A 483,423-nucleotide genomic window follows, 5' to 3' on the forward strand; every position below is an offset into this window, starting at 1 on the left:
AATATAAAAAGGTCGGGGTGCCTGGGTGGCTAAGTCAGTTAAGCATCTGCCTTTGGCTCAGGTCATGATCTCAGGGTCCTGGAATGGAGCCCCACATCAGGCTCCCTGCTCAGCAAGGAGTCTGCTTCTCCCTCTCCCTCTGCTCCTCCCCTACACTCATGCACTCTCTCTCTCTCTCTCTCTCTCTCAAATTAAAAAAAAAAAAATCTTTACAAAATATGAAAAAGTCATTAAAAAGTCAAATGACAGTTCTAAAATGCTATGAAACTATATGGTAAATGGATTTCAATTTTTATCCAACTTTTTCTATTATCTTAAAAGAGTGAAAATAGTGACTTAATATGTGAATTTAAATTAAGACAATCATTCTCAGAAATTAGAAATAATGAAGTTTGTTTCAAATTTACTAAACTTCAATAGGATAAATCTTTAAAATGTAGCTTTCTATTCTCATCACTACAATCGATAAAACAGGAAAACATAACTGGAAAAGGGAACTAATTCAGAACAGATGTCAGGGAGGAATTTTTCCAGTAGTGAACTATAAACATGCAGAATAAATACTGGAAAATGTATTATGGTAAAAAAAAAAAAATCAGAATCAGTTACTAATTACATGATCTAAGCAGGAAACCAGATACCTAAGTATGTAGAACAGGCACTTAAAAAATAGCTCTAAATTAATGGACAAGCCATGTTTTTACTTTCCAAACCTCAGATAATACATAAACCTGCAATGTGTTAAAATGCAGGTATTTCTCAAAGTCTATAAAGTTGGCTCTTATTTATCCATAAAGATGTATCCAACTGCGTATGTAACAAGTTTGCAAACATAATTTATTGTATTCTTCCTGCTTGATGTGCTAATATTTTTTCAACCTAATACCTAGCACCTACTTGGTATTTTTCTTTTGACCAGCCTTCTCAATATTTCACCCTACCTATTTACACTCTGCAAAGAGATATAAAGACTTACAACTCCACCATCACCAGTCATTCTTCAGGAAAAAAACAAAAAGGACAGTTATTCTTTGGTTGCTACATCTAAGAAGAAATGGTTTATGCCTAGCATGCAGTGAGGATCAGAAAGGAATTGAAACAAACAACACTATCCATTCCAATGAAAGTTTATTAATTTGTATGAAGTCAATTTGTTACTCATCCATATTCAAATGAATGTACAAAAACAAACTCCATAGTTAAATATAAAATGACTTTTGGGCTATCCAGGTTTCTGCTTGTTTCTACTTTATGGGTAGAAGGCTGTGATACCAGTAGGAGATTAACTCTCTCAGGCCACCAAGATCCTACTCAATAGCTACAATTAATTATCAAGCAGGCCAAAGCAGTTTAATATTACTACTATAAGCACATGTTACATACAGGCTATTGAGCCTACTGACTACAGCAACCAGGTTGCGACAGGAGACCAGAGCAGAGCTGACTCATGATTCACAATACTTAACTGGCCTAAAAATCCATTCAACTTCAGAACCTGAAAGATCCTGAAAGGTCATAAAGTGAGCCCAACAATGTCATTTTACAGATGATGATATCAAGGCTCCTAAAAAAAGCTTAATAAACTTACCCAGCGTTGGACAGCTTCATGGCAGCAAAGCGAGACCCAGGCCTCTGAGAAGCAATCTAGTGCTCAGTGAAATACAGCATCTAACTCTTGGAAAATATGCTGAAGCAACTGAAGTACATGTGAGGCAATCTTTTTTTTTTTTTTTTCAGAGTTGAGTAATAAGAAAAAGGGTGATGTGGTTATATTTGGAAAGAAATATTAACTTCATCTATCATTTCTAGCTAAAATGAAGATCTTATTTTATAGGTATACATGATATCCTGAAGTGATTGATCACACAGGAGTAGTAACTTTTCTCCCCCAAAACACTGTGGTCTTTCAGAGTTTACCAGCAACTGGGGGCTAACATGACTAAGAAGTAAACACTCTTTTAAAACTCACTGCAAGTCTGTTGTTAACTAACAGGCAAAAAAAAAAGTCAATGATATTTTAAAATATTATCAGCACTTATACTATTAAATAATCTTCCTCAGTTTTTACTCTTTCTAAAATCTTCCATAACTTAGAAAGTCTTCCCTGATCTATTATATTACTTTTTCCTTTTAAATTTTAATATTCTAAGTCACACAGGCCTCTCTCTAAAACTTCCAACAAATATGATTCCAAAATCTCTTTGTCTAATTTACTTCTGCATATATATGATGACACACAAATCTAGTTAAATATATTTTTGAAGAGGTAGGAAATTAACAAATTTTTATATTTAACATTATACACAGATTTTTTTTTACACAGATGTTAAGAGTTCTCAATTTTCTAAACTTTAAGAAATTTTTCCGAAAGACGACATTACATTTCCTAGCCTAGAACATCCAGTTCATCACTGAGAAAAAGCAGTATAAGATAAAGGGCAAACAGAAGAATAGAAAGGGTAGAATAAGAATCAAACCAAAGTCTAGCAGGAAAAAAAAATTCATAGCAAATCTTCCTACACAGATATAACAGGTACAAGCTAAACTGTAGTTTCCTTTTATCACCATGCAACTAACTGTCTGGGCTTGTAGCAGGCACCTTGAAAAGGTATCTTCAATCAGGACAAGTCAAAAGTTGAGGTTAAAAAAAAAAAAACAACTAACATATGATCTCATTTATATCCATTCACGCCAAGAATCTCCTAATCCATATAATTTGTTACCTATATTATGGTTGCTCTCTATTATATTCAAATTTATAAGGGGGAAATATTTTTTGGAGATATATTATCTATGTTAAACTTAGGTGCCACAGAAATTTCAAAGACGTATGAAGCATGTTTCTGAGCTTATAGCTTGACAGGGGAATAAACTATGGACACAAAAGCACAAAAGGAAAGCAGTAAAAATAAGAACTCTATAGAAGACTAAATAAAGCATAATCTGAGTTCATTTCTTGAGCCAGTTTTACAGAAAAGATAAGATTTCAATAAGCAGGGGAAAAGGAAAGACGGGAATGCCATACAAAGGAAAACCATGAACAAACGTGAGAGGGTGAAAAGATGTTTGAAGAACAGTAAAGATACCATAAAACAGGGAAATTCTGTGGAAATAAAGAAGCCAAGATGTGGAGAGCTTGGGGTTTTACTTTGAAGACAATATCCAGCTGCTGAAGACTTCTGAGCAATGACAGACTTGATAGGAAAGACATGGTATGCAGGCAGATTAGACATAGTACTACAGTAGTCCCATGTTCCTGAGCCCAGAACACTTAAGTTTGTAAGTCAATGTCAGCTTGCAGTTACCAAACTTCATGTATATATTTATTTATATATACTTATGTGTTTAAATATATATTTATATTATACATTATATTTATATTATATATGTACATACATGTATACATAACATAGAACTTCTACAGTGATTCTAGAGACTTGGACTTACACAATTCTTTCATTTTTCCTTCCTATTTTCACCTTAGGTAACAACTTCTGGCTTGGAATTTTTATTTCACCTTTCCCTGCCCAATCTTTGCATTAGTAAGACTCATCCTCATTCTTTGTGTATTAGCAAGATCAACAACATTATATATTATTGCTTAATCAGAAGAGCATTTAAAGCAATTTTTTAAATCCCATTTTGTTAAAGCAATTGTTTTCTATCACACACAATAAACTTCCCTCAAATTTCATATTTTATTTTCCAAGAGAAAGAGCACTTTTTCTTTTCTTGCAGACTACACCTAGGAAACCGAAACAAAATGAAAGGTTATTTATTATCCAGTGAATCTGTAATAGTTACTTCATAGAGTTTTTAACAGATTGGCTGCCATAAGTATCATGAAAACAGAAACTAACTGCTTTCTTTGCTTTGTGTGTGTAAACTAGGCCACATGTGAATGCCCCTCTTCTAGAAAAAAGACCAAACCAGGTAAGTTTTCAACATTTCATAGATTAAGGTCGTCTTATTCTGTTTGATTTCCCAAAAGAAGAGCTCTCATTATAAAGTATTAAGTTTCATTTAATACAAAATAGTCATCGGAAAGGTAACTTAGATTGCTGAAAGTCCTATTACATATGCCTTACAGAATATTAATGTGTGATCCCCAGTAGATCAAACTTATGAAAAGGTACAGAACAATAGATGGTAACTAAAAAAAAAAAGAAAAAAAAAGAGAAAGAAAAGAAGAGAAGGATTCATTTTGTTTCAAGAATTGCACAGGTTTAGGGACCCAGGATTAAGGAGAGGATGGTGTCCCAGTTTGCAAGAGAGCCTTGTCTCTGCTTCCATGACTCTCCATTTGAGTGCAAAAATGTTGCCACTTATCAGTGACCACTGGAACCTCTCCAACAGGCAGTCCAGCTTCCTACCCAGAGGAGCACTAAGCCAGCTGATTGGCTCAGGGCAATCAGACAACAGCCCTCAGCCCAGCAGCAGTCAAGGAACAAAGATTGGCGACCCGATACTCAGGAAGGAAAGGATGCAAACGAGGCGAGGGGTGGGGGAAAAGCACAGAATCAACCAATAGAGATGTCCTGAAAGACTCACCCACTCAAATAAAGAAATGCTTATACCTGGAGATATTTGGCCAGGGATGGATTTTTCTTTTTTTCTTTTTTAAAGTTAAACAAGGATAAAGGTTTAAAACCGTCACTGGAGGAGCCTAATTCGTATGAAAACACTTGGTAGCTGCTTCACAACTACCTTGAGTGGGCAAGGGACCTTTTTATATATATAACGTTTGGAAAATGGAGTTTATTCAATAAATCCATCAAAAGATATCCTGTTTCCTACAAACTGTACCTAATTTTAGGGTTCCTGCTTCACAGTGATTCCAGTTCTGCGTGAGATTTCAAACTGAAGAGGTACCGGGAGGGGTGCAGAGCCCATGAAATTTTTACAGCATGGAAATAAAAAGTATTTTTAAACCTTCTAAGGGGTGAAGAATTAGACAAGAAGCAATACGTGGAAACTGTCAAGTGCTTCTCTACACACACACACCCACCCACCCACCAGATACCATCGCAGCCGGGTAGGGGAGTCTCCCTCTCCTTGCCTGACAGCTTCACTTTCTTTGAGGTCTCGAGCTGGTGATCACACTGGCCCGTCATGGTATTTTCAGTTAACAAAGCAGTTACTCAACAGGGGAAAAAGCCACAAAGGAGCAGAGCAGCTGCTGCTGCACCCGTGATGCAAGTGCAGGATGAGCCCCGGGCCGCCACCGCCGCCTCGGCTCCTCCGTGACGTCCGGGAGGGGTATCCCCGGCTCTCAGGAAGCGGTGGCCGCGGGCGGCTCCGCCCCCACGCGACTCGGGCTGGCCGGGCCGCCGCGCGCCAGGGCTGCCCCGCGAGCTGGCAGGCGGCTGCGGCGGCGGCGGCGGCGGCGGCGGCGGCGGCGGCGGCGGCGGCGGCGGCGGCGGCGGCGGCGGCGGCGGCGGCGGCGGCGCGGCGGCCGCGGCCGGCCGGCACCTGCGCGCGCACCCCGCGGGCCGCGCACCCCGCCGCCGCGCCCGCGCCTCGCCCTCTGCGCCCGGCCCGGCCCGGCCCGGCCCGCGCCCCCTCGCTCCCGAGGCTCTCACCCACTCACCCCGACCCCCTGCGCGGAGCCTGGCCCAGCGCCGCCGGTCACCAGACGGGGTCGAGCCGGGTCCAAGATGGCGACTCCGCCCCCGCCCCCGCCCCCTCCGCACCCCCGGCGGGGTCAGGGCGCCCCCTCACGCGGCGCGCTCGCGCCCGGGGCCCGGCTAAAAATACCCGGGCTCCACTATATTTGGTTCGGCCGGATCCCGGCGCGGCCGCGCGCACTCGGCCCCGCCCCCGCGCCGCGCCCCGCCCCCCGCGCCGCGCCCCGCCCCCTGCGCTCCGCCCCGCCCCGCGCAGCACTGAATGGAGAAAGGGGCGGGGGTGACCGAGGGGAACCTACTCCGCTATCTGCGGCGCGCGCCGGCGGCGAGGCCCGGCCAACCGCCCAATTTAGTAACATCGCCTGCGTCAATCACGCGCCTCCTGTGCGTCAGCGCCGCGCGGCTCCAGGTCCTGCTCCCCTCCACCCCCCCACCCCCCCACCCCCCCCCCGCCACCACCAGCCTTTGAATGGATACAATGTAGCAGCGCCCTCCTTCCTTCCGAGACTGGATTGGAACCCGCGGCGGTGCACGGGCTCGGCTCCCCTCCGCGGGGTCAGCTCTCTCAGCATCCTCCCTCCCACGGTCTTCTCTCCACACCACCCTGCCTGAAGTGGAAGTGGGAGTCGAAGAAATATATCCGTGTCGTATATAGAAATAAAATTAGTTTTGTTTTCAAGTTTCTGGTGCTAATAACTCGAACCTTCTTCCATTCTGAACCGCATGCTGTCGACAATAGGATCCTCTCCCACCCACCCCCCACTGCAAAACACACACACACACACACACACATGCAAACACTGGGACGTGTCAAAGAAATAGAATATCACGTGTGATTTAAGCGGACCGCATGGAGACCATGCCTGTCTGCGACGTTGCACTCAACTATTTTATCCCCCTTAAGAATTCATATCTGAGAGAGGTTGCTTTTCACTCAGCTGCACTTTGGAACTAAGAGACAGACTTTAACTTTGATAAATTTTTGTTTCTGTTTGCAGCAAGAAATTCACACTTAAATTCATCATTTCCAGGAAGAAATTGCTCTCCTTCACACAGTCGCCCAAGCTTTCAGCACACCATTTCATGACAAATGTGTCCCAGTAGAAGAGAGCAAATCCCATGGCGAGGAACTGACTAATAAATCCTGTTGATTGATTTCGAAATGTTTAATTTGGGAGATTGGAGGGGGGGGCAACCATGAAAAAGTGAAAGTGCGAGCTGAGATTTCCATTTCTGCGGGGTGGGGGTGGGGGGAATGATTTGCAACAGTCAGACCCGGTCAGCTGTTCAACACGTGTGTGTTTGTTTTACACACATTAAGTAGTTTCTGCGGCAGCGCGCACGTGGATGATGGATGTGCACTCAGTTGGCTTATTGTGGGTCCAGTTAGGAAATCCACACCTTAGCATAAAGAAATAAAACCTTATCTTCCCGGAGGCATCTGCATCCCTGTGCGAAACACGCACTCAGCAAATGATGCGAGGAGGAGCTGGATTAGCCTAGACGCTGCGGGCCAGCGAGACTTAAACAGCCTTGGAACTGTTGCTTGAGGAAAGCGCAGCTGCATGCACCTCGGAGAGTCTTCGGGCCGGTGCCTGACTCCTGCACCGGCTGCCAGGTCACTCGGAGAAGCTGGCTGGCGGAGCCTTCCCTTTCGGAAGAGCTGTCCTCTCCCTTACCCCCTCTCCCTGGCTCCGTGCCTCGGGGCAGCCTCGGAGGCGCGCCAGCCGCACTCCTCCAACACTACTCCACCCGAGCCTGACAGCTGGGCGGTCCCGCCTGACCCGCCGGCGGGCCGCTGCACCCTCCGGCAGACTCGCGCCCTGGCGAGCAGCGCCGCTGCAGAGGGGTTGGCGGCTCGGCTCCCAAAGGCCCCCCTGCCGGGCTTGGCCGCGCGGCGCAGTTTCCATTGTGCAGCCCGGAGAATGGTCCGGGAACGCGCGCGCGCACACACATGCACACACACACGCACACACACACACACACACACCCTCCCTCGCACACGCGGAACCGGCTGGGCCAGGGGAGGGAGGGGGAGGGTGACGTAGCGTCCCATGGCGTCACATTGACGTCTCGCATTCCAGGCACTCTATGGAGAGGCCGCTAGGGCTCCTGTGGCATAAATGACGTGCCGAGAGAGCGAGCGAACGCGCAGCCGGGAGAGCGGAGTCTCCTGCCTCCCGCCCCCCACCCCTCCAGCTCCTGCTCCTCCTCCGCTCCCCACACACAGACAGGCTCACACCCGCTCCCTCACTCGCACACACAGACACGCGCGCACACAAGCTCCGCACACACACTCCACTCTCTCCCGCGCGCTCACACCCCTCTCGCCCTGCGCCCTTGCCGGTGCAGAGCCGCGCGGCAGCCGGACGCCCCTCCCGGACTCACTTTGCAACGCTGACAGCGCCGGCGGCGGCCTCGGAGGTGGGAACTGCGGCGGCATCCTGCCCCCGGGCCGTGGCCGCAGCCAGGACGCCCGCGGAACCCCTCGCCGGCACTCTCCCATGAGTCGGGATCGCAGCATCCCCTGCCAGACGCTCACCGCCTCTGGGAGCCGCTGGGCTGGTTCACGGCAGCCCTTCCGGGACAGCAGCTGTGACTCCCCCCCCAGTGCAGATTTCGGGGCAGCTCTCTAGAAACTCGCTCTAAAGACGGAACCGCCACAGCACTCAAGTACGTATGAGATTCGCCCAGTGAATTGGGGGACTTGCTAAAAAGTTGGCGCGCTGGGAAGCGTCGCTCCTGAATTGACAACTTTGAGTGTGGGTTTTTTTTTTTTTTTCCCCCTCGCCTCCTCGCTCCGGCTTCGCTCGCCGAGCGGCCCGGGGGGTTCTGATCTGAAACTTTTCCCCTGTAGCGGGCCCGCGGGGACCTCTGGAGCTCGTGGGATTCCTCCCCCAACCCGAAGAGGCGAAAAGCCTCTAACAAAGAGGAGGACCGGGATTTGTTCAGTAGCAGCTCCAGCGATGTAATTCAGGGTATTTCGGCTCTAGTTGTCATGGTAATGATGCTCTCGGCGGCGGCGGCGGCGGCGGCGGCGGCGGCAGGGAGTTGCAGCTCCGCTGATGAACGGCAGTAATTTTCCTGCCTTTTAACTAGGATTGAAAACAGGGGCTCCGGTGGGTCCAAGTTAATATACCTAATGGTGACTCCCAGCCGGTTGACTCGGGGGAAGCTGGAGAGGGAAGGGGCCTGGGCAGCGGTGGTTGGAGTTTGCAAAGGCGCTCGGATGATCTCTGGAAAGAGGGCGTAATTGTAGGAATGTGGCTTTATTGTATTGAAATGAGCCTGGGGCTCCACTAGGCACGTCTGCCTGGCGTAGCCTACTTGCCCGTGTGCACTTTTCCCTTCAGAGGTAATAGGCTGTAATTGCTGACTCCCGAGCCCGGCCACGCGTGGGGATCGTGTTCCTTTCCTTCGGGCCTTGGCTTGGTGTGGGAATGTTTTACTCTTAAGTGACGGAACTCGCGCTTTTGGAGAAGTTGCTCCGAGTGTTTTACTCTTAATAAGAATAAATGAAAGTTCTCAGTGCTGCGGGGAGAGCGGTTATGAGAGCGCAGCCTGCGGACAATGACTTCCAAAGGCACCTCCCGAGCCGGTTGGAAGCTTGGGTCAGGACTAAGAGAGAAAGCGTTTGTCCCTTGATTCTAAAGGACGTTCCTGGAGATTGCCTTTTATTTAATGCCTTCGGATTCGTGAGAGGGAAGAGCGGCAAGGAGTTTGGTAATCAGAAATGTCGGGCTGTCATCCCAGAGCCTTAGGGTGCCAGGAGACAGAGGTAAAGGGCAAATCCGTCCTGGATCTCCTATTCCCACGATGGAGAAATATTTTACAGAACTGAGTTGGGGAAGCAAAAAGCTGCCCAACGCGGCTACCGGGCACAATGAATGAAGTCAGAGTTCCCTTGACTTACCTTACCTGTGCGAGGTGCTCCTAGCGTGAATATCAAAGACTCCTCCTCGGGCCAAGCCACCTCCACGCCGGCTCCCTCCCCAGCCCCCACCCCCCGCACCCACCCACTCCCTTCCCCGCGACCGCGCGCGCTCGCAGAAATTCTCCCCCGCGGTTTGTCTCCTCTCCCTCGGTCTTTCTGAGAATCTCTGTCTTTCCCTTTCTGTCGGTCTCTCCTTCACTCCTACGGCCCCCGCCCAACCTCCGCCCCCGCTCCCCAGGGTTGGAAACTCCGCGGAGGAGCCCCGGTCACAATGGTGCGTTTCACGGTTTCCTCCACACACTTCACCACGGGGAGGGGAACATGGGGGTGTTCCTTTCGTCTGCCCACGAGAAAGAAAGGAGCTTTGACAGAGGTGGTTATTTCTACCTAATTTACAACCCCAAGGCTCGGTGCTCCGGCCCCGGCGGCCGCGAGCGGGAGCGGCGGAACGTGTTTCCAGGCGCGGAGGCTTTGCCTAGGTAACCGGCCATGGGAGTGGGCGGGGGGGGGGGGCGTGGGGCTCTTGGCTCGGCTGTAGGAAACGTGGTGTGGCTCTTTCCCGCGAACACCCGGCGCTCGAGGGGAGCCCTTTCCTAGAGGAGACTCAACCCTCACCCGGCGGAGTCAGAGGCCGAACCTCGGAGAAAGGACCCAGGGGAGGGCAGGAGTGAGGGCACCTACTGCAGGAGGTGGTGGCAGGGTGCTGGAGACCTGTATTGAAAATTCGGGGCGGACGGGAAGCTCCTGCCACAGCCGTGGGAAGATCCGCGCGTGCTTGCGCTACAGCGAGCGCAAGATTTCCGTAGGATCATCTGGGGCAGGGCAGGGGCTGGGGGTGACAAGGGAATCCCCCGTTTCCTGGCTTTCGAGGGCTTACCGGACCTGGGGGTTCCGATGTCCCCTCCCTCTCTTCCTTCGGGCAAGCCCCTGGCGCAGGGGCGGAGGGGGACGAAACTTACACGCCCCTCTCGGCCCGCGCACCCCCGCGATTTTGGGGGGTTGTGTTTTGTTTTTTGGGTTGGTTTTGTGTTTTGTTTTGTTTTTGTTTTTTTTTTCGGTTTCATGTTCCCAAGCCTCAAGATATGAACGGGTCCAGGCAAAGAGGGCGCTGTAGGCCAGAGTTTGGGGCAGCGGATCCTTTCCCCCGAGGCCCGCCGAGCTGCGCTTCCAGCTACAAAGTTTCGCTGAGCCTGGGCGCGGAGACGCTCGCCCCGGAGCCGCGCTCGGCGCCCTCCGGAATGTGCCCCCTCGGGGCCGCGGGATGGCCCCGAGCCTCGAAGTCGCCCACCCTCAGGGATACCTCCTGCTGGGTGCAAGGGGCCTCCCTCCGCCCACCCTACCAGCCTGGAACTCCAACTGCCTTGTCCCCTTGTCTCCAGCGCCGGCCTATTTCTACTGTGCCCTTTTGTTTGCTTGACCCCTGGCCCCCGAAACTCGCGGCTAATAGAAGCGAAGCTCCATTAGCATTTAGAATGAAAAGCGCAGACTTTCTTAATTCCTCGGGGCATTCACACATTCGTTCCGGACCTGGTGCATTTCCTATGCAACGTGTAAATTCTGTATTTGGGGAGGAGGGGGGACGGGCAGTGGAGTTGGAAAATGCGCCCTCACTGACCACACGAATTCCGTCGAAACTCTTCCTCAGGTGCCCCTTCTGTGGTTTTCCTGACTTAGCGAGCTCAGAGCCAATTGTGGGGACAGAGATATCAATTGCTGGGCGATGACAGGATGCACGTATTTTTAGCCTAGGTTTGGGTGCCACAAAACGGTGGTGAGCGCAGTGGGTGCCTGACAACCTTTCTGTGGCTCCCCCCAAGGCGGCTGGTCGCTTCTGCCCAGGGACTCCGTTCACCTTAAGAACTGCTTCCTTACCCTTTTAATTCTTTGTAATCAACGTAGCATTCATAGAGACCCCCTACCAAACCACCCTCTCCTGATACGCCCAGCCCAGGCCACGACGACCACCAGCCTGGTCTCACTTTGAGCTCTGTCCTCTCTCCCGGTGCCCGCAGAGCCTACTGCGGAAGAGCGCAGTCCGGCAAGCCCTAGCCCTGAGCCTGGACCCTCCGCGGAGCCAGGCAGCACTGCCACCGCTTCCCCTCGCCGGACGTCTCCGCCTCCTACCCTCTCAGCCTCCGCTGGAGAGACCCACAGCCCCACCATTCAGCGCGCAAGATATCCTCCAGGTAGGTCTAAAGGCGCGACCCCTTATTCCTTCCAGGTTGGGAGAGGTGGGGGTTGGGGGGAGCCACGCACCCAGCAGGCAGGCTGTTCAACTTGCGCAGGGCCAGGACAGTGACTGCTGGCCACGTATTTCACAGCACAGGTGGCTTCTTTGCACGAAGCTCCTCTGGATACCACACCCTGTTGCTACCTAGTGGAGCAGCCAGATTAAATTACGCGTTGCATTTCTCAAAAATAGGTTTCCTAAGAAAAAAAATGTAATACGCCAAGAGATTAGGATCTTTCTATACATTTTAATGTCTTCATTTTTGCTCTCCTTTTATATCCAGTTCATAAATGTAAAAGTTATGGGATCGCTTTGAGCAATACAGGGCATTTATGTTTGTATAGAACCTAAATCATTTGATGCAGAAGTTTGGATTGTTGAAGCTCAGAGGAAAAGAGAAAAAGCATTTAAGCTGAAAACCAAGGAGTAAATTCGAGTTGGGCAAAAAGAGAGGATTGCAGGTTTGGCTTGTAACACCTCTTTATGCATTTCTTAAACAGATACCAAGTGCCTGGACTGTGTAGTCGCCAAAGATATGCATCTAAATAGAACTTAGTACCAAGCAAACTCATATTCTAGCTGGAAACCTAAGAAAGACACAAGGAAGAGTAATACATAGGGATTGGCAAGGAAAGATGACAGAAGACTGATGGAGAAATCCTAGAGGGGCTGAAGGAAGGAGAATAGATGGAACATTGGGCTGGGCCGTGTTCTTTCTTTTAAATATTTAGCCTTTCATTTCACCCCAACAACAGGACAGCAGGATAACTAATCCTTGACCTTCAAACTAGTGTTTTTAAGGCCCTTCTTGGAAAGTGAAGGCTTGAACTGGCCTCTCCTTATCACTGCTTCTTCCAACAGGCCCTCATCACCTTTTTTCAAGTCAAGATTTCATCCCATACACGCATGACTCAATCAGATTTGGAAATGTGGGTAAGAGAAAGATGTCAAAGGAAATGTGAAGTACACACTTTTTTTTTTTTTTATTAGTCACATCTTCTATACCATAGACTCCAAACAGAGGTTAAGCACCTGCTGTTCCTTTGGTTCAGAAAAACCAACCACTAGCAACTGCCCATTTTATCATTTCTAGTTAGCCATAGAGAAAGGGAAATAATTAGATAAAATCAGATCCAATAATTCTCAAAGCCTTCTCATCCAACTCAACCTCTCTGAACAATAATAAGCATCCTGGATACTAGCCCCTTTTGGTGGCTCAACATACAGTCAACTGGAAGAAAAACTAAACCTATTAAGGAACTGCTTTCTTTTGTAGAGGTACTAATTCTTCTGTCATAAGAAAAATTGTAGGCTAACTCACCTATTACAGTAGCTGTAAACTGTTGTCTTAAAACAGCCACTGATATATTTGATTAGTCAGAATTAGAATATATATATATATATATATATATATATATATATATATATATACTGTATATGGCAGAGACCACGTTTGGTGGGTGTTTTGTTGCAGCTGCTGATCTTTTTCTTTGCAGATGGCACAAACTCCCCCGAGTCCATTTCCTGGGCCTGTGTTCCCACCCCTCCACCTAGCTGGCTGAAGTCATCAACAGGGGTCCAGTTTGTGTAGGCTGTTAGCTGTGTTTGGAGAAATGGGGAGGGGGTGGGAGAAAGCGACCACAACGTGTGTGGGTGGGCTCAGTTGGCACTCATAAAATGTTAGAATGTCAGACTCCCTTGGCCGGTTAGTCCCACGTAGGACATCCTTTTCTTTTCTTTTCTTCTTTTTTAACTAACTCATAGATTGCTAAATCAGTGTGTGTGAGTTGGGGCACCAGTGGCCTCTTTCCCCCAAAAAATAAACTAACGGAGCATTCCCTGGCATCTTTTTGTCCTCCCAACTTGTGGCTGAGACCATCCCCAATTAGTTTACAGGGCTCAAAACCGCTCTGTCAAAACATCACCGGGCTCATGAAGGAAGGGATCCAATTTCCCCAGATCTGGTGAAGAACAAGGGCAAGGGAAGGAAGGTGGGCAGAGGCCCCCAGGAAGCCTGCTTTTGGCATCTGTGGCCCCTTTGACAGTCTGTCAGGGATTCTGCTTTCCTCCCAGGGAAGACAAGGAGTATGAAGCTTTTCAATCTAAGCCACCAGGAGGAGGGGAAAGATGTCACTTCCTCTCCCATTTTCCAGATCAGGGAGCAATGAATCCAGTGCTACCTGTCCGCTAGGAGAGAGTGCTGACTTGACTCTGAGAGACCCTGTTCCCTGTCCTGCAGATATGCCCTGCGTGCAAGCCCAGTATAGCCCTTCGCCTCCAGGTTCCAGTTATGCGGTGCAGACCTACGGCTCGGAATACACCACGGAGATCATGAACCCCGACTACGCCAAGCTGACCATGGACCTGGGCAGTACTGAGATCACGGCCACCGCCACCACGTCCCTGCCCAGCTTCAGTACTTTCATGGAGGGCTACTCGAGCAACTACGATCTCAAGCCCTCCTGCTTGTACCAAATGCAGCCGTCGGGGCCGCGGCCCCTGATCAAGATGGAGGAGGGCCGGGCGCACGACTACCACCACCACCACCACCACCACCACCACCATCACCACCACCAGCCGCCGCAGCCGCAGCCGCCGCCGCCGCCGCCGCAGGCGCAGCCGCAGCCGCCGCCGCCGCCGCCGCCGCCGCAGCCGTCCATCCCGCCGCCGTCCGGCCCGGAGGACGACGTGCTGCCCAGCACCTCCATGTACTTCAAGCAGTCCCCGCCGTCCACCCCCAGCACGCCGGGCTTCCCCGCGCAGGCGGGGGCGCTGTGGGACGACGCGCTGCCCGCCGCGCAGGGCTGCATCGCCCCGGGGCCGCTGCTCGACCCGCCCATGAAGGCGGTGCCCGCGGTGCCCGCGGTGGCCGGCGCGCGCTTCCCGCTCTTCCACTTCAAGCCGTCGCCGCCGCACCCGCCCGCGCCCAGCCCGGCCGGCGGCCACCACCTGGGCTACGACCCGACGGCCGCCGCCGCGCTCAGCCTGCCGCTGGGGGCCGCCGCCGCCGCCGCCGCAGCCGCCGCCGCCGCCGCCAGCAGCCAGGCCGCCGCGCTCGAGGGCCACGCGTACGGGCTGCCGCTGCCCAAGAGGGCGGCCGCGCTGGCCTTCCCGCCGCTCGGCCTCACCGCCTCCCCCACCGCGTCCAGCCTGCTGGGCGAGAGCCCCAGCCTGCCGTCGCCGCCCAACAGGAGCTCGTCGTCCGGCGAGGGCACGTGCGCCGTGTGCGGGGACAACGCCGCCTGCCAGCACTACGGCGTGCGCACCTGCGAGGGCTGCAAGGGCTTCTTCAAGGTGAGCGCGCGCCTCCGCCTGGCGCCCCCGCCCCCCGGCCACCGGCCTCCTCCGCCCCGAGGGCGTCCCACCCCTTCCCCTTCCAGGACCAGCAGCCTTGTTTTCCTGTGCGTTCCTGCAGCCCTTCCTAAACACCTTCACATCCACCCTCCCAGGGGCCCGCTAACCAGGCCAGCATGGACTTCAGGGAGCCGTGAACTTCCTGACTTGGCTTCCTTTATTTTGCCAGACAGAGCAGATTCTCAAAAAGGATCCCTGCCCCCCACCCCCACATTGTATTCCTTCCCTGTCCATGCAGGGTATCTGAGGGCATGGGGGTCTGTGTGCCACGTCCTGGATATTTGTATCTCATTCAATCCTCATACAAGAGCTGGGACGCTAGAATCAGATCTGAGATGGAACTCTGGCCACACGTGAGCTCTTCTTAGTAGTAGTATATTGAAGGTAGCTATTAATTATCCTTGTTTCACAGATGAGGAAGTGGAGGCTCAGAGAGGTTATTCAAGTTACACCGAGACGCACTCAGAGTGCGATGGAGGCAGGATGCCAACTCATGTTTGCACGATCCCGAAGTCTAGACCCTCTTCACAGGTCTGCAACTGCAGAATAGACAGGAGCAACTGGCTGGGTGCCGTTTGAGGCGGCTCGCTCTGTAGAAGATAGAAGCTGGGGTCTCACCAGTTTGCTCCAACTCTGTGCCACACACAGTGAGGTGTAGACGCGGTTCCTTATATCATAGACGCAAAGGAGAATTTTACAGTGGGAGGGTCTTCAGCCTCCCCAATATCTTATCCCTCAAGGTGAAGCCTAGGAAGAGAAGCCTTGTGCATTCTAGAAATGGTGATTTAGTGGCATGTTTGGCAGTTCCAGCTGGTTACTTTCAACATTTGAGGTCAGTGCTCCTTCTTTCTACTGTTTTTGCTTTTTTTAAAAAAAAAAAGATTTTATTTATTTATTCATGAGAGACAGAGGGGTGGGGCACAGAAACAGGCAGAGGGAGAAGCAGGCTCCACGCAGGGAGCCCAACATGGGACTCGATCCCGGTTCCCCAGGATCACGCCCTGGGCCGAAGGCGGCGCTAAACCACTGAGCCACCTGGGATGCCCTCTTTCTTTCTACTGTTGAGGTGGAAGAGGCCTTGTTCTCTTGCTGCTCTACTTTTGCTATTGACTTCCAGAATTCTAAAGACACTTAATTCTGTGCCACCCTCCCCACTCCCTTGGCCATTATCTCTGGCATTTGCAAACCCACAAATGTTCTCCCACTAGACTCTAGGGCTGGGCAGGGTGGAGGGAAAGGGGAAGCTAGGTGCTGATTGGGTAACTGGTATTTGGGAGACCAATAGGATACATCTGGGAATGTGCTAAAATTGGACTCAGAACACTCAAACAGGAGTCCTTTGATCTGTCACCTACCAATCTATGAGGTTGAACATGATCTGTCTTTCTAGGCTTCCGTTTTTCAATCCGATGAATAAAATTCAGAGAAGGGCTATGAGTATTAAATTAGACAAGACAGATATGAATGCACTTTATAATCTTTAAAGGGCCATAAAACAGTCGTTCATTATTAAATGAAAACTACAAAGTATTTACTAAAATGCACATGTATGTGGATTGGTATACCTACCAGCAAGCATCAATTATTTTTGATCTGGGATTAGGAATCATGCCATTAATTAACTTCTGCAGATAAAGGAGAAAAATGCTTGTGGAGAGACTTTGCAATATGTCTAGTGCCATATAGGAGTTATGCAGAAGTATGATGTTTTAAATGCAGAACCCTCAGTTTAGCCATTTTTTTTCTGTCTGAACTGCTCAAGCTTTACCAGGGTTCTTTCCAAGTTAACCGCATTCCCGTAGCAGATTTCATTTTCACAGTATTTCAGTGGAAATGCTGAAGGGCAATGAAACAGGCAGCCAAAAAGGGGTAAAAGAAAGAAAAACAATTAAGAGAAGTACGATTAACCCACAAATATAATCACCTCTGAATAATTGAGAGTTAACCAAAATACAGGACTGGTAATACATTCCTAGTCTAGAAATGTCAATTAAGTGTTCCCCAACAGCATCCCTTTTCTGCAGCAATGCCTTGAAAACAAATCTATACTTGAAAGGGTGGGGGTAGGATGGGGGAGAACCACCCCACAGATCTGTTAATTAAAGGAACAGGAGCAGGTTTTACCCAGTGGCTTTCTACCATTAAATTGAATTCTTTAAAAATGTGACATGAGGTGCAGTTAATGATGGGAATTCAGTGATTGAACCATAACGATCTCTCCCTGTCCTTAAACTGTGCAGGCACACACAACTGTGGGGAAGGCTTCAGGTTATTGGGAAAATGTATACCTGAAGCAAAATGCCACCAGCACTCAAATTGGCATATAGCCTTGAGGATGATGGCAAGAAACAGAGTTTTAGAAATTACTGCATGTCCAATGAAAGAAAGCTTCATTCAGGAAACATAAGTTTCCTACCCTTACAGACTGTTGAGAATTTAAATGCTGGAAACTCAGAGATATGTTTGTGTTTGGGAATTTTGCATTTTAAACTAAATGAATCTGGCTTTGGTAGATTTTTAAAGTCATAGAAGCAGTTTAGAAACCGTTTCCTAAAATGAAATTAAAAGGTGATAAGGTGAAAATGAATACATGGGGGTTGAGAATTGCTAAAAGTAAAAGACTAAAAGTAAATCTAGAATTTTGGATACAAAACAGATCACCAACCCAAATTATGTGGATTTCTTTCTTTTCTCTTTCTTTCTTTCTTTCTTTCTTTCTTTCTTTCTTTCTTTCTTTCTTTCTTTCTTTCTTTCTTAATGCAGCCCAGGCTTACCAAATAAATTCCAACTTTCTGCTCTATTTGGAGTTGTATAGATTCAGGTAATTTCTGAATAATTTCACCCTAAGTGGTGAATACACATCCATTTGCACAAATGTCTTTAATTTTTTTTAAAAAATCATTTTTTAAAATCTTGAGCATAAAATATGCTTCATTATTTCTCCATGTGTCATTTTAAAATTATATGTGATTCTGAAGAATAAAACATCAATTTATATCCAAGTCTAAGGTTTATGATGTGTTGTTTACAATATGGCTATTTTGATATCTGTCTCAATAGTCGTTTATGAAATAACCTGTTAATGGGAATTTTTATTGAAAATTTATGGCTCTCATACTTCCTCCTTTCTTTCCTCTTTTTGTTTATTTGTTTTCAGTTGTTATAGCAGCTTTTAGTAACCAATTTTAAGATGTTGCTTTCAAAACTCAGAAATAACCAGTTGACCATACGTATTCTCTTAAGAAAATATTCTCTTAATACATTTTATCTTAATATCTTAAAGATAAAATAAATGATATAGGCAGATTAAGGATAGTGATTTTTTTTTTTTTTGCATAAAGGCATTTCCTATATGCTTTAACTAGTCAAGTCCTGATTTTGCTTTTTATGATTTCATCTCTATTGGGGAACAAAGCCAGTTACTGTGATATTTGACTTATAATAGTGATAGCCAACAAAGTACATCCCAGATAATTTTGATTTTATTTTAATAAGGTCAGCAATAATCAGGGGAGTGGAACAAGTAGAAAATTGTTCCCAAAGGGATATTAAAAGTGGAGATAATCTAATCCTCCAAGGTATGATATGTTGACCTGGTAATTTCAGATATGATTTTATCATTCAGACTTGGGTGTCTCCTGAGACTTGCTTCAGAACAATCCGAGATGATTTTCATTGTCAGCAGCTAACACTAATAAAATTGTTTTTCCTGCAGGCTAGCGTGTTAGGAAATTAAATTTATCTAATTATACGAATTGCACTGTCGCTTTTCACATTGTAATTAAAATACATCTTGTCAGGTCCTACCTCTTTCCAGAAACTATTAGTTGACTATCTCTGTATTGTGTTTTCTCAGAGAACGGTTCAGAAAAATGCAAAATATGTTTGCCTGGCAAATAAAAACTGCCCTGTAGACAAGAGACGTCGAAACCGTTGTCAGTATTGTCGATTTCAGAAGTGTCTCAGTGTTGGCATGGTTAAAGAAGGTATGGATATAATGCTTTTTATTCAGCTTGCTTATATATATATTTTCAGATATCACTGAGAAAAATGTTAATATTGACGTTGGGGTGGTGAATTTTCCTACTTTCCAAGATTTTACTTTTATGGTGTATATTACCACTTAAAAATAGCTGAGGACTACTTATTCTAATTTCTCAAAATCAATAGAGAGCTTGTGTACATACATCTCTGTTCTATTTAAGAAGGAGACTTTTAGGGCTAATTCATTACTAGATGTAAGTACGGGTGACTTTTATGCTGCTTGTTTCAACTCTCATTAAATCATTGTGTGGATATAATTCCAAACTTACTGCCACTTTTAAATGGTTGGTCTTGTTAATGATTGCTCAACTGTAATGTGTTTTGATTGCTTTTTGTGATTTATGGCTCTTCATGAATATCTTTGGAGACATTTTTTTCTTTTTTTCTTTTGGCATCAGTTGTCCGTACAGATAGTCTGAAAGGGAGGAGAGGTCGGCTGCCTTCCAAACCAAAGAGCCCATTACAGCAGGAACCTTCTCAGCCCTCTCCACCTTCTCCTCCGATCTGTATGATGAACGCCCTTGTCCGAGCTTTAACAGACTCAACACCCAGAGATCTTGATTACTCCAGAGTAAGTTTTATGATGTCCTGTTTTCAAATGATGAGGTCTCTGTTCATGATATTAGGAACAAGAGTTGATTGAATGACTTTGCGCCTTTCACTGTACTAAACAGTTTTCATACCTTCTCTATATTTCTCACTTCATTTAGCAATCCCAGTGCATCCATTGCACCAAATCATTTTTGCCTTATTGGATCTCTAAATGCCTTAACAAATTATCCTGACAGTGCTGCACCTGTCATACCATTGTTGCAGGACTCCTGGTGGTTGTGCCAATGAAAATGTGCACAGGTGAATTATAGTGTGTAGATTTCTTTCGTGGTTTAGAGGTAGTAACTACCGTTTTTTTCATATTGTGATCAAACCATCTGGGTGAGCCTCAAGTTATCCTTCAGCAGTTTATCCAGTTGTATCAGCACTGATTGACCTGCTGCTTATTCAGAGGGACTCGACCACTGATGGAGAGGAGGGAGCTCTGGCCTTGACATTGGGAGGTGTCAGGGGGACCAGGATGGAACACTGCCTGTGCTGATTCCTGCCTGTGTCACCTGGCTCCCACTCTTGGCTTTCTCGTCCCTACAGTGGAGATGATTATAATATTTAACCCCGGAGGGATGTTTGGAACATCAGTCACACAGGAATGATTGTTTTGAAAAGCATAAGTGAGTATTGTTATTTAAATGAAACAAAGCATATCAATATTTTTATTTATTGTGAGATAAACTAAAATATCATCAGTCTGAACTCTGAAAAGTCCCCACACAGGAAAACCATAAGAAGGGATTTTCTGAGCAAATGTATAAACAGTACTGGAAGGCAGTTTTGAAAAAGACTTAGAAAAGCAAAATTCTAGTAAGACAGGGTCTTACCAGAGAGAGAAAGAAAGGAAAAGGATTACAATTACTGAGCTATTTCTGCATGCTAGACATTGTTGTCTGTTGTCTCATTTCATCATTTAAAGAACCATGAGGGATGCCTGGATGGCTCAGGGGTTGAGTGTCTGCCTTCAGCCCAGGGCGTGATCCTGGGAGCCCCAGGATCTAGTCCCATGTCAGGCTCCCTGCATGGAGCCTGCTTCTCTCTCTGCCTGTGTCTCTGCCTCCCTCTCTCTCTCTCTCTCTCTCTCTCTCTCTCTGTCTCATGAATAAATAAATAAATAATCTTTTTTAAAAAAGATAAAGAACCATGAACTGTGAGGCTAGTCACCCCCTCTCTGATATAAGAAAACTTAGAAACATAGTGTGCACACCGATGAGAGAGAGAGACCAGTCCAGGGATCTCCGGTTGGTTGATCTGGCTTGGCAGCTACTACCAGATTGCCCTACCCAGGCCTAATCAGTATTTCAGACTTCTGACAGAAGGGGTGATTAATATACCCACTGGGATCCTCCTTCCCTCTGTACCCTCATTATAGGCTGTGAAGCCTCCTCTCCACACCTAATCACAAAACTTCAAATGAGAAGCATGGTAGACCCTTAGCACCAAAGGTTGAGGACTCTTACTCTGATTACAAGTAGCATCTCTTAACTAAAGTCAAGTCTCAAATAATAGTCTAATGAAATAATGCAGTGGTTAAGGGCTTAGGCTTTGGAACCACACCAGCTTAGATGAAAATCCAAATCCATCATTTAGTAGATAGGTGACCTTGAGCAACTGATGAAACCTTGCAACACCTCAGTTTCCTCACCTGTGTTGTGGAGTAATAACAATAATATCTACTTCCTGTGGTGGTTTGTGAAGAAGATTCAGTAAGGTGATAACTTGTCAAAGTTTTGACCCAGTGCCCTGTACGTTATGTCCTTGACCAGCCTTTCTCACTTTACCATTTATTGAAGGTACTGAGAAGTATGAACACTACCTATGTCAGAGGCCATGTAGCAATGCCATTAAGGTAAATGTTATCATGTGTTTCGAAGATGAGGCCATGAAAACCAGGAAACGTTAAAGGAGTGACTTGCCCAAGGTTACATAGCTGATATTTATCAAAGAGAGAATTGGAAGCCAGGTGCACCGGACTCCAAAGTCTGTGTTTCTAAATACCGTGCTTCACTGTGTCTTTGGCTTCAATGATAGTGGGTACTGGAAAAGCATTCGGGAATAAGGGTGTCCCCTTCCTGAAGCAAACTTTGCCTCCCTTTATGCAATTTGTCTGAATTAATGAAGCTGCTCCACATAGCCTCTGCCGAGCCCATAGCACAAGGTTTGACGTTGGTCTGGGGCATTGGAAATCACTACCGATGGTCAGTCCAGAGAACTAAGGCCCCCAAAGTGATTTTTTGGCCCCAAATTATCCAACTATTGGTCTATATGGCCTAATTAGTCATTCAGTGGCAAACCTTCGCCAGCACTTTGAGTTGTCCCAGCTGGGAACTGTGTCCACACTGAAAAATCAATCCAGTGTGTTTGCTTGCCTCTGCACTATTCAGTGTGTTAGACTAGAGTCATCATCCTCATCAACAAACATTTATCCAATTTAATTGTTAGCTTTGTCCAAAATAGCAGATTGACCATACCAGAGTCCGGGTCACATTCATACTACCTTTGGGGCCCCCGCTCAATTTTGTAAAGCACATTTATTTTAATTGCATTGTTTTGGAATCAGGTTGAGCCTCATAGCTTGGATTCTCCTGCTTTTAGATAGCTTTACAAAATTATCTAAACTTGGACCAAAATCAATTAAATTAAAAGACTTTTTAAAAATACAGTGAGTTTTCATCAAAAACTTGGATGAAGGCATAGAAGGCATGCTGATCACATTTGCAGATGACAGAAATCTGGGAGGGATCGCTAATATGATGGATGTCAGTATCAACATTCAGAGTGATTTCGACAGGTTGGAACAGGATGGGCTGAAGCCATCATGAAGAAAGTTAACAAAAATAAATGTTCAGCTCAGCATTTAGAATTTCAAAACATGGGAGAGCCTTGGCCCATCAGTAGTTCCTGTTAAGAAGATCTTGGGACTTTATTCAATACACAGTCAATATGAACCAACAAAGTATACGTGTGGTGGAAGGAAGGGATGCTGAACTACCTTAGGGCTGCGGTAGTAGAAATATAGGACCAGAACCAAGTTGGTGGTGGTCTCACAGGCTCCGTCCTGTGAGACCACACTTCAAGGTGAAGTCCCTTCCCAAACCGGGGTTTAAGGGGGATGTGGACATACTGTTTCTGGAAACTTGTAAGGGATGGTTGGAGGAAATGAAAATATCTAAACAGGAAGGCAGAAGGTTTGGCAGGATTAGGTCACTCTTTTACCCTGTGGAAAGAGGACTGTTGCTCCCAAGAGCAGATCTGAAGGGAGAAGAAGAGGGGGGCCCTTCCAGCTCATTCTGAAGATAAGGATGAGCTCTCTCTTAGCTACAAGAGCTGCTGTGGAAGCGTGAGTTCATCAACACAAGAAGTAACTAAGGAGAACACATAACAGGATTTCTCACAAGCAGAGAAGTTATTTTGAATATTGAATTCCTTCCAATTCTAAGATTTTATGATTCTGGGGTTTGCCTTATTGTTCCTAAATGCAAGTGATTTTATATTTATGTGATATTTTATTTATATATATATATGTGTGTGTGTGTGTGTATACATATATATGTGTGTGTGTGTTAAGTAACTTGTTATTTAACAAGATTGAACCTGCTTTGTTCTCTAAAAAACATTACCATAAAACGAATGAAGCAAACTGAATTTATTGAGTGCCTACTTTGAGCTAGGCACCATCACATATGTTCTTACATAATTTCCCTTAAGCCACAGACTTATGTGCTATAATTTATGGTTTCCGTCATTTTTTTAGGAATGTCATTCGTTAAAACTCAGTTTTCATCATACCTTCTCCTGATATATATGCAAATGTTAGAACTGGAGGGGACCTTGAGATCATCTAATCCACCCCCATACTTTCAGAGGAGTAAATTGAGGCTTCTAGGGGTTAAGTGTCTTGCCTGAGGTCAGGAGCAAAGCTAGGACTAGATCTGAATCTCATCCCTCAAGGTATTAAGTTTCTATTTCACCATACTGCCACTTCCCTGTAATGAAAAGTTACTAGTTTTTTCTAATAGAAGCTTTATGAGGCTTTTAAAAATAATAATAATTATTATTACATATATATATACATATACCCATTCGGTTTTGTTAAAAGGCAAACCATTTAGAAGAGGACAGAGTGAAAAAAATCAAAGTCTCCTCTTTATTGCTGATTAATCCCACTCTTCAGTGGTAACAAATGTCACCATTTCAGTGTGTGTCCATAATTTACTATATTTTAAGTAAGAATTTGTCCTGTTGGATTTGAGTCAGACAGTTGATTTGACCAAGGCAATTTATTGACAATGCCAGTTTCCCCCATGAATCTGGTAAATAGAGAAATGAGATGATGTTTGCCAGATAGGTATGTTCTAACCTTCTTGTACCCGCCTGTATGCCTCTAAGGTCCTAAACGAGTGGTTTTCCTCATTGTGAGAGAGGGAGGAGGAAAGAGTTGCGTTCCAAGTCACAGAGGGAATGCATGCATGTTTTAGAGGCCAGAAAGAGAGCTCCTCGCACTGTGAAGTGTTCCTGGCTCCGGGACCTTCACTTCTCCTTTGGGCCAAACTTCTCTCCTTCAAAAGTGAGCTCAGATCATTGTATATCAGTGCAGTCAAAACATGTCACGTTTGATTTGTTTCTTCTCGAAATGTAGCTATCCTCTGTCCCACAGTTGCTTTTAATTTAGCAATACAAGTATATATAGATACTGGGCTTGGCTTCAGAGCCTGCACAATTACTAATGAGAAAATATATTTAACGTCCTCATTAATTGGTCATTTCTAGTATTTTTCAGCAAACGGGGATGTTTCTTGGTAATTGGTGTCATTCAGTGTAGTAACAGACTCCAAATACCACTCGGAGATGCCACTCGGATAAAACCAGGCACCAGCAAATGGCATTTAAATATGTTAACAAGATAGCCTGAGAAACATCGTGGCGAACACATGTTAGACTAGAGAGTAAACAGCCTAAAGACTCGGCAAAGAGAAAGGTTGACTGAAGCTACTCAGAAGACCCTCTCAAATTGCCATCAATACCCTAGGTGACTTCAAGTCCGTTCCTGGGCCACAGTGGGTCGCAGCTTCCCTGTCTGAATGCTGGGGAGACTGGGCTAAAGGCACCACCATGATCCCTCCCAGCCTTCTCATTCTCTGACCCTCTAACCATTACACCTGCCATAAATCCACTGTGGGGAGAGCTCAGCATCTCCCAGAGTGTGGTACCCAGAAAGACCCAGGGTGTTTGCTTAAAAATTCAGATTCCTGGGCCATACCCAGACCAATTAAATCCGAACTAGGAGAGGGGGAGGAGGCAGACAGGAATCTGCATGTTAACAAATGCCTTGGATGACTTGTTGCCACACGAAGATTTGCGAACCATCAATATAGTTTAATAAGAACAATCCAATTTTACCTCAAATCTCCCGTCTCCCAGCTTTGTTTTTGAGGCCGAGAAGGAATGAATGATAGACATATATATACATTTTCAAAAAGTCACCAAGTCATTTAATAAATATTTATCCAATGGCTGCTGGGCGTCAGGTGCTGTTCTACAGCAGTGGACACGTTGTGGAAGAGCAGCTCCTGCCCTCAGGCAGCTGACATGGTGTGAAGGAGAGAGAAAGTAAGCAAATGTATAATGCAGTGATGCCATTAGTGGGGGCAGGGGAGGGTTTTGTTTTTTAGCAGGGGAGGCAGTTAGAAGAGAATTGGGAGGAAAACATATTTGTTGCCAATTTGTTTTAAAGTGTAAGAACTTAGGAATATGTATACATAGTTTGGCTCATGTCATGATGACATCTAAAATGTATAAAGAAATAGAAAGGCCCAGGGAAAACTAGCATTCTGAGGGGAGACAAAATGTTCTTAGGACATTTTACATACTCAGCCTGGACTGGCAGTGAGGTAGAGTAAATAGCAGGTTCCATTCTTTTATGAAAACATCACATTGCTAATGTGGTAGGGCTGGTAGTCACTGAGGGTCTCACTTAATTCCCAAACAACTTATTTGAGGCCTGGGTTGTTGATGAAGTCTGACCTGCACAGCCATAGTATTGCCATATGCAAAATGGAGCCTCATTTAAGTAACTTCTGTTGATAATTTCAGCTCTAGATTCTCAGTCTAGATTACTCAGAGAAACTTATATCAGGCATTAGCTGTAGCCTCTTCTAACTGGTTAGTAAATGTGGTATTGTCTTTGACTAGACATAAAGCCAGACTTTGGATGAATCAATTTATTCACATAGGCTGGAATAAAAAGCCTAAACAGGAAAAAAGATTCGTTATTTAAAGTCTTCCTCTATTTGGCCTGAATTTGATTAGAATGATCAATAAACATTTCCAGATTTTCTCCAGTGAACCACAAACCTGCTTATCCCAGAGATAGAGTGATATAGGGGACCCTAGAAGCAGAGAATGGGGATTTGATTCTTGCAATTTCAGATGGTTTTATAAAAAGTGCCAGACCAGGTGAGAAAGGATCTAAAATGTTTTGTTTTGTTTCTTTAAATCTTATGTTCAATAGAGGGGACACTTGGTTTGTCTTTTCCCCTAGCATTGGAGGCTAACCCACGAGTCACCCCCGAGTTACTGGTGGCTCACGCTGAATTCATTTTGGCTCCAGAATTTTGGAACGTGGGCCAGAATCAATGCAGGTGAAGCCCAGAGGGGCTGGCTGGAGTCTGGCATGCTGGGCCTGCTGGCTTTTCTCCTTGCTGGACTCCATCAGAGACAACTGCTCATGCAGGGTAGGCAGGGTTTGCATCTCCCTGTGTGCAGGATGCATGAAATGTGAGCCCAGCAGGGACGGAGGCCTGCAGAGGATGCTGGGTGGAAGCTAAGCACTCTGGAGAGTTCTGAGCAAATATTGAAAGCAGAGAGATTATTGAGTTGTGAGCCATGGTTTCAGGGAGGTCAGTGCAGAAGGGAGCTATTAGGTCCCATTCCCAGGAAAAAGTTTATAACCTTTGGTCTTTTTATCTCCATTTACCATCCTATTTTAAGACAAAATAATGCTGAATCAGTGTCAAATTCTAGGCAGTAACATCATACCTGGTATGATTAGCAACATTTAGAATCATTGAGTGCAAGAATCCATCATATGGAACATTCGCCAGGATAGTTGATAGTCTGGGCCATAAAACACACCTTAACAAATTTAAAAGAATAGAAAACACACAATGTCTGCCGCCAAACCACAATGGAATTAAATTAGAAATCAGTAACAGAAAGACAGCTGAGTGCAAAGAGCCAGAAGGAATCTTAAAAATCAGGTAGCCAGTCACTTCCTTCTCCAGAAAAGTTAAGTAACTTGGCTAGGGCTGCATAGCAAGTCCATGCCAGAGCCTGGAGGAGGACCCCATAACCTGCAGCCTGGTCCAACATTCTTTTCTCTACCCCAGGTACCACTCGGGAGTTTCACAAGTAGTGCTGTCAGCTTTTTAAAGGGGGTTCTACTCTAATTTTCCTCCTATCCTTGGAGAGTATTTGGAAAGAGATGCACAGAAGAGAAAGTTTTTTTTTTTTTAAAGTTAAATAAAATCCCTTTCTCCACTCCCTTTCAGTTAGTAGTGTATGTGCTAAAAGGAGGTGGGGGGAATTATCGTGACACCAGGATCATGCCACCATCCTTGACCATCTGTGGGAAGGAGGACTGCTTGCTTCTCCCGGACTTTGCTCCCAAGAAGTCCCATCACATCACAGAAACATCCAGGACTTCATTGAATCCAGGCCCTGGGTGGAATTATTGAGAACAGAAGAGCCAGGACTGAACTGGACCTGATGTTACAGGATCCTAGAAAATCAGGGCTGAGAATTAGAAACCTTCCAATTCAACCCCTTTCCCCATTTTATAAATATGCAAGTGGTGGAACAGTGTTCATTCCATCATCATTATCAGTACCATCGCTGTCATCATTTGTTAAATATCCTTATGTTGGGCCCTTCAAATATATTATCATATATAATCCTTACAACAGAATCTTGAGGAGGGTATTATCCCCATTTTACAGAGGGGAAAACCGAGGTTCAGAAAAGTGAAGTAATATATCCCAGATAACTACAGGCAGAGCTCCATTATTTCACAAATTAGGGGCTAGGATTAGAGCAGCTGGTCTCCTTGTCTGATGGTGTCTTTTGTTATTTCATGATGCCTCGTGGGAAAGCATAAAGGGAGAAAAAAAGAGACCCAATTAAGACAAGTACTTCATTTCCTCGTATCTAAGTAGTTCCTCAGTGAGCACCTGGTGTTTATTGGCTGTCCCTCCTCCAGCCAGATTAGGGCATTGTGACAAACTTAGGCGCTCCCCTGACTACTCTTTCACTAAACAATACTCAACAACAATTTATTGGGGGTCATTTATGCGCTAGTCACTGTGCTGCCGACAAAACATGGGACCAAATGAGTACACACACAGAGACCTCCAATTAGAGCAAAGCAAAATGCTTTAGTTTTAGTTTTAGAAAAAAAACTATTCCACAGGCTACCAACTAGGAACATCAGACATATTACCAGCCAGGAAGTGCAAGAGTGGAAGTCACAGGGCCATGTTTAAGTTTTGGCTGGACCACTGTTAGTTGTGAACCTTGGGAAAGTCCCTTAGCCTTCCTGAGTCCCTCTGAGCTTCCTTTTTCTCATCTGTAAAATAAGGATTAAAATCCATACCCCGGGGGAACTGAGAGAAAGGACACAAACGCACTCAAGGCTGTGTTAGGGCAAAGGAAATGATGCACATATTTACATGAGTATTTCTGCAGATCTCAAATCTCCGTGTTGTTGGTTGTGCCTTGATTATTATCTTGCTATATCAGTCTTTCTGCTGAAACCAAGAGGACTTTTTCCCCCAGTGACTCGAGCAAAACCCTGACTCTACCAAAATATCCAAGAGTAGAACAGGGGCTTTATTCCTACCTGTACCTTTCTTCTCCTGGGATCCTTTAGATCAGAGCCGTCCAATAGAATATTCTGCAGTGAGGGAACTGTTGCCCATCACACGTGGCTTTGGAGCCCTTGAAATACAGCCAGTGCGACTAAGAAACTGGACTTTATGTTTTATTTAATTTTCATTAATTTAAGTACCCACAAGTCCTGAGTCTGAGGGCACACGACTGCCTGGGTCCTGCTTAAGGAAACACCCTCCCGGGATCCCTGGGTGGCGCAGTGGTTTGGCGCCTGCCTTTGGCCCAGGGCGCGATCCTGGAGGAGACCCGGGATCGAATCCCACGTCGGTCTCCCGGTGCATGGAGCCTGCTTCTCCCTCTGCCTGTGTCTCTGCCTCTCTCTCTCTCTCTGTGTGTGTGTGTGTGACTATCATAAAGAAATCAAAATTAAAAAAAAAAAAAAGGAAACACCCCTCCCCTGCCTGGTTTGTTTTTACCTCACAAAAGTCCACCTGCAGGAAGCAAAAATCATTCTCTTCTCCTGTTGATTAATTCTGTGGTTCCCAGACTCCAGTATGCATGAGAATCAGCTGGAGATCTTGATAAAGCAGTTTCTTGGGCCTACCCTCAGAGATTCCACTCCGGTAGGTCTGGGATGGGACCCAAGATGTTCATTCCTGGCACATTCCCAGGTGTTGCTGATGCTGCTGGCCCAAGGACTACACTTTGAGAACTGTGGCTTAATTAACATCTTAGAGACAGCTGTGCTGTAGTGGAACCAGTAGACCCTGGCGGCCTGCTTGGACCCAAACCTCTGGGGTAATGGTTCTTCTCAGCAATAGCTGCTCTTTGGAATCACCTGGGGAGCCTTTGAAATTCTTGGTGACCAGTCCCCACTCCAGACCAGTTAAATTCGAATCTCTGTGTGTATGAGCTAGACACAGTGCTTTTTAAGCTTGATTTCCATCTTGCATCAAGATTAAAAACCACTGCACTAAAGAGACTTAGCCAGATTTCTTTTGTCTGTTAAGAGGTAACAGAATTTGCTGTTTACATCGTGAGAATCAGAAGAGACCAAATGCCAAAAAAAAAAAAAAAAAAAAAAGTTTCGGGCACTGACAGTCTTGCAAGAGCCAATTTGCAAATAATGTTGCCATCCCTGTTGAACTAAGATAATGCTGCTCTCTGTGGTTTGCATTCCAGTACTGTCCCACCGAACAGGCCGCTGCAGGCACCGATGCTGAGCACGTGCAACAGTTCTACAACCTCCTGACAGCCTCCATCGATGTGTCCAGAAGCTGGGCAGAAAAGATTCCCGGATTTACTGATCTCCCCAAAGAAGATCAGACATTACTTATAGAATCAGCCTTTTTGGAGCTGTTTGTTCTCAGACTTTCCATCAGGTAATTACTATGATTTTATCTTTTCTTTAGTTCTCCCCTTACTTCGAAGAAGTTGGAAACCTGCTGTGTTCATAATGGAGTCATCCATGAAGAGTTTGCTCAGGAATGAAATAGGAAATATGGTCAGGCATTAATAAAAATGGGCAGTGGCTAAGAGCACTGGCCTGGAAGCCAGGACTCGTGGGTTCTAGTGTCAGTTCCAACATGAACTTGCTGTGAAACTCTGAGAAGGTCACTGGCTTCACCTGAAATTCACTTTCCTTTGTGCAATGAGGAGGTTAGATCTGTTGATCTCTGAAGCCCATTGCAGTTCCAACATTCTATGATTCTAGGAAGATTCTCTCATGGTGCATAAGGTATTTCCTGGCAGGCGAGTATTTATTTTGAACATTGCATTTACCTCATGGGTTTCTATTTAACAAGTTACTGTTCTAGTACGCCAGATGGGGCTCTAAAGAGTTCCCACAGCTTCTCAACCCCCAGTGTTTACTCCAAGCGAATAGCTTCTGGATCAAAAGATGTGCTTCAACCTATCCTACTCGGTGACACCAAAGACAAAGAGGCAGTGATTTTTCAAAAAGCTGGAACCTCAGATCTAAGCTTCTCTCTAAGCTTTTCATACTGTGTTACCAGAAGCTCTAGTGTAAAGTGCAGATTCCCGTGCCTCATTCCCAGCCATTTTGGTTTAGAACTATCTTGAAAGAAGTCCAGAAATCTGCCTTTTTAACTCATGCTCCAGTGATTCTGATGCCAGTGGCCTGAGGTCCAGGTTTTAAACTCTGAGGCTGAACCATGCTGTGTGTGCCTCTGTGGCAGGATCTGTAGGAGAGACAGAGGTGAAATTACAGCTAAGGAGTCAGTAATTAGCATAATTACAGCCAATCTGCTGTGCACAGGATCCAAGGCAGCAATGGGACTGTCCTCTATTAGGCAGGCAGCAAAGGATTAAGTAAGGAATAAGCTCCATGCAGGCAGGTGCCATCTATACACTTTTCACCAAGTTTTCTCCAGTGCCTGGCTCCAAGAATGGCACATACTTGGTTCTAAGGAAAGACTTGCTAAGTGAATGAATGAATAAAGCTACTCATCCAAGAAGTACAAATAAAGAGATATTAACTTGTTAATGCAGTAGGCCGAAAGAGAGAAATATGTAGCAAGGGACTTGAAAATTAAAGGAAAGGTAAGATTCAAGGAAGGACCATAGAGAATTCAGAACTAGCTACACCTAATACTGGTTGAGCTCCTCTTGTGTCCCAGGTAGTGTGCATGGGCTCTCAGAGCCTTCATTTAATTCCCACAGCAATCTTAGGAGGTAGTAATCAGAATTCCTGTTTTATAGATAAGGAAAAGGAGAGATGAAAGGAGTGCCCTCAGCCCCACAGCTAAGTGGTGATGTCTAGATGTTCCAGGACAGCTTCCATGAGAGAGAAACGAGATGATGATGGACATAATATGAACTATCAGGCAGTTTTAGAAATAGCCCTCCACAGATCCACTGTTGAAAGTACAGAGGGATACAAAAAAATGACTATTTTTTACTTGGGTCACTTTTTATTTTTGTGATTGACTTCTGGCAGTTGCAAGGACCGGGTGTTCTTGGAGTCTGCACAATGGAATTGTAGTGTCTAGTCTCAGGTCTTATCAGTTTTTGACATTTAAGAATAAGAGGGAGAAGTCCTGGCCAAGGAGCCCTGAAGAGAACAGAATCGTGTTCACCACAGAAAGAGGCGCTGCCTGGGGTTTCACTTCCATACTTCCTGAGTGCCTCTCCTCTGTCTCCCATCCTTGGTGAGACAGTAACTGACTCTGGTAATAAGAGAGCAGGTGCTCCATCCCCAGCTCCCCAGAGCTGATGCTCACTGAGAAAGTTAGCACAGACAAGTGGCGGTGGTTGTTGATCCCAGGAGCACAGTCTTTTTTTTTTTTTTTTAAGATTTTATTTATTTATTCATGAGAGACACAGAGAGAGAGAGAGGCAGAGACACAGGCAGAGGGAGAAGCAGGCTCCATGCAGGGAGCCTGACGTGGGACTCGATCCTGGGTCTCCAGGATCACGCCCTGGTCAGAAAGCAGGTACTAAACCACTGAGCTACCCAGGGATCCCCCAGGAGCACAGTCTTGTTCATCAAGACTGATCTGGGTAGAGGGCACCTGGATGGTTCTGTGGTTGAGTGCTGCCTTCGGCTCATGTCGTGATCCCAGGGTCCTGGGATCCAGTTCCACATCGGGCTCCCCACAGGGAGCCTGCTTCTCCCTCTGCCTGTGTCTCTGCCTCTCTCTCTGTTTCTCTCATGAATAAATAAATAAAATCTTTTTTAAAAAAAAGAGTATCTGGGCAAGTTCCATGACACCACACCGGGTTCTGAACACTGCCCAATGGCTGTTTAGGTACCTTTGTGTTCTGATGTTGGACAGATTGAATACACCTAGTTTGATGTGTCTCTGTCTTCCACCCCTGCCCCTCCCCCCCATGACTTTGTCTTGTAGGTCGAACACTGCTGAAGATAAGTTTGTGTTCTGCAATGGACTTGTCCTGCATCGACTTCAGTGCCTTCGTGGATTTGGGGAGTGGCTCGACTCCATTAAAGACTTTTCCTTAAGTTTGCAGAGCCTGAACCTTGATATCCAAGCCTTAGCATGCCTGTCAGCGCTGAGCATGATCACAGGTAAGCACCACCCCGGTCACTGAAGTGACTGTGTCCTCCTCCCTCTCCTCTCCTGTGTTAAAGGTGGATTCTGGCTTTGGCTGTGACACACACACACATCCCAGAAATTAAGGAAAACGACTGCTACTTTTCTAAAATCTGTTAAGTTTAACCTAGTTTAAACAAAGAAACATATTTTTTGCAACTTATTGTCATGAACCTTCAGGAAAAATCTAAATTTCCACAGAAGCTCGTTGCCAATTGGAGCACCTGCTTCAGGGTTATTTTTACATGAGGTTTTTGAAGGAAGTTTACCTTAAGCAGCCTGTTCCTATGAGGCAGAGGGGCGAGTTCTCCCCGCTCCCTAGTCCTTGGCAGGTGACCCAAAGTAAAAGCAAAACACTGCACGTGTATAAAACATACCTTTACTTATTTGTTTAGGACTTGATTTAACAACTTTGGTTGGCAGAGAAGTGAGAAAAATGGATATTTGTAAAAAGCAAAAATGACTCAACAACTGTTTTTAAAAGTTAAGAACCAGAAGCATAAAACATATTCAATTAGTGTATTATGCGTTCCTCCACCTAGATGCCTCTCCCTTTCTATCTTTTGGGAGATAGAGGTTCCCAGGGCAGAATGAGAAAGAGAAAGGCACTCGGTTGAGAGAAACTGTGGCATCTCCCCAGGGCTGCCCTCAGGGCCCCAGGCCCCAGCTTCCTTTGCCCCCTCACACTTGCAGAGTTTCCTGCTCAGTCTCATCCTTCTCATCAGACTGGGACCTGGTGAGCCAGTGACAGCGGATGGAGGCTTCAGGAGAGGCTCATCCCACCTGGGGCTCACCTGCCCAGGGAGGAGGGCTCACTTCCTTTTCATCAGAGCCAAGCATGAGCTAGGCTGTTGGGACTAGGTTCAGATTTGCTACACTCTTAGCTGCAGAAAACATGTTTTTCAGGCAGGTGATGAACTTCTCAGAGGACCAAACAGATCCTTTGAGACCAGTGGGCCCTTTTTTCTCATGCATCAGAAATGGACATTACTTACATGTACCTTCTTGGGACATCTGTTAACTAAAGTGAGATGTATCTGAGGACCTTCAGAGGCTAGCCTGGGTCATCATTTAATGGTTTCCATGCAGGCAAAGAAAATGTATGGTAGGAATCAGACACTAGCATGTTCTTTCAGTATTCCAGGTGGGACCCCACTTCCTCCTGGGCTTTGGTCCTAGATAAGAAATTCCCTTCTTTTGATGGGGCCTGCCAGAGATTTCCACGGGAGCCATTAATAAAGCAAAAACAAGGCTACCTCCCAGAGTATGAATTCCATTGAGAGGGCTCTCCCATGGCTCACGGGAGCACCTGAAGTAAAGAGGCACGGTTCATGCACAAGTGTGACAGTCCCCACCTGGAGATATTGGGCAGCTCAGTGCAGAGAATATGGAAAAGGGATTAGGAGAAGGTGATATGAGTCCCACCTCTGCCTCCAGTCTGCTGTGTGTCCTGCCATTACAGTTGCTAAGCCCACCGTCCTTGATGTGGGGATTGCTCATAGAGAAGGCAGTTGGGCTTAGCAGAAACAGCATGGACTGCAGAATCCTGCACCCCCAGGTTGCAGTCTAGGGTCCTGGATTGAATAAGCGTGTGTTATTCAGCAATGCATCTCATTTCTCTGGACTGCAGTTACCCCATCTTAAAATGGGGATCCACAACACTTAGTCTGTGAGGCAGCAGTAAGGATTATGGGAAAGTAGGTTTGTGATGTAGCCAAAGTGGATTCAGAATAGGCACTCAGTCCGCGTGCATTCCCTCCTGGAATGTTAGTGACAGAGACCCTCTCAAAGTAGGCACATGCCTGTCCCTTCCCCTTGGAAGCCCCAGGGAGTCCAGAATCAAACTTGGTGGCATAAAGACACGGATGGGAGCTTTAGGAGGTATTATGTTTGGTGAATATATTCTTGGATGCTCGAGAAGCTCCAAGGAGGACATGATGTGGAAAAAATGAAGCTGCACTCACCAAGAGCAGGGGCACAGCAAGCCATATCCTTCATGGGGCAGTTCTACGTCCCACCAGCCTGTTGTCCTTGCTAGGGTTAATACCCACAGGAAAAACAAGCTCCTCTTCTCTCATTTCTGGACCTTGCAGTACTTTGTGATTTGCTCTTGGGAGGGGGGGTGGAAATGTGCAAAAGCATCAGGAAATGGCATAAAAAGTGACGTCTGGAAAACAGCAGCATGCCTTGTTGCAGATACTAATTTCCATTTGAATATGGGCTCCCATGAAATCCCAACTTTGGAATAAGCTCCACTGATTATACAGACTGATGGCAAGACTGTGATCAGGTGGGCTAGTGGCATCACAAACCTCATCCCAAAATTGTCTGCTCCTAAACCCACAGGGAAGAACTCATGACAAGGAAATGAGCTGTTAGAAGTTTAACCAGTCTCTTTTCCAGGAAAATTATTAAGAATCTGGGCAGTATTAGAAGTTTCATACACAAGGCTTTTATTTTCTACTTCTTTTTTTCTGCTTCTTCTACTTCTCTCTAGGCCTCCTTGTGAAAAACTAGGTGATTAGGTGGGGCAGGAAATGGTTTCTTTCAGATCACTCTCCTTCTCCACAGTTGTGGTTGTCAAATGTTTTTAAGTCCCCAGTTTATCTGCCCTAACTGTCTTCTTTCACCGGTGCCCCATCCCTGACATGGGAGCAACAGAAATGCTTTGCTTCTGATGGGATACCAGGGAGGTGATGTGTGGTAACTTAATTATGTTTAATACATAAGAAGACCCCCAAACAGAAAGTTAGTGTAGAATTATGGTTTTATAAGTATCCATTCATTAAATAAATATTGAGGACCTAGTATAGGCCAGGCTTGGTGTCAGTCTCTCAAGATGCAAAGATAAGCCATCCATCAATTCTACTGTCAGAAAGGGTATGGCCTTCTAGGAAGTCATATGTGATTATGATACAATGAACTCAATGTGTGGTGGTTAGTGTCCAAGTCCTTAAAAGCAATAGATTCAGGTGCAGGGGACGTCCGGATTACTGCTCACTTGTTTTTTTCAGAGAAAGGTGGAGGTGCTGGTCATGAATGGCTTCCCAAGGAGGTAGCATGTAGCCATGGGAAGATACAGAGGCAGGACATTCCAGATCAAGGAAATAGCATCACAAGGGCTTCAGCACCTGTAGGGAAAAGCAAGTGCAGTGGCATTGCATTGCACATGTGTTAAATCACACATATAATCTCGATAGAAAGAAGAACCAAAAGAGTGCAGGCTAAATACTCCAAGTGTGTCTATCCTGGAGTGAGCATGAGAGAGAAGACCTGAATCCACAGTGGGTCCTGAGCTTGGGCTCTCTGTTTCCAGTGGTTAGAGCTGCACTTTGAGGAAATTTAAAGCATTTCCAGGGAAAAGATTGATTCAATGCGATATTTATCTTATGGCCTGCTTTTATGCTCTAGCCTCAGAGTAAAATACCTCTCCCATATAGTGAAAAGGGAAATAAGATCAGGAAGGACGTTTTAGACCAGATGGTGGAAGGAATCTTGAGTGCCCAAATGCCATTTGGCATTGCTACACTAAAAGAATGTTCTCCATGGCTTTCTTTTCCCTCTCAGGTCTTCTGTCAAGTGATAAAATGACTCCTTTCTCTTATCCCTGTAGTCTTTTTTCCTGATCTTATTGGAACATGAATTCTAAGGTTGAGGAGCAGGAAGGAAGGATGGACCAATGGGCAGAAAGCAATGAACAATGACATAGAAGAACCAGGCAGGTGGTTGGTCCTGCCATGCCCTCTACCACCTGTCTTCCCAGAGCTGCCCTGCTCATTCTAAATGGTTACCTGGTTACCCCTTTTTTATATCATATATAGCCATCAGCTACATTGCAGAAGAAAACTAAGGACAGTATCATTTTTTTTTTAAAGTAGAGATTATCTTGGGATTTGGAGATTGGAGATCTTCACTCTGCTACTGCCTGCCTATGTAGTCTTGGACTAATTCCTTATGCAATCTCTCTCTCTTTTTTTTTTCTTACACTCTCTGAATCTCAGTTTTCTCATTTTTCACAGAGATAATTATGTCTACTTGTAAATTTCCTATAAAGATTAAATGAGCTAATGTGTACTTTGAAGAGAAAAAGATATTAGACAAATCTTCATTATGATTATCCTAAATGTTATTTTCTTACCTCAGGAAGAGCTAACTATTCTCCTGAGAATCCATAACAATTTCCTGTGTCCCTACAATTCCACATACACATTATATTAAGTAATTTATTTGTGTCTCTTCTTTTCTAACTAGACTGTGGGTTTCTTTAAGGCCAGGGAGAGTCTTATTCATCTTTATAATTACTTTGGCATTTAAAAGTGTTTGGCACATGGCAAATATTGGTTAAATGAATGGGTTATAAATTTCGGGAAGTCTCCCAAATTAGGAAAATTAATTATTTTTAGCCTACCACTTTGTTATTAGAAAATAGTCTGAATTCCTGAGGACTACCGTATTTCAATTCAGATTAATTCAATAATATTTATTGAGCATCTGCTATGTGCCAGGCACACAATCCCTTATCCTCAAAGAGTTTGTGGTCTCCTTGGGGAGACAGACACATACTCTAATAAACCAAAGACAGACAGACTGGAAAGCATATTACAGCCTCGGCTCAGAGTGCCGACCAGCTCAGTGTCCCTGGGGACTGTCCAGCAATAAAGGATGTTCCATGTGCAATAAGAGGTAGCAGTGAGATGACTTCCCCAAGAAAGAAATGGAGCCCAGAGCAGAGCAGGAAGGTCCTGTCTGTTGGTTGGTGTTAGCTTTCCTCTTTGGCTGGAACTGTATTACTGTTGTCCTCGTGTTGGCCTGTGCCCTGAGACCTGCTCAAAAAGAGAAAGAATTGCTTTTCCTTATTGGATCTCCTGACAGCTACCCTCACCCTGTCCTCATCTCCGCTACTTGCCAGTGAGAAAGAGAATCTGTTTCTTGTATGTGCCCAAGAGACAGAACTGGGAACTGTAAAATTCAGCTCAACATAAGAAAAACTTTGTAGTAGAAATGATTTGATTCTGGAACAAGCGGCATCGGGGAGTTAGGTGTACAGAGACTGGGTGACTGGTAGGTGCAGACTGGCTCAGGCATCTCGTGGGGACCAGGACTGGCTAGAGCAGAGCTTCCCTAGCTTTCATGTGCATCAACCCACGAAGCATCTTGTTAAATTGCACTTATGATGAGGCAGATCCAGGGCAGGGCCTGAAATTCTGCATTACTACCAAGCTGCCGGGTGATGTTGATGCTGCTGAGGTAGTGACGACGTCTGAACAGAAAGGAACAATGAAAGCTATTGGTAATTAGAATTCCAGGAAGTTAATAATTTTCAAATACCCTGTGCCAGGCACTGTGCCAAGGGCTTTACATGTGCTATTTTGTTTAATGTTGTCTAGTTAGTAGATCTGGAAGGACCTGGCATGGATTACAACAGAGATGGGAAGCAGATGGACAAGCCAAGAGCTATTGAAACAGTGTAGGTAGCAGTTACTGAAGACCTAGGCCAGAGGGATTGCAGGGAGGAGCTAGATGCAAGGAACATCACAGAGATGTTCACCAGTGTTCTTACAATGGATTAACTATGATGGCCAGGGAGGAAGAATTGTTAGACATGGTGTGGGAGCGATGGGGAGGACGGTGAAATCCTTAACAGGCAAATTCAGAGAAGCAGCCGATTTGAAGGGGGTATTAATGAGTTGAGCTGTAGACATAGAGGATACTTGCTAATATTTTTTAAGTAGTTACTATATGCGGGCATTGTCCCAAACACTTCACATGTGTCAACTCATTTACTTCTCCCCACAACCCAGGAGGCAGGTATCCTCATCAGCCCTGTTTTTACAAATGGGGAAACAGACCCAATAAGTGGCAGAGCTAGGTTTTACATCCAGGAAGTCTGACTCCAAAGCTTGTAATGTGGTAGGTTTTAGAGTTTGTGAATGTTGTCTACTGCTCATTAACTACCAACTTCTATATTTATTCTGAGCAGCTTATGTGTTTAGTATTCATTTAATCATATTTTACAGGTCATTGTTCCTCTGTGTACATATTCACTGAACAGATAGTTATTGGTGTCTCCTCTGTACTCAGGAGGTGTAATGATGGGCAAACACAGCCCACGCCCCTGTGGAGCTTACATTTAATGGAGAAGGCAGGCAAGAGTTAGATAGATATCTGATTCTAACCTGTTATATCCTTGAAAGGGAAAAAAAATAGAATGCCATAGGAGAGCATGATCTAACTGGGAGTATTACTCAGCCTTTAGAAATGACAAATACCCACCATTTGCTTCGACGTGGATGGAACTGGAGGGTATTATGCTGAATGAAGTAAGTCAATCGGAGAAGGACAATCATTATATGGTTTCATTCATTTGGGAAATATAAATAATAGTGAAAGGGAATAGAGGGGAAGGGAGAAGAAATGGGTAGGAAATATCAGAAAGGGAGACAGAACGTGGAAGACTCCTAACTCTGGGAAACGAACTAGGGGTGGTGGAAGGGGAGGAGGGCGGAGGGTAGGGGTGACTGGGTGACGGGCACTGAGGGGGGCACTTGACTGGGTGAGCACTGGGTGTTATTCTGTATGTTGGCAAATTGAACACCAATAAAAAACAAATTTATTATTTAAAAAAATAAATAAATAAACTGGGAGTAAAAAGGAAAGTTGCCTTGAAGAAATATTTGATCCGTAATCTAAAGGACAAGTAGCTCTTAACGAGGTGAAAAGGGAAAAACATGAGCACAGATCTTAGTAGCTCTATTATTTCACTGGATCTCTCCCTCTTCCCACCCTCTTTGCTTTCTCCCATTCCTTCCCTTTCCCCCTCCCACTCTCCCTCCCTCCTCTCTCTCCACCTCCCACCTGCTTCCGTTCCTCTCTCAGCAGAGAGGTCTGTGGCATGGATAGCTAAAATTGCATAGGAATTCAGCAGTTTCTTTGGATACTAACACCACACAGGTCAGTGTTGTCCATCTGTTTTGTTCACTGCTCTTCCCCAATGGCTATAATATTGCTAGGCACAGAATGGGCACTTGGTACGTATTTGTTGAAAGAAGTAATTAATCAGTTAGTTAAATAGGTACACAGAAAGTCAGGAGTTATAGGGAGGCTGAAATCATCTCAGGATAAAGAAGAACATCCTAATATGACGTTCAAGGCATCCCAGTATAATAGAAACATGCCTGGACTTTGAGCAAAAGAAATTAGCCATTTGCTAATTTTGACTGTGGGCAAGTCACTTACTTAACTCTCTGAGCCTCTCAGCCTTCTTATCTATTAAGTAAAGATCATCTTTGTCCTACCTGATTCACAAGCATATTGAGAGAGTGTGATAAAATAATCTAAGTAGAAGAGTATAATATAAAGTGCTACTAAGTCTATTGTTATTTTCCAGTGGTCGGGCACTTTCTTTGTGACCTCTCATGGTAGGGATTCTTGTTTTGGGTGGGAGTGTGAACTAAATGATTCAAATCCTTTCCAACACATATGTTCTATGATTGTGACACGTAAATTCATTACTTAACCATTTCTATAAGATACATTTTAAAGTTTTGGATACAGAAAGCTGAGTTAAATACTGACGTATTAGATAAAAATGATGTAGATCAAAGAGCAAGAAATGCCGAAGGGCTTGTTTTGTTTAATGGTGGACAAAGATCATACACTAAAATCTGTGTGTGATTCTCTAGGAAGGGGGAAATCCAAATGTCCAATTTCCCCCAGAATTGATGAGGTCTCTGTATATCAGCATTGCAACCATGTTTACCAGACACCGAAAAGAAAAGAAGTCCTTAAATGAAAACGTCAGTGATTGGGGTTTTAAGGAATTTCAGATTACTAGGAAGGTCCCAGCCACTTAGTGACTCCCTAGTGATTTGGAAATCTTGCTGGCTGCTGGCAGTAGTTTGCATGGAGACTGAATTTTATCTCAGCCCTTTTGAAAAAGTAAAGAAACCACAAATCCAGTAGCTGTTCAAAACAACAAAGAAGGTGCCTTTGGCTTCTAACAGGAGTGTCTCTGAATTCCTCAAGGAATTCCAGGCCTAGGGTTGATCCAGCTGGCAGGGAGGTATCGATCTCCACTTGAATTCACTGAATAAATAATGGTTGCCATAGTTATTGAGCAGTCACAACTGGTTGGAGAGCAGGGAAAACTCTGAGGCACCTTCTGTGAGTTTGGCCATGAGAAAGTCTAGTTATAAGGTTCTGTAATCAACCCCCTCCCCAAATCCAGCCAATACCATTCTCTGTTTCTTTATCCTGAAAACGAATATGGGATCTTGAATGCAACACAAGACATGGGCACTGAAAAGAAGGCACATGTTAAATCAATAGATTGGTTATTTTATTCTGGGAAAAAGCATCCCTCCCTAGGTTCGGAACCTAATTTGCCATAGCTCAGTATTAATAGACATTATTATCAGCAAGATGACTGTTTGAGCATGTTACAGCTACTAGAGAGACCAAATCCCAGGTTGTTTTATGTTAACAGTTTAATATACAAATACTGCTAACTTGGGAATTTTAAAAGAAAGGAAAAGAGTTATCTGACAATCTCATAAATATTCTCACTTTTCTGTTTCTGTTCACCCTTCTTTATATGCAGAAATAAATTTTGCATAGATGTCATCCCAGCTTAGATGCCATTTTATATTCTGTTCTTTCTTTTATGCGATATATGTTTTTCCATGTTGCTTGACAGCCTTCATATCTGTCCTTTCTGATGCCTACATTTATGTGCATATACCATTTTTGACTTAATAGTTCCCTTTTCTTCCACCCCTTATCTTTTTCCCAGTTTTTTAAATAGATACTGCAACCCTAAATGTCTTCATGCATACAGTTTATTCTTCTGCTGAATTTTTCCTTCAGATAAATTCCCAAGAGTGGGATTACTTGGGCAGAGGCTATGAACATTTTACAGTTCTTGAAGTTTACTGCCAAACTTGCAGTCTGCTTTTCTGTTTTGGTGGCAGGGGCAAAGGGGAGAGGGAGGTGGAATAAGAGTTTAGAAGGAACACCGTTGCAGGCAAAATTTCCCTTGAAGGTCACTCCTGGGTGTGTCTTTTGAGACTAAACAGAGAGACTACGTATATAGTAAAGATAAACATAGAGGACAGGTTTGCACCTAGGCTGATTAGCTAATAGTTCCTGGGAAGCAAAATCATGCACTGCAAAGCTTGAGAAGTAGGGGACTTTGTTGCCTTTTGTTTGACCTGTGGTTGCCAACCATTTGCTGTTTGTCAGGCATTGTTGCAGGTGCTGACTGTACCATGCATGGAGCACTCTGCAGTTGGTAGAAAGTTGGTAGCATCATCTTAGTTGAGCCTGTCAATACCCATGGAAGTAGGTTTTATTATAACTATACTTCTTCTTTCAATGTTTTGTGTAGTATGTAGGGCACAAAGAAAAGAGGAACCTGGCAGGCTTAGCCCATAGAGTATGCAACTCTTGATCTCAGGGTTGTGAGTCTGAGCCCTACATTGGGTGTACAGATTCCTTAAAAATAAAATCTTGGGGAGAGGAGCTGGGTGGCTTAGTTGCTTAAATGTCCGACTCTTGATTTCAGCTCAGGTTGTGATCTCAGAGTTGTGAGATGGAGCCCAGAGTCAGACTCAAAGCCAGGCATGGAGCCTACCTAAGATTCTCTCTTCCCCTCTGCCCTTCCCCCACCAGCCTCCCTCCTCACGCGCACTCTCACACACATGTGTACATATACACGTGCATACTCTTCTTTAAAAAAATTAAAAATTAAAATTAAATAAAATATTTTTTAAAAAGAGGTACACAGAAAGGAATAAAGAAGAATACAATAAAGACTTGTGTATCTACCACCCACCCTGTAATCCCCATTTTCCTACAAAGACATGGTCCTAAGAGATTAAGTCACATGGCTAGTAGTAAGTAACAGAACCAAAACTGGAACCCAGCTCCGTCTGACTACACATCCAGTGCCCTTTTCTCCATATTATGGTGCATCAAGATGAGACACCCACAAGTTACAGCCAACTGAGATGCCACTGGCAATTTTCATGGTTGTAATTTAATGTAATTATAACACATCAGAGCTAGAAGGGACCTTAGAGGTCATTAAATCCAACCTCCTCCTTTTAAGATAAGCCTTAAACCTATGGAAGAATGCAGATCTCCTGGTCCCTGGGCCTCCTTTGATTTAGGACAAGAGGGGAAAAAAAATGTCTGGATATTGCTCCATTTTGCTAATTGACTTTTTTTGTTTTAAGGAAACAACTTCCCTAACAAAAATATCCCCAAGAGGATTAAGAGTACACTTATCTTGATGAGCACAGAGTTATGTATAGAATTGTTGAATCACTGAACACTTTTGTACACCTGAAACTAATATAATGCTGCACATTAATTATACTGGAATTTTAAAAAATGAGAAAGCATATATCCCCAACTGAAAAAATAAACGTGGGAAAAATTAGACACTGTTGCTTGATTTCCCTTTGGAAGGATGTCTTCAATCTCATGAGAATTATTGTTTTACGTGTAAATATACTTAGAGATACAAACCCTGACTAACTAGGGCCAAGACCTTCTCTCAGGAAAGAGACTTTGGTATCTAAATGTTGAGGGAGAGCAGAGTGGTTTATACTGGATGTGATGCTCCTTTCTGATTAGAGATGCAACATTGCTCTGTGGCAGGAGGACAAAATGTGCCTCAGGAAACTGAGTTCAGATCAGTTTAGCAGCTTTTAGCAGCCAAAATTTAGACTTTGGGAAAATCACTTAACATTAAAATAAAATGGGAGATCATAATATTTAACATGTGGATCACTTTGTATATTGTTTTATAAAATATCAGATACAGGTGTTCATGTCTTGCTACATTGTAAAGTCCCTGCAGTGCCTCTTTCAGGGCCTCTTCCCTTCTCTTTGACTTTTCCATCTCCACAGCAGGAAGACACGTGTATTTTGTACAGAGTGCCAGGTGTAGGACAATAGGTGTTTCAAGGGGGAGTGAAAAACAGGGAAAAGAAAAGCTGGATTCTTCTCAGTGCTGGTTAGCATGAAAACATAAGAATGTGCTTTGTGCTGGGTCTTGTGGGGCAGCCCCTGCATTAGCAAATGGAACTTACAGATCCCCCTTCCCCATCTTAACAGATGGGGACATTAATTCACTTTCCTCGATGTGTTTCTTTGTCACTCTGAAAAAAGAGTTGATTTCTGATAGGACTTTTATAGGATAATGTATGCAAAGTAATAACCACTCTGTCATTCATTCAATGTGACTATGTGCCAGGAACTGTGTGCTTCACCTAAGTTGGTCCTCCCAGAAACCCTAAATTAGGGACAGTTATTATCTTCACTTTATAAGGAACCTGGGGCGCAGAAAGTCAGAGGCTAACTCAGGAGCACACAGTGAGGAAGTGGTAGGACTGGGATTCGAACCCTGATGCCATTTGATAACAAAGGCTATGAGTTACCTCTAAGATGGAGGCACTTGGATTCTAAAATGCCATCCCAACTGGTAGAAGACACAGACCTCAATTTGGGATTCGAAGTCTCTTAAGATGAGGCTGTCTACTGGGTGTTATATAAGACCAATGAATCACTGACCTCTACCTCTGAAACCAATAATACATTATATGTTAATTAATAAAATTTAAATTTTAAAAAAATTTGCTAAAATGAGAAATTAAAAAGAAGATGGGGATGCCTAGGGCCCCTGAGTGGCTCAGTCAGCTCAGTGTCTGCCTTTGGTTCAGGTCATGATCTCAGGGTCCTGCGTAAAGCTCCCTCCTCAGCAAGGAGTCTGTTTCTCTCTCTCTCTCTCCTCCTCTCTCTCTCTCTTTCTTTCTCAAATAAATAAATAAAATCTTAAAAAAAAAAAAAAAATAAAAAAAAGATGGGGTACCTGGTTGGCTCAAGCAGTAGAGAGCATCCAACTCTTGATCTCAGGGTCATGAGTTCAAGCCCCATGTTGGGCGTGGAGCCTACTTAAAATTAAAAAAAAAAAAAAAAAGCAAAAATAAAGAAAACTCAAAGTCTCTTAAGATGTAACATCCTCCTAAACTTGCCCTTTTGTATCCCTCTACAGAACGACATGGGTTAAAAGAACCAAAGAGAGTGGAGGAGCTATGCAACAAGATCACAAGCAGCTTGAAAGACCACCAGAGTAAGGGACAGGCTTTGGAGCCCAGCGAGCCCAAGGTCCTGGGCGCCTTGGTAGAACTGCGCAAGATCTGCACCCTGGGCCTCCAGCGCATCTTCTACCTGAAGCTGGAAGACTTGGTGTCTCCACCTTCCATCATCGACAAGCTCTTCCTGGACACCCTGCCTTTCTGAACGGGAGCCGCCTGGCACCTACTTGCTAAGCAGCAAAGGAATGGGTCTGGACACCTATCGTTTTCTGTCCTTCCTTAAGAGAAAAAGCAGCTCCTGTAGAAAAGACTTTTTTTTTTTTTTCTGGCACTTTTCCTTACAACCTAAAGCCAGAAAACTTGCAGAGTATTGTGTTGGGGTTGTGTTTTATATTTAGGCTTTGGGGTTGGTGTGGGAGGGGAGGGTAGAGTTCATGAGGGTTTTCTAAGAAATTGCTAACAAAGCACTTTTGGACAATGCTATCCGAGCAGGAAAAAAAAAAAGGATAATATAACTGTTTTAAAACTCTTTCTGGGGAATACAATTATAGTTGCTTTGTATTTAAAAACAAGAACAGCCAACGGTTGTTCGCCAGGGTAGGATGTGTCTTGAGGTTGATCTTTAGAATACACTTCCTGTATCAAGGGTATGTATGTGGTGCAAAGAAGGCAGAAATTCTCTCTTTTAATTTCTTTCTTCCTTTATTTTATTTTAACAAATGGTGAAAGATGAGGATTACCTATAAATCAGACATAGCAAAATGATAATGGCTGTTCGCTTCCATATACAAGTGCAATTTTTAAAGTGCTGTCTTACTAAGTCTTGTTTATGAACTCTCCTTTCTTTTATATGGAAATAAAAAGGAGGCAGTCATATTGGCAAATGACACGTGTTCATTTTCCTAGCAGAGGCTTTGTCCACCTGCCCTGTAGAGCGCTTCTGAGGAATGGTCCATCCAAGATTTTAGGCCACTCTTAGTGGATCCAGAGCTCTGCCCTGATGCCCAGCTGTCCTGAAAGGGGCTCAGATTATAAAATGGATTGCATACAGCTGTGTTGGTTGTGTTCCATCAACTGAGACAGAGTTCCCTAAAGTTGCTTCAGTTAATAGCAACTGACTGGCACATTCATTCAGAAGCCCCAGGAGCATCCAGTGAGTCTCAAGGGTTTGATTCCTAAATAAGAACATACAAATAAGTAGGAACTGATCATACAGGGTAAACACCAGAGGTAATAAGATTTTTGAAATATATATAATTTAATTTTTGTTATTGGTGACAAGGACAATTTTGGAGAGCAAGCGAGTCTTATTTTAAAAAATAATAGTATGAATGTGACTACTAGACAGGATTAGTGGGCTGCGTTTCAACATTCCGTGTTCGTACTCCCTTTTGTATGTTTATACTGTCGATGCCATATTACTATGAGATAATTTGTTGCATAGTGTCCTTATTTGTATAAACATTTGTATGCACGTTATATTGTAATAGCTTTGCCTGTATTTATTGCAAGACCACCAGCTCCTGGAAGCTGAGTTACAAAGTACTTAAATGGGGTGTTCACAGTAACTTGGATACACCAATTAGAAATTAAATAAACAAATATATATATATAAATATAGCAGGTTACATATATATATTTATAATGTGTCTTTTTATTAACCATTTGTACAATAAATGTTACTTCCCATGCAGTTATTTTATGATTCATTTGCAGTGACTTTTAAGGCAGTACTGTTTAGCACTTTGATATTAAAATTTTGCTTATGTTTTGCTAAATTCGAATAATGTTTGAAGATTTTTAGGTCTAAAAGTCTTTATATTATATACTCTGTATCAATCAAAATATCTTTGGCCATTTTGCTAAGAAACAAACTTTGAATGTCAAAATGATGTCACAGTAGTTTTTGTTAGCTTTAAATCATTTTTGCTTTAGTGTTTTTAAAGAAAAAAATAACAAAACTATGCTGTTTATATTGTCATTAAATTATACAATCAAACAAATGCCAAATGAATTGCCTAATTGCTGCAAAGGATAACCCAGATAGCAAAGCATATATGGTTTGGTTCCCCCCTGCCCCAAGAGTCATTCTGATATTTGATCATGTATTATGTTTGTGTGAGCTTTTATGGAAGATTATTATTTTTATATCCAGGTGATAGGGTCTGCAATGTTAGGCCCTTGGAACATTAGACTTTGCAGGGGCCTGACTTGTCAACTGGTCCCCCATACCTCTGAAACTCATAGAGGAGACAACCGGGACCCAGCGATAAGTAAAAATTGCCCAAGGTCCAACAGGCCAATACCAGAATCAAGACTAGGACCTACTTCTCCTTTCTATAGTGTTTTTACTCAACTTATTGCATCTATAGGAAAACAGGCTTTTAAAAATAACCACTAATATTTACATTTTACCTGATAACCGTGAGTAAAGTAGTACTTTTGCATTAATTTTTTGAGCTTATATGCAAACATAATAAACATTATTAAATATCAGGAAAGCTAACATTTCATACAAGGTAGCTTCAGACCAAATTCAAATTGAATTTGAATAAATTAGAAATACTGTGCATACATAACCCTTTGGTGCACCATTAGTATTGGAAAGTTAATCCTTGTTTTTTGTCATGTCCATAAAAGAAAAACAAAACAAACAGAAAAACCAGAGCCCTGGAGAAATGCTGTTACTTTTTATTTTTACACCCATCAGATTTAAGGAAAAGACTTTTTAGCTGTGATATTGATTGGTTGGTTGGAAAGAATGAAGGTTTTTAGTTTTAGGTCCAGACACTAGTGTTGAAAATAAAGGTGATAGCCAGTGTTCTTCTGTCTTCCATAGTTGTAAGAACTATGAGAGCCTCCCACGTAATCCATCAACTCAACTCTCTTTTTTTGTCTTGATGTTGACACACAAGTTTATACAGAGTGGATGACCAAACTAGCTCAGAAGAGGACAGCAAGAATTAAAGCAGGTGATTCTTCCCTTGTGGGAGAGCTCTCTCAGTGCGAACATGCCTTCTGTGGGCGGAAATCAGGAATCCACCAGCTGTTAATGGAGAGTGCCTTGCTTTCATTTCAGACAGCAGAGTTTTCCAAAGTTTCTCTGCTCTTCTAACAGCATTGCTCTTTAGTGTGTGTTAACCTGTGGTTTGAAAGAAATGCTCTTGTACATTAACAATGTAAATTTAAATGATTAAATTAAATTACATTTTATCAATGGCTACCGGTGTGTTAAATAAGCATGCTTCATTTTAACAGTATTCTCTTCATCATGTATATGATAGTATTTGCTGTGATCTCTTAAACACATCCCCAAATGGATTTTTTCTGAAGGCTTACTAATGCTGAAAAATTAATAGGCATTCTGAATTGGAAATATATTAAACCTCACTGATTGGGAAGAAGGACATTCTAAATTCGATAACCATGTATTGACTACTTCCTGTGGACAAAGCACTGCTGCGTGCTTTGAGGAGATGCAAACATGCACAGTGTTGAAGCTATTTTTCTTTCAATCATAAATTATTAAATATAGTATATATTTATATGTTTTACACATATATATTAAATTAAGCTAATAATTGATTGCCTAAAAGTATTCTTTAAGGGCTTTAAGGACTTACCTTTATTAAGATAATGGGATATCAGTTGTTTATGAACCAGAATTTACAAGAATCAGGATTAGAGTTCTCCAAGATTGATCAGTACTCTCTGCCTTTTTGCTGACACCACTACTCTATATTGCCTAGAAACCTCTCTCCGTGGGCAGTGCAAATGCAACTTTCATTCAACTCTACCCCAAATATCATTTATTCTGGATTAGGGCAAATCTATTTTGTGTGTGTGTATATTGAAGGCTCAAAACAATGTGGAGCTCTCCCAATTTAATTCAACAGTTCATGTACAAAGAATTTTCTATGCCATCTAAGTGCTGTGTTTAGTCTAGGGGACAAACCTTCTTCCTGCTTCTCAGCAGTGCCTCCATTTCCTCGACCATACAGTGTGATTAGTAAGAAAAGAATGAGAGAGAGGGTGGAATGAATTTAAACATAGGTACTTGGGCAAAGGAGGAAAAAACAGAGGGTTAATAAGCTTCTTCTCTGGGGACTCCAGAGGCAAAAGTCTGGTTTGAACAAGGAGAGAGGCAGGAAGTTCAAGACTGCATAAGGGGCAGGTGCTTATAGTTGAAATTTCCATAAGTTAAATGCACAAAGACAACAAAGGAAGCTAACTGTTGACTTTTTTTTTTTTTAACTGGGGTAAAATCCACATAAAACTTACATTCTTAACCATTTTTAGTGCACAGTTCAGTGATGTTAAGTACATCCACATTGTTGTTTTACCAATGGCCTTTCATCTTACACAACTCAAACTCTATAGCCTTTAAAAAGTAACTCCCCATTCACTCCTCCTGCAGGTCTGGTAACCACCATTCTTTTTGTGTCTACAAATTTGACTACTATAGAAACCTCATATAAGGGAAATCATACAGTATTTGTCCTTTTGTGTCTGGCTTATTTCACTTAGTCCCATGCCCCCAAGATTCATCCATGTTGTAGTATGTCTCCTTTTTAAGGCTGAATACTATACCATTGTAGGTACATACTACACTTTCCTTATCCATGTGTTGGTGGACCCTTGCGTTTCTTCCTCCTTTACACTATTGTGAATAATGCTGCTATGAACATGTGTGTACAAATATCTTTGCAGGACTCTGCTTTCAATTCTCTGAGCTACCTGTTACTGACGTTTGAGCTTAAAGTATGGTATACATGCTTTTCAAGTACAAGTCATTTTTTTTCTCAGGCACCAATATCAGACCATCCCCATTTCTCTCTCTCAGAAGGCACCTGAGGTGATTTCGTGAGCAAGCTGTTTGTAAACCTTTGTTCTAAGACTTTGCTACAAATGGAAAGGACTAAAATCTAAGAGTATCAAATGGTCTATCATCTCACCCAAATACATTTTGAAAAATGCCATCTTTTGCCCAACAGGTTGAAAATTCCATCAAATTTCAAAGAAGATTTTTGCACCTTTTGTTATCTGACACCTTTTACCACGAACAAAATTTCTTCAAAAAATGCCTCAGAAATTTCTTCCTCAGGGCTATCTCTGAGTTGCACTGTGGCACTAACAGATGATATTTCTTGCTTGGGTGTTCTGTTTTGCTAGTGTTGCAAGGACAGTATCATTCTTGCTTTATTTTTATTTTGTCTCTGCCCATCTCATGGTTCCATCAATGAGCCCAATGATCATGGCCCCTTCTCCATTTACCTGCTATGATGCTGGCCGTCCTTCAGGCTGGGGTTCTAAGGGCATTTGATTTGAGGGGAAGAGAAGAGAGGTCTAATATTTATTAGACATCCACTGTGTGTATCAGACATTCTGGTAAATACTTTCATACATGATCTCATTTAATATTTACTACTTCTGAGATGGTGGTGTTATCCCAGCCTGAAAATGGGGAGAGGCTGGGAAGGGTTAAGTACCTTGTCCAAGATCCTATTAGATTTGAACACATGTCAATATATCTCTACAACCCCTGGCGACCTTTCTTTAGCTTCATCTTTTAGAGTCCTGCTCCTCTCTGAAGCACAGGGATCATTTACCCTCATCATTTACTGCTCATCAACAAGTGCTGAGGAATTCTTCACAGATACCAGAGCTAATACCCTAGACTCAGACTCAACCTAATTTCCCTTCCTGTCAAATTTGTCACCTGTCCTACTCATCCCTCAGAATTTTTGACTCAAGGCCTCTACCATTTGTCTCTAGGTCTCTAACTTTGGCCTATACCAGGCCTATACCCAAAAAGTCTTTTTTTTTTTTTTAAGATTTTATTTATTTATTCTTGAGAGACCCAGAGAGAGAGACAGAGACATAGGCAGAGGGAGAAGCAGGCTCCCTGCAGGGAGCCCTAGGTGAGACTCAATCCCAGAACCCAGGGGTCACAACTTGAGTCAAAGGCAGACCAGACATTCAACTAGTGAACCAACCAGGTGCCCCCCAAAGAATCCTATAGTAATGAAACCCTACTCCCCTTCTGGGATCATTTCTCTTTATGCTCTTTACATTTGTAAAGAGCTCTTTATACTCAGAGCAAACTTCAATCATTTGAACCCTCCCAACTCTTTCTTCTTCCTTTTTAAGTATATAGAAAAAACACATATGTTAGTATACTACCTAACAAAGCTGCTTGCATATGTTTCATTGTCCATTTATCCATACTTAGGGTTTTTATTTAAAAAATTAAAAAGTACATCCTTTATATTTGTGATTTTACTTTTTATATTGCCAAGATTCTATGGAAAATTAAAATAATATAAAATTGGAAAAATAAAGCTGATTAAAAAGAATAAAGTACAATATATACACAAAAATGGAAATGATTTAAAGCCAAAAAATAATTATAAAAATTATTTTTAAAGTGACTTTTTTATTTTATTGCCTCTTTTTTTTTTTTAAATCATTTTGTTAATTTTTTTTCAACGTGATAAGTTGCATTTCTAGCAAGTTCCCAAGTAATGCTTATGCCACAGTCCTGGGACCACACTTTGAAAACCACTAGTCTAGAGAGATTCTTGCCTATGTTTATCAGGAAATGTGTACAAAAATGTTCATCTCCTATTGTCACCCCCGCACCCACTCCCCTCTGGTAACCATCAGTTCGTTCTCTGTTGTTAAGAGTCTATTTCTTGGTTTGTCCTTCTCTCTCCCCCCACCTTTACTCATTTTCTTTGTTTGTTAAATTCCACATATGAGTGAAATCATATGGCATTTGTCTTTCTCTGACTGACTTATTTTGCTTAGTATTATAAATCATAAAATTGTTTAAACATATAAATTAATATTATAAAAAACTATGAACATACCATTTGGCAAAAGAACAGTTGGAGTCTCTGTGCTCCTCCAGTTGTATTTCTCTCTTCTCCCCATCAGCCTGAATTTTGGTTGATTGTTTCATATGTATACATTCCTGATCAACTTACTGTTTAGAATTACATTTTTAAAAATTTCTATTAGTGGTATCATGAAGTATATATTCTTCTGCGACTTGTTAGTTACTTTGCTCAAAATTGTATTTGCAGTTTATCTATGCTGTCATATAGCTCTAATTTATTTTCACTGCTCTATAGTACTTCTTCTAGTACATTATAATTTGGTTCATTTTCTTGTCAATGGATATCTAAGTTGTTTCCACGTTCTTGATATTAAAAGCTATAAAAATAAAAATAAATAAAAAAAATAAATAAAAGCTATAAAACTATGAACATTGTCTGTACACATCTCCTGATAAACATAGGCAAGAATCTCTCTAGACTAATGATTTTCAAAGTGTGGTCCCAGGACCAACCGCATCAGCATCACCTGGGAACCTGCTAGAAATACAAATTTTCAGGGGTGCCTGGGTGGTTGAGTCAGTTAAGCATCTGCTTCAGCTCAGGTCATGATCCCAGGGTCCTGGGATGGAGCTCCACATCAGGTTCCCTGCTCAGTGGGGAGTCTGCTTCTCCCTCTCCCTCTATGATCTCTCTTATTCTTACTCTCTCTCAAACAAATAAATATAATTCAAAAAAAGAAAGAGAAAGAAAAAGACAAAGAAAGAGAGAGAGAGAAAGAAAGAAAGAGAAAGAAAGAAAGAAAGAAAAGAGAAAGAAGAAAGAAAGAAAGAAAGAAAGAGAAAGAAAGAAAGAAGAAAGAAAGAAAGAAAGAAAGAAAGAAAGAAAGAAAGAAAGAAAGAAAGAAAGAAAGAAAGAAAGAAAGAAAGAAATGTGGGACGCCTGGGTGGCTCAGTGGTTGAATGCCTGCCTTCGGCCCAGGGTGTGATCCTGGGGTCCAGGGATCGAGTCCCACATCTGGCTCCCTGCATGGAGCCTGCTTCTCTCACTGCCTATGTCTCTGCCTCTTTCTGTGTGTGTCTTTCATGAATAAAGAAATAAAATCTTTTAAAAAAATGCGTATTTTCAGGCCTCACCCCAAACCTACTGAATCAGAAATTCTAGGGGTAGGGCTCAGCAATCTGTTTCAACAAGCCCTCCACATGATTGTGATGTATATGAAAGTTTGAATCACTGCTTTGGGCTTACCAAGAAGTAGAGCTGCAAGGCTATGGGGTATACAGATCTCTTTTACTATATATACCATTTTGCTTCAAAAGCGTTGTACCAGTTTACACTCTCAACGATGTATGAGAATTCCTACTGTTCTAGATCTTCCCCGATGCTTGTATTCATCAGAATTTTTCATTTTAGCTAATCTAGTGGTTATAAAATGGCATCTTGTTGTGCTTTATACAATTATGGATGGAATTCCCATAAGCATTTATCTATAGGTCTTTGTGTGAACCATGTCTTATTTCTCTCGAGAGAAAACTAGGAGTGGAATTACTGGGTAGGTTTAAGCTTATAAGAAGCTGCCAAACCTTTCTATGTAGAAATAGAATATCTAACCAGGTTCATAGTTGCTCAGGATAAACACACTTCTCAGACTTCCTTGTAGCGAGACATGGTCTTGGCCCATGTAGGTGGATGTAAGTCAATTGATGTAAGTAAAAGTGTCATCTGGTTACTATCTCTATATGTCACTCTCTCCTTCCAGATGGCATTTGACAATGGCCTTCTGAGACATTATTATTGTCTGGCCCCAGAACATGGCCCTATAGGGTGGAAATTTCAAGTTGGAGAAGAATCAAGAGTAGTATCTTGATAGGTAATATTTTAGGATAGCTTATACATACTACCAGTCTTAGAATATATCTGATATGTATTGTAACCCACATATTAGCTGGGGCCTCTTCTGCTTAGGATCTAGAAGAGATTGTTTCAAACTCACTAATCTATGAATAGAAAAAGCCAAATACTTCAGATACCTGCAAATTCTGACAATTTTTACATTAGTTCCAGCTTCAGAGTTCCATTTCTGTTTATTTAGCTCTTTTAATGGACTGTCTTGCTGTACTTCTGGTGTCATCTCTATATCTTGTGTCACTCCAGAAGCGGAACTTAGATGTTTTTCTTACTTTCCACCACAAATCACATAGAGGACTTTCCCGGGTTCTAGAAAACTGTCTTAAGCAACAACTGGTATCTTTTGCCCTTTGTTTATTCCCCTTTCTATCTTCCATCTGGAACATGGATGCTACCTTAGATTATGGAGATAAGGGTACCTCCTAGGGATTGGAGAAAAGTAAGTTGGAAGGAGAAAGGCTCTCAGAGGGTTTTTGTTTTTTGGGTTTTTGTTTTGTTTTGTTTTTTAGGGTTTTTTTTGTTGTTGTTGTTTGGTTGGTTGGTTTGGGTTTTGTTTTGTTTTACTTTGTTTGAGAAAAGATACCCTCTTAGCCCTGGGTTGCTTGTGTCTAAACTTGGCATAAAGGAAATAAATTCCCCATTTAAACCATTGTTTTTTTGAGTTTTTTCATTACTCAAAGCTGAACTATCTCCCAAATAAGACATATAAGATGCAAGAAACATAGTCCATCTGCAGTATAGTTTAAGAAAAAAAAAAGTCAAGAATAATAAGAATAGTGACTCAGTATGAATCATTCATATTTTGAGGCTACCGAATAAGCCAAATATATCTTAAGTCACAAGTATTTGTTTATTTATTAATTCTTTGATTCATTAAGCTTTGAACTAGGTCCTGTATTTCTAGTTCTTCATAACTTTGTAGAACTAATGCTGCCTGCCCCCTCATGGTCTTAATTCTTTTCTTATGGTTTCTCTCTTATCACCTATTAATTTCACTTTTGCTGCTAACCAATCTTATTCAGCATTTTCCAATTCCTAGTCCTGAAAGAGAAAATCTAATAGGTTTAGCTCAACTTTTCTTCCTAGGCCAACTGTAGGTCCCTGAACAATCTGTGAATAAAGTGACCTTGAGACATCTCTGGTCCAATCAACTGTGGTTGAAGAAGAATATGCATTGACCCTTCAAAAATATTGTGACTTGGGGTGTCTGGGTAGCTCAGTCAGTTAAGCATTCGACTCTTGATTTCAGCTCAGGTCATGATCTCAGGGTCATGGGATTGAGCCCCACAATGGGCTCCTTACTCAGTAGGGAGTCTGTCAGAGATTCTCTCTCCCTCTGCCCCTCCCCCTCCTGCTCTCTCTCTCTCTCTCTCTCTAAAATAAATAAGTCTTTAAAAAAAAAGAAGATACTGTCTTGAATAGTCTCACTCTAAAGGGGCTGTAAATAGAGTGAACTGTGACTGTCATATCTAGTATAGTAGGATGCTTGACTTGGCTCATGGGGCCATTTGTGGAGAGCAGCTCTGATAGAATTATTCCTTATCTCCTTAGTGCCTAGCACAATGTCTGCTTCCCTAGAAACCCTTAAAAAATGCTTCTTGAGTGAATTCAAGGTAGATATTCATTCAGTAAGAGATGGAAAACATATCAAATTCCCAATTCCATATGTCATTTCAAAGTTGGTATCTAGAGCCAAAGGTCTAGTTTCATATTTTTCTGAACTTCATTGTAAAAAAAAAAAAAAGAAAGAAAGAAAAGAAAAGAAAGAGAGAGAGAAAATTAACACAATCCCAGGGAAGGTTTGTTTTTTCCTTCCCTTTAGAAAGCAGCTGTCAGTTTAACTTATCCCAAAATACTGTCAGTGATGAGCATGACTGAAAATGCATTTTATCTGTAATTAGAGAGATTACATTAAACACTATTATTTGCAGACACACATTGAATTAACCCTAATCGAGGCTAGCAAATAGTAGAGCCTGCCTTTTTTTTGCCCCAAAATTTTTAGAAAATTGTGACAGTTGACACACGAGGGACAATGCTGACTAGATTTCTTTCCATCAAATACCAGACAGTAATTGTAATTGCCTTTAAAAATGTTTTAAGCAGTTTTGTTAGTAAATCAGAAGTTGCCACAAATCACGCTGAATAGTTTCTAAACATGGGGGTTGTTGACTGTGCATTCCAATATGAGTTTAATGAATTGATTTTCTAAGGAATTTAACTTTGCATCTGTTTTCAGGTGTAATTAATTCACTCTGATTAATGTGATTAGCATGGATATCAGTGGATTACGCATGATGCCCTTTATTTATTCACTTATTTTTAATCTGCCACACTGTCCATCGGGAAATTATATAAGAGTTTTTTGGGAAACATCTTGCTGGTGACCCTGATCACATTGGATTACTGCAAAGCAGAGCTCTGGTAGGAATTTACTAATTATTCACAGGCTGTGCAGCAATGTACTTTTGTTTGAGGGACCTATTAAAGTTTACACAGTCCTTGCTTTTAAAGAGCTTATAATTCAAAGGGGAAGATTAGATGAATGGTCCAATGCAAGTCACTCAAAAGGAAGAATGTCCTCAGATTTTCCTTTGTCTGAGCACCTCTTCCCTACTCTCCCTAAATAATGCTATTCCTTAGGGTATGTCAATGGCCCCCCTCTTCTCTAAGGCCTCCTATCTTGAGCAGTCTTATTCATACCTCAACTACAACTCCCATATTTATTTACCTAGCTCAGTCCTTCCCTATAAGCTCCAGACCTAGAGGATCCAAATGTCTCCAGATATCTTCACTTGGGTATCCCATAGGTACTTCAAATTTAACAAACCCAGATTCATGATTTCCAACCAAACTTGTCCCTCCTGTCTTCCCAATTCTATAAATGGCTTCTCCATCCATGCAATCATCCAACCTAAACTATTAGTGTGAGAACAGGGAGGAATTCATTTATTCTCTGAGTTTCTCAAAATTTAATGTTCATCTTTAGCGCTTATTGGAATCATCTGGAAAGCTTATCAAAACACAGTTTCCTGAGACTCATGCCCAGAAATTCTGATTTAGCCGTCTGGAGTGGGGGTCTGTGAGTTTGCATTTGTAACAAGCCATGGGTGACATCAACGCTGTTGGTCTAGGGACTACATTTTGAGAACAATTGCCCTAGAGAATGAAAAGAATGCAGGCACATTTCCATGATCCATCACCACTATGAAGGACTCATTGTTGGAGAATAGAAGCTCAGAATGAAAATCTCTTCTTTTACCCAAGGGATACAAAAATGCTGATTTGAAGGGACAGGTGCACCCCAATGTTTATAGCAGCATTATTGACAATAACCCAATTATGGAAGGAGCCCAAATAAATAAAGAAGATGCAGTATATATACAATGGAATATTACTCAGCCATAAAAAGAGCAAAATCTTGCCATTTGCAATGATATGGATGGAGCTAAAGAGTATTTATGCTAAGCAAAATAAGTCAGTGAGAGAATGACAAATACCGTATGATTTCACTCATATATGAAATTTAAGAAACAAAACATTGAGCAGAGGGGGGAAAAGAAAGGCAAAACACAAGACAGATTCTTAACTATAGGGAACAAACAGGATTGCTGAAGGAGAGGTAGGGGGGATGGGTTAAATGCATGATGGATATTAAGGAGGGCACTTGTGATGAGCGCTGGTTATTGTATGTAAGTGATCAATCACTAAATCCTACACCTGAAACTAATACTATACTGTATGTTAACTAACTGGAATTTAAATAAAAACTTGGAAGAAAAAATAGAAGAAAGAAAATCTCCTCTGAGGAGGACATTTCTGCATTAGTCAGAGGCAGTATGAATTAATGAAACGACATGTGATTTAATATTCCTCCATCCACCAACTAAGTACTGACTGCCTTCTCTCTAGTAGGCAGAGTGCAAGGCACTGAGATAGGCTCTGAGATATAATGCTGAGTAAAACCATGATATGATGATTTTTTACTTCTTTTTTAAAATATTTTATTTATTTATTCATTACAGAGAGTGTGTGTGTGTGTGTGTGTGTGTGTGTGTGCACAAGCAGAGGGAGTAGCTGACAGAGGGAGAAGGAGAAGTAGGCTCCTGATGCAGGACTCAATCCCAGGACCCTAGGATCACGACTCAAGCAAAGGTAGACACCTAACTAACTGAGCCACCCAGGCACCCTTTGTTTCTTATATAAACACCGCATCTTCTTCATCCATTCATCAGTTGATACACAGTTGAGTTGCTTGGCTATCATAGATAATGCTGCTATAAACATCAGAGTCCATGTATCCCTTTGAATTAGTATTTTTGTGCCCTTTGGTAAATACCTGCTGGATTGCAGGGCAGTTTTATTTTTAACTTTTTGAGGAACCTCCATACTGTTTTCCACAGTGACTGCACCAGTTTGCATTCCCACTAACAGTGCCAGAGAGCTCCCCTTTCTCCATATCCTCACCAATACCTGTTGTTACCAGTGTTGTTAATTTTAGCCGTTCTAACTGGTATGAGGTGATATCTCAGATACAGGGAAGTTTTAAAATGTGAATTCAGGCAATCCATTGAGATTTAGGATGTCTCATCTGTAAAACGGAGATAGTGATGCCATTGTATAGACCTCACAAAAGATATCAAATAGTACACTATATATACTGTCTAGTTCAGTGCCTGACACATTGATTCTCAAAAGGCATATTTAACAAATGGTAAATTAGTTTTTATTTTTATGTTAGAATTAGCTACTCTAAAGTGCTATGCAAATGCTAGTTGTAATTATTTTTAGCATTATTTCACAGATTCCTCATTGAACTTACCCAAGTAGTTGGCTAGGCTTTCACAATTTGAGAAAAGACCCCAAACAATTGAAGACGTGATAGAACTTCTGGGGTTGTAGAGCACAAAGTTTCTTTAAGATATTGGGGTTTAAGTGTTAATAATCATTTCCAAATTTCTCTCCAAAAAAACTTTTCCATTATGGCATACTATTTGATTAATTATAATTCTTCCAGACAAATTGGAATTGGCTCAGAAACCAAAAGACACAAGAAAATTTTTTTCATTCTTATGATATTCTAAGATTTCAAGTGTCACATTATCTGAAAGGAAGGGGACATGGAGATAAAAAGAAAAGTTCTGTTTGTTCTTAAAGTCTAAATGAGACACCACAAAACAATAGAATGCTGTAAGTCCTATGGCAATGGTATAAATTTGAATTTATTGATATGAAGAAATGACAAAGACAATAGTATGTATATAATTTTGATTTTTAAAAAGCTTATTTATGTGTCTCCACACAGATAAAAGTCTGAAAAGATACACAACAAATTGTTAACAGTATGTATTCCTCTGTGAAATAATTATGATACTAATCCAAAGATTAGTCTGCAGTTTCTAGATTTTTATCTGATGACTATATATGATTAGCATAATAAGCATTTAGAAGTGAGAAAGAGAGAATGCATCCACAAATCTTAAATCTGTGGAAGCCCTCAGGCAATATTTCTCAATATTGGCTGCGTATTAGTATTACCTGGAGACTTTTTAAACACCTCAGTTGCCAGGCAGCCCCCAAGACCAATTAAATAAAAGTCTCAGGGGGTAAAACCCAGGTTTCAGTATTTTGTTAAAGCTCCCCAGGTGTAGCCAAGGTTGAGGAGCCCTCAGGTGACTTTCTCCTGCATCTCCTTGCTCTTAGTGGGCTCTGGCTTGGGGAGAAGGGGGATGAAGCTAGTCTCCAGGAGGGACCTCAGTGCTCCTTGGCTCCCAATATCAACACAGTTTTACTGAAACTTCAGAATAATTTTGGAATGGGGCAGAACTAGAAATGACTTCGGCCACTGGATGGATGCAGAGAGCAGCAGTGGAAAGAGGATGTGAGTTACAATAGGATATCTGGGTTACTGGTGAGGTGGGCTGTCTAACAGCTGTGTGAACTTTGCCAAGTGGCTTCTCTTAGCCTCAGATTCCTCATAGCTCTGCCTCTCTTGGTTGCTACTAGGATTTTTTTTTAAAGATTTTATTTATTTATTCATGGAAGACACAGAGAGAGAGAGAGAGAGAGGCAGAGACACAGGCAGAGGGAGAAGCAGGCTCCCTGCAAGGAGCCTGACGTGGGACTCGATCCTGGGTTTCCAGGATCACATCCTGGGCTGAAGGCGGTGCTAAACCGCTGAGCCACCCAGGCTGCCCTGCTACTAGGATTAAGTGAACTAAAACCCATTAAAAGTTTTGCAAAGTGTAAAATACTCTAAAAGTATTATTCTTTTTTATAATTTTATAGCTAATACTATGAAGAACATACCCAGGGAAAGATGATATTGGAGAAAGACACGAGAAAGGTTGACTTCCTCTTCCATGGAAGACCGGGGCCCCTGGATGGACAGGGAAACCTAAATTCAAAGACAATTAAATAGGGGGCAAATCCATGAACTGAAATTAAAAGCATTTGACAGGCCAAACATGAAACATTTCTTTCTGAGAAATCCAGAGTAGAGACTCTGAGAAAGATCTTTGCTTTGCTTTTCTGATGACTTCCAGGAATTTTTCCCAAAGTGGTGATGTCCCAGAATAAATAGGTTTTCTTCTCATAATTAAGCCAGAGGTTCTGGGAATAGGCTGAGCACAAGACTGAATTCATTACTGAGATTGCTCACAATTTAATTCAGGTCCCAAGGAGGTGGTCCCTATGTGTCACCAGAAAAGAGTCCTCGCATCTAGACAACAGTCTACATGTCTTGATACTTTCTTTTTCTCTGCACTTAAGTTATTCTCTGAAAACTAATAGGCCCTAGAAAGAACTTTACTACTGCAACACTGTCTGTGAGAGGAGCTCAGCAGTGGATGGGGCCATTTGAGATATCATTCGACATCATGAGTAACTTGAGAAAGTTGAGAGTCCCTTAAGAATAGGGAAGATGACTTTTTCATCCTTGTATTCCCTGCAAGTCACATAGTGCAGGGCCTAGGATAAAGCATACAGTGAATCAATGCCTTGCAAACTTCTCCTGTGTCTTCCTAGCAGTTTCCTCCACAGTTCCTATGATAGAAAGTTAGTAAATATTTATGGAATGAACAATATTTCCAACACATCTGACACGCTGAAAATGCCCACTGTTACGTAAGCATGTTTCCTTTTGCCCATCTTAGCTCACTATTGGCTGCAACCTCTCATAAATGAATTTATTGCCCCACATCTTCAGGGTTAATATGGATCTATACTGAAGATAACCCTAGCATGTATAATGGTACATTCTAGTTGTGTAATTTACTTAGATCTTCACAACTTTGAGAAGCGTGACTGTTGTAGTAATCCAGGCAAAAGATAAAGGAAACCCAAACAAGGAGGAAGAAAAGTGGGAAGCTTTCTGGCTTGAACACCTGAGTGTATGATGGTGCTCTTTAGAGATATGAAGGAGGTATAGTTTTGAGGGAAAATACTATTAAGATTAGTTATGTAAAAAAAAAACATGATTAGTTAGTTATGTACATGCTGATTTGTCTGTACCTGTCTATCATCCAGGTGGCACTCTTGAATAGACCATTGGATATGCAGAGGAATCATCTAGATAGATCTATTCTTGAGCACAATCAGCATATAATAGTAATAGAAACCCGCAAGAATGAGTAATGGAAGAAGAACAGTGAAAGCAGTTTTAAGGAGAAGGATGTGCCAGACCAGTAGCAGAGAATTGAAGAGAAGGTAAAAATGGATACAGCCAGCAGTAAAGAAGACGGGGTAGATTGGAAGGGGGCATGAGGTCAAGGGAGAGATTTTTAAAGATGGCAAAGACACATTTAAATGCCAATGGGAAAGCATAAGATGGGCCCACTAAGCACCTCTGTAACTGTCCATCACCACACCTGGCCACAGTAACCCTCAGAGACTATTGGTCACTGCTTCACTTCTGACTTTGAAACCTACCACAGATTCTTCATTTAGCCAATTCTAACTCAGAATACCAAAAAATGGAAATCTAGGAAATACAGTTCTCAGTTTATCCAAGTTGGCATATCACAATCCAGCACAGTCCTGTCAACTTGGTATCCACAGACACTTCTTTAACCATATTTAATTTCCTAATAAAAACATCAACAAGACCATGCTTCTGTATAACATGATTGAATTATCCTTCTAATAAAAGGGTACACAAAAATCTACTTCATCTTTCCTTTTTTAAATTTTTTAAAAAGATTTTTATTTATTTATTCATGAGAGACAGAGAGAGAGGCACAGACATAGGCAGAGGGAGAAGCAGGAGCCCAATGTGGGACTCGATCCTGGACCCTGGGATCAGGTCCTGAGTCAAAGGCGGAATTGAATTGAGTAGACACTCAACTGCTGAGCCACCCAGGTATCCTCCAAAGTAAGTATTCTAGTAAGAACAATACATTTCTCTTCTATGGTGGAAATGGTCCAATGTAATCAGCCTGATGGCAGGTGACCCGAGAAATAGTGGCATATCTCCAGTTGGTGTTGGTCTTTGCTGTTGGCAGATGGGTACTCCGGAATGGAAATAACCATACTGGCTTTGGTGAGAGAAAGTCCATGTTGCTGAATGACCTCTATCCCTGCAGCTACCGCCACTTTACTTATTAGTGCATTGGGCAAGGACAGAATTGACTGGGAAAAGACGCTTACTGACATCCATAAAATAGATCTTCTTGTCTACCTGATTATTAAGATCCTTCTCTGGTAAGATTGGTCTTTGGTGAGCATTCACCTGGGACACATGTATCATACTCTGAGTTCACTCAAAGAGGTCTATCTTCATATCTCTTCTCCAAAACTCATTGCCTCTGATTCTTCAATCATCTTCCTTCCATGTCCATAACCAATCAATCAAACTGATAGCCATTGCTCATGAATTAATGCAGATCCATACCTCTGGTCATTTTTTTTCCTTCCTGGAAAATGAATTGATCAAGTGCACTGTTTGGAGTTTTGCCCACTGAGAGAAGGTCTCTTCAACACTGTCCTCCATGGCCACACTTAAGTGGGGCTGTAGTGCTGCAGGCATAGAACTTCAACGTCAGCTTGCATTTTTGATAGAAACATCTATAAGTCCAACCCATTATTTTCCTTCCTTAATCCACTGATCATAAAAAACACCCCATGAAGCCATAGATGCACACTGAGGGAGAAAAGGTAATGTAACAAAAGTGGGTTTCTCAGGTATCTGTGCCACTACTGATGCAATTACTTATGTCTTCAGGACCTGATCTCTTACATAGTACTCCCACTTGTTGATGACATGATGCTGTGCACACCCAACATTATAGCATATTGGGTCAGATACCACTCATTTTGTGATGAGCAGCTCAGGCAGCCTGGTGTCCCATAGGCAAGTATAGTCCCTAGTAGGGCCTGGTATTACACCAGAAGATGTTTCTCAAAAGAATAGTAATTGGGAGAGGATGACATAATTTCATTTCAAAACCTCAGGAAATCTGTTCTATGATTCACCCACAAAGACTTGACAAATTCTCTACGACGCATCTCTATCTGTAAAGACACTTCAAGAACCTTTGGATCTGCTGTCAGGCAACTGCTTCTGATGGTCTTACTAATGGGCATTGAGAAAAAAGCATTAGCTATACCAATAGCTGCCAGAGTGTATGTTGTTTTGCTTCAGTGAAGAAACCACATCTGGAATGGTAGCCGGGCAAGCAGTTAGAAAGAAGAGCTATCGGCAGAGTGAATGAGAGGAAGGGCAAGCTAGAACTCGCTGGGAACCGTCTGTTACCACATCTGACTACAATCACCTCCAGAGAATAATGGCTGCACCTCTACTTCCACCTTCCATATTTGTGCAAGTTTCCCTTTACGCCAACTCTAACTATGAGTCACAGAGAAAAGAGAATATTGGGACACAGCTCCCAGTTTAAGCAAGTTGACCCAGCATAATCCAGTACACTGGATTTTATCATTGTTATTATTTTTTATTCTTTAGCATGCATATATACTTCATGTTTATTTGTTCGCATCTATGGTTTAGTTCATAATTTTAAAAAGATGTTAAAATCCATTTAAAAATTGATGTGTAGAAGCTCTTGATATGGAGATATTTGTAAAGAAAATCATTTGTGAATGAGAAAAATTACATTTTTTTGTACATCACACTCTTCCCTTTCCTACAGAACAGAGTCCTTTTTCTGAGCATTGAAATTAATCTAAGGGTGCAAATTGGAGAGGGAACTATGAGATGGGGGTAAGGTGACAGTTTGGGATGAGAGGCCGAAGGATTTGGAGAACAATTCTGAAGGGAGAGGGAAGCTTTTTGAAGAGTAAAGAAAATTGCTATCCACTATGGAAACCTAGGAAAAGAGCAGAGATCTTGAAAGAGGATTTAATTGAGGTTTAAAACATGATTTTGCAATACAAAACCTCTCCCTTTAATCCCACGGAACTCTCAGCAAAATATCCATTCTCATCCATGTATGGAAGGGGTAGATCTATACTGGGAATATGTCAAAATGCAATCTTAGTAGCAGATCTACAGCCAAAGCTATGATTGCTCCCAGGAAGCCTGCTATGTTCCTGTTATAGTGGTAAAAAAAAAAAAAAGCAAAACACTGTTATAGAATTGCCGTAAGCAGTTTCTGCCCTGCACGAAGACACTTTGAGGCAGATATAAAACAAGTTTCTACATATTTTCTTGGGAAGATCTGTGATATAACCTGGAGGCAGATATTTTAGCCAAAAAAGCCAAGTGACTATGGTATAAGTTGTCCTGGCTATCTTTTAGTAGCCAAAAGTATGCATCTGCAGACTTTGTTGCTTCTTTGGGAGAAATGTGTGTTTTCTCTGTATAGAATTAAACTAGGTGTTCTTCACTTAGAAGCAGTTGCTTATTCTTGTAGAGGTATGTGTGCCTTTATGTGCAGGAAGAGGCAGCTGTGAGGAAGTGAAAAGTAGGAGGGACCTGTAAACAAGATCTTCACCTCATCCTGGAATAGTCTTTTAAAAAGTTGGGCTCAGGGATCCCTTGGTGGCGCAGCGGTTTAGTGCCTGCCTTTGGCCCGGGGCGCAATCCTGGAGACCCGGGATCGAATCCCACATCAGGCTCCCGGTGCATGGAGCCTGCTTCTCCCTCTGCCTATGTTTCTGCCTCTCTCTCTCTGTGTATGTGACTATCATAAATAATAAAAATTAAAAAAAAAAACAAAAACAAAATAAAAAAAAAAGTTGGGCTCAGTTTGGTGCATTCCAGTTGTTTAATGTCTCTGCATGGGACGTGGTTAAGAGCATGGGCTCTGCAGTTAGACTACCTTCTTTTGAATCCCCCTCTACCATTTATAAGCTGTGTTGCCTTGAGCAAATTACCTAACTGCTCTATTCTTCATTTTCTTTATTTTAAAATGGGAGAAATGGGATGTCTGGGTGGCTCAGCATTTGAGCATCTGCCTTTGGCTCACAACGTGATCCCAAATTCCCGGGTTCGAGTCCCACATCAGGCTCCTTGCATGGAGCCTGCTTCTCCCTCTGGCTGTGTCTCTGCCTCTCTCTGTGTGTGTCTCTCATGAATAAATAAAAATCTTTAATAAAATAAATAAAATAAAATAAAATAAAATAAAATAAAATAAAATAAAATAAAATAAAATAAAAAAGTAAGGGAATCCCTGAGTGGCTCAGCGGTTTGGTGCCTGCCTTCAGCCCAGGGTGTGATCCTGGAGTCCCAGGATCGAGTCCTGCATCGGGCTCCCTCATGGGGTCTGCTTCTCCCTCTGCCTGTGTCTCTGCCCTCCTCCTTGTGTGTCTTTCATGAATAAATAAAATAAAATAAAATAAAATAAAATAAATAAATAAAATAAATAAAATAAAATAAAGTAAGGGAATCCCTGGGTGGCTCAGCGGTTTGGTGCCTGCCTTTGGACCAGGGTGTGATCCTGGAGTCCCAGGATCGAATCCCACATCGGGCTCCCTGCATGGAGCCTGCTTCTCCCTCTGCCTGTGTCTCTGCCTCTCTCTCTCTCTCTCTCTCTCTCTCTCTCTGTGACTATCATGAATAAATAAATAAATAAATCTTTAAAAAAAAAAAGAAAGAATTGTATAGAGAGTTAGGCACAATTTGTGGCATATAGTAATAACACAATAAATTTTAGAACAATCAAGGAAATGCTGATATTGGGCTGTCAATGATATAATTGCCAAGTAGGAACCAGCAGGTGAAGTCATACTCCTATGAGTAGGTTGGAGTCTCCTTGGAAGTATAATTCCCATTGGTACTCAACCCAAGAAGCTGTGGATCACAGGAGTGGATGATGGAACAAGAAACCAAGAATAGACAATGTGAGAAATGAGCCAGAAATGAGTGAGACAGAAATATTTACAATGAAGTCCCAGATCTCCTAGAAGAAATAAAGAAAGTGTCTCTGAAATTAAGGGGGAGGCATCTGAGATGCCAGAAGCAAGACTCTGAAACCTAGATGAGATAAAGGCTGCTCCAGGTCTGGTTAAGGGAGACATTGCAGGATGACAAGCAACTTATGCATCTACCCTCATCTCAGGGGACTTGCTCACCATTTGTGAGGAACACATTGAATAGGATACTGCTTCTATCAGGATCGCTGTGTAACAACTCCCCCCAGTCTCACACACAAACTCAGTGGCAACAAACAGCAATTTTCTCATACTCATGGCATCTGTGGGTCAGGAATTTGGACAAAGCATAGCAGGGAGGGCTTGTTTCTGCTCTCTGATGTCTGGGGTCTCATCTAGGAGTTTGGAATCATCTATAGGGATCTTCACAGTTGATGCTGGATGTGACTTCGACCTCTGTACGGCTGGCAGCTGGAAAAAGTACGAGTGACCTCCCCATGTGGTTATCTCTGTGGGAGATAGCTTGCACTTCCTCATCTTGGTGGCGGAGTTCCAAAAAGTGAGTATCCCAAGAGGGCCAGGCAGAGACTTAATCACTTTCTTTAATCTAATCTTAGAAGTCACACTGTGTCACTTCTTCCAAAGTCACAAAACCACTCAGCTTCTAGTGAAAGGCACATAGATTCCACTTCTCCATGGAAGGAGTGTCAAAGTCCCATCGCGAAGAGGAACACGCAGGACGGAAGTTATTCTTATGGTCATCTTTGGAAAATAAAATCTGCCACATGTGGATGACACTACTGAACCACTCTTCTTGCCTAGGTTTGGGGGAGTTCTTTTTACATCCCTCTACACCTGGGACTCTAAAGCTAAAAGAGCAAAGTATTGCTCTATGGGGGGAAGGGGGGCATCCACTAGCACAGAATTTCTTTCAAACTCAGATGAGGAAAGATGGCTGCATAATGTGTTATCACCTGGAAGGCAAAATCTCTTCCAACACAGTGAGTGGAAGAATGTAGACAAAACATGATTTTGGAAAAGCCAGAAGCAATAGGGAAGCCAGTGGTGATTAGTGGCGGGATAAAGAACAGGGAGAAGGCCATAAAAGGAAAAATATTTTCTGTGAAATAGAAATAAATCTTGGATGGGGCATTTGGCCGGCTCAGCTGGTAGAGCATGAGAGTCTTGATCTTGGAGTTGTGAGTTCAAGCCCCACGTTGGGTGTAGAGATTGCTTAAAAATAAAATACCGAAAGAAAGAAAGAAAGAAAGAAAGAAAGAAAGAAAGAAAGAAAGAAAGAAAGAAAGAAAGAAAGAAACCTTGGACAGAATTAGCCAACCTTAACTTATAAGGAGTAGGTGGCAAACTGTTTTTAATTGGGAGCCAGGGGACATTAACTGAGAGAAATTATTGACTGTTAATGAGCATCAGGACCATACTTCTAAGAGGTGGTGATATCTTAGAATTACATAGTACTTTACTATTATTATTTCTTATAAATTTGTTGCAACAGGTATACCACATTTATTTCCTACTATATTGTTGTTTTGTAATGTTATATCTTTTATTTATTACATGAAGTATCTAGCATCCTAATTTGTGTTATCTCTGAATCTAGGTTATCCTTTCTGGAGTCTGTCAAACTATTTAGTCATCACTACCTGGAACATTTTAGCACCAGGTGGCAGCAAAATCTGAGAGCTGAGATAAAATTCTTGGCAGGAAAGTGAACACCTAATTAAGAATTTACGTCAAACCTCGGGATAGTTAATGAGGAGTAGCAAATCCATTACCTTCCAACTTCCCTTGTTTCTATTTAGATTAACTTAGAGAGTGATTATCCGAATTGCATATATACCCTATCCCTGGCCCCCATACACTCACATATAGTCTTGCAGACACAGAGAACAGCCAGCCAGCCAGCCAAGTGTTCTGTGCTGCAGGTTTGCTTCAGAAGGGCGAGCATTGGCATAGCCCAGAGCATAGATAGCCAGCGGAATAAACCCAGTTGGAATCTGTTAGGGAAATCCAGGGTCTAAAAAACCAAAAGACTTGGTCTAAAAGACCAAGTTCAAATACCAGTTCCAAAGCGCCAGCAGCAGACCCAACGTCAGGTACCTGAATGAGGCGAAAAAGAAATATAGAGCAAAAGCAAGTATGAAACATAAGAATAACTCATCTTTAGAGGTCAGTGAGGGCAGGTACTTGGTTATTTTGAGCTGGCCTAAAGAGACAGAGAAGAAACTAGAGAGCCATGTGCTCTTCCTCAGGGTATCCAAGTGTTGACCACATCGCCTTGATAAGATTCTCCTAGTATATGGGCTAGCCAAAGAGCAGAGTTCTGGGACCCTTTTCTGGTTTTATCCTGTACTTGATGGGTGATTCAAACTGGTTGTTTCCAAGTTTGAGATGACTCCCTCAGAATTGGTACATATCTAATCTTGCCAGGAGGGATGGTAGTGATTTGGGATGGCAGTTCCAATTTGCTCTTATTTAAGAAGCATTGCCTTTGTCACTTAAGATTTTATCTGACTGGGGCCTGGTACTTAAGCTGTCAAACTGGATAGAGGTGCATACTTTTGAAACACAAATACAAAATCATCTTAAAGTCCATTAAACAGATTTTTTTGGTGGGAGAGTAATTCAAAACTGCCATGCAACTTTATTTTCAGAGGCCTCCTTAATCATGATAAAGTTCCAGGTAGTACTTTTTCAATAATTATATTTTGCAAACATTTTTAAAAAGAAGGTGTTAGAGCTTTTAGGCAGTTTCGATCCTTTTTCCTCCTTGTTGTAAAGGTTCACAGTCAATCCTTGGAACATGTATCAAGCTCTCAAATTAGACACCATCATTTGATGAATCTCTATAAGATTTGAAAGTGAATATTTTATAATTTTTCTTTATTCCTGAAGATTTCCATATAACTCCATGTTTCACTATATGTCTGTAAAGATGGATTTTTTCACATCATATGTCTAAAGGAAAAACAACAGTGTTTGTTCCATAGAGCATTTTGGAAGATGCTTTAACAGGTGGTAGGATAGCAGCTTTTGCTCTTAGGAAGAAAAGATCTAATATAGTCAATAACTGGCTCCTGAGAAGTCGCTATGTTTATTTCTGTTCTTACAAACTAAGAGGTGGACTGTCTTCACAGAGCAGGTGTTTGTGGACAGCCAGCAGCGAGATGAAATCAAAGTATCTCTCAGTGTATAGTTGCCAGGTGCCCAGAGAGGCCTCAAAAGGGCCATATCCCTAGTGTGATCTCCATGTTTCAGAAGCTACACACCTCAGGAATCTGATTTAGCAGCATGGTGAGAGTGTATCTTTCTCTCTCTCTCTTAGATGGACCCCAAATAACAAGGTCTGATGTGTAAACCAGAAAGCTCATTTATTTTTATTTATTGTTTGTTTTTGGAACCTCACTTATTAACTTATAGCTAGGAAATAGTATATTCCCTATAGACAGGTCTATACAGAAAAACAAATTATTATTAAAAGTCTGCTGCACATAAGCATAGATTCAAAACGAGGGGACTTAGCCCATGATTGAAGTGGTCAATAGCATTAGCTTTGATGTAGCCCAATGTACTTATCTCCATAAGGAAAAAGACAGATTAAATCCCGCACTTGTTCCTTTATCTGGACTTGATCTAATAGCTTTTCTAGTTCTGACATTTTATATTCAATTTCAACTTGATTTACATTTTCTTCTGGTGTAAATGGAAGCATAATATGAGCTCAAAAGGGTCAGACAAAGCACAACAGTAGAGAACTGTGGCTCAAGACATATGAGGAAGAAAGAGTGCTCTTAACCACTCCATATGACTTCGAATCTCTAGACCCAGATAAATTCTATCCCATAATGTACAAGAAACAGACACTGTTTGTCATCCTATGAGACATTTTGAGCCATCACAGAAGTGAGAAGAGGTGCTTATGCACTAGAAACAAGTACATGTTTTGCATTTCTAAAGAGAGAAATGATTTGAGCCTGAAGAGAAAGAGCAAGTAAGTCTACTGTAAAGCTCTGGAAAAGTTTAGGCGGATTATTGAGCATTGAAAAGAATGAAGTGATGACTAGGAAGCAACATGAATTCACTACACATGAATCACCATTCATCCAGTTCATCCTTTATATTCTAGCCTGGGTTATTAGCAAACATATTTGTTTATTGGTGTATCAGATTTAAATGTAAATCATATTTAAATCAACCAAAACAAATCTAAATTTAAATCATAGAAGCACCTGGGTGGCTCAGTCAGTTAAGCCTCTATCTTCAGCTCAGGTCATGATCCCAGAGTCCTGGGATCAAGCCCCGCATCATCACATTGGGCTCCCTGCTCAGCAGGGAGTCTGCTTCTCCCTCTCCTGTTGCCCTCCCCCCCCCCAACTTGTGCTCTCTTATTTAAATAAAATTTTTAAAAATTAAATTTAAACCATAAAATCAACTGGATGGCATTTAATTTTCTGTCTATGTTCCAAATGTAGCAGCAATTATTTGTTCATGAGAAGTCCTTTTTTTCTTTTAAGATTTTGTATTTATTTATTTATGAGAGAGAGAGAGAGAGAGAGAGAGTACAGAGGGGGGGAACAGAGGGAGAGGTTCAAGTAGACACCATGCAAAGTGCAAAGCCTCATGTAGGGCTCAATCTCCGGACCCCAAGATCATGACCTGAGCAGAAATTAGAGTCTGATGTCCAACCAACTGAGCCACCATTAAAAACAAAACAAAACAAAACAAAAACCACCTCATTTATTGCAAGGAAAAGTTTAACACATGATCCATGTACAGAACCCAAAACAAATTCTTCTAAGAGCTCCTGCATGATCTATATCTCTACACATGCCATGTGAGAAAAAGACATCCATGTAGGCACATACACAGTATAACATACATGGTACTATCTGGTTACCAAGACCTGGGAATGGTAGTTTCTCATATTCATCTTATTCTCACATTCATTGACATGGTTTACATTCGATATGGTTTATATTAAAATGAAACAGCTTCTGGGTCACCTGGGTGGTTCAGAGGCTGAGCATCTGCCTTTGGCTCAGGTCATGATCCTGGGGTCCTGGGATTAAGTCCTGCATCAGGCTCCCTAGGGGGAGCCTGCTTCTCCCCCTGCCTATGTCTCTGCCTCTCTCTGTGTGCATCAATCAATAAATAAATTCTTTAAAAAAATAAAAAACCAGCTTCCCCAGCATCAACTTTGTTTAAACAAAAGAACACGGCTTAAAACAGGCACCCTTTGCCCTCATCCCCCACCTGCCCTCTGGCACCCCTCAAGAGAAGTCTTAGTAAAAAAAAAAAAAAAAAAAAAGAGAGAGAGAGAGAGAGAGAGAGAAGTCTTAGTAAAACTGTGTAGTGAGTCCATCCTGACCATGTGCTCATTCTACCTCCTGTAGTCACCCCAGAGGCAACATTTGAGTTCTAACACTATTGCCTCTATTTAAAACATCTCTAAATTCCTCTTTCAGAATTCCCTTCTGAAGTTTACTTTCTGTCTTCCCAGGTAGAAAGTCATTGCTCTTTAGAGAATTTTTTTTTTTTTAGCTTTTTCAGAAATGGTCAAGTCTATTAGAAACAAAGAAGGATGAACTTTGATCACCTAGGTAGTCACTTAGATGAGGGGGCAGGGAAGTGAAGAAGGTAAAGAGGAAGAGTATATGCAGTAACCAAGGGAATTGATTTAGTTGGGGGTCTTATAAATTAGTCCAGAAAGCAATCTTTAGACAGGAATTTTTTAATGGAAGAAAATGTCCTTAACACTTTCAAATTCTTAAAGATCATCTTGCTTTCAAATGTTTAAAAAATGTATGCTTAAAATGATAAGGGAGATTGAATATAGGAAGACTATACTTTCCTTTTTTCTGATACAGCATTGTAACCTGAGCATTACAAATATCTTCTAGTAACAGAACAGATTTCATTCCACTTCAAATGCATTTTTATATGTACAGTTTTAAAAACTGGATAACAGATGTTATCTTCTGAGGCTCTCATAGGCTATAAATCTTAGTTCCTTTATTTAGACTTAAATAGAATTTTTAAAACACATAGGAACAAAAATTTAGGTAGCTTTAAGTTTGTATCTCTGCTTAAATTCTTTTCAAAACAAAATTCAAAGTTTAACTCTAAATGCAAAAATTTTCAGTTACCAATAGACTCACTTTATATTTATAACAATGTTTTACATGACTTTAACCAATTTTTAAAAGCTAGGAGCTCAGCAGTAGTGTCAGAAAGTAACTCCTGTAATCTTACTTTCCCAATATGCTTCATCCATGCAAAGTCCCCCAGTGGACATTTCAAATAATTGCCACCAGAAGTTAATTGAATAAGAAATGTTTTAAAATAAGAAATTTATTTATGACTTAACCTTATCCAGGAGGATTAAAGACTTGCAAAACTATATATACTTCAACAGGATTTTTTTTAAAGCAAGGGAAGGATTAAAAATAAAATCAATGTGGAGAAAGTAAGCCAGGACTAAAGTGAATTTTCATGGAGTGCCTAGCTGGCTCAGTTGGTAGAACATGTGACTCTTGATCTCAAGGTTGTGAGTTCAAGCCTCATATTGGGTGCAAAGTCTATTTTTAAAAAAATAAAAATAAAGTGAGTTTTCACACTCATGCTTTGAAGTTCTGTATACTTGCTAAATTTGACTTAGGCTTTCTAACCGCCACTACAAAGAAAGAAACAATCAGTTCTAAGATTCATAAAGTTTTTTTTAAAAAAGTCTATTTAGAGAGGGGCAACATTCTAGGTCCTAATCCCTGAGGGTGGAAAAGCTTAATCATCAGTTAACCTAAAATATTTCCTGGTGGTAAACTGAGCTGGTTACAAGTAGAATTACATAATTTCTCAGGAGTACTTGAAATGTAATTCAGACCATGTCACTCCTCTGCTCTGAAAAGTTCAGGAGCTCTCCATTACCTATAAATTAACTACTAACTTCTTAGATCTGATATTTTGAGGCCAACCCCCAAACCAAATCAAGGTGAATTCCCTGAAGGCAGACAGTATATCTTACTCAATACTGGTGTTATTGACATTGTCACAGGCTTTTGTGACAGAGTAAGTGTCAATAGAGGCTCAACGATATTATGTAGAGGAACTCACAATCAGCCAAAAAGTTGGTGGAAATCTCTCCAGCCCTCATCTCCATTCTTGAAAAGCCTTCCCTGCCAGCTCTACCTATTGAAAGCTGACCAACATCTTCAGAGTCAATAATAATGATAATCATATTTCCATCACCCACAATAGCCATATTACTATACACTTACTACATCATATATAATCATCATATATATACTTATTATATTCTTATTATTAGACACTATACTAATATCACTTTGATTTGTATAGTGCCCTACTAAGTGCAGACACAACAATTTTAAACTGTTCTCACAACCAGCTTGCTTTGTGGTCTGGGTAGGGATCACAGTCCCTCCTCTACAATGCAGGAAACAAATCTTATAGAAGTGCCTCCTTATTAATACATGCCATTAATGTACATGCCATTTCCACCTGATTTCCACAATAGGATGTGGTCTCTTTCTCTCCTTCAGACCCTGGGGGAATTTTTGTTTGCACATCTCCTGTGACACTTAATAGTAACTCCATACATTGTATATATAGTGTATTACAGTTTACCAAACACTTTCTCATGCTAAATTCCTGTTTCTTTTTCATTCTCACTTCACTTACAAAATGTAATTGTCTCCTTATCTTAAAGCCCCTGCTGCTCTGCCCACACTCAGGCAAAAAGTAAAATCTGTTCAGTAGATTTTACCAACCATCATCACCACCACACTCACTTTACCATCCCCCAAGAACAATGGAAACTGACATTTTAGATCCTTACTCTTTGCCAGGTGCTGGGATACTTTTTTATAGCAGATAATACTGCTTCAATTTACCTCTCCCTTGCCTTTAGATTGTTAAATTTGATTCCCCTCCTCCCTGCCCCCCACCAAAAACAAAAACAAAAACAAAAAACAGCCAAAATCTAGAAATAAAATACACACTTTCCTTCTCTGTGGATACTTTGACTAATGAGGAAAAAGAGAAAGACTGGGGAAGCTGAGAAGGAATTGAAACTCTGCTGTACTGAATGATTTGGGGACCAATTTTGGCTGGAGTTCAGCAGGTATGACACATAGGGTAGATCAAGGATGTGTTGACAAGAGCTGCCAGTTAAAGGAATCTCTGATGAAGGCTTTATCAGGTAGGAAAAGACTCCAGGAAAGGTATTTTGGCAAGGAGGCTCTTCATTTCTCACGTTGGCTCAAAATGACAGTTTTAACATAGAAGATGTCTGGGAAACAGAACCAAGATGAAGGCTATCACCAGAAATCTCCTGGTCTGAGCACAGGAAAATCCCTGTACCAGGATGTGCCAGTACACAATTCCAAGAGACACTCTTCACATGGAATACAATGGGCATAGTGACCTTAGCGTTGTGCAACCTGGGGTCTGTCCTTTGGTGTCTGGCTCTTTCCTCCATTCCACTGAGTGCCAGACAAGACACCCATGTTGGAGACCCTCATGACTCATTTAATGGTTTGGTGCTTGGTGTTTTGATTTCAGTTCATTTCATAGCTTCCTATAACTTCCTCTTAAAGATGGCAGGGGAGGGAGGTACAGGGAACATAATGGGATTTTCTAGATATGCTGAGTAGGAACATGAAGGCCAGCATCATCCCCAATGTGTGATTCCTCCCACAGCATAACTCAGACTCCTTGTGGCAGATTTCCCTGGAAAAAGGCCCATTTTACCCAGACTGTGTGGCCTCCATTGTTTTAGCTGTGTTTTCCTAGGCAAGAGCATCACCTTTCAAGAAAGTGAATTTGAAATTATTCCTATTCATATATAGGGCCTGGTGACTATTTCTACCCCTTTAGGTCTGTGGCTCTCAAAACTGACTGTACTTTAGAATTAAATGTTTGGTTTCCACTTAGGAACAATTAAATCAGGATCTCTTAAGGTGGAGCCCAGATAACTATTTTTTTAAAGGTTTCCATGTGGCTTTGTCGTGCCATCAGGGTTGGGAATCTATACATCAGGTTGTTTTCTTCTTCTTTTTCTTTTTAAAAAGATTTTATTTATTTGAGACAGAGAAAGATAGCTCATGCACAAGTGTGTGATGTGTTGAGGGATGGGGTGGTAGAGGGGAGGGAGAGGGACAAGCAGACTCCATGCTGAACATGGAACCAGATGTAGGGCTTGATTTCACAATACTGAGATTACCACGTGAGCTGAAGTGAAGAGTTGGATGCTCCACTGATGGAGCCACCCAGGCGCCCATGTCAGGTAGTTTTCTTCTTATTCCTCTGATCTCACCCTCACTGACAAACTGAGCTTCAGACGGTACACTGGAGAAACTCAGTTGTAAAACTGGAGGGAAAAAAAAAAAAGAAACAATGAGATTGCAAAGGCAATGAGACAAACAACATCATCTAAAACAAATATTTATCCAGTGCTACATTCCAGGCCACCAGCTGTTAGCACACAATAAATAACACAAGGCACCTGCCCTCTGTACGTTGTGCTCTACTTGGAAAGAGAGACATGTGAACAACTCTACTGCAGAGCAAAATTAAACTTAAGCAAGTACTGTAGGAGCACAGGCTGGGGAAATAAGGGAAAGATTTTGGGGAGAGAAAGGATTTGAGATGGATCTTCAGGGAGGAGTAAAATTTTGATCAACAGAAAAGAGGCAGAAAGCATTCCAAAGCAAGAACAGCTTCCACAAAGACACGGAAGCAAGAAAATAGATGGAATATTAGGGAATTACAGGAAAGGGAGAGCTTCAGAAAATAGTGGGCTAGGTGGCTAGAAATTTAAATTAAAATTTGGAGGGCCTTGGAAGCCCCCACAAGGAATCAGTAGGTGTGTGTGAATCTGTTATATGTGTCTTAGATGGAGGGGGCCACGACGCAGATTTAAAATTAAATAGTGCCATGACCAGATCTGAAACAGACAGGAACATGATCAACATGAATTTTGATAAATACATCTGAGATAGTTACTCATCCTGCCCTTTGGCAACCTTCTGTCTGCTTATCTGACCCCACTCCTCCGGAAACCTGAATATACCTCTGTTGCACTCTTTGTGTCTTTTACTTTGTCCTTTCTGTTCAGAATGCACATTCCTCCCTTTGTTGTTCATTCTTATGTATTGACCAAATTCTGAAGTCATGTTCTCTGTGCTTCTTCCTATAGCACTTTTTAGGAATAGCTAATAATAGTGCTTGTCAATTGTGTTGTATTTATTGACATGTCTGTCTTTCCCTCCAGACTATGAGCCCCTAGAAGACAAGAATGGAATCTTTAAACCTTTGATCACCAGGACTAAGCATAGTACCTGGCTTGTTGGCCATATAGACTGACTGAATAAATGAATGGGAAACACCAGATGTTGGAAAAAGATTTAAACTTAGCAATCATGGGGGTGCCTAAGTGGCTCAGTTAGTTAAGCATTCGACTCATGATCTCAGGGTTGTAAGATAGAGCCCCTGTCCAGCCTCACACTGGCTCACGCTCCATGGAGATTCTGCTTGAGATTCTCTACCCCCCTCTCACCACCCCTCTGGCCTTCCCCTTCCTCAAGTATAAAGCTTTCCCTTCCTCTCCTTAAAATAATAAATAAATAAATAAATAAATAAATAAATAAATAAATAAATAAAATCTTAAACTTAGCAATCATGTCTTTTAACATTTAAGTACAGGGATTCAGGAAATTTTTTCCATATTAAAAAAAAAAACATACACTCAGGTTTTAAACATTTCTCTTCTGAAGTGTTCACTTATGCAAGCAAAATGAGTTGCTGAACCTGTCAATTTATTTCCATGGGGGAAGCAATATTTCTTTCTTTGGTTATAATCTGCCAAAGAAATATTAAAGTTAGTGTGTTTTTGGCTAGAGGAAATATAAATACCACTCAAAAGCCCCTGCAAGCCATCGAGGTCTTCAGAAGGGAAAAAATCCCCTAAGGGTTGTGACAATGGTATTTGGGGGCTTGCTGGGCAGAGAAGAGGGAGGGTGGGACTCTTTGTGAATTTTGTTGATTTCCAATTCCTTAAATGTATTTCACTAGTTGGAGGATTAAAAGGTTTACTGGTGAGAGTGTCAGTTGTCAAAGGATTGAAGACAGATTCTATAATCCTGTAAAAGAGAGCTCCGGCAGCTTCTCCAACAGGAATCTAGAAATATTTGGTATCTTGGAAATCACTTTGACCTATTGTTAAATTCTCTTAGTTCTTCTATGACAATCCTGCTGCGCCTGGAAGAAATGGCAACTTTCATAAACTTAACTCATGTTGCTCTCATATTCTATTTGCAAGGCACTTTTTCCTTGCAGTCTATCAGTTTTTGCCTCATGTACTTTGACACTGTGTTGTTAGGTGCACACATTAAGGGTTGTTATGTCTTCTCAGAAAATTAACCTCTATCCTTATGTAACGTGCTCCCTCTTTATTGCTGCTAATTTTCCCTGTTCTGAAATGTTTTGTCCTAGATTAATATAGCTACTCCTGCTTTCTTTGGATAGTATTAGCATGATGTATCTTTCTCCATCACTTAACTTTTAACCTTTCTGTGTCTTTACTTTTAAGATGGGTTTTATGTAGAAAACAGATAGTTGGGTCTTGTTTTTTGTTCACATTGACAATCACGCTGACCAAAAAAATAGTGTAGTCAGGGCATTCATATTAAAGTGATACAGTTAGTTTAATACATACCATGTTTGTAGCTATTTTCTATTTATTACATTTATTTCTCTCATATCCTTTTTCTGCCTTCTCTAAGATATCACTTCTACTTATTTTTAAACTTTTTTTTTTTTAGTGATTGTGCTAGAGTTTATAATATATATTTACAACTAATCTAAGGTAATCTCTAAGGCCCCAAAAGGGGCTTGAACTCACCACCCCGAGATCAAGAGGCACATGCTTTTCTGACTGAGCCAGCCAGGCACCCCTAAGTATATCTTCAAATAACATCATACCACTTTATGGATAGTGCAAGTACCTTCCAACAAGAGTATTCCCAATTTCTCTCTCCTATCCTTTAAAATATTGCTACCATTTATTTTACTCAAAATATTGTTACTATTACTTTGAGCTATTAGCTCAATAGTTAGCTAAATAAAATGAAAGATTTTATTTTAACTTCACTTATTCCTTCTCCTGGACCCTTTTTTCTTTATGTAGATCCAGATTTATGATATACATCATTTTCCTTCTCCCTGAAAAAATTCTTTTAACATTTCTTGCAGAGCAGATCTAATGGAACTGAATTCTCTCTCTCTCTCTCTCTTTTTGTCTGAGAAAGTACTTTTCCTTCACTTGTAAAGGGTAATTTTGTTGAATATCAAATTCTAGGTTTGTGTTTTATTGGATTTTTTTTCCCTTTCTGACACTTTAAATATTTCACTCCATTCTCTTCTTGCTTACATAGTTTTTTATGAGAATTCTGATGTAACTTATCCTTAGTCCTTCTATGAACCAGACTAATACCATCTTGCACAAATCCTTCATGATACCTGTCCTGTGACCTGAAAACTTCTTGAGCACAACCACTCCCCCTCAACATTCTTTTTGTTTAACCACAGCCTTAGGCACACCTTGCAGACATAATGTCCTTAACCTCCCCTGGAGATAGGACTTTGACACACACATGTGCTTCTTTTTTTTTTTTTTTTTTTTTTTAAGATTTTATTTGTTTAGAACAATTGGAGAGAGGGGCAGAGGGAGAGAGAGAGAGAGAGAAAATCTCAAGCAGACTCTGCATTGAGCATGAAGCCCAACATATGGCTTAGTCCCATGACCCTGAGATCACAACCTGAGCCAAAATCAACAGTCAGATGTTCAACTGCCTGAGCCATCCAGGCACCCCAACACACCTATTCTTGTACATTCTCCCCTTAGGTGATCCCCTAGCAGTATTCCCAGGCCTCTAGGGCCATACAAGGTTTTAAGGGAGATGGAGTTGCAGAGATATACTTCTTATGGGCACCCAAGACAGGCTTCTGTTGTTAGTCCCCTTAATGAGGCATTTTTCTAAAGCTGGACTTGGTTTTTTTTCTTCTGTCTTAGGCCCTCTGCCTTTGGAAGTCATTTTGCATATACTCCCTTTCACAGAAGAGCTTTCTACAGGTAAGATGTTTTCTTCCCTCTGTGGCTTCTTTCAAGATTTTTTCAGTATCTTTTTCTTTTCTTTTTTTGAGTTTGAATATGATACACCTAGGTGTGGATTTTTTGGCATTTATTTTGCTTGGTTTTCTCTGAGCTTCCTGCATCTGTGGTTTGGTGTCTGTCATTAATTTTGGAAAAAGCTATCATCACTTCAAATATTTCTTCTGCTTCATTCTCTTTCTCTTTTCCTTCTAGTAGTCCAACTATGTGATATTACATCTTTTGAACTTGTCCCTCAGATTTATCATATCTTTTTTTCTTTTCATCCTGCTTTTTCTTCACATTTCAGTTTGGGAAGTTTCTATTGATGTATCTTCATATTCACTGATTCTTTCCTTGGGACCATGTCCAGTCTACTGACAAGCGCATCAAAGGCATTCGTCATCTTCATTGCAGTGTTTTTTATTCCTGGCATTTTCTTTTGATTCTTTCTTAGAGTTTCCATCTCTCTGGTTATATAACCCATCTGTTCTTGCATGTTGTCAGCTTTTTCCATTAAGCCCCTTGCCGTATTAATCATACTTATTTTAAATTCCTCATCTGATCATTACAAAATCTATGTCCTATCTGAGTCTGGTTCTGATCCTTACTTTGTCTCTTCTTTCTTGCCTATTAATAGGCCTTGTGATGTTTTGTTGAAAGCCAGACATGATGTATCAGGTAGTAAGAACTGAGGTGAATAGGCTTTTACTGTGAAGTGTGTGTGTCTTAATTTGTCTAGGACTAAGCTATGTTTAATGTCTGCTATACCAGCAGGTGTCAGATGCTTCAATTTCTTTGATTTTTGTTTTTAAAATTTTCCTAAAAATTTCTCATACAGAGATTGTACCTCTTTAAACTATAATCCAGGGATCCCTGGGTGGCGCAGCGGTTTGGCGCCTGCCTTTGGCCCAGGGCGCGATCCTGGAGACCTGGGATCGAATCCCACGTCGGGCTCCCGGTGCATGGAGCCTGCTTCTCCCTCTACCTGTGTCTCTGCCTCTCTCTCTCTCTCTCTCTCTCTGTGACTATCATAAAAAAAAAATTAAAAAAAAAAAAAACTATAATCCACTGTTACTATATTGGAGTGGTAGGTGGGAGTCAGGTATGGGGGGAAGGGAACATCCTATAATCCTATGATTAAGTTTCAGTCTTTTAGTTGACCTATGTCCTTGGGCTATGACTTTCACAAGTGTTTCCCAACCTTTCCCTCACCCCTCTCTTAGCAGAGACAGGAAGGCTAAGAGGGGCAGAGTTAGGTAGCTTCCCATCTTCCCCAACCCCTCACCCCCACCCCATAAGTCTGGCTAAATCATTTCCTTTGCAGAGTAGGCCTTTGCTATGGAGAAGGCCCTGGGTATGTTTCAAAATGGTTTATTTTCCCCTCCTCTGCTAAAAAAACATGAGGAGCTTTTTCTTGGCTCTTCCTCTTCAGAACTTGGTGAGGCTCCTGTAGGTAAAACCCATGGAAGTGTGGGGATCCTCCCAAAGACTGTAGCCCCCCAGAAATTTCTCACTGTCACACAAGTCCACACTTAACTACTAACAATTTGTCAAAGCTGCCATTTAGATGTTCCTACAAGCTTCAGATGTTCCAGAGGTTTCTGTTTCAGGTAAGCTGATATTGTCTGTGCTTCTCTGTATTTACCTGTCTCTCCAGATTTTGGAGGGCAGTTTGCCCTGCAACCTCAGTTCTCTGATGAGTCCAAGAAAAGTCACTGATGCTTACGTTTATTCAGCTTTGTTCTTGTTGTAAGGATGGGAGTGATGACTTTCAAGTTCTTTACATGGCAGAGCTGAAACTGGAAGCCCTCAGAAGTCTGTAAAAGCAAACTTAAATAGCATTGTCACTTATTCAATTATTCACTTATTATAAGTACAAGGCATTGAACTAGACTCTATGGGTAGATACAGAGATAAGCGAACATGGATCCTGCCCTCAGGGAGCTTTTACTCATTGAGAAAAAAAATTTAATATGAATATAGTTGACACACAATCTTACATTAGTTTCACTACAACATAGTGATTCAATGTCTCTGTAGATTATGCTCTGCTCACCACAGTGTAGCTACCATCTATCACCATACCACATTGTTACAATATCATGGACTATATTCCCTATGCTGTGATTTTTTTTTTAATTTTTTTTTTTTTTTATGATAGTCACAGAGAGAGAAAGAGAGGCAGAGACACAGGCAGAGAGAAGCAGGCTCCATGCACCGGGAGCCCGACGTGGGAATCGATCCTGGGTCTCCAGGATCGCGCCCTAGGCCAAAGGCAGGCACCAAACCGCTGCGCCACCCAGGGATCCCTATGCTGTGATTTTTATTCCCGTGACCTAGTCATTCCACAACTTGAAGCTGCATCTCTCCCTCTTTTTCATCCATTATGCCCATTCCTCCACCCTCCCCTTCCCTCTGGGAAATGTCAGGTTGTTGTTTGTATTTATAGGTCTGTTTGTTTATTCATTTGTTTTGGACCTAGAGGCTATTGTGCTAAGTGAAATAAGTCCAATGGAGAAAGACAAATACCAAAAGATTTCACCCAGATGAGGAATCACGGAATTTATATTCTAACAAGGGATGACACAAGATAACGTCTCAATTCCTGTGTTTCAATGTGTTAGAGGCATGTAGAGGCATTAACTTCCCTAGCTGCTAGTAAACTGGGCCAGGGGCAGAAGGTTACAGCCACTTTCCTAGTTTTGCTTTATAAATATCATTTTCTATTTGTGCCATGACAAGGAAAAGGTTGAAAAGCATTGAAAGTGATAACAAGACATATACTAAATTAATGTAATATAATGTAGACAAATGATGTGTCAAAAAAAAAGATCTGATTATAAGGTATGTATTTGGAGGAAGCAGGCATTAAATTTAAAAATTCTAGAAATATTAGGAGAAGTCATGTTTGGGGTGAACATGGAAAGATGAGTAGGATTTGGATGTGCAAAGAGGGAGGGGCAATTGGTGGAGAATCTTTCACATAAAGACACCATGTAGGATTGGGGGAAGGATTGGGATGAAGAATCTCAAGGAGTTTAATTTGGTTAGAGCACAGGATGTGTGAAGGGGAGTAATGGGAAATAGAAAGCAAGGTTGGGTTCATGCAGAATAACTACCAATTTGTTGGTCTTTCTTTCTTTCTTTCTTTCTTTCTTTCTTTCTTTCTTTCTTTCTTTCATTTGAGAGAGAGAGGGATGTGGAGTGGGGCAGAGGGAGAGAGAGAGAGAATCTTAAGCAGCCTCTACCTCCAATGCAGAGCCAATGTGGGGCTTAGCTTCATTACCCTGAGATTGTTGACCTGAGCTGAAATCAAGAGCTAGACACTTATTGAGCCACTCAGGTCCTCCATCTACCATGTGATATTAACTGACATTCATGATAAAAGTAACTAAGGTACTATAAAATTCAAGGTGCCTTGCAAATTGCTGAAGTTTAAATGACATTTAATATGATTCATTTACATTTTATTACAAAGAGAAACTTGCATATTTGGAGGGTGAGTTGGATAGTGAGAGGTGTGGCTATAGGAATTAAAGTCAGTGAAAAAAGCAAAATTAGAGTCAGGATTACCCTTGAAAATTGTTTAAATTGCCTATAAGGTCCATCAAGCATGATAAGTTTTATAAATACTACCTTATGCAATAATTCTTGGGCACACCAAGTTTTGAAGATAATTAAAGTAATTAAAAGAGCAAAAAATGGGGTGGGTAGGAGAGTTTCTAGGTAGATGTCTGGGCATTGAAGATATCTACATGTAAAATGATTATCAAATTCCTAAATGGTGGATGGGTGATGAGTAGAGGATTACAGCGTTACTGTATGCCCACAGAGTTTACTCCTTTTGGTTTGATACAAGATCTCTATAATGGTAATATACATGACAGGCTGATGACAGGTGTGTGTGTGTGTGTGTGTGTGTGTGTGTGTGTGTGGTGGGAGGGGACGGTAAGCAGAAAGTAGAGACATTTAAGTACTAAAGTCAATTGGTGGAACCAGGGATTTAAATGTTTTCCAAACTCTATTTCTTTTTCCTATATCTAAATATTTTCACCTCCCTTCCCTATCTCCTTCATGGTTTTTTATTTTATTTTCAAAGGGAATAAAGGGCTTTAACAAGGGTAGGGATTACTGTTGCTAATTCACCACTATCTCAGAGAGAGGTAATAGAAATAATATTAAGGAAGTATCTATTTCCTTGTTTACTAAGAGGCTTTGTTTGTTTTAAAACAAGAATTGCTAGCTCTTTATTTACTTTCCTTTTTTATTGTGGGATAACTTACATAAAGTACATAGATCTTAAGTGTACGGCTTGATGAATTTTCACGTACGTAATCACACCATGTCAATATATAAAACATTTCCAGCACCCTAGAAAGCTCCCTTATGCCCTCTCCCAGTTAATGCCATCCCAAAGGTAACCATTATTACCACTGTATTTTCAATCTTTCTTCATCTCAGTTCTCAGGATGGTTGTAATGACAGAATGCACCAAAAAATAGAATGCATTTAGAACTGCAACAGATATTTTAATAATTCATAGCTCAAGAAAGAACCTGGTGGGAGTAGTGGCTTTTAAATGTTTTTTGAAGGCCTCCTGGGTGGCTCGGTTGATTAAGCACCTGCCTTTGGCTCAGGTCACAATCCCAGGGTCCTGGGATCAAGCCCTATGCTGGGCTCCCTGCTCAGTGGGGAGTCTGCTTCTTTCTCTCACTCTGCCCCTCCTCCACTCATGCTCATTTTTTTTCTCTCTCTCTCTCTCTGAAATAAATAAATAAAATCTTTAAATGTCTTTCAAATATGACCTGGAGTAAAAAAAAATAAATAAATAAAACAAGCCAAAAACCAAAACAAAAAAACGCTTTTAACATCATGAAGTAGGAGACATACCTATACTCATCTCTCCACAATTACAAATGGGATCTAAGAGCAGCATGGCTTCCTCTGATTTAGAAGACTTTGGAGTGAAAAAAGACAGCCACTAAGCGCTCTGCTGTAAGCACCTTCTCCTTTCAAGAAACCAGTGAGCCTGAGGCTGTAATCCTAGCCCCAATCCCAAATTCCTGGGGAAGGTATCTTATTGTCCCAGCTTGAGTCAGGTGTCTGCTCCTGGACCAGTTCTCTGTGGTCAGGTGCATGGGTTCAGGTTTGTACAAAATGGCTGCCAGAGGCTCATACCTGAAGCATGTGGACCTGGCGGGAGAGTCAGTTCCCAAAGAAGGACTGGGCTGGGAAGCTAACCTCAGAAGTGTATATTACTGTGCCAAATCTAAATTTGATTGTCAGGTTCTCCACATACTTGCTCGGTGATACTAAAAAAAATATTTCTTAATTCATATAGTGAGTGTATATTATTTTCTTAGTTTTTAAAATGTTTTCATGTTCCAAGAACTGTGCTAGGTTCTAAGCAAATAATAATATATATGTTTTCTCAAGAAACAGCTTTATTCGATAGGACTGATTCAATCAACGCATATACTGTGATTTAAAGTGTATAATTTGGGGGCTCCTGGGTGACTCAGTTGGTTAAGTGACCAACTCTTGGTTTCAGCTCAGGTTTTGATCTCAGAGTCATGGGATTGAGCTCCACACTCAGCAGGGAGTCCTGAGATTCTCTCCCTCTCCCTCTGTTCCTCCCCTGCTTGTGTGAGCACTCTTTCTTTCAAATAAATCTTGTAAAAAATGTATTAAAAATAAGTGTACAATTTGGTAATATGTACAATTTGATATATGTATAAACCCAAGCAACTAGTACCACAATAAAGATAATGAATATATCTATCACCCCCAAAGTTTCCACATGCCCCTTTATAATCCTTCCCTCTGCCCTCACCCCATAGAGGTATTATTCTTAATTCTTCAAATAGGTCCTGTAATTCCTTATAAACACAAACTTGATTCTACTATTTTTGAATGTGGTCTTTTCTCCTGCTACATTTTAAAATTGGAAATTTAGGAAAGCTATTTCTCTAGCTACCTTATTAAGCTTTGTTTCAATTCAATTCATTCCTGTGGATGTTCCAAGTAAGCAATTCTAATATCTCAAAAGATTTTTTTTACCTTTTTCTTTCATATAAATGTATATATATTTACTGTTTTATTTTGTTTTTCTTTCCTGTGTCAGTTAGGACTTGGGGAAAATGTTGGCTGGTAGCAGTAGGCCTGCCCTGACAACTTCAGGGCTCCCAGGCATGAACACAAAGAGTTCCACACACTGTATGTTTAAATATTTAGAGATTATAAATCAAGCTAACAAACTCTTAGATTAAAAAGCTTTATCCTGCTACCTTGACACACCTCAGTTATAGCAAACATACATATAACAGTCCAGAAGGCTAGGTTCAAATTTAGAGTCCTTGAGTGCCACGTCTCCCTACAGTGGTTGAGGCAGGTTTTTAGAACTTATTTTGAATGACCTTCATTTCAAAAGATCTTGCTTAAGTGACCCTTGCATGGAAAACATTTTCCCATGGCATGGCTTAATACTTTAATATTTCTCTTATTAAAATTCAAAATTCCAAATCCTTTTATTCCCAGAATAAAACAAACAAACAGAACAACCTTCATTACACCCACAAAGAATCTCCAAGTTGCTTAGATTTGTTTTGTTTTTCTTTAGGTTAGAAATTGCCTATCAAGGCTTTCTCAGAGGCCCCTAATTTTGTCTATAATCTCCACCTCTTCTCCCACTCACTTGGGAAACCTTAAGACCTGAGTTTCCTGAGCTGTGGCCTGAACATCCTGATGACTGTCTGAGGATAATATTGTCAGGGGTCACATTCTAGACAGGTCATCTGAACATTCACAAACACTTAAGAAAGGCTGGGTCTGGAAGTTAGGTCATGGGACCCGGACAGAGCTTCAAAGCCAACCATCTGCTTGGTCATTGGTAGCAGCTGGTAACTGGAAGAGCTTGAGAGGGAAATTAGGAAACCCAGTGGAGTTCCCAGCTCTGTCACTAAGTAGCTGAACTGAGTGAGTCACTTAAAACTCTTTGTTTAACCTCAGCGTCATGATCTATAAAATTGGGATAAGGACAGTAGCATGGTCTCCCCCGGCTTTGATGGGAAGGAAAATCACAACTCATCCGAGCTTCAATTTCTGCACCTGTTACCAGTTGTTAAGATTTGCGTCCTGTCCATCTCACGAGGTTGGGGGGGGGGGGGGTGCGGTGGTGAATGAGAGAAGGCACAACCTTTCGGAGTTTCAGTTTCTGCATGTGTAAAAAGCTCAGAATGCACGGCCAGCCTGCCCATAAAATTCCTGTTTAAACAGGAAAACAGGGCAGCCCGGGTGGCTCAGTGGTTTACCACCGCCTTCAGCCCAGGGCCTGATCCTGGAGACCCGGGATCGAGTCCCACGTCGGGCTCCCTGCATGGAGCCTGCTTCTCCCTCTGCCTGTGTCTCTGCCTCCTTTTGTCTCTGTGTCTCTCATGAATAAATAAATAAAATCTTAAAAAATAAAAAAAAGTAAACAGGAAAACAGACAGCAAACTTTGCAAAAATGTAGAAAGCTATGCGTGTGTGAATTACGTCCTACTGAAAAGACAACAAGCAGACCTAAGAGGTGATTGTAGGTCTCTTTCCTCCTGGCTCCAGGGCTGCAACCCCGCAAACAGACGCCAAGCCCACTTTCTTCAATCCTCCCCGCGGCCGGCAGCCGTCACGGCGTCGGCGGCCCCACCCGGCAGGGCTCCTGCGGGCCGGGAGGGGGCGTGGCCCGGGACCGCCCCGCCCCTCGCGACGCCCCGCCCCCTGGCGACGCCCCGCCCCGCCGCGCCCGCGCTTGCGCCGTGCACAGCCAGCGGCCTCGAGCGCCCCGGCGGGAGGTAAGGGGTTTGCGGGAGGCCGCCTCGGGGGCGTCAGGCCCGGACGGGCTTTGAGGGCCGGGCGCTGAGCCCGCGCGCCGCAGAGGCGCCCCCTGGGGAAGCCCGGCCTCAGGTCCCGCGTGCCCGCGCTTGGGAGGCTCCTCCCGGCTCCCCGAAGCGCCGGTTTCGTTTCTGGAAGCTCTTTGCGAAGCCGGTGTGGGGAGGCGGCCTCCCGGGGTCGCGGGGTGCGAAAGTTCCCTGCAGCTGCCGTGCCCGCGGCGCAGGCTGGGCCCGGGGCCGTCGGGGTCGCCCGGGTCGCCCGGGGGCGTGGTCCCAGGCCGCCCGCGCATCCGTTCTCTGGTTGGGGCGGCGGGGGTGGGGGGGGGGCGCCGTGGGGCTCGGGAGCCCGCGAGGGGCGGAGGACCCGGACCCGGAGCCGGAGCCGGTGCTTCTGGAAGCTCCCGCAGCTGCGCCCTCGATAAGCCCGGCCTGGGAGGGCTCAGGCGGGAGACCCAGGGAGCAGCAGGGGCCGTGACCTTGCCTTCCAGAGTCCCCGGGTCAGGAGCTCGGGGAGGCCTGCCTGGGGCCCGTGTGGATCCCTGCCCTGGGAGGCGGCCGCTCGTCGCTCTGGGGGACGCCGAAGGTCGCTGGCACTTGGGGACTTTTTCTGAGAAATGGGGCTTTTTAACTTATACAGTAAATAGTCTAAATCATGTAGTAACCCCCCCCTCCCCCCCAGTACTTTTTTCTCACGGGAAACAGGAGTAGTCATGGTACCCAGGTGATGATAGTAGTCGTAAGCCCCGAAAAGGGTCAGGGTCGTTTGTAGAGCACCTGCCCCGCAGGCCCCCGCCAGTGTTAGTCTAAGTGACCCGTTTCCGGTGAAACATCAGACCTTCCTAGAGAGTCTTTTTATTCTTGAAATGATTTTCCAGTTACAGAGAGGTGGCAAAAGTAACAAAGGTCTCTGCAGCCCCCTTTAATGTTAACACCTTATATAACCATAAGTACAGTCATAAAAAATTATAAAGTATCATTGGTACGTTTTTTTGTTTTAAGATTTTATTTATTCATGAGAGACACACAGACATAGGCAGAGGGAAATAGCAAGGCTCCCGCCGGATTTGATCCCAGGACACCAGGACCACAACCTGAGTCAAAGGCAGACTCTGAGCCACCCAGGCGCCCCTCGTTGGTACAATTCTAGTGACCAAATTGCTACCTTTTTCTCGGATTTCCTGACTTTTTTATACTAATGTCCTTTTTTCCCCCCTATTTCAGGATCCAGTATAACATCCCACATTGCATTTAATTGGCATGGCTCTTTAGTCTTAAGTCTTTCCTAACCTTAACGCTTTTGAAGAATCCTGGTTAATTATTTAGCAGAGTGTCCCTCAGTTATGTTTTGTCTGGTATTTTCTTTTTCTTTTAAGATTTTATTTACTTATTCATGAGACATACAGGGAGAGAGAGAGAGACAGGCAGAGGGAGAAGCAGGCTCCATGCAGGGAGCCCAACGTGGGACTTGATTCCGGGTCTCCAGGATCAGGCCCTGGGCTGAAGGCGGCGCTAAACCACTGAGCCCCCCGGGCTGCCCCTTGTCTGGTATTTTCTTACAATTAAAGTTAGGCATTTTTAAAGTTATGCATTTTTGTTGATACCACAGAAGTGGATGTACCCTTCTCAGTCCATCCCACGAAGGGTTCATGTTATGACACACTGCTTTTGGTATTACTGTTGATCACTTGGTTGAGGTGTCTGCCAGGATTCTCTAATGTAAATTAACTGCTTTCCCCTTGAAATGAATGGATATCTTGAGTTTCTAAACTATGCAAATATGTTGTTCTCCTCAAACTTTCAGTTGCTGATTTTACCATCCATTGGTGGATCTTGCCTTCAGCAATGATTACTATTATGTTCTAATGGTGATTTTTTGTTTCCCCTCATTCCTTCTTTTATTTTTTTATTTAAGATTTTATGTATTTATTAACGAGAGACACAGAAAGAGAGAAGCAGAGACACAGGCAGAGGGAGAAGCAGGCTCCAGGCAGGGAGCCTGATGTGGGACTCGATCCCAGATCCCGGGATCACACCCTGAGCCAAAGGCAGGCACTCAACCGCTGAGCCACCCAGGCGTCCCCATTCCTTCTTTTATTAATTGGAGTTCTGTAAGGAAGACTTGCCCCTTTCCATTTGTTTAGTCAGTTATTTTTTTATATAAGTATGAACTCATTTATTTTACTTTTTGGTTATTTTTGTTATTTATTTATGTCTCAGGTTGTTCCAGCCTTGGCCCTTGGGAGTTTTTTCAGGTTGCTTCCTTTTGACAGGCTTCCATCTCTCTTTGAGAACTTCCTTACTTTCTAGCACCATAAGATGTTCCACGTTTATCTTGCGTTTTCTCTGCCCCAGTCCTGGATCACCCACTTCTCCAAGGATCCGTGATTTCCTTTTTTGGAGAGTGGTATTTAAACACCAAGATCAGGGCACTTGGTGTGCTCATTGCTACTAGAATATTATTGTTTGTGGTTCTTTGCAGAAAACAGCTAGGACTATATGTAAATATATATTTTATTTTTATAAGTATTTTTCCTTTATATATAAATAAAATATATCATTCTATTACTTATGTAATTATGAAAAATTAAGTATTATATTTTATTTATATCGTTTGTTATGTTTATTTGTAAATATATGTTTCTTAGCTATATACATATATATCCACATATTTCATGGATACACAAAGATTTGTTTTGTATTTAAGTGTGTCTATGTACTCACATCTGAGTATATATATTTTTAAAAAAACAAAAATTCATTCTGAGAGTTCCATTTGTAAACCTAAACCACAGGGTTCAGTCTACCCATGCCTCTTAATTGTTACTTCTTTCTTTGACAGAAATCTGATTTTCATGCTCTATAAAATATTCTCTTATTTCTTCAGTCCTGGTATACACATAAAGGATTTTCAGGATTTCTAACACATATTCCTATAAAAAATAAATTTTCTAATTAGAACATAGTAGAATCGTATATAGTTCTTATGGTCTTTAACCTTGTAGTATCCAGTTAGAATAGTGTTTTCCAGAGTTACTTAGGTTATTTTCTTCCTCTACTTTTAGTGCGGTTATGCTATTCATTGATAATATAGTTTCCTTTCTTATGGTTTGTGTTCCATTTTGTGTTCCTCCACATTTTTTGTTTTTTAATTTTCAAAAATTCATTCTTTGTAATGTGCAATTCCATGAGTTTTGACAAATGCATATAATTGTGTATCTACCACCACTGTCATGATATAAAACAACTATCACCCCAAATATTTCATTACACTTAAAAAAATATTGCAAAGAAATCAACTCTACAAAAGTTTGGAAAATTAGGCATTTTTCTATGTTTTGTCTTTTTCATAAGCATATTTTACACAGTTGTGAAGTTAATGTAAATGTATTTTTTTATTTTTGTCATTTAATTATCAGAAGTATGTTCCAGTTTTTTGAAAAATCGAGATGGTGAAATACATTTACTTGTTGTTCAATTTTATTTTATTTTATTTTTTATTTTTTCAATTTTATTTTGAAACTATGTCTTGAATGTTGGATTATACTTTAACAACTTACAAACCATATTTGTGCTATTTTATGATTGGAGCCACTGCTGGACAACTTTCCATTTCAGTAACATCATGACTTTTTTTTAAAGATGTGATTTATTTATTCATGAGAGATACAGAGAGAGAGAGACAGAGAAGCAGGCTCCATGCAGGGAGCCCGATGTGGGACTTGATCCTGGGTCTCCAGGATCACGCTCTGGGCTGAAGGCAGGCACCAAACCGCTGAGCCACCCAGGTATCCCAGTAACATCATGACTTAAGCAATTATTTGAACAATATGTTCTCATTTTAGTTTCTGTAGACATTTTGTTGTAATTTATAAAAAATGGAAATGATGGAGAAGAGAAAAAAAATACCGGCCAAAAGGAGAACAAGAATTGGAAATGTATGTTGGGAGGTTCCTGGGGTGGAATGTCTTCCCTGATAGATGGTCTTTATGAGGCGGTTGGTTTTCCTTGGATAGAAAGCTGAAGAGCAGAATCATGCGTAACTCTGACCTAGAAATATCACTTCTGGAACTGGAAAAAATCTGTCATTGTAGCATAAGGAAACAGTGTCAAGTCAAACATCCAATAATCGGGGTTTTTTACATATACTATAAACTGATTAGTGGAGGAGAAAGGAGAATCATTAGAGTTGTATATAAAATGATACATAAATTTTAGAGGCAGATGGGATATAAAAGGGCATCTAAACAGAGGGAGCATCATAGCAAAGCCCAAAGTAGAAATTGGGTGATAATACTTAGATTGAACATTGTATTTTCTTGTTCAAATAATAGGGAATTCTTGGAAGTTTTTGTTCAGAGGAGAACGTTGCAATTGGTGTTCTAGAAATATTAATTGGTGGTAATCTGTGAGGAACAATTGGAGAGGGGAAAGAGTTTAAAGGGAAGCCAATTAAGACACTTGTAAGGTGCTGTGCATTGCACTGTTGGAGTGATGGGATTAGTAATAGTGAAGAAGGGACATGTGAAGAAATATTTTAGTTCCATCAGCACCTTTTGAGAACCAGTATTGTTAAAAAAAAAAAAAAAAAGGAATGGTGGTGGATAAAAACGTATCTTCATATAGTATATAATCTGCATGACAGAAAAAAAATACAAGCAATGTGATAAACTGGGAACATTGTGAGACAATCGGTAATTTATGAGTCTATTATATGTTGAATATAATAAGAAAAAGACATCCCCTGTAGTAAAATAGATATAGCACCAGCAGGCAATTCGTAAGAAGAAAGCAAATGGCTAATAAATCAATGCCACCAGTAATTTAAGGAATGTAAAATAAAACAATGAGACACCATTTTTGAAAGTTTAAGGAGAATATAGTACTATGTGTTGGTGGGAATATGGATATTTGGATATTTTGATATGTTGCTAGTGAATATAAACAGGAATGTAAACAGGGAATGTAAACAGGTACAACCTTTTGGGACACTTGGTCTCGAAAGCCATAAAAAATGTGTGTACCTATTCAATTTCTAATTATTTATTTTGAAGAAACATCATAGATGGTTATATGGATTTATGTATAAAAATTACACTTTAGCGTAGTTTATAATAGTGAAAAATTGGGAACAACCTAAGCAGTCAACAATAGATGATTAGTTAAATTATGGAGCATCTATGTAAAATACCACTATGCTGCTATAAAAATGTATTATAGAACAATAATAATTTACATGTAAAGATTTTTATTATACTTAATCAGAATATTCAAAATAAATCCTTTCATTCATTTATCCACCCAGTAACAGTATATTATATTATATTCATAGCTCCTTGGCATTCATCTCCTTTAGATTTTGCTAAAGTGTGCCTTTTAGTAGTTCTTTTAATGAGGGGCCTTGGTTATAAACTCTGTATGTCTAAAAATTATTTTGCGTTCACTTCTGAATAATAATTTACTGGGGCATATACCAACTCCCTCAGCACTTTGAGGATATTCCTGTCTTTTGATATCTGTGATGAAAAGTTTGCTGCTTTTGTTGCTTTAGTTTATCTCTGGTTTTCTTTTTTAAAAGATTTTTTTTGTTTGCCCTTCACATTCTGCAGTTTCGCTTCCATGTGTCGGTAATTTTTTTTTTTTTTTTAATTTATGCTACTTGAGGCTTATGTGCATTTTCAGTTTGAGGTCTTGCATCTTAATTCTCAGCATGTTCACTTTGAATAATGCCTTTTCACCACTTTCTTTATTCTTCCCTTATGGGACTCCTATTTGTTATTGAGCTTCTCACTTTATCTTTTATGTTTTCCATCTCTTTATTCCTCTGTGTTCTGACTGATATCTTCCAATCAATAATTCTCCCTTCAGTTACAGTTTATTGTTTAACCTATTTTTGAGGTTTTTCTCGAATTTGTACTCGATTTTTCAGATTAGCCTGCTACTATTTCATAGTACTATCTAATTTTTAAAAGGATTCTATTCCTTCCTTTATATCTTTGAATGTTTTTAACTTACCTATTTTAATTTTCTTTTTAGATTTTTATCTCTAGTCCATTAGCTATGAATTTTCCTGTTTTGCTGGGCTTGTGGACTCTTGGCAATGAACTTCTCCATGTGTATCCAGTTCCTACTCAATAGTGTAGCTGTTGAACTCTTTTTATTTTTGGTGTGTGGAGATTACCCCTTTTTGCTTTAAAGCTTAAACATAAAGACCAAGTTACTAAGTTGATGAGATATGTATAACCAACACTTAAAGATTTTCAATTGAAAGAAAGAAACATTAGAGTTACAGTTCCTCATAGTTCTGCAATGATCTCTTTTCTGTTTTTCATATCATAAAAGCAATGGACTGTCCTCTGAAATAACTCAAGAATACATTCACAATTACTCATAAAGATTCAGGGACTCCATAAAGTATATTTGCAAACCTCTGAATGGATCCTGGTTTAAGACACCATAACCTATTGGATTGACATAGTCAAAAAAATTGTTTAAATATAGGAGAGGTTGTGGGCTAACGAGATGGCGTGAAAGCAAGGTTGCATAATAGTGGTTTTCAAGCTTAGGCAGTGAAGCCCTTTATTGATGTAAAATCTAACAAGTTCAAATTTATGACGAAATAGATAGAAGTAAATTTTCTCCAACTGAAACAGGCATGGGGTCCTGGAGACTGCTTCACCTCTCCTGGCCCCAGAGGCATACCCTTGGACATTCTGGAACACTGCTAGAAAACTGTTGGTGAATTCGAAAGCGCATTTGATTGCACTCCCAGGAACCCTGAGTTCTTATTCCAGCTCTGTCACTGGTTATTTGTATTGGTTGTTGACGATGCAAATAATCACTTTGTAAGACAGGGAAGAGGCAGTTTAAAGGATGTCAGTGAGAAGAGTTGCATATGATGTTATATTTGAAGTATATAATTATGAAGTATTACATTATGAGGTTAGAAATGGAGTTTACACAAGCAGAAATGTTAAGAATGAAATGTTTTATTTTGCTATTTGCTGTCATTTTAAAAAAGTTTAGTCATTGTCCAAGATACATTGGGAAATGAAAACCTGGACAGTAAACTCATCATTTAAAAATTTTAAAAAGGTATTTAAATGTATGCATTCTTATTTTGAGAAAAACCTGGAAAGACATACATCAGAATGGAAAGAATAATTAGCTACAGGTGAGGAGGTGATTGATTTTATTTTATCCTTTTTCATGTTTTCTAAACATTTTATTTTTTATTTTTTTAAACATTTTAGATTGTGTATACATCTGTAGAAAGAAGGTTTCAAAATGTTTCTTAAGTCATTCAAGTCCAGAATTAAGTTGAAATATATATATTTAGAATAAGTTGTAAATAAAATTACCTAATTGTTGGTTTTTAAAAATAACAGCAACTGATTAAAAACATTCTTAAATATTTCCCTTAGGTTTTTCTATCTGAGTATAGAAGACAGTTGCTGACAGTAGAAGTGACCCAACATTTTTTTAGGATGTCTGAAGATGAAGAAAAAGTGAAATTACGCCGTCTTGAACCAGCTATCCAGAAATTCATTAAGATAGTAATACCAACAGACTTGGAGAGGCTAAGAAAACACCAGATAAATATTGAGAAGGTGAGTTTTTTCATTTTCTACCACAAGAAACAGTTACAAATTCTGATTTATACTTATGTATTTCAGTTAAACTTAGAATATTAAATAAGAGGCTTTGCTAAGACATCCATCTCCTATTGATTTAGCAACATTCATTCTTTTCTACTGGGTTTTATTTTACAAATATACTTCATATTATTCCTTTTTTTAGGGAGGGATGTAAGAATAGAAACTATACCTTTTAGATTGTACATACTGACATATTAAGCAGTTAATAATTAGCATACAGATTGTTTGATAATGCACCATAATGTGAAGGCAGTGAACTTTGGCAAAGGGACCTGCCTTCATTTCATTCACCCCATGGCAAGGCTTTTGAACTTTGGTGTCCATCAGTAACTCCTGTCTTCTTCAAGTGCACTTGGAGTAAAAAGATAAATCATCATGCGATATGAGGGAATTTCCCAAATTGACTTCTTCCCTTTGAGGAAACCCCAAAATTGGGAAATAACCACCTAGGGGTCCATTTAGAAAACAGGTAGAGGGAAGAGTCTTTTGGACCATGGTAAAGGTTGCATAGAACCTGGACTCCCAGCATCTGGTGGAACAGGTGCGGCATTCACGGGAACATCAGGTTTACTGGGTACTGAGCATTGATGCAGCAGATTATATTTTTTATTTGCTGTAGGACAGGTCAGTGGGATTTGCTCCTTCAGAGAGAAGGTATAAATTTTAAGCTGTATGGCCTTCCATTATTTTTTTGTGGTGGGGGTGGGGTGGAAATGCTCATTAAGCCTTTAGTATAAACAGTATTTATCACCCTCACTTGAGTGAGGTGATATACAACTAAGAATGTCAGCTGCTTTTTCCCCGGTACATACCATCTGTCTTCCTAATATTTAAGTCTTTTAAAAAATATATAGAAAATAGGGCACCTGGGTGGCTTAGTTGGTTAAGCGTCTGCATTTGGCTCAGGTCATGATCTCAGGGTCCTAGGATTGAGCCCCACATTGGGCTCCCTGCTTTGGCAGGGAGTCTGCTTCTCCCTCTATCCCTCCCTGCTGCCTGTGTGCTCTCTTGCTGTCTCTCAAATAAATAAAATCTTTTTTTAAAAGTACAGAAAATAAGTGCCAAGAGTATTAAGATGAAAATTTTAATGCAAATATAGAATTTAAGATCGCTATTTTGTCATCTCTTAAGTTTTTATTTATTTGTAAACAATAAGTACTGTGACTTTTTAGGGTGGAGGAGTTTTCTGTTAAACTGGTTATTCTTGTCATGAGCAGAAACAAATTACAGGGCTCTGTGCTTTGATTATTAATGAGGAGGGCTTGTTCTTTTAGCACTATAATGATACAGAAATTGAGTTGTTTACTTGGTTGATCATATCTGGGTGGTAGATTGATAAGGTGTGTTTTAAAGACTGAGCTCGTATCAAAGCGCTCAGTTACAAAGAAGACTAGAATTTGGCAGTTGAATTGATTCTGAAAGCCAGACATAGGTGGACTATAATCTATTAAGACCATTTCTTTCCTTTATTGCCTTATATTACCTTTGAGGTTCAGCATGTCTTAGATTTCCTTTTTCTTATACTTCTTCTGTATGAAAGTGCCTGCAGTCATACCTTCAGATCATAGCCACATGTACCACCTGGTCAGTCATCAGTGGAAAAGTCAGAACCCTGGGAACAAGGCAGGTGGAGTAGGAAAGGATTTATTATTGATTGGATTAGTTGTGCCATAAGAAAATCATTCCAGTTATGTTGATCTTTCACTGCCATAACATTTTCTTTGAGCATTTTATGAAATATTTACTTAATGTGAAATTTTTAGACAAAGTCAGAATAATTATAATTTACAATATAGATGATATCTGAAGCTAATGTGCTCATGTTGATCTATGTTTTATTCCATATTCTTGGTTGTTATACTTTCTCTAGGATTTCTAGTTTTACCATGAAAGTGACTTTTTATGTATATAAGATTGAATAGCATATTTTAGTAGTTTGTGGCAATGTAAGCATATTTAAAAGTTGCTGTGTTCACTGTGGACAAAAGAGTTAAGAACTTAGGTTTGGACTCCAGGTGTTTGACAGTGCCTCACTTTTAAAAAAAGCCATATTCTTCCTGAGGGAAGGGTGTAGAAAGATAAAATATTTATTATGTTAGCCGTCAGTCATCCAATGTGAATTTAAAAGAAGAAAGTCATGCTGAAGGGAAATTGAAGGTAAGCCTTAGGGGAGTGATTCTGCAACATCTGAAAACAATGAGAGTAGTGTGCTATGGACACCTGGAACTGTATTCCATAGGTCCTTCAGCATTACATTTTATTATACATGATAGACTTGATTAGAATGCAGTGCTGAAATTTGAAGTGTTAGCATTCAGTTTTCTGGGCTAACGGAAGGTAGGCTTAAGCGTAGTTAATAGAAACAAGATCATATGCTTGGAGCATAATTTTCTTTGTTATTGTAGGGTTAGGAGAAAACCTACTGTGTTGCATGTACTGTGTTAGTATATCGCTACAAGTCACAGAAAACCCCAAAATAGTGTATTATATCAGATAGACTTTTTTTGTTTTTGCTTTTATTTTTAATCTCTCATAGTTACAGAGGCACTCCCGGGCTGCAGTGGCAGCTCAGCAGTCATTAAAGACCCAGGCTCTTTTTATCTTGCTCTCTGATCCTCAACTTGTTTCTATCTTGCATGTAAAATAGCAGCTCCAACTTCAGCTATTACATCCACATTCCAGCTAAGATAAAATAATGGAGATCATATTTTTGTTCTTTTTTCTTTCTGTTCTTTTCTCTCTCTCTCTCTTTTTTTTTTTTTTTTTCTCTTAAAGAGAATCCTCCTGTTCTTGTTTCATGGATGCAGTATCATAGCATCTCTCTGGTGGTTTTATTGTTATTTTTAAGGTTTTTATCTACTTCTTTGTCTCTTTTCCCTGTCTTTATTCTTTCTTCCCTTTCAAATTTATTTCTTTCTCTCTGCCCCCGCACTCCCCTTTTTCCCTCCTTTTCTTCTTTGTGTCAGCCTGCAGTATTATGGGCATTCCTTGGCTAGCTGTTGATATTTAAGAGTGCTAATTGGAAGGTATTTGTGTGTGTAGCAGGAGGTAGGTGGGGTCTTGTTACCTGCAGGGGTGAGCAGTAAAAGGTCTGTTTTAATGGGGAACCACCAGATACTCTTCTGGAATGTGGTCTTCTGTGTTGGTAGGGGCAGTGTAGTTGCTCAGGCCTACAGAGATAGAGCGTTTGGTAGACTACCTCTTTTTTACCTAAACTTTAAACCAGTCCTTCTGCCCCACCCTACACATCCTCCTGAGTAGCTGGTAGTTCTGGTTACTTGAGTCTTTCAGGAGTGGTGGTGTGCCTGTTGGCTTGTTACTCACTGCCTCTTCCATGCCACTCACCCCTTCTGCAACCTCATGGTGCAGCTTTCTCAGATATAAGTCAGTTGCAACATGTCTGTAATCTTTCCAGCTTCTAAAATTTTGTTAAAATTTATTGTCAGCTGATATCTACTGTTATATTTTCATGAGTCTTGTGAATGTATACCTTTTAAAGTTCTTTATTGCCATTTTAGTTGGGTTTTAGAAAAGAGCAGAGATAAATGCTTGTGTTCAAACTTCCCAGGCATAATGAGAAGTCATTAATTACAAGTAATAAATGTATGTTAGCTTTTCCTAAGTGTTTGTTAATGTTTGGTGTTTCTTTTATTGTTAGCACTGAAAAGCTCATAAAAAGTTAGATTTCTAATCCTCAAGAAGTATACAGTTCAGTTAAGGAAATAAATTATGAAATATTCTGAGAATAATAGGTGATATATAATTAAGTATGAAAATGAGTGGCATGGACTGTTCAGCTTAGGTATGAAGCACAAAACTATATGATACAAAATCAAATCTAATCAGTCTCATTGGTATATATATATATATATGTATATATATATACACACACACACACATATATATGATTATAAGGTTCTTACACATGAAGTGTAGCATACATTTATGCATAAGCTGTATAACCTTATAAAAATATACAATATACTTCCATTTTCTCTCTCAAGGTCTTTATAGTATTATTGTCATATAATTTGCTTTCATGTATGTTATTAGCCCAACAATACATTGTTGTTAGTTTTTTTATTTATTTGAGAGAGATATATAGAGAGAGGGTACGATTTGGAGGTGGTGGTGGAACAGGCAGACAGAGAAGGAGGAGCAGGCTTCTTGCTGAGCAGAGAGCCTGACATGGGGCTCAATCCCAGGACCTCGGGATCATGACCTGAGCCAAAGGCAGAGGCTGAACCAACTGAGCCACTCAGGTGCCCCTGAACAGAGTTTTCTTTCTTTTTTTTTTCTTTCAGATTTTATTTATTTATTCATGAGAGACAGAGAGAGAGACATAGACAAGGGAGAAGCAGGCTCCCTGTGGGGAGCCTGATGGGGGACTCAATCCCAGGATCATGACCTAAGCCAAAGGCAGATACTCAACCACTGAGCCACCCAGGGGGCCCCAGAATTTCTTTCAAAGAGATTTTAAAAATAAGAAAAAAAATTTTTTTGAAAAGATTTGATTTATTTTGGGGGGGAAGGGCAGAGGGAGAGAGTCTTAAGCAGACTCCACTCTCAGTGTGGAGCCTGATGTGGGGCTTGATCCAATGACCCTGATATCATGGCTGAAATCAAGAGTTGGATACTTAACCAACTGAGCCACCCAGGTGCCCCTGTATGGCACATTTTCATGTATCTGTCCTTTCACAGTATTTCTAGGTTGATTTTTTAAAATATATAATATGTGATGTTTGATGTTGATGTTTATATTCTGTTTAAGTGTTGTGCTGTGATGTTACCACATTTTGCTATAGTTCCTGTCAAATGAATTTTCCATTATCATGCTTATAAAGTTTCTTGGTTGAAACTCTGAAAGCTAAACAGTGCTTTGGTAAAAACTGAAACATGTATATTAGATGTTCATTCTCATTTTTTGTACTTTCTAGTCTACAGTATCAATGTTACTTTTTCTCAAAGTCAGATTTAGTTTTTAATACTTGACATTCTCATTGACAAACTTAAATTTCTTCATATATAGTAAGAATACCTCATGATATACTGAATTTTTAAATTTTTCATATTTGTTTACATTCTCATTTTTTTCATCTCCAAAGAATTTGCAAGACAAAGTATACCATCTTTTTTCAGTAAAATAAATTATTTTTATTTCCTTTACCATTTGCCAGAATTTTGTCTGTAATGTTTTTTAAAATTTCCTACTTGTCGTTGGACAGTTAATTGTCACTATTAAGTCAATAACTTTTATCTGGTATATTTAAGTTTGGTTAGGTGAGTGGAGATTTTTGTGGTAACTAGAAGTAATAAGTTTAGTAATTTAAAAAAAACTGTAATTTTGTCTTTTTGATATAGTATCAAAGGTGCAGAATATGGGACAAGTTGCATGAAGAACATATCAATGCAGGGCGTACAGTTCAGGTAAGACTATTACATTGTTATGCCACTGGCTTTCTGTTTATTTGTAGTTAATTTTTTCCTAAATGCTCCACATCTCTGCTCCATGCTATCAGTAATAATTTTCATATGCTCAAATATACTACTATCCATTCTTTATCCTGAAGACTCCTTCCTGGAGCCCTCTTCCCAATCCCAATCTGGACTTGCTTTCTAGGCTTCTTGCACAGCTGCTGTTCTCGGACTTCCTTAGCTACTCTTCTTTGTTGGGTCCCTGTTTTCCTGGATATCGTGCCCTTAATTATTTTTGGTTCACTTCATTGTTTTGTTGGAGTACATCTTTTAGTAGATCTCTAAATAAGGGAACCTGGGAGGTAAATATTTAAGTTATTATGAATCTGAAAAATACCTTTTTTCTCCCCTCATACATGATTGCTAAAACAGTAGGTATAGAATTCTAGTTGGAATTCTTTCAAATTTGAAAGTTCTCTAGTTTAGTGTTGCCCTTAATAAATCTGATGTCTGCTATCCCAAATTTTGTATGAGATCCTTTTTTTTTTCTCTTTGGGAGCTTTTGTAATCTGTTTAATCCTGGTGTTCTCAAATTTGATGATATGCTTTGTGTTGGACTCTTTCAATCTAAAAACTTAAGTTCTGTACTAGTTCTGGGAAATTTTGTTTATTTAGTTAGTAAAGATGTAGTTATTTATTTTAGAGAGATTGCACATGTGCTAGCAAGGGGACGGGCAGGAGGGGAAGAGAGAATCCGTAAGCAGACCACTGCTGAATATGGAGCCTGATGCGGGGCTCGATCCCAGGACTCTGAGATCATGACCTGAGCTGAAATCAAGAATCAGATTTTTAACCAACCGAGCCACTCAGTGGGAGGTTTAAATTATTTGATAATTGATTCCTCTGTTTTCTTTTTGCTCTATTTTTTTTTTTAATCTTTAATTGCAAGAATCAGCAAATGATGGCATTTTCCTTGAAGGAGGTTCATTCTGGTTTAGTTTTCTAAAGAAGAATCCTCATTCTCCTAGGGCGAGTGGATACTTATTTTTCAGTTATAAAAGCAGACTAAGTGAAGGCTGTTCAGTAGAGGCTTTCACATAAATCTCTTTTAGCCCTGTGCCTGGTTTCTGAATCTATGGTTTGTTTCTCCAAAGAATGCATCTCTGGTCTTCTTGCATTTCAAAAAGGCTTCTATAGCTGCGGTATAGTGAATAGATTAGGATAGAGTGAAATGAATGCAAGAGATTGTTCAGGAGAGATTACAAAGATATTGGAGATGGAAAAAAACAGATTGACTTGAGGTCTGGTAGAAATTAGACTTGCCTCTCCATATATGTATTTTACTGCTTGCTAACTAGATTATAGACCTGAAGATCAGGGATTGTGTCTTTGCTATTTGTGTATCCCACAGTACCTGTTGTTCAGCAAGATTGTTTATTGAATGTTATTAAGCATGTAAATGTCAATGAGATTATTATAACTAGGATTTCTTACTTCTTCACTGTTCAATATGTCAGTAAAAATCACTTACTTTCTTGAGACAGTGCTTATGGTCAAAGTGTTTGTTTACTGATTAAAGTATATATATATTTACATTATTGATCTCCATCTGGCACAAAAGATTTATGTATACTAGTAGAAGAGATTGAAACTGTTTTTAGGTGTTTACTTAGTTTTATTCATATATTCCCTGAATTATGTGTGTAGGCTAGGTCTTTGCTAATTTGTGTAAAACTTAGTTTTGAACAGTTTCGTGAACAGTTACAATAGGTTTTCTAGATTTATTATTAGAGATATGTAATAAGAACTATCTTATAAAGGGCTAATATCAGGGGCAGCCCCAGTGGCTTAGCGGTTTAGCACCACCTTCAGCCCAGGGCCTGATCCTGGAGAACTGGGATTGAGTCCCACGTCAGGCTCCCTGCATGGAGCCTGCTTCTCTCTCTGCCTCTCTCTCTCTCTCTGTCTCTAATAAATAAATAAAATCTTTCTAAAAAATAAAATAAAGGGCTAATATCCAAGATCTATAAAGAACTTAGTAAACTCAACATCCAAGAAACAAACAATTCAATCATGAAATGGGCAAAAAACATGAACAGAAATTTCATCAAAGAAGACATACAAAAAAAAAAAAAAAAGAAGACATACATCATATATATGGCCAACAAGCACATGAGAAAATGGTCTGCATTGCTTGCTATCAGGGAAAGACAAATCAAAACACAATGAGATACCACCTCACACCAGTGAGAATGGTGAAAATTAACAAGACGGGAAATAACTAATGTTGGAGAGGATGTGGAGAAAGGGGAACCAACCCTCTTGCACTGTTGGTGGGAATGTGAACTGGTACAGCCACTCTGGAAAACTGTGTGGAGGGTTACTCAAAGAGTTAAAAATAGAGCCACCCTATGACCCAGCAATTCACTACTGGGTATTTATACCAAAGATACAGATACAGTGAAAAGCTGGGACATCTGCATCCCAATGTTTATAGCAAGTGTCCACAATAGCCAAACTGTGGAAGGAGCCTTGATGGCCATCGACAGATGAACGGATAAAGAAGATGTGTGTATATATGTATACACACACACACACACACACACACACAATGGAATATTACTAAGCCATTAGAAACAACGGATACCCACCATTTGCTTCAACATGGATGGAACTGGAGGGTATTATGCTGAGTGAAGTAAGTCAGTCGGAGAAGTATAATCATTATATGCTTTCACTCATACGGGGTATAAGAAATAGTGAAAGGGATTATGGGGGAAAGGAGGGAAAATGAGTGGGAAAAATTAGAGAGGGTGACAAAACATGAGTCTCCTAACTCTGGGAAATGAACAAGGGGTAGTGAGTGGAAGAGGGGGTGGAAAGGGGGATGGGATGACTGGGTGACGGGCACTGAAGGGGGCACTTGACGGGATGAGCACTGGGTGTTATATGTTGGCAAATCAAACTTCAATAAAAAAATATATAGAAGAAAAAAACTATCTTTTCACTTTATAGCATCTTTGTTGAAAGGAGTTTTTAATTTAAACATAGTCTAATTTGTCAATCTTTTGTTTTATGGTCATGCTTTGGATGTCATATTCAAGGAATGCTCCCTATCCTAAGATCAAGAAGATATTTTCCTATATTTTTTATTGAATGTTTTAAATGTTTTGTTTTAAACAGTTAAGTCTTTAGTCCATCTGAAATTGATTAGATTTCAGATGAAGCAGATACAAATAAAATTTCCTTTATTCCATTCAGAAAACCAGTTGTCTCTTACTATTAACTGATTTCTACAATGCTATTTACATATCACAATTCCATATCTCTGAGGCTGTCTCTGGTCTTTCTATTCCACTAGTCAGTTTGTCTATTTCTCCATCAAGTTCCACGCTATCTTAAGACAGCCTTATGATAAAGCTTGATATCTGGTAGCACAGTGCTTCCATCTTATTCTTCCTTTCCAGAAGTGTTTTGGCTATACTTGGCTCTTTACTCTTCCATATGAAATTTGGATCTGCTTGTCAAAGTCCATATAGTCTTGTTGGGAATTGTATTGGATTTATACATGTATTTAGAGAAAATCGACATGTTTACATTGTCCAGTTTTCCTACCTATGAATATGGAATATTCTTTTGTCTTTTTTAATATTCTTAATACCGATTGTGGTAGATTTTTAAAGATACCTACAAAGTATTTCCATCCTAATTGGTATTCTACAGTATGACCTTACTACTTCCCCACCAACAGGTAGAGCATGATTCCCTTCCTGTTGAATCTGGGTTGAAGCAGAAATAATACTGCCTGATTTCTGAGGCCAAGTCAGAAAGGTCAGATAGCCACTGGTTTTCTGAGCATGCTTGATCTGGGGGAACTTTGCCATCATGTGAAATGTCCAACTATTCTGAGACCCCTTTGTGGAAAATAGCCACAGCCACAACTGAGATCTCAGGAACTTGCAGCCTCAAGTGCTAGCCACATGAGTGAGTCATCTCAGACATCTAGTGTAGGTGAGCTTTCAGATGACTGTAGCCTCAGTGGGTGCCTGACTCAACCACATGGGAGACCCCAAGTGAGGATGTCTTTAGTACATGAACTACACAATCATTAGCAAAATCAAATGGTTTTAGTCCCTTCAGTTGTGGAGGAATTTGTTATGCAGCAACAAATGACTGTATGTAATGATTACTGTTATTTTATTCATCTATTTTATTTATCTGGTGTTAAGTACTTTACAGTTTTATGGGGTGTGTGTGTTTGGTAGAGGTGCTAAATGTTTTTTAAATTATGCTTTCTAACTTGATGGTGTATATAGAAATACAGCTAATATTTATGCATAGACCTGTGACTGATTAAATTCTCTTGTTATTTTGGATAATTGGTCTAAATCCCTTTGGACTTTTTATTTATAGTTTTTTAAAAAGATTTTATTTATTCATGAGAGATAGAAGCAGAGTCATAGGCAGAGGGAAAAGCAGGCTCCCCACAGGGAGGCCAGTGTGGGATTCCAGGACCCTGGGATCACGACCTGAGCCAAAAGATGATCAACCATTGAGCCACCTAGGTGCCCCTATTTGTAGGTTTTTTTGAGTAATATGTTTCTTCTCTTATAAGATCATCCATTTTTCCTGATTTCTTTCTTGTTTTGATTGTTTGTAGGTTTTTTTTTTTTTTTTTTTTCCAATCTGGCTTTTTAGTTTTTGGAAGAAACGATTATAAACAAGCTTGTTCAAATTTATCCTTTTTAAAAAAAAAAAAATTATTTCTTTAAAGAGTGAGTGTGTGTGCATTTGTGAAGAGGGGGGCAGACAGAGGGAGACAGAGAAAGAATCCTCAAGCAGACTCACCACTAACCCCAGATGTGGGACTATATCCCAGGACCCTGAGATCATGATCTGAGCCAAAATCGAGTCGGACGCTTAACCAGCTGAGTCATGCAGGTACCCCATTGTTCAAGTTTGTCTTTTAAAAAAAGATCTCAGGGGCGCCTGGGGTGGCTCAATGGTTGAGCATCTACCTTCGGCTCAGGTCGTGATCCTGGGGTCCCGGAATCGAGTCCCAAATCGGGCTCCCTGCATGGATCCTGCTTCTCCCTCTGCCTGTGTCTCTGCCTCTCTCTCTCTGTGTCTCTCATGAATAAATAAATAAAATCTTTGATTAAAAAAAAATCTCATAAATGGCAACTGCTCCCTCTGCAAAAATATTTTAGATACTATTTATATATAATCTTTTCTCAGAAAGTAAAGTCTTATTCTACTGTATTCCAGGATGATTGTAAGGATTGTTAATCATGTGTGCAAAGTGCTTACACAGCCTTGTCATGCAGTAGGTATCCAGTAAATAAGAGGAATTGGAATAAGCTTGATTTCATACTTTTCACTTTCAACTACTAGATCAAGCTAAGCAAAAGTGTTGGGTTTTTGATAGTTTAACCTAAAACACATTGTAATCACATCACTTTTGCCTATTTTGGTTGGCTTATCATACAAAAGTACAAAGTGTACATTTAGAAAAGCTTAGTTTTCCCTGCCCTTCTTCCCAGGTACTTAACATATAATAATAATAATAGCTGATGATAGAGGATTATACAAAATATATTACAATTTTTTCTTTGAAGAAACTTATCTATATGGGAATTCATAAAAAGTTAAATAAAATATTTAAATAATAGTTTAAGGCTTTAGTAAAAGAAGTAAGTCAATATGTGATTGTCAAATATAGAGACCAGTAGGTGATATAGTACTAGCTAGCTAGATACTGGATAAGGGAAAGTGTTACCTTCATTTTATATTTAAAAGAAAGCTGAAAAACAGAGAAACTTAATGGACTAACTGCACAAGACCTTAATAAGTGATAGTACAGGAATCTAATCTGGAATTATTATTAACTTAGGTGAATAGAAAGGGAGCACTGCACTTAATACCTATATATTAGATCCTCATTAGATACATGTTGAGTAAATTAATGGAGACCTTTTTTTCCTTTGAGTTTTACTGCTTTTGGTAGTTCAGTTAATATTTTTTAAGAATATGTATGTTCTTTTGGGTGCCTTTAGATATTGAAATTAGTGTAAAGTTGTTATACTACTAACAATACCTTAGTGTAGTTAGGTAATATAAGAACAGTCCAGATATATTGTAATTAAGCAGTTATGACTCTGGAGCCTTTAATAATAAATGACATGTCTAGAATGTGTTTACTCTAAGTTGTTTAAATGTTTACCGTGGACTTGTGCTCTGTATTTGTAAGGAAATCAGATTATTATGATACCAAATGTTTTTAGCTGTACACAATTTGCTCACAAAATTACATGTTGTAAAAACACATTAGGAATCCTTAAATCAATATTTAACAAAAGCAAATATATGCATAGCCATTCTTTTAATCATTAAATACATAATTAGCCATTTTTCAGAATTTCAATTAACTCAGAATAATTACTTTCTGCAATCATCAGTATAGATAAGTATATGTTTAAACATATCTTTTAATCTTTAGACAGAAACTTCAGAATATTTCTGAAAGGAGGGGGGAAAGCTATAGCTAGTTATTAAATTTAGTTATAGAACTAAAGAGAGAGATATGTGACCTTCATTTTACTGAAAGTTTGGCCATAGTTTGCAGTTTACTGCTTGCATACTGCAAGCTTGTTAATTGCTGAGTTAGTATACTTTCTTGTTTTTAAATTTACTTCAATAACTGTAGACCCATTTATCTAACTTGTGGATATTGCTGTATATTTTTAAAACTTGGCATATTAGCCTCTCTGACCTGATTATTAAAAGAACAGAAACAGTTGCGCATTTGCTGTGTTCTAGATACTATTTTAGACCCTGGAAATATAGCTGTGAGCAAAACAAGAAAATTCTTGTTGTCATTGAACTTATATTCTGGGGATGGTAAGTGGAAAAAGCAGAAAAGATAATTTTTTAATATTTAGATGGTTATAAGTGCCATGAAATAGAATTTAAAGAGATTAAAGGGAACAAAAAAAAAATCACAGAAAGTGATGAATATTCTTATATCCGTGGTGGTTGTGAAAGGTTTCTGATGACATTTGAGTGGAGACTTAAAGGAAGTTAAGGCATAAAGTTTGGATACTAGGGAATCAAGTGGGAAGACAGGTGAGAGGATGCAGTGGCATATTCAAGAGGTAGAAAGGATGTCAGCAAGGAGAAGAATATAGGAGATAAGGTAAGGGAGATCGCCTGGGTCTGATGATGGAAGGCTTTGCAGGATGTGGTCATTTGAAGTTGGGTAGAGAGCCTTTGGAAGGACCTGAGCAGATGATGACCTGATACAACTTTAAAAGATCATCTTGAGGGAGGCAAGATGGCAGAAGAGACCTCATATCATCTGGTTCCTTGAATTTAGATAACTATCAAATCATTCTGAACACATAATGAATTCAATCTGAGGTATATAAGGAAGAATTGATAGAATTCTACAAATGGAAAAACTACTTTTTGCAGAGTAAGAGGTGCAGAGAAATGAGTCTGAGGGGATATATTGGAAGATAATCGGCAGGGGGAGGGAGCCTCTGTAAGCAGGTTACTGGAAAGTGATATAGCCCCAGAGCGTAGTATTGGAACCTTTAGAAATCTCCTACAGGGAGAGCCATCCCTGCCTGAAAAGTGCTCAGGTGGTGAATCAGGGCAGAATCCTAGGTAGGACAGTGTGGCCTCAGGATCCCCAGGGTCACAGGAAGACTGTGGGTGTCTAAGCTGACAGAGTTCCCAAGCATTGGAGCAGGGAAACCACTGAGGGTCAGCAAGCCCAGGGGGAGGCTCTTAGGTCACCAGAAACTGCAGACTGCAGCATGATTGGGCAACAGCTCTCTGCAGGGGCCCTGGGAAGAGCAGAACTGTGGTGACCCTCTGCCTTCCACCAGGAGGATCCAGGCAGGCACGTACCACAGGAGTCTGCAGAGTTTGGCACACAAAAGTGAAGACCTCTTATCCTTGAGGGTTTACTGAAGAGAGGAGACTGGTATCTCTCAGTTCTGTGACTAGAGATCAGGGCATGACCATTTTTATTTTGATCCTCTAAAGAGATGGGGAACAAAAGCCACATAAAGCACCCCGTAGCTGCTCACAATGAGCCTGGCCCTCTAGCAAGGGGCCATGCAACTCTGCCCAGGCAAAGACACCTGAGAATCAGTGTAGCAGGGCCCTCCCCCAGAAGACCAGCTGAAACAACAGGCAAACACCAAGTTTACAGAGCACACAGGATGTAAAACTCCAGGACTAGGGGAAAATAATATATAGAATTCGAGGTTTTTTTTTTTCTCATGATTCATTTCTCTTTCAGTTTAAAATTTTCCTTTTTTTCTCCCTTTTCAACTAGTTTCTTATTTTATCAGCTCTTTGTTTTTAAGTCTTTAAATTTCCATTAAATCTTTACATTTACATTTTATAGATATATTCTTCATTTTGGGCTTCTTTTCACTGTATTCAATTTAATTTTTGTATGTATATAAGTTTTGCTTTCTTTACAATTTTAGGATTTAGTGTCTTTTAATAAACAGACCAAAATACCCAGGACCAAGTGGATCACCCTGTTTTGTCCACTTGGGAGATTATATTCTTTCCCTCCTTTTATTCTTTCTTTTTCTTTCCTTTTTGATTTCTGACCTCTTTGGATTTGTCTAGTGTATATTTCATTTGGGTTGTGGTTGATATTTTTCATCTTGTTCCCTCATTCATTCTTTGAGCAAAATGACTAGAAGAAGGAATTCACAACAGAAGAAAGAACTAGAGGTAATACTTTCTGCTATAGAGGTAATACTTTCTGCTAATCAATATGGATATAAGTAAGATATCAGAGCTGGAATTCAGGATAACAATGGTAAAGTTACTAGCTGGGCTTGAAAAAACCTTAAAAGACACTAGAGAATTTCTTAGTGCAGATATGAAATCTAATCAGGCCAATATTAAAAATTCTCTAATTGCAAAAATAAATTCTCTAATTGCGATGCAGTCTATATTGGATGCTCTAACAGCTAGGGTAAATGAGACAGAAGAGAGAGTAAGTGACATAGAGGACAAGTTGATGGAAAGGAAGGAAGCTGAGGAAAAAAAGAAACAACTAATGGGCAATGAGGGGAGATTTCAAGAAATCAGCAATGTCATAAAATGAAACAATATTAGAATTATTGGTGTCTCCAAGGATAAATAAAGAGAGGGGGTGCTTAGGAGATATATTTGAGTAAATCATAGCTGAGAACTTCCGTAGTCTGGGAAAGAAACCAGCATTCAAGTCTAAGAAATCAGAAAGGACCCCTCCCAAAATCAATAAAAATAGATCAACACCTTGACAATAGTGAAGTTTGCAAGTTACAGAGAGATAAAATCCTGAAAGCAGCTCGATACAAGAGGTTCTTAACCTACAGTGGTTGAAACATTAGGCTTGCAACAGATCTATCCATAGAAGATCTGGCAGGCCAGAAAGGGCTGGTGTGATACATTCAGGGTACTAAATGAGAAAAACATACAGATAAGAATACTTTATCCAGTAAGGCTGTCATTCAGAATGGAAGGAGAGATAAAGAGCTTCCAGGACAGACAGCAACTGAAAGAATTTGTGACTACTAAACCAACCCTGCAAGAAATATTAAGGGGGGGGGGGCGGTCCTGTAAGCAAAGAGAGAGCCCAAAAGTAACATAGACTAGAAAGAAACAATCTTTAGAAACAGGGACTTTACAAGTAATACAGTGGCACTAAATTCTTATCTTTCAGGAGTTACTCTGAATATAAATGGGCTAAATGCTCCAATCAAAGACATAGGGATCAGATTGGATAAAAAAGCAAGACCCATCCATATGCTGTCTATATGAGACTAATTTTAGACTTAAACATACTTCCAGATTGAAGGTCAGGGTAGATATCAATTTATCATGCTAATGGATCTCAAAAGAAAGCTGGGGTAAGGATGCCTGGGTGGCTCAGCAGTTGAGCATCTGCTTTTGGCTCAGGGAGTGATCCCAGTCCAAAGATTGAGTCTTCCATCAGACTCCCTGTGAGGAGGCTTCTTCTCTCTCTGCCTATGTCTCTGCCTCTCTGTGTCTTTAATGAATACATTTTTTAAAAAATCTTTAAAAAAGAAAGAAAGCTGGGGTAGGAGTCCTCATATCAGAAGAATTGGATTTTAAACCAAAGACTGTAGAAAGGGATAAAGAGGGACACTATCATATTTAAAGGGTCTATCCAACAAGAAGATCTAACAATTATAAATATTTATGCTCCTAACTTGGGAGCAGCCAATTAATAACCAAATTAACAAAACACATTGATAAAAATACAGTAATAGTAGAGGACTTCAACACCCCACTAACAGCTATGGATAGATTATCCAAGCAGATCAACAAGGAAACAGGGCTTTGAATGACACATTGGACCGGATGGACTTCACAGATTTATACAGAGCTCACATCCTAAAGCAACAGAATACACATTCTTCTTGATTGCACAAGGAAAATTCTCCAGAACAGATCACATACTTGGTCACAAATCAGGTCTCAACTAATAGCAAAATATTGGGATTATTCCATGTGTATTTTCAGCCCACGAGGCTTTGAAACTTTAACTCAATCACAAGAGGAAGTTTGGAAGGAACTCAAACACTTGGAGGTTAAAAAGCATGCTGAAGAGTGAATGGGGTTGGAGCACCTGGGTGGTTTTCATTTGGTTGAGTGTCTGCCTCATGGCTCAGGTCATGATCACAGAGTCCCAGGATTGAACCCCACATTAGGCTCCCTGCTCAGCTGGGAGTCTGCTGCTCCCTCTTCCTCTTTTTCTTCCCTGGCTTATGTGCTTGCTTTCTCTAATAAATAAATAAATAAATAAAGAATTAAAGAATTAAAGAATTAATGAATCAAATGGGAAATTAAAGAATTTTTTAAATGCATGGAAACAAATGAAAATGAAAATACAACTCTTCAAAACCTTTGTGACACAGCAAAGGCAGTCCTAAGAGAGAAGTACGTAGCAATAAGTCTCTCTCAAAAAATTAGAAGTCTCAAATACACAAACGAACCTTACACTTGAAGGAGCTGGAGAACGAACAACAAAGCCTAAACTAAGTAGAAGAAGAGAAATAATGATTAAAGCAGAACTCAATGAAATAGAAACCAGAAGAACAGTAGAACAGATCAAAGAAACTAGAAGCTGGTTCTTTGAAAGAATTAGTAAGATAGACCTCTTGCCAGACTTATCAAAAAGGAAAAAGAGAAAGGACCCAAATTAATAAAATCATGAATGAAAGAGGAGAGATAATGACCAACACCAAGGAAAACAATTTTAAGAACATATTGTGAACAATTATATACCAGCAAATTAAGCAATCTGAAAGAAATGGATGCATTCCTGGAAACTTATATAAACTACCAAAACTGAAATAGGAAGAAATAGAAAACCTGAACAGACCCATCCATAACCAGTGATGAAATAGAAACAATAATCAAAAATATCCCCAACAAACAAGAGTCCAGGGCCAGATGGCTTCCCAGGGGAATTCTACCAAACATTTAAGAAAGAACTAGTACCTATTTTCCTGAAGCTGTTTCAAAGAGTAGAAATGGAAGGAAAGCTTCCATCCTTGTTCTATGAGGCTAGCATTACCTCGATCCCAAAACCAGACAAAGACCTCATCAAAAAAAGGAGAATTACAGACCAACATCCCTGATGAACATGAATGCCAAAATTGTCACCAAGATACTAGCCAATAGGATCCAAGAGCATATTAAAAGGATTATTCACCAGGACCAAGTGGGATTTATTCCTAGGCTTCAAGATTGGTTCAACATTGCAAATCAATCACTGTGATACATCACATTAATAAAAGAAAGGACAAGAGCTATATGATCCCCTCAATTGATACAGAAAAAGCATTTGACAAAATATAGCATCCTTTCTGAATGAAAACTTTCCACAGTGTAGTGGGATAGAGGGAACATACCTCAACATCATCATAGCTATCTACAAAAAGCCCACAGCAAACATCATTCTCAATGGGGAAAAACTGAGAGCTTTTCCCCTAAGGTCAGGAACACAAAAGGGATGCCCACTGTCGTTCAACATGATACTAGAAATCCTAGCAATCAGACAACAAAAAAATAAAAGAAATAAAAAGCATTCAAATTGGCAAAGAAGTCATCAAACTCTTACTCTTCACAGATGACATGGTAGTTTATATGGAAAACCCAAAAGGCTCTACCCCGAAATTGCTAGAACTCATACAGGAATTCAGCAATGTGGTAGGATACAAAATCAATGCACAGAAATCAATTGCATTTCTATACACTGAGACTGAAGAAAGAGAAATTAAAGAATCAATCTCATTTGTGGTTGCACCCAAACCATAAGATACCTAGAAATAAATCTGACCAAAGAAGTAAAGGATCTAAAGGATCTGTACTCTAAAATTACAGAAGAACACTTAATGAAAGAAATTGAAGGAAGACACAAAGAAATGGAAAAAACATTCTGTGCTTATGGATTAGAAGAATAAATATTGTCAAAATGTCTATGTTATCCAGAGCAATCTACACATTCAGTGCAATCCCTATCAAAATAGCATCTACATTTTTCACAGGGCTGGAACAAATAATCCTAAAATTTGTATGGAACCAGGGAAGACCCCAAATAGCTAGACAAATGTTGAAAAAGAAAACCAAAGCTGGTGACATCACAATGCTTGACTTCAAGCTCTGTTACAAAGCTGTGATCATCAAGACAGTATGGTACTGACAAAAAACAGACATATAGATCAATAGATCAGACTAGAGAACCCAGAAATGGACCCTGAACTCTATGTTCAACTAATCCTTGACAAAGCAGGAAAGAATATCCAATGGAAAAAGGACAGTCTCTTCAATGAATGGTGCTGGTAAAATTGGACAGCCATATGCAGAAGAATGAAGCTGGACCATTTTTTCTCACCATACACAAAGATAAACTCAAAATGGGTGAAAGACCTAAATGTGAGACATGAATCCATCAAAATCCTTGAGGAGAACCTGTTCGACCTCAGCCACAGCAACTTCTTGCTGAACACATCTCCAAAAGCAAGGGAAACAAAAGCAAAAATGAACTATTGGGACTTCATCAAGATAAAATGCTTCTACACAGCCAAGGAAACGGTCAACAAAACTAAAGGTCAATCTATGGAATGGGAGAATATGTTAGCAAATGACATATAAGATAAAGGGCCAGTATCCAAGACCTATAAAGAACATACCAACTTGGGATGCTTGGGTGGCTCAGCAGTTGGGCACCTACATTCAGCTCAGGTTGTGATCCCAGAATCTGGGATCGAGTCCCACATGGGGCTCCCTGTGAGGAGCCTGCTTCTCCTTCTGCCTATGTCTCTGCCTCTCTCTGTCTCTCATAAATAAATAAATCTTTTTTTTTTTTAAAAGAACGTACTGACTGAACACCCCCAGAAACAAACAGCCCAGTCAGTAAATGGGCAAAAGATATGAACAGACATTATTTTAAAGAATGCATACAAATGGCCAACAGACACATGAAAAGAAAAAATGCTGAACATCACTTGGCATCAGGAAAATACAAATAAAAACCACAATGAGGTACCACCTTATGCCAGTCAAAATGGCTAAAATTAACAAGACAGGAAACAATAAATGTTGGTAAGGATGTGGAGAACGGGGACTCTCCTTACACTGTAGGTGGGAATACAAACTGTTGCAGGTACTCTGGAAAACAGTATGGAAGTTCCTCAAAAAGTTGAAAATAGAACTACCCTGTGACCCAGCAAGTGTACTACTGGGTGTTTACCCCAAAGATTCAAATGTAGTTTGAAGGGGCACCTGCACCCCAGTGTTTATAGTAGCAATGTTCACCATAGCCAAACTGTGGAATGAGCCAAAATGTCCATTGACAGATGAATGGATAAAGATGTGGTATGTATGTATACACACACACACACACACACACACACAGACACACACAGTGGACTATTACTCAGCCATCAGAAAGGGTGAATACCTACCATTTATATCGACCTGGTTGGAACTGGGGGGTATTATGCTGAGTGAAATAAGTCAATCAGAAAGACAATTATCATACGGTTTCACTCATATGTGGAATAGAAGAAACAGCACAGAGGATCATAGAAGAAGGGAGGGAAAACTGAATGGGAAGTCATCAGAGAGGGAGAAAAACCATGAGAAACTCAACTATAGGAAACAAATTGAGGGTTGCTGGAGTTTAGCTGGGTAGGGGGATGGGGTAACTGGGTGATGGGCTTTAAGGAAGGCATGTGATATGAGCACTGGGTGTTATATGCAACTGATAAATTGTTGAACACTACATCTGAGACTAATGTACTATATGTTGACTAATTGAATTTAAATTAAAAAATTATCTTGACAATTATTCAGAAAAGTACAAATTCTAAGGGAACAAAGATGGAAATAAGAATATAGTTAGATGGCTAATGTAATAATCAGGATAGTATGGGTTTACTTTTTAAAGGTTTTTTGTTTTGTTTTTTGGAGAAAGAGCACATTTGAGCAAGGGGAAGGGCAGAGAGAAGAACAAGCAGACTCTGCACTAAGCACAGATCCCCACTCCAGACTCCATCTCATGACCCTGAGATTATAACCTGAGCTGAAATCAAGAGTTGGGTGCTCAACTGACTGAGCCATCCAGGTGCCCTTGGGTTTACTTTTTAGAAAAATGCAGACCTGCACATGTGTAAACAATTTTGTTTAGGATCTCAGAGACCTAATATGTTAAGATTTTTATCTATTCTCTTTATAGCCCTGGTAAATGAGGGTTCTGAACTTAAAAGCTTGACAGGAATAAGGACCTACCCTGATATCAACCTAACCAATGAAGTAACTTTTTGACAAATTATGCACATACACACTTCAAACATACAAGATATGGAAAATATAAAAATAATGTAACACTTATGTACTCCTCACCCAACTTTGTTAAATATTAACATTTTGTCACAGCTTTTCCTTTTAAAAAAAATTTTAATATAATTAGTATTAAAATAATTTTGAAATTTTAAGAAATTTTTATTTAAAAAATTTTATTATAATTATTATTTTTTAGAGGAGGAAGGGGCAAAGAGGGAGGGAGAGAGAGTGAGAGAGTCTTAAGCAGACTCCATGCTCTGTCTTACAACCCTGAGATCATTGACCTGAGCTGAAATTAAGAGTCTGATGCTTAACTGACTGAGCCACCCAGGTGCTCCTTCCCCCCCCCCCCCCTTTTTTTTAAAGGCACTTTAGAAATACCACTGGGGAAAAAAAAAGAAATACCACTGAAATCCCTTGTGTACCTTTCCTTGATTCCATTTACTTTGTTCTTATCTTGATCTGAAGAAAATATTTTCTCTTGATTTAAGTATTTATCATCTTTTTTTAAAAATTACTTTTATTGTTTAAAGTAAGCTCTGTTCCCAATGTGGAGCTGGAATGCACAACCCCAGGATCAAGACTTGCACACTCTACTAACTGAGCCAGCCAGCAACAACTATTATTTCTATGCATTTAACTGTTCATAAATAATAAATGATACTGTTTTGTATTTTTCTTTTTTCCAATTTTATTGAGATGTAATTGACATATAATTACACAATTTGATAACTTTGACATGTGTACCATGAGACTGTCACTACAGTCTAGATAATTAATATATGCATTGCCTCAAAAAGTTCCTTCATACCCCATTGAAACTCTTCTGGCTTCTCCCTCCCACATCCTTCTGCACTCCTTTTCATTCTGTACTCTGTCCATGCATGTGCATGCATGCACACACACACAGACACACACACACTGAGTACCCAAGCAATCACTGTACAGCGTTTGGATTTCCTAGAATTTTATATAAATAGAATCATGAAATAAGCACTTATTTTGTCTGGCTTCTTTCACTCTGTATAAATATTTTGAGGTTCATTCGTATTACAATGTGTATCGTTATTTCATTCCTTTCCATTGTTGAGTAGGTATTCTGTTGTATGAGTATACCACAGCTTGTTTATCTGTGATAAAAATTTGGATTGTTTCCAGTTTAGAGTTATTAAAAATAAAGCTGCTACGAACATTTTGAGTACAGGACCTTGTATGAACAAAGGATTTCATTTCTCTTGAATAAATACTTATGGGAATGGCTGGATCATATTATTGTTACTCCTTAACTATTTAAGAAAGTGCCAAGCTGTTTTATGAAATTGTAATTTTAATTTGTGATTGATGTTTCAGTTTTATTTTGAATTGAGTATTTTTTATTCTGTTGTATCTCCTTATCCTGCTACCTATGAAACTTACTATTTTCATTGTGTAATATGTCTTTATTCTCTGGTTGCTTTTATAGTTTTCCCTTTATCCCTGGCTTTGAGTACTTCAATTATGATGAACTTTGGTGACATTTTCTTCACAATTCTTGTGCTTTCAAGTTGTAGAACATCATGGATCTTTAGGTTTATAGTTTACATCAAATTTGAAAAATTTTGGCTATTATTTTTTAAATATTTTTCTGTCCCTTCCTATTTCTCCTCTTCTTCAGAGACTCCAATTACACATGTGTTAGACTGCTTGAGGTTATCTTACAACTTACTGAAGCTTTTAACTTTTTTTTTTGGATTCTTCTTTCTCCGTGTGTTTCATTTTGATTGGTGTTATTTCTGTGCCTTCATGTTTATTAGTCTTAGCAGCAGCATCCAATCTGCTGTTAATATATTCAGTGCATTTTTAATCACACATCTTACATTTTTAAATTCTAGAACCTTGATTTTGGGGGAGGTCTCTCTCTCTCTTTCTCTCTCTCTCTCTCTCTCTCTCTTTTTACTAAGTAGGCTCTACCCCTAGCATGGGGCTTGAACTCAGGATCCTGAGATCAAGAGTTGCATGCTCTACTGACTGAGTCAGCCAGGTGCCCTGATTTGGGTCTCTTTATATCTTCTGTGTCTCTACTTAACTTTTTAAACATGTGGAATACATTTATAATAACTGTTTTACTATCCTTTTCTGCTTATTCTAATATATCTGCTTATTCTGGGTCAGTTTCAATCAAGTGATTATTCTCATTATGGGTCATATTTTCCTATTTCTCTGTGTTTCCAATGATCTTTGATTGGGAGGCCCTTGCCTGGCTGAATGCTAGATTTTTTTTTTTTTTTTTTTTTGAGTGCTAGGTATTTTCATGTTCCTATAAATCTTCTTGAGTTTCATTATGAAATATAGTTAAGATACTTGAAAATACTTTGATTCTTTCGGATCTTACTTTTATGATTTATTAGGCTTGATTGGAGCAGTCCCCCGCATTGCCATAAAACCTTTCTGAATGCTCTTGATCAGCCTAGTTTCCATAACAATGGTGATACAGAACTTCTTGAGAACACAGATTTCTAGGATGTACCTTAGAGATTCTGAGATAGTAGATTTCAGAAAACATTTAGAAAGATACTGCTCCTGGGGCTCCTGAGTGGCTCTGTTTTGGCTCCATGGTCATGGAGTGCTATTAGAAGATAAATTATTTTAGATTATTATGAGCTTCAATTGAATTTAAATTTTAATTTTGCCTTGAGGTACTTAAAAGCTGATTAATCAGGATTTAGGTTTTTGACCTCTACTCTGATTGGCATAGGTACTATAGAACCTCAGGGAGGAAATGAAATCTTAGGTACCATCTATTGTAAGATACACCATTGTTTTGTGTACCTCCAAGGAAGAAAAGTGCTGCCAGTTAAGAATGGCCCATTGCTTTTTTTTTTTTGACATCTATTTTAAGATGCATTCCAATTTCAGAGATGTTAGAATGTGGGAAAGATGTGTCTTAAAATTGACAAAATATAGTATTTAGAAGACTTCTACCCTTCTACTACACCTCTGTCCTTCCCCAGTTTGGCCTATTTAATATCTTCTGCTTTCCTAATACATTCTTTAGGGACAGCTCAAATTGCACTTCCTTCATGAAGCCTGTCTAGATTCTTACAATAAGATATTTCAGATTTCCTTTGAGTATGTTTCTTATGCTCCTTTCCATTTTGAATATTTGTCCTTAATAGAGAGTCAAAAGCAATATAGGAATTTGGTAGTTGTGCTTTCTCTGCATCATCTGTTAACATTATACCATCTGCCCCAAGCAGTAGACCTAATCCTCCTTTCTTGTTCTTGCTCTACATGTATTTTTTAAATCCTTTTTATTGTTCTTAACATTTTTCTTCAGCCTCCGCTCATTCTGGGCTCTTACTTTACTTACATGAATCTCCTTGTTTCACACCACTCTTTTGTATTCATCCTTGTTCACATGGCTTGCTTTCTTTTTTTTTAACAAGTCTCTTAAAATTCTGAACTTATAGCACACCATACACAACCATAGTGGATTCTTTAGATGCCACTTTCTTTTCTTACCAGATTAATTTTTTTTTTTATTTATAGTGTCAGCATTTCACCTTTTAGAAACTATCTTTCTCTTTCAAAAAAGTTCTTCCTATTACATATAATTTCTATGGTATCACAGAGGTATTTTCTCCAGAAAAAACTTAATTCACTTCTCTAAAGTATCAGTGTTTCCATTATTCCTTTTTTAACGATTAAGAACTCCAAGGTGGTATGGTTGCTTTTTCTCATGGGTTTCATTTCCACGTCACTATTTTATGCTTGTATGTCAGAAAAAAATCCAAAAAAATGGTTCATTATTTCTTCCAGCTAATGAAAGATGAAATGTTTCATATGCTTAGTGGCTTATATTATGCATTCTTAGGAAACAGATCTAGTTGCATTCTTGAGAGTTGGAGATCTCTTTTGTTGTTGAAGTACTGTTTTGCCACTTTGTGGAAAATATTAAGAAAGCATTCATTCATTTACGTATTTATTGAATTGAACCATGTATCAGGGATCAAATATGGCATTAAGGACACTATGGTATAGTGTCAGAGACAAGCATAGTCTCTGTCCTTACAACTGCACAATCTAGTCAAATGAATGAATTAATCTTTTATCCAACAAGGTGATAGGTAATATACTTCCATACTTAGGTTGATACTCATTTTTACCCCTACCCAAATGCTTTCAAACTTGTTTCTATCCTTGGGACGCCTGGGTGGCTCAGCAGTTGATCGTCTGCCTTTGACTCAGGGTGTGATCCTGGGATCCAGGATTGAGTCCCGCATTGGCCTCCCTGATGGAGCCTGCTTCTCCCTCTGCCTGTGTCTCTGCCCCCTCTCTGTATCTCTCATGAATAAATAAATAAAGTCTTAGTCTTAAACTCCTTTAAGAAAAACACTTGTTTCTATCCTTAATTGGCCATACAGGTTAATATAATGCTCTTTTCTAAAAATGTTATTAAAACTTTTTATTGTGAAATATAACATATGTGCTGTAAATATATACAACATAAATATACACCTAACCAAATTGTAGTGGGAATACTCACATAACTACTATTCAGATCAAGAAGTAGAAAATTGCCAGCATCCTAGAAACCCTTTATAGCCTCTTTCCTATAACAACTGCTTTTCTTCCACCAAAAGTAATTACTATCTTGATTTATGTGGTCATTGCTTGTTAATATTTCTGTATAGTTTTAAAACCAAAATGTCTCATTAAGCTATAGATTAATTTAGTCTGTTTTTGAACATTATATAAATTTAAATAAACAGAATATATCCTTTGTGTCTGGCTTGAGATTTATCTGTGTTGTTGCCTATAGCAGTATTCATTCATTTTCTTTACTGTATACAGTCCATTGTATGAGTTTACCATAGTGTTTGGTAAGCATATACTATGATATGTTGATGGTCACTTGGGTTATTTTTAGGTTTCTTTGTTTTGTTTTCATTTTCTATTATAGATGCCATTAACATTCTTGTATATTTTTACTTGTATATGCATGCATACATTCCTGTTAAATGTATTCCTAGGACAGGAATTGTTGGTTCATTAGGCATCCTTATTTTAACTGTAGTATAATGACAAACTTTTCCAAAATAATTGTACTAATTTTATACTCCTTCCAGCAATGAATGTGAATTCCTGTGGTCTCCACATCCTCACCAATATTTGGGAAAGTCAAACTTTATTCTGGTGGGTAGCTAACTATGGTTTAATTTAATTTTACCTATTAGTCAGATTGAGTAACTCTGGGTTTGTTTGGGTGTTTTTTTATTTTTTTGAAGATTTATTTATTTACTTAAGAGAGAGAGAAAGCACAAACAGGGAGAGGGAGAGAGACAGAGAAGCAGACTCCCTGTTGAGCTGGGAACCCGACAGGGCCTCATGACTCTGAGATCAAGACCTGAGGCAAAATCAAGTCAGACACTCAACTGACTGAGCCACCCAGGTGCTGTGTGTAACTCTTTGTTTATGAGCAGTGCCCATTTAGAGTTCTTGCCCACATTTGTACAGGTTTTTTGTCTTTTTCTTAGCTATGAGTTCTTTATTCTGTCTGTGACCACTTTATCAGCGTATGTGTTGCAGTTTTCTTCCACTTAGTGGTTAATCTTTTACTGTCTTTATTGTATTCCTTGATGACTAGAAGTTCATTTAGTTTAATATAGTCAAGACTATCAGTTTTTTCTAGGTGCTTTTTGTGCCACATATAAGAGGTATTTCCTATCCTAATGTCATAAAGATGTTCTGTTGTGGTGCCTTTCACATTTAGGTCTATAATCCATCTAGTTGATTATTGTGTATCATGTAAAGTGGTGTGTTCAGTTTTATTTTTTTCCCATGTGGATACCCAAATGGCCAAGCACTGTGTTTTGGAAAGATCATGCTTCTCTGCAGTGCCACCTTTGTTGTAAATTCAGTGCATATAAGTTTGGGTGGTTTCTTGGCTGTCTGTCTCATTGGTGTATTTGTCTATTCTTGCACTAATACCACACTGTATTAATTATTGTGGCTTTATAATCAATTGATATCTAATAGAGGAAGTTTTCTTAATCTTCTTCAAAGCTAGTATCAGCCTATATATGCAGTTCCATGTACATTTTGGATTCAGCATGTCAAGTTCCACCAAAACAATGAACCTTTTTTCAAATTTAGTCTAATTTATTGAATCTGCAGATCCAAACCCATGTTGTTCAAGGGTCAGCTGTACATGGTTTGTTATTTTACCCTTTTTTTTAACTGTCTTTGTATTTTAGATGTATTTCTTGAGTTTCATATATTTTCCTGTCTGAAAATTTTTCTGTTAACTGGAATATTCCACTTATGTTTAATGTAATTGTTGATGTATTTAGGTTTAGATCTTACAGCCTCTTATGTGCTTTCTACTTCCTTCACATAATCTGTGTTCTTTTTCATATCCCATCTTCACTTGTATTTTTTTTTTACTGACCCAACTGTTCTCTTGTTAGTTTTGGAATTATATACTCTTAGAAATTACAATATACATCATAAACAATATAGATTGTATAGGTAGCTTGAAATATTTTAGTTGTATATATGCCCCCCCCCCAAGATTAAATGCTATTTTAATCTTACACATGTATTTAAAAGATATTATTGTTTTAGTATAGTTACTGGTCATGTAGATTTATACTTTTACTGTTTTTTTTTCTTCTTATTACTATTTTTTAAATATACTTCATTTCTTTCTGCATCTCCAACTTAATATCTGGATTGATTATTATTCTTTCTGAAGGACATCTTTATATTTACTGTGTATTTCCTGGAGATAGATTCCTTCAGTTTTTATATTCATTTTACCTGAAAGATATATTTGCTGGGTATAAAATTTTAGCTTGATAGCAGTTTTTTCTCCATAGTTTGAATGTATCATTCTGCTCTCTTCTGGCTTTTGTTGCTTTGAGAAGTCATATTATAGTCTTACTGTTTCTTTTTCTGATCTTTATTATTGCCTACTGGGTGTGACACTGCTTTTTTTTTTTTTTTTGTCATTGTTCAAGATTTATTGTTTTTGTTGGTATAACCCATGGATAGTTGGTTTCATTATTTATATATAGATTTTGTTTTTACATTATATGGCAGTGTATGCTATTCTAATACATAGAGTACACAGAAAATAAGAATCTTTAGAACAGTTATACATAATACATGTAATGTTGGATTTATATATTGGATCCCAGAATGTGACTGATAGAAGAAAAAAAGTTGGACTAGTTATGTTGGATGAAGGAACCAGATGTTACATAACAGAGTAGACACACATCTGGTTTGAAGGTTAACTGCAGCATGTGCAACATTGGCAGTAGTGCCTCTGAAGTGGTAAGACTATTTTGCAAGAATTTGTATTGCCTCTAGCTCCTTTTGAGCTCCTTCTGAGCTCCTTCTGAGAGGTCCTACCCTCTCTCTTTTCTTTTTTCCCTATTTGGCTATATGTTTTTCTTTTTATTTATGCTTATTGAGATTTGTTGACCTTCTTGAATCTGTGGCTTGATATCTTAGTCATTATCTATTCAAATTTATTTTGTGTACTTTTCTAGGATTCTAAGTAGATGTATTTTGTATTCTTCTCTAACTATATCCTATGTCTTTTATCTCTCCTCTATATTTTTTACATAGTTTCTTTTTTACATAGTTTTACATTGTTTCTTCATATCTAGTTTTCAGTTTACTAAGTCTTGAGTTGGTCTAATATGCAGCTATTTAAAAAAATTATTTATGTATTTATTTGACAGGATGAGAACACAAGCCAGGGGGAGTGACAGGCAGAGGGAGATGGAGAGCAGGTGGGGCTCGATCCCAGGACCCTAGGATCAGGACCTGAGCTGAAGGCAGATGCTTAACTGACTGAGCCACCCAGGTGCTCCACAGCTAAACTCTTATTAAATTTTTTCTTTTGTATACTTTATTTTTAAAGATTTATTTATTTATTTTAGAAAGAGAGAAAGAGCACATGGGGGGAGAGGCAGAGGGAGAGAATCTTCAAGCAGACTCCCCACTGAACATAGAGCCCAACACAGTGCTTGATTTACCCATGAGATCATGACCTGAGCCAAAATCAAGACTCAGACATTTAACTGAGACACCCAGGTACCCCTCTATACTCTATTTTTAAACTATAGAATATTCATTCTTTTTAAAAACCTGTATTTTGCTTTTTATAATTCCATTGTTTGCTGAATTTCCAAGCTTGGTTTTTATATCTTTGGACAAAGTAACCATAGTTTTTTAGGCTACATTTGCTTTTATGCATATCAAATGTCCCTTTGGATGCTCCTATTGTCTATTGTTTCTGCTATTCTTTCTCCATGTTGTGTTTGTCCTTCTGTGCTTAATTATCTTTGGTGGGCATTATATTTGAAAACTTATTTATAGAAATTATTTGAGGATAGGGATAATATTATCTTCCCCTAGAGAGGATTTCATTTACTGCCTCTAAGCCCCTGGGGTACTGATTTTCTACAATTACCTTTTTTTTTTTTAAAGATTTTATTTATTTATTCAGGAGAGACACAGAGAGACAGCAAGAGAGGCTGAGACACAGAGGGAGAAGCAGGCCCTGTGCAGGGAGCCTGACGTGGGACTCGATCCTGGGTCTCCAGGATCACACCCTGGGCTGAAGGCAGCACAAGCCGCTGACCCACCCATGCTGCCCCACGATTATCTTTATATAGTTTCAAGGATTAAAATTTTTATACACTACCCAAAAGACTGGAAGCCAAACTATAGTTCATGTGAGGGCTGATTTATTTCAGGATCACCTGTGCTCTCTGGGTACAGCTCTTTCAGATCCCAGCTCAAAGCACCATAGTGGTTATATTTAGCAGGCCCCCGCATTGAGTATTTTACCCAGAAATTTGTGAGGCTGTCAAACACTCTGGTAAATAAATACCTCCAAGCAGATGTGGCTTTGAGTTCAGGACTCACCTGTGGTTTTCCACCTTTGTCTAGTTCATGGCCTACAAACTTTTTACTATTTTATTTGCTTTTTGATGCCTTTGAATTTTGTTTCTTTGTCATTTGTTTCATTGCCAATGCTTTAACTAGTCATTGGTGAGAGGGTTAGTTTGAATTATCTATCTTGCTACACCCAGAGGCAGAAATACCTACTTTATATTTTTCACATATGGCCTTACTATCCTGTTCCTTTTATTTGATTTTGGAGCGATTCTGTTGCTGTGCTAATACGGTAGCTCCTAGCCACATTTAATTGTTGAGCACTTACAGTGTGGTTAATTTGGGGGTACCTGGGTGGCTTAGTCTATTAAATGTCTGACTCTTGATCTCAGGTCAGGTCTTGATCTCAGGGTCATGACTTCAAGTCCCCTTTGAAAAAAATGTGGCTAGTTTGAATTGAGATGTGCTATGAATGTAAAATATTTCATTAATAAGTTTTATATTGATCACATGTTGAAATGGTAATATTTTGAATGTATTTGGTTAAATAAAACATTAAACTTAACTTGTTTCTTTTTACTTTTTAATGTGACTATTATAAAGTTTAAATATTATATATATATATATATATATATATATATATATATATATACCTTATATTTATGGCTTGCATTATATTTCTGTTGGATAGTATAGCTATGTACAAAAGTTGTTGAGAACATATGCTCTGTAGCCTGGATTTAATTCCTGGCTGTACTTTTTACTAGAAGTGTAATCCTGGGCTTTTTAAAAAAAAATGTCTTGTGGGGGACGCCTTGGTGGCTCAGCGGTTGAGCATCTGCCTTTGGATCCTGGGGTCTGGGATCAAGTCCTGCATTGGGCTCCCTCTGGGGAGCCTGCTTTTCCCTCTGCCTGTATCTCTGCCTCCCCCCCCCCAATGAATAAATAGGTAAAATATTTAAAAAAAAAACTTAAAAATGTCTTTAATTTTCTGCCAAATGAGCATAGTAGTAATATCTGCTTAAAGGTAAGCTGTGGAGGTAAAAAAGATGAAGGTAAATACATAGTACAATGGACAGCTTATAGTAAGTGTTAATAGAAATTTAGCCATTATTTTTGTTTTTGTTACTTTAGTGTCAGATTTTATAGTTCAGTGGATGTTTTCTTTCTTTTAACATTTTCCTCTCTACCCTTAGCAATAGAATTCCAGACACTATAATTTGGGGACATAAACATGTACAAATTCTATAAGAGAGGAAGAATGTCATAAGCAAATGGTCGTTAGCTGCAGAAACTTTAATGCTTCTCCAAGATAATACTGCCTAAAATATTTTGTGGACTATGTGGCAACTACGTAACCAAGCTTTACAACTGTAGTTCAGAAAGGAATTGCACAGCCAAGAATTGGTGGTATGTTAGAAATAGTATTGTTCCAGGACTTGAAAACTGGACACTAGACCTAATTCTGCCACTGTGTTCCATCTGGAGTCCAGTTTCCCTCTTGTAAAATCATAAGATTGTATTAGATGATCACATATGCCTCTATGTTCTATGATTTTTCCGTAGTAATGCTTGCATATCACATATTTTATTTTATTTTATTATTTTATTTTTTTAAAGATTTATTTATTTATTTATGATAGAGAGAGAGAGAGAGAGAGAGAGAGGCAGAGACACAGGCAGAGAGAGAAGCAGGCTCCGTGCCGGGAGCCCGACGTGGGACTCTATCCCGTGACTCCAGGATCGTGCCCTGGGCCAAAGGCAGGTGCTAAACCGCTGAGCCACCCAAGGATCCCCTATATCACATATTTTAAACTTACAGTACAGTTATCCTTAGGTTTTCTAGTTCACATAAGAGTGACAGAAGGTTAAAGAAAATATAGAGTCATGGCAAGATGGAAACACAACTTTTTTTATTCACCCAGAATATCTCACAAGATACATTAGGTTGTAGCTAAACTATTTTTTCCAGAATTGTTTTTAATTTTGCTAGAATAAAATAAATACCTTAGATTATATTAAGGTACCATATATATGAATTATGGTTATAGTTTAATGGGAAGATTGCTGGACTTTTAAGAATACGTAGGTTTTCTTTCTTTTTTTTTTAATTTTTATTTATTTATGATAGTCACACACAGAGAGAGAGAGAGAGAGAGAGAGGCAGAGACATAGGCAGAGGGAGAAGCAGGCTCCATGCACCGGGAGCCCGACGTGGGATTTGATCCCAGGTCTCCAGGATTGCGCCCTGGGCCAAAGGCAGGCGCTAAACCGCTGCGCCACCCAGGGATCCCAATACGTAGGTTTTCATAAAAATCCTAGAAGGAAAAAAAAAATCCTAGAAGAGAGCACAGGCAGTAATTTTTCTAATATTGGCCATAGCAACATTTTTCTAGATAGATATCCTAAGGCAAGGGAAATAAAAAAATAAACTATTGGGACTACATCAAAATAAAAAGCTTCTGCACAGCAAAGGAAACAATCAACAAAGCTAAAAGGCAACCTACTGAATGCAAGAAGATATTTGCAAATGACATATCCAATAAAGAGTTGGTATCCAAAAGATAAAGAACTGATACAATTCAACACCCCGAAAACAAACAATCCAATTAAAAGTTGACAGAAAACATGAACAGACATTTCTTCAAAGAAGACATCCAGATGGCCAACAGACACATGAAGTAATACACAACATCACTCATTATCAGGGAAATGTAAAACAAAACTACAATGAGATGTCACCTTACACTTGTCAGAGAAATCAATTATCTTGTCAGAATGCTAAAATCAAAAACACAAGAAATAAGCACTGGTGAGGATATGGAAAAAAAATGAATCCTCATGCACTGTTGATGGGAATGCAAACTGGTGCAGCCACTGCGGAAACAGTAAGGAGGCTCCTCAGAAAGTTAAAAATAAAACTACCCTACAATCCAGTATTGCAATACTGGTTATTTACCCCCAAAATACAAAAGCCCTAATTCAAAGAGATACACGCACCCCTATGTTTATAGTAGTAGTATTTACAATAGCTAAATTATGGAAGCAGGCCAGGTGCCCATGGATAGATGAATGGATAAAGAAGATGTGATACACACATACCAGAATATTATTCACCCATTACCAAAAAAAGAATGAAATCTTACCGTTTGGAACAACATGGATGGAGCTAGAGAGTACAATGCTAAATAGAATAAGAGAAAGACAAAACCATATGATTTCACTCATATGTGGAATTTAAGGAACAAAACCGGCAAAGGAGAAAAGAGAAACCTAGAAACAAACTATAAACTGAGAACAAACTGATGGTTACTAGAAGGGAGGGAGGTGGGAGAATGGGTTAAATATGTGATGGGGATTAAGGAGTGTACTTGGGATGAGCACTGGGTATTGTATGGAATTGTTGTATTGCTGTCTTGTACACAGGAAACTAATATAATTCTACATGTTAACTATGCTGGAATTAAAATGAAAACTTAATAAAAAAATACCCGGGTTTTAATTTAACTAAGCTTTGCTACTAGATAAAATTAAGTAAATTCTAAGCAAGTTTTCTTTGATCTGATTTTTCTATAAGTTAATAATGTGGAATGTAAGAATATAGGATGTAATACTTCACCCAGAGTAGGTACTTGAGAAATTAAAGAAGTTAATACATTCTGTCCTATTATACAGAACTTGCATTAGAATATGTGGAAGTGCAATAGGGGAGAAGAATTTAAGATATTACACAAATATTAAAGTATATTCTAAAATATATGGTCAATACTATAGAGATCTATAATTTTTCAGAAGCATCATACTCAGATCGTTCATGCAAGTAAGTTCTATTTAATTGTCAAACAATATTTTTGGTTTTTATGTTTTCAAAGTATAGGCCATTGGAAAAGATGGAAAATTCCCCATGTCGTTCTGTGAAGCTAGCACAACCCCAAACCTCTTATAGTGAGTTTAAATCTAGTAAAGATAATATAGACGCACGCACATATAGACAGACATGTGTTAAAGTCCAAGTAATTTATTAGCTAATAGAGTCCAAAAAATTATATATGTGATCAGGAAGAGTTTTTCTCAGGAACGTAAAGATGGCTCTATATTATGAAACCTACCCATAACTCGTATCAGCATATTAGAGGAAAATTTATGATTATGTCAGTAGATGATTCTAAAAAGAGGAGGAAATAATTTGATATAAATCCAGTAACTTCACTCAGAAATGCAATTAAAGCAACAGTGAGATAACCATGTAGTACTGGCAGTATGTGGGAAAACTCATACTTTGGTGGTAATATAAATTCTTACTTAGGTAACTATTTACTTTAGCTACTGATAATAGCTATTGAAATAAAGCACATGATCCTTTGAGTACTCTCACTTTTGGGAATCATTTCTACAAAATACAGTACAATGTATATACTATAATACTAATATATACTGTTATGGTATATTAGGATATATTCAAGGACTCCTGTTTTGGAAACAACATGCATGACTGTTGATCACTTGGAAGGGTCACTGCATAAATTATTATTTAATAAATAATATTATTTAATAAATTATTATTTATGCAGTGACCCTTTATGTAATTATACATCCATACCATGGAGTACAGTATACCCATGATGGTATTGTTACATCACTGGGGTGAGGAATAACAAATTATAGATTATCCTGCACATGTTATCCATTTCATTGTAAAAGGAAAGTCTATATATGTTAATGTTTGCATGAGCATTGGGAAATGTGTAGGAGGACTGGGTTAAAAGAGGTGGTTGGATTGGTGAAGAGGGAAATCATTAAGTTTTTCTTGATATGTTCTACACTGTTTGGTTTATTATGAAGAGTGTTTGTTACCTTTGTAATAATCACATTTAATGAAGGAAAAAATGCTAAATAAATTCAAAACATGAGAATATGAGTTCTTAAGCTCAATTTGATTAAAGACATGAAAAATAGAAAAATGTTATAGGTAGCTTTTGTTGTAGAGGACACTGGAAATCATTTCCATTCGTGATCATTATCACAGATTACCTCTGAAAATAAAGGTATTTTAACAGATGGTGGCTTTAATGATTTTTTTTTCTTTTATAGCAACTCCGTTCCAATATTCGAGAAATGGAGAAACTTTGTTTGAAAGTCCGAAAGGATGACCTAGTACTTCTAAAGAGAATGATAGATCCTGTTAAAGAAGAAGCATCAGCAGCAACAGCAGAATTTCTTCAACTCCATCTGGAATCTGTAGAAGAACTTAAGAAACAATTTAATGATGAAGAAACTTTACTACAGCCTTCTTTGACCAGATCCATGACTGTTGGTGGTAACGTACTAAGTCTTACTCTTGTTCATAGTAATGCAGTTCACCATCTTGTATAACTATTGCAGATACATAAGTTTCCAGGGATCACGTCCTATTTCAGTATGTTGAATTCTTGGACCCTGGGCATGCCTAGAAATTCATGTAGAGGGGATCCCTGGGTGGCTCAGTGGTTTAGAGCCTGCCTTCCGCCCGGGGCGTGATCCTGGAGTCCCGGGATCGAGTCCTGCATTGGGCTCCCCGCATGGAGCCTGCTTCTCCCTCTGCCTGTCTCTCTCTCTCTCTCTCTCTCTCTGTCTGTCTCTCATGAATAAATAAATAAAAATCTTAAAAAAAAAAAAAGAAATGCATGTAGATAAAGTTTCATGGGATAAAAATTTTGAAGCTATGCTATATAGAGTGGAACTTCTAAGTACCTATTTGTCTATATATTGAAAATTTCATCCTAATTTGCAGAGGATACCCCCTTCATGTCCGGGTGCAAGAGTAGCCTAACCAGGCATACCTCTTTCTTTGGCATTCTGATTTTCTTTCATAGGGACTTTAGATCTATCAGCTCAGTTTTCTGAATTTAACAGACAACATTAAAAAAAAAACAAAAAACAAACCTGCATTGAGGGTCATGCTATCAGCTTTTGTGAAATGGTACTCTAAGAAACGGTCCAGCAGAACTTTTCATCATATCTTTTTTAAGAATGTAACTGATAATTGAACCCTGAAAAAAAATTCTTGGTTTAATACATAATAGTACTTGAAAGCAGTTGGTCTTTTTAAAATCTCATTAAAAGGATATTGGCTAGAATAACTGATAAGGTTTCTCTACTTCAGTTATTTACTGGAATGCTTACGTCTGAATTTTTTTTAACTACCAAAAGCCAAAGTTTTTAACTGTCCTGGCTTTATTTTATAATTGCTCCCTTCATTTTTCCTTTTTTGTTTCCCTTTTAATTTATGCTATCTTGTTATATTTTGTATGTTCTAAGATGCTTTTAAATCTTAATAAATTATAAATTAGAATCTAAGAGATGTTATACCTGTCCAGTTTTCACCATTTCATGTATGTAGGAGGCTCTTATACCATTCCCTGTCTCCAAAACCAGATTATTTTTGACGTTTTATTTTCAGTGCTAATGATCCAGTAATTCATAGGGAAGTCAAAATTGAAAAATTAGAGGAAACATTTAGGCCATCATCCAGAGTTTCTTTGCAATCTTGCTTTTACTATATCCTGAGTACCTAGCACATAGTACATAGTGCTTGGCACATAGTAGACCATTAATAAATGTTTCATAAATGTGAGAGAATAAGTACTTTTTTAGAGGCAGTTTTGTAATTTCAGATGTACTATACTCACTACACTCTGTGGATAACCAGTACCTAAAGTGTCATTTAGGATAGAAGGAGATGTTACCACTCAGCCCCTTGGTTGAAGAATATTTAGGAATAATGCCTTTTGATAGTTTGTAGCTACTGTTTATGTTATTCTGTGTGTATTAATCACCACCATAATGATGCAGCTAAATGCTGTTCATATCATTTAGTGTGAACCTGATACTTTATGTGCATGTATAGAGAAACTGGGCTTCCATGTGATTAAGCAGCTCTCTTATCTACCTAAACACTGTGACAGTTGTGAGGACAGTAACAACAATGAAGATATGTTGGTTTTTCTGGAAAGAGTCGTTGATATCAGTCTCTTGCTATTTAGTTTTGAATTGCCCATCACCAGCAATTCCTTCAAAAACAAAAGGTTTGAGTTCTGAGGTTTCTCACATATGATACTATTCTAATACTTGGTCTTATTTGCATTTTATTACTGCATTATTTGAGTTTCTGCCAGTGGGACTCAACAAACTTGGGTTTGGGCTCAACAAACTTAGGTTTATATATCATCAGAGGAACTGGGTGATTATGAGAAGAAGGCAGTTTACATAGTTTGCTGGCAATTAAATTTCTCTGTAGGAAAGCTGACAGGTATTAATATATATATATATATTTATGCAACATTTGAGGAAGCACATGTACAGAGAAGATGAAAAAGATTGAAGCAGAGCCAGAGGATGAGGAAGAAGAAATGACAAAATTCATTTTCCAACTCTTTTGATTCTTAGATTTCTCAATTCATGGAACATCAAATCAACTAAAGACCTAATCACTTGCCACTGGGAAAAACTACATGATTAAATTTCTATAACTAGTGCTGATTTGATTGAGACGGTCATCTTATTTATAAAATACCTAATTTATACCTAAAACAATGTGTAGAATTTCAAATTCCAAATGGTCTACTGGTGAGATAGTACTTTGACTTTGAATTCATTGCCAACATTAAGCAGTTAAAATGACCTGTCTCACCAAGTGCCTGAGAATTTCACCAAATGAGAAGTTCTACTAGGTTGCCTTAAATCCAGAATTATTATTAACAAATAATTGAGAGGATGGGAAAGAAGAAGAATAAAAACAAAGCAACTGATTTACATAAGACCTTAAGAGTAGGATAGGAATTGGGTTTGTTCCATGTGTGGTCTTCTAGTTATGGACTCTTTTCTGCAATTCTACATGTTTTTATCCTGTGCTTTCTGGTTTTTCTTTGTTTTTGCTTTCAATACTCATTTAGTAGTGACAGCCTATACAGAAAAAATGTGTTTGATTTGCATAGAAGTTAAATGCCTTAAAATACTTCTTCCTTTAAAAATTCAATCTGATTCTAAATAAATTGGTTGGAAATATCAGCAGAGATTCAGGAGCAATGTTGCCACATTTCCATGAGTGAGATCAAAATACAAAAATAGTTTTTCATTTACAGATAGAAATAACAAGTAGAATAGGGTGTTTTATGTTCTCTGGAGAGTAAAAGAAGCTTATTAAGTTTAGGGGGAAGCTGTGATGATTTTGCTGCTTCTTTTGTCCAGATTCTGAGAGTTCCTAAAGCAAATCTTCTCTGCCAATCTTGCTTGATCTGAGAAACTCCCTTCTGTCTCACTTGTGTGTCTAGTTTCATTTTTAGCATATTGCTTCCCACCAAGAGAAGTGATGAACCTACAAATTTGATTTGTATTTAGAAAGATATATCAAGTCATATAGAGTGAATCAGGGCTTCTCTCCATCTTTGTCTTTCTTACTCCCCTTCCAGCACATACAGTTCACCAGTGCAATAGGAATAGAATCTTATTACATTTTAAACAAATACTCAGAAAAGAAAAGAATCCAATCTTAAAACTGCTGGGAACTTCAGACCGCATATTGAATTTGATGAAATATCAGATTTTATCACAGGTATATATACATGTAGTGAACAGTTTTGTGAAGCACGTGGATAGTTTTGTATATTATTAAGAAGATATGTTTTCTGTTGGTTTTAATTTTCTTAAAAATACTCCTTAAGCCATGACTTAGAAGTCATTTTATTTGGCTAGATAGGTTGGTATTCATGATCAATAGATTAATTTCACTATTTTTAAACAGTCAGAACACGAAGAATTCAGGAAATGCCTTTGAATTAATTTAGATTTATAATGAAACTTTTCCTCACATATTGAAGTTTAGTGGAAATTTCTTCTGTGTTGTATTATAATTCTTTGAAGAATCATTGCCTTTCATGAAATACAGAGAGAAAGAGAATGTTTGGTTGTATAGAGAGAAGGGAAAAGTCTTATGTCTGTGTTATTAGCTTCAAATAAGAATATCTTCATGTTTATTTGAGTTTGAAGTCAATAATAAGATTTTAAAACTGGAGTTTGAAAAACTGGGGAGTGATATATGTATTCTACATGTGTTCTACATTCTTTACACTTGCAGTTGTTTGCGTGTGGATGGAACTATCTTAGATTATTTCATCATATAAAACAATAGCAATTTGAGTTCTGTGCACAGGGTGAGTACTTCATCCTTCTTTCCTGCAGCTATAATCTGTCTCACTGTTTTCCCTCATCACGTCTGTAGCAGTTTCTAAAAGTTCAAAGTCAATAGATGTTCACTGAGGTAGTGATTTCTAAAATAAGCTGGAATAAATGAATTATGGAAGTTGTAGAAATTAAAGGATTTCTTTCTTAATTGTTAGTTATGCCTCAGATTGATTAGTGATGTTCAGAGTTGTAAGTTTACAGCAGGATTTTCCATGGAATAGAACAGATTTCTTTGTTCTAAGACTCCATTTGAACTAAGATGCATACGCAATTTGGTTTCAAGTGAGACGTAAATGACTTAAACACTTCTTATTTTTTACCAGAGGAAATCTGTTAGGTTTACTTAAAATGCCAAACATTTCCCACTCCTTCATTTTTTAGATCAAGAATTTATGTATGACAGTCTCCCCTCATTTTGTTATATACCCTGGTATACTCCATTTAAATCCTCTATAATAGCATAAAGGTTATGGCTTATAAAAATCCTTAGAGTGGATGTTGTAATTATAAAATTCTGCTTTACATTTGGTCTGTTAATGATAACAAAGTTATCATTATTCATCATCCTATTAAAGAAGTTGGAGTTCTTATTACAATAGAAATATTAAGTGGAAGAGCGGTCTTAGAGGAATTCATTTATCTTGATTGATGGGAAAATGAAAGTGTCTTTATGTGATAAGTTAGGACATAGGATAAATAACTCTTTTAAACATTTGTAAAAATCAGAGAGCTTTTAAAATATTGGATACTTGCCATAATGTTGTAATGTAAAACTTTATCTGATGTTTTTGCTCTTCAAGATAAGGAAATGTATTCAGATAAGCTAAAATTCAAAATTAAAAGAACACTGTCAATTCTGATAAGCCTACGAAATATTTTTTAGTCAACTGACTATGCCCTTCCTAAACAATTCAAACAGATTCTTTTCCTCGAGAGGTAAAACATTCATAAATTTCAAAAGTAAAATAGTAATGCAGTTTTATAAAATGCCATTCAGTTATAGACTAGGATGAAAAAGAAATTGAGAAGATGAACTTAGAGTAATGACTTTTAGGAGTAGATAAGGTGTCATATGTCATTATGTCAAGTCTTTGCATGTAACACTTTAGTAGCTCTCTACTGTCTGCCAGATAAGGTACAAAGTCTTTAACTGGTCTATGGTTAAACCCCTCCTAACCATCTATATAATATTCTATGTTTGTAACTCTGTGTCTTTTATTTCATTCTTTGGCAAGACCAACCTGCTGATTTTATGTTAAGGTTTATCTTTTCTTCTTTGAGGGCCTTTTTTGTGCTGGTCTCTCTATGTAGAATTTATATTCCTATTTTCTTTGTCTTGTAAGATCACCTATTTTGGGACGTTGTCTCATAAACTGCACACCACACCAAGCTGGGTCAGATGCCATCCCAAACTTAGAATACCCACAGAATATTGTATGTACCTATATATGATTATCTAAATACCATTGCAATCTCTTACTGTTTTAGGATTTATCTCTTTGTATGTCTAACTCTTCTAGAATATAAGTTCCTTGAGAACATCTACTTTGTATTACTCATTTTCTCATCTTTGGTACCTAACACAATACATAACAGTTGTCAGGTAATATTAAAGTGGTAGATATTTTGAATTTGAAGTAAGGAGGACAAAAGGAATTAGACCTTCACATCTCTTCTTTCCATTTCCACTGCCACTGTCCTCAAACAGGCCATCATCATTTTGCACTGGACATACTGCAAAGTCTCCCAACTGGGTTTTCACTCTCTAATTTTTTTTTACCTTTCAACTTTATCCTTAATCTATTCTTTACACTACAGCTATGGTTCTCTTTCTAAATCTGAAATCTGATTATGGCACCCTCCAGCTTCCCAGTAGTTTCCAGCTCCTTTTAATAGTTCCATATTGATCTTATGAGAAAAACAGAATTCTTTAACATAGTTTACAATGCCATGAATAATGTCACGTTAGATTTCTAAAAGAGCTCAACATTTGCTTTTCTCTTTCATAGTCTGTATTTCAGTTCCCAAACCTATGCATGTATCATTCTCCCTGACCTGAATACTATGCTTTCCCCTCCACCTTTGCCCCAGTTCACCTATGTAATTTCTGTTCATTCTCAGGTTTCAGCTTCAAAACCTCCAGCTACTCTCCCCTCCCCACATCTAGGTTAAATACCTCTCTTCTGTGCTCACCAGCATTACATATTTATTCATATCATAGTTCTTATCAGACTATACTGGCCTTGCCTGTTAATATAGTGTATTGTACATAATATGGTAAGTTCCATTAATAATAGTAACAGTAGCAATGCCTATTTATTGTAGTAGTAACTACTAAGCCACTTATACTCAATATTTAAGCCAGGCACAGTGCAAAATAAATACCTATCACCTTATTTTATTTTATTTTAAGTTTTTATTTATTCATTTAAGTGATGTCTACACCCAGTATGGGTCTTGAACTCACGACCCCAAGATAGAGAATCACATGCTCTTCCAACTGAGCCAGATATCATCCCTTTCACCTTATTTTAAAAATGAGGACAGGGCAGAAGTTTAGCGCCACTTTCAGCCCAGGGCATGATCCTGGAGACCCAGGATCGAGTCCCACATTGGGCTCCCTGCATGGAGCCTGCTTCTCCCTCTGCCTGTGTCTCTGCTTCTCTCTCTCTCTCCCTGTGTGTCTCCCATGAATAAATAAATAAAATCTTTTTAAAAAATAAATAAAAATGAGGACAATGATTCAAAGAGCTAGTAATTAGCCAAACCAGAATCTAACCCAGGTCTTTCTGACTAGGCCCATGCTCCTAACCATTGTACTATGTTGACTTCTGGAGCTGTTTATATGGTTTACCACTGTGTCTATAGTACCTTAGCATACCGATTAGCATTTACTAGGCATTCTGTACATATCAGTTTAATGAATGAATGATAGGGAAAACCAATACAAGGAAATAAAAACTTGAAGGTGGAGTTTGGAGTGTAAATTAATTCATCATCCTAGCAGTTTTACTGAGGAAGGCTTTAGTGGATTGACGACTTTTCAAAACTCAGAAAAGAAATAGAAGCAATGGAGACATGGGCTAGAAAAATGAGTCTGAGAAGGAGGATGACAATATGTATGAAAAGATCTTCATGGTAAGAGTTGTTCATTTGATAACAAATTTATTGTTACCCCAAATGGCTGATTTTCATTGTTAAAAAAAAAAAAAAACAAACATGATGTCCCTACTTGTAACACCTTCTGAATCTGATATTTATTACTAAAATATCCAAAGGAAAGGTTAATGATTTACATTGAAAGTGTGAAACCTGTTTCTAGTGGGTCTCTTCATGGAATGTTGGCCAAATAGAATAGTTCTCCTTCTGTGCTTCTTCCACACTGAGCTCTAGTTATTCAGATTGGGTAGATGGCATTTGTAGCTATCTTCTTGAGATTTTTTGTAGAATATTTGTTACCCTTGGAATAATCTGCCCATAGATACATCTATTTTTATAGAATAATCAATTTACTTTTAGCCTGAATTCAGTTAGTTAGCATTTTACATGGGAATTGTTTTACAAAATTGATTTATGCTATCTGCTTTCTAACAAAAGCCCATAAACTAAACACGAGGCTGTGTTCATCCAGGAACATTTCACACTGCTGAGGCTGAAGCTGATCCTCAGACTATGACTCAGGTATATGCGTTGCCTGAAATTCCTCGAGATCAAAATGCTGCAGAATCATGGGAAACCTTAGAAGCGGTATGTTAAAAATTCTTTTTGTTTTGGTAGCTGTTAGGCAAAAAAGTAAGTAACTTTCTTCTCTCTCTTTTTAAGGATTTAATTGAACTTAGCCAACTGGTTACTGATTTCTCTCTCCTAGTGAATGTAAGTATTTAATTGTTTTTGGCTCAGAGATGTTAGATTAATAAGATAAGAAGCTTTTATTAATTCCTAGGCTTTTGATTATAATTTCAATAGAAATTAGAATTTTTTTTTTTTAAATTATTTATGATAGTCACAGAGAGAGAGAGAGAGAGAGGGGCAGAGACACAGGCAGAGGGAGAAGCAGGCTCCATGCACCGGGAGCCCGATGTGGGATTCGATCCCGGGTCTCCAGGATCGCGCCCTGGGCCAAAGGCAGGCGCCAAACCGCTGCGCCACCCAGGGATCCCAGAAATTAGAATTTTTAAGACTGATGTTGAACCATGGATTGAAGTCCAATGGTCCTCAACTTCCAGATAAATTTAATAAACATTTATCAAATGTTTGTTATTTAAAAGGTACTGTGTTAGATCCTTGGCACCTGGGGTCCGACAGGGTTAGCTATAGAAGTAAATGAAGCCTATTCTTTGCCTTCAAGGACTTAATAGTGGCTGTTGATAAGGTTGGACCCCTAAAACTGAAATTTCAAGCATGATTATTAAGTGCAAAAATGAGGTATGAAGGGAGGTATTATCAGCTTTAAGAGAAGCATTTTATTCCAAGGGAGAGAGGCAAGGGTTGTGAGATAGAAGCATTAGGATAGCTTCACGAGATAGGTAGCATTTGCTTGAGCCTTGAAAATTGAGTACAATGTCCACAGATGGGAAGTGGGGAAGGGTGCGTTTGAAAACAGCTGAATAAAGACATGGAGTACACAAGTGTATGGCCTTTGAAGAACGACAAGTATTGCAGTAATAACCAAAGCATGAACTACTATAGGCAGGCAAAGCAAGGAGTGTGCAGGCCAGAATGAGGTGGCATTGAAGGCCATACCAAAGAATTTGAACCTAAATTTGTAGATATTAGGGAGCCAGTATAGATTTTTGAGCAGATTAGAGTGATATGATCCATTCTGCTTGAGAAAGATTACTGTTAGCAGTGTGAATTATGGCTCTGGGAAGGAGGAGATAGTAGGCAGGAGGACTAGTTAGAAATCAATAGCAAGAGTTTCACCAAGAGCAATGGCAATACAAGTATGAAGGTAAAGGACAGCTAAGAGGTATTTCTGGGGTAGACTTAGTAGAAATTAGAGGAAGATGGAAGAGTAAAATATTAAAGCTTATTCTGCATAATTGCGTGGCCAGTGATATCAACATAGATGAAGGAACATAAAGTAGATTTGGTGGGAAAGACAGAACAGGTTTTCTGTCATTGTTTTTTCTAAATTATTCTTATGTTTCCTTCCCAGGAGGTATAGGAAGGTTGGATGTAAGTGTGTGTATATCTGTATGCACATACAGGAACAAACCTGTGTCTGCTCATGCTTATGTCTAGGTTTAGTCCTTTGTTCTCAATCAAACTGTGATTTGGGGTTTTATATATATATGAATTATGGTTTCCCTGACATCTGGCTTTCAAGTATAAGAAATCCCTAGATTACACAATATTGGAACTAGCACTGCAAAGGACTTAATGAGGCCAGCTAATCTAATTCTTCTGTTCTTGCCCCAGCTTCTCATATAGATGGTTTTTCACCTCTTTTTGAACAATTATAGTACAGGAATACTCTATACTTTAGCCATTCCATTTGGAGACTCTACCTCTTAGAAGTTCTTCCTGATATAAACTCTGCCCTGTAATAACTTCCCATTGGTACTTTTGCCCTCTTGGAACCATATACTGAACAAGTTTTGTCATTTTCTCATATAATATTTTTCAACTTTTTGAGGCCAACATTATCCTTCCTCACCCTGTCCAACGTCATCATATTTTTTTTTCTTTTAAGAGCTCTTAATTCTCAAATGTGTTCTTTCTAGAATGTGTGATTCCTAGGCTTTTCAGTGCTAATCCCTTCATCTGCTTGTTTTCTAGTTTTTATATTTTTTCTTAAAATCTAATGCCTAAAATTGAACATCAGTAAATTGTTTAAAGCATTTTCCTTTTTTGATGCTTCTAAATCAGAAGAAGCAAAATGCTTGAAGTTTCTGGATTAGGTAGCTATACAATCTGTCAATATACTTGCATATAAAAGGGAACGATACAAGAATCCCCAAATATTTGTTGTTTCAGAATCAAGTTTTATTCAGTTATTTTAACTCTCTGATTTAATGCTGTTTGTAAAATCTGTACATGTATGGTTCTGCAAGTATATACATTTGTCAAAAATCATTGATATCTACACATAAAAATTTGTGAATTATAATGTATATAAGTTATACCTCAATAAAGTTGATTTAAGAAACAAACTAAACATGTCCAAAGTTCTCATTCCAGACAAATACATTTCCCTTCTAAAGGGATAGGCACATGAAAGGAAAATTGAGGGCTTGTGGCCATTTAACAATTATATATCCAATTAGGTTACGTAAGCAGCTCCCAACCCCTAATCTTAGGAAGATTTGTGTAGGAACACTTTGGCTATAGCCATGGTTCTATACAAATGTCCTATTTATTATAATCTGTGTGAGGCCATGGGACAGAAAGCTATTAGGCAGAAGCTCAAAGGAGAACCCCTGATTACTATTCCCAGGGTAATTGAGTTCTCATGACCAAATGGTCAGGACTCACAGAAGCTCCATTTAGGCACCAAATGACTTGGGAACATAAGCAGAGTGACCACATCCTCTAATTATCATCACATGGATGTGATAGATTCTAGACAAATTAGCCATGTATTTTTGGAGCCCTTTCTATGTGCATAGTACTGTGCTAAGTAGGCTCAATGAAAAGTACAAAATAGTTTAAAAAAAAATCAGGGGGCCTGGGTGGCTCAGTGATTGAGCATTTGTCTTTGACTCAAGTCATGATCTGGGATCCTGGGATCGAGTTCCACATCGGGCTCCCCGCAGGGAGCTTGCTTCTCCCTCTGCTTATGTATCTGCCTCTTTCTATGTTCTCTCGTGACTAAATAAATCTTAAAAAAAAAAAACAACAACCTTATAGGATAGTCTTGATAATGGCATAACATTGTGAATGTACTTAATGCCACTGAATTGCACACTAAGAATGGTTAAAATAGTAATTTTTATATTATGTATTTTTTTTACCATAATGAAAAATGAACCTGCAAAGCCATTGAGAGATCCAGGTGTGATCCAATAATAAACTAATATCTACTAAGCACCCTGCTTCAGTTTTCTTCAATCTTTATTGCTCAAGTGCCCTCTTCTCTTCCTGTAACTGTGGAACTAGCCTTTTTTCTTGTCAAGGGGAATTTAAAGAACTCTGGGCCTGTAGCCCAGTGGCATGTCACCCTTGCTGCTGGTCCAGTTTTGTTTCTCCCTTCTACCTTATTCCCTATGGTTTTTACTCTGGATACCTAAAAACTGGATTGTAAAGGATTAGATCAGATCAATCAGATTTATTACCTATTTGACCTTAAGAATGTTGTTTGACAACAATGTGCTTTATAAAATTGTGGGACGACTAAATGAGATAATGTCTTTTACTTCCCATCTCGTTTCCTTTCACTGACCCCCAACTGCACTCCTGCCTTTGTCCTTCCCTTATAGGATTCCCTCTTTGGCTTTTCTTTTTTTTAAAGGTTTTATTTTTTCATTCATGAGAGACAGAGAGAGAGGCAGAGACATAGAGGGAGAAGCAGGCTCCTTGCAGGGACTCTGATGCGGGACTCGATTCCCAGGCCTGGGTTCACGACCTGAGCTGAAGGCAGATGCTCAACCAGGGTTACCTGAGCCACCCAGTCATCTCCCTCTTTGGCTTCTTGCTTAGAGTTTTACTTCTGCCACCACTGTTACCTTTAGACATTTTAGTACTATAGTCTCTAGAGTCCCTCTCCTATTGTTGAATCCCATGATATCAACATCCTACTTTCCTACTCTGTTTATCACCTACTCTAGGTCAATATAATCCTGGACTCTGTCTGTATATAGTAGTCTTTGTATGTTTCTGAGCTTTTCTGTGTGTATTATTTATTGGCTATGATTAAGAATTATAGATTACATACTTTTGGACTTAAAAACCAGGATAGCTCAGTGTTACCTGGATTGACCAAGATCCAAGATTAGAGCTAGCCTTAAAAGATAGCTAGAATTGCGAGAGTCAGGAATATAATAAAGGAAAATAACTGCAGTTTTGGCAATAACTTCTTAAAGAAACCCATAGCTTTTTTGGCACATTAATAAAACCATACAACGACTAGCAAGACTCTCCAAAGGAGAGCATTTTTATTGATGTAAATAGATTTGCATGGATTTTTTCAATGTATTATGTTGCTTGATAAAGAGGATGCTGGTTATACAAGTGTCCACAATAAGCATTCAAGGGAAAACTGCATTCTACTTGACCAACATTAACTTAATAAATTACTTTTTTTTTTTTTTTTTTTTTTTTTCAGAATCTTAGATGCTCCTACAACTGCTCATTAAGATTCAATTATTTTTTCAGGAAGATAAAGGGCCCTAACTCAGTATTTTTAAAAATGAAATTCATAGGCATATTCTTAGTCTTTTGAGAATTCTTTTCCTTTAAAAAAGGGAAGAGTCTTTATATTACTTTACAGAAACACTAGTGTCTTTCCTGTATGGTTTAACTCTTTGATAAAGGGATGCTGAGAATATATAGGAGGGGCCAAAGTATAAAATGTCAAGAAGGGAGTTTGAAGATTGTCAAATGTGGGAGACCCAGACAGAGGAAAGCAACATAAGCAAATCAGAAGCACAAAGGGGAGGTTGGTAGGTATATGGGAGGAGACTTCTGAGCCACTATCATCAGGAAGTTGGTTTCCTGTACTCTGCAGTAAGGTGGTAGTTAGATGGTTTGGCCCAGCATAAAGAACCAAAGACACGGTGAACAAGTCTGAATGGAATCTAGTTTGGCATTCTTAGACAGTGACTGACAACTGGCACTGGTTTGCTGCTTAATTATAATTGTGTCATTGATCTTCTTTAAATTCGATATTTATGAAGCAGAATTTGAAGATATGGGCAAAGTTTGGGCTTCACACCAAGAAAAATAGGGGAAGAAAAGGCAAGTCTGTATAACTGAGGGACGGTTGTGGATCCCAGGAGAGGGACTGGTCTACCCTCTGCCTTATCTCCATGTCCACATTTAAGCAAGCTTCCACATGTCGGTGATTAAGTATTCAAGTGTGGGCTACTCCTCAGGGTGAGACAGACCTCATCAAGTATTGGTGATATCAGTGATAAGGGAGCATCAGTGATCTCAGGCTTCATTTTGTCTTGTGGTCCTTTCTCAATTATACCAAAAGATTTTTGTGAAAAAATATTTAAATTATTTTTAAATTTTTATTTATTTAAAAAGAAGAGGGAAGCCTGGGTGGCTCAGTGGTTGAGCGTCTGCCTTTGACTCAGGGCGTGATCCCAGAGTCCAGGATCGAGTTCTGCATCGGGCTCTCTGCAAGGAGCCTGCTTCTCCCTCTGCCCATGGCTCTGTCTCTCTCTGTGTCTCTCATGAGTAAATAAATAAAATCTTTAAAAAATAAGAAAAAGAGTCATAGAACTGAATATCCAACCTTTTTAAGAAGGAGTATCAAAAATATTTCTCTGAGGCGATGAGATGAAACAGGGTATAGAAATGACAATAAGTCTAGCAGGCTCCATCATCTTGATGGAATTACTTGGGGACTGAGAGAGAGGAGGAGACATGTTGGGTTTTTTTCCGTCTACCCCTCAGCTCATCAAGAAGTGGAGGCTGATGGTAACACCTGTGATTTATCTGCTAGCACAAACTTTCAGGCAAAAATGGAAAGTGTTGGGGGTGTCCCAAATGGAAACAGTGATAGAAATTCAGTGTCATGGGGCACCTGGGTAGATCAGTAGTTGAGCGTCTGCCTTTGGCTCAGGTCGTGATCCCAAGATCCTGGGCTCGAGTCCCACATTGGGCTCCCTATAGGGAGCCTGCTTCTCTATGTCTCTGCCTCTCTCTGTGTCACTCATGAATAAATAATTTTTTTAAAAAATCTTAAAATTCAGTGTCAAATCCCGGTAGGCTGGAACTGGAGAGTACTATGCTAAGCAAAATAAGTCAATCAGAAAGAAAATTACCATATGGTTTCACTCATGTGGAATATAAGAAACAGCTCAGAGGTTCATAGGGGAAGGGAGGGAAAACTGGGAAAAAATCAGAGGGAGACAAAACATGGGAGACTCTTAACTACAGGAGATTGAGGGTTGCTGGAAGGAAGGTGCTGGGGGTGATTGGGTAATGGGCATTAAGGAGGACACTTTAATGAACACTGGGTGTTATATGCAACTGATGAATTACTGAACTCTATATCTGAAGCTAATATAACTATATATTGGCTAATTGAATTTAAATTTAAAAAAAGAAATCCCAACAGGTTGGGTATTATTAGTGTTGGCACTTATGCTTCTGTGGGTTGGAAAAAGAAAGCTAACATTAAAAAGTTTATTATATGAGGAAAAGAAAAACAATGAATGACTAGGAGAGATCTAATGTTTTAATGCCCAAGAATTTTCAAGCGTCATAGGAAAAGGTTTAATATGCTTTTTAGAAAAGAAAGATGGGAGCTAAGCTTTCTTGAGAAGATCATGACTTGTTCTATTTTTCTCCTCACACTCTACAGACCCTATCTCATTTTAGCCTCACTTCAACTCCCTGAGGTATATTATCCTTATTTGAGAGATGAGAATATTGACACCTGGAGAATTTGAGTAATTTGTCCAAGGGCACACAGTGCTGGGATTTAAACACAGGACATCTGTCCAAAGGTTGTGCCCTTAATCCCATTGTGTGGACTTGCAGTATCACTTGGGAACTCATTAGACATGCAAATTCTCAGGCTTCACCTAAAGTCTACTGAATCAGAAACTCTGGGTGTGGGACCCAGCGGTCCATGCTTTAATAAGTCCTCTGGGTGATTCTGGTGTGCACTCACATGCAGGAATCACTGTTGTACTTGTCTCTGACAGAAATGTTCAGAAGAAAACTGATAAAGGACTTGTTTAGGGGTTGTGTTAGAGATTGCAAGATAGCAGGGGAGAATACAGGAATGAAGCGATACCATGAAAGGTCTACCAGTGAAAAGGTACATACTTGGTGTATGAGAAGGGAAGGAATGTCAGTAAGGCTGATAGGAAGCAACTGTGGGGAAAAAATCAGCTGTGTTGTTACATGTTCTTTAAGATGGTTGGAGTTAAGTGTAATATCTAATGCAGTGTAAGTTAAGAGGGAATCAAGTGCTTGAGGATTAAACTTGAATTATTTCACAGTCATTGTAAGAGTGGGATTTAGCTGGGATCAAAGAGGGATTCTCTTCCTTTTTTCTATGAATTAAAACAACAACAACAAAAAAAAAAAAACCTAGGAGTGCCTCGGTGGCTCAGTTGGTTAAACATCCAGCTCTTGTTTTTGGCTAAGGTCCTAATCTCAGCATCGTGGGATCAAGCCTCATGTTGGGCTCTGCACTCAGCATGTAGTCTGCATAAGGCTCTCTGTCTCTCTCTCTCCACCCCCTTCCCCATATGCACATGCTCTCTCTCAAATGAATTAATCTTCAAAAACAAATAAAAACCCTGGCCTATATATTGATGTGATGGTGGTCACTTGGGTTTTATACGTTTATTAGAATTTATCATACTGTACCCTTAAAATGGGTGCATATTATTGTATGTAAATTCTGTCTACATTTTATTTAAAAATTCCCATTGTTCCTGTGGCAAGTAATTGAGTTCCCATCCCTGGTGGTGTTTGAGCTGAGGTTCAGTAACCACTTGTGAGAAATGTAGTGGGGCTTCACCTCTGAGAGGAAAATCATTCCTTCTACCCAGAGGTTCTATGTGTCACAAGTGCTATTGTGTCAGCACAGGTGTTGCCTTTTTTTGTAGATTGCTTTATTAATATCTTTGATCTGGAACATCTTAACTTGTCATGATTTTAAAATGTATTAAAGTGTACAGGTGTGAAGCTCAGGACAGTAAATTCATTCAGTGCTCCCTACTGCATATCACAAGTAGAAAGTTTTAATGACAGATCAAACCAAATTGTGTTCTCATTTTTAAAATGTAATCATTTGTATTTATTGGATCCAGGGCATTTTATTCCTAAGGCAAATTTGCCTGTTTTAAATCTTTGACTCTTCAAAGAAGATAAGGAGGTTTTTTGTTTGGTTTTGTTTTTTTTATCATCAACTTCTACATGTAAATGCTTATTTGGATTTTTCTTCTCTTACAAAGTAGATTCATTTGGAGAATAATATGTATGTTTGAATTTTAGTGTGAAATGCTTTCTCCTTTAAAGGTGCCACCCTTTTATTATCTAATAAGTCCCCCTCTTTTTTTATGTATACAAGTGAATTTGTACTTTCAACATAGTTTATCAGACGCTATTAATGAAGCACTATTCAGACTGCAAGGCTACAGTACACGGGATCCTGATTACAGGAATTAAAATAGTGTGTATTGGCTGACTGCTGCTCCCCAGCAGGAACGCTCACTCATAATTCCTTTGCATCTAGTCTCAGCAGGAGAAGATTGACAGCATTGAAGACCATGTCAACAGAGCTGCTGTGAATGTTGAAGAGGGAACCAAAAACTTGGGGAAGGTAAGATTCTGCTCCTGCTGACAAATCAATGGTACTCTGGCTCCCAGGAATCTCTAGTATTAACCCAATTGATCTGCTCTCTTTAATGTGGAGGGAACCAGCAATTAAGGAAATAAGGAACAAATGACACATAGGTAGTGCAAGAAATCAATGACTGTTGTAATATTCTACTCTAAGATCCACTCTGTTGGGAGAGAAATTTTTTAGGGAATAAACCAAAGCCCTGCTATAAGGCATTTTGGTGTTATAAGGGAGCATTTGTAGAGGTTCAGATAGTGAAGTAGAGAGTGTTGGCGGAATCCAGTTGGGGCAAAAGTGTAAGGATGTGACGGCATGTGTGGAGTGCGACCGTCTATTTTCCATAGAATATTGCTTTTAGCCCCAGGTATACAGCACAGAATAATCTCTATGCAATGTAAAAGCTTTGGGGTATCTATAGTAGCTGAAACTGTTTAAATAAGCTTGCTAGATAGTTAGTAGATTGATTGTTTTGCAAGTAAAATCAATTGGCAGTAGTCTGCTTTTTATAGCTCATTTCTCTAAGTTCTGAGACCAGAAGCAATTGTAGTACCTGTGGAATACACCACTCCCCCCACTCCCCAATCTCTAAGGTTAATTATGTACCAAGAGTTAAAGAGGCATTGCCAGGAGTAATGAGAGGAAAATGCACATCACCACAGGCAGATATTCTCAACTCAATTTCTAAATTGAATTTTTTATTTTTTTTATTTTTTTTTTTTTACAGGCTGCAAAATACAAGCTGGCAGCTCTGCCTGTGGCAGGTGCACTCATCGGAGGAGTGGTGGGGGGTCCGATTGGCCTCCTTGCAGGCTTCAAAGTGGCAGGAATTGCAGCTGCACTTGGTGGTGGGGTGTTGGGCTTCACAGGTGGAAAATTGATACAAAGAAAGAAACAGAAAATGATGGAGAAGCTCACTTCCAGCTGTCCAGACCTTCCCAGCCAAACTGACAAAAAATGCAGTTAAAAACCAAACTTTAGTATTATTGGCGCCAACATGTCTATTCTAATGAGGACTTTTGCTGCTGTTGGACACTCAGCTTTTGGAACATGATTCTATCAAGATAGTGGCTGTAGATGCTCAAGTGGGATTGAACTGTGATGAGTGGATGTATTTTGTTGTTTGCTGGAGTGTTAACAGAGATGTTAGAGATTGAGGAGCCTGGACTGAGGGTGAGCTACGTTGTCAGGTAAAGTTTAAAGACTGCCAAGGAGCAGATTTTCTGCCTGGAAATGTGAAAAATGAATTTATAATATTGATAAGGACTCGAAATGTGTGGACATGATGTTTATTCCATAACCCTGACTTGGAGACCCAAAGGCTGAGTGTATTATAAGCATGCTTATTTATCTCCTAAATATAGGAGGTTATTTAGGCCTGTTAACAAAGAAAAGAATGGGGAGTTCAGGAGCCTTTCTTATCAAATAAGGAAATCAGGATCTGGTGAGGGGCAGGGGTGAACTACATAGTGGAATCCATTTGGTGAACCCTCTTGTGGCTTGGTCCACCTGTATTTTCTGATGAGGGACACTAATCATGTAAGAAAATGTAAGAAGTGTAAGAAGGTGCACTTCTCTTTGAGATATCTTAGTTTGTGACACAAGCTTCTCCTCTGAACTCTTCCTTCTGTCTCTTTAAATAAAGAACACAGACTCTCGAGTGATAGGAGACTATTGAGCCAGTCACTAAACTTGCTCTGTCAGCCTGTCTCTTTAACACCTCAAAGATCTAGTGCCCTCTGCCTTCCCTCCCTTGTAATTCTGACTCAGGGGGTGATTCTACCCATATGTACTGAGGACTTGTCTCATAATCTGCTTTCTTGTATTGTCTCCCATCTCTGTTCATCCTTTCCTGTAACCTCTAGGTTAAAGAGAGAAAGAAAAGAAGAGAAATCTCCAAATATTTCCAACACTGTTAGAGTTTGAGATAAAGAATAAGCAGAGGGTAAGGGCGATACCAGACCATTTCTTGGGACGTCTTACAATTTCAAGAGACTGATGTGCCTGCCACACAGGGAATCTCTGACCCTAAGACTTTTCAGCTGGCCCTTGGGGGAGCTAAGAACTAGCTTTCTACCTCACTTCTGTTACTACCATCTTTTTCCCCAGGCTTTGCTGTCTCCTGTGCTTTATTTTACTTTTCACAGCTGTTACTTCTTCCTAAGAATGGCATTCTTGCTCGGCTTTTCTCACACTCAAGATGATAGACAAAGCCTGTTGCCAAGATTGGTCCTGATGAAGGATTTGTGGTGCTAATCCCAACACTTGACATTGACAGCAAGCATGGCTCAGCCCAATGCAGTGTGTATCTCAAATAGCAAAAAGGTTTTAATTTTTTGAAAAAGAATTGAAAATAATAGGTAGCCTCATCCTGTACCCCCCAATTCATTTGAAATAGGAGGGAACCACCTTTTGCCTTAATCATTACTATTTTCTGGGGGCAGAAGAATGGATACCTATACCACAAAATGTGTGAGCTCAGGAGCCCCAATAGTCCTCAGGTGGCTGAGTGGTTTATTACTTCTCTCTTGCTGAGTTTACTCTTGATAATTTTTATTGTTTGTTTGCTACCTTTTACTTCTTTCTCTAATCTAGACAGACCTCTCTCACACTTTTTTCTTTTGACTCATCAATGAATTCTAATGAAGAGAAAGCACCATTTTTTACTGCCATCAAATAACTGGAAAATATCAAGTATTGCTATCTGCTGACTTGTATCTTCAGTAGAATGCCAAGAAGGAAGTGCTTTGAATAAGCGTTAGATTCTGATCCAGTATTTGATACTGGGTATCCGTAAGGTTGGGATAATTGCTTTGGAGCTCCACCTCTTTAAATATTTTCTGATTCTTGCTGTCCCTTTAACACAGGGTATTCAGACCAGAGTGAGGACCAGACTCACCCAGGTTGCTTAACTTCAGCCCCATAGGTAACTCTAACAATAGCCAATCTGGCCTGGTCAAAAAATTGATAAAATTTTTAAATTTTATGCCATATAAATTTAAATTTTAAATTTATAAAATTATAAATTTAAGGTATTAGTTACATCAGGATTCAGCTGTATCATTGAATTCTATAATTTCTAAGTGTTTTGGCTTTCAGCGTGGCCCAGTCTTCATGGCTCCATATCATTCCCACTCTGCCAGCCCACAATTGGCTACACTTTTTAGCCCATCATCTTTTTTTTTTTTTAAAGATTTATTTATTTTAGAGAGAAAGAGCATGAGTGGAAGGGGCAGAAGGAGAGGGAGAGAGTCTTAAGCAGACTCTGAGCTGAGCATGGAGCCTGATGTGGGGCTCAATCCTGAAATCATGACAGCCAAACCAAGAGTTGGACACTTAACTGCCTATGCCAGCCAGGTGCCTCTTAGTCCATCCACCATCTTATTGGCACTAGGGACTCATTATCCTGTCAGGCTAGTTTTACACTGAGAACTAGAGAAGAGAATAGGCCTATAATTGAAGCTTATATTTTGTTTGGGGATTTATTTTCTACCAGCCAGTTTGGGACACCACTGTATGTGCTCATATAAGCCTTTGATTTTTACTAATCAGGATTGGAATATCAGGAGCAGTCTTTATTTATGCTCAGGTAAACCACAGTCCTTTTACAAAGTCTTATCATTTAAAATTATTTAGAAATTGTATCTAATTTCCCCATAATAGAACATAATAGCTAACTTTTTGTAGAAATTTCTTGAAGTGTTTAATCAACTATAAATGATATACCTATAAAGTGTTTAGAGGTATGAATTAGTTAATATGATGCAGAAGCCAATCTTAAACTGAATTTAATGCCCTAGGTATCAGATTAAATTCATCTTTTCTGTGATTCATGTCTTATTTTTACTAGATTCAGATTAGAAGATAAGGGTCACTTTGATTAAGTTCTTAAAAATTATAGTGGTATAAACTTCCAGTTATAAAATGAAGTCACAGAGGTGGAAAATACAGATTAGGGGGAGAAAATATATAGAAGTTCATTTGAATAAATGCAATGCTCCTAAAGACTTTTTTTTTGTTTTTCTAAAGACTTTATGATCTAATAATACGAGAATTTCTCCCTAGAGACCTTGAAACTTTGTGGTTGTAACCCACGGTAAAAAATGCATTTACATCAGAACTCAGCATATGAATAATGGAACAATACCATTATGTGTAGTGTTCTCTGATGTTTTTTATTTCAGTTTTTAAAATATGGCTGGTTGCAACCTACCTATTGATTTCATAATCTACCAATGGGTTGTGACTCTTAGTTTGAAAAGAAGAAAACACCCTATGGAGGAACTGGTATTTATTGAATATCTTCTCTTTTCCAGGCACTTCACTAGGCATTATATAGGTACGGAAACTGAGTCTCAAAGAAGTTAAGTGACTTGAAAAGGGTTATTCAGCTGTAAAAGGTTGAAACCAGAGGAATGTTAACCAAGTCTCTTGAACTACAAAAATTTCAGTTACTCTCATACTTCTGTGTATAAAACTGATTCATTCATCCTGCTTCACCTAAACACCAGTATATTCTATAAGGCAGGCTTGCTGTGAAATTTCATGTGCCAACAATTTGTGGATTTTTTGTTTGTTTTTTGTTTTATCTTTTGTCATGAAGTGTCCTGCAGCCTCAAAGTTTTTAATAGTGGCTGATGCACAGTTACCTAGCTGAATTTGGTCCTTAGACTGTAAAATTAAAAATGTTTCTATCCCATCTACGCATCCTACAAATTTCCTTGTATTCCGTGAGTTATAGCCATCTTTTCAGTGTTTTTTTTATATATTAAAAATGAACTCTACTGTTTTAAAAATCTATCATAACTCATAGAATCAAATGATTACTGTCTTTTAAAATGGTACCCTTGGGAAGCCATGTACTTACTGCAGTGATGCTATATTACTTAGAACATGTTTGAAACTTTTCTTTTGGAATTGGCTCCAAAGACATTTTGCAAACCACATAGAAAAGCCATCTCAGCATTTTATTAGTCACGGATTACACTCCCTTGTCCTTATGACCTCTCCTCTCTTCCTTTCTCAGTTTTGCTTTTCTTCTGCTGGCTTAGTTCTCCTACCCACCTTTGCTGGAGCCAATAACCCAGAAAGCGGGTATGCTGGCCAGAGTTCCTGGAGCAAGAACTTTTAGTTTATATTGAAGCTGAATGTTATAAAGGGAGAATCCTACAAGTCCCAAAACCTTTGTCTGTGGGCTGCTTGTAAATGTCATAAGTAGTTTGCACAGGAGTAAGGACTGAAATGTTGATAATATCAATCACAAGAAGGTGAGGAATCTGGAAATAGAAGTATGTAATGTGCAGCATTTCTCTCCAGTGAAGAACAGAAACCAAACCAAGCCATGCTTTTTGTTAACTTAAAACTGAAAGGTGTTTCTCAGGGTCCCCTTTGCCCTTCATTGCTGCCACATAACATCTGGGAGGAAGGATGATGAAAAGCCTGGGGAAAAGGTTCTCTTGTGAAATGGACAAGTTCTTCTCTTGTGTTAAAGTACAATGTAGCTTTGCTCTCAGATACTTAGGAATATTAGACAATGTTCTTAGAATCAGAAGACTAATAAAAGGTAGGACATCTTCCCCATGAGCCTAAATTAATGTAAACAATTCAGGTTCTGTTTGTGTTTTTAACATTTCATTTTGTTTGTAACAGGTGGTTCTTGGTATTTATATTCGTTAATTTGACACCATTTTACAGAGAAACTTCTTTGGTATTATAAACAGTCAGTGGAAAAAGATGCATATTATTTTTCACATTACTACCCTCAAAGAAATTATTTATTTCCAGAGATAAGAAATATATCTGTGTAAATTCAAAAAAGAAATAAATTGAATAAAAAAAAATAAATTGAATAAAAATGATTTGCCCAAGATCAAAGCTAGTTAGCACAACAGCTAGAATTATACCAAGGTCTAAGAAAAAAAAAAAAAAAGCCAAAACCCTCAAAGTAATTTAACTGAGGTTTTGTTATGCTATATCAAGTTGCATGCTGAGGCTTATGGTCTTTCAGACCAGCTTAAATTCCAGATCAGGCAATAGCTATAGTGAAAAGAAAATAGGATGGGGGATCAGGAGATCAGAGTGCTAATTTTGGCTTTGTCTCTCCCATGCTAAGCTTTTTCTTAGTGTGGCTGCCTTCCTTCCCCTGTTCCAGCCAGGGATTCGCTAACTGTAAAGCCCAGCAGTTAGCAGCTTGACACTCTCCATTCTTCATATCTAGTCTCTCACTGGGTCCTGTCAATTGTACTTTGAATGTTAGTTGTATCCACTTCTAAATATATTCATGGTCATCACTCTAGTAAATGAGTATTACCTCATTCCCCCTACCTCATTTTCCCCAACTTTAAGCCATTCCTCACTTCACTGCCACGGGAATGAGAACCAGGTCCCTCTTCCATTTTTCTGCTGAAATAATTTCCAGTGGTTCTCCCTTGAATACTCAATAACGTTCAAACCCCTTAGGTTGGCCTTCACAGCTTTCCTTATTCTGGCCTTAGCTTTCTCTCTTCAAACTCAACTACTCACCATCTGACAGTGCCACTGAGAATCAGACATTCCATAAAAATGATTTTAAGGTTTTTAAAAGTTACAAACTGGTAATAAAATGTTTACATTTGTTCAGATGAAAATTCTGTAATACTGCATTTTACACAACTAGTCAGCCTGAAAGTTAAGGAAAATCTTTTGTCCCCCCAGAAGAAATTATATCCAATTTAACCTCCGAAACAATGTCAGTCTTGTCACCTGTGCATCCGATAGCCAGAGCATGGGGACTTTTCTTCAGCAGCATAGATACTCCAGCCTTGAATGGACCATTGTCTAGCTCCTGTGAGAAACTTGACTAATAAATATTTGAGAAGAACAACTCAAGATACATGTTATTCATACATTTCTCAAGTACTTGAGATTTTCTTGTATTATGGTTAATCATGAAAAAAAAATGTTTACCTGGACTTCATTAATTAAACACCCTAAGATATTTTCCATTTTATTGTTAAACCCTTGTTGTTAGCAAGGGTCAGCACAAGAAAAGGCCCAATGGTGAGAATTTCTACAAATTCTGTAAAGCTTACTGAATTCATTATGTTGTTGAGTGGTGCTTGTATAAGGAAACACGCAATAAATTCATTCAACAAACAGTGAATTGAATGCCTGTTGTGTGTTTAGTGCCAGGGCCATACATAGAAAAATGTTAGACCCAGAGAATCTACCCTCGTAAACCATTCAAGCTAATGAATTCTGATACATAAAGCAAATAAATCACGGTAACATGTGGTAAGTACCTTATAAGAGGAATGAACAAAGTAAGATAAGGCACCGAAGATGAAGTGGTTTGCTGCCTGGAATAAAAGGGGAAGGCTTGGTGGGACCTGTGCTATTGGAGCAGTACCTGAAAGAAGGTTTTGCCTGACTGAAGACAGAGTTGTGGGCTCTGGGGTGGCAGAGGAATTGCACGTACAAAGGGTTGAAAACATGAAAGAGGATAGCGTGCTCAGAGAAAAACCAAGGAATTAGATGTTGAGAGTGGTGAAGCCGGTAGTTTGGAAATAGAGACTAAGGTGGTTATGTATGTTTTTAATCTAATAATTCTTTGTTCAAAGGAATCAATGTGTTGCTTTGCATCAGATAAGACTTAGAATCCTCAGAGTTCTTCCTTTTAAGGCCTTCCTTGCCTGGGAAGTTAGTAAACCTCACCTTTGCCGGAGTTCTTGGTATGTTTGGCATATTTGCTTTCCTTTCCCACATGCAAGAAGTGATTTGTGCTTTCTTGTCTCTCTGCTGTGAGATCCTCTGCTTCATACTGAATGCCTGCTTTCTTCCTGTCCTGCTATTTATTCCATAAATATTTATTGAAAGCCCACTGAGAAAATAGTCATGAAATTTACCTGTTGGTGGCCAAGACTTTCATGGTCCAGTTTTCCATTTCTACAGGAGTATTTCTTAACCACTGCAATTCATTGGCTTCATTCACTTGTGGCAAATTCTGCAGTTTTATAAATTCATAGCTATAAACTTCTCATTTGTAGTGGTATGATCTCCCCAACTAGACTGTAAGCTTCTTTCAGGGCAGGGACTATATCATCTACTTGGAATATTTTTTGGAATGAAATACACTGATGAGAAAGGGAAAATAAATACACCTCCCAAGAGTGACTTCTAGGTAATGAATGATGGGGTCCTAGCTTGGGTGTTGTACCATCTTTCAGGGATATATATGGATATGTGAAAAAGCCTTCCAAGACATTTCAAACCTTTGCTCAATACTCACTTTTATATATTAACATAGGACTGAATGATGCAACAGAAGAAATCTGGAAAATACCTCCAGGACTTGGGAGCCATGAATTGAAAATTTCAGAATTTGGAGGTAAAGCTATTTCTATTTTTCCAACTAAGAGTCATGACTTAAAGAGGATATAGGATCTGAATCACTGAAGAAATTGTTTGGAAAAGTTGGGTTTATCTTCAATCTTCCATAGGATTGATGGGGTCAGTATAGTAGGGACCCAAGAAGGATTTAGAATCTGATGGCCTAGTATTAAAACGGAAGTAGCAGCAGGAATTTAATTGCTCTGTGAGGCAGGCAGGGAGACTAGAATTAAGAAAGTGCAGGGCTGAAGTGAAGGGGTAGGCATGTGACGGGATTTTGACCCAAGGTCTCCAGTACCCAAGTTCACGTACTTTTCCCACCAAACAGCTTTTCAGCGAGTTGACAAGAATGAAAAGGAATAAAGTGCTTGGCACTTACTAAGTTTATTCATGGACGTTAGTTCCCTTTCTTTCCTTACTAGGTTTAAGTGTTCATTACAAATTGCTACCTGTTATTTGCGTTGGGGTGAGGGTGAACAACTCAAGACTTCTTAGCCTTCACGTACTTGAATTTCCCCTTCCCTGTTGATACCTTGGCCTGTCTTACAGGGGTGTCATGAAGATGAAAACAATTAGTACATGTTAAGTGTCCAGGATGGAGGCTGGTTCATATTAAATGTACAAATGTTAGGAGGCTACTGTTATGGTAATTGTTACTATTTTTTCCTAAAGTTTAAAGGAACAGCACATTAATGAGAAAGCATCATGGACCTATGAGAATCTTGTTAGGAAGACCTCTAAAATGAGTGGAGACTTGATAGAAACACCAAGAATTCTGAAAATAACTTTTTCAAAAAAGGCTTGTTATTAAGAATATGGTATAATGATGACAGGTGACTGGGGGGGGGCGGGGGGAGAGTAAATCTTTTTTTTTTCTCTGATAAGAAGATACCCAAACATGAAAATGTATTAACAGGTCCAGGTAGGAATAGGGTGATGATACATCCCAGCTAGTCTGGGACGATCTTGATTTACATCTTTTGTCCTGGTGCAGTTATTACTAATGCTTCCTTTCACTCTCAAATATCTTAGTTTGGATGAAAAAAATTACATGGTCACCCTAGTTATAAGAGCAACGAAAATAAGTGCAGAGTTTGTTCTCTCCCTCCCCCTCAAAAAAAGCATCTGTGTTAAAAGAATTTGTTTCTAGGCTTGGGCAAATATCATCCTCCTAAGGTTAGTGGGAACTTGTAAATGTGATTGTAAAGCACTACCACTAATTTCTGAGGGACCAGAAAATAAAAAAGTGCCAGAATACTGAGCGTGGGCAGAAGGCTAAAATTTAAGGGGTAAAGTTCTATTTCAAAAGCATGGACCAGGGAATTTACCTTGTAATCTAGAAAAATTCTGAAATAGACTGTCAAACAATATGTTAAATCAGAAAGCCATGTTCTTTATGAAGATATGAAGAATGGGTCTGTCAGGATAGATGCTCTATCCTATTTCCCTCTGTGTGTAGCCAGGGAGGATGCATTTGGGGCAGTGGTGAGGGCAGGAAAACATAGTATCAGGCTTCCCAGACTGATCGAATCCTGTGTCATGTGCAAATTTACATATGACATCAGAGGAGTTGCCATGCAGCTTTCTCCCTGTCACCCATCCCAGTAAGTAAAATGAAGCACAGCACAGACAGGGCAATTACACGATCTACTGGAGTGGCCCAGAGCTGGAAACAACAGGGCAGCAATTCCTAGCAGTGCTTTGCTACTACAGTCAGACTTTCTTATGATTTATTTCTTTGAGAGAGAGAGAGAGGGCAGGAGGGGCAGAGCGAGAGAAGCCTCAAGCAGCCTCCCCACTGAGCATGGAGCCCCAGGCGGGACTCGATCCCACCACCTGAGCCAAAAACCAAGAGACGTTTAACTGAGCCACCCATGCGTCCCTGCAGTAACATGTTAATAGAGAAAAATGACAGCCTCTACTAATTCTCCTGGAGCAGAGTCCATTCTAGGGACAGTGATATTTTCCTATCCTTTCTTCATTTATGATGTAATTTGCCCCCCCCCCATAAGAATTATTGATCTTACAGTGCTCTCAATTGCTGGGAATACAAAGGTAGAGGAGTTCCTGCATCTGTGGCATTCACGTGGTGTAAGAAAAACAGATACATGTTCCCAACTGTGTATTAGACTGAGTCCTCTAAAATACATCAATAAAGGGCTGTGGGACCACAAAGGGTGATAACTGTCCTGGGCACTGAACGATGAATAGACAGAATTTGTTAGGCAAGGGAAGAAGGAAGGGGGCATTTTAGAAAAGCAGTTTCTAGGCTGCACTTTTCTTCCTCCTCTCCAAAACCCACTGTCTAAGGGCAGGTCAGTCCTTCCCCGGCGTGCTCTGAGGGCGAGCCTGGACACAAACTAAAGGCCAGGTTTGAGCTATCAGCATCTGGATTCATATAGCTTCCCATTCTGATTCAAGTACGATTAAATCTAAAAAATAAAAACTGGAAAAGCTTGTAACTGGTCATCTGGGTTCAGAGTAAAAGGTTCACATTATATTTATGACATATGACAAATTGAATTAGTAAAAAGTCTAAAATATAGAATATTTTATAAATATAGTTTTATTACTTGTAAATACATACAAAAATTCAAACACAGCTAAAAAACAGTTGCCAAGCAGAGGTCCTATCCAACCTGTTTTAATGAACACATAAACGGTTATAATCAGCATAAAACCATTTAAGTCCTGAAACAACTGTCTTCAGGGTCTTTAAATATTGGGCTTAAAAATTGATAACTGTTTTATTCTTACCACCTATTTAAATCTTTTCCCCAAGTATAGATTACTAACATTTCAGTTTGGTTTGTGAGATGTTTTATCTAGAAAAATAGCTAAAGCCATTAACTCTAGTTATTTTGAAAACTGGAATATTGAGAGTTCCCTTCCAGTCTTCCTCAGGATTTCCAGTGCTAACAGCACTTAAAACTTCCAGCAGCTCTTTGGGATACCGCAGTTTGGTCCAAAGAGCCCTAAAATTATTTAATGTGGCAAGATTGTTTTTACTTCTCACTTTTGCTTTTTTGTTTAATGTTAACTTCATTTTAGCCCCGCTAGATTAGGTCTTCTTGTCAGGGAAAAAAATAAAAGTTGAGTTCTGCTTTTCTTAATTGTTTATGTGTGTGTGTTTTTCTAGAAGAGAAAGGGATGACCAGGGGTTTTCTTAATTGTTAATCCATTACACTCCTTCATCTATTCTTTTTACCCTCAGGTTTTTCTATTTTTTTAATGCCTTCTTGGCAACTTTAGCACTTTCTGCAAGGTTAAGCTCCTTGAGCTTTAGTATTTCAACAGTTTTATATTTCACTCTCTTTTTTGGCCCTTATCTTGCCAGTTTTTCCTTCGTCTGTACATGATCTTTGACAACTTCATCATGGAGCTTGACGAGATGCTTTAGATGCCTATTCTCTAGCTTCTTCTCCAGGTTCACTTAACTGTTTAAAACTTGTTTAGAATTTCATCTAAAGAAGTTTTCATCCTTTTATGGTCCCCCTCACTACTAGACCAATTTTTGAAAAACTTGAAAAGGCTGGCAAGCAGAGGGACTGCTTCTAGGTTGGGTTTTGCAGCTCAACTGTTCTTCAGTCTTGCATTCTCTCTCTCTTCACAGCTGAGGAGCCTGAAGCCCAAAGTAGACTGGATAAATGAGAAGACTTACACCTGTGACATTCTCTGGTGCATGGTTCAGAGGGAAGAAGTCTGAATTGTGAGTCCTAGGTTCCTGGACATTCTCTCTGTACGTCCAGCTGGTGACAAATCCCTATGGAATCTGCAGCTTTGTTATGTTGTATCTGTTCCTCTCCATTTCTTAGTTCTGACCGTTCTCTCTCGGGTGCTGGACCTATTTTATCATATCTAGACCTGCTGCCAGAGTATTCTTTCTCAAACTTAAATATGAACATACTTCCTGGCTTAAAAATCTGTAAGTGGATCTCTGCTGCCCCTAAGACACAGTACAGACCTATTAGCTTGGCATTCAAGGCCTGCAGTCAGCTCCCATTCTTTCTCTAACTTCCTTTCTCATTTTCTTAGCCACAGGCCTCCTGCTCACTCCACCCTCACTAGCCCTATAGCAAAAACTTATTTTCTCTAATACATTTTGGTGTTTTGCACTTGAGCTTTTTTTTTTTTTTCTTTTATAAAACTGGGCACCCAGTCCTGCTGAGCACATAGCCCTTGAGGGGTACAGAAATTACCCACAATATCACTTTGCATCTCACTCATTCAGTAAACATTTGAGTCCCACTATGCATAAAAGCTAAATAATGCAGCCTCAAATCTATTTTAGCAGCCATTCAGTTATCTTCGATCACATTGAACATGTGTTCCTTGAGGCCTTTTTCATAATAACTACTCTCAAGTCAGCTCTCTGCAATCCAATATTTGAATGTTATCTTTTGTTTATAATATTTTAAAAGCCAATTACAGGATTATAAATTTATTCCAGTTAATTGCAAATGCTGCTTTTGCTGTTGTGTGCTGCCTTGTTGAAGGTTTATGAATTTTCATTCTAACTGCCTCAGATTTGGTCCATCCTCTGACCTGAAGACTACAACTTGGATTTCAGAGTTATTGATTAAAAGCAATGAATTAAACAGAACTAAAACCCAACCTTGAGGAAGCTCTGTCCTGCTTTTCTAATTAACAGTCTAGTAAGATATATTAAACATGCCCCTTATCACCTTATTAACATTTATTATTCTGAATGAAATGATGGGTAAGTCATGCATAACTAAGAACTCTAGGCTGATTTTTTAAAAATAACAATCATTAAATATGCATTATAAATATTCACTTTATTTTAAAAGAAATGGAAGATGTTACATATATTACACACTACATATAATGGCACATGTCAGCCTTTTAAGCTTAAAAATAATCTTTCCCCAAACTGGGATTGACTTAGACTCCAAGTATAAAATGACTCTTGGCCTATAGCACCAACCCAGGCCCAGAGGAAAGCCAATTTTGAACCTGTCTGTCCTCTGGCATTGGGCTTCCTGATATGACACTGAGGGTCCTCTCCCTCTGGTTTTGTTCCCTGGCAGTATTGAGGCCTGGCACAGGGACCCATTGGACTATACACTGCAGGCCTGGGAAATCAGGGAATCTAGAGGGGGTAGGGTCCTCTAACAATTTTACAATGGAAAAAAATTAAGAACGTTATGTGCCTTACTGTCGTTGATCTATACAACTATAACAAGACTCTACAAGATAGAAGAAGATTAGAATTAATGAAATACAATTTCTCTGCTGGTTTTTGTCTTTGGAAATTAATGTGTCATGATAGGAGGAGCCTTAAAAGTCATCTGGTTCAATACTGGTAACCTCCACTAGTATCTCAAATTTAGGTTTAATTCAAAGTTTTAAATGCCATCCATATGCCATTTTGTTAGACAAACACATAGAAATTTAATAACACTTTTCATTTTCTTTTTCTTAATTCATAAGGACAATTCCTGCCAAATGTTCTGGCTTATGGCTCTCCTCCTCTTCATAGTATGTTTAAGTTACATATTAAGAATCCAAAAAATACCACTATGGAATTTTCATAAGCAATATCCGACCAATCAGTAAAACACAGTACGCAGTGTGAAAATTTTAATTTATTCCCCTCCCAAGTATCCAGAATATATACCCTCTTAACTTTGAGAAATGTGACAATGAAAATACCAACAAGATTGATTGGTTGTATATAAAGAAAAGCACATACTACACAGGAGACACCCCTAAGTCCTCCCTAACCTAGTAGTGCAAGTTAATGGTATGTTTCTGGCAATGTCACCTTTCATTTGATTTATAAAAATTTTACAGGACAGATTTAAAGCAAAGATAGGCCTCTGATTTTTATTTTTATTTTTTTTATCCCTAACAGGTTTTTAAAAAGAGGCTATATTAAATGACAATGCATTTTGAGTCAGGGGGAGGAAAAACAAATTAAAAACCCAAAACTTCTTTCAGTTTATTCAAAATAAAAATACACATAGAATTATGAAAATATAGGTTTACTATTTCCACCACGTAAGTTGATGCTGCTGTTTGAAAGGCTTGCAAATTGTTTTTCAAGTTTTTAAAGCTCATCTCGATCCCTCAATAAAGTATACCTATATTCGCTGGGTGCTAATTTCTGGAAGGAGCTCTCAGGTGGACTGCTTGCTACATCTTGGACTTGCTACAAAAGAAAGAATAAAACATTTTATATCAATATATTTTATGGAGTTACACTGTTTTAATAAGTATCAGATGAATGGTAGTTTTGTAATTATTTGCTTAATAAAGATGTTGTGACAAACACCAGAGTTAAGTTTGAAATCTTGCTTTCCCCATTCAGTTGCTCTTACTAAATATTCTCCAGGGCAAGGTTGCCACAAAGCCCTTACCTATGGACCTGTGGACAGCTCCTGAGGTGTAGTGGAAGGCAACAAAATACCTGACACCTAAGTGCTTTCCTAGACTCTTTTGTAGAGGTAGCACAACTGTGATTAATTTGGTCCAAACTCTTAAAAACTGACTACAAAGAGGATTAAAGGCACCAACTCTGTAAATAGAGCTTTCATTTAGCAATTACCTGGATACCAGAAATTGGTTGACATAAGGAGGAAAATAAACATTTCCATACTGCAAGAAATTAATTTCTGTAGTATTTTACTTGTGCACCAACGGTAGACAAAAATACACAGCAGAACTCTGAGAGTGACTTCTAAGAATTTCAAAGAAAAGTTGTAAGTAGTCAGTCTCTCCTTTATCTCCACACTGTGAGCAACTCAAGAACAAACATGTTGTCATTGTTTTAATATCCCCCAGTTAACATAGGCACATAGTACCTGTGGTACATACCACGGACACTGGCTCATTCCCATTATAATGAAAAAGCAGAGTCTGCACATTTCCCATTTTATTTTTTCATGTTCCCCTTCCCCAATACATTTTTTATTTGTATTTTTACTGAGATATATGTTTGGTTTAAGCCATAATTATTTTGCTATAAAATATAAGAAACTCATTGTCTAATGGAGTAGTTGAAGTAAATTAGGATAATAATGGTAAGTAACATCTTTTCCTAACCTGATAAAATATTAAGCAGGCCTACTTTCCTAAAGGAAATAATCGCCTCTAGGTGACTGCCAACAAACTGCTTCTATAGCTGCCTAATTATCAAAGAAAAACCTGACCTCAAACTTCAGGAAAAGCATGTCACTGGATTCTAAAAGGGAACTCTCAACAATGAACTTAATTGGACTCTTCAGAAAAAACTGACTTAGCTTTTCTTTTAATATGTGGAGGTTCTTGGGCAAAACAGTGAAGTTCTGGGCATATGGGCATAAGTTTTGTTACACATCATCTTTCCTCTTAGTATATACTGGTAATAGACATGATCTAACTCAATAATGCATCAAAATGCAACATTTAGGGGTGTTTAACAAAGCAGGAACATAGAAATTATTTGTAACAAGTTACAAAGTAGAACTAGTCAAATTTTTAGGCTAAAATTTACATAAAAAGCAAGAACAAAAATTTCATATAAATAGTTGTGAGGCATTCTACATCTCAAATGAAAAGCTGCATTAAACCTTTTTTTATATTTAAAACATTTATTTTTATTATTTTTTAATAATAAATTTATTTTTTATTGGTGTTCAATTTGCCAACATAAAAAAAAAAAAACAAGTTTTGAGCACCAGTGAAGGTGCTTAGGATGGTTTAGCAAGAATAACGAATCATTATTTTCTTTATAATATGGTCAATCTGGCCCTAAGGAAGACTTGACCAGTTAATGGAATCCATTGACTTCTTCACTGATCTATGTGCTTCTAGTTCTTACCTCTTGCTTCTGTATTTGGAGCCAACTGTATTTAATCCTTTTACCCAAATTCCACAGAGGATATATACCACATCAGTTTATGTGATCAAGAAATTATACTGTATCATTCTTGCAACTTTTCTGAAGTTACATAATTTTAAAAATTAATTTTAAAAGGAATAGAATTTATTATCTTGAGTATGTTCAGAATTTCATTATAAAGATCTTTAGAAGCAGAAACTCAACCTTGTATAAGAGCTTTAGATCCTCTTCAAAGCTAACTGAAAAAGAGTTCCCACTGAAAAACAAGAGTCCTACCTGTCCTGGGGCTATATCAGTTGGGTCAGGACCATGATGGAATTCTCTGTGCAGTTTCCCAGAATGTAAGTCAAATACGAATTGCTTTAGCTTTCCAGGAATTCTGAAATTAAAAGTAAAATAAAAATTTAGCTTAAACTGTTAAAATGGACTTACCTCTATTTTATCAGGTTCACACATTAAAATTTTTTTCTTTAAATTTTACCTACAATCCTACCATACCGATGCAAACATTTTAAACAGTTATAATCATGAAATATAGATGTTCAGTTTTGTGTTCTAATTCTTGCACTTGTTTCAGAAATTTTTCTATGCTTATTTTCTATGCTTATTTAATATTTAAGATGCATTAGAATCTATCAAGATGTTGTCCTAAAACTTAACCATTCCTAATTGTTGGGCATTTATATTTTTTCCTTAAAAAAAAAAAATATATATATATATAAATATATATATAACTTAAATATATATAACTTAAAATAACAATACTTAAATAACATATATATGAAATATGTATAAAATTATATTTTTTCCTTAAAATATATATAACTTAAAAATACATACATAACATATATATAATATATATATTATATATATATATAAAACTTAAAAACCTCATGTTCTGCACAATCACACTAAAAATAACAGGGCTCAAGAGAAAAATAGCATTAGGGGCTAACCACTTGAAACTATGTAACTTTACAACCAGAGTACTTACTATGAAGAGCCTAGAACAAAACTACTAGTACTGTTTAGCCTACCACTGTGTCAGCCAGGTGATCCTCTGTAGCCTTAATCTGGAGCAAATAGGTCCTTTCTCAAGATATAAACTGAGGTCCTTGAGGGCATTCACTGCCAATGGAACCAATTTTACCAAAATAGTTTAAACCAGGGTGTAGTTTTTCTATGGTTTTGGGTTTTTTTTTTTTTTTTTAGCAAAAGGCAAAATCTCACAACTTCTTCAACTATATGGGTAGCTCCACTGGATAGCTTAACATTGTGAAAAGCAAAGTATTTCTCAAGGCCATGAAACTGTCCCTCCTTTTTAGGTTGGAAGAGGTCTTCATACACCACTAAAGCATTTTCTTTTTTAAAAAAATATTTTAGAGAAAGGATGCACACACGTGAGTAGAGGATGTGGCAGAGGGAGAGAAGCAGCCTCCTCACTGAGCACAGAGCACCAGTGTGGAGCTTGATCTCAGGGCCCCAAGATCATGACCCAAAGCCGAAAACAAGTCACTGAACCAACTGAACCACCCAAGCGCCCCTAAATTCTGTTTAGTGGTGAAAAAACTTTTCTTTGATAGTTTCAAAACATTCTGAGGAAAATAATATGAACACCATTCATTTATATTAACATTATTCCTCTAATTACCAGTCACACTATGAGCAAACTTGCAGCACAGAGACATGCCTTACAGCAAAAAAGACTAAAGCATATCCACCTATCAGCCTTTTTTTCTTTGTAATTATTTCCTTGAGTTGTATCCAATAAAGAATATAGATCTTTCTCAACTTACAAGGGGGATACAGCCCAATAACCCTATCCTACATTGAAAAATCCTAAATGGAAAATACATTTAATATATCCAGCCTACCCTAAAATGTGTTCAGAACACTTAAAATACCCTACTTGAGCAAAATCATCTAACACAAAGCCCATTTTATAATAAAGTATTTAATATCATGTAATTTGTTTAATTCTGTACTGAAAGTGATAAACAATGGTTGCATGGGTATATTAAGTGTGTCAGTTGTTGATGCCTGGGACCATGAGGCTTACTGGGAGCTGTGGCTCACTGCTCACCACCAGCAAAGAGAGTATCTTAGTGCACATCACTAGCCTGGGAAAGAACAAAATTCAAAGTACTAACTGTGTATTGCTTTTGCACCACCATCAAGCAAAAACATTTTAAATCAAACTATCATAAGTTGAGGAGAAATCTGTTGAGTAAATAACTTTTCTAAGTGTGGGCAAGTTACACCTACAAAACATTAGTTCTTGTTGCTACTTGTCTACCTGTTCTTTGAAGTCTTGCCAACATGTTTCTTTTGTATTAAAGTTTGTTTTACTATGACAAATAAAAAGACACCTGCATTTTAATTTCCATTTCTTCAGAAATTAAGCATTTTTCCACAATTTTTATATTTCTGCTTATATGAATTCTCAGTCTTCTACTGAAATCTTGAAATTTTTAAAATGCATTATAGATTTTAATTAGAAACCTTTCCTCGTATCTCTTAACAAGAATTAAAATGCAGGTCCATAAACACTTGACTTTGGTAGAACTGCCTCACTTTTTAAATCATCCTTTTTTGGGAGCAAAGAATAGCTGGCTTGTGTTAATACTCCTAGTTTCTTTTTATCCTCTCCTGAGGTCCTGCAAGTGCTGTTTCTTCCCTTCAATAATTCCCACTGAGATGTACCAACCAATAACTTCATTGTACACCCATTTTGGCTCCCCACTAGCTCCAATGCAAGAGACCAGCAGGTGCCAAATGCACAGTTTACAAATACAAATGACTGTCAGGTAGCTGTATTGACAGAATGCCTCTGAAAGGTTCTCTGGTGCTGAAGAAATTGCACATGCACTAAAGATAAACACTCAGAGGAGATCAATTTAAATTTAATATGACATCATCTACTGTCACCCAAGCAAAGTGCTACAATATTTCCATTCAAATCAAAGAATGGTCTCTAATATTTAAGATAAAGGCTCTGTTAAGTTTATTATTTTATAAAATCCAAAGACAATCCCAATCAACAGTGTAACTTGCGTTTGCTAGTCAAAAAATAATTTATGATTAAATCTTAAATGTAACAAATTCATAGAGAACACTGAAAACAGATTTTTTCCTAACTTGATTCTTTCCCCTTGTCAACAGATGAGAGAATTGTAGCAAAAGGCAAAGGGAGATACAATGAATCGGAATTGATGGGTAGAAAAACAGATTACAAAAGAGCTCTTATGTAGCTTGTGGCCAGAAACTATCCATCATTATTAAGTAGCAATCAGTGAATCACAGTATATTGTCAAGAAAACAGACAACATGGTTATGTGTTAAAAAGGAAAATAAATGGATCCTTGCCATTATAAATTCTATTGTATTTTCATACTTTAGGGTACAGTTCTTCTAATTAGAACACCTAAGTGTTTCTTTCCTACCTTCCAAACACTTTTCTGTTTGTTTTCAATTTTTATTTTCAGGTGATGCAAAATTTAGGGACAATGAAATGCACAGAGGTTAAGTATCATTAAATGAACTTTGACATATGTATCACAGTGAGAAGCATTTTTATTTTTAAAAATTAACACACAGTGGAATTTACTCTTCCAGGCTTATAGTTCTGAGTTTTAACATATGCATATAACATCTAGTTACTATCTCCACAAATAGGATACATAACTATTCCAACACCCTTTTTTTTGGTAAGACCCTCTACTTCCCCCTAACTCCTGCCAACCACTGATCTGTTCTCTGTTCCTATAATCTGCCTTTTCCAAAATGACTTGTACTTGGAATCATACAGCATGTAACCATGAGACTCACTGGCTTCTTTTATTTAGCATACTGCTTTTGAGATTCATCCATTCTGTTGCATGTGTAACTCTTTTCCTTTATTTATTGAATAAGCATTCCACTGAGTGGATATACCACAATTAGTTTATCCTTTCACCCGCTGAAGAGTATTTGGGTTCTTTCAAGATTTTGGTAATTCTGAACAATGCTACCACAAACTTTTGTACACAAGTTTTTGTGTGAACGTTAAGTTCATTTCTCTAGGAAAAATACTAGCTTATATGGAAGGTATATGTTTAACTTTTTAAAAAACCTGCCAAATTGTTTAGAGTAGCTGTATCATTTTGCAACCCCACCAGCAATGTATAAGAGATCCAGCTGCTCCATAGTCTCACTTGGTATTTTAAGTACTTAAATTTAGCCATTCTAAAAAATATATAATAGGATCTCACTGTGGTTTTAATTTGCATTTCTCTAATGTCTAATGATGTTGAGTACCTCTTCATGTACTTATTTGCCATTTGTATATCTTCTTTGCATTCTAACAGTATCTTTAATGGAGCAAAAGTTTTTAATTTGTAGAAAGCCAATTATCAATTTTTTCTTTTATGGATAGTCCTTTGGGCATACCAAGAGCTCAGGTCAGAAAGAGTTTCTAATTTACTTCTAAGAATTTTACAGTTTTACCTTTCACATTTAGGTCTACAATCAATTCAGAATTAATTTTTTATAGGAGTTGTTTCTTTTATGGTATGAAGATGTTAAGGTGGTACAGCGTCATTTATTGAAAAGATTGTCTCCCTCCATTGAATTGTCTTTACATCTTTAAAAAAAATCACTATTGTGTGCCATTTCTAGACTCTCTATTCTTTTCCACAGCAACTTGTACCTATTTTTTTCACTGATACTACACTATCATAAATATTTTAGCTTGTATTGTAGGTCTTAAAATCGGGTATTATGAGTCTTTTGTTTCTTTTTCAATTGTTTTGTTTCTATTATTCTAGTTTTACCTCTCCATATAAATTTTAGAATCAGTTATATCTACAAAAAAATCTTAGATTTTGACTGAAATTGCATTAAATCTATAAACTTGAGTGACATCAACATTAACAGTATCAAGTCTTCTAATCCATGAACACAGTATGTTTCTCCATTTATTTTTGTCATCTTTGATTTCTTTCATTGGTGTTTTGCAGTTTTCTGTTAGATGTATACATAGTTCTTTTTTCTTTTTTCTTTTGGAGCCTATTATGAATGGCAGTTTAAACGTTTTTGGGTTTCCAAATGTTCGTTGTTAATATATAGAAATAAAAGTGACTTTTTAAAAGATGACCTTCTATCTTGCTGAAATCACTAATTAGCTGTAGGAGCTTTCTTGCAAATTTATTAGGCATTTCTACATACACAACCATGTTGTCTACAAAGAAAGTTTCTTTCTAGTCCAGACACTTTTTTTGGTTACTTTTTTGTCCTATGATACTTGCTTGGACTTCGAGTATTGTACTAAAATACAACTGGTGAGAGTGGTCATCTTTTTTTTTTAATTCAATAAACATATACTGTATTATTAGTTTCAGAGGTAGAGTTCAGTGGTTCATCAGTCTTGTACCCAGTGCTTATTACATCACGTGCCTTCCTTAATACCCATCACCCAGTTACAGAATTTCCCCTTCTCCCCAGCAACCCTCAGTTTGTTTCTGAGAGGACATCTTTATCAAAAACAATAAAATACTTAGGAATAAATTTAGCCAAGGAGGTGAAAGAGCTATATATTGAAAACTGTAAAACACTGATGGAAGAAGACACAAATAAATGGACAGATATCCTGAGTTCATCGATTGGAAGAATTAATATTGTTAAAATGTCCATACTGCCTAAAGCATAAAGCCCTCTACAGATTCAGTCCAATCCCTATCAAAGCTCCAATGGCATTTATCACAGAAACAGAAAAAATCCTGCAATCCGTATGGAACCACAAAAGACCCTAAATATAGCCAAAGCAAAAGAAGTCTCAGGCAAGAAGAACAAAGACGAGGAGGGTATCATACTGTATGATTTCAAAATATACTATAAAGCTATAGTTATCAAGACAGTATAGTACTGGTATAAAAAGACATAAGCCAATGGAACATAATGGAAAGCCCAGAAATGAATCCACACATTCATAGTCAACTGATCTTTGACAAAGGTGCCGAGAATACACAATGTGGAAAGGATGGTATTTTAAAGAGAAAGAGGATGAGCAGAGGGGAGGGGCAGAGGGAGATATATATTTTTTAATATTTATTTCAGAGAGACTGTGTGTGGGAGAGGGACAGAGGGGCTAGGAGAGGGATAAACAGACTCCATGCTGATCCCATGACCCTGAGGTCATGACCTGAGCCAAAACCAAGAGTCAGCCACTTAACTAAATAAGTGACTACTAGAGAGAGAATCTTAAGCAGGGCCCACACTCAGCATGGAGCCTGATGCAGGGCTCGTTCTCATGATCCAAGCTGAAATCAATAGTCGGACGCTTAACTGATTGAGCCACCCAGGCACCCCAAGGATGGTCTTTTAAATAAATGGTGTTGGCAAAATTGGATAGCCACCAGCAGAAAAATTAAATTGAACCATTATTTCACGCCATACATAAAAATCAACTCAAAATGGATTTAAGATTTAAATGTGAGACCTGACAAACTATGGCCCTAAAAGAAAACAGGGGAAAAGCTTCTTGATACTGGTCTGGACAATTATTTTTTGGATAGGACCCCAAAAGCACAGGCAACGAAAAGCAAAAACCAACAAATGTGGTGGCATCAAACTAAAAAGCTTCTGCACAGCAAAGGAAACAACAGAATGAAGAGATAACCTACAAAATGGGAGAAAATATTTGCAAACCATCTACCAGATAAGGGATTAATATCCAAAAAAACAAAAGGAACTAAAGCAACTCAAGAACAAGAAAACAACCTGATTTAAAAATGGGCAAAGGACCTGAAAAGACATTTCTCAAAAGAAAACATACAAAAAGCCAACAAGTACATGTACTGTTGTGCTCAATATCACTAATCAGGAAAATGGAAATCAAAACCAGAATGAGCTATCACCTCACACCTGTTAGAATGGCTTTTATCAAGAAGACAAAAGGTAAGTGTTGGCCAGGATATGGAGAAGAGGGAACCCTTGTACACTGTTCGTGGGAATGTAAACTGATACGCCCACTATGGAGGTATGGAGGTTACTCAAAAAATTAAAAATAGAACTACGATTTGGCCCCCAAATCCCACTTTTGGATATATACCCAAAGGAGATCAAGGCACTGTGTTAAAGAGTTACCTTCACTCCCATGTTCACTGCAGCATTACTCTTAATAGCCAAGATTGAGAAACAACCCAATATCCATCTACTGATGAATAGATAAGGAAAATATGGCATGCACACACATATTGTTTAGCCTTAATAAAGAAGCAAATCCTATCATTTACAACAACATGGATGAACCTGGAGGACATTATGCTAAGTGAGATAAGCCAGACACAGAAAGACAAACACCGCATGATTTTACTTATATGTGGAATCTAAAAGAGCAGAACTTACAGAAGCAGAGAGTAGACTAATAGTTACAAGGGACTAGAGTGAGAGAAAATGGGAAAATGTTGGTTAAAGGGTACAAAGTTTCAGCTACAGGAAGAATATATTCTAGAGGATCTAATGTACAGCATGGTGACTACAGTTATTAATACTGTATAGTGTATTTGTTAAGAGAGTATGTAGATTTTAACTTCTCACCAAAAAAAAAAAAAAAAAAAAAAAAAAGGTAAGTGAGGTAATGGATACATTAATTTGCTTGATTTTGGTAATTATTTCAGTGTATACATATAACAAAGTAATCACATTATACACCTTAAATATCAGCAGTTTTTGTCAACTCTACCTCAATAAAGCTGAAAAAAAGAGGGGGAAGACAAATAACTTGGGGTAGAGAAGGATTTGAGCCAGATGTCTGGAGAATATGAACTAAGAGATATAGGAGATATAGGAAGCACAGTGAGATGATTAGAGTTACAAGGCCATATGGAGTTCAGGCTACATCCTGTCGTGGTGAATCAAAACCACATCCATGCAGAAGTTTTGGCAGGGCAGAGGAAGAAGCTGGTATCCGGAGAGGGGATGGAGCAGATGTGAAGTGAGGAGCCAAGAGAAGAGCTCTGGACCCCAGAAGGAAGGGAAGGGAGTAGCTGCCCCAGCACTCTCCAGCAGTGCAGGCCAGCTGCACCTGGTTATGTTCCTATAGTTTCCAGCACAAACGCTTCACTTTTGAGCTCCTTGGAGTGAGTTTCTGTTCTTTACAACTGCATACCCTCTGACAGCAATAGAGCTACCCAACAGAACTTACAGTGAAGACAGAAAATATTATCTACGCTGTCATATTCAGTAGCCACTTCCTACATGTGGCCACTGAGCCCTTCAGCACCTGAGAAACTGACTTTAAAATTTTACATCATTTTAATTAAAACTTCACTATTCATACAGGGCTAGCAGCTAGCTATCCTACTGGACAGCACAACTCTATGATTATTACTACAAGGGCTCAAAGAAAGACAAAGACAAGACAAGAAACAATCAGTAAAAAAACAATGAAAGAGCCAAAAAAAGAAAGGAAAACTAGGGTGGTGTGTCACAGAACTCAACCAGGGGGTGCTCCACTGCACCAAAAACTACAAGAGTCTTAATGAGGACAAGTTTGGTAAAGTTCCATTAGTAGCAGTATGTTATTTGCTCACGGGAAAACCTGGATTCAAACAACAAGTCAAATCCTGAAACAAACCCATTAGGAGGAAAACTAGCCAATAAAAGTAAAAGAAAAAATTTAAATCACATGGGAAGATGTTTATGTGTGGATAAATTAAAAAGATAATTCATAAAATAGCATGACCCTGATTATAACACGCACGTGTGTCTAGATCTCTGGTTTGTGGATTTATGGGTGATTTTTAATTTATTCTTTGGCATTTTATTAACTTTCAGAATTATCCACAAAGAACATAAATTTTTTATACTCAGAAATAAAGGAACAAATGATATGTTTAATGCACACATACACTAAAACAGTAAACATCTTTGCCTGGTTCCTGATCTTAATGGGAAACTATTCAGTCTTTCACCATTAGATATATTAGCTGCAGGTTTTTACAAATATCTCTTATTAGACTGAGAAGTTTCCATAAACTCCTAGTTTGTTAAGCATTTTTGTTATGAACGGATGTTGAATTTTGTTAAATGCTTCAACATGTATTAATGTGATCGGTTGTTTTTTGGTTATTCATTAATATGCTGAATTACACTGACTGGTTTCTGAATGTTGGACTAGCCTTGCATATTTAGGATAAAGCTCACTTAATTTTACATTGTTTTTTCTTTTTTTTTTTTTTAATTTTTATTTATTTATGATAGAGAGAGAGAGAGAGAGAGGCAGAGACACAGGCAGAGGGAGAAGCAGGCTCCATGCACCGGGAGCCCGACGTGGGATTCGATCCCGGGTCTCCAGGATCGCGCCCTGGGCCAAAGGCAGGCGCCAAACCGCTGCGCCACCCAGGGATCCCTACATTGTTTTTTCTATATTGCTGGATTCAATTTCCTTTTTTTTTTTTTTTGAAGATTTTATTTATTTATTCATGAGAAACAGAGAGAGAGAGTTAGAGACAGGCAGAGGGAGAAGCAGGCTCCATGCAGGGAGCCCAGTGTGGGACTCAACCCCAGGACCCTGGGATCACAACCTGAGCCGAAGGCAGATGCTTAACCACTGAGCCACCCAGGCGTCCCTGGATTCAATTTCCTAATATTGTTTACTCGACTTTTTAACTTAACTTATATAACAATGTAGTACAAACTCATTTAATGTAATGTATTTACATTTAATGTATTGTATAACAGTATTTTGCCACTTAAATTACCTAACCTCTTTGAGCATCAGCTTTCTGATGTATAAAATGAAAACGATGCCTGCTTACTTAATTGTATTGTTTTTATAGTCTAATGACTTGGATTTAAATCTGATTATTTCCTGTAATACAGGCAATAGAGCCTTATCACAATACTTAACCATGTATCAGACACTAAGAGCTACAGATCTACACATTCATTTAATGACCACAACAGCCTTATGAAGTAGATACTATTAGTATTCCCATTCTATAGATGTGGAAACTAAGGTATAGAGGTACTAAGAAATCGCCCAGAGTGATAATAACTAGACTGGCAGTTAGACTGGTAAGACTGGTAAGAGATTGGGATTAGAATCTAAGCAGTCTGGATCTAGAGTCTGAGCACCTAATTGTGAGCTATATTTGCCTCTTTACTGACTTGGCTTTAGTAAAGTTACTAAATCTCTGAGCTTAAGTCCTTCATTGTAAAAGTAGAAATAATACCCATTTTATATTCTTCTTCCAGAAACTGAGAATACACATAACGTATAAAGTGGAGCTGCTACAGGGTCTGCCTCTGTCAGAGTTTCAAGTCTATTTTGCTGGCAGGGCCAAATAAGGTAAAATGTAGTGTAACGACTTATAAACAGTACTTATAAGAAGGTAATGAATGTAAGTTTTATGATAAGCATATCACATGAGAGTAAAAATGGTGTTTAGGGACCCAGCTCACTGTATATACTGCCCAGTGGCTGACAGGAGAGACACATTCAGAGAAATCACAACTACAGAGGTGAAGAGGAGAGGAGGAAAACCGGGAGAATGGCCAGCTGATAAATACTAGGATGTATTCCAGATGTGCAGATATATATCCAAGTAGTCAAACACTTAAACATAAAATAAGCAGATTAAACTAACAGCAAATTAATCAAAACATTTACTGAACATCTAATGCTGTCATAAAGCAGTTGGTATAGCAAGAGATAATAAAAACTAAATAAAATTTGCCTTTTAAGAAGCTCTCTTCAGTACCTGTTTTTTCCACTTAAAAAAAGCCTCATGGGGTGGGAAGGGGAAAGGAACCTCTAGATCCTGAAGAACAAAACTAAATTTTCAGAGTTAAAAGAGACCTAATGGTGACCTGGTTTAAAAGTTTTCTTCTAAGGGACACCTGGGTGGCTCAGCAGTTGAGCGTCTGCCTTCAGCTCAGGGCGTGATCCCGGGGTCCTGGGATGAGTCCTACGTCGGGCTCCCTGCATGAAGCCTGCTTCTCCCTCTGCCTGTTTCTCTCTCTCTCTCTCTCTCTCATGAATAAATCAATAAAATCTTCAAAAAAAAAAAAAAGGTTTTCTTCTACCTATCTCTCCAAGTGTTCATCGTTCCGCCCAATTCCTGTTTTGCTCCCTCCAAATTCAAGAAGGCAGGCTAATTTGTCATAGCAGATGAATTTGTGAGATACGCACCCCCATCTTTAGTTTTGCCCTGCCCCTCTCATCTCACCACAGCCGCCCCTCACCCTGCCACTAATGCAGCCAATCAGCTGCTACCAAGTTTCCCAGACCAAGTAGTTTAAGGAACTATGATAATTTTCAGTGATTTCGTGACCGGGGATAAATGACCTAGATCCCAGAGCTAGGGGACGCGGCATTATGGAGCCTGTTCCATTTTCCCAGGAATGACCTGAAGCCTGTTCTGCTTTTTCCCATCACCGGGGCTCCAGCGGTAGGTAGTATCTATGTAAATTTTACCAAAGGTGCAGATGGGAAGGTATTTGCTGGTCACAATTTTTTAGAAGGGGAGTTTCTCCTGAAAGTCCTTCAACAGCTTCTACCACACCCCATGATCTAGTTTCTTCTCCTGGGACCGTTTCCTAGACCTGCCCTTAGGTGCTCTTAGCTCCCTAAATTACCCTCCATTCCTTTTCCTCTACCTGTAAAACCTTTCCCTTTACATTTGGCAAGGAATCAATCTGGTCCATCTACAGGGCAAACAACCGAAGATTCACAGATCCAAGATTTAGTTTCAGGTACAAGTACTATTTCTTCAAACATCTTTCACATTCACACACCACTTTTCGTATGCACTGAAATGTAACTGCTTTGACATGATACATCAGAGCTTGGGACTCTGGATTCAGTATGCTGGGACACAAATCCCAGGCCTCCCGCTAGTTAGCTGTGTGGCCTTGATGGTTATGTTACCTCCCTAAGGCTCAGGTTTCTCTGAAATAAGGGAGAGGGGAACAGAACACTGGTAGCACATCCCCCTCCCTCAACCCCATGCCTACCTGCCATGGGAGGGCCCTGTGTGCCATAAATCTGCTTTCTTGCTCCTTATCACAACCACACTTCCTCCAACTGACCCCAGAAATGCTGAGTTACTAAAATAAGAGTAATTACAGTAATTTATGGAAACTGGTTATCATTTAAGCTTTAATTACCATGCAGCACAATAACAATTATGCAAGCTATTAAATGTGTCAGATTCACTTTGCTACATATTTTGATTTTTAACAACAACATCTATTCACATAGGCTCAGTTTGTAGCTCACGCAGCATGTGCCTCCTTACAATTAAAAAAATATTAGAGTGAACAGTGCCTAGGAGGGAAAATCAGGCACCTAAGGGAGAAATTAAGTAATTTGTTTCGAAGAGCTTCAAGTATAGTCACTTCTATCTCCCTCCCTACTCACAGGATTAAACACTTGCAGAATGAGAGAGAACTACTTCTCATTTCCAGATTTCTTTTGAGAATCTTACTGGCACAGTTTCTTTTTATACCAGGGCATAAGTAGAATGCTACCAGCTGACATACGAGTTTTTCTTGGCCACGTGCCCACCTCTTGGTCCAGTAAACTATAGTTGGAGAATAGGGGGACTGGGTCAGATAAAGAATACACCTACTTGGGTTCTCTGACCAAAAGACACCAAGATGGAATTAGAAGTGCCAAAGTAGCACTGGAGAAGAACTGGAGAAGAAACTGGAGAAGAAAACTTAACAAAGCCAAGATGGAAATCCTCACAGATGTCCCTTGAGGTGTTACACAGGGTTCCTAGGAACAAAAGCCAAAGTTGGGCAAGGTCTGGTTGCTGACTGGTAGTAAAGTCAGTATCCTGTTGACTTCCACTAATATGAGACTTTATAACTGGGGCTAGAAGTCTGCAATGAAAACAAAGAGGTAAACAACCAGAGATTTATCCACTATGAGAGGTAGGGAAATGTGCTGATAACAACTTCATATAAACAATCCATGCATAAGGTAGCATTTTTAATGCCAAGCACAGTCTCTCTGCCTGGAAGCACCTGCAGAGAGCCCAGACACTACAATTACCCTTTCTTAAAAAGCTCATTCTTTCAGCCTGAGCTTATAGCTTCAGGAAGCAAGCCTAAGAAATGAGAAGAAGACACCCAACCAAACATTTCCATCTAGCCCAAGAGTCAATGCTCACAGGCTTGCTAAGGGGACTGTAGGAGTCCCACCAGGATGCTAGGAAGATCCAGACCTTTCAGGTGGATTTCTGGGTATAAGTACTCTTCCTCGTAAAATCCAGCATGGTCTTGCCTCTCATTATCCTCTTGCCTTGTCACTCTCAGTAAAAGATCTTGTTTCCTTAGCCACAGTTAAAAACGAGTTGGACAGGAACCTCTGCAGTCTTCTGCCGCTGTCACTAACACCAGAATCCCCAAATACCCCCAAAGAAATGCACCTTTCCTTTCCTCTTTTTCTCATGGGAAAGAAAGAAGGTTCTTTCCTTTGCATTTCATTCCCTCTGTGCCCCTTACAGCTCTGCTTGATCAATTAGCCCCTCTTTTTTCTATCTTTTCAATAACTCTTCATTCAATCCATCTGATTCTTTCCCACAAGCATTTTATCATGGTTAGTTTCCTGGACCCCAAGGGGGTAAAAAAAGAAAAGTGAAAACCTCCCATCATCCTATGTCTCTCTCTCTCGAGCTATCCCCCTATTTTTCTTTCCCTTTAGAGGTTAGCTTCTTGCGACAATTTTAATTGTCAAATTTTCATTTCCTCATCAAATAGTACTCTGATTCACTGCAATACAGCCTTTTTTGGGAGGCAAATCTAATCCTTCATCCTCCTGATTAAGCATTCCTTCCTGCTAAAAGTGCTCCTTCCTCAATTACCATATTACTCTTTTCTGGTTTTCTTTCATTTCTTTGATACCTTCTCCTCCTTAGTCTTTTACATATTTCCATCTTCTGTCTTCCCTTTAAATATGGGTATTCATCAGGGTTCCATGCTCAGCTTTGTGCTAAGTAATCTCATCTGTTTCAGTAACTACAGCTACATCCTTATGTGTTCAAGACCCCACGCCCTTATCTCCTTGTTGAATCCTGGAGCATGTAAACTCCCTGCTAGAAACTCCTCCTTTGTAGCCCACAGGCACCTCAAATTCAATATGCCAAGAAAGAAAACTCATTACCTTTCCCACAAAGCTGCTCCTCTACTGAGTTCTCTAGCTCAGTTAATGGCTAACCCACTTAGCTGTGCCAGTCAGATTCCTGGCCATCACTCATAGCTCTCTTCTCCCATTTATTAAGATACCAAGTCCTCCTATTCCACCTACAAAGTATCTCAAGATTCCTGCTTCTCTCTAGCTTTAGTGCTACTGCCAGAATTTATTTAGGTAATTTGTTTATTCAAGAATCATCGCCTTGTTATCTAGCATCAGCTCTTGTTTGGATTACTCATCAGTCTCCTCGATTCTGTTTTCATTCCCTCTCCTCTATTCTCCAGTTTACAACCTGAGTGATTTTTTAAAATAACCTCCGGATTCAAACCTTTCACTGACTCTACAGGGTTTTCAGGATAATGTCAAACTTCCCTACACATCACAGGGCTTTCATGAGCTAGCTACTGCTTGCTTCTCATAGCCTCATCACTCAGTACCCCCCCTCCCGTCCATGCATATTCAGCCACCAACTCCTACTTGTTTCTGCCAACATCCCCCTTCTCCAAGCCCTGTCTCCTTCTCCATCCATGATGAACCTGTACAGAACTTTAGGACCCACATTAGGCATTTACATCCCCAGAGCTTGGATCAAGTATCTCCCTGTTGAGCTCTGTTAGAGCCCTTCTCATATAATAAAATACAACTGCCTGTTACTCTATTTGTCCCCTTTTCGTACTTGGTTGTGAGTTTGTTGATGGCAAGGACTCAATCTTAGTAAACTTTAAACCACTGGTTTATATGACTTGGTTTATGTTATACAATGACTGTCATACAGAAGACCTGGATCTCACCCATATGTGGAATTTAAGAAACAAAACAGGATCCTAGGGGAAGAGAGGGAAAAAATAAAACAAGATGAAATCAGAGAGGGAGACGAATCCACAAGAATCTCTTAATCATAGGACACAAACAGGGTCGCTGGGGCAGAGGAGGCTGGGGAACGGGGTAACTGGGTGATGAACATTAAGGATGGCACATGATGTAATGACCTCTACCTCTGAAACTAATAATATATGTTAATTAATTGAATTTAAACAAAAAAATTTTTAATTTACTAACTGACAAATAGAAGAAATGTGGTATTCCTATTTAACAAAGTATTATTTACCAATAAAAAGGAATGAACCTCCGGTATTTGCTAAATATTGATGAACTTTGAAAAAGTTATGCTAAGTTAAAGAAGCCAGACACAAAGAATCACAAATTATATGATGCCACTTATATGAAATATCCATTACAGACAAATCCACAAGAATAGAAAGTGGATTAGTGGCTGCCATGGACTGTAGGAAGGTGGAATACAAAGTGACTGTTTAATGGGTTATGGGATTTCTATTTAAGATAATGAAAAAGTTCTGGAACTAGTACTAGTGATGATTGTATAATATTGTGAACATAATTTATACCACCAAATTTTACTCTTTAAAATGGTTAAAATGGTAAATTTTATGTTATGTGTATTTATTTTACAATAAAAATTTACAGAAGACCTGCACAAATATTTAATGAATTAATAGGCCAAACGGTATTATTCTGAGTATAGACAAAGTAAAACAAACAATTTTTTACTACTGTATGGGTCATGACACAACCTTCCTCTCTCATTAATTTTCATAATAATCCCATCAGGTAAGTTGTACTACCAACCATATTTTAAGTGTAAAGAAACAATAATAGAGAAGCTAAGTGACTTGACCAAGGTAGGACTCAAATGTAGGTCTGCTATACGGTAAGACTGAGAATCTTCTATCAAACAACTACATCTCTATAATGAAATACTGAATAGTGAGTGAGGTAACTCATTCTGCCATAGGATTTCAAATCATCCTCTGTGCAATTTAATCTGTGGACATAAAACAGGGTACTTATATAAATTTAAAAGAAAAGGTCTAATTTGAATTAATCTTGTTGCTTAAAATTTTCATACATGAAGAAACATCTCCATTTTTAACCACCAAATTTAACATTTCAGCTGATAAAAATCTAATATCTGTTGCAGTTACAAGGGTTACATATTCATTAATACAAAGAAGAGCTGAGAATGGATAATTGAGAATGGAATCAGAACACTTACCTGTTCTTGGAAAGGTCTGTAGCTGTATACCCACAGAAACCCGTAGTCATGGCCATCTTCTGGCTCTTAAATCCCACAAATGAGCAGCAATATTACCAGTAACCTTTAATCTGATATAGGACTATAACCTACTTTCCCTGACATGCGGACAAACACCAAATTTCAGAACTAATTTCTGGAAGGGCAAAATTTTCTTTTAGCGGTTTACTCCAAAGCATTAGGATCACTTAATGCTGGCATTTCTATAGGAATATATTATAATTCTCACACTCAATTATACCACACTTTAGAGTGAAAAATAAAACCTTATCCATCCAAATAACAAACTATTACTAGTTTAACACAGGACTATTTAAAACATTCAAACAATGGTTTTAAGTTCATTTTTGAGACACATATCAGTAAGTAAAAAAGAAGGAAAAAAAAAAAGAATACTTACAATACATCCCTGAAGTCTCCAAAAACATACATATGCCTAAAGCTGTCAATAGCTATGACAGGACAATCTGCTGGAGTTTTCTGTATGTGCAGAAGAGGATGTCTAAATTTGTCACAGTCAGCATGTAAAAAGTTTATTGTACCTTTACAGGAAATAGAATTTGGAGAGATAGATTAGAATTTTCTTGACTATAGTCTCATAGGATTATAAGTTCATGAAAAGTGACATACTAATTTAATTAATTTTAAAAACCAACATGCTTTAGAGTAATATAGGTCACAAAAACTACAACCTAAATATTATAACATTTAAAAGAGGTAGAATTTCAGTACTTAGGGCAGAGTATAATTTCCTTAGAAATTATATGAACTCAACCTGAATTCAAATGCTATAGTGAATTTTTTTAATTTTCTTTAAATGGGCAATTACCTATCCAGGTCTCAGTTGTGAGCAGTTCATGAAACTGACATATGAGCTGTTCTCAAGGGACCATCTTCACAGAGCTCCTTCCAGTTCCTACTGGTTGACATTTAATATAATTCAACCCCAAAATACTTATTCAGTGATTAAAGAAAAAAAAAAAAAAAAGCATTGCTCTATACAATGCCCTCACTTTATTTTGTTTGACTTGCTTCTCTAACTACAGAGGAAAAGTGGGTGAAAACTCAAATTCCTTTCTGACAGTCTAGAGAACTCCACAGAGAACTACTCAACATTCTTTCATTTAGAAGTAAATGTTAGACTGTGTGAGTTCGTTTGGTGATATCTCTGGGACGATCCATCATTAGAAAGGGACTGCTCAAGTATCAAAAGTGCTGGAAGGAAAAACTAACATTGTCCACTCATGACCCCCCTTTCCATGCTATTTGATTTCAGGAGCTATTAATAGTTTGTTTGTTTTTTAAAAACCCAGTGCTTCATATTATCTCTACTAATGCCTCCCACCCCCATGTTGATGTGTACATTCAGGGGTTGAGTAGAGTTAACATTACTTATAAAATTTTTTAACCCAAATATGTTTACATTGATATGAATGTAATGGGGGAGGGGAGGGACAGAAGAAAGGCTGAAAATAAACACCTTCATCTGTCTACCTTTTTCACTTATTAATTGTCGGGCTACTTCATTCTGGAATATTTCTAAACTTTCCGTATCTTCTTTCATGTGGAAGAGTATGAGAAAAGGCAGTCCTTCTTCTGTCAATTCCTGTATGCAAAAGTATTCAATAAGAATTATCAGGCCTTGCCATTGTTCTTGGTATGAACAATCTGACCCCAACCCATGTCACATGCATAATGACTGCAACATGCCAGAAAAAAAGGTCCAAACATTAGCCTTAATGGAAGAAGGAACCCAAGCCATCTACCTGAAGTACCGAGGTACTCAGAGGATCCACATGTCCTACTCTACTGCTGGAACTGATCTGTCTTAAAGTAACCACTTGGGCTGGTCTATCAGCTCCTTCTAGATGAAACCATGACATTTAAAAACTGACCAAAGGAGGAACTATGCTGGTTCTTGATCAAGATGCTGATTTTGGGGTGGGATAAACATGATTAGTATTTTCATTCTTCACAAATAACACTGAAAAACTGAGTGACTGCAGCAGCAACAAATAAATCTAACTGACTGGGAAACATGATTCCTCTAAAGTTTATTACAAAAACCACTCCATTTACATGACAACTACTTAAAGCTGCAAAGTGTTTGATTCAGAACAAAAGACAAAAACCCCACAAGATTTTACCTATACACAATGCATTGACGTCAAATTATTAACAAGGACCTGCTACTATATATGTGTATATGTCTATACAAGGTATGGACACGAAAGTACCTCAAAAATTATTGAATGCCTTAAAAACTTGTATTATTGTTACTGGAGAAAATCAAGAGAAACATGATGTATATAGATAGCCAACTTATTTATTATCTGACAAATGCTAAGTTCTGACTCATAAGAAAGAGCCCAGAAAGGGCTTCATAATAAAATTATTATAATAAAATTATTTCCATCAACTATCCTTTTGCGTGTCTCTCTGTAATTTAAGAATTGTAGCAGCAAAAAACACAAACATCCTTTATGCTAAAAAAACTGAAACTAGAACCTATCTTCTTCTAGGACATGAATTTGCTTAATGGTTTCCGTCTCCGTGTTGCAGCCTGTTACACTCATATACAGAATAAATTATTAAGCTTCTTGTCACATTTACCTTTTTCAATTGAAATATAACTCACATACCATAAAATTCATCATTTTTAATACAATTTGGCGGGTTTTATTACAGTCACAAGGTTTTCAAACATCAACACTATCCAATTCCAGAATGTTTGCATCACTTCAAGAAGAAAACCCGTACTCACTTGTGAGCAATTGCTCTCTGTCTCTCTTCCCCCGCGGCCCCAGCATCACACTGATCTTTTAGCAAGCGAACTTACAATTTCTTCCTCCTTTCTTTTGATCTCTTCAGCTCACAATTTTTTTCTTTTCCCAACACATTCATTGCTTCCACTCCCATGGTTCTGTCTTTGGACTCATCTGCTCTAGCCTGGCAACTTCAACTAGAGTCCAGCAATCTCCAGCACTACTAACTGGTTCCTTCTCTATATCCAAGCCCAGTTCCAGTCCTCAATCTAAGTCTGGATTCCCAACTTCCTGTTCAATATCTCCATTTCGGTGGTGGGGCGGGGGGGATCTTCATTTCGCAGCCCAACCAGTGCCTTCAACATTCAACATTAAGGCACAAGCCCCTCCTCTTACTTCCCTATTTCCATGAGTACTTCCACTTCTTCTTTGTCCTTTTTTTATAGGATCCAAACGCCTCTTCTAGGAAGTCATCCCTGATTCCTACCCATTTCCACCCAAGGTAGAAATGAAGTCTCTCCTCTATTTTAAGAGAGAAGTAATGAAGAGATGAGTAGTTTGAATACATCCATGTCAATTAGCCTGCTGTACCAACTTATATACATTAATATAGTAGCTGGTAGTTTATGCTGCCTGGGCTTTCATGTTTACCTGTCATATTCTTTATGAAATCAGTATTAAAAGATTCAGGAGAGGGTTATCAAGACAATCAACATTAGAGGTTAACAAACCTTTCCTGGTAGTTTAAATGATTTTGGGTTACAACATGAAATAAAAATCTAAAGAATTTTAAATGTGACTACTATGGGGGTAGGCAGGGGAACCATTCTTAATTGTTTAAGATTTTCCAGGTCTATACCTTTCAACTCTGTTTTAGAAACGATTCCTGTAAGAACTGCCAACGTAAAAACAGTATGGATATTCTTTAAAAATTAAAAATAGAATAGCCATATGATCCAATAATTCCACTACTGGGTATTTACCCAGAGAAAACAAAAACACTAATTTGAAAAGATATATACACCCTATATTTACTGCAGCTACTTACAATAGCCAGACTATGGAAGCAACCCAAGTGTCCATCTACAGGTAAACAGAGAAAGAAGAGGTGGTCCATACACACACACACACACACACACACACACACACACGTACACATAATGGAGTACTGCTCAGCCATAAAAAGAATAACATCTTGCCATCTGTAACAACATGGATGGATCTAGAGGGTGTAAGGCTACATGAAATAAGTCAGTCAGAGAAAGACAAATACCATATGATTTCATTCATATGTGGAATTTAACAAACAAAACAAATGAGCAAAGGAAAAAATAGACAAATCAAGAAACAGACTCCTAACTATAGAGGACACACTGATGGTTAGCAAAAGAAAGGGGGTGGGTAATGGGTGAAACAAGAGATAGAGGGATCCCTGGGAGGCGCAGCGGTTTAGCGCCTGCCTTTGGCCCAGGGCGCAATCCTGGAGACCCGGGATCGAATCCAACGTCGGGCTCCCGGTGCATGGAGCCTGCTTCTCCCTCTGCCTGTGTCTCTGCCTCTCTCTCTCCCTCTCTGTGTGTGTGACTATCATAAATAAATAAAAATAAAAAATTTTTAAAAATTAAAAAAAAACAAAAAAGAGATGGAGACTAGGGAGTACACTTGTCATGATGAGCCCTTGGTGACATATGGAATTATTCAATCACTATACTGTACACCTAAAACTAATATAATGCTATGTTAGTTATACCATAATTTTAAAAATTAATTACAAATTACAAATAAAATTAATCAGATTTTATTACAAAATAAAGAAAAGAATGTGTTTTTGGGGAAAAAAAATGAACATGAACTGCCAAGGAAGGTAAATAATTGGTGATAAGTTCCTAAATCTTTCTAAGCCTCTGAGGACTAAATAAGCTAATGTAATCAACAAATGTATTCAGCTAAACATACCCAAAGCCCAGAGAACGAGGAAAGGAGCAGGATGTTCATCTGACAAACCAGGAGAGTGTGCAAGTGAGCAGGCTTTACTGGAGCATAACCGCACTGGTCTAGGTGTTGCACAAGTGCAGAGCCATAGTACTCAGGACAAGACACCAAACAAATCACAGAGCCTAAAGTAGCACCTGACCCTTCACAGGACTGTCCACCCCTGACCAAGTAGGTGGTGGCTATACAGGTATGTGATAATTGGAACTACATACTTAAAGTCTGAACTACACACCTGCAATTCTTTAACGTGTAATACATCACTCTCTTATGTACCTCATAGACACAGCCCTTGGTACTTGTTCCTCCAATATCAGACTCTTGGTGTTTTGTTTTTGTGGGAGGGGTAAGAGTTTGGATGGACTGCATTTCAGGAGCATGGGATCACTGAGGTCAATTACATGGTAATATCTGATACTGCTTTCATTATTATAATGAAAGAGAACACAATTTCATTCTCTGAAGATAGGAATTGGAAAAACCTTTTCCTGGCAAAAGATTATTCACTGTATATAATTAATTATAACTAAAATCTGCAGAGCACTGCTTCTACAGGGCGCCCCCTTAACCACTAGATAGTATCAGCATCACCTGAGAAGCATGGTCAAACTCATCTTCAAGGCTACTGCAAGAAGTGCAACAGAGGCGTTCTGGGACAGCAAAGGCAAAGAGCCAGTGGCCTCCATTATGGAAATGGCTATGACAAGTTCTGTTCACTGTGTGATTCGTACAGCTGGTAAAAGTGTAGTAAAATAGTAACATGGCTGGAGGAAGCTTGCTTTTTCAGAAATCTGAATTAAAGATAACACATGTCAGAAAGCCATACCTCTCCATTTTCAAATGTTATTTCTCGAACAAGAGGAACACATTTATCTTGAATCCAATTGTAAGTCCCATCGAAATTTGTCATAGATCCCAGGTATACCATATCTGGAGCAGAATGCTGTTACAAAAGCAGAGGGAAAAAATTAAACAACAAATCTAACTTGTGCTAGCAAAAATGCATTCTCAAAGCCATCTATGAACCCAGAAAATCTACAGAGTATACAAAAACAAAAACAAAAAAACAAAAACCCCAAAAGACAAAAAACATGGAACTTCCGAGAAAGAGAGCCATACAATTCTGTATCCAACCTGTGATGTCTAAGCCTTCTGCTTTTCCTCAGATCTGAGTCAATTAATTGTTTATCAGTATCTTCACCAATGGCAGGCAGGCATTGTGAAAAAGAATGATCCAGATTAATTACTTTAGCTATCCCTTAGAGTTGAAAATGTTGGAAGAAAGTTTGGAAACTTCCAGGAAAAAGGCTTTGAGACATACAAGATACTATATAAATCCAAAGCATTGCTATCTCTAATATTACTTATAGTATCTCTTTCTACATTTACTCAAAATCAGTATTTAGGAAGTGCTTAAAATGAGGACAAAAATAATAGCTACTATTAACTGAGTAAACTTACCGTGTCCAAGCACTGTTTGTTGTAACCATCTTATATATGTTCACTCATTGAATCCTTGAAACATCCCCATAAGACAAGGACTCTTATAATCACAGCTATTTTTATTAATGAACAAACTGAAGGATAAAGAAGCTTAGAGGCTTTCCTGAGTCACACACCTAGGAAGGTGGCAGTTTTGACATTAACGCGGAGTCTCATTCCAGAGTCCGTGCACTTAACAACCAACTGTACTGGATTTGGTAATCTAGAGACAGTCACACTATGAACCTATTAATGAAATGCACTTGCAGAAAATAGGCAAATACCTATCTGAACTCAGAATAGGAAATGAGCATTCTAAGCAAAAAATTCACTCACAAGACTACATAAAAATTAAAAACTTCAGTGTACCAAGACACTGCAAACAACACTAAAATGAAAACTATGAATCGTAAAAATATCAATACACTTCTATTTGGAATTGTGAAAAACTGCAATGACAGAGCAGTAGGTCAACTGAGATGACAAATATTGTGATTTCTGCCTCTTGGTTGTGGCTACCATCATCTGGGTCAGAGCAACTACTTCTAAGTTCAGATACACTTAACTTCTTAGCCAAGGGTTAAAAGCAACTTAGTTGCTCCCTATTGTCTGGCAAGTATCAGGTTAATTTATACACCAGAGACCTTGGAAGCCTGGCTAGTCTGACCCAGGCAGGAGTGATGATCACAAAACACTGAAGCCTTTTTTGGAATTTAGGTCACATAATGAACGCAAAACAGAGAGGTGGGTAAGGCCTGGGGATCAGGAGATCTCTAGTCCCAGCTTGACCACTAAATTCCTATGTGATTTTAGGCCTATGTGTCCCCATCTTTACCTTGAAAGGTTTGAATTAGTACAAGACGATGACTTAAAATTCCTTTCTGTACTAAAATTCTATGATTCTGTGAATTAACAAGTATAAAACCACAGATTATACTATACATGTATTTAAATTATATTTAAAATTATATACACTATGAAATAGCAACTTACCCCCGGTGGTTTGTAGATTATGTTGTCTCCACTGTATCTTTCTGGTTTTGAAACAGCTCTAATAGGAAGAGAGAAGAAGTAGTAATACCTTTTAGACTAATAATAGCAGTGATATACTTGAATGAAACAGAGCTGGCTGTTTTGCAATGTATGTATTGCAATGATTTGAAATAACATGCTTGTCCATCATCTTTCCTACTCATATAGACTATCCAATACCAACAAAAGCATGTATTTGAAGGGAAACTTTAATATGAGGCAGATTTTTTTAAGGGAAAATTTTAGTTAGCTGTTTTTGTGACTCAATGTTTTATAAGTTTGGGTTGGCAGTTTGAGCACCAAAAGGCTATTTTTGACCCCGACTGTTTCCAGTAACTGGGGATCAAGGTCATTGATGTGGTCACATAGATCAATCACAAAAACACATTACTTGCTTCTAAACATAATCACAGATTCTCTACTTTTTATTTTTTAAAACTGGACTTGTTAAAAAAAAAAAGAAAGAAAGAAAAAGTGGATGAGCTGAAATAACCTATATCATTAGAATATAATTCTACAATAACCAATTATTTTGTTCTATTTGTTCACTGTTATTTCCTATGCCCTAGTACAGTATCTGGCACATAATAGATGTCTGACAAATGTTTGGTGAGTGGATTCTACAACAAATTCTAAGTCAAATAGGTAACTTTTTTCTCTTTTTAAATTATATTTGGATTAATTGAACACTGATTTATCTCCAGTTTCTGACTAGAGTTGTACAGGATGGAGGTACAAGGGATGCTGAGACTGACTGATGCCAGTGGAACGAAAAGGGAGAACATGCTCCATCCATCCATTCGTTCACTCACTAACTATTCACTAGGTGCTTCCTTCGTACCAGGTATGGCCTTAGCACTAAGTACACAGCAGTGAACAAAACTGACAGCATCTGTGTTCTCGCAAAGCTGACATTTTGGTGGAAAGAAAGACAAGCAAACAGATATATTTATTTATTTGGGTGATCAAAAACCAAAAAAAAAAAAAAAAAAAGTGCTCTGAAGAAAACTAAATGGCTAAAGAATGGCAAGTGGGATGATGGCAATGCTATTTTATAAAAAGTCATCAGGAAAGCTCTTCCCAAGGAGGCAATACCAAGGAGATGCACTTCAGAACCCGAGAACAATAAGGGCATGGGCCGTGGCAGAAGTGCCTACAGTGTGTGAGGAGCAAGCATGTGGCTTGTGGCCCGAGAGCAGTCACGCAGTCATGCAGAGAGCATGGGGGGGTCAGGGGAGACAGTCTTCGCTTATTTACTCCGACACTGATCTCCCAATATCACTGATAATGTTTCCAATAAAACACATCCACAAAATCTACAGAAGCATTAAAATAAGGACAAAGGTCACACAATGGAAAAGGACATACTATGCCAGAAACCCAGGCTCTACTCAAGATCATCACTAAAATGGAGTCTAACAGTTACAGGCCCAAGAAAAGAGAGAAATAATACTGCATCAAGTCAAAGGATGGTGGAGAAAACCCCCAGTGTAAAGAAAGGGAAAGAACCATAGAACGATTCCATTTTGAGAGGGAAAGAGAAAGACAGGAAGAAAGTCAGAGAAGTCAGAAAAATAAGAAGCAAACCAGGGGGATTCAAGGTAGCCTAAGTATAGACACAGCAGAAAAGGACAAGGTAGTTGACTGTCCCAGCCTTTAGAGAAACTGAAGAGCATTAGAGAATGAAGAAAGGCCACTGGACTTGGTAATTAAGAAGTACTTTGGGACTGTGCAGAGAGAAGTCTCACGAGAGTAATGAAGGCAAAAGTTGGATAAAAGGGTACGGATTTTTCACTGGTTAGAGTTTAAGAAATTCAGGGTGGCCAAGCATAAATAATCTTTGAAAAAATTAGAAATGAAAAGAAAAGGACAAGATTTTAGCTCAAGAGACAGAACAGAAAGGTCAGGAAAGAGAGAATCATGTTTTTGGCAAAGGAAAAGTAGGTCATGAAAAGGGTCAGGGTGAAAACACAGGGAAGTGAGGACAATTGATGGGTGAATGCCACAGAGGATCCTGGAAGGATGGTAATAAAGACACAAGAAAAGATGCTAGCCGTGGAAAAGAGTTCTGTTTCTCTGGGTCAGGGAAGACAGAAGAAAAGGTGGTGGAGAGCCAGAGATTAATCAAGACAACTAAGCCCATGCTGCTTCATGAGAAAGACCAGGAGTTGTTTCAGTTTGGAAACCCACACATTAGCACTTCGTGTGAACACAGAATAGTGTTAGTAAATGAACTGAATAAAAGCATGAGAAGTGGTTGTTAACTTGTCCATTCTTTTTCACTTACCCATATTCTGAAATAAGAGATAGTACCAAAAGAAGAATTAACAGACTTTTAAACTCTTAAAAAGAGGTCAGAAATATGTGTAAAGAAGGCTGGTTAGTGACTTTAAGGAACTGAGATCATTTCTGGAGAGATCAATTTCAGAAAATGACCACACCTAACAAGAACGTAACATGGCAGTCAAGCCGACCCACTAACACACTCTCAATTAGGATACTTACCCAAATGCAGAAAGGAAGGCACAATCATCATGCAAAATATTTGCTACTCTTTCAAAAACTCTATAGTTTTCTGAGTCCTTTTGCTCAAAATATCCAATGATATTTCTTTTGCTGCGCTGTAAAATAAAGTATGTAATTATTTTACAAACATATACAGACATGCAAAACATGTTATCTCATTCACCCAACTGGTTCAACTATCTACAAATGGGGAAGCACTATAAAAGCATATTTGGATTTTAACACCTAGTCCAAAAGACTGCATTAGATTGAAAATAATCTTACCTCCCATCTAATGTAATCATAAACATTTCCTTCTAGCATTTTAACTAATCAGTGATAATCTGTTACTCAATAAGGTGATGAATTCCTAAGTAAGGTGACTATTCTTAAAACTATACATGGATTCATAACGTACGACCTTTGGTAGAGACTCCTTCCTGGGTCTCTCACACATCCTACACAGTTAGGTATAGCCAAAACCAAGCCCTTGACCACTCATGATCCAGGCCATTCCTCAGGGTTGTGCTTGTAGCAAGCCACACGGCAGTGTGATGTAATCTCCACCTGGGCTGAAGCACAGGCATACCGCTGGCTCAGAAACAGGACTTCTCTGAGGCCACAGTTCTCCCTCGACAGAACCTCCAGAGTATACAGGCATCCACCTCCAGAGGACTTGGGGCGGGGGGAGGGTGACAAACGCTAACGTGGTCTCCTTGTTTGCTAGGATATGAGCAACAAAGTCTTTTATCTCTGACCCAGGAGCCTTATGCCTTCTGACAGCATCCATGAAAGGCTAACTTCATAGCTGGTGAGCAGGATAAAAGTCAAATCTCAAACTTGAAATGACAACCTACAGCCCAAACTCAATACCTTTAAAAAAAAAAAACAAAAAACACAAAAAAAAAAAACTACTTAGTATACAACGGAAAGGGTTTTTATTAAGGAGGGCTATTTTAGAAGACACTAGAAGTTATACAAAGAGCTGATATGGAAGTAATTAGAGCAGATATCCTGAGGGTCTCCACTAAGGCAAATATGGAGACCCTTGTGGCAGATGCCTGACATTAACTTCTGTCTTCACAACTCAGGCTACTCTTTTGCCCTTAATCAATTTAAATCAGTGCAGCTCTACTGTATGCTACATATTTTATCCAAAGGCTCAATAAAACATGAGCATTTCCCTGGAGAATTAATTCAAGAAAAATTTAACTCTCTAAGTATGTAGATGTCAGATCCACTGCAATGAACTCTAAGAAAATGTCCAGATTATTAGATCACATAAGACTTTGTTTATATTAAACAGGCAATGTTCATTGGATCCAGTAAAACTTAACAACTTACATCAAGAGTGGTGATTTCTGCTAAGTCATGAAGTTCTTGAACAGGGTCGCTTTTCTGTTGCCTGATGTAATCTGCAAGAGCTTTCACTGAGCGCTGGCCCCTATATTCTCTCTTCATCATCATCCCATTACGAAATAATTTGAGGGTTGGGTATTTGCTTATCCTGTACCTCTGGGCTATATCAGCTAAAAGAATAAAAAACAAAATTAACTTCACTCTCGTACTTGCTCTGAGTGAGCACATTAGCCCAACAGTCAAAATTCTTACAATTATTTAGAGAGAATATTTTGGCTCATATCAGTGTTAGAAAAAAAATTAATCGTGACAAGTTTATATTAAGTTTATACTGATTAAGAGGCCAGGCTTTGGACATATATATTGCCTGGTTTAAATATCAAATTTGCTATTTACTTGCTATGTGAACTTGTAAGTTGTATCAACTCTGTTAGGTTCTCATCTGTTATGTAAAGGATAACCACACAGGGTTGTTTTAAGGACTAAATGAGATAACACAAATGCATGACTCAGTAAGTTTAGTGTTTGTAAATATTATTATATATATATGCCAGAAAATAATTAGAATGTGCAAAATTCCCATTTTAAAAATAGTTCAACTCAAAAAAAAAAATAGTTCAACTCACTCTATACTTGTGAGAATCTCTTAGAGCATTTAATAAAAGAAAATTAAATTTAAAACTATGCTCAAAGGCTAAAAATATTAGATTCTTTGGCTGGTAGAAATAATTCATAATCCCAAATATACAAATTTTGTGTAAGCTAATACAATAAAGCCCAAAAGTCAGCAGTATACACTTAAAAAAAAAAAAAAAAGTCCCTTATGACCTATGGGTATATTCTCAGGCAGTGTAGATTTTAAAAAGAACACACACACAAATCCTTGAAATTAGCGTGTATGTTCTCAAAATAAGAATCTAAATCAAACTGTATGCTGATCTCATTTGTAGAAATCACAATTACTAAGATACAGACTTAATCAGAATAGAAAAGCCTTTAAATATTTCAGCTGTTATTTCCAAGAGGTGGCAAATAACAAGAAATCAGCATCTTGTAGGCACTAGAAAAGCTCAAAGGCCATGCTACTCACATAGATGAAAATAATAAAAGATACACTGAAGTTTTAAACTGAAGGAGGCCTGAGAGGGCACTGAAGTGACCTAAAACAGGTAGCAGGTTGTTTTCTTAACTGAGTTGTAAATGAGGGCAGAATTCTAAAGTGTTGGCACAAGAAACCAAGAAAATTCTCTTCCCCCACCTCCCATTTCTAGTGGCTACAAAACCAAACCAAACCTATAAAACCACAATAAGGCTCTGCTGACCACCTTCATCTTCTTCACCTCCCCACCTTCATTTTCTAAGAGAGTCTATGGTAGAAACATACACATGTGTGCTGACAGCTTCATGGGTGTATTCTGACGTCAAATTTATCAATCTGTACCTTTTAAATATGTACCGTTTACTGGATGTCAATTCTACCTCAATAAAGGAGTTTTTAAAAATCTAAGTGAATACTGACTATACAAAACAATGACAGTTAGGCCTCGTGGGAGTTCAACACAAACTAAAATACATGATGACATCAACAGCATATAAGCTAGGGCAGGAGACTGACGAGGAGGTTAAGGATTCTAAGTATTCTGAGGTCTCTCTGCACTACTCAGGAAGAGGGAAAAGTACTTACAGTATTTGGTAAGTCAAGATGTATTTTGTTTTCTCTAGGATAAACAATTAGGGAGAGCTAAACTGATGTATTAGGGGCTAAGTATGCACATGGGTTCTCAGAAGGAGGTTGAGAGAAAAGGCTATGTAATTAAGATCACGTAACACTTTGATAAACTCCAAAGAAGATTTATAAAGGAGGAATAGTGCTTGACTACTAAAGTCCCCTGAAGAGACAAAAAAGGTTCCCTTTTTTTGCTTATATTTGTTTAATATAAAGGGGAACCATTGGTTACATATGAGGCCAAGGAGAGTATTTTATTCACCAAATCACAGAAATCTGAAATAATATTAAGATATCTTAATATAGACACTAATCTATTTGGTTTAGCAGCTGGGACTTCTTGAAACAGAAGACTAGTAGATATAGCACTACATACCCTCTTCTCCCTGATACATTATAATGAGAAATCACGTCTTTGAGGAGTTGTAAGACTAGTGGGTTCTATCACCTGAGCAAGGAATTAATGAGATTAAATTGGTGCTACAAAGTGAGGGGTAAGAGTGCTTCCAGAAGCAAGTAGAGAAGTCTTTTAAGAGAAACAGAGGCACTTGCTGTAAGGCAAAGGCCATGAAGGCTTTGCCTTACCCTACTTTTCAAAAAACTAGCACAAAAGAAAGAATAAAAAGTAAAGTTAAAGGAACTTTAACTTCCTTTTTTTTTTTAAAAGATTTTATTTATTTATTCATGAGAGATGGAGAGAGAGGGGGAGGGAGGGAGGGAGGGAGAGAGAGAGAGAGAGAGAGAGAGAGAGGCAGAGACACAGGGTGAGGGAGAAGCAGGTTCCATGCTGGGAGCCCGATGTGGGACTTGATCCTGGGACTCCAGGATCACGCCGTGGGCCAAAGGCAGGGACTAAACCGCTGAGCCACCCAGGGATTCCCGAACTTTAACTTCCTAATGAAAAACCCCTTTGGCCCCCAGCATATGACACAGTGAAACCTTGCATATTATAAAATGAATATTTGCAGTGATGTAGAAATGAAAATTATTTTAATAAAAAAGCTGTTACAATTAGGTTAAGAAGTTTTACAGGCCAATGCCACAGTGCTGTGGTCTGTAATATGGAAAATGTCTTTTTATACCATCAATAAAAGACTGTAAATACAGGAAAGTACATCCATACAATGAAGTACTAGACTGTTACATAAGGAAATGAAAAAGATCTCCTTATGCTGCTAAGGAGCAATCTCCAAGATATACTGTTAAGTCAAAAAATCCAGGAACAGAAAGATGTGCGTAGATATGTTATTTTGCATAATAAATATGGGGAAGAATAAATAAAATTAATTTTAAAGAAATTTTAACACCAGCATTGTTATTCTGAAATAAAGACACATAGATAAAGCACATAGTAATTATGCTAAAGCCATTGAAAGTCAAGATTCTCAGCATTAGAGAAAAAAGAATACGAACAGAAAATTGAGAAAATTAAGTAAAAGCCCTGTAAATGTTTAATTTCAATTGGAACTACCAGCAAAAACTGGTATGAGGAGAACTGGCCAATCCTACCAAATATTTAAGGAAGAGATAATTCTATTTCCACACAAAGTTTTCCCGAAAATTGAAGAGAAGTTGTTTACTTTCCAACTCTTTCTATGATGCCAGCATTACTCTTATTCCAAAACTAGAGAAGACATTATAAGAAAATTACCAATATCCCTGATAAACAAAACTAGAGGGCTTAAACAAGCAACCTACAGGAATCCAAACTGTGTGTTACTGGCATACAGATAGACAAACGGATCAATGGGACAGGGTCCAGAAACAGACCTACATATACATATAGATGTGATCTTTGACAAAGGTGCAAAAGTAAAATCTAACTATTTACTACTTATAAAATACATATCTAAATACAAAGATGCTCAAAGCTTGAAAGAAAGGCTAAGGGAAGATATACTGTGCAAAAACTAATCAAAAGAAATCTTGTATAGGGATGCTTGGGTAGCTTAGTGGTTGAGCGTCTGCTTTCGGCTCAGGGCGTGGTCCTGGTCCAGGAACCAAGTCCCATATCAGGCTCTCTGCAGGGAGTCTGCTTCTCCCTCTGCCTATGTCTCTACCTCTCTCTGTGTGTCATGAATAAATAAATAAATAAAATCTTTTTTAAAAAGAAATCTTGTATAGCTATATTAATAGTAAGTATACATCAAGGCAAAAAAACACTGCTAGAAACCAAGAGGGACCTTTCATAATAAAAAGTTCAATTTTCCAGGCAGATACAATTCTGAATTTGTTTACATCAAATAATAGCCTAAAAATATACAAAGTAAAAACTTACAGAACTACAAAGACGAATGTATGATCATGGTGGGAAATTATTAACACACTTCCTTCAGTAAGCAACATAAATAAAATCAATAAAGTAAAGAGAATTTGAACAAAGCATCCAAGAAACTTGATTAAATTGACACACATAGAACACACTATTCCAAAGCTGTGGACCACACATTCTTTGCAGGTCATATATACCATATAAAAAACAAACATGATGAGTCACAAAAAAAAAAACCTCTCAACAACTTTCAAATGATTCAACTCATAATGAGAATTAAAAAATTATACTGACATGGATCAGAGATGAAACCACAAAGAGAAACTGGAAAATACTGTGACATGAATGATAATGAAAATACTGATGAGAACTTGCAGCATGCAGCCATAATGATACTCGCAATGAATTTGTGACATTAAAATGGACATGTCAGAGGGGAAAGGCTGAAAAGCAAAGAGCTAAGCATTCATCTTAAAAAAGTATAAAAAGAACAAATTAAAAACAAAGAATAAAGAAGTGAATGAGAAAGATAAAAGCAAAAATCAATGAAGCAGAAAACAAATTACAACAGAGAAGATCAAAAAGCTAAAATTTGGTTCTTTGCAAAGACAATAAAATTGATAAACCACCAGAAAGACTATCAAGTAAAAAATGAAAGAGAAAACAATTTAAGGAATGTAACAGGGGATATTTAACTTGTATAATAAGAGATTACCAATAACATAATGACAGTAAGTTTGGAGATTTAGATAAACTTTTCTTTTTAAAGATTTATTTATTTTGAAAGAGGACAGGGCAGTCCCGGTGGCTCAGTGGTTTAGCGCTGCCTTGGGTCCAGGCCCTGATCCTGAAGAGAGAGGACAGAGAGAGAATGAGAGACGGGAGGGGTAGAGAGAGAATCTCAAGCAGACTCCACACTGAGTGTGGAGCCCAACGTGGGGCTCTATGTCACAACCCTGAGATCATGACCTGAGCCCTAAACCAAGTCAGACACATAATTGACTGTGCCACCCAGGCACCCGTAGATAAAGTTTTAAAATTTCCATTATTTCTCCAAAGAGGACATTCAGCTGACCAACAGACACATGAAAAGATGCTCAACATCCCTCATCCTCAGGGAAATGCAAATCGAAACCACCATGAAGTATCAGTCACACCTGTCAGGATGGCTAAAATCAACAACACAAGAAACAAGTGTTGGGGAGGATGTGGTGAGAAAGGTAAACCCTCTTGCACTGTTGGTGGGAAAGCAAACTGGTACAGCCACTGTTGAAGACAACATGGAGGTTCCTCAAAAATTTAAAAATAGAACTATTCCACCATTACTGGGTATTTATCCAAAGAATACAAAAACACTAATTCAAAAGGATATATGCACCCCTATGTTTATTGCAGCATTATTTACAACAGCCAAATTATGGAAGCAGCCCAAGTGTCCATCAATAGATGAATGGATAGAGAAGTAATATGTGTGTGTGTATGTGTATACACACACAATGGAATATCATTCAGCCACTGAAAAAGAATGAAATCCTGCCATTTGCAACAACATGGATGCAGCTAGAGAGTATAATGCTAAGCGAAGTCAGAGAAAGACAAATACCATATGATTTTGCTCATATGTAGAATTTAAGAAACAAAACAAACAAGGAAAGGAAAAAAGACAGAGAGAGAGAGAGAGAGACAAGAAACAGACTCCTAACTATAGAGAACAAACTGATGGTAAGTTACCAGAGTTACTATGTTAACTACACTGGGATTAAAAATTAATTTTTAAAAATCCCCATTAAGGCATAACTTACCAAGCTGCACCAGAATAAAGAGAAAGCATAAAAGGTCCTAAAATTAAGTAAACTGAATCCATAATCCATAGCTGTCTCACAAGGAAAACTCCATTTCTAGAAAGCTTCACTATCAAGTTCTACCAAACATTTAAGCAGCCTATAATGCTGTTTACAAAAACATTCCAGAGAATACAAGAGAATAAAGGTTTCCCAACTGATTTTATGAGGTCAGCATAATCTTTCTGCCAAATCAGACAAGGAAATGATGAGAAAAGAAACGTGTATGTTAGTCTTACTAAAGAACACAGATGAAAATTTCAATAATTGAAAATATTAAACCAAATTTGACATTGTGTACAAAGGATAATACATCACAAGCCAGATTTTAGCCTAGAACTTAAGTTTAATGTTTGAAAATCAATAAATGTAATTTATGATATTAACAGAATAAAAGAGAAAGATTCCACTATAGTAGGCATCTCCACCCCCCCCCACCCACCCCAAAGGATATGTTCTAAAACCTCCAGTGGGTGCCTGAAACTGTGAATAGTACTAAACCCTCTATGTACCATGCTTTTTCCTTTACATACATATATGATAAAGTTTAATTTATAATTGGGCACAGTAAGAGACTAACAGTAGCTAATAATAAAATAGAACAATTATAATACACTGTAATAAAAGTTATGCAAATGAGGTCTCTCCCTTTCTCAAAGTATCTTCTTGTCCTGTACTCTCACCCTTCTTGTGGTGATATGTTAAAATCTCCACATAAAGAGATGAAGTGAAGGGAATGACATAACGTGAAGCTACTACTAACTTTATGACAATTCATCTGCTTGAGAACTCTAGGTGATTGTGGGTAATGGAAACCACAGAAAGCCAAACCTCAGGTAAGGGGGACTGCTGTACCTCTCAAAATAAGCAGAAAAACATTTGATAAAATTCAAAATCCATTCACACTTAAAAAATTTGGCAAATCCCAAATGAAAGGTAATCTCCTTAATCAGATAAGGGGTATCTAAATAAACAAATACCAAACAGCTTGATGGTAAAACACTGAAAGCTATCCTGCTGATACCAGGAGAGAAACACAGACACTTGCTATGGGTTCTGTATAACACTGTATTGGAGTTCTCAGTCAGTGGAATAAGAAAGAGTATATATGCTGAAAAGAAGTAAAAATGTTGTTATTCACAGAAAAAGTTAAAAGGGAATCTACTAAAGAATTTCCATTTCCAAGCAGGATGTAGTAGGTAGCAGAAATCAACTGGTTCTGCTGTGACAACCAGGAAAAAAACAGATTTTTTAAAAATCACATTTTAAAAGATATCAGACCACCATGAAACCAATGAAGACTAAGTGAATTGAAATTTTAGAAAGGAAAAGACCATTCCTAAGTGAGCAAAAATCCCCCATTGGCTATTTTCTTTCCTATACATTTCCTATGTAATTCCTCTTTGAAATTAAATCTGCAATTTGTGCAGACTTAGGGCTGAGAACCATGCCTGCATAGACAGAGACAAAGACAATTCAGTAAAACTTTTCATAGTCCCCTGGGCTGGAATGGGGGATTGTAAGGACCCTGAGACACAAACAGCACGTTCTCCCCAGAGGATATTACTAAAGGCATGGGTGGCACAGGAGCTGGGGGTTGGGCCAGAAAAACTGAGTAATGTCCCTCATCAGGCCCTGTGGTGTTCAGGAAGCAATGTCTATGTGCAGAAAGGGCCTGCATTGGCATCAAACACATAACCAAGATATTTGCCAGATTTTGAAGCTGCATAGGCAAGGAAGCATCTAGATGCTGAAAAACACCATGAGTTTTTAAGATATCTATAACATAATACTTGGAATACATAAAAACCATTAACAAAGGACTGCCAGAAAGATAAGTGGGCTAAAGGTATCAGTGGATTTATGAAAGAGGTAGCCAGTAAACGTACAGGTAGCCAGTAAACGTAAAAACATGCTCATCTATAATCAAGAAGTTACAGATTAAAACTACCAGGTAACATTTTGTCCATCCTATTGGCAAAATAATACTTAGAGGCTTTTAAAATTCAGTAATATCAAGCCCTACAAAGGGAAAAAATGCCTACTAAGCCCAATTTAGGTTCACATCCAGTAAGGCTAAACTAGCCTAGCTGGGGCCTTGTTTGCCAGCAGAAGGCCAAGGGATTTTTCTAATCTCCAAAGGATTTGGCAGAAAGTTTATAACACAGACCCATTAAGAAAAGGACCAGTCTAACTGGAAACATCCATTTTCTATTTGTGGCCTAAGGATCAGTATGAAAATGGACAATAAAGAGACACTGATAGAGTAATTAATTTTCTTAAATTAGTGGGCATAATGGGAAAATACTGTCCTGAAAGCAAACATGCATAAATAAATAAGGCTATAGGTGGACTCCAGAGAGTCTTAAATTCTAGGTTAATGGAGTTTGAATTTTACCTGATATGTGATAAGCAGCCAGCCACTGAAGCAGGATGGGGCTTTAAAAATATTTACCTGGCAGTAAATCAGGGAGAATCAGGGAGACTAGTAAGGAAGCTACTGCAACAGTCCTGGCAGAAATAACAAGAGTCTGTTTACAAACTTAAACATTACAACCTTTAGGTTGCCTTAAAATTTTAGTTATGGATAGAAAAAGATTAAATAATACTTGAAGACTATTAGAGGAATAGATACTTGCCTGCTTAATTCTCAACACCACCATGGCAGCAGGTGTGCTGCATAATGAGGTGGCTTTTAATTATTAAGAAGCAAAAACCTTAAAATTACATTGATCAATAATCTCAGACATAAAGGTGACTTTCTACAGGCTTTGGTCAAAAATGATTTTAAGATAATTACAATGTGACATTTTGACAATATAACAAAGAATGATTTAAGGGGTATAATAAATGTTTTTTTTTTAATTAACTGGATGGATCAAATGTTAAAATGCATGTCAAAGGAATGAGAAATTTCAGAAGGTTAACAGCTCGCTGATTAGAAAATTAGCATGTATTTTTGCTTCAATGGTCACTTACTTTCCCTTGATGGGTTCTGGCTGCCTACCCGCCTACCTTCCTCACTCATGCCCAGCAGGGTTCTACGTGGGGAAACTGCCTCCCACTCCAGTCTCCCAATGTGTCTCCCCACTGTGATTACCCACGGCAGATGATTTCAACAGGAAGGTCTTACTATTCTTCTGGTCCAGGGAGGAGGGCCACCACTGTTGCCTCTGTACCTTTTTCCATTCCCAAACCATGCCCTCCCCACAATGAGGGTAAAACGACAACAGCAAAACAACAAAATAAAACCAACCCTAAACAGAAAAATTTTAAACAAAGCCTAGAAGCTTACTCAGGACTCAGGCTAAACCCGGACATCCAAGTTCTGTTTTGTGTACATGAATACTTCAGCATATACTTTCTTCTTCTTTTTTTTCTACCTTTTTAATTGAAATATATTTGACATTTTACATTGTATGGTTTAAGGTATACACAACATGTTGATTTGATACATTTATTTATATATTGCAATGACTGTCAGTGTGGTTCTAGCTAGCACCTTATCACTTCACATAATTATCGCTTTTTATGGTGAGAATAATTAAGATCCAGTCTCTTAGCAAGTTTGTTTTTAAGACAAAATTGTTGCCTATAATTATTTTCTTATTCTTAATGCCTCATTTACATATAGCTCTTATAAAAGCTCTATTTCCACTATGGAAGGTTCAGGCTGTACTGGAAGGAACACAGGTAAGACTAACTCTGGTATCTGGGAGTGTGTGCTGCGTAGTTCAAGGACAGTTACAAAAGTACTTTCATAAAAATGTTAGCAGGAGTGTGAATGTTCTGCACTTCCCAGCAAGTAACATATGAAGTCTCTTGTTGAGTGCCATGCACCCTAGAGCCACTGGAGGTCAGCAGAGATCCTGGTCCCACCTGGGGCAGATTGATGGGACTTCCACATCTAAGGCGGCATGACCACCAGGGAGAGTGATGAATTCAACTTCCAAACTCTCCACACAAAGAGAATGAGAAGGTGAGATAAAGGGAGACCATGATCGACAGCCAAAGAAGAGAGGTCAAGTTTTAATTGTGTGTGTGTACAGAAATTTTGGAAAACAAAGACAATTACAAAGAAGAAAACAAGAACCATTTGTAATCCAACAACCACTGGGGAAAACCACTAGTAACATTTTTTCCCCTTCAAAGATTTATTTATTTATTTGAGAGACAGCTTGAGTACGGTGGGTGGGAGGGTGGGCAAAGGGAGCCAGAATCCTCAAGTAGACTCCCCACTGAGCACGGAGGTCAATGCAGGGCTCAATCCCAGGACCCTGAGATCATGACCTGAGTCAAAATCAAGAGTCAGCCACTCAACTGACAGCTACCCAGGTACCCCAGCATTTTAATTATATCTTGCTGACTTTGAATAAAAGTTGTTTAACAAGCAGTGACATGTTTCAATGGAGAAAAAATGAACTCTGAGGTTAGTCAAATAGTTAAGAGCCAGCATCAATACTTGCAGAATGGGTATCAGCCGCTTGGAAGAAAATCCTAGAAAAAGCAGAATAATGCTCTTTAATCAAGAGCATTACCAACACTCTTAATGGCACAGAAGTCGATATTATGTGGAAAAACACAAAAATCAATTACTCAGAATTGGAAAGTGATGTACAACAGTCAGATTCTGAATGTGAAATTGTTTCAGGATTACTTGAGCAAATTTATTTTCCTTTTGAGATACACACACTAACGATATGATGAAAAAATCCTCAACTCTAAAATACTTATGATAAAAATTCTGATAAGCATTGTGCTGTAGTTCAATTTTTCTTAGTTTTTTTTTCTTAGTTTTTTTCTCAGTTACAGATTATAAGTGTGCCTTATAATCAATGACAAATTAGATTTGATGAAATACTGCAGAAAATACTTAATCATATTGTTGGGAGATGAGAGAGCCCATCTGAAGTACCTACAAAACTAACCGTTCATAAATGCTGGCTACTACTTATTACACCTACCCATCCATCTTTTCAACAACTATAATGGTGCATCTCCTTTGAGCTAGGCACCATTCCAGTGCTGGGGACACAAGGGTAAAAAGACATGGTCCCTGCGATTACAGAGTTTACAATTTATCATTATTGTTGTCATCAGTACTATTACGATTACTGCTGCTACTAATTGTTTCCACAGGCTAGAATCTTAAATGAAATTCATAAGACTCTTAATTTGCAATTTATGTACCAAAAAGATGTACCAGTGTGGATTTCCTAAGTACAGTATAAGAGAAACCCTCCATATGTCAACAATAAATATATCTTCACCAGAGGTGCAGAGATTCCTTTTAGGGATCTCCCAGGTGGGAGAAGATGAAAGGGTGACCGTCAGATGTGTGACATGTCTAAAACTGGGCATCCTAGTCCTGAGCAGGATGAGTGAGGATACCTGTTCTGCCCAGCAGGTGGGGGACAGGTGGTTCCACAACTTTCTGGCTCTTATTTCTCTGTAATCATCCTGACTTACTTTCCCTTTTTCTCTTCCTCCTACTCTCCTCCTCCCACTTTGTTCCCTATATTAAATGCAATAGAGAATTCAGGGGCTCAGAAAGTGAACTAAATTTTAACAAGCGTTACATTGGGGTTTCAAAATATATAGTTAAGCTTAAAACCCTAAGCTTCCTGATGACACTCTAGTGTCAGTCTGAGTTCAAAATTCTCTTTCTATACCACCCCCTCCACCCACCGCTTTGGTGGGGAGAGAGGTCAGGGGACAGGGAGAGGAGACCAAAGCTGCTGCATCTAGTTCATACTCAGATGCAAAAGGGCCAATTGGGTGAAATGCCTGTTATATCTACCTTTACCTTCTTTCTATTATTGGCCTATCTAGCTGAACGTTTGTCAAAGTAAGTCCTAGGAAAGGCATACAAAGAAGTGAGGTCAAGGTGGGACACAAAGCAATCCATGGCATGCTGACAGGTGGAGGAGGGAGAGAGAAGGAAATGCAGGCAGCAAACTGGCCAAGGGTGGTCTGCAGCTGTGCACAGAGACCAGGCTCTCCCCACCAACTAGCAAAGTGGCATAGAGGACAACTCTCAAAGTATTCCCAACACATTCTAAGGAATGAGTACACATATTTCCTCCCTAAGGGACTACTTTGAAAATACTCACTTGGAATGATTTATGAAAAGTAGAGTCATTACATGTTAATATTGTTATATAATTATGTTGTTTGTGTTTTGACCTTATGGTCTCATCGCATCCTTAATTCTTTCTCTTTTTTTTTTTAAGATTAATTTTTTTTTTTTTTGAGAGGGAGAGTTTGAGCAGGGGGAGGGGGAGAGGGAGAATCTTGAGCAAACTCCTTGCCCAGCGCAGAGCCCGACATGGGGCACAATCCTATGACCCTGAGGTCATGACCTGAGCCGAAATCAAGAGTCAGGCCATTAAGCAACTGATCCAGTCAGACACCCTCATCCTTAATTCTTAAACAGGGCTGGTAAAGAAAAAAAAAAACTAACACAGCATTGGCAGAAATTCCCAAATGCAAGACAATATACAAAATTTATGGCTAAGACAGATTTCACAACTAAATTCAGATATAGGTCATACCTCAATTTGAGCTTGCAACGTACTATGAAACAATAAAATAGTCATTAAAGTTCTAAAAAATTCAAGCAAACCAAGGTTGATTCATACATTTTGCCACATTAATTTCTTCCAAAAACCCATGTTGGGTTTTGTCAAGTCTTTCACAGCATGTATTGATAAGATAAGCTGGTTTTCTTTATTTTACCTACTGATGAGGGTTCATTCTATTTCTTAATATTAACCCATCTTTCTATTATGGGCATAAATGCCACCTGGTAATGGGAGGCTATTCACAAAGGCGTATCTACCTTCCATGACACCTGGAAATAAGGCAGACATGCTTATGCCCAGGAGATAGCAACTCATGAAAGAAGACAGTTTCAAGAACAATAAAATGGCCTCAAGAGCCAGACCTGCTCACAGGAGGTTTGCACTGAAAAATTCCCGACAGCCACCAAGAGAACTGGGTCAGTTTCCAGAAGGCATCAAACGGCTCTAAGTAGTATTCAAAATGCCATTAAGTCTATTCAAGAAAATTCTTTTTAAATTCAATGACTCTGCTGAAGGTCATTTATCACAGTAAAAATAAAAAGAAATTACAATTAATAATATCACGCACATCTGTGCAAATTTCGAGCTTCTTCCACAAACAGTTTCTCTCAAGCAACAAGAAGAGCACTCCTTCTTGCTCTTAACCAAAGACAAAGTACAGGCTCAGAGACTTTTTTTTTTTTTTTTTTTTTATTTATGATAGAGAGAGAGAGAGAGAGAGGCAGGAGAAGCAGGCTCCATGCACCGGGAGCCTGATGTGGGATTCGATCCCAGGTCTCCAGGATCACGCCCTGGGCCAAAGGCAGGCGCCAAACCGCTGCGCCACCCAGGGATCCCAGAGACTTTTTTTTTTTAAGGTTTTATTTACTTGAGAGAGAGCACAAGCACGAGCAGGCGGAAGGGCAGAGGGAGAGGAAGAAGCAGACTCCCCTTTGAGCAGGGAGCCCGATGAGGGGCTGTATCAGAGATTCCATGACTGTGGGATCATGACCTGAGCCAAAGGCAGATGCTTAATGGACTGAGCCACCTAGGAGCCCCAGGCTCAGAGACCTTTTATACCAACTTTGTATTTTGAAAAATTCCCAACTTACATAAAATATGAAAAAGTAATATGATGAACACCTGTACACCCTCACCTAGATTTAACACCTTATCACATCTGATTACCAGATTTCTTTCTAGATACACATGCACGCGCGCGCACACACACACACACACACACACACACTGTTTATGACAGGCGCTGACTCAAATTCAGTGATTTTCTTAAGTAACTTGTCCAACTGTATATAACTTTGGTAAGCAGTGGGCTTCTAGTATTAGAACAGAGAATTCTGACTTAGTGGAGTCTGGGCCACATGGTATAGCAATAGTAATACTGCATACATATAGTTTCATTTTTGTTTATACACTGACCCATTAGAAATCATTTAAACAAGGATGCTTGGGTGGCTCAGCAGTTGAGCATGTGCCTTTGGCTCAGGTCATGATCCCAGGGTCTGAGGATCGAGTCCTGCATAGGGCTCCCTGCGAAGAGCCTGCCTCTCCCTCTATGTCTATGTCTCTGCCTCTCTCTCTGTGTCTCTCATGAATAAATAAATAAAAATCTTTAAAAAAAATCATTTAAACAGATTATGATATAATTTGCAACAGACATTTTTAGTCATTTTTATATAGAAATGGGGGAATTCCCAGTTTCTATGAGAAATCCAAATTAAGTTACTTCATTTTGACCTTCAAAATACTAGAGTTACCTGGGACAAGCTGTACACTCCTGGGCTCTAGTCAAGCTCCTTGAACTTACTCCAAAATCCTAGTAAATTACTCAGCCCCTCTAGGTCTTTGAGTATCTTCATCTGTAAAATGATCACATACTCCCACACTCTCAAAGTCTTGGGTTCTTCCCATCTCAGAAACTTCACATCTGCTCCTCCTTCTGTCTGAAATACTCTTTTTCCCCTATTTCCCTTAAAAGTCCTACTCTTCCTTCAGGCCTTGTAGCATTGTCTCACAAGGGACTTCTCTATCCCCCAGACAAACTCAGACCTGATTATCCCAGCATCAACACCTCTCTTCGGCAGTTATCACAACGAGCAATTGTGTATTTACTGCTCTTGTCTTTCTGAGTCTACCTGGTTCATTGCTATATATCTAGAAACTATGCATACCACATGACAAAGGGTACACTGTATATAAAACTTTTTGTTGGATGAAAAGTAACACTGACTCAAGGGGCTGTGGTGAAGATAACTAAAATAATGCGTGTAAGAGCATGCCTAAATCCAAGTGAACACTATATACATAGTTTTTTTCCTGGCAATATGACGAGAAACTTTTTACAGGAACTTTTCCAAGAGATAACACTCTTACTTTGGATAGAAAGTCTGGGTGATGGATATCAGAAGCAAGACAGACAGATTAAAATATCAGACGGTAGGACAGAGTAGGCTGCCACAGTGCCAGAAGGTAATATACATATGTGGGCAGGATGATTATCTTCAGCCCAAAGTCATCTTCTGCCTTTGCTAGAAAGCTTTATATAGGTCCTCTATCTCAGAGAAATTAATCCTAAAGCAACCAGTAGGTCCACTTGCCAAAAAGAATACTGTAAGGATATACAGACCACAAAAAGTAAAACTGTTTTTATTTGCATACAACATAATCATCTACATGGAAAATCCTATTGTATTTATATAAAACCTATTTGAATTAGGTGCCAAGACACAAGATCAATATACAAAAAACAGTTGTATTTCTTACAATTAGGAATTAAAATGTAAAACTCAATGCCACTTATAACAGCACCAAAAAATAATAAATACTTAGGGATAGATTTCACGAAGATGTGAGACAAAAATACAAAACAAAACAAGACAGACAAACCCAAAATGAGGATATTTTACAAAATACTTGACCATTACTCCTCAAAACTATCAACTGTCAAGACTTGATGTCTAAATGAACTATCCTGGATCTTGGAACAGAAAAAGGATGTGGGTAGAATCACTGATAAAATCTGAATAAAGTCTTTAGTTTAAAGTCTACAGTTCAGCTAAGAATAATATACACCAGTGTTAGTTTCTTAGCTGTAACAAATGTATCATGGAAATGTGTCAACATTAGGGTAAACTGAGTAAGGTCTAAAAGGGAACTCTGTACGCAAAGATAATACTTTGCAACTTTCCCCCCTCATTTTGGTTAGAAATCAACAAGCTGATTCTAAAAGTCATACAGAAATCCAAAGCGACTAAAATAGCAAAACCACTCTGAAAAAAAGATCAAAGTAGGAAGATTTTTATACTACTGACTTTAAGGCTTATTATAAAGCTACAGGAATCTAGAAAGTGTGGTACTGGGGTTAACAAAAACAAAGAAGTCATAGACAAATACATCGACACTACAGAATAGACAAATGAGAAATAGATCCATACCTGTATGTTCAGTTGATTTTGAAAAAGATGCAAAGTCAATGAAGAAAGGATAGTCCTTTCAACAAATAATATCAGAACAGCTTGATAATTATATGCAAAAAAAAATGAACACCAACTCCTACATTGTGCACCACATGTAAAAATTAACTCTAAATGGGTCACAGAGCCAAATGTAAAACTTTATACTATGAAATTTATGAAAGCAAACATACCAGAAAATCTTTGTGATCCTGAGGCAAAGATTTCTTAGATACAGCATCAAAAGCATAATCCATTTTTAAAATAAGTAAATTGGACTTCGTCAAATTCAGAATATAAGGCCTTCAAAGGACACTCTCAAACAGAATTGGAGGTCTCACATTTCCTCATATTAGAACTTATTGGGGCAGCCCTGGTGGCGCAGCGGTTTAGCGCCACCAGCAGCCCGGGGAGTGATCATGGGGACTGGGGATCAAGTCCTACAGCGGGTGCCCTGAATGGAGCCTGCTTCTCCCTCTGCCTGTGTCTCTTTCTCTGTGTGTGTGTGTCTCTCATGAATAAATAAATAAAATTAAAAAAAAAAAAAGAACTTATTATAAAGGTACCATCATTAAAAAAAAAAGTACAGTCATCAAAAACGTGTGGTCCTGGCATAAAGAAATATACATAGACCAATGGAATAGAGCAGAGAGCCCAGAAACAAAGCCTCAAACATGTGGTTAAATGTTTTTTGACAAATAGTACCAAGATCACTTAATGGGGAAAGGAAGGTGTCATCAACACCAATCCTGGAAAACTGGATGTCCCCATCTAAGACGGTGCTAGGAAAACTGTATATGCACATGCAAAAGAATGAAATTGGATCCTGACCTTGCACTCTATACAAAAATTAACTCAAAATGATAAAGAAGTAAACATAAAACCTACATTGTAAGCTCTAAGAAGAAAATGTAGAAGAGTTCCAGAACATTGGATCTGCAATGATTTCTTGACTATGACCCCAAAAGCAGAGGCAACAAATGTAAAAACAGATAAACTGGACATCAAAATTTAAAATTTCTGTGCAGAGGATATAATCAACAAAGTGAAAGGCAACCTACAGAATGGGAGAAAACTGCATATTATATATCTGATAAAGGGTTAATATCCAGAATACAAAGAGAACTCCTATGACTTAACAACAAAAAAAAAAATCACCTGATTACAAACAGGGCAAAGGCCTCAGACTATTTCTCTAAAGATACGCAAAAAGCCAAAAGGCACAGGAAAGACTGCTAACTCTGGGAAATAGACTGCTAACTCTGGGAAACGAACTAGGGGTGGTAGAAGGGGAGGAGGGCGGGGGGTGGGAGTGAATGGGTGACGGGCACTGGGGGTTATTCTGTATGTTAGTAAATTGAACACCAACAAAAGGCACAGGAAAAGAGGCTCAACGTTATTACTCAGGGAAATGCAAATCAAAACCAGGATGAAGAAGCATTTTACTCCCTTTAGGACAGCTATGATCACAAAAACAGGAAATAACAAGTGTTGGCAAGGACACGGAGAAAACTGGAATCCTTGTCCACTGCTGGTGGGAATGCAACATTGGGACAGCTACTGTGGAAAATAGTATGATGGTTCCTCGAAAAATTTTAAATTTAGTTACCATGTGATTCAGCAATTCTACTTCCTTTTTTTTAACCTATTCTACTTCTGAGTATATACCCAAAAGAACTAAAGCAAAGCCTTGAAGAGGTATTTCATACCATTATTCAAAATAGCCAAGAGGTGGAAATAACCCAAGTGTCCATCAACAGATGAATGGATATACAAAATGTGGTATACACACACAATGGAATATTACTCAGCCTTAAAATGGAAGGAAATTCTCACACATGCTGCAACATGAATGAACCTTGAGAACATTAACATTACACTAAACAAAATAAGCCAGATAACAAATATTGTTCGATTCCACTTATGTGAGGTATCTAGAGTAGTCAAATTCATAGAAATAAACAGTAAAATGGTAGTTTCTAGAGACTGGAGAGAGGGGGACATGGGGAGTTGTTTAGTAAGTGTAGTGTTTCAATTTTATAAGCTCAAGTTCTGGAGACTGGTTGTACAGCAATGTGAATATACTTAAAGCCACAAAACTGTAAAATTAAAAATGGTAAAGATGCCAAAATTTATGTTCTGTGGATTTTACTACAATTAAAGAAAAAGGCATTCTTACAAGAGTAGAATGAGGGAAAATATTTGCAAATTATACATTTGAAAAAGAACTTATATTCATAATTTGTAAAGGGCTCTCAAAACCCAGTAAGAAATTATAATTTAACAGACATGTTAAATTAAATAGACTGACCACACCAAGTGTTGGTAAGAATATGGAACAACAATATAGAACAACTGGAATGTGTCTATACTGCTAGTAGAACTATAAAAGAGTACAAATACTTTGGAAAGCAGTTTGGCAATGTATTGAAAAGTTGAATATACACTAACTTATGACTCAGGTATTTCACAGCTAAATATTTGTCCAGAAAATATGAAAATATATGTACAATGTACCTAAATGTTTTATAGCAGTTTTATTTGTAATAGCCCCAAACGGCAAACAACCCGACCGTCTGTCAATAAGGGTATAAACTAAAAAAAAATAAATAAAAAAAAAAATAAGGGTATAAACTAAATGTGGTGCAGAGCCATAGAATGGAATGCTACTCAGTAATAAAAATGAATGATATGTGCAACATCTCAAAATAACCAGGCTGAGTAAAAAAAAAAACCACCACACACACACGCACACATATATGTGTATATATGTATGTATACACATATATATACACACACTAACACAACAGAGGATCCCACTTATATAAAATCCTAGAAAATGCAAACTAATCTCTAGTTAACAAAAAGCAGTTCCTTGGTCCCCTGGGACCAAAGGGGAGAGAAAGGGACCACAAAAGGGAACAAGAACAATTTGGGGAATGACCTATATGCTGGTATCTTGATTGTGGCGATGGCTTCACAGGTGCAGACATGTGTCAAACATTAAATTTTATAATTTAAACTTGTGCAGTTTATGCTAATCATATCTCAATAAATCTTCTTTTAAAAAGAAACAAATCCTACCAAAGAACAACATGCCTAACACATTTCTCCCCAGACCACAGGATTATTAATAAGGTCCTTTCAGTTTAAAACCTCTACATTTCAAATGGCACATAAGGAGTGACCCAGGGGGTACTCTTACAATCTCTACAGAGAGTGGAAAATGTGAATAAATCATTAATAAGGATTTCATAATGGCACTTTTAAAAAGTGAAGAATTACACAGAAGGGATAAAATACTTAGAATATACAGTGTCTCATGTATAACTTTCATTAGTAAAAAATTAATTTTGTAGATCTCTCTGGTGATCAAAAAGCATGTGAACTATGGCTATTTACTCCTATAAAAAGAGAGCCTGATTAACAGTAGTAATGTTAGATCTATCTAAAAAGTAAGTTAATCTGTTTAAAATTCAGAATAAATGATATTTATGGTTCAACAAGTTACTTTCTCTTCCCAATGACTGTAAGTTTGAGAGCACAATTTCATATTTTAAAGTCCAAATTCAGTGAAAGTTAGGGACTACTATCTGTACTGTAACATCTAATTAAATACACAAAAAAATTGAAAGATTTGAAATGAGAGCCTACAACAAAACACCATGTCTGTCAGTAAAAAGTGGGAGGAAAGATTCAGAGCGCAGTGTGAAAATGCAGTCCATGCCTGTACTGACAACCTTTTACTGCTCCCTTCATCCTATCTAGTTATGAATCTCGCAGAAATGAGGGCTATGGTTTGTAGAATACTGAAATGTTTTGCTGTTAGCCATTTCTGTACCAATAACTCCCCAAAAATGTTTCTTAACCTAAACAGAAATGAAGCTAATATCTAGTCAGGAGATCTGGATTCTAACTCTGATTTGACTAGATATTAAGCTGTCTGACACTGGTTAAGTCACTTTATTTCCATTTCCATTTCTTCTCATTAAAACGAAAAGCTAGTGTACACATATGTACTAATTCTAATTATCAGGCTAAGAGCAAAGGGTAGGCGATTTGCAGAAAGCTGGGCTGTATTCAGGCCAACTCGCCAATCACTCAATGCAGGAAGTTTTTAATGAGCAGTCTCTGTCTCCCAGAAACTGTCAGATGCATGAGACTCAAAGATTAATAAGTAGTTTGGTCTCCACTAAAAGGGAGTATTAAAAAGATGAAAAGAAAAAAGTTCCTGCCTTTGAAGAACGGACACTGTAACGGGTGAAACCACTAACACACAATGAACTGGAACTCCAAAACACAGCGAGTTGGATACCCTGAGCGAGGAAAGTTCACGCGTGATGGACGCACTAGAGAGGAAACACCACTGTAGGCTCACCAGCCCAATCTGTCATGTATTAGCAAGATCTGTCATGTATACAGAAAACCACCCTCCACTGGGACAAGTAAAATCCAGGAGGCCAGACGATAAGTGAGTCTAACCTAAGTATCTCAATAACTGTAATCCACAACTACAGATAACTATACCTCAAGGACAGTCTATGCCAATTTTAGTGGAATTTTTAAAGAACAGAAACACAAAAATTTGACATAGTTTTATCTCCAATGACTACAAATGGTATTTCTGTAGGACTCTAAAACAGATCTATTTTTCCCTAAAACTTTATTTCAATTTTGTCTTGATTTTGGTATTCGCTTTGGCAGAAAACATTGATAGTTATGATTTACTACCTGTATGCTTATTCTACTATACTTTAATTTAAAAAATTAATTACTTTGCAGGCAAAATGCAGGCAAAAGTATTATAAGTACATAAAGATTAACATTTAACCAAAAGTCACTAGAACCTTCCATCTAAAGCAGGAATTTTTTTTAGCATTAAAAAAGAAAAAAGAGAGGAGAGTGTGTGTGTGTCCGTGTGCGCACGAGTGCACAGAGGAGAGGTGGGATGGGACAATTCCTTCCAGATTTCTTAGTGAGGTACTTACAGTGCTGATCACAATCAACTCTGGCAAACACTACTTGATTTTCATTTGGATATTCTTCCTTAATGACATTTGAAGCTTCCTCAAAAATTGGATGCAACATTTGGCTGAAACGACACCTATACACAAAGAAGGATACCAATTAAACTGAGAAGCGGAAGCAATAAAATCTTATTTCAGTTATCATCGATTGATATGTTGTATATGTACAATAAAGAGCTTCTGAGACAATTGCATAGTTGATGTAGTCATGGCACTGGATGTCATTCATTGAAGATGAAGACAGTTTTGAATTCAAAGACTACTCCAATTCAAAGACTGTACAAGTAAAAGATTTTGGTTTTTTGTACCTTAAGAAAATGGCCAATATTATAAAGCACACAGCTAAGGATCTCTCACAGAGACCAAGAAACAAGTCTGAAATAAGCCCTCTACGATGGATCCACCTGGACTTGCAACTCCTAAGACTTGGGCATTTATAAAAGAAATTAGCTTTCTCTAAATAATGAACATATTTTTAGACTACTATACAGAATCTTTAAGATGGTAAATTTATTGCAAATACTAGTCTGATTCACTTGACTAGGTCAGCCAAATCTCACAGCAAGTTAGCATACTAAGTAAGTTGCATGACAAGAATATATAGTATATAATATAATGTGCCCTGTCAAAATTTACCCCTGGTTAAAATAGGCTTTCATATCTATAAATGTATTAAATATATTAAGTTCAGGAGCAAAAACATTAAATTCCTAAACAAGACTTCCTATTCACATTTCCTTTGTCGTTTCTGATTGTTTGTTTATACTTTTACAAAGGAGCACAAGCCCTACGGTATTCTAGAAACTTGATACTTCTTTTTTTTTGTTTTTGTTTTTGTTTTTGTTTTTGTTTTTGTTTTTTGAAACTTGATACTTCTAATTTTTTTTTTTTTTTAATTCTGATTGTCTCTTAAGCAGGCCAACTACCTCAGAACTATGCTGTAGGTCATTAAAGGGACCTGATAAGAAAGAGAAGAAGAATCAGAATCAGCACACAGCCAGCTGGGTTAGAATAGTCATTCTTATATGAAAAAGGTACTGAGTATTTGCTAACAAACAAAACAAAACTATAATTGCTCCTACTGCTTCCAGAGGCCTTTTCCACCAAGAAATTTACTTCAATGAAGCCTGTGAACTCTTTTATCCGCAGGTGATTAGGTCATACATATTAACTATAATGCAACAAAAGTCTGATAAAGCCTATGAAAGGTTATAAACTCTATGCTTCCTCCCTATTTCTTTTTTTGTAGGTAACTTCCTCTAGCCCACTCACCTGACTTCCTAAGGAGATGTCCTAGAACATATCAAGGAGACACAATCTGTATCTTCAATCTCTTGCTCTCAAGTGGCTCATTCCTCTTTTATCATTCTTAAATCTCTCCCATCTGGGATAGGTGGGTGGGGTCTGTGGACATCAGGGACCGTGTCTTATTTGACTATGTATTCTAATAAGCATTTCAATATATGTCTGTTAAATGATTAAACTGATAGAATGGAGAAACAGGAAAGGCTAGGTCCACAAGGTTTTAGTTTCTTTTTTTCCTTTTTTTTTTGAGAGAGAGAGAGAGAGAAAGGGAGAGAGACAATCCTAAGCAGGTAAGCAGGTTCCATGCCCAGTGCAGAGCCTGACATGGGGCTCAACCTCATGACCCAGAGATCATGACCTGAGCCGAAACCAAGAGTCAGACAACTTAACCAACTGAGTCGCCCAGGCACCCCAAGTCTGTAGGTTTTTAAAGTTTGCTGAAAATAGGGTGCTGGAGGCCAGGGGAGGCAAAGGATAGGAACCGAGGAATGGTTTCTTGAAGAATTAGGATATGGCCTAGTAAAGAATTAGTGGACAGGCTCTGGGCTTAAGGGCAAGGTAAAGACATTACATAAGAGGCACCTTCTTTCTGGATTGTCCAGTTTGCTGCCCAGTAAGCATTTAAGTACAGGTTCATGTTTAAAACAGGATCTATTTTAATACCAGAAGGTGAATGGGAAATATGAAATAAAAGCTCAACCACAATATTATCATACTTTCATACACATGTATCCACACATATGAAAGTTATATTTATAAAAGTAAGATAACAAAAGCAATAAATTAAAAGGAAGGATCATCTGAATCCAATCTCCAATCTAGTGCTTGAATCTACCCTTCACAAATCAACCAAATGGGTAACAGTCTTTGCAGGGACAACTGGGAGTATTTACTAGTGTACTTACTAGTATGACCTAGTAGGGTGGAAAAAAATAAGCTTTGGAGTTAGACATACCTGAGCTTAAATCCCAGTTCCACCACTTACTAGCCGTATGACCTTTCTGAGCCTCAATTTCCTCAACCTAAAATGGAAATTATAATACCTACCTGCAGGGTAGTTCTGAGCATTAAAAACAATGTACATAAAGAGCCTGGTACATAAAAGCATTATTAAGTACCTACTATGGTTCATCACTCTCCAAGCCATATTAGTATTTTTAGGCAGCTCTATTAGAGAATTTTCCCTTAAGCTGTGCCACATTCATAACTTCCAGACACAACTCAGAATCTAGCCTTTGCGGCCACAAGTATAAACCTATGTCTTATGGTCAATTACCTAAGATTTTTTTCAGTTGAATAAAAGAGTACTAATTCACGAACAACTCAAGGTGTTCTTTGGATAATGTTTTCCCAAATAACTACAATTAGTCCACATATCCAATTTAGCTTTTGTGACAAGGTCAGTGGCACATTCTATTTCTCTTTCTTACAACACACAAAATTCCCTCAATCAAGAGAATTGCGTTCTAGTTTTAACTCTGCCACAACTCTGTCAGGTAACCTTGGGAAGCCACTTTACTCCTCTGGGTCTCAGTTTTATTTTTAAAGTGGATTGGACTAGATATCTTAAACCCAATTTTGTGGCTACTGTTACATGTGGACAATCCCAATGTACCTTGGAAAATGCTACCTTGGTTATACATTTTAGAAATGGCATTTTCTCTGTGTATCTTCAACATTTTACTGATATTACTTAAATATCTATACTATACATCATTCATTCAGTATATATCTAATATGTACTTATCTGCCAAGTACTATGCAGAATACCTGGAGATTAATGCTGAAAAAAGATAGATATGGTAACTTTTCATAAAGCTAAGGCTGTAGTAGGTAACAACAAAACTACAGCATACAAGTGTTATGATGTGCTAAGTGAGTAGTGTCATGGGAAGATAGAAAAAAGAGTTGGAATAGGGTGAGAATATTGATGTAGGAGGGTGACTTAGAGAAAACAGCATCTAATCTAAGACTTGAAAGATGTTTAAGACTTAACTATATAAATAAATGGGTGAGAGAAGAGTGACCCAATCAAGCAGAGAAAGTATCATGACTAAAGGCCCAGTGATGAAAGAGTAGAGAATATCGCAGAAACCGAAAGACTTTCAGTACAACTGGAACATAATGTGGGAGTGGAGAGAGGCAAGACATACGGATGTAGAGGTATGGTAACTTTAGGTCTGAAGTCACTAGGGGCTTTCTAGACCAAGGTAAGGGACTTCAGACCTAAAGTTAATGGAACACCATTTAAGGGTTTTAAGAGGAGATATAACCCTATTCAGTATGCACTTTAGGTAGACCACTCTGGCTTACTTTAAAGAGAACAGAATGAGACACATAAGACATGAGGCACAGAAAATTAATTAGGAGACTGTCACAGGAATCTAGGTAAATTGGACTGTGGCCTAAACTAAGGAGGTAACAACTACCAGGCAATAAACCTCAAAGGGTCTACCAGGCAATAAGCCTCAAAGGGTCAAATAAGATACAGATTATCAGGGAATAAGGATTATGTGAGAGTTTCAAAACTTCTCTCCAGCTCAAGTTCCCTTCTACCTATCACCATGTCACATTCTTTAACATCTACTACATGTTACGCAGTGGTTTTAGATGCCAGGAATGTTCAGTAAGACATTTTATCTGCTCTCAATGTTGGTCTGCACAAGTATAAAAGATAAAATAATGTAGTAAGAATAAGAAAGTGGTATCCGGTACTATATGACACAAAAGACAAGAATCTGATTCAGACAGGGGAAGGAGTAAAGGCTTCCTAGAAGTAATAGATGATATATGTTTAAAAAGTATCAATATTATTTTTCCTTCTAAACTTGCCACACCCACATCCTCACCTCCAAACACTGCCCTACTTCCTCAGTCAGGAAAAATACAGAACTGCAATATATACTCCTGTGGGGCGGGGCAGGGGGTGGGAGGCTTAGATTTGAGTTTTTGTAACTGCTTTTAAGATGTGGAATAGTAGAATCAGATACATTTTTCTCTTAAAACACAAATAATCATGAAATTAAGCTGCTCCCTTTGTGACTGAACCTTAATTTTGTATATGAAATATTGTCTCACATAAGAAAAAAAGGCTTTCCCCTTCCCCCTTTCTAGCAAAGAAAAATTCACACATAGCAAGATAAAAGAAAAAAACTAAATGATGCAACTTCATTCTCCCTACCCCAAGAAACAAAAACAAAAATAAGACTCTTACTTACCAGTCAGCATAAAAATTTACTAAAGCAACATCAGCATTATCTGAAATTGAAAAACAAAACCAAACAATCTAAGTTAATTGTGTCCACATAACTGGCATAATCAAAGATATGGTTTTCATCATGGTCTTTTTCCCATTTATGTAAAGGTCCACTAAAAACACACAATAACAATTAAGTTACCTCTCATTCAGAAACCCATATACAGAGTCATGGACAGGTAATATAATTTGTGTGAATCCCTGATCCTTTTCTCTATATCCTCCATTTTTATACCTTCATTGAATGAATATAAAACAAAAGGGGAATCAAATCCAGATCAGGAAAGTAAACTATTAAATAGCCTATTCTCATTAAAAAATATTAAATAGGAGCAGCCCCGGTGGTGCAGCGGTTTAGCGCCGCCTGCAGCCTCGGGTGTGATCCTGGAGACCCGGGATCGAGTCCCACATCGGGCTTCCTGCATGAGCCTGCTTCTCCCTCTGCCTGTGTCTCTGCCTCTCTCTTCGCTCTCTCTGAATGAATAAATAAATAAATCTTTTAAAAAAATATATTAAATAGGGGATCCCTGGGTGGCGCAGCGGTTTGGCGCCTGCCTTTGGCCCAGGGCACGATCCTGGAGATCTGGGATCGAATCCCACGTCAGGCTCCCGGTGCATGGAGCCTGCTTCTCCCTCTGCCTGTGTCTCTGCCTCTCTCTCTCTCTCTCTCTCTCTCTCTGTGTGTGTGACTATAATAAATAAAAATTTTAAAAAAATATTAAATAGCCTACTTTCATTAAAAGTGAAGTGAAATGATCTTGATTTTATCTTTTTTTTTTTTTTTTAAGAGAGAGCATGAGTATGAGTGGGGATGGGGGTGCAGAGGGAGTAGGAGAGAAAGAATCTTAAGCAGGCCCCAAAGCAGGGCTCGGACCCACAATCCCAAGTTGAAATCAAGACTCAGAAGCTAAAATGACTGAGCAACCCAGGCAACCCTTAATAACCCATTTTTTTATCTCCTATGAGTAACTGAGAACTGGCTGTGCAAGAACATTCTATTTCACAAAAAAGACCTGTGTAATTAAGCTATTTCTAAAGTTCAGATGTCTCTCCTAGTTGCAACAAGTAAACTACAACTAATAATGTTGCATAACATGCACATTTTCTGGTTCTTATCCATTAAAGAGCTCTTCTTTGTTATAAAAATAAAGTATCATTTACATATGAGAATGTGAAGTCAAGAGAAAGATACCTTTGTTTCTTTTGCCTAAACTTCATACATAAACTCAAGTACTCATAAAAATAAAGCATAGAGATATTCTAGAATTTGAAAAATGAAAGGAGAATGATTTGTGAGTTTCAGTTCCCTTCTTCTTTTTTTACTCTCGAAGCACTTTTTATACACTTACTTCTTCAATCTGAAGCAGTGGTTCACCAACTGTACTCTCTGGACCAGAAGCAGGAGCAGCAGGTAGAAATTTACAGAAATGCAAATTCTCAGCTGGGGTCTACTGTTTCTGTTAGAAACTTGGAACCAGACTTAGCAGTACAGATATTAATAAGTCCTCCAGGTGACTCATGCATGCTAAAGGTTATATAGAACCATTGCTCTAAAGAGATCCCATAATGTGGGACAGACTTTTTAGCATTTAAAACCAGTTCCAAGAACACAAAACAGTATATGATGCTCAATGAATAACTCCTTTTACTCTTAACATTTTTCATTTTGTTCCGCTCAAACCAGTGGATGAAATGGAGTGCTTTTTAAAAAGCAGCAGCAAGAAATCATTTATGCGTTGTACATTTTCTTAAATCTCCTAAATTAAGATTTTCTATCAACCATGTGTTCACCTTCCTTCTACTACTTTTAAAAACAGAAATGTTTTTCCCAAGTTAGCTTTATCCATATTCGCACTGTCAGCAAAGCATTCAGTAAAATATTTACTTAACTTAATGAGCCAATGACAATAAAAGAGATCAGAGGGGGTGAATTAATTAAAAGTTTAAAAAGACAAAAGATTTCTAGACTATGTCCTAAGATCATTTAGTAACACAGTTCCCACTGTGTGAACATTTATTATTGCACAGTGGGACCTGCTGACCTGTAAGTAAGCTCTTGCAAAAATACTTTATGAATTGTTAACAGTAGTACTTAAGACAAGGCAAAGAAATAAAACAAGACCAAAAGTTTATTTGTAACACAGGAAAGGAGACTTACACATTTTAAGAAATCTTACTAAAAATCAAAACCAAAAGTGCTTTGTTAATTCAGGAAACCATGAAGCTAATCAGAATGCCAGCTCCTCAACTGTTCTCGTAATTGAGATTTAACTTTGTTTTTGTATATAAACCAGCTCTTTTTTAAAAAAAAGTGTTCTTTAAAAATATCGAGGTACTTACTTAAAATGTCATCTATATTCTCTGTATCAAGACTTGTTATTTCGGTTGTTACAGGAGTAAAAACCCAGGTTACCTGGAAATTTTAAAAATGCAAAATTAATAAGTGTTTCCATAAAAGGCAAGTAATACACAAAGGCTAATAAAAAGAAAATTTATTAATTAAGTTGGTTCCACTTGTTATTTACAAAATCATTCATCAACTGGTTTTAATTTTTATTATCTTATTATTCTTACCCTTAGCTAGATCAATAAAATAGAAGTACTAACTTCTGAAGCCTAGAAACTCATCAAATAAGACTTCCTATATTTCCAAATACACAAAAGCGATTGTTTTTAAACAATTAAGAAATTAAGAATTAATTCATTCTTTTAAATTAATATTTCAACAACTTTATAGTGCAACAAGAAAAAATTTACTGGATTATTATCAATTCGGAAAGAATACAAAACCAAAGCTAAGTTTGCTGACTCTATCCCTACCATGTTTCTCAGATAAAACAAAATAATAAAGAGAAGAATTAAAGAAAGATTTTTCAAGTTGTGAACCAAAAGCCTCTCCTGCCTCATCTCACATTTTGGTGATAACGATGTGCTCAGTGAGAGACTATTAAAGAGGCTATTAAAATACAAATTTTCTACTTCCAAAATATTGAACCCAAATTTCATCAAAGAAAATATTAGCTTGCCATCCGCAAAATAAAATAGACTACTTTAGCAACTGTTCACTTAGTTCAAAAAGTAATCCTTGGTGTAGTTTCAGGCACCATCTTTAACACCCTATGTGTTTATGGAAATCTATTCACTGGACCATGGCAATGGAGTGACAATGAACGTCAGGCCCTGATGAGGTAGGGAAGACTACTCCTTGCCCACCCATTTCACAGACACTTTAGTAGTTAAACCCAAAAAGTTTTTACTTTACCAACAATTCAATTTCTGAATGGTATAAAGAGCCATGTTGATGCTGGCAAGTAAACAAGCCCAAATATTTGAAATATTTCTATTAACTTATTATTTTCTTAGGAAAAGCCAAATAGCACTAGTCTTATTTTCAAGTTACCATAATCATGCACCCAAAGGTGGATTACTATTTCTGCTAGCAACCAATAAGTTATAACCTGCTAAAAGCAAATTAAGATGTTAAAAATATCCGAATATTTGACATATATAACTAATCTCATTATTTTTAACACCCTAATCATTAACTGGAAAGATGAGACTTCTCTCACTAGTCCTATTCCCTCACTAATCCATATCACAATCAACAGATCCTTCCCTCATCAGTGTATGACCAGCTCTTGACAACTGTGCAATCTGTTGAAAGATTAACTGAGGCATATTAAAAATCTTAAGAGTTCATCTGAGCAAAAATCAATGTGAATCAGGCAGCATCCAATCTAACAGAGAGAAATGGAGCTCCAAGGACTTGTATAAAATAAAGGCATTAGTGAGCAGGAAAACAGAAGTTTTTATTAGACAAAAAAAAAAAAAAAAAAAAGTGGGTTAATTACTGCAAAGTCACTTTCCTTTTGGGGATGGCAGGGTATCTATGAGGCATTATTACCGAACTATAGCAGATCAGGCATTTCCTGGTTGACTGGTTTGAAATTCCATTTCTGGGAAAGCCAAAACTGTAATTAAGCCTTAGTTTGGTAACATGGGGCTTAAATAAGTAACTATTTGGGCCCTGTTGTTTTGTTTTTAACAAAGCCAATTACACTGATACAAGATTTCAGAGTGAATTGTGCTGAAAAATTCAAGAAGGTGATATAAAAATATTATCATAAAGCAACAAAGTTGGTCATTATCAAAAGTCAAGTCATCAAATAACCTGGCAGTCGTTTATGGAGCATCTACTAGATACTGAGGGCACAAATGCATAAGGCATGGCATGCTCTACCTTGAAGAGCTCTCCAAATAGTGGTGAGAAGGAGTGGAGAAAAATGTCAAATACAGATAACCGTCTTCAGTTATATAATCTAAGGAAGCCCACTTTTGAAGAGTTAGTCATCATCCATCAAAGCATGTTTACAGAGAAGTATATTCTAAATTTAACTGCTTTTGACTCTGAAATATTTACATGGCAAAAATATTTACATGCCAGATGATAACAAAAGCAAGGCAACAATCAAATTTGGCTGCATTAAATACCTGTTAGTACAAAGACATCATGCTGGCCAGCCTGGGTGGCTCAGCGGTTTAGCGCCACCTTCAGCCCAGGGCCTGATCCAGGGGGCCCGGGATCGCATTGGGCTCCCTGCATGGAGCCTGCTACTCCCTCTGCCTGTGTCTCTGCCTCTCTCTCTCTCTCTCTCTCTCTCTCTCTCTCTCTCTCTGTGTCTCTCATGAATAAATAAATAAAATTTAAAAAAAAAAAAAAAACATCATGCTAATAAGCACGCAACTGACAAGCCGCATTCAGCTAACAGTTGTGTTGAAGAGGCCCAAAGCAAGAAAATGGTCTCTGACCCAATCTTCTCTCCACCCTGTAGGGTGTAAAAGAGGTGTTTTACCATTAACATTTTTATTAATATGCAGTATAAAGGGAAAGACAGGTTGTTTATTTAAATTGTTAGCAAGCTCCACTAGTCTGACAAATTGTTTTTTTTTTTTCATGTCAGCCCTAAGCCTAAACAAAATCCTCCCAGGGAAACATCTTTATGTGTCAAATGCTTTAGTGCTTAAGTAAAATAAAGATAAAATAAAGACAAGTAGCTCTAGACCAGGAAGAGAGGGAGCATAATCATTCATTTTTTTAAATTAAGACTTAAAGTAAACTTTTAAATTTATTTTATTTAAAAGAAACAACAAAAACCTACAAAGACATTTGAATAGAAGATGTTAACAGACATGGAGAATTTTAGCCTTTAATGATGGAATATTTAGACAACATATGTAAATATACAGATGTAAACTTATGGTATTTTGTAAGTTGGTCATTCTCTTCAGTTCATTAGCTCTTTTTCTTGCCAAGAAAACTGAAAAGCATCTCTAATCATCTACAAGTCAGTAGATAATTATACCCACATGCATTTTTTTGTACCAAATATTAAACATTTCAGTCTGAGGGGCAGCCCCAGTGGCGCAGCGGTTTGGCGCCGCCTGCAGCCCGGGGTGTGATCCTGGAGACCTGGGATCGAGTCCCACATCGGGCTTCCTGCATGAGCCTGCTTCTCCCTCTGCCTGTGTCTCAGCCTCTCTCTCGCCCTCTCTGAATGAATAAATAAATAAATCTTTAAAAAAAATTTTTCAGTCTGAGATGTGTCAAGTAATGTGATCTTATATAAAATGCACATAAAAAATAAATAAAAAATAAAAAGCACATGAGTGAAATGGCAAATACTGTACCCTAATTCACTAAAAAAATAAAGTGACAGACTAGCTTTAAATAGGAGCTTCTTCAACAAGTAAAGAATATTTTCTTCCATTAGAAGGGTTTTTTTTAATTGAGCTATCTTTGAGCACTAAAAAACTTTATCTCCTTAAACTTCCCTGTATCCTCCATGACCACCTAACTGGATGGTGATGCCATGTGCCAGCTCTTATTTCCACAGCATTTCTGAAGTCACCCAGAAGCCAGTTGCTTTTCCCAAAGCACCACCTACAATTTTTCTGCTTTCCCTTTTCTCTTTTTTATAAAAGATTTACTCATTTTAAAGAGAGAAAGAATAAGCACATGAGGTGGGGGAGGAGCAGAGAACAAGAGACTCTCAAGCAGACTTCCTGCCCTGTACGGAGCCCCAGGAGGGGCTCAGTCTCATGACCCATAAGACCATGATCTGAGCAGAAATCACAAGTCAGAGGCTTAACCCACTGAGCCACCCAGGTGCCCCACCCCTTCTCTTTGCATAAAATGTTTCCTCTACCTGCAGTGTCCTCTTCGCCACTACTACATACTCAATCCTTCAAAGATTGATGTCCTCTTCATGGAGATCTGTCTGGTTCCCCCCATAGAAAATAACTTTCCTCTCTCAAAAGTCCAACCTATTTTATGCATGGGGATAGAAAAAGGGGATATATGCACTAGAGGAATAGGAATTACTGTGAAATTAGCATTCTCTCCAGACAGATATCAAGTTGAAATATTGGTTACATGATAAAAGACAATATTTTAGAAATAAATTTTCTAAAGATTTTTTTTGAGTAAGCACTCTGTTAGGTCAAATTTTAATTGTTACAATATTAACATATATATATGCGCTATAATGCTAACATATACCAAATGCTCTGGCACTCACTGCTAAGCCCCAGCACTGTGCCTCTTTCGAGAAAAATTCACTGAACAAGACACCAATCCAACAGGATCTCCTTCAGAAGTATGAATTAATGTCAGTAATAACACATATTTGAAGTGAATTATTAAAGCTTCTCTATTCATAATTATAAAAATACATTAACAAATTTTCCTTGTACATTAAACCCATAAGTGGCTACTATTCAAATACACCCTTAATGGGAACTAGTAAGACACTCCCTGAATTGAGGATTTCCCTTCAATCTAACCTGCCCACAGAGGTCAAACTAATCTTTCCAAATGCTGCTTTGCATACATCAAATCATCTGCCAAAAGAATACAAAAACCAAACCAAACCAACCAACCAACAAAGCTCCAAGGGTTTTTCTCTGTCTACAGTATAAAAGCCTAAATCCTTAACCTAGCATGTAGGACCATCCACGGACTTGCTTTCCTAAATAACATCCTACTGCCCCAATCCATAAGCTTTCCTCCAACTAACATGAAGTACAGAGTAATCATACATTCTAGTTGGCCAAACAACTTGTTGAGACAAACCCAGCTTATGCCTGTTGCCATGGAATATTATTTATTACAGGTCAGGCAATAAATTATATGGTCATCCCATTTGTAGGAGAGCTTTGGCAACTGAAGGGAATTACAAGCTCCTCACAAATCCTAAATTATTGTTAAGTCTATAATGCTTTCCCACATAATATACAGTAAAAGGAAAAATGGAATGAGAATGAATAGAGAATAAAGATGGACTCTGCTGTGAATACTGCTGAACCAATGACTAGCCTTACTCACTGCCTGAGACACCAAGCTCTTCACAGGGAATAAAATCAGTAATTCACAAAACCCTTCAAGGGTCATTCACAAACGAACAGTCCAAATCCTGAAGTTACAAATCCAAGAATGCATTGAGTCTACAGTCCATACAATTCCTAAACTGCATCTCCTTACTGTCTTGCATCCAGACTTTGCTGGTGCGGTTTTCTCTTGGAACACACTGCTTGGAACAGCCAGGAAAGGTTATCTAGCTTTCAAGACCCAATTCAAAAGCTATCTTTTCTATAAAGGGTCTCCTAGTGATTCCAGACCCCAGTGATTCATTTCTCTCTCCTCTGAACCCACAGAGCACTTTCTAGAGGGTGTCGACAGATTGTGATTCACACAGATTATCTGTGCCATTTTACCTCCTTCAGGAGACCGAGTATCTTGAAAGAGAAACTGCACTTTATTCAATTTTGGATCCCCCAGATCATTTACTACAATAACCTTTTTTTTTTTTTTTTTACAATAACCTATCTGTATACAGTAAGTACTCAAATACATACTCAGTGAATGAAAAAGCAGATGATGTTGATACACTAAGAATTTAGAGGGAGGGTGCTGGAGGTGGGAAGTGGAGGGAAGAGGTTCAGAAATGGGAAGAGCCAACAAACATTTTATTTATTTATTTTTAATGAGACAGAGGAAAAGAATGAGGGAGAGAGAATGAGCAGGGGGGTGGGGAGAGGGAGAGAGAGAGAATCTTAAGCAAGCCCCACATTCAACGTGGAACACAACATAAGGCTCGAGCTCATGACCCTGAGGTAATGACCCAAGCCAAAATCAAGAGTTGGACACTTAATGGACTGTGCTACTTGGCACCCTCCAACAAACGTTTTTAAAATATTTGAGGATAGTAACATTATCAAGTAGGAATAAAGTCTATTAAAACTTGTTTTTAATTTTGTAATGGTGAAGAGCACACCACTAGGTGATTATTTACAGACTCAGATTTAGAGGGAACCTCAAAAGTGATCTTCCTACCTGCTACAGAAAGCCATCTACCTCTAAGAGCTATGCAGAGCTCCCAGTTAAACCTTCTTCTGGTTCCCCCACAGCTGTACTCCAACATATTTCCAGACACTTTGGCACACAGAATATCCTCATTTAAGAATATATAACTATGTTACATCAGTGTATAAAAATCTACTACTTCTTGTATTTTTTTAAGGTGTTAAGCCAGTCATGAAAATAAATAATTGAGGACTTTCAGGACCAGAATCTAATAGAGTACCAAGCAGAAGAGGTTATTAGATATTTCTGTTAGCAAGATTCATTGTCACAAAAGCATTTATTTGCTACGCTTTAAGTGTTTTTAGCATATTTATTCAATGAGTTTAGAAAACAATAATTATTTCTAGTGAATTTGTGTATTTGTTTCTTTTAAGCCTTGCTATTCAAATAATGGCCCCTAAACCAACAGCACTGGCATCACCTGGGACCTTGTGAGAAATGCAGAATATCAGGTCCCAGACCCACTGAATCAGAATCTCCACTTTAATAGGATCCCCAAGTGATTCCTACGTACATTAAAGTTTAAGAAGCACTGCTTTAGAGAGCAAAGCCTATGACTCCACAAGCATGTAAACCCACTTTAAACTCTGTACAATGTTTATAGTCCTCAAATATGAATACAAGAACAAGACTTATTGTGAGAAGTCCGTATTGACGTGCAAAATACTGATTTTAGAAAAATGTGGAGCCTGTAGTCTTATTAGAAATTTACAAAGATGCTAATTTTTTACATATGCTGCCTACTGCCTGAACAGATATTTCTGCATGAAAATTATTGGCATAAAATAAAAAATTTAATAGAGAATGTTTCCTTCCATGTGGCATTACCATTCTCAATCGACATTACATCTGCTAGGCAGTCTGCAGTAATAGCTTAGTGTATTTGTGCTAAATCTTTCATTTCCCTGCCTTTCTGTCAGGAGAGTCTCAAAGCCCTTTACAAACTATGTCTCTCCTATAGCAAGAAATAAGTAATGTACCAGGCCATAGCTCTCTTCCATTCTAATCCAAAGTGACAAACCAGACTACTACCTGAAGTCCCGATGCCATGGGACCCAGGTTGTTTCTCCTCCCTGGGGCCACTTCTCTGACTCTCAGTTTTGCATTAAGCTGGCAGGCAACAGAAGCACAGAGATTTTCAGTTGGCTGCAAGGAGCTAAGAGATATGAAAGGTCCCCAGAGAAAAAAAGCTGAGGCTGACAAGCACTGTAAGAGCCTTGAAGCTGAGTATCAATCGAGGCACATCTCACTGTTCGTATTCCCAGAAGCATTATAATGAACTAGAAGTTCAAAGAGAGGGGAAAAATAGGACTAAGTACAGAATAACACTGGGAAGCTACTTTAACCCTTAAATTGCTCAGTGATACAACTTTTGGGCAAGTGATACAAATTCTGGGCAAGTCAGAACCAATTTGCTTTTATAAAGAAACATTAGAACAATTGTAACATTCCTCATTAAATAAGCCAAATATGGTGGACATGGACATGTTTGGGAAAGTAAATGCTATACCCCCAAAATAATCATTCAAATATAAGTAATATAATCCCTAAACTCAAATTCTCCCAATAGAACAAATATAGAAAATAAAAATAGGGGCGCTTGCGTGGCCCAGTTGGGTGCCTGACTCTTGATTTGGCTCACATCATGATCTCAGGGTTGTGGACTGAGCCCCACGTCAGGCTCCACGTTGCATGTGGGGCTTACTTAAGATTCTCTCCCTCTCTCTACCCTATCCCCCTGCTCGTTCTCTCTCCCTCCTGCTCTTCTTCCACACACTAGGTATGGAGCCGGCTTAAGATTCTCTCTCTCTCTCTGCCCTTCTCTCCACTCTCTTTAAAAAAATGAAAAATAAAAATAAATTGCTGCAATTCGTACTTTTTCTTGCACATTAGTTATTTGATCATGCATGGATTTCCACTAAAACCGATGTCATTTCATGACGTACTACAAAGCTTCACTAATCAAAACAGTGTGGTACTGGCACAAAAATAGATATAGATCAATGGAACAGAATAGAGAGCCCAGAAATAAACCCACAATTACACGGACAATTAATCTATGACTAAGGAGGCAAGAGTATACAATGGGGAAAAGACAGTCTCTTCAATAAACGGTGCTGGGAAAACTGGACAACTAAGTGCTTAATAATAAGTCTCAACCACTTTCTTAAAACATAAGAAATAAAATAAACTCAAAATGCATGAAAGACCCAAATATGAAACCTGAAACCATAAAAATCCTAGACAAGAATATGATTAATTTCTCTAACATTGGCTGTAACAATATTTTTCTAGGTATGCCTCCCCTAAGGCAAGGGAAACATAAAGAAACTATTGGGACTACATCAAAAAAAAAAAAAAAAAAAGCTTTTGCAGAGCGAAGGAAACCTTCAACAAAACAAAAAGGCAACCTATTGAATGGAAGAAGATATTTAAAAATTATATATCTGTAAGGCCTTAATATCCAAAATATATGAAGAATTTATAAAACACACACACACACACACAAATCTGATTAAAAATGGATAGAGGACCTGAACACATATATTTCTAAAGAAGACATACAAATAGCGAACAGACATATGAAAATATGCTATCACTAATAATCGGGGAAATGCAAATCAAAATAACAAGATTCTCCTCCTACTGTCAGAATGGCTAAAATTAAAAAAGACAAAAAATAACAAGTGTTGGTGAGGACGTGGAGAAAATGGAACCCTTTTGCATTGCTGGTGGATATGTACACTGGTGCGGCCACTGCAGAAAACAATATGGAGGTTCCTCAGAAAATTAAAAATAGAAATATATGATGCAAAAATTTCACTATTGGGTATTTACTCATAGAAAACAAAAACACTAATTCAAAAAGACATATGCATCCCTATGTTTATTGCAGCATTATTTACAATAGCCAAGATACTGAAGCAACCCAAGTGTCCATCCATGATGAATGAATAAAGAAGTTATGGTATGTGTGTACACATATGTATGTACACACACACATTGTACTACCACTCAGCCTTTTAAAAAGAAAAAGAAAAGATGCATTCTTACCATTTGTGACAACGTGGGCAGGCCTAAGGGTATTATGCTAAATGAACTAAGTCGGAGAACAAGTATCACGTGATTTCACTTACATGAGGAATCTAAAAAACAAAACGAACAAACAAAAAGCAGAAGCAGACCCATAGAGAACAAACTGATGGTTACTATCAGGGAAAGGGTCAGGAGATGGGCAAAACGGGTGAAGGGGAGAGGGAAATACAGGCTTCCAGTTAGGGACTGAATAAGTCACCAAAGTAAAAGACACAGCACAGGGAATATAGTCAATGTCACTGTAACAGTGTTATATGGTGACAGGTGGTAGCTACACTGTGATGAGCAGAGCATAATGTATAGTGTTGTTGAATCACTATGTTGTACACCTGAAACTAATGCGACATTGTGCCAACTCTATTAAAAAAGGAACTGATGTCCTGTTTTGTTCCCCACGACATTCTAAAAATGGGATGAGAGCCTAATACTGTATGTTAACTGTACTAGAATTAAAATTAAAAACTAAAAAAAAACGGGATGATCTAATTTACCTGTAATAGACAATGTATTTCTCTGACCTTCAAAAAAGGCCCAAAGCTTTTCAGAACTGGAAGTGATCTTCTCAATGTATGGAAAGGATTTTCTCTTAAAATCATCCCATATTCCTCCTCTAAAACTCTAAATTCTAGCAATGGCGGTACTAATAAAGCATGGGAATTGGGAGAAAAATTAAGATGAGAATTGTTTTCTTCTTTTTCTGTACACACTCTAAAAACAGAGGCAGGGGGTGGAGGGTGAGGGCGGTGTGAAACAACATCCCATTCATCCATCTCCAGATTAGTACCTACACTGGATCTTATAAGTAACAGTCGAGAACACATACTTGCAAATATGTACCAAGAGAAAATTATGACTACTCTTCTTATGCTACAATGCAATTCTCATCCAGGACACCTGATGAGAGAAAGTTACTTAAGGGAATCTACATACATGTAGATACATATATTCTTTCGTTAGGTCATTCATTCCATAAATATCTCATTGAATCATCTGTTACATACATGTCAGGCACTATACTAGGCACTAGGGAAAGGGATGTGAATAACACACACACACACATCTGTGTGTGTTTGTGTATAAAACATCCAGCAAGATCATTTAATTTCCCTTTCATGTTAAAAAAGAGAAAAAGAAAAGATTCTCTCAAGTATTCTAATTGAAGAGTCATCCATAGTACTTGGCAAAGTCATTATCTATTCTCAAAAGATAACTGCTAGGCACTGAACAATGAGGATTACACCATATGTTATACTCCCTTTTTGCCCGGGCTTTCAAGAACCTTTGAGTTCATCGTAATGCAGAACAACTACCCTGCCACTGTTATTAAGCAATCTTATCACCAAAAGTGGAACAACCAGATATTAATGCTTCTTGACAGGATGCAATAGGAAATAAAAAGCACCACTTGTGAAGTATTCTTAACCCAAAAAAAAACTGAACCTGACCTCCATCTAATCAAGCCCAACAATGAATGTAAGGAAACAATGGATGAAACTGAAGTGACACCATGGGAATGCAAGCAGCCACGTCAAGAGATAGATAGGAAATTTTATAGGAAAAATGACAGCCTATCTTCATCCCCTGAGAAGTGGATCCTGAGGTAAGTAGTTGAAAATAAGCAGTTCATCTGGAAGAAAAAGGAAGTACCCACAGAGAAACAGGGAAGAAGGAGCAGCCAATATACAACATGACTTATTAAAGGAAATCTGAATTTAGGTTTCCATCTCCCTTGCACACTCCTGTCTCCCTTTGTTTAACTGCCATGAGATACAGGTAAAGAAAGAAGGAACAAAGACCTAGAGGGTATTATGCTAAGTGAAATAAGCCAGATAGAGAAAAACAAATAGCAAATGATTTCACTCTAATGTGGATTCTAAAAGATAAAACAAATAAATAAACAAATGAAAAGTAGAATTAGACCTACAAAGAACAAGTTTAAAATGATGATTGCCAGGGTAAAGGGGGGTAAGAGTGGGCAAAACAGGTGAAGGAGAATGGGAGATGAAGTTCATTCAGTTATGTTCATTCATTCAGTTCATTCAGTTATGTTCCTTCATTCAGTTATGGATGAAACAATCACAGGAATAAAAGGTACAGCACAGGGAATATATCAGTGATACTGTAATAGTGTTGTATGGTGACAGATGGTAGCTATACTTGTGGTGAGCAGAGCGTAATGTGTAGAGATGTTGAATTACCATGTTATACGCTTGAAACTAAAGTAACATTCTGTGTCAACTATACTTGAAAAAAACGCACAATTCTATAAAGTTTAAGGATAAGACAGTAAACATTATGTACATAATAGCATGATTTTTATTTACTTTTCAGCTAAGTAACACTGTAAGATGACCTGAATACATTAAAATATTTTATCTGATTTACCTGATATTCACCAAAGGGGTTACTTCTAGAAAGGGAGAAATTAGGAATGGAAAAGGGCACATAAGTTTTCATTTTTATTCCAATTATACTTATTTTTCTATATTAAATTATTTAATCTAGAATATTTTCCTCTATCATTTGAAAAATTATTAAGTAAACAATATCATTTGCTTCTATTCCTTTGATTTGTGTGGTAAGATTTTGAAACAGAGGGGGATCCCTGGGTGGCTCAGCGGTTTAGTACTTGCCTTTGGCCCAGGGCAGATCCTGGAGTCCTGGGATCGAGTCCCACATCAGGCTCCCTGCACGAAGCCTGCTTCTCCCTCTGCCTGTGTCTCTGCCTCTGTGTGTGTGTGTGTGTGTGTGTGTGTGTCATGAATAAATGAAATCTTAAAAAAAAAAAAAGTTTGAAATAGATTTCCCAACAGTGAATAATCCTTATCTTCTTAGAATAGCTCTATCTGCTAAAGTTGCAGGTTTCAGTCTAATAAAATTCTGCTACTTTGCTAATATTTTACTAGGATAGTGTTAATATGATTGAGATTGTTCTGCATTTCTCTTTTTATATACTGTATTTACTACATATTTAGATATTTTACTAATTAGTCTTTAAAAAATCATTAGACAAGTTTCATCTTTCATTACAATTTGAAATAGTTTAGATAGCACAGGGATGAGTATAGCATAGTGGTTGAGTACAGCCTTTGGAGGAAGATTGCCTGGATTTATATCCCAGATCTGTCACTTCCTAGTGGTTGATACCAGGCAAATTAACCATTTTGTGCCACAGGGTACTTATCTATAAAAAAGGGGTGAGGATGATAATGGTGATAGGACTTCATGTGTTATTTTTAGAATTCATATAAAGCACATAATAAGCTTTCATAAAAGTTCCTTAAGTATTTATAAGCATTCATCCATGAAACTGAGTCAGGTCCTTTTGGGGAGTATATCTCTTTGCAACTTTTTAAATTTTATTTATTTAAGTAATCCCTACACTCAATGTGGGGCTCAAACTTATGACCCCAAGATCAAGAGTTGCATACTCTTCCAACTGAGCCAACCGAGTACCTTTCTTTGTAACTTTTCTATGTAGACATAATGATACATGTGGATTGAAATGCTATGGGACATAGTATGAATATAGCACTACTATTTAGCCATTTCTACTGATAGATATTAAAAATGTTTCTAGATTATACTACTACAAACAATGCTGCATCAACACTCATGTGCTTCCTTACGCATATTAGCAGCATTTTTTGAGGGTCTATAATTAGGAGTTAAATTGCTGGAGCACCTGGGTGGCTCAGTGGTTGAGCATCTGCCTTTGGCTCACATCATGATCCTGGGGTCCTAGGGGACAGAGTTCTGCATCAGGCTCCCCGCATGGAGCCTGCTTCTCCCTTTGCCTATGTCTCTGCCTCTTTCTATGTGTCTCTCATGAATAAATGAACAAAACCTTAAAAAGAAAAAAGAGTTAAAGTGTTATGTCTAAGTACAAGTGGATCAACTTTATCCAAACTCTTCCAAGTTTTCTTATCCAGAAAACCCTGTTTTTCTTTTTATAAGTCACTATACATGTTTTTGCCTTCACTAATTCCTTCCTCCTGTTTTTACTCTGTTATCCTTTATTTTTGACTGCTAGAATTTAGTGTTTTATGATTATACTCCAAAACCCATATTTACTCAACAGTGATTACCTATACTTTACATTTCAGTTGACTGGATTATGTTTATGGGCAGCTTTTCAAAGAAGAAAACATGGGCAGGGTGCGTAGGTGGCTTAGTGAAGCATCCAACTCTTGATTTTGGCTCAGGTCATGATCTCAGGGTCATGAGATTGAGCCCATATCAGGCTCCACACTGAGTATGGGGTCTGTTTGAGATTCTTTCTCCCTTTCCTTCTGCCTCTCCCCTAGCTTGTGTGTACACCCGCTCGCTCATTTTCTCAATAAATACAACCTTTAAAAAAAAAGAAAAAAAAAAAAAAACATGGGCAGTAGACTTCCCTCAACTCTGCAGACCCTTCCTCCATGTTACTCAGGTGAAGTGGTGGCTCATTATGCCCTCCCCAGACTCTGAACACCAGCTCTGTGGATACTCCTTTCAAACTCTTATCTTATGATAATATTCTCTTATTTCCTTCAATCTAGGCATGGGACTACTTCCTAAGGTTATTACTGTCTTTCACTTTTGCTCTTTCATCCCCCAACATCTATTCACTGTATTAAATTCCTTCGGGGGGGGGATGTAGGAACAAGGACTGGCACAATTAAGAACTACTAATATCAGAAATGAAAGAAAGGACATCACAATACAGATCCAATGGACATTAAAAGGATAATCAAGGAATACTATCAACAACTCTATGTCCACAAATTTGATAATGTAGATGAAATAGAATAAGTCCCTGAATGACCCAATCTGCCAAAACTCACACAAGAAATGGACTATCCCTATAGGCCTATATTTATTAAAGAAATTGAATCAATAATCAACAACCTTCCAAGACAGAAAGCACCAGACCCAGACAGGTGCACTAGTGAATTCTACCAAGCACTTAAGGAAGAAATTACACCACTTTTCTTTTTTTTTTTTTAAGATTTATTTATTTATATATGATAGACATAGAGAGAGAAAGAGAGGCAGAGACACAGGAGGAGGGAGAAGCAGGCTCCATGCCGGGAGCCTGACGTGGGACTCGATCCCAGGACTCTCCAGGATCGCGCTCTGGGCCAAAGGCAGGCGCTAAACCGCTGAGCCACCCAGGAATTCCCAATTACACCACTTTTCTATCATTTCTTTTAGAAGACAGAAGCAGAGGAAATACTTCCTAAGTCACTTTATGAAGCCAGTGTTACTCTAATACCAAAACCAGGCAAAGATATTCCAAGAAAACTACAGGCCAATATCTCTCATAAACAGAAATGCAAAAATTCTCAAAAAGATATTAGCAAATTGAATCCAACAGTGGATAAAAGGAATTATATACCATGACCATGTGAGATTTATCCCAGGTATACAAAGTCAATTCAACATTTGCAAATCATTCAGTGTAACCTCTCACATCAACAGGCTACAGAAGAATCATATGATCACATCAATACATGCAGAAAAAGCATTTGACAAAACACAACACTCTTTCATGATAAAACTCTCAGTAACCAGGAATAGATAAAAGGAATTATATACCATGACCATGTGAGATTTATCCCAGGTATACAAAGTCAATTCAACATTTGCAAATCATTCAGTGTAACCTCTCACATCAACAGGCTACAGAAGAATCATATGATCACATCAATACATGCAGAAAAAGCATTTGACAAAACACAACACTCTTTCATGATAAAACTCTCAGTAACCAGGAATAGGGGGGAACTTCCACAACTTGTTAATGAACATCTACAAAGAAACTACAGCCACCATCATATTTAATGGTGAGAAACTTCTTGAAGTTTTCCAACTAAGAAAAGCAAAGCAAAGCAAAGGAGTCTCCTTACATGACTGCTTTTCAAGATCATACTGGATGTCTTAGCTAATGCAATAAGACATATAAAGATTAGGAAGAAACACAACTTTTGTTTGCAGGTGACATGATAATCTATGCAAATCCAAAAGAAATGAACAACAACAACAAAAAACCCTCCTGGAACTTATAAACAATTATAGCAAGATTGAATATACAACACGAATATATAAAAGTCAATCACTTTCCTATATGCCAGCAATGAACAAGTGAAATTTAAAATCTGAAACACAGTATCATTTACATATTAGCAAGCCCCAAAATGAAAAAATTGGTATTAATCTAATAAAATACGTACAAGATCTATATAAAGAAAACTATAGCTGAGTGAAGTAAGTCAATCGGAGAAGGACAAACATATGTTCTCATTCATTTGGGGAATATAAATAATAGTGAAAGGGAATATAAGGGAAGGGAGAAGAAATGTGTGGGAAATATCAGAAAGGGAGACAGAACATAAAGATTCCTAACTCTGGGAAACGAACTAGGGGTGGTGGAAGGGGAGGAGGGCAGGGGGTGGGGGTGAATGGGTGACGGGCACTGAGGGGGGCACTTGACGGGATGAGCACTGGGTGTTATTCTGTATGTTGGTAAACTGAACACCAATAAAAAATAAATTTATTAAAAAAAAAAAGAAAGAAAACTATAAAACTGATGAATGAAAGCAAAGAACTAAATAAATGGAGAGTTATTCCATGTTCATGGATAAGAAAACTCAAACTTATCAAGAAGTGAAGTCTTCCCAACTTGATCTATGGATTCAGGCAAATGCAATGAAAATCCCAGCAACTTATTTTGTGGATACTGAAAAACTGATTCTAAATTTTACATGGAAAGGCAAAAGATCCAGAACAGACAACACAATATGAAGGGCAAGAACAAAACTGGAGGACTGACACCATCTGACTTAAAGACTCACTATAAAGCCATAATAATCAAGAAAGTATAATACTGACAAAAAGAATACACAGAATAATGGAAATGAAGGCCCATAAATAGCCCCATATAAATAGAATCAACTGATCTCTGACAAAGGAGCAAAAGCAATACATTGGAGAAAAGACAGCCTTTTCAACCATGATCCTATAACACCTGGACATCCACATGCAATAAAATGAATCTAGACACAGACCTTTCAGAAAAATTAATTCAAAATGGATCACAGAATTAACCCTAAAACAAAAAAACTATACAACTCCTAGAAGTTTACAAAGGAGAGAATCTATATAGGTTTTGGTGATGACTTTTTTTATGTAATACCAAAGGCATGCTTCATGAAAGAATGAATTGATAAACTGGATTTCATTAAAATTAAAAGCTTCTGGCCTGCAAAAGACACTGTCAAAAGAGTAAGATTACAAGTCATACAGCAAGAAAATATTTACAAAAGACATATTTTATAAAGGCCTATTATTTAAAATAATACAAAGTATTCTTAAAATTCAATAATAAGAAAACAAACAACCTGATTTAAAAAACAGGCCAAAGACCCTACAGACACCTCACCAAAGGCATACAGATGGCAAATAACCATATGAAAACAAGCTTCCCATTCGTCTTCAGGAAAATGCAAATTAAAAGACTGAGATACCACTACACACGTATTAGAATGGCCAAAATCCACAATGCTGACAACACCAAATACTGGCAAAGATGTGGAGCAACAGAAAAGTGGTACAGCCACTTTGGAAGATATTTTGGCTATTTCTTGCAAAACTAAATATCCTCTTACCATGTAATCCAGCAATACATGCTCCTTGATATCTATTCAAAGGAAGTGAGAGCTTAGATCGGCCTAAAACCTGCACATGGATGTTTACAGATGCTTTACTAATAACTGCCAAAATTAGAAGTAACCAAGATGTCCTTCAGTAGGTGAACATCCAGACAATGGAATGTTACTTGGTGCTAAAAGAAGAAATAAGCCATTAAGTCATGACAGGATATATAGGAAACTTAAGTGAATACTATTAAGTGAAAGAAGTCAATCTAAAAAGGCTATGTTATTTTTGTTTCCAACTATATGACATCATATAAGAAACAAGACAAGATTAAAAAAAAAAAAAAAAAAAGAAACAAGACAAGAAAAGGCAAAGCTATCAAGATAGTGAAAATATCAGGAGACAGAGTTTAGTGGAGAGAGATGGATGAATCAGTAGAGCACAGAGGATTTTTAGGGTAATAAAACTACTTTGTGTGATACTATAATGGTATATATATGTCATTACACATTTGTCCAAACCTACAGAATGTACAAAATCAAGAGGAAATCCTAATGTAAACTACAGAAGGTGGGCAATAATGATATGTCAGGGTAGGCTCATCAACTGTAATAAACATAACACTCTGGGTGGGGGACGTTGATAATGAGGAAGGCTATGCACATGTGAGGCAGGGAGTACACAGGAAATCTTTGTATCTACTGCTTAATACAGCTCTGAACCGAAAACCGTTCTTTTAAGAAAGTCTATTCTGTATTCTTTATTTCATTATTAATGCAAAGAAAATTATTTTCCTAAAAATTTTTAATACAACAAAAGTATTTACTCCTTTGGGAGCCTGGGGTGGCTCAGTCGGTTAAGTGTCTGCCTTGGGCTCAAAGGTCATGATCCCAGGTCTTGGGATCTAGTTCTGCATTGGGCTCTCTGCTCTGTGGGGAGCCTGCTTCTCCCTCTTCCTTTGCTTATGCTCTCTGTCAAATAAGTAAGTAAGTAAGTAAGTAAGTAAGTAAATAAATAAATAAATAAATATTTTTAAAAATTCACTACTTTTATTTTCAAGCCTAAGGATTAACATTTGAGATACATATACATACACACACAAATAGTTCACTTCTTTCTGCCTGTGGATCTACATAAATACAGATTTGGGGTCAAAAAGGACCAGAGGCTTCAGTAGGTTGAATAGGATACCCCCAAAATTCATGTCACTCAGAACTTCAGAATGTGACCTTATATGGAAATAGGGCTCTTGCAGACATAATTAGTGATTGTGAGATGAAATCATCCTGGATTTAGCATTTCAAGTGGGCCCTAAATCCAATGCCTGGTGTCCTTACAAGAAGAGAGGACATAGAGACAGAGAGGGAAAGATGATATAGAGATGGAGGTAGAGATTGGTGTGGTACAAAGCCAAGGAAAGCCCAGAGCCACTAGAAACTACAAGAGGCAAAGGATTCTCCTCTAAAACCTTCAGAGGGACAGTGGCCATACTACAGTACCTTGATTTCAGACTTTTGGTTTCCAGAACAGCGAGAAAATAGATTTGTTTTATGCTATCAAGTTTACGCTAATTTGTGAGAACCACAGGAAACTAATACAGAGGCAAAATCATATTAGTTCACATTTAAGAACTAAGTACACATACCAAAGAAGGCATGACCATTCGTATATGTATTTGGCAAAGCAAATACACCACTGGCAACAAGCCTTGATCATTATGATCCCTTCATTTGATAATGACCTTGCATCTGAAAAACCTAAGGCTATTCTAAAATAATGAAAAAGTTATTTCACTGTGGAAATGCCTCTCTTCTTGTTTTATTTTACTTTTGCCAAGAAGGTGAAGGTTCTATACTGTTTTTTTGTTTTATTTTGTTTTTAAGATTTATTTATTTTAGAGAGAGAGAGAGCATGAGCAGGAAAGGCAGGGGGAAAGGGAAAAAGAATCTTTTTTTTTTTTTTAATTCATTTATTCATGAGAGACACAGAGAGAGAGAGAGGTAGAGACACAGGCAGAGGGAAAAGCAGGCTCCTCACAGGGAGCCTGATGTGGGACTTGATCCCCGGACCCAGGATCATGCCCTGAGCCGAAGGCAGATGCTCAACCACTGAGCTACCCAGGCGTCCCAGGAGAATGAATCTTAAGCAGACTCCATGCTAAGCACAGAGCCCAACAAAGGGCTCAATCTTAAGACACTAAGATCATGACAGGAGCTGAAACCAAGAGTTGACTGCTTAAGCAACTGCACCATCCAGGCACCCCAGTCTTACACTTTTATACATTTGTTTCCTTATACCTAGAATGAGGCTTGACAAATAGTAGAGACTCCACAACATTTCCTAAATGAACAAAGAAATTGAACCAAATAACTTTAAAGTTCTTTTAGACATTCCACAAGTCTATGAGACCACAAAAGCAGCCTATCTGCTTAAAGGTGAGAGAGGCCATGAATGACATCGGTTTTGCAGTCAGAATGGGAAGTTTTTGAAATCCTTGCTTGAGGACTAGAACTCATTTATGACAATAAAAGGATCACTTTTAAATAGGAAAAAAAAAAAAACATACTTCATCATAAAGTGAGGATTCTAGAGACTTCCCTCCCCCCAAAAGACTTGAGAAAAATGCTGGGCATGCCTTAGGATAAGCTAACAAATACAACAGTGACAAATCAATTCACAATCAAGAGAGTGAGTACAAAAACTACTATGTTCACCACTGGATTTGATTTAAAAAGGGAGAAAAAAAGCAAATTTCAATCAGCTGAAGTTCACATCCTCTATCATTGTGGAAATTGTAAGCATAATTCTCCTATTTGCCAGTAAGTGAAATGACCATGCAGCTGCAATGAACATTTTGTTTTCAGTAATTCAAAAAAGTTTTCAAATAAAGAATCTATATAGGCTAGACAGCCTTCCAAATGGCACTCTCTCAGTAGTCAAATAAACGATCAAATGTGAAGGCCACAAAAACATATTTTATAATTTTGAATTTTGTTTTCAACATCATGGAATATAAAGACAGCACTGAAAAATACTACCATAAACTATAATGACTACTCAGCTATAAATTATCAGAATTTCTGTTTAACTTCTTCACAATACCCTAGTCAATCCCTTAATTCCCATCAGCCTCTCTGATCTCTACTTTATTAGGTCAAGAGAGTAGTTACTTAGAGTTACAAAGTTGAGGGGCACCTGGGTGGCTCACTCGGTTATGATCCCACCTGCCTTCAGCTCAGGTTATGATCTCAGGGTCCTGGGTTCAAGCTGGGCATCAGGCTCCCTGCTCTGTGGGGAGCCTGCTTCTCCCCCCCCCCCTTCTGTGTTCTCTCAACCTCTCTCAAATAAATAAATAAAGTCTTAAAAAAAAAAAAAAGATTCACAAAGTTGAAGGTGCCCAAGTTTATCTAACTGCATAATACCCTCCCCTCCTACCTTGTGCAGGAATCTCCTTGACAGCATCTGTGGCAGAGCAGCCATTTAGCCTACAAGGGAACACCTGCCATGAGACTGTGTTTACAAGGCAAACCAATCCACAATGAAGTAGCACCACTAGAAAGTTTTACTTTACTAGGATGAACATCTGCTCACCTTTCCCTTTTACACATTCATCACAATTCTGTCATGCACAGCTCATCAAGGACATATCCACAGCTCATGGCAGTCCTTGGATGAGAACCAATGGGGATGGAAACACAGAAGCAGGTACGGCCTATGGAGAATTCAAAAGCACATTCTGTTCTTCAAGGGCTTCATGACCACATGTGAAAAGTCAGCACACAAGATAGATGATGCAAGTAGTAAGGCTTACACAAAGTATCCCAGAAAACTGTAGAGAGCACAGAAAAATGGCAGAAAGCACTGCCATGGGTTAGATGAGCAGAGTAGTTTCTTTGAATAAAGTAACTGAGGTAGCAAAATCTGGATATGGAAGTTCATATACGTGCAGTATTGGTAGATACGTTGGAAGGTTAGTTAGTTTGGGGACAGACTGCTAAGAAGAAAACCAGGGTATACGGTAAGTATAATACCAGTGAAAGACAGACAGAGGGGTTGATACCTGCTATAGGAGAAAATAGGAAGGCACAGGAGACTTCTCCTAAGTGAGGAGCGCAATGATTTCAAGATGTAAAGATCAGTGGTCTACATTTTATGAGGTAAGATTACACAGTTCAAAGAGTGAAACATAATACAGAGAAGGGACATAAGGGCCTAGGTTGGGGTGGGGGTAATTTGAGAGACTTTTAAAAGAAATTAAACAGGTCATGATGACAAACTAAAGGGTTGAAAAATTCAATGAGCCAAAGGTATAAACCTAGGTGACTGACCTAACTGAAAGGGGAAGAAGACTCTTATATAGAATTTATGTGCAGTCACTGATCTGCTTCAATGTCCCCAGTCCTCTGCCTTGCCCAGTCAGTAAGAAAGCAGCTGACAGAGCACCAAGTACCTTCTCCCCACCAGCATGAAGAGGCTGGCAGCTGCATTTGACTACTTTTCATAACCAGGACTAAAGCACCAAGGAAGTAACTGAGCCTAAGGTTCTGACCAAAGCACTAAGAGACTCCTCAACTACTCCAAACTTCAGTTAAAGCAATAGTTAAAGCTGAGAGTTAAGATGACAAGATCTGGGGGTGGGGGGAGATTGGCAGTTCTTGTGTTCAAGAACATCCACATTTACTTCTTTATTGCATTCTGTCACCGGTAGGCAGGCCCTTTCCCTTTCTCCTACCCACGGGGATGGGGCAGAGAAAGAAAGAACAAACTACTAGAGCATAAAAGCAGCAAGGAGGATATAGCATTTCAACAAGAAATGGAGTGGTTACTGGGATGAAATACTAAAAGGGTGATGAGCAGAAGACTTTCCAAAGAGTAGCGTAATTCACAATTAGGAGGCTCGTGTGACCTAGGGAATACATCACAATCAGCATTTTTAAGAAGTCAAATCATATTTGTTACCCTCTAAGGAAGACACTGGCTCCTCTATTTACAACCTTTCAATCTACAAACCTAAAAGTTTCCACAGATGTAAGTCAAACAAAACCAAGTAGATTCTACTCGCCATCCTTGGATGAAATTAGTCACACCTTGTATGATGTATCACTCTGGACTTAGGAACCAGGGCATTAACAAACATCATTTCAGAACCTAAATATAAAAAGAAATACTTCTTTATATTTTTAATGACTTCCAGTGAAAAAATGGTTTGTTTGAATGATACTGGCTTTAATTACCAAAATAACTTACTGATACAAATTACCTCAGTCCTAACAATGGGTTACTAATAATATAAATGTCCTTTATTTCTCTTTTTTTAAGATAATTATTTGAGAGAGAGAAAGTGTGTAAGGTTGGGGGAGAGGGAGAAGCAGACTTCCTGCTGAGCAGGGAGCCAGATGTGAGGTTTGATCCCACGACCCTGGGATCATGACCTGAGCCAAAGGCAGATGCTTAACTGACTGAGCCACCCAGGTGCCCCTGTCCTTTTTTTCTCTGAGAAGAAAATGTGCCCTGGGGCATCTGGGTGGCTCAAACCGTAAAGCATTAGACTCTTGATTTCCGCTCAGGTCATGATCTCAGGGTTGAGAGATGGAACCTTGAGTCCATCCAGGCTCCATGCTCAGCAGGGAGTCTGCCCAGCACTCTTTCCCTCTCCCTTTGTCCACCACTCTGCCACACTCTCTTTGTCTCTATCTTTAAAATAAATAAATCAGGGCAGCCCGGGTGGCTCAGCGGTTTAGCGCCGCATGCAGCCCAGGGCTTGATCCTGGAGATCCGGGATCCAGTCCCACATCAGGCTCTCTGCATGGTGCCTGCTTCTCCCTACGCCTGTGTCTCTGCCTCTCTCTCTCTCTCTCTCTCTCTCTCTGAATAAATAAAAAAAATTTAAAAAAAATAAAATAAAAAATAAAATAAATAAATAAATCATAAAAAAACAGGAAAAGAAAATGTGGCCTGAAGAGGCCATTGTTCCTTCCTTAAACTAAGAATCATTTGAACAACCTGAATAAAAGTACCTTTTAGGCCATTAAGAAAAAAAAATATCCCATCTTTACAATATGGATACTTATTAGCACTTCAAAGTAATATTCCAAAATAGATGACAGACTCTTGGAAAATCATCTCGTGTAAGAATATAAACAAGCTCTCTGCTAATTCCTTCAAATATCAAAATCCATTTTGTGTTAGAACAGCTCAAGTTGGTCCAGGAAAGTTAGTACTATTATACAAATCAATATTCCCCCAAATAAGGTAGGTAAGAAAGACTTTCACTAAGGCATCAAACATAATAGGTACAGATATAATTAACTATTTCAGTCATATCTAGCCAGTTAGATAAAGACTCATGGGTCAAATGAGAAAGACTGAAACTGATTATTTTCCTACAGAATATATTGGATACTTCTTAGAACTAAAAGCTATTTTTTGACAGCTCTTCTTATTATATACCTCAAGTCACTCTTCTGCTCAAGATTATAGCTGGTATATATCAAGGAACTATATATAGGTGTTGTAGAACTGGGAAACACAATTTACTCTCCTCTTCTAACCAAGTACTAACCTTCCCAATTGAAGGGATTTGTTGATATATTAATGAGATTAGAAAAGCAACACTAGGCCCACCTGGGTGGCTCAGTTGACTGGGAGTCTGCTTTCAGGTTATAAACCTGAAGTCCGGGGATCCCTGGGTGGCGCAGCGGTTTGGCGCCTGCCTTTGGCCCAGGGTGTGATCCTGGAGACCCAGGATTGAATCCCACGTCAGGCTCCCGGTGCATGGAGCCTGCTTCTCCCTCAGCCTGTGTCTCTGCCTCTCTCTCTCTGTGTGTGTCTATCATAAATAAAAAAAATAAAAAGATGTTTTTTAAAAAAAAAAAAACCTGAAGTCCTGGGATCAAGCCCTAAAACGGGCTCCCTGCTCAGCAGGAAGTCTGCTTCTCCCTCTTCCTCTCCCTCTGCTTGTGCGTGCGCTCCCCCTCTCACTCTCTCTCAAATAAATATTTAATAAATCAATAAATATACTGACAGATTCTACCTCAAAAAAAAAGAAAAAGAAAAAAAGTAAGACTATATGATGAGCTTTCCTTGATCCAAGTTGAAATACTCATCATAAACTATATGTCAACAGGTTCTAAGCAGACACCTTCAGGAGTATCCAAATTAAAAAGATATACTATACCCTCAGTTTTCATCAAATCTGTAACTTACTAAAAGTGTTGGACTAAAAGTTATAAAAGTATTAGGTATAATACATGTTTATGTGTAAATAATTTTACTCCCCAGGGGAAGCAATATTTAAGAGATAACTATCGTATATTTAAGTCAGGCTTATAGAAACAAATGAAACTGAATAACCAGCAATTTGAAATCTTCCACACCTATACAAATAGGATTTTTATTTTTATTTTAGGTCTTTTCAGTGACCAAAAATATGCTGTAATAATTTTCTCTTCCCTTACTAAATTCAACAAGATTATATATTTCCAAAGAATCATTATCATTTTCCTAGTATCTAGTCAATTACAGGTGTCAAGAATGTATTTTTTTTAATGATTTTGAGTGTACAAAGTAATAGAAATGATGCCTTTCTTTGTGGAGCAAATGATACCTTTCAAACAGCAAAGCATAAAGCATGTTTCTCCACTCTCATTTCTACCACTTACAGGAGTTTATTTGCTTTTGTATTAAAAGCAGAAATGCATATCAAGTTAGATTCTTATTTCTATCAATCATAGTTACGTTTGTCACTATGTTGATAAGACTATGTCATCACTCACCGGGGAAAGAGAGAAGTTGATAAGTATTTTAAGAAACCACTAATATTTAGAATTACACTTTTAGGATAAAAAGCCTCATCCATTTACTCATTTCTAAGGGTCAAGAAAAGGTAGTACCAACACAGAAAGATGGTCAGCACAAGTGCTGTCCTCCTCCAGGGGACTTCCTCCATTTCATAATGATGACTCCATCCATTTGACAAGCTTTCCTTCTCTATTCATTACCTTACAAAACAAAAATGTCTCCTATACGCCAGAAATGATGCAAAGTATTCTATATACCATATATCTCAATCTTGCAGCCTTGCAAAATAATCATCCCTACTTTTAAAATGGAAAATTTGAGGGTCAGAAAGATAAGGAAATTTGCTTTATATCAAGCATACAGCTACAAAGAGGTAGTAGAGTTGGGAATGAGCTAGGTCTTTCCAAGATCAAAGTCACTCTACCTTCTGGTATTGTCATTATCTTGGCAATCCAGACCCTAGAACTATTTCCATAATGCATCAACTTTTCCTGAAAGGGATATATATCACATACCTAGGCTTCTAGGTAAAGAAACCAAGTAGCAAACATACATCTGAAGCATGCAAAAATATTTCAGTCTGACAACTTTTATTTGCAAACCCATATATTATCTTTTACATCATTAAAACAACTCTGAAGCTGAAGTAGGAATTATATTATTCCTGTTTTATAAATGAGGAAACTGAAACTTTACAGTATCTGGTATACAGTAAATGCAAATATTGTTAAATGATTAAGACTCAAATACTAAGTGACCACTCCAAACTACTGGCAGAACAGGGTTCAAACCCAGGTCTCTCAATTATAAAACCAACAGCCTGTACAAGAAAATCCAACTGTCTCCATAAACTGTTATCATCATTAAATACCAAATTTACATGCAAAACGAAGTACAGTTATAAAAAAGAGGCAAGCAGATAACTTGCTCACTTAATAGTCACACTTTTAAGCTGCTTTTGTTAGTATAATAATGACAGTGCAATTATCAGCATCAGAAGACCACAAGAACTGGAAGCTAGTCATGCCAGCTCACACAATTCTTATACCACTGGATGGATAATCTGAAAGTTACCCCTGTCCCCAAAATATATTCAACCATTCATCGCTCACTGATTCCCTCATCCAAACATTTGTTTTGGGAAATGTCTACTATACCATGGACTCATCCACAAATAATTTTATTGTCTTCCCAGAACCCTGCAGAAGAGGTCTTTATCCCCACTTGATAGGTGAGAAAAATGGAAACTCAGGAAGGTTAAATAACTTTTTAAAGTTAAGTGGTCGGGTAGCCCCAGAGGCACAGCGGTTTAGCACCACCTGCAGCCCAGGGTGTGATCCTGGAGACCCGGGATCCAGTCCCATGTAAGGCTCCCTGCATGGAGCCTGCTTCTCCCTCTGCCTGTGTCTCTGCCTCTCTCTCTGTCTCTATGAATAAATAAAATAAGAAAGAAAGAAAGAAAGAAAGAAAGAAAGAAAGAAAGAAAGAGAGAGAGAGAGAGAGAGAGAGAGAGAGAGAGAGAGAGAGAGAAAGAAAGAAAGAAAGAAAGAAAGAAAGAAAGAAAGAAAGAAAGAAAGAAAGAAAGGTAAGTGGTCAAGCTAGGAGTCAGTTCCAAGTTACATGAATACAAGTATATGCACACATAGGGGTATCTTCTGTATTCCCACACAAACAGTGGTTTACTACTCTATGCCAGGATCAAATAAAAACAAAAAGCACAAACCGATCTTGTTCAAAATTACATGTTACTATTTAAAGTCCTTTCAAGTATGCATAGGAAAAAACTGGAAGAACCTATATTAAAATGTTATCAGTGGTTGGGATATGAAGTTTTTATTTTCATTATGCTTTTCTATACCATGAAAGCATATTACTTTCAGGAATCAAACTATGTTAGGAAACCTTTTGTTTTAACATTTGAAGTTACTATAACTGTAGGTTGTGGCCCACCCTGTTACATATAGAGATTATTTTTAATTTAGCATACTAGGACCCACTGGGGTAAACACATGATGCTACACCTAGCAGGACCAACTGGGCCAAGGCTGAGGAGGTCACTATTTCCAGCAACGCTATTAAGAAGTTCTATCTTATTGGGTCAAGTCAGCAATCTTTAAAATAAAATAAAATAAAATAAAATAAAATAAAATAAAATAAAATAAAATAAAATAAATAAAATAAAATAAAATATAAAATAAAATAAAATAAAATAAATAAAATAAAATAAAATAAAATAAAATATAAAATAAAATAAAATAAAATAAAATAAAAAATAAAATAAAATAAAAAATAAATAAAATAAAATAAAATAAATAAAATAAGGAAGGAAGGAAGGAAGGAAGGAAGGAAGGAAGGAAGGAAGGAAGGAATGGAAGGGAGGGAGGGAGGGAGGGAGGGAGGGGAGAGGAGAGGAGGATCAACAAACAGCATACACAAGTTAAGAGCAAGCACAACTTTGCAAAACGTGTTTAGCTACACGACTTAATCTTTTAACACACTGCACCTTATTCACAGTATGACAACCATGTTGTCCTCCTGGCTGGTCCTTGAATATGTGTGGGACACTCCCACATTTGGGACTCCGCCTCTGCCTGGAAGCCTTCTTCCTCAAGAAATCCAAATGACTGACTCCCTCACTTACTTTAAGGCTCATCTTTGTGATGCTTACCAACAACTCCCCTAAACATTCCTGATCATCCTTACTCTAGCTCTACCTTTTCTTTTTTCCATACACTTAACATAATTATTATAAGCACTTAACCTGTATAAGGCATTGTATTAAAAACTAAGATCTAAGAACCAGAAAATGTGATACTTTTGGTTCTAACAAATCACAGAAGTGTGCAAACAAGAACACCTCCTAGGAGTGGCAGAGAATACCTGTATTATTCCTCAGAAATTAACAGACAAGATAAAGTAGCAGATCCAAGATTTGAGCCCCAGTCTCTGCTAAACTGAACATTCTTTCTAAAAAGCTTTCTCTTTAGCCAATACACTTTCAAGTTATCATTAAGGGAAAAGTTCTTCAGATTTTCTGGAAGACTAGAGCAGAGGCACAATTATTTAATAAACTGAATGATTTCTGAAACAAATAAATAAAACATGCTTTAAAATGTAACAGTTTTTACAATTCTAAAATTAGAGTCTCTAGAACTATTCATTCAAAAATTAAACTAACAAAGAACCAAGTATTTTGTGACACTGCAGTACTTTTGTTGTAAGCAGATCACATGACTTCCTATGAGAATCAGTATCTATTCTTATAGTAAAAACTGGTTGCTATCTAGAAAGCCTGAAGAATGAGCCAATTTTCTAAAAAATTATTCTGACTACAAAAAAAAGTGGCTCATCTTTATTCTTAGCTCTTTCAGAATATGAAGTCATTACAAAGTGTGTGCTTGTCATCAGCTAGCTGAGATTTTACTGCACTTGGGCCAGAACCATAGTAATAAAAGTCAAAGGAATTGAGAATATCCAAATTTCATTCCTCAGAATAACTCCAAATCACAAGTTATCTAACACCTGAAACTTTTAAGTAGAGAGATAGACTTCAATGTGGTGTTAGCAATTTTTTAAAAGTTGGCATTCCCCCTCTACATTTTCCAAATCTTCAAATATGACAAAACCGCTGAATGGCAGGCATGTAATTATGAGAGCATCCTGTCCAAAGAAATGACAAATTTTAACTCCGTTTAATCTAAGTATTAAATATTAGCCCATCTTCATGAGCTCATATAATTTCTGGTCATGTTGAAGCAAAGAGATTTACGTTAATTTGTGGATTTATCAAATTAGAAGCTTCGGCTCCGTCATGAAGCTCCTTCTGATGTCTGAAACAAACAACAGATATCAACAGGCTATCTTTTACAGGTTATTTTACTATAACTAAAATGTATGAATTTCTTACTCAATAAAATATCCCCCAAAGCATCATTTCTAAAGATGTAGCCCTCAAAAGGGATTTTACCAGAGACAAACTGCAGCCCTCAAACCCCAAAGTCAGGGTCACATTCCATCAGAATGCCCACTAGACTGCCAAAATAGTCTTTCAAGCCTACTCAATTTTTAATCAAAAAACTAAGAAGAAAGAAGGAAAGGAAAGGAAGAGAGAGAGGAGAGAGAGAGAGGAGAGGAGAGAGGAGAGAGAGAGAGAGAGAGAAAGGGAGGGAGGGAGGGAGGGAGGGACCTGCCTAAGTGACCCTGTGAACTAGTGAAAGAATCAATACTAACACATAAACTCTTACTCTTTAGTTTCAACTAGTATTCTCTGGTGCCTCCTTAAATCTGCTAACAAGCAACCAAAAGCCAAATCTGTGCTCATTGATAAGATTATTGACATTTTCCAGGTTATTGTTGTCCCTTGGAGAGGAAAACACTATGTTCCTCACAAGCTTTGAAACACTGTTTGAGGCATTCTTCTCATTCTTTATTTCAGTTTGTCTTGGTTTCTGAGACGGACAGCAAGAGCAAGATCTGATGACCACTATCCAGTGGCACTTTCTACAGCAATGGAAATATTCCATAATCTGCACTGTTCAACACAGTAGCCACGAGGCACTTACGACTTTTGAGAACCTCAAATGGGACTAATGTGGCCAAGGAATGGAATTTATAGTTTTTAATTTTAATGATTTTGTTAAAAGATTTTACTTTTTTGAGAGACAGCACGAACATGAGTGGGGAAGAGGGAGGAGGGAGGGAGAGGGAGAAGCAGACTCCCCACTGAGCAGGCAGGCCCACCTGAGGCTCATCCTAGGACCCTGAGACCATGACCTGAGCCGAAAGCAGATGCTTAACTGACTGAGCCACCCAGGTACCCCTTTAATTTTAATGAACTTAAATTTATGGCACAACTCTAGACAGCTATACCTTCAGTCGTTTTAACTGCATGTGATCTACTCATGGTTGTTACATCCCTTCCCACCTACTGAACCAAGCAAGATACTAATGGTTGAGTACCACAGAAATAAAGGGAGCTCCAATTTCTTCCAGGGTCAAAAACTCTTCTGATTCCTGAAGAAAGAACTTTTTCTAAAATCTCTTAAATCCAATTACCAAACTTCCCACTACTAGACTGATAATCTTAAGGAAGAAATGGAAAAGGTACTGGCATTCTACAATGCACTCAGTAGTTTTCTTTAGCAGATACTACTAGAATATTTGAGATGATTTCCTTCTCTTTCATTGCTCTTTTCTACTGTAGTAAACAGGCATTCAAATGACAGGAAGAAAGAATACCACCAATGATATAAAGTTCCTGCAGCCTGGGCCACAGATAGTTCCACTATACAAAATCAAGGGTAGGCTAAAGATCAATAAATGCCATGAAAAGTCAAACTTTTTAATCACTTCCTTGGTTAGATGAAATGGAGCACAGCAACAGTCAATATCAATAAAGCTATGACCAGAGCATGTTATTCCTTGCACTGAATCAGAGTGAGGTGGTCCAGAACTGCAACCTGTTAAGTCAGATTTTTTTAGGAGATATCCAATTACATACTAAGTATATTAATTACAGGAGTTACAGAAATATCCTTTCTGAAAAACAAAATAGCTACACAAAGAATCCCTGAATCCAATGTGCTTACCTTATAAACTAAAAAACTTAGGTGATTTATCCAAGGTTACAATGTTAAGAACATGGAAGGAAAAAAAAAAAAAAAAAAAGAACAAGGAAGAGACAGAACTTGTACACAGATGCCCTGACATTAAGCCCAGAATTCTTTGCACTCTGCTACCTCTTGAACAGACATTAAACAAATTGACAAAGGATTAACACTCTCCAATGTTCCTAAACTGTATCTTGTGAGTAGATCTATTCTGATTTACCGGAGGAAATAAGAGAAAACAACTTCTTGAAAATGGGACAAATAACATGAACATATGCACACAGAGAGAGAATAATGGTCAAGAAATACAAAAAAAAAAAAAAATATTCAGCTTTGGTTGCAATCAAAGAAATGTAAATATAAATCAGATGCTAATTTTGGTCTATTAAATTGGCATCGATTACAAAAGCATTGTTGATTAGAGTGTGAGGACTTGGGCGTGCTCACATATTGTGGGTAAGAATACACATTGGTACAACTTTTCAGCAGGGCAATTTAGTACAATGTATCAGAAATCCCAAAGAATAGACATACTGTATGAAACAAGAAATATAATTCTAGAAAGGTGTCCTGAAGATGTATTTGGAAATTGGCAGGAAATAGCACACCTGTATCTTTCATATTTTTTTATCTGTGAATAAATTGGACATAACCAGTAATCTAATTTACTTCATCTTTTGTTAAGACATTTAAAGCACATCTAAAGACTGAGTTAGCATAAAGATATTAAAAATCATGGTCTACAATATAGAAAAAGTCTACTTTTTAAAAAAATATTTCTTTGAGAAATAGAGCACTCATGCACGTGCACACGCGAGGGGGGTGTGTCTGGGGGGGGTCTCCAGCAGACTCCCCACTGAGAGGGGTCAGAAGCGGGGCCAAGCAGAAATTGATTCCACAACCCTGACATCATGACCTGAACCAAAATCAAGAGTTGGCAGCTTAACCAACTGAGCCACCTGGCCCAAGAAAAGGTTTTTAATAACTGCAGCAATCTGACATCTCCTCCAAGATTTTTACAAGTTTTAACCCACCAGAAATATTAGGGTAGTACATTCCAGTGCCTCTCAATCTAGCTACATCATAGAATCAACTAAGGAAATAATGAGTTAAGAACTCGAATGTAAATGCCTTTACCCATAAAAAAGCTCAACCACACTCATATTAAAAGAGAATCATAAAAAAAAAAAAAGAAAGAATCATATCAAAATACACTGAGATACCATTTCTCACCTATCAGATTGACAAACACCCATCGGTCCACATCATACTCTGTTATCAGGATATAGGGAAATTCTCTTACACTGTTGGTAAGATCACAAAATGGCAAAACTCCTATGGAGAGGAATTTCGCAGAATCTAGCAACAGCTACAAAGTTACATATACATTTATCCTTTGCCTTAGCAAACTTCAATTACAGGAGTTTATCTCAGAGACACACTGGCAAAAATATGTATGCACCAGCTAATCTTTGCAGAACTTTTGCTATAGCAGAAGAACGCAAATGAGTGGATTTGGTACATCTACCAAGTGGAGCAATAAGCAGTTTAAGAAGAAATAACAGGTATTTCTACCCTGATCCCTAGGACACACTTTTAAAGTTTTTATTATAATTCCTATTAGTTAACATACAGTGTAATATTTAGTTTCAGGTGTACAACTTAGTGATTTAACACATACGCTTTGAAAAAGAAAAAAAACAAAATACATGCTACAGTTTATCAAAGGAGAGGGAGAAGCATATATACATACACACAAGCAGACCACCTCTTCTCGGAAACAAAATTTTTTTAAGATTCTTATATTAGGAGAGATTAAGAACATACAGAGGAGAATAGAGGCTAGATTTGTCAAAATAGTTGGCTTTATAGATTTGGTTTTGGAAGAGGTAAATTTTACATAATTACACACTAGAAGGTAAGTTTTTGAAAACTAAAAAATGAAAGCTAAATGAAACTATACACTGAGTTGGTGGTTGAGACCGCATAAATTTAATGACAAATTTACAGAAAACACAAGGAAAATAGCAACATAAAACCACACACAAGGATACCATCAGCAATATCCAAATATGAGAAATTCTGAATGACAGAGGATCTAGTTTCCTCAACAATAAATTACAAAAAAAAGAAAAGGAGGGGGCCTGGGTGGCTCAGTTGGTTAAGCGTCCCACTCTTGGTTTTTGGCTCGGGTCATGATCTCACGGTCCTGGGATAGAGCCCCTAGTCAGGCTCAGTGCTTAGCAGGGAGTCTACCTGAGATTCTTTCTGCCTCTCCCTTTGCCCCTCCCCCTGCCCATGCTCACTCACACTCAAAAAGAAAAAAAAGAAAGAAAGAAAATAAGGAGTGTGGAGCCTGCTTAAGGTTCTCTCTTGCTCTGCCCCTCTTCTGCTATACTCCCCACCCCACAAATTCTCCAAAACAAAAACAAAAACAAAAATGCACACACAACAGGAAGCAATTTCCCAGTCCAGGCAGGTATCGCATACATGGTGCTGTAGCAGAGAATCACTGCTATCTCCAGCATTCAAATCATCCACAAAATATGATGAACAGTTAGGGGGGCATAGATTACACAAAGTTAAGAACTAAAGTTGTAAATATACATCAAATGAATCAACACAAACCATAAAAGAAATGAAATACATAGTGAGATACAGAAAAGATATGAGGAGCATTAAAGCCTCATTGCATTTTCCAGGTGACTCAAATTTCTCTTCTGATTTATCCAAAATCAGTGCATCCAGACTACCTTATTTTGTCCAAGACATACTGCAAATTCAGTGGAGTTTAAATTAAAAAAAATTTAAAGGCAATGGGGGTGTTTCACTACAATAAACGAACTTATTCTCTAAGACCTTGACTTTAAATATACACGTAGACATTTAACTATATATGCAATATATAAATAAAATACGAAAATATATACGAAAACCCAGGAAAAGTGATCACATTGAGTTTGTGTGTTTAGTTACCCATCCCAGAAAGGCTTTTTAGGCATACAGTGATACTTTCCAAAGTGTTTTTGAGATCAGGGAAAAGAAAAATATTTTTCAATGAAGTTTAAGGACAATATGTTTCCACTCTTTTATGAATACCATTAACTCTGAACAGATTAAGTTCTTTAGGGCTGAGGTAGAGATTGCCTGAAAAAAATATTGTAGTAAGAGAATATACGGCTTTTTAGGGCAGGCCATTTGAGAGAAAATGATGAACTCAGCTAAATGGAAACTGGGATATTCAATGACTGGACATGGGAGGGAGTAACCTGAAGTCTGAGAAGGGAAGTTGGAGGGAGGAGAAAGAAACTACACTGGGGAAGATAAAGGAAATATTTTTAGACAGGTGGGATGCTGACTAAACACGTTCCATCACTAGGAACAGAATTACCAGTTAGATCAATACCTCAAATACTGATTAAACAGATGTTTTATAAATATTTGCTAACTAGTCTATGATAATTAAAACTGCTTTGGCAAACACTGTGTTCAAACTGAATCTAGCTTGACTTGTACTTCTGGTTTATTAAACCTTTTCTTGGGCTTTATTTTCCAGCCCATTAACTTTCTAAGTATTCTCTAAAATGTCTTCAAAGTTTCTATTCCTCTACTTTTATTTAAATATACAAAATGTTCACTAGACTTTAGAATTATTAGGGGAAAAAATTTGTACTTAAAAGGATCTGTAGGTTTTCTATAAAAAGTATGAGTTATTTTGAAATAAATACTTTTTCCTTCTTAAGCTTAGTTCTACAACCAAACATACCATTTCAGGGAAGTGCACCTGATGTAGTTTTCCTATTCAGTATTTCAACTTTTCTAATGTCTTAAGATTTTTGTCCTTTGGTTTTTTTTTTTTTTGGTTGGTTCTCTGTTTTTGTTTTTTGTAACCTAAAAGTAATTTCTAGCAGACAACTCATAACTCAGACCATTTTATCATTTCATGGATAAAAGATTACTATCTATTATCCTTAAAATGAGAGTAGTCTTTAATAACAATGACTTTTATCCTAGTACTTCTAGAAGGAAAAGAGAAGCACAGCATATTAATGAAACTACCAAAAAGAGCTCTATACAGAATATTTTCCTCTATACAGAAGTCACTCACTGCTGGATAAGAAATGGCAATACGACACTTCATCATTTAATATCACATGTTTATATTCAACTCTCAGTTCTCAAAACTACTTTGATATCCCCTTTAGTTTTTCACAGTGCTTTTTCTCTGAAAAGATCCAAATATTGTAGATGGCTTTTTCATAGGACTTGCAAATCAGAAAGAAAAACAAACAGGGAGAGGAGGACAGAAGAGAAAAAAAAAAAAAAAAAAGCAGGGTGGGGAGGGAGTAGGGAGAAAGAAATTAAGTCAATTTCAAATATAAAATATTAAAGATTTTACATGCTGTGGTGGAATAATAAGCACTGCAAGCCAAGAGACGGGCTTCAAGTCCCACTTCTGCCGGTAACCAGGTAGCTATGCAACTTTCTGTGAGTCACTTAATTACGGTTTTTAAATTGTTCAAAAAAAAAGAGTGATTTTTGACTTTAATGTTCATCTTAAATCCGGCTTTTCAAAATCTACTACAACTAAAGTTATTTTCAGATACTGCATTATCGGAACACCTCAACTAAAAGTACGTCACTTTGCCACACGGGAGTCCTTCCTTCACTTTTGTCAGTTTGACCTGCAGCCTGAATTACTTAGATCGCACGTTGGAGATGTACTTGGGGGAAAGAGGGGCCTGGGGAAACAGGCCTTTATACGAGGGGATGGAGCCAAGCAGGTGAGGGGGCTTAGGAATGAGTGCAAATGTATGCAGGAGCCCTGGTCATTCTCAAACTAGGAGCACTGAAAAAAAAAAAAAAAAAAAGAGTTCTGCTTAAATTTCGAGGAGGGGGGCGGGGGAGGGATGTGTGACAAAAGTCGGAGGCAGGCCGTGAGGTGAGGTTTTCAGGAAAATCCGTCTCCACCCTCCAAACCTGTATTCCCCGGGTGGACTCCAAACCTGCCTCCAGTTCCGGGTTCCCAGCCAATCGCATCAGGCCACAACAGAGGGCTCCGCCAACCCCGGGCACCGCTTCAGGGCTCCAGGGCGAGATTCACACGACCCCAGCACCTGTCGGCCTTCCCAAAAGGAGGGGGTGGGAGGGAGGAGTAGGCTCTCTCTCCCGCCCCTTCCGATCCCAGCTACCGCCGGAGCCCTGGAGCCGGAGACCACCTCCGTTAGTCGGTCTGGGGGAAGGGAGAGCTCCTCGCCCGTGACCCTCCCGCGTATCCTTCCCCCACGGCCAGTTCTCCAGCCTACAGGTCCCAACCTCCAACCGCGGCTTCTCAGGCCGCGGGCGCCCTGGGCCGGGGAGGCGTACGGACCGATGCGGAGAGCGGAGGCAGCGCGGGAGGATGCACTCCCCGCCACCGGACACCAGAGAGGAGGGCAAGGGTGGGGGCAGCTGTGCTCCCGCTCGGCGAGGGCGCGAGGCCGTCCCGGCGTCCGTCGAAGGGTCTGTCATTCCTTCACTCACTCACCAGGAGCAGCAGGGAGCATCTGAGGTCGGGTAAGGATAGGAAGACGGCAGGATTCATGGTAACGCCGGGCTTCGCGGCTGGGACTGGGCAGGGTTGGGCTGGGTTTAGGAAAGGGCTGGGCTCCGGGAGCCGGCGGCGGCGGCGGACGGCCCTCCCGGCAGCGGCACCTCGTCCTCTGGACCCGGAGCTCCAGCAGCGAACACCCGGGACAACTTCCAGAGAGGCCTCGCACACCCTCACTTCCGGGTCCTGCCCACCTCGGAGCATATTGGGAAACGTAGTCGCGCACCGCTCTCCCCGAGCACGTCATCGGGCATCTAGAACTTCTTTCCCATCAGGCTCTCGGCCCCGCTCCACCGAGTCCTCCGCGCGCGGGGTCCTGTGGGAAACAAAGGGCGGAGGGCGGCGAACCTCTGCGTTTAGAGGATTGGGAACTACAATTCCCAGAGGGCAGCGCGGTCGAGCGCCTCGGGCGGCCTTCGGAGGGGTTCTCCTAGTTTCAGCTCGCTGGGGTCTCTCCCGGCCGGATGTAGTGTACGGTCCTGGCGGGAGGGGCGGCCCGCTGGGGGTCGTACCTCCTGGAGCCGCCCCCGGGACGTGAGTCCTGGAGGAGGCGAGGGTGAGTAGGAAGGGGCCTGTGGCTGGGGAAGCTCCGATCGCTCTGCATTGCCTTGGCCCCCGCCTCAGACTCCCGGGCCCTCCTGGCCTGGGCTGTGTGGCCTCCCGGTCCTTCATCACTGGCCTCCTCGCCTGCTGCCTCTTCTTTCTGCACTAATTACTGCACTATAAAGCCGGAGCCAGCTCTCGGGGCCTCCGTTGAATGAGTCGAGGACTTATCCCTAATTGTCTCTGTGGGCTCGTGCAGGGAGCAGATACGGGAGAAAATGAGAAAGCACGTTCTAAACTGAAAAGCTCAGTGGCGGCTGTGATTGCTACTAATGCATGGATCACTCGGACCGGATGGTTAACGAAATGCATTAGCCCAGCAACGGAGGATCCTAATCTGGCCCTAGTTAGCTCCCCAGCTTCATCTGCCAACACCGAGCCAGGTCCACGTGTCCCAGATACTAGCCACACAATCCGTACTAAGTACCTGGGAGGCATTCTGCTTTCTTTTTTCTTTTTTTCCTTTTTTTTTTACTTTTTTTTTTTTTTTTTTTTGCATTCTGCTTTCTTGAGGTTCTCCCTACTTTTTTGCCTGTACTCTAGCTTTCCTGCTGCGGTGGAATGGCCTTAGCCCCTTCTCTATCTGGAATGCCATCTCAAATGTCACCATCTCTGAGAACTTCCAAAAAAAAAAAAAAAAAAAAACCAGCCCTTTAGTCCTAATCAGAATGACTCTTCCCTTTGCATATGACTGACTGCAGCACCACTAGTTTTGTACAGTTATAATTATCAGAGCATCTATTACACTGGCTGGTTTTATAATTAATGATACCTGTACATTTTATGACACTATAACTAATGAAGTGGTTTTGCTCTTCATCTATAAAAATCATTTACAAAAAACAGCGCCATAGTGTGTGTGTGTGTGTGTGTGTGTGTGTGTATTTTGTGCTAAAAAAGGACCCTAGAGAATACTTTTCCCAGGGTGACAAAATTAGGTGGTGGCAGAGCCAAGACTTAGGTCTCTCTTTCTCTCTCTCTCCTCTCCTAGACAGAAATGGGGAATTAAAGAGCAGACGCTCATGAGTATGACGTCTTTAGTCCAAGAAATTAAACTTTGATCCTGCTCACCTTCTGGACTTAGCACTCCCCTGTGACTTTTCATTGGACAAACATTTACTGATACCGGCTATGTAGGTACCTGTTACTGTGCTAAGTGCTAACAATTGTGAGGTGAAATGTATATAACTGAGATCAAATTTTAGTGTATTTTTCAAAGGGTATGAAGAGGTGTGTGTGTGTGTGTGTGTGTGTGTGTGTGTGTGTGTGTGATTCTGATATGCCTAAAACTTTGGCCACTTAGAAATGACATGTATTAGAATTTGGAACAGTGTCTAGCACACAGCACTCGACTTATTGAATGAATCAACATAGTCTACCTTTGTCATCGTTCATATTTTACTGAAAATCCGAGAGCTGAGGTAGCCTAAGGGCACACTGCTTATTATTAACAGAATCAGGCCTAGGGCCCACATGCAATTCCTCCTTTCCTCTGTATCTACCTCCACCCATTTTGTAGCTTCTTTCAAGTCACTTTAACATAATCCTGCCTGTGACAGTGGTTTTTCTGACATGACAGGAGTGTCTCACAAAGCCCATATTTTCTGCCAGCATGTTAACTCAAATTGTCAGCAAAATAAAGACATGAAGCACTGACCTTTACCAAAATTAAGAAAACACTTTCAGTTTAAGGCAAAATTTGAACCAATAATCCTCGTCAGTGACAACGCAAGTACTAGCTCATCAGTAGTGATAAATTCCTCCTCCAAAGCTCCCAGATCCTCGGGAGTCAGAGATTGGAGTGACACTTTTTGGTGAAATCCAAAGAGGGCTTGTCTGACCTTTTGGCAGCTGTTAACTGGCTGATTAGCAGCTGCTTCCTTTAGATATGCATGTGTGCCCCAGAGTGCCATGCTCTCCAGGACTCCATTTGTTTCTTACACTTTTTACCTTCCTGGTCCTTGCAGGCATTCAACTCAGAAACTTTGATATAGCATCTTACTTTTAGGAAGGAAGTTTAAAATCATTGATGCAACCACCATTTTTTCCTTCCCATTTGGTGTTTATATTCTTCATGCTGACTTTCTGACATAATCCAGCCTCTGCTTCAACAGTGTTATGCTGGAGAACTCACCATTTTTCCATGCAGCTGATGCATTTCTAGAAGGTTCTATGAAACCATATCCGACTACCAGTCAGAACAAAATTTTCTTAATGATCCTAATGATGTAGTAATATCCAAAGGTCAAGATCTCAAGCTAGGTATATTTCCTCGGTGAGCATAAGGAAAGAACAAATAAAAATTCTTCCATTCAGCAACATGAGAGAAAGAACTAAGTTTTATTTATGTATAGAACCAAGTACCTTTTAATTTAGCACTTAAATCTACTTGATTTTGACCTCATAATTAAGTTCACATCATGCCCATTTTGTGGCTTATCATCTTGATTCCCAGTACAGTTCTGATGTTTAGTACTATGTGGAATCAAATCAGAAGTCACTATGGTTTTTGAGGCCTATGCTTAAGGTTAAATACTGAGCCTCCTTTTTTTCCCTTAGATAACCCCTGAGAAGAGTCTTAGAAGCATCCAACCCTCTCATTTTACAGATGAGCAACTTGTACAAAGGGTCATCTAATTTGCCATATTATGGAAATTCTAGGTAGGACCAAGACAACAGACTTTTTGAATCCTAGTCAAATAAATAATTCTTTTTTTTTTAAGATTTTATTTATTTATTTATTTGACAGAGCATGTGCAGAGGGGAGGGAAAGGGCAGAGGGAGAGGGAGAAACAGACTCCCTGCTGAGCAAGGAGGCCCCAATGTGGGCTCAATCCCGGGACTCTGGGATCATGACCTAAGCCAAGGCAGACACTTAACTGACTGAACCACCCAGGCTCCCCCCTCATCAAATATTTCTATTCAGCCATATTTATAATATACCCACTTAGAACTGATGAGACAGCTTTTAGAAATGTTTTCTGCATATACTCATAGTTTAAACATTGTTTCAGGGTGCTCTAGTTGTTGAGAAGACTATGAACAGATCAGAGAACTTGTTCTTTTCTGGCTCCTCGTTAGCATCCCAAGTTCATGCTGCTGCTATTAATGGAGATAAAGGTGCTCTTCACAGGCTCATCATAGGTAAGTGGTCCCCATAAATACAGAAACTTTAAAAATAATTCTGTCCTGAGGGAGTGTGTTAGTTGTAGTTTTAATTGCAATGTACTCACACATTTTAATGGCGATGTATCATTATTTATATTTCATTCCAGAACCTTAACAAGAAAGTAATTAAATCCTGAAATTTAGTTAAAACAAACAAATAAAAAAATCCTGAAATTTAAGAATATGGATTAAGATTAGGTGAAAAATACTTGAGAAATGTCTGTGTGTTCGACAATGAATCTGGATATGTACTCTAAATGTGCTAAGAGAATTTATTCATCTTTCTAGTAACAGAGATTTAGAATGAGATAGTGGATAAATGATCTTTTATATTTAGTATATACCCAAAGTACTAAGGCTTACAAATAACTTAAGTTGTAATGATTTAAAATAGATTCAGTGTTCTCCCTATCACTGAGTCAATTGATTTGAATTGATCCAACCTTCTCCGTATTATATATATATATAGAGAGAGAGAGAGGCCCAATATAAAAGTTCTAGAAGGAGAGAACACAGTGAGTAGGAGAGTAGTCAAGGACAAAAATGGGTAAGAATTTTTCAAGTATTGTAAAAACCACATGTCTACCTATTTAGAAGTCATTAGTCTTTATTTATTTAAAGAAAAGCAATAAAAATGTATATTGTTTTTAATCTTTTTACACACTAGTGTCTAGTGACATGATTGACAACTTGAGGCTTTGAAATAAAGTCCACAGTAATTGAATCTCCATACTGGTTCCTTCAGAATTCATTTTTTCCTACATTTCTGGTTTCTCTGAAAACTTCTATCCATGTACCCTAACCTCTACTAGACTTTTCATTCCCCAAAATGTTATGAATTTTGTCTTACTTTTCTCTATATGTCTCCTCTCCTGGGGAGGTTTTCTACCTCCTTATTCTCATCTCTGCTACACTCCTACTTAATCTTTAAAGACGAAACTCTTTTACTACCTACTCTGTGAAGGTTTCTCTTCTCTGTTAGAGACATTATTTCCTGACACCTCAGCTTCAAATCAGCTACCTGCATTCAGAGTTATTCCCTGGAATGGGATATCCTCCAGTAATCTCTGAGTCACTCATTCAAACATTACACCATTCAATTAAAACTCTCTTACTTCCAGTTCACCTACTAATGAGAAAAATAGTTTTTCAAGTCATGGAGACTTGCAATCCATTATCTCCTGCAGTTTCAACTATCGGTCTCCTTCTGTCTTTACTTTCTCCACCATTCAACCATCATTCCATGGTCTTCTGTTAAAATTCAGCCCAGAGCATGATCCTGGAGACCCAGGATCAAGTCCCGTATCAGGTTCCCTGCATGGAGCCTGCTTCTCCCTCTGCCTGTGTCTCTGCCTCTCTCTGTCTCTCTCTGTGTGTATCTCATGAATAAATAAATTTTTTAAAAAATCTTTAAAAAAGAAAAATTATCTTTTCTCCTCACCTTCTGTTGCACCTGGCTGTTGCAATCCCAACTGTGGATGGACCTAATCCATGTACCCCTGCCAACTCTTGAGCAATTTAACTGGTCACAAATATTGGTAGCACCCTAATGTGGTTACCTACTTCAAGTAGGCACTCAACCCTTTCCATTCATTACACCATATTTCTCCATAAAGAGTGTTTCATACCTTCTCACGCTCCTGAAACTTCTAACCACCAATCCTCCCTCACTCCCTCCATTCTCAGCTAATGCTTCATGTTCCCTACAGAAAATTAAGATTTTAAGTTGGATCTCCCTCACCTTTCAGCATGATATCTGCAGATCAACCTACATCTGCACCCACCTTCTCTCTTTCTTTCTGCCAAAACAGAGCAAATATCCCCTTCTGTCACAAGTCTTCCACACATGCTCTGTGTTCCATCCTTTCCTATTTCTCAGGGACCCTGCCCTCATTTTTCTAAAGAAAAAAACTTCTGATGATTACCCCTTCAACCGTTTCTTCTATTGCTTTCCATCAGCATTTAAACATGCTCTATTGTCTCCATTTCTTTTTTAAAGATTTTATTTATTTATATGAGAGAGACAGAGAGAGAGAGAGAGAGAGCATGAGAAGGGGGAGGGGCAGAGGGAGAAGCAGACTCCACACAGAGCAGGGAGCCTGATGCAGGACTCCATCCTGGGACTCCAGAATCATGACCAGAACTGAAGGCAGTTGCTTCATTGACTGAGCCCTTCAAGTGCCCCTATTGTCTCCACTATTTAAAAATCCCTTCCCTGTTTCTTCATCCCCCTCTACATATTGTCATATCTCTTAACTTCCATCCTAACTGTATCAGTTACAGGCTGAACTGCTCTAGCAGTGACTTAAGAAAGGTAGAAGTAGATTTTATTCTCATCATAGTACAAATATAAGTGAGCAGCCTATGGTGGGTAGAAATCTCTGCTTCACAGAATCATCCAGGGATGCTGCTAGGACTTGGCTCTGCTGTTGTCAACACGTTGCTTCCATCTGTAGGACAAAAGCAGATACTTCTGTGGTAGCCATATCCCAGCCAGCAGGAGCAGGGAGAGTTCAGAAAAGCCACTTGTCATTTAGGAGGTGGACTGCACTTGACATAGAGCCACACCTTGGACAAAGGAGGCTAAAGTGTCTTTCCTTTGATGGCATCACACCCAGCTCAATTCTTAGAAAAATCAGAGAATGGATATTGGGGCAATTATCACTTTCTGTCACCAAAAGCAAACTTCTTGTGCTATCTACACCCCCACTTTCTTACCTCAATCCCCTCTTTTATTAAAAGAAAACAAAACCAGGGGCATCTTGGTGGCTAGTCCATTAAGCGTCCAACTCTTAATTTCGGCTCAGTTCATGATCTCAGGCTCATGAGATCAAGCCCCTGGACAGGCTCCATGCTCAGCTGGGAGTCTGCTTAAGATTCTCTCTCCCTCTCCCTTTGCCTCTCCCCACCCACCCACCCACCAAGACCACACTCCTGCATGCCCTTGCTGTCTCTAAAATAAATAAATTAATCTTAAAAAAAAAAGCTTGTTTTGAAGTATATGTATGGAGAAGTACATACAACTTATATGTAAGTTTAACAAATAAATATAAAGCAAATATCTATGTAGCCACCACTAGGACAAGAGACAGAACGTTATTCCCCCAGAATTCCCTTAATGTATTCTTCATTCCCATTGGAGTCATTTTCTATCTTTTCTTTTATAGTCATAATTGCATTGTAGTTTTACCACATAGGTATAGAGCTTAAATGCTATAGTCTAGTTTTGCCTTTTTTGAACTTTTTTTATTGTGTTCCATGTTTACCTGAACTGAAAGTTTTGTATAGGGTTTTGTCATTTTCCTGCTCAAACTTCTTTAATTGCTTCCCATTATACCTGGAATAAAATTTACAAGTGCACCTGTACCTCTTTCCATCTCCAACTTCACCTTATCCACTCTCTTCCTAGAAAAACTTGCTTTCTTTCATTTTCTCAAAACCACCATGCCCTTTTTAGTCTCACGGCTTTTGCCCAAAATACTGTTGTCATCCTTCAGACCTCAGCTTCTAGGTCACTTCTTCCAAGAGGCCTGCCCTCATCATCCAGCCTTAGTGAAATGTTTGTTGTGTTCTCTCTTGGAACTGTGCAATGTTTCTTCATTGAACTTGTTTATTTATATGTATGACTATTTTACCATCTCTCTATCTCTCCTATAAGCTAGTAGCCTCTGTGAATATAGACGGAATCTGTTTAATTCATCACCAAATCTGCAAAATCCAGTACAGTACCCAGCACATAGTAGGGACATGAGATAAATTTGTTGAGGGAGTCAATAGATGCTTTAATCATTCTTTTAAGTGCCTGTCCTCCCAAGAAGCCCAAGAAGCCTACAATCATCTTGAGGATTAATTGTGAAACAAGTTGAATTGAATTAAATTAAATTAAATTAAATTGACTTGAGAGGCAGGTTAGCACTAAATTCCATTGGAAATTTTTTTAAAAGTCAGAACACCTCAAGAAAAAAATATCTTATAAAATGAACTCTTTATTATTTTAATGAAAAATAACCTTCAAAGGAAATAAAATGTGCAGGGGTGTTATAAATTAAAAAGTTACATAGGCTCAATCATATAAATTAACTAATATGTTATGTAATAAAACGAGATATTCCTATAATTTTAAATCCCCAAAGAACAAAATCCTTAAAAACAAAGCAGAACAAAATTATGTGAAACCAATATAGAGCCAATAAATTTATTTTATAAATGTGTTCCCTCTGTGTTTTATCATCTTGTCTCATTACCGACTTTGAGCTGTAATACTGCTCATCTTTTCAGAATTCTGCTATTATGTTGTCTGTGCAAAGACAGTCATACCTGTGCTCTTGGCATTTCTCAATATTTATATATCCTGACCAAAATAATAAGTGTTGTCATCTTAAATTTCAGCATATCTTATATATTCTTTCATGTAGTGCATTTTGATGCTCTCTAAATATATGCTATTTCTTTTTCCTAAACTAGTAACATAGTACTACAGATGAATTATTTTTTTTCCTGAATCTTTGCTCACCAACTGCTCACTGAATTCATTCACTTTAGCATTTTCTGTTTTCCCTTCTCTGTTTCCATGGAGAAGTATGTCAGTGATGTGTTCGACTCCATGGAAACAGATGAGCATCTCTTTCTACATACACAACTAATTAAATCGAACGCTTTCTATGCTGCCCATTGTTCTGGAGGAGGACTGAAGAGGCTTTCCCTGAATGAGACATCATTTTAGTAGCAATTTTTAGTGTTTAACCTAATACAACAGATTAATGTTTTAACATAATATTACATCCTCGATTCAGATGATTTAGGGCTCAGTCCTGGGTCATAAAAGCATAAACTTACATAGTAAAATCTTTATATACCATGGTTATCATTTGTAGATATGTAGCTTTTTCTCTTAACTCTAATAATTTGGATGAATGCCAGCTATATTTGATAATAGAATTTAGTATATTCATTTTAATACTATACAATGTGGTATCATAGGAAGAATGTGAGTTTTAGAGTCAGATAAACCCAAGTTTTAAGTTCTGGCTTTGTCACGTATTAGGAGTATTACTTTGGGTAAGCCACTTAATCTTTTTGAGGCTCAATTCCTTGTCTGAAAACTATAGACTATAATACTCTGCTTATGTGAGAGTTCAATGGGATGACTGTAAAACATCAAGCATGACTATAGTTAATAATCCTGTATCGTTTATTTGAAAGTTTCTAAGAGAGTAGATCTAAAAATTCTCATCACAAGAAACAAAATCATAACTCTGTGGTAAAAAATGTTACCTAGGCTTACGTGGTGATAATTTCACAATATATACAAATTATCAAATTATTATGTTGTATGCCTGCAACTAATATAATGATGTGTGCCAAGTATATCTGAAAAAAAAATCTAGCATTACATCTGACACATAGTAGACAATAAATAGGACCTTATTACTGCTACTGTCAGGTTGGACTTATAGTGAAATGAACGAGTCTTACATAGTTTCAGAAGTGTCTTGAAATGGAAAATCACTAAATGCAATGAAGAATAATACTGTTTTCTTTGTGAAGACTAAACAGAATGATTTGTAGATATGCATGGTGTGCAATGATTGATTCTATCATCACTGTTAATAGTGTTTGGGTTGTTTGCAGTGGTAAAGTGACAAGGCTGCTCCATTCTGATTCTTCCACAACTTTTGATCCCCTATCGATGTTCTAAACAAGTGTAAATCTTTGAGTTATTTTCTCTCTTTGTTTGTGACATCTGCCAACACAGTAGTTCGGTAAGGCAAGGAGTCTCATAAGAGGTAGAGCAATGACATTATTTCAGGTTATGTCTGTCTTTACCTCAACAATGACCTTAAATGTTAGGGTCACTAAATGTTTTATACATGCTTGCTTATATACATATGTAGGCTTTTTTTTTTTTTTAAGATTTTTATTGATGTATTTATTTGAAAGAGAGAGAAAGCCTGAGCTAGGGGAAGAGCAGAGGAGGAGAGAGACTCTGTGCTGAGCATGGAGCCCAACACAGGGCTCAATCTCACAACCTGAGCTGAACTCAAAAGTCAAACACTTAACCAACTTAGCCACCAGGTACCCCATACATAATGTGTTTATAGACCTACATGTGTATACATCCCTACTAATAATAGTAATAAAATTAGCCAGTATTTCATAAAGTTATGTTATGTGCTAGGCACTGTGTAAGGGCTTTGCAATTCATTAACTCATTAAAACAGCAAAACACTACAAAGAGTTTTGGGTTCTCTTATTATCTTCATTTCATAAGTGAAGAAACTAAGGTATAGAAAGATTAAGTAACTTGTCTAATAAGTAGCAGAACTTGGGTTGAAGCCTGGAAGTCTGATTCCCAAGTTCATGCCTTTAACTACTTAACTATGGATTCTCCATGTATAGAGATTTTTCCATGCACATGCACATTCATATGTTTCTCTGAACACAGAGAGAAAAAGAAACACAGGAGAAGAACTACTGATTAGGTCTAAACCTTGACTGATGAACTTAATGATTATCTAGGCTGGATTTTTCTTAACCTTTTTTTTTTTTTTTTTTGTACTACAGGTCTTTTTGGCAATCCAATAAAACTTATGGACCCCTTCTCAAAAATGTATTTTTAAGAGCTTAAATATAATAAGAGAAATCCAAAGAAAAGCAGCTATACTGAAATATGGATGTCAAACTATTTAAAATTATGACATAGCAATATACCTACAATCATTTTATTAACACAGTAAATAGCAAGGTCTAATGGAAAATCTAACAGCTATGATAATTTCAAAATAGTGATGAATATAGGGGCAGCTAGGTGACTCAGTCAATTAAGTGGCCAGCTCTTGATTTCAGCTCATGTCATGATCTCAGAGTCCTGGGATCAAGTCCGGAGTTGGGCTCCATGTTCAGTCTGGGAGTCTGCTTGTGGATTCTCTCTCCTCTCCTTCTGCCCCTCCCCCCATTCATGCTCTGTCTTGTGCATGCTCTCTCTCTCTCTCTCCGCCTCCCTAAAATAAATAAATAAATCTTTTAAAAAAATAGCAATGAGTATGAATGCTATTTTAAGATGCCACAACAACTATAATGAGATAAAATGTAAAAATATTTTGTAAAGTCTCAAGTGACCTTAAAATGTAATAAGTCCCTTGTTATTTTATAGTTCTCATTTTATATGTTAGGATACGGAGATTCAGAAGTTAAGAAATTCAGTTGCAAAGCTAATAACCACACAGCTGAGACTCCAACCAATTTATGTGATTTTGAATCCTATGTTCTTCCTGTTGTTCCCATGTTGCGTTTAGAACAATAAACAAATCATTTTTAAATGACCACAAAAGCCTTCCCAAGACTGTGACAATACAAAAGGTATGATGTAAGAAGTGAATGAAAGCAGATGAAATGCATCTCTGATGCCACACACAGGTAACATCTGACTGAGAACAAGCAAATAAGAGGTTAGTAAAGAATGCTAGATTTGCTTGTGTTGGACAGTGTGGTGCAGTAGCTGTTGTGTAGACTGGCACAAGTATCCCTGGAAGTGGCAGTTGTGCCTTCTGACCGCCGAGTTGGAGCTGTGCTTTCTGCACATACCAGTCCATTAACCGTGCAGACTCTTCTTTTTCAGCTGGCCTTAACACAACTGCATGCGTGGAGCAGTGGCTTTCTAGTCATCATGCCAGCCCGGCTTTCTGAGCTGTGTTCAGGCTGAGTGCATGCCGCATGCCAGCCACTGTGAAGCAAGCACCAATTGGTCATGGATTAGAAGCTATCTCCACAGTTGCCAGAATAATTAAAACAACCCAGCACACTAGCCAGCTGCTTTCTATATTAGCTGCTCCTGACAGGAATTCAAATTCAAGGCACTGCCATCCAGTGAGTATTAGATTACACCCCAAGCCCCACATTTGTACAACATGTTGCAGCCACCAGACACTTCCAAACAGGAAACCATTTCACCCAAGCATCAAAATAAGCCATTGTGCAAACTGGACAGGTACTGGCTGGCTGCATGTTATAATTGAAGGAACTAAGGTAGGAGGTAGGGTAGATGGATAAAGGCATAAAGGTACAAGCCTCTCTCAGTTACTCTCTTGTTAGCCAAGAAGCTCAGAACCTGGTAAGACTCTCATTATTCAAAAACTAGCCATACAGCAACTCAAAATAGGACCCTACTCAGAAACTAGTTATAAAGCCACTATCCTCATAAAGAAACTCAAAACAGGACTCAAATGAAGCCTAGTGCCACTTTTCTAATCATAAATAGGGGATACGTGCTTTCAGGTTTGTCAGATACACCAATTCTATTGTGTAGGCAAGCATAACACATTGGAGGTGGGGACATAGCCCAATGAAATCTTTTCTGTCCGGAAGTATACTACTGGTCACATGAAAACAAGTATTTCGGGGATTGAAGAGAAGGCTTGAGGTTTCCCTGTACATTACAGAGGACTTGGGAAAAGTGTAACAATTGGCTAAAGTTCTATATCCTAGGAGGTAGAGTTACTATTCACCCCATGGTGCTGACTTCACTTTGGCCCTAAGAAACCTAATGAGTTAGAATTATCCCAGGCCTCCATTCCGCAACATTTGCACTTGGGACCACAGTTCCTAAATCTTCTCCCTCACTGAAGTTTCCAATGAGAAATTAAACGTGAATTACCACAATCATGCTGATCCTAGGTACTACTGTCTTTGCTTAACACTGGCAGACAAGGGATCCCTGGGTGGCTCAGCGGTTTAGTGCCTGCCTTCCGCCCAGGGTGTGATCCTGGAGTCCCAGGATCGAGTCCCACATTGGGCTCCCTGCCTGGAGCCTCCTTCTCCTTCTGCGTCTCTCTGTCTGTCATGAATGAATAAATTTTAAAAATTCTTAAAACAAAACACTGGCAGACAAAATGGCGGTAGAGAGTGCGCTTTCATCTTGAAAGACTAGAGACTGGCCTTATTACTGCATATTCTCTACAAGTATCTTTTTGACTCCAGAAGGGTTCAAATGATAAAAGGAACATGCTCTACCTCTAATAAGTTTTAGTTTTGTGAGTTTGGGTTTAAATGATTCCTTATCTATAAATGCAGTGATCAAATCTCTGGAGCCTTCTAGGTTAGGCATTAGAGGCCCTTGTTGGAGGCAACAATAGCCAGCACCACTCAAGACTTGTGCACAGGAGCTGCTATTATCAGTTACATTGAATCATATGCAGAGCTTGCCTCCATCTTCAAAACTGAGACTCTGAAAAAGAACACCTGCCTCCTCCAGGAGTTATACACAATTGTAAGGCTCTCTTCAAATTTCCAGAGCAATGACCTTTCTTGATTTATTACCAGAATACGTGGGAATAAGGATTAGCAAAGTAAGTTATCTAAGAAACTGTAAAGTACTTCTGGGTCCTAATACATCTGAGATTTAAATATATATTGAAATATTTAGAATTAACACAGCTTAATTTCGGGCACAAAACAACTCAGAAGTGCAACACCTTCTTTTCCTTCCCCTAGCATTTATATTTCCCTCTAAAAATATTTCATTTGATCGGTTTTCCTCCTGCATTAGCAGAGTTTATGCCAAAGCACCTTAAAAGTAACTGGCTTCCCTCATTTTCAACTCATATGTTACCCTCAACTTGTATAAGAATACCTGATCAGGGATGCCTGGGTGGCTCAGTGGTTGAGTGTCTGCCTTTGGTTCCGGGTGTGATTCTGGGGTTCCGGGACCAAGTCCCATATTGGGCTCCCTTCATGGAGCCTGCTTCTCCCTCTGCCTATGTCTCTGCCTCTCTCTCTCTCTCTCTCTCTCTCTCTCTGCCTTTCATGAATAAATGAATACAATCCTAAAAAAAAAAAAAAAAAAAAAAAAGAATACCTGATCATTGTGATGAAAGTAGCAAATTTTTTGTCACATAAAGTGCATGGCAGGAGGTATCTTTTGTTGTTTTCAAGTAAACTTTATTGAGGTATAATACAATAAATACAATAAACTTAACCATTAGTAGTGTACAGTTATTTAATTTTAACAAATATGTAGTCACGTAACCACCACAATCAAGATATAGGCAAGTTCCACCATATCCCCAAATTTTCCAGGGCCCTTTTTTAAGATTTTATTTATTTATTAATGAAAGAGAGAGAGAGAGACAGAGAGAGAGGCAGACACATAGGCAGAGGGAGAAGCAGGCTCCCTGCGGGGAGCTTGATGCAGGACTTGATCCCAGGACCCTGGGATCCCTACCTGAGCCAAAGGCAGACGCTCAACCACTAAGCCACCCAGGTGCCCCTCCCCGCATCCCTTTATAACCAATCCCTCCTGCATCTCAGCTGCCCACCCCCACCCCCCCGCCCCAGTTAACCACTGGGTCTGTTTTCTCTTCCTATAGTTTTACCTTTTCCAGAATGTGCTGTAAATGAATACTGTATGTATCCTTTGAAACAGAGTTCTTTCACTTAACATAAATGCACTTGAGATTTTTCCTTGTTAGGTAGATCAGTAGTTCATTCCTTTTTATTACTGAGCAGTATTCTATTGTGTGGATGACTACAGTTCTTTTGTCATTCTCTGCAAGGACAATTGAGATTATTTCCAGTTTTTAGTAATAATGAACGAGGCTTCCACAAACATCCAAATACAAGTTTTTATGGAATATAAGCTTTCATGCTTTTGTTTCTTCTGTGTAAACACCTAAGGAAAGAGATTATTGGGCCATGTAGTATTTTCATATTTAACTTAATAAGAAAGTGACAGTTTTTTGTAGTGGCTGTGCCATTTTGCGTAACTACCAGTAATGTCTGAGAGTTCTAGTTGTTCTATATCCTCCCAGCATTTGGTATTGTCAGGTTTGCTTTCAATTTTGGTTTTGTTTTAGACATTCTAATAGATATATAATGGCATCATATGGTTTGAATGTGCTTTTCCCTGTGTATTAACAATGTTGGGCATCTTTTTATATGCTTCTTTGGTGAAATGTTAATTCAAAATTTTTGCCCATCTTTTAATTTTATTATCTTTTTATTATTCAGTTGTAAGAATTCTTTTTTGAGGGTGTTGAGTCTTCCAATTTCTTTCTGTATTTTAGATACTAACTCTTTATCAGGTATGTCCTTTGCAAATATTTTTTCCCATTCCATCAGTTGCCTTCCATCAGTTGCCATTCCACTGTTTGCCATTCCATCAGTTTTATTGATTTATTCTAGGTAAAAGAATATCAGATATGTATGTGTTTAACAAATATTTTCTCCCAATTTGTGGCTTGTATTTTTATTTTCTTAACAGTGTCTTTCAAACAGAATTTTTAATGTGGGTGCAATCCAGTTTATTGATTTTTAAAATGGATTGTTCTTTGGTATCCTAAGAAATCTTGTCTAACCGAAGGTCACGGAGATTGTCACTTTTGTTTGCTTTTAAAAGTTTTATATAGTTATAGACGTGTTACATTTAAGATAATGATTGATTTTGAGATAATTTTTGTATATGGTGAAAAGTATAGGTCAAGAGTTTCTGGTTGTTCATTTTGTGTTTTTGTCTATAAATGTCCAGTTCTTTTAGCACCATTTGTTTAAGACTACCCATTGGTTTGCTTTGGCACTATTGTCAAAAATCAATTGATCATATACATTTATAGGTCTCTTTCAGTACCCTCAATTCTATCCTATTCATCTATTTCCCTCCCTCTCTCTCTCTCTCTCTCTCTCTGTCTCTTTCTTTCTTTCTTTTGGATATTTAATTTAAATTTGAATTTATGGGCATAAAATTATTTATAATATTCCCATGTTTTTTACTTCATTACTTTAGGTTCTATAGTGTTATCCATGCTTTCATTTCTGTTATTGGAAATTTTCATCTGCTCTGGGTTTTTTTTTTAAGATTTTATTTTTTATTTATTTATGAGAGACCCAGAGAGAGAAAGAGGCAGAGACATAGGCAGAGGGTAATACAGGCTCCCTACTGGGAACCTTATGCAGGATTTGATCCCAGGACCCCAGGATCACACCCTGAACCAAAAGCAGACACTCAACCACTGAACCACCCAGGCATCCCTCTCTGCTCTGTTTTTAATGATCACTCTGATCAGGGATTTATCAATTTCATTGATATTTTCTGAGAACCAACTTTTAACTTCATTGATTTTTCTCTAGTGTTTTTTAATTTTAATTTCATCGATCTCTGCTCGTATCTTTATTATGTACTTCCTCTGCTTGTTTTGGATTAAATTCAGGATTTTTTTAGTGTCCTAAGGTACAATTATAGATCATTGATTTGAAGCTCTTGTTCTATTATAGTACAAATACTCAATGCTCTATATTTCCTTACAAGCCCCCTCATGTGTGGAGTAGGAACCTTATAACACTACTATTATTTTCATTCATTTAATTATATTTTTTAATTTCCCTTGAGATTTTTCTCTTTAACTCATGGATTATGTATGTGATATTTAATTCCCACATATTCAGTGATTCCCCATTATCTTACTGTTATTGATTTCTAGTTTAACTACATTACTGTCAGAGAACATACTTTGTATAACTTCACGTCTTTAAATCTGTTAATGTTTGTTTTATGACCAATGTATGGTCTATTTTGGTGAATGGTCCCATCAGTGTTTTAAAAGATTATATATCTGGCTGTTAAGTGACGTGATCAATAAATTTCAGTTATATCCTGCTGCTTTATAGTGGTGTTCTGTTCTTTTCTATCCTTGCTGACTTTTCATTTTAGCAGTTCAAGCAATTATTGAGAGAGAAGTATTGAAGTTACCAATTATAATTGTAAATTTTTCAAATGTTTCATCCATCCAATTCTATCAGTTTTTGCCTCATGTATTTTGAAGCTCCATGATTTAGTACATACACATTTAGGATTGTTGATGAATTAATCCCTTTATTATTATATAATGTTTCTGTTTGTCCCTGGTAATTGTCTTTGCTCTGAAGTCTATTATATATAGATATTAATATCTGATGTTAATCAGCTTTCTTTTCATTAGTGTTTACATATCATATCTGTGCTTATTCTTTTATTTTTAACTTGTTATATTTCAAGTGAGTTTCTTGTAAATAGTATATAGTTGGATCTTCTTTTTTTACCCATCTCTTTTTTTATCAGTGTGTTTTTATCATGTACCTTTAATGTAATTGTTAATGTTAAGATGTAAGATTTCTAGTTTGTTATGTGTTTACTATTTGTTCCCTCTGTTTTCATTCCTGTTATTTCTCTTTCTTGTCTTCCTCTGAATTTCATGAATGTTTTTAGTATTCTATTTTAAATTATATTTAGGGGGGCTATTTGTAACAGCTTTATTGAGATTCACCATCCATCCTTATCATCCAATTCACCAATTTAAAGTACAATTCAGTCAGTTTTGTATATTCACAGAGTTGTAGGAACACCACCACAATTAATTTTAGAACAATAACTCCCCTGGATAAACCCTATATCCCCTTTACTTATGTCCCCTTTAATACCTCCCCTGTTCCCCTGTTCCCCAGCCCTAGGCAAGCACTTGGTATAGAATTCTTGGTTGACAATTCATCCCCACCATCACCCCCAAAGCTTGAAAATGTCATGTCATTGCCTTCTGGACCCTGTAGTTTCCCATGAGAAATACACTGTTACTTGAGTTGTTTTTCCCCTATTGATAATGTATTGTTTCTTTCTGGCTGCTGTCATGATTTTTTTTCTTCTTCTTTAGCTTTCAGGAATTTTATTATGATTGGCATATCATGGATTTTTTGGAGCTTATTCTGTTTGAGTTTTGCTCAGCTTTTTAAATCTTTAGGTCTGTGTATTTCACCAGATTTGCACCATTCCCAGCCATTATTCCCTCAAATACGTTTTTAGTCCTTCATTCTTTTTCCTCTTTCTGATGACATGAATAGTAGGTACCTTGGTATTGTCCCACAGAGTCCTGAGATTCTGTGGATTCTTTTCGTTTCTATGTTTTCTGTTAACTGTTCAGAATAGATAGTATTTATTAGTCCATCATCAAATTCATGATTCTTTCCTCTGTCCTCTGCATTCAGTGAAGTTCCTACTTTAATTATTTTATTTGGTTATTTATTTATTTATTAAATGTTTATTATTCTGAAATTTTCATATGGTTCATCTTTATACTCTATTTTTTTTGTTGTGATTTTGTATTTTTCCATTTATTCTAAGAGCATTTGTAATTGCTTTTTGGGGCATTTTTATTATAGTTGCTCTAAAATCCTTGTCAGATAATTCTTATGTCTGTATCATCACTGTATTGGTGCCTGGGATTGCTTTTTTTATTTAAGTTAATGTTTTTCTGGTTCTTGGTTTGTCTAATAATTTTGGATTGTGTCTTTGACATTTTGTGAATTATGTTATGAGATTCTGGATTCTATTTATACCTTCTGTTTAATAGACTGACAATCTGTTTAGGTTTGGAATGAACTTTTTGTTTCAGTTTTATGGACAATGGTTCTAATGTCAAGTTAGTTTTCATAGCTCTTGCAGGGCTCTTCGGTCTTCCCTATTTATGTGCTACCCAAGCTGTTTTAGAACCTGGGCAATATTTTACTCATAGTTCAATTCTCAAAACTTCTTTTACTTTAATTCTGGTTAGTTTCACACATGGGCTTTTCAGAATTGTTGACTTCATGCACCAAATTAAAGAATTGCATTCTCCTTTTCTCCATAATCCTCCCTGCTTCTCTAGTTAGGAAGGGGTAAGATACTACTTCATTGCTATCCTTTGCTTAATTTAGGACATGATGGTTTATAGGGTGCAGTGCCCAGTGGGGAGAAAAAAGGGGGCAGTTTCTTTCATTGTATGTGCTTTGAGTAGAGCCAAGAATAAGCTCTTTTGACTGGAGGGAGCAGGCTTTCTGGGGAATTTTGTATCTGCCCTTTGATGTTTCATTTTGTGGGCTACTTCAACACCCAGACTGTATTTAGGAGACAAAGAAAGAAAGAGGAAGGAAGGCAGGCAGACAGACAGGGAACTCACCATCATGTATTTCCCTGAGTCCCATAGTCCCTAGACAGTTTGCCTTCTTTTCTCCACCTTTCATGTATTTTGCCTTGGGTTTTTAGTTGTAATTAGCAGGAGAATCAGGGTAGTGTGTACTTACTACATATTATCAAAAATGAGAAACCAGTCATAATTCATTTTTGTATCTCTCATAAAAACATACCACAATGGGGGATCCCTAGGTGGCTCAGCAGTTTAGTGCCTGCCTTTGGCCCAGGGCGTGATCCTGGGATCGAGTCCCACATCGGGCTCCCTGCGTGGAGCCTGCTTCTCCCTCTGCCTGTGTCTCTGCCTCTCTCTCTCTCTGTCTCTGTCTCTTATGAATACATAAATAAAATCTTAAAAAAGAATACCACAATGCTTAGTGTATAGTCTACACAAAAGAAAGGAGTGAGGGAGGAAAATAAATAGCTCCTTATCTCACAATATTAATTCAGCAAAACATATAGTAGTTAAGAATATGGCTTTTAGAATCAATTATCAATTTGAATTTTAGCTTCACCTACTTTCAGTGTAATATAAACAGTTTACTTCTCTAAGTCTCGGTTTCCTATAATATGGGGATGATAATATCTATCTCATAGGGTAAGTAAAAATGACATATATTTCATGCTTTTAGCAGAGCTTGACAAGTTAATAAATATAGCTTCCAGTTATATTAGCAATAACAACAGCAATTATCAAATATCACTATCTGTTTCTTACACTCATAGGAAACTCTGCCCTTAAAGACAAAGAAGATCAATTTGGGAGGACACCACTTATGTATTGTGTATTGGCGGACAGACTGGATTGTGCAGATGCTCTCCTGAAGGCAGGAGCAGATGTTAATAAAACTGACCACAGCCAGAGAACTGCCCTCCATCTTGCAGCTCAAAAGGTGAGAAGTTAAATTACGCTGAAGTGTAAACCTTTTGTGAGATATTTATAAGTTGATTAATGGAACAATGCAGTTGACAGCTGATAAAGAAATCACAAGTATGTGACTCTTAGTTTCATATGTTTTCTTTAAAAACAGTATAAACTGCAGAGAATAAAGCATAGATAATCATCAGTGGATCCATTTATTTGTCTAAGTTTCTTGAGCAGTCGAATTCATTTTATGATCTAAGGTTAAGTCAGGGAAAAGGAATCAAAGTTGTATATACAATATGATGAACTATATTACAAATCAATATGTGCATAGGAAAAAAGCAAAGGCCAAAAAGAAACACACTGAGATGTTAATAGGGGTCAGATTTTAAAATTGGTAGTATGTATGAATTTTGGTACTTTTTACTGTTTAAAAATTTTCCCCTGACAAATATTACTTTTACAACAAAAACTTGCAGTCTCTCTTAGAACGTGAGCATTAAGAAGCATAAAAGAAATTTATTTTCTAAATGTATTCCAACTTTTTAAAAATCTAAAACTATATTGCCAGTAAAAAGGATTTCAGGTTTTTTTTAAATAATTTTTAAAAATTTATTTATTAATGAGAGTTAGAGAGGCAGAGACACAGGCAGAGGGAGAAGCAGGCTCCATGCAGGGAGCCCTATGTGGGACTCGATCCCGGGACTCCAGGATCAGGCCCTGGGTTGAAGGTGGCGCTAAACCGCTGAGCCACCAGGGCTGTCCAATTTTGGGGTTTTTAAAGGCATTGTTAAAAGCTGAGATTTTTAGGATTTAATATATCAAAAAATTAAAATGGGAAGCTTCTGAATTTATTTAAGGACTTATTTATCTGAAAATGATTTTTCCCTCTATAAAATGATTATATAAAATATATATTTCCAGTGCCTGATACTTTCCTTCTTATTATTTTAGACATATATTTTTGGAATAAAAAGCAATAAAAAAATTAGTTAGTTCCTGCAGAAACTATTAGAGTTATTTCCCATTTAAAATGTGAACCAGATATAGCTGATTAATTGAGGGGTTAGAAAAATATCTTTCTCATTAGTTGAATACAGAAAAAGAGACTGACATTAAGATATACTTTTGAATATGCTGGTTACATGCTATGATCAGTTAGGTCTGTCGGGTTATTTCCAAAGTTATTGCTCTTGAATTTGCTTTTCATTATAGTAATTTTTTAAAAATCTCCCTCATTTTGAATTTCAGTTTTAACTACCGCCTAGGTATTTATAACCTTTCACCTAGGCTTGTCAGCTGCTAAAATTATTCACTCAGGAAGGGTAACTCCATTTAACTTGTTATCATAAAAAAGTAAACATTTCAGATTGGAAATAGCCCCAGTATCATGAATTTGATACACTTTAGATTTTTCATTGTGGTTCATTTAGGTTTAAAACCCAACTCCATAAATGTGTAGGCTAGAAGAACCTAACTTCACATCAAGTGGGTCATGTGAAAAAACTGAGGATTTGAGTTGATGAGCCTCCGGTATGTCATCCTTGTAGAGGTATAATGTGACCAAAAAGGTGAGAAAAGGGGTTGATTTATAAGTCTCTTCACAAGATGCAGTGCATTGTTTTCTTTTGCTTTTTGCTTCTCCTTTATTTTTTTACATTGTGATTTTCTACAGCATTAAAGAATAAATAGAACTGTGATTTACGTGTTGCAATTTATATAACTGATTTCATAAATAACACGTTTCATGGTCTTTCAACTATCTGATAATTATGCATTTCCCCCTTTCTCTGTGTTGTGGTTTGTTTTTGCATATTTGCCCAAAGCAGTAATGTATCTTTAGGCTACACTAGCACTAGTATAATTTCCAGAATAAGGGTTGTAGTAAATCTTTAGTACTCTACTCTGTCCAGTTCAAAACCAGGTACTGTGTTTAATTTTGTGCTTTATTCAAGAACACCATTATTTTAAAAACCAGGGATAGTAGAGATCCGACAGGAATAAGATTATGAAGAATCTAGAACTAATTTTCAAAGAATAATTGGAGATATGTCCGATTAGGGACATATCTATAGCACACCCTGCCTCTGAGCAGACACAAACACAAATTTTCTTTAAACATTTTCACCCTAAACTTCCAGGATTCCTCCATATTACAAAGACCAAACAAGATCTCACAGTGAAAGACCAAACATTTGAGAAAGTAATCTATCAGGAATGAGAGTCTACAGAAACAATAAACCAATTTATTCCCTAAGAAACCTTCAATACTGGCATCATTAGAAACAATGTAAAACAATAATTGATTGAATGCTTAAAGATATAAAAGAAGACGGTAGCTCAGTTAGTTGAGCATCTTCTGACTCTTCATTTCAGCTCCGATTGTGATCTCAGGGTTGTGGGCTTGAGCTCTGTGGTAGGCAGGGAGCCTGCTTGGAATTCTCTCCCTCTGTCTTTCTCCTGCTTGTGCAGGTGCTTGCACTCTCTGTCTCTCAAATAAGTAAATAAATCTTTTTTAAGATGATATAAAAGAAGAAATCAGAAAAATGAGCAATTAGGGATACCTGGATGGCTCAGTCGGTTAAGCATTCAACTCTTGATTTTGGCTCAGGTCGTGATCTCAGTCCAGGTCGTGGGATCGAGCCTTGCATCAGGACCCTGTGGAGTCCACTTAGGAGTCTCTCTCTCCCTCTGTTCCTCCCCTCTAACTCCCTACACTTGGATTCACATGTACATGTATGTGAAAGAAGAAGAAAGGAAGGAAGGAAAGAAGAAAGGAAGGGCATTCATGAGACTTTTAGAACTATGCACAATTCTGACCATGACCCCTTATTTTAGAATAACCCATTGGCCAAAAATATTTATAAAGACTAAACAAAATATATATACATTGTTTAACGGCATTGAGAACAGTCAGCACAAGCAGGATCTAAGAAATTACAATCATTTGGAGAAGAGAAGCATCGGAAATGAGCACCACATTTATCTGGCTGTATCCTTCAGGCATCTTCCAAAGTGGAATGCAAAAGAATACAACCCTAGCAGGAAGTGATGGTTCTAGTAGGCTGAAAAACCACAGGTAGAGTCTGGAATTAGCAGCGGCGGGAATGTGGCAGGGTAAAATCCTGGGAGAAGGGAACTGCAGAGAAGGAACCCAAAAATCTGGGTACAAATTCTTGCAAATCATTAGCAAATTCCTAAACTGTACTTTTGCTGGGTAAGGCTCAAAGAAACCCAGCAGTAAACAACAGCTGGGAGACTAAAGAGCTAAGCAGAAATTGTTTTAAAATTTTCCTATATTTTCTTTCTAACGTAAGTCTTTAATACACAACAAGTGGATTTTTATATGGGGGTCCTTTCTCATTTTAAAACATATGAATAACTAATTTTCCCAGGACAACCAAGCTCATTAATTTTTAGCCATTTTAGTGTTTGCTATATGGCAGTGCCAGGCTTTTGTACTATGTACCTCCCGTGGTTTGATTTTGTTTTGTTTTTAATTATGTTTTTTAAATAAAGTATCCCACATATGAGGGAGCTACTAAGGAAATTTGAAAATGACAGTTGCACCATTAAAGTACATTAGGGAGTTGAATATGGCAACTAAAGTTCATTTGGAAGAGGAAGAAAGAGGAGATGCATAGAAAACTATTACTTTTTAGGCCAATAGAAAGAAGGAGTTCAATCCGAGAGATCTATTGTAGAGATAGAACAGTTCATTCATTAAGTAGTTGCCAAATGTCTACTATGTAGTCATGATGATGCACCTAGAGGAAGTATTAAAAAATGAATCACAAACACTTGCTGTAAAAAAAAAAGTACTGTCCATACTGATCCATATTAAATTTACATTTGTCTTTGTTTAGTGAACCTCTAATATATCACATATCAAATATTCTTTTCAAGTATTTTCTATCTCACTTAATTCAGTTATCTGTGAACTCAGAAGTGTGCTATTTGTGTAATCATCAATATTCATATGTATGTGCATGAATGCATTCATTCAACATATGTTCATACTGTTACTATGTAACAGGTGCTGTGCTAGGGCCTTGGAATACAAAGATGAAAGATATGATTCATGCTCTTAAGTTGCTTACAAAGATCATGGATAAAGATATCAAGTGATAATTAAAGCTGGCCTATCTCCCTTATATATCTAAGTGTTTTATAAAATATCAACAGCCGTGTCATGTAATAGTCATTTATTATGTTTTGGGGGTTTTTTGTGATAGTGAACTAATTATGTTATCTTTCATTAGGTTTATTAGTAGGAAAAACTCTTGTTGCCATAGCATTTTGTTCATGTCTCCATTAGAGGCCTATTAACTTGTATTGTAATTATTGCTTACTTGTCTCTTTCCCACTAGACTGGATCTCCAGGCAAGAACCTTGTTTTATTGGTTTTTGAATCCCCTAGAATCTAACACAGTGTCTGACATGTCTTGGTTGAATGAATGAATATACTTTGGGTTACTTATATAGAAAGTCATTATTAATACAAATGCTTGACATTTTGTTTATTAGAACCATTTATCCAGTTTCAAAATACATATATGGGAAAAACTTATTGAACCATGCTGATTGGCTTAGTTATTTTGACACATATTCACTACTTTAGAAATAAATTGGCATTAGTCCAAGCAGCTAAGAAAATGGTACCCACAAGAATAAAATTAATCTCAATATACTGAACATCTGTACCTAATTTGTTTTTCATATGTACCCTCAGTTTAATCCAAGAAACCAATCAATCAAACCTTTTCTGGGTTTCTCACAAACGATATCTAATTGTTAGAAATGTTTTCCTCCAGGGAATCCACTATTTCTCTGACTTCCACAGATACATTTATTTGTTAATAAGGATAAAAAAGCCTGAGCAATCTTACTAAATGTTAATAGTTATGCATTTTTAATCTTTCAGGAGGTTATTAATTTGGCTTCAAGAAGAGTAAGACTACCCACTTTGAAAAATGATATCATGTTAAATACAGAAACTAAAGAAGCTTCAGACTGTGAATATGTTGTGTGTTTGTTTGTTTTTTAATTCACCATAGAGTTATCCATTCATCTATGGAAACTGAATATTAATTTTTAATTAATATTAGCTTTCAAGATCTGCTATTTCCATGTTAATGACTTAAAAAAATTAAAGAAGAAGAGTAGAGTATGTCTGAAAGTTTTTGGGAAAACTTAATATTAGGTGACAATATTAGGATATTAGATCCCCTTATTTTATACACACTCACACTTATACACAAACACACCAAACAATCCATCCCCCAGCCCCCTAGAACTCTATATTACTGTGTGTATATGTACATACCCATACATATATATACTTATATTTAACTCCTTCCCTACCACCATTAATCATAGATTTCACTTCTCTATATTCCACCCAACTAATGCTATTTGAAGGCAGAGGCTATGTCTTCTTTGATTTATTAGTTCCAGTCTTAAGAGAACTCCTGCCATTTAAAAAAGATTCAGTTCATGTTTGTTTAACAAATACATGAAGGAATCAATCACTAAAAACATAAGATAAATTTATTATGAAAGAATTATTGAAGTATAAATCAGTTGTTATATTTATTCCTTTTCATTCCATCCCACCCCCTTCTAATTTTGTTAGTGGTATTTTACAAGATTCTTTGAGCTTAATCTCCCATCAAATATCACTCTTGTATGTCTCAATTTCTTTATCTATAAAATGGAATAATCTTCTTCCTGCCTGCTTTTTAGGAATGATGCTTCCTTAGATATAAAGCATTTTGCCTGGTAGAGACATATGCTCTCTAAGACTGTAGGCTGTCAATATTATTGCTGTTCATCATACTGCAATATAGGTATAAATTTCAAACTGCTCTTTAGGAATCAGATGTCAGAGATAAAAAGGCCTTCAGGATAGTGAGGTCCAGTTTGTTATTGGATGAAGAAATTTAGTCAATTCTCCTTTCAATTCTCTTCTGTTAATAAATTATTCATCATTCTTTTTGCCTTTGCATAAACCTGAATGTCTTTTGTCTTATTTTTTTAATTTTTAAAAATTTTATTGTTATAGTATAGTTAAGGTACAGTGTAATAATAGTGTTAGGTGTACAATTTAGTGATTCAGCACTTCCATACAACACCTGGTGCTCATCAGGACCAGCATACTCCTTAATCCCCGTCACCTATTTCACCCATCCCCCCACTTTCCTCCCCTCTGGTGACCATCAGTTTGTTCTTTATAGTTAAGAGTCTGTTTCTTGGTTCGCGTCTCTCTATCTTCCCCTCCTTTACTCATTTGTTTTGTTTGTTAAATTCCACATATGAGTGACATCATAATATTTGTCTCTCTCACTGCCTTATTTTGCTTAGCATAATACTCTCTAGTTCCATCCATGTCATTGCAAATGGCAAGATTTCATTCTTTTTTTAGGGCTGAGTAATGTTCCTGTGTGTGTGTGTGTGTATGTGTATACATACCACATCTTCTTTATCCATTCATCAGTTGTTGGACATTTGGATTGTTTCCATAGTTTGGCTATTGTAGATAATGCTGCTGTAAACATCAGAGTGCCAACAAACACATGAAAAGATGCTCAACATCAGTCATCATCAGGAAAATGCAAATCAAAACTACAGTGAGCTATCACCTCACATGGGTAAGAATGGCTAAAATTGGGCAGCCCGGGTGGCTCAGCGATTTAGCGCCACCTTCGGCACCTTGTGGTCCTGGAGACCTGGGATCGAGTCCCACATCAGGCTCCCTGCATGGAATGGAGCCTGCTTCTCCCTCTCCCTGTGTCTGTGCCCCCCCCCACCCGTGTCTCTCATGAATAAATAAATAAAATCTTAAAAAAAAAAAAAAAAAGAATGGCTAAAATCAACACAAGAAACAACAGGTGTTGGTGAGGATATAGAGAAAGGGGAACTTTCTTACACTATTAGTAGGAATGCAAACTGGTACAATCACTGTAGAAAATAGTATAGAGGTCCCTCAAAAAGTTCAAAATAGAACTACCCTACAGTTCAACAATTGCGCCACCAAGCATTTACCCAAAGAATGCAAAACACTAATTCAAAGGGATATATGCATCCTGATGTTTAAATTATTTTAGAATTATTCATAAGAATAGAGAATATTTTTTAAAAATAGGTACCTAATAGAAGAGATAAAACTGAATATTTTTTTAAATTTTTCTTCTAGACTTACTTTAATGAAATAAGACAGTATAGATGCACTTGAAGTTTTTTTTTTTATCCTCCCAAATCCCATTCCCCTCTTTCTGCCTTCTCAGTCTATCTTAATTTTGGTGGTTTCAATTCCCATGCATATTTTTCTACCTTACCTTTGTATGGATATACCTATAAACAATTTTATTTCACATGTTTAAAATCTTTATATAAATGGTATTATACTTTGTGTGTCATTTCCCAACTTGTTTTTTTAACTTAACATTATGTTTTTGAGTTTATTGATTTTGAGGTGTATGTTGAAACATGTAGCTCTCTCCACAAAAGATTACATGAAAAGCTGTTCAACCTCATTACTAATTAGATAAATGCAAATTAAAGCCACATTGAGATACTATACCACCATTTGAATGTCTAAAATGAAAAAATCTGATAAAGCCTATTGATAATGAGGATATGGAACATTTTTAGTGAGGATACAATTTGATCAATCTACTCTAGAAAACAATTGGACTCTAACAAAGCTGAACACACACATACACAGAATCACTTCAATTCACAATCCAATCCCAGTAATACCTAAGAGAAACAAGCCCCTCATTCTACCAAAAGGCATGCATGAGAATGTACATGATAGCTTTATTTATAATAGACATTCTTAACACAAACCACCGAAATCCATGTCAACAGGCAAATGGGTAAATAAACTATGATGTATTCCTACAATGGAATATTACACAATAAAAAATAATGAGCTACTGATACATTGTACCACATGAATAAATTTCAAGACATCATGTTGAGTGAAAGAAGTCACCTATTTATATGAATTTTTAGAAGAGACAAAACTCTATGGTGATTCAAATCAGATTTGGGGTTACCCATGATATAGATATTGACTAAAAAGGGGCATAAAGGAAGGTTTTCAGGGTGCTGGAAATGATCTATATCTTGATTTGTATGCTGATTACATAAAAAATTATCAGTCTGTATACTCAAGATTTATCTACTTTATTGTAGATATATGATGCCTCGATTTAAAAATTATTTTTAAAAAATGGTGAAATGTCCAGAACTTGATGAATATTATTTGTAGGTAGAATAAGGAAGAATGGAATCAAGAATAGTTCCTGACCTAGGCTGAGAAGCACTGGTCACATTTCCTTAGTGTTAAGTTCAGGAGTTCTATGAAAGCCCTGTAAACTTGAGCATGCATCAAAATCACTGAAGGTGCTTAGTAGGTACTGCTAGGCTTCTCTGTGGCTGTAATCACTCATTAGTTCATCTTAAAATAATAAGTGCCCACTCTGCCGCAAACTATGTAGCCCATGGATATCTCAAGAGTAAACAAATGAGGATTTGGCCATTGGTATGCTTCTGAAAGAAGGCACCAAAAGACATCTGTGATGCCCACATTACTTAGAAATGTAGGAAAGTCTGAGTTTATGAAACCCTTATGTTCTGGAGTGTTAACAATCTCTCAAGAAATCTCTGGACCGAGATGAGTGTTTTTAGACAGCTTTCACAGTTTGCCCCATTTAACCTTAACCTTAACTCGGCCACCTTTTCCAGGCAGGCAGAGAGTCCCAGGCTAAAGAATCTTTGCTTCAGTATATTCCAACTTCTGAGGTTTCCAAACAAGCTTCAAGTTTGTCTTCTCTGAGTATTTAGAAACTATCTCTAAATCTGCCCTCTAGTTTTCCAGTTTAGGAACAGATTCTTTTTCTTTTCTTTTTTCTTTTCTTTTCTTTTCTTTTCTTTTCTTTTCTTTTCTTTTCTTTTCTTTTCTTTCTTTCTTTCTTTCTTTCTTTCTTTCTTTCTTTCTCTCTCTCTCTCTTTCTTTCTTTCTTTTTTCTTTCTTTCCTTCCTTCCTTCCTTCCTTCCTTCCTTCCTTCCTTCCTTCCTTCCTTCCTTCCTTCCTTCCCTCCCTCCCTCCCTCCCTCCCTCCCTCCCTCCTTCCTTCCTTCCTTCCTTCCTTCCTTCCTTCCTTCCTTCCTTCCTTCCTTCCTGTAAGCTCCATGCCCAGTGTGAAGGCCAACTTGGGACTCGAACTCACAACCCTGAGATCAAGACCTGAGCTGAGATCAAGAGTTGGGCGCTTAACCAACTGAGCCACCCAGACATCCCTAGAAACTGGTTTCAAATATTTAGGATCATGTATTCAAGAGCACTCCAACTAAATACAGAGTTGATCTGAGAATTGAAATCAAAACCCATCTGTCCTTTAATACTTTCACAATAGTTAATGTATGTATACTACATGGATGAAATTTGCAGTTACAAGGAAAATATGTCAACAAATCTTGATTGAAATCACCACTTTGAATTTTTCTAACAGAATTCTAGTAAAAATTTCATTTAGTTTCATAGCAGCTTTATAGCAGAACAGTCAAATATTATCTATTCTATATAAGTAAACTGAGATATATAGTCTGGTTGACTTCTTCTGGTCACTTTGATACCTATAGAATCAGGAATTCCCTTGTTTTTCTGATTCCCAGCTCAGTGCTCCTGATAATGCTCCATTGAAAAGAAACTTAAGTACTTTTTGGAGGCTTACTTTCCCAGTCTTCTGATTTTTCTGACCTAGAGTCATTCCCAAATCCAGCTTCCCAGTCAAACCCCCAAAGAAGTATCAAAGTATTTCCTTCTCACGGGCAAGATTAAGAATTTAACCCAGAACTTCCACTTCTTCTTTTTCTTTTTTTCTTTTTTTTTTTTTAAGAGAGGGAGGGGGGAGTGGAAGAAGGAGAGAGAGAGAGAGAATTCTAAGCAGGCTCCATGCCCAATGCAGAGCCTGATGCAGGGCTGGATCTCATGACCCAGAGATTGTGACCCGAGCCCAAATCAAAAGTTGAATGCTTAACTGACTGAGCCACCCGGGAGCCCCCAAAGCTTTCACATTTAAGTCCAGTGCTGTGACACCTCTTAAACACAGCAGAGCAGCCTTGCAGATTGTATTTTAAAATCTATGTGGTTTGCTGAATTTTCTTTTGGATATGGTTCCTATTCCCTATGACTATGGCCATTTTCTAATCTTTATCTCTTCATGACCCCCAGTTTTACTAAGTCATGAAAATACAAGCATCTGCTTTCTATGAATAGATTAGAGATCCCCACAAGCTTAGATTCCCATGGAAACCAATCAAAAACTAAAAGCAAAAGAAAGAGTATATATTAAATTTCCCTGAGACCTACAGCTTGTTTTTCATTAGACTCATGCTGATTTCTTTTAAACTCTGGGCACAGGGCCAGCGAATATTTTTACAGCTGATAAAAAGAAACTTCAGATCCATTTACTTTTCATTTATACTTTTTAAAATTAATTTTGTGCTATAACATCAATTCCAATGAAAATTTGAGCATTAATTTGATAATTGCCTTCTTATGCCATAGGATTGTTTTTGTTCATATAATTTTTTTTGTTGTTGTTGTTTTCTTATATTTTACTGTTCAAAAAAGAATGAGAGGGAATCAGGGGGTCTGTTCTTCCTACAGTATGAATATTGTCAGCCCCTAGGTACAGTATTTTCCCTACAACCAATCATAGGGCTCTTTGTACCTCCTTTTGACGGTTGCACTTTTACAAAGCTCAAACAATCATTTACTAATATGATAACAGAAATATAGCCAAGATGCCAAAGTAAGGGGGAATCTAGAAAGCCAGGGAGGTGGTGACTAGGGAGAGCAGAGTGTCCATTTAAATAAGGTAATCAAAATAGCTTTCCTTAAGATAGTGACATTTGAAAGCCTTGAAGGAGGTGAGGAAGTTAGCCCTGTGAGTGGCTGAGAGAACTTTCTTTTGTTCCTGGCACAAGGAACATTTAGAGCAAAGGCCTTGAAACAGGAGCATGCCTGGAATGTTTGAGGAATAACAATGGGACAGGGCTAGCATGGTTATAGCGAGTGAGAAAGGGAGGAGCAGTAGGTGATGAGAATATGGCAGAAATAGTAGCCAGATCTTCCAGGGCTTTTGGCCATTGTCAGGAATATGTCCTTACTCTGAATGAAATGAGGAAGCATTAGAGGATTTGGGGGAAAGGAGTGACATGAGCTAACATATATTTTAATAAAATAATCATTCTGGCCCAGTGAAAAAATTTTTCTGCAGGCTTATTATTATCTATTTCTTTATTCCTTCTTCATATATGCTATCAAGTCTCCTTCCCATCCTGATCCCTTTCACCACATATACATACAGTTGCCTAAATCCCCCTGAAAGTTAGACACCTAGAATAGAATACAATGCCAGTCTGATAAGCACAGCGTATGCCATGATTTTCATCATTGTCATTTTGGCAACCAAAGGCCATTGATTCCTATTGAAGATTTTTCAAACAAAACTTTTAATTTTGCTTTATGCTTGCTACTGCTTAAACTAAATCTGTATTCATATTGTTGTGGTTTGGGACCTAAATGTAGCTTTTTACTGTATTCATATTTAGTCAGTTCTTTGAACTTCCCAGACTCATGTAGGTAGAATTTACCATTACTTTCCTTGTTCCTCCAGTACCTTGTATACTGAACTACTGTTACATCCCCTATCTCACCAAAAGGTATTTGTTTGTTTACACATTTTATTTTCCCACAATGAGCATCTTAGTAAGAGTATAATAGTCATATTTTTTTATTTCCAGGGCCTAGTACTTAACAAATAATTAATACTTGATTAATTGAATTGGATTCATCATACAACCTGTTGAGGTCCTCTTGGTTCTTGAGTCCATCATTCAGTATAGTTGTCATCTCTCCACCATATGAGTCACCAGAAATTTCATCCTAATCTTTTATATCAAAATAGATCCTGCTTGCAGAAAAGCTTAATCATTGAAACACTATTACTAAAATTAACTTTACCAATTTAAAAGATTGCTGTATTCTTTCCTTATACTTGTCTAAACTGTGTCATCAGTGGTAATTAGGCCCCTTGAAAAATCTTATTCACTCTATCAGAGTCCACTTGTTCACCATTCCAATCCGGATGGAGTAATTCATTCATTCTTTTACCAAATACTTTTTTAGTATTTAATCTGTATCATGTAGCATTATATATCTTGAAATATGTAAATCCAACTTGTGTCTAAATATTTAAAGTCTTTCAAATTCTGAATCATCACAAAGTTAACATTTCACCAACAAAACTACTCATTTTCAAGAAATTTATTGAGTATACTCCATTTATCTCAAACAATTGTAGATTTTAGAAGACATGGTTTGTATCCTTTTAAATTTTTTATTCAAATTCTTTTGGTCTCTGTCATTCATCAGACTGATTCTTTGTAATCCATTTCTTAGAAATTTTGGGCTAAAATATGAATTTGAAGCAATGACTATAAACTTCTAACCAAGTGTGTAACTGGTCATTTCAAAGTTATGCAGACTGTAAACTAATACAATCTGTGTGAGTTTGTGTATGTATATGTACATGTGCACACAGGTGCATGCTTTAAATTGTTATCTCATTGAATGGTAATGTGTATACACATTACACAGCATTAAATGTACCGGGAAGATTTACATTGCATAATCTAAGAGCAGAGAACACCTTCTATCTGTAAATCAAAATGTAGAAGCACTAGGAAAGGATTAATAAATATGACTACATCGAAATAAAAAAGACTTTTCCTTCCTAGAAAACATCATAAGCGAAGAAAAAGAAGAAAGACAAACTGGGAAACAATATTTGCAAGTTATGTCACTAATGGAGGGTTAATATCCCTAATATATAATATGGAGGAGAAAAAAGACCAATGATTCTATAAAAAATGAGCAAGAGATATAAATAGATAGTTGATAAGAAACGGAATGTGAGTGGCCCTTAAATATCTGGAAATATGCTCCACATTATTCATCGTAAGAGAAATTCAAGTTAAAATTGCAATGAGATGTTTTTCATGTGTTCAGTTGACAAAAGTAAAAAAAAGTTTGACAGAGTGCTCTGATAGCAAAACTGTTGCTGGAGGGAATGAAAAATAGTACAACCCCTGTGAAGGGAAACTCAACAATATCCAACAAAAGTAACCAGAATATGTATTTCCATTAGACCCAACATTACCACTTCTAGAAGTGTACACTGGCAAAAACAAGAAGTGATGTATGCTTAAGGCTATTTAATTGCAGCATTGTTTGTAATAGAGAAAGCATGAAGGGAAAGGTCCTGTTAGGGGACTGGTTGACTAAAAGAAGTGTGTCCACACAATGTTGTACTATGTAACTATAGAAAGTAATGAGAAATATTTTTATATAATATTTTTTATAATAAATTTATTTTTTATTGGTGTTCAATTTACCAACATACAGAATAACACCCAGTGCTCATCTCGTCAAGTGCCCCCATCAGTGCCCATCACCCATTCACCCCCACCCCCCGCCCTCCTCCCCTTCCACCACCCCTAGTTCGTTTCCCAGAGTTAGGAGTCTTTATGTTCTGTCTCCCTTTCTGATATTTCCCACACATTTCTTCTCCCTTCCCTTATATTCCCTTTCACTGTTATTTATATTCCCCAAATGAATGAGAACATACAATGTTTGTCCTTCTCCAATTGACTTACTTCACTCAGCATAATACCCTCCAGTTCCATTCACGTTGAAGCAAATGGTGGGTATTTGTCGTTTCTAATGGCTGAGGAATATTCCATTGCCACATCTTCTTTATTCATTCATCTTTCGATGGACACTGAGGCTCCTTCCACAGTTTGGCTATTGTGGACATTGCTGCTATAAACATCGGGGTGCAGGTGTCTCGGCGTTTCATTGCATCTGAATCTTTGGGGTAAATCCCCAACAGTGCAATTGCTTGGTTGTAGGCAGGTCTATTTTTAACTCTTTGAGGAAACTCCACACAGTTTTCCAGAGTGGCTGCACCAGTTCACATTCCCACCAACAGTGTAAGAGGGTTCCCTTTTCTCCACATCCTCTCCAACATTTGTGGCTTCCTGCCTTGTTAATGTTCCCCATTCTCACTGGTGTGAGGTGGTATCTCATTGTGGTTTTGATTTACATTTCCCTGATGGCAAGTGATGCAGAGCATTTTCTCATGTGCATGTTGGCCATGTCTATGTCTTCCTCTGTGAGATTTCTCTTCATGTCTTTTGCCCATTTCATGATTGGATTGTTTGTTTCTTTGGTGTTGAGTTTAAGAAGTTCTTTATAGATCTTGGAAACTAGCCCTTTATCTGATAGGTCATTTGCAAATATCTTCTCCCATTCTGTAGGTTGTCTTTGAGTTTTGTTGACTGTATCCTTTGCTGTGCAAAAGCTTCTTATCTTGATGAAGTCCCAATAGTTCATTTTTGCTTTTGTTTCTTTTGCCCTCGTGGATGTATCTTGCAAGAAGTTACTGTGGCAGATTTCAGGTTGTACTACAAAGCTGTGGTCATCAAGACAGTGTGGTACTGGCACAAAAACAGACACATAGATCAATGGAGCAGAATAGAGAACCCAGAAGTGGACCCTCAACTTTATGGCCAACTAATATTCGATAAAGGAGGAAAGACTATCCATTAGAAGAAAGACAGTCTCTTCAATAAATGGTGCTGGGAAAATTGGACATCCACATGCAGAAGAATGAAACTAGACCACTCTCTTTCACCATACACAAAGATAAACTCAAAATGGATGAAAGATCTAAATGTGAGACAAGATTCCATCAAAATCCTAGAGGAGAACACAGGCAACACCCTTTTTGAAATCAGCCACAGTAACTTCTTTATATAATATTTTTAAATGACTTCCCAGAGTGAAAAGTATAGACTATTATCCACGATCCATCAGAAGTGGAACTTGTCATGCAATTGACAGGGGATAAACCAGACTTGGAGTGGTATGGCTGAGGACATCCCTGGGTTGGGCAGAAAATGAAAGTCCACCCAGAAATCACGGGCCATATCCCAGCTAAGGGCAACTGAGAGTACAAAACATGCTGAGTTGTGGTGATGACGAAAGTAGTAGGTAATCTGTCAGTGAGACCTCAGCCCCCAAGATGAAAGAACAGGTAAGCCATGACAGGACACCATTCCTTGGGAGAATCTCAAAGAACAAGGCTGGAAGAAATTTGGATACTAAGCAGGGTTTGTTCCTTTTTTAAGGTTTTATTTATATATTTGAGAGAGATTGAGCAATCAAGAGATTGAGAAGCTTTAGAAGCAGATTCCTTGCTGAGCAGGGAGTTCCCCTGGGGGCTTGCCACACAGCTCAACGTAGAGCTGGATCCCAGGCTCCATCCCAGGACCCTGGGATCATGACCTGAGGCAAAGGCAGACACTTAACCAGCTGAGCCACCCAAACGCCCACAGGCAGGTTTTTAAGTTAGCATTTAAAGAACATAATTGGAGTGCCAGTGCCTAAGACCATCATACTGTTGAGTGGATAGATGAATAGATAGATAGATAGGCACCAATTTGCTAGACCTTATGGTACAAGATTGAAACTAGATTATAGGAGCAAGACAGAAAACTGAGTTGCTCTATCTGGATCACAACATTAAGGCTGATTTAACCCTCGCCGATCTCACTAATGAGCTAGACTTAAATCTTTCCTTAATTAGGGTCAAGATATGTCCCAAAGCCGACGGAAGGATAGCATGCAGACCACAATATCTAGAAGCAGAAAAAAAAACAATGCCCTTATCTTGTTTATCATTTTTTAAAAGATTTTATTTATTTGAGAGAGAGAACATGAGCTGGGGGCAAGGGGCAAGAGGGAGAAAGAGAAGCAGACTCCCTGTTGAGTGGGGAGCTTGAGGCAAGGCTCAACCCCAGGACCCTGAGATCATGACCTGAGCCAAAGTTGCATGCTTAACTGACTGAGCCACCCAGGAGTTCCTCTTATTTACTTTTTAAAAAAGAGAAACCTTCCTAGAAGTCCTGTGGCAGACTTTCCTTCCATCTCTTTGTCTCCCACATCTAACACTCTTGGCAAAAATGAAACCACCATGATTGTTCATATCAGTCAAAACCACTTGATTTGGTGAGGGCCCAGCCTTCTCTGAAGGACATAACCACTTAAAGGAAGATCAACAAATAACAAGGTTATGTTAGCCCAGAAGTGGATAGGCATAGATGATAGATAAGCATTCTATAATGTTGGCCATGGTGTCCTTTGGACAATTATAGAGCTTCGTGGCAACAAATAACAAGGTTCTGTTAGCCCAGAAGTAGATGAGCATAGATGATAGATAAGCATTCTATAATGTTGGCCATGGTGTCCTTTGGACAATTATAGAGCTTCGTGGACTTAATTACTACCTAAACAATGACTATAAGCTACCTCCTGTGGCACTGCCTTTAGCTTGAGGCTATGAAAAAGTCAGATATACCAACTCTGTTTACAATGGGAGTGGCCTAACACTTAGTCTACCTCACAGTCCTTCCTATTTTTAGCATATATGGACATCTCCTTCCTAAATAAGAGAAGGGTCAAATCAGTTAGCTTTGTCAGTAACAAATATGGGCACAACATAGCATGTTACCCCACCCTTCTTCATCCGGCAAGCTTAATTGAGAAGTATGTTTGCAAAGAGCACTGGTTTGAAAATAAAAAAAATTCATTTAGTCAACAAATACTTATTTATTGAGTACCTACTAATCATAAGGTACTGTTCTGTACTGTTTGGCATATAAAATGAACAAAATGAAACAAAAATCCCTGCCTCCAAGCTTACATTTTGTTGGTAGAAAAGAAACCAACAAATGAAAAAGATTATAAAATATATATAATATTATATACAGTCAGATGAGGATACCTGCAACGGAAAAAATAAGGTAGGTGAAAAAAATAGGGAGCCAAGGGGTTGCATGTTATAAATAGAGTGATCCGGATAAATCTCCCGGAAGTAACATGAAGTGAACATTTAACATTTAAGTGACCCAAAGGCAGTGAAAGAACAAACCCCTCAGGGAGACAGAATGCCAAGTATAAAGACCCTGAGATGGGAGCATACATGATATTTATAAGAAACAGTCAACAGGAAGACCCTTGTAACTCTAGGGAGAGGATGAGGTCAGAGATCGTGTAGGACCCACAGGATATTGAAGGATTCAGCTCTGTGCACAAGAGGAAAAGGTGATTGAAGGGTTTAAGCACAGAAAAGGCAATCTAGCTTATAGTTTGAGAGGCTTATTTAACTGAGTAGTCTGTCAAAAGGATGATAGCAGGAGGAGGATGACTAATTAGGAAGCTGAGAGATGATGTTGGCTTGGACCAGAGTAGTAGTTATGGAAGAGGTAAGAAGAGTCCAGGTTCAAATGTATTTTGAACTTACTGTTGGAGTTTTGAAAGGAGGAGGAGCCAATGGACTATACACTAGGTTTTAAGCCTCCTAGCTTCTTTTTTTTTTTTTTTAAGATTTCTTCTTTCTTTCTTTCTTTCTTTCTTTCTTTCTTTCTTTCTTTCTTTCTTTCTTTCTTTCTTTCTTTTTCTTTTTCTTTCTTTCTTTTCATGAGAGACACAGAGAGAGAGGCAGAGACAAAGGCAGAGAGAAGCAGGCTCCCGATCTCAGAACCCCGGGGTCATGACCTGAGCCAAAGGCAGATGCTCAACCACTGAGCCACCAGGGTGTCCCTGAGCTTCCTATCTTTTTAAATGTTTTATTAGAGAGAACTTCTCTCCCTCACATTTGAAGGAAATCCCAGATATTAAATCATTACACCAATATTTATTTCTTAAAAAAAAAAAAAAAAAAAAAAAAAAGACAAAAACAAACAGGACTCTTGAAGCACCTGGCTGGCTCAGTCAGTGAAGCTTGCAACTCTCGATCTCTGGTTTGTTAAGTTCACATCCCACATTGGATGTGGAGATTACTTAAAGATAAAATCTTTTTTTTTTTTTATTTAGTTATGATAGTCACACAGAGAGAGAGAGAGAGAGAGAGGCAGAGACACAGGCAGAGGGAGAAGCAGGCTCCATGCACCGGGAGCCCAACGTGGGATTCGATCCTGGGTCTCCAGGATCGCGCCCTGGGCCAAAGGCAGGCGCCAAACTGCTGCGCCACCCAGGGATCCCAAGATAAAATCTTTTAAAAGAAAGAAATAAAAATAAAAGGAAATTACTCTCTTTAAATATAATCATTGTAATACTAAAAATTTAACGAGAATTATTTAATATCACAGTATCATAAAATAGCCCACCCATGTTCAGATTATAAACTGTCTTGTAAATGTTTTTGTTTGGTTATTGGCATTTATTTGAATTGGGAATCAGGATCCAAATAAGAGTTATAAACTGACATTGGCTTCTGTCTTTTAAGTCTATCTAAACCTATAAATTCCTCCTCTTTCTCTCTTCTTTTTTCCTTACAATTTTTTGTATTTGCGGCTTGACTCCTTCCCTACTTGGACTTGATGTCAATCCAAGCTGACGATCTCAGTCTAGATCACGTCAGTTCTCTCTCTAGGTATAATTCACTTGTCCCTCTGCTTTCCAGATTTCCTGTAAATTACTTATTGGGTCTATAGGCTTGATCTGATTCTGGTTCAATTTTTTTGGCTTAAACTACTTCACTGTTTTGCTCCATTCCTCATCAGAAGACACCGAATGTTTGCCTTTTTTTTTTTTTTTTTTTTTTGAGGTTCTCAGTTGTTGGGATTTCATTGCCCAAAGCCAGTGTGTTTTAGGAGTTGCAAAATGGCAACATTCTAAATCTGCCATCCCTTCTACACTTGTTTGCTGGAATGATTCATTAAAGAGAAATTTCCCCTTATCTGCTCTTTCATTACTCACTGATACAGAAAAGGAAGAATTAATCCTTGATTCTCTTTATCAGTTTTCAAAATAAGGAAATATGACCTCTCTTGATAAACAATTAAGTTTTCCTTTTTTCCTTGTTAGTTTCATCATGAACAAGGCATTGGATACTTTTGGTATCATTTGAACACAGTTGCTATATCAGTTCATGGATATTATTATCCCTAAATGATATTCAAATTATTCCATCTTTGGTTATAAAAAGTCCTTCAGATTGGTGCCTGGATCCTTTTGACATGATCCTTTTTTGATAGCTTCCTTGTTATCTGCTAGGACCAACGATTCCAGGTTCATTTCTGTATTTTTATTAAGTTTGTAAATTCCAGTATAGTGAACATACAGTGTTATATTAGTTTCATGATTTCTGTATTTTTTACTCCAAACCTGGAATCCACCATTTCTCTAAAGATCCATGGTTCTTGAAAGCAGGAAAAAGAATTTGGAGACCACACTGTCTAGAGTCTAGGGGCGCTCACTTTTACAGAGTTGGTGACTGTTTCTAAGTATTTACTGTAGTCACTTCTTGGGCCTATTTATTTATTCATTTATTTTAAAGATTTTATTTATTTATTTGAGAGAGAGTGAGCAAGAGAGAGAGTACAAGTGGGGTGAGAGGAGGAGGGAGACGGAGAAGCAGACTCCCCACTGAGCAGGGAGCCCAATGCGGAGCTCAATCCCAGATCCTGAGATCATGAGCAGAGCCAAAGGCAGACACTTAACTGACTGAACCACCCAGGCATGCCTCAGAACTATTTTTTTAGTAAAAATGTCATTTTGTCACTTCCTCTTCTAATTCAGGACTAAGATATTATTGTTTTTTTTTTTCACTTTACTTCTTCTACCTTACATCTCTACTCCTTTTTTTCACCCAGCTGAAAATAATAGCAATCACATTAGATAGATGAAGAAACTAAGACTAAAAAAGCTTGAGTAGTTTTTCATTAAGTGGCAGAGTGAGAAGGCAATATATAGATCTGTCTGACTCCAAAGTCTTTGCTTAAATTGGTTTTTAAAACTTTGACTTGACATAGTTCCCTTGCATCAAAGCATACATTTTTAATTGAACTGCCAGGTAGAGAATTCAACTTAACTTACATGTATTGGGTGCCCATTTTTTTATGCAAAGTCCTGTTGTCTTGTGTGAGGCTAATGTCCATCAGCAAATCTTGTAAACGCTACATACTAAAATTCATTGAGCATCTGCCTTTGGCTCAGGTCGTGATCCTGGGGTCCTGGGATCAAGTACTGCATCGGGCTCCCTGCAAGCAGCCTGTTTCTCCCTCTGCCTATGTCTCTGCCTCTCTGTGTGTGTCTATCATGAATAAATAAATAATTTTTTTTAAAAGTTGCGCATTTCTGAACACCTGCTTTGCTACTACCCTGGTCATAACAACCAACATCTTGGATTGGATTAAGTAGGAGCCTTGTTTGGATTTTTGTAGTGGCCTCCTAACTGGCCTTTTTAGCTTCCACTCTTGCCCCCTGCAGTCTGTGCTCATGACATGAGCCAGAATAAGCCTTTTAAACTCAGCTCAAATCATGGCAGTCTCTGCTCCAGACTCTCCAAGGGTTTGTTTGTTTGTTTAATTTCAGAGTTAAAGCCCAAGCACTTCCTGTGACTTATAAAGACCTATATGTTTAAATCTCCAGTTACCTATAAGACCTCATTTTTAATCTTACCCTTGTGTTTTCGCCTTAAGCCCACTCTGGTCTTGGTGCTGTTCCTCTAAGAAGAAAAAAGTGCTCTTTTTTGCATTTACTTTTCTCTTTGCTAGAACTGCTGTTCCAGTAGGTATCTCTGTGTTGAATTCCCTCACTTACTTTTTTTTAAGTCAGCTCTGCACCCAATGTGGGGCTGGAACTCATGACCCTGAGATCAAGAGTTTCATTGTCTACCAACTGAGCCACACAGGTACTTCAAACTCCCTTACGTTCATCTGTTCTTACTTAAAAGTCACTGCTTCAGTGAAGCCTTCCCTGTCTATCCTACCTGTTTGTCTTTCATTGCACACATTTTATTCCTTCTACTCTGCTTTATTTGTTTCCTTAGCACTTAGCACTGTCTAAAATACTATGTGTTCTACTTCTTTGCCTTGCTTATTGTCTCTTACCCCACTAGAATGTGAACTCCATGAAGCTGGGGATTTGGGGGCCCTTCTCCCCCACTATTTCTCCTCATTGCCTAGAACAGTGCCTGGTGCACGTTTGGTGCTCAAAAATGTTCGTTAAATTAATGAGTCTACTTCTGAAGTTACAGCTTTATTAATCCTCCCAGGTGGTCTAGCACTTCTCACATTATGTGTGTATTCTTGACTAAAAACATATGATGACATTCCAGTTGTTGAATATTAGAATATATTTTTAAGGAAGAATATCTCTGCTTTGCTCTCTTTTTCTCATTCAACCCTCAACCCCTACCCAGTGACTCCTGCTTATTCTTCATAGAATACTTCCTCTCTTGGGACTCTTATTTTTCTTCTCCTTTTCTCCCCCACTTTCCCCGCCCCCTCGCCCCCTTCTGGCTAAATAGCCACAGACTGGCCATTTGAGCGGAGTCTCTTGGAAAGCGAGTCAGTGCAGCCTGGTGGAGAGCAGAGGCCTAAGCATTTGCATTTCCAGAATGTTTGTATTGACAAATGGCAGTCAGTTATTGACAGTTATGTCCCTTGGTGATACTTCAATTGGCTTATCTTTGCTGGTCAAATGCCTTAATTGTTCTGGCCTTTAATTCAGTCAAAGTTGGAGCTAGAGCAGAGGAGCAAGAGAAGGAGCAAGTCTAACAGAGCATCACACTTGTGCTGAGAGGCTGCTGGCAACGATCAGCCTGTCATAATGTTATGATTTGTTCATTTTTATACCATTTATTAGCCTTTACTTGTTGTGCCATTTGGCCTCCAGGGCAGATAAAGTGCTGTCTAATTTGGTAGGTTTGCTTCTGTCAGAGCAGCCTCGACAGGGAAGGTGTTAGCTGCAGTGACAAATAATCAATAGCTGTCGTTGTCATGAGGAACGTGAGCAGTTGGGCCTTTCATCTGGAGGATTAGAGGTCTAATTGGATTGAGAATAGGGAGGGTGGGCTGTTGGGTAACCCTGTCAGCCTTGTGAAGCTGTCAAATGTCGGCCTTATTCATGGTGAAGGGAAGAAGGAACCGTGTGCTTTCAGAATAGAGGAGGAAGGCATGTGAAAGCCCTTTTATACAAAGGAACAGATCCTGAAGTCAGCCCAGCTCACATATGCCCCCTTCTTTATTTAATTAGCTATCCCTTTGGATAATAAATCTGTGTAACTTTAAATGATATCTTCAAGTCTGGATGTGCAAAACACACACGTATACACACACAGTACAGATCCAGACTGGTTCCTTTTGTCTCTGGTCAGGCTGGAAGGTAAAACACTTAAATGGAGATTAAAAATGAAACTGTAGGGGAGAAACGGCCTTAGTTGTCAGAATTAACAAGTGATAAGCATCTTGAACATTATTATTAGAAAAAAATCAGTAAGACATTAAATTAAAAGGATAGATGAGTTAATAATGAAGTGTGGATATTTGACAATATTTTTCTCCCATACCCACTTAGAAATGTGGTTCCTTATAAAACATAATCTTTCATTTATCCTTACCTACATGCACCAACCCAAAGAAGAACTATACATTGGCTAAGTTGTTTCCTCCAAGGAATACTTTATTCTTTTTGCCTTAGCAAATTAGAACAAGTGACAGGATTGGATTTAAATTATACCAGTGCTGTCATCTCTGATTCAGTCTCAAAATCTCATCTCCCAGTCCCCCACACACACATAATTATGCTATTCTATATGTACTCCTGTATAAAGCTATCATTTTCACTATGAATGGAGAAGATATTTGAGGAAAAAATCAATTGACTTATTCTCCAGTGCACAGAACCCTTAATATCATCTCTCCATGGCCAAGGGTATGGTTTTATTTTTTTAAGTGTATGGTTTTAAATTCCACTAAATTCAGGGCACCTAGGTGGCTCAGTGGTTGAGCATCTGCCTTTGGCTCAGGTCGTGATCCCAGGATCCTGGGATCAAGTGCCGCATCAGGCTCCCTGCATGGAGCCTGCTTCTCCCTCTCTCTCTGTATTTCTCATGAACAAATAAATAAAATCTTTAAAAAATAATAAAATGAAATAAAAATTAATAAATTCCACTAAATTCTATGGAACAAAGTTAACAATGATAATTGCTAAATACAATGTTATAAGCAACATTTTAAATTTTCCTTATATGTACATTCTCTACTTACAAATTAAAGTGACTACATTGCTGTTATCCAAAATCATATACAATGTTTTAAATGTTTTTAAAGTATACTCGGTACAGAGAGCATTTGTAAGCATCATCTATGTATATATAGGTAAGTATATTTTAATGAAGGCCTTGGATGAAGGTGAATTGACAGTAATGTCCACAGTGTGTGAACAGTCACTCCTAGGTTATGGATTACGCATTCAGCCCATCTCTATACCCCTATGGTCTCCTTTATATAGTCATTCAAACCCCTGCCAACCAATTTGAAATGACTCAAAAAAGTACTCCAAAAGAACTGAATGGTTGTACAAACTAGATACTGGATGGATGAACCCAGTGACCTCATCACACCCTTCAAATTCTGAGATTCATTACCATTACAAATATTTCTTTAAGTTCTCCCTATTGTCAGCTAGCTTGAAGATTCTATGATCTTACTTTGTAGTCCACACTGAAGATTAGCACAAGTCTCAGTGCTGCGGACTAAGCATTTAGAATTGTGGTTTTCTAAAGTACTTCTTTTGTTTGATCTAAGCAAGAAAAATTTAAAGTTTTAAAACAACTATCCAAGGTTGCAGAAATCTCTCAGACTTCATGCAGTTCTTCTAGAACTATAACTGAAAGTATAATTATGACTACATTTTCTTTTTTCTTTTTTAAGATTTATTTATTTATTTATTTATTTTAGAGAAAGAGGGCATGAGCAGGGGGAGAGGCGGAGAGAGGGAGAAAGAATCTGAAGCAGATTCCACGCTCAGCGAGGAGCCCAGTGCAGGGCTCAATCCCACAACGAGGAGTTCTTGACCTAAGCCAAAACTAAGAGTCAGACTTAACCAACTGAGCCACTCAAGTGCCTGACCACATTTTCTTAAGCTAAATTGTTCACAGGAAATGGTAGAGACAAACTTGATATCCTGACAAAAGAAGTTCAGTGTCTAAATAGGTAGATTCACATTAGGATCTCTGATTAGAACATACTGTCTTTGACCCATAATCAAAGTCTTTGCTCTTGAGGTCAGATTAGAATATTTTGTTGCTTTGTAACACCTCAAAATCTTTACCATTCATTCATTTAACAAATATTTGTGTAAAAGCTATGTGCTAAGTTTTGGAAATATAACCATATAGAGGGCATAATCCTGTTCTCAAGGAATTCATAGTTTAGTGGGGAGAATAGACAAGGTAAATGGTAATTAAGGTATGGTATTTTTGTGTTAAATCTTAGAAAAGGAGTAAGCCTTGGGATATCAGGAGAGGCACCTAAACTACACTGAGGTGTTATGGCCTAGAATGGGTTCCTTAAACAGATAGCATCAGTGCTAGATGACAGGGGAAAGAGGTGGAAAGTCCACTCCAAGAATACCTTGGAGTATCCTTGTGTTGCTCAGGGAGAGAAAGAATATATGGTTTAATATGTATGAATTGTTGAATATGAGGTAGAAAATATGGAAAAATAATTGATATTGGACAAGTAAAATGGGGCTAAACCACAAAGGGCCCTACATGGATAACAGTGAGTAGATTTGAATTTTTATTGAGAGGTTAGATTTAAAATGTGAAAATTGATTATATCAGGCTGAAAGAAAGGGATATGCAGCTAACTCACCAATGACTTTCTGATTATCAAATTCAAATACTTTTCCTGAGGCCTTGTCTTTGACTTTGTTGGTCCATTTGACCTTCTATAAACTTCTCCATGAATCTACTTCTTTTTTCCCTGACCTGTAAGTGACAAAAGCAATGGAGTAGACTTGGAAGTCAGAAGAGCTAGATTCATGACAGATTCTGCTTCTTTCTAACAGTGATTTGGGGCAAGTTTTAAGCATAAACATTCTGGGTTTCTATTTCCTATTCTTTAAATGTGTGACAATTCTTAACTCAAAAAGGTTCTTACAGGCAGTAAATAAATTAATTAATTCAAAAGGAATTTATTTGAAGGAACCCTTTGATTCTCTTAAAGGCCATATATTCTAAAGAGCCCTGATTTGGATCTGAAAATGATAGGTACTTTGGGTGGAGAAAAAAATGTATTCATGCAGATCAAATGAGTCATTTTATAGCTGAAAGTAAGAGGCAGTGATCAAGACAATCAGGTAACAGTTCTGAGAATACCATTAGATTCTCTCTTATGGATCTTAGCACTTACCTTATATTATGGTTACTTATGAACAAATCCACTCTTCGTATTCTGTGAACTCGAAGAGTAAGAGAGTTTATTTTTGTTTATTTTTGTATCCCCTTGTAATTCAGTGCTAAGTACAAATATAAATAATAGGCACTAAGTAAATATTTCTGTGTTTGAGGGTATGAAACAGTGAATTCTTGTGCTAGTATTGTCAGAATTAGCTCTGAATCTAGTTTAATATCCCACATTTTTGAATCAAATTATTCCCTCATTTTCGGTTCTGCAGAGATGTTAAAAATATGACTCATTCTACAAATCCTTTTATTACCCTGACTTTAGGATTTATTAATGAAGTATAGCATTTGATTAATAGTGAGAAAGAACAGAAGCTTTATACTGGTCTCACTTACATGCACCAGGACAACTCTGAGAGAATGTATTTTGTTACCCAGCCGGTTATAGGACTCAACAGGAGAGAATGTTGAATGGTGTAAAAGATTATAGTTAGTCTCTAATAAAGGACAGCTATTGGCAACATGGTTCCAAAATAGACACATAGTCAAGTGGTACTTATGAGGATGGCTAACACTACCTAAATACTTCTTCCATCACTGGGATTAGTACAGTGGTTCTTAACTATCTAGAGAGCTTTTTAAAAATAACAGTGCCTTTTGGTAATGATGGACTAGGTCATACTGGATCAACTGTCCCACAAATAGCATTTTAAAACTCTGGGCAAAATATAGAAAAAGTGATCTGGAAAACCTGAAGAGTAACCAGAAACAGGCAGAAATAAAGGAGGAATCAACTCTTGGAAAAAGGAAAGAATGGCAGTGAATGAGTTTCTGCTTTTATGATAGGGCCTAGTCAGTTTTCAAGGGGAAGGAAAATTAAAGAGATAGCTGTATTTTTACTAGTTGAGAGATCAGAGAACAACATTTTGGGCAATGGGTGAAAGTCAAGAGAATGACTCTCAAATAGAGGGTCTCATGGTAGGGAAGCTCCAAATTCTACATATAAATTGCCAAAATCTCTGGCTGATCTGTTACCTAAACATACACGGGGAAAACTTCAGGAAGGCAAGCTAAGACTAAAATAACTCATCAGATATTTTAGCTGCTGCCTTCCAATGCAGGAGAAACAAAGTTTGGAATTTGAGCTCAGCCAAATTAAGTACCTGCTAAAACAAAAACTACTCTTCAATGTCATACACAGAATTCAGACTCTCATTTACAATGTCCAAAATATTATTTGAAATTATTGGACATGTGGACAATCAGGGAACTTGTGATGCATACTCAGAAGGAAACCTTGGAGAACAATGTTCAAGTTGATCCAGATGTTATATTTAGCAGACAAGGATTTTTAAGCAGCTATTTTAACTCTGCTCAAAGATGCAAAGAGAAATATGCTCTTATTGAATAAACCCATTCAAAAATCTCACAGAAAAATAGAAAGTATAAAAAAAAAGAACTAAATGGAAATTCTAGAGCTGAAAAATATACTGTCTAAATAAAAATTTTACTGGAAGAAGTTACTGATGGATTGGAGATGACAAAAGAATGAATGAACTTTGAAGATAGACTACAAGAAATTATCCAACCCCAAAATAGAGAACAATGTGTTCTTAAATGGGGGAAAAAAGAGTATCTCACTGATTTGTGAGACAACACTGAAAGATCTCACATACTTGCAGTGAGATTATCAGGAGAGAAAAGAGGGTGGAACAGAAAAACATGAGAAAACGATGACCAAAAATTTCCCAAACTTGGGGAAGACATAAATTTAAAGATTCAAGAGGCTTGGTGATCACTGAAAAGAGACAGAAAACTCTGCCTAGAAATGCCATAGTCAAATCATTGAAAACCAAAGATAAAGAGAAAATCTTGAAGGCAGCCAAGGAAAAAGACAGAATCTAATATGATAAACCATGAATTCAGATGACTGCGTACTTCTCAAAAACAACAGACACAAGAAGACAGTAGAATGACAGGTTTAAAGTGCTAACATTATCAACCTACTATTCTCTATGTAGTAAAACTGTCCTTCTATAGTGAAACTAAAAGAAGGACAAATAAAACTAAGAGAATTTATCTCAAACAAACCGCCATTATAAGGAAAACTAAAGGAAGTTCTTCAGGCTGAATGGAAATTGCCAGATGGAAACAGTATTCCCGCTGTACCTTCTGATAAAGCCAAATTTTGTGGCATCTGGAAAGGAGAAATGGTTACTATCTCCAGCATCACAAATCAGGGTAAAGAAGAGTTGATTTGAAGTTGGAAGTCAGATAATTGACAATTGGTACACTGATGAGGAAAATGTTCTTTTGATTCTAGTTTGCTGAGAATGTATTACCAAGAGTGGGTGTTGAACACTGTCAAATGCATTTTCTACAGCTGTTGGGATGATCATATGATTTTTCTCTTTATTTAATCAGTTTTGCTCATTACATCAATTGATTTTTAGGTGTGAAATCAACTTTGCATTCCAGGAATTAAGGACTAAGTCCTTAATAAAGCATTAAGTATTATGCTTTTTATATATTGCTCAATTTAATTTGCTAATATTTTGAGGAATTATGTAGCAGTGTTAAAGAATTTTGATCTACAGTTTAGTTGGGGTTTTTTTTTCTTCTGATGTCGTCAGGTTTTGGCATCAAGATTATGTAGGCTTTATAAAATAAGTTGGGAATTGTTTCATTCTCTTCTATTTGAAAACTTGTGTAAGATTGGTGTTATTTCCTTATTAAATTTTGTATAGAATTTGCCAGTAAACCCACTTAGACCTCATGGTTTTTAACTTCCTAATTTTGATGAGAAGTGGTTTGTTTATTTGCTTGTTTGATTTTAAAGTTGGGCATAGAACCCAATGTGGAGCTTGAACTCTCAACCCTGAGATCAAGACCTAAACTGTGATCCAGTCAAATGCTTAACCAACTGAACCACCCAGGTGGTTTTTTGATAACAAATTGAATTTCTTTAATAGACCTAGGATATTCAGATTTTATATTTCTTCTTACGTCCATTTTGGTACATTGTTTTTTTTTCAGTGATTTGTCCATTTCATCTAAGTAGTCATATTTATTGGAAGGCAGTTCTATCTTTTTCCTTATTATCCTTTAAATATTTGTAATAATATCCTCTCTTTCATTCCTCATATGGTAGACAGGATTTGGCTCCCCAAATCCTCTATTTTGTAATCTTCAGATTCTGTGAATATGTTACCTTAGGTGACAGAAAGGACTTGGCAAATGTAATTAAGTTAATACATCTTTTTAGAGATTATTTTAGAGAGAGAGCTTATGCAAGTGGGAAGAGGGACAGAGGAAGAGAATCTCTAGCAGACTCCATGCTGAGCGCGGAGCCCCATGCGGAACTCAGTCCCACAACCCATGAGATCATGACCTGAGCTGAAACCAAGGGTAGGCTCAACCAGCCAGGTGCCCTGTTAATATTTTTGATATTGGAAAGTCATCCTGGGTTATTCAGGTGGGGCCAATACAATCAAAAGGGTCCTTGCAAGGGAAAGAGGAAGGCAGGAGCCTCAGCAGAGAGGATGTGATGACAGAAACTTGGAGTGAGGAGATTGGTAGCTAGAAGGAGGCCAGATCCTAAGGAGTATGGGCAGCTTTAGAAGTGAGAAAAAGAAAGCAGTTTCTAGAAGAAATGCAGCCCTGTCTCCTATACTTGAATTTTAGTCCTGTGAGACCCTTGTTAGACTTCTGACCTACAGAACTGTAATGTAAATATGTATCATTTTAAGTCCCTAAATTTGTTATAATTTGTTACTACAGCACTAGAACATGAATATAGCTGATGTTAGTAACTTGTAGAGTTTTTCTGTTTTTCCTTCCCGGATCAGCCTTGTAGACATTAATTTTGTTAATCTTTCAAAAGAACCAACTTTGGTTCTGTTTCTCCATTATCTGTCAGTTCCTATTGCAATTACTTCTTTTCATTTTTCCTAACCTTTCCCTACTTTGGGTTTAATTTTTCATCTTTTTCTAACTTTTAATACTGGAATCTTAGGTTAGTGATTTTATAGAATAATAATTGTAAAATATTATCATACATTTATATATAATATGTTATATATAATTACCTAAGCATGCATTTGTATACTTTAATTAAATATATAAATATAATTATTTTAAGGCTATGAAATTTCCCCAACTACTGCTTTAACTACAACTCACAGTTTTGATATTTTATATTTTTGTTATCCTTAAATATGAAATATTTTCTCATTTCCATGATGATTTTTTCTCTAAACCAAAGATTATTTTTATTTACTTTTTTTAAAAAATGCTATCTAATTTCCAAATATTTTGAGCTTTTCTATAGATATTGTACTAATTTTACTGTGTTGTGATGAATATGTTATAAGATTTCAATTTTTTTCAAATTGTTAAGACATTTTTCAGCCCAGGATATGTTCTGTTCTGTCAACATTTCATGTGCAATTGTATTCTGCAGTTGTTGGGTGTAGTGTTCTATAAAATATTAAGCAAATGTTATTGACAGTGGTGTTCAAATCCTTTATGTACAGATTAGCTTTAATAATTTTTTGGAAATGTGTCACACTTACAGAAAAATTGCAAGTATAGTACAATAAACTTTTATTTTCCTGAACCATTTGAGAGTGAATTGCTAACTTGATACCTCACCACTTCCAAGTATTTTTTTGTGTATTTTTTTAAAAAAACAAGGACATTCCTCAGTATTATCATTATATAAACATCAAAATTAGGTAATTAACATTTGATAGGGTACTACCCTCAAAATTTCAGATTCTGTTATCCCAATAATACCCTTAAAGATTAGGTTCAGAATCACACATTGCATGTAGTTGTCCAGTTTCTTTAATTTCCTTCAATATGGAAAAATTCCTAATCTTTTCTCAACTTTAATGGTGTTGATACATTTGAAGATTCGTGGCTAGATATTTTATGCAATATTCCTCAATTTGGACATGTTAGATATGTTCTCATTGTTAGACTTATATTATTCTTCTCAACAGAGATATTATAGAAATGGTGCTGTGTTCTTCTCATTGAATCCTACTGGGGAACACACAATTTTTTTTTTTCCCATTCCTGATGATGTTCACTTGCTCTGTTAGTTAAAGTAGGGTTTGCTTTTCTCCACCATAGAGATACTCTTTCATCTTTGTCATTCATAAATATTTTGTGGGGAGATACTTTGAAACTATGTATAGTTTGAAACTATGTATATAAGTATCTTATTGTATACTTTATCTGATATTAAAGTAGCCACTCCAACTTTTTTATGATTATTGTTCCAGGCATAAGTTTTTCCATCCTATTCCTTTCAACTTATTTGTGTCTTATATTTAAAGTGCACTGCTTGTAGACAGTACAAAGTTGATTCTTGCTTTTTCTTAATCTAGTCACATAATATCTACATTTTAGTTGGAATGTTAGTCCATTTACATTTAATGAATTATTGATATGGCTGAATTTCAGTCTTCCATTTTATTATTTTCATTTTATGTTTGAGCCATCTGTTTTTCTTCCTCTCAATCTGTTTTCTTGTACTTTTTTGGAATCAAATATTTTTTAATATTTCATTTTAGTTCCTTTATTGGATTTTTAGCTATATCTATGGGTTTGGCTTTTTATTTTTTTTATTTTTTATTTTTTTAGAGAGGGAGGGGGGAGGGGTAGAGGAAAAGGGAGAGAGAGAGTCTTAGGCAGGCTCCACACCCAGTGCACAGCCTGACCTGGGGCTCAGACTCATGAAACTGAAATCACTACCAGAGCCAAAACTCAAGAGTCAAACATTTAACAGGCTGAGCCACCCAGGTGCCCCATATCTATGTATTATTTTTAAGGGGTTGCTCTAGGGTTGACTTTATGCATTCTTAACTTATCACATTGGAGTATTATGCTATTTCTCATAAAACACAAGTTAAATATGTCATTCCATTGTCTTCTGGCCTCCATTGTTTCTGATCTACCATCATTCCTCTTGTTCTCATGTGTGTGATAGTTGTTATCATTCTAATTTCTTTCAGTATTTTCCTTTTAATTTTGGTTTTTAGCAGTTTGCCTATTATGTGCCTAGCAGTAGTCTTCTTGTATTAACTATGCTTGGGCTGAGATTCTTGGATCTAAAAGTAGATTATTTTAACTAAATTTCAGTAATTATTTCTCAAATACTTTGTCTCATTCTCTCTTCTCCACCTGGGACAACTACATATATGTTATATTTTTCTACATTGTCCTATATAGGTCATTAAAACTCTACTGATTTTTTAAAAATTCCTTTGCTTTTATTCTTCAAATTAGATAGTATCTATGATCTGTGTTGAAATTAACTGGCCCTTTTCTTTGCTATCTAGGCTAATATTAAAAGCATTTTATGATTTTTACATTTCAGATGTATTTTCCAGCTCTAGAATTTTACTTGATTCTTTTTATTTTATTTTTTTGAAGATTTATTTATTTATTTTAGAGACAGAGGGAAAGAGACAGTGTGAGTGGGGGGAGGGACAAAGGGAGAGATTCTTCAAACAGACGCCCTGTGGAGCCCAATTCAGGGTTCGATTCCATGACACATGGGATCATGACCTGAGCTAAAATCAAGAGTTGGACACTTAACTGACTGAACCACCCAGGTGCCCTAGTATTGATTGTTTTTTCTCTTATCACTGAGTCCTATTCTGTTGTTCTTTTCTTATGTGTAGTCATTTCTTATTGTACATTCAGAACTTTATATCATGTATTGTAGGGAATCTTCATTTTGTTACCTTCCTCTCAAGAATGTTGACTTTTTGTTGTTGTTTTATCAGGCAATTAAAACTGGTAAATCACAGTGAAGTTGTTTAATGTTTCAGTTTTTTCATAGTCTTTAGTTGAATATGTTAGACCTGGTTCATAGTCTGTACTTTTTTTTTTTTTTTTTCATAGTCTGTACTTTTAAGGAATGTCTCTTTGGAGATTTCAATGAAAAGCCTGAGAGGTGTAATAAGTCCTTGAGGTGAGACTCAAACTCTAATTTCTATCTCCTCTATGTTGGGTAGTAGCTCTCTTATCAGCTTTGCAGCCTTCCATTTGGTGGTTTCTACAGATTTCTTGGAGTCTGCCCACATATTGCAATCCAGGGGTTAGCTGAGGATTTTAGAGGGGTCTATATGCATAGTTGAGGCCTCCCTCTCTGGCTCTTTTTGGAATAACTTCCATTATTCTAATCCAGTCTACCATATCTATTTTCTAAACAACTGAACTAGCTAATCAGTCTTCCTGATTCAAGTCTTTTTCTCTTCAAACCATTCTCCATGCTACAGCCAGATTTCATTCACTCATTTATTGTCAAAAGTTGATGAGTATTCACCGAAAAGACAATATTGTCAAGCAGCCAAGCTGTTGCAGCTATTAGTTTGGCTTGCCACATGAATTCAGCTGATAATAAGACCACAGACCCAATTTATTTAGATGGTATAGTACTCACGGTACATCAGGGAGCATGAACTTTATAGGTTTGTATTGGTTCTCCTTGCCCCCAAGTCCTGTAGGGGTGATGTGGAGACAGGTCCAGGTAGATTCTGCAGAGACAGTAGGTCTGTGTCACACCTGAGGAAATCTGACCTTTGCAAACCCCTGATCTTACATCAGGACTTGAGGCAAACAGGCCCAACCTTTGCCACTAAGGGAGTCGTCTCTTTATTATCCTGGTCAGCAAGCAAATCTATCCTTCAACCTGAAGGGAGATAATATCTCTAGCTTTGAAGGCCACTTGCTATCCAGACATCCTTGAAAATGTGTCCAAGTTACTAAATATGTAGACACACTACGGAGAATCATCTCCAAAAAAGTAAAAGATAAAAGCAACTTACCTTTGGTCAAGGGTAGAGAGTGAATTTTAGGGGTAACAAAAATGTGTCCATTTGTTCTACCAAGTCATTTTATCCTTCCCCTTTCCATTTACAAAGGAAAAAAGAAATCTCAACCACATGCTAATTAGAGCCTTAATTTTCTACAATAGGTTTTTAATCTTTCATCCCACAATAAGATACAAGGCTGAAAATCATAATTACTGTGGAAGTCTTGGGCTTATATTCCTTTACACTAAACTGGAAAGGTATGGTCTGCAAAGGCATTATCTGATTGTAATTAGCAATTTATTAATGCTTTGTACAACTATCCAAAGGAAGTGAGCTATAACAATCAGAAAAGGAAGAGACTAGAGATATACACTGATTCTTGCTGCAAGGGTATTATACCCAAGATAAGGAGGATGGGCCAATACTTGAAGAGGGTGTTAATCTTACAAGACAGTATTAGTATGCTGAATGTCCCTTATAAGGAGGCCAGGCTATAAGTGCTTCACAGGTGGGAACAATCATCAAGGGAGGTTTATGGACCATTCTGGTGTCTATTTTTCTTCCACCTAGGTGTTGAGAGACAATTATTACAGCAGCTTTTTTTATTCTAACTTCCTGACTCAACTACAGACCTGAATTGAACTTAATACTGTAGTCACAGCGGTGACTTTGCATTGTTCAGATAGTCATTCCTCAAAGCCTAGTTAGAGTGCTTCTGATTATAAGCATATAATTCTCTATATTAAAATTCTTTCAAAAATAAATAAATAAAAAATAATAAATAAATAAATAAATTAATTAATTAATTAATTAATTAATTAAATAAAATTCTTTCTGCCCAGAATGCCTAAAATAGCTGCTGTTTCCTGTACTAAACCTGCCTAATACAGTGGAATTGAAATTTCAGGTATGCTGTAATGAAATGGCCAAACTTAGACAAGGAATGGGAATGGGGGATAGAATTTAAGGCAGAAAGAATAGAGTGAACAAAGCTTGAAAGGCAGAATGGCCATGGCATTTTTTTTTTTTTTTTTTTTTTTAGAAACTGAGGAAATTACAGAAAAGAATGAGGTATATTAGAGTTTCCATCATACAAATTTCTTTCTTTCCTATCTAATTCTAATTTTTTTCCTTCCTCTTTTCTTCACTTCCTCTCTCTTTCTCTCTTCCCTTTCTATCACCCATGGAACTTGTCTATAGCTTAAATCTTTCGGTTTTTCACTGTAGCTTCACATTGCTTACTCATTTCGGTGGCCTTCAGAGTTAAAGAAATTGCTGCATCTCCAAAGTTTTGTCCTTTCCATTGACTATCCTACTTTTGGGTCAGCAGAGTCGTTTTGAACTTGGCTCTATTACTGAACAGATTCATTCATAAATCTAGTCTCCTTGGACTAACTAGATTTATTGTGGGCTACCAGAAATCCTCCTCAGATTTGCATGACTGCACTTGGAAGCTCTGTGCTTTTACTGTCACCTGGTTCTAACCAGAGCAATATCTCTTATCTACTGGCAAAGGAGAGTTAAGGATGTGATTGGAAGTTTGAGCATAAAAGTAATGTGTTATGCTCAAAAAGGCTGAATGCAAAGCACATGGGGGGTAATAAGATAGGCATTTCACCATAGCTATAGGCAAATTGTATCTCTAATGGTGCAAAATATAAGGTCTGATATGTATTTGATGTTTGGCACCTATGCCATTTGGTTAGCCATTGTGAAGCATATACTGGGTACTCTTGATAAGGGAGGTTGAAAGGAGGCTTGATTTAAAAAGATTAAAAAGGCTGATTAAAATACAGGGCGGTTTAGCACTGCCTTCAGTTCAGGGTGTGGTCCTAGAGACCTGGGATCCTGTCCCACATTAGGCTGCCCACATGGAGCCTGCTTCTACCTCTGCCTGTGTCTCTGCCTCTCTCTCTCTCTCTCTCTCTCTCTCTCTCATAAATAAATAAATGATCTTAAAAAAAAAGAATCCTGGCTACAGGTATATTTGGGTTTTTGTAATTTTTTTGTAATTGTGTTCTTCTGCCACATTTTCTGGCATTTGTTCTCAATGTTTTTTTTGTTGGTTTTTTGTTGTTGTTGTTGTTGTTTGTTTTTTGTTTTTTACTATTTTATGTATATATTAGAAAGGAAGACGGGGAGGGACCATGAGTCAGGGGAAGGGCAGAGGGAGGGGGAGAAGCAGACTCCCCTCTAAGCTGGGAGCCTGATGCAGGATTCAATCTCAACACTCTGGGATCATGGCCTGAGCCAAGGCAGACACTTAACTGACTGAGCCACCCAGGCACTCCCTCCATGTTTTAGATTAGCTATTAACCTAGCTTGTTTTGTGAGAATTTTTTTCAAGCATTTTTAACCCAAGTTTATTTTATCCAAGAAATATTAAGTTAGGTATTTTTTTTAAGATTTTATTTATTTATTCATGAGAAACAGAGAGAGAGAGGCAGAGACATAGGCAGAGGGAGGAGCAGGCTCCATGCAGGAAGCCCAATGTAGGACTCAATCCCAGGACTCCAGGATCACGCCCTGAGCCAAAGGCGGACACTCAACCACTGAGCCACTCAGGCATCCCTAGGTTAGGTATTAAGCAGCTTTTTGTTGCTTACAACACACACACACACATATACACACAATAAAAATTACAAAAGCTTAAAAGGACTTTGAAAATCATTCTGTGCAGCATTTCCCAAAGCTCCTTCCTTAGAACAATGTTCTCATGAAATGTGTGAAAATGGGTCCCCTGGCCAAATAAGTTTGGGAAATATTGCATGTTCCTTCTTGGAAATTGACAATGCATGTTAGCATCTCAAAGGCTCTGAGAAGTCATACGGTGGAGACTTTTATTTTTTGATCACAATATATACTTTTTTAAAGCATAAGCTAATAACATCTTAAGAAACTGGTGACCAGTAAAACACTTTGGAAATTTGAAAGTTGTTTACTCATCACCTCTAAGAACAATGTCTTGGGGCTCCTGGCTGGCTCAGTCGGTAGAGCACGAAACTCTTGATCATGGGGTTGTAACTTCGAGCCCCATGTTGGGTATAGAGATTATTTAAAAATAAAATCTGCAACATTTAATAATGACAATGCAGCTAAACTTATATTTACTACTTTTTAAACTGGTGATAAATAAAAACAAATTTCATCATTGCTACAGATTTTATCATTGCTACAAAAGACAAACTAAAAAGTTGAGTGGTTTGCTGATGTTTTAAATAGTTTTAGACCACCGCTCACTCTCCCTTTAGTCTATAACAATGTCAAACGTTGATCTCTTGAAATTGGTTAGAGCACTCTGGTTTTTGAAAAACCAGTTCAAGTCTGTCTAAAGCCATCTGAAAGGGGAATTTTCTGAAGCTTTTTCTATTCCCATGATTCTCACAAAATTCTTCAATTCATTCTAGTCTAGAAAGTAATGGATCTTCCTTAAAGAAGTGCTAATCCCAAGGTGATCACAAAAGACAGATTTTCCCACCTCTGATCAGGTTTCTTTTTTTGTTTTGCTACATTTCTTTTTTAGCATGGTGGTATTTTATCCCCAGGACATTTCTTTTACGAAAAAATATTGTACTATATATATATATATATATATATATATATATATATATATATATATATGAAACACTTTTAGAATTTTTATTTTTCAGGACTCCATTTTGGCATGATATTTTTCGGTCATTATGACACTTAGCTAAGTCATATTTCACTATCACCAAAGATATCTTAGAATTAAATTCTTGAATTGTGCTTGACTTGACTGTTTCTGGTTGACAAACAATTTAAATTAGATAGTATCTCCCATTTTCTTAAAACAGGTATCATCTCCTAGAAATGCCATTGTTTGTCAAGAAAGAACCTATGGCAATAGGAAAAGGATGTAAGTGAAGAAAAAGCACGATATTTTGTCATCAAAAATCTGTGCATAGTTTTTATTTTTGGAAATAAACATGTATCATGTATGGTGTATGGGGGTTCACATTAGTATTAGAAGTTTTTATGAGTGCTCTGCTGGTTCCTTGATACAACCCAGTATATTGTGCTGTGTTTTCTCAACTGCCTTTGTAAACACCGTCGCCTTAATAGATCATTTTGAAAGAAGCTACCATCCTGCCGCATCTGTTGGTAGCCTTCCTTCAGGTTTCTGACATATCCTTAATCTGATGCTCAGCCTTGTCATTTGGATCAATAGTAAACCAGATAAGATGTCTTCTACTTGCAAGGCTATGGCTATAAAAGGTATTTGAAAAATAAATTCACTTTTTATGTCCATGCCACAAACCCGGGGAGTACTAATTTGTCATTTGTCTCTCCATCTGTCTGTAAACAGTCAGTTAAATTGGTTATTGATGCGAATAAGGTGAATTATACTTGAACAAAGAGTAATACAGAAATAAACTTCATAGTAAATTTCTTAGATTCCTACAAAAGGTGCCATCTTTAAAAAAAAAGCTGACATATCTTCACTTTAATCTCTATTTTAAAATGAGTAGTTACTTTTATATTGTTTTCTATTACAAGTAACCAATAATAACAATCAATTATAATTATGTTCTGCTTGACAAACCACTCTTTATTATTTAGCTTCATAGCCTCCAAACAGAACTATCCATTTTATAATTTGTAATGCATTTGTTATTCACTTAAAAATATTTATATAATGCCTGCTATGTATGAGGCACTGCACCAGGCACTAGATTCTGTATACAAAAGAAAATGTTGGTGATAATAGAAGAGGTTTGAATTGTAACATTTCAGTATTCAAAAGAATCCCAGAAACCACCTCCAAACTTATTATTTTACAGGAAACTAAATAACAGTTTGTGAGTCACAGGCAACCAGCTATTTATTGACATTTTTTTCTACTATATATATTATCTGATAATCTTTTAAAAATAAGCCCAGAGTTTAATCTTTCTGAATTTGTGTTTTCTCATCTATGAAGCAACAGTAATTCTGGCTTTCACAACAGGGGCATTGTGAATATTAACTAAGGCGTGATTATGGAGCATTTTAAGTGCAATCTGAGGCTGAGAAACACTCCTGATAGATATATGAAAATGTAAACCATGGTTACCTCAGGTTTGTGCATTGAAAGATGGACATTGTTTTTCTGCTCTTTTTTTGATTTTTGAAATTCATTTCTTTCTTTCTTTCTTTCTTTTTCTTTCTTTTCTTCCTTTTCTTTCTTTTCTTTCTTTTCTTTCTTTCTTTCTTTTCTTCTTTCTAAGTTTCTAAGTAAGCTCTATGCCCAGCATGGGCCTCGAACTCATGACCCTGAAATCAAGAGCCATATGCTCTACACACTAAGCCAACTAGGCACCCCTATTTTTGAAATTTCTTTAATGAATATATTATTACTTTTATAATAATTGCTAAAGTTTTTTTCTTTTTTCTTCTCACTTTATATTTTGGCATAATTTCAGGTTAACAGAAAAGTTGCAAGAATGTACCCTTCACCCAAATTCCCCAAATGTGCACTTTTAACCACATGTGCTTTATCCTCCTCTCTCGCATATGTGTATGTGTGTGTAGATGTTGGTTTCTGAGCCATCTGAAGTAAGTTGTAGACATGATATTTCTTTGCCCCCGAATCTTTAGTGTATATTTCCTAAAAATTTGGGCATTATATCACCACAGTTCAGTTAGCAAAATCAAGCAATTAACATGAAATACTATTATCTAATCCCCGATCCTTCTTATATGTCCCAATAATGTCATCCATATAAACCCCCCAGGCTCAAGTCTTGCGTTCTATTACATCTTTTTTGGTCTTCATTCATCTGCAACAGTTTCTCATGTGTGTGAGTACCACACATGCGCATGTCATGACATTGACGCTTTCTAAGAGGCAAGCTGTATTGTCTTCCACTTTGGATGTATCTGATGTTTCCTCATAATTAGATTTAGTTTATGCACTTTTGGCAAGAATACCACAGAAGCGATGTTGTGTTCTTTCCAGTGCATCATATCAGAAAAAACATGACACTGATTTGTCCTATTACTGGTGATGTTCACGTTGAATCACTTGGATAAAGTGTCAGCTGCCAGGTTACTTGACGTCAATATAGTTACCTTTTTCCTTTGTAATAATTAGCTCTCTTTGTGGAGAGCTAATTTTAAACTATGTAAATACCTTGGCAGTCCTCAAACTTTGGCTCACCACCATTAGCATCCTTTGACCACTCCCCACCTAAATCAGTTCTTACCATGGCAGAAGTTATTTTTAAAATCATGGCTTCTTCCAGATGTAAAATTAGATGTATATTTTGATGGAAACTGTAAATATCACCTCCCATATTAAATAAGCTAAAAAGAAGTGGACAAGATTGTGCCAAAATGCTAGTAGAGTTTACGTTAAGCTTAGGGTAATGGAATTATAGGTGATTTTTTTTTTTTACTTTCTTTTCCCAATTTTGAATAATTTTCCAAATTTCTCATTGCATATAAAATATGTATCTCATAATTTTGGAATGGCTTTCTATGATGGATGTTTGTTTATTTCCAAATGATCCACAAAAGGCTTGCACAAAATACTAAAATATTGATTTAGGAACTGTGATATTCTTGAAATTAGAAAAACTATTGGGTTAGAATTAAAAATAAAGCTATGGCAAACAGGACACCTATCTAAGCTCAGTTATAAAGTGGTACATCTAAAATAGCCTTCAATCTCTAGATCTTTCTTCCCTTCTCCTACCACTGAACTAGGGCATTATTCTTTACCAATAAGTTACTCTTAGTTTTAGTTTTAGTTTTAAAAAATTTTAAAGAGAAAGTTTAGTTTTAAAGAGAAAAGGTCTAGAATGGTGGGAAAAAGGTAAAGAGTGGTACAAAGTTCAGGGATTGATTTGCAGATAGAGGGTGCATTGTGATATGGTTTTTAAGAGATGACTGGACTTGAGACTAGAAGATACAGATTTGAATTCAAACATCATCACTGTGAGGACCTTGGCTACTATGTTGAAAACGGGTAATGGTACTGAGTCAGATTACTAGTTATTGCATTTGATTAAAACCTTTAATGCATAGGTTCATTAAAGATTTTTCAGTTTAGTTGGATTTATTTCTACATTTATCTGCACATTTGTCTCTATCACTGTCTTAAGAAATCCCATTCATAGAGTGGGACCAAAGTAGAAAAGGCAACAGATGGATTCAATCAGTTGTTTGAAACAGTTCCCCCCCAAGGCACATATCTTAGCTGAGTAGATGAATTGATTTTTTTAAACTGCATGTTAGAATCAATAAAACTAAGGTACATTCTTGGAAAACTAAAGATAGAGCCTACCACAAGACCTGGGGTGCTTCAAAGAACCAGGAGGTAAATAAGATTTGTTGCATTTAACTTTTGAATTTAATATTAAAATATGATTTTTTAAAAACTACTTGCAATGTAACTCAGAAGGCTGGTCAGGATCAGTGAGAACAGGTTGGGCAGATGATAATGGACATCAGACAATGAGAATGCAAGAAGCAAGTGCTTTCTTATTTATCTATTTTTGAAACAAACATGGTCAAATAAAAGATGTTTTGTTTACAAAGACCACTTTTAGGATGAGAGGAGCACAATATGGTACCTAAGAAAGAAACCAATATTTATCGAGCATTTTCCGTGACCTGGTCACTATGTGTTGTTTTGTTCTTTTTTTACCAATGGGAAATCTGAAGTTTTGAGCAGTAACATGCTACAGTTAATACAACCAGTGAAGTACCCAGATTTGACTGGTTCCAAAATACACTCTCATTTAATTATACTATGCTGCCTCCCATGGGGTAGCATTTCTGGATCCCCCAAAGCTTCAACTTCAGTAGGCTAGAAAAATTAATTTTGTATAAGGAAAAAGGAAATTGACTCAAAAACTATTAGCCTGTGGCCAGGAAAAATAGAACTTATTAGAAATGAAGTTGTTACTAAGCTTGAATAAAAAAACAATGAGTTTGGAATAGCTGTTTGTAGAGGATCTTCTGCTTCTTAGGAGCATAGTCAAAGAACATTAAACTGGAGGAGGCTTTAGATCATTATTCAATATGGGAGGAAACTGAGTCTAGGAGAAATTCGGTGATTTGATTTCAGATGTGAGGGTGATCTGCCTTACTTAAATCCTTTAGGACTGCTTCAGAAACCCAGAGGGTAAAGTCCAAACCGCTTGGTTTGGTACCTTTCATCATCTGTCGAGGCCTCCCTCACCTTTTTGGTTTCTGCTTCCTATGTCCCCCTTTTTACTCCATAGTAGACCTATGAACTACTTAAAGCTTTTATTTGAGTCACTTTTTCCTCACCCTCATTCTGCACACACAATGCCCTTGCACATTCAGCTTCCTTTCCACTTAAGCGAGCCTAATTGTATATACACTGCTCAGGAACCATTTCCTCCAGGAAGACTTTACTGGCCCCTCAAGGCTGAGTTAGGAGCCCTTCTAAAGAGTTCTTACTATTGTCTATCTTTATATGTCACTTATCTCATTTGCCATATTACAACAGTGAATAACATCTACATATGGCTTCATTGTCCATTATGGCTGAAGCAAGGGGTAGTGTGGCAATTACTGCACCATACAATAAGCCAATACAAAAGAACTGATACATGCAAGTTAACTAATGTTGGCTTCATAAGTTTGGTATAGGAGGAGCTTACGGAGACAGATTGGAAGGGGTGGGAGTAAAACCCAAAGCTGTTTTTGTTATAAGACTACATAAAACTCAGAAAATACTATTGTCCATATCAAAGAAACGGAGAAGGAAAATGAAATGGAGACACGGAGAAGTGCTAAAATATCGGTGATTCTAACTTAACATCCAGCTCAATTGCCATCTCCTTCATGAAATTTTTCCTGATCTAACCCTTTCCCATCTGCACAAAGGGCTGAAAGTACATCCTCTATCCTGGTCTGTTTTTCACTTTTTATACACTTACTCTTCTCTGCTTGTTGTGTTACATTGCATATGAGTGTACATATGTCTTTTAATTATTTTTTAAAACTTCCAAAACTCTACCTGGAACCCTAAAACTCTTAGAAGAGAGCACAGGCAGTAAGTTCTCTGACATTGGCTATAGCAACATTTTTCTAGATATGTTTCCTAAGGCACAGGAAGCAAATGCAAAAATAAATTATTGGGACTATGTCAAGATAAAAAGCTTTTGCATAGTGGGGGAAATCATCAACAAAACAAAAAGGCAACTTACTAAATAGAAGAAATTCGCAAGTGATATATTTGATAAGGGTTAATATCCAAAATATATGAAGAACTTCTATAACTCAACACCAAAAAAACAAACAAAAAAAAAAAAACCCAAAAAACAAACAACCCAATTAAAAAATGGGCAAAGGACCTGAATAGACATTTTTCCAAAGAAGACATCCAGATGGCCAACAGACACATGAAAAGATGCTGAACATCACTCATCATCAGGGAAATGCAAATCAAAGCCGTAATGAGATATTATCTGACACCTGTCAGAATGGCTAAAGTCAAACAGACAAGAAATAAAGTATTTACAACAGCCAAGATATTGAAGCGCTACTCAAATGTCCATTGATAAGTGAATGGATACAGAAGTACACACACACACACACACACACACACACACACACACACACACCGTGGAATATTATGCAGCCATAAAAACAGGTGAGATCTTGCCATTTGCAACAACATGGGTAGAACTAGAGGGTATTATGCTAAGTGAAATAAGTCAGACAGAAGAAGACAAACATCATATGACTTCACTTATATGTGTAATCTAAAAAACAAAACGAATAAACAAAAAGCAGAATCAAACCTATAAATACGGAGAATAAATTAATGGTTGCCAGAGCAGAAGGAGTTAGAAGAATGGACAAAAGTGGGTAAAGGGGAGTGGGAGATACAGGCTTCTAATTATGGAATGACTAAGTCATGAGAGTAAAAGGTACAGCATAGGGAATATAGTCAGTGGTATTGTAATAGTGTTGTATGGTGACAGATGGTAGCTACACTTGTGGTGAGCAGAGCATAATGTATAGAGTTGTTGAATCACTATGTTGTATGCCTGAAACTAATGTAACATTGTGTGCCAATTATGGTTCCAAAGAAAAAAAAATTAACACTTCCAAACTTCTTGCATAGTGTTGGATACAGAGTATTCATATAGTAGATAACTATTGAATATTGAATAAATGATTGAATTAGGTCAGTACTTCTTTAATCTTGATACATTTTTTAATTACCTGCAAAGTATTTAAGAAATATTAATTCCAAAATCCCAGAAACTCATTGCATTGACCTGGGATAGAACAGACGTTTTGTTTTCGTTTGGGTTTATCTATTGTTTGTTGTTTAAGCTTTTCAGAGTTGAAAACTCCAATATTAGGTTCTTCATTTAAACAATTGTTCTGAGAGTGTGGAATTGTAGACTAGCATCTCCCAGAAACTTGTTTGAAATGCACCCCACACCAGGCCTAGTAAATGAAAACACTGAGGGAAGGCTTTAGTAATCTGTGTTTTCAAGTTCTTCGGTTGATCCCAAAAATGCTAGAGGTCAAGAGCTATCGATTTAAGAAAAACTGTTTTCCTGTAAACAAAATATCAATTATGGGAAACAAAATGCATTTTATAATCACCCCAAAAGGTGGTGCCAATTTAAAGCACCACTCTAAATACAGAAGGGTACCTTACAAGCACAGCAGAACTGTATTTGTGGAAATACGCCATCACAACATTTTATACCTTTTTTCTAATATTTATTTTTTGCATGAAATGCTCTTTATTGAAGGAACTAATTTTCATAGTAATCTAAGAAAATAGGTTATAACAGATGGGAAAAGCATGTGACGGATCTAGCATTGCATAAAGAATCCTCAAAGTCAAGGATACCTTTACATCATTTCTTCTCTTAGAGAAAAGTCTGTACATTTCTCTCTGTGTGTGTGTGTGTGTGTGTGTTGTTTTTGACAGTAACATTTTCTCTTTCTGTTGTGCTGTTTGACTGTGTGCCACTTGATGGCTCTGTCTATTCCTATGGAAACCAAGTTAGTGGAAGGAGCCAAGACTTGGAGAAGGCACTGGGGAGAAATATTAGAAGAGTTCAGCCACAGAGCAACTAAAGATGTTGCCTTTCCTTCAGTCAAATCCTTTTTGAGAGCCAGAATCTGTTTCAAGCCGGGGAGATGTTCTTGGCTGATGTATTGTCTAGCTGCTCTGCCAGATGGATGAACATCTTAAACTGGAAAAACAACAAATAGAGCTCCTAGTCTGTCTTTGAAGTGCCATTCTTAGCCTTTGCTTAGAGAATTCTCAAATAGCTTTTAAAAAAATAGTTTTAAAGATTTGCTGAAGGTGGCAGGTTAGTGATGTGGTTACCATCATAGTTGTTGAGTAATTAGAAATTAGAAATTTTAGCTATAAAGCCTAGTGTTTGGACTGGACTATCAGAAATTTATGGAAAAAGAATATCTGAAACTGGGGGAAACAGCGCAGATTTAATTTCAGTTCTAAAGCCCAGTGAAGTCATGTCATTCAAAAACGTGGGTTTTGTAACTGTTTGCTTTCTTATAGAGTCACCTTAAACAAAAGTCCAAGAAACCAGAGTATAACAAGACACCTAAATCAACTGAAACGAGAAAATGAGCCAAGCAAACAAGAATAATGAGGAAGGGCCATTCTTTTCCAATCCACTTATACTCTATATTTGATGTAGTTAGTAGTGGTATCTCCTGGCCCAGGAAAAAGAACAATACTAGATTGTATTATACTGAGCTACCTATGTGGCTGTTTAAATTATGTTTACATTTAATCCTTATTTCAATAAGGATGTAAAGTTTCATTTTTCCAATTTTATGACTTTAGTTTATGGCAGGAATTATTGTTTGGGGAAAGCAGTTAAAGCAGCTATTAATATAGATGGTTTATAACCCTATATCTTGAATCTAGCCATCTCCTCCCATCTTCAGATCCGTATGTATTCATTTCATTTTTTGCTATTTTTGCTAGGCATCTCTATATTGACATCCCTCGAGCCCCAAATTCCACATGCTAAAAAAAAAATAGAACTCAAAATCTTCATTCCTAACCCCATTTTCTTTCCATCTTTCCAGTTGTTGACACCGCTCTCCATCTTCTACCCATGTAGGAGTCCTCTTATATATTTCACTAATCTGTCCTCTTATTTTCATTTAGCCCTCAACATTTTTATTCTGAATTGCTCTAGTAAGGCCCTCTGACTGTCCTCGCCTCATTGTCAAGGTTTTGTCCCCCCCAAATTGATGCTTCACACAGCCTCCAGGGTATTTTTTTTTAAAACACGAATTCACTCACGTCATTTCTTTCTTAAACTCCTCATTGGCTCCCTGTTACCTGTAACAATAAATTTTAGACTCTTTGTCTATATTGCTATATTAGACTTCCCATTTTCTATCCCTTGCCCACCTCTCTAATGTGTTTCAGGTCTTCTTATACTTTATTTCATATTTCAAAAATAAAGAATTATTTTCAGGATTTGAAATTTTATTTTACTCTACAAACAAGGTAAGAAGTTGGTCTATTACTGTTTCACGTATACTGACAATAGACAAGAGACTCCAAGGTCAGAAACAAAGAAGTTTAACAAGACAGCATTATAAAAATCATCAGCACCTATATGTTTGCATTGATTTTCCTTGCCCCCAAGAATGATGAGGGAGTTTCCCAGTTACCAGATGATGGATGATCTGGGCCTTCTACCTACCTACCTACATGGTAGGTTTCCATCAGAACTGAGGAATCTGCTGCTTTTATAATCAATAATTAAGCACAGAGGGAAAAAATGACCTCATCTCTCCAGTTGATTGCTGCCAGTACATCCCAGAGAACTTGTGTAAGTCATGAATGGTCAGGACTTTGCATTTTTGCCATAAGAATATGCAGAGATAGGAGCACCTATGGGTGACTCAGTCAGTTAAGCATCTGATTCTTGGTTTCAGCTCAGATCATGATCTCAGGGTCATGAGATCAAGGTCTGCATCAGACTCTGAGGTCAGCATGGAGTCTGCTTTGGGATTTTCCCCTCCCTCTTCCCCTCCCCCCATTCACATACTCAAAGCTCGTGTGCACTTTCTCTCTCTCTCTCTCTCTCAAATAAATAAATCTTAAAAAGAAAAAAAAGAATATGCAGAGATGATTAGGGTCCATGGTAGATTGCCTCTCCCAACAATCCATCACTTAGTCCTACATGTTCTTAACATGAGCATGCTATTCCATTAGCTACTCTGATTAATCTGACCAACAGAGGCTGAAAACAAATCTGTTTAATATGTCTCATATGACATTTAATTAATAGGACTCAAAGCAGCAGGATGAGAACAACTTGCAGTATTGATTCAACTATGCCCCTCAGTGTCTGGGATTAAGTCAACTGTTAATAAGTACCAGGGGAAACAGTAGGTCTTACTTTATACAACCAGGATGCACTCTAAGACTAGTCTATTATCTATTATGACTTGTGCAAGGGAGTTTGATTGACCTACTAATCTTTGGTGGGATTACCAATAATTACAGGAAGTTCTAGATGGACCAATGGAGGAATATTTCATGGTCCTTTCTCCCCTATATACAAATATATAACCTAAAAAAGGCACAAGTTACTTTAGTTTAGGATTTGCTATTAAGCCTGGATCACCATTACATTACATTAATTTGGCTAGGCCACATGAGCAGTAACACCAAGCAGTTATAGCTTCAGTTGTCATATGTGGCATAGCCCAAAGCTCCTCACACACCAGGAGAGACATATTTATTTGTATCCATTAAGCTAAAATTAGGTTTAGCCAGTCCCTGTGTTTCAACATGTATGAGGGGGTTCACATTCAGGCACTGCCATTGATGGTGTCAAGCACAGCAGAAAACTTCAAGACCATCCATGTCCACTCGAATTTTTTATTTCATAGCAGGTGAGTGGCAATGACAAACACAAGAAACGATCCTATCGTTAGCCTCAGTTAGTCTTTGATTCAGGCAGCAAACAATATCCAGAATGCAGTACTGGATCCAAAGGACAAAGAGTGTTAATTATCCTTCCAAGATCTAAGGTATTTCCTTCCCAGATGCTGAAGTGTATCCCATCCAAAAATTAGTGTATCCCATCCAAATGGCTATATCTCTTCACCTTTTCTCCAATTATCTACTGCTTGCACCCATACCCTTCATCTAGAAGGGTAGATGCATATGGAGCAAATTTACAGAGACTCATTATATTCCCCACCTTGGCCTATGTGAGCACTGTAGGAAGACTTAGTAAACAGGGTACTCAATCAGGTGGTCATTATGGATGTTTATGATCTAGGACTGTGTCCACCAAACAAACCCAAGTGGCTAAACTAGAATAAATTTGAATCTCTAAGTCCCTTTTTGGCTGGGCTGCCATCCAGGGGCTATACCAACCAGGTCAGCCTGGGATAGCTCCTCAGGGAAAGAAAGAAACATCATAACCATGAATGGGCCAGGAAGATTCCCAGATTTTTAAAATAGGTATGTATAATCCCCACTCCTTTGCTCTGATTATTTACCAGGAGACTGCCCTGAGGATATGAACTCTTTCTAGGGGTGGCCACATTCAACAGCCAAACTGCCTCTCTTAGGTGTGTGGACCAAGAGGAGATAACTGAGGTAGATTCAGAAATCTTTTTGAGTTTATTTTGGAGGAACCCATGCCCTCTCTCAACAATTTGAGATTCTTGAGGGTGGTAGAAAACAAAGAACACCAATCAAATACCTTAAGTATTGGCCTGTTGTTCAGTGGTCTTTGTGACAAAAGATATACCATAATCAGACTATGATGGTCTGGAAACCCCGAAACATGAAATGTTTTCGTTTCAATGGCCTCAGTGCTGTGGCTGGTATAGGCTAATCAGACTGAAACAACAATATCATAACCTGAAAAATGTCGGCAGTGGTGGGCATGAGGTGACCTTGGCAAGGAGTTGTCAAAAAGTCCTTGCAAGGAATGAGCAGGAGCTGCCCTATAACGTGGCCTCCTTCATCACACACACAAAAATAGACCTACATAGAAGAATACACAAGTTTGGTATGCAGTGGTAGCTTCTACATCAAACACGTACCTTTTACTTTAGGCCTAGTCTATGATGATGGATTCATTGCCATGTTTAGTGCTGTGATGGATCCAGGTGGTAAATGACCAATGACTTGGGCAATGCAGGCTTATTCAGCAGCCTGATTCCGGTAGGTCTTATAAGAGAATGAGCCTTTATTATAGGTGTCTACAGAGAGATTCAGGCTGTTTAATTGGAAGACACAATTGTTTCTATAATTTGCAGCCACAAAGAGGAGTATCTTTCATCTACCACCATCTAGAGTCTTCCCCATGGCGGACCAGATGACTAGAGCATTAGCAACAACCCAAGAGGTAGTAAAAACATACCCTGTTCTTAGGAATATTGTCTAAGGTAAGGATGATGGCTTTCATTTCAGACCTCTGGGCTGACTCCCCCTTACCATAGTCAGTTTTCCCAAGTTGTCATTGAGGTTGGACTGCCTCCCAGTGGATGCCATCAGGTTTTAACTTAGCTAAATCATCAGTAAACCAGGCCAAGACATTCAGGACATCAAGGGCACTATTAAGCCAGGAGCTTTACTTTAGACAGTGACAACCTCTGCACCCAGTGCTTTGTCCTCATTGCCAGACAAATAAGGCTATAGCAGGGATCTGATACCTGAGGCAGTTGGCTCTGTGCTATTAGGCAAGTCTTTGCATTTACTTTCACTTTTGAGCCGCTGTTCATTCCTCCTTGCTCTCACCATTCATTTTCACTTTGGATCCTTGGCTCAGCAGCCACAACCATATTGCCTTCAAGTTGCTGCCCCATAGTCATGCTAATATTCCTTCCTCTGCCTGCCCACAGGAAGGTGAGCAGAGACCAAAGCACCATTTGGGTTCATTGTTTTAGTTCTACTTTCTACTTGCCACCATTTAGATTCATTAACAAATAGGATAGTGTGACCTCTTACCTCCCCCACCTTGCCTACCAGTTGGATACCACCTCAGAGAGTCTTCGTATCCCTGAACTTGGCCTGCAGAGTCCTTGTGCTTACTCGTCAAGGAAACTATGTCTTTGTCAGCATCCCTTCCTCATTGCCTGCATTGTCAGGGCTTGGATTTAATTTTACCCTACTTTTTTCTTTAGTGCATGCTAACTTATTATAAGGTGTGATAAATTGTCTATGGGTACCAGTAGAAGACACAAGACTACCAAAAGAGACAAAAAAGCTTTACTACTTATTGATGGTACAATAACATGAGCATTTGCTTGCTTGCATCAGTTTCTCTTGCTCCCAAGAACTATGGGAGCAATGCAGAGGACCTAGACAGACTCTGGGCATACAATGGGTTTGTGTAACATCTGAGAAATGCTGAGTTTGGGGAATCCCCAGACTGTAGTGTGTACTAAGCAAGCCTGCTCCTTGCCTGATGTCCTGGATTAATGTCCTTCAGGATTGCTTGCTGCAAACCCAACTCTGAGAAATGGCCTAAATAAAGAGGAGTCAAGGCTTTGCATTCTTGGCATACCCAGTAAACACATGTAGGGATACTCAGGACCCATGGCAGATTTCTACTCCCAGCACTATTGTGGTATTTCCAAGACTATTTGTGTCTGTAACCATTACAGAAAAAATGTAATATAATGAAATCACTGATATTTGTGACCTAAATACTTCCTAGGGATAGTGATTCTTTAAAAAAATTAATATTGCAAATGCCTTGGGAGTTTATAAATATATAATTATAATGTTATCATTAGAATTAGTAACATCACATTTCTATTATCTCCATTTCAGTTGTAAATAATGTATCTTTTTGTACGTTATATGATTAGCATTTAAAATGAGATATGACAGCATGCCTACCTTACATTCATATGTGCTATTTTATATATATATATATATATATATATATATATATATATATATATATAGTTATAATATTTCCAGGACAAAGTTCTATAAAAACTCAAAAATGAACCAAAAAAATGTAGTGAACACTTGTATATATAGTCAACAATTGTCTTCTCCTCAACTACACTGAGAGTAAATATAAGTGCTGAGGACATAGAACAAGAATGCAAAGATCTTAATTGAGAAACATGTGAGTCCCAAAGTACTGTATTGTTTTGGGGGAAAATATCCGTTCTCTTTTGGTGTTTCAATAGGGAGAAGAGCCACTACAGGTAGGGTTAGCCAAGTCTTCAGCTTTGGAGTCTGTTCAAGTAATTGTTTCAGCTAAAGAGGAAGCAAATAGCAAAGGTTCCCAGGAGTCAGATACAGAAAATATGGTAGCCACTTGGAGAAGAAATGTAGAGGTAGAGATTCAAAATGTTTTGAAGATCAGTTGCCAGTAGTCTAGAAGTTAATAATTAAGGCACTTAACCAGGAACAGAGAACAATCTTGTATTATATGATTTCAGATATTCTGGTTCAGGAAGATACTCCCCATTTTTCCCACTGAGTGAAGAGTGGTCATATTCACACTAAAGCCAAGGAAATACTTAGAATTAGGGAGTATTGTTTACCTTAATATGAGGCTACAGTTTTAGAGGAAGCTCTTTATCTAGAGAAGTGGTAGGAGCAGGACAAAGATCAAGCCTCCAGACAAGGAAAGCATCCCTCCTATCAGTAGAGATAGGGCTGCAAGGGAACATTATAAGAGCAGATTCTTAGTGGGCCAGGAGTGGGTGTTAGCAGCTGTAAGGGTGAGCAAGGGAAGAGAGAGGGGAAAAAAAGGAAAGGAAAGGAAAACAACAGCAAACAGTCTTCTTTTTAAAATGAGCCTGCAAACAAAAATTCCAAAATAGATGAAGAACTCTAACGCTAAGAAAGCTAGCAATATCATTATTCAGATCATGAATTCATTCCCAGTTGAAGAGCATAAACAAAGCAAAAGACAAGCCACACAAAGAGAGGGATATTTGCAAAACCAACCAAGAATTAGTACCCAGAATATGTAAATAACTCCTACAGATCATTAAGAAAAAGACAAATAACTAAATTGGGAAATGAGTAAACAACACAAAAAAGGCTAGTCACAGAAGAGGAAGCAAATGGCCAATAAACATATAAAAACATTCCACCTCAATCAGAGAAATGAAAATTCAGTCCAGAGTAAAACATAATTGTGTTATCTGTTTTATTGGCAAAAGTTAACAAGTGTGACAAAACCAAGTGTGGTGAGGATGTGCAGCAATAAGAATTCTTGTACATTACTGGGGGGAATATAAATTGGAGTAGCTACTTTAAAGAGCAATTTCAACCTGGCAGTTACAGAAATTCGTGCACATTTTACCAGGAGACATGTACAAGAAAATTTACTACAATATTGTCTGGAATAGTGAAAAATGGGAAACATGCTAAATATTCCTCTAGAGAATAAAGACCTACAGTTATTTTCATATGACAAAATACTTTCTCCAATGAAAATGTATGAACCAGAGCCACTTGGATAAATCTCAAAAATGCTGCTTTGAGTAAAAAGTGGCAAGTGATTCATACAGTACTATTTATATAAAGATTGAAAACATGTAAAGCAATGCTCTGTAGCTTATGGATACATATATGTGTAAGAAGCAAAAGTATTAAAGCATTCATTGAAATGATAAACACCAAACTCAGGGTAGTAGTCTCTAAAAAGAGAGAGAAGGTGTTGGCATTGGAGAGGGCCATAAAGGGAGCATCCACTATCTCTGTTGTGTTTTATTTCTTAAACATAAAAAACCTAAAGGAAAATATCAGGCATTTCACTCAAAACTCCTTATTATTGTTATTAAGATTACCTGACTATATGCTTTTTTCTAAAAAAAAAAAAAAAAAAAAGTCCATTTTAGAGAACTGGACAGACAAAAAATATAAGATTAAAAGTAGCATTTTGGTTGGATTTGTTTCCCAGACTCCTTTCAAATGCTGTTCTCCACATCAGAGAACTTTTTTATCCTTTCTTACCCTTTTAGATTTCATAGTCCTTTTCATGCATATAGGGGAAATCCAAATGTTATAATCATTTGCATCTCAGACTAAAGAAGCCCTTGTTAATGACAGGAAGATTAAGGTGAGGATTATGGCTACCTATTAAAACAAGTATCTCATTCAGTGTTTCAGAGACATTAGTAAGTGTTTTTTCATTTCAGTGGCATAACAGACCTGATCACATCAGGGTTAATGTCCTCTTAGTGACTAAATCAGGACTTTTCTATACCTTCAGCTCTCTTACTTGTGCTCACTACCACCAGTTTTCTTGACTATCTACTCCTCTGGGGCACCTGGGTGCCCAGTTGGTTAAGCATCTGCCTTCAGCTCACGTCATGATCCCTGAGCTCCCTGCCCTTCCTCCCCACCGCCTCGGACCCCCTCCTTCTGTTGGGCTCTCTCACTCTGTCTCAAATAAATAAATAAGATCTGTTTTATTTTTTTTAAGAATATATACTCTTGATTTTTTTTTTTAATCTCCTTCACTCTTTTACTGTTTCCTACTCAGTTAGAAATTATAAAAGCAGATCCCTCAGGATCAGGTTCTGTGTGCCCCTAAGAGATGGTGCTAAATGATTAATTTCCAAATCCTCCTAATTCTTGCATTTAGGAATCAAACAGAAAACTTAAGAAGTCTGAATTTCAAGCAATATTGAGGAAACATTTAGACATTTTGTTTGTTTGTTTTTGTATCGAGAGGGCTTTACAGGAAGTAAAATTGTCTGGGATATGGGTCCCCAGAGTCCTACAACCTTCAGAGAGTTATCAAAGTAGCTTGCTGTCTCAGACTGGTATCTTCCTCTTTTCCACTGACTCTAGAAATATTCTCCTGATTTTAGCTCTTGGAGTTCTCTGTCTCCTCTGCTCATTCTCAGAATTGAGTTTGCATACCCAAGGCATCTTATAAATGCTTGTTCATGAGACCAGGAAGTTGACCGTGATCCAAACAGATTATAGTGTTTCTAGTCCCAGCATTCATAGATAATAACTCTTTTGTGTCTCTGTCCTTCGGAACAGAAGCTGACATCTCCCCAGGGTTCCAGCTGAATTCCTTCTGGGCATGCCCTTACTGGTCCAATGTCATCATTATCTGTAGGCAGAATATAGGCATCTTTCTCAATGCAAAAAAAAAAAAAAAGAAAAGAAAAGAAAAGAAAAAAATCAGAAAACTACTATTTCTAACATTCCAACTATTTTTACTCTTATTTGTCCCTAACCTTGGTTCTCTCCATAATCACCAGTTGAAGTGCATATAGAGAGTCAGATCTTTCTATCTGTATGCCCTCCATCATGAGCCATTCTTGGTTCTACTTGATCGGCTACGTCCTGTTGCCTCCCCCACACTGGAAGGCTGTTCATAATAAAACTAGCAAACATTTACCAAGCATTTGCTTTGTGCACTGTTCTGAGTACTTTACAACTACGATCTTTATCATTTCACATGCACAATAATCTCAATTCCTGTTAGCCCTATTTTGCAGATGAGGAAATCAAGGCACAGGAAGATACTTTACTTCATCTGTAAAACCTTTCCTTTTACTTCTGTAGGGAACAAAGATGAAATCTATATCAAAGAGCTTTGTACTAAGTAAAGTTTAGTGTAAACATTTTGCTATACTGCCTGCTTCATAACAGGACTCAATTAGGGTTTTGTGAGTGGACATATAAATAAATATTATTACTGAGTGCATCTTGCTTTGTATAGGTTGAATTCCCAGAACAATGTAAGTGCTGTGTCTGTAAGCCAGTAGTCACCCACACCAACATATTCTTTTTTGCCTTCCCTTTTCAGAATCAAAATGATTGTCTGATTGAATATCTTTAAAAGGTCATGATGAATTATTCCATAATATTTGAAATGTTATGCTCAAAAAAGGTCAAGTCTTATTTTTTGGTAAGAAGTACCATATAGATTTGTTTTTCCTGGGTACCATTTCTTTCTTCAAAGAAAAGATGGCAAGAGATTTAGAGCAGGGTGCCCTCTTGAGGAAATTTTAGAACCTTACCTCTCAAAAGCTGGCATTGGATGACATGAGAAACCCAGATGAATGATGCCCAAATAAATAAAACATTAAAAAGTAAGAGTGACCAACTACCAGAGATCTGAGTATTAGGATTCTTAACTGTTATGATCTAATATAGCAACATTAAGAATGTTCAAACAAAAAGAAAAACCTCTGGAAGATATTTTATGTCCACTCCTTGACTCAGAGCTCAAGCAAACATGTCTGTTGTGCCAGGAGCTATGCTGAGTACAACGCTCAATAAAATATAGTCTCTGCCTCCATGATGCTTACAGCCTGTGACGGAGATCACAGTGAAGGGAAATAAGCAATTACATATGTAACTGTAAGCTGAGCAAATTGCTGTGAAGGAAATGGGAAAGGTACTAGAATAAAGCCTAACAAAGTAATTTCCATTAGTGCGGTCAAGGAAAGCCTTCCTGAAAGGAAACAATTGAGCTGAGTCACTTGGCTTTTTTGGTCCAAGCCTGCCTTTTTAGACTATCAATGCATTATAATGCTAAAAAAAAAAAAAAAAATTCCCCTTTCCAACAACATTAAGGACGTAGAGGATCTCAGAAGATGAAAAGGATTACCACTCTGCTTTGAATAGGGAGGAATATGCAGGCATGAAACAGGCAGAGAACTGGTTCATGCCATACTGTTTGATCATGTTGAATGTCAGGTATTCAAGGTACCAGGCAAGCTGAAGGCCCCAACCAGAATTGGAGATATGGGACCAGATCTCAGGAAGGAGCTCCAAAGAACTAGTTTTTGAGGGTTCTGTTTTGGTTCAAAGCTCCCATATTACATACACATACAGTTGACCTGGATCCCCACCAGTGCTGTAGCCTCTGGAGCTAAACTGCTTTCTCTGGATGGGTTGACAGTACCAGATTGGAGAGTTTAACTGACGTGGAGAGTACTGCCTGCAAGTGGACAGCCTGCAGTGATTCCTGGGCTGGCGTTTAGGTGACCAGATGAGTCTAGGACCCAGACTCTGAACAAAGATGCGTCTATCTCAGTTGTAACTGTACAGAGGTCTCTCCAAGAAAACTAACCACCTATTTTATTAATCAGATGACTGTGAACAAAACATTCAACCTGGGTGAATCTCACTCCCCTCACCTGGGGTTTAGGTTTTTAAATCTCCACTCATTTCAAAAGGTTGTTATACTTTGCATGTAAATCACAGATGCCATATTGGTCAAAACGAGCTGAAACTATCTACCCATTGCCACTAGTAGGTAGCAATTTGGAAAATACGCCAAAACCCATAAACTGTACAAACTCCTTTGACCTAGTGGATTGATTCCTGATCATTTATTTGTATGAAAAGAAAAAAGAAAAGAAAAGAAAAGAAAAGAAAAGAAAAGAAAAGAAAAGAAAAGAAAAGAAAAAAAGAAAAGAAAAGAAAAGAAATACTATGTGGAAATAAAAGTACATTGCAGCATTTCTTATAAAAGAAAATATTGAAGGGACACCTGGGTGGCTCAGTGGTTGAGCTTCTGCCTTTGGCTCAGATCATGATCCCGGGGTCCTGGGATCGAGTCCTGCATTCAGACTCCCCATGGGGATGCTGCTTCTCCCTTTGCCTATGTCTCTGCCCTCTCTCTGTGTGTCTCTCATGAATAAATAAGTAAAATCTTTAAAAAAAAAAAAAAAGAAAGAAAGAAAAGAAAAAATACTGGAAAGGATCATAGGGACAGCTAAATAAAAGATAGTGCTTTAAACAGAATGAAACATCAACCAGGGGAATACCTGGATGACTTAGCGGTTTGGTACCTGCCTTCGGCCTAGGGCATGATCCTGAAGTCCTGGGATCGAATCCCATGTCGGGCTCCCTGCATGGAGCCTGCTTCTCCCTCTGCCTGTGTGTCTGCCTCTCTCTCGATCTTTCATGAATAAATAAATAAAATCTTTAAAATAAAAAAAAATTAAAAAAGGAAACATCAACCAGCCACTGTATAAACCGTATGCACCAGGAAGTGGTTGGAAGGGAACATGAAAAAGTAAAACAATTGATGGAATAATGGACTTATACGTGTTTTTCATTGGATGAATTTATCTGAATGTTTTTACTCTTGTAGAATAATTAAACTGCTTAAAAAGTTTTAAAATTTCAAACATGTTTGGCCCCAAGCTAAATGTCCTCTTATCATTTTTTATGTTTATTATTATTATTTTTTTTTTTTTTAGGGAAATTATCGTTTCATGAAACTCCTACTTACACGCCGGGCAAACTGGATGCAAAAGGATCTGGAAGAGATGACCCCTTTGCACTTGGCCACCCGGCACAAGAGCCCCAAGTGTTTGGCGCTTCTGCTGAAGTTTATGGCACCAGGAGAAGTGGATACACAGGATAAAAACAAGGTAAGGGACTTGTCAGAATTGGAGGCAAATAAGAGCAAAGAACAAATGCTTCCTTTTATGATGTGAAATCTCAAGGAAGAATTATCACTCATACACTTGATGGAACATTTCCTAGTCCCCGTACTTCCCAGTGAAACATTTCACTTAAATTCTGTCATTTTCTCCTTCTACCAACCATGTATGGTAGATAGTATCACCTCCTTTTCACTGATGGGGAAACTGAAGTGTGAGATTAAAATTCTGTCCAAGATCCAAGTGGCAGGACCAGAATTCAACCCAGACCTACCCCCAGACCCTATTATTTCATAGCTAGTAGCGATAATTACCATTGGTGGTTAGCCGTGGTGGCCAAATGCCTGGGGCAATGTAGGCAGTGCATAGTAGTTTAATGGCCTGGGCTTTAGCATCAGAGTCCTTGGGTTTCCATCTAGAAGCCACTACTTACTTGTTCTGCACCTTTGGGCAAATTTTCTTAACTCCACTATATGCTTCAATTTTCTCCTGTGTGAAAAGGGAATGATAGGGTTGTTGAAAATAAAATGAGATAAGATATATAAATAGGGTTTAACACAATGCCTAGTGTATAGGATGCTCTCGATACATGTTAGTTATAAAATAAATACCATTCATTTCATTTTGGCTCTCACAGCTGCTCTGCCATTTGTTGCTGGGATCCCTCATCTTCCCAGACCTTGAATTTTAGCATATTGTACAAGCCGGTCACTGTTTTGATCAATGCTTTAATCATTGTTTACAGGAAAAAATTGTGGTGTTCGATTAGATGAGTGCAAAAATCCTCTTCCTTTCCACCAGGCACCGAATCACAAGAGTCTTGCTAACTCCAATACTCCCGTGTAATTAAAACACTTAGGATTAAACCCTCTGGGTTCATGATCCCTTCATTCTCACAGTTTCTTTGTGTAGTTTTTAGATTTTGTTTAGCTGTTACTCACATAACCCAGGGTTCTGAAATTAACTTTGACTTTATTTTACAACGACCATAAACTAATATTATTCCTTATTCACAGCGTTTGTAGTGCTAATATATCACTAAAAAAGTACTTTGATCAAACCACAAAGACCATTAATCGCTTACAAAGTCACAGATGTCTTTAGGCTCTATAATATCTTCCCCAGTATCTTCTAGGAACTCCCTGCTATCTTCCAGTCCTATGTATTCTTCTGTTACTGAACAAGGATAGGAGGTTATCCAGTCAGACAGATAGAAAAACATCTGCAAGGTCCAGGCAGGCACCAAGAAGAGAGCAAGACGAAAGCTTAGAGCCATGATTCTCAAACAATCTGATGGGAAGGATCCCATCAGTGTTTTTTTTGTGTGTGTTTTTTTTGTGTTTTCTTCAAATTTCCAATCCATCACAGACCAATAATGTTATACCATATATTAAAACTGACCCCCCCCCCAAAAAAAAACCCCATAAGACAACACCTTATACCCTTTAGGATGGCTATTATTACAAAAGCAGAAAATAACAGACTTTGGTGGAAATGTGGAGAAATTTGAACCCTGTGCTGTGCTGGTAGGAATGTAAAATGACAGAGCCACTGTGGAAAACAGCATGACAATTTTTCAAAAAAACTAAACATGGAACTACTCTATGATCAGAAATTCTACTTCTGGGCATATTCCCAGAAGAATTGATATTCAGGAATGTGAACAGATATTTATACATCCATGTTCATAGCAGCGTTATTCACAATAGCAAAAAGATGAGCATGACTCAAATGTCCATTGCTGGATGGTTAGAGAAACAAAATGCAGTACATGCAATGGAATATTATTCAGCCTTAAAAAGGAATAAAAGTCAGATGCATGGTACAACATGAATGAACTTTGAAGATACTATGCTAAGTGAAAAGCTGGGAGGAGGTAGATATTAGGAGTCACTGTGGAATGGGCATGGAGTTTCAGTTTGAGATGAAAAAGTTCTGGGGATGGAAGGTGCTGATGGTTGCACAACAGTGGGAATGTGCTTCCTGCCACTGAACCGTACATTTAAAAACAATTGTTGGGCAGCCCAGGTGGCTTAGCCGTTTAGCGCTGCCTTTGGCCCAGGGTGTGATCCTGGAGACCTCTGGGATCAAGTCCCATGTCGGGCTCCTTGCATGGAGCCTGCTTCTCCCTCTGCCTGTGTCTCTGCCTCTCTCTCTCTTTCTCTCTCTCTCTCTCTCTCTCTCTCTCAGCCTGCTTCTCCCTCCGCCTGTGTCTCTGCCTCTCTCTCTCTTTCTCTCTCTCTCTCTCTCGTGTCTCTCATGAGTAAATAAATAAAATCTTAAAAAAAAATTGTTACCTATATTTTACTACAGTAAAAAAAATAATTACTTGGGATCCCTGGGAGGCTCAGTGGTTTAGCGCCTGCCTCTGGCCCTGGGCTTGATCCTGGAGTCCCAGGATTGATTCCCACATCGGGCTCCCTGCATGGAGCCTGCTTCTCCCTCTGCCTGTGTCTCTGCCTCTCTCTCTCTGTATCTCTCATGGATAAATAAATAAAATCTTTTAAAAAATTACTAGAAAAACATTTTTTAAAGATGTAGAAAATATAATTCCAAACTTGTGCTATCAGATTCAACAGACCTAATGTTACATTTCAGTAAGTATATTCAGAACAAACATAACATGGCAAAGGAATTACAGAAACGGTACATGTTGTTTATTGAAAATGTGAAAAATAAATAAATAAATAAAATTTTTTAAAAATTAAGAAAAGAAAATGTGGCTCCAGGGGCCTGACTGGTTCAGTAGTAGAGTATGTGGCTCTTGATCTCAGGGAAGTGAGTTCAAGCCCCACATTGGGCATGGAACCTACTAGGAAGGAAGGAAGGAAGGAAGGAAGGAAGGAAGGAAGGAAGGAAGGAAGGAAGGTAGGAAAGAAAGAGAAGTAAAGAAAAAATGTGGCTATCAGAAATTACTTGCTATTGTATTTGTGACTGGTTTTTTCTATAATCATTACTAAACGAAAAGTAATGAGTGACTCTTCCTATTAAATGACCATGGGTACACTTTCCATGAATACTGTGTATGTCAACATTTAAAGTTCTCATTGTAGCAAGTGAGTTTGGTTCCTGCCTGTTAAATGATCTGATTCTAGGTTGAATTGATGACACTGCTATTTATAAGGGATAATGTTCAGCACAACCATTTCTGTGTTCCCTCAGTAACCTTTCTAATAGGGAAACTACTCTTACTGTGGTTTATTGATGAGAATGGCAAAGGATATTTTAAAGCAATGCAAACAAGTTTGAGATGTCATTTTTTTAAAAAAATAAATTTTATTTATGACAACATTTTATTCTATTTATTTTTAAGTTAGCTACACACCCCACATGGGGCTCAAACTCAAGACCCTGAGATCAAGAGTTGTGTGCTCTTCCAACTGAGCCAGCCAGGTGTCCCATCAAGATGTTCATTTATAAACTTTTATCTGAAATAAAGTAAGTGTTGCTGTATTCTCTACATATGTCTTAACATCAATGGCAGGTATAAGAATTTATCCTGTAAAATTATAGTTAAATTTAAATGTGTACTTTGATGTAAGAAATGGATTCCAGATCTGTGATTTCCCGTGCATAGATCTTCTTTTTGATAGATATTGAAATTCAAAACATTCTATGAAATTCTTAAGGTGCTTGGTGTAATATCAATATCACTTACTTTGTTGATAGTTATTCATAAACTACTGTACTGCTTTTCTTTTTCTCAGTATTACTAATCTTATTGATTAGTCCCTGATGACCTAAGTGCCTATCATGATTAAGAAGTCAGATTCTACACTCAGACTGACTGGGTTAAAAATCTTAGTTGGAGGGACACCTGGGTGGCTCAGTGGTTGAGCATCTGCCTTTGGCTCAGGTCGTGATCCCAGGATCGAGTCCCACATTGGACTCTGCATACAGCCTGCTTCTCCCTCTGCCTATGTCTGCCTCTCTCTGTGTCTCTCATGAATAAATAAATAAAATCTTTTTTTGAAAAAAAAATCTTAGTTGGACCACTTACTACCTTTATGTCCCTAAGGAGATTACTCATCCTCCTTGTGCTCCATTTTCTCATCAGTCACATGCAAATTCAAGAGTCCTTATCTCCCAGAGTTGTCATAATGACTATCTGAGGTAAAATGTATAAAGCTCATACAATACTGCCTGTCACACAATAAAAGCTTGGGAAAAGTTTGTTGTGTTACTATTACTCTTGTTACTGTTGTTTTTTTGAGACTCTAAATTTTGCAGCAAACAGCTCTGCATTGGAGTGCCTACTACAATAACCCTGAGCACGTGAAGCTGCTTATCAAGCATGATTCCAACATTGGGATTCCTGACGTTGAAGGCAAGATCCCACTTCACTGGGCAGCCAACCACAAGGATCCAAGTGCTGTTCATACAGTGCGATGCATTCTGGTGAGTACGGTGGTGCTGCTAGACCTTTCTAAAAAACAACTTTTTATTTTGAAATAGCCAATATACAAAAGCCTATATATGACACACAAACAAATTATGAAGCAAAAGAAATACAGCAATCATGTGAACCCATCCCTCAAGAAATAGAACATTTTAGTGCTTGTTTAAGACCACACAGAATTCCCTTGTGCCAGTTTTTCTTTCTTTCTTTCTTTCTTTCTTCCTTTCTTTCTTTCTTTCTTTCTTTCTTCTTTCTTTTCTTTCTTCTTTCTTTCTTTCTTTTTTTTGATTTATCTAGTTAGTTAGTTAGTTAGTTAGTTAGTTAGTTAGTTAGTTAGTTAAAAGAGAGAGCAAGGGTAGGGGTGGCGGGCAGAGGGTGAGGGAGAGAGTATCCCAAGCAGACTCCATGCTGAGCGCAGAGCCCGACCAGGGCTCGATCTCACCACCCTAAGATAATGACCTGAGCCAAAACCAAGAGTCAGACACTCAACCAACTGTGCTACCCTGGCACCCTTCTTATGTGCCTGTTTCCCAATACATTCTCTCCTGCATGCCACGTTTGTCCGGTCCCCCATCAAGTACTTTACTCAATTTGTGTTTATCATCCCTGATGTTGTTTTATACTTATGCTCATTAAATACTGCATAGAGGTAACATTTGTAAAATACTTATAAGATATAAAGAATAGGGAAACCACAAATACTCATGTACTCATCTCTGAGTTTTCCTTTTTTGGGGGGTGCAGAGAGAGAGAGCATGGAAGCAGTGGGTGGGGAAGGGGCAGAGGGGAAGAGAGAGAGAATCTTAAGCAGGCTCAGCACCGATCACGGAGCCCAATACAGGGCTCAATCTCAAAACCCCAAGATCATGACCTGAGCCAAAATCAAAAGTCCCACGCTTAACTGACTGAGCCACCTAGGTGGCCCTCATCTCTGATCTAAGAACAAGTAGATTACCGTTACCTTTGAAGCTCCCTGGGTACCTCTCAGCACTGTTCTATTCTCCTCTTTCTGAGAAGCAGCCACCATCCTCAATTTCGTGTTAATCATTCCTGATTTTCATTATAGTTTTACCACATACATTTGTATCGCTAAACAATATATTGTTTCATTTTTAATGCTTTTGAATTTTCCATACATGGAATCACATTGAATGTATTCTTTTGCAACATGCTTTCCTTGTTCAATATTATGCTGGCGATTTTACCTATGCTGTGTATAACTGTAATATATTATTTTTTTACTGTTACATAGTATTCCATTTTATGAAAAAGCCACACATTATTCAATTATTCATAAACAGTTGGAACTATTTCTAGTTTTTCACTATTTAAAAATAGTGTTGCTGGGGGCTTGGGTGGCTCAGTGGTTGAGGGTCTGTCTTTGGCTCGGGTTGTGATCCCAGAGTCCAGGGATCGAGTCCTACATTGGGCTCCCTGTAGGGAGCCTACTTCTCCCCCTGCCTATGTCTCTGCCTCTCTCTGTGTCTCTCATGAATAAATAAATAAAATCTTTTTTTAAAAAAATAGTGTTACTTTGGAGTGCCTGGGTGGCTCAGTGGGTTAAGTGTCTTGAGACTCTTGATTTCAGCTCAGGTCATAACCTCAGGGTGGTGAGATGGAGCCCCTGGTTGGGCTCTGGGCTCAGCAGGGAACCTGCTTAAAGATTCCCTCTCTCCTCTGCCCCTCACTCTCATGCACTCTGTCTCTTTCTCTCTCTCTCTCTCTCTCTTTCTCTCTCTAATAAGTAAATAAATCTTTTTTAAAAAAATAATGCTGCTTGGCACTTTTTTTTTAAGTAATCTTTACAACCAGCATAGGGATTGAACTCATGAGCCTAAGAGTCACATTCTCTACTAACTGAGCCAGCCAGATGACCCTGAACTTTTTTTTTTAGCATGACTAAGATACATATTTAACTAGTTGATGCAGATGCATAGAAATGCAGTTGGTATTTTTATTCATTGAATATGTATCTAACTAACTTACTATACTTTCTTATTAATTTTGAATATTTATCAGTGGATTCTTTGGCATTTCTACCCATTCCTTCTCATATTCCAGCTTACAAACTGTAGCACTCTAATATATAGTCCTTTTGCTCATAACATACAAATTAGACTTTAAAAGATAAAATTATTTTGAATATGCAGTGATCATTTCTCAACTCTTTCAGGCTATGATTTTGCCTTGGGCCTTTCATTGTTCTTCTGAAGGAGTCTGTTATTGGTTTAATTGTTATTACTTTATAGATGATTTATCTTTTCTCTCAGGTTGCTTTTAAATTCTTCTCTGTGTGGTATCCTACAGTTTCACTACAATGTGTCTAGGTATGGTGCTTTTTATTTATTTATTTATTTTTTGGTCCTGTTTGGTGTGTACTCTCATTGCACATCAGTTCTGGAAAATATATAGCTATTATCTCTTTAAATATTACCTCTCTTTCATTCTCTACAATCTTGCCTTCAGGGTCCCAATTACACATATTTTAGACCTTTTTATTTTATTATCCATGTTTCCCGTCATTTGCCCTCTTCATCGAGCCTCTAATCCTAGTAATTATATTTTTACATCTAAAAGTTCTTTTTTGTTTTGGTTTGGTGTTTTCACATTTGCCTGGTCTTTTTGATAGTTTTTGTTCCTTGCTCACCTTTTATTTCACTTTTTGTTTTATATGTTTTATAGATGGTTATTTTATATGCTTTATGTGTCAGTTCCATTATCTGAAGTCCCTAGAGGATTGTCAATCATAATATCTTATTTCCTCACAGACTTGGCTTTTCTTTTTTCCCTTGTAAACACATCTTAGTCCTTGGGAGACTCAAAGCCCTAAAATACCACCATGATAAAATTCTACTTCCCTTTTTTGAAGTGTTTACAATACCTTCCATGCACTTTTTTAATAAAATAGGATGACTGTACAGGCAGCTCTAAATCTGGGTGGCCCTTTGGAGAGTTCTCAGATTGGGGCAGGAGGACTTGGCTTTGGATATGACCTGATCTGGGAAGGCATATGACCTTGGGTGAGGTAATTCTCTTTAGCTGAAACAATCACAGGAGCCTGATCATTGAGGGTCATCTGCCAACAGCACTCACAGCAGCTAGGGAAATAAGTCCACTATTCTTGAAAGGGACCTAAACAGTAGATACAAAGACCTCATAGAAAAAATGAGTAAATATGAACCATCAATTTAAACAGAATATCCAATAAACATATGATAAATCCCAATCTCATTCATAAAATAAATACAAATTAAAACATCAACAAAATGCTTTCCATACCTATAAGGGAAAAAATCCAGTAAGCTTGATAATACCAAGGGATTAAGTTGTGCCAGCATGTAGGGAAATAAAAACTTTTACACATTGTCATGGATGTGTTAATTAGTGTAGCCATTTGGAGAAAAGTTTGATAATACCTAGTTAAAAATGTAAATATCCGGAGCAACTGGGTAGCTCAGTGGTTGAGCATCTGCCTTCAGCTCAAGTCGTGATCCTGGGGTCCTGGGATCGAGCTCCACATCGGGCTCCCACAGGGAGCCTGCTTCTTCTCTCTCTGCCTGTTTCTCTGCCTCTCTCTCTGTGTCCCTTATGAATAAATAAATAAAATCTTAAAAAAAAAAGTAAATATCCTTCTACACAGCTATTCTCTTCTAGGCATCTGAGCTAGAGAAAAATCTCACACATTGGGACCTTGTAAAGGAAGCATGTTCATTGCAGCATAATTGTTAATAGTGGGAAAAATGTAAATAACCTAACTATCCCTCAGTAGGAGAATGGATAATTAAATTGTGGTTTAACAAATGAACTAGATTCAACATATACCCAAAAGTATAGTGTTGAAAGAACTCAAAAGTATAAATACTGAAAATATACATATTTACATATTGTTTATGGATACACGCATACGTAACAAAAGTATAAAACATACAGCTTTAGCTGACTCCATAACAGATACAAAAGCACATTAGGCAAGATATTGACACCTATTTAATCTGGATAATCAGTGTTGGTATTGATTATATCTTTTTTTCATATTTTAGAGTTAAACATGACAAATTTTTAAAGATTTAGAACATGTACTTTTTTTCCTGAATTTTACCATTTTGTGCTAAGAGAGAATATACAAGTTTAGAAAATTGCTCAGCTAATGCATACGTCCAGTGTGATTCATTGAGGATTCCACGTGTCTGAAGTCTCTGTTTCCTTAAAAATAGGATGCTGCTCCCACGGAATCTTTACTGAACTGGCAAGACTATGAGGGTCGGACACCTCTTCACTTTGCAGTCGCCGATGGGAATGTGACAGTGGTTGATGTCTTGACCTCATATGAAAGCTGCAATATAACGTCTTATGATAACTTGTTTCGAACCCCGCTTCACTGGGCAGCTTTACTAGGTGAGTTGACTAAATCAAAGAATCAATGGTAGGAGGAAATACATGAATACCAGAAACTTCCCATGGCTTCCCTTTCTCTGTCAGCTCCCACTTCCTTTTTAATTATTTTACTTTTTAATTGATATGTGGCATCTCATACTTAAATCCTTCTGTCATATGCTTAAATTTTAGTAATATAGGGCACCTGGGTGGCTCAGTGGTTGAGCATCTGCCTTTGGCTCAAGTTGTGATCCTGGGGTCCTGGGATTGAGTCCCACATTGGGCTCCCTGTGAGGAGTCTGCTTCTCCCTCTGCTTGTGTCTCTGCCTCTCTCTGCATCTCTCATGAATAAATAAATAAAATCTTTAAGAAAAAATTTTAGCAATATAAATGTATTCTCTGTTATATATTGGTTTTAATTTCAACATAATGTCTTAACATGTTTTAATTTTTATTTTAAAGGTAATGCACAATCATTGACAAATGTAAATATAAAATAATCTTTTCACATTCAATGCCTGTGTATTTTGTGGGGGGTTTAACTTTGCGTTTGTGCCAATACTATGATATATGATTTTTTTCTTTCTATTTTCCTGATAAGCCTTTTACTTAACCAAATTTGAGGGGATCACTCTGTTAGGTGAGAGTATAAATAATGTGTATCTGTCTGATTTTGCAGGAGATGCAATCTGAGAGTCTTTAGTCACTAATAGTCACTTGTAAGATAAATAATTTGGTCTTTTTTCTGCTATTCTGCTCTTTGAGTATTACCAGTGTTTGGGTGTTTTTTTCCCCCTTTTTTCTTTTTGGGTTTTTTTTTTTTTTTTGCCCCCATTTCCTTTGTTTTCTGCCTTTTGGTATATAGGTTAGGTTTGTTGTTATTTGGTTTTGAATTACCTAATGTTTTAGCAAGTTTCTTAGGTTCTACTAGTGGTTACTTTAAATTATCAAAAACTTTTTAAAACCTGAGTCAGAGTTAAAAGCAAAACTATATCTATCGATTTCCATTCATTTAAAAATGAGGGACTTAGCACAATTTACTTACCACTTTTTTAGTATTTGTTAATATAATCTGAAGTTTTTCCCAATTATTATGATGAATTTACTTTTTAAATCCCACATTGTGCTTTTTTAAAAATACTTTTTGCATTCAGTGTTATTGTCAGATTTATTATTTAGCTCTCATTTCAGTGTGCACTTTCATCCTTTTTTCCTTTCCTCTGCATTCTGGGAGGACTTGGCAAATTTGTCTCCATATCAATACATTGACTTTTTGTTCCATAAGTTCTGATTTCTTTCTGCTTTTCATAGATTGTATTTGAGGTTGTATTTTGGTTTCCTACTCTCATCCAAATTTCTTTGTATCTTGGTTTATTTTCTTTTCGCCTCCTTCCATCACCCTTTCATTTCAGACTGTGTCCTTCTTAGGATATTTTGTTTTATTTCTTAGAAGCTATCTCTTTGCACAAGTCAAGGATGCCCAACAGTGTCCTGAAATTTTCCTCTGGATCCTTCTCTAGATCATTTTCCAAGGTATGCACTTCATCTTCATGATGGTGTTTCTTTTTCCCGTCCCATAGTATGTTTTCGTATTGCCTTTACTGAATTGTTCTCTTTATCTTTCAAATAAGGCATGTGTCTTGATGGCTTGCCTGTGATCCTACTTTTTTCCCATCCCCGAGAACTCCATCTTGGATCATACCCAGGAACAGGTAGATGAGCACAACTACCACTCAGATTCCCTTTTTCTGCCTGGATTTCAGTGTGTCCTTGTTCTGCTGATGTGACATCTCCATTGCCTGGGTCCCCAGTATGCTCAAACAATAGAATTCATGAAATTCAGGTTTCCAAATATGGAAAATATGCTATTCCAAATATGCTATTCCAAATATGCTATTACCAGGTTTATTCATTCTTTGATCTATGCATTTTGGAATAATGCATATTCCAAATATGCTATTACCAGGTTTATTCATTCTTTGATCCTTTCTACAGCTCCTTGCTTGCAGAAGTGCCCTGTAGATTACCTTCTCTGCCACCACCTCATCATTCCTGTCACTTGGTTCCTTGGACTTGTAATCACTGCCTAGATATGAAAAAAGTGGAGGAGGGAGGGTAGAGGAGATTCAGAGGAGGCCTCAGAGATCACAAGAGGATGTATTATGGATGGTCCTCCTGAAGAGCAGAAGAGAATAGCTGTGCAGTGCTGATTGGCTATACAGTGGAACCCAGGATGAGGGACAGTGATGGCAGTCAGGGTCTGGCTTCCCACCATTATTATAGTGAGGTCAAGGAATGCGATGAGCTGTACCTAATATAACTTTTTCTCAACCTAGCAATTACAATGACTGTCATTTCCTTTCTGATTGAAGCACTAAGATTTTAGTGTTGTGAGTGTTTGCCTCTGTTCTACATTATCATAATATTTTTGTGAGAAGTTGGAAGAGGCTGTACTGGGGGCTGCTATTCAGAAAACTTCCCTTTAAACAGATTACAAATTAAGTAGTCCTTTGATGTGATAACGGCCTCACTGTGTCTGCTTTCAGGCCATGCACAGATTGTCCATCTCCTTTTAGAAAGAAATAAGTCTGGAACCATCCCATCCGACAGCCAAGGAGCAACACCTTTGCACTATGCAGCTCAGAGTAACTTTGCCGTAAGTAAAACATGACAATTATCTTTTCCCTTAATTAAATTTTTATTTTGTCATCATTAGAAATTCATATGCAGTTGTAAGAAATATAATAGCAAGATCCTATATTCCCATAACCCAGTTTACACCAATGGAAACATCTTGCAAAACTATGAAACAATACCATAAACAGGAAATTGACATTCCTACAATCCACTGATCTTATTCAAATTTCAGTTATACGGGTACTCATTTTTGTGTCTGTGTGGCAATTATATTTTAACAGTTGCTCATACTCTTGGCTCTAGCTGAGATGCGAGGGATAGTCTTTGTCTTTGTAAAGTTGTTAGTCATGGGAAATTTTAAGACAATTTTTATATTAACTCTTCGGTGTAACATTTTGTTCTGTGTAAGTATATTTCATCTTCTGGTTAATTTTATGACCCTCACATTTTATATGCACTGTGTTTGGCCATCTGTAATTGTCCTGAAAGCAGTGTGCAAGTTCTTAGAACTAGTCTAGGCTTGGCTGGGATCCTGACTCCACTCTCTGCTGGCTAGATGACCGGCACAAATTTCTTTACTTCTTGAGTCTTAATTCCTTCATATGTAAAATGAGGATAATTATACCTTTTCTTTCAAGATGGGTATAAAAATTAGAGAAAATTTGTGACCAGTGCCTCATTAGTTTTTGTACCGAGCAGGTACTCAAGAAATGCAGTGCATTCTTACTATTGCTAGTGCTAATAGTATTATGCATTATACAGCTGAGAAAACCAAAATATGAATTACCATTTCCAAAGATATTGAATATTATTACTAATTCTTCCCTTGCCACCTTTTATAGTTTACAAAGCACTTTCTCATCCATTACTTAACTCGGTCCAGCCAGCAACATGATAACAGCTAGGCTGTTTCAGTTTCCTGAATAAGTGGCCACCAACAATTAGAGACTCATCCAAAGAGGCACATGTCAGAGCACTCACAGCTGATTTTACTGGCTTCTGTATGGGTATGTGTAGTGAAAACTTTGGTTTCATTAAATTAAAAGAATGCTATCAGCAGAGTGTAATTCCATCTTCCTGACCTCCTCAGTGCATCACTGAATACTCAGATTGCTAAAATATCTTATTTTCCTACCTAGTATTTCTCTCAACTGTAACTGTCTTCTTTCCTTCGTGGAATTTCTAAAATTTTATCACCTAGACTTTTGGTAAACTATTCTCTTCTAGTATCTCTCATTATTCTATTATCTCAGAAAAATACAAAATATATTTTGAGGAGGAACTCTTTTTTGTTCTAGGTAGTTAAGAAATTCACTGGCCCAGCCTAATCAACCTATGGAAATCAGAATTCAATTCATATTTCAACACAAGCCTGTGAGGGGACATGGCATCCCTAATTTACAGAGGAAGAAAACAAGGTTTTGAGAGATTAAATGACTTGGCCAAGATCTTGAACCCAAGTGTTAGATTCCAGATTTAACACATGCACAGATACCAGCAATTAAGGACTAAGCTATTGGGAGTAAGGAAGAATGACAGAACATGATGGATGTTCATTCAAAGAAATACTTGCTCTGGATGATCTGCCAATTACAGAGATGACTTTTAAAGAATTCTGCAAATTTCCTTAAGCTTTGTTTCTTTTTTTTTTTTTTTTTAAGATTTTATTTATTTACTCATGAGAGACACCGAGAGAGGCAAAGACACAGGCAGAGGGAGAAGCAGACTCCTCACAGGGAGCCCGATGCAGGACTTGATCCCAGGACCCTAGGTTCACCCCCTGAGCCAAAGGCAGACGCTCAACCACAGAGCCACCCAGGTGTCCCTCTAAGCTCAGTTTCAAGCCCCCTTGATCTTGGACTATGTTTACCCATAGAGGCTCTAATTCCCTGTTTAGAAAACATCAACAGTTGGGCAGCCTGGGTGGCTCAGCAGTTTAGCGCCGCCTTCAGCCCAGGGCGTGATCCTGGAGATTCGGAATCAAGTCCCATGTCAGGCTCCCTGCATGGATCCTGCTTCTCCCTCTGCCTCTCTCTCTCTCTCTCTCTCTCTCTCTCTCTCTCCTCTCTGTGTTTCTCATGAATAAATAAAATCTTTAAAAAAAAACAAAACAGTAACATCAACAAGACCCACAAAACCTCTGCAAACATTCTTTCATTAAGAAAACATACCCAACAAAGATATATTTATGAATTAATGAAAGAAAAAACACCAAAACATCACCAGCTTTTAAAAACCACTTGCTTATTCCAATCTAGCATGTGCAAGGCATATACACTAGATCCCAGGAGCATGACACTGTAATGCCTCAGCAGCTCAACATTAAGTGATAAGACTAGGAAGCAGTGTGTGCAGCAGTTGAGTCCTGGGTTTTACTCCTATATCTGCCACCAAGGTTTACATGACCTTGAACCTAAACTTCTTCATCTGGAAAACGAAGGGTTGCATTAGGTGAGCCCTTGAATTTCTTCTTGCTTTAAAGTATTGAGTGTCAGTGCTTAATACATTTTTGGCCAGTTCACAGCATCCAGAATTTTTCTTTTTCTGAAACTGTTTTACTTCCATTCAAGCAGAAGGCTCTATGATCTCCCTAAAAGTTTGTAAGTATCTGGGGCTTAAGAAAAGAGGCAACTTAAAATGCTGTGAATATTAACCCCTGTTAAAATTGTTAGGCACTGTTACCAACAATAGCCAGATTGTGGTAAGAGCCCAAGTGTCCATAGACTGTTGAATGGATAAAGAAGATGTGGCATATATGTGATGGAATAGAAAAAAGAATGAATTCTTGCCACTTGTAACAATGTGGCTGGAGCTAGAGAGTATTACGATAAGTGAAGTCAGTCAGAGAAAGATAAATACCATATGATTCACTCCTATGTAGAATTTAAGAAACAAAAGAGATGAACATAGGGAGAGAAAGAGAGCGAGAGGCAAACCATAAAACAGACTCTTGACTGTAGAGAACAAACTGAGGATTACCAGAAGGGAAGTGGAGGGGATGGGCTAGATGGGTGATGGGCATTAAGGAAGGCACTTGTTATAATGAGCACTGGGTGTTGTATATAAATGATGAATCACTAAATTCTACTAAAACTAATATTGCACTGTATGTTAACTAACTGGAGTTTAAATAAAAACTAAAAAAATAAATAATAAAATAAATAAAATTGTTAGGCACTGTTAGAATTATTGTGGTTCCTAATTTTTGTGTGATTCCATAGAGGAAGGATCTTGCATATAGGAATTGCTAAATAAATACCTTTTTAAATGAATTTAACACTGCATTTCTCAGGAGCCACATATATTTATTAATAATAATACAATAAATACATTAAGTATTTTTAAATTGTAGTCACAAAACCACAACGAGAGAATGTATTAACTTTCTCTATAGGCATGGCTGAGTATACAGGTCTCTGCATGTAAAATGTCCGAGAAAACCTGTATCTTCATGTTTCTCACGACCCTGAATACTCGTTAGTCTTTTAACTGTCACTTCATCTATCAAAAAGTGACCTATAAAATTTTAAAACTTGATTGAGAATGATTGTTCTCAATTATGAGTATGTTGAATGAGGGAGTTTAGGTTATGTATTTGAAGTGCATGGAAACTAAAACTAATATATAAAGAAAGAGGATTGTTACTTTCAATGGAAATTGTAGTTTCATTATTCATAAAAAGATAATTTCATTTGATTCGAAGGCAGGGAAAAAATACTTTGGGTCTTAGCGGAAGTCACATATAACACTGGCTTTATTACCCAAGAAGATGCTACCCTCTTGTCTCAATTTTTTATAATGAAGTTTTCTTACAGGAAACAGTTAAAGTATTTTTAAAACATCCTTCAGTGAAAGATGATTCAGACCTCGAAGGAAGAACATCCTTTATGTGGGCTGCTGGAAAAGGCAGTGATGATGTCCTTAGGACTATGCTGAGTTTAAAATCTGACATTGATATCAACATGGCAGACAAATACGGAGGTACAGGTAAGAATTGGCGGAAATGCTCAGTTTGCTTTCTTCCGGGTTCCAGGGTGTGTAGGTGCCCTAAAACTTGTACAGTAGAGCCTTAAATCATTGTTCCTAATCTAATATTATTTAACTCTCATTTATACTTTTTAAGTTTAGCTTACCAGGATATCACTCCAAGGGTTTAATTTCCTCCAAGTTTGATGGCTAAAATTAGCCTATGTTTCTACCAGGTGAATGGTGGCATTAGGTTTAAAACCCTGGTTGTTCCTGGGGCGCCCACCTGGCTCACAAGGTTAAGTGTCTGACTCTTGGTTTTCAGCTGAGGTGCTGATGATCTCAGAGTCCTGGAATCAGCCCCACATCTGGCTCCACACTTAGCAGTTCGCCTGAGGATTCTTTCTCTCCATCTCCATTTGCTCAGGCTATCTCTCTCTCTCTCTCAAGTAAATAAATAAATAAATTTTTTAAAAATAAAAATAAACAGAACTGTGGTTGCTCCTTAGGCATGATTATGGAGGGACGCCCGGATGGCTCAGTGGTTGAGCATCTGCCTTCGGCTCAGGGTGTGATCCCAGAGTCCTGGGATTGAGTCTCACATCGGACTCCCCTCAAGGAGCCTGCTTTTCCTTCTGCCTATGTCTGTGCCTCTCTGTCTCTGTGTCTCTCGTGAATAAATAGAATCTTAAAAAGAAAATGACTATGGCAACTCTTATCATTTATCTTTGTGTAAAAAAAAAAACATAAACCTGTGACTTAAAACTATGCCTATTTAGTAGTTATCAATTATACTTTCAAAACTTTAGGATTATATTTTAAGGAATACACATATCTAAGTATGCTCACCAGTCTCACATAATGTGCTTTTCTCAGATTTGAAGAGCATTACTTCCTCCCAAATCTCTCATTTTGGGGATAACCTCCCATGACTCTTGAAGCTTCAGAGCTTCACATTAGATTTGCATCAAAAGCTCTCAGTAGATGCATCTTCCTATCTCTTTTTCTAATAAGAGAGCCTTTCAACTGTGCATTGGTTAATAAGAGAGATATGAATTTTTTAGCATTTGTTGTCAACTTGGAAGTCTACCTTGTGCACTGTATCCTAATTGCAAGTCAGAAAAAGAAAGGTCACACAATAGCACAACACAGAACAGAATAAAAACTCAGCTATGAGCTTCTCAGTGTTATGTTTTCTAATTTGTAGAAACATATAGTAGAGCCATTTGCACCTACCTGTAGTCCTGGATAAGATCTTTCTTGGTGGGGACGCCTAGGTGACTCAGTGGTTGAGCATCTGCCTTTGGCTGAGGGTGTGATCCTGGGTTCTGGGGATCAAGTCCTGCGTCAGGCTCCCCACGAAGAGCCTGCTTCTCCCTCTGCCTGTGTCTCTGCCTCTCTCTCTCTGTCTCTCATGAATAAATAAATAAAATCTTTAAAAAAAAAGGAAAAGAAAAAGGTCTTTCTTGGTCACCAAAACTACTGATGCAGCACTTGGTGGGGAGGGGGGATATACCTAATAATCTCCCTCCTTATACCTAAACCATCACCCCTTCTAAATTAATTTTTTAAGATTTTATTTAAGAAGAGAGAGAAGATAAGTGGAGAAAAGAGTAGAGGGAGAGAGAGGAGCAGACTCCCCACTGAGCAGGGAGTGCCATACGGCACTCGATCCCAGGATCCTGTGATATGACCTGAACTGAAGGCAGATGCTCAACAAACTGAGCCACCCAGGCACCTTAAATTATATTCTAAAGAGTTTTGGAGTAATATCAATTTTAATAAAGGCTTTAACTGTCAAAAGTATTTCTTTATCAAAGCTTCACAGTAGAGCTTAAGCTTCTTAAGAAAGGGTATAGCGCAGACATGTAGGACATTGGGTTTATAAATGGTCCGAACATTTCATTTTTTGTCAGACTTCTATTAGTAGGCAGCCTTTCACTTTATCACAAGCCTTGCTTTTAGTTTAACTTTTTCATGTATTTTAATAAAGTATGGCCAAGGATACTTCCATTCTTTTGACCAAAGGTGTCTTTTCTGATGTGCACCATGATTGGAGTTCAGACATAAATTCTTCTTAGACTCATTAATTCCCTGGCTCTTTTTCCTAAGATGATTTTATTATATGTCAGACATGCCTTCCTGACATTTCTCTGAAAGTGAGTTTCTCTCCATCATCCCTCTACAGGGTTCTTTTTCCTTCCCATGAAAAAAAGAGTTCTCATCAACAGCAACATACAGACATTTGGATCTTGATTCAAACAAACTATTAAAAAATTATAAAACCAAAAAAAATACTATGAAACTGTAAGGGAAGTATGGACACTTTCTGGATATTTGATATTACAGAATTTTTGTTCATGTGTTCTAGGTACAATAACGGGACTAGCCTTTCTTTGCAATGCCAGGGCCGGACTCTGCAGACCCCATTTCCCCATTGCCAGCAGATGCCCTGCTAGAATCCTCCCATAGGGAGCAGTAGGGGGACACTGGAAAGCTGGAAGACCCTGACCACACCTTCCTGTTGGTTTACTATTCTTGTTTGGGTTTCCTATTCCTGTTGGCATCATCTTGGTAGGGTCTTCTTCAGCACAGCAGTGATCACTTGTTCCAATGGCGACAGTTAATTTCCCTGTGCAGTTTTTCCAGCACTCGCTGTACCAGCCCCAGAGCACCCACCTCAGAGGCATGAGCAGCAGCCAAGCAGAGCCCCTGCTCAGAGGTTGGAGTTTCCCCCCACAGGGCTCCTCTTTGAGGCTTTGAAGTTTTAATAATTCCATCTTCTTTTTTTCGTCCCCTCAATCCTAGAATTGTTGGCTGTTTTCCACACGTACAACCTCTGTGAGACCTATTGTTCCTTTTTTGCTTTTTTAATTCTTCAATCCATAGCTAACAATTCTTTCTGTTGAACTCTCTCTGTGAAAGTATCTGGCAGGGTTTCTGTCTCCTAAATAGACACCTACTGATACTGTGGTCGTGCCTTTTAAAAGCATCGTTGTCTTTGAGATATACTTACCAAAATATTTACAAATGAAAGGATCTGAATCTAGAATTTTATTCAAAACTGTTAGAAGTGGGGACAATGGATGGCAGTTAGATGAAACAGGACCAGCCATCTACTGATCATCCTTGAAGGTAGGTAATGGCTATATTAAGTTCACTAAGTTGTTGTTGTCTTTTGAATACACTTGAAATTTCCATTAACAAAAAGTTAAATAAAAAACTTTAGGGCTCCTATGTAAATTTATGATCCCTTCTAAGAGAGGGCAACAATAGTTAAATCTAAAGTTATTTTAAAGTACTGTAAATGCAAATAGTCAGAAATTGGGAATTTCATTTAACAAGATCATTAAGTCTATCTTTTGCTTAATTGGGACTTTGTGGTAGGTTTTTTTTTTTTTTTTGACATTGACATTTATCTAAGCAGTATTTATTGCATACTGATACCCCACATCACAGAATTGTAGAATTTCAATATTAGAAGCTACCTCAAAATTAAATCTGGTCCAGCGTTTTCCAGACCGTATTTTTGAAAACAACAGGTTTCTATAGAGTGTTGAAATGTTGCCAAGGGGAGCGGGTACTTCAGTGGGTAACCCCTTCACCCCTGCTTTAGTCAGAACCACTCAACTCTTATCTGTTTTATGTGTTGAGTGTTTTCTAAAACTTCATTTGAGGCCAGATGTATTCTTATGCTCTTCAAATGTGAATCAAGTCACCAAACCATCATAGATATCGCACCCTTCATCTGCCTTATACCATTCTCATGAGCGGCCTGTCAGCTCCAATATGAAAAACCCACTACTTCCATCTGAACCTAAGTCCGTTCTTCCTTATACCAAGCCCAGATTCGTCAAAGTGGATGTCCCACTCTGTACTGTCTTCCACATGGCAGCACTTCAGATATTCGAAGTCTCTCACACTCTTTGAATCTTGTCTGGGCCAAACTAACATTCAGCCATGCAGATCAGGGTCCTCAAACCCAAGTGCATGTAAGCATTGTGAGGGTGTTTGTCTAGGGACAGATGCCCAGACTACAGAGACAGGAATGCTATGTTGGATCCTGTACATCTTATTGACTCGCCCTCTAAAATAGCTTCTAAACCTTTCTGCTTCTCTCCATCTCCGGTCCTGCCACCCTCCTTAAAGCCAGTAGCATCTTTTACTGAGACTCCTACAAAAGTTTTAGCTGGTCTCCCTGCTTATTTTCTATTTTTTAAAAAAGATTTTATTCATTTATTCATGAGAGACCGAGAGAGAGAGAGAGAGAGAGAGAGAGAGAGAGAGGCAGAAACACAGGCAGAGGGAGAAGCAGGCTCCATGCAGGGAGCCCGACGCGGGACCCGATCCCAGGTCCCCAGGATCCTGCCCTGGGCTGAAGGCGACGCTAAACCGCCTAGCCACCGGGGCTGCCCTCCCTGCTTATTTTCTAACCCACTACAGTGCCTTCTCTTCCAAGCAGCTAGAGTGATCTGATTAAAGCACAAGTCAAATAACATCACTCACCTATTTGAAGTCCTTCAGTCTTCGTCAGTGGGACCTGGGTGACCCCTTAGGATCTGGCCTTCTCTACCTTTCCAACTTACTTCATTGCACTTCCTTAAGCACAAAGTCATTTCTGCCGTAGGGCTAGCTGTTCTCTTTGCCCAAACTACTCCTTCTCGAGATCTCTACATAGCTGTCTCTTTATGATTGCCATCACCACCGATTAAAATGGACTCCCAGTCACTCTGAGTATCAAGATATCTTTTGTTACTCCAATTATTACCATTCATCACCATCTAATACTTTCCTGTTTATTCAGTTTTTGTTTTGCTTCTCCCAACCTTATCTATCTTGTTCTCTGCCGAACACCCACGTTTACATTCATACCCAGCCCATAGGAGGTTCTCAACAAATGCCCAGGAATCTGCACTTTTATGGCATCCTGGGTTTGGTCCATGGATCACACTTTATGAAAGAAACATTATTCTAGGCATGACAGGGCCATGATACTTAGAAAGAGCTGGCCCAGGCCTCTAGACAGTTATGTTGGCAAACTCAGAATTTAAAGAGTGATGTATTTTTTTAAAGATTTTTTACTTATTTGTTCATGAGAGACACAGAGAGATAGGCAGAAACATAGAAGGCTGATGGGTACCATAGGGATGTACCAGAAATCTTGGGATTCTTGGGATATCACTTCAGAGTTCGCAACAGCAAAAGCAAAGGGATTCTTTGCATTGTCAGAGTCTTTACTTTTATTTTAAAGATTTTGTTTATTTATTCATGAGACTCAGAGAGAGAGGCAGAGACACAGGCAGAGGGAGAAGCAGGCTCCCCATGGGAAGCCTGATGTGGGACTTGATCCCAAGACCCCGAGATCACGACCTGAACCAAAGGCAGATGCTCAACCCATGAGTCACCCACGTGTCCCTAAAGAGTGATGTATTTAAACAGAAGTTAAAGAGTAATCCAGAGTAATGGCATAAGTCAAGCATTGGTGTGGAGTAACATAGGCTCAGGTCAGTATAACCTGAAACCCACATAGAGTCAAAATTACTCTTTCAAACCCCATACAAAGGCACCAGAGAAGAGACCACATTCCGTCTCAGATTTTTTTCTCCAATGTTGAAACAAATTGCTGTTTCTTAAATTGGGCCCCGAGGAAATGAGTGGCTTGCATTTGGAGCCATGTTGTATGGAAAATGCACTCGCTGCAGTGGGATGTGTGTACCCTCAGTACCACATGGGTACACAGACCTACGGCAGGAATAGCACGGCTAAGCAGCTGAAGGGCCGGTAGATTGACACTTCTCGTCACACCAACCCTCGGGCATATGCTTATCGAGTGGGTTGGTGGGCAGAATTGGCTGTGTCACTTAAATCATTCCTCTTTGTCATTTTTTGTTCCCTTATCCTCTTAGAGGGAGGAAAAGATAATAAAGTTGTAACCGAGGAAAGGAAAGCATTTCAGACCATCAGGAGGAAAGGAAGAAACAGTGAGATGAGAAAGGTGGAAGGAAAGGGGAAAGGTGTGAGTAGCAACTATGACTAGAAAGGAAGACTGAGGGACACCTGGGTGGCTCAGTCGGGTAAGCATCTGCCTTCGGCTCAGGTCAGGAGCCCAGGGTCCTGGGATTGGGCCCCCATCAGGCTCCCTGCTCAGGGGGGAAGCCTGCTTCTCCCTCCCTTTGCTGCTCCCCCCACTCGTGCTCTCTCCCTAATAAATAATTAAAATCTTAAAAAAAATAGACTGAAATATCTAGAAGTGAACAATAGAGAATCCTTAAGATTAAATTGCATTTAGCCAAAATGACGAGGACATCAGAAGAGGAAAAGGCACAGTTAGAATAAGAAGAAGGTGAAGTTGTTATCAAAGAGTCCTTGCGTTCTTTCGCTCCCTTTCAGCTTTACATGCTGCTGCCCTTTCTGGCCATGTCAGCACTGTGAAATTATTGTTGGAAAATAACGCTCAAGTAGATGCCACTGATGTCATGAAGCACACTCCACTTTTCCGAGCCTGTGAGATGGGACACAAAGATGTGATTCAGACACTTATTAAAGGTTGGTTATTAAGAGTGGCTCTAGCAAGTCACTCTCCCAAGGTAGGCATTCTTGCGGGCACCGTTTGAAACCAGCTTACATAGCAGAGGGCTGCCTGGGTGGAAGGATGGAGGGAAAAGTGGTGTTTCCACCCCCTACACACACCTGCTGTGTGTGTGTCTGTGTGTGTTTGTGTGTGTAAACCTGCTGTCCACTAGGAGCTTCACCTGTTGGCAGTTGTGTGATTTTGGAAAAGCCACTTCACCTGCCCAATCCTCAGTTTCATTTTGTATAAAAGAAAAATGACCCTGGCCCTGACCAACTTATGGGCTCATTGTAAAAATCTGAAGTAGGTAATATATACAGATGCAGTGTGCTAAGAGGAAAGCATTTAAGGGACTGTTGTTACATTTTTCAGACTTCTATTCTTTTTGATCAGCGCTCTCTCTATTGGACATTTTCATGATATGTTTGCTTTTTCAGGTGGAGCGAGAGTAGATTTAGTTGATCAAGACGGACACTCCCTTCTACATTGGGCAGCACTAGGAGGAAATGCTGATGTTTGCCAGATATTGATAGAAAATAAGATCAATCCAAACGTGCAAGATTATGCAGGACGAACCCCTCTGCAGTGTGCTGCATACGGCGGCTACATCAACTGCATGGCAGTGCTCATGGAAAATAATGCAGACCCCAACATTCAAGACAAAGAGGTAGAAATTCTAAGTCTTTTTTATGTTGTTTGCTACTGGGTGTTTGGAGTATTTCTTTTTCATTAACTAAAATAAAGCAAAACAACATTTTGCCAAATAAAGGGATCACTTACAAACTTATAAGCTGAAAACGAGTTTTATTTTTCTCTATTTTCCTTCTAGTTCTTGTCCATATATCCATATACACTATAACAAAGTCATAATACAGAATGGGACTAATTTTATAACTATGACATGTGTATGTATGTGTATACATATGCATATATAATATTTCACAAACCACATTTTGCCTTGTTCACTTAAAATTATCACTAGTATTTTCTCATTTGGTGTATAACCTTCTGCATAATCGTAGATGCTGAGTATTCCAAGGTTCTAGGAACTTTATGTTGAATGACTCATCCAATCCTCACAGCAGCTCCTAAAGGAGTTGCAGTTATTATTCGTATTTATAGGGAAGAAAAGTGAAATTCCTGGAGCTTACCCAACTACACTACAAGGTGACAACAGGGTCTGGGTTGTTGTGGGGAGTCAGGGTCCAAACACTGCCTGTAACCCCAATTTTAGAATTAAGTAACTTCCTATCGCTGGGTACTTTTTTGTTATTACAGATCATGTTTCATTAATCATTGTTGTGCATTTAACTTTTCTTATTGTTTCCTTAGAATAATTTCCCCTGAGATTATTTATTATTGGTATATGAATGTGATTGGGCTCTGATATATACTGTTGACATGATTTTTAAAAAGATTCTATTTATTTATTTATTTATTTATTTATTTATTTATTTATTTGAGAGAGTATGCATGCACATGAGCAGGAGGAGGGGCAGAGGGAGAGGGAGAGAGAGAAGCAGACTCCCCACTGAGCACAAAGCCTGATGAGATGAGGGGGAGCTCCATCTCAGGACCCTGAGATCATGACCTGAACCAAAATCAAGAGTCAGTCGCTCCACCATCTGAGCCACCCAGGCGCCCCCATCCAACTGATTTCTAAACTATGTGGGTTAATATCCACTTCCTCAGCTATGTAGTACTGTATTGACTTCTCTCAGTTTAACCAGTATTGACTTTTGTTGCTACTATAATTACATTAAGTCTTCAAAAATACTAGCATATTATGTTTTCCAAGCCAGAAAATATATTTTCTATTAATTCATTCAATAAATATTTATCAAGATTGTTCCTATATGTAAAAGTAACATAATGAAAAACATGTAAAATATGGTCCTTGTACATATGTTACTAGAAATGAATCTTTTGTAATCTGTAGTACCTTTTACTTTTTTTTTTTTACAGTTTCTTACAGAAGCTGGCTTACTAAGCTGACTTACAGAAGTAGCTTACTAAGCTCCTTTCCAGTTCTATTTAGTTTTTATGTATACTGTTTTGGATTATCTGCTATAAATATCATTTCATTTGTGAATAGTATGCCTTATTGAACTAATAACTCCAATACAATGTCGAATAGAATTGATAATAGTTGACATCCTTAATTCATTCTGGCTTCTCAAAGGGAAAGCTTTAAATATTTCCCCATTGAATATGATATTTGCTATAGGTAGAGATATTTCTAGCTACTGAGAATTGAGTTTGTTTATTCACAATTAGCTGTTTTTGTCAGATACTATTTCTGTATCTTTTAACATGATCACATGATTTTTCACCTCTTTGCTCTTGATATGGTGAGTTAAAAAGAATCAGGAAGTAGTTCCTCTTATTCTCCTAAAGAATGTGTGTGGTATTGATACTACATTTTTCTTAAATGTTCGGAAGAAAAAAAAATGTTCGGAAGAATTCCCTGGTGAAGACATCTGGTCTAGGGATATCCTCTGTGTAAAAAGTATTAAAAACTGATTCAGTATCACTTATAATTACAAGACCATTCAGATTTCTAATTATTTTTTCCGTTTTGGTAAATTACATTTTTTGAGAAACATATCCATTTTATTAACATAGCAAATGTATTTGCATAAAGTTGGTCATATAATTTATTACCTTTTTTATGACTGTTGGACATATAGTCATTTCCTCTTATTCATTTCATATATTGGTAATGTGTATCATCTCTTTTATTTTTTTTATTTATTTTATTTTTTATTTATGATAGTCACACAGAGAGAGAGAGAGAGAGGCAGAGACATAGGCAGAGGGAGAAGCAGGCTCCATGCACCGGGAGCCCGACGTGGGATTCGATCCCGGGTCTCCAGGATCGCGCCCTGGGCCAAAGGCAGGCGCCAAACCGCTGTGCCACCCAGGGATCCCTCTTTTCTTTTTAAAAATATTTTTCATCTTGTTCATCTTTTCAAAGGAATAACTTCTTTGTTGATTTTCTATATTTTAAATTGTTTACTATTTCATTGGTGTTTACTGTTTATTATTTCCTGCCATCTACTTTCCTCAGGTTTGATTTACCAATTTTTTTAAAGATTCTTTTGATAAAAGTTTAAATCATTGATTTTTTTCAGTATTCATTTCCAGTATATGTACTTAAGCATGCTTCTTCTAAGCACTGCTTTAACTTTATCCTAGAAGTTTAGGTAAGCTCTACCATCACTATAATTCAGCTCAAACATTTTCTAGTTTCTATTTAGATTTGTTATTTGACCCATAGATTATTTAGCTGTATATTGTTTAATTTCCAGGCATTTGGGCATTTGCTCATTATCTTTTGGTTAATGGTTATATCGGTTTCCTCTTGCTGTGATAACAAATTACCACAAACTTAGTAGTTTAGAACAACACAAATTTATTATCTTACTGTTCTGGATGTTAAAAGTCCAAAATGGGACTTAATGAGCTAAAAATCAGGGTGTTGGCAAGACTACATTCCTTTTGGAGACTCTAGGGGAGAATCTCTTTCTTTCATTTTTCCAGCTTCTAGATACTGCCTTCATTCCCTGGCTTGTGGCCCCATTCCCCCATCTTGAAAGCTAGCAGTGACTGCCTGAGTCTTTCACATTACTCTGACACTTGCCTCCCTGCCTCCTTCCTTTCCTTAAAAGGACCCTTCTGATTACACTGGGCCTGTTCAGATAATCCAGAATAATCTCCCCATCTCAGGTTGCTGATTAGCACCCTTAATTCCATCTACAATCTTTATTTACCCTTTCCAGTAACATAAAAGAGTTACAGATTCCAGAGATTAGGATGTAAACATTTTAGCAAAGGCATGCATTTATTCTGTCTACCACACTGATTTGTAACTTTACTGTGGTCAGAAAACAGAATAACAGTTATTTTATTTTATTTCAGAATTATTTTAATCCTTCAAAGTCCTTTGAGGCTTTCTTTGTGACCCAGTATATATGAATTGCTTTTGGAAATGTTTTATGTACACTCGAAAAGAATGCCAATTGTGTCATTAGTTGGATGCAGCGTTTTATATGTATCACTTGGTTCAAAGTTTTTTACTGTGTTGTTCAGGTCTTCTGTATCTTTACTCTCGTTTTATTTATTTGTTCTATGACCTATTATAAAAGATGGGTTAAAAATCTCTCACTGTGATTATGAATTTGACCATATCTCCTTTTAATTTTGTCATTTTTTGTTCTATATGTTAAAAGCTGTGTTATTAGATGCATACAGATTTAGGATTATTACATTTTCCTCTTTGACCCCTTTAAAACTGTGAAATATCTATCTTGTATTTCTAGTAATGCTTCATGCCTTCTTTATCTTTCATAATATCGATTTTTTTTGAGAATACAGGCCATTTATTTTGTAGAATCTCACTCAGTTTGAGTTTGCCTTATGATTCCTCATAATTCAGTTTAAGTTTTACATTTTTGGTTGGAATATTATACAAGTGATATTGAATCCTTCTCAGGGTATTACCTCTGGAAACACATGATGCCTCTTTACATGATATTAATTTTGATCACTTACTTAAGATACCATCCATTTTCTCCCTTTTTATAATTAGGTAATTTGGGAGAATTGTTTCTATTTTTTAGTTAGCATAAATAACTATGTGTCCAAAAATACCTACTCCAGATATATCTGATTTTTGTTCATGCTTATAGGGAAGAACAGCTTTGCACTGGTCCTGTAACAACGGATACCTCGATGCCATTAAATTACTACTAGACTTTGCTGCTTTTCCTAATCAGATGGAAAACAATGAAGAAAGGTAAGCTATTGATAAAAAGAAAATAAGAAAGTATTGTTGTCCAACTCACCTCCTTTCTGCTACATTAAAAAATCTCAAGTTGAGATACTCGTTCAAAAGTACTAAGTATACTCATAAGGAAATGCTACACTAAGAAATCCTAAACCAGAAGAAAAGAGCAAAATTTCCATCTAGTGTTGATTTAGAATCATGGGATTTTTAAAGTTGTTCAGAACTTTAGGTTTACCTCTGGCAAGCTCACAAATTACAAATAGAGAAACATGTTCTTCTGGCTTGTGGCTGGCAAAACCTCAGGGGAGGCTAGACTGACCAGTCCTAGGAATGTGTCATATGTCCAGGACATTTCTCTTGATGAACAGGGTAATACTAGTTAGTGGACAGAGGTGCCACCATGTGGCATGAAAAACTAAGGAAAATGTGAGATGATTGAATAATATAAGAGCGAGGCTGGAGTTACACCCCAGGGCCCAGGCCAAATAAAGAGGGCCAGACACGGTGTGAATTCTAAACAGGAGAGATTCTTGGCAGTCTTGGATCTAAGAAGATTCTGATCATCTGTAGGTGACAACCAAGTTTGTGATAAGACTTCCACACCTGAGCTCCACCCATCTGGGTCCATGCTTTGCTTGTCGTTCATGGATGCTATAACTGCAGTGGCTCCTGCTATGACCCCATGTCACCCCTCATAGCCATCACCAGTTCTTTCAGGAGACAGTTGACATTGTGGAGAAGGAAGGACTGTGTCTAGGCCACCTGTCTCAGGAAACCCACTCCTTCTTTCTGGGGGAACCCTTCATCTCTCCCATTTCTTTCAGAACCACTCCCCATTAATGATGGCCTCCACCCGTTATTTTCCATTTTACTTATTTTCTGAGGTTTGTTTCTTCTTCCTATAAAGCTCATCTTCTCTTGGAGTGTCTGCATTGCCCCATTTCTTCTTACTCATGGTTTGTGCCTTTGCAGTCTGACTTCCATCCTCACATTGACACTGAAACCATGTTGAATGGTCACTGACAGACTCACTGATAAATCCTATGTTGGTCCCTCTGTCTACTCGCACTGGCCTGTCTGCATTCACCTGGTTCTGTTGACCCCTCTTCTTTACCTTACTGAGACTGTATCTTATCTAAGCTTCTGTGACAGTGTATTTTCCTGATTCTCTGCCAGTCGTGTCTGCTCCTCCATTTTTTTTTTTTTTTTTTTGCTTCCTTTTCTATTTTTTATTTTTTAAATATAGACACTCTTCAGGGACTGGGTCTTTTCTCTCAGCGCACCTCTTTGGCTCTCTGACCTACCATCAAGGCTTCGGTAGTCACCTGGGTGCTGGTGAGTTCTAAATCTGTCCCTCAGACCCAATATCTCCTGGGTTACTGCTGTCATCTCCTCTTCAGTACCAACACCATCCTCTAAATCTTGCCCTCTCCGCCTTGTTCTGGGGGCTGTCGCAATGCCTTCTCGCTGTTTTCTCCCCTTTGAACTATCATTCAGTTCATCTGCTTTCAAAGTAGCCTCCCTAAACCGTATTTCTAATGCAATTGTTAATCATGTCCTGCCTCCATTCAAATGCAATCTCATCTAAGAAGATAGTTTTGATCCCAGAGGCATGTGTTCCAAATGATGTTCTCCCCTACAGTGTGAATTTGTAGATCACTTAGCACATTTCACTTTATATTATAATTTTATGTGATCTGTCTGCCATGTTAGTGGAGAACTCCTGAAGATCATTGTCATCCCTGTGTTGCTCACAGTGCTTCTCAGGAAGTAAATGCTCAGTAAATAACTGTTGTATCATTAGGTTCGTGCTTTCAGGGTCCCAGTAGCATCCCCTGCTAAGTACCTGCATTAGAAACTTCTGGAATTCTTTGAGTGTGTAATTAGATAAATCTGACTAGTATGTCTTACTTTGAGAGGGGTTATGTAAAGAACTCACTCTATTATATTCAAATGACAACTTTAAAATCAAAAAGACTCAAAGATATAGGGGTTTGGACATTTAAGGAAGGTGGAAAGCCAAGCAGAATCCTCAAGGCTGAGGTTTTGACATTAAAGCAGATATGTGAGAGAACAGAAGTTTTCTCTCTTTGAAACCCTAAAAAAAGGGTGGGGGGAGGTTAAGAATCCTAAGAATTAGTGGTGATTTATTTCTATTATGAAGGATTTAATCTGTAACAGTATTTACTGTCTAATTGCTATTTTCTTAGGAAAAAAAAAAATAGACATTGGGCAGCCCAGGTGGCTCGGCGGTTTGGCCCTGCCTTTGGCCTGGGGCGTAATCCTGGAGATCCAGGAGTCCCACGTCGGGCTCCCTGCATGAAGCCTGCTTCTCCCTCTGCCTGTGTCCCTGCCTCTCTCTCTCTCTCTCTCTCTCTCTCATTTTGTGTCTCTCATGAATAATTAAATAAAATCTTAAAAAAAAATTTTTTTTAAATAACATTGACTTTTGTAATTCAATTCCCATTTTTATGGTAAGACTTGAATTTCAGGCCTAAGGAAGAGTGGGAATTAAGGTGCTTACTGCCTCCTAGAGTAAACATATGTTAATTACAGACCAACAGACCCCAGGAAAAATCACCCTAACTGTACTTGCCAGTCTATAGATGAAGATGGGCAGTGGCAATATCCCAGTCTCCTCTGATGTTTCATTGGCAATGCACCTTGATGTACAAATGTCAGAACCTGGCACTGCCTTTTATGTTTATTGACATTCCAGTTTAGGCATTCCACTCATCCCTTCAGACCATTCCTGCATGGCAAGTCCAATTGTATCTTGCATCTTGTCTTTATCTACATTGTTTCTTGACTGGTTACCATCAATGTAGTGCTAATTTTTACTTCTCATGCATTGACACCAACCACTTGATGTGTACCGTATAGACATAATTTTTGCCAGCTACTGCTGGCTTCTAGTCAATAACTATCTGACAACCACGACTCCAACATCGATGGGAATATTCACAGCACTTGAATGTCTCTAAATTGAATTTGGGGTGCAAAAAGTTTCAGGAGTAATAATTACAATATGGTCAATGCTGAAACACTAGGGCATAGACTTTAGTCTTAAAATCTTTCTATATATTTGGACTGTGTTTCCCTGAATCAAAAATTGATGAAGAATCCTAATTTGAATAAGCCAATTATAAGAGAGACATTTTTGAGAAAATTGGGGAAGTTTGTATTTGGAGTGGGTACTAGATTTTGCTAAGGAATCCCTGTTAATTTTGCTAATACCATAATGACATTGTGCTTATGTCCATATTATTTACTGAAGAATACTCAAATGCAAAGAGATTAAATGATAGGAGTTCTAGAATTTGCTTTAAAACAGTTCAGGAAAAATAATAAGGAAGGGGTTAGAGGAAGCAAATGTAGCAGAAATGTTGCCACTTGTTAAATTTGTGTAGTGAGCATATAAGTGCTTATTATGCCAGTCTCTCTACTTTTGTTTATGCTTACAAAGTTTCTTATAATAAAAATACAACTTTTCCATGATCAAGATATTTAAAATACTTGAAATTGCAATTTTCCGTCCACAAGCAGCCTGAGAGTTCTGGTAAAATTAGAGGTTAGGCCTTCCTTTCATAAACCAGACTTCGATAATCCTGCTTGTATAATCTGTGAAAGATACTCTGTATGAGTAATTATAGAAAAGATGATCAAGCTTGCTAAATACATATGTTATTTGTACATTGATCTGAGAAGCGGTTTCATTCTTTTTTTAAAAGACTGATTGATTTGAGAGAGCACAAACATGAAAATAAGAGAAAAAGAGAGTACGCACAGGGGGAGTGGGAGAAGCAGACTCCCCACTGAGTAGGAAGCCCAATGTGAGGCTTGATCCCAGGACCCTGAGATCACTACCTGAGTCAAAGGCAGACGCCTAACTGACTGAGCCACCCAGGCACCCCACAGCTTTGTTCTGTAGGAGATTTATTTTCAAGAACTGATAGCTGTGCTATGGAAGGAACAGGGAGTCATCCAGTCTTAGTTCAGGTGTGGGTTCTGCAGGGAACTAGTTAGGGAACTTCAGCAAGTTGCTTAATCTTTCTGGATCTGTTTACATATTTATAAAAGGAAGGTGATAGGATAAAATTCCTCTAAAATTCCATTTAGCTCTAATATCATGGAGTTCTGTGGCTCTGATCATTTTTTACATTGAGGAGAGTACAGTCATGAAGGCATTTTAGAATATATAGTGATTACATTTATCTTGATCACTCTATCACTATATTGTACACCTACCTGAAACTAATTTAGCACTGTATATTAACTATACCGGAATTAAAAAATTTTTTAAAGATTTTATTTATTTATTCTTGAGAGACAGAGAGAGAGGAAGGCAGAGACACAGGCAGAGGGAGGAGCAGGCTCCATGCAGGGAGCCTGATGTGGGACTCGATCCCGGAACTCCAGGATCACATCCTGGGCTGAAGGCAGGCGCTAAACCACTGAGCCACCCTGGAATTAAAATTTTTAAAAATAAGAAAAGTTTTTAAAAATAAAATATATAGTGAAAAATTTTAAAGTTCTTCTGAACTTATAAGATGCCATCTACTTATAAATATCATTTTAAAGTTTATGGAGGCACCTCTACTTTATGGCCTTCTGGTCCCTGGACAGTAGAGACAAATCAAGATGTCCTAAAATGAAAGTTTCTTAATTTTAGCATTTGGGATTTCTTTCTGAATTCAGTTTCCTTCCAGAAGTGACCAAACCACCTTTGCTTATATGAAAAATTTTCTCCTTTTATGTCTGACTGTAACTGTCAGGTGAGTTTTGAAGAGAGAAAATTTCTATAATCACTGGATGATTTTTTTGTGTCTAATCATGCATCCATATAATCATCAGTGTTTCCACTTCATAAATCAGCTGATTATTTCTTCCTAACACCTCTGATTGCATTGGATTAGTAACAGCCACCCAGAGAGGAATCAGATCAGTGGCAGTCATTAGTGGTCATAACTACTAGTTTGGGTCCTGTGGCAATGATATTGATGATGCACAACCGTGGTATCACAAACCCTGCTGCAAGTGCATGTCCTATAATAAGAACGACAATAGCTGACATTTATTAATTGCTTCTTTTATGCCAGGCACAGTGATATCTTCTTTGTATTTATTATTTCCTTTTTCTCCTCAAGCCAAGTCTGTAATGAGGAAAGCTAGGTTGGTTAAGAAGTGACAGCATTACCATTGTTGGAAGGTACAATTGGCTTGTTGGTTTTTGTTGTTTTTTTTTTACTTCAATTTTTATATTTTTTGCACTCTTTGAATTCTTTAAATATGTGTCATTATTACAAAGTAATCTTTTTAAAAAATAACACCTGCTGAGATAATAACAGTGGTTAATTCTCAGGGTGGGAATACAGATGACCGCTGTGTTATTCTATGTATTTATCTGATTAGTTTATATTTCTAAAAATAGAAAAGGTATATTGTAAGAAAAGAATTTACCTAAAATTATACATCTAGAAGGTAGCCAGTTGAGATTCAAATATATAACCATTTGCCAATACAACTCATCTTTTCTAAATAATATATTTGTCAAAAAGGTATGCACAGTGTAAACAATTTAAAAGGCATGAAAACGAAATGTCCCTCCCACCCCTGCCTTTGAGACAACCAGCGTCCTCCCCAGGGATGTCACTATCACGAGTTTCTTGGTAAACTTCTAGAGATATATTTTACGTGAGATAAGCATATGGGGATATGTTCTTTTTTATACAAATGGAGCATCCCTTAATATTGCTCTGTTTTTAAAAGAAGATTTATTTTATTTATTTTAAAGAGAAAGAGTCTCAAGCAGACTGTGCCGAGCACAGAGCCCAATGTGGGACTAAGTCTCATGAACCTAAGATCATGACCTGAGCTAAAACCAAGAGTTGGACACCTAACTGACTATGCCACTGAAACGCCCCAATACTGTTCTGTTTCTTAATTTTTTTTTCTTTCCCTTCATTTAACAAGACATCCTGGACTTTATTCCTTATTTATCCATATGCCAGAGCACAGCTGTGGCTGCATTATACGGATGCCTGCATCACACGAATGGCCCATACTTATTGCAAGAGGTGTTCCATTGATGGATACTGAGGTTGTCTCCACTCTTGGACTATTTCAAACTGTGCTTCTGTGAATACCCTTGTAAAGAAAGCATCTCACACACAAGAGCAAGTCTGTGGGATATATGCCTGCAAGGGACATGTCAAAGGGCAGATGCATGAGTAATTTTGATAGATAATGCCAAATTGTTCTTTCTAAAGATTAAAGTAGCACATAGAGAGCTAGTCTCTGCATCCTTGCCAGCACAGTGTGTTATTAAACTTTCTGATCCTCATTAATCTGATCATTAAAGTACTCTCCCTGTTAGTCTTAATCTGTATTTCTCTCAAATGAGTAAGATTGAACATATTTCTATATATTTAGAAGCCATTAGTATTTTCTATTCTGGGGACTTTTATCTTTGTTTTTGGTATTTTTTGCCCTACAGAATTTTGTCATTTTTATGTAGATGGATTTATCAATCTTCTCTAATGGTTTTGAGTTTTGGATCATTTTTATTAGAAGAGACCTTCCCCGGATCCCTGGGTGGCTCAGCGGTTTAGTGCCTGTCTTTGGCCCAGGGAGTGATCCTGGAGTCCCGGGATCGAGTCCCACGTCGGGCTCCTGGCATGGAGCCTGCTTCTCCCTCTGCCTGTGTCTCTGCCTCTCTCTCTCTCTCTCTCTCTCTCTCTTTCTCTCTCTATCATGAATAAATAAATAAAATCTTAAAAAAAAAAGAAGAGACCTTCCCATTCCAATTTTTAAAAATCTTCCATAGTTTCTTCTAGTACTTCCATGGTTTCTTTTTCTCTTTTTAGGTCTTTGCTTCATCCAGAACTCCTTTTGGTGTAAAATGTGATATAAGAATCTCTTTTTTCCAGATGGCTATGCCATTGTCCCAACACTACTTAATAAGCCATGCTTTCTGACTTAAAGGGCCATCCTTATCATATACTAAATCTCTTGGTTTGGAGATGTATTTTTTCTTCATAAGCATAAACCATCAGTAGCTATGGGCTTAAACTTATGAATCTCACAGGATACTATCCACAGTACTTTTTAGATAGGCATGGGGTATTATTTGGCACATAGGGGAGAAGAAAAGTGATCACGTGTTCCTGCAGCCCCCAGTTTATGAGCCAGCAAGTGAAACTCAGGAATCATCATGATCAGTGACACAAAGCACCTAACTCCAGCTCTACCCTTGTTTTGTGCCCTCAGAGGAAAAAGGAACAGCCCTGGAGTACTGAAGATAGCCTTGCCTGAGAAACAGTCCACATCTCAGAATGAGATTTCCTTCTGCTGCACACAATACTGCCAGTTTAACTATACCTCAAATTACATTCCAACGCTTAAAAAAAAATACCTTCCTGCTTCAGGTACACTCCCCTTGACTATGCTTTGCTTGGTGAGCGCCATGAAGTGATCCAGTTCATGTTGGAGCACGGTGCCCTGTCCATCGCAGCCATACAGGACATCGCCGCCTTCAAAATCCAGGCCGTCTACAAAGGGTACAAGGTCAGAAAGGCTTTTCGAGACCGGAAAAATCTCCTCATGAAGCATGAACAGTTGAGAAAAGATGCTGCTGCCAAGTAAGTCCAGGCTATGGAGACTGTGTTCCTTCACAGCCCAGGAATCAGGGTGGAAGGGGACAGGTGGCAGGAGCAGGCAGGAGGGGGAATCAGGGGAGGATCTGAGATCATGTTGACCCCTGTACCCATGTCACCTTCCCCCTTCTGCCCACTGGGTGTGCAGAGCACTGTGGCTGCAGTGAAGGACCAAGGCCCGATCCCTGCTCGGTGGCTGTCCCTCCAGGCTAGTCCCTGATGTTCCAACACAGGAACAGACCACCACCACAGCCATCATGGCAAGGAGTTGGGGGTGGGAAGGTGCCTACAGGAAGCTGCAAGGACGTAACTGCTCCTCCTCCTTCCTTTCCTGCCTTTCCACAGGAAACTGATACCAATATCCCGCCTACTTCACTAGAAGTGTCTAGTTTTGATTTGATTAAAGCAACCAACTTGTGTAAAAATAACTAGCCCTCCCCACCTATTCCTTCACAAATCTGTACTACATTATGTCATTTACTCAAGAAATATTGACTAAATTCTTACTGTACATATAAAACTCTTGTCTCAAGCCTTTGAAAAAAAGTAACTAAAAGCAAAGTGTTTGCTTCAAGGACATCACACTATTTTGGATAATGATACAGAATGTGTAAAATAGTCATTTGTACCTATTATATACACACTGTGATTATTTTACCATAAATGATTGATTTTTGGATAATGCCTTGGTTTTCCTCCTTGGAGACCTTTGTTGGACTCTTTCTCTTTTTTTCTTCCTTCCTTCCTTCCTTCCTTCCTTCCTTCCTTCTTTCCTTCTTTCCTTCCTTTTATTTGCATTTATTCTATGCAGAATTTACTCCTAGGATATAAGTTTTTGTTTCTTCAGTTTCTTCTGGGGTATCTTTTTATTCGGTGCAACCTCCTTTTCTGGTTTAGGAACAGTCTGCTCTTTTTCAGTAAGGATCATCTCAGTGCAGCAGGGAGAGTTCATCTGACCATGAACCCTATAAATTCTATGCCATATCCTGGAGGCTTTGTCCACCTGGATGTGCTTCATGACCAGACGATCTACCTCTAAACCCTTAAGTTCAGCATTACTGTCTTCATTTTTAAGCATGTGCAGTAAAAATTCAGCACTGTTCTTGGGCCATCCACCACTGTTTGGCCTGGGCACACCTCCCAACTCCACCATTATAGCAATGGAATGGTTCACACTGCTTCTGCAGAGTGACATCCTTCTGGTACTTGGTGGCTTTTTGGATATGCATACCTGTGGTGGCCTGGGCAGTGTCATGTGTATTCTTACAGTGAACGTGAAGATTCAAACCTCTTGATTTGCATGATTTTGTAGGGTTTTCTAGGTCCAGCGAGTAGTGAACCATTTTCAGAAATCACCTCAGGCCACTAGGGGAAGAAGAAGAGTCGTGGTGGCTCCTGAAGAGAATTTATGAGAACTCCCGTTGGGTATTTTAAGTAGCCGAAGAATTTTGCTTTGGTAGGTAGAGATGCCGAAACCCATTCTTTCTGATGGGAAAGACAACAGAAAGATTCTTGATGGGAGTAACATCCTTGTACCTTGAATGTTTCCAAATCTTGAATCCTTCCATATCTTCCCCACAAGGGGGAAGCATAAGTGTAATAAAGAATAATTTAAAATAATAATAGAAGGCAGGACGAACCATTTTAGTAAGTAAATACCACTGTGACCTGAGACGTTAACCATAATGGCAGCTTGGGTAGTTAAGACTGAGGAAATGGCAGTTTCTGTGAGTGAAGCTACCACAGTTGGTGGCGTCCTAGGAAATCTGATCCTGCACTCTTCTCTTCATAAGGCCATCTTCTCTTCACTTTTGCAAAAGAATCCAGTTTAACATAAGGCCTCTGTACATGCCTCTTCTTCGGCCTTATAAAAGTTCCGCAGGAGAGTGACAACTCTAAGTGGGTAATACATGTGGCAAATTATCCTGAGTCGCAAGTTAAATACTCTCTGCAGGGGCTGGAATGTTGTTTTTGCTTCTATCTGGTGTTTTCATAAACTCCACTTTTAATGTGTGAGCATCTGTTTTCAGAATTTGAAGTCACACCTACCTGAATATGAGGTGGAATTCTACAAGGCAATGTGACTGATTTTGTATGTCCCCCCAGAAAGGAGCATATTAGTCCAAATCCGTTCTGCTCTGTTACTGTAGAGAGGGGCCCTGGAGCCCCCACACTCCTTTTCCAGCAGGACAGAGGGTCTGTGGTGGAACACAGCATTTCTCTCTCTGGGTCCTGGTGTTTTCACCTGTGACACATGGCAGATTAGACCAGCTGACTCGTAGGCACCCTCTGGGTCTGTGGAAGCCCCCGAATCTTCACAGTTAATGATCTCAATCTCTTTCATCTCTCCTTTGCCTCCTTTGCGCAGAGGCCATATGCCTGGGTAGAGAGTTTGTGGACAGGCTCTGCTAGTCAGTGTGGAGCTGGGAACCAAGAATCCATTTGTTAGATGAGCTCCTATATGGAAGAAGGGCTTTCACATCAGGACATGCTTACAGATTTTTTTTTTCCTAACTAGGTTTTTTGTGACTCCCAGCCTTGAGGGCTTGAAAGGGCACAGGGATTCAGGAACCATCTAGTCCAATCCCCCCCCAGTTAGTTGTTATCCTGGTTAGTGTCACCATCACCAAGGTGCATCCTCCTTGTTCTTATGGCTTAGTTTCTGAAGCTCATTTTTAAAAACACTTTTACATGAGACTGTGCTTACCGTGACAATATCTAAAATCGCCTTAACTGGAAATTTATAATCTTCTTTCCTTTTTCTCAGCCCCAGTCTCTCCTTTATTAGGTGTCATTATTGGAAGGAAACAAATTTCGTGCAGTCCAGTCATCACCTCCTACAGCCCTTGTGCCATAGAGCTCCAAGGGAAATATTTAAATGGAAAAGAAACTCATTGCATTTGTTTAATTTTATTTCTCAAAAGTGATTTCTTAAGATCTGAGTCAGTGTTTAATTTTGGCCTTGGTTTTCGCTTTTAAGGAACAAAAATCAGAATGGTAAAACTTCAGTCCTTGCTGCCACCGGCGCCTCCCTGGCTCAGGCGTCCCAGGCATATCATGCCACCTCGGGGTCCCAGCGTAGCATCTTAGGATGATGGCACACATCACCTTCCTTAAAGCAACGATGTGAAAGGAACTTATTAAACTTAAAATGACTTCTAATTTACTGATAGAGAAATTGGGAGAGAGTGAGGTTTTAGTCATATTTTCCGAGGCATGTTTTTTAGAAAATACTATTTAAGAAATAGCTATAATCCACTTAAAAGCACTTTATAACTCATACTCCCCACCTATGTTGTTGCCGAAATGAACATCGCTGTAATTGACCTGCCACAGCACGCGGCTGAATGCACGCGAGACAAGGCTGTATTTATGTTGCTCACTCGTCTCCCCAAAAGCTTCCTTTTCACCGAGTTTCTGTTTCACCCTCTAATCTCAGCTCTCTTCTGCCTTTCCCCTCTCACATCTTCGTAATCACACCACCTCCTCACTGAGGTCAGCTCTGCAGACTCGCCCTTACGCTGCACCTCGTGCTCTACTCTTTTCCACTGGAAAGGTATCTACTCTTGAAACTTGAGTGACTTCATCTCTGTAGATAGTCCATTACTCTGTCTCACATCTCACATCCTGACCTCCTGGAACTCTGATTCCACATCATCAGTTGCCTCCTGGGCATTTCCATTTCGCTGTCCTTTTGTGACTTGCTAGCACTTTCCATTTGTGTGTTGTTGTCACTGTCACTTCAGCTTCACCGTGAAACCTGCAACTCGCCACCACAGTCGGTGTCTCTTCTCACCTCCTTATTTCCCTGGCTGGTGCTGCCCCCATTGATGCTGTTAATTCCTCTTAAAATGTGCTCTTGCCTTCATTCCTCTGTCCCACCACTCTGTGAAGGCCATCACTCTTGAATACCATCCACGGTGCTACATAACCCTTCACCACTCTGCCTCCACTTCTGTCTCTAAGGCCCATTTCTCTCCATGACCCCCTACCTGCCCCACCCTCAGGTGTGTGGGCTCAGCCATCCTGAACTTTCCTCACTTCTTCATGTTTCACTTTCTTTTTTTTTTTTTTTTGTATATTTTTTTATTGGAGTCGATTTGCCAACATATAGTGTAACACCCAGTGCTCAGCCCATCAAGACCCCCCTCAGTGCCCGTCACCCAGTCACCTCATCCCACTCCCACCTCCCCTTCCACTAACCCTTATTTGTTTCCCAGAGTTAGGAGTCTCTCATGTTTTGTCACCCTCTCTGATATTTCCCACTCATTTTCTCTCCTTTTCCCTATAATCCCTTTCACTATTTTTTATATTGCCCATAGAGTAAAACCATATAATGATTGTCCTTCTCTGATTGACTTACTTCACTCAGCACAATACCCTCCAGGTCCCTCCACGTTGAAGCAAATGGTGGGTATTTGTCGTGTCTAATGGCTGAGTAATATTCCATTGTATACATAAACCACATCTTCTTTATCCATTCATCTTTTGATGGACACTGAGGCTCCTTCCACAGTTTGGCTATTGTGGCCATTGCTGCTATAAACATCGGGGTGCAGGTGTCCCGGCGTTTCACTGCATCTGTATCTTTGGGGTAAATCCCCAGCAGTGCAGTTGCTGGGTAGGGCAGATCTATTTTAAACTCTTTGAGGAACCTCCACACAGTTTTCCAGAGTGGCTGTACCAGTTCACATTCCCACCAACAGTGCAGGAGGGTTCCCCTTTCTCCGCATCCTCTCCAACATTTGTTGTTTCCTGTCTTGTTAATTTTCACTTTCCATAACTTTCCATGCGCTCTGGGAGACCTGAGCTGCATCCTGGCTGCTGTATGAGATTGTGTGTCTCCCAGAGGCACATGATCAAGTCCAGTTTGGGTCACTCAGTTCAAACTCTTGTGATGCTACAGTCCCTTCTAAGGAGGTGGTTCTGTGTCCTCAAAAAGTCAAGTGACAAGGAATTCAGGCAGCACATTCCATAGTAATGGACAGTTCTATCTGGCAGAAATTCTTACCTACCTTTCAATCTTGAGATACCCCTTGAAGCAAAACAGAAAAGTCTAAACCCTTTTTCCATAAACCAACTTTCAAATCATTAAAGAAAGTGCTCCTGGCATCCCTACTCCTGCCCCAGGTCTCCTCTTCTCATCATAATAGATCCAATTTCAGCCCACCTCCCTGAACACCTTCAGGCTGTCACTGAGTTTCTCCAGGGCTGACGCAGAGCCCTGACCCTTCTGCTTGAATTGTGGTCCGACCCATGGGGAAACACTGCCATGGTTCTACTACATGCCACCCACTTCTCTGAGCCTCAGTTTCCATTAATAATATGAAGATTTCTTAGTCCAGGATGGGCTTTGGGGCTCCATGCATGCCCTGAAGCTATACATAGTGATTTGTCTATTGTGAGCATATGTACTATTTGGGTGGTAAAGATCTATATATTTTTTATCATAATCTCAAAGAAGGTCCATGAGTCACAAAGAGATTTTTAAAAAACATTGGTTTAAATGATATCTCAGCTCCCCCCACCCCACCCAGCTCTAACATTCTATAAGTCCAAGGTTCTAAGACACATGACATTTTCTTATTCCCTCAAGAGGAAGTCAGAGCCCAGATATTCCTCAGCCTGTTATTCAGCGACAGTAAAGAGACAGAATCTCACAAACCCCCTCTGTAGGGCACAATACCAACTGAAAAGGTTAGAGCAGAACCTTTTCTGTCTTGTGAGGTAATCAGTTTCCTCTCACTGGAAATATTTCAGCAGAAATGAAATTATCATCTCTCTGGGATAATATACAAGGAATTTTTTTTAATTATATAAAGAACTAGTCGTTGAGATCCCTTCTGAGTCAAAGATTCTGTGAGAGCTAGGTTGCATGTCCTTGCTTATGCTCTTGCCTCCGCCTAAAACAACCTCTCACTTCCCTCTTTCTCATTTTGACATTCTTTCTAGGTTTTTTTTTTTTCTTCCCAGGTGGTGCCTGCCTCCCATAGCCCCCATAGCTCTGTGTAGGTACCTCTGTGTTAGCCCCCATCACGTCTAGAACCCGTCACATGCAGAACTATCTATAGGAGCATATGGGTCCAACTCCCCACTAGATGGTCTGTTCCTTGGGAACAGGGATTATATTTGTGTCTCCATATTTCCAATATCTTAAAATACCTGACATTTAATAAGCATTTAATCATAAATGTTCAATCGCTACCATTACAGTGAGCCTGAAACTTTACATGAGTCGTTTTTCATTCTAGGCCTTAGTTTCCCCCTCAGCCAAGTGGGAGGCTTAGTCCCCTTCAACCCTGTGAATCTCTAAGTGTACTACTTTAATCTATCTGCCTTCCCTGGGCAGAAAATATATTTATGTGCCATTTATCCTCATGACACACACTGGTCCTTCTAGATTTGTGCATTCGGCTTCCTAGCTCCCTCCATATTTATCATGAGCAAATTACCAGTTGACAGGTTTATGATAGTTCTTTATTCTGATTTTTTTTAAGATTTCATTTATTTATTTGAGAGAGAGAGAGACAGTGCATGAGCAAAGGGGAGAGGCAGAGGGAGAGGGAGAAGCAGGCTCCCCTGCTAAGCAGGGAGCCCAACACAGGGCTCAATACCAGGACCACGGGATCATGACCTGAACCCGAGGCAAATGCTTAACTGACTGAGCTACCCAGGTGCCCCCTTTATTCTGGTTTTTAAAAGCCTAAGAGCAAAGGGGTTCACCACTGCATATACTTGAACATCCCCACCATGTGGATTCCACGAATTTCTGTTTGCCCAGAGTTGAATTTGCCCAGTTTTGAGAAGAAGAAAATTCTATCATATACTGCAGAAAACAGCAGGCTCTCTCCCCTTCCAGTGGAGTGCCGGAAGTTTCCATGGCCATGAATGTGGGACCTACGACAGGTCAGAGAGAGAGGATTAAAATGGCTCTTACAGAAAAGGGAGTTGTGTAGTTGCAACATTGAGCATTTCTGAAAATATGGTTAGGCCCAGTCCGGAAGCTCTTAGACTGCATGGCACTCATGCCAAACACTGATTTCTTCACTTCTATCCAGATCTTGTCACAGGGCAGCTTTATCTTAACAGCTTTACGTAAAAGTAATAGTGATCAATTATATTTATATAGTGCTTTCTTTAATGTTAATTTATTAAATCCATACAATCATTTGGTAGGTAGGACTACCCATCCTCATTTCCATCCTCATAGCTATCCTCAATCTCATTTCACAGATGGGGAAAATAGCATACAGAGGTTAACGCTCCTGAAATCACACAGCTCATAAGGAGAAAGATGGCATGTGAATCTCAGTCCTACCCTGAGCCCGGGTTCCTACCAGCCATACTTACTGCTGGAGGCTGTCTCCAGCTGCCAGCACCCATCTTGATAGGCCAGCATGCAACAGCTCTGCTTCTTTTATTTTTTTTTTTTTTCCTTTTACCCAGGCCTCAAATCAGTTTTTCTCTTACCCCAGAGCTTGTTCAATTGCTCAGTGTTGTTTCAGTAACTGTTGAAAGAGTGATGCCAAGTCACCATCATCAATTCTGCAACATAGTTTAATAAAGAATCTTCCTATTACTCTCAAAGCTAACATGGCAGTGCACACCAAATTCCTCCTAAATTTTTGAGAAAATTGAAAAAAATTAGTTGGTTCCAAGCCTACACCAAGACTGTAAACAATAATATCATTAGGGCAGGGGTACCTGGGTGGCTCAGTTGGTTAAGTGTCTGCCTTCAGCTTGGGTCATGATCTCAGGGTCCTGCAATAGAGCCTGGTATCAAACTCCCTGCTTGAGGGAGTCTGCTTCTCCCTCTCCCTCTGCTCCTTCCCCTGCTTGTGCGCTTGCTCTCTCTCTCTCTCAAATAAAATTTTTAGAATCTTAAAAAAAAAAAAAAATTATTAGGGCAAAGCCCAGTTAAATTGGTACAACGGGACCTGCTAAGTAGATGTTCCTTTTCTGTCAGAGCCATTTTAATTCCATCTTTCAAACCTCTCTGAGGTCCTGCCTTCGTAGCAATGACAGCTTGAACACTCCACTGGAATAAGAAGAGCTTGCTTCTTTCTACAGTTTCTGACAGAATTAATTTCTTCTTGTTGAAACTGAGCAAATATGATTCTCTATTGGAAGCCACATTGGAGGGTACAAAAAAGCATCACCTTCCAGGACTTAAATTGTACGGGCCCAGAGGGAGGTCTGTGCCACATTGTGCAAACAAACATGCCCAGTCCTGAGATGCTAAAGCCGTTGGACATTCAAGTCATTTAAATTATGGCCCTTGATCTGACTCTTTGCACACCAAGCAATCGTTGGATCACTGAGTTCTTTTTTGGCCCATTTCTGTAGTTGTCATCTAGGCGACTCATTTGTAGAAATCTCCATCCTTGGGACTCAGGTCTGGTTTTGGGGGACTCCAGGCCACATTACTGCCTCATAGTGGCCCTTCAGAGATCTGCAGCAGTAATGTGTCCCTTACGTCATTTTTCACCTGGGTGACACAGCCCTGGTTCCTTCAGCCCACAGTTTGGAACCTGGACTCCAAAGGCAGGGCTATTTTATTGGCATTAAGATTCTTCTATGTTAGTAAATTTCCTGCTAAAATGTTACTTCCTGTGCATAGGCAGAATTTTCTCTTTAATTTTTCATATAGTCTAGAATAGCATTGGTTCCTTTTCTGATATTTGTTCCCAAACTTGACAAAAATAGGTCACATTTATAACATAACTCCCATGGAGATTATTAGATCTTCTACATTCTGCAATAAATTAGTTTGAGAAAAAAACATGTTTCAGGACAATTGAGTCTAAGGGTTTAGGACTAAAAGTTATATCCGAAGCTATATGACCCAATTCATTCTTTTTTTTTTTTTTTCTTTTTTTGAGAGGTGGACATAGGGGAGGAGCAGGGACAGAAGGAGAGAGAGAATCTCAAACAGGCTGCACACCCTGCATGGAGCCCAATGTGTAGCTCGAGCTCACAATCCTGAGATCATGACCTGAGCCAAAATCAAGAGTTTGATGCTTAACAGACTGAGCCACCCATGTGCCCCTGACCCAATTCATTTTTTAAATGATAGAAATGGATCAAGTGAAATTTTAAAAAACAACTCAGTCACTGCGGCCAATGGTATAGGGAGGGGTAAAGAACTGAGGTCTAGCTCAGCTGTCTGCAGTTTACCATGCAGTCATGGGTAAGTCACTTGTCTCTGCCTCAGTTTCCTTATCTACCAAATAAAAGTGAGTAAATTGAGATTCCTTTGAACTCAGACCATGAGCAGTGGAGCTGGACCTTATTCCCCAAGGACACATGCATGTACGATCATGTTCTGCTCCCGGGCTGTAGTCTTTGTGCATGTGTGCGTTCGCAGTGGTATTGTTGCTTTTGTTTTAAGGCAGCAATATGTAAATAGGATGCAGGCTATGCATAGTCCCAATTCTAATCCCACCCCCTTATCTGCAATGATCACTACTTTTACATCAAGAGCCACAGCTCTGGAGAACTGCACAGTTGTGGGCCATACGTCACCTGGAAGATTTTTTTAATACATCAGTTTTTTATTTTTTATTTTTTTTATTGGAGTTCAATTTGCCAACATATAGCATAACACCCAGTGCTCATGCAGTGAAGTGCCCCTCTCAGTGCCCGTCACCCAGTCACCCCCACCCCCCGCCCACCTCCCTTTCCACCACCCCTTGTTCGTTTCCCAGAGTTCGGAGTCTCTCAGGTTCTGTCTCCCTTTCTTATATTTCCCATCAGTTTTTTAAAATATTAATTTATTTCTGCTCACAAACTGAGGCTCTAATGATATATTCTGATAATTACATTCTTTCTTCCAAATCTGCTATAACTTAGTTCTACCAAAATGAAAAATGCCTTCCTGCAAACCTTCCCTCCCAAAGTAATCTTCAGAAGACAGGGTGCCCTTGTTTTCTGGACATTCTGATCACTCTAAAAGGCTAGATCCCCTGTTTGTTCTGTGGCTGCCTTCATGGAGGCCCAGAAAGGTCTGCAGTAACAAGGTTTGCCCTGCACCTGATTGTAAGCAGCTGCTTAGAATTGAAAAGGAAAGCTGTTTAGTTTCCCAAAAGAAAGAGAAGTGACCACTCAAATAACAAAGTCTAATTTATCACCTCCGAGCCCTTCTTAATGGCAGTGAGATCCATGTAGATGCCAAGCCAGACAACCGCACGTGTGTGTCTGTCTAAAGGACCAATATTCTCTTAGAGCAGTTCTCTTCATCAGTGCTCGTAAAAAGAGCAGCCGTCCCCGTGCCTGCCAGGAGCAAGGCTGTTAGATCAATTAGTGGCACTTCAGCCATCCAGATGCTTCCACCTTCTTCTGAAAAGCAGCCTTCTCCCAGACAGCTCACACTGAAATGGCACCTGCTAGCATCCATATGCATCTCAGGCACTGATGATGACAGGCTGTCCAGCTAGCCTGTGGATTGCAGCGCTGCATGCTCAGGTGTCAGCAGTTGGCAAAGCGTGTAACAAAACCAGAGTCAAGGGAAAACATCAGAGTTATACGGGACTTAGCACAACCCATCTGGCCACTTTTGCTAGGAATGGGACGTAGTGGGAAACTATTAGGTAAGCCAGCGTGGACCACAGGAGCTTCACCACAGGACAAAAGACCTTCAGAAGGGGAAGTTAAGTTGACAAGGCATTATATCAAAGTGTAACCCAGATACCTGTCATCTGAGTCTTCTCTGTCCCTTGAGATCTAAATAAACATTGCCTCAAATCCCACAGCCTGTGGAAATCTGAATTCTATGACTTCTTGGAGGCGTAGGGTCTCTGCCTCACTCTTGTTTCTTGCGTCCATGTCTGATATCTTAGCTCTGCAGCTTGTCAAGTTGCTTTTAAAAAAGCATGTGTGAGCCTGGTAGACCTTACCCAAAAGGTGGTGTCATTGAGGAGAATCACATTTCATATCCCGTCATGGTATAGTGAACAGTCCATGTGAGGTGCCTGGGTGGCCCAGTCGGTTAAGCATCCAACTCTTGATTTTGGCTCAGGTCATGATCTCAAGATCATGAGATCTAGCCCCACATCAGGGGTGGAGCCTGCCTAAGACTCTCCCTCTCCCTCTGTGCCCTCCTCCCTGCACCCACTCTCTCTAAAAACAAAACAAAACAAAAAAACAGTCCATATGAAACTTTCCTGTTGCCTTAAACCTTGCTACTCAAGGTGCAGTTCGGAGGGCCAGCAACACCTCTATAACCTGGGTGCTTGTTAGAAATGCAGAATCTTGAGCCCTCCCCCAGGCTTGCTAAATCAAAATCTAGATTTTAACGAGATCTCAGGAGACTCCATTCGTTAAAGTGTGAGGAGCGCAGACCCAAAGTTCTTCTCCATCAGCTCCTCATGGAGGGTTCTCAGCCTGGCCCTTGCTATACACAATACCCAGCCTTTCATCTTCTCTTTCTTCCCCCTCCTTTCTCTCTCTCTGGTTCTTTCATCTCCTCCTTCCCTGTCAGGAGCTTCAAACGCATTCTCTTTTTATCAGGAGCAGCACTCCCCCAGAGCCTAGAGCCAGTTGCCATCCAGGCCCTGAAGGTCTCACCTGCTACCACCCTTCAGTTCTGTTCTCAAGCTGATTAAAATATTTGTCCAAACAAGGTCCCCTCTCCCCCAAGAGGGACTCTGATACCAGCTATTACAATAAAAGAAACCTATCTCATTACAAAAGATACCCCAGATTTTATAAAGACATCTGGTTTCCAAACTGACCCCTAAACCAATTCCAGGTTATAAACTTATATCATACAAGTGTTAGACCTGGGAAACTGAGTCTCCAACAGGAAAGTGACTGGCTCGATATCATTTTGTATTTATTGGCAGGAGCAGGACTAGAAAAGTTCTCATACTTCCCAGTGTAGGCTTCTCTCCACTACGGGCCTAATCATTCTCCTTTATGTGGCCGCCTACTTACTTCTCTTCCTGAGCCATAACTGAGTCGTCTGAGCAGCACATATGCATGGGGTGCCTGCTGTGCTCCAAGATGAGAAGATGCAAAACAGACCCAATTTTCCCACGCTCCGTGCCTTTGCCCAAAGTGAAAGTCCTCACTCCCACTTCATCCGTGTAGCAAACCTCTCCACATCTTTGAGAATCAGCAGCTGGGACCTTCTGGACTCCTCCAGACAAAATTAATCACTATCCCTCTCTGCAAGCACTAGTGTAACATTTCTTCCATCATTTGTTAGGTCTTTTTTTCCTAGCTGTCTCCTCTGAAATCAAGCTTCCTTCGCTTGTTGTGGAGGGTTGTACTCGGTGGCCGACGGTGCCCAGCACAGGAGAGGCTCAATGTTAGTTTTCTTCTCCCTTTCTTTCCTTTGGAAATCCTTAGCAATTAATGCTATTGGTCAAACAGATCTTGTACTGAACTTAACCTCTTCATCCTCAAGCAACTTACCCCTTTCTAGACCTGCGCTGCCTCAGACCCATACTCCTCCTCCTCCCACTGCCACTCATTCCTCACCCTGGCCTCTGCTGGCCAGCCCTCTTCTATTCGGTTGCTAACCACCAAGGCCAGCCTAGTCACCAGAACTTTTGTAGGACTTTTTGAAAATCATCCTACCTTCTGGACCTCATTTGCAAAATGTGTGGGTTTGTCTCATTAGCTAGAGCTCTCGATAGCCAGGTTGCAACACATAGGTGTGTTATATATAATCAGTTGTGAGGTGCTTTGTAAGTAATTGTTTCATATAATCATAAGGCCTGCCAATGGTCTTTTTTAATAAATAGATAAATTTAAAGGTTATCTCTGTACCTGGCATGCTCAGTTGCATTCTGATTTGCTTTCTGGAATAGGAGAAAAAAGCAGATAGTTGCAGGGATCCCACACAAGCTTGGGTACACACACCTTAGGATTGTGTCGTGTCTCACAAACAGAGTTTTCCATCATGTGTGCCCTGATCTATAAGATTTCATTTCAGCTTCATCATCTTTTGAGTTATGAGTTCTGGAGAAAAGACCAAGAATTGTGAAATCATGGAAACTGTGAATTTCCAAACCCCTCCTGTGATATAGTAGCTCCTCATAAAATTTAAATCTCACTCAGGAACATCTGAATGGGTAGCACTCTTAATTTTTTCCTCTACCTCGTTGGCTGTGCTTCCAGGAAGCGAGAGGAAGAAAACAAACGAAGGGAAGCAGAACAGCAGAAGGGAAGGCTGAGTCCAGATTCCTGCAGACCCCAAGCCCTTCCCTGTCTTCCCAACACCCAGACTGATTCCCACAAGCAGAGCCGGGCCCCCAGCAAACAGCCTCCCTCCAGCGAAGCAGCCCAGGACCCTGACAAGAGAGCCTGTCGAGGAGGTCCAGGCAGAGTATCTCCAAGCAGAGCTCCCCAGAAGGAGCAGCATCTTTCCCCAGATGTGCAGGGAACAGTCCCCAGAAAGCCAAACGGTAGGTGTATTGCCTTTGTTATCTGATGCCAACCCATGGACTGTGGGCTCTCTTGATTGGTGTATTTAGTCCATTTGCATTTAAGGTTAATTATGTCAGCCCTTAACACTGCCATTTTATCATCTATTTTCTGTTTATTTCCTCTGGTTCTCATCCCTGTTTTTTCTTTTTTCCCCCTTCCTTTGGGGTACTTGAACATCTTTTAGGATTCCATCTCGATTGGCTGATAGTGGTTTTGAGCATCTCTTTCTATGGTTTTTGTGGTGGTTGTTCTGAGTATTATATGTATAATATATATAATATGTATAATATATGTGTATATATGTATATATGCATGTATATATGTGTGTATGTATGTATTATATACTTACATGTTTACTATATTAAGTATATATACTTATATATATACTTACTATATATGTGTATTATATACTTACATATACATGCATGTATAAAATATATGCATGTATAAATATATACATACATGTGTAATGTATGTATTATACACATATATGTATGTATATACTTATATGTATATGTATAATGTATATATACATTACAAGGAACCTATAACTAGTATCAACATTTTACCACTTTGAGTGAAATGTAGAAACCTCATTTCCTTTTAGGTATCTTGACCTTCCCCACTTTTAAATATCATTGATTGGGTATCAGATGGTATTATAATTTTTGTTTCAATAATCAAATATAATTTATTTAAAAAACATGAGGAAAAGGATAGTCTCTTTTTATGTACCCACAATTCTGTTTTTCTGTTGTTTCGTCTTCTTTCCCAGTACTCCAGATTCCTTCTTTTATCATTTCCTTTCTGTGCAAGAAGCTTTATTGGCCAGTATTTAAGGGTAGCTCTACTAGCAATGAATTCGAGTTTTCCTTTGTCTGAGAATGTTTTAATTTCATTCCTGAAGAGTTGATAAACCAGATCCAGAATGCACAGTTGGCAGGTCTTTCATTCTCATCCTTGAAAGAGGCTGTGCCACTCCTGGCTTCCTGGTTTCAGATGAGAAATCCACTGTCCTTCAAATTGATGTTCCTTGGTAATGTTTCCGAGTAACATGTCACTGCTCTCTGGCTGCTTACAAGATTTTTCTTTATCTTTATCTTAGTTTTCAGTAGTTTAATATGATGTGTCTTGGTATGGATTCTTGGAGTTTTTCCTGTTTGGATTTCACTTAGGATGTTGGGGATCCCCAAGAATCCCCCCAAATTTTAGTAACTTGCTAAGAGTACTCAAGACTCAGCATATATTTGCACCCACAGCTAGGATCTTTTATAAAAAAAGAGATACAAGTCAACATCAACAAAGTGAAAAGGCACATGGAGCAAAATCTGGAAGAAACTTTCCATGTAAATTTCCAAGAGTCTTCTCCCAGTAGAACCACACAAGACATGATTAATTCTTCCAGCAATGAATTGTAACAACCAATTAGCCTTTGTCTACCAGGAAAATATACCTAAACTTGGGACTCCAGAATTTTTATTGGAGTCAGTTGCGTAGGTACCTCTGCCTAGCGTATACTACAACTCCAGGCTCCCAGAAGGAAAACAAGTATTCTGCATAAATTATATTATTTACCCAAAGCAATTTAAGCATATCGAGCCATTCTTTTAATTAGGGAACAGCGAGAATCCTCCAGAAATCTAAGTGCAAATGCCAACATAGTGAAAAAGGCAAATAATTGTCTTTATTATTATAAAAATAGTTTTGATCTTGTGGAAGCCAGAAAGAGTCTATGAAAACTCATGGTGATCCAATTCAGGGCTTGGACAGTTTATTCTATTCACTGAGCCTTATTTCCTTACCTATAAAATAAGGGGTCGTGGGGGGGGGTTGGGTATACAAAAAAAAAAAAAAAACACACAAAAAAAACAAAAAGAACAAATGGAAAAGCAGAAATAGACAAATACAGAGAACAAACTCATGGTTGCCAGAGAGGAAAGGAGTTGGGACAATGGGCAGAATGGGTGAAGGGAAGTGGGAGTTATAGTCTTCCAATTATAGAATGAATAAGTCATGGAGAAGAAAGGAATAGGGAATAGCATAGGAAATACCGTCAATGGTATTGTTATAGTGCCATATGGTGACACCACAAGTGTATTGGTGAACATAGCATAACAGAATTACTATGTTGTATGCCTGAAACTAATGTAACATTGTATATCAACTATACTTTAATTTTAAAAAAGAAAAAAATAAGGGCATACTCTCTATCCTGCAAGACAGTTATGAATATAAATCAAATAATATTTATTATAGCCCAGTAAAGGTCTTCAGTAACTACTTCAGTAAAAGGTCTTCATTAACTACTGAAAAGGTAAAAGGTCTTCAGTAACTACTGTTATTAACCCACACTAGTGATCTAGCCAAAACAAAACAACATAAAAATACATATGAATGACCACAAACATATCCAGAATATAATTCCATAACCCATTTTACAATGATAATGCATCAGCAATGTATGCCTTAAGGAGGTCTGATGCTCTGTTATATATTCATCCATTTATTCATTCAGCTAGTGTTAACTAGACGCCTATCATGTTACAACCACACTGAATTTCCTCAAAATCTTTCTTAGCCTCAGGTCATTGTGTATTTACATTCCCCCTATCCATATGGATAAAAAGTGCCTCTTATTTTCCAGACCGCAGGATGAGTGTTCCTTCCTCTATACAGCCATACCTCCTCACTAAACAAGGCTTTGTCTTCCTGCTTTGTGCTCCCATAGGTCTTCTGTAGTGCCATATTAGAAAGATCATCACCTTTTATTGTTGTTACTGGCTTGTCTGTTTTTTCCAATAGATTGCAAGATCTGTAAGATCAGGATTGTTTCCATTATTTGCTGCTATGTTAAAAAAAAATACACTAAAACTAAGTGGCCTAGAACAACAATTTATTATTTCTCATGATTCTGTGGGCCAGTTGGGCAGTTCCCCTATAGTTTCACCTGGTCTCATTCATATGCTACATTCAGGTGGAGGGTCAGTTGAATTGGATGGTCTGAGATAGACTGACTTGAATGTCTGACAGTTGACACTGGCTATCAGCTGAGATTCCTTGCCTCTGCTTTATGTGTCCTTTCATGCTCTATTAGCTAGACTGGCCTCCCTACACATGGTCTCTGGGCATCATTCTAAGAAAGCAAAGGCAGAAGCTATAGGACCTCTTGAGGAATAGGTTCCAGAATTTGCATGCTACCTTCTATTCATCAAAGCAAGTTATACGACCAGCCCAGACTGAATGATATGGAAAAATATACTCCCCTTTGCACATACTAGGATGGGAGCAATTTTTGACGATTAAACAATCTATCACAGTTCCTTTTTGGTCACAGATTATTCAGATTCCTCCCACATTCACAATATTCTCACTGTTATCACCCCAAATGTCATCTCAGTTGTCATAGCAAGCTTGAAGTTTGGGAACATGAGACCCATGTCATGTCCAGATTCCACAGGTGTGAATCTTTCCAATTTCAGGGACTAATCAACCCAAAACACACATTATCAACCCCCCACATATACCCAAGAAGCAATGGTGAGGCAGGGACAGAGTAACTATGGTAGATGCCCTTGTTCCAAAAGGGGAGAAATAAGAGGCACATACCAGTTACTAGTCCATAACAATTCTGAAAGCCAACTGGTTACATGTTAACAGAGCCCCTACTCTGGAATATGGAATGTTCCTTGGTTACAGTGTGGTTTTGCCCCTATGTGTGGTTTCCTATTTCATTCTTCTCCTTGGCTCTTGGCTGTGCCACCTGGGTTCTTGGTTCTACTCTGAGACATCTTCCTTTTTCATAAGACATAGCCCATGTTTGCAGTGAAATAGCTCTCACAGCCTGTTTCCTGCCTTATAGGAAGCTGAGGTTCCAGAAGCTCCTGTTGTTTTGAACTGCCTCAGTGTTTCAAGCTACTGATACTCTGTGATGCAATTATCTCAGAAATTTCATGGTTTCCAGGGACACCTGGGTGGCTCAGTCAATGAAGCATCTGACTCTTGATTTTGGCTCAGGTCATGATCCAAGGTGTCTCCTTGGGAGTTCCCTCTTCCTCTGCCCCTCTCTCCCTGCTCATGCTTGCGCTCTCGCTCTCTCAAATAAATAAAATCTTTAAAAAGAAATGTCATGGGTTCCCTAGGAATCTGATTGGGTTCACTCCATGCTCCAAAACTACATCCAAAATTATTTCTCAAACAGGCCTCTCTCTACTTGGGTGGCTCAGGCTGCTGTGGGAAAATGCTTCAAGTTCTTAGAAGTTCTTTTGTTTAGCTTACAGTGCCTCCAATGTACCATCTTAGATATTTTTGAGGTCTTAATAAAGGGCTGCACAGTAGTAATCTTGATCTTTTTTTAAAAAAAAGATTTTATTTTATTTATTTATTCATGAGAGACACAGAGAGAGAAGCAGAGACATAGGCAAAGGGAGATGCAGGCTCCCTGTGGGGAGCCCAATGCGGGACTCGATCCCAGGGCCCCAGGATCACAACCTCAGCCAAAGACAGATGCTCAACCACTGAGCCACCCAGGTGCCCCTTGACTGGATCTTTATCCTTAAGTCATATTTTATTAAGAGACTCTTTTATTGGCTGGAAAGAATGAATATGCAACACAGCTTTCTTTTCTAACCCAGCACATTTTTGGCTCTTTGTATTTCCTATAGATCCTGCTTGCAAACTGACCAGTTCTTTCCTAATTTTCTTTCTTTCTCCCCATACCTTATCACATGCAGCTAAAAAAGCCAGTTGAGACTTCTTCGGTTATTGTACCTGGAACTCTCCTAATCCATATCTACAAATTCATTAGATATGTTTTCTAAGTTACTGCAGGTAACTTTTGCCAGTTTTGCCAATGAGTCTGCCACTGAACAATACAATTGACCATCCTCCAAACTCCACTAGCAATTTCCTGTCTGCTCTTTCAGCCTTTGGTTCTTGTCTCTTCGTTGCCTTTCCAGCTTATGCCCAGTAACCAGTCTCTTAAGTCAATGTTATGGTTTCTTGTTAGGCCAGCACCTCTTTTTTTAGCTGTTGGTTTCTTGTTGATGATCTCTAGTGACGTAACAAACTACCCATAAAACTCAGTGGTTTAAAACAACAGTCATTTATTATATCTCATAATCATCCCCGCACCCCCCCCCACCCCCCACCCCCGGTAGATCACTTGGTTTCATTATGTGGCTGGTGGAAGGTTGGCTAGGTCAGAAAGACCAAGACGGCTTCCTTGCCCTGGGTGGCTGTTGGTGCTCCTGTGGGCTGAGGTGCCTCAGATCTCTCCTACATGACCTTGCGTCCTCCAGGAGGTTAGACCATCTCCCTTGCATGGCGTCCTCAGAACAGCGCCTGAGAGTAAGAAAGCCAGAAGTCACAAGCTCTCTTGAGGCCTCGGCTCCAAAACTTTCATATCACTTGTACCACATTCTGTTGATCAGAGCAACTCACAAGGTCAGTCCAAATTCAAGGGGGTAGAGACATCTCTAAAATAAATAAATCTTAAAAAAAAAAAAAAAGACATGAAGGTATTCATTAGGTATACTATGTTTTCTGTAACAGAGTTCCATTTTATTGCAAAACTTAGCTTCTACTCAGTTCACTAAATCACTCATGTATGCATTCATTTCAACAGGTATGTTTTTGAGCCCACACACTAGGTACCAGCCATACTTAACTATAATTAGGGCTAAGGACCATACCATCAGCATCTTTCTTATAACAGTGAGCAGAAAATTGGTTATATAGATATTTCTTGACATGACTCCCCTTAGAAAGCACCCATTAAAAGTTTGGTGGGTTTGGGGCTTACTGTATACCACAAGAGTTATGCTTAATTCCTGCAATTTTGCATATACAAGTGTTTTCCCCCTAATGCAGTGCTCTACAAAACAGAGAGAAGGGAGAGCATGGTTATTTCAGACTTTTTACAAGTACAGAGGGTAATTGTGCTTCCTTTTATTATAAAATACCTTGAGACTTTATTTTTTTAAGAGAGCGAGCAGGTCATGGGGGCAGAGGGAGAGGGAAAGAGAGAATTGTAAGCAGGCTTCACACTCAGCATGGAGCCCGACATGGGGCTCCACCTCACAGACCCTGAGATCATGACCTGTGCCGAAATCAGGAGTTGGATGTTTAACTGAGCCATCCAGTTGCCCCAAAACACCTTGAGACATTTATGCTACAAGAGCAATCAGATCTACTGTGGACCTGGTCACATTGAGATACAATCAGTCACCTTACATCCTGAAAAATACTCATGAAATTTCAGTTTCATTTTTAGATTCAAATATACAGATAGGGTCTCAGAAAAGCCCAGCATCCAAACATTGAGGAAGAGTAATTAGAAGGGATGCCAATGAGCCTGATTCAGATGTAAAGAGAGGGAGCTCCACTTTCACTGGCAGCCTCTGCCCTCATTTACCTACCTCAGAAGCCGGAGTACAAAGGAAAAAGGAGATTTTCTACAAACCAATACTATCCATGGACTGGAGCTTCTCTAGTATAGTATTTCTGGGAAACCCCAACATAACTGGGCAAAGGGCACCCTGAGCCACTTTCTATTTGACCACAAAAGAAGGGTCATAGCTGCTCAACCCATCAGTGCTCTTGCAGTGCAGACAATGAGGGTTGGGCATCCCAGCAGGAACCCAGAGATGGGAAATGTGGGCCACTTCTTTTTCTCCTTCAACCTACGTCTTAGAAATAGAGAATGTTAGAGCTTGAGGGTTATTTGAAAGCATCCAGTACAGCCTTTTCAAAACAAGTCAGGAAATGGAGGCCCTGAAAGAGGGGTTTGCCCAAAAACATCTCTTAATATAAATAAGAGATTTCTTTCTTCCCTCTCATAGTAATTCTTCCCTTCTTGTTTACAGTGAATGTCGAGCCTAATGGCTGAGTGCACAAGCTTCAGAATCAAATACACTAGGTTCACATTTAGACTCTACCACTTACTAGCTATATAATCTTGATCAAGTTACTTAACTTCTTCTAAGCCCCCATTTCTTTATTTAAAAAAAAAAAGATAATGCCTCTTAGAAATTTGTGAACATTAATGCAATAACCCATGAAAAGATTTAAACGCAGTACCTACAACACTCTATAAATATGAGCTGTTTTTTTTTTAAGATTTTATTTATTTATTCATAGAGACACAGAGAGAGAGAGAGAGAGAGAGAGGCAGAGACACAAGCAGAGGGAGAAGCAGGCTCCATGCAGGGAGCCCGATGCGGGACTTGATCCCGGTTCTCCAGGATCACACCCCGGGCTGCAGGCGGCGCCAAACCGCTGTGCCACCGGGACTGCCCCAATATGAGCTGTTATTGTAATTGATCTCAATATTATTTCAAAAGGTACAGAAGGAAGGAGACATAATATTTAGAAAGATCAGGAATGCCTGAGTGGCTTAGTGGTTGATTTTCTGCCTTCGGCTCAGGGCGTGATCCTGGGGTCTGGGGATCCAGTCCCACATCAGGCCCCCTGCAGGGAGCCTGCTTCTCCCTCTGCCTATGTCTCTGCCTCTCTCTCTCTCTGTGTCTCTCATGAATAAATAAATAAAATCTTAAAAAATATATTTATAAAGATCACTGTGGCTGAGTGGAGGATGGGCTTGAAGGGCCTACACTAAGACACAGCAGCGGGGTGAGGAGTAAGGGATGGGACCAGAGAGGTGGAATTAAGAGGACTTGCTAGCAGATTGCTTGTGGGAGGTGGTGAGATAAAGTTGTCTTTGAGTCAGGAGAGTCTAGTGGAGGAGAGACTCACTGTTTTAAGGGCCATCCCTGGTGTTATCTTCTTTCTCACCATATGGGCTGCCACAGCTAGTGGGTATGACTGGTGGGAGTAAGTGGGCCCTTACATTTGGTACATGTACAATGGCTAAGGCAGAAAATTCAGTTACCACCTATATGCCAAAGACTCCCTGACCTCCTTCCCTTTTCCAATTATATATATTTAACTATTTACTCATGCCCTCACTTGAATGTCCCAAAGGCATCTCAAACTCAACCTATCCGAGACAGGACTGATGGAGATTTTATGTAACCCTGCTCTGCACATTGGTTAATCACATACTCATCCTTTTGAACATTTAGGACAGGAGTAATGATTATTTCCTTTTCCTTTACTGTCCAGAAACCCATTTTCCCCCTCTCATCCTTCACCACCATATATTCTAGATCACATCCTCTTAATTCCATCTCTGGACTATTGTAGTAGCTTCCTAACTGGTCTTACTTATCTGCTCTGACTCCCCTAGTCCATTTTCCTGTCTGAACAGATTGGTCTCTTCCAAACGAAACCTCATCATATCTCTCCCCCACTCAGAGCCCTGGAATTAACCATTTCTCCAAGGAACCCTGGTTCCCTTTGTTGGAGAATGGTTTTAGAAAACAAAATCTGAGTGCTGGGTGGGCGTATTACTATTGGAGTACCGTTGCTCCTAAGCCCTTTCAGCAGACAGAGATAAAAATTATTTACATCTATTTCTGCATCTATCTGTGTGTATATCTCACACACACACACACACACACACACCATGAGTTCATATTCATGATACCTCCAGTCCCATTCAACACCAGAGCATTTATTCTATCTTTTCTCTTTATTTGAAGTGTTTCCTCCAACAGTGAAAGATCTGGCTCCCATCATCTAGGATATATATACTTATTTGTTCAATCCTAGTATACACATAAAGCAGTTTCAGAATTGCTAACCATATCCTTGTGAGAGACAAACTTACTAACTTAAAAAAAAGGAATACAGTTAGATTTGTTTGTTTTAAATATTTTATTTATTTATTCATGAAAGACACAGAGAGAGAGGCAGAGACATAGGCAGAGGGAGAAGCAGACTCCATGCAGGGAGCCCGATGTGGGACTAAAACCCAGGACCCCGGGATCACACCCTGAGCCAAAGACAGATGCTCAACCCCTGAGCCACCCAGGCATCCCAGATTTGTTTGTTATTATTTTATTCCATTTTGAATTCTTTCCCACATCCTAGCTGATTTTAATTGTTGTGTGCTTTTTTTTTTGTAGTTGGGTACGTTTTATTTAAACAGAAAGTGACTTTTTTCTTTTTTTTTTTCTATAAATTTACCTATATTGGTGTTCAATTTACTAACATACAGAATAACCCCCAGTGCCTGTCACCCATTCACTCCCACCCCCCGCCCTCCTCCCCTTCCAACACCCCTAGTTCATTTCCCAGAGTTAGCAGTCTTTACGTTCTGTCTCCCTTTCTGATATTTCCCACACATTTCTTCCCCCTTCCCTTATATTCCCTTTCACTATTATTTATATTCCCCAAATGAATGAGAACATATAATGTTTGTCCTTCTCCGACTGGCTTACTTCACTCAGCATAATACCCTCCAGTTCCATCCACGTTGAAGCAAATGGTGGGTATTTGTCATTTCTAATAGCTGAGTAATATTCCATTGTATACATAAACCACATCTTCTTTATCCATTCATCTTTCGTTGGACACCGAGGCTCCTTCCACAGTTTGGCTATCGTGGCCATTGCTGCTATAAACATCGGGGTGCAGGTTCCCGGCGTTTCATTGCATCTGTATCTTTGGGGTAAATCCCCAGCAGTGCAATTGCTGGGTCGTAGGGCAGGTATATTTTTAACTGTTTGAGGAACCTCCACAGTTTTCCAGAGTGGCTGCACCAGTTCACATTCCCACCAACAGTGTATGAGGGTTCCCTTTTCTCCGCATCCTCTCCAACATTTGTTGTTTCCTGCCTTGTTAATTTTCCCCATTCTCACTGGTGTGAGGTGGTATCTCATTGTGGTTTTGATTTGTATTTCCCTGATGGCAAGTGATGCAGAGCATTTTCTCATGTGCATGTTGGCCATGTCTATGTCTTCCTCTGTGAGAAAGTGACTTTTTTTCTAATTACAAAATCAGTTAATGTACATTACAAAATGATTTTTTTTTACAAAATAATTTTAAAACAGAAAAGAACAAAGAAAAAAATTATTCTTAATCTTAAGATAAATAACTCTCATCACTTTGGTACAAATCCATCTAAAAACTTTCCCTTTTTTTAAAAGCAGAAACGTGTGAGCATCCTATTTTGAAATCCTCTTACATTATTCCCCTGTTTTCAACAAAGATTAGTAGCTGCATAGTACTATATCAGAATACTGAATACAGCATGATTTGTTTAATCATGTCTGTGTTGTAAGATATATAAGCTAACTAACCTTTTGTAGAAATTTTTGTATACATCCCTAATTTTTATGTCTCTTTAAACATCCTGCCAAAGTTCATTCCACGAAGGTTGCAGAAAACTGTTTCGCCCTTTCAAAACAAAAAAATACAAAACTTCTCTAAACATTTAGGCAAATAGTGATTTTATTGAATCTGAGTAGGATGGAATTTTTTCATATTTTTATTTGCTTTGTGTATTTATTTTCTAGATTGTTCACTGATGTCGTCTGTCAGTTTTTATATTGGTTTTCATTTTCTTAATATTTCTAAAAGCTCAGCACATATAAGAAGAGCAACCTTTGTCTATCATATATAATGCATGTCTTTTTTAAGTTTACCTTTTAATTGTTTAAGGTTTTTTGAGATTTTTATTCTTGTAGTTTTACCTAAGAAAAGGGTTTTCCCACTTCAAGATCTGATGAGGAGACATATTTTCTAATTTTTACTATCGCAAATTTAAATTTTTTATATAGTGGTACCAGAATCTAATGACTTCCTTTTAGAGAACAGGCAGTTGTTCCAGCCATATACATGGAATAATCTGCATGGAATATACAACAATATACTATACGTGGAAACGAGCCATACACTTGGAGCTGCAACACTGGCAGTGGGCTTTGTGAGTAATGGCTTCAGGAGAGGTACAGCATCCTTCTCTAAGTTCACACTCAGGGGCTCCAAGCAGCCCAGCTCCTCACCACAAATTAAAAATTCTATGTTTGTTATATATTTTTATACATGGGTGTATTTTTAGCTTTGTATTCTTTCTTAGCGATCTATCTATATTAATACCCAAATCACATTATTTTTATCATTACTAGTTAATAGTATCTAAATGCCATCTAGCAGCCCCTTCATTATTTTTCTTTTTTTCCTTTTTTTAATTAAAGTCTGGTTGACATACTATGTTACATGGTTTCAGGTTTACAACATAGTGATTGGACAGTCCTATACATTATGCAATGCTCACCATAAGTGTAGCTACCATCTGTTACCATACGACACTATTATATTATTGACTATAGTCCCTATGCTGTACTTTTCATCCTTGTGACGTATTTTAGAACTGGAAGTTTATACCTCTTAATTTTTTTTTTTAAGATTTTACTTTTTATTCATGAGAGACACAAAGACAGAAGTAGAGACATAGGCAGAGAGAGAACCAGGCTCCCTGAGGGAAGCCTGATGCGGGACTCAATCCCAGGACCCTGGGATCATGCCCTGAGCCAAAGGCAGACGCTCAACCACTGAGCCACCCAAGTGTCCCAATTTTTTTCCTTTTAGTACGATTTACTTTTTAGAGCCATTTTATGTTTACAGCAAAATTGAACAGAAAGTACAGAGTTCCCATACACACCTGGCCCCCAACACACACATACTCCCCCACCATCAACATCCTATAACAGAGTGGTACATTTGCTAAAATTGATGAACTGCACTGATACATCCTTATCACACAAAGTCCGTAGTTGCCATCAGACTTCATGACTGGTGTTGCACATTCTATAGTTTTTGACAAATGTATAATGACTCATATCCACCATTATGGTATCATACAGAATAGTTTTGTTGCCTGTATTAGTCAGGGTTCTCCAAAAAAACAGAACTAATAGGATATATATAAAAGAGGAGATTTGTTACAGAAATTGGCTCGCTTGATTATGGAGGTTGAGAAGTCCCACGATCTGCTGCCTGCAAGCTGGAGAACCAGGAAAGCTGATGGTATGATTCAGTGAATCTGAAGGCTTGAGAACCAGAGGAGCAGATGGTGTAAGGCCGAGTCCAAAGGCCTGAAAAATCAGAGGAATAAGGGATCTGATGGTGTAAGTTCTGCTCCAAGTCTGAGAGCCTAAAACCAGCCGTACCTGTGCCTGAGGGCAGGCAAAGATGTCCCAGATCAAGCAAAGAGCAAATTTGCCCTTCCTCCACCTTTTTGTCCTGTTGAGGCCCTCAAAAGACTAGATGTTGCCCACCTGCATTGGTGAGGGCAGTCTTCTTTACTCAGTCTACCAATTCAAGTGCTAATTTCTTTCCAAGACATCCTCACAGACGTGCAGAAATAATATTTTACCAGCTATCTGGGCATCCCTTATCCCAGTCAGTTGACACATAAAATTAGCCATCACATTACTCTAAGAATCCCCTGTGCTTGCTTGTGTATCCTTCCCTCCCTTGAACCCTTAGCAACCACTGATCCATTTACTATCACCATAGTTTTGCCCATTTACACAATGTCATATGGGCAAAACTGGAATCATACAATAGGTTGCCTTTTCAAATTGGCTTCTTTCACTTACTAATATGCTAGCAATATTCATGCAAGAGAAGAAATATTTCACTTAGGAATATGCTCCATAGTCCGATAACTCATTTCTGTTTAGCACTCATTTCATTTTTAGTTCATTTCCTTTCAGCTCATTTCTTTTTAGTGCTGAATAATATTCCATTGTCTGGATGGACCACAGGTTAGTCCTCTATTCAGCTACTGAAGGACATCTTGGTTGCTTACAAGTTTTGGAAATTATGAATAAAGCTACTCAAAAAATCCATATGCAGGGTTTTGGGTGGACATAAATTTTAAATCATTTGGGTAAATAACAAAGAGCACAATTGCTGGATCCTATGGTAAGAATAGTTTTGTAAGGAACTGCTACAGTATCTTCCAAAGTGTACTATTTTGTATTCAGCAGTGTATGAGAGGGCCTGTTGCTCCACATCCTCATCAGCCTTTGATGTTGTCAGTGTTTTGGGGTTTTCATCATTCTGATATGTGTGTAATGGTGTCCTGCTGTTTAGTTAATTGGAGATTTTTTGGTGTATGTGAAACATTATAATGGTTCTAAAAGTCAGAGCTATACAAAAAGATATGCACAGAGAAGTATTGCTCTCCCTCACCCTACTATCCAGTTCCCATTTCCCCCTTCTTTCTCTCCCTTTCCTGCCCCATCGCAGTAGGTACGCAATTTCTTTAGTTTCTGGTTTATGCTTTCTATATTTCTTTTGTACAATTGAGCAGATACAAGTATATTTTATTTCCCCTTTTGTCTTACATGAAGAGTAGCATAGTTTAGATACTTTTTTGCATGTAAAATGATTGTTTTAAAATCTGTTTCTGAAAACACATTATCTGGATAACCGGTGTATCTGTGTTATTGTCTCCTGCCCCTCCTCGAACATTGTCTTATATCCTTATCTGACTGCGTATTTTTTATTGAGTCGCAGACATTTAATATGAAACATTATAGAAATAACTTGAGACTTAAAATGATATTAATGCCTCTAGAGAGGATTTACATTGGCTTCTGGCAGGCATTTAGGAGCAGGAGCAATCCAAGCTTGAGCAATCCAAACCTTAATCCATCAGTTTCCAGCACTGAGACGATGCACAGCTGCACTCAATCCCTACAAGGGTCAATTTACTACGAGTTCACCTTTTCTCCTAAGATATAGCCCTCCAGGGCTCCAGTCCAAAAGAATGCATCGTGGCGGGTTCTAGATTCCAGATTGCTCCTCCAAGCCTTGAGGGGATGACTTGTTTCCTCTAGGAATCTATGACCTCAAACGCCTTGTGCATCTCTGTTGGTTACCTGATTCTCCTGCATGTTGGCCCTGTATTTTTCTTTCCTGTTAGCCCTTCGATGCCTTCAGACAGGTGCTTTATAATATTTTGTTTGGCTTTACTTTTGTCCATAGTGGCGAGTGTGCCTAATTCTGCCATTACAGAAGTTCTTTCATTGCTTCTAACATTGAGTCTAAAATGTTTAGTTTTAGAGGTTGTATTTAGTTCTTTTTCAAATCTGTCTGTTCTTTTCCCATAATTTTAAATTATCTTGTGTTAGGGATGCCTGGGTGGCTCAGCAGTTGAGTGTCTGTCTGCCTTTGGCTCAGGGTGTGATCCCAGAGTCCCGAGATCGAGTCCCACATTGGGCTTCCTGGATGGAGACTTCTCCCTCTGCCTATGTCTCTGTCTCTCTCTCTGTCTCATGAATAAATAAAATCGTTTTTAAAATAAATAAGTAAATAATTTTGTGTTTAATCAGTTTGTGTGTGTGTCTGTGTGCATGTGCACACTATTTTATTAGCTAAGTTCCTGATGATCTAATATTTCTGTTGTGTCTGTTAACTCATTCATGGCAGATTGGTTATCTTGCATTTTATCATTTTGGATTGTGAAGTCATTTTCAGAAGGCCCCCTCTGTGTGGCCTGAGTTGAGGGAATGCCATGTCAAAGTAATATTGTGTTTGCTTCAATGAAGCATCCTGTACCACCATCCTGAGACTGGTTTTTATATTAATTTTTCCCATTGGTTGAGAATAAATGAATATGAGACCATGTGAGGCACAGGACTTGGGTTTCAAATTCTCAAGGGAGACCCCTTCCCCCACCCACAACCCAAGCTAAGACAAGCAAGTTTGTCTTAGTGCTGGAAATTAGATTTTTTTATCTGGATTATCATTTTCCAAAGGATATACTCCCTTAAGAGTCCTGGCTTCACGCAGGGTCTTGGTTCTAGCTAAACTTTCTGCCTGTACGGCCTTATTTTCTGTCCTTATCTGGATATTAAAACACAGCCAGATATTTAATAAAACCAAGTGTTGCCCACTCCACCACTACTACCTGCCCAGATGATTGCTGGATCTGCTCACAAACTTAACACCCTGATTTTCAGTTTTCTCTTTGTTTTTGGCCTCCAAGGATTTCCTTTATTTTCTTGAAGGCACTTTGGTACTCGTAAAAGAACATTTTTTTTTTTAATATTTTAGTCAGCATTTCTAGGTTCTTATGATGAGAAGGCTTTCAGGTTGCCTAACATTCCATTGCTAGACATGGAAGCTAAATAGTTTTTTTTCTAATTAGAACCACTATTATGGTGATGTTATGGGACAAGTGTATTTTATGTGAACAAATAAGCAAGAACTTCCCTACTATGCAAGTTTGGGATAATAAATATTCTTTCCCTTTTTCCTTATCTTCCCCCAAGAATCACCCAGAGAACAGTGTAAAGGCCGGTCCGCCTGTGTCCACTTTAGCCCCAGTGAAGGCAGTGATGGAAAGAGACATCCTGGAGTCTCCTCTGTTGAGAAGTCCAGAAGTGAGACAGGTGGTGAGCAGCGGTGTGACAAGGGGAAAGGCTTCCTGAAGCAGCCTTCCTGTCTCAGGGTGGCTGGGCCTGGTGACGAAGGAGAGGACCCCGGTTGGGCAGCTGCAAGCCTTCCACAGCAGGACGGCCACCGGAAACCCAGCAGGCGGCAGGACACAGCATCCAAGGCCAAGTGCACCTCCCAGAAAAGACGCGTTCAAGAGCTCCGAGGAGGAAGGCACTCCCCCGCTGGTTCTAGCCGGCCTGGCAGCGCCAAGGGGGAGGTGGTCCATGCTGGGCCGAATGCTCTCCAGCACCGGACACCAAGAAACAAAACGACGCAGGACAAGCTCGCAGGAGGGATCTACTCAGACTTGCCACAGAACACAGAAGTGTTGAGGTCAGGAGTCAGGAAGTCGGGGACATCCACCCTGTCTGAGGATGCTCAGGTATCCAAGGAGACTGATCCAGCACCCGGTCCCCTCTCTGGGCAGAGTGTGAATATTGACCTTCTCCCCGTAGAGCTGCGTCTGCAGATAATCCAGAAAGAAAGAAGCAGAAAAGAGCTGTTTCGCAAAAAGAACAAGGCGGCAGCTGTTATCCAGCGGGCCTGGAGAAGGTAGGGGGCAGAGGGTGCCGCGGCATCTCCGGATCTGTGGTTGCTCTGATACTCCTAACGTGACACGCCCTATGCTCTGCAGCATCCTCCAGTGGATTCCACATGCTGGCATGACAAGGCCAGTTTCTACTGAGCATACCCATAAAATTCACTCATGTGTAGGTCCTACTAAGTTACATTGGATAAGCTATTTGTTGATTTTTTAAAAATATTTTTTTTATTTATTCATGAGAGACATAGAGAAGGAGAGAGAGAGAGGCAGAGACACAGGCAGAGGGAAGAGCAGGCTCCATGCAGGGAGCCCGACATGGGACTCGATCCCAGGTCTCTAGGGTCGCGCCCTGGGCTGAAGGCGGTGCCAAACCGCTGAGCCACCCGGGCTGCCCGGATAAGCTATTTGGAAGATGTTTTTGCCAAGAAAGATAGGAAGCCCAAGATAGCCTGGTGCAAAGGAAAAGAGCCTCGGTTTGTAACCAGCAAGCCCGAGTTTCAGGTGTCTGACAAGTTATCTGACCTTTGCAAATCACACGGTCTCCCTGACCTTCAGTTTTCTCATCTGTAAAATAGGATTTAGTAATTGCTGCACCTGTCCTGTTTATAGGGCAGGTTGCTAGAATGAGATCGTGTGCACTTTGTAAATTCTAAAGCACTACACATGTAAAATATTTTAGTTTTTCTTGTTATGTCTTTACTACCCAGGCGTTAGGCATGGCCCAAATACCTAAACCAGGGCCTGGTCATCATGGATTAAGTGGCTGAAATAGATTACAAAACCCTGTGAAAGCACCTGCCACGCTGGGAATGTGGGGTAGGTGCGAGGGGTAGCGGTGGGGGCGCCCTGGCATACGGAGACAGACTCCCCCAGGGACTAACTACGGGGGGACTGGAGGAGTCCTTTGCTGCAAGTTTTTCACGTATTTCATAACCTCCTTCATCGGCAGGCCCCGCTAGGGCCTAAATCTAGATTAGGCCTTAGACGTGACCAGTGTCTGGGGGAGGATTGGAGCCCTTGCCCACAGGTGGGGCTCAGGTGGCCTCCATCTCCAGAGAGAGGAAGGTTGATGGGGGAACAAAGCAGGCAAATCACTGTGAGCACAGGTGTGCCACATGTCAACGCCGCTGTCAGGAGATAAAAGGGCCGGAGAGACCTGCACGTTGGCAGAGAGAGGGGAGAGTAGGAGAGGTTCTCGTGAGATCCGGGGAGGCCTTGGCCACTGTGGTGCTGGGGGCGGGCTGGCTGGCAGCTGGGCGACCTGCTCCAGGCCGGCACGGCCGTGCTGCGGGCATCCTGTCTGTTCAGGCTGTTGGCCTTGTGAAGTCATCTCCTGTCTGGTCCCCTTGCTCTCCCAGCTACCCCAGGAAGCTGTCACCAGGAGCATCAGTGTCCCCATTTTTTTGGCAAGCAGATTGTCCCAGGAGAAGTGATTTGTCCTAGTGGTAGAGGTCAGGCACTGGAAGCTCTGACTCGAGGGCCTTTGCCATACATTCTCGGTAAAGGTGTTTGCTGTGGTCAGGGTGACGGCGGCGGAGGCAGACCTCGTGCTCTTCACCTCAGAACAGGCCGGAGCAGAAGGGCTGCATGGGTGGTGCCCACCCTGGTCAAGGTACTGTTGTTACAGGGGTTGCTGGCATTACTGGGGCAGATGCTAGCACTTGGCGTTGGTTAGGTGCTGGGGCCAGATGCTGTTCTAAGGAGTTTTATGCGTATTAACTGATTTAATCCCCCCAGTAACCCTACGAGGCAGGTACTGTTCTTGTGCCCATCTCACAGATGACGACGCTGAGGCACAGAGAGGTTAATAAACCTGCCAAGGTTACAGAGCTAGGAAGTGCCCGTGCTGGCTTGGAGCAGAGAGTCTGCCTCTGAAGCCACAAATGGGAACAGTCCTTGCTCCCCCTCCCCGGGGACTTCTGCACTGGCTGCCATCCCAGAGGAACTTTTTAAGTATTTCAGCTGAAACCTGGGATCTAAACAAGCCAGCAAGGTTTACCGCATCAGGCCCCACAGCTGCTCCCCAGCCGAAATGCCTTCCCGTCAAACTACTCTTTGACTCCTTTGAAGAGTCAGAAGCTGACAGGTCCTGTCCGTAAGTGTCCATAGCAGCAAATGAGCCATCAGTCATCCCCCCCACCCCTGAACACTGGGCTCATAGTCTGTGTGCCCATCTGGGGAGGCAATTACACAGCCCTCTGGCTGCTCCGTTGTACAAGTCTGAGCCCTGGGGCACTGACTCCCAAAGGGACTGTGGGAAGTCGCGTGTCTGGTGACAGTAAAAACATTCCTATTGATTCTGTTATACAGCCTTATGCATTTTCAGTTTTAAGTACAGGAGCTCAGAGTGGTGTCCTGGGACAGTGTGTGGTGTCTGACACCAAACTTAAGGAGCGGTGAGGGGTGGGGTAGAGAACAGGGTTTGGCACATAACTGGTCCACAGAGGCAACTGTCCTTACAGGAGACATGGTGAGGACACAGACCAGAGACAAGGCGGCTGGGAAATGCACAGGGATAGGGTGAGCAGAGGGAACCGTGGGCCCAGAGACAGTGAGCGGGGCTGACTTTAAAGTGTGAGCCTTCTTATCAGTCAAGACTTTTCTTTTTTCTTTAAGATTCGATTCTATTTATTTATTCATGAGAGACACACAGGCAGAGACACAGGCAGAGGGAGAAGCAGGCTCCACGCAAGGAGCCCGACGTGGGACTCGATCCCGGGTCTCCAGGATCAGGCCCTGGGCTGAAAGCGGTGCTAAACTGCTGAGCCCCCCCAAGCTGCCCAAGACTTTATTTTCAGGATTGAAAGCAGATGCTGGATGATCTAAGCGAGGCTGGAAAGTCGCTGTGGCTAAGAGCAGTCATACTAAACACTTCCTTTTTACGTGAATATCTGTCAGCTGCCTTCCTGTCAGCGTCTCCACGTTGTAAGGTGAATAAGCAAGGCTGGGCCGGACCCTAAGAGCTGAACAGGGCGACTGGCATCTTAGGGCTCCCAACAAACCAGGAGTGCTGTTTTCCCTCAGGATAGCAGAACAGGCCGTTACCTGACCCCCGGGACCGTGCCGTCATCTGGACACAGACTAAGAAGTCTGCATCCCAGCTGACCGGGTGGAAGTTACACCCGCTGAAAGCCAACACCCGGGCTTCCCAGCGAGTTTTCTGCCTGCAGAGAAGAGGACGCGGAAGATGCTTGACATCACAAACCCAAAGAAGCTGAACTATGGAGCGGTATTCAAATCTCCAGCTTTTCTCCATAGTTGGCTTTTTGGAAATGTGATCAGTATTGTAGTAGAGAGAAGCCATGGTTGGCATGCTCCCGGAGAAAGAAGACTCGTGAAGTCTGAGTGAAATCAGCCATGAGGGCACCTAACATCACAAGGAGATTTTTTTAGCAGACTTGAGGAAGGAAGACCTCCCCCTAATTTGGTGTACTGTAAAATTAGGCACAGGGCCTGTCTCTGCAGCACCTTTAGGCTCACCAGTAATTAATTAATGAGCTACCAATAAGCTAATGAACACTGCAGCTTTCCTTGAGAGGCTCAAACAGTTGTGTTCAGTAATAAGTTTGGAAGCGCGTGTGGGACAGATACCGTCAAATAAACGCTAGGTGTAAAGATCGCCATCCTCCCCATGCCCCTCGCCTCTCTCCCATTCTAGGCCCCACCCTCCAATAGAATGAACTTAGTAAAATACAGCTCTAACTTCTGCACCTTTTTTTTTTTTTTTTGAGATTTATTTATTTTAGAGAGGGAGCTTGTGCACAGGGGCGAGGGGCAAAGGGGAAGGAGAGTCCTAAGCAGACTCCACACTGAGCACACAGTCTGACGTGGGGCTCAATCTCACAACCCTGAGTTCATGACTTAAGCCAAAATCAAGAGCTGGACACTTAACCACCTTAGTCACCCAGGTGCCCCACTTTTGCCACCCTTCTTAAAAACCTCTGCAGATCCCCACCAAGTACAGATCAAAGTCCTTAGCAGGATTTGGCTGTTGGGTCAGACAGCCCTGAGTTTGAATGTTGGTCTCTCCTGGCTCTAGCTGTGAGACCTTCTACAAGTGACTCAGCTTTTCCCCCACCGATTTGAGATTTAATTGACATACAGCCTTGTAGAAGTTTAAGATGTACTGCATAAGGACTTTATTTGCATATATGATTTATATGCAATGATTACCACAATAGGTTTAGTTATCTAAACTTCATCATCATCTCATGTGGATATTAAAAAGAAATGGGAAAAATTGGATTTTTTCCTTGCAGTGAGAATTCTTAGGATTCTCTCAATTTTCATATATACCATAAAGCAAGGTTCACTGTAGTCATCATGTTGTACATTATATCCCAGTACTTATTTATCTCATAACTGGAAGTTTGTATCTTTTGATCACCTTCCCTCAATTCCTCCTCCTCTCACCTCCTGCCTCTGGTAACCACAAATCTGATCTTTTTTGTTCTCTTTTTATTTCTTTTTCTTTTTTATTATATCCCACATATAAGTGAAATCATACAGTATTTCTTTCTCTGACTTCTTTCACTTAGCATAATGCCCTGAGGGTCCATCCATGTTGTCACAAATGGCAGGATTTCCTTCTTTATAACTGTTGTATATATTCCATAATTTCTTTATCCATTCATCCATGGGTGGGCACTTAGGATGTTTCCGTGTCTTGGCTACTGTAAATAGTGGTAAAGTGAACATGAGGATGCAGATATCTCAACACAGATTCATTTCCTTCTATATATATCCCCAGAAGTGGAATTGATGGATCCTATGCAGTTCTATTTTTAATTTATTGAGAAAAATCCATCTGTTTCCCGTAGTGGCCAAACCAATTTACTATTCCACCAACAGAACACAAGGGTTCTATTTTCTGCACATCTTGCCAACATTTGTTATCTCTTGTCTTTGGAGAGTAGACACGTTAACAGGCATGATGTGATCTCTCACTGCGGGTTTGATTTGAATTTCCCCTAGGACTAATGATGTTGAGCACCCTCTCTTGCACCTGTTAGCCATTCATGGATTTTCTTTGGAAAAATGTCTATTCAGGTCCTTTGCCCATTTTTTTCAAGATTTAGGATTTTTTGCTATTTAGTTGGAGTTCTTTTTCTTTTTTTAAAGGATTCCTTCTTTTTTTTTCGTAAAGATTTGATTCATGAGAGACGTGCGCACACACATACACAGAGAAAGAGAGTGAGAGAGAGAGAGAGAGAGAGAGAGAGAGGCAGGCAGAGACACAGGCATGCAGGTAGCCTGATGTGGGACTCGATCCCAGAACTCCAGGATCACACCCTGGGCTGAAGGCAGGCACTCAACCGCTGAGCCACCCAGGCGTCCCAGTTGTAGGAGTTCTTTATATATTTTAGGTAATAATCTCTTATCAGATATGATTTGTAAGTATTTTTTCCATTCCACCGGTTGTATTTTCATTTTGTTGATCATTAATTTCACTATGTTTAAAATCTTTACTTCATAGTTCTGCTTGCTTATTTTGTTGTTTTTGCTTTTAACGTCCTATCCAAAAAATCATTAGCAAGACCTCTGTCAGGGAGCTTTTTTCCTGGGTTTTCTTTTAGGAATTTCTGGTCTTACATTTAAGTCTTTTTAATGCATTTCTAGTTAGTGGTGTAAGATAAGAGACTAGTTTCATTCTTTTACATGTGAATATCCAGTTTTTCCAGAACCATCTATTAAACATTATCTTTTCTTCATTGAGAATGCTTGGCTCCCTTGTCAAGCATAGTTGACTGGATAAGCATGGGTTTATATCTGGGCTCTTAATTCTCTTCCACTGGTCCAGGCATCTGTTTTTATGTGGATACCATAGTGTTTTGATTACTGTAACTTTACAATATAGTTTGAAATCAGGAAGTATAATGCTTCTTCCTTTGTTTGTTCTCAGTATTGCTTTGGCTACTTGGAGTCTTCTATAGTTCCGCATAAATTTTAGAATTTTTTTTCTACTTCTGTAAAAAAATGCCATTGGAATCTTGATAGGGATTGCACTGAACCTATAGATGGCTTTGGGTGCTATGGATGCTTTAATAATATTCTTCCAATCCAAGAACAAAAAGTACCTTTCCATTTATTTGTGTCTTCAATTCATTTTGTCAGTGTTTTGCAGTTTTCAGTGTAGAGATTTTTCTTTAGTTGAATTTATTCCTATTTGTTTTTGCTATATAAATGGGATCATTTTATTACTTTTTCAGATAATCTGTTATTAGTGTATAGAAATGTGATTTATTTTTGTATGTTAATTTTTATCCTACTTCATTGAATTTGTTGATATAACAGTTTCTGGTAGAGTCCTTAAGTATTTCTATAAATAAAATTATCTGTAAATACAAACTTCCTTTCCTTATATGATCTCTTTTATTTCTTTTTCTTCCCTGATTGCTCTAGATAGGACTTTCAGTACTATGCTAAATAGGAGTTGAGTGGGCACCCCTGTCTTGTTCCTAATCTCAGGAAAAGTTTCCAGCTTTTCACCATTGAGTTTGATATTAACTGTGGACTTGTCATATGTGACCTTTATTATGTTGAGCTACATTCCTTCCATACCTAATCTCTTAAGTTTTATCATGAAGAAATGTTGAATTTTTAAAATTCTCTTTCTGCTTCTATTGAAATAATCATGTTTTTCTTTCATTCTATTAATGTGAAGTAGCACTTTGATTTTTATGTATGTTGAACTATCATTTCAGGAGTAAATCCCACTTGATCACCATTAATAATCCTTTTAATGTGCTGGTGAATCCAGTTCCTACTATTTTATTGAGAATTCTTGCATCTATATTCATCAAGAGTATCCTTGTAGTATCCTTTTCTGTCTTCGGTATCAGGGTAATGCTGGCCTCATAAAATGAGTTTGGGAGTGTTCTTTATTCTGATTTCTTTGGGAAGGGTTTTAGGAGGATCGGCATTAATTTTTTTTTTTAAGATTTTATTTTTAAGCAATTTCAACACCCAACATAGGGTTTGAGCCTACAACCCATAGATCAAGAGCCACATAATCTACTGACTAGGCCAACAGGTGCTCTGGCATTAATCCTTCTTTAAATGTTTGATGAGATTTATCAGCCATCTGGTCCTGAGCTTTTCTTCATTAGGAGCTTTTTTAAAAAAATTTTTAAGATTTTATTTATTCATGAGAGGGAGAGAGAGGCAGAGGGAGAAGCAGGCTCCATGCAGGGAGCCTGATGTGGGACTCGATCCTGGGTCTCCAGGATCACATCTTGGGCCAAAGGCTGTGCTAAACTGCTGAGCCACCCGGGCTGCCCAATTAGGAGCTTTTTGATTATTGATTCAATCTCCTTACTAGTAATTCATCTATTTACATTTACATATTTACATTTAATATTTACATTTTCTATTTTTTCTTGATCCAGTGTTGATAAGTATGTTTCTAGTAACTTCCATTTCTTCTAGGTTGTCCAGTTTGTTGTCCAGTTGTTCATAGTAGTCTTATGGTCCATTGCCTTTCTATATCTGTTGTAATGTCTTTTTCATCATAATTTTGTTGATTTACATCATTTTCCTTGCTTAGTCTAGCTAAATGTCATTTTTCAAAGAACTCGATATTCTGTTTTTCTGCTGTTTCATTTATTTCTTCTCTAATCTTCAGAACTTTAGGCTTTAGTTTTGCTTTTCCTACTTAAAGTGTAGGAGTAGGTTACCTATTGAGATCTTTCTTCTTAATGTAGGCATTTATTGCTATGAACTCCTCTCTTAAAACTGTTGTTGCTGCATTCTGTAAGTTTTGGTGTGTATTTCCATTTTTTGTTTGCCTCAAGATACTTTTTTCCCTTTGATTTCTCCTTTAGTCCATTGGTTGCTCGGGAAAATGTTAATTTCCGTGTACTTGTGAGTTTTCCAGTTTTCCTCCAATTATTGAGTTCTAGTTTCATACCACTATAGTCAAAGAAGTTACTTGGTTTGGCTCCAAGTCTTGAATTTGCCAAGACTTTTGAGACCTAACATATGGTCTCTCCTAGGAAATGCCCCAATGTGTGCTTAAGAATGTATTCTGCTGTTGTTGGATGTATGTTCTGTATATGTGTCTGTCAGGTCCAATTGATCTATAGTGTTATTCAAATCCTTTTTCTTTATTGATGCTCTATCTGGATAATCTGTCCATTGTTGAGTGTGGGGCATTAAAGTTCTCAGCTCTTACTGTATTGCTGTTTACTTCTGTTAGCTCTGTCAATTTTTGCTCTTATATATTTAGGTGCCTTGATGTTGGACACATAAATATTTACAAACCTATCTTATTGATGGATTGACCTTATTATATTGGCCTTCTTTGACTTTTTACTATTTTTAAAGGCTGTTTATTTTACTATTTTAAAGCTTTACTTTTACTTTTACTATTAAAAAGCTTTACTATTTTAAAGGCTGTTGTGATATAGCTACCCTTGCTTTTTTGTTACCATTTGCCTGAAATATCTCTTTTCATCCCTTTGCTCTGTGCATGCCTTTAGGACTAAACTGGGTATCCTGTAGGCAGCATATCATTGGATTTTTTTTTTCTCCACTCTATTCAGCCATTCTGTCTTTTGGAGAATTTAATTCCTTTACATTTTCTTTAAAGATTTTATTTATTCATGAGAGACACACACACAGAGAGGCAGAGACACAGGGAGAGGGAGAAGCAGGCTCCGTGCAGAGACTCGATCCCTGGTCTCCAGGATCAGGCCCTGGTCTGAAGGTGGCGGTAAACTGCTGAGCCACCCGGGCTGCCCTAATTCCTTTACATTTAAAGTAATTATTGATAAGTAAGGACTTAATATTGCAATTTTGTTAATTATTTTCTGGCTATTTTGTAGAACTGTTTTTCCTTGTTTCTTATCCTACTGTCTTTTTGTGTGTTCTGATGTCTTTTGGTACCTATATTTGACTTATCATGTTCTTTTGTGTAATTAGTACAGGTTTTCAGCTTGTGATTACAAAATACCTTCTAGTTATAACACTCTAAACTGATAACTTCAATAGCACTCTTAAACTTTACTTTTCCACTCATACATATTTGCTTACTGATTTTGAAGTTTACATATTTTTCATATTGTACCCAGTATCCAATAACAGACTACTATAGTTATGGTTAAGTTCTTAAACTTTTTTTAGAGTTTACTTTTCAGAGATGTGGTGGCAGGAGGGTGGGGAGATGGGCAGCAGAGGGAGAGGGAGGAAGAGTCTTAAGCAGACTCCACACTGAGCAAGTAACCCAATGCAGGACTTGATCTCATGACCCTGAGATTATGACCTGAGTCAAAAACAAGAGTTGGACACCACCCAGGTACCCCTGTTTTTATTTAAAGATTTTATTTATTTATTCATGAGAGACACACAGAGAGAGAGGCAGAGAGACAGGCAGAGGGAGAAGCAGGCTCCATGCAGGAAGCCCGATGCGGGACTCGATCCCGGGTCTCCAGGATCACGCCCTGGGCTGAAGACAGTGCCAAACTGCCGAGCCACCGGGGCTGCCCACCCCTGTTTTTAAGCTAAAGTTGAAGTACAGGATGCACAACCATTATAATACAGATTCTAATTTTGAGTATATGTTTACCATGACCAGTGAGTTTTATGCTACTTAGGTATTTTTGATGCTAACTAGCATCCTTTTACTGCTACTCAAAGAATTCCATCTAGCATTTATTAGGAAGGTCTAGTGATTATGGATTCCTTCAGTTTTAGTTTGTTCTTTATCTCTCCTTCATTTCTGAAGGACTTTGCCAGCTATAGAATTCTTGAGTTTTTTCCTTTGATACTTTGAATTTGTCATCATATTCTCTCCTGGTCTACAAAGTTTTGTTGAGAAATGCATTTATAGTTTTATGGGGGTTCTTATATATTTAACTTCTTTCTTTTCTCTTATTTCAAAACTTGACTTTTGACAAGATACTGTGTCTCAGTATAATACTGTTCAGGTGTAATTTAGAGTCCATGGGTTTCTATGTGCTCTGGCTAGGTTTCCTGGTCAGATGGACTGAAGGTTGTATTCAGCAATGGCTAGGGCTAAGAATTACATTCCTTGCCCATGCAGAGCTGGAGAACTGGTTCAAAGGCCTAAAAAGTTCTCTGTGGTTGACTCAAGCTGACCTGTATTCCAAGTTCCCTGGCTATACAGCCGGGCCACTATCTTTGCTCTGTAGATAATCAGTTCTGCCTGCTGCACCTCCCTACTTGAGTGTTGCAGGGCTATGAAGCTTTCTAGGTGTTCTGGCCAGGCTTTGAGCAAGCCAGGAGCTACACTTACATGTGTGGGCCAGGCTATGCTCCCCCACCTGAGCTGAAGCAAACCAGACTGCAAGGCTGACAAGGCTCTTTGAGGACTCCAATCAGGCACCCTCCTGAGTTCCCTGGTCAGACTGCACTTGTTTTGGCTCTGCAGATAAGCAAAATTAAACATTGGGATTACCATTTGGGTACCACAGGTAGGAACTTGGTCTGCCAAGATCCATGTGCTGGCTATTTTAAGCTCTTCCCTTCTCCAGCAGTTGGATTCTCAGTGGTCAAGCCCTACAGATTAGCTGACAATCCCCATGGGGTGAGACCAGGATGGGGACTCCCAAGATGTGACCCACAATGCTGGGGGAGCAGGATTCCACTCAGGGTTCTCATTTTCCATTGAGGAACCATGCATAGGCTCAGGGCAGACATTTTGGTGGGGTGCAACACCAGCTTGGTGGAGGGGGTAGTGCAGTCAGCATATAGCCATCCCTCATATTCTTGGAATGCAGTTTCTGTGATGCAAGAGGCTGCAGCCTCACTCTCATGTTCTAGGACTTTCTTAGCGTATTATCTGTAAATAGTTGTTAGGTTGTTCCTTTGTTTCCCCTTACAAGAAAGTAACTATGTTGCCATCTTAGTAACATCCCACCTACTGAGCATCTATCAGACTTATGTCTGCCTCATGCCTCATGGATTTATTTTTGGCTTAATCATAAGGAAAATGCCTGATATGTAGCAGGCTCTGAACAGATGTAGTTGGCTCCTTCCAGTGTAGCATAGCCTTCCATTCTTCCTTCACCAATACACAATGCTTTATACACATCTCATTACTAATTTTCCTGGCACATATGCCCACACCTCTGCTTATGCTGCTTCTGCTGCCTCAACTACCCTAATTCCTTTAAAACATACAAATACCAGCCTTGTAAAGCCTTACCAATCACCAATTATCAGACCCACATTGTCCCATGCCATCTAGCTCTTCATTGTTGCATAGAATTTCTCATACTCCACTTACTTGTTTACACGTTGGCCCAACCCACCCTAAAGACAGACTCAACTAATTCCTAGTTGAGGAAATGTTTGATGACTTTAAAAAGAGAATTCAACATTAAACATAAGGCCACTATAAAGTTAGGAATGGGAACTTCAATGAATCTCCCAGTTCAGCAAATGCTATTCCTATTAGATTCTAGGAACCTTAAGGAAGCTTGGGTTTTCTCAGTACTGTGATCTTAAAGCTTCTCCCGTCTTCTGACTCCACCAGCTACCAGCTGAGGAAGCACCTGTCTCACCTTCTGCATATGAAGGAGCTTGGAGCCAGGGATGTGGACAGATGGAACCGAGAGTGCCTGGCATTGCTGCTCCAAGTTTGGAGGAAGGATCTGGAACTAACCCCTCCAAAGACCACTGCAGTAACCAGGACCACCAAGAGTCTATCCAAGGGCAGCTCAGGGGCAAAGTCTACCAGGCACTCGGTACTCAAGCAAATCTATGGTAATTGTCCTTCTGAGTACTCTGTAGTTGTAAGCATCCCCAGGATGTTGCATCAGTATCTGAAATGGGATTTAATTACAATGGGCAAACCTCCATTCAGGTAGGAACTTTCCTATTCTACTTCCAGGCACCAAGAGAATTCTCAGCACCCACATTTAATGCCTCCCCTCCAGCAATTCTGGGTCAGAATTGGTTTCATGTTGTATTCTAGCATCTCAAGAGAGCCTTCCAGTCAAGAGGTCTTCTGCTGGCTTTCATTACTGAAAGCCTCACCCTTTAAGCCTCTCCAGACCACTGCTTGGGTCTTCTTCCAAATGGTTAATGTAAGAGGGCTCCAGGAGGAAGACCCTGCCTGCCTCATTTTGACCTTTCTTATGCTGAGAGAGTACAGGGTTGCCCTTCCGTGGGAATGCCCCAGACCCATACACTATAGTAAATAACTCACTCAGCAAATGAACTGCTTTAAATTGAAACATTTTCAGCTTGGAAAAAGCCCATCAAATAAACTCAGCCGAGAACAAGCCTGGCTAGCTCCTCAACAGAAAAGCAGTGAGCCAAAGTACCTTTAGAAATAGATCTGCAGCAAAATGTCAGGACTTCACCCTGGGCCTACATGGTATTTCCACAACATACCTAATTTATCTTGGCAGATACCAACAATCTCAAGCCTTTACCTCATTAAAGAATTTAGAACTTGGTCATGGTCAGAGAGAAATGATCATTGTTGATTTCAGGTTGTTCCCAAGAAGGGAAAGTACCTCATTCCACAAGATCTTCCAGAACCCATTCTGTGCTGCATCTCAATTCAGGTAAGGTAGCCAGTGCACTGGTACAGCAGATTGGGGATATGATGTGGGGAAGCATTTGCCTTGTTTCATCCCTAAAGGTGGGAGACATCAGAACAGAAATTGCCAGGCGTTTCCAGTGGTCATTTAAGGTGTGCATATTTTTCATTCCCCTCCCATAGTATTACTGCAGTCAACATGTCTCCATAGAAGGGAAGTTATTTTCACAACCACAAGTTTTTGTTAACATTACCTCCAGTAGAGACAATAAATGGTACCTAGTATTGATCACTTTTACGTATTCACATAAAGGAAGAGGGAAATGAAAAGTCATTCTTCAAAGTAATACCTTGGGGAATTCTTGTTCCATATTGGTTTCACATTAAGATTCTTCGTCTCCTTCTCAAAGTTGAGAAGTTCCTTAACTACAAATTCTGGCCCCATGAGGAACACATTTAGTATTTAATAACACGTCCTGCTCATGCTTCACTGTGCACAATTTCACTCCTACAGAAGCCCAAGGAACTTACTTTTCAGCCATAAAACAAGAGTATTTTACTCAGGCCCCCTTCATTCACACCAGCATTAAATTTGGGTGATAAGTTCAGTGCTGTCAGCTGTTAATGTCAGATTCAGTGCTGCTCATGGGTGGCTATGGCAACACAGTCCCCCCACCCTTGCCAATCCAGTCATCCTGCGGGAACACCGTGCAGCTGGGAAAGTGAACAATGACGGTCAGCCTGAACTTTAACATTCATTTAGTTTTTGACAGGCGGGGGACAGAGTAATTACTGCCCAATCTTTAATCAGAGTCGGGCAACTCATGTAATATAGGCAGGCTGATCAGGGAGTAGTGGGCAGGGGAGTTGAGACTGTAGACCTTGATTCCTTTGAGAGTTTCCATGTAAAAAAGAAAACTTTTGTTGTACTTGAATGAAAAGTTAGTTTCAAAAACAATGGTCAGAACTACCAGAGAAGTAGCATTTAGATAATCAGAGCAGTTTATATTTTGTCTCAAGTGAAAAATCCAGGACTACCAGAAATCTTAAAAATGAAGGGCTTTAAAAGCACAGACGTTTCTAATTAGGACAGAATAAACAAATTCAAATACGTAGAGGTTTCTTGGGATTTCATATGAACAAATAGCTTTTTTGTCCTACACATATAATCCTGACCGGCTTGAAAACAGGGAAAAAAGAAGAGAATCTTTTCCTAACCCTAAACATGGGGGAACACCAGGTTTTGTTAGGTCCACCCATCCACATTAAGCATTAACCAGTGAATCAGGCTGTCAGGGCTACTAACTAGTTTAGCTGGACCCAGTAGGTTTTATACAGAAAACATGTCTATGAATAATTTCCACAGAAATGGGCACGACTTGCACATAGACTTCTGCAGCTTATAATCACAGCCAAAGTGAACCAAAAAGAGAACATTAATTTTGGTCTTCTCCATGAATAAAATTTTTTTTTTTTGCTTTGAGAATTCCATGGGGTTAAAGATCCTCTCATGTGCTCACTGTCCTGTTCAGTTTTAGAAAATTACTTAGTACATAAGAGTGCTCAAATGTGAGTGAAGATTGTTGCTCCCAACCTCCAGTGTGGGAAAGACTTTAGTAGTGATTTAACCTCTTTTAAAGAGGAAGCAGGTCAGGTGGATATAGCAGTGTGTGTTGTGTGTGTGTGTGTGTGTGTGTGTGTGTGTGTGAGAGAGAGAGAGAGAGAGAGAGAGAGAGAGAAGTACCTTTTAAAAATCCACTCCAGTGAATGAAATAACCTTGGCTCAGGTGATTACTAGTAATGACAACCCCCTTGTGTGAATGCAGAATTCCTGCTCACCCAAAGAAGGGTATGCAAGTAACTCAAGATTTGATAAAGGCAGCCAAAAACTGGGTTCCAGATCAGTAGTTCACTGTAGAACTTTAACAGTAATAAAACCAGGAGAGAAATATTAAGACACATTTGTAACTTTTAGAACCTACTTACCTTTCCCCTTTATTCTCCAGAGTTAGGAGCAACAGATAGCAACATGGCCTCAGCAAGTTCTCTTAACCTTTTAGGGCCTCAGCATCCTCATTTGTCAAATGAGAGGGTTGATTTCCAACTATGGCATCTTAAAAAGGCCTATCAGTCTATCATCCTTAAAGATAAGTTTTCAAACCAAACCTATTTTCTAGAATGGACTATATAGCCTAAACAACGTGGCCCATAGAAAGGTATGTATGTGTACATGTTTGTGGTAGTTTAGGTTAAAAACACAGAGAAAGCGGTACCAATTACTCCAGACTGAAGACCCAGGTCCCAGTCACAGCTCAGGCACCTGGCCGGCCCCTCTCAGTCAAGGTTCTTCCTTTAAGAGATATCATGTATCTTAGAGGATAATGGGAAATGCAAGGCTGATAAGTCATCCTGTTTCCACAGCAAACTGGCCATCACCTTACCAGCCCCATGGACAGTCCATGACTAAACTGTCTCCTCACCAGCAATGAACTCTTCAGTATTAAAATCAATAACCTCAATCTCTCTCTGGTATTTTAACAGTGAGCAACTTGCAGTGTATACACCTCCTTGAGAACAGTGGAAGATCAAAGAATTTTTCTTATAATCTGCAATCGGCTACTCCACCAAAAACCAAAACAAAGCTTCGACCATCTCTGGAGGAAGAGTGTGTCCGGGGTAGCTGGAACAGCTAGTGCAGAGTTCTTATTCTCTGCTGATGATCTTTCACCTGTTGAAAAAAAACCTCAGTACTCATGCCTAACGCCTTAATGGCCTGAAAAAGTGTTAAGTGAATAACCATGTCAGGGTGTCTTTCTGCTCTTCCACAGCACTGTTTTGTAAACTATCTTAGCCTGTGCTACAAGGACCACAGTACACGGTGCCTGCGCAAAGCTTCCGGGACGTCTGCCTTCACTTCAGTCAGTATGGCTGTAAAGTACAACTCAGACTTTACTGTTAATTATAAGTAAAACTAAAAACATGAACACAAACATGACATTTCTGCCAGCCAGCTGATGCAGGCCTGGTGGGGTTTTTTGTTGTTTTTGGGTTTTTTTGCTCTGATGAAAAACCTAGATGAGATGGGAGGAGCTGGTTGTATAGCAGCCATCTTCTTCATTTCACTACTTTTCTCCAAATTTTGGGCCAGAATCATGACCTAGCATTTGCTTTTAACAATTGTTAAGACAATATGGGGCGCCTGGATGGCTCAGTTAAGTATCTGCCTTCAGCGCAGGTCATGATCCCAGGGTCCTGGGATCAAGCTCTGGAATGGCTCCCTGCCCAGCAGAAAGTCTGCTTCTCCCTCTCCCTCTGCCCCCTGGCTTGTGCTCTCAAACAAAATCTTAAAAAAAAAAAAAAAAAAAAAAAAAGACAATAATAGGAATTCTGTTGATTCCTTACATTTTACAGTTCTCATGTTAGCTTCTGAGGCCACAGGTTGCTACCATTGTCCTGTGAACAGCAGTCTCACTTGCTGAGCGCCAGCAGCAGTATCTCAGTGCCAAGGAATCAACTGGGGAGGTCTACAGACCAGACCATTCATGTATAAGGTACCAATTCAGGCCTTACCATTTCACTTGTCAAGTATTTTCTGCCTGATCTGTACAGGTAAGCACTCTTGTCAAAATGCCATTCCTACTGGGCAAGGGAAACTGCGCTAAAACTACATACATTCTAACTCTAAGAACACCTGGCATAAATACAATCCAGCGATCACAGGCTTTTTCACATATTTAAGAGCAAAGTAACTACAGGAATGTAGACAGAAGGCACAGTGGCATATTAAACTCAAACATTTCTAGGAACACTTCCATTTTCTTAAAACTACTGCCACCCCTGTCCTAAGAAGCAATAAAATGTTAACAATTAGCAAACTGTTTAAAAATGAAGGTAATTTCTTAATTATGCAAATAGTGATTACACTTGACCCTTGAACAACCAAGTTTGTGTGGATCCATTGAACATGTGTTTTTTTTTTCAATAAATACATATGGTATCGATAAATACAGCCATAGTACTGCAGATGTGTTTTCTCTAGCTTGCTTTATTTAAAAAAATAAGGTATCTAATTCGTATAACAAAACACGTGTAAACTAATTATCAGTAAGGCTTCTGGTCAACAGTATGCTATTAATTATAAAAGGTTTTGGGGAATCAAATGTCATACATTTTTTGATGGGGGGGTGTCAGCACCCCCAAATCCTCCCCCAACATTGTACAGGGGTTAGTATGAACTGCTATATAGAGCTTGTAATTTTAAAAGAACTATAATGGTCATTAGTAAAAAGTACTTTTGAAAGAATTAACTAGATCAAAACAAGTACCATTTAGCATGATCTTGTTCCTGCATAGAGGGACAGAAAACTGCTGTAAATAACAGAACTCCATAGTGAGAAGCTGAATGTCATGGCAGCTGTTCCCAAATAAACAACTGGTTTCTGTTGCTATCTGAATGAACTGGAGCTGAGACCGCAAAGATTCTGCTACTTTCTTGGTAAATAATAGAAGGTACTATATTACCACTCCATATTTTATAAATATTTAGTTCCTATGAAATGCAAAATACACTAACCACCTTGTAACCAAGTATCATATACTAGTCCAAGAAGCCAAGCTATGTTATTTTCCTACTTTAGTGCAAAGGAAGGTTCATAAACAACTTCTTTAAAAGTTCAGCTTTAATGACAAACATTACATCAATCTCTCTTCAAAATTAGATGTGAATAAACAATTTCAAACAGGAGATACCACAATGCCTCTTACTGTACTCAATACACTGTACTCAGTGCACTGGGGCCCTGGGGATGCCCAGTGATATACACATTGAAGCAATAATGTAAATCTGTGAGCCACTGTTCCTGAATACCTCCACTCTTCAATGTCTGCAGAGAAAAACAAGAGTACTTTGAGAATTGTATCAAAATTGTTAATGACAGTATTTTTCACACCCAAACAAGATCTCAGAACCACTGCAACCCCATCTTCCATCTATCAATCACCATAGAAAATCTTACTGGAAATGAAGAGTTCACTGCCTGTGGTAATGCCCAATTAAGAAAATTCCTAGTTACAATAGCCTCAAATACAAGCCATACACCAGTTTCTGGTTTCATCTGTTCCCTCTCAAATACTGCTAAGGAACCTCCTCCCCCCTTGGCATGGTACAATTTCACAATCTTTGCATGAACAGGAAAATTCTACAAGGCCAACTGACCATTTCTGTCATTCTCTTATTTATAGAGGTGGCCTGAATCTCCAACCTTGGAATAATCCAAATTACTGACTTTTTTCCTATTTCTGAATTATTCTATTGCTTCTTCCATTACGTCTAGAAGGCTACTGAGAAAATCCAGAATAAGAATCTGTTACATACATCTGGATAAGTTCTATTACTCTGAAGTATTACTACATATCAATAAAGTCCTCAATGCCTACATAAAAAACCTCTAACTCTTCCAAACCATGAACAGTGAAAGAATGCTAGACAGAGATGCCCTTGTAAACACCAACCCTTAGACAAAGCTGAAGTCTGTAACAATTTAACTTCCCTCTTATTCTCTAGTGAACTAAGTGACTAGAGATTGTAATTTATTCCGGCTAAATAATTTTTTTAATGACAGCTAACATTTGTTGAAAACTTATGTCAGTTATACTAAAAACTTTACTTGAATGATCTCATTTTATGGTTATCAACACCCAAAGAAGTTGCTATTCTTACAGCTAAGTAAAATAACTGACAGGTTTAAAAACATGCCAAACTACCACAGTTAATCAACAGAGTTGAAGAATCCTGCTAGTATGTACTATGATGCCTGTACCTTTTCTAAGCTGCCTGCCACCTTAATTCAATTTGAGTATTTTATGGTTTTTATTACTGACTGGACCAAAGACCTCCCCCTGGTTAAGTAACAGGTGCTAATCAGCAGGGGCAGCCCTAGGAAATCACCACAGTGGGCTTAATTCTAGGAGCCACTCAATGCACAGGAGGCCTCACCTCCTCAGAGCAACACCCACCCCCATGCCCTGCCCATGAATCTTTTTTCTAGTACTAATGGTACAAGTCCCCGTTTCACACTTCTTACCGTGATATTCTTGATGATCTGCTGCACCAAGATGGCATTGGTTAACATATGAGTTCTGAGGGGTGCATGCTGAAGCAGCAGGCGAAGCAGCTGGCCCACAACAGGCAGCTCCTCAGGCCCAGCTCTGTTCACCCGCAGGCTCTGCAGCATCAACCTGAGGACTCGAGGCAGGAGAGCCAAGATGGAGACACAGACCCCCCACAGCTTGTCCCTACAACAGACAAAAATGAGTCAGAAAGCCAAAACACAGAAAAGGTACCCTTTCCCTATTTCCTAAAACTGAAAAAGGTCATTTTAAGAAACACAGTGTTTTCTAATAAAACTCCACAAATCAAAACTAGTAACTGGGTTTCATCAGAGCTAATTTTAAGCAAATCCAATGAAGAAGGAGGTGCTCTCCCCTATTTAATGAATTCTAGGAAGCCTAGCAATCAGCACTTTCCTGGGCTTAACAGGACATTCTTAAACCTGATCATATATAACACAGAATTAGACAATCTACACACACATACTGCTCTCTACCACTGAACATTATTCAACCATTATACAATATCAAAAATCAAGAGTAAGAATATCCCACTGAAAAAAAAAAGAATATCCCACTGATAAAAAGGAAAAGAACATGGGATGCCTGGCTCAGTCAGTAGAGAACGTGAACTCTTGATCTTGGGGTCTTGGAGTTTGAGCCCCATGTTGAGGGTAGAATTTACTTTAAAACAAACAAACAAAAAAAAACGGGTGCCTAGGTGGCTCAGTTGGTTAAGCATCCAACTCTTGGTTTTAGCTCAGGACATGATCTCAGGGTTGTAGAATGGAGCTCCACATTGGGCTCCACAATCAGCTTGAGATTCTTCCCCCTCACCCTGCCTTCTATCCTAGCTCTGCTCTGGTGCATGTGCTCTTACTCAAATAAATAAAATCTTAAAAATAACCACACACACAAAACAACAAAACTTCATGGAACTTTAAGCCTGTGACCTGAATTATGAGCCTCTTCAATGTTTTAAGGAGGGCAAATTTGTGGAGAAAGATGTGCTCACGAGGAACCAAAATGGATTTCAGAAAGTAGCCAGTAAGGAAACTATTACTGTACTACTAGGTCATGAAAGGCCAGAAATAATCCAAATATTAGTAAGCATCATTATCTTGGTATCATTATAGAGCAGGAACAAAAACGTTTTATGAAAAAGTAAGGGGATTTGTAGCTACCCTCACCACATGCTAGAAGTGTCAATTAAATGCAGAAATAGAGTCCCACTGGCTGCTAAAAGCTCTGACCTTAGTCTGTCAGATTCTATTACCAGAAGTGCATAATCCTTCTAGTTCCCAAATCCTTCAGAGAGAACCTGACTACCTCCAGATGTAGAAGCAGTACTCCTTTCACACTCTCATCAACCTCCCCAACTTCATACACAGCATCAAAGGTGAATACTGAATCCACTCTAAGCCAACCAGATTCTCTTACTTATAAGATTATAAGAGACTTTATCCAGCCTGTTGACTCATGCATAGCCAGGTTAGGAGAGCCATGTGCAAGGAGAAAAAAGCCAGACTGCAGACACAGCTAATAAGGCACAGAGACAAAGATTACACAATTTAGAAGAAAATGTGAGATAACTACACTTTGGTCCCTAATGAGTTTCAATTCCTTGCCCTTGGGTTTTATAAGTTACCCCCGTAATGATCCAATATTCATTTTCTATTTTAACTTGAGTGGATTTCAAATAATTGCTGATCAAAACTGTGCTAAAAGGGCTCATGGATTCTACACAATATTAAATACAGTGAATAGATCAATAAAGTTTAGAACTCCACCTTAAAACACACATTTAAACTGTCAAGTCAAAAAAATACGAGAGACCTGGGTACATAGGCAATAGAAGAAATACCATATGAACAAGAGCCATTCCTAGGGTTTTCTAAGAGTTGTCATGTACATGAATAAGTCTACTTATTCTACAAGTGTTTAAAGGACAGAACTGGGGGGTTCGCTTGGGTGGCTCAGTCAGTTAGGCTTCTGCCTTGGGCTCAGGTCATGATCTGAGGGTCCCAGGATGGAGCCCCATGAGCTTCCTGCTCTGCGAAGGGTCTGCTTTTCCCTCTTTCTGCCACTCCCCGTTTCCCCCACACTCCTGCTCTCTCTTGCATACATGCACTCTCTCTCAAATAAATACTTTAAAAAAAAGAAAAAAAGGACAGAACTGGGACCAATGAAATTGAGGTTTCAGAACTCAAAGCAGTAGTTCTAAAAACCACTCTAAAGAAACTGATGAGGGGCACCTGGGTGGCTCAGTGGTTGAGCATCTCCTTTGGCTCAGGTGGTGATTGCAGAGTCCTGGGACTGAGTCCCAACATCAGGTTCCCCACAGTCCCTCTGCCTATGTTTCTGCCTCTTGTGTGTCTTTCATGAATAAATAAATAAAATCTTTAAAATTATAAAGTAAAATTAAAAAATAAATAAAGTGATGAAAGTTCAGTATTTTGCATACAATTTTCAGGAGTTCAGCTAACTCCACAAATTTCTGATAAATTCCAATCAGATAACAGCAACCTCCCCTTCCACTCCAAACACAGAGAAATAGAGATAAAATACTTTAAGGAAAAAAAAAAAAAAAGTACACAGCCAAGCCCCAAAAGCCAGAATGGGTAAAATTTCTAGGTGCCAAAAACCATCACAGAAATCATATAAACATATACCCCAACAGGGGTATAAAGAGTTGGATGTGGGCTTTTAGGTCTGAGTTTTCAACAGCTAAATGTTGGAAGCTGAGACTTCAGGCCCCAGGTGTGGGAGGCGGGGTTTCCTATGTGTAGCTGGAAGGCAGGAAAATGTATATGTAAAAGTGACCCATAATCTGCAGAGAATTCTCACAAAAGATGCACTCAAAGAGAGGGTATACAATCCAAACCATAAGTCTGTTCAAGCCCATGAAAAACAATCTCCAGAGCCTTACCTGCTCCCCTACTGAAGGGAGAATTCCCACACCAGAGGATAAAAGAGCAAATAGAACAAACTGATAGGGACTTTAAAGTAAGACCAATAAATCATGAAAAAAACCAAGGATGACAAAAAGCTAAGTTAAAAACCAACAACAGAGCAAAGAATAGAGCTGATGAAATTAAAACTTAACAGAGTTAAATAAAACATATAGCAAAGCAGAAGATGTTCAGAGGTACAGGACAGTTTGAGAAGATCCCTTCATTTAAAGGAGGTTGTAGGAGAGAACAGAAACAACCAGAGAGGTAACAGAAATAGTAACAGCACTTCCCAGACCTGAGGGAGAAACACCCAGTCTTCAGATCAAAAAGTACACTGTCTCAAGAAGCAGGATAAATAAACCTACATTAGGACACACCTTGATTGGCAACACCACAAAGGTAAGAAGAAAACAATAAAACCATAGAGAAGAACAGATTACTACCTACAACCAAGAGGGCTTAGTGACAAGAGATTTTTTTGTTACTAACAATGAGTCCAGAAGACGATAGAATAGTTTCTTCAAAGTCCAGTGGCCAGAGTTTTTAACAACTCAAACTGACTGGTCAAACCCGATGTTTTGGCCAGCTTTTGTGAAATTAAAGCCTCCTTAGTGATCTGACTGGCATTCTCATTATTTATAACCTTACAAAAACCTCCTCAGGGAGTAGGGGTCACCCAAAGGGAAATTTAAGTACTTAAGACTGGCTGGCAGAGACTAAATTATGTTACCCCAAGAGATATCAAGGATCTGGAAATACCAACTGTTTCAATATCTAGCATAAAACATTTAAAACTAGGCATTTTAAACAAGCAAAAAATATTTCATATAATAAACTTTGTTCTGTCCAGCCACAGAGTCAAAAGTGGGAGGTTTCTCTATAAGAAATTATAAATGATCTTTGAAACGTCTCAAAGTATTCAGTAAAGGGACTGTATTTCAAGTGACAGGAAATAACAAATAGCAACATACACATTTCATAAATGGGGACACTTATAAAACTTTTTGAACCCTGAGACGTTCCTTGGGATTTATAAAGCCTTGTCTTGACCTATCAGACCTAAAGTTTGATGATACGTAAGGAAAACTCACATCTGTGTTTATGTGTAAATTTTACAGTCTATTTTAAATAAAATCCATTTTAAACATACATATGTACTTGGCAAAAAAAAAAATCTAAATCTCTGTTGACAGTAAAATGGTAAGTTACTGTGCATTCATATAACAAAACACTGTAGAGTAAGTGTACTGGCTAGATTACAGCCTATCATACTCACAGCCCATATTTATAAACAGTTTTACTAAAACACAGCCACACTCATTCATTTACATGTTCTTTGTTGCTGCTTTCCTACTGCCAGGGCAGTGCTGAATAGTTCTGACAAGAGACTCTATATGTTAAAAACCTAAAATATTTAATATCTGACTCTTTAGAGAAAGAAATTTGCTTAAGCCCTAGTACAGAGAAACAAAAGTGAAATAAATTTCTGAATCAACATGAATGACTCATAAATGACAATCATATCACAAAAATACATATGGAATTTTATATAAAATTCTTAAAATATGCAAAACAAAAATTGTATTGTTTACAAATCCACATAAAATCTTTAATAAAAGGTAAGGAAGTGATTAACACGTTAAGAAAACCACAGGTTCAAAACGGTGTCACTTAGGTGAAGGCCCCAAGTCAGCAAACTAAGACTTAATACCTAAAATAACTACAGTTTCAACCCCCCAAAAACGTGACCTTTAACCACCAGTCAACATGGGAACTTTCTGGTCAGCACTAGGAAAAACTTCCTTCCTTCCTCTTCAATTCCCCTTGGAAGGGCAACCTGCCTAAAGGATAGATTCTTTCCTTTTTTCCACTCCTTGTCTACCTTTAAAAACCTTTCCCTTTCTATAGCCTTTGAGAGCTCCCCTCTACTTGCTAGATGGGATGCTGCCCAATTAATGAATCAATTAATACAGCCAATTAGATCTTTAAAGTTTACTAGGTTGAACTTTTGTTATTTAACATATAAAAGCAATCTCTAAAGGGTTTAAAAGAGAAAGGTAATTGTAGAGGGTACACAGAGTGTGTTGATAAAATTCTATTTCTGAACCTGAAGACTGGTTAAATGGATGTTCAGTTTATACTTACTCCTTAAACTATATAAATATTTCATACATATGTTTATTTTTATGATATGTAAAAGTTAAAAAACTAGAAAGACAAATATCAAAATGTTAACAGGCAATAGACTAATTTTTATTTTCTTATACTATTAGATTTTTTTTTTTTAAATTATAGATTTCTATAGAAATCTAGATTTCTGGAGGATCCCTGGTGGCTCAGCAGTTTAGTGCCTGCCTTCAGCCCAGCGTGTGATCCTGGAAGTCCCAGGATCGAGTCCTGGCATCAAGTCCTGTCATCAGGCTCCCTGCATGGAGCCTGCTTCTCCCTCTGCCTGTGTCTCTGCCTCTCTCTCTCTCTCTCTCTCATAAAGTCTTAAAAAGAAAAATCTAGATTTCTATAAAAAATGTTAACAGGCATACCAATAAGAACATAGTACGAGAATACTTTTTAAAATTAAAGTGAAATATTCTAAACTATGCTAGAAACTTCAGCCTAAATATTATATAAGAGCTAAAGTACTAATACAAACACTAGCATCTTAGAAAAATATCCTTAAATCCAAGAATTTAAAAATTCTAGTTAGCTCTAATGAGCCCAAAACAAAATACAAAGGCTTTGTACTTATTAATAAGCACATTCTTTCAAAGGTAGATAAAATTTTTCTTGCTAGACCTACAGCAACATTAATAAGGAAAGCTCCTAAGAAACTTTATGCCATCTGATTTTTCAAATTTGTAGCCTAAAGGAAAAAACAAAAACTAAAAATTCTTATCAACCCAATGAGAATTTATGAAAGAACAAAGAAAATGACATTCGGTTTACACAAACTCAGAAAGAGAATTTAAGATCTTTCCAAAATCTAATTTTCTTTCACTCTTCTTAAAATTTATTTATTCAGTTGCGGCAGTTAGGGAAAAAATTAAAGTTGAAGAATACAAAAACTATTACCTCTTTCTTAGATGTTCTGCTTCTCCTTTCTCTAAAGTGAGCAGAAAATAAAGAAGACTGTAGCAACAAGAAGCCAAAAATGGCAGGAGAGTCTCACTAAGTACACACGTATGATCCAGGAGCTTACAGATAACACCCAAAACACAGCCAGCTGTACTGTCAGGAATTACAGTCAACCCAACCTAGGCAGAAAAAAATGAGATTAATGACCTCTTCACAACAGTCCTTCTCTCCAGGATAAAACCAAACCCCATTAAATAGAGAGTTAACATGTAACATCACTTCTAATGAAAAACAGTATATACATAATAAACTTGCCACCTGCCATACCTTAAGGTCCTGTTTTCTCTTAGGAATTTAACTATTATATTAAATAACTTCTTTGAAAGCATGACAACTCAAGAAATACTATTTACCTAATCCACACCTCCCCTCTATAACAAAAAATCTACTAAAATTTTCAAGACATTACAATTTCTGATGGTCAGAAATACTATCATCTAAAAAGATTATTTCAGGCACCCCCCCCAAAAAATCTTGATACCAACAACAGCACTCACATGATCCGTATTAGATTCTTCAGACTAGAAAAGTCTAATACCTGCCACCACCCCCACCCCAGGTAATTAAATGTACAAACCAGAGTTCATTTTACAATTAGCCTTCCCCTGCCCTTTAATTTAGCTAGTCATTCAGACATGACGAAGTAAAACACCCTGAAGTAAATAAGACATTACTATATTTAACACTTGATTGCTTCACTGCCCCAAAACCCCAATAAGGGACATCATGGTATATGTATTCATCTGGACTCTCCTATAAACTATCATTAAGGTGGACTCTAACTTATAACTGTTATGTATGCATGGTTTAAATCTCCTGGACACTACTGTTTAATTATTATGAAAGTCTGCAGGTTCTGATCAGGCTGTCTAAATATAGTGGCCAAGACTGACTAACATGGTGATCTTTTAACTAGAATAAGGAGTGTAATCAAAGGAGGGCACTAATACCTAAAGAAGAGATGAAAAGTAAAAAAGGTAAGGATCTTTAGAGACACAGTGCATAAGGACTGGAAGTTCAACAGCAGAGAGAAAAGTACTGGGAATTTAAAACAATATTCTTCCAACTTAAGGGAAATAACATTTTAAAGGAGAAAAGGGGGTTGGAATGTACCCATAAAATTACCCAAACAAGTGAGAGTGCCTAGAAGATAAACTGTGGGAGCCCTCCCTTTGCACTATACATAACTATAATAAGCCAAAGATCCAAGTATAAATGTTGGAGGAAGCTAAAAACCAAAAACCCAGGCATAGCCAATGAGAAAAAGGAACACCAACTGGCCAGAAGACAAGATAGTCTCAAGGCTGAGCTTGCCACTGCTAGTGACCAGGCCTTGAGCCTGTTAGGTTACATCCCTACTGCAGAACCCAAATCTTCACGGTGGAAATTAGACCCCAGTCTGGATGCTGGATTCCCAATACACCAATACCAAGTACATGTTAATTAAATCAAGAACCTAATGTAAAATTTTAAAGCCCTTCATTGCAGATGTAGAAAGTAAGGTCCTAGAAAAGGGGAATTTCCCAAGTTAACAGAATTAATTAGTAACAGCCAGGAAAAACATTGAGATTTCCCAGTTCTTATCACAACATCATGCTATGAGGCCATGGAACTATTAAGCTTAAAATTCTGCACACTCACTTTCTCCTTGCCTATGGCAAACCCACTATTAAACCAAGAATTGTCTGCTTTTTTGAGTAGGAAAGCAAAAAAAAAAAAGGTATATTTACCAAATGCTTACTGATGGCACTCTGCAGGATGTCAAAGCTCTGGCTTCGAGCAGGGATAACCAATAAACTGTGACAAACTGTCTGTCAGAAAAGGAGAAAACCAGGAACCAAATCAGGACATTTTAGGTCAGAAACAAGTTCTACAGAATTTTTTTTAACCTACTTACCCTACAAATAACAGAAGATTTAACAAAAAATTACTTTGAAGATGCAAATGTCAAAGGTAAAACAATTAAGTTTCATATATGAGCTAATTTTCCAAACAATTTATTAATTAAATATTTACCAGACACTGAGGTAGTCCTACCAGGTGCCAGGCACAGGAATGAAAAGACTGAGAAACTCCTCTCTCACAGCTCTAAAAAAAGTAGCTTCAAGCTACCAATGTAGAAACTATCTTTCTATTAGTAAGTGCTAAAACAGAAAGATCTGGGCAGCCCGGGTGGCTCAGCGGTTTAGCGCCACCTTCAGCCCAGGGCGTGACCCTGGAGACCAGGAATCTGGTCCCTACATGGGGCTCCTTGTGGAGAGCCTGCTTCTTCCTCTGCCTGTGTCTCTGCCTCTCTCTCTGTGTCTCTCATAAATAAATAAAATCTTTAATAAAACAAATAAAACAAAGATCTGAGTGATGTGAATGGAGGGCTAACAGCCTTTTATCCACTTGGTAGGAAAATGTACTATAGAAAAACAATTATGATCCAGAAAATACTAATATCCTCTTTGAATTAATTATAATGCTTCCTATTCCCCAAAGGTAAAAAGAAGAGAACAATCCACAGGAAAAGAAAAATATAAGGAAGGTGAGAGTCAAATCCTTAGTATTTTTAATTTTCTAAGTTCTCAAGGAAACAAGAGGAGAGAAGGACATCAAGTCCTTCAGAGACATTATTACACAATTCCAGAAACTGATGGAGTGTGATGCCAAAAGTGAAATATGTGAAGGAATCACATGGAAAGACAAGATTGGTGGAAACAAGAATATCACTCTAGCAAGATGACAGTGAAACTAAATTTAAGGGAACTGTCAACCAACCCTGAAAAATCAATAGCTTGTTGCATTATTTCTCTATAAAACCTCTTCTAAATTAATAACTACCCAGAGTTTTCATATGGCAATTTTTTTTCTTTTATCCTTGTAAGTAACAATGTAAATAACATATTTCTAATGCCATCATCCTACTTCAAAATAGGCAGTGAATATTTTTATTATCAAAAGATAAATCACATTTGATAAGGCCCATTCACTATTAAATGACCATTTAGTCTCTTCCTTTCCACCACCCCTTCCCTTCCTGAACAATTCAGATCTAAAGCCACTGTGTGGGGCTCAATCAGGTAAACATCATCACTAGAGTAGGCAGGAGAGCTGCAGTGATGGAGGGAAGAGAGTAACCCAGGAACCCCCAACAAGTTGGGAATTCAAATGGGGTGAGGAAAATGCTTGCATGGGAGAGGGGTGGCACCAAACGGAGATTAATTATAGACAAATTGATCAAGTAAATTATATTAAGTTAACAGAAGCCAGGGTTCTCACCTTCAGAAGAGGCAGGTACAAGAGGAAAAGAAGACAATTAAAATGAACCCTGTGGTGTTAAATTGATGATTTCTGTCCATGACAGCCTGGGAGCACCAAGGTCCAAGAGCAATGACCACACCCCAGAGTCCTAAAGTTGGTTTCAAAATACCATTCTCCACTTAAAGAAAAACTGGGCTTCTTAAAAAATATCATTGCAGGGCTGAGACAGAGAAAATAAAGTATGAATCTTGAACAATCTGTGGTACAAGAGAGTAAGGAAGTACTCAGAAAAAAATGAGTACATGTCAAAAGAACAAAAAAAGACTAAATTTTATAGTGACCCACTATAAAATAGGAAACCATACTAACACAAATAAATACAGACTAATAAAAAATGGGATATGAACAGTTTCAAAATATCTCCATAAATTATTAATTACAAAAGATAAAAAGCAAGCAGTGGAGAATTGGGCAGGCAGCACTTCATCAAGTGGGCAAATCAAGTATCTAATGGGACAAATGGAAACCACACACCACCTGACAGGATACAAGCAAAATACCACAGCATCACTTGTGTCATATTCCTACCAAATTTGTATAGCCTGAATTTAACCATGAGGGAACATTAACCCAAATAAGAGGAAAATTTTACAAAATAAGTGTCCCAATGTTCTTCAAAGTGTCATGGTCAACAAAACACAAGGAAAGACTGTGGAACCATACCAAATTGAAGGAGATTAAACAGACATTTCAACTAAATGCCACAAAAAATTGGGTGTGGATCCTTTTGCTCCGAAGAATATTATTGAGGGGCACCTGCTGGTTCAGTGGGCAGAGCAAGTGACACTTGATCTCAGGGTGGTGAGTTCAAGCCCATTAGGCATAAAGCTTACCTTAAAAAAAAAAAAATTATTGGGACAACTGGCAAAACATGATTGAGCTTTGAGGATTAAATGATGATAACATGCCAATCTTAATTTCCTAGTTTTGAGGACTAGATTGTGGTAATATAATGGAATGCTTGTTTCTAAGACACACAAGCTAAAGTATGGGCTATGGGCATTATGTCACAGTCTATGAAAAAAAAGTTCTTTGTACTATAGTTGTAATTTTTCTCTAAGTTTGAATTTGTTTCAAGGGCAAATAAACATTAATATAAACACATGTATGTGCACACTCACCAACATACACATATATAGTCCTCACTCTTGCACATTACTATGTTAACAGAAACTTGCATATATCAGAACCCCGACTTTACACTGCATAGTTCCAGAATAAGCATGATAATTTGGTCCAAAGTGGAAATTAAGGGTTTTTAAAAAATATACAAAGACTTATTTTTCTTAAGGATTTATACATTTAATTTCTAGGTGGAACTATTTTTCTACCAAATTTCATCAGAATATGCACAGAACTGCCATGCACCTAACACTTCTTATATTTTTATTACTGTACTAAAATGCTAAAAGAAAAAACCTATTAAAACACTAAAATTCAGATCAAGAGATGCTTTCATTTCCTAAATAAAGTTATATCAAAGAATGTATTTACAGAATGAGTATTTCCACATACTAACAATCCATATCAGAAGAAAATGTCATTAGATTTACCTTTTGACAGATTTTACCCTTCCAATGTTGGCAGTCTCTCAACAATTATTAACCAATAATACAAAACATAAGAAAGAGACAAGACAGCTGGCCTCTCTTCTAGGGCTCTTTCCTTACCTCATTATTCCTTTAAGTGGGTAGGTGAGGAAACAAACTCACTTTACTCAAGCTGTCTTTATTGTAGTATTGGAAACCATGTATTATGCAGGGTCCTTTTGTGCCCCACTGCTTTTTCGGATTATCACACATGCTTAATTACTATAGTTTTATAGTAGATATCTGGTAATATAGAGCCTCCAGCTTTATGTTTAAAAAGTTTATGTTTAAAAGACAGTGTTGACACTGTCTTGCTAGTCTTGATCCTCTGCATTTCAATATAAATTTTGGAATCACCTTTTCAATTTCCACAAAAACATCTGCTCTGATTTGGATTACACTGAATTTATATATACTGTAGATTAATTTAGGGAGAGCTATTATTTTACAATATTGGAATTTCCCAATCCATGGCATGTACTTAGCTTATCTTTAATATTTCTCAGTAAGTTTTACAATTTCCACTGTCTTCAGAGGTCCTCAGTAATCCTTTGGTGAAATTCTCCTTTAATCTATATTCATGGTCCGTGTTTGTGTATCCCTATTCCTAAGGTAGTGCCCTTAGAGGTCTCTAATGAGTGCCTGTGTGTCCACTGAAGCCCTAACCCACTTCCAGGACAGGAACTTTAAGTAATCATGGTTTCTTGAGCACCATGAGTCACACAAGTTACTGGTGTAGCTTTTAAGCTTCTCTTCGTTTGTAGCTTAAGAATTTAGGAATGCCGGGATGGAGGGGAATCCAACATCTCTAAAGTCCCTTGAGTCTCCTTTTTTTTTTTCAGTTTAGTCCTAGAAGACAGTCAGAAGGTTGGCAGGATTTTCTGTCCTCCAATACAGGCCATTTCATAAAGCCAAATTCTTATCCTCCTGTTGGGAGAGAAAGCTCCAATGTCCTGAGGTATACTGCTAAACAAAGCTGTTAATGTACAAGGTGGAAATCTACAAGGCCAAAGAATAAACAGGAGCTATGAACAAAACAATTCCAAAGCTCAAATAGAGGGACGCCTGGGTGGCTCAGCAGTTGAGCGTCTGCCTTTGGCCCAGGGCGTGATCCTGGAGTCCCTGGATCGAGTCCCACATCAGGCTCCCTGCATGGAGCCTGCTTCACCCTCTGCCTATGTCTCTGCCTCTTTCTCTACGTCTTTCATGAATGAATAAATAAAACCTTTAAAAAAAAAAAAAAAACAACAAAGCTCAAATAGAGCAGAGATGTTTAAGTTCTAACCAATGGGGTCTTCATAGAACATGTAGGTTTTATTCAGATGGTGCTCAGAATGAGAACATTAATTATACAGATAAATTAGCACAAGGGCAGGGTTGGTAAGCTTTTTCTGTAAAGGGCCAAATAATACATATCTTAGGCTGTGTAGGCCACATATTCTCTCACATATTCTTGTGGGGGTTTTTGTTTTAACAACTGAAAAAAATGTAAACACCACTCTTAGGTCCAAGGTGGTACAAAAACAGGGCCAACCTGGTTTGGGCCTATAAGCTGTAATTTGTTGATCCTTGACTCAAGCCCACTTGCTCTAATAACCACACCAACAAAACTTAAAAACAAGACTCGAGAGGATAAAGCTAATACTCAAGTAACTTGACTGCCTCCCAGAACAAAGCAAAACACTCCAGCATAATCTAACAAAAAATGTCCATTGTCCAACATGCACTCAAAACTACTAAGCATGACAAGGAACTTAAAACTGTGCTATATAGGGACACCTGGGTGGCTCAGTGGTTGAGTGTCTGCCTTTGGCTCAGGGCATGATTCCTGATCAGGGGATCAAGTCCCACATCAGGGTCCCCAGGGGAAGTCGGCTTCTCCCTCTGCCTCTCTCTCTCTGTGTCTCTCATGAATAAATAAAATCTTTTAAAAAAATGTGCTACATAACCAGGAGAAAAACCAATCAATATAAATGACATGAGAGAATTAGCAGATAAGAGGATGCCTGGGTAGATCAGTGGTTGAGCACCTGCCTTTGGCTCAGGTTGTGATCCCAGGGTCTTGGGATCAAGTCCCACATTGGGTTCCCTGCAGGGAGTCTGCTTCTCCCTCTGCCTATGTCTCTGCCTCTCTGTCTCTCTCATGAATACAATCTTTAAAAAAATAAAAATATTAAATAAATAAATAGATAAAATAAAATACCTATTATTATAAACATGTTTAAAATAAGGAAGGGGTGCCTGGATGACTCAGTGGGTGGAGCATGTGACTGTTGATCTTAGGGTGGTAGATTCAAGCCCCATGTTCAGTGTAGTGATTACTTTAAAAAAAAAAAAGTTAAAGAAAAAAGAGATAAAAAATACATTATATAGAATTTAAAATTCACTTCTTGGTCTTTGTTCATAAATGACATGACTATGTAGAAAATCTTTAACAATTCACAAAAAATTATTGGAACTAATAAGTAATTATAGCAAGATTACAGGATACAATATGAATACATAAAAGTCCATTTTCCAAATATCAGCATTGAACAAACATGAATGCTCATTATGAATATTATTCATAAGAACATTGAATTGAATATGAAATTAAATTTACATTAGCATCTCTAAGAAGAGAAATAGATATAAACTTAAAATAGGTACAAGATCTGTATGAGGAAAACTACAAAATTCTGATGAATGAAATCCAAGAATAAAATAAATGGGAGGTATTTCATGTTTATGGGATAGAAAGACTCAGTAATGTCAAGATGTCAGTTCTTCCCAAATTCATCCATAGACTCAATGCAAATCTAATCAAAATCCCCATAAATCATTTTGTAGATATCAACAAACTAAGTCTAAAGTTTATTTAGGGAAAAAAAAAAAAAAAAAACAGGCAAAAAATCCAGGCGAAAAAACCCAGAACAGCCAACACAGTATTAAAGGAAAAGAACAAAGTTAAAGGACTGATGATATCCAACTTCATAAATTAAATTACTATAAAGCTACAGTAATCAAGATACTATAGTACTGGTGAAAGAACAAAGAGATTAACGGAACAGAAGAGAGCTCAGCAATAGACTCATAGGCAAATGATCTTTGACAATGAAGCAAAGATAGACTTTGTAACAAATGGTGCTTTAACAATCCATACGTAACTAAATCTAGACTCTTCACAAAAATTAACTCAGAATGGTAACAGACCTAAATGTAAAATGCAAAATAAAAAACTATAAATGACTTAGAAAACACAGGAAGTAAAACCTAAATGATCTTAAGTATGGTGATGACTTTTTAGATATAACACCAAAGGCACAATGCAGGAAAGAAATGATAAGCCGGACTTCACTGAAATTTAAAACTTCTGCTCCACAAAAGATAATGTCAAGAGTATGAAAAAATAAGCCACAGATTGGGAGAAAATCTTTGCAAAACACCTATTTGATAAAGTACCGTTATCCAAAATATTCAAAGAACACTTAAAACTCAACAATAACCCGATTAAAAAATGGGCTAAAGACTGTTAACAGATACATCACCAAAGAAGACATACGGTAAATCAACATGAATAGATGCGCCATATCATATATTATCAGAGAAATCAAAATTAAATAATGAGGGACTCCTGGGTGGCTCAGTGGTTGAGCGTCTGCCTTCAGCTCAGGGTGTGATCCTGGGATCCGGGATTGAGTCCCACATCGGGCTCATTACAGAAAGCCTGCTTCTCCCTCTGCCTGTGGCTCTGCCCCTCTCTCCCTCTCTCTCTCTGTATCTCTCATGAATAAATAAATAAAATCTTTAAAAAAAAAATAAATAATGAGACGCTACACACCTATTAGAGTGGCCAATATCCAAAACACTGACACCAAATGCTGGCAAAGATCTGGAGCAACAGAAACTCATTCATTGCTGGTAGGATCGCAAAATGGTACAACCACTTTGGAAGGCAGTTTGGTGTTTCTTACAAAATTAAACACACTCTTACCATGTGATCCAGCAAATGCTTCCTTGGTATTTACCCAAAGGAGCTGAAAACATGTCTACACAAAAACTTACACACCTGAATGTTTATAAACAGTTTTATTCACAATGCACTATTAGCACTAAAAAGCAATGAGCTATGAAGCCATGAAAAAACACTGAGGAATCTTATAGAATATTACTAAGTCAAAGTAACAGCCAATCTAAAAAGGCAATATCCTATACAGTTCCATATGACATTCTATAAAAGAAAAAATACAGATAGTTAAAGAAAACAAAATCAGTGGTTGTCAGGTGTTGGGGGTGTAGAGGATGAATAGGCAGAGCACAGATGATTTTAGGGCAATAAAAACACTTTGTATGAGATAATAAGAATAGATAATATGGTATCAAACATTTGTCCAGATCCAAAAATGTGTAACACCAAGAGTGAATCATGTTAACTGTGGACTTTGGGTTAATTACATCGATACAGAATCATTAATTCTAACAAATGAACCACTCTCATGGAAGATGTTGATAATGGAGGAAGCTATGAATATGAGGGGTTATACAGAGGAAATACCCATTCCTTTACTTCAATTTTTCTGTAAACTTAGAACTGATCAAAAAAAAAAAAAAAAAGTCTTAAAAAAATCTTTAGGGGCTCCTGGGTGGCTCAGTCAGTTAAGCATCTGCCTTCAGCTCAGGTCATGATCCCAGGGTTTGGGGATCCAGCCATACATCAGGCTCCCCACTCAGTGGGAGGCCTGCTTCTCCGTCTCCCTCTGCCTGCTGCCCCCTGGCTTGTGTTTTCTCTGTCAAATAAATAAATAAAATCTTTTTAAAAAAATCTTTGGTTGGATTTAAGAGATTAGATAATGCAGAAAGTCCAATGACTTGAATACACAAGCATACTTTCTGAAAAGAGGGGGGAAAGGTAAAAAAGTCTCAAAGGCCTACAAGGATAAGGTCAAGATTCTAACACACATGTAACTGGGGTCCCAAAGGGGACCAAAACTCTTTTTTTGAAAGAATGACTGACATTTTTTCCCAACACAATAAACTATAAGCCTTAAAAAACATTCAGCAAACATCAAGCCCAAAAAGATGACGATGACAACACTAAGGAATTAATACAATCAAATTGCTGAGGAAAGTGATACAAGGATGATCTTGAAAAACATGTAGGGAAAAAAATGCATGTAGAGAAAAAAAGACATTACATACAGAAAAACAAACAATGACCTCATATAATATCATTACACATTATATTATGGTATGGTATAGCATAGTTTGAAGGTAGACTGTCCTTAAGAGCAAATACCTAAAAAAACATAAAACAAAGAGGCATATAGCTAATATGCCAAGGTGGAGCTAAAATGGCTAAAAATACTCACCCTATGAAAACAATGAACCATGGTATCTTACTACAATAGGATACTACACAGCAATAAAAACAATGAACTACCATTTACACAATATAAATAACTTTATTTTTTAATCTATTTAAATTAAATAACATACAATATATATTAGTTTCAGAGATAGAGTTCAATGATTCATCAGTTGCATATAACACCCAGTGCTCATTACATCACATGCCCTCCTTAGTATAGATAACTTGAAGAGTATACTGAATAAAAAGCAAATTACTGAAAAAGATTTCACTTTTTAAAAGTTTAATACCATGAAAATCTAAACAATACAGTTTTAGAGTTATGTGCTACTATGGTAAAACTGTAAAAAAGCCAAGAATATGATAAAATTTAAAACAGAATTACTCTGAAAGGAAAGAGGAAAAGCACAAAGGGGTTCAGGGGTGCCTAAGTGGCTCAGTCAGTTAAATATTTAACTTCATTTCAGCTCAGGTCATGATCTCATGGGACATGGGGATCAATCCCCATTGTCAGGCAGGGTCTATGCTCAGTACGGAGTCTGCTCAAGGATTCTCTCCTTTTACCCCTCCCAACACTTGTACATATGGTGCACACACTCTTGCTCTAAAATAAATAAATCTTCAAAAATAAAAACTAAGGGATGCCTTTGTGGCTCAGCGGATGATCCTGGGATATGAGATCAAGTCCCACATCAGGCTCCCTGTGAGGAGCCCACTTCTCCCTCTGCCTGTGTCTCTGCCTCTCTCTCAGTCTGTGTCTCTCATGAATAAATAAATAAAAACTAATAGAAATTAAAACTGTTCTTTTAAGATTTTATTTGAGAGAAAGAGAATGAGCAGGGGTAGAGGCAGAGGGAGAAGCAGACTCCCCACTGGGCAGGGAGCCTGACGTGGGGCTCCATCCCAACCTGAGCTGAAGGCAAGATGCTTAACTAACTGAGCCACCCAGGTGCCCCAAAATGTTCTATTTCTTAAACTGGATTTATGTTATTATTCTTCAGAGCTTATCCATGTTAAAAAAAAAAACATTCTTTTACAACCATCCAGTATTTTATAAATGATAATTAATATTAAAACCTTTCATTGGCTCTGGAAGAGAAGTCTCCATTTGTAAAGAGTAACCCTGGAAAGAGATTCTGGTTTCCTTTGTGATCTTTCCCTGTTAACTACAGTTTCCATTGTTAACAGGAAAGTCACACAATTCTTCTGTCAGTGCTCAGAAGGAATAATCACAAAAATACTAAATGAAAATGGCAAGGTCTAATGGCACCTGGGTGGTTCAGTGATTAAATGTCTGCCTTACAGCTCAGGTCATGATCCCAGGGTCCTCAGATCAAGCCCCAAGTTGGGCTTCCCACTCAGCAGGGAGTCTGCTTCTCCCTCTGCCCTACCCCCCCCCCCGCGGTTTTGCGTGCACATGTGCATACACCCGCTCTCTCAAATAAATAAAATCTTATAAAATAAAATAAAACAAAATGGCAAGGTCCAGATAAATGTATATAAAGTATGTTATTTTGTAAAAGAAAACCAAAATAATATACTTAGACATTTATAAAGACAGAAGATATCTGAAAGAGTACATTTAGAAACTGAGGAGGAAAAAAATGGGTGTCTGAGAGGGAATGGGAAAAGACTTTTTTATTATCTTCTGTTCTGAACTGTATTTTGTGAATACCTACTAAAAAAAAGTCTGACTTGGGGCACTTGGGTGGCTCAGTGGTTGAGTGCCTGCCTTTGGCTCAGGTCATGATCCCGGGGTCCTGAGAGGAGTCCCACATCAGGTTCCCTACAGAGAGCCTGCTTCTCCCTCTGCCTATGTCTCTGCCCCTGGCTGTGTATCTCTCATGAATAAATTTTTTAAAAAATCTTTAAAAAAATTTTTTAAATTTTTAAGTTTGATTTTTTTAAAAAATACCTTTGGCCTAGGCAGATAAAACTACAAAAGAACTAAGCAATCCCACTGTCCTAATAACTTCTTCAAATGAAATAATATAAAAATAAATTTTTACATTAAGGATGTCAAAAACTGTGTATTTCAAATATTTTTACATGAAAAGGCCAACTTAAATAACAAAATTTATCCAAAAGAAAGCTGAAATCTTCACTTAAGAACTTCAAAAACAAAAATGTGTCTTTCAGATTTTTCCTAATTATGTCTTAACATTTCAAAGACATCAACCTGGAAGTTTAATACACGTCCCTGCCAAATGTTACTTCAGAAATACAGCTGATAACATTTTCATGACAATTTTATCTTGGCTTTACACAGATGATGTGCTTATGAGAAATTTAAGTTATCAGATAAAGATTATAAAACTTGCCCAAGTAACAAAACTAGACAATGGCAAATCTATACCTGGAATAAGGAGCCCAGTAATCCCCATACAGTGCTTTCTCCAATACATAAGGGTTTAAATAGATACAGTCAGTCCTTTAAAACTACTCTTAATAGGGCAACCTAGGTGGTTCAGTCAGTTAAGCGTTTGCCTTTCTCAGGTCATGATCCCAGGGTCCTGGGATAGAGCCCAGGTTGGGCTCCCCACTCAGCAGGAAGTCTGCTTTTCCCTCTCTCTTTGCCCCTCCCCCTACTCAGGCTCTCTCCCTCAAATAAAAAAAAAAATCTTTCGAAAAATAAAATATTTTTTTAAATTAAAAAAAAAACATACTCTTAAAATTGTTGGCAAGCCTAATCCCACCACGCTAGTATTCAAGGCCTTAACCTCAAGAGACCTGTCTTAGCTCTCTTCATTTACTGTAGAGTAGATAAAATCTCAGATGCTAAACCAATTCATTATTTCTTTTCACTTTTTAAAATATAGTATTTTTGAAGAACCTACATATAAACATAGTATCAGGCACCATGGCAACAAAGAGAAGATAAATGTAACTGGCATACTTAGTATTGTGATCAGAGTCAAACAAAGCCAGGTGAGAAGTGTATTAAATATCTATAAAAGGTACAATCTTAATAGGAAAACCATTAAGCATATTCAGAATAGAATGAAAGAAGTAAATAACAGATTTGAATAAACTCAATTTGTGTACCAAAAAAAAAAGAAGTAGGTTGTAACTTGAATCTGGAGACTATCCTGTTGAGAACAATAACAAAGAGGTTTTGTTTTGTTTTGTTTTAAAAAAAAAAAAAAACCTTTGGACTAGCAATTATAAACTATAAAAAAGATTATAGTCAGTGTCCTCACCAGAGGCCTTCTGAATAATTAAAAGAAAATTAAATTAATTAAATTAAATTAATAATTAAAAGAAAATTAGCCAGAACATAACATTAGAATTGGCAAGAAAGGTTGGAAACCAAAATTAACTGAGATGACATAAGTGCATTCTTATTGGGTAAGCATTTTTCATGCAAGAAACAAAGCTGAAGAAATAATAGAAATTACTTATTACAGAAATTTTTCAGAGTATTAAATCCTTAATATCAATGTTTGTGATATTTCTGCATATTTAGTTTACATATTTGCAACATATAAGACAATTTGGCCTATTAGAGTCAAAGTTCAGCCTAATAATTCCAATTTAAAACATGTAATTAATTTACAATTTAGATTTGTGATTTTGATTTTTACTATACAAACTTAGGTTACTAAGATTTATCATAAAGTTTAATTTACTATATATTTAGTATTTACTTTAACATTTGTAAAGGTCTGTCAGAAAACTGAACTACTTGATAATTAGTGAATACATAAAAGTTATTTAAATAGTTTAAAATTTAATAAATTTGTAAAAGGAATAAAATATAAAGTCCCATTTTAAAAGATGGCTTAAGGGATCCCTGGGTGGCGCAGCGGCTTGGCGCCTGCCTTTGGCCCAGGGCGCAATCCTGGAGACCCGGGATCGAATCCCGCATCGGGCTCCCGGTGCATGGAGCCTGCTTCTCCCTCTGCCTGTGTGTCTGCCTCTCTCTCTCTCTCTGTGACTATCATAAATAAATTTTTTAAAAAAATTTTTTAAATAAATAAAAAAATAAAAGATGGCTTAAGGGATCCCTGGGTGGCGCAGCAGTTTAGCGCCTGCCTTTGGCCCAGGGTGTGATTCTGAGGACCCGGGATCGAATCCCACGTCAGGCTCCCGGTGCATGGGGCCTGCTTCTCCCTCTGCCTGTGTCTCTGCCTCTCTTTCTGTGTGACTATCATAAATAAATAAAAATTAAAAAAATAAAAATAAAAATAAAAATAAAAATAAAAATAAAAATAAAAATAAAAGATGGCTTAAACTGACTTCTCTTAAAAATAAGATTTGTAAGGTTGAACTTTAAAACTTAATGAAAGTTGGGGATCTCTGGGTGGCTCAGCGGTTTAGCGTCTGCCTTTGGCCCGGGGCGCGATCCTGGAATCCCGGGATTGAGTCCCAGGTCGGGCTCCCGGCATGGAGCCTGCTTCTCCCTCCTCCTGTCTCTGCACCTCCCCCCATCATAAATAAATAAATAAATCTTAAAAAAAAAAACTTAATGAAAGTAAAGGGTTTTAAATTAACTTTAATAAACTATGTACAAATTCTCAAGACCAAAGTAACTGCAGAATAATCTTTTGTGTTTTTTTAAAAAAATCATCTTCAACGATACCAAATCCAAATAGTCTTACTCATCCTTCAATATTCAAGTCAAATTCTCTTTTCCACAGAAGCATCTATCCTATATATTCTATACGATAAAAGAAAATAAATTTCTCTACCGTTCAAATTGCTAATTTATTCTACTCTAGTAGTGCAACTTGTCATGAAAAATACTCCTCTTTTAGAGACATAGATCTTCTATTCAAGATCATAAGCACTCTCAGAACATGGATCATGTCTGTTTATCTCTAAGAGTATCTCCTATAACACAATCTTAATAATATGGTAACAATTGGTGGTTGATGAACAGAGTTTTAATAATGAGTTTCTTTTTTAAATGCATTATTACCTCTGTTACATCCCAGTGATGTAAAAACTGATCCAAGTCGGTAAGGTAAAGCAGCACAGGAGAAAGCTGTGTCTGGATAACATGAGAAACTCCTCGAAGGCTCTGAAGCCAAGTCAACTCCTCTTTTGAAAACCCTAATTTGGGTATAAACACAGACAATTTAAAAAACTAAACCACAAAGCAAATCATATTCTTCATATTTTTTTTTAAAAGAGACATGACATGTACCTTTAAAGGTAGGTTTAGAAAACCTGTATTCTTCTTCAAGCTTTGCTTTCTCTGAATTTCTGCATTTCATGTATTTTTAAAAAATGAATTGCTTATAATAAGAGGCAGTAAAATTCATAAAATTACAAAAAGTACAAAAGCATGTGATCTTACCCAATATATGATACAGCAAGAAATAGGTTTTATCCCTCATATTAGGAAGTTTATCACTTTTACTTTAAAAAGAATGTGAAAGGCAAATGCTTTTTCTTTATTTTTTTTTAAATGCTTTCTCTTTAAAGGTAGGTTTAGAAAAGCAAAGCAACAAATAAAATGATATACATCTTCATACATATACTATCTCTATATTTTCTTATATAATATCCCTTCAAATTCAAATGTTTTAAAACTACTCTATCCCTCCTAAACCCTTCTGGATTTTTTTTTTAATAATACATGTATAGTTCCTTCAACTACCCCATATAAAACAAAATTTGATTCTCTTACCACCTCTATTATTCTTGGTCTGACCTACATAGACAACCTGACAGTCTCTCCTGAAAGACAATGCTCAGAATGATTAGAATACCAGCAACGTGATCTGCTTTGATGTTCAGATCCCTGTATTTCCATGACACAGCCTAAAGAATCTGATGGCCACATCACACTACTGACTCCTAAGGAGCTTTTCCAAAACCACTAAACCTTCTAACTGGTACTACCATTAAAACATAAAGCCCGTGCTTCCTATCTCAAATAAGCACATCTAAAAATATGAAATAAATACATTTATTTTATATGCAATATTTATCTTGCTGGATTCAGCTCATTATCAGCACTTGTCAAGTTCTTTCTAGAGTCTCATTTAACCTATCCATTAAGCATCCTAACTTCAAGTATTCAGAAAATTTCAAAGAATCTCATCTTCATCATTCAAATATAAAACACAAATGCTGAAATAGTACAATCATTTAAAACAACAGCAATTATACATCTAACTTATAACATTTCTAGATTCATCTTACTAATTTTGCTTTGAGAGCAAATGGAATATAGAAAATGGTGAATCGAAATCTGATGTACATTCCTACTGAACATTTTAAATATGTTTAAGATGGATATTCTGTTCATCAGTTTTTTAAAAGTCTGCAATGGGGTTTGCACCTGGCTATCAGAAAAAGAGTCAAGTAGGGAGGGACTCCTGGGTGGCTCAGTCAGTTAAGTGTCTGCTGTTTGGCTCAGGTCATGATCTCAGGGTCCCAGGAATGAGCCCCACATATCCCCACATCATGCTGTCAGGCTCCCTGCTCAGCGGGGAATCTGCTTCTCCCTCCACTCCTGCTTGTGCTCTCTCTCTCTCTCAAATAAAATCTTAAAAAAATTTTTTTTGAAAAAGTACATCCAGTTCACTATAAACCAGGATAATAAAGTTGAGAAATAAGACAAAGAAAGGAAAATATACTCATGTGACATTCAAATAATCCCCAGAGTACTTGTACTCTGAGAGATTTAAACATAAATCATATATATCCCTGCCTCAAGAGCCTGACAATGGAGGGTAAAATATTCCTTCAAAGATTTCCACTTGTTAGTCAATAAAAATCATTTCAAAAAAAAAAAAAAATCATTTCAAGATAAACAGATTATTTATCATCTTCAAAACTTAGACCTAAATAGGCAAGACAGCAAATCTAGGGAGAATTATTTTTTTTTTTTATTGAAGTTCAATTTGCCAACATATAGCATATCACACAGTGGTCATCCCATCAAATGCCCCCCTCAGTGCCCGCCACCCAGCTCCCCAACTCCCCCGCCCACCTCCCTTCCACTACCCCTTCCTTGTTCGTTTATCTAGAGAGAATTTTCATATTAGATTTTGCCTTTCCTTAACTTGGCCGGTGAATGTCTTTACCTGTAAGTGTTGAAAATAAGAAGCTGAAATAGTCCACATCATTCATCAACCAGTCTTTAACTGAATACTTCCATCCAGAAAATGATGATCTATAATAAACAATGGGAGAATTATTACCAGATGTGACCAACTTGAAGACTCTAGAAAAACAGCACAATATATAACCATTTTTCTTTATTGAAAACAAATCTGCATTGATAATTTAAAAATCCATGGTATATATTTACTTTCATATAAGGGCTCAAGTACCATAATAAGAAAATTTTAACTTCTAAAATATTTATATTTATGTGAAGTTTTCATGAAAAAGTATAATTGGTCCATATATATGGTGTAACTTAGAAAATTTCCACACCACTTGAAAATCAGACTGTAAGGAGCCAAGATGAAGTTTTGCTTTTCAGTAGTAGGTATGGCTGCTACTTGATTTTCCTAAAGTCTTACCTTGCTTACTTAAATGAGTTAAGTTTAAACAAGCTCCAGCTTCTTACCTAACTAAACTAAAAAAGTATCTTGGTTAGGTAAAAAATATTCCATGTAGAGCTACTATACAATAATTATGTGTTTCTATACTTTGCAAAGCTGTATAACTGGGTCTGCCTCATAATAGTGCAACTCAAGTATTGGTAGGGTGCTTAAGGCATAGCTAAATGTAAAGCAGTATCTCATTAAATGAGGATTATGTGGTTCCTGCTGTGGGATCAGTTTCCGGTGATTCCTTTAAAAACTCTCTTCAAGTTAAAGCTAAAGAAAAAGACTGCCAATGTCTGCCTTAGATATGGCAAAAAAAAAGGGAGGGGGAGGGGGAGGTGTAAGAATGATCAGATCAAACAAGCTGAGGCTACAAATTTTATCACAGCTACCCGAATAAATGTCTGACAAAATTAAGAGTCTCTAATTTAAGTAAAAGCACTTAATTTTTTTCTACTGTTAAAATAGTTGTATTTATATTTATTAATGTTCTTTAAATTTGGGGAGTTAAAATAATGAAAACAACCTTCCGAGTATTATTCCCACAGTAAGCAAAGGACTATTGAGGGAATATCAAAAAGATGTTATAAAAAAGCCAGAAATGCATAATGGAAAGGAGTATTAAATGGTAGTTAGAAAACAAACTAATTCGCTTTTTAATCCAGTGAAAACGGGAATCAACTGTGCCATCCAGTGGCTAAAAGAGGTAACAAATCCACTTAAGAGTCCACTTTGGACAAATGACAAGCAATATATCATACAGTCTTAAAATTATGACCATATGTACTATATAGCTAAGCCACAATACTTCTGAGAGTAAGACGAGGCAAAAGAAGCAAAATGAATCTGTTCCTGGCAGAGCAGGTCATATATTTACCACTTAAAACCCTAGCCAAATTTCTTAGTCCCAAAATTTCTCCCTTGTCAAAGATTTTTATCTAACAATGTAGATTACCTCTCCACATTTATGTCTTATGTTTCCCAATCTAGCTGTAAATAAACTAGGGGCAAGAAAGGGTGAGGAATGAGCAAAGGCAAATGGAAAAATGCAAGTAAGAATGCTATGGGGGAAAAAGTCAAACTAAAAAACTGCAAGTGGACAATAAAAAAAGTAGGTGCAGCAACTCTACACTTTTCAAAAGATAAACTGAATACCAACAGTTTTCAGCTGATGAGTTTTTCATACATGGAATAAACTAATATTCCTTGGGATTAACTCTGATAAAGACAAACACGGGTGTCAAAAACTACAAAACCTAAATTGAACCTGATCTCACAATCCAATTAATGTAACAGATAAAAATCAGAATTAAAGGAATATTTCAGAAAATCAGTCTGGCAACAGCGGACAAGATAGATAGGATATTGTAATAGTACAGGTGGAAGATTATGAAAAACAGCTGGCTAGTTTACAGCCATGATGGAGGAAAGAAAGGGATATTTGAAAAGAAAACCAGATATGAATTAACCCAATGTATGACTGAAGGAAGCAAACATTATTTTAAAATTCTGAATCTAAAAGTGAAACGATGTCATTGGCCCGAGAAAGTTGAGGAGTCCTAATTTTGTATTATTTTTTAAAAGACAGATTGGTTTGAATGGGAATAATACATCTACAGAGATAAGTCCACTAATGGACTCTGTTAAAAAGCAAAATTTAACTTGGTGGGCTTTTAACTACAATGACAATCTGTTTTTAATGATTATGAACCCCTACTATTATTTGTAAATTTATTTTCAACAGTTAGCACAAATCTCCACAAGAAAAAAGTAAACATCTGAAAACATCCTTACAAAAATTATTACGCAATGTGAATCATAACTGATGTTGATAAAAATACTAAATATAGCTTTCAAGGACAATCAATTTCAAGAAGTGTTCAAATGGTGATTTTAAATCAATTTTAAAACTGATCCTTCACAGGACACCTGGGTGGCTTAGCAGCTGAGCATCTGCCTTTGGCTCAGGGCATGATCCCAGAGTTCCTGGATCAAGTCCCACACTGGGCTCCCTGTGAGGAGCCTGCTTCTCCCTCTGCCTATGTTTCTGCCTCTCTCTCTCTCTGTCTCTCATGAATAAATAAATAAATCTTTAAAAAACAAAGAAAAAACCAAAAACTGATCCTTCACAAATTATATCAAAGGAACAGAGTGCCCTCTACTGGAAGTTAATAAACACAAAAACAATTTGGTAACAGAAAAAAAAAATAACATTTAATTTTTTTTAAAAGCCTAGCATTAAATAATCGATTAGACAAGGAACAGGATTTAAAAAAAAAAAAAAAAAAAAGCAGGATTTTTGTTTCCCCAAGAAAGGAAAACATGGGAAACTAATAAATGCTTAAAATACTTAAAAATAAGACCAAGTCTTTCTCTAATGCACGTGCATATAGAAGAAATGTAACACTGAATTTTCACATATAAACATGTTACAGATAGCTCTCTTCTGCTAAAAGGAAAGACGATCACCAGTTATGAACCACACTTCAGGTGACGAGATTCCAACATGTCATATACTGGTAAGGAGAGACTGTCAAGCTAAAGAAAGTCTACTAATAAAGTGAGCTACTCCTACTTAACTGGGATAGGGGACCTGTATAGACAAGAAACCATAAGGAAGTTAGTCTTTAAACTCTTCAGGTACAGCCTAGATTTCTGCCTAAAACCATATTAGAGCCTGTCCATGAGCCACAATCAGTAATAAGTATTACTGAATACTAAAAATATTACACCTAATGATACAAACACAGGTGTTTAAGAATACTTTGAATATCTGTAATATAAAACACCATTAATTAGTTATAAACATTTAAGAGTAAAATGATGCAACCACTATGGAATACAGTATAGCAATTCCTCAAAAAAATCAGAGGATTACCATGTAATCTAGCAATTCCACTTCTGGGTATATTAACCAAAAGAATTAAAAGCAAGGACTTAAACAGATTTGTACACTATGTTCAAAGCAGCATTATTCACAATAGCCAAAAGATGGAAAACAACAAGTATCCATCAACAGACAAACAAAAGGTAATATATACATACAGTGGAACATTAAGTCAGCCTTAAAAGGGAAATTCTGATAGAGTTATGCTGTGTGAAATATCCAAGACACAAAGGGACAAATATTATATGATTCAATTTATATGAAGTACCTAGAATAATCAAAAGCATGAAGATAGAATAGTGGTTGCTAAGCGCTGGGAGTGGAGATGAGGAGTTATTGTTTTAACACATGCAGAGTTTCAGCTTGGAATGATGAAAACGTTTTGGAGATGGACAGTGGTGCCAGTTGTACAACAATGTGAAAATACTTGATGTCACTATACAGTTTTAACTGTACACCTACAACTGGTTAAGATAGTTAAGTTTTATGTTATGTATATTTAACCACATGTACACACACACACACACAAAAAGATTTCAATTGATTCCTTGTCTGAGTCTACAAACATGCTTATTTTACCAGCTGTATTAAATTTGCAGGTCCCTGAAAAGAAGTCTGTCTCACAATTCCATAACACCAAGGTTAATTTTAAGCACAGTATTCTCACGTGCCATGGAACCCATACAACATGCTTTTGATAATTTCAAATCTGTATAAATCTATACAAATACTATTATAGATAACTTCTAGCTATACAAATCACTAAAAAACTTGCAACAGTCTTATTCTAGTGAACTTACTCTAGGAATAATATCAACAGTTTTAATTGCTGCATTAAGAGTAAATTAAGTTAGTAGCAGTATATGACTTTAAAAGTGCTCTGTAGCTTATACATTGCCAATAAAAGGCATAGAGAAAAAGACTACACACTTAAAATACAGTTCACTTGAGGATGCTACCTCATGTGCAGTATCCCGATAAGCATAGCAGCCAAACTTGAACTGAGTCTTCCCATAATGCAGCAACGACTTAACCGAGAAAGTAAATCAGCAGGCAGACTGGGTAGAAAATATACAAGCTGGACCAAACGCTGCTGAGACTCCGCTGGGAGAACCACTACAGTGCCTTCTTGTGGATCTAGTGGGGATAGATACACATATTAAATTCAACTATAAAAGATATACAGAGATCAAATTAATAAAGCAGATTGATTACTGTGTTAAACTGAATTCCAATACATCAACTACATTTAAAAAAAATTTTATAATAAAGTATATGTACAACTTAAACTATTTTCTAAGGTAAAATAAACATAATCATTATTTAAAGACACATTTGTTTAACACACTAATAATTCCATAACATCCAAGTGTCATGTATGAAATAAGAACTTTGATGGGGGTAAAGGAATTGAACACAAAGTAAAACAGTAAAAAATAAGCACTTTTGCTAAACAGTGGCAGTCATAATATCAACCTAATTTAAAGCAAAAGGTACCTATACATATAAGCAATACTGAAAAAACAGACTTAAAAGTATAACCCAAGAAGGTAGAAGCAAACAAAAGTCCATTACTTAAAGAATGTATAAGTGAAAGATCCATACAATGGAATACTAGTACTCACCAATAAAATATAAAGTACAGATACATGCATGCTACAACATGCATTAATTTTGAAAACAGTACATTAAGTAAAAGTAGCCAGATTCAAAAGACCCTTATTATAAAATTCCATGTTCAAAATAGGCAAATCCACGGAGAGAGAAAAGTAGATTTCTGTGCCAGGAGCTGGGGAGGATTACTAAGGGGTATAGTTTCTTTCTGGAGTGATAAAAATATTCTGGAATCAGACAGATTGCATAAATTTGGGAATATGTTAAAAACATTGAAATGTACATAAAATAACAAATTTTATGGCATGTGAATGATTATATCTCAATAATAAATAAAAATTATATATATGTATATATCCCAGTATGCTTTTATTAGTATTTTTTAAATACTAATAAAATGTAAAATGTTTCCTGGGAGGAATTAAAAATGTAAATATATGGAAGTCATACAAGATATCCGTTATGATTAAGTATGTAATTTGCGGCTGAAGTTCAAAGGAATTTTTTTTAAATTCCTAATCAGTTTTGAATTTGTGAACAGCAGGGGGCTGAAAAGATGATTTATGAATCCGAGAAACAATCCACAACAACTACCCTTCTAAAATTATCCTAATAAAAAATACTTACTACTGAAAATAAATTTACTATTTGAAATCTTGTTTTGGCAATTTAACCATGGTATAACCAATTTATAATTTAAAGGAAAGGCTTGGCTTGGGTCACTATCCCAGGATCCTGGGACTGAGCCCTAGATCAGACTCCCTGCTTCTCCATCTCCTCCTGACCCTCCTCCTTGCTTGTGCTCACTCTCTGTCTCAAATGAAAGAAAGAGAAAAGGAAAGAAAAAAGAAAAGAAAAGAAAAGAGAAAAAGAAAAGAAAAGAAAGAGGGAGAGAAAAAGAAAAGAAAAGAAAAGAAAAGAAAAGAAAAGAAAAGAAAAGAAAAGAAAAGAAAAGAAAAGAAAAGAAGAAAAGAAAAAAGAAAAGAAAAGGAAGGGAAGGGAAGAAGAGAAGAGAAGAGAAGAGAAGAGAAGAGAAGAGAAGAGAAGAGAAGAGAAGAGAAGAGAAGAGAAGAGAAGAACAAACGAGGAAACCTAAAGAGTTCCCCTTAGAAGCTTCCTTCCTAATTCAGGGTAGATCAATGGCTACCTACACAGTTGAACTCTTACCATAGATTCGGAGAGCAGAAGCTTGTAAACTTTTTAGTAATTCTTTATTTGCTCGTGCTGCTGCAGTATGGATGATATCAATAAGCTGTGTTGAGAGCTCAGGATTTCGGGAGCCAAGATGAGCAAGTTGCAATGGTAAACCAGCCAGCCAACGGGATAACACTTTACTACGATATCTAAGAAACACCAAAGAAGAACAAAATAAGGTATGATTTCCAAAGACAAGGGAAATAAATTTAAACAAAAAAAAGTTTTAACTTGACTATACCAGAGTAACAAATCATCTACCAAGAAAACCACATGTACTCATTTAAACATCTGAGAGCCTACAAGAATGGCAGCATAAATTTATTCAGCTATAATATTTTCCACAATTTTACCCATTGAATTAAAAAGATCATGTAATTTGGGGTACTAATTGTGTGTTTATCTTAAAAACCGTATGTTTATCTTAAAAAGGGGAAAAGTGCTCAATGGTACAACTCTTTGTACCATTTATTTTAATTAATTATACTATATTAACACACTGATGCATTCAATGAAGGGTGCTCCCAGACTAAATGACTTCGAACCTGTGTTATTTTAATTCTTCAGTATAAAGCTGACCCTTGAAAACAACATGGGTCTGAACAGCGTGGGTCCACTTATAAGCAATTTTTCTTCAATAAATCTATTTTAAAAAGTTTTTGGAGAATTGCAACAATTTGAAAACCTCAAAAAGTGCACAGCCTAGAAATACTGAAAACATTATATTCTAATTTCTTAGATGTAACTGTAATAATGTATGTAACACCTAAAATATGTGTTTATCAACTGTTATCGATAAGGCTTCTAGTCAACAGTAGGCTATTAGTAGTTAAGTTTTAGTGTAGTCCAAAGTCACACACAGATTTCTGTGCACGAGGGGTGGGGATGTGTGGGGGAGGTGTATGTCAGTGTCCCTAACCCCTACATTCTTCAAGGGTCAACTGTACTTGTACTCAAGAAAGCTCCAGTGTCTCTATGCTCAGGTAACAGCAATCACTTTTGCTGTAGCCCAAGAGCTTAATGATTTAAGCATGACCTTTGTTGTAAGATCTGAACTTAAGTCTCAGCTCTATGTCCTATTATATTTAAGACACTCACCAACTTATGTAACCTAAGCTTCAGTTTCCTCCTATAAAATGAAAGTAACAGTACCTACACCTACCTCATAGTAGGAGTATGAGATTTAGATAAACTATGAAAAGCACCTTGGTTTGTACTACAGACTCAAATGTTTCAACAACTACCTATGTATGCTGAGGTATCCCACAATCCTTTTCTGCCTAAACATACATTCCTGACCATCTGAAATATACCTCAAACCCATCACATTAAAAAATTAATTCCTTAGTTCCACTCTTCGTGTTGTCCATCTCACTTGATAGCACCAAACTAAGCCAGAAACTTTCTCATCTTCTATTGTCCTCATTCCCATACCCAACATGTCCTTAAGGGCTAGTGGTTCAACTTCCATAACTTTTATAGAAAGCAAAAGAAAAGGCTGAGGCTACTATAGGTTGTTCCAATTGTCCTTAAGCTGTAGTGAACAAGTAGAAATACAAATTCAAAGAGGCTTTTATCTGCTTGGTTATACACATAAAGATTACTGGTACTATTAGGTATGCTCCTTTATACAATTTTGTTTTTTTTCTTATATGCAACGAAATGAGATTAAAAAATGAACTTCTCCAAAGATTTTATCACCCTATTATTTTATTTCAACAGACTATAAAAGAACTCCCCAAGAAAAAGAAAGGCAAAATAAATGAAATTTTACCTGACTTTGTAAGATCTCAGTTCTTCTTTTTGATAGATTTTACTGAAAAACTTCAGTAACAAAGTCCGAACTGGCAGGAGAAGGCCTCTCTGCTGATATAATGTATAAACTGCCTTGATGAGAGACTCTGTAGCCTCTAAAAACAAGAACAACTGCATATGAATCAAAAATGTTTCTTTACCAGCTCTAATTCCTCTAAAAGCACAGATGCGGTTTACTTTGTTCCTATGACAAAGAAGACCCTAGTCACAAAATGATCACTACCGAAGTCCTGTAGCAATGACCCAATATAAAAGTCAAACCAACCAGAGATTACATATAAATTTTCTTAAGGGACAAAAAAACCTATGTAGTGATGAAAATAACCAGGATTCTTAGAAAGATGAATAAGATGGGAACAAAACAGGAAAGCTTTGTTTTTGAATGAAAACAATTAGTAAGTCATACTAATATGTAACTTCAGGCTAGAAGTAGAGACAGGCAGGATTCATTCCAGATGGATAAAAGGGAAAAGTGCTCAATTTCTAATCAAACTAGACTGAGAAATGGGTATTTTATCATTAGGCTCAATGGCATTTCCTCTTAACTGTATCTACCTTCTTTTACTAAAGTCTGTAATCTACTAGAAATCTTACCATGTTGCTTCACAATGGACCTACTCACTGAGAAAGAGACGCTCTGAGCCATATACAATTTAAGTGTTCAAGGAGACAGTACTTTGTAGGAGCTATCTTTTATGGCTTGAATGTAATTAACCTATGTATAAAGTTTGAAAATCACTAATTCAAAACTAGACCCTAATAGCATATATAAGAGCTCCTCTCTGAAAGAAAGATAAAGCAGTTAACACCTACCTCTGTTGGGTTGTATCTGCATTAACCTCCACGATACCCCAAGCAATCTGTTCAGCTGCTTACTATTTAGCCTAAAGCCATCTTCAAGGGTCTCTGTCACAAACTTCCTTATCATTTCTATCCAATTGGAATCCTTCTGCAAAGTTGAGGCATTTGCCAGGGAGACCATGATATCAGACAGTGTTAAATTCAGTAAAAGATGATCTACATTATTGGAGAGAATCGTGCAATGCTTGATGCTAAAAACAAACAAAGACACACACATCTATCAAGTGTTAAATCTACCATGCCTGCTTCACTTAGAATACTTAAAAAAAGCTATCAATGGGTCAAAAAATTTCCTTTTAAAATAAATTGCCAAGAAGCAGGTATGGAGGCAAGGTTTAGGCCACTGTTTTGTAAATAAACCATTCCTTATGGAATTAAGGTTGTTAAGAAGATATGAATTACACTGTATACTGCTCATTACCCAAGTTCCTCTTCACACAAAAAGTAAAGGCCCTAGTAACAATACTTGGTAATCCTAAACGTGATTTGGAGAGAAGACTTGAGAACCTTAACATGCTTGAAGATTTTTTTTAAAGCATATACCTATATTTGGATGTAGGTCACAGTAGATCTTAACTCTGCTTCTACCTCACCAACATAATCACTAATTTCTCCTGGCCACAATTTCTGTATGTGTGACATAAGCAGACTGGTCCAAATAAGCACTATTCTGAAACAACTTTTGTGATACACATATTAAAACCAGTTTTTTTCTAGCTAAATAAGACATTTCTTTTAAAGCAAGAAATAGATTTCCAAAAATATTTCAAATACTTTCAATAAAAAAACTGCAACTCAGAATATAAATACTTATTTCAGACTATGGCATATTCAAAAGCAGAGCCTATTTATTTCAGGTTTCAAAAAAAATGTAAAGTTAATTAAAATAAAAAATCTCTCGGGACGCCTGGGTGACTTAGTGGTTGAGTGTCTGCCTTTGGCTTAGGGCGTGATCCTGGGTCTAGGGATCAAGTGAGTCCTGCATGGGGCTCCTCACAGGGAGACTGCTTCTCCCTCTACCTGTGTCTCTGCCTCTCTCTCTTTCTCTGTGTCTCTCATGAATAAATAAATAAATATCTTTTTTAAATAAATATTTTTTACAAAATTTAAAAATCTCTCAAACTAGCCAATTTTAAAGGAAAAAGTTACTCTTAGGTCAAGCATGAGCAAAGACACAGTGGTCAAGAACCAATACACGGGAAAGGAAATAAAAGAAATTTGGTACTATCAGAGCATCAAATGTACAGTTACAGGAATGACAAACGAGCCTGGAAAAATAAAATGACACCAAATTACAAAGAGTTATTAGAAAGACTAAGGGCACTAGAGTTAATTCTGAAACCACATGAGTAACATAGTTGAAAACTTATTTCAGATGGGTGATTCTGTGGATAGAAAAGTTACCAGACTATAAACAAGCAGGGGCGCCTGGGTGGCTCAGACTGTTAAGCCTCTGCCTTCGGCTCAAGTCATGATCTCCAGGTCCTAGGATCAAGCCCCAACTCATACTCCGTGCTAAGTGGGAAGTCTGCTTCTCCTTCTCCCTCTCTTTCTCTCCTGCTCTCTCCCCTCCCTCACCTGCTCTTTCTCAAATGAATAAATAAAATCTTTACAAAACAAAAACAAAGAAGCAGTTATGTGGCTATTGTAACAATCTAGGCAACAGATGGCAAGCTCAAGAACCAGGGTCAATGCTGGGTATGGACTGGGAGAAGGCAGAACATTTAGCAAGAATAAAAATTAGCTGGATTTGAAGTTTAAGTGTATAAGATGTATGTGAGTCTTGGAAAGGTGGGAATTGGGGGAATTAAAAGTTCTAGCATTGGTGACTGGATAAATGAAGCAGCAGAGATCCAGAAAATAAATACTACTTTTGATATGTGTAGCCTGAAGTGTCTCCGGTATAACTCCAGGCAGAGGCTAAAAGACAACTCAAAGTTGTCAGACAAATCTGACACCAGAAGGAGAAATCCAAGCTATTTGATGAAAATTACTCATATGACCACTCTTAGTTGCAAAAGAAGCAGGAAATACAATTTTTACTTTTTATAGTCATATTCCTAGCTACACACCAGAAATTAAGAAAAGAAAGAATGAGACTGGGACAAAGAACTAGCAGTCTACACATCACAAACCCAAATAACTACAAGGTTTTTTGCAAAACTGCCCAGCACCCAAAACCAAGACACATTTTAACATTAATTAGACCACACAAAAACTCAATTGCCACATTTCTTTTTTTTTTTTTTTTTAAACATTTTCTTTTTTTTTTTTTTTTTATCTTTATTTTTTTTAAATTTTTATTTATTTATGATAGTCACAGAGAGAGAGAGAGGCAGAGACACAGTCAGAGGGAGAAGCAGGCTCCATGCACCGGGAGCCCGATGTGGGATTCGATCCTGGGTCTCCAGGATCGCGCCCTGGGCCAAAGGCAGGCGCCAAACCGCTGCGCCACCCAGGGATCCCGCCACATTTCTTCACAAGTAGAGCTTACCAAGATCTACCCTAAGTATATCTCAAAGCAGCATAATCTATTACTGTCTGGCAGGTCCAAATGGACACTGCAAACTTAGGAGAATCTATTCTGCTCTTCCAATAATTTACACAAATTTTTAAAGACTAAATATACCAACCATCAATTCTATGAGGGACGCAGGCCGATAGGTAAACCAATTTTCAGTAACAATAATGTAGCTAATTAGAACTAATCCTCTTCCTCCAAACAACTTTAAAACTAGATGAAATCATTTTTAAAAACCTCAGAAGTATTCAAGAGCTAAGAAGATAATAAACATTTACTGGGTCCCAAAATCTATGAAAAAAGCAAGATACTATCACTCAAGGATTTGTCCTTAGGGCAGCTGCCAATTTCAAAGAAAATGCTGCAAAACTGATGTAACCTTTAAGCAGCCTCACAGGGAAAGGTCAGAGCCCAGGACCTGACTAACAAGGGGACTTTCATATATTATCCAGGGTAAAGGTGAAGAAGAAATAAAAATAGCTCTTAGGTAAAACTTAATCCCAATTTTGCTTTACACCAGTGGCTTGAATAACCATTCCTCCCAACCAGCTCTACAGATTCAACACAATTCAAATCAAAATCCCAACATGCTATTTGTAGTTATCAATAAATTGATCCTGAAGTTTTTTGCTTTTGTTTCTTTTGCCTTCTGGATGTATCTTGCAAGAAGTTACTGTGGCAGATTTCAGGTTGTACTACAAAGCTGTGGTCATCAAGACAGTGTGGTACTGGCACAAAAACAGACACACAGATCAATGGAGCAGAATAGAGAACCCAGAAATGGACCCTCAACTTTATGGCCAACTAATATTCGACAAAGGAGGAAAGACTATCCATTGGAAGAAAGACAGTCTCTTCAATAAATGGTGCTGGGAAAATTGCACATCCACATACAGAAGAATGAAACTAGACCACTCTCTTGCACCATACACAAAGATAAACTCAAAATGGATGAAAGATCTAAATGTGAGACAAGATTCCATCAAAATCCTAGAGGAGAACACAGGCAACACCCTTTTTGAACTCAGCCACAGTAACTTCTTGCAAGATACATCCATGAAGGCAAAAGAAACAAAAGCAAAAATGAACTACTAGGACTTCATCAAGATAAGAAGCTTTTGCACAGCAAAGGATACAGTCAACAAAACTTAAAGACAACCTACAGAATGGGAGAAGATATTTGCAAATGACCTATCAGATAAAGGCCTAGTTTCCAAAATCTATAAAGAACTTATTAAACTCAACACCAGGGATCCCTGGGTGGTGCAGCGGTTTGGCACCTGCCTTTGGCCCAGGGCGCGATCCTGGAGACCCGGGATCGAATCCCACGTCAGGCTCCCTGCATGGAACCTGCTTCTCCCTCTGCCTATGTCTCTGCCTCTCTCTCTCTGTGTGTGTGACTATCATAAATAATAAAATAAAAATTTAAATAAATAAATAAATAAATAAATAAACTCAACACCAAAGAAACAAACAATCCAATCATGAAATGGGCAAAAGACATGAAGAGAAATCTCACAGAGGAAGACACAGACATGGCCAACATGCACATGAGAAAATGCTCTGCATCACTTGCCATCAGGGAAATACAAATCAAAACCACAATGAGATACCACCTCACACCAGTGAGAATGGGGAACATTAACAAGGCAGGAAACCACAAATGTTGGAGAGGATGCACTGTTGGTGGGAATGTGAACTGGTGCAGCCACTCTGGAAAACTGTGTGGAGGTTCCTCAAAGAGTTAAAATAGACCTGCCCTACGACCCAGCAATTGCACTGTTGGGGATTTACCCCAAAGATTCAGATGCAATGAAACGCCGGGACACCTGCACCCCGATGTTTATAGCAGCAATGTCCACAATAGCCAAACTGTGGAAGGAGCCTCGGTGTCCATCGAAAGATGAATGGATAAAGATGTGGTCTATGTATACAATGGAATATTACTCAGCCATTAGAAATGACAAATACCCACCATTTGCTTCAACGTGGATGGAACTGGAAGGTATTATGCTGAGTGAAGTAAGTCAATTGGAGAAGGACAAACATTGTATGTTCTCATTCATTTTGGGAATATAAATAATAGTGAAAGGGAATATGAGGGAAGGGAGAAGAAATGTGTGGGAAATATCAGAAAGGGAGACAGAACATAAAGACTCCTAACTCTGGGAAATGAACTAGGGGTGATGGAAGGGGAGGAGGGCGGGGGGTGGGGGTGAATGGGTGACGGGCACTGAGGGGGGCACTTGACGGGATGAGCACTGGGTGTTATTCTGTATGTTGGTAAATTGAACACCAATAAAAAATAAATTTATTATTAAAAAAAAGATAAACGACATAGGACTAAGGCAGCTAATTATAACAAACTGTCTCACAATAGCAACAATGGTCTACTGTTTATAGGATATACCAGTAAGCTTCCCTCCCCCATCCACAACCTAATTTGTTCTGTTCCTTTATACTATAAGTCTCTCCCAAAGGAGTACCCATCCCTAATAATTTCAGATTCTGAAAAAAAAAAAAATTAGATCTGGTTCTTCAGTTAGAGTCCTTATTTGAACCAGTTAGGAAAATTTTCTATATACAATATACCAATAAACTTCCTTTTTACCAAATAAACTTTATACTGTTCCAGATGATCTTTCCTTTTGGCCTTAACAAACATTTCTATTCAATTTAACTATAGGAAGCTCAAATTTCTTCTACAGATGATACTGCAAGTCAATTTCCTTTTGAATTCTGCTTAAGTACTCAATACCTGCTGCACTCTTTCTCTGGCCCCTATTCTGTCCTTAGTTTCTCAAAAAGAAATCTATTTGGTAGTAATTTTCTCTAAAATGTAGTCATTCATGTACTGTCTGAACTAATATTTACTATGCTTTTTTAATATAGCTCAGTTTTTAAAGACAAATAGAATTTCTAAAAGAAAATTTGTCACTACCATAATCAGAAAACCAATTTTTCCTAATACATTTTGCAGTAAATTCCCAACAACCCAACCAGCACTTAATCAACCTCAACTCGTCAAATCAATCAAAGCTCTCCATTACCTCTCGAAAAATAAACTTCTTTTCCCAGCATACTAGTAAATCTTCCCAACAGCAGACTACTCTTGTCAGCAGTGAACTTCTGCTCTCCCAAGTTGATTTGTAGCCCAAAGGCAAGACTTAACTATACTGTAAACAGAAAGATTTGGGGTCCCCGAAAAAAGAAAGACAAGAGGGATGCCTGGGTGGCTTAGCGGTTGAGTGTCTGTCTTCGGCTTGGGGCATGATTCCGGAGTCCCAGGATCGAGTCCACATCGGGCTCCCTATGAGGAGCCTGCTTCTCCCTCTGTCTACATCTTTGCCTTCTGTGTCTCTCATGAATAAATAAAAATCTTAAAAAAAAAAAAAAAAAAAAAAAAAAAAGGAGACACGACACAGCTTTTATGACATAAAATAAGTCATTTTAGGTCCCCAGCTATTTTCATATTTTCCCTGATCAATGCTCCATTGGCTCTATTAGCCTAACTACATTTCTTACAAAGCTTCCTAGGAAGTGTCAGAATTACAAAGAAAATACAAAAATGTAGTTAAGGGTAACTAAAGAAATGCAAAAACTAAGTCTCTTAGAGGCCAGTAAATAGGCTAACTATAACAGAAACAATAAATCAGCGGTGAAACTCCTGTGCTGCTTCAAAAGTAAACAAGGCCCTGTATTTCTTATCCAAGATAAGGAGCTCAAGACTCCATCCAGTTTATACCGTTAAGAGTTTGCCCAAAACCTCTTCCCCTGACAGGGTTTGCCTCATTATGATGTTAAAGTCTAAACCCTGGGAGGGGCACAAGCTTCATAACATAGCACACATGTACAGGCATGTTTCCTAAGCATGTCTGCACAAACATACATCACATGCCTTTACATGTGATGGACAGAGGTCCCCTTTCTGAATATTCATCCTAAACCCTAAATAAAAAGAACCTGCTCACCCATACTCAGGGACACATGGCTTTGGAAGTTATTCCCCATGATCTCCTTACTGCAGTAAATATGTTCCATTTTATGATAACTCCATCTGAAATCTCTATCTGTAACCCACCAAGGATTGAACTCATGTTAGTTCAGTTATAGTATTTGTTCCTAGTACATATAAGAATTAACTTGGAATAATCACCATAGACTAACACATTTTGAGCACAAAAACTGTTTTCTTAGGGGCACCTGGGTGGCTCAGTTGGTTAAGCATCCAACTCTTTGATTTCACCTTGGGTCATGATCTCAGGGTCATGAGATCAAGCCCCACATGACACTCTAAGCTCAGCTTGAGATCTTCTCCCTCCAATCTCTGCCCCTCACCCTGCTCGCACTTGCTCTTTGCTTTTACTTTTTTAAAGATTTTATTTATTTATTCATGAGAGACACAGAGAAAGAGGCAGAGACACAGGTAAAAGAAGAAGCAGGCTCCTCGCGGGAACTTGATCCCAGGACCCCGGGATCACACCCTGAGCCAAAGGCTCAACCACTGAGCCACCCAAGCATCTCCATGCCCACTCTTTAAAATAAATAGAATCTTAAAAAAAAAAAAAAAAAGAACCTTTTCTTAGAGAGGACTACACTGCATTTTTTTAAAGGTCAGTATTTACAATGACAAAATTATAGCCTTTAATATAAATGAAAGAATTGAAAGCAGGTACTCAAATGAACACCTGAACACCAATGTTCACATCATTATTCACAGTAACCAAAAGATGGAAACCACCCAAACACCCATTGACAGATAAACAGATAAAATATGGTATATACATACAATGGAGTATTGTTTAGCCTTAAAAAGGAAGGAAAACTTGGAAGTAACCAAGAGGATCTTCAGTAAGTAGGTGAGTAGATACATAAACTGTGACACATAAACTGTGATACATAAACTGTTCCATACAATGGAACTTAACACTTAAAAAAAGTCATGAAAAAAACATGGGAAAGGGAAGGATGAATAGGAGAAAACAGGATTTTTAGGGGAGTGAAACTATCCTATATAATATAATAATGGTACATAGATGTCATCATATGTTTGTCAAAACTCCGAATTTGTAATACCACCAGTGAACTCTAACATAAACTATAGATTTAGGATGAAAATGATGTGTCAGTGTAGGTTCATAAACTGTAAATGTTTAACTCTGGTGCAGGATGCTGACAGTGAGGAAAGCTATGGATTTCTACAAGCAGGAGTACATGACAATTCTGTATTTTCTGCTCAATTTTACTATCAAACTAAAACTGCTCTAAAAACATAAAATCTATTTTCAAAAAAGGGAAAAAATGCTGCTACACGCTACAATATGAATGAAACTTGAAGACATTTTCCAAAGTGAAATTAAGCCAAACACAAAAGGAAAAATATGTTATGGTTCTTATACGAGGTACCTAGAAGAGTCAAATTAATAGAGACAAAAGTATAATACTGGTTCCAGGATGCCTGGGTGGCCCAGCAGTTGGGCACCTGCCTTTGGCTTGTGATCCAGGATCCAGTCTCACGTCGGGCTCCCTGGAGGGAGCCTGCTTCTCCCTCTGCCTAGTCTCTGCCTCTCTCTCTCTCTCTCTCTCTCAGTCTGTCTCTCTCATGAATAAACAAATAAATCTTAAAAAAAAAAAAAAAAAATACTGGTTCCCAGGCGCTGGTGGTAAGGGACCATTACTGTTTCATGGGTACAGACTTCTGGTTTGGGAAGATGAAAAATGTTCTGGAAACGGATGGTGGTGATGGTTGCATAGCAATGTAAATATACTTAATACACTTAAAATGATTTAAAAGGTCAAATTTCATGTTAGATATATTCTACAACAATAAAAGTAATATCCTTTGTAATTCTGTATTTTAACTGAAGATGAAGAACTTTAGACATTAAATCAAAAATTAAGTGGGGTTACAGGAGTGTGAAGACCACTGGGTGAAGCCAATGTTGCCTTCCACATGTTATCTGCTAAATATTCAATGCAGCACCTTATGGATGTAAGAGAGCAGCCCAGAGTCTCTAAAAAAAAAAAAAAAAAAAAAAAAGAATCCCTGGGGAATCTTCTGAGGAATAAGCTAGTTACACTACCAATCTATTTTTGCTAAAAATTCCACAACTGCAAAGTCAGCTGGGAAGACAGCAGAATAGGCAGACCCCAAGCTCACTTCCTCCCAGGGATACAACTAGAAAACACCCATAGCCATGTATTACCCAGGAAACCACCTGAAGACTGGCAGGACAAATTCCACAACTAAAATCAAGGAAGGGACATTAAAGAAGACGGGAAAGGTGAAGACACATGGCTGTTTGACACAATGGAGAGGGAGCTCGTGGCATGGAGAAGGGTAGAAAATACTTTCACACTGGGAAGTCCATGAACAGGGAGGATGGAATATTTGCCTTTGAAAGTGAGAAGGGCTGAATTTTTTGAGTTCTCAAAAACCAGCAGGACTTAAAGCCTAGAATTTTAAAACTCTGTGAGAGCCCAGAAGGCATTAGGAAACAGAGTTCCATGATAAGAGATAACAAGAGGAATAGCCCCAAAGATATAGTGCAGAACCAGCACATGGAAAACTCTAGGGGCAGACAGGAGGGAGGGTGATTTGCTCATTTCAGAGCATGGCCAAGAGAGGCTGGGATCACAGGTAGACTATAGGAACAAAGGACACGGCAGGCGCCATTTCCCTTCCCACCCCCCAGCAAAAACACCTGCTACCTGCAACAGGCCACCTGTGGTAACCAGTGTGGTGCCAACACTCCCAACTAGCTTCTACCAAGCTTTCTCACATTCCACTCCCTACCACACCCCTCCCCCACCTTCAGCAGATATGCCCTTCCCAGTTACACTGAGTCTCAGCACTGCAGGCCCCTCCCTGAGAAGCCCAGGAGAAACCCTACAATGCCATATTTCCTGACACCCACATTTCAGGACCTCAGTTTTGGCTGTGGCAGACTTTCACAAGCAGACTACCAACACATCTTGTTAAAATGTGCCTCACCCTTGCTGAGAGACCAAAGTGAAACAAACATAAATAATACGCCTTATAGAGAATTTAAAATAATGATTATGAAGATCCTGGACTGGAGAAAAGAGTGGAGGACATCAAAGAGATGATTAACACAGAGATAAAGAATCAATCAGAGATCAAGAACACAGTAAATGAAATTTAAAATACTCTTAATGGAATAAATAGTAGGCTAGAGGAAGCAGAAGAAGTGAATTAACAATCTGGAAGGTAGAGTAATGGAGAGTAACAAACCGAGCAAAGGAAAGAAAATTATGCAAATTGAGAAAAGTCTTAGGCAACCCAGTGACTTCATCAAACATAATAACACTTGCATTATAGGGATCAAAAAAGAGAGAGATAAAGAACATTTATTTGAAGAAATAATAACTGGGGCACCTGGGTGGCTCAGTGGTTGAGCATCTGCCTTTGGCTCAGGTGGTGACCCCAGGGTCCTGAGATGGAGCTCCACATGGGCTCTCTGCAGGGAGCCTGCTTCTCCCTCTGCCTATGTCTCTGCCTCTCTTTCTGTCTTCCATGAATAAATAAATAAAACCTTTATTAAAAAAAAAAAAAAAAAGACAGAAGAAAGAATAACTGAAAACATCTCTCATCTGGGGAAGGAAACCAAGATCCAGACCAGGAACCACAGAGATTACCCCCTCACCAAATTCAATCCAAGGCTATCTACACCAAGATACACAGTAATTAAAATGGCAAAAACTAGCAATAAAGACAAAATTTTAAAAATAGCAAGAGAAAAAAAGACAGTAACACACAAGAGACATAAGGCTATCAGTGAATTTTTCAGCAGAAACTGCGCAGGCCAGAAGGGAATGGGGCAGGATACATTCAAAGTGCTGAAAGAGAAAAATCTGCAGCCAATACAACAACCAGCAAGGTTATCATTCAGAATAGAAGACATAAAAGAGTTTCCCAGTAAACAAAAATTAAAGTAGTTCATAATTACTAACCAGTCCAAAAGAAATATTAAGGGGGAAGGACGCCTGGGTGGCTCAACAGCTGAGCGTCTGCCTTCGGATCAGGGCATGATCCCAGGGTCCCAGGATCCAGTCCCACATCAGGCTCCCTGTGTGGAGCCTGCTTCTCCCTCTGCCTATGTCTCTGCCTCTCTGTGTGTCTCTCATGAGTAAATAAAATCTTCAAAAATAAAAATATAAAGTAAAACAAAGATCGTAACAAGAGACAAAGGGCGCTATAATTAAAGGGGACAATCCAACAAGAGGATGTAACAGTTGTAAATATCTATGCACCCAATATGGAAGCACCCAAATACATAAATCAGTTAATGATAAACATAAAAGGAATAATCGATACTAATACAATAACAATAAGAGACTTTAACACCCCATTCACATCAATGGACAGATCATCCAAACAGAAAAATCAACAAGGACAAAGTAACTTTGAATGAAACTCTGGACCAGATAGCTTAACAGACATATTCAGAACATTCCATCCTAAAACATCAATATACATTATCTTCAATGCACACAGAACATTTTCCAGAATAGATCATATATTAGACCATAAAACGAGTCTCAACAAACTCAAAAAAACCCAAGTCATACCATGCATCTTTTCTGACAATGCTATGAAACCAGAAATCAGTCACAAGAAAAAATCTGAAAAGAACACACATACATGGAAGTTAAATAACATGCTAGTAAACAATGGGTCAACCAAGAAATCAAAGACATCAAAAATTACATGAAAATGAAAACACAAAGGTTCAAAATCTTTGGGATGCATCAAACAGTGGTATTAAGAAGACAGTTTATAGAAACACAGGCCCACCTCAAGAAGAAAAATCTAATATAAACAGCCTAACTTTATACTTAAAGAAGCCAGAGAAAGAACAATCAAAACCCAAAACCAGCAAAAAGAAAGAAATAATAAAGATTAGAGCAGGGACACCTGGGTGGCTCAGTTGGTTAAGTATCTGCCTCTGGCTCAGGTCATGATTCCAGGGCACTGGGATGGAGCCCAGTGTGGGGCTCCCTTCTCAGCGGGGACCCTGCTTCTGTTTCTCCCTATGCCTCAGCCTCTGCCCCTCCCTCCTCGTGTGCTCACTCTGTCTTAAATAAATAAATGAATAATCTTTTAAAAAATAAACATTAGAGCAGATATGAATGGCATAGAAATTTAAAAAAAAAAACAGATCAATGAAACCAGGAAATAATTCTTTGGGGGGAAAAAAAATCAACAAAACTGAAAAACTTCCAGCAAGACTCATCAAAAAAAAAAAAAAAAAAAGAGAGAGAGAGAGAGAGAGAGAGCGTGTGCAGACCCAAATAAAATTACTAATGAAAAAGGAGAAACAGCAACCAACACCACAAAAATACAATTATAGGGGTGCTTGGGTGGCTCAGTTGGTTGAGCATCTAGCTCTTTGATTTCAGCTTGGGTCATGGTCTCAGGGTCGTGGAATTGGGATCTGTGTTGGACTCTGTCTGCACTGAGTGTGGAGTCTGCTTTGGATTCTCTCTCCTTCTCCCTCCACCCCTCTCCACCCTATGTGTACTCCCTCCCCTCTCTAATGAAAAGAAAGGGAAAGGGAAGGAAGGGATACAAACAATTGTAGCAAAGTATTATGAAAACGTATATACCAACAAGTTGAACAACTTGGAAGAAATGGATAAATTCCTAAAAACATATAACCTACCAAAACTAATGCTGGAAGAAATAGAAAATCTGATCAGACCAATCACCAGCAATGAAATTGAAACAGTAATCAAAAAAAATCTCTCAACAAAGGTCCAAGACCAGGCAGCTTCACAAGCAAATTCTAGCAAACATTTAAAGAAGAGTTAATATTCCTTCTCAAACTATTTCCAAAAATACAAAAGGAAAAGGAAAGAAAACTTCCAAATTCATTCCATGAAGACAGTATCACCCTGACACCAAAATCAGACAAAGATACCACCAAAAGAAGAGAACTACAAGCCGATATATCTCTTGTAAATACAGACGGAAATATCCTCAACAAAATATTAGCAAACCAAATCCAACAATGTATTAGAAAAAAAAATCATATACTAAAATCAAGTGAGATTTATTCCCAGGATGCAATGGTTGGTTTAATATTCGCAAAAGAAGGGGCACCTGTTGAGCCCAGTTGGTAGAGTGTGCGACTCTTGATCCTGGAGTCATGAGTTTAAGCCCAACATTGGGTGTGGAGTCTACTTTAAAAAAGTAAAATACTAAAAATACATATTTACAAAACAATGTGATATATCACACATCAATTAGAGAAAGGATAAAAAAAACACATATGATCATTTCAACAGATGCAAAAAAAGCATTTGACAAAATACAAGATCCATTCACAATAAAAACCCTCAACAAAGCAGGTCTACAAGAAACACAACTCAACATAATAAAGGCCTTATGTGAAAAATCTACACCCAACATCCTATCAATGGTGAAAAACTGTAACCTTTTCCACTAAGGTCAAAAACAAAACATGGCTGCCCTCTATCACCCCTTTATTCAACATAGCAATGGAAGTCCTAGCCACAGCAATTAGCCAACATAAAGAAATAAAAGGCATTCAAATTGGTAAGGAAGAACAAAAACTCTATTTGCAAATGACCTATTACATTTAGAAAATCCTCAAGACTTCATCAAAAAGCTACTAAAACTGATACATGAATTCAGTAACATCACAAAATACAAAATCAATGCATAGAACTCTGTTGCATTCTTATACACTAATTATGAAACAAGCAGAAAGTAAAATTAAGAAAACAATCTCATTTATAATTGCACCAAACAATAAAGTATCTAGAAGTGAAACACTTGTACTCTGAAAACTTTAAAATCAGATGAAAGAAATTCAAGACAACACACAAAAAAAATGGAAAGACATCCCATGCCCATGGGTTGGAAGAATAAATAGTTAAAATGTCTATACTACACAAAGCAATCTACAGATTTAATGCAACCCCTATCAAAATATCAACAGTATTTTTCACAGAACTGGAACTATCCTAAAATTTGTATGGAATCACAAAAGACCTAGAACAGCCAGAGCAATCTTGAAAAAAAAAAAAAAAAAAAAACAAACCTAGAGGTATCCCAATTCCAGTTATATTCCAAAGCAGTAGTACAACAGTATGGTACTGGCATAAAAATAGACACAGAGATCAATGGAACTGAACAGAAAATCCAGAAATAAACTCACAATTATATGGTCAATTAATCCTTGATAAAGGAGGAAGGAATATACAATGGGAACGAGTCTCTTCAACAAATGGTGTTGGAGGGATGCCTGGGTGGCTCAGCAGTTTAGCGTCGCCTTCAGCCCAGGGCCTGATCCTGGAGAACTGGGATCGAGTCCCGTAGCAGGCTCCATGCAGGGACTGCCTCTGCCTGTCTGTTTCTTTCTCTCTCATGAATAAATAAATAAATCTTAAAAAAAAAAAATGGTGTTGGAAAAACTGCAGAGCTGCATGCAAAAGAATGAAACTGGACCACTTTTTCACACCATACACAAAAATAAACTCAAAATGGATTGAAGGCCTAAACGTGAGACCGGAAACCATAAAAATCCTTGAAGAGAGCACAGGCAGTAACCTGACATTGGCTGTACCAACGTTTTTCTAGATATGTCTCCTGAAGCAAAGGAAATAAAAGTAAACTACATGGAGACTACATCAAAATAAAGCTTCTGAACAGAAAACACAACAATTTACAAAATTAAAAAGCAACCTACAGAATGGGAGAAGATATCTGCAAGTGACATATCCAATAGTCACTATCCAAAATATATAAAGAACTGATACAATCAATACCTAAAAAATAAATAATCCACTTAAAAATGCAAAACATGAACATTTCTCCAAAGACATTAGATGGCCAACACACACAAAAAGATGCTCAACATCACTCATCATTAGAGAAATCCCAGTCAACACGACAATGAAATATCACTTCACCCCTGTCAGAATGGCTAAAATCAAAAACACAAGAAAGAAGCACTGGTGAGGATGTAGAGAAAAAGGAGTACTCATTTATTATTGGTAGGAATGCAAATTGGTGTAACCACTATGGAAAATAATATGGAGGTTGCTGAAAAAATGAAAACTAGAACCTCCCTGTGATCTAGGAATCACACTTCTGGGTATTTACACCAAAAATACAGAAACACTAATTCAGAGATACACGCACCCCATATTTACTGCACCATTATTTACAATAGCCAAACTGTGGAAGCAATCCAACTATCCACTGATAAATGAAAGGATAAAGTGCTTTTCAGAAGGCACTTAACTACAGGCCCACCTCAAGAAGAAAATGTTATTTGATAACTTGTTTTTACATTTATTTGCACTCACTTGAGGTAAATATTTTAAAATTTCCAAGCTTACAATTTTAAACTCCATCTTTTCATCTGTAAGCCTTTGTTTTAGAAAACTATTTTTCTCCAATTATTCCTTTTCCTGATATTAGTTTCACTGCCAGTTTTCTCACATATAAATGATACAACTAGATGACCTTTAAGATGATCTCAGAGATTACCTAGTACCTCTCCCAAATAAATGACCCACCTCAACAAATTTTATTAAATTTATATTTATATAATTTGATACCTGATGCTCACTTTATATAAAATATCCATTATATATTTTTAATTAAAATAAATAAAAATGAGTCTCAAAGCTTAAAGTGACTTGTTCAAGATCAGCCATACTATTGCTACTTTAATTTCTATTTCACAAAATTTAGATATGAACCCCTCACAGTGTAGAAAGTTCCACTTTAAGGCTAAATATTTTTAATAATTTCAGGCTAAAAAAATAAATCCAGTCTATACAGTGGAAAGAATCACAATACCTTTTATTTGTCTCTTTCCTTTTGTGCTTGGTTATTTCTTTTAAGGCATATGGAAAGTGACTCATAAAATGGTGTTTGAAATCAATAAGATAATTCTTTCGAAGCCACGACTCCTATTAAAATAAGCAAAGATTAGAAAATCTACACAAAACATTTAAAATAACCAAATTTAAGCAGAAATTTGACTACTTGTTAATCTTCAACTATAAATTTACCATTATACATCTTTTGCTCGTGATAGCAGATGTAAATTTTAAAATCAGAATAAAATATTAGGGCATCCAATTCTTACCCACAGATCTTTTCAGTGCTTAATAGTTACCTTTACTTGCCTTTTATCTACTGTTTAAGAAAAAGAAGAAAAAGTAAATAAGATATAAGAAAATTCTTAAATTCAACCACTAGTACAGTTATCTGTAAAATACATCAGAAGATCTTCTACCTAATGTTCTGTTTATACAATAATTCTACTTCCCAGCAATTCTAATATTTCCAATTAAAGGTATTTAACACTGTCACAAAGCAATGCACTTCTCTTTAATTCTTACAGTACTCATGAATCTGTCTTTCCTATTTAAAACTCTAATTCCAGATTACAACACTCTTATTTCCTCCTATCCAGAGAACCAACCATTCCACTTTGCCAGGGATTGAACGGTTTCTTGAGATGTGGGATTTGAGGTGTTTAAAATAACGGGTCATCCAAGAGCACCTTAGGATCTTTAACTGGATTCTTCTCTTTGTGCTAATCTATAATTTACTTAACATGTCCTCTTGGACTTCTAACAGGCATCTTAAATTTAACATGAATAGAGACACTTGGGTGGTACAGTCAGTTAAGTGCCTGACTCTTGGTTTCGGCTTAGGTCGTGATCTCAAGCATCATGAGACTAAATGACCCCACATCGTGTTCTGCACTCAACAGAGAGTCTGCTTGGGTTTCTCTCTCCCTCTACTGCTCCTCACCCTCACCCCTTATGTGTGTGCATGTGCACATGTGTGCTCTCTCTAATAAATAAATCTTAAAAAAAAAAATAAGTTAACATGAATAAATTAAACTCTCCTCACTAGCAGTCACACTGTCATTTGGACCTTAACACAGGCATCAACCATCCTTGCTGCTTTTTCCTTCACTATGCACATCAGTAGTCCCACTGGCTTTATCAGAATCCAATTACTTCTCATAGCTTCAACCATTAGTTATCATTCTACTCCAATCAACCATTCATACCTAGATTACTGCAATAGCCTCCTAATTGGTCTCCCCACTTTCCTCTTGCCCTCCTCAAAAGTCAATTCTCTACAGAGCAGCCAGAGTGATCTTTTAAAATATAAACCGTGCTTCATAATAATACAGAAAGGAAAAAAGGGATTAAAGGTGTATATAGGGCAGGACCAGTCATTCATAGAATAGATTGCGTGAGTTTGGGCTCCACTGTTTTGCAAGAGCTGGATACTGACTACAGGGAAATTCACTTGTGTCCCATTTGCAAATTCAACATATTAAAGTTAAATAAATATAATTCAAATCATGCTACTTCCCTGCTGAAAATCCTCCACTGTCCTTTCACCACACTCAGGTTAAAATCCAAACTTATTACCATGGACCATGGGGTCCCAAATATCTGGCCAGTGTCACCTTTTCTGACTCATCTTCTATCATTCTCCTAGTACCTTATTTGCCCAGGTTTCCTGCCATTCCTCAAAAATGTCAAATCTGTTCTCACTTCAGGGGCTTTACACCTGCTATTCCCTCTGCCTGGAAGGTTCTTCCTACAGGTCTTTTACAAGACTTGCTCCTTTAACTTCAGTGCCATTCAAGTCATGAAAGCACTTCCAGACCAGTTATTTAAAATAGCTCCCGCTCATTCTGTTCCAGCACTTTTCTCTCTTTACCCTGCTTTACTTTCATCTTTCTTCTTAGTACTGGCATTATGTATTTGCTTACATCCATCAACCCCACCAGAAGGTTAAGTACTATTAAGGGCAAGCAACCCTGTAATGATGGATGAAATTGTTCTTCATCTGTGTTGTCTAATACAGCAGCCACTAGCTACATGCACCTACTGAGCACCTGAAATGTGGCTAGTATGACTAAGGAACTGAATTTTTTTTTAAAGGAACTGAATTTTAATTAACTTAAGTAGCTCCTATAAAGCATCTATAGATGCTCAACAAATCCTATATTGCATCTGACTATTCTTCACAAATTCTTTATTATTTTTTTTAAAGATTCATTTATTTATTCATGAGAGACACAGCGAGAGAGAGAAGCAGAGGGAGAAGCAGGCTCCATGCAAGGAGCCCGATGTGGGATTCGATCCTGGAACTCCAGGATCATGCCCTGGGCTGAAGGCAGGCACTTAACCGCTGAGCCACCCAGGGATTCCCATCTTCACAAATTCTAATCTTCACGGAAAAAAGACATCAGCAATGAAAGACACAAACTAAAAGTAGCATTAAAAAATAAAGTTAAGCTCCAACAAAATTTCTATAGTAATTATAATATTGACCCAGAGCTTATTAATACAGGATCCCAAAATCCAAAGTAAATTAAAAAGTTAATGTTAAATTGTATTTCACTTTTAAAACTAGCTATACTTTAAGGATACACATGGCATATCAGAAATAAGCAACCTCAGTAAGGACGAGTACTCAACCACCACAAATAAAATTTAATGTACCCTGAGATTTCAAAGCAAAGATCAGAGAGTTCAGATTTCTAAAAAGTTTTTTTTTTTTAATATTTTATTTATTTATTCATGAGAAAGAGGCAGAGACACAGACAAAGGGAGAAGCAGGCTCCATGCAGGGACTCTGATGTGGAACTCGATGGGGGGGGAGGGGAATCACATTCTGGACTGAAGGCGGTGCTAAACCGCTGAGCCACCCAGGCTGCCCTCTAAAAAGGTTTTTTAAAAAATACTTGCATAAAAATGAAGTTCCTCAACTATGCAGCAAATAAAGACATTAAGCAAAACCTAAAAGCAAAGTTATCCTAAGACTGCACCTAATCTAGATGCCAATTTACCAACAAAATACCTATACCTTTTCTGAGAGAAGAGTTTGAATCCAGCTTGTAGAACACAGTAGCATTTAAGGCCAACGAATGCCATTTCATCCCTCCTTTAAAGTTTGAGCTGTTACAAACCACCCAATACCTTAACTACTAAGCTATAACTGAAGGTCAGCGAGAGAGGGGAACAGTGAGAATGTTAATAAAAAATAAATTAATGCATTTTAATTTCACCTTGTACAACTCATATACATATTCATATTTTGTCTCTAAAATAATGGATCTTCCCTTATTCAGTTATTACAGTTCAACATTAACACATTTGCCAAGGTAAATAAGAGAATTCTACCAGTGCATGTTCTTAAATACTGTTTCTATTTGAACTAAATTTCCTTCAGTTTATTTGAATTTTAAACAGTAGCCCAATTTAGTATTCTATGTTGCCTTCAATGGTCTATGCAAAACAGTCTTCTGAACTTTATGTCCTGCTTTAATGAACTGCTAATAAATAACAGTCGTATTAGATTAGCACAGAATAGTTCTAAAGCATACAACTTTAAATATCCATAAAATTAAGGCAGTAGGGATCCCTGGGTGGCTCAGTGGTTGAGCACCGGCCTTCTGCCCAGGGCGTGATCCTGGAGTCTCAGGATCAAGTCCCATGTCGGGCTTCCTGCATGGAGCCTGCTTCTCTCTCTGCCTGTCTCTGCCTCTGTTTGTGTGTGTGTGTGTGTGTGTGTGTGTCTCATGAATAAATAAAATCTAAAAAAAAAAAAAAATTAAGGCAGTACTTAGGTCCTTTGACAATGTTATCTGAATGTTAGTGAATGATATAAAACTAACACAATGGGGATCCCTGGGTGGCGCAGCGGTTTGGCACCTGCCTTTGGCCCAGGGCGCGATCCTGGAGACCCGGGATTGAATCCCACGTCGGGCTCCCGGTGCATGGAGCCTGCTTCTCCCTCTGCCTATGTCTCTGCCTCTCTCTCTCTGTGTGACTATCATAAATAAATTAATTAATTAAAAAAAAAAAAAACTAACACAATGAATTTGCATTTGGTCCTACCATTCTATCAAGTTACAAGTACTATTACTAAAGGAATAACAATACTTAATCAGTGACTATATGTCATCAAACACCAAAAATGCCCAGAATCTTTACTTCTTAGCCTTCTAAAACTGAAGGAAAGACTAGTACTTAAGATTTATATTGATATCATTACTTTTACTTTCTATCACAGGTTCAGATAAACCCATTCAAGAGTGCAAATAACATACAATTCTCTAAAAAGCTGTATGCATTATTACTGTCACCTGTCTACATCACAGACTGCCATAAAGACAGTAAACTATGCTTTCATAAAATCAAAATCTGCCCCCAGGGACGCCTGGGTGGCTCAGTGGTTGAGCATCTGCCTTTGGCTCGGGGCATGGTCCCAGAGTCCCGGGATTGAGTCCCACATCGGACTCCCCTTGAGGAGCCTGCTCTCTCTCCCTATGTCTCTGCCTCTCTCTGTGTGTCTCTTATGAATAAATAAATAAAATCTTAAAAAAAAAAAAAAACACACACACACACAATCTACCCCAATCCTAATCAATTTCCTGCCAATGTATTCAATAAATCATGAGACATGCTCAAAACTACAGTCAATAAAGTACCACACTATCTGAAAAAGCAATTCATATATCAACCCTACAGATGATGGGTAATGAGTTAATAGTGCTAGAGCAAGCTCTTAAAACACATACTTTAGTATGGTTCCATAATGCTTTTCAAGATTATCAAATATGATTTTTAATTTAACCTCAACTTATGTGGCCTATTAATTCATCCTAAACTTTAGCTTGAAATAAAACCAAAAAATTGCATTGTCAATTGTGTACATATGTAGGCAACTTCAAAGATTATACCTGCCTAGCCAAAAATCCTTGCAGGAATTCTAAAACTAGATGCTTCAAGCTTTAAAATATTGTTCCTGTAGATGCCCTCTTTAAGTGTGCTATCACATTAATTTAACACCAATCTCAGAACTTGTTCTTCCTTACTTAAACTATTAACTATATATTATGGCACTATAAAAAAGCTGCCACCATTCAATTCTCTCCCAAACAGTAGATAATTTAATCACCACAGATTTAATCATGTCTTTACTATCAGTTTTAGTAAAAAACTGCTATAGACTTAGAATCTTAGGTTAATTTCACGAACATCATACCTACAACTACAGTTTACCTACATATATAGTAAGGGTAACTTTTACAAATGTTTTCTGATCCTATCCCTTTTCAAGAGAAAACAAGAGCATGCACTAATCAAGTCTCTATGTAGCTTCTGCTTTAAATCACAGTAGTTTGGGGGATCCCTGGGTGGCTCAGTGGTTTGGTGCCAGTCTTTGGCCCAGGCTGTGAACCTAGAGTCCCAGGATCAAGTCCCGCATTGGGCTCCCTACATGGAACCTGCTTCTCTCTCTGCCTGTGTCTCTGCCTCTCTGTCTCTCATGAATAAATAAATAAATAATCATAAAATAAAACAAAACAAAATAAATAAGTAAAATTTAAAAAATAAAATAAATTAAATTACTAAATAAAATAAATATAAAATAAAATAAAATAAAATGAAATGAAATGAAATGAAAAGAAAAGAAAAGAAAAGAAAAGAAAAGAAAAGAAAAGAAAAGAAAAGAAAAGAAAAAAATAAATCACAGTAGTTTAGGGATCCCTGAGTGGCTCAGCAGTTTAGCGCCTGCCTTTGGCCCAGGGCATGATCCTAGAGTCCCGAGATCGAGTCCCACATCAGGCTCCCTGCATGGAGCCTGCTTCTCCCTCTGCCTGTGTCTCTGCCTCTCCCTCTCTCTCTGTCTCTCATGAATAAGTAAAATATTAAAAAAAAAAATCAATCAATCACAGTAGTTTAAAAACAACTCAGGATTGGTTATGAGATCTTTGCTGTGGTCCATTTCTGCTAAATTTGGCAATGTGGCACACACTGGAAGAAAGTACTTAAAAAAGCAACATTTTTAATCTCACAAAAGACCTCCAGAAAGTAGAATGTTCCTACACAATCAACCTGCCATAAACAATACATTGTAACACTACTGTGAATTATATCTAATAAAAGCAAATGAAACTAAGGTCATTAAAAAAAAAAGCTCATTAAGTTATGCATTTCACAGAGCACTTGGGTGGCTCAGTTGGTTAAGCAACTCTTGATTTCAGCTCAGGTTATAAACTCAGGGTTGTTGGAATGAGCCCTGCACTAAGCCCCACAAAGCCCCACATTCAGGATCAGCGCTGATTCTCTCTCTTCCTCTGCCCCTCCCTCCGTCCCCCCCCCCAACTCAGACACTCTCTAAATAAATAAAATCTTTTTCAAAAAAACGTATACATTTCACATAAGTTAAAACTATTCAGAGAATCGCACAAACTATTTTAATTTGCAGTTTGGGGCAAAAGCAAGAAACAAGTTTATAGTTAGACTATGGAATGTTTTAGAAAATGCATAACCAATGCTGATTTCTAATCTGCCCATTTATGATAAAAGACATTACTGAGAATATAAAGAACCCATTAAGTTCTCACCAATTTATGAGTTTCATCATGTTGTTTAGAGAGTTTCCACAGAAGGGAAATAATATTAAGAACTTGCTGCATGACCTGCAGAGGTTCTCGCTCTATACCATTTCCAATAGAAGCAGCTAGTTGTGGAGGCACAGCTTCAATCCAGCATTCAATCAGCAATGGAATTATTATCTCAATAAATCCTTTCAAGTTTTCAGTAGATGAGAGGCCTTCATCCACACTGCCTAGTCCTCCAACCAGGTACCTAATAAGGAAGGGTAAGAATAAAAAAAAAATTAATGAGCAAAAAATATTATTCCTTGTTTAATTTAAATATTAAGTGAAAAGTACCAGTAAAAATGAAGTTCCCTGAATTGATAATTACATTGATTAAGACCAGTAAGAAAATAAAATTCTAAATGACAAAGCCGAGACTATCAAGTTTTACTTCTCATTAGGCTTTGCTAGAAATGAATAAATTAATACTTTCAAATGACTCCTCCCATCAGTAAATAAAAATCAAATCATGAGTAACTATATGAAAACTATAAAAGACAACTGCATATCTTCCCACCATTAGCCATCAATGGTCAGCAGTTAAAATTCAATACAGGAAAACTGAGTGTGGACATAACTGAAATCCTTCTTACCGTAGCCTGAACTGTGAACTGACATTTGGCTGTGAACCCCCATTTTCATAAACCTGGATGTGCTGCTGGTCGTTGGCATGTTCCTTCCAGTTGATAAAAATGGAGTTGCTAGTGGCATGGGGATTTTCTTTTTGTTCCTGAAGTCCTTCACTTTCTCTCAACCTACTGGATCCATCTGCCAAGGCCTGAAGGAATTTACTGAGTCTCACTAAGACTTTCAGCCTCCATTGCTGAGAAGTGAGTCTCCGATTAGGATTTACAGAAAGTATCCAGGACTGGGATCTGTCTCTATTTATTAGTCCTTTAGACAGCTGCTGATGAGAAATAAGTTCTACAAAATTCTTAAGCAATATACTGCTACGGCCAGTAATTAAGGCTGGGTACTGTTCCAGCAGAATGTCCAAAACTTTTAAAGAGTCCTCCTGAATTCCTTCAGTAATGTGAGTCATGGCACTAGAGAGATGGGCACTTACCAAAGGAAAAAATGGAGAAATTTGTTCAGCTCGTATTTTGGGGGCCAGGAATTGAAGAAGTTGAACTGCTGCTAATCGTACATTAGCATCTTTATCTGTAAACACAGCAGTCACTTCACTTAATATGTTTGAAAGGTGTGCATCAATTATAAATGGGTACTGAGACAAAAGGTCTTTAAGTCCAAGAAGAGCACTTTGTTTAACCCCAGCATTGTAGTGATGCATCTGTGACAGCAAATCCTAAAAATAAAAATACAGGATTTAAGTATATGTGCACATTCTAACATTTTCAAATAAACATGCTAACTAAAACCATAAACTGACAATCTTTGGGGAAACTGCTTCAATAAGTACTTTTCTAAATGTTACCAAGCTTTTACTAAGAACAGAAACATTATTTTATCCTTAAGACAGATTTAGCTCAATAAAAACATTACATAATTTTCAGTTAGAATTTTCTCTTTTTGAAATTAACCTGTATGAAGACTTAGGCATGCTATCATTTAAAGTGACAGAAATTATCATCACTATTTAAAGGCCTACTATACAGGCGCCTGGGTGGCTCAGTGGTTGAACATCTGCCTTCAGCTCAGGTCATGATTCCAGGGTCCTGGGATTGAGTCCCACATAGGGCTCCCCACAGGGAGCCCTGCCCCTCCCTCTGCCTATGTCTCTGCCTGTCTCTCATGAATAAATAAATAAAATCTTAAAAAAAAAAAGAATAAAAGAAAAATCAGGCAGCCGGTGGCTTAGCGGTTTAGCGCCGCCTTCAGCCCAGGGAGTGATCCTGGAGACCCAGGATGGAGTCCCACGTCATGCTCCCGGCATGGCGCCTGCTCCTCCCTCTGCCTGTCTCTGTCTCTCTCTGTCTAATAAATAAAATCTTAAAAAAAAAAAAAAATCAAACATTTGATAGGTGCATTTATACACTACTAAACAGGCACAGTCTGCCTATTTTAAGTGGTCTTTCAGGGTGTATGTGCATCCTGAGTATAACATTTGACAATTTTATTTGTGGAATAATTTATATAATCTGTGAAAAAATATAACTTCAAATACCTTTTCAATATTATTTAACCTTCAGGGCTTAAAAGCAAAACTAGAAAAAGTTTATCCTCACAAAAACTTGTTCACAAATGTTCATAATAGCATTACACCTAAGAGTGAAACTCGGTGAAGGATGGGCTAGATGGGTGATGGGTATTAAAGAGAGGGCTTGTTGTGATGAGCAGCACTAGGTGTTGTATGTAAATAATGAATCACTGAATTCTACTCCAGAAACCAATGTTGCACTATATGTTAACAAAATTTAAATTAAAAAAATAAAAACAAAAACCTAAAAAAAAAGTGGCAACAACCAAATGACTATCAACGGATATGTGATAAAATGTGGCATAACCATGCACTGTAATACTATTCAACAATACAAAGGAATGGAGTACTGTTCTCAGAGATACTTTATAACATGGATGAACCTCAAAACATGCTAAGTAAAAGACCAGTAACAAAAGACCATGTATCAAAAAAAAAAAAAAAAAGACCATGGGGATCCCTGGGTGGCGCAGCGGTTTAGCGCCTGCCTTTGGCCCAGGGCACGATCCTGGAGACCCGGGATCGAATCCCACATCGGGCTCCCGGTGCATGGAGCCTGCTTCTCCCTCTGCCTATGTCTCTGCCTCTCTCTCTCTGTGACTATCGTAAATAAATAAAAATTAAAAAAAAAAAGACCATGTATCATATTGTTGCATTTATATTAAATGACCAGAATAAGCAAATCTATACAGATAAAAGGTAGGTTAGTGGCTGTGTAGAGCAAAGGGAAAAGAATGGGCAGTGACTTCTAATAGGCATAGGTTTTCTTTCTGGCATGATAATTATGTCCTAAAATTAGATTATGGTGATAATAGCATAACTCTGCAAATACATTTAAAAACTACAGAATGGTACACTTTAAGTAGGCTCCACGCTGGGCATGGAGCCCAACACAGGGCTTGAACTCACAACCCCCAGATCAAGACCTGAGCTGAGTCCAAGAGTCAGACACTTAACCAATGAGTCACCCAGGTGCCCCTGGAATTTTATAATGCAAAAGTTACATTTCAATGAAGTTGTCAAAATTGTAGGCAAAATCATTGCTAAAACTTCACACATTTACTACAAACCTATATATTATGTGCTATGTAAGGCTAAAAAATAAGACAATTACCTTCATAAACTATAAAAACAGCTAAAAAGTTATCATACCAAAAACTTGATACATCAACAAGATAAACACAAGAATTATCTCTAGATCATGTATCAAATCATCAAACAGGTACACAATAGAAAAATGACTGTGGGTTTAGTTGAGCAAGTCTTTCTAGAGGAGGTAGGAAAGCTACATTGGCAACTCAGATTTGGTTAATAAACTCCAAACTTCAGCCATCAGTAAACCCTGAGAATTAAAACAACTTTTCACAAAAAAAGGTGATTTCAAAGAAAATGTTATTTATCAAAACAATAGTTACCATTTACCTTTATGTTAAGTTTTCTGTTGTTTGTTGGAAGAGTTCCATCTTCTTTGAGCTGCTCAGGGAGATATATAGTCTTTGTTTTAAAGTTTGTAACAGTAGCATTTTCTAATTTGGGTTTCTTTTTACCAACTTTTAGTTTTACTTTTTGAAAATCATCTTGGCGTTTTCTTTTTTTGGTCATTCTTGAGTGCTACAGTGAAAAGAATTTTAAAACAATGGGCAAAAAAAGATAAATTCTAAAATAATAAAGGTGTTTTCTAACATTTACATTACTCTAAAATACATTTCAAAGATAATCAAAAATTAAGACCTATGCGGAAAGGATCAAAGTACTAAATGGAAAATAGCTTTACCAAGAAGTATATCTTAGTCAATAATGTAAACAGGGGTCATCAACAATAAGGTAACAATCCAGCCACAGGTTTGTCAAGGGTTTTTAGCCATGGAACCTTTGTCAAGTAATTGTACTAAATGAAAATCTTTTGAAATAACCCCTCACCCAGAGTTTTGGGGGAATGAGTGGGCAACACACAGATTACTAGAGATGTATCTGCTCCTGGCCCCTAAAAGTCCCTAAGGAACCTCTACTAACAAAACAAAGTTTTTAAATGCAGCCTATAATAGAAAAAGTTTCATGAACCTAAGCTGATGCTTGAAAGAAATATAAGATACAGAAATATGCAGCAAGGAGAGTTAATGAACATTTCATGAGCAAGGAAAACAATAGATCAGTAGAGAAAAAGCCTAGTATAGGCAAAAATGTGGTATCAGCATTTTGGACACCAGGCTTAGGTTCAGACTAGATATAAACAGAAAACGGTATCCAGGGCACCTGGGTGGCTCAGTGGTGGAACATCTGCCTTTGGCTCAGGTTGTGATCCCAGGATTCCAGGATCAAGTCCTGCATCAGGATCTCTGCTGGAGCCTGCTTCTCCCTCCGCTTGTATCTCTGCCTCCCTCTCTGTCTCTCTCATGAATAAAGTTTAAAAAAATGGTACTCAAAAGCAGGATAAAAAACAGTATAAAAGAAAATAAAGTGCAACAGAGAGAAAAGGAGCAAAGACCAACTAGGCCATTGTTGTAATAAATAACTTGGGCATAAACATGCCATCTTGCACTTTCCCGTCTACATATTTTTTCAATTAACATCTAAATCTTCCCACTTACACACAAAATCTTTGATCTGATCCTCCTACTCATTCCCAGGCCACTTCTTAAATCCTTTATTTCTACCTAGATTGTTTAGTAGTTTCCCCCATCAGTATGCCTGCCTTATTTCTAGTATCTACTCCCTAGCCCATTTGCTGGAGTCATGAGAGGGTTCTTTCTAAACACAGATCTGACCAAGACTCATGAGTTTTCAGCTGTTTCTTTACTCACTTACAGTAAAAACTCCATAGCTTGACATATCACGTCCTTCCTAACTTCCTCTCCAGCTTTATCTTCCCACAAGCTAACATCTATCTAAAAAATAGCCTCCTATACCAGGAACTAGCCCAACTCTTCTTGAAACCTTTTCCAGCATGCTGCAAAAACTGAATTCTGCTTGCCTCTGTACACCCACTAGAATAGATAAGTACCTCTGAAATAAATAAAACTTCTTCTTGGTCTATCATAATTACCCTGTGTCCAGGTACTTAAAAAAAAAAAAAAAAGACACAATACAATAAATGAGGACCCAAAAAAACCTTGAGTAAAATGAAGATTTACATTTATTGTGAAATAAAATAGCTTGTGCCAGACCAAGCAGCTCAAGTTCCAGGAATCCAGAAGCTAATCATCTATAACATTACATACAAATTTACATAATTTCAAGGTTTCATTTTATTTTTTTAAAGATTTTATTTATTTATTCATGAGAGACAGAGAGAGAGAGAGACAGAGACAGAGAGAGGCAGAGACACAGGCAGAGGGAGAAGCAGGCTCCAGGCGGGGAGCCCAACATGGGACTCGATCCCGGGTTTCCAGGATCAGGCCCAGGGCTGAAGGTGGCACTAAAGCCCTGAGCCACCCAGGCTGCCCGATTTCAAGGTTTTAATACATTAGAGCCCCTTGAGATAGATAGGATTTGGCTACATAGGTTAAGAGCAGATTCTAGAGCCAGATTGATTTAGTTCTTTATCCAGAATACCACTTTCTAGCTGTAGTTAAAAACTGTGCCTCAGGGATCCCCGGGTAGGCGCAGCGGTTTAGTGCCTGCCTTTGGCCCAGGGCGCGATCCTAGAGACCCGGGATCGAATCCCACGACGGGCTCCCGGTGCGTGGAGCCTGCTTCTCCCTCTGCCTGTGTCTCTGCCTCTCTCTCTGTGTGACTATCATAAATAAATAAAAATTAAAAAAAAAAAAACTGTGCCTCAGTTTCATCCACAAAATAGGAATAATAATACATACCCAAAAAATTAAATAAAACTTACATCATACAATTATTACGAGGTAGGATTAATGAGGAGCAAATGAGTTCCTATTTGTAAAACTCTGAGCATTTATACCTGGCACTGTTAAACATGTATGCTAAAAGCACAAACATGTATATTTTCTTAAAAGTCTCAGGACCAGTACAAATCACATATAGTATTAAATGCATTACGTACGTTAGCATTCAATTCTCACAAAACCACATGCATTATGTATATTAGCATTCAATTCTCACAAAACCACGTAAGGAAAGTGGTACTAAACCCATCTTAAAGATGTGGCTCAGAAAGATTTGTCAGACCTGTATTAGGAAGTTGAAGAGGGACTTAATACACCAAAGAGAGCTCTGCAAAATCAGCTTTATGTCACATATAGTGGAATTAAGGTGAGGATTGGAAACCTGAGTGGCAAAATGGCTTATCTTACTTCATTTATACCTATTCAAGTTTTCATCCCACCCACACCTCTAGTTATTCTAGTTTTTAAAAATGGGTAAGCAAAAATCTAAAAAAAAAAAAATTCGCATGGCCTCTTTTAATTTAAAAAAAAGGGGGGAGGGGGCAGCCCCGGTGGCTCAGCGGTTTAGAGCCTGCCTTCGGTCCAGGGAGTGATCCTGGAGACCCCAGATCGAGTCCCACGTCGGGCTCCCTGCATGGAGCCTGCTCTTCCCTTTGCCTGTGTCTCTGCCTCTTTTCTCTCTCTGTCTCTCTCATGAATAAATAAATAAATCTTTGAGGGGGGGGAAAAAAAAAACTTTCATTAAGCAAGCACACTTTTTGAGCTTTCCCTACAATTTTATTACTAGCTAGTACCAGAGATGAAAATAAATGGTACAAGACAGAAAAATCAAATGAATCAACCCAACTCACCAATCCTCCGTGTTATTTTTAGCCACTATATCTGGCCTGTGTCCAACACAGTCTTGTCAAGGTCTATGCTGTATCACTTTGTATCACTTTGTGTCCGTCACACTAATTTCCCTAATAAGAAAGCCTAAGAGGGCTGATCGCCATTCCTCGACTTTTGAAGCCGGGACCATTATTTTATGATACGCAGAGAACATTTTTATACTAGGAACTTTTAAAGCTCTATTAACCAATTTGTCATTTTCACTTCAAAATAAAGATTTATTTATTTATTTATTTTTTTTAGGGCTGCCCGGCTGGGCAAGCCTGTGGAGCCTGTAAAAAGCACGCCAACTCTGGATCTCAGGTTGACACTGGGTGTAGCGAGCGAGGACTTAAAAATCTCTTAAAAACAAGTCAATAAAACACAAATAAGATTTTTTTCATAGCACGGCAAGTCAAATGGTTTGACTAAAGCTACTTTGCAGCAGCCGGTATGGAACAGGAGGTACCAACTCCAGCCTTAAGGGGCTGAACTTTCACATCGCTGCCACCTCCCACGCGGGGGGGGGGGGGGAGCCCCTGAAGTTTGAGAACTGAACATTTCACAGATTCCAATCAATTTGCAGGTCTCCTGGATTGTCAACACAAGGGGAGATTCTCGCGGGCCTGAAAATGTCCACCGACCGAATCGAATTCCAGCTAGGCTTGTCTGCCACCCCCGATTTCCAACCTCCTTCGCAAAATAAATAAATAATAAATTAATGAAACTGTAATAACGCGTGTACTGCAGTTTTCCTTTCGATGGTTTCCCCGTCAACCCCTTCCTCTCCCGAGTTCCTCCCGACTCTACAGAAGGGGCCGGGGGAGAGACCCGGGACTTCGCAGAAAGTGGACGCCCCCCCGAGGGGCCGCCCGACGCCGCTCCGCCCCCGCCGCCCGCGCCGCCCCCGCCGCCCGCGCCGCCCGCACACCTGGAGCGCGGCGGGGGCCCGGGAGGGGACGCCCGCTCCTCCCCGCCGCCCGCCGCCGTCCGGCGTCCCACACGGCAAGAAGAGCCCCCCGGGCCGCCAGCGCTCCCGTCCCTTCCCCTCCCGGCGGCCGCGGGGCCCAAATCGAGGCTCCCCGGCCTAAAAGTGCCTCCGCCGCGAAACGGCGCGAACCCGCCCAGTCACTCGAGGCGCTCCACACGCCCGCGGGCCGCCCCGCCCCGCCCCGCCCCGCCCCCGCCCTGCCCCGCCGCGCGCCCAGGCCCCGCTCCGCCCCCCGCCCCCCGCCCCCCCACCGGGGCGCGCGGACCGGCCACGGCTCGGCCTGGCCCGCCTGGGCCGCGCGGACCGGGGGAGCCACGGCCCCGCGCGCCCGTCCCGCGCCCCGGGAGGGCCCGGCCCGACGGGCGGCGGCCGCTCACCTGAGGGCCCGGCTGGGACCGGGGCGCGGAGCGGAGGACAGAGCGTCCGAGCGGAAGCCCGCGGGGCGACGGCGCGCGCCACCGGCCTCAGCCCCTCGCTCCCCGAGCGTGTTTTCAAATCGCCTCGTCCTCACGCGGCCGCGTCTCCTTCCGCCGCCCGGAAACCAGGGCCCCTCCCCCGCCGCGCCGCGCTCACGTGACCGCGGCCCGCAGCCGCGCGCAGCCGGGGAGGCGGGAGCGGGAGCGCGAGCGCCAGGCCCCGCCCCCGGGAGGAGGGGGCCCGCCGGAAGCCCCCTGCGCTCGCGGAGGCCGGCGCGGGACGGAGCGCGGCCGCGGACCTGCGGGGCCGGCGAGGCGGGGGCGGGGGCCGGAGGCGTCGCCCGGGTTCCCGCGGCGCGAGAGCGTGCCTCTGCTCCCCTCCGTGCTCCATGGCTCCCCGGACCCGGTGCCACATTCAGAGAACAGAAGTTGAACCGAAATGGAGCGGGGGGGGGGGGGGGGGGGCGGGAAAAGTTTCGGGCCGCTGGAACCCGGGAGTTCCCGAGGACTTTAACCTGGATGGAGCGCTTCGCAACTGCCGGGCCGAGGGCAACGTACACCTATAGTCGCTGAAGCCTGAAAGTCTTCGTCGAGGGTTTTTTGTTTTTTTTTTCCCCCTGATGTTTCAAAATCTCAGCCCTGAGATTGCAACGGCTGAAATGAAGTGGGCCCCGCTCCCCCGGGGAAGTTCAGGGAGGACCTGAATGTCTAGAAAGGAGATGAGAAAGGAAGGAGAGTGCTTGTTGGAAAGAATAATCCTTGCCAAAGACTGGCAGGTAGGGTGGAGGGAAGACACCCCCCCGCCCTCCCCCCCGGGTATGGGTGGGAGACCATGATTCAGATTTGTCTCTACAGCTTATCAGTTTATAAGACAGAAAAGCTGACAGCCCTATGAGCCTCCGTTGATGAGCAGAGACCCGAGCCCTGGGACAGAGACCATTCCTGTTCTAGGATGAGAGATGAGGCAGAGCCAGATACCCCCCTCCCCCTCCCCTGGCGACACACAATCTGCCTTGAATCCACCATAAACCAACATTTGGGAGTCCCCAGCATCCTACAGTATTACATGATGTTAAAAGTTGTGAAACTGGATCAGAAGAGGAAAGGTTTATTGCCACCCATCATGTCCCCTAAACTCCAGGTTCCTAGCTAACAGCTTACTCAACATTTCCTTTGACATCCTATTTGCATCTCAGGGTGCACTTGTCCAAAATGGAACTCCTGATCACACCCCCCACCCACCCCACCCCACCCACCCCACCCCCGAAATGTATTCCTGCTACAGCTTCTTCATCTCAAATAGCAATTTCATCCTTCTGGTTACTCAAGCCAAAAACCCAAAGAAGGTCTTCTTTCTTCCGCATCTCACACCTAACTCATCAGGAGATTACTTCAAATGTTACCTGACTTCCACCACTTAGCACCACCTCCCTCGCTATCACCGTGGTCCAAGCCATCTCATGATCACGATAGAAGATCTCTGAATGGGTTTCCTGTTTCCATTATTACACTCTAGTGTCTTCCCCCTACGGTCTAATATCAGCAGAAAAGCTATGTGATTAATTTAAAATCTAAGGTCAGGTCACGCTTTTGCTCAAAACCCCTCAACTCCCCATGTCATTTGGAATAAAGCCAGAATCCTTATCATAGCCTCAAGATCTGCCGTATTCTGAAATATCACTGAACTTCTGGACACTCCTACAACTCTCCTTTTTTCACTCTTCTCCAGCCAACCTCCCTTGCTTCTTGTCTGTGGCAAAGTGGCACTGGTGGTGATGTAAGTAACAGAAGTGCTTGGCCTGGCTAAAGGAAGTATGCCATGAGGAATCATGTTCAAGAAAAAAGGAAAACAAAAAATAAGAAATCCGATCTTTATTTTTTTAAGATAATTTTTTTATTTGAGAGAGAGAGAGAAACCAAGAACATAAGTTGAAAAGACAGGAAGAGGGAGAAGCAGGCACTCTACTGAGCAGGAAACGAATGCCAGGCTCAATCCCAGAACCCTGGGATCATGATGAGCCCAAGGCAGACGTTTGACAGACTGAGCCACTCAAGCACCATGAAATCTGATCTTTAAATTTTGGTGAACAAGCACATTTTTTTTTCCTATTTTTAAAACACTGGGGTGCCTGGCTGGTTCAGTCAGTAGAACTTGAGACTCTTGATCTTGAAGTTATGAATCCAAGCAGTACAATGGGTATAAAAGTAACTTAAAAATAAATTATAAAAGGGGTGCCTGGGGGAATCCCTGGGTGGCTCAGGAGTTTAGCACCTGCCTTTGGCCCAGGGCGCAATCCTGGAGTCCCAGGATCGAGTCCTGATCGGGCTCCTTACATGGAGCCTGCTTCTCCCTCTGTCAGTGTCTCTGCCTCTCTCTCTCTCTCTGTCTCTGTGTGTGTCTATCATGAATAAATAAATAAATCTTTTAAAAATTAAAAAAGAAAAAAAGGGATGCCTGAGGGGTGCCTGGGTAGCTCCATGAGTTAAGCCTCTGTCTTTGGCTCAGGTCATAATCCTGGAATCCCAGGAAGGAGCCCTGGGTCAGGCTCACAGCTCAGCAGGGAGTCTGCTTCTCCCTCTGCCCCCCCCCTTTTGTGTTCTCCCTAGTTCACTTTCTCAAATAAATACATAAAATCTTTAAAAAATAAAAATAAAAGAAGTGTCGTGTGACTCAGTCAGTTAAGTGTCCAACTCTTGATCTTGGCTCCAGTCATCTCAGGGTGGTGAGGTCAAGCCCTATATTGGGCTCCACACTCAGTGGGGTGTCTGCTTGTGATTTTCTCCATCTACCCCTCCCCCGCTCAAGCACATGTGCTCTCTAAATAAATACATAAATAAAATCTTAAAAAAATAAAATCCAAAAAACAAAACACTGTGTGGGCTAAACAAAATTCTTATAAGCAGGTTACTTACTAGTTTACAACCTCTGGTTTAAGACATGAAAAGTATGTTTACAAAAGGAAGCTTTTTCCAACTCTAAGTTATGAACTCAATACAAGAGTCACCTGCTTAGCTGAGCCAGAATAGACCTTTGATAAATGACAGTCATGTAGCAAGGTCTTTAACCCTTGCCAAAAAAACATGCATTCTAAAATCGTGGCATACTTCGTTTTCAAAACTCTGTCCAGTTAGCCACAGAAACTCCAGTATTTTAGTTTCTTGGGGCTTCTGTAACAAAGTATCACAAGCTTGGTGGCTAAACAACAGAAATTTGTTAATTCTGGAGACTAGAAGTCTGAGATCATGGTTTGGCAGGATTGGTTCTTTCTGGGCAGCCCCGGAGGGGCTCAGCGGTTTGGTGCTGCCTTCAGTCCAGGGTGTGATCCTGGAGACCTGGGATCGAGTCCCACGTCAGGCTCCCCTGCATGGAGCCTGCTTCTCCCTCTGCCTGTGTCTCTGCCTCTCTCTTTCTCTCTCTCTCTCTGTCTCTCTCTCTCTGTCTCTCATAAATAAATAAATAAAATCATTAAAAAAAAAAAGGATTGGTTCTTTCTGAGGGCTCTAAGGGAGATGCTGCTTCCTTCATGCCTTCTCCTAGCTTCCGGTAGCCTTAGATGTTCCTTGGGTTGTAGATAAATTCTCTCTCTTCACATTGTCTTCCCTCTGTGTGTGTCTGTGTCCAGAGTTCCTCTTTCTATGAGGACACCAGTCAGATTAGGGCCCACCCAAATGACCTCATTTTTTATTTGATTACCTCTGTAAAAACCCTGTTTCCAAATAAGGACACCTTCTGAGGTGGTAGGGGTCCTAACTCATCTTTTATGAGGGACACAACTCAGCTCCTAACCGACACCAAGATCTGTGTCCAGAAATATCTATATTTAATAGGAACAACCTCTCTTTTTTGTCTATGCTCAGGAGCATCACAGAAGTCTAGATTAAGAAACTTACTCCTGCACAATTTATATAACCTTTGCAGCTTCTCTGTTTCTTTCTCTCTTTTTAATATTTTATTTATTTATTCATGAGAGATACAGAGACAGAAGCAGAGACCTAGGTAGAGGGAGAAGCAAGCTCCCTGAGGGGAGCCTGATGTGGGACTCAATCTTAGGACCCTTCCCGGGGATCATGACCTGAGCCAAAGGCAGATGCTTAACCACTAAACCACCCAGGTGCCCCACAGCTTCTCTTTTTCTTAACCAGGCTTCCTAGTTAATATTTACTTAGGAAATAGGGTAACACTTCTAAAAATAAAAAAGTTTAATAAGCTTGATTTATAATGTAAAGGCAAACAATAAAAACATAAACATTAAATTAACTCTTACCTTATTTTTCAAAGCTACTGCTAACACGAAAAGCAGAGACTCTGAAGAAAGCCTAAAAGGATGACTTCAAATTTGTTGCTATAACCACAGACAAAAATTCAAAACCCATTCTCCAGGAGTTGATTGATATGATGTATGCAAATTACTTAGGTTACTGCCTGGTACACTTTAAACCCTCGATAAATGGCAACAAATGTTACTATTAATGATATGTTATCATTGTGCAAAATAAAACTTTTAGTTAGGCTTCCTAGATAAGAAAGTAACAAGAAACTCGTTCTGACTTTAAATTAAAAGGAATTTATTGAGATAGCGGGTAACACACAGATGGCCAGGAAGGTTGCTGATCCCAGGTTTGAAAAAAGACAGGAAGGAAGAACACCAGCTAGGAGCACAACCATCAATATACCACAAATATCAGTCCAAGACATAAGAATTGGAAATGAGGAAGTAAAATCATCTCCATTTGATGATATGATTGTATATCTGAAAAAAATCAATTGTAAACCTACTACAAACAATAAAAATTCAGAAAAAGTAAAGCAATATAAAACTAATATTCAGAAATCAATAGATTTCACCTATACAAACAAAAACTAGTTAGACAATAGAATGGAAAAAGAAGCCCCATTTACAACAGCAATCAAAACAGATAAAATTGATGGGGTGGCTTGGGTGGCTCAGTCAGTTAAGCATCCTACTTTCGATTTTGGCTCAGGTCATAACCTCAGGGTTGTTAGATCAAAGCCCCCCACAGAGCTCCTCATTGAGCCCCACATGAGGCTCTATGCTCAGCAGGAAGTCTGCATCTCTGCTCTCCCTCTGCCCTTCCCCCTGCTCACTTGCTTGTTCTTCTCTCTCTCTCTCAAATAAGTAAATCTTTTTTAAAGATAGATAAAATTCCTAGGACTGAATAAGAAATCAGATTAGAATAGTCAATATCCTACAAATGTCAATTTTCCCTGAAGGTATTGGTAAATTGAATGAGATCCCAATATATATGTCAACAGATTGGGGCTTTTCTCTAGACCTACACAAGCTGATTAAAATTTGCACATGAAAAAAACTAAACAAGAAAAAAAAAAAAAAGAAAGAAAAAAACTAAACAAGAATAGCCAAGAAAATTTTGAAAAAGAAAAGCAGTGAGGAGGAATCAGCCCTACTAAATACAGAAGCACATTCTAAAAAACTCAATAATTTAAAAAGTGGATTTTGTCATATGAACAGACAAACCAACAGAACAAAATACAAAGTCCAGAAATAGACCAATATGAAAACAAGAATTTAATACATTGTAAGGTAAATATCTTCCATCAATAGTATAAAGATAAATGATTTGCACAAATAGGGAGCCATTTGGAAAAAGATAAAGTTGGGTTCATACTTTACATGTTATATTTGAAGATGTAAATTTAAAAAAAAAAACAAATCTATAAAAATCTCAGAAAACAAAATTTTATTTTATTACTTTGACCCTGTATTAGGACTTGAAATCTAAATACCAGAGAGAAAAGTTTTAAAAATTTGATTGCAGGCTTTCCCCAAAACATTCTGAAATCTTCCACATGATCAAAGGGAAAAAAAGGGGGGGGGGAGAGAAAATAAAAAGTAAAGGCAAATAACAAATTTGGAAACATATTTGCAACTCATATCACAAGTAAAGGATTAATTTTCTTAATATACAAAGAATTCTTAGAAACAAAAAAAAGGGCAGCCAGCTAGGCTTAGCGGTTTAGCGCAGCCTTCAGGCCAGGGTGTGATCCTGGGGACCTGGGATCGAGTCCCACATCGGGCTCCCTGCATGGAGCCTGATTCTCCCTCTACCTGTGTCTCTGCCTCTTTCTCTGTGTCTCTCCTGAATAAATAAATAAAATCTTTAAAAAAAAATATGAAGTGCTTGATAGGAAATACTGATATCCATACAGTTTGTAGAAAAAGAAATATAAATCACCCTCACGTAAAAAATAAATAAATAAATAAATAAAATAAATTTTAAAAAGTCACCCTCACATAAAAGATATTATGCCTGACGCACAACAAGAGAAATGCAAATTAAAATATGATAATTTTTCTTACTTTTTACGGTTACCAAAATTCAAGAATTTGACAACGTACCAGTTAGTGACACTGGAGAAGCATCCCTCTCACATATTGTTAGTAGCAGTATAAACTCTACAAAAGATGTACTTGCAAGAATTTAATTTGGCTAGGAGTAACAGTAAAACATAAAAAAGTATTAGTTTCTCACATTAAAGTCAAGAAGTTAATTCCTCACTTGAAAATCAAGATGCAAGCAGACTCCAAGAAGTTCTTCTTTCAGAAGATAGAAGGGGTGAGTTTGAAGCAAGAGAGCATTGCTTAATAATCAGAACTACAACTTTATAAAAGTTTTAAGCAACTAAATAAAATAACGGAAGCATCAGAAAAAATTAAGTAATTATAATGTGTAATATGGGGGTTGAGGAGACTTTCTTTGAAAAGATAGGAAACCTAGAAGCCATTGAAGAAGAATGTAGACAGAGTTCACAACACTAGAAAAATGTAATATGATATGGCAAATGATACCATAAACATAGACAAAAGGCAAAAAAAAATAGCATAGGGGAAAGATTTGTAACACATATGAAAGATAAGTGATTGATAACTGCAATATACAAGGAGTTTTTACAAATTATTGAGAAAATGACAAAAACAATCCAATGAGAAAAAAGGCCTAAAGCTGTGAATAGCAATTCACACGTACAAAAATCCAAATGATCAATAAACTTTGCAAGCCTGCTCAACCTCACAATTGTCAGGGAAATGTAAATTAATACAACAATGAGGTATGTTTTCTGACTTACCAAATTCACAACAATTATAAAGCAATATAACACCTACTGCTGGTGAGGATACAAGGAAAAGTGTATTTTCTATGTTTGCTACTGGAAATGTAAAATAATGCCACCATTTGGGAAATAAGTCCGGAAATATCTAAACAAAGTTTTCTTTAAATTCATATTCTTTCGGGATGCCTGGGTGGCTCAGTGATTGAGAGTCTGCCTTTGGCTCAGGACTTGATCCCAGGGTCCCTGATGGAGTCCCTGCATAGGGCTCTGGGAAGGAAGACTGCTTCTCTCTCTGCCTGTGTCTCTGCCTCTCCCTCTGTATCTCTCATGGATAATACATAAATCTTAAAAATAAATAAATTCGTATTTCGTTCAATCTAGTGATCCCATCCCCTGAGAACTTATCCCATAGCTATAAAAGCATCGGTCCAAAATATATTTATTTGGGGATCCCTGGGTGGCTCAGCAGTTTAGTGCCTGCCTTCAGCCCAGGACATGATCCTGGAGTCCTGGGATCGAGTCCCACATCAGGCTCCCTGCATGGAGCCTGCTTCTCCCTCTATCTGTGACTCTGCCTCTTTCTCTCTCTCTCTCTTTCTCTCTCTCATGAATAAATAAATAAAATCTTTAAAATATATATATATATATTTATTTATTTCAACAATATTTGAGTACCAATACATTGGGAAGAAAATGGATATATGGGGCACCTGGCTGGCTCAGACAGTGGAGCACACGCACGACTTTTGATCTTGAGGTCATGAGTTTAAGCCCCACATTGGTTATGGAGCCTACTTAAAAAGAAAGACAAGAAAAAGAAGAAAGAAAGAAAGAAAGAAAGAAAGAAAGAAAGAAAGAAAGAAAGAAGAAAGAAAGAAAGAAAGGAAGAAAAAGAAAGAAAGAAAGAGAAAATGGATATGGATAAATAAAGGCACAGTTTAATAAATTGTGATACCCTAATTGTGTTTTGGAGCTATTAAAGGGACTGAGTTCCATCTATTTCAGTTAAGTTTGTTTGAAGATATTTTTCCTTGATGTATTTTCAAGTAAAATAAGAACCTGCATGAAAGTATATATAATCCTAATCACGCTGTTACAAAATAAACCAAAAATGCATGTATTTTGTTTTGTTTTGTTTTGTTTTTTTGTGGGGGGGGGGGGGTGTTAGGGATATTGAGCATCTTTTTTTTTTTTAAGTAGACTCCACACCCAGTGGGAGCCCAATGCAGGGCTTGAACTCACAACCCTGAGATCAGAACCTGAACTGCCCTTCTCTGAGAGAACACCAAATGGCGGATGACGCCGGTGCTGCAGAAGGGCCTAGAGGCCCAGAGGCCCAGAGCTCATGGAGGCAAGGCGGAGAACAAGGAGTGGATCCCCGTCACCAAGTTGGGCCGCCTAGTCAAGGACATGAAGATCAAGTCCCTGGAGGAGATATATCTCTTTTCTCTGCCCATCAAGGAACCTGAGATCATTGACTTCTTCTTGGGGGCATCCCTCAAGGACGAGGTCTTGAAAATCATGCCCGTGCAAAAGCAGCCCCGTGCTGGCCAGCAGACCAGGTTCAAGGCATTTGTTGCCATCGGAGATTACAATGGACGCATGGGTCTGGGTGTCAAGTGCTCCAAGGAGGTAGCCACTGCCATCCGTGGAGTCATCATCCTGGCCAAGCTTTCCATCGTCCCCGTGCAATGAGGCTACTGGGGGAACAAGATAGGCAAGCCCCACACTATCCCATGCAAGGTGACCGACCGGTCGCTGTGGTTCTGTGCTGGTGTGTCTCATCCCTGCCCCCAGAGGCACTGGCATTGTCTCAGCCCCTGTGCCCAAGAAGCTACTGATGATGGCTGATATTGATGACTGCTACACTTCAGCCAGGGGCTGCACTGCCACCCTGGGGAACTTTGCCAAGGCTACTTTTGATGCGATCTCCAAAACCTACAGCTATCTCGCCCCTGATCTCTGTGTTCACCAAGTCTCCTTATCAGCAATTCACTGACCGTCTTGTAAAGACCCACACCAGAGTCTCCATGCAGAGGACCCAGGCTCCAGCTGTGGCTACCACATAGTTTTATACAAGAAAAATAAAAGTGAATTAAAGCTTAAAAAAAAAAAAGAAAAGAAAAGAACCTGAGCTGAGATCAAGAATCAGGCAGCCCGGGTGGCTCAGCGGTTTAGCACCGCCTTCAGCCCAGGGTGTAATCGTGGAGACCTGGGATCGAGTCCCATGTCAGGCTTCCATATTCTATGCAGGAGCCTGCTTCTCCCTCTGCCTGTGTCTCTGCCTCTCTCTCTCTCTCTCTCTCTCTGTGTCTCTCACGAATAAATAAATAAATAAAATCTTTAAAAAAGAAAAAAAAAAAAGGAATCAGACACTTAGCCAATTAAGTGGCCCAGGCATCCCCAGAAATGCATGTATTTGTATGTGACCATGGAAACATGGAGAATGTGTAAAACATTACAGGTCAGAAAGTTATTAATTACCTGGGAGGAACTGAAGCAAGGAGAGATGTGTAAATAGCAATAGGTGATTGAAAG

General features: G+C 38.6%; 5 protein-coding genes and 1 pseudogene across 29 annotated transcripts; 4 read left to right on the forward strand and 2 right to left on the reverse strand.

The window, feature by feature from the left end:
- Positions 1-7,781: 7,781 nt before the first annotated feature.
- NR4A3 (nuclear receptor subfamily 4 group A member 3) lies at positions 7,782-48,071 on the forward strand. 4 transcript variants are annotated; one of them, XM_025432487.3, is made up of 9 exons: positions 7,782-8,300; positions 11,574-11,747; positions 12,653-12,724; positions 14,031-15,085; positions 19,002-19,131; positions 19,588-19,760; positions 29,861-30,060; positions 32,548-32,726; positions 44,810-48,071. In XM_025432487.3, exons 4-9 carry the CDS (start codon positions 14,033-14,035, stop codon positions 45,055-45,057), a joined length of 1,983 nt encoding a protein of 660 aa, XP_025288272.1. In that variant the 5' UTR covers positions 7,782-8,300; positions 11,574-11,747; positions 12,653-12,724; positions 14,031-14,032; the 3' UTR covers positions 45,058-48,071. The 4 variants fall into 4 exon arrangements, with proteins under 4 accessions (XP_025288272.1, XP_025288269.1, XP_025288270.1 ...); XM_025432484.3 differs by lacking the exon at positions 12,653-12,724; XM_025432485.3 differs by lacking the exons at positions 7,782-8,300; positions 12,653-12,724 and adding an exon at positions 9,752-10,040.
- Positions 48,072-86,878: 38,807 nt separating this feature from the next.
- Positions 86,879-158,512, forward strand: STX17 (syntaxin 17). Of its 5 annotated transcripts, XR_004803963.1 has the most exons (10): positions 86,879-86,944; positions 94,405-94,590; positions 100,000-100,065; positions 128,932-129,157; positions 136,691-136,806; positions 136,882-136,932; positions 145,427-145,513; positions 146,259-146,721; positions 153,816-153,896; positions 157,512-158,512. XR_004803963.1 is itself a non-coding variant. In XM_025433070.2 (8 exons), exons 2-8 carry the CDS (start codon positions 94,468-94,470, stop codon positions 146,496-146,498), a joined length of 909 nt encoding a protein of 302 aa, XP_025288855.1. In that variant the 5' UTR covers positions 86,879-86,944; positions 94,405-94,467; the 3' UTR covers positions 146,499-152,672. The 5 variants fall into 5 exon arrangements, 3 of the variants coding, with proteins under 3 accessions (XP_025288855.1, XP_035553174.1, XP_035553175.1); XR_003130081.2 differs by lacking the exons at positions 153,816-153,896; positions 157,512-158,512 and adding an exon at positions 149,848-152,672; XM_025433070.2 differs by lacking the exons at positions 153,816-153,896; positions 157,512-158,512 and having other exon boundaries at positions 146,259-152,672.
- A 1,326-nt stretch (positions 158,513-159,838) lies between these two features.
- On the reverse strand, positions 159,839-253,008 carry ERP44 (endoplasmic reticulum protein 44). 4 transcript variants are annotated; one of them, XM_025433067.3, is made up of 12 exons: positions 252,727-253,008; positions 216,975-217,047; positions 214,597-214,636; positions 210,035-210,150; positions 189,160-189,344; positions 187,816-187,931; positions 185,272-185,329; positions 183,623-183,739; positions 179,534-179,645; positions 178,440-178,581; positions 162,021-162,123; positions 159,839-160,073 (listed from the first exon to the last, which is right to left on the reverse strand). In XM_025433067.3, the coding sequence occupies exons 1-12, from the start codon at positions 252,991-252,993 to the stop codon at positions 159,972-159,974; spliced, it is 1,431 nt and encodes a 476-aa protein (XP_025288852.1). In that variant the 5' UTR covers positions 252,994-253,008; the 3' UTR covers positions 159,839-159,971. The 4 variants fall into 4 exon arrangements, with proteins under 4 accessions (XP_025288852.1, XP_035553173.1, XP_025288854.1 ...); XM_035697280.2 differs by lacking the exon at positions 252,727-253,008 and adding an exon at positions 252,516-252,719; XM_025433069.3 differs by lacking the exon at positions 252,727-253,008 and adding an exon at positions 252,210-252,254.
- Positions 253,009-253,094: 86 nt separating this feature from the next.
- Positions 253,095-409,183, forward strand: INVS (inversin). Of its 12 annotated transcripts, XM_025433058.3 has the most exons (19): positions 253,096-253,345; positions 254,384-254,525; positions 255,952-256,053; positions 256,407-256,536; positions 272,252-272,418; positions 328,752-328,925; positions 333,168-333,335; positions 337,551-337,731; positions 340,257-340,366; positions 344,163-344,334; positions 350,704-350,859; positions 351,322-351,551; positions 355,576-355,682; positions 363,101-363,313; positions 376,454-376,740; positions 391,954-392,671; positions 404,161-404,390; positions 405,125-405,199; positions 407,716-409,183. In XM_025433058.3, exons 4-19 carry the CDS (start codon positions 256,431-256,433, stop codon positions 407,865-407,867), a joined length of 3,246 nt encoding a protein of 1,081 aa, XP_025288843.1. In that variant the 5' UTR covers positions 253,096-253,345; positions 254,384-254,525; positions 255,952-256,053; positions 256,407-256,430; the 3' UTR covers positions 407,868-409,183. The 12 variants fall into 12 exon arrangements, 10 of the variants coding, with proteins under 10 accessions (XP_035553167.1, XP_025288843.1, XP_025288842.1 ...); XM_025433057.3 differs by lacking the exon at positions 255,952-256,053; XM_025433059.3 differs by lacking the exon at positions 255,952-256,053 and having other exon boundaries at positions 254,388-254,525.
- A 652-nt stretch (positions 409,184-409,835) lies between these two features.
- Positions 409,836-473,940, reverse strand: TEX10 (testis expressed 10). 4 transcript variants are annotated; one of them, XM_025433066.3, is made up of 15 exons: positions 473,754-473,940; positions 469,084-469,272; positions 466,097-466,809; positions 465,468-465,711; positions 458,873-458,985; positions 443,445-443,683; positions 442,591-442,726; positions 440,790-440,965; positions 438,968-439,145; positions 434,651-434,739; positions 432,532-432,665; positions 419,099-419,179; positions 417,306-417,487; positions 411,258-411,468; positions 409,836-410,057 (listed from the first exon to the last, which is right to left on the reverse strand). In XM_025433066.3, exons 2-15 carry the CDS (start codon positions 469,261-469,263, stop codon positions 409,944-409,946), a joined length of 2,790 nt encoding a protein of 929 aa, XP_025288851.2. In that variant the 5' UTR covers positions 469,264-469,272; positions 473,754-473,940; the 3' UTR covers positions 409,836-409,943. The 4 variants fall into 4 exon arrangements, with proteins under 4 accessions (XP_025288851.2, XP_048972268.1, XP_048972267.1 ...); XM_049116311.1 differs by having other exon boundaries at positions 469,084-469,134; positions 473,754-473,939; XM_049116310.1 differs by lacking the exon at positions 473,754-473,940 and adding an exon at positions 473,317-473,464.
- Positions 473,941-482,160: 8,220 nt separating this feature from the next.
- LOC112650333 (40S ribosomal protein S2-like) lies at positions 482,161-482,999 on the forward strand (annotated as a pseudogene).
- The last annotated feature ends 424 nt before the right edge of the window (positions 483,000-483,423 follow it).

This window comes from Canis lupus, chromosome 11 (genome assembly GCF_003254725.2).
Source record: "Canis lupus dingo isolate Sandy chromosome 11, ASM325472v2, whole genome shotgun sequence".
In the NCBI taxonomy this organism is placed as follows: domain Eukaryota; kingdom Metazoa; phylum Chordata; class Mammalia; order Carnivora; family Canidae; genus Canis; species Canis lupus.

What these genes read in the sequence shown, in the direction of transcription:
- NR4A3 (XM_025432487.3), top strand. Translation starts at nt 14,033, where the DNA reads ATGCCCTGCGTGCAAGCCCAGTATAGCCCTTCGCCTCCAGGTTCCAGT. An exon ending in GCTGCAAGGGCTTCTTCAAG is followed by an intron (nt 15,086 to 19,001) that starts GTGAGCGCGCGC and finishes GTGTTTTCTCAG; the next exon opens with AGAACGGTTCAGAAAAATGC. An exon ending in GTTCTCAGACTTTCCATCAG is followed by an intron (nt 30,061 to 32,547) that starts GTAATTACTATG and finishes TTTGTCTTGTAG; the next exon opens with GTCGAACACTGCTGAAGATA.
- STX17 (XM_025433070.2), top strand. Translation starts at nt 94,468, where the DNA reads ATGTCTGAAGATGAAGAAAAAGTGAAATTACGCCGTCTTGAACCAGCT. An exon ending in CAGATCCATGACTGTTGGTG is followed by an intron (nt 129,158 to 136,690) that starts GTAACGTACTAA and finishes GTGTTCATCCAG; the next exon opens with GAACATTTCACACTGCTGAG. An exon ending in CATGGGAAACCTTAGAAGCG is followed by an intron (nt 136,807 to 136,881) that starts GTATGTTAAAAA and finishes TCTCTTTTTAAG; the next exon opens with GATTTAATTGAACTTAGCCA.
- ERP44 (XM_025433067.3), bottom strand. Translation starts at nt 252,993, where the DNA reads ATGCTCCGAGGTGGGCAGGACCCGGAAGTGAGGGTGTGCGAGGCCTCT. An exon ending in GCCTTCCTTTCTGCATTTGG is followed by an intron (nt 185,330 to 187,815) that starts GTAAGTATCCTA and finishes TCTTCCTATTAG; the next exon opens with AGCTGTTTCAAAACCAGAAA. An exon ending in CTGATATAGCCCCAGGACAG is followed by an intron (nt 160,074 to 162,020) that starts GTAGGACTCTTG and finishes TTTCTTTTGTAG; the next exon opens with CAAGTCCAAGATGTAGCAAG.
- INVS (XM_025433058.3), top strand. Translation starts at nt 256,431, where the DNA reads ATGAACAGATCAGAGAACTTGTTCTTTTCTGGCTCCTCGTTAGCATCC. An exon ending in TCCATCTTGCAGCTCAAAAG is followed by an intron (nt 272,419 to 328,751) that starts GTGAGAAGTTAA and finishes TTTTTTTTTTAG; the next exon opens with GGAAATTATCGTTTCATGAA. An exon ending in CAGCTCAGAGTAACTTTGCC is followed by an intron (nt 340,367 to 344,162) that starts GTAAGTAAAACA and finishes GTTTTCTTACAG; the next exon opens with GAAACAGTTAAAGTATTTTT.
- TEX10 (XM_025433066.3), bottom strand. Translation starts at nt 469,263, where the DNA reads ATGACCAAAAAAAGAAAACGCCAAGATGATTTTCAAAAAGTAAAACTA. An exon ending in AGTTCACAGTTCAGGCTACG is followed by an intron (nt 465,712 to 466,096) that starts GTAAGAAGGATT and finishes CTTCCTTATTAG; the next exon opens with GTACCTGGTTGGAGGACTAG. An exon ending in GCAGAACATCTAAGAAAGAG is followed by an intron (nt 411,469 to 417,305) that starts GTAATAGTTTTT and finishes TGTCTGTTGTAG; the next exon opens with GGACAAGCTGTGGGGGGTCT.